The sequence below is a fragment of the Heliconius melpomene genome, chromosome 2 (assembly GCF_056956725.1).
Source record: "Heliconius melpomene rosina isolate 202511_hmr_F chromosome 2, ASM5695672v1, whole genome shotgun sequence".
Lineage (NCBI taxonomy): Eukaryota > Metazoa > Arthropoda > Insecta > Lepidoptera > Nymphalidae > Heliconius > Heliconius melpomene.
The window spans coordinates 6,117,625-6,597,039 of record NC_140390.1 but is presented as its reverse complement, the minus strand read 5'-3'; the positions used below and the strand labels follow the sequence as shown (position 1 = coordinate 6,597,039).

General features: G+C 33.8%; 21 protein-coding genes across 33 annotated transcripts; 10 read left to right on the top strand and 11 right to left on the bottom strand.

The window, feature by feature from the left end:
- Nucleotides 1-15,251: 15,251 nt before the first annotated feature.
- Nucleotides 15,252-84,061, top strand: LOC146540617 (Fanconi anemia group J protein homolog). Of its 3 annotated transcripts, none has more exons than XM_085199530.1 (20): nucleotides 15,252-15,774; nucleotides 16,174-16,285; nucleotides 49,173-49,304; nucleotides 65,657-65,755; nucleotides 67,962-68,076; nucleotides 69,062-69,251; nucleotides 70,109-70,342; nucleotides 70,792-70,911; nucleotides 71,430-71,524; nucleotides 72,087-72,220; nucleotides 72,547-72,660; nucleotides 73,232-73,338; nucleotides 78,201-78,392; nucleotides 78,750-78,931; nucleotides 79,514-79,607; nucleotides 80,389-80,505; nucleotides 81,007-81,131; nucleotides 81,738-81,864; nucleotides 82,586-82,695; nucleotides 83,592-84,061. In XM_085199530.1, exons 1-20 carry the CDS (start codon nucleotides 15,511-15,513, stop codon nucleotides 83,653-83,655), a joined length of 2,727 nt encoding a protein of 908 aa, XP_085055656.1. In that variant the 5' UTR covers nucleotides 15,252-15,510; the 3' UTR covers nucleotides 83,656-84,061. The 3 variants fall into 3 exon arrangements, with proteins under 3 accessions (XP_085055656.1, XP_085055645.1, XP_085055648.1); XM_085199519.1 differs by having other exon boundaries at nucleotides 69,002-69,251; XM_085199522.1 differs by having other exon boundaries at nucleotides 15,254-15,774; nucleotides 69,002-69,251; nucleotides 82,586-84,061.
- LOC146540618 (fatty acid-binding protein, heart-like) lies at nucleotides 57,696-65,256 on the bottom strand. Its single transcript, XM_085199548.1, has 4 exons — nucleotides 65,104-65,256; nucleotides 64,011-64,180; nucleotides 62,898-63,008; nucleotides 57,696-57,871 (listed from the first exon to the last, which is right to left on the bottom strand). Exons 1-4 carry the CDS (start codon nucleotides 65,174-65,176, stop codon nucleotides 57,812-57,814), a joined length of 414 nt encoding a protein of 137 aa, XP_085055674.1. The 5' UTR covers nucleotides 65,177-65,256; the 3' UTR covers nucleotides 57,696-57,811.
- Nucleotides 84,062-84,785: 724 nt separating the features above from the next.
- On the bottom strand, nucleotides 84,786-91,268 carry LOC146540616 (uncharacterized). Its single transcript, XM_085199541.1, has 11 exons — nucleotides 91,072-91,268; nucleotides 90,717-90,987; nucleotides 90,372-90,534; nucleotides 89,904-89,980; nucleotides 89,640-89,770; nucleotides 89,166-89,308; nucleotides 88,059-88,972; nucleotides 86,303-86,472; nucleotides 85,676-85,785; nucleotides 85,305-85,409; nucleotides 84,786-84,851 (listed from the first exon to the last, which is right to left on the bottom strand). The coding sequence occupies exons 1-11, from the start codon at nucleotides 91,102-91,104 to the stop codon at nucleotides 84,806-84,808; spliced, it is 2,163 nt and encodes a 720-aa protein (XP_085055667.1). The 5' UTR covers nucleotides 91,105-91,268; the 3' UTR covers nucleotides 84,786-84,805.
- Nucleotides 91,269-91,732: 464 nt separating this feature from the next.
- On the top strand, nucleotides 91,733-93,389 carry Tango2 (transport and golgi organization 2). 2 transcript variants are annotated; one of them, XM_085199504.1, is made up of 7 exons: nucleotides 91,733-91,855; nucleotides 91,953-92,168; nucleotides 92,276-92,389; nucleotides 92,491-92,611; nucleotides 92,699-92,920; nucleotides 92,995-93,093; nucleotides 93,219-93,389. In XM_085199504.1, the coding sequence occupies exons 2-7, from the start codon at nucleotides 92,027-92,029 to the stop codon at nucleotides 93,340-93,342; spliced, it is 822 nt and encodes a 273-aa protein (XP_085055630.1). In that variant the 5' UTR covers nucleotides 91,733-91,855; nucleotides 91,953-92,026; the 3' UTR covers nucleotides 93,343-93,389. The 2 variants fall into 2 exon arrangements, with proteins under 2 accessions (XP_085055630.1, XP_085055625.1); XM_085199499.1 differs by lacking the exon at nucleotides 91,733-91,855 and having other exon boundaries at nucleotides 91,889-92,168.
- Nucleotides 93,331-94,936, bottom strand: Slimp (Seryl-tRNA synthetase-like insect mitochondrial protein). Its single transcript, XM_085199494.1, has one exon. It carries the CDS (start codon nucleotides 94,934-94,936, stop codon nucleotides 93,581-93,583), a length of 1,356 nt encoding a protein of 451 aa, XP_085055620.1. The 3' UTR covers nucleotides 93,331-93,580.
- Nucleotides 93,331-95,537, bottom strand: LOC146540613 (zinc finger protein 593 homolog). The gene is made up of 2 exons (XM_085199512.1): nucleotides 95,356-95,537; nucleotides 93,331-95,263 (listed from the first exon to the last, which is right to left on the bottom strand). Exons 1-2 carry the CDS (start codon nucleotides 95,465-95,467, stop codon nucleotides 94,926-94,928), a joined length of 450 nt encoding a protein of 149 aa, XP_085055638.1. The 5' UTR covers nucleotides 95,468-95,537; the 3' UTR covers nucleotides 93,331-94,925.
- Nucleotides 95,538-96,043: 506 nt separating this feature from the next.
- On the bottom strand, nucleotides 96,044-117,101 carry Chc (clathrin heavy chain). Of its 2 annotated transcripts, none has more exons than XM_085199479.1 (28): nucleotides 116,968-117,101; nucleotides 116,700-116,806; nucleotides 115,224-115,449; nucleotides 109,917-110,174; nucleotides 109,648-109,836; nucleotides 109,188-109,442; nucleotides 108,410-108,606; nucleotides 107,669-107,849; nucleotides 107,127-107,320; nucleotides 106,688-106,914; nucleotides 106,246-106,417; nucleotides 105,625-105,903; nucleotides 105,071-105,289; nucleotides 104,586-104,728; nucleotides 104,278-104,412; nucleotides 103,639-103,861; nucleotides 103,215-103,389; nucleotides 102,889-103,043; nucleotides 102,265-102,489; nucleotides 101,686-101,926; nucleotides 101,265-101,422; nucleotides 100,719-100,886; nucleotides 100,342-100,491; nucleotides 99,756-99,998; nucleotides 99,316-99,430; nucleotides 98,815-98,981; nucleotides 98,338-98,551; nucleotides 96,044-98,218 (listed from the first exon to the last, which is right to left on the bottom strand). In XM_085199479.1, the coding sequence occupies exons 2-28, from the start codon at nucleotides 116,739-116,741 to the stop codon at nucleotides 98,118-98,120; spliced, it is 5,052 nt and encodes a 1,683-aa protein (XP_085055605.1). In that variant the 5' UTR covers nucleotides 116,742-116,806; nucleotides 116,968-117,101; the 3' UTR covers nucleotides 96,044-98,117. The 2 variants fall into 2 exon arrangements, with proteins under 2 accessions (XP_085055605.1, XP_085055613.1); XM_085199487.1 differs by having other exon boundaries at nucleotides 109,917-110,171.
- Nucleotides 117,102-117,499: 398 nt separating this feature from the next.
- Ufd1 (ubiquitin fusion-degradation 1-like) lies at nucleotides 117,500-120,243 on the top strand. Of its 2 annotated transcripts, none has more exons than XM_085199981.1 (7): nucleotides 117,500-117,638; nucleotides 117,712-117,832; nucleotides 118,460-118,614; nucleotides 118,926-119,055; nucleotides 119,131-119,273; nucleotides 119,429-119,647; nucleotides 119,962-120,243. In XM_085199981.1, exons 1-7 carry the CDS (start codon nucleotides 117,636-117,638, stop codon nucleotides 120,121-120,123), a joined length of 933 nt encoding a protein of 310 aa, XP_085056107.1. In that variant the 5' UTR covers nucleotides 117,500-117,635; the 3' UTR covers nucleotides 120,124-120,243. The 2 variants fall into 2 exon arrangements, with proteins under 2 accessions (XP_085056107.1, XP_085056116.1); XM_085199990.1 differs by having other exon boundaries at nucleotides 117,522-117,638; nucleotides 117,718-117,832.
- A 592-nt stretch (nucleotides 120,244-120,835) lies between these two features.
- On the bottom strand, nucleotides 120,836-121,512 carry Arpc4 (Actin-related protein 2/3 complex, subunit 4). The gene has a single exon (XM_085200005.1). The coding sequence runs from the start codon at nucleotides 121,404-121,406 to the stop codon at nucleotides 120,900-120,902; it is 507 nt and encodes a 168-aa protein (XP_085056131.1). The 5' UTR covers nucleotides 121,407-121,512; the 3' UTR covers nucleotides 120,836-120,899.
- Nucleotides 121,513-121,892: 380 nt separating this feature from the next.
- On the top strand, nucleotides 121,893-126,402 carry Rab35 (RAS oncogene family member Rab35). The gene is made up of 4 exons (XM_085199465.1): nucleotides 121,893-122,125; nucleotides 122,218-122,517; nucleotides 122,748-122,896; nucleotides 123,527-126,402. The coding sequence occupies exons 1-4, from the start codon at nucleotides 122,074-122,076 to the stop codon at nucleotides 123,626-123,628; spliced, it is 603 nt and encodes a 200-aa protein (XP_085055591.1). The 5' UTR covers nucleotides 121,893-122,073; the 3' UTR covers nucleotides 123,629-126,402.
- Nucleotides 126,403-126,607: 205 nt separating this feature from the next.
- LOC146540608 (uncharacterized) lies at nucleotides 126,608-134,385 on the bottom strand. Its single transcript, XM_085199453.1, has 12 exons — nucleotides 134,106-134,385; nucleotides 133,505-133,570; nucleotides 132,270-133,419; nucleotides 131,794-131,934; nucleotides 130,797-130,908; nucleotides 130,183-130,326; nucleotides 129,472-129,617; nucleotides 128,752-128,918; nucleotides 128,288-128,408; nucleotides 127,815-127,930; nucleotides 127,387-127,491; nucleotides 126,608-126,727 (listed from the first exon to the last, which is right to left on the bottom strand). The coding sequence occupies exons 1-11, from the start codon at nucleotides 134,193-134,195 to the stop codon at nucleotides 127,393-127,395; spliced, it is 2,352 nt and encodes a 783-aa protein (XP_085055579.1). The 5' UTR covers nucleotides 134,196-134,385; the 3' UTR covers nucleotides 126,608-126,727; nucleotides 127,387-127,392.
- Nucleotides 134,386-135,182: 797 nt separating this feature from the next.
- LOC146540607 (trypsin, alkaline A-like) lies at nucleotides 135,183-137,733 on the bottom strand. Its single transcript, XM_085200165.1, has 4 exons — nucleotides 137,214-137,733; nucleotides 136,648-136,843; nucleotides 135,839-136,094; nucleotides 135,183-135,509 (listed from the first exon to the last, which is right to left on the bottom strand). The coding sequence occupies exons 1-4, from the start codon at nucleotides 137,257-137,259 to the stop codon at nucleotides 135,201-135,203; spliced, it is 807 nt and encodes a 268-aa protein (XP_085056291.1). The 5' UTR covers nucleotides 137,260-137,733; the 3' UTR covers nucleotides 135,183-135,200.
- A 1,747-nt stretch (nucleotides 137,734-139,480) lies between these two features.
- Nucleotides 139,481-141,332, bottom strand: Hsc20 (iron-sulfur cluster co-chaperone protein HscB-like protein, mitochondrial). Of its 4 annotated transcripts, none has more exons than XM_085199425.1 (4): nucleotides 141,196-141,332; nucleotides 140,770-141,085; nucleotides 140,596-140,681; nucleotides 139,481-139,853 (listed from the first exon to the last, which is right to left on the bottom strand). In XM_085199425.1, exons 2-4 carry the CDS (start codon nucleotides 141,039-141,041, stop codon nucleotides 139,552-139,554), a joined length of 660 nt encoding a protein of 219 aa, XP_085055551.1. In that variant the 5' UTR covers nucleotides 141,042-141,085; nucleotides 141,196-141,332; the 3' UTR covers nucleotides 139,481-139,551. The 4 variants fall into 4 exon arrangements, with proteins under 4 accessions (XP_085055551.1, XP_085055559.1, XP_085055543.1 ...); XM_085199433.1 differs by having other exon boundaries at nucleotides 141,200-141,332; XM_085199417.1 differs by having other exon boundaries at nucleotides 141,192-141,329.
- Nucleotides 141,333-141,740: 408 nt separating this feature from the next.
- LOC146540605 (transcription initiation protein SPT3 homolog) lies at nucleotides 141,741-142,911 on the top strand. Its single transcript, XM_085204207.1, has one exon. It carries the CDS (start codon nucleotides 141,947-141,949, stop codon nucleotides 142,892-142,894), a length of 948 nt encoding a protein of 315 aa, XP_085060333.1. The 5' UTR covers nucleotides 141,741-141,946; the 3' UTR covers nucleotides 142,895-142,911.
- A 9,698-nt stretch (nucleotides 142,912-152,609) lies between these two features.
- Nucleotides 152,610-424,106, top strand: LOC146540602 (potassium channel subfamily K member 2-like). 4 transcript variants are annotated; one of them, XM_085199377.1, is made up of 7 exons: nucleotides 152,610-153,343; nucleotides 178,266-178,330; nucleotides 251,073-251,137; nucleotides 386,551-386,580; nucleotides 416,060-416,103; nucleotides 421,450-422,226; nucleotides 422,677-424,106. In XM_085199377.1, the coding sequence occupies exons 6-7, from the start codon at nucleotides 421,506-421,508 to the stop codon at nucleotides 423,483-423,485; spliced, it is 1,530 nt and encodes a 509-aa protein (XP_085055503.1). In that variant the 5' UTR covers nucleotides 152,610-153,343; nucleotides 178,266-178,330; nucleotides 251,073-251,137; nucleotides 386,551-386,580; nucleotides 416,060-416,103; nucleotides 421,450-421,505; the 3' UTR covers nucleotides 423,486-424,106. The 4 variants fall into 4 exon arrangements, with proteins under 4 accessions (XP_085055503.1, XP_085055524.1, XP_085055513.1 ...); XM_085199398.1 differs by lacking the exon at nucleotides 178,266-178,330; XM_085199387.1 differs by lacking the exon at nucleotides 386,551-386,580.
- Nucleotides 234,229-313,663, bottom strand: LOC146540604 (uncharacterized). Its single transcript, XM_085205306.1, has 4 exons — nucleotides 312,981-313,663; nucleotides 310,259-310,957; nucleotides 239,689-240,485; nucleotides 234,229-236,423 (listed from the first exon to the last, which is right to left on the bottom strand). Exons 1-4 carry the CDS (start codon nucleotides 313,661-313,663, stop codon nucleotides 234,235-234,237), a joined length of 4,368 nt encoding a protein of 1,455 aa, XP_085061432.1. The 3' UTR covers nucleotides 234,229-234,234.
- LOC146540603 (uncharacterized) lies at nucleotides 358,734-364,295 on the bottom strand. The gene has a single exon (XM_085205295.1). It carries the CDS (start codon nucleotides 364,293-364,295, stop codon nucleotides 358,734-358,736), a length of 5,562 nt encoding a protein of 1,853 aa, XP_085061421.1.
- A 9,879-nt stretch (nucleotides 424,107-433,985) lies between the features above and the next one.
- Nucleotides 433,986-445,531, top strand: LOC146540601 (alpha-tocopherol transfer protein-like). 2 transcript variants are annotated; one of them, XM_085201167.1, is made up of 7 exons: nucleotides 433,986-434,066; nucleotides 440,421-440,588; nucleotides 441,010-441,163; nucleotides 441,408-441,525; nucleotides 441,826-441,957; nucleotides 442,570-442,783; nucleotides 443,521-445,531. In XM_085201167.1, exons 2-7 carry the CDS (start codon nucleotides 440,432-440,434, stop codon nucleotides 443,673-443,675), a joined length of 930 nt encoding a protein of 309 aa, XP_085057293.1. In that variant the 5' UTR covers nucleotides 433,986-434,066; nucleotides 440,421-440,431; the 3' UTR covers nucleotides 443,676-445,531. The 2 variants fall into 2 exon arrangements, with proteins under 2 accessions (XP_085057293.1, XP_085057282.1); XM_085201156.1 differs by lacking the exon at nucleotides 433,986-434,066 and adding an exon at nucleotides 439,735-440,013.
- A 3,848-nt stretch (nucleotides 445,532-449,379) lies between these two features.
- On the top strand, nucleotides 449,380-459,489 carry LOC146540600 (alpha-tocopherol transfer protein-like). Its single transcript, XM_085201300.1, has 7 exons — nucleotides 449,380-449,459; nucleotides 454,057-454,235; nucleotides 454,684-454,837; nucleotides 456,354-456,474; nucleotides 456,913-457,044; nucleotides 457,668-457,881; nucleotides 459,239-459,489. The coding sequence occupies exons 2-7, from the start codon at nucleotides 454,067-454,069 to the stop codon at nucleotides 459,391-459,393; spliced, it is 945 nt and encodes a 314-aa protein (XP_085057426.1). The 5' UTR covers nucleotides 449,380-449,459; nucleotides 454,057-454,066; the 3' UTR covers nucleotides 459,394-459,489.
- Nucleotides 459,490-461,124: 1,635 nt separating this feature from the next.
- Nucleotides 461,125-469,573, top strand: LOC146540599 (uncharacterized). Its single transcript, XM_085201960.1, has 6 exons — nucleotides 461,125-461,325; nucleotides 464,941-465,091; nucleotides 467,441-467,555; nucleotides 467,953-468,087; nucleotides 468,629-468,842; nucleotides 469,345-469,573. Exons 1-6 carry the CDS (start codon nucleotides 461,163-461,165, stop codon nucleotides 469,494-469,496), a joined length of 930 nt encoding a protein of 309 aa, XP_085058086.1. The 5' UTR covers nucleotides 461,125-461,162; the 3' UTR covers nucleotides 469,497-469,573.
- A 2,178-nt stretch (nucleotides 469,574-471,751) lies between these two features.
- On the top strand, nucleotides 471,752-479,103 carry LOC146540598 (alpha-tocopherol transfer protein-like). The gene is made up of 6 exons (XM_085199346.1): nucleotides 471,752-471,952; nucleotides 472,757-472,907; nucleotides 477,152-477,266; nucleotides 477,979-478,113; nucleotides 478,429-478,642; nucleotides 478,936-479,103. Exons 1-6 carry the CDS (start codon nucleotides 471,790-471,792, stop codon nucleotides 479,082-479,084), a joined length of 927 nt encoding a protein of 308 aa, XP_085055472.1. The 5' UTR covers nucleotides 471,752-471,789; the 3' UTR covers nucleotides 479,085-479,103.
- Nucleotides 479,104-479,415: the final 312 nt, after the last annotated feature.

Below are 479,415 nucleotides of genomic sequence, written 5' to 3'. Positions count from 1 at the left end.
AGGCATAAGCGTACGACTGTAAACGTGACGGTAGTGGGTTCGATCCCCACATGCGAGAATAAAATATTTAATATTTTCACTTTTTAACCCTAGGTTTCCAGAATTCCTTTGTCTACAATGCAATGTGCGGTGCAGGGTGAAGTTTTAAAATAACTTAAGTTAACGCTATGTTGATATCTGTAAGAGCTAAGCTGGCTTATATTTCACTTCATTCTTCGTCTTCATGACCAAGACATTGAGTGTTAGACAAGACAAGTCAGTTAACACAGTAGAGAACTAAATCATTTAAATATAACTATTTCTTCGTGAGAATAGAACTCTAAACCACTACCACAGCCTAAATTCTACATTACTTAAAAGTCTCTAGGACGTCACTTACAAACATATAAATTTCTTTGTTATTTTTTTTTATTTCTCTATTAATAAAAACCACATTACAAAAAGATTTAACATACAAACATGTGTAGGTATTACGAAAACAAATTCACAGCTAAAGAAAACCGACAGCGGCAAGGAAGAGGCATTTAAAATAATGATAAGATCGCGGCCGCCACTGATACCGGAATCAATATAAGGGATCAGGCGAGTCCAGGAACGAATGGCAACTGAGTTGATAATACTTGGTAGCTTAGCCCCGATATATGTATGGCTTTTGGAGAAGAATAAAAGGTAATTTTATTTAGTTTTCTTATACTCCATCCTGTATCAATTTACAATGTCTCAAAGAATTAGACAGAAAGTAGAGAACAGTGTTTAACTCCATGTTCTATCTGCCTACCGTGCTATATGCGGGATACAGCATGAAGATAATAAAAGAAAAAAAGAAGTGATATATTATTAATATATATATAATATTTAATTTAATATTTCCACATATTTTAGGATAGGCAGTAGGAATATAGCGTTAAGTCAGTTCGTTCCCTATTTCCCATCCAATGTTAGCTCAGCTCCTAGTCTTGGTATAAAAATAGATAATTCCCCGGAGCGGAAATCAAACCTATAACCGTCTCAATTAGAAAATAAGAAGAAGCTCTTTAAAGTACTTAAATTTAATCATATTCTATTCAATGTTTGATTCTACATACATACTAAAAACTTGAAAAAAAAAAACACAAAATAAAAAAAAATACCACTCTCAAGACATCCAACAGCCCGCTACCCCGAAAGACATGTCCAATCCGTAGATAAATATGTAATCTTAATATAATTGCGTCTTCGATCCCCAAACCCTCACCCCTATTGACTCTCTCGCTCGGATGCCTCTATCGGCTAGCCTGCGACTGATCGCGCTGAGCATGGCGGTGACACCGAATCGTTCACTGCAAATGTAATTAAACAATGTCAAGTAAAGAGAAAGGAATAAGATTTGTTTATTTGAATGGTTTTTTTAGGTTAAACCTGTATATCGTATATGGTAGGGTAGGCAGAGGGAATGTGGGAATATAGTGTTAAGACACTTCGCTTCTGTTCCCCACTCTCCAGGCCTTCTTGAGGCTCGTCACAAGTGTTTATAGGGATATAGGGGACAGGTTGTGAGTTCTATTCCTACTCGAAGGAATTAATTATTTTCTTATTCAGATAACCTCCAGATCTTCTGATAACCAGAAGAACCGCAACGTTGAATTCAATTTACAATGTCTCAAGAATTAGACACAAAATGGAGAACGGAGAGCTTAACTAAAGCTTCTTTCTGCCTACCATGATATATGCGGGATACAGCGTGAAGCTAACAAAAGAAAAATATAAGTGTTACAAAAAGAAAAAAATAATTAATATTTAATCTTCCATGCAGTCATCCATTACTAAAAATAAGGCTCAAAAAAGAGAAAAGTGAGCTCTGCACTTATAAACTTGTCCTTTGCATCAGGTGCTGATAGAGATGTTAACACGCTATTATTGTAAGTATACATTTAATCACTAAAGGTTGTCTTACATGCTCCGTAGGTACCTATATTTTTATTTAACCAAATTATTATATATTTGCAACCATGTATTAAATGTTCTTTTCTATAGGATTTCTTGACGCAATGGCACAGTCGTCAGCGTAAACGCGACGGTTGTGCGTTCCTATTTACAGAAAAGAATAATTTTAATTTCCAAGCTTTCCTTTGCGCTGTATTCCGCATATAGTAAGGTAGACAAATAGATCCTAGTGTCAAATAACTCCGATTTCTATTTTTTTCTTGAATTTTGGCATATTGAGTATAGAATGAGAATAATTAATTTCTCCAAGCATCAAACCCCCACTAGTATTGATTACTTAAATAAGCAACATCTAAAATTTACATTAGTATAAAATCGTCCATCCATTCCACAAATATCCATGTAAGCTAGCCTCGTAACAGTGTCACAGTGACCAGGTGGTATAATACCATTAATATCAATTGAACACCGACCGTCTGTCCACCATAAGCTGGCACCACCACCCCCCACGCCAGTACCATTAAAGCGTAATAAACGTACCACCGTCCAGTTGACGGTAGGTCAAGCTGTTTCGGAAACGAAATATTTTATGTGCCGATTTCCGTTTTACGAAGAGTAATGCGATTTTATGACCATAGTAGGTTTTTTTTTTCAAATTACGTATTTATTGTCGCGTTTTTTTTTGTTGTTTTTGCTATTTTTTTTATATTACCCCATTTATTGTATTAAGTACTTATATAAACTAGTGTTAAAGCACTCTCTTTTTAACTATTTTAGTTAATATTTTTTTTTATTTGAGGCCAGGTGTGGCGCTGGGGCACAAAATGTGACTTCTGAATGCGACGGGTTGTGGGTTCGATTCCTATTCGAAGTAATGAAATATTTAATATTTGCGTTTCTTCGCTCTGATGTCTAGGCAATGCCTCTAGAATTCGGCGGAAAATGGAGAACCACGTGTCTTAATACAAAGTTCCCTCTGTCTATCCTGCTATCTGCGGGATACAGCGTGATGCTAAAAAAATAATAAATATATTTCTATATCATTTATAACAACTTTGCCATCACGCGTCAATAAAGAATGACACGAATACATCACCCGCGATTTTTCACCGCCTCCCCTTTAAATGATAGCCGTCATTTTTTTTGAGGGAAAATCAGAAAATATATACAAAAAAACAATCACAATCTCATTAAACTAAGGGCGGTGGTGCACGCGAACTGTCTTTTTGACAATTTCCATGTTTTGAATATGTTAAGGCAAGTCTACATACATTTTGTGTTGAAAATATTAAATATTTTTTATATCCCCCTGTATCCCTCACGTAGCAGGATATGTAGAGGGAACCTAGTGTTAAGACATTTTGCTTCCCATTTTCAGCGTCAAAATGAAAATCTTAAATATTTCCTTTCCTCAAGTGGGGATCGAACCTACAACCAATCGCGTTCTCACAGTTACACACTTGTTCTCCTGTGCTACGACTAGCCTCGAAATATATAATATAATTTGGTTATTTTATATATACTATTTGGAAGAGTTTTCAATAGAATGAAATTCTCATTCAGTTTTTTTCTCTTTGTTAATATCAAATCGTTATATCAAAAAATGACATCCATATACATACATACCAGCCTCATGCTATTTTTTTTATTCACTGCTACTAGATCAAAAATGAAATTTTAACAAAATTTTACATTTACAACATAAATCGTCTTTATAATTGTTAACACTTTTTTAATAAAAAATAATATTTACAATAAAAATTTCTCCTAAATTGAATAAAAGAAAAGCCTATAAAAAACGGAATAATAGGTCACTATGCCACATTTTTGTTTTCATAACAAGAAAAAAAGAATATTAGTTAAATAAAATTAATACAATATTAGTATGGAAGCGTCTCTACATTTTTTTCGTTTGTTTTACAATGTGTTTATCGGCTGCTATTTGTTAGGTTGATTGACTAAGTTTTTCACTTTCATTATGTTATGCTTATGCGTGCTTGATATATTAAAGCTAATGTTTCTATGGAAAAATTAAAAAAATGGCTTAGATTTGATTAGATTTTGTATTAGATTCCTTATTTTTTCCTATTTTTAAATGTATAAAGAAATTGTATTTTTTTTTGTTCTTTTTATAGTGTTTTGTTGATTTCACTATCACAGAGAACTCATAGTTTGATGAAATAGGAACGAAGACGTATTAAAAAACTAGTAATTATTGCATTTTTCTCAAAAATAGTAGTAATAGCATCCTTGCCAGAGAGAAAGAATCAAAATTATTTATTTCCCTGTATGGGAATCGAACCAACAAACATCGCGTTTGCGTTATTATATTGATGCGTGGCTAAAACTGTCTCAAATATTTAAATGAAATCCTAATCTGTTAAAATAACATTCACTCTTCACTCTGCCATCCATAATTATTGCTTATGTAGATCAAACGCCACTTTGTTTGACGACACCAGATAAAGGTGCCACTAGGTAATTAATTAATAGAGGACGGAGTGTCGTAACACTAGGTTCCCTTAACCTACCTTGTAGTTAAAATTATTAGGGTTGTTTCTAAGATGGAATGGTGATATTCAATATAAAGAATAAAAGATTTTGCTGTAAAGTATTAATAGATATTGGACCCTATACCATTTTTAAAATTTTTAATTAAATATAAAATAGACTAGCTGTAAAGTTTATCTATTGTATATCTCTGTATGGTCAAATGGACGCTATATTTCACGTCACCCTCGGACTCAGAGACAAAGGCGTCAATCGGGAACCCATTTAGGTGACAGGTTGATATGGTTATGGTGTTGGGACACGGCAACCTCGGGCACTGAGGGCGTGCTTCTAAAGTAGCTTCTAATGGTTTTATATTTATTTGTTTTGTTTGGTACACATCTGTGTCCCATATGGTGAGACGAAATCAATATTAAGGGGTTGTGTGACCATAACGGGACGGTCGTGGGTTCGATTCCCGGTAGGGAAATGAGTGGAAATTATTTTCATTTCTTCGCTCCAGTACGAAGGAAAAAGCACGGTGTTGATTCTACAAGGAATGTCTTCAAAATTAGGCGGAGATTGGAGAACGGAGTGTTTTAACACTAGGTTCCCCCTGCCTACGGTGTTATATACGAGATGTAAAACTGAAAAAAAATCAATGGTGCCGTAATTTGAATTATTTACGATAATTTACAGAATAATTAAATGAAAATCTTTTAATAATTGATTGATTTAAGGATTAAGAATAAATTTTAATTTAAGTAAAATATTAATTTTCAATTTACAAAATAAACTCATCTGATAGCGATAATAATAAGTACTTAATAATAAAATAAGTAAATATTACTAAGTTAACCCATTTCTAAGTTAACTAAAAGTAAAGTGAAAGTTGTAAGAGATAGTAAGTATTTCGAAGCGTCTGAGAGGGAAAGTGTGGCAAACACTCCTCCCTTCAGAGTTCTCGCCAACTTCGCGGATGCGGGTTGAACTTCGATTCAATATTTATACGAACACGTTTAAAGTATAGTTATTACATTTAACTATATAGTTATTATTTAGTTGTTTGAGGCCAGCTTGTAAACGTGACAGGTTGTGGGTTCGATTTGGACTCGAGGAAATTCTACTCCACTCAACACTAATTGCTTTCAGAATTCGGCGCAAGGGGTCTTAATGAGAATGTAGTGTTTTAACACTAGATTCCCAGATTAATTCTGCCTATTAATGTGTGCAACTATAAAAAAATTATTACCTACAAACAATAAATCACCATAATATAAAAATATTATAAAAGAGACCAGTCGCGCAGGGGTACATAGTGTGACTGTCAACCGATTGGTTGTGGATTCGATCCCTATTCGAAGAAATGAAATATTTATTTAAATTTACATTTCCATTTCTTCGCTCTGATATCAAGGCAAAGCGCGGCGTTAAGTTCCGCCACTCAACACGCAATGCCTACAGAATTTAGCAGAAAGTAAGGAAGCAGCGTGAAGCTGATTTATTTATTTATTTTAATTTAGATCTAGATACCTATTCGCGACCTACAGGGGCGTTGCAAAACACATTATACCACAAGCATGTCAGGAACAGCATGCTTCGGACATCCAAAGACATTTCTTCAACATCAACACTACCGGGAACTATAAGTTATGAGATTCCAGCTTCGCTTCGTCCACTTTTTACTTGCTTGTCAAGCAAGTCGTCATTTTAAAAATTAAAAGTGATATCATTTATGTACTATGTTGCAATGCATTCGTAGGTGTTATATGAGCCTGTGTTCACCTAAAAATGATATAAAATTATTTTTACAAAACATGAAATATTCTATGGCTATAAATTTTGAATTATATTATGTTTTTATATATATAGTTATATTATATTTATGGGGCCAGTCGTGGCGCAGGAGCAAGCGCAAACGGGGCAAGTTGTGAGTTCGATTCCCACTCGAAGAAATAAAATATTTAATATTTTCATTTTTTCGCTCTGGTGTCGAGGCAAATTCGTCGCGTTGAATTCCATCACTCAACCCGCAATGATTCCAAAATTCGGCGGAAAGTGCAGAACGGAATGTTTTAACACTGGCTTCTTCTCCTTTTTTGGCAATACATATTTATAACTTTATAGCTTTATTAGAATATCTAATTTATCGTAAGAATTAATGTTTTTATTGTTAAAACGAGACTGTATACGACATATGTCGCTGGCAACAATCAAAGGGGGCATCACGGTTTAGTGGAGCCGAAACTGTAGCTTTAGCTTTAGGGAACTATTGATTGCATTCTATTCTGCAACTTCTGTTTGACAAACGTCGTACATCCTATGGATAGTCCATATTCATGAGAATAGCAGCTTACCAGAACAGAACAGAATTTTATTAGACTACCTAGGTACTAGATAGAGAGGTTTTGGCACAGGAGCACAGAGTGTGACTGTTAACGCCAGCGGTTGTGGGTTCAATTCCCATTCGAGTAAGTGAAATATTTATTTATTTTAGTAGAGTAATTGAGTTCCGCCACTCAACAGGCAATGCCTCCAGAATTCGACGTAAAAGGGGAACGGAGTGTCTCAACACTAGGTTTCCTCTTGTGTGACGCACTAAAATATCTAATAGATAGTAGATATAATGTTGTGAAATGAGCTATCAATCATAAAAAAAGTTATTTTATCATTAAAAGCACGTCGCCATTTTAAACTAAGCAAAAAATTGAGTATATTTATTAAAAACAAATATGATTTCTCTATTTTTTTCGATTTTTATGTTAATATTATTTTAATTATTTGTGCTTAATTCCTATATATATATAACAAAATACTTTTCCTATTTATCATCTATACTAATATAATAAAGCGGAAGAGTTTGTTTGTTTGTTTGTTTGTTTGTTTGAACGCTAAGATCTCTGGATCTACTGGATCGATTTACTTTGTTTTTGTTTTGTATGAAAGCTGCATTCTTCAGAAGTGCTATAGGCTATATAACATTACATTACACATATATACTAATAAATTAAAATACTTTCTAATTTGACATGCAATTTATTCTGCCATGTTAATAACAACCGTCGTCGCTACGCGACCGCGTTCGTTACCGCGTCATTTTGATATTCATCCTTATGAAAATAAATATAATAGTCATTTTTAGCATTTCATCTAGATTGAAATTATATTTCTATAGAAATTATATTCTTATATTTCAAGCAGGCGTAGCCGCGTCCGGGTCCGCTAGTATTATAATAAAAGAATCCGAATGTTCAGGGCCGTGCGGACTGAATCAACCGAGTTTTAACGCTCGAACGCCTAAACTGAATAGACTCGTTTTGTCCGAAACCACGTTTTGCACATCTCTAAATAAAGGGGTGTCCGCTAGTAGTAGCGTTTATTTATTTACACCTCAAAAATGTAATTTATTATGATGATTTAAATTAAAGTTGGTTATTTATCTTATTAGAAGTAATCAGATAACTCACGGCGTTGAGTTCTACCACTCAATTGGCAATGCCTTCAGGATTTGGCGGAACATTGGGAACGGAAGTGTCTTAACAATAGGTTCTCAGGTTTTCTCTGCCTACGCTGCTATATACGGCATACAGTGACAAGCAACGAAATTGTAACACTACGTTAGTTATGTAGGTCAAATAAGTTAATAAATTTCAACAAAACGAAAGTAATTTAAGGCAATTAAATATTTTTCATTGTTATATGTCAATAATATTCTTATAATAATATTTTTTCATATATATATCAACTCCATCCCATGAGTAGAATTGGTGAAAATTGGATATTATTTCATGTCTAACAAAAAAATGTCATACAAAATTTTTATCTTTGTTTTATATAGGTGATATAGGTTAGATTCTTAGTCCACTCTTAACAGCTCCATTAATAAAACAAAAACTAATAAACCTTATCACTTCTAATTTACAAGACTTTAACCATAATTTCCACTATCTGATGGTATCAGGTTCACATTTTCCCAAGGGATCATCGAATACCAACCGGAATCGAATTGGTAAACAACAACAAACACATTTAATTCTCTCGATATCAATCTACGAGTAGAAGACATTGACCGTTCGGAACCCTCCCTGATAATGTCCCCATATAAAGTATAAATGAGATCGATAGGACAACTTTTCTCATCAAATTAACTAGAAACTCAAATATCACCCTATGAAAACTATGTCTCATTTATACCAGCTATTTGGAGGGAATAGAGTTGGTTATAGATAAGAAATAAAAGATAGAAACAAAAGAAATATGGTAGCGACATACGCTGATAAAGTGGAGGAAAAGTAATAAAAATCTGTAATAATTGTTGGAGACGCACGAGGTACGAGTGTTTGATAGAATCATATGTGATTCGTGTTACGAATTGTTTAGTAAAGTATTTTTCATTTGTATCATTTTAGTACTTAGTTTGATATTTGAAATTTATTATGTCTTTATGTCTATATTTTTGTTTTTATGTTTTAAGACACATAGAGTCATTGCACGTTGAGTGGCGGATCTCAACGCCTTTGTATATTAAATACTAGCGGCCCCCCCGCGGCTTCGCCCGCGTTAACTACATGATTATTTATTTAATAAACAGAATTGACTGACAGTCAAATGTGTTGATATCAATGAATGATTTAAGTTACTCGTTCAGAAACAGCCTTATATATTAAATTATTGATTTGGGTAAGGATTTATAATATTATTTGTAAAATAACTGTAAAGATTGCATATTACAAAACATACCCAAATCGAATCGAATAATCCAATATCGAAATCGAATTCAAAATAATTAATCGAATAAATGAATCGAATATCGAATCTAAAATATCTAATTGGGAACCTCCTCCTTGTTTTGAAAGTCGGTTAAAAATACAGATTTATCGCAAACAAATACAGATTTATTACAAAGCAGGCAAACTCATGCCTTGTGTTCATTTAAATGCCGATAACTTTTTTTTAATGAACTACTACTATCATACTTACCTTCACACAACTCCCACATAGTAGGTAAGTAGAGTACAGATTAGATGAAGAGAGTTAAGTCACAATTATTATAAATAAAAAAATATACTATTAGCGTATGTCACTCGTTCGTAGGAAATGACGTAATTCATTTATCTCCAAAACTTAGGCTAGGGGAGCAAGATAGCGAGGTCTTCACATATAATTTATGGCGAATACCAATTTGTTGGCGCGATATTAAACGTGAACTGTTGAATGGACCGAATAGTGGGGTGTCATCCAAAGTTTTATTTTTATTTGCATCCTTACTATCTTGTAATTGTTGCCAATATTTTTGTTTTTTACCAGCTTTTAAATAACTGTCAGGACCTGCAAAAGCCAAGTAATAAATAATAATTAATAATATCATTTTACTATATTTTGTTTTCTATAATCACTTTTAAAAAATAATAATGCGACAAAATATTACATAAAAGTGAGCTCCTGGCTGGCTTTAGTGGCATTTACGTAAGCATATTATTATTGTATATCTATTATTTATTATAGATTTTGAGGCAATTTAACACTTAAATTAAACATTTATTTTGACTTACATACAGTTAGTAATCTTAATATTTGGACACTATAATATACCTATGTGATTTCCCCATAACTTCATTTCTTCAAAAAAACTTGATTACCTTTTCTTTCAAATAAGTAAATCAGCTTCACGCTGTATCCCGCACACAGCAGGATAGGCAGAGAGAACCTAATGTTAAGACACTCCGTTCCCCAGTGGGCTATAAAATAAAATTGTAATAAAATGCAAAAAATATACTTTTATACTAAATTACATAATACGTACATTTATTTTATATTCGCGAAGGGACACATGCAAAAAAACATAATAAATAAATTATAAAAGATCGATACAAACATTCTAACTCTAATTGCGCAGCCTAAACGGCGTAGTGTCGGGTTATAAACCAAATTTTACGCGCCATAACCTTTGTTGACAACTCACTCGTATAATAGTGCCGTATTTTAGCGGGAATTTGGCGTTGCAATAGAAACTAATGCCTGGTCTACACATTAGGCCAATATGCATTGCAATTATAATTTTATGAATCAATAAATATTATATTATTTTGCTTTTTATAATATTTTATTTTTTATATAAATTGGTTTCTATATATATATATATATTTTCTACTATTCACCTCTTTTGTTAAAATTCAGTTTCTTACTCACATAATAACTTCAAGCTAATTATTAGTGTATACAGGCAGTTAAATTACTCAGGCGAGAAAAAGGCTTTTTAAAAATTATTTATTTAATTTTATAAACAACCTTTCTGTTTTAAAGCAAGTTGAAGACAGAGAATCTTTATTAAAATTTTATATAATTCAAAACAGTTAAGTCAGCCAAATACTAAAACACTATTGTTCGATTCCGCGAGGTGCAAGTGCGGCGTCATCGGAATGTATCCTTATGCTTATGTAACTCCTCCCTCCTTAAGATGGAAGCTGGTCCTGCAGGTTCCTGAAGCGTCCTCGCTGCTGGTTTCCTCCGGGACTCTGGGAAAATGCTCGTAGATTTTCCAAAAATAACATTTATTATAGTAGTATATAATAATCCTAGATAAGCTTGAAACAGCCAGGATAATACTCTATTTCTGTATTTTCTCCTCTTCTTCTAAGGTTTGGATATTATATGCAAGTTGATGTATATAATCGAGAGGTATATATTCTAAATCCTTCTTTTAGGTAAGAGTGCCCTTTGTTACCAAGTATAAGGGTTGGAAATAAGGAATAACTAGGTTATATTTATCATTAGAAATGGAAGGAATTTCTAGGATGGAAATTAGGAAATGTTCTGTACTATATGCTTTCATCATAATAGACACTTTGATTTATTTATTTGAATAGGTTTAATGTTTACAAAATTAAAAACTACATATATTTTTTATGAATTAATAAATGTCCTTATTATAATTATAATTATTAGTATCGAATTATTATCGAAACTAAACCATTTATAATACTATGTCTAACTCTAGGAATATGAATAATATATCTTTTTTTTTGTTTTTTATAAGTAAATCTAACTTATATTCTATTTTATTTCTATAAACCTTATATATCCTTTAAGATGAAGTATTCTCGCATACAACAAAAGAAGTTCTTTAAAATAATTATATATTATTATATATAGTATTTATTTGTATGTAAAATTATTATATATAATATTTTTCTGTATATAGAATTATTATATATAATATTTATTCGTTATTAAGTAAGTAAAAGCAAGGTTAAACATATCATTTTGTTTAAGAGTTATTCTTTAATTAATAAAATCTAAATAATAATAATATAATAAAATTCCATTATGTATGGGATGTAGGGTTATTTTGGCTCTTGTGTAGAACACGAGGGACCTGAAATAAGATTAGGCCTTCGTAGCAATTTATAACGAACTCTATTAGAATTAGAGTTTGGGTGATTTTTTATAATCTCCGTTATATAGTAAGGGTGCAAATTAATTATTTTATACGGACCTTTGAAATCTGGTATGGCTTCATCTCTGAGCGCCGTCTTAGCTACTTGCTCATAGACTTTTTCACCTACCTTATGTGGTTTTCTTATGTACTTCCTTAAGGATGATACTATTTTCTTCTTGGTATTATTTACTTTAGTAAATACGTCTTTTACCAATGTCCTAGTATTAGTTAATCTATTGTCTACTCTGTATTTCGAGCTGGGTGTTATTTTAGTGTTATACTTTGAACTGGGTGTTATTTCAGGGTTAAACTGCCTAACTAGTCTGTCATTATCGTTATATTTAATTAATAAGCCTTTATTTTCGTTATCTGGTTGGGAATGGTTAGTAGATACTAGATTATCAGGGTTGATTGTTAAAATACTCATACTGTCAGTCTCAGTCTCTGACGGGATAATGTTTTGTCTGTCGTTGTCAGGCTCTATGTTATTATCGTTGTTATTACTAGATACAAGGGGTACCTGCGCTACGTTTTCACTAGTTTGTGCACCTACGTCTTGGGATATACTGTCAATTATATTGTCGACTTTATTATTATTAGAATTTACGGTTGATAATGATTCTACATTTTTGTGAGATATTCCATTCATAGGAAAGGCGTCGGCTTTTATATTTTGTTTGCCTTTTTTATATATAACATTATATGGTCGTAACTTAAATGTACCTATGTTACATATGGTTCGTCCTTCTGAATTGGTATTAATGACTTTAGTTATAAATTTTCCATTTTTAACATTAATAATAGCAGCAGGGGATGTTAATCCCTTAGACCAAATATAGTCGTCGTAGATATAAAATCCGTCAGTATAGTTTGTTTTTAACGTGATAAGTTTTTCACACTTTGGTTCTATTTTTATAAGTTTCTTATTATAGTCGAAATAAATAGGTATGTCGGCTGTCGCTGTATGTAGTATTTTATTTTTCAAATTAATATTGCTAGATAATGATTTTAATAAATCTAGACCTATAAGTCCTTTGTATTTAGGGTCGAAATCAAAAATAAGGAATTTATGAAGAATATTACTATTAAAGATTGGGGGTAAAGGTAAATTCACTACATGATTATGCTGTGTTGTCGCATGAGCTGTTTTTATTTCAAATGGTTCATATTCTACAAGATTTTGAAAAATAGAATTAAGTATAACTTCTGGTGAGATAAGGGATCTCGAAGCTCCTGTGTCAATTAAAAACTTACCTTTAAATTCGGGAATTACTATGTAGGGTAAATGATCTTTATCATGATTATTTATTTTTACTATCTCTTTACGTCTGGGTCTATGCCTAACGTAAAATCCTGCTGGTTACTTATTTCGTCATTAACTGGTTCATAAGTATCCTGCTCGTCTGGTATATGTATATTATCATAATAATACTCACCTGGGGTGTAGTGTTGGGAATACTCATTGAGTTGTTGCTCCTGTGGCTCGTCTGTGTAGAAGAGTTCCTCCACTGCGAACTGCGGCTTCTCTGGTTTATTTGTTGACCTCATAGTCACATCTGATATTTTTTGGGGTGGATTTATTTGCTGGTGAGGGATGTTACCTCTATGATTAATAAAAGGTCTATAATTACCTGAGGGTTGTCGGTTTTTCCATGGTAGCATTGACTGAACCCATTGTTGACGTTGTTCTGGTGTCCAGTTATTTTGTCTAGGGGTAAAATTTGAATTTACGTGCATAGGTGGATTATTGAATCTAGATTGTGAATTTGAAAATGGAATAAAGTTTCTATGATTTTCTTTAACCTTACTTTGGGGGTTTGACATATTAAAATTATTATTAAATCTATTGTATGTGAGCTTAGCTTTTTCTTGCCTAGCTTGTACAATGGCTAGTTCTAATGTGGTAGGCCTGGCTAGACGCACACCTATTGAAATTTGAAAGTCTAATTGGTTCGTATATTGCTCTATAACCATGTTTTCATAATATTCTTTGTTACTATGTTTACCTACGGAAAAAAGGGTGTCAAGTATGTCTCGAAGGCGTTTCCCAAAAGTTTCCGCGTCTTCATTTTTATTACGTCGCGTTCGAGTTAGCTCTTGCATTAGTTGTATTTCGTTCCTAGGTTCACCTAATCTTCTAATCAAAGCGCGTTTAATCGCGTCCCACGAGTCTAGAGACTCTTCGTATGCTATTGCATCTATTGCGGCTCCACTGAGTCTACTTTTTATCAAACACACAATACCCGCTATTGTGGTGTTTCGCTGCGCCCTCTATTAATTTCAATATATTATCTACTTCTCTAATATAAAAATTCAACGTTTTTGAATTACCATCGTAACGTGGCATAAAATCTGAAATTAACTTAAAACTAGAATTCTCGCAATTTTCAAAAGACATTTTATCTTTTAATCACGACTAACCTATTTAACAAAATAATTCAAACAAATAAAATATTTCAATTCAATATAATATTTATTAAAATAATATTTTATTATTTCATTTAATTATTTATTCATTATTTCATTTCATTTATTTATTATTTCCTTTCATTTATTTATTATTTCATTTCATTTATTATTTCATTTATTTATTATTTCATTTCATTTATTATTTCATTTATTTATTATTTCATTTATTTCTCATAAACTTATTCAATAATAGTAAATGCCTATCGCGATTTGAGCTATATAGACAGATACAAAAATACGGAAGGAAATATAGCATAGGAACTTGGATAACAAAAGTACTCACCAAAGAAACCTCTGCATCTCCAACCGGGACTCAACTGCTTGGCAGAACCTCCGATGCTTAGGTGCTCCGCCGGTCTCGCCGTCGTAGATTCTTCTTAATAGATCGCGGTAATAACGATAGAAACCGTTCGCGGGCTTTAAGAGTTTGATTAAAGCCAAACACGCCGCGATCCTACCGACTGCGCCAGTTAAATTACTCAGGCGAGAAAAAGGCTTTTTAAAAATTATTTATTTAATTTTATAAACAACCTTTCTGTTTTAAAGCAAGTTGAAGACAGAGAATCTTTATTAAAATTTTATATAATTCAAAACAGTTAAGTCAGCCAAATACTAAAACACTATTGTTCGATTCCGCGAGGTGCAAGTGCGGCGTCATCGGAATGTATCCTTATGCTTATGTAACTAGGCTTGAAACATATTACCACAATTACCACAATTAGCTCTGTTAGAAAGAATATACTAATATTCCTTCCTAGCCAAATGAAACTAACTAGTTAAAACACTGAGTAGGAATAATTTTTTTCAGTCAATTATATAATTCATAGATTTTTTTAATGCAATTCACTAAAAAGAATATTCCTACTACTATATTTCTTAACGTACAAAATGTCAATTCGCTGTCAATGATACAATAACAAAAATTCAACGTCAACTGACAGTTGCTGTCAAAAAACAAAATACAAAAAATATTGTTTTAACCTTTAAGACTTAAATCATTTTTTTTAAAAATACATATAAAACTACAAAAACAAACTCAGTTAACGTTGTACACATCTGCTACGATAATTTATTTAAGAATCATTGCTTTAGAAGCTTAAAATATTGTGTGAAAACGAGCGGGAAAATACAATTTCCACTACTTAACTATATATTTTGTTTAATTAGAAAGAGCATTCATATTAGCCATCATGTCTGATGATGACGACGTTATTCCAATAATTACACAACCTGAAATAATAGATTTAACAGGAGAAACTGCAACTGAAGAAGTGAGAACTCCAGAATATGAAAAGCGTCAAAGGAAAGCGCATATTAATAAAATTTTTTCGTCGTCTTCAACTGATAAACCCACTACTGATCCGTCTTCACCACAATATCCCAGAGACATAGGTGGTGTAAGGGTACATCTGCCAGTTATCCCCTACAGATGTCAGATAAATGTCATGTCTAAAGTAAGTGTAATTTTTCTTACTGTTTTTACCATATAAAATTAATTGCAATATATCAATAGAACATGTTTGGATTCATTATTAAATTTATTGGTATAAATACAAAAATTTTATTTCAAGTATTATATAGATTTATTTCCTTTGATACTGTATCCCACATACTGCGGGGTAGGCGAAAGGCACTTAGTGTTAAGACACTACCCTATATAGTGACAATTTTTTTTAAATACTACATATTAAGTGGCAGACATCAATGCCGAGCTTGTCCTTGTTACCGAAGTGAAAAGAAATTTAATTAATCTGTACCCCAAGTGTTCATAGAACCCACAATCATTATGTTAATGCTCAGACTCTACTGTTGCACCACTGGAATGAATTTTTACAACTTACTAATTATTTTAGGTCATTAGAGCTATTAATATGCAATACAAATGCTTAGTCGAGAGTCCAACAGGCACAGGAAAGACATTGGCTTTACTTTGTGCATCTTTAGCATGGCAGAAAAGAGAAAAAGGTAAGTTTGTTTTTCCATATACATTAGACAGAGAAAAAAAGAAGATATATTAATAGCATACCTTGTGCGATTGTGTTTGGTAACAAAGGAGAGGAGCTCAGAGCAATGACCGAGACTTCTGATCCTAGCATATGTTCAAAGGGGCCACTTATAATGAGCATTAATAAACCTCATTTCCATGCCCAAGAACGCCAAGTAAAATAATTCTACTAGTGCCACCTTTGAAGAATATTCTAGAAATTAGTTGATGATGGTTTATGGCCTTTTAATGAACTATAAAGAGACTTCACTGTTGTACCTCTTGCCTCTACATCTTCTGTGTGTATTACAAAGGAAGTGATTAACAATAAAAGTCTTATTATTAATTTAAGATAATAACTTATACATTTAATATAGGCTGTCTTGGTTTATTGCTACAAGTATGTGAATGTAAACATGACATTTGGTGTTCGGCTCCCACATGGGTAATGAAATATTCATTGTTTTCATTTCCTCAATTTGGGAACAAGGTATAACACTGCATTCACTCCTGCCTCTCAAAACACAATACCTCATGAAATTGGCGAAAATTGGAGAATGGAAATATCTTAATAACGAACAGTGTGTCTTAGCACTAGGTTCCCAGGTTCCCGATTTCCTATCCAGCTGTGTGCTAAATAGAATACATATTTTAAATGATATTTTTGGTATCATCCCAAATCCAGTATATAACATTTGCAGGAAGAATGTTTTCAGCATCACGCTTGGGTCCCAACACCACAAATGACCTCAAAATTTTAACTGTATAAAAACTTATGCATGAAATAAAAAAATGCATGTTTAAACATTAAACTCCACTTGAGTTTATATTATCATTAGTTTTTTTACAAATATCCATACCTTCCATACCTATATTATAAATTCGAAAGTAACTCTGTCTGTCTGTCTGTCTGTCTGTCTGTCTGTCTGTCTGTCTGTCTGTCTGTCTGTCTGTCTTTTACGCAATCAGGGCCAAACCGCTAATTTAATTGTGATAAAATACTCATATAGAGATACGTGAGGGTCTCGGGATGAACATAGGATACTTTTTTTTCTGATATTTGTAATATTTTCGATATATACCAATATATTACAATAATTAATTTCACATGCAATTTATTCCGCCATGTTAATAACAATCGTCGCTACGCGTTGCTAAGCAACGGCTTGCAAAGTTTGTTGTTTTAAAATAACGTCACCCAAAGTGAGTTTGCTTAATGCATGCGTGCAATGCGGCGCGCGCCCATATAGATTTGTATACATTAACAAAAATTAGATGATTTCTATAATTTGATATTCATTCTTATGAAAATAAATATAATAGTCACTTTTAGCATTTCATCTAGATGGAAATTATAGTTTACTGTATAACATTCTAATATATAATTAAGATGTCATTGATTCCAAATGACCTAACCTACGAGTGGTATAGTATGATCGATGCGAACGGGCAGATGACTTTGATGATTTTGTAAATTTTTATATATTTTCGAATTACTATTATTTTTTATGTAATTATTTGCTGCTTATAATTAATTTATATTAGTTCGGTTATCTATACCGATGTTATAAACTTAAAATATCGTAATTTTAATCATTTGGGATTTTATTTAATATTGTTCGCAAAAATTAATAATTATTTAATATAGAAAAATGTTTAGTACGCGCGCACGGCAACCTTTAGGTACTTTTTCTAATATTATGAATTTCCTTTAGTTACTTTTACTTCTTTTGTTTGTTCATTTCGGTTACTCAGATATTTTTTCTAATAATAAATTTCCACTTATTATTATTTTTTAACTTATTTTAATGATTTAGGCTTATATTTTCGCGGGCGTAGCCGCGTCCGGCCCCACTAGTATTTATATATAAATATGGATTAGATATAGATAAGTTATCAAAGCTATTGCTTTTGCACATGAAACATTTATTTGAGTTACTAACCAATCAAATTATAAATTAGTTAGTGTTAAGCCACTCCATTCCGTAGAATTTTTCGAAGCATTGTGTGTTGAGTGGCGGAACTCAACGCCGCATACACAATGCAAATAAGTAATTTACAGGAGCTTATATAATTATAAAATGTAAAGAGGCGACCTTATCACTAAATGATAAGGCAACCTTGGGGTAGGGAAGATAAATCAATTAATATTTTAATTTTTTTGTTGCCTTGCCATCAGAGCGAAGAAAGAGGCAAAGCGCAGCGTTGTGTTCCGCCACTCAACGCCTCCAGAAATCGGCGGAAAGTAGGGAGTGGAATGCCTTCCTCTACATGCGGGAAAAATGAACAAAAAACAACATCAACAGCTATTTTTTATTAAGAAATAATCTGACAATATCGGACGGCCAAGTTGTAAGAAGCGCCAATTGCTCGCAAGTGGTCGCGTGCTCCAGCACCGCGTAACCGACAAGCTTGCACATAAATCACAAACCACTGTCACACGACATCGCGAACAGCCTAACATGAAAATTGCAGCATAACCAAAATGCATTTTATGCATGCAATACCATACCATTTGCATCCTATATAAGGAGGGTAGCTGCTATTTTCCATGTTTTTTATTGTTACCTGATTGGACCATTCATTTCTTCGATTGTCTTTGTACCTAATACTGATGATCCTATCGTTTATGGAACTTGTATTGTTTCAAACGTTTCCGTAAAGCTTTCGAATTATGTTTCATGTCAATTTGGAATCTTTGGAATTATAAATTAATTCTATTTGCTTTTATTTTTGTATAGAAAACGTCGATCTGGATAAATATAATATAATATATCCTCAATTATATCATTCCACCTTATTTGATTATGGTACAAATTCCGATAACAAATATACTTTTTTAGTTTTTTTATTCTTTTAATTCTATTCATAGAGAATAAGTAGATATTAGTAATTCGTGCCATCAAGACAGATCCAATGTCGTTTCATTTATCAAAATCGGTTCACTAGTTACGAGAGAACAAAGGTACGGACTTACATACATACGCGCTAAAAACAACTCTTCTTTTGGATTTTGTCGAATTCAGATAAAAAAGTATAATTAAATGTCTATAAGAATTAAATAGGGAAAGGGTTATACTTATAAACAGGAAATTACTTATAAACAAGTACTTTTGACACAAGCAAGAAAAAATTCTAGGTTCCACAATTTTGAAACATGGTTATGGGTTCTAAAACCGTAGTATTTCTTGTCAACATTATATCGACGATCTAGAGCACTAGTAGACACTTTATTCGAATTACACCTGCACACGGCACAAGAAGCTACATTATGCTTAACTGTCAAAGAGATTTTACATTACCTAAGTTGGGGGGGAGTTTATTTTGACTAGATTTTCAAACTATTATATGAATCTTGCTGTTTTTTATTTTAAGAAAGCGTTTCGGATAATGTGGTTTATTTGTCAAGTAAGCAGACTGCTGGTCTACTAATGACTCTGAAATTTGAGTTCTAAAATGTATTTTCGAACATCAGAATATATGTCATTAAAAACCTGAAGAGAAACCTGAAATTGTTATATTTTTTTAAGACATTAATTTGCTTTTTAATATAGTGAGAAAAAAAGTATTAAAGCCATTTGGTGTTAGCGTGTCTGATCTGAGTCCCCAACTTTTCTGGTCACGATATTCTTTCGGTAATTTTGTTCATGTCAAAAATCTTGACGTCTCAATCACATGCCCCTAAAGGATTTTGACAGATTCTAAGTTTTTTTGATTTGTCACGGAACATTTGCGGTTAAATTCACACGATTTTAAAACAAACTTACTTATTTCTGTTTTTTTTTAAATTTTTTTTTACGTAGCGTTCAGCAACCGCATTAAGCAGCGTTGAACTATTAAATTGGAACCATCCGCATGACAACAATTTCTGATATTTTTTTCAATAAAGAACAAAATAAGGTATCTATCTTATTTACCTATCTTAGTATGTACTTTTATTAAAAATGGAAGGGTTAAGACCATAAAATCACCACTACAGCAACCACCATGAATTTTTGAAATCTTGACCAAGTTAGAATTTAGAATTGATATGATCAATATAGATGGTTTTTGTCGGTTCAAAAATGCATAATTTCACTGAACTTCATATGAAACGTGATTTTATACTCAATTTTAGTACAATTGAAAATAAAGTAACCACAAAATGAAAGGTTGACATTTAACAATTTTTGTTTTTTTTTTTTGCGAATTATGTCAGTTTTCAAACAATATATTTGTTTTAATTCAATTAAAATAGAAAAACATTTTTGAAATAAAACAACACTTTGTATTTCAGTCATCTATTATTCATTCTAATGTTCTAAACGATGTTTGAGCCTTACCTTATAATTTTGAACGCATCAATTACCCTGGAGCCAGAGCCGCACGGGTATGCGACACGTCGCCGCCCCAACATGTCTTTGAGGTTCCCTCACCCGGTCTCCCTTTTACTTTTACCGCTTTTTTGCCATTCCGCGTAGCTGACAACCCTTTTTGCTAAATTGAATTAGAATGTCTCTATTTAGGATATGCCTTTGTCGCTGGTCCTAACATTAAATTTGTGAAATTTTAATAGATACCGAATCTTTGTATGATCTGGTTGTAAGTCAATCCCCATTCAGGGAGATGAAATATGTTTTATTTTCTTCGCTCTGATGTTAAGCCAAAAAGCGCAGCGTTGAGTTCCGCCACTCAGCTCACAATGTCTCCAGACATCGGCGGAAAGAGGAGAAAGGAGTGTCTTAACACTTGGCTCCCTCTGCCTATCCTGCTACAAGATGATTATTTTTTTTTATGTATTTTCAATTATTTTTCTAAACACGTTTACATCTAGATTGCGCAACGGAAGCACTAAATTCACTTTTATGTAATAAAATCTAACTTGTAATAGATAAAACCTATATGTAATGTGTCCGTTGGTCATTAACAGTTTTAATATTGGAATCCTGTATAAATAGTGGTTAAGAGTGCTTTAGTTAACGTGACCATTTTTCAATTGGTTCAAAACGGGACATCGTACCTACAGAGATGTTTTTTGGTTTTTTTTTTATACTAACTTTAATTTTTACCGACGCCTGATGGTCCTTTCGATTTTTAAAGTACAGGTGACACTTTAATAAATAATTTAATACTTATTTAAACTAAGCATCACAGAAAAACTTATTTCGACCGACCAAATTTAGATGCCATCCCGAAAAAACGGGACATTTGTACGTCCCGGTGTGTTTCGGGACAACGGTATACACTAGCGGGACATTCCCTTTCAAAGCGGGACGTCTGGTCACGTCAACCTTAGTATATCAGTACAAGGTACCTCCCGCGTCGCGTTAATTCCCCCGGCAAGGGTTGCCGCCGATGTCGTCGAATCGTTAACGTTATTTACGACGCCGCCGGCCGATTATTGCCGCGAACTCGCTCTTCCACTCATTTGCATATAAATTTATGCAGTAGTGATCATACCCTTCGACTTTACGTTTCCGCATTTCTTGGTTGGGGTAGCGTTTCCAAAAATACAGTTGAATTTTAAAAAAACAGAGGAGAGGCCGTGGATTCGATTACCACTCGAGGAAATTAAATATTTATTCGTTTCTTCGCTCTGGTAACGAGGCAAACGGCGAGTTCTGCCATTCAGTGACTCCAGAATTCGACGGAAAGTGAGAAACGGAAGTGTTAATGGAAACGGAGTGTCTTAACACTAGATTCTCAAAGTCCCACTGACTACCCTGCTATGTGCGGGATTCGTGAAATTGAAAAAATAAAAAGTTATTGAGTCTCGAATCCACACTATACACCTAGTATAAAAAAGGAAAATGAGATAAGATCTCTGTCTGTCTGTAAAAAATGAAACGTGTTTATTCATTTACATTTTCTTATTTTAAAGGAAAAACATTTGCTGTAACTCTCCGTTTTATATTACCCAAGCAATTAATAAAGTCTATTACTTTATACTCCAGCATAAATCTATCTCTAAGACCAGTTAGAGCGTTAATGAGTTATTTTTGTTTATAGTTCCACATATGACCAGGCATTTTAATTAATACTTATCCTTAATTAATAATCCTGGGTAACATCAGGTATTAGTCACATTATTATATGGAATTACAAGACTTGTTCTATATGTTTTTTATAGTCTTTATAACTAATATTTTTTAAATAACTTTCGTTTAGTTATTGTAGTAGAAATTTGGTGCTAAATCATTTATTTGTTATTAATTAGACTGTAAATGAACACTAAAAAAGGTCAAATGTAATCCTTTGACCTGAACAAGACTGTTTTTTGATGTGATAACATCTAAATAAGTCGATGTCGTCGGCGTTTTAAAGCATATCTCATTGTCACGTTCCACCTGAGCCGAGTGTGCAAGCGAGAGCGATGAACAAACGATGTATAAAGAGAGGCACGATCAGCCTAAGCGCTTGGCTTGTGATGTATCTATCGATTAATTATTACTTGTTATTAATAGCACATTGTTATTTGTAATTAATCCTTATAATTTAAATATAAAAATGCAAATAACTTTATCAATAATATATATTTATTATTTTATTTTATTATTTATTGAAATAATATATATTTTTAATGACGTTAGCACGTAATATTATTGTCCGTAAATCGATTTATTTTAACACGCTTTTATCTGTGTGATATGGAAAATACTATTATTACTTTTATCATTCTAAGATTATACTCGTATCTTATCTTGTTAAAATATTTGATATCATAAGGATTAGATTTAGATAGTGTATGTTGTAGGAGACACCAAACACAATCTAATACTGACCTACCTTTATGATATCATAAAGCTAGGTTTATACCTACCTATTTAAATTCTAAATAGGTATAAGAAACTAACTGTAGGTTACATGCAAATGAAGCGCCGCCGAGCGCCGTTGCATAGACTACGACCATACCGTGACAATAAAAGGGTAGAATTTGGAACATTTAAATGTCGTTACTTGAATGGCAGTAAACATAAATATTATGATTATGACCCGATTATATCTAAATACGTGGTTTCCGCGATAAATTATCTAAAATATTTTTACAGCGAATTTCGATGTAATCGGTGAATTGATTTGAATTTTCATTGAACATGAATGTTTGACAGAATTCGTTAATAATATTGGTAAATATGTGTTTTTAGTAATATAGTCTATATTGGATGTGGATAGTAGATATATGAATTTTTTAGGTAAACTGAGGTATAAAATATTGTATAGGTTATTTTTGCTAATCAGAAATTTTATTAAATATTTCAAAGAATTCATTATAGAGAGAGGTATCTTTGCCTTACGAAGCAATAAGTAACATGTGTTTCTAACTTAGATACACCTATTAGAATGAATAGGCCAAAAATATATTTATTTTTAAAATTAAAATTATTTTTTTATATATTAGTATCATATAGGAAGAGACGAATTCCGTTTTTTTACAAGTCTCTTTGTTCTATGACCTCAATGATAGATCTTTTAAAAGGCGTGCACTCGGAGCTACAACCAGCTTGCAGTCTGTAACAATATACTCGTACTTACGTTGCACGCTATACTGAAATTATTATAGGTTTTTTTTTCTATTTTATAACAAAAGCTCTCAATGTTGTTGATAAATTATTATGAAATAAATCAGCTTCACGCTGTATCCCGCACACAGCAGAGTAGGCAGAGGGAAAAATCGGCGTTGAGTTCTGCCACTCAATCCGCTGTGCTTTCAGAGTTCTAACGAGATAGAGGAAGTAAAGGGTTCTCTCTGCCTGGCCCTGCTATGAGCGGGATATAACGTGAATCTGAAAATGCGAAAAGCGCTTTACCTCGTTATCAGAACAAGGAAATAAAAATATTAAAAATTTTATTTCCTCGAGTGGAAATCGAACCCACAACCTTATGTGCTCAGTCATTTTAATTACTTTTTGTTCATCCAGCGACTAGGCGATGATTACGTTTGGATATATATATATATAGGTACATTTTGTATTAATTTTTGTCTTAAAAATAATTACACTCACAAATTTATTACGTAATTTTATATATTTGAAATCTACTCACAAATTACAATCCTTTAATATGAAACATCCCTTATTCATATCTTACAAGCCATTAACCGGGGAGTTTATGCCGCGTGCCGTGAGCGGCGTCGTCACAACCCCTAAAACTCCCTGAACGATGCTATTTTTTAAAACCATATTTTTTTTTTCTCGTTTCTTATACGAAATGGTAATTTTACAGTTTTAAGCACGTCAATCTATTAATGTGATGGACATTTACATTGCCTTCCGTGACTCGATTGGGGTTTTATTTTGGAATTAGTACTCACTAGGTTATTGTCTTTGATATATATTTTTTTTTTTTGGTAAATTTTGTAGCATCGTTCGGTCGTAAATATAAATAGGAAGGCAGTTCGCTGTGTTCTGATGGTTGATTTATAGTCGACTCGTTTCACATTTCTTTTTTGCTTTCAAATCTAATCGTAAAATCGTGTTGTGAAGGACTGATGGTTGTTCTAGCTTCATAGCAAGAGTAGTTGGGAACCTGGGAACCTAGTGTTAAGACACTTTCGTTTCCCATTTTCCTATGAAATCTGAGTGGCGGGACTTAGCCGCTGTGAGAGATTTTTGACTTAGGCATATTGAGATTATTTTATTTATAGCTTTAATTACGTAATATGGTCATCTTGTGTTTTCGCCTAATGTGTGTGTAATATTGTTCATTTATTAATTATTTATTGTTCATTAAAATATTTTCGCAATCTATAACTTTCAATAATATATGTAAAAGTGAGTAAAAAAAAATACTGATTTATCTGGCGGTGGTAGTCTGTGTATTATCTTTATATCTTAAAATGTCGTTTGATACATTTTTTCTTTTTTCTATATATATTTTTAAACGCCATCTGTGGCAGATATCACAAACTAAGTCCTAATAGGTCCTAAGGATAACCTCGAAAGTTTGTGTACAGTAGCGCCATCTCTCTAAATAATGGGGTATCTCGTCGTAATCAGAGTGTAACTTTTATTTTATACGATTTTTTTTTTATTTTTTATCAGCTTCACGCTGTATCCCGCACACAGCAGGGTAGACAGAGGGAACCTAGTGTTTGCGTGTTGAGTAAAGTCCAGAGCAAAGAAATCAAATTATTAAATATTTTATTTCTTGTGAATGGGAATCAAACCGACAATTTGTCGTGTTTTCAGTCATACGCTTGCACCACTGCGCCATGTCTGGCTTAAATACTAGTATATATACAGGGCTACATAGAACTCGCAGTAACGTTAAATGCATTTCCTCTAAAATCGCCATTAGATTACCTTTTTTTAGTTGCGATGTTTATACTCGGAGACAAAACAAACACTTGCAGAATTGCTTGTTTTCAAAATCATTGTTATCATTTAAGGGATGAAGAGAATTTAGAATAGAATTTCGCTAATTTAAAATGTAACAGAATATTTTGAGAGCGACATAAGAAAAGAGAAACTTACACTTACTCGTAGAGCACTGTACCACCTACTTTACTATTTTATTATTCTTTCTTTTCATTTCTATTAATTTTACGTAAGTATTTCTAAATTTTTAATATAGAAATTTAATTTTATTCTTGTTTAAAATTTTACTTAGCTTCTAAAGAATACAACAATAAAATAATAATAACGACGACGCCAAACGGATTTCCCTGAAACGTACTTAACTCAAGTGACAGTTATAAAAAGCATTAATCTACTGCATTTGTCGAGCATGCCTCAGGGGAAAAATCCTTTGTCGCATTTACCATATCAATGGCACCACCTATGTATTAATTATAAGGTATACGACAATTCAGCTTTTAACAACACACCCTAAAAATATTTTTGCTCTATGACAAAAATCGATCTTTTCGTAAGCGATTAAAGTACAAAAACCTTTATCACATCTGGCAACATTAGCATGTGAAAACTGCCATTTTGTAGACCGGCCGTTCCATTTTCAATTCTATCACGTACAAATACGTATCATAGTTAAGACCGGTGATGATGCTAGGGGTGTGAATTAAAATATAATAAAAGGGACAAGAGGGGAATGTCACACGGCCGCTTAGTGTCGGGCTTGAGTCTTTGAAGTTTCATGTAAAATGTTTGGGGGTTTATTTACGAAGCAAATGGCGTCGTCCTCATTGTCCCCGTGTCAGGTTTTGATGACAGAGTAGTTATGTATGTAGTCTCCCGCCCTTAGATGTTTTTAATTAAAACTAGAAAATTGCATTCGTTTATTTTGTATGTACCTACAAATTGACTGACGGACTGTCATTGACAGGTTAAATATAATAAGTAATGAAGCTTTCATTAAAATATTTTTTAAACTCAATGGCTAAAGGGTTTTTCCTCAACTGGTAAATTAAGAAAAACAGCTCGAATATTATTAAAATGAGAATGAAAGGGTGGTCTTCTAAAGGACTTATTTTAGCGTCACGCTATATCTTGCGCATAGCATACTAGGCAGAGAGAACCTGGCAATCTAGTGTCTTGACGCTCCGTTCGCATTACGAGACAGAGACTGGACTTGCTTGTTGAGTGACTGGACATTGCTTGTTGAGTGACAGAATTCAACGCCGCGTTTTGCTTCGCTACCAGAGTGAAGAAGTAAAAATATTTTAAAGGATTTCTCCAAACAATTATTTAGTTTCACCAGCTTCTTATAGGAAGAATATAATATAGGTAAAACACTCGAAGAACAAGTAAAAGACGTAAAGAATATTTCATATAAATAAAACAAACACTCCTTACCTTCACTCCCAGCTCCCAGCTCATTTGTATTATCCAGAGGGTCCTGGGTCCTCTTCAAGTATAACTGACGTGTAGCGCTCATTCAATTTCCTGTATTGACTTGAGGATGGTTTCTAATTATTGTGGAGTTTACGGTTGCCCGTTTTAATATTGCTTATATTTATATGTTTTATTTAAAGTATAAAAGTTTCTGAGATTGTCAATGGGTAGAATATATTATACATATAAAAACATATCTTTATATGTTACAAATGCTATACATATAGCAAATCGATGCTTACTGTAAGATACAAAAATAATAAAATAAAAAAATATAATGTTTATTTGAAAGATACAAATTCACAATATTGAGAAAATAAATTAAAGTTAATATAATACAGATTGGTATAGAAATAATTCAAAATATATTTCTCATTGTAACCCATATACGAGGTGTGTTCAAAAAGTAAGGTGACTTTGTATTTTTAAGAAAAAATATTTATTTATTTATCAATATTTATGTTGTCCCCTTCAAAGTAATCCCCCTCAGATACAATACACTTATGCCAACGGTTTTTCCAATCGTCAAAGCACTTCTCATAAGCACTTTTCGGTATAGCCTTGAGCTCTTCCAGCGATGCAGTCTTTATCTCTTCAATCGTTGCAAATCTCCGTCCTTTCATAGGTCTCTTTAGTTTTGGGAACAAGAAAAACTCACATGGGGCCAAATCCGGTGAATATGGTGGCTGAGGCATGATTGTGGTGTTGTTTTTGGCCAAAAAATCTCTCACCAGCAAAGATGAGTGAGCAGGGGCATTTTAGCAATTTCGGAACAAACTTCGCTGACACACGTCTCATGCCCAAAACGTTAGAAAAAATTTCATGGCACGAGCCAAGCGATATACCAACATCCTCAGCAACTTCTCTGATAGTGATTCGACGGTTTTCCAGAACAATTTTCTTCACTGCTTGAACGTTTTCATCAGTTGTTGACGTGCTTGGGCGTCCAGAGCGAGGCTCGTCATTGGCATCTTCCCGGCCATCTTGGAAGAGTTTGTACCACTTGTAAACATTTTTTTTACTCAGAACAGTTTCACCGTATGCCACTGTCAACATTTTAAGTGTTTCGGAGCACTTTATTTTATTTTTTACACAAAATTTGATGCAAATCCTTTGATCCATTTTTTTTTCGATAGCAAGAAATCGCCGAGCACGCAAAACACTTATAACCTTTACGCCTCTCCCAACCAAACAAAAAATGCTATACACTTGAAACTTGGTACAGATGTTCGGGAAGAGTGTACCAACATAACAAAATAACAACAAGCAGAGGGCGAAGAGAGAGAGATTGTTTATTGAAATGTAATTTTCCATATTTTCTTAATTAATAAAAAAAATATCCGCGATCATTGTCACCTCTCATTATATTAAGGAAACATGTAGTAATTAATACCTTATAGTAGATCGATATTTGTAAACATTTACATAATTAGATAATTTAGTTGTTTTAAAAGAGTTATTTAACTAAATATTATTATTTATAAAATAAATTTTGCGAAGACTCAATATTATGGATTATTATTTTACTTGAAAAATAAGAATGATTTCATCTTTAAATAGTTTTCTGCATGTACTTAATATGATTAAAATCATCATTTACCAGGTGAACAATTAGAAAAAACATTGATTTTAAGATTGACCTTCTATTATATAATATTTTACTTTAAAATATAAGGCAGACCGCGCATTTCATCGTCTATTCTCATAGTCAAACGGAACCGGAATAAAATATTTCAAACGCTGGCAACCCCTGTTTGCGGCAGGACTTTTCCAGGCAACCCTGTTTTATAGTGTTCAGAAAAAAATAAGCTTTAATTTGATATATAATTCATTAAGAAAACACATGAGTGCAAATTATTAACATTTAGTGACATGTTTAAACCAGGCAACCCTAGACTTGCGACAGACTGAGAGCTGGCAACCCTTAATTTTCCAATTCCTTATGCGATTATCTTTCAAATGATGTGCGATTCATATAAAAAACGTATTGGTGCAATTTTCTCCAAAAACGAGTTACGAAAAAATGTAATTAAAGGTGATTGCGGCAGGATTCTTCCAGGCAACCCAGGTGTAATCTGTTCTACTAATCATGTATTATTCATTAATATAGGTTTAATTAAGAAAACTCGTTTATGCAGGATTCAACGGCCGGATCTCAGGGTATTCGTTCCCGTTAAGATCCGTTTCTCTTTTTCCGTCGAATTTTCGAAGCATTGCGTGTTGAGTGGCAGAACTTCGCGCTTTGCCTCCTTACCAGCACGGAGAAATGAAAATAGTTATTAAAAACCTTTTTAGAAATCCTCCTATTTTGTCAATCATAATGTATTTGAGTTACTTCTTTATGACAAACATAGGACTTAGAGGAAGAGACGAGAGAAGTAGAGAAGAGAGTAGGTAACTGCTGACTTTAATTAAAATAGTCAAAACAAAGAATTCGAAACACATTGTAACAAAATAATATATTTTTTATAGTTTATATTCACGACTTTTAAAGTTAATCTAATTTTGGAGAATTTTTTTTTTCTTTATAATATGCTTTATAAGATACTCGTACATATCATCGTATCATTGGAAGTATCTAACAATGGATGAAGACAGGTCAATAATAAATCATAATAATTAATAGTTTATTTGTTAACAATTGCTTAACAAGCTAGTTTTTATACTTTTACACACCAGTTCCTTTAAAAAAGGTATTACAATAAAAATTCAAATTCAAATTCAAAATATTCTTTATTCAAATAAACTTATAATAAGCACTTTTGAATCGTCGAATGTACATATGAATAAAAAGCTACCCCCGGTTCGGAAGGCAGTTCTGCTGAGAAGAGCCGGCAAGAAACTCAACAGTTGCTCTTTTCAAAATCAATGGTACAATCTATTACATTAGTTGGCAGCTATCCTGCATTACATTCAATAGACATACATGTTTATCCTCTAAATATTCTTGAACAGCGTAATAAGCTTTACTTGTTAGAATTTTTTTTACAGATATTTGAAATTTTGGTAGTGGCAAACTAAGAATACACTGCGGAATTTTATTATATACACGTATACTCAGACAAAAAAACCATAACATTAGGCTCATTTAATATTAAATCGTATGTCAAGCTATAGAGAAAAGTAAGAGTAATTCTTTGTTGCTATAACATTTTTACAAATGAAATTCACAATAGATTTGACAAAAACAGACATGTCGCCTACAATACGTGCACGTTGACAACACAATGTTTTTTTTTTCTCCAAATAGGATGGAGTTTAATCCGAAAAGCCCCTCGAGCAAGTGAAGGATTGTAAAAAAATATTTATTTCTAGTTGACATGAACTTCCTTGGAAAAAACGTTATCTTATTTAACTTTATTTTGTTGTAATCGAAAAAATTTTTATCTAAAAATAAAAATACATTAAATTGTATAATTTATGTACTCTATATGGTACCTTCATAGATATTATTTTTAATGTAGGTACCTATTTATAAATTTACCATAGTCAAAGCTACACTTACGAGGTCATTCGTGGCGCAGCGACCGTAGTTTGGGACTCGATTCTCTCTCTCGAGGAAATGAAATATTTAATATTTTCGTTTTACTCGCTCTGGTAACAAGGCAATGCGTGGGGTTGCCGCCACTCAACACGCAAAGCTTCTAGAATTCGGTAGAAAGTGACAAACGCGTAAAGCTGAAAAACTTGTTACTTACAATTTTTTTTATTAGATATGAATATGATTTGAAAATTATTATAGATGCTATTAGATGATACATATTACTTATCTAAATGTACATTTTTTTTCTAGGGAGAATTTTTTTTTTCTTTTAAAAAAAAAGAAACTCTAATGTTATCTGTGACAAATCTTATTGTGCAATTCAACTCAACAATTCCTAATACGGAAGCACGATACTTTGTCCAAATTCAATTCTTCTCTTAGTCTATGGCGACCCGAGCGTGCCTTTTTCGATTCGGTTTCCATTTATCCTTAGATTGTCACCAGAGATTGTATTTTGACGTTTCCATCCAATTTTGTCGCATCGCCGCCGGCTAATCGTTCAGAAACTGTCCTTAATACCCATTGACAATAGAAATGTTGAATTGCCGCTTCCATTGTTATGTGATACGTGTTAAAACGCCGCAAGAGCAACGTTTAAATTTTTTTTTTTTAGTTAAATTTCTTTTTTTTATTTAGACGATCTGGTTGTGATCATAGTTCTAAATATATAATACTAGCGGCCCGCTCGCGGTTTCACCCGCGTGAACTATGTTATTATTAATTTCTGTCTCCATGACTACACGTCCTAGTGACGTCTATGCAAAATTTGAGACTCCTAGCATTTGTAGTAACGAAGTTTCATACAAACTTTCGACCCCAAAAACAACCCCTTAGAAATCGAATATTGCAAATTCCCGTCTTAGCGAGCACCTACGTCCTATAAGTAACTCCTATGCAAAATTTGAGATTCCTACCACATGTAGTTTCTGAGATTTCGTGATGAGTGAGTGACCTTTCGATTTTATATATACACTAGCGGCCCGCTCGCGGTTTCACCCGCGTGAACTATGTTATTATTAATTTCTGTCTCCATGACTACGTCCTAGTGACGTCTATGCAAAATTTGAGACTCTTAGCATTTGTAGTAACGAAGTTTCATACAAACTTTCGACCCCAAAAACAACCCCTTAGAAATCGAATATTGCAAATTGCCGTCTTAGCGAGCACCTACGTCCTATAAGTAACTCCTATGCAAAATTTGAGATTCCTAGCACTTGTAGTTTCTGAGATTTCGTGATGAGTGAGTGACCTTTCGATTTTATATATATAGATAGATAGAAGATTTCTTTTTATTTTATGTATTTTTTTATTTTGGGAAAATAAACTACTTTTACTATACTTTAAGCTTACTACATATCTACATTACATTTGCCAATAAAGTTACCACTTTTACATAAAACATGGAGTGAAATAATTAACATACATTATTTATTATAGTGCTGGTTAGGTATCAGGGTAGGCAGGGGGACCTGGAGATCTATTGTTAAGACACTCCGGTCCCATTGAAACACTTCCGTAACCAATTTTCCGCCGAATTCGAAAGGCACTGCGTGTTGAGTGGAAGAACTTAACGCGGCGGTTTAAACTGATGGAATGGATTATCACAAAATCATTTAATATATTTTAATAGAGCAATTATGTAGTGTAACTGGAAGACAATTTTTTTACACGGAGATAAAGTATATATAGAAATACACGAAGAGGCACAAAGGCCTGACTGTAACGCGACGGTTGTAGGTTCGATTCAAACTCGGTGGAATGAATTATTATTCATTAATATTTTTATTTCTTTGCTGTGACACCAAAGCAAAGCCCGCGGTTAAGTTCCGCCTCTCAACACACAATGCTTCCAAAAATTCAGCGACAAGTGGGTAACGGAGTGCCTTAACTCTAGATTCGATCTGCCTACAGACGTATATGCCGGATATTATTTTATTTGTTATTTATTATTATTTGTTATTCTTTTATTATATAACTTTTATATTATACTAGGGGCCCGCTCGCAGTTTCACCCGCGTGAACTATGTTATTATTAATTTCTGTCTCCATGGCTACGTCCTAGTGACGTCATGCAAAATTTGAGACTCCTAGCATTTGTAGTAACGAAGTTTCATACAAACTTTCGACCCCAAAAACAACCCCTTAGAAGTCGAATATTGCAAATTCCCGTCTTAGCGAGCACCTACGTCCTATAAGTAACTCCTATGCAAAATTTGAGATCCCTAGCACATGTAGTTTTTGAGATTTCGTAATGAGTGAGTGATCTTTTGATTTTATATATATAGATAGACGTGCTTATTTAACTCTTAATATTACTTTATTTTTTTTAATAGCATTTTAAATCCTGTCGAACAGTACAAATATTAAATAAGACCCCGATGAAAAGGCGCTAAAGCACCCAATTTCATATACAATGGACGATACACATTTCAAAAACTTCTTTATTCCCTACCAAAGATTTAATAACGTTTTGTTAGATTGAATGCTCTTTTTACAAGCGATTCAATGACCAAAGATCTCTTTGTGGATGCTACTTATGAGTTTTGGCCAAATTAAGTAGAACTGCTTGGTTTTTTTCTCTCTCTATATCTTTTTGAGATTTTAGATGGGAGAATTTGAGTGTAGTTAGTTCAGTCTATGTTGGACTTGTGCCTATACCTTTAGTTTGATTGATGGCGTTTGTTATTTAGAAATAATTAGTAATTGTGAACTCGTATAATAGGTTTACTAGCTATTCGCTCGCGGCTTCGCCCGCTTGAACTATACAATTATATGTTTATTAAAGTTTTAGCCAATTCAATAGAACTACTATTTTGTGACAAATTTGTAGACATTTTTTTCATTTAAGGACTGATTGAAAACATACAGTAAATGTTAAGGGAAGCTTGCCAAAATACAATAGTGAAAACTGCGCTTAAATCGGTTAAGCTGTTTCTGAGATTAACGTAACAAGCGCACAGACATACAGACAAAATATAAAAATTGTTTCGGGCTCTATTATATTGATAAATTCCCCGAAAAATAGATTTTCATTTACAATTTCTCGGCATTACACATATTTAAATAAATAAATTATAAGTAGCTTATAATCACCAAGCTAATAAAAAGGTGTTTAAAAATGAAATAGATGAACCTGGGAAGAGCCTGGAAACCTACCATCGTGTTGAGTGGGAGAACCCAACTCCGCTCTTTGCCTCGTTAGTACAGCGAGAAAATGCAATTATTTAATATTTCATTTCCTCCAATGGGAATCGAATTCACGATCTTTTGCGTTTACATTCACACATTTGCGCCACGACTGGCCTCAATTTATATTGATGAAAGGAAAATAACAAGAATCAAAAGGTATTCTCAATGTTAGAAAAATTTCATATTTCTGAAGAAAAAACACGAAATAGACAATTTCATATAATTGAACGACCGTGGTTATATAGAAACATAGATACCGAAATGACCAATGAATCGCTCGGAGCGTATAGTAAGACAATACTTATATAATATCTATGGGTGTAGTTAGTTTTGGGACGATATTGAAGCCCAAAGGGATTTTGGACAACTAAATACTTTCATAGGGCTGCCAGAAGATGTTAATATTATTGTTTTTTCATATGAAATACCTATATGAAAATTCATCATTTGGTGCAAATGATGACGTATCCGCATATACAGGGTGTCCCAGGAGTCAACGATAAAACGAAACCAGGTGATAGACCAAGTCGTGACAGTTATGAGAAAAATATAAAAAAAAATCTTTGTCATGTATTTTTCATATTATATTGATTTTAAAAAATGTCGGAAAAACCGACAGCCTGTGATGGTTTTTCAAGTCCCAGGACTACAAATATCACTCTTTCTTAATTTTTTTTTCTGTAATGTAATCATGAGTAACCCATCTGTGAATTACAGTTTAAGATTGAAACATACCTGCATCAGTTTTCAATAAAATATCGTGTTTTTGCCAAACATTAAATTCAAAATATTTACTACACTCAACTTTAACCGACTATGCTATAAAAAAAATGTACTACACTGTTTTTGCAAGTAACATTAAAAGTTGGCGCATTTAATCTGGATTCCGGAATGGTACGACACTTGCTGGATTACTTCTTTGTTGAAGAGAGAAAAATCTAAATACACGATAATCGGGATGACGTTCAGCGTTTTGGTATCTTTTCCGATACATTCTAGCTGCAGCATTTGCGTTACATAACCACTCTCTATGAATGAAATGCATATTGGCAATGTGTCAAAGACCGAGTATATGGCCTGCGAAGCCCGGACTCGAGCACTATCCTTATAAGTCCTGGGCCAGCCCCTAAGTCGGATAAGCGTTGCCTGGGCTAAGTGGCGGGAGGTCACTGGTGTGGTGTGTGATCGCAGGATACCGTCCAAACTCTTATCCGGCCAAAGAGATCGTGATCGATGCCTCCAGACTCGTGCATAACGGATCCAAGGTACCTGAACTTTTCCAACTTAGGGGCTGGCCCCGGACTTTTATAAGTTATAGGGATAGTGCTCGAGTCCGAGCTCAGTCAACACACACCGTCCAGACTTTTGCATAATAGATATAAATAAATAAAATCAGCTTCACGCTGTATCCCGCACACAGCAGGGTACCTAGTATTAAAACACCCCGTTCCCCACTTTCTGCCGAATTCTGGAGGCATTGTCGGAGCAAATGGAAATATAAACGTAAATAATTATTTCACTTCCTCGAGTGGGGATCGAACCCACAATCGTCGCGTTACAGTCACACCCTTGTGCCGCTGCGCCACGACGGCCTCAAGATAATAGATATATGGTATCTAAAATTTTCCTATTTTCCGAATATATTATTATACGTTTGAACTGAGTTCAAGGAATAATATGATAGCCAATATATAACTTTGTCTTTTTCTCCGTTTGAAAGGAGAAAAAAATTATACTTAAATGACTTAGCAACCCTATCTACAAGGCTTTCTATAAAACTAACACAGGCACACGTAATAGATACGCCTACAGAGACCAAAAGATATAATATCATGTCAGTTTTCAGAAACAACTACCTAGTTACTAGTTAAATTAAATTAGACGTAGAATACCACTTTACCCATACTCTTAGAAGGTCGGCTCTGTTAAACAAAAAAAAAGTCAAGATATATGAAGCTTCATTTTCTATATATTAATTTGTTTGGATTCTCTTATATAATTAAATAAAAATAATAAAAACATAGCTTCATCCCGAATATCTAATAGGTATGACAGATTAAGTAGAGGGAACCTAACGTTAATACACCCCATTCCTTATCTTCCATCAATTTTCAAGACATTGCGTGTTGGGTAGTGAAACTCGACGACTGGTAACATATTATAGTGAGAAAATGAAAATCTTTTAATTAAGTTATTTGCAATAAATAAGTAAGTATGTTTGTTTATTGATATTTGATTCGTAACACTATTCGTCTAAAAGAAATGACAACTCTATCATATTTCTTAGTTAAACTAGACGTTTATTTATATTCTTTCACAATGCCTCGTATTTTATACGATTTCAAAAAAACAATTCTCAATAAATTCAGGTCAAAAGTTACCAAAAAAAAAAAAGAATATAGATTAAAACAACCTCAATAAACCTAGCACGGGTGTAAACACCGAGTGTACATACTAACTGAAACACCCCACTCGGCTTCATGTGAAAATCTAAATAAAATAAAACACTTGACGGCGTAGCGTACGTCCAAATTAGGCGCGAAATCGCTCACGAGAGAGCCTCTCGCAAAAACCTCGTTAGCCGCCATGTTTGTTCGGCGACAGTGAGGGGCGCGCCCTCTATGTACACAATGACCACGCTACAAAGTAGTTGAGAAAATGTTTTTTATTTTCTTCTCGCCCTTAATACGTTGGTTTAAAGGTGATATTCGTATGGTAGTACAGTTGGTTTAGTACAGTGTTTAGTTGGTCGGGGTGTGTGTGTATGACACGGGGGTGTGGGTTAGGGGTGTCGGTGTCACGTTCGTGCGACGCTATAGTGTATGTGAAATGGATATGCAACTCGATATGGAAAGTGATAGCGGGTTCTTAGTTGAGTAGTTTTGGTTTTTGCCATTTTGTTTTTCTTTTGTTTCAATTTTTCTTTTTTTTTTCCTTTCATTGATTATTTGATAGTTTGGTGTTCTCTAATGAGGAATTTTAATAATTAAAAACTACATTAGTATACTCTTTTTTGTGTTATATGTTTTAGAAGTATAGAGGCCAGTCGTGGGTTCCATCGCCACTCGAGGATATGAAATATTTTGTATTTTCATTTCTTTCCTCTCGTGTCGAACTCAAAACGCAATACTTCCAGAATTCAGTGGAAAATGGGAAACGGAGTGCCTTAACACTAGGTTCCTTCTACCTACACTACTATGTACGGAATACAGCATGAAGCTAATTTTGATTATTTTGTCAGTTATCTATGTTTTAACACGGAATGTTAACAATAAATAGATATATTAATATAATTTTCTTTGTCTTATATATTTTAAAAGTAAATAAAATTACATATTTAGAAGAAATATAATGAATATATCTTATATATACACATGTATATCTATAGCAACACAGCACAAGGCGACCCCATTATGCCTTTCGTTTGATAAAAAGCTTTAGTGCGAGGTATTGAATCAGCATCATCAGGGACCAGTATCGATTGCGATTAGACCCTCCTTGCCACCCGTCGAGGGTCGTGCTAAGGGACACCGTTCACTGGAATACATAAGGAGTTGGAGATCTAGATGTATGGGGTAGAATGTAACTTGATATATGGTATATATTGCCAATTTAAAGAAATTGTTCCGTTTTTAAATAGTATTTCTTTATATATTTGTATTTAAATAAGTTTAAATTTAGCTATCAACAGAGATAATGGATAAATCTTAATGTTCATAAAATTGATGAAAGTATATAAAACCTAGAATTGATGGAATATCAATGGTGCGCTATTAAACGAAAAAAAAATATATACGATTATATTTATTGAAATTAATATAAATCTATTATATAAAAAACATGGATTATAGTAAATGAAGAGAAGATTGGAAAATTTATATAATAAAATTAACAAATAATTTAAAGTTGTAGAGTTCGTTTGGTTGAAAGCGCGTATCTGAGTAACTACTGGTTTTAATAAAAAAACATATTTTATAGTCCAGCTATATACTTGACATTAGAATATCTCTTAATAATTTCTTTTTTTTTTCTTTATAATTAAATGTAATATTTTTTACTCTCTTTTAAGCTCTATGGACGTACCACCCTTAAGTTTTAAGGGGACGAATACGAATTAATTCTAGCAATTAATAGAGGGCTCAGGGCCGAAACTCCAAAGTGATCCCCCAATCCCCAAAATTCAATTATTGATACCGCCGACTGAGCTTAGCGCAAACGGTTTGCGTATATACATAATATGAATAATAAATGCGGTCTAGTCACGTTTCACAGATAACTCTATTAGCTAGCTCATTTCCCACTAACTGGGCCTGGTAATGGATCAGGATTGTCAATTTGTGCGTTTTAACAGCTACCGGCAGTTTAGGGAACCTCAATTATCCTAGTAATAGAAATTTTGATGTTTGTGTTTAGATTATTTGTGGATTTTGGCTGAATTTAGATAATAATAATCTGGATTAGCATAGGTATTTGTGCTAGGTAAATGGGCTTTTTCATAGGAAATTCCTTCCATGCGCCACTAGAGTGTGGAGTGGCCTACTTGCTGCTTCCAGGTCGATACGGCTTCCCAGGTCCCCAACGTTCATATAGCGCGTTTATCCTGTAGCTTCTCTAATGTTGCACGGAATCGAGGGTTGGCGGTGATGACTTATCACCAAGTGACCTTTACGCTCGTTTGCCTTATCTTTTCCATAAAAAGAAGGTTCTACAGTTATTAAATTAACAATAGTTACATTGTTCATTCTTTTTTCTTTCAACGTTATTTCCTACGTAAGAAATAAATGAATAGTCCGATTTAACGTGCTTATTTTTTATTAAACTACGCTTTACGTTTTGGAGTAAAGTAAACAGTTTTATTCCATATTTACATGAAACTTATATTTATATTAGTTAATAACTTAGTATGGCAATTTTCAAGGCTTTGTACCAATTAAAATAAATATATATAATTTTACTTCAAAATATTTTTTATTATGGATTAAAATTAAGTAATACTGTCCTTTTATTACGTAGGTAATAAATTACATCCAAATAGGTACAGTGGAGTTAAACAATCGAATAATTTACAAAATCAATAAAAGAATGAATCCCATACTTCAGCCTTCTCTTTTTAGTATTGAATAGACAAAATCGAAGTTTCTCTTTAAAAGTATGTATTTTTAAATATCATCTTAAAATAACAATTTAAGTACAAATCTGCAATGTGATTATTAAAACACAAATGGGACTACCTCAAACTTTAATACCATACCATTAAAACGAAAAAAACATGAAGAATTTTTCTCGTACTGAATCCCACAAATTACGAGGGAAAACTTAAATTTGAAGAATGGTAGTAATGTGGTATTTATGTATATCTGCAAGTAGCGGCTAAGAGGAGGTAAGGTAGCGCACCGAGCTACGGGTCGAGCGGTGACAGAGGCAAGTGCCTGCTAATTGCCACTCGAGCGCCAATTACGAGATAGGTTCGCCGTGACGATATGCTGGCTGCGAAGCCAGGAGCTCGCTCCTGGTTGGAGCGTTTTTGTGAAAATGCTTCAAGATAATTCACTTCAATAGTTGGGGGTATTTACTTGTTTTGGATGGTAAATGGGGTTTTTTTTTATTTGTTTACTTATTTAGCTTTATGCTGTATACCTTGGGAGTAGCCGGTATTAGCTTAGTAATATTATTAAATTTGAAATTGATAACATATAGGTATATGTAGTATTCTCTCTATTTTCACAATGTGTTGTATATTCGGAATGTTATAAAATTAATATAATATTCAAGGGGGTCTAAAAACTATGTAAAATAACCTTACATAATATTCTTAACATTTTTCTTTTTTTTATGGACATATAATTATAACATAAGCTAGGGTTGCTAATAATAATGTATTACCTAAGCCTTGCTACCAACTTCTACTTTTATTTAATAAAAAATCTAGATGTTTTACAGAAATATATGCCTTTTGTTAAAATGTTATAAATTGAAATTAAGTAAATACCTACACCTACGTCTATTGATAATTCATAAGAATCCATATAAACTATTAAATGTTATTTATTGTGTAAAGATACATTTCTATATTAATTTTAATGTTTAAGAAACAGTTTTACGTAGTTAAATTCCTTCTTTGGGATTTTTGTAAATTAGAATTGTATAATACCTGTTGTAAGAGATTGTTTTCTAAAATAAACATCCATATTTGAGGCCAATTCTCATTCGAGGAAATGAAATATTTAATATATTAATTTACTCGCTTTGGTAACAACGGAACGGAGTATCTCAACTAGGTTCCCTAGTTCCCTCTGCCTACCCAAAAAAACAAAACATATATATAACAATACATCGCCCACGCTTATCACCATATCCTAACCACATCGTGAAGTGTGACGCCATCGCGACGAATGGAGAGCGAGCGAATGTGAAACACTTGAAACACTCGAGCGAGCGCGGATTACGAGCGCGCTTCAATCGTCAACAAAAGATGTCGTTACCAACCCGAGCTCAGCGCCCATGTGCCACTCGAGGTATTGCAAACATGGGGAGTCGGTACATAGAGTGGAGGGTAGAGAGTGGAGAGACTACTTGAGTCGTTCGTGTGTTTTGTGAAAGATAATGGTAGATGTAGTAGGGAACTCTCTATCTTGAGTCGTATCGATAGATAGCGTTTCTTGGTTTGTTAAATTTAACTGGTTTTATTATATACTAGCGATTTATGGCTTCGCCCGCTTCGGTTTAAGTTAAAGCTAAATTGTATTAAATTCGTTTTCTAATAGTAATGTCATTTTAAAAACAATATCTTGCTAGATAGAGGCCAGTCATGGCGCACACAAAGTGTGACTATAAACACGACTGGTTGTGAATATGATCCCCCACTCGAGGAAATTAAATATTTATTTATATTTCCATTTTCTTAGCTCTGATGCCCAGGTATTGCGCATCGTTGAATTCCGCCACTCAACACGCAATGCCTTCAAAGTTCGGCGGAATGTGGGGGAACCTTTACACTAGGTTCCCTCTGCCTACCCTGCTGCGTGCGGGTTACAAAGGGGAAATTGTCGTTTCAATGAAATAGTTTTTTAATGTAATTTCGTGGAACAATATTCTTTAAATTGTATATAGGTTAGGTAGGTTATTTACAAACTGATTGAAATATTATAAATAAATACATAAATAATTAACAATAAATGTTAGGGAAATCTCGCCAAAGTACAATTAAATCAATTTAGCTATTTCTGAGATTAGCGTGAACAAACACACAAAAAAATTCATTGTGTTTGTTTCTATTACGTTATTAAATGCCGGCAATATCTTTTTCTTATATATCTTCCATGTACATGCTCTTATACGTTATAATAGTCGTATAATGAGAGGTTTTACTATTAAGATGAGTAATTATTATCCATTATAATTTTTAAAAATCCTTCGTCTATTAAAATATTAGGCTTAACCTATTTAAAACTACTTTCTTTCAAACTGCATTAGAAACGTATGCTATTAAATCGTTTCTTTTTCTAGAAAAAGAAATCCCGCATATAGGCGGAGTGAGCTTACTGTTTTAAGACACCGAATTCTAGAATTCTGGTCTTGAGTGGCCGAGCTCAACACCAGAGCGAAGAAATGAAAATATGAAATATTTCGTTACCTCGAGCGGGAATCGAACCCACAACCTGTCGCCTTTACCGTCACACGCTGGCCTCGACTAAACATAAAACGTTTCAAAATTATAATATTCTCCCCACATCAAAACCAGAGACTAAACACTAGAGACTAATGTACTAAAGCGAAAAAAGACTTGTGTAAACGACGTGACTTTCCACTTAACCTCTAGTGCCTCCCCACTCAGGCGTGTCTATTATACACTACATTATATTCATGTTTCACGTCCTCATACCTACCCCTACCTCCCTATACCTACCTTTGCCTACCTCCTTTACCTCATTATAATTGTAACAGCCGCCACTTCGTCCGTTTTGGTTTTACAATTTCACAAGTCTTACGACTTGAACTCGAGGAGCAAGCAGAAATAGCATATGCAGGATAATTGCCAGCTTTAATTATTCAAGTGAAATTAAAAAGCATCATGAACACCGAAGAAGAAGAGAAGGAGATTATTCGTTGAATAATATATAGATGACAAACTACCCCCCATCTCTGTTGTGATAGCTGCGTACGCATAATTACTAGCATCTTGTGCGTAATTAATCGCAAGGGCTGTCCATAATACGGACGAGGCCGGCTTTATTAAATTTTATCGCTTGCCAACTCCCTCTCTCTCTCACCCCCTCGGCAATCCCCACAGGGGAGGTCCCCCTCACAATGAATAGAGCCATCACTTTTACTATTCACAGCGGGCCGGTGGATTAGCGAGATGAATTTCCTGATCCTCAATAGAGGGTTGTGGGGTTCAAATTGTGCGTGGGGGATCGTTGGTGTGGATTTTGCTGCGATTGCGTCGCGATTGTGATGGCTTATTGCCTATTATATATGGAATTGAGGATATACGCGTTCAAATATTGTTTTACTTAGTGTTCGTATTGGTGGTTCGATGTTCTTGTCGATTCTTCTTTTGAAATATAATTACTAGCTCGTTTGATTAAGGATATTTATAGTGTTTTAAGAGTTTACTGTTTTATTATTATAAAAAATAAAAAATTCAAATCTGGTTAACGCTGTATCCTGCGCACAGCTGAATAGGCAGAGGGAACCTAGTGCTACAACACTCCGTTCCCCACTTTCTATCGAACTCAACGCAGCGTTTTGCCTCGACACCAGAACGAAGAAATGGAAATATAAATTTAAATAAATATTTTATTTTCTCCAGTGCACCACGACAGGCCCCAAAAGCTGGAATAGCTATTTTTTATCATATTTATGTATTTTACAAAATTATATACTAAATGATGGAAAGAATATTTAAAAGATAAATGGACATAATTAAAAACTGAATATATTTAAATAATGATGTATCTAATTATTTTAGTACATAAATTTATTATTTATTTGGCCACGCTTTACGAATTCAATGTATTTAAATCATGTAAATTTTATGTTAATCTCCATAAGCAATTCAAATCAGAGTTACATTCGGCACATGGCGGATTCGGTGTTCGTTCTCACATGGCCGCCCGAGGGTGTAATATTTTTCACCCCAGCGTGCTCTACGAAAACACGACGAGTTCGCCCCTTTTGTCGTAACGACAATACATGTTCGTTATTAAAAAAACCGGGGCCCCGCAATCGATGGCCGCCGGCGTCTGCTCTGCTACCGGATCACACAGTTAATTATTGACACATCCGCTTTTTATATGGTTCAAGCTTGAAAGGACCATTGTAAATAAGGTGAAATTGACTATTTTCTTGCCTTTGTGATGTTTTTCTCATACGTTTTATTGTTTATTGTTAGATAATTATAGGTTATAAGTTACGGTGGAAGTTGGTTTTGTTTGTAAATAATTTAGAAATATATGTAGGTTCCTAATACTAGTAATTCACACGCGGCTTCGCCCGCTAACTTATATAAAATCTTTATATAGTAGCCTGTGTTATTCTGATGTAGGTATAAGCTACATGGCTGTAAAGTTACATTTAAATCAGTTCAGTATTTTTGAGTGAAATATATATATGAGTAGAATTAATATCGTTTGCATTGATATTTCAATAGATTTTTAACCATATATGATATATCACACAGCCCAATATTACCTAGACGTGGAATTATTAAATAAATGAAATACATGTCTTTATCTTCACGCTTTATCCCACACGGAGCAGGAAGATAGAAGGAACCTGATTGTTCTGTGTGTTCTGAGTGTTTCTAGACTAGACAGGGTTTGAACGGCAAATTGGCAAAGGGGCAAATTTTTTGTTAGTAAAATGTCCAGGAGTGGACATGGACCACCTGGATCTGCCTATTCCAACGTCTATGTCTTAACACTAGGTTCCCTTTGCCTACTCTGTTACACGCGGAATACAACGTAAAGCTAAAAAAAAAGAAAAGAAAAGGGAAAAGTCTATTTAATTAATTCTAAAAACCAAACAGTGCCAAAAAAACAAAAAAATATAGCGGTAATGAAATACGAAGTAAGCACTGTCGGCGACATCACTCGCCAACCCCATCTAGATAAAGGGTTATCGCGCTCGACACGGTACGAAACCCATCGCTCGCTTTCCCGATAACGTTTATTAGACACGAGAATTAGAGTGCGTTTCCATTATTTATATGAGAGAAAAATATCGTCTCACGTTCGTTCCATAGTTGGAACGTAGGTCTTTCAAGAGAACTGTGCACTAAAAAAACAATATCCACAGCAGGGTAGGCAGAGGGAACCTAGTGTTAACCTAGTTAAGATGCTCCGTTCCCCATTTTCGTGCTGAGTGGTGGACTTCAACGTCGCTCTTTGCCTCGACACCAGAGCGAAGAAATGAAAATATAAATTTATATAAATATTTCATTTCATCGAGTGGGGATCGAACCCTCAACCAGTCGGTTTTGCAGCAGACTAGGTGCCCCTGCGCCACGACTGGCCTTAACTATGTACTATTACTTATATAAAGTTTGGAAACTGAAATAGGTTCTGGATATGTAATGTTGAGTAATTGTATAACATTGTACCAAAACAAATTGGTTATAATATAAAGAAACAAAATTTAAACTAGAACCTATTGTAGGAAAATATAGTAGTTACACAATAGATTTTTTTTTAAGTTACACAATAGATTGGCAAAACTAAACGCCGTGTTTTGTTTCCACATAGCTAAGTAACGAAAATGAATATTTTATTTCCTCGATTGGGAATCGAACCTACAAGCTTCGCGTTTACAGTCACACTTTGTGTTCCTGTGCCACTACTGGCCTCAAATATAACAAGATTGAAATTAGTGAATTATGCTGAGAAATGTTTATGTAAAGTGTATTTTAAATTATTACGCTACTACCTTTATCGCCTCGTAACTATTTTTCAAGTAATTTTCTAACATTTTTAATGGTGGAATTTTAATTTTTCGAAATAGTTACAGAACTACAAATTCGTGTTGAAACATAATTTAACAACCTTTATGCATACTAATATCAAAATATTAGGATTATTTATTAAGAATTTAATATTGAAAAGAAATGCTGAAATTTCTATGTAAAAGAAATTAATATCTATATAAATATTAATATATACATTTTACTTTTTTCACGCATGCCTCCAAAATTCGGCAGAAAGTGGGGAACGGAGTGTCTTAACAATAGGTTCCCTCTGCCTACCCTGCTGTGTGCGGGATACAGCGTGAAGCAAGTGTTTTTTGTTATTGTTGTTACTTATCTGTGGAAACGAACTCTTGTAGATTCTATAAAAATATAATTTGCGTGTCATCAACAACCAATGTTCGATTGTAATCGTATATCTTCCCCCCTCTTTGTCAACTGACTGTCGTCGTTTACAATCGTATAATTTTTAACTATCAGTATTTGATGTTTATTTTACTTGACTTCCCCCATATAGGTATGGATGGATATCACATTATCCATTATAGGCTTTTTGGAGGTTAAATAGTTATGTAAATATTAACTCTACGAGTGTTTTGATATCAGTGTCTGAAAAGAGATAAAGAAATGTTAAGGTTGATATTGACGGGCGTCAAACTTTCAGTGTCTCATTTCTCTCCAGCTTACAGCGCTATAGGGTGGTATAGGCTGTATCAAAGACACTTTTTCTCTTCCTGTCGAATTCATTGTGTTTTAAAAAATGGGACCACATGGGAAGCACTAGCTTTCAAATAAAAAAATATCATCAAATTCGCTTTACCCAGTCAAAAGTTCTGAGGTAACAAACATAAAAAAAAATACAGTCGAATTTATTATATCCTTTTCTTATAGAAGCCGGTTAAAAATGGCAGAAATCTACGCTGCGTGGATGGAACCCACAATCATGATTTGATATTTACCGTCAGATGTTTCCCTATGGTGCCACAAGGTACGATACATTGAGTATAAAGTCTACTCCCCTTTCTCTCTCTCTCTCTCCAATTTATCTTACATAGATACTTAGATATTCATACAATTTTCATAAAAAATATATTTTCTTCTATATTGTATTTACAAAAAAATTCAAACTATAAACTCTAAATTTAAACATAAAAACGGTTTATAATCATCAACCAGCTTTACGAACACCTCCCATTCAAAATTGATATGATTGGTAGTGATGCGCGGCGAGAGACAAAGCTTTACGTATTACCGATTTCTAAGAGCGTCACATTACATCGCCGGTTTTATTTGCACGCCGCCGATAGAATAAGGGCACATCACTTTGAGGTTTGCCGAAATGATTCTTTTTTTTTTCATTACCTTTTTCGATTAGCGCGGACTAAGGGCATATTGTCTTACCTCGTTTGTTTGTTCTTTTTCATAATTGCAGGCATGAGATGTGTTTTTTTTTTTAGATTCACGCTGCATCCCGCATAGCTATAGCAGAGTAGGCGTAGGGAACCTAGTGTTAAGACATTCCAGTTTCCACGGAGTTTAGGAGGCGTTGCGCGTTGAATGGCGGAACCTAACGCTGCGCATTGCCATGGTAGCAGAGTAAAGAAATTTTCATTAGAGAGAGAAAATTCCATTCACATATTTGCGCCACGACGGCCTTATGAGACTGAAAGAACTGGTCTTTTAGCTGGTCCAAATTACGAATATAGAAGCTATAATGACGTGTTTAGGGTATATACCTCTCGATAGAATTACTCGATTGTTAGTTACTAGCAAATTCCACGTCCACGATTCCATGTGGCCTCGTATGAGGTTCTTTTACCTTATAATCGTTTGAGCTGATCCAAATGACGAATATAGAAAGTATATAATGAAATATATAGTGTAGGTATATCGACGGTACCTAGGTAAAAGTAAGTATTGAAAGTGAAAAATTATAACTTTATTTTATTACTGTTCTGAACGCCTAATAAGGGTATTTTTCGATTACATACTCGTTTAAAAAAACGCATTAATCACTGTTTTTTGAAATTTTGAAATAAACAAGTCTTTAAATGTTATTTAACATTTCTTAGTAGTTCAAAAGAGCACTAAAACATTTGAGATTTTTCGATTGTTAGTTACTATTACTAGCCAATTCCACGTCCACGTTTCCATGTGGCCTCGTATGATGCTCTTTTATATCTTTCTATCTATTATCTTTTATGAGGCCTCATAAGCGTTTGATCTGGTCCAAATGACAAATATAGAAGCTATAATAACCTATAACTCGATAAAATTGCTCGATTGTAACGTTCTTCCGCTTCCTTGTTATTTCGACGTCCATGTTTTTAAATGTATGAGCCTCTATTATGGTAAAATCGCAAGATTTGAAACTCAAGTCGACACTTAAACCCGTCATCCAGACAAGTTCGTTATTACTTTGTTTCCAATTTATTATTAAATGAATACTTAGTTTAGAAACTAAACTTGATGCATAAATGTAATAAATACAAGTCCTTTCCTCTAGAATTAATCGTTATTTCATATTTTTATCTATCTATATATATAAAATCGAAAGGTCACTCACTCATCACGAAATCTCAGAAACTACATGTGCTAGGAATCTCAAATTTTGCATAGGAGTTACTTATAGGACGTAGGTGCTCGCTAAGACGGGAATTTGCAATATTCGACTTATAAGGGGTTGTTTTTTGGGTCGAAAGTTTGAGTGAAACTTAGTTACTACAAAAGCTAAGAGTCTCAAATTTTGCATAGACGTCACTAGAATGTAGTCATGGAGACAGAAATTAATAATAACATAGTTCACGCGGGTGAAACCGCGAGCGGGCCGCTAGTATTATATATGGGTAGGTGTGTATGTGGGTATCTGAAAGTACCTATTCCAGTATGTTATACTATATTTACTTAAAAAATATATTAATTATATTTACTTAAAACACATGGCGTTTCATGGTATACAAGCTATTCCTCATTAGCTTATGAGGGTAGTACTGTAGAATACATAAGAGTTATGTACATACCTACATTTAGAATATTATAAGTACGAATGATGTCGTACTAATCTCTTAAAGCTTCTACCTAGGAACTTTAAAAAAAGAATTTTTTTTTTAATAATGTGTCTGTTTCTATATATATTTTAATAAAAGTGATTGTCACAAAGCACTTTCGTAATTGAAACGCAAATAAAGACGTAGGCGGGTTCGGTGACGGCCCGCGCCCTGCCTCACCCCTCGCCTAATGGAAATGACAGGTTTAATGTAACAACTGAAAAACATCCCCGGTGGACGGGATCCAACAAAGCATTCATTTTCTGATGGCGGTAATCTCGCCCTAGGGCCGTATTGTTCGTGATTTTCTACGAGTCGACTCGTTGTTTTTTTTTTTTTCGCATTTTCTTCTCGAAAAGAATAAAAATACTGAACTGTATTGTCGACGTCGACGCGAGCGTCGTGATCGCGGCAAAAAGGATCCCCTGGATGACAACGAAATGACGAGAGCGTCCGGGTGCCCCCTTGCTCTCTCTCCCCTCTCTCCCCCACTTGTAAAAATGTCGCCTGGGGTTGGGCGGTGTGCCTACAAGACGGCATTTTTACACACGCCCACCGAAGCGAAAAGTTATATGGGCCAGTTTTAGTTGGACCAAAATTAGCTGTTAGTTTAAAGGTTGAAAGACTAAATTCGCATGAACGCGACGAAGTTGACTTTTTAAAACATAAACTTGTGCTTGCGATAAATCGATAAGTATATACGTACGTTGAGAGTAGAGGGTACAAATTGCATGGATTTTACAGCTTTTTGTCGAAGAGGGGGAGGGGTTAGTGGTTTCCGTCGGCTGTTTTAGGATATATGAGATTTTTGATTTCCTTTCCAATTTTTGATATTTTTTTCCACCATATATTGCAATAATACGAAAAAAATAAGGAAAATATCTCCATTTTGTAAATGCATTAGGTATATATGAAAATTTTGATAGATATACAATATCGTACTTTTTCTAACTGCATAAATAAATGTAACACATTCTCGTCATGGCAGTGAGTTGTTCAACAAAAGCCTATCCTTTTTAAAATGAACTTCTCGTTTCAAACACCAGTTTACACCACAAATTGTAATAATAGAAGTTTCTGTGATGTTACTTTTTTCTTTACTTTTTGTGAAACCGAGTAGGTAGGAAGTAAAATTGTTATAGGAGGAATAGGAATAAGAAGTTCCATAGGATTTTGTTTTCAGCTTCGCAGCTTGCGTGCAGAGTGGCGGAACTCAACGCCGCGCTTTTGCCTCTATACCAGAACGCGGAAATGAAAATATTAAATATTCCATTTCCTCCACAGTCTCTACAGATATTTTATTTTAATAAACAAAGAGAATAAGTTCACTAAACAAATATTGTAAATGTTTTCCAGAGCGAATCGCAAACAGTGTGATAGACAATCATCCTAAGCTTCGTCCTGATAACCAGCCGAGCCCGAGCAAGCCCAGTCCAAGCACAAGCAGCACCAGCATTACAGAACTCTCGTTCACCACGAAGACCTTTGGTAAATCAAGTAACTAATGTCTATTTTAAATTTTATTTACACAGCGATATTAAAATTTTCAAAGAATTGATTAATGTGATGTTTTGAAATTAAAAATTAATGAATATCTAATTCGTTCATAAATTAGGTACTATTAATAGTAAATTAGCTACTAATTAATATGAATGAAAACGGCGTCTCAAAATCAATCTCAGAATTGAGAGCGATAATTGAGCTTAGACTTAAAAATCTAATATCACATTTATATATTCTTCCGACATTCTCAAAGTGTTGCGTTAAGTTTTGCGAACTAATTCGCAATATTTCTTAAGTTAGCGTAAAAGAGAAATGATGCTGAATTATTAAGAATTGCTGCTTAAGTGGCTAAAGACGAGACTTCGACTGCGTAACTAAAAATCGCCAAATATATAAACTTTTTAAATATTCTATAGATTAATAATATCTTTTGTTGCGATATCTTCAACCTCTTCAAAAACCCGTAACATTTCAAATAACACTACACACTCGAAACACGCACAGGCACGCCAGAATCTGCGCCTGCGCACATCACGCTCGAATGCTGTTCCATATTTAAATTATCAGATATGTCGATCAGGGCGCTAACAAAACGCTACAGGCATAATGCCGAAGCCGTAAAATTAGTTGTATTACTTGTGCTGTACCATACAAATGTTCCTTTATGTTCCTTTATGTTCCTTTGTTCGTACTCGCGCATCTGCTGTGCGTTTGTAGGGAATTGGAATTAGATTTCAAGTGTTTTTTTTTTTTTTCATATGAATGGTACCTACATGGTGGAATGTTGTATTGATCGTTCTGTTGATGGGATTGATGTTATCTATGGTTTGTGCTAGTTTGGTTTAGTGTGAGGATGATATGGTCTTTGGGGTCAGTGTGTAAACGCGGTAGGTTGTGGGTTCGATTCGTGTTTGAGGTAATGAAATTGTTACATTATCTGTACTAGTAGGCTATGATCACTTTGTTTTCTGTTTAGATCATCGTGATGAGTGAGGATACGATTCTTGTTTAAAGGAATTTTTTTTTGTTTACCCGCTCTAGTAAACAAAAACGCGGCGTTGTGTTCCGCCTTTCTACATGCAATATCTCAAATGCAGTGTCTTAATTTCTACTAGGTTCCCTCTACCCTACTATGCGGGATATATCGTGAAGCTCTATTATTATTGTAATCTAAATGTATCTATCTATATAAAAAGCCTTGTTATCAGTAAATCTATACATATATATAAACCAGTTTTCCTTTTCAATTCAATAATGTCGTACATTTTAATATTGAAAATACGCAAAAAGTAAAGAGTGTACCTGTGTGTGTGCAATGGGCTCGGCCAATCATCACCTTTCGTGTGAAATGTGGGCGGGGCCACACACCCGCAGCGTCAACCACGCGATCGATTTGAGACGGAATTCGGAATTATTTGCGCCATGTTGCGATCAAGGTGATGAATGGAAAGCGGAAAAGCTTGTTTTTTGGGGTTATTTCAATTTTAAAGACATTTTTATTTGTTTTTTTTTATGTAACTTAATTAAATGGGTGCTCTAACCGCTGAGCTTCGAGCCAACAAGAAAAAGTGGGGAACGGAGTGTTTTAACACTTGGTTCCTTCTGCCTATCCGTATGCGGGATACAGCGTGAAGCTGATTTAATTTAATTTATTTAATTTGTAACTTAATTTGAGTAGAATGGATTTAATAACGATGTCGCTGGTCAGTTATCAAAGACTCAACGACTCAAGGTTCAATTTTCACAAGAAAAACTGAATCAGTCTTTAGTATGTCACATAATAACATATCAGTAACTAAGTTCCATTAAGACTAGATGTTTCCGCGAGGTAGAAATTAGAGAAAAAATATCCTTAGAATATCTTGTACGCCTCTAATTTATCTATTTAATATCTTGAATTTAGTTCAACTTCTATTAGTGTTTCACTATTCCTTTTTTTGAGCTTAGAAAAAAAAATAATGACGCCATTCATTATATTTCATTATGGATATACCTACATATCGTCGGGGATAGTGCAGAACCGCGTATCTACCACAGGTGGGGAGCGCGTATCTGCATTTGATCAGATTTTACAGGAGGAGGTTAAAACTTTATAACATCGTTAATTTAAGTCCAAGTGGTCTCATTTTGACATAGAGAATAATAATTGGTATTTTCTACATATTTTTGTCATATACAAACCTTTACAGTGGTTAACAAGTGGTTAATTTAAGCGACACGCCACTTACGCTGATTTGATTTGACCACGATCTTATTAAATTGAAACCTGACAGTTAGTTACACGGTTTTAAAATCAAACGTGCAATTAATGTTCCAAATAATATTTAATAATAAAATGAAGATTTTATTATTTATTAATTAATGTATTTTTTTAAACAATCCCCCTTAAATATAAAATTGAAAATACACTATCAATAACACTTTTTAATCAGCTTTGAGCGATTCTTTATCAGCCTTTTATACAACTTTAAGTATTACAAGTATAAATAATTTCAAAGTACTAATACACAAAAGACCAAGAGCTTTTTCAGAAAATATATTATCAGTAAATTTAAAAGCAAATTACTGTTATATATTTAATATATGAATAACAATAATAGATTCTTCAGGTACCTTATATAAATAAACTTTATGTCTCAGTCATTTTCTTAGATAAGAATAAAGTATAGTGAATAAGGAATAAATGGGGTAATACTTTTTTGGTATTTGTAGTAATAGCTGAAATTAGTTCAGTTTGTTTTCAATAAAACCACTTTGCCGCACTTTGTACCAGCCCCTCTTCCAGGGCGGATTGTATCATATATAAGACTACTTTTAATACTATAATCCTTGAAAAAAGTGTGGTCACACGTTACTACTTCATATGGAAATGGATTCAGGCTAGCTTCTTTGGTAACTGAGGAGTATTGACTATATAAAAATATTTCCCGATGTTTTAACTTTCTATTATGTAGTGAACTGAATCTACTTCCATTTGAGTACGGTCTTTTTCTAAAAAAAATGCGGAAGTGCGTTTGAAACTATGACGTTTCTGTTTTGTGATGTAAACCATTAATATAAATACGACGTTTTTAGTACTCTCTTCTAAGATTTTCTTCAAATAATCGACAAAAAAGGAAGTGCATGTGGAAGCTTTTAAATGTGATGTTGTCTCATTAAACCAATAGCGTTTTATATGGACAATTAACTTCATTTTAAAATACAATGCACTAGCTTTCAAAAATGGACATTATTTCACAGCTTGTAAATCGGCTGGTACTACGTGAAGCTTTCCATTTTTGCAGCCTCTTTGTCTAAAGTCTTTTCTCGTTCGCTAAATCTTTACGTGACACATGTTGTTGATATATTTGTTAAGTAATTTTGCCAGCTTTATATGATCAACATAGATCACATGCATCTTTTTTCAGTCTCAATGGCAGCCTCACGTTCCAGGATTTTTTCAGGAAACAAATCATTATTGCTACATGTTGATGTTGAAGCTACCGATGCAACATTGTTTATTTCAGAAAATAGACAGTAATTTGGGATTTTCTAAGCAGAATGCACTAAAAGTGAAAAGTAAAAAGGAATAGATACAAAAAAATCTTATTGTTATTTAATTATACCTGTAAGAGATCACTAGTAGTGATAAGGTCGCCTTTGCATACTGCTTCTATGCGCTAAATGTCTTTATTGTGTTGTGTTTTTATTTTTATCTGTTTTCAATATTGGTCTATATTTATCTTTTATTCTATATATATCTAAAATATTTTATTTTCTATATGTATGCAATAAAGAGATTTATCTATCTAAAAGTGGTTGTGTCGCAACAAGATAAAGCTTCGATTTCTTTAGTTCAGTTCAGTTCAGTTCTTAATTTATGACGTTTCGAGCGTGCCAGCGGTTTCTTTAGTAAGCTCTACTTGTTTTAATGTGTTTTGACGGAGTTTGACAACAAAAAGAAACTACAAAATACACTTCTAATGACACTTCAAGACATACTCGGTACTGTTAATAGTCGATTATAGATACGCAGTATTGTTTTTAGGCGAAATGTAGCTTTATATTGGTCGAAAAAAAATCCCATCAAACAGGAGGCTGCCAATCGGGATCTTACTTAGAATGGCCGTGAAATTGAGATTTAGCTACAAATGTCACTTACGCGAAATTATCCAATGCTAGTTACGCGGATTTGCACTATCCCCGACGATATGCATATCACTTATTGATTATTTCGACGGTTATATAATGACCAGTATCAATAAATACGAGGGTGTGTGGGTTCGAATCCTACTCGAAGAAATGAAATATTTAATATTTTCAATACTTCACAGTATAAAAAGAAGCAAGAAGCGGAGTGTCTTAACACTAGGTTTCCTCTGCCTAACCTGCTACATGTGGGATAATGCGATAAAATAAAACAAATTTAATGAAACACGAGTAGTTTAAATGTATATTGATATTTTAACAGGAAGAACTACAAATAAGCTATAAGTACTTAAATATCCGAAAGCGGAAAACATAATTGTAGCAAACAAAAGATACTATTGTTGTTACCTGAGTTGATATGTTGTAAGAGGTTTATATTACTTCACAGAGTTACCCCTAACTTGTTCAAACTTGCCGTCTTTTTGCGGAAGGTTGGTACATGTTCAGCACTAACGAGGTATGTTATTTATATAGGTATATAATATTATAATTGTTACGATTGAATTATAAGGGTTAGGAAGTTTATTTAATTATAGTTTTACAAGATCTGTCAATGCAAATAATAATAATGTTTGTATGTATGTATTGTTTTAATAATAGTTAAATTTCGATATAGTAGTTAAATCTTATGTTTATCGAGTCGTTTAAGTCGCACTACATTGACATCCGGATGCCATATTGTGAAAATGGAAAAATATAAATCGACGTACTATGTCAACTGGGGATTATTGAATAGATATTTAATATTACTTTTAGGTTCTATTAATAGATAAATATTCTATTTGTTTTTCATATGTCATCAGATACTTAGATATATACTTTACATATTCTTTATATTCTTCAGATTCTTTCTTTATCTTCTTACAATAGTAACAGTGATGGGATTACAAAATTGATCGTCAAAAATATATAATACTAAATATACACGATTATTCCGGTTGAAGAATTTCATTTAAAATGTGTCATAATCGCAAAATCAAAGATTTTATTACAGTCTTATAATTATAATTAAGTACAATCTTTACTAAAGGCAAAGTTCTTGTAGCTCTTAAACTACTACTTTTTTGAATTCGATTTGTTTATGCGTGTCTCGATTATTAAAATTAATTAATTATTAAAATTAATATTTATTACAAATAATACTTTTTCACAAAAGTGCTAAACATTGGGCTTGTTTTTTTTTTATTAATTTTTAATTTCTATGCACTCGAGTTTTTAGTTATTATTCCTCATATAATACAACCCAAAAAAAAAACAATTAATCTAAACGTTGATACTATAAAGGGTGTAAACATAAACGTACAAAAAAAGATGGGGTAGATGCTGACAATTGCAGATCACATGCAATATTTCATAACAAGGGATTCCTTTAAAAGTGAAACCGTGACATTTCCCTCTACATTTAGGCACCTAAACCTTTTGCAAACAACATTGAGAGTGCGCGAGTAAATGAGCAGGGGGTGGGGTCCTAAACAAAAGGTGCTAACCCCCCCACCCTCGGCCACATCGACCCGACCTGAAGGGGAGTTTGTGTGGTGACCACGTTACGGGCACAAGGCGTTTGTATTAAATTTAAAGTTTTTTTTTATTTTTTTGTGTTTTTCATATTGGGAAACAATCAGTGCTTACAATATATGGGTACAGTTAACACGTCAGTATGTTACGTTAGCCAAATTAAAGTGAGTTTTGACGTATACCTTAAACATGGAGTAAAAACAAAACTAAGCAAACGTCAAACTAAGGTTTTGATCGATTGTACGAATGTGGATTTGGCGAAGTGAATAGTGCTCAACTGGCACGCTCGAAGCGCCATAAATAAAGAACCGAATGTGGATTTTTGAGATGTTCTTACGAAGAGTCGAAGGCCAGCGCTCTCGCGGCTAATTGTCTACAAGATGGACATGATTAAGTCTTGCACTGACTACTCCATTGGGGAATGCACACGCATTGCTGAGGATAGAAATAGATATCTATTTCTAGAGGATAGAATCTCGCCTTTAATCGGAAAAGACAGCTCATGACCACGACCACTCCGACAGGAGCGTACGACTAAGAAGAAGAAGAAATGCAAAACAGTAAACTAGAAGAAAAAAGTATATAACATTAACAAAAATAAAATGTTTGATGTTGATGTTTGTCAAAGATATATACATTAAAAAAAAAACAAGGTGTTGTTTGGGTATTTATTTTATTTTCTTATTTTGTAACTAGTACTTGAAACAGTTGTTCAAAGCGATCATGATATTATTACAAAAAAAAAATAACATCCCTGAAATAAAAAAATCATAGCCACACCAAACACGGGGCGGTTGTGCTTTTTCGCAGCGCGTGTCACTTGTGCGGCGGGGTGCGGGCGCGGCGGCCGACACCGGCGGCGTCGGGAGCCGGCGTCCGGGCGCCGCGTCGCCATGGCAACGACACCGCGACACCACCCGCCCTGGCTGCCGACCCCCTACCACCCCCCCATAAACAACACACGACCCGAGACTGCTCACTTATATACGTACCACCCTTGTATGTAAGGCCAGGGCTATATAAGACGCTACGGTCAGGCGATGTAAATAACGCGAGATAACTTCGAGAGGGTCTAATGGAATAGGGAATCGTGTTTTGGAAAGTGCCCCGGAGGATCCTGGTTGCTGGTTGCTGGTTGTTAGCCCACCCTGCCATGTTAAGTGAAAGTCGATAGGGGATTTACGTTGGAAATTTGATTATTCAAACGCTCAAGTAATAGGTCTTTAGAGATGATTTTGTGTATCTCGGTATGTGGGGCTGTTGGGGGTTCGTCCGGGGTTGTGTTGCGTTTATAGGGATTTGTTAGATTAGATAATCAATTACGTTATTTTAAATGTTATAATATATAGGTTATTTTTTTATTTCACGCTGTATATCTCACATAACGGGGTAGGCAGATAGAATCTAGTGTTAAGACACTGCGTTCCCTTTGAGATACTTCCCGTTCACCATTTTTCGCCGAATTCTGGAGGCATTGCGTGTTGAGTTGTGGAACTCAACGACGCTCTTTGTTTCGATACCAGTAAGAAGAAATGAAAATATTAAATATTTCTATTCGGGAATCGAACCCACAACCTGTTGCGTTTGAAGTCGCACGTCCCTTCGCCACGACTGGCCTAAGTTGAATTTATAAATGTATCTACTTTACCTTATGTTATATTATAATTATACATGAAAGTAGATGGAAAAATAGTGTTATATAAAAATAAAAACATTTTTTTTCGTTATCTATACTAATATAATAAAGCGGAAGAGTTTGTTTGTTTGTTTGTTTGTTTGTTTGTTTGTTTGTTTGTTTGTTTGTTTGAACGCTAAGATCTCTGGATCTACTGGTCTGATTTACTATGTTTTTGTTTTGTATGAAAGCTGCATTCTTCAGAAGTGCTAAAGGCTATATAACGTTACATTACACATATATACTAATAAATTAAAATACTTTCTAATTTGACATGCAATTTATTCTGCCATGTTAATAACAACCGTCGTCGCTACGCGACCGCGTTCGTTACCGCGTCATTTTGATATTCACCCTTATGAAAATAAATATAATAGTCACTTTTAGCATTTCATCTAGATTGAAATTATATTTCTATAGAAATTATATTCTTATATTTCAAGCAGGCGTAGCCGCGTCCGGGTCCGCTAGTTTTCGTATAAAATGTTCCATAACGGAAATCTGTAACCTATTTTTAGCTCATAAAGAAGCTTTTCTGAGAAGAGTCGATCACGACCGTTTAAATTAATAGGTACATATAATTTAATATAGGTAAATTTACATTACTAATGAATTATAATTTATTATCATTTTTATTTCTTTGTTGTGGCACTTTGCTAGCTTTCTTGCCTAAAATCCTTAAAACCTTAGGTGATATGTCGATCAAATCGTTTATTATAGAAGATGCGACTGGTTGTTGGTTCGATCCCCACTCGAGGAAATGAAATATATTTTTTTAAAATTTATATTTTCTTTTCTTCGCTCTGGTGTCGAGGTAGAGCGCGGCGTTGAGTTCCGCCACTAAGTGGGGAACGGAGTGTCTTAACACGAGGTTCCCTCTGCCTATCCTGCTGTGTGCGGGATACAGCGTGAAGCTGATAATGAAGTTAAATTTCTGCCTCTAAAAAGAAGAAAAATAAAAGTACCTATGGATGAAATAATAACAAATATGTAGTAATAATATATTACCCAACCTTGAAAAACTATAAACAAGTATTTACATAACATTTAACATTATTTTCCGATATCAGCAACATAATTGAAATATTTCAATTAAAATAGTTTAAAAAAATCTTCACTGGACCAATTCAAAAACTCTCGTTACCGTTTTATCGAGTCCTTCGGCCGTGGTCGTCTGAAACACAAACACGAGCTGAACAAGAGAAAGATCAAAGGGCAATAACGATTGGGATTCGTATCGAAAATTGATTGGAACTGAGATGCCTTTGAGGTTCCAAATGAAAATGAATCGAAAATTGCTATACGAATTTTTTTTACAGCTTTTCTTTTCTTATTAGTTGTATTGAGGCCAGTCCAGGCACAAGGTGTGACCGTAATTGTGACAGATTGTGGATTCGATTCCCATTCGAACAAAGTAAATATTTCATATTTCCATTTTCATTGCTCTGGTGGCAAAGCGCGGCGTTGGGTTCCGCTACTCAACACGGTATGCAACGGCGCATAAAGGGAAACGAAGTGTCTGAACTAGGTTTCCTCTGCCTAAGTTTATTATATTTTTGGCTTTTTTTAAGCATTGCCTATAAAATTCTCTTCTATATATATGTCGGAATTAGTAGAACTGAGGTGGTTCCGGAACGCCAGCGCCATCTGTTGGCGCTCGACAGAGTTAGTGTTATGCATTGGTATGGAAGGGGCGAGTCGAAGCGTGGCCGACGGACATCGACTCACTTTGTGTTTGGCAGTCGGCCGGTGCAGACGACACTGAAACTGTCCCGCGTTCCGTGCTGTGTATCTACCTACTGGGATAGCGATAGCTGCTTTCTTGTGAATTGATTACGGTGTTGTAATTAATTCGTAATATCACAAATTGTGTTTACTCGTGTCAACATTATCCACTGAAGCCCACAGTAGACCGGGTACTCAAAACTATGTGCGAGGGAAATCCACCCAACTCCGACATCAGAAGTGCGATCGGTGTTGGCACAGAGAACAATGGAGATAACCACTGGCGTGCTATGTTCGGAACCCTGTATACACCTAGGCTAATTCAGGGAGGTGTATGTGGTTACCCACTTATGATCCTGACAAAGAAGACACGGACGCGAGATCGTGGTGCGCAACGGCTGACTTGTGCTTTTCACGTGTGGTCAACTCGAGCTTGCGGTAAGTAAGCCACTGAAAAGTGAAGCATCTACGTGGCTGTCTCAAATAGCAGACGAGTGTGATGGGCTACTCTCACAAATCACTGGAAGGACGTGGGCAAAGAAGAGGTTGCTGTGGCTACTGTACTCGCTCACATATCACAGTTTGACCCGCGGCTTTAACGTTTAGCGCTTACAACATTGGAGTGTTTGAGCTGCGGAAAATTGGCTGGCCACAAGTGAGCGGAATGCAGAAGCCTATCGATGCGACGTGACAAACAATCTTCAACGTCGAATCAAGCGGTGTAGCAGCCGGCAGCGAGGCCTTTAGTGTGCTTCGAGTGTTAGTAGTATGTAGTGTTCTTCGAGCGTGTGGACGTATGCAGTGTCCATCCTCCAAAGGGTAGGATACAGGACAAAGGTGAACTGATTTGTTTTGTTTACGATTCTGGTGCTGAATTCTCGTTAGTTGAAAGTTCTTCTGTTAAATTTAGCGGTTGACGGTTTAGTAATGTTGTTACTATGGTCGGTATTAGTCAAACACAAGTATACAGTACCGAACAAATTCTGTATTGTGTAGTATTAACGATTGCCCTCTTGAGATATTGTTGTCGCGAGATTTTAAATCAGAGTTTTCCTGTAAACATAACTGTGACTGACATTTGGTTAGACGGGAATCTGTGTAAATTCAGTGAATAACGATAGTGTACATAGTGTAGGTAGAGTTGACTTTGACTGACATCTCAGCTGATATTGCTGGTAGTGACCAATAGAAACTTTTAGAAATCTTAGGTCGATATTCAGAATCTTTAATAGTTGGTTTGCCAACGACTCTAGTATTGGTTCGAATGTTCGAGTTGGTTCGAATCACACGGTACAGCGGCGTCCATATAGAATGTCGACGGATGAACGTGACATTATACGCGACAGAGTTAAAGAACGGTTACATGTGAATATCATTAGGCCGAGCTGTTCTCCTTCCGAAAGTCCAGCTTTATTAGTAAAGAAGTATGACGTTCAGATCGTATCCATATTGACTATAGTGAGTTTAACAATAATACCATCCCGGACAGTTATCCGCTTCCATTGATTACTGATCAAACTTCACGTTTTCAGGGTGCTTATTATTTTTTTTGAAACTCTATAGCGCAAGCGGTTTTCATTTGATCACAGTAAACGAAAATTCTATAGACAATACTGCTTTCATAACAGCTGAAGGGCAGTTTGAATTCTTGACTGTGCCTTTTGGTCTGATGAATTCAATTTCGATTTTTCAGAGGACAATTGTGATCGTGTTGGGTGATTTGGTTCGCGATTGCGTGGTGGTGTATTTTGAGGACATTTTAATTGTCTCAACCAATTTAGCGGTCCAGTATGGGAGGACTTAATGCAGTGTTGGAAGCTGTGACAAGGGCTGGTTTCTCTTTGAACCTAGTGAAGTGTTCCTTCTTTAGAATGAGGGTGGTGTACTTGGGGTTTGAAGTGGAGGCTAGTCAGGTCTCTATCGCCTCCGGAGACTGTGATTAAGTTGTGGCAGTTCGTCGGATTAGCTTCCTATTTCCGTCAGTTTTGAACCTGTTGTTCGTCTCGAGGCTGAGGGGATTATTGAACAGCATTTTGACTTTTGCTGGTTTCCGGTCATGGTGTGCTCGAGGATTTGTGGATGACTGCGTTGCTTGTAGGGTCGCGAAATCTCACTCAGGTAGGGTTCAAGCTGGGCTGCATCTGATCCCTAAGGTAATGATGCCGTGCCATACGGTTCGTTTAGACGTGGCGGGTAGGCTCAGCAGTGAAACGATAAGAAAGAGTACATTTTCATTCTGACAGGCGCGTTCGCGAAGTGTGTTCTTTTGTTTCATGCGGCAGGCATTGACTCTTGGAGTGTTCACGAGGTGACTTGTGGCTTTGTTTGGGGCTCCAACTCGCATCATTGCTGACCTGGGAAGATGTTTCACTGGTGGTGGTTTCACTAGTAGACATTGGTTGGCATCTCTTGGCGGCGGGTTTACCTCGTGCTAAAAGGCAGGTAAGGCGCGTCAGGAGTGTGTTAAAGTCCATATTAACGGCGTTTGAGACTAGCGGTAATAGGTTGTAGCAAGAATCTGTAGGAGAGTACAACTCGTGATAAATTGTACGATAAACCGGGTGCTTTGAGTTTTTAATACGTGAAGTCGCGATACCGTTATCATTGATGTGTATCGGTGGTGTATATCATTGATGTGTGTAATTGATGTGTATCATTGATGTGTCATTGATTTGTCGTTGATGTACGTCAATGGTGTGTATCTTTGATGTGTGTCTTTGATGTGTATCATTGGTGTGTATCATTGATTTGTATCATTGATGTGTAGTAGTGAGGTATAGATTGACGTTGAAATTGACGAAATTCGTTAAGTAGCATCGGACATTATTACGAAGTGTGCGGAATATGGTAGGTCCCGTTTTGATATGACAAAAACGAAAGTAAGTTTTCTGTTGGCGTATTGTTAATATTGTAAAGTGTAAAAATTCGATTCAAAATTTAAAGGTTTATTTAAGGTTGTCAAAGTTTTGGTTCTGTAAATTGTAAACGTCTTGTAACGTACAAATTTGCTCACGATAGGTTGATGAAAAACCAGCAAGTCATGTACCCGACGAAATCAATGTGTAATTTATGATGTTGTTGATGATAATGATGGTGTTCAAGCTTAAGTAGTTAGAGAGACTCGAGTAAATGGTTCTATCGGCCGTAATGTGTTCGACCGTACCAGTAGTTATTTCGTAGTCGTAGCCCGGTAGAAATCGGTATCTCTTGGGGCAACTCAAGTAGTCCGTGGGTGCGCGGTGTGCGATTAACTCTGGCGGAGGTCGTGGTCTGTAGAGACCGTAGCGTGTTGTCGCAGGTGTGACATACACGGGCTATCCACGCGGTGGATATGCGTATTGAGAGGTTTTCGACCGTACTGAGGTCGTGGTCTGCAGAGACCGTAGCGTGTTGTCGCAGAGGTGCCGTACACGGGCGATCCACTCGATGGATATGCGTATTGAGATGTGAGAGAGCAATGTGATTGCTGTTCGGCCGGAGAGGCGTTAGAGGTCTTTACTCGGAGGTTTCTGTTAATTTGGTTGTAACTTGTTGCTGAAGTAAAGTGAAGTAAAGTAAAGTGAAGTTTTGGTTATGATGATGTCGATGGTACATGGCTGTGGTATTTGTGTAGTGATTAGTTACAATTATGATCCAAATTAGTGTCGGATTGTTCTAGTGTCGAGATGATCTAGTGTTGAGTTGTTCTGGTGTCAAGTTGTTCTGGTATAAGGTCCTGGTATAAGGTCCTGGTATAAGGTCCTGGTAAATAGGTCTGGTGTAAAGTTTTAGTGTAAAGTTCTAGTGTGCGATTCTAGTGTACAATTCTAGTGTACGGTTTTAGTATCAAGTTCTAGTGTACAGTTCTAGTGTACGGTTCTGGAAGTTGGTTGGTAAGGTTCTGGTGTAGGTTGGCCGAGCGGTACGAGGTACTGTTGTAGCGTTTTCTTCTAGGCTTACCAACACACGAGGACGTGTGCTAGCAGGATAGCCGTGTCGGAATTAGTAGAACTGAGGTGGTTCCGGAACGCCAGCGCCATCTGTTGGCGCTCGACAGAGTTAGTGTTATGCATTGGTATGGAAGGGGCGAGTCGAAGCGTGGCCGACGGACATCGACTCACTTTGTGTTTGGCAGTCGGCCGGTGCAGACGACACTGAAACTGTCCCGCGTTCCGTGCTGTGTATCTACCTACTGGGATAGCGATAGCTGCTTTCTTGTGAATTGATTACGGTGTTGTAATTAATTCGTAATATCACAAATTGTGTTTACTCGTGTCAACATTATCCACTGAAGCCCACAGTAGACCGGGTACTCAAAACTATGTGCGAGGGAAATCCACCCAACTCCGACATATACATTGTACGTAGTATTTGAGATTTAGTTCTATGAGGCCGACATGGCCAAGAAGAACAAGCGAATACGCGACGATTGCGGATTCAATTTCAATTCAATTAAAATTAAATTTAAAATATAAGAAAATAATATAATAACCCACAATTATAAGTTTGTCGTCGAAAAATTCTCGCACGTGTTTCGAGGTCCTCCCGTTTGTCTCTTTTTGTATGTGTGTCATCTTATTGCCCTCTAATGTGATCAACGCCTTCACCTGAATTAATATAAGTATATAAAATTAAAAGAATTTTCTTAAATTCTTTTGTTTTTAATACCTAACAGATATTATTAATCCATCGCCGTCGTGGCGCAGCGGCACAAGGGTGTGCTGTAACGCGACGGTTGTGGGTTCGATCCCCACTCGAGGAAGTGAAATATTTATTTACGTTTATATTTCCATTTCTTCGCTCTGGTGTCGAGGCAAAGCGCGGCGTTGAGTTCTGCCAATCAACACGCAATGCCTCCAGAATTCGGCAGAAAGTGGGGAACGGAGTGTCTTAACATTAGGTTCCCTCTGCCTACCCTGATGTGTGCGTGAAGCTGAATTATTATAGTTTAATAAATTTCTAACTGTCTGTACATGGAAGATGTAGGTATGTAGTAGAACGAAAACAAAGACTTCATTTTTATCTGCTTGTCTCTGCCTTTATGTACGCTAATCTCAGAAACTTAATCGATTTAAATGTAGTTTACTCTATTATATTGTTTTGTTTAAATCAGTTCATAAATTGAAATATTTTATCAATATAAAGTTATACGGCCGAAGCCGCGAGCGGGTCGCTAGTTAATATCAAAATTATGCTTGAAGCATACCTACTAGATATTTTTTTATGTTTGTAATGAATTATTGTAGCCTCGGTTTTTGCTACTTTGATAGCCATTAGTGAAGACATTAAACGTGACCGTGAAGTAAAACATTGTTTAAAAAAAGAAAAAACACCAAAATTACAAAGGTTTAATAAAAAATTGTATTTTATAGTTGATTTTTTAATATGTAAAGCTAATTCTATTTATAAAGTAGGGTACCTACCTATGTTAAGAAAATCCAAGTTTGTATCAAAATATTTTTATGTCGGAATAAAATTTTTTTTAGCGGGTTACTTATACTCTTCTCTCTATTCTGCATAACAGGGATGGTATGCGAAGAAGCTGCTTTTTTTATTACATATTTTTAAGTGCACCTTAAAATCTATAAAGATTCTTACTTATCTTATACCTTTACGCCGTCTGGTTTTGTCTCTACAAACTCTTCGCCAGGTGTGAATGTGATATCGAAAGACACAAACTTCGATTTGAAACTGAATGTGTATGTGCTGTCGTCATTTTTTGTCAAACATTGTATTGGTTTCATTTTTAAAGCTATCTTTCTCGCCATATAACCGACATCTGTATAAAAAACAGTTAAAAATTAGTCATTTACTATAAATACTATCTCAAGGCATCGATTGTTAAGTAGCAGGGTAGGCAGAGAGAGCCTAGTGAGAAGACTCTCTGCTCCCCATTTTCGGCAGAATTCTTTAGGCATTGCGTGTTGAGTGGCGGAATTCAGCGTCGCGCTTTGGTTGACACCAGAGCGAAGAAATGAAAGTATTAAATATCTTATTTTATCGCCTGGGAATCGAACCCACGACCCGTCGCGTTTAGAGTCACACGTACAAGTTTTCATACCTAATCCAGAATTCATATAAACAAAGTTATAAAATTTTACACGTTGCAATAACAAATAAGGAATTTTACCAAGTTCAATAGGTTATTAATATTTTTTGTAGAAACATTGTTGCATATCAAGGTATATGATAAAAATATGTTTTGGTTAATTATTTTTTTATTGGACTATATTTTTTTTAATTAATTTATCATTCGTACATGTATATAGGTAGATAGATCAAAATTACGTATAGAATCCTAGCAAGTAATATAAAAAAGGAAGGTATCTGTATATTATATTTGAAATCTGAACTCACAACTATGATTTAGGTTCAGTGAGATATTTAATTTATTTCTATTCGCCTAAAATAAATACATACTTACACAAAAAATATTTATGAATGGGTAAATTCCCATTCATTTATATTTTAACATTTTTCTAAATTGTATATTTGCGTAATATAACGTTAATAAAGTAAAAATATTAAAAATCAAATAATGTGCAAATAACTCTACCATAAAATATTGTTATATGCAAGAGTCTCTCTCATTAAAATTAAAAAAAAAACAAACTAAAATTGAAACTATTACTAACTATTTTTTTATACGGCCTTAGAAGTGATAAGCCAAAGAAACGTAATCATCAATTTTAAATATATTACCTATAAAGCTGAGATATTCTTCAAAATTCTCCGTTGACACCATAATGTAACGTTTTCCGAGAAAATTCTCCATATTGAAACAACCACACTCGTTAGAACTTGACTATTAAATGAGTTTTATCTGACAGCACTACGATACGAGCATATCTGTTATCTATCTGTTGATAAATAAAATTAATTCTTTTATACGCTGTGGTTGGTAGATATATTTAATCTAGCGAAGACTTCGTAGACAATATCGCTTATATTAATGTATTGGGTCGGTTTGTGGGTTCGATTCCCGGTTTGAGAAATTTGATATTTTCATTTTCCTCGCCCTGTCACTTGGTCACTCAACACGTAATGACTCCAGAATTCGGCGGAAAGTGGGATAAGGAAGTGTCATATTGGAAACAGAGTGTTTTTACACTAGGTTCCCCAGTTCATTCTGTACCCTAAGTGTCTAGCTAAGTACCTTGTGGCTTGTTGCACATGCCACCAGTGTTGCGCCTAGAGACAGAATTTAAAATCATTTTTTATAATCGCGTATAATTAATCTTTAATTAATTTTCAGGAGAGAAGAGTATATACGACAACAATGTCGAAAATGTAAACTTGCAGTTCTTAAACAGAATTCAGGGACAAGCGGGCCCGCCGAGCGATTCTCCTAATGGTAAGAAGTTGCTAGATTTAATGATGCGAATACACTACGACACTATACACAGTATACACTCAGTGTATATATCGAGTGTCTCTTAATGGACACGAGAATCTCTAATTGCAAAAAATCCGTACAAGTGTAAACATTACAAATATTAATATCTGTTTTTTTTTGTATTATATTTTTAAAATATCTACTTAGAATAATTATGACATTCTCTCATATCTTACAAAATACACGTAACATCTATCAAAACATACATTTAATAGAAAGCGCGGTTTGGCTGCCAATAGACGAGCTCTCGTTTCGTTTTAAGTAAATATTTTAAAAAGTAAAAAAAAAAAGTTAAAATGACTGCAATGATTCAAAATGGCGACGTGCGATGACAATGACGCCATTACGGAGATTACGACTCGCCCTAATGAAAGTATACAAATCGACCCCCTTAGTATAGGGTTGCTATGAAAATAATTGGGAAACCATGGTTTTTTTTTTAATGATTATTTTATTTAAATTTATTAATCGTCGTTTGTTTGTACGGTGTGGTATGGTATCAATACATCTAACGGCAATTAACACCAAAAAAAAATTTTGATTAAATATTTTCTATTTGTCGAGTTTGGGAGACTTTTGAAATAGAGAAATCTAGTGCCACCTCCACTAAAAACGAAAAGCAAGAGGAGAAATGTTTAAAATACAGATAATCAAAAGTTTGAGATGAGTAGTTGTAGGAATACTTATTCGTCTTTTATTTAAGGAGTTGATTGAAATCACTCTTCTCTGCATACAGAAAGGCAAAATCTAATGTCACCAACTAAAACAAGCAGCAAATAGATAATAATAAAAAAGGTATTTTCACTTTTGAGACTTATCAAAAAATTTAAAATTAAAAATCTGAATCAAAATTTAAAATGAATGACGACATACATACTATTGAAACTGCCTTAACTATAAACATAGCAGGGTGCGTCAGCTAGTTACGACAACAAAGTTTAATAATAATATAAGGGCCAACCCCCTTTCATCCCCTCTCAAATCTGTCGTCTTTCATGCCAGCCCTACCGTGATGTCTCTTACACTTCTGTTCAAATTGTGATGTTGACATTTAAGTAAAAATATATACTATATATATCCTTTATGATTATCAACTCGTCGACTATATTTTAAGAGACCTAGAAATATTCTAGTTTGCCCTTTCTAATAAGATTATACTTTCTATATAAGTTATTATATTTTCAAAACAATCTTATTAGCTAACAGCTTCACGCTTTATCCCGCATATATAAGGGTAGGCAAAGTACTTCCCGCCGAATTCTAGAGGCAATGCGTGTTGAGTGGCGTAACTCAACGCCGCGTTTTGCCTCGAAACCAGAGCGAAAAAATTAAAATATTAAATATTTAATGCCTCTAATGGGAATTGAAGCCACAACCTTCGCACAACAAAACCTAAAGCCTCCAGTTTGATGAGTTTGATTATTACTTTGTAATATTAAATATAATTTATGTTTATTATACATTAAAAATAGAAAAACTGACTATCAATATTTCACAGTATCCCAACTACGATAAATCATAAAGGACTTTTACTAACCCATGCTACTTACTTACAGTACGGTCAACGAGTTGTGGCCGTCTTGAAGGTTTTCTGAGAGCGTTGTACTCTAGAGAGGACAATAATCAATAGTAAGAAAAATCCTAAAAACAAATTACGCAGCCATTTACAGCTTACTTCAGGGCAACCATGACTTGTTGACCGTACTATAGTTACATATACATATTATGTTTGATATGTAAATATACAATTTACATAATTAGGGACTATATTACAAATATTTAAAAAAAAAGGAGAATCTGGAGAAGTTATAATTAATAAACACTTCTACAACTACAACTATAGACTCATACTTGCACCGGCTATACCGAGTCAATGCTTTTTACATATAGTCTAGTCGTTGTTCTTTGATACGTATGTACCAATAACAATATGAGACACTCGCAGAAATGACATCTAATATTTTCATTTCTTCGCTCTTCGTTCCGCCACTCAACATGAAATGCCGCCATGAATTCGCCTTCCTTCCTCTGCCTACCCTGCTCAATATAGGATACTGCGTGAAGCTGAAAAAAAACCGTATGACATTGTAAAATAATCATCAGTATACCTATATCTAAATAATGTTTTTTTTTATTATATTATTACTATTTTGTTAAATTACAGTATTATTAGAAGATAATTTAGTAAAAATACATAAACACAAACAAACAAATCCCGAAAGTCCCATTACTTCGGAAAAACAAGTCCAGTCAGAGTATTCAACTCCACAGAAACAAATGTAAGTACATTTTTTATAGTATTATTATTTATTTATTTATTCTTATTTAATATATTATTTATTTAGCTTCACTCTGTATCCCTATCGGAGTGGCCAGAGACCTGCTACGGTCTCTGCATACCTCTTTCGCCTCACACATGCCCGCCGGGGGTTCTCATGCTTCTTATATGACCTTCCTCCAGTATCTATGGTGGTATATTTTTGAAGGTCAACCTAGGTCTCCCCATATTTTTTGTAGTATTATGAAGAAAATATGTTTTGGTTATATCATTTTACAGAAAGTTGTTCAACAAAATTGCTATAGATATGTTTTATTGAATTAGTTGCTTTTACAAAAATGTACTTTTCAATAGAGGTATAGAATAGATACTGTTTTTACAATGATAATATTAATAGAAAACGAAAGTGAAGCAGATTAGATTAGTAGTGAAAATGGGCAACGGAGTGTCTTAACACTAGGTTCCCTCTGCCTACCCTGCTGTGTACGCTATACAGCGTGATTTAAAAAGAGGAAAAAGAATGAGTTTTTTATTTTATTATTGCACAAAAGGTTACCTTGTTTTTGCATGAGTAGATATAGTAAATAGTACTAGTACCTAGTATGGAATGTTAATGAATTTATGTAGTTTATATAAGCGTGTAGGATATTGTGTGTGTGTGTGGCTTTTTTTTTTAGGTTGCGTTTAAAAAAAATAATTTACAAAAAATCAATCACTTATAAGCTTATTTGTTTATTTATTTGTTACTTCAAATTATTTTAGAACTTGAAAAGTTTATGATTTTGGATTGTTAATGTTTAGTATTATAAATATTTGTAATATATCTATAGAATATAATATTATATACCTATTATATTATATATTTAAATATTAAGTATTATTGTAGAGTAGAGTTATTTAGGTGTCGGTGCTGGTTTTCCTTGCAGAATGAACACATCACTCGAGGATACCCTCAACAATACCATAGAAATTCACGTTTCTTCCAGACTTCCAGTTATTTACTATGGTGCTCGTACCCATAAACAATTGGAGCAAGTCATCGCTGAATTTGGCAAAACAATTTACAAGGATAACTCAAAAATGACTATTTTGTCTAGTAGAGAGAATAGTTGTATACGTGATTTTGATCCTAACCAATGGGAGTCTAGGAATGCTATGTGTAGATCCTGCATCAAGGTTGGTATATGTTTAATTTTACATATCTATATATGGACCGTTTATTTTGAAAGTGGTGTAAGTCCATTTTTGAGAAAAATGAGCTATCACGTAATTCATGCTTAATTTAATGTATTTTTTTTATATATAACTAGTCCGTGTTTAATTTCTCAAAAAAACCCATGTTTTGAACAACTTAAAATCGGTCGGTAAATGAAATTGCATAATCATCGACATACTAACCTTTAATTTTCTCGAAACAAAAGAAAATGGACTTACACCACTCTCAAAATAAACGGTCCATATATAAAATCGAAAGGTCACTCACTCATCACCAAATCTCAGAAACTACATGTGCTAGGAATCTCAATTTTGACATAGGAGTTACTTATAGGACGTAGGTGCTCGCTAAGACGGGAATTTGCAATATTCTACTCCTAAAGGGATGAAATAGGGGTTGAAAGTTTGTATGGAATTTTTTTTTAAATCGCTACCAATTTTTTAAAATTTGAAAATTAGACTCTTAAAAATATTTCATTGAACACATGTTCATGGTTTATTAGGATTCAGCCTTAGAGACTGACAATATTTTCAGAAATATATTTAATAAATGTTCGTATAGTCCAAGCGGGCGAAGCCGCGTCCAAGTCTACTAGTTTTAGATAAAGAGAGCCAAGTCACTTATTTATATTGTCCATATCACTATAATTGCCACACAGTTACCAAATTATACAATTTCACAGTTTTATAATTTCCATTCTATTACTCAGGTTAGGCAAGTTTTTTGTTTCTATATATTTTCAATAAGATTAAGAAGGGGAGACAAAGGGGGGCACAGTCTATAAGCACAGTTGTATAATCATTTTTTATATTTACAGACGACTCCTTCTACAGAAAACTCCAATAATAAAACTACGAGCTGTCGATATTTCGATAATCGTAAACGTTTGAATCGCGACACACTGCCTCGAGTGTTTGACATAGAAGAATTGAAGAAGAAGGGAAATGAATTGGTGGCTTGCCCCTACTATGCTGCTAGGGACTTGAAGGGAAACGCCGAAATTGTATTCTGTCCCTATAATTTCCTCATCGAGCCTAATATTAGGAACAGTGTAAGCCGTCTCTCATTTCTTAGCTTCACATTCTATCCTGCAGCCAGTCGTGATGCAGGGGCACAAAGTGTGACTGTAGAATCAACTGGTTGTGGGTTCGATCCACATTGTCCACTAAAAATTTATTTAAATTTACATTTTCATTTCTTCGCTCTGGTGTCGAGGCAAAGCGCAGCGTTGAGTTCCGCCACTCAAAACGCAGAGCCTCCAGAATTCGGTGGAATACGGGGAACGGACTGAGTTATATATTGTAATGTCTTTTTTAATTAAAATGTTGTGGTTTTTATATTTTTAATAAAACTTTTAGATCTCGGACTACTGCAAAGTGTTCGAATTGTTGGATTTAGAAACATGTATAAATCAAAATATATGTAATTAGTCTGGTTTAAGAGTATCATATAAAATATGTAAAAATTAAAAAAATCTAAAATCTCATTTCCTGTTTTTAGTTGCGAATCAATTTAGAAGGCGATATAGTTATAATCGATGAAGGTCACAACATAGAAGATATCTGCCGGGATGCCGCTACCTTCAGTTTTACGATAAAAGATGTTCGAGCAGCTCTTAATGTAAGCATTATTATAGATAGTATACCATTTCACGGTGAATTCCGCATGTATGTAGGGTAGGGAGTCTAGTGTTAAGACACTCCGCTCTCCACATTCCGCCAAATTGTGGAGGCATTGTGTGTTGAGTGGCAGAATTCAACACTTAGCTTTGACGCGACACCAGGGCGTAAAACTGAAAATAATAAATATTTTATTTCGTCGAGTGGGATTCTAACCTACAACCTGTTGAGTTTACAGTCACACCCTTGTGACCCTGCGCCAGGACTGGCCTCAATTATGGACATGTCTCCCCCTACCTCTAACAATTTTAACTTCATTCGCGACTCAACTCTGTAATACTTGTTTTTTAGTCACTACGAAAATTAAAATGCTATAACTACCTATAATTTCATTATTACATATTATTATATGACAATGTAATGATTTTCATACTTATTTTTAATATAATTTATATATTTAAATAGATTAATTTATTATATAGATTTTATTTTAGACAATTTTATTTTTGTGTTTTCAAGGAGCTAAATAATGCGATGGCTTTTCGATTCGCTAACAATGACTCAATGTCATATATCGAATACTTAATTAAAGCTTTGGAAAGATGGGAGCAATGGTACGTATATCTTTATCTGTGGACCTAAAATAAATTTGTTTTAAACTAAATAAAATGTTTGTTTAAAATATAAAGCTTACAGTCAATTCACTAAAACGCAATCCAAGGAAAGGTATATTTTTTAATTTTTTTCGAAATCTGCAAACGCCACAAAACCTCAGAAGAAAAGCTTCTTCAAAAGATATGGTTTTGCAAACCATATGCTTGGTAAAGCCAAGTTAAGTTAAGCCAGGTAGTATATGAATACGTACTACCGGGTTTCTCTCTCTCTCTCTCTCTCTCTCTCTAATCTTACTAAATAGAGATTTTTAACGGCAGTGATTATGAAGAACAAAAACATTATTATTTCTGCAATGCCTCGAAAAATTCGACGGAAAGTGACGAACGAAGTATCTTAATATTAAGTTCGCCTCTGCCTACCCTACCTCTTTTAATTATATTATTAGAAAATAACTATGACATATATAACATCATAAAAAACAGTTTAAAAAAAAACAATAAGATAATTTCAGTTCAATAATAATGGTTTAATATTAAAAAAAAACAATGCCTTACATTGCAGGTTCACGGATCAAATTCCGTTACTGAGGAAGAGTCCCCTAAGCGAGTGTCAATCGTACGTAGAATACGAATGGGATATGAAGTATTTTGTCGAATCCTTACATTATCATGATATAGGAAAACTACAATATATTGGTAAGAAAAAATTCAAAGTTGTTTTGTTTTTAGCTTCACGCTGTATCCCGTACACTATAGGGAAGGAGCCTAGTGTTATGACACTCCGTTGTCTATTTTCCGCCGAATTCTGGAAGCTTTGTGAGTTGAGTGGCTGAACTCAACGCCGCCCTTTGCCTCACATTCGAGCGGAGAAATGTAAATGTTTTATATTTAATTTCCCTCTTTAAAACTGATCGCAAAATAATTTTAAAGTACTAAAAAAACTGGATATAAATATTTTCTAGTTGTGGTGGTCTCTCCTCCAGCTTTATAACGTATTTATTCTAATTAATGTAACATTACAGAATTTAATAGAAACGTAACACAGCTTTCCAATAAACTACGGAACAGTCCTGGTACTATAAAGCAAGTGACATTAGCAACTGAGACCTTATTGGAGTCCCTTAATGCTGTTCTCGGTGAGTTAATTTGAATGCATATTTACAATAGGTACTTTAAATATTAGTTTTGCTTAAACAAATTCTCTGGTCTTCAAAAAAAAAATCAGCTTCACGCTGTTTCCGCACACAGCAGGGTAGGCAGAGCGAAAGTAGTGTTAAGACACTCCGTTCCCCACTTTCTGCCAAATTTTGGAGGCAGAACTTTGCCTCGGCACCAGAGCGAAGAAATGGAAAGATAAATGTAAATAAATATTTCACTTCCTCGAGTTGGGATCGAACCCACAATCATCGCGTTACCCTTGTGCCGATGCGCCACGACGGCCTCTCTTCACAACGGTTCTCTGGTCTTGGTCTCATTTTTTTTAAATCTTTATTATAAAATATTTTTATTATTATTTATTGAGGGTGTCGTGGCGCTAGAGCACAAGGTTGTGACTGTAAGCGACGGTTGTGGATTCGATCCATACTCGGGGGATTAAGGGGGAATTAGTCATACGCTTTACAGGACCACGACTAGCCTCAAGAAAAAATATATTTTTTAATAGCCATTTAAATTAGGATATATTTTCAATTTGGTTTATAATTTTAGGCTATATTTTCGGCGATTATATGGACAGCTATGCCGCAATATTGGAATTGAAATTTAAACCGAGTCTTTTTAGGAATAACGAATGGAGAACTTCGGCATTTGATAATGTAAGTATCTAATCTATACCAAATTTGAAAAAAAACAACTTCACGCTGTATTCCGTGTATAAGCAGTTCCCCAATTCCCGCCGAATTCTGGAAGCATTGCGTGTTATGACGTTATATTTAAAAATAATTATATAAAATAATAACAAAAACACCATCAATGGTTGTGAGTTCGAATTATGAATATAATTTTATTAACATAAATTTTCTTCTTTTGACCCACTAAGATAAAATGTGGCATTGTTCTGTCATGATGAGTAAACACTAAGTTCTCCCTGTTTACCCTACTTATGTAAATTATTTAAATAACACTAAATAAGCATAAAATATTTATTTATTTAGGTATATTTGCAATCAGTTCTTTACTTTTAGCAAATGTGTGCCATGTTGCTGGCTTTTAAAGGCGTGACTCCAATGAGCCATCTACCTAATACAATTCTTTTATTACTATTTATGTTATATAGATTATTAATTTTATATAGATATTTATATTAATAGAGTATATCATTTCTTTTTAGTCTTTTGGCATAACTTCGCTTTACAAGGGCAGATGCGAGGTCATTGGGATGTCTTTCCAGTCGGTGTCGATATTTACAATTATATTTTATTATTTCATCCGCGACAGTGTCCATCTTGAGGTTCTCATGGATTTCCTTGTTGGTAACAAACCACGGTACTTGGCTGATTGTTCGCAGTATGGAGTTTTGTACTCTCTGGATTATTGTGATATTGGATTTACAAGCACTTCCCCAGAGTTGAATTCCATAGAGCCAAACAGGCTTCAGTACAACATTGTATATAAGAAGCTTGTTGTCAAGGCTCAATTTGCTGTTACGCCCTAGTATCCAATGAAGGTTTTTGTAACGGATATTAAGTTCGCACCTCTTAGTTTCGATGTGATTCCTCCACGTGAGGCGACGATCAAGATGGAGACCCAAGTACCTGACACTGTCTTGATGTGAGAGTGTAGTATTTTCCAATTTTACTGGTGGACAGTTTCCTTTTTTTAGGGTGAAAGTGACCTGAATGGATTTGCTTGCACTTGCTTTTATCCTCCAGCTATCAAGCCATGTTGTGATTTTATCCAGGCATCCCTGTAGAATCTGAGATGCAATAACTGGGTCTTCGTGACTGACTAGTACGGCAGTATCGTCAGCAAATGTTGCCGTTGTGACTCCTTCAGTTTGCGGAAGGTCTGAGGTATATAGTATGTACAGTATCGGTCCCAAAACTGACCCCTGGGGTACACCAGCTTTTATTTGGAAGAAGGATGATTTTGCATCCGCTTCTTTCACTTGAAACATCCTGTCTTCAAGGTAAGACTTGAGTATGGTATAGTACTGATGGGGCAAGTTACTCTTCAGTTTAAACAGAAGACCCTTATGCCAAACCTTGTCAAAGGCCTGCTGAATATCGAGGAATACAGAGGAACAGTACTGTTTTTCCTCGAGGCTTTTTCGGATTTTATCACATACTCTGTGCACTTGTTCAGTGGTGGAGTGCTCTAGCCTGAAACCAAATTGATGGTCGGGTATCACCTTTGCATCGCTAAGAATAGGCAGTATTCTATGCATCAGTAGCTTTTCCAGAACTTTTGAGAGAATGGGGAGCAGACTTATAGGCCGATAAGATGAAACCTCATTAGGATCTTTACCAGTCTTATAGATCATAATGATTTGGGAGAACTTCCAGGCCAAAGGAAAATACTGGACCCGCAGCACAGCATTAAACAGAGATGTTATAAATAAAACAGCTTTTCGTGGTAACCGTTTCAGTATTTCCTTTGTGATAAGGTCATATCCAGGTGCTTTCTTATCTTTAAGATTGGTTATCACTCTCCATACTTCTGGCACTGTAAAGGGACGAGGTGGTGGTGACATTTGGAAGTCTTGCAGAAGCACTTCATCTATATATGGTTCATTTCCAGCGCTTCCTCCTGGATTTGGGGAAAATACCTGATCCAGGTGTTCAGCATAAGCATCCACTTTTTCCTGAGGTGTACGTGCCCATCCCGACACAGTTTTTAGCGGGAATTTCGTACTTTGTGCCTTGCTATAATTTTTAGTGAATTTCCATAGGGAGTATTTGTTTGACGCAGAGGGTGATAATGATTCCAGCTGAAGTTCTAGAGTATCATCGTGCCACCTCTGCAACATCTCTTTCAGGTCTAAAGCAGCTGTGTTGAATAAGGTCTTGTCTGCCTCCAGTCCACTCTGATGCCAAATCCTCCTCAACCTACGTTTATTTAGTAGCGCATGTTTAATAGCCAGTGGGTAATTTGAATGCCTGTTGTCCGGTTTAGGTTCAGGAGTATTGATCCAACAAGCTGTTTGTATAAGTTCTGTTATATAAAGAGTTGCATCTTCGATGTTATCTGGAGTTTTTAGGGGGATGTTTAACTCGATATTGTCCTCCATATAATCCTTGAAAGATTCCCAGTCAGTCTGTCGGCTGGTTAACTTTTCCTTTTCCTCAAGTTCTATAAGGAATGAACTCATTGTTAGGAGAACAGGAGTGTGGTCAGACGAACTATCATAGCATGACTCTGGTTTCAAGTAGTGTTTAGACAGGCCTTTTGTAATGAAGAAATCAAGAAGGTCTGGTTTTCTTTTGGGGTCTGTGGGCCAGTATGTAGGCTCGCCGGCAGATAATACCAATAAGTTATTATTGTCCGTGCTTAATTTAAGTTGTCGTCCTTTAGTCGTGGTAAGTCTGGAGCCCCATTGAACGTGCTTTGTGTTCCAGTCCCCTCCTGCCACAAAACGATTTCCAAGACGTTTGAAGTAGTCTGTCCACATGTCCTCTTTTATGTTGTGTCTCGGGGGACAATATGCTGCAGAGAAGTTAATGTGACCTTTGCCATCTTCCACTGAAATAGTTGCGGCTTGTATATGGGGCGTCTTGTATTTTGAGATTAAATGGTGTTTAACATTATTTTTTACAATGACTGCTGCTCCACCACGCGCTTGATTATCTGCATCAGGATGATTAGTCATATAGCACTCGCAGTCCTTAAATTTTAAGTTTGTATTACTGTTGGCATGTGTTTCAGATACGAGAAGTACATCAATTTTATGTTCCACCATTAGTAATTCAACTTCCAGTTTGTGAGCTGTTAATCCATTAACGTTCCAGGTAGCTACTCTGTAAGTATTCATTTTGTAAGCCGGTCGACGAGCCTGACTATGAGTTCCATTAGGGTACTCATTTGTTGTAGGATTTGCTCAAACTTATCGTTTTGTTTTCTGAGAATTTCTTCGATATTGGGAGTAACGTGGTGCTGTTGTGTGTATTCATATGTACTATCCGTTTGTGTCTTATTTGTTTTACAGATATTTGCGTACGTCTCTGTTGTAGATTTTATTCTTCTGATGGGGTCAATATTTGTGGGTGTTACTTCATCGGTTTTAGGTTTCTCAGTTCTGAACTGCTCTTTTGGCAGTGGTTTCTGATGTCTAAGCCTCTTATTAAGAATTTCTCTGTAAACATCGCAACCCTTATAGTTTGCAGGATGGGGGCCATTACAGAGGGCGCATGTCGCAGGTGTATTTCGGTCCTTTTTAGGGCACTGAGAAGTCTTGTGTGACTGTCCACATTTTACACACCTGTAAGGACGCATACAATAATTCTTTGAATGCCCGTATTGTTGGCAGCGTTGGCATTGCACGACTGTTGTTTTCTTCCTGGGTTCTTCTATCACAACAGCCTGGTGATAAATGTATTTCAATTCCTTTATTGCCTTATTTCTAGGTCCAGGTAAAAGGTTGACAAAGAATGTAGAAGTAGGCTTTTTGTCAGGACCAAATTTGACATTTATTATTTCACCAGACACTACATTACCTGTGTTTTTTTCTATGTCAGACTTTATTTCTTCAAGTGGTGTCGAGTGATGGAGATTTCGTATGACCACTCTGTAGCACCTTTGATCTTTTCGGTTGAATGTGTGTCCTATTAAACCATTCTCTCTAATTGTTGACAATATTTCCTTATAGATGTTAATTTCAGTGCAGTGTATTCTCAGCTGATTTTTATTCACAATCTTGTAAGTGTATTCTTCTCCTTTTGCTACAGCACCAAGCAATTCAGTCAGTTTGTTAATATCGTCAACACCGTATAGGATGATTGGTGGTGGTTTAGACGGCCGTTTCTCTTGTGGTTCTGCACTCTCAACTTGGTCTACGGGTAGTGTATTGAATCTATTGCTTGTATATAGCTTATCAGGAGAAGGTGTTGGAGAAGATTTTTTTCGTTTCTTATTTCGATTGACAGGTACCCTTTGCCATGCTGGCGGTCGAGTTTCAGGCTGTAAAGGTATTGCAGTTTCAAGTGCACTATGGTTGACGGTGAGATCTGTGTCAAGATGATTACCTAGTGAGTGACTTCTAGGTCTTGTAAATAGAGACGGGTGGAACGCCTGTTGCACCATCTTACGTTTTCCAGTAGTATTTTCTTTCACAGGAGCCTGGTCACCTACTCCAGTGGAGACTTCGGTAGCAGATTTCACACTCTCCGGCCCGGGTACCAGAGAGCGCCGGGGGTTAGCCGGATCGCATGACATCACATTATCATTAGCATTCGACATTTCCATAGTTAAAAGGCGGGAGAATACTTGTGACACTTACCCAGGGTGTCAGAGCCACTCTTTTAGAGGGGATTTAATCCCTCATGGTTTGTGGAAACCAGGGTCAGGTTAGTTACCGCCGCCTGTGACTCGGCGTGTCGCTCGTTTAGCACCACCCAGGGGATACGTGTAGGGTGTTCCTAGAAATAGGTGGAGAGTCCTACGGACGCGAGCAACTTTCATCCCCCAAAGCATAAAATAACAAAAAAAAATTTTTTTTTTCTATATTTTTTATCTTACGCAGATGACGAACCACGAACATTTGAAGCTTCACCTATACTGCATGAATTCCGCAGTAATATTTTCTCAATTGTCTACCGCTCGTAGCGTGGTGCTCGCGTCCGGTACTTTAACTCCAATAACCAGCTTGGAATCTGAACTCGGTACTACCTTCAAGATAAGGGCCATCGAAGCGCATATTATACCTAAGGAAAGAGTAAGTTTTGGTTTTAAGAAGATAAGAGATATTAAAAATTGAGTAGCTTAATGGCCGTGGGCTAATTAAGAAAATTTTTCAAAAATTAACTATAATATCCAAATACCTCCATAAAAGTGACATAAATTTCGGTATTGTACACCATTGTTTGTTTAAAATGTACAATTATATTTAAAGATGAATAACTAATAGCAAAACAGCAGGTTGCCACAAAAAAATCGAGCTGATTAGCGTGCCATTTGATAATAATTATGATGATGATGACTCTCAGTTATTTCCATTTCTACACGGTAACAAAGCCGTACATTTAAACTAGTATAATGTATAGTGCTTTCTCCAGAAGTATTATTTTACCAGGTGTGGGTGGGCACGGTGGGGCGCGAGGGTGTCCAGTCGCTGCAGTGTACGGCGGCGTGCCTGCGCGCGGCAGATGTACGGCGCGCGCTGGGCCGCGTGCTCGCGCGCGTTTGTGACGTCACGCCGCACGGCGTGCTGTGCTTCCTGCCCTCTTACGCCGTGTTGGACAATCTTGTTAAGGAGTAAGAATATATAATAGTGATTTGCGTCACGCTCTATCCCGCATATGTATATGAACTTTCACACTACTACATAGATATTTACATTCTATAGAACACGTCATCGTATCGCTGCATGCATGTAACTGCAACAATCTTTGGAGTTTTATAGTTATTGTATTTACAATGATATAATAATTTATAGTCACAAAGGCCATGCAAACTAAATTGTGGACAGCCACACCTATGAAATACAGTACTGACATAAAAATATTTTTTCTTAATCTAATGATAAATAATTAAAAAAATTAAATCAGTTTTAGGCTGCACACCGCTCACATTTCCGTCATAAATCGTTTTTACCATTCTTTCATCACTCATTCGTTCGACGTGCCCAAACCAAATCGATTAAAAATAACTATATGAAGTCAAATTTCACAAATCAAAATGCTCCTATTGGTTAAAAACATTTTGAATAAGCAGAAATTAATCACTAGGTTTCTTCTAACTTTCCTATAAAAACGTTAAAAGAGAATAGTATTTTAATTATAATATTTATGTTATGCATAGCTCTTCTATAGTAATGTTTTCGTTTTATGATTTTAGATGGAGGGAATGCGGTATTTGGAATGACTTGCACAAAACTAAAAAGATTTTCAAAGAGGCAAATAATGTTAGGGACCACGAGAAAGTTATGAAGGTATGTTATATGAAATGATAATAAATTTTCATAAAAAATCCATATTTTAACCATTGCTTTCGACACCAGCGTGAAGAAATAAAAATATCAATTTAAATAAATATTTTATTTCCTCGAGTTTGGATCGAATCTACGATTCAATTTAACAGTGACACTTTGTGCCCTTTGTGCCACCACTGGCTTCAATATATTAATTAGTATGTTTTATATATAGAACAATTGACCGAAGTGATATATTTGGGAAATATGTTTAGTAGGAACTGAAGATCGATCAGAATGCTTTATATACGGTAGGGAAACGTGGGTACAGAGTACAAGATTACAGAAGGAAAATGAGAAAGATGAGTACTGTGGTGATGCGGAGTCATTCCTGAAGCGTGAAGCTTAAATGCTACGCCACAAAAACATGATTAATAGAACAATGAATAATGGGCCAATGTCTACCGGGGTTGAAGGATACAGCGAGATGCTGGTTATTGTGCATTATGTAGATGAACTCATTAAGTTTATTTATTTATTTTTTAATTAGTAGCCTTAAACAATTTAAAAGTTGCAACAAGCAAACAACCCTACTGCAAAAAAGTTACCCTGATCTGTTTACTTTGAACAGATATGTTCGGTTTTTGATATTTCAAGGAATTTTTTTTGTTAGTAACGTTTCTAGGGTGGGCTTGTGCCCACCCCAGAATAGTATTGTTACTATTCTGGGATGGGCACGGGGCGCTGCCCCCGCTATCCCTACGCCCATAGTAACTACCTAAATGATTTATATAAATATCAGGCGTATACTCTTGCGGCGGAGGGCGAGTGTGGCGGCGCGGTGCTGCTGGCCGTGTACCGCGGCAAGGCGGCCGAGGGCGTCGACTTCAAAGACCGACAGGCACGGGCTGTTGTACTGGTAATGTAGAGTTTTTTATATTGTAGTTGGAACGTTTTATAATTTATATTTTATTCAGTACTTATTTTTATTTAAGTATAAATGTGTAATTTGAAAAAAAACCTTATTATAAATCTTTAATATATCTTTTATATATATGAAGGCTAGGCTTTTTTCAATAATAATAAAGCATAATACATTATTTATTTAGTTTTTATTTATTTAATTACTTTCAAAAAGTTTTTCTTCTGTTATTCAAAATCGCTAAACATTTTCACAAATTATCCAAATTCAAATATGCAAATATTCATTAAACAATTGGAACACATAGTCCGTATTTTTTGTTGACTCTTACCATTGACTAATACCATTTTAGCTGTAGATGGCTGCGCTGATTTCTCTTACTTTTGATTATTTACATCCCGATTGAATGATGCGCAAAAGCTTAAAACACCTAATATCAGGAGACCACATTACTTAGATCTGAACTTAGGAATTTAATACCGTTATTTATAAATGCAGGTGGGTGTGCCTTTTCCAAATAAGATGAACCAGGCGATATCACAAAAAATTAAGTATAATGACAGGAACAAAGCAAAAATGAACCTCCTTTCCGGCAGCGAGTGGTACTCTATTCAAGCCTACAGGTATTTATTTTATTGTATTTATCTTATCACATTAGTGCCTACAGTGGTATAATGATTAACTTCGTCTTTTAGTTTCACGTTTTATCCCGCACGTAGCAGGTGGCAGGGTAGGCGAGGAACGTAGGAATCCAGTGTTAGGACACTCTGTTCCCATTAGGACACTTTTAATCCTCCATTCTACGCTGAAAGTGGTTCAGTGGCGGAAGTCAACGCCGCGCTTTATTTCAACACCAGAGGGAAAACATGAATATATTAAATATTTCAACATGACATATGAATTCATGAATATATTAAACAATTTCCTCAACTTAGTTACATATTTTACTATTTTAATGCGTGTTACGTACGTGTTTTTTATCTAGCCATATAACGGGGTAAGCATAGGAAACCTGTGTTAAGACACTCTGTTTCCTAATTGTCGCTTATTTTTCGAGAGAATAAAAATATTAAATGATCCATTCTTCCGTGTGGGAACCGAAACGACAACCGTGTATTTACAATATTTGGTTTGGTTGCCACTCGTGGGTTCTATCTGTTCTACCCTGCTATATGCGGGATATTCAGCATGAAGCTAAAGAAATGTGACATGTATTTTTTTGTTTCCAGAGCGTTGAACCAAGCGGTGGGTCGTAGCGTGCGCCACGTGCGCGACTGGGGCGCCGTGCTGCTGCTGGACGCGCGCTACGCCGACAACACCTACACCAACAACCTGTCCTCGTGGGCGCGCAGATTTGTACGTATACATGCACACCTATGCACGCGCATCCACACACACGAGAAGAACCTACGCATTCACACACACCTAACAGTATATACACAAACACTGTGCAAGAAGACACGCATACACACACACGTATACACGGCAAAGGGCAATTCTTAAGGGCTTTTTTCTTAGAGCATTAAAGGAGTTTGATAAAGATTAAGGGCAATAGATAATATTATATGAGAACAAATTGTTCTCTAATTTAGACAACTCTTAAACTAATTTGAAGTATAAAATACTTCTACTTTCTTAAGAAGATGGCAATAACTCGATTTAAAACGCACCATCCCCCAACCGACCTGCCGCTTTCATTCTCAAAAAACATACCAGAACGAGAAAGGGATATCTCTCGTTCTGTTTTACGCAATTATCTTTTATCTATAATAAACCTAAACAACGTTCAACTTCACTGCCAATACCTACGACTCGATTTCGTGAATGAGCATGGCGTTTACGTTTACAGCAAAAATTTTATTAATTATTTTGTTAGAAAAAAACACTTATATGTTATAGAGTAGTTTTAACTTTTTGTCATCACCACTTTAAATGAAAGAGAGTTTCAACACACACAGTTTTAACTGTGCTTTCATTTAAAATGGTGTTAACAAAAACACATACAGCAGCATACAAAAAAACAAATAATATTAACAACATTTTTCGCCTTTTTCAAACACCTAATTATCTCTTTTAGTTGGGAAATAATCACCACGATCTCCGAACCTTAATAAACAACCCTAACGGTATTAAAGCGTTCATGGAAATTATGATGCAAAAGGAAATAGAAGAGAATCAAGAAAATATGTAAGAACTTATTTTTATAAGTATAACATGATATTAAGAATCAAACTATAGTGTATATATTTGGGCTTGAGACAAAATGTAAACAAAGAAAACGAAATTCAAACTTTTATGTCGCTTTTTTATCACTTTACATGTTTTTAGCTCCTAACTGTGTTGTTCTTATTCTTAAGTTGTATTATCTGATGGCTTGACTCCATGATAAAAAAAGGTTGGTTTAATATTAAAAAATCCATTTAAATAAAATATATTTATGTTTTTATAGCTTTGAGTTAGTTAAAGATGGAAATGTAAAATAAAATAAATACTATATCATTTATAAGATTTGAAAAGTGTTCGAAGTTTGAGATAATGTGCCTTGAAAAATATCCAATGCTAACGTTTGGGTGTTTTTAATGTCAACAATTTAATAAATAATTATTACAAGTAAAGAAATAAGATTTCTAATAAGTCTCAAAGGGTTACACAAGTTACTATATTACTATAGATATCATTATAAGTATTATTTAAAGTGCTTTTAAAGTAATATTTTTATTATTTGTTTACATTTTATCTCACGGGTCCCTGAATAAGGTACAGTTAGTCCCAAAAGGTTTTGCAGGTTTTGATGTTTGCATTTTTTCTATTAATATAAATATATGTATAGGATCTATCATGTTACCGCGTGTATGGTACTTAATTTTATAAATTTTATTATTTTTTTGTCATAAATTAATACACATTTATATATAAAACGACAATTAGATTTTAAGTTATGTTGATTTTTAAACTTATCTAGTGAAAATCATAATAAACACAACAGTTAATTACTTAGTATTTAACAAACATTAATGACTTTAATGATAATTAAATATTAAACAATATCTCTGAATATAGATATAAATATTTTTTTCATATAGGAGGAATATATATAACGTTTTGAAAGTCAAGACTAGCAAGAAGTCGAAAAAGAGCTTATTTTAAGAAGAAATTTAACCTTCACGCTGTACCCGGCACATAGCAGGGTAGGCAGAGGTAACCTTTCTCAGGTTACCTCTGCTTTGTGTTAAGACAATCCGTTCTCATTTAGACACTTCCGTTCCTCATTTTCCTCATAATTCAAGAGGCATTGCGTGTTGAGTGGCGACACTAAAGCGACGAAAAGAAAATCATTTGAAGTGGGAATCGAACCCGCAATCTAGTGCCCCTGTGCCAAGATTGGTTGTAGTGTAAGAATTACCAGTTTATTCATTTACGATTCGTTAATTATTTCAGTAAATACTTACACAGTATATACTTTTAAAAAATTGTATTTTAATTATTTCTTTTCCTAAATTAATTTTATATATATTGTTTTAGCAATTTCGCCTAAAGAATGAAATATGTAATTGATGAAAGTTGCAATTTTTTTTTTAATTTTATTTATTAAGAAGTGGTTCTTGATAATTATGCAAATTTAAAATTTTCACTGTTTCACATACATTAAGAGACACCAGAAATAGTTTAGCGTAAAGAAACTTCCTTATCCACATTCCATTTATTTATGAAAATTAAAAAAAACATGTGCCATAATAGATTTCTGGAAACTATAAGTATTAAATGATATCAAAACTATAGAGTGAAAATACAAGTAGTTTAATTAGCTTATTGTATAATTTAAATTTACTTTGATCTCAAAATTCTTAAATTACTATTTGGCTTTATAATAAATTGTTTTTAGGTCTTTGCAATCTATTGTTGGGAAATGTGTATAACACATTTAATAATTTTGTATGTATATTTTTAAAAAAATGGTAATCATTTTTCGTTGTAAAGCATTTAGAAGACTTTTTAATGAATTTATGATATGTACGTTTTTTATATGTAGTTAAGTATTTATGTATTAAGTTAATAAGGAATTGACATCACTTGAAAAAAAAAACTTATCTATGTCTTATGTTGAATTCAACGAAACCAGTCATAACCAATCTTTAAAAAAAAGTACAGCAATAGAAATACGTGAAAATGAATAATTAAGTTTTTTTTCTTTACACTTTTTTTCATACTTAATTATGTTGTGTATGTACAAAGAACATATAAGTGCCTTTTACAGTATTTAAAATAAAACACAAAAATTCAGGAAATTGGTTTTATTTTAGTTCTTAATTATTTGCTGTTCCACTCTCTGTCGTCTTTCAAGCCTGAAAAAATATATTATCTGTTTAAGATGGTTTTAAATTCAGAAATAATTTATCACATTTTAAAGAAAACTATTAAAATACTATAAAGAGTTGTGTTGTATTTTTTTTAACGATTTAACACCTCTTATAAATATTAAATAAAATCAGCTTCACGCTGTATCCCGCACACAGCAGGGTAGGCAGAGGTAACCTAGTGTTAAGACACTCCGTTCTCCACTTTCCGCTGAATTATGGAGGCATTGCGTGTTTAGTAGCGGAACTCAACAAGAATATTAAATAATTATAATTAATATTAGTAATTGTCTAGACATTGTGGTGCATTAGGATACTATCAGAGCAAACGTGATAGTTACGAAAACTATATTTTATGCTAACCCGCTTTTGCCTCTAAAGCACATAGCGTCGAGTTCCACTCTAAAAAATATTTCATTACTGAATTTTATATGAAGATACCTTCGTTTGCAGTCCACGAGCCGCTGGTGTCGCCGCAAGTGTGACACGTGGAGGAAGGCAAACTGACACACATTACATACGTAAGGCCGCTCACCCGTGTGGTATCTATAATAATATTATTAAGAGATATAGTTTATTTCGTTTGAGCTTCACGTATATAGCAGTAGGGTAAACAGGGAGTCTAGTATAAAGACTAGTATATCGTCCAATCTAAGTACTATAGTGTACCAGACTTTCAGCCAGTCGAAATAAGTGGCGAATGTTTGTGAGGCGTATAATATCTGCCCCTAATGTCACTTTGTGATGACCAAGAGTGTTACGACAAAGAAGATGAGAGATATGAAATAAGAAGAGAAATAAGAGTAGAATACCTTTTATGCACGTCCAGGTCGCACTTCTTATAGAACTTCCTGGTGCAACCCTGAGCATCGCACACATGCGGCGTCAACCGCTCGTGATCGCGCTCTATGTGATTCTTTAGCTGAAAAGATAAATATATTAGAGTTCACCATTCCATACATAATGGTATAGTCAGAGGAGGGCAGGACATAGCCTACAGTCTCATATAAGCAGGGCCTTTCCGAGCAGCAGGAACAAAAAATATCTAGCTGGGTTTTACTAAATTTAAAAAGCAGAAGTTTTAATCACTTGGGTTAAAATTCAAGCTCTAAATTTCAATCGCCATTATTTACATACAGGATTTATTATTTTTTGCAAGTTAGTTCCAGTTTATACTGTTGTGCGGTTGAAATTGGGTTTAGCGCCTGGTTGTAAAAAAGGCCAGAGTTTGTACCCTGATTGGACATGTACATTTTTTTCTAAATGGTTTTTTTTAAATTCTTATTCAATTAGTAATAACAGGCACTGAAAGAAAAGGAAAGTAATTGTACTTTACTCACATCTTACCTCTTACACAATCCGACTCCTCTCACGAAACTAGATTTTTTTATAAGATTTTTCCTGAAAAAAAACTAGAGCGCATAGATCAGCAGTCTCACCATCCACTTGGCGGCGTAGGGTCGCGCACAGGGAACACAGCGATGCGGGCGCGCGGGGGGGTGGTCGCGCGGGCGGTGTCGCGCGGCGTGACGCACCAGCGTGGAGCGGTAGCTGAAGCGCGCGCCGCACGTTCGACAGCGGTGACGCCGTAGAGCTTCGCTGTGCGTTGCTGGACATATGTTAGAGATATATATTACATACACATATGCATACAGGGTGTAACGCAATCGACGGATCAACGATAGTCTGTGCGTAGGGCATTTGGACTTAGACTTCAGTGGTTCAGCAGATATTTGGGAATAGTGATTTTTTGGCAAACACAGTCAGACAATTGGGTCTGTGCTCGTAGTTTTGAACCTGATTATAGCTATAGCCGTTATGCTATCCGAATTAAACTTATTTTTATAATATAACTAGTGGGCCCGGACGCGGCTACGCCCGCAAAAATATAAGCCTAAATAATTAAAATAAGTTAAAAAATAATAATAAGTGGAGATTTATTATTAGAAAAAATATCTGAGTAACCGAAATGAACAAACAAAAGAACTAAAAGTAACTAAAGGAAATTCTTAATATTAGAAAAAGTACCTAAAGTTTGCCGTGCGCGCGTACTAAACATTTTTCTATATTAAATATTTATTAATTTTTGCGAACAATATTAAATAAAATCCCAAATGATTAAAATTACGATATTTTAAGTGCATAACATCGGTATAGACAACAGAACTGAGATGAATTAATTATAAACAGCAAATAATTAAATAAAATCATCTGCCCGTTCGCGTCGGTCACACTATGCCGCCCGAAGGTTAGGTCATTTGGAATCAGTGACATCTCCTTAATTATTTATTAGAATGTTATACAGTAAACTATAATTTCAATCTAGATAAAATGCTAAAAGTGCACGCCATGTATGCATTAAGCAAACTCATTTTGGGTGACGTTTTCTTAAAACAACAAACTTTGCAAATCGTTGCTTAGCAACGGCGGTTGTTATAAACATGGCGCAATAAATGGCATGTCAAATTAATAAGTAATTTAATATATTGATATATATTGAAAATATTACAAATATGACAAAAAAAGTATCCTATGTTCATCCCGGGACCCTCAAGTATCTCTTTATGAGTATTTTATCACAATTAAATTAGTGGTTTGGCCCTGATTGCGTAAAAGACAGACAGACAGACAGACAGACAGACAGACAGAGTTACTTTCGAATTTATAATATAGGTATGGATGGATACTTTTTATGCATCTAAGTACTTGTGAAATATTTTCTCTACAACTTGTAACATTTAATGCTAAGTACCACCCCAGTGCATTAGAGAATGTATAGCTTTACAAAATCAAAACATTTGTAGTCAAACATTGTCTAAATACCTAATACAAATCAATTCTACGTTATTAACGACGTTGACTAAATTTGGCGAATGCAGCCTTCGAGAGTGCTTAAGACGGTGGTGTGCCGGACGGCTAGCTCTTTACCTTCTCACTGATTTTGGCGTTATGTTTGGACCTAAATTACCTCTAGGTAAGGCTTAGATATTTCCTTTCATTTTCGGATTTTTAGAGACTATGATAGTTGGCATGTTATTTATATTTCTATATCCCGCAATTTGACAAACGAGACGTATAATTAGTAACGAGACATTGCTTGTTAAGTGGGGGAACTGAACGCCGCACTTTGTCTTCTTACCGGGGTGAGGCTACGACACCCAGAAAGAAAAATCGTAAAATAAAAATAACATTTACCTATATGAGATCTATAATTATCTTTCCTTTTAAATATTTTATCACAAGTCGAGCACACATAAAGGACTTGTTTCTTGCATTTCTTATTCAGCTTAGAACGTTCGAGTTGGCCTGTTTCTTTTACATTTTCTATTTTAATAACAATAGGCGTGTTATCGTTGCTAACTTCTTTATGAATATCATTAAGAACTTCAGTTTTATCATTATCTGTATTGACAACTTCTACACCTATATTCAACATGTCAGTCAGTTGTTCAGCATCAATTTCACTATTTAATCGAATGATAAACATATCGTCGTCTTCAGTAGAAATATATTGTACGGTATTTTCACCAATAAGTTGATTCAAATTGGCCGCCAAATTAGTACTAGCTTCTAAATCCACGTCACTTTCAAATATAGTTGCGCATTCGTTAACGGGAACAGTACTTTGAGGTACTAAATTTGGAATTTCTACTTGTTTTGGCGCTTCCACATTTAATATATCATCAGGTAAATCAGCTTTAACATGATATAGTGCACTCATCAAGTCTTGGTCGACTTTGCTTGACATATCATCAAATAGAATACCATGTCTGTCATTTATGTAATCTATATCGCTATTTATATTATTGTTAGTGTTAAATGAATCAAAATCAATATCATTGTATAGCAAATCTTCTTCACCTTCATCTAAAATATGTAGTTGATTCATTTCTTTAAGGAATTCTATTTGCATTAGATTGTCATAAGTGTTTTGGTCTGGGAGGGCTTGTTGGTTATAATTTTGTAAGGTTTGTGAAGACATCGTCATGTAGTCGTCCTCGGCAGACAGTATGTCATCCACTATGTTGTCTTCAGTTCTATTTGTATCTATGTTGACTTGGTTTATTTGTAACTTGTCTTCATTATTGGCATTGGCATTACTATGTTGTCTGGAAGGAAAGGTTAATAAAATTAGTTTTTGCACATAATTATATATTTTTTTTACCTGATACATAATTAATATCTTGACAATTTGTTGATATAAAATACAATAATAACATAAAAATGAAAAAAATACATAAAATATCCATAAGATTTCAATACATGAAGTAAAAATTAAAAATAGCTCATGAACCGACATACCTTACGCAATGTTCTATCAACACACTTTTATACTGAAATGTCTCCCCACATACTCTACAATGGTTTTTCCTTGTTTTATCTTCAGTTTCATTGCTATTGGAAAACAGAACACAGTTCTTTTGATGTCGTTTTAGTGATGCTATCTGAAATTGTAAATTAGCTTAACACTGTATCCCTCATATAGCAGGATATGCAGAGAAAAATTGTTTAGACTCTCTTTTTCGTTACATACCACCCAATTCTTATGACAATCAATTTTAATTAACAGAACTTAACACAGCGTTTTATCTCGCTATTTGAGCAGGGAAATGAAAATAGGTTAATTTAAGTGGAAGTAGTAATAGAAGTGGGTTTGATACCCACAATAAGTCACATCTATACTGTGCCTTACAAAAATAATAACATACAGGTACAATAATTGTATGTAATATAAAAAAACATGCACATATCAGCTAATAACAAATAGTTAAATACCTGTGTAAATCTATTATTACATCCCGTACAACTGAAAGGTTTCTCATTAGTGTGTGTTAACATGTGCCTCTTCAAATTTGATTTATGTCCAAACTCCCTTTCACAAAATGGACAAATATGTTTTTTTACATCTAAAACATTAATAATTTACATTAATTAATTTTATTATAACTAATTTATAAGAAGTTGTTATAAATGATCTTTTACTTAATTAAAATACTATTAATAATATAATAACAATAAAATATAAAACTACATAATTACCATTATGTATATCTTTGTGCTTTTTGAGATCGGATGGTTTCTGGAATGATTTTTCACATTGATCACACTTATGAGGTCTGAAAAGCCATACAAACATTTATTAGTAAATACTGACTATACCATTTATTGCTAAATAAAATCAAATAAAATCAATGTAATTGTACAATTTCCTATAACATTTAAAAAAATTGATTAATATTGAATTTGTATGAATCTCTTAAAATTATCCAGTCTTATGAAACAGGGACAATAATCTATCCTATCAATTGTTTTTTGTTTTATTTTTTAGCTTCATGCTATATTCTACACATAGTAAAGTAGACAGAGGGAACCTGGGAACATAGTGTTAAAATACTTTCATTGTCCACTATCCATTTTTTTAATTTATATTTTTAAAAATTTTATTAATTTTTTTAACATTATAAAATATACTTAATTAATCCTCCAAATGAGGCTTTCATGACTTACCTATAGTCAAAATGTTTAGTAAACACATGTTGTTGAAGACGCCACAGAGACTCAAATGCCATGGAACATTGAGGACATTTCCATACTCTGGCCAGTGGCTTGTGAGTTAGACTATGCTTCATTAATTGTTGCTTGGTAGAAAATTTTTGATTCGGACATTTCTCTGCAAAAATATAGATTTACTGGTTTTTAGTCAAAATATAATATATAAAAATATCAATTTAAAACTTATAGATAACAACTATTTCACCAGTTCCTGATTCTAAGATTATTCTTTGCTTGAATGTTAAAAACAATCTTTTATAAAATGATTATCATATTTTTCAAATAATTAAATTTACTTACCACAAATCCAAAGATTATCTTTAGAATGTACTCTCAAATGTCCATAATACTTCTTTGCATTATCAAATCTTTTTTGACATATTTCACAATGTAAGGTGGCCGGTCCATTTAAATCTGGTTCTTCCAAAGGTCCATCAGCGGTCAGTAATTGGGCTAGTTCATCATCTGTACCAAGTAAAGCACTTTGCGAAGGTAATTCACTTTGAAAGTCATAGTCACACTCATCAACTTTCTTATTGAATACAAGATCTGAAGTCTCCGAGTCAACAAACTAAAAAAAGAACTTAAATTATATATACACTAATAAATAATTTTAAATAAACACATGTAATCTTAATTAATTAATTTAGCTCACAGGTAAACTGAAGAAAGACATATTGGACTCCATTTTCTTCAATGGCCCAGGTCCTGTACGCAATACTCTATAAAGAATATTCGGTAATTTATAATTTCTTTACATTATTTTCAAATGTATGTAAATAAGGCAACTTTTATTTAAGAATAAATACATCATAATATTAAACAATTTCTCCTGTTATCATTGAGTTTGACATTTCAACATACCATAGAGTTATTATACATAGAGTAGAGCAAGAAACATCTTACTCTATGGAAGTCAAACCAGCCTAAAATGTGTCCATCGAAAAAAAAGAGAGACCAAATAAAGTTATGTCTTTCTTTCTGTGTGACTAGACAAAGATAAATGAGAATACAAAATATAGAACATTTGATATCGTAATGTATTTAAATATATTTATGCCCCTCTATCTTGGGATGGTGTTTTCATTCTTAGATATTTTAACATTTGATTAATGAAACCTGCATCTCAAGATCGATCTCAGCCTGGAGAACGGTTTATAAATAACGGCCTTACAGTGTTATTGTTATTTAAATTTACTATGCAGTATAGAGTACTCTTGAAGTATATCGTAGACTTAGAGCAATCTGTGGTCAACAGAAAAGAAACAGCTGATTGCATTGACTAATGTCAATGCAATCAGCTGTTTCTTTAATCCATATGATCAACATATGATATTTATTTATTATTTAATTAATAAATATAAAAAGATATATTCAATTACAAATAATACTAAAGACAAAGAGCAATTTGCATTTCCCTTATCAGTTATCTCTTATCGGTTAATTCTTATCACTAAAATTTGAAACATACAATATTATTCATTAATTTTAATACGCTATACGTCTAAAATTTAAATTTTAATATATTATTTATAGTTATCGCGAGATATTAAAGAAATATATAATGGGATATTTATTAATTAAACAGTTACTTGATTAAATCATACAAAATGTGCATTACTTTTGTTTATAATGGAAATGATGACATCGAAAGTGGCTTTAGTCTCATACTAGCATCTAATAGGGATGAATTTTATAATAGACCCGCACAATCTATGGCCTCTTGGAAAGAAGACCCTTTTGTATATGGAGGTTTGAATTGTTCTCTTTATTTCGCCTTTTAGTATATACAGCAGGGTGCCTCTTGTATTTTAGTATTTTTTTTTATATTTCCCGCATTAAGTAATTGTACTTCATAGGTCGTGATTTGGAACCTGGATGTGAAGGAGGCACATGGCTAGCTATGGCTTCAACAAGAAAAAAAATTGGACTTTTATTAAATATACCAGGAATAAAAAAGGAGAATGCTAAGAGTAAGCAAATATTTGTTATCTTCTATTAAAATTATCACATATACTACAATATTATTTATAAAATATAATATTTATGTCATTTTTTTATTTATTTTTCACAGGTAGAGGGACAATAGTAGAAGATTTTGTAAAAAGTGATATAATTATGGCTGATTATATTGAAACAATACAACAAAACTGTAATGATTTTAATGATTTTTTATTTGTATCCGTTGAACTTGGGTAAGATAAGAAACTTATATATTGGAAATTATAATTTTAGAAAAAAGATTTAAGATTATTTTAAAGTAAATATATACAATTTTTTAGATACCCTACAGCAAAAATAATATCATATTCTAATGCAACCAACACAATAACTCAATGGTCGGACCAGTATATAGGTTATGGAAATAGCCTTCCAGAGAAACCTTTAGAAAAAGTGGAATATGGAAAGAATCTTCTTAAAGATATATGTACAAAGTATAATAAAGCTAATAACAAGGACATGTTGATAGAAGAGTTATTAAAACTGTTAAAAAATGAATACAGGTATTTATATATTTTTAAGATTATATTATTTCTTCATACATAGATTAAAAAAATGTATGTAAATAATGTTTTAGAAACTTACCTGATCCCCAATTGGAAAGTCGGCAACCGAGTATATATAAACAATTAAGTTCAATTTATGTAAAAATACCTGAAGGAAACTATGGAACAAGGTATGTTATTAAAAATTAAATCTTAATAATGGTAACATGAATATGCAATGTCTCAAAAACTGGGTAGAATTTTTTGAGACATTTGTAAAATGAATATTAACTTTATTTATAATTTTAATTTTCAGAACACATACAATCATACTTGTAAGTAAACTAGGAGATGTGGATTTAATTGAAATAACAATGAAATCACCAATTAACATAGAAGAGCCATATTGGGAGAGAAATGAATTTCAATTTAAAATTTAACAGAGTTTTATTTATATGAAATGTTACATATGTAGTTACAGTAAAAACTTGTTTTTATTTGTGGAAAGTGAATCTTGGTTAAATATAATAATAATATATTTAATTGATAAAATACTGAAGTATTGTTTTAAATTAAATTTAACAAAAAACAGCCATTTTCAAGATATTATAATAATCTTTATACATTCGAAGATGTAATTTGTTTTTAATTTGTATATATTTTATACCATAATATATCTTACACAGTTGTTCCAATAGACCAGTTTTCCACTTTAAATGCTTCAGGTAGAACAAAATCATTGTCTTGTTCTAAAACACAGGCCAATAGCCTTGGAACATTCAAAATTGTCCCTGAGAGTATATGCGGGAATTTGCTTCGTTTTTCTTCAGTATAAGTAAGCATGAGCCTTTTGCTTATAAAGTCACCAGTTAAGGATATATTACCCACTTCAACATAAGTTTTTAAAGAACTTGAATACATTTCAATAACTAACCTCAGCGATTCCCACGTTTTTAATTTGTTAGCTGGTATAAAGCTCAAACAGTAATGATAGCCTAATTCGTTATATACATTTTTAACCATTTCTATGATATTATTTAACATATCATCAAGTTCCTTATCATTTTTAGTGACAACAAATATTTGAACAGCCGAACTCTGGCTGACGTGAAACATGTTGTCTTCTTCAGTTGGTGAAGGTACATACTGCCTTCCCATAGAGAAATATTTTAACGGAAACACTTTGTTATGCAAAACATTTTTGGTGTGATAGGCCAAGAATGAATATATTGAACCACCTCCAGTCAAGTGGAGTCTACTATCAATATTACATTTAGAATCCTCATTGCTCTGAATTATAAATGTTGAATCTGGGTTTGTATGGTCTTCTCCACAACCTTCAATAACCAGGCTCTTGGCAAAATCAGTATTAGAAAACTGAGTGAATTTATGCTGTCTTAATATCCTACTTAGATGAAACTTAGCACCTAACTCAAAAATGGCGGCATCTCCTTTAAGATAATAATTTTCATTTTTAACAAAATAAATCAAGTCATGTTTTTTGCCGATTACAAGATGATCCTTATTATTGGATGGTTGATTGCTATATGTATGTATAATATGGCTAGTGTCATCAGGGGTCAATTTGTGTAACTTATTGGGCAATTTAAGAAATTCTATTATAGCAGCTTCTTCAGCCGACCACAATGGAACTTTTAATTTTTGAATGTTTTCTTTGACTAAATTAAATTGTATTTTCAATTTTTCTTTATGATCACTTTCTTCCTTATTCTGTTGTAATTCTGCTAATTCTTTACCTATAGTTGACCTCTTCAAATCAAGTTCATTTCTTTTATTTTTTAAAGTGTCATATACATCCCAAAGATTCTCTAATTTCTGTAAATCTAAATCAATTTGTCTCTTATGAAGTTCAGTCTGTATGACTTCTTTGTACTTTATTTGCTCATGAAAATCAATGTATGGTGTAACAAAAAGAAAGTTTTCAGTAGCTTTTGGACCATTCATAAACAATGCAGAATATTGCCTTAGCGATATGTTTTTACTAAAAAAATTCTGATATATTTTACGTAGCATTATCTTCAACTTTTTTCTTTTTATTAGGACTCACTTCTAAAGCTTCACTATCCCTATCAGTAATGTCAGCACTTTCTGTATTTTGTGTGACGATTTTCCTTTTATTAGGAAGTTTAAAATTCCCGAATCCAGCTGCCCTTTCGGATTCTTCTACAGTGTATGGTTCTAATTCTAGAGCTTTTAACCTTCTTTTATGCACTTTAGTTTTAAAATGTTCTAAAAGTGCATGGTTATCAATGAAATATCGAGCGCAGTGTAGGCAATAATGTTGTGCGGCGCCTGGCACGTCGAGATCCACTTCTTGGTTTAACAACTTATCGGCGTTTTCTGTAAATAAATGAAAAACCATTTGATATATTTGTGTGACATAACCTTAAACTATTACACATGTGAGTCTCAAACACGAACTTTTACTTTACCTTCTTTTATATCGTCGTCGATTTGGTCGAGATCCTTCTTTCTATTCCGTACTCTCCACCTTTTTTTCAGATGAGTATCACCGTGGTGGTACTTTTTGCGCTTGTAGGTCATAATACTTTATATATCTAGACGTTTTCACAATAATTGTTGACTGTTGTCAGTTGTCAAATGTGATGTGACAACGACATTTAGTTGGTAGAAGTAGACAAAAAAAATTATGTTAAATCTATGATATTCATTAGTGATGTAAAACGTCGATACGTACGAAAAGGAAAAAAATCATATTATTAACAATTTGATTATCTTTTGAATTTAAGTAGGAAATTCAGTAAATATATATTTAGAGATCTAACTTTTCACCTTTGCAATGAAATCAAATGCAAAATAACTAGTTGTGTATGACACATAGCCTTCCTCGATAATTATATAGTCGCATATATTTCTCAATTCATGCCAGTAGTTCCTGAGTTTAAAACGTAAAACTTAACAAACTCTTCAGCTTCATTATGTAATATATTAAATATTGACTATCTCTATCTCGAACATCTCTTTCATTGAAAAATTGTTTGATATTATGAGAAATTTTTAAATTATTTAATATAAAATTTCATCATTACTTTCAGTTTTAATTTTATCAGCAGATTTCTCTATATTATACGGGAGAAGGTAATCATAAAGAAACACTTCTTTTTATTCATATTATATAATCTTACAATAATAAAATTCAGTGAAATAGTATCATACATGAATAAATACAATACTAATAATGTTATAATTAAAAAAATTCTGGCTTATTTTGTTATTCATTTTTGCTTTATTAAGAAAAATAAATATTAATTAAATGAGAGGAATGATTTAAATGATTTTTTTAATAATTAATAATCAATTATAACTCGCAATCACATTGTTACCAATAATATAACAGTATGTGGAGCTAACATCTTTCATGAGAAACAAATAATAAAATAATAATAATCTCGATAATAATTAATGAATGATAAGAGTTGAAATAACAGAAGGCTCTCTCGGGCAGCCGGGTTTAACTATAAGTAATATTCTTAAATATTATCTAGTGAAGGCATACCAAGGTGTGATATAAGACGCAACGCAACAAGATACAAACCCGCACACGCTCGCAAACATAATAATAATAATAATTAATAGTATTAATTAAAAATAATAATAATAATAACATACCACTACTCCATCTCCGCCTAAACTAAATCTAAACATACCTACATTTCTCATTTATTACCGTTAATTTTGCAATTTAAAATTTATCATTTTCAACGTACTCTACGCCAATTACAATTGCAATATCGAAAGCATTATATACATATAGCAATAATCATTTGAAATGAATATTTTAAAATTTTTTACATTAAATAAATATATAATTTAATATTTCGGACTTCAAACAAAAAGGATTATACTGAACTACCAACCAAAAAACCAAATTATTGCACTTGTTTGTGAAAAAAAAACAAAGCTCAGCAAATTTCGACTTTTGCATAAAGATATTTTAGAATATTAATTTATCTAATTAAATATTTATTGAATGTGACATAATATTCCATATAGTTTTTTTTTTGATGTATTTAAATAGCTCTTATCATATTTCAAACGAAAGTATCGACGTCGCGATAAATAACCACAATCAATTTACAATGTGTGTTTAATATTTCATCTATGCACCTCATTGGTACACCTAAGCTCAGACAAATCTAAAATTTGGTTACAGCTGCTCGATTAACAGTAGAGAAAACATATATATTCAAATATTATAAAAGAAAATACAGCAATATTCAATATTTTACATAATAAAATGGTTATTTTATTTACTTCCAAAGTTTTTGGTATTATTATGATATCAGAATGGAGACTGCTATATTTGCTTCTATATTATTAATTTGTTAATATAATTTCCATATACATTTCATCTAGTTCTAGTAGATGTTTGATTTTAAGAATGACAACAGGCAGCAGTTTTAATAATTTAAGGCCAAGTTTCATCAATAACTATTATATATATATGAAATGAATTTATAATTTTCTCACTATGGTAAGCCTAGTAAGATGACGAGCACGCAATGTATTTAGATATCTATGTTTTAGAGATTCCATCTACTTGGCCAACTAACAACTAAAGTAGCATGACGAGAATATAATGTTAAAGTCGGCATACAAGCGATTGAATCTCTAAAAATATTGATGATGTAAATATATATATTAACAAATTTCTACCTCGAAAATGTAGTGTAACGAGAACTATAATTTTAATTTTCTTTATTTATTAAATAAGATCTCAGTGCATTTTCGATTAATACTTACAATGACCGAAAAAAAAAACCTCAATTAGGCCATGCCGCTTACAAACGTAAACCCGTTGTGTATAAAATCTAGACTATTTCACAAGTTTGACCTCATCAACTAAAATTACGGTTGAATTCGAAAATGCAGAGAGTTCCGCTCCTAAGAAACAACCGATATGACACGCCGACGTCCATATTTATTTCAATTCACTGGATCTACTTGTATATTCTAAACAACATTTAATTTATAATACGATTCACAATTAATAAGCATAGTAATATGTACACTATAGGGCATTAATAATAGTTAATAAATATATATGTCGGCGTGTCGCGTCGGTGTCGGCATGTCGGTGTCGGTGTCGGTGTCGGTGTCGGCGAGTCGTGTCGGCGTGTCGGCACGTCGCTCAGAAGTGCGCAAAGGACCCCCAGGCAGGGGCGGCGGTTCCCTACATGCCGTAGCCGTGGTAGGGCGCGGGGGAGGGCGCTTGTGCCGCGTACGCGTAGGGCGACGCCTGCGCAGGTACACCGCCGTAGGGCATTGATGGACCTGCGAATTGGTTTATTAGTCAATAATTTGACATATTGTTGCAAAAAATTTTAACAAATACTATAATTTTTACCCTTTGTCCGGGATACAGCATGACTGTTAAAAAATTATATACATACCAGCGGTAAGCATAAGCTGTGGTTCCATGATCATAGCGGGTTTGGCCTCTTGTTCAGCACTCTCAGTACTTCGTTTGGCGTCAGCTTCCTCCAACTTCTCTACCTTTGTCGTCAATTCGCGGACCGTTTGTATGAGGTATGGCATGGCAAAGTCCATGATGTTGTGTCTCCATGCCAATTCGATGACTACGTCCGGTTTCAATAGATCGTAGCACTGTATGGGAAATTAAATAATTATTATATGGATAAATATAATATTAAAAAAATAACTAGCAACAAATAGTGACTTTATAGTTTCACACAAATAAAAAATAATAATTATGTATGTGTACAATGATATAAATTATTATAAACATACATTATTACAGAATTAGTGAATTCCATCACCCAATAACCTTGTCATAACACTAGATTCTCTTTATTTCTTTACAATACAGAAGGATAGAGCATAAAGCAAAAAAAAGAAACTTCAATGACCTGATACAAACAAGCGGAGAAGCACTCAAAATTATTCCTCTCCAGGAACCAATCCAGCAGTTCCTCGGCCACTTCGGGCTGGCGGGACTCGGACGCGTACTCCATAGCGTCGGCGTACAGCGCATCCTTCTTGCAGAGCTCCACGCTTTGTTTCCATCTGTTGTTGCCTGGTGTAAAATGTATATGATATTTGAATATTGAAATTGAATAAAATAATTTAAATAAATGTATATATACATGTATGTATGTATAGATATACTTCCCGATTTAAGCTTGCAATTTCGTCATATTTATTCTTCATTCTCTCGATTATATTTTTTGTTTATAGTGTTTTCTTATAATGATTCATTCATATTTTATTCATGAATTTGCTTATGATAAAAACATGGGAATTTTAAATTTTCTTTTAGCTTTTTTGATAAAAACGCTAACACACACATAATAATGACACATTGATTAAATTTCCACAATACATTATGTTTTGAAATTATTAAATATTACCTTTGTATAAGTAAGCAGCAATTCGTCTAAACTCGGTAAGTTCGTGTTTCTCTAGTTGTTGCGCCAGCGCAATAGTGTCAAAGTTATCGAATGCATCTATCGATGTTCGTAAGCCCTACAAGTAAAACAATTTAGGTTATCATTTAATAAATTTAAATATTATAATAAATAAGCTGTAAATAATAACTTGAATATATGAAACATATTTTCATAAATTCAAAACATATAAACCATAGTAGCACAGTGGAATACCATCTGAATGTAAGTGTAATGATTGAGTGTTCGAATTCAACTCAATTTAGTCTAGAGAGTCTATCACCGGATTTTGGGGTACCGTGTTTTAATACTAGGTTACGTTTGCCTACCCCTAATATGCCCAAAAAGGTGTCAAGCAAAAATAATTTAAAAATACGAAAAATCAAGAGCATCAATTAATATACCTGATAATCTTCCTCATCAATTAATAACGAATTCAATGCTTCATTTACAGCCTTATTATTAAGATTCTGTACTGATCTCAGGTAGGCCTTCACAAGCTGCAGATGACCAGCTTTAGTGAAGAAGGTGACCGCACGAGTGTGGTCCATACGCGGGGCCAGGACTAATAGCAGGTCATTGAGGAGTAGAGGTTTAAAGTCTAGGTAGAATTGGATAGCTTTGTAGTATAACTCCATGTTTGCCACCTGGAATGGTTTAAATTAGTTTCAATACTTATGCTGTAAATGTGAGGGTTATTTTTATATTATACTAGCCTGTAAGTTCAATTATGTAGACTAAGAAACAAAACCATGTTTCTGAGATATACAAATCAAAAGATACATGACAAATTAACAAAATAAAACAGTATTTTTATACAATGAGGGCACTTAATGACTCTAAAAGTGACCCAACTTTTAGAGTTAAAGCTGCCCTTTTCCCATTCTGTTCTATAAAATTCTTTGATAGTTGTGCACTTGCAACTTTAATGTAAAATAAGGATTTTTTATTTTATGTTAGGTTTAACAAAGCAAATATATAAAGGTATACCTTAGTAACAATATCCTTGAAATGTCCCTCACGCCACGCCTCAGTGGGATGTTGCATCATAGTAAGAGCCGCATTATCATATTCCTCGTACTTGTCATAGAGGAACACCAGCTCTGACCAAAGGTGGGCCTGTTCAGCTGCACGAAGCACCTGGAAAAGAAAACATATGGTACTGTATGAGTGATTTGATTATTGATACTACTGCAATTATAAATATTTTAATAGTCCTGGGTTCTTAATTATGTTTAAGGAGGGTTGATTAATATTTTACTTAACCAAATACGTCTCCTGCAATATGCAATACAACTTTTTAACATATATACAATTTCAAAAAATTATTGCCTTTTAACTTACAACAAAATATAAACATAATTTACCTTGGGAATGTTAACTCGCGACCAGAACAGCTCCAAGTGTTCGCGCATCTTGGCTGGCTTGTATTTGGAGTACAGGATCGCTAGTTCCGTGAACATTCCCATGTGGGCTCTCTCGAGGCCGAGGGCCGCTTCTAGTAGACTTATTAGCTCGTCGAAGTGACCGCGATCCTGTGACGGTGAGTTGAAATTATTTATATATTTTTTTTTTAAATTTGGTTTGAAAAAAATATTATTTATTTAATAATTGAGTAATAAGTGCAATATAATGTGTAACCCATATATTTGAGCGAAACAAAACTCGCCCACATCCACCGGCATATTCAAAGTGTTTTTTTTTCAGCATCATCCCTTTTATATGGATGTAGGCAATGAGAACCTACTGGCATGAGTTTTTAAAGTCCAATTTCCGCCCAAATTTCAACCTTACTTGTTAAGTTGTATATTACGCACTGCATTTCCAAAATTTCTTCCACCACCAAGAACCAAACCCACAACCATTGCATAACACAACAAGTTAAACTCCCCTTATATATCTTCAACAAATACCTGATAATAATTAATGAGGTCCTCCAGTTCGTCAGCGTGTACGACAATGTGCAGTCCGCACATCTGCGCGAGGCGGAACTCGCCGGCGTCGACGCACGCGAAGCACACCTCCTTCCACGTGCGGGTCGAGTTCGCTTTGCGAGCGCTGTCCACGGCACCTGTGATCGGAAAATATGGTTTTTGTTAATATATTTTAAATTGAGACCAGTGCCATAGGGGCACAAGCTTGTAACTGTAAACGCGACAGGTTGTGGGTTCGATTCACACTCGAGGAAATTATATATTTAATATTTTTATTTTTTCGCTCTGGTTTCGCTCAGGCAATGCGCGGCGTTTAGTTCCGCCACTGAAATTGGGCCGTGCGTGCGTCAATACTACCTAAAGTTACACAACAAAAAAAATACACCAAAAAAAAACAAACCTTGAAACTCCTTCAAATACACCAACGTAATGGCCAAACGTGCAAAATTGCTAACATTATTGTACAACAATTTAGCCGCATTATACATTTTGTCTTCGAAGCAGCGGTCACCGATCTTCTGGATATCCGCGTGGTTTGGCCCCGAGATGAACTCCTCCAGGTCAGCAAGACGGCCGGTGCGGGCGTATGCGTAGATCAGTTCTGATTCTATGTAGGACTCGCGAGCCTTCTTGCGTGCCATCTATGGGAGAGATTGTTTATTATTTATATGTCAAGTTTCAGAATATATCAATTGTTTTTGTTTTTTTAGTTTCACACTGTATTGCATATATAGTATATGTCGTATTATATTCTTTCCAAAATTAAGAGATCAATATTGAATCAAAGCTGCACTTACTTAAACAATAAATTACCCCATAGAATATTGTTTTCTCGGGTAAATCATATATTTTTTTACTATCTTACATCTCTAGCCTTTGGATTTTATGAAGCTTATGACATTTAGTATAACTGATGACTATTGTATTTTATAAAGTATATTTTTATTTAATAAATCTAATAAAGAACAACAAAACTAACCTGTAAATACCGCACAAGATCCTCCCACGACTGTTCCTTGGTCGCCGTATCCACCACGTCCATGTAGGCGGAGGGGTCGTCTGCCTTTATATAGGAATCAATAGCTTCTTTCACCAAGCCCTGTTGTAGTTGGGCTTTGGCTAGCTGCGACCAAACGCCCGGCTCGTTGCAACGCTCGGCGAACTCGTATGCGCGTTTCAGGTCCTTCACTTGGTCAATTAGCACCTGGAAACAAGGTTTATTTTTTAATTATAACTGGGTGGCTACATATTAGATAATCAACCACATAGATAAAATCAGTTTTAATTGTATTTTTGTCTAATAAATTAAAACACTAAATATGTCTTTATTTTGAAAATTTACTGTGGTAAAGTATGGTGCAAAGTCAAACACCTTTATACAATGAAGCTAGAGCAATAAAACTTTTTTTAAAAATAAACACAACCTGGAGAAGTAAATATTTAGAAATGTACATAAGTTTTAACATAGCATTTGATGACCTGCAAACTCGGTGAGTATCCAATAGACACAAGTTCGATTTCCGGTACATTAAATTTGTTATATATTTAACGTCTTATAGTTCACCATTACCACAAACCAAAACAACAAAATCAAACATATTACCTGAATAGCGGAAGTGTTAACATCAAACTTCTTGAATATAGCAAACGCCTCTTCGTACAGTTCATTGTTGATCGCAATGTTGGCGATGTCGGGCGCGTCGTAGTTGTCGAGACGGTTTATGTATTCCATGACGCGAGTTCGATCCGCCTTTATAGCTGTGAAATGATAATAATAAATAGATTAATATAAAAGACTTTGTAAATTTTCTTGTGTTCAGCAATTTTGCTTGAAGAGATTCAGAAATTTTGCTTGTGTTATCTCTGGATGTGCAAGTCCTCCTTATCTTAAGATTTTTTACATAAATCCCTATAGAAATCTTTACTAACCAGTCAAAATAAGTAAATTCTGCAAATTCCTATGATCAGAGAACACAGAGTTATCGAGAACAATCTTCTCAAGCAATTCAATCAGTTCATTTGGTAGATCTGCTGTCATGAAAGCTTTCACTGTCACTGAGATGTCCTCTGGGTCTTGAGTCTCCGAGAGGGCAGTTTGGACAACCTGAAAAAAATTGCTTATTAGTATTAAGAAATGGAAATTATATTTGAAATTGTTATTGCAATAATAATTTCCATTGAAATAAATTGAAGGAACTATGTGTTAGCACATATTAAAAGTAAAATACTTTAAAATAATCAAAATTAATAAATCTGTACTTGTTTAATAAAAAAAATTAAGCAGCTTCACATTTTTTTCCACATCAAAGGGTAGAGAGAAGGGAGTGAGTATCAAGACAACCACAAAACAAACCTGATCAATGAGCTGTCGCTTGAACGGATTGGACTCTGCCAGCACCTCCAACCACAGATCCTGGTCTCGCCGACGCACTAGGTACCTGGCCTGGGTCTTAAAGAGGGAGTTGTCGTTGCATACGGCAATGAGCTCGCGGTCGCACTGGCCTCGCTCGTACGCGACGCACGCCAGGTGCGGGTCGCGCTTCTCGCAGTAGCGGCCAACAACGCGCGAGTCGTACCTGTTTGTTTTATTTATTTATTTTGTGTAAGGAAATATTTAGCTAATCTGCAGAAATTTTAAGGTATTGTGTGTTGAGTTACGAAACTCAACACCTCACACACACACCTCGCCTTGTTACCAGAGTGAAGAAATTAAAGTATTAATAAATAATATCTTATTCTTCCAAATGGACTTTGAACCCATAAACGTAGCGTTTACAATCAGACGCTTGTGCGTTTGAAAATTTGCACACATTGGCCATATTTAATGAAAGTGATATTTTTATTGTGTAGACCTAATGACGTGCCAGAACAATGATAAAAATATATATATTAATATTAAATACTTTATAAAGTTTGCTTCCTTAAGTTAAATCAATTAATTAATAAAAAAATAAAATTTTATGAAAACAAATAATTATTAGCAGTAATTTACCATTGATTCTCCTTGAGGAAACGTTCAGGGTTGTTATTTGAATCAATATAAATTTTAGCCAGTGCATTGTGAGTGGCTGGTTCGTTGCAACCCTCGTGCACGCGTGTCTCCAGCCATGGGAGAAGTAATTTCAATCTGAAATAAAAGATGTTATATATTAAAATGACATCCTTAAGTTATCTATACAAAATATCAAAAATATGCCATCATAGAAAAAAATAATTAAATTCTTTAATAAATACTATTCAAGCGTTAATCTTTTTATTTTACAAGAATTCATTTTGAAGAATTGGTAAAGCAATTAATACCTGTTTCTCTTTTCGACTTCAGCCACAAGTTCATCAGTTGAGAATTGTCCTCGCACAACTAAGATTAAATTCTTGATGATATCTTCAGCACAGTCCACGTCTAAGAGACCGCCGACAACAACGGGTAGGCGAGACGGGTTTACCTGAATTATGAAAATTGTAGTGTTATAAATACACACAAAAAACACAAAATTAAGTTGTGAATTTTTAATTAAATCATATAAAAAAGAAATCAGCTTAACGCTGTACATCCCATGTAGCAGGGCAAGAACAGAGACCCTAGTGTTAAGTCACTCTGCTTAAAGCAAAGAAGTGGAAATATAAATTTAAATAAATATTTCATTTCTTGGAGTCCAATTAAACGCACATGACTCTGCGTCACGACTGGCTTTCCCCCTTTTTAATTAAACATTTCAGATGGACTTCAATATTTTTAAAAACAAAAAAAGCCAAGGAAATATATAATATGAAAAAACAATACATACCTTTTGCACATATATCTCAATATACTTCTGCAAGCTATTTCTATACAAATATAGCACAAGATCGTGGACAAAGTCGAATCTGTCGCAAACTATGATGAGAGGCAGTTGGTCAGGTAACTTGGCTTCTTTGAGGAAGTTCTTCACACGCTCCGCGTTGTAGCAGTTCGATTCCCGGCATATACGTTCCACTTCTTTAATTTGTCCTGTTTTACATGCAGCCTGAAAAATACATATAATAATATTATTTAATCATCACTATTATATATTTTATTTCACCTGTGGTGACCATGTGTCTACCACATGTGGGTGTGAAAATTAAATTTTAAATAATTCCATGAAACAAAGTAAAATAAAATTTATTACAATTTTAATATAGATTACATAAGCAAATATAACTTTATTAACAAATGTTAAACAATTATTTTTTACACAAATAATTTTCTTATTTCATCAATTGTTATAACAACATTTTATTCTTAAATGCATAAGATGATGATGAAGATTTCAAACATTTAATAAGTAATTTATTAAACGGTTTTATATTTTTATTTTACCTGAATATATTTAAAGTGCACTTCCGAATCCTGGCTAAAGTTGACAATGGAGCCCAGGAAGTAAAAAAGTCCTTCATAAGTCTTGAAACTTTCAAATAATTCAATCAGAGATTTAGTAGTCAGCTGTTCGTGGTACTTTGTGGCAATTTGTACGCATATTTGCAAGTTCTGCCTAATGTTGGCCTGAAGCATGGCCTTGAGGCACTCAAGAGAGTCTTCCACTGATAAGGTGCCGAAATACGTGACAAGCCAGTCCGCTGATAGGAGGTGGGTGTGGACCTGAAATAATTAATATTTCATAAATTAATATAGAGTCGTCATTAATAGAACAATTTATATGTGATTTTTGAGTTGCAAGTCCTATTTGAGTCATAAGACTAATGTCTTACGAACCACGAACATACTATAAAGTAGGTTTTTATTATTTAGGCCAGTTGTGGCGCATGGGCACAAAGGGTGTCTGTAAATGCGACTGGTTGTGGAATAATTCATTTATACCAGTGGCAAACGCACCCACCCACTTGTCGCGTTTACAACCCCGCCCTTGCCCCACTACTGGTCTCATCAAGACAAAAGCTTAATAAAATAAATACTACAAGTATAAAAAAATATCCAACTTACCACAGCACGTTTAATATCATACAAATCGGTGTAATGCTCGAGGGCGCGCTGCAACAGGCCCGCCTTTTCACAGAGCTGCGCGACATGCGCCCTGTCGTAATGGGTGAACATGCCGTTGCCTAGGATCGCGTCCGCGACTTGGGGCGCCGACATCAGGTTCATTTCGAGTAGTCTGTGTGAGTGAAATGTGATAATAATTTAAAAATATATAATTATTATTCATATGTGAAAAATTACTAATGGATGATATTTTTTTTTCTACTTATTAATGATATATTTATTAACACGTCGCTGCCAACGCGGTCAGTGTTGAGCGACTGCATACCATCCCTTGAGGCCAAGGAAAAATACCTACAAGTACCTACACAGTTCTATCCAAATTTCTACTTTATCATCACGCCAGCAAAACCCACTAGTTGATTGAAACATAAAAATTGTCTACCTGGTCTGCAAAGCACCTTCTTCAGGTCGGTTATTCTTCAAAGCATCCAGCAGGAAGGCAGTACATTGCTGCACCATATTCTGTTCCATGAAGACATCCACAATCTGCTGTATATCAGCCAGGGGTGGGTCCTCAGCTACCAACATGCCGGCAAACCCTGCTCCTTGTTCAGGGTTGGTACGCATTACAGAACGGAGTAGATAGATGTAGTCAGGTGTGTAGCTAACCTGGTTAAAAATATATGAATTATAGTCATGTTTCATTATTTAATAATTTATTAGAAAGTCTATTGTAGTGTTGTTTAAATAACCTAAAAGTAATTAGTAACATTTTTGAAATAAAGTAGAAATTTAATTAATTATTTGCCATCTGCATATATTCTAAATCCATAATGATCGAAAAAATTTTTTATTACTTAGTTTAATAAAAAAATAATTACCTTTTTGGCATAAAGCACAATTTTCTGAAATTGGCCAGTTTCAGCGAAACATTGGATAACTTTACTGGCCACATTGGCCCGTAGATATACGGAGAGAGCTAAAGTAGGATCCACTTGCTTCACAAGATCACCCAGTTCCTCTGAACACTCCAACTTTTCCTCTTTAAGCCATTTCTCAAGGAGCTGCTTACGACCTGTTTATAGGCATTAAAAATATTTTATTATATACTTTAGTATACACTAACTTATTTTATAATTTTGAACTAATACAGCAAATAAAAAAGTTAAAATTAGATTTTTTATTAAAATGTAAATATACATCAGATATCGCCAATTAAATTAAATGCTATCTAAAAAATTTTTTCAAAATTTTAGGTACACTTTTCTTACATTCATATATGAGTGAGAAATAATAAATTATGACACTAATTTACACCATATATTAGTTTTTTAAATAATATAATTAAAATAGTATTATTTAAAAAACTAAAATTAATAACAAACCACATATAAAAAATATATATAACATAATCCACACCCACCTTGCAACAAAACAGGCCGACAAAGCTCCAGCGACTCAAACTTGTTCAACTGTGCCTGGTCTAGCAGGATACCGAAGTACTGCAACAGCGGAGACGTCTGTCCCGGCTGTGTGGGCACTTGTTGAAAACGCTGGATAGTTTGTGGCGTGCGGAGAATGCCTCGGGGCGCCATTGCTGCCACCTTAAAATATATACGGTTAGAATGAGTCACATTATTATTATAACGAAACAACTATCTATATATATAAAAGGACTTGTCCTCACTGACTGAGGTAAGACAGACAGCCGTAACCGCTGATGGTAGAAACGTTAAATTTGGACAAAAGTTTACTTTCGTAATCTGGACATCCACTAAGAAGGGATTTTGAAAAATTTTAACCCTAAAGGGATGAAATAGGGGTTCTAAGTTTGTATGAAAAAAAAATTAAATCGGCACCGATTTTTATAAAATTTGAAATTTAGATTTTTAAAAGCATTTAATTGAATACGTGTTTCATCGTTCTTTAGAATTCTCCCCCTAAGGGTGCAAATAAGGGGTTGAAAGTTTGTATGGAAAAATCTTTAAAACGCCACCGATTATTATAAAATTTGAAATTTAGACTTTTAAAAATATTTAATTGAACATGTGTTTCATGGTTTTTTAGAATTCACCACTAAATACGCAAGCGAAACTGCGCGCGTCCGCTAGTATTTTAATAAAATAATTATAACGAAACAACTATATTTTAATAAAATGCTTACCTTAGCTGCTTCCCCATACTGCCCATTAGTGAATAGCATATTAAACTTCCTAACAAACAACTCCTCAGCGCCGGCCAAATTATTTCTAACCGCGAGACGTAGCGCCAGTTCTGGGTTTTGCAGTACTGTGTTGATGTACGGCACTATTGAGTCTTCTTCAACTGTCACTGATAGCACTTGGCCTTTACGGTTTACACCTGTTGTGATTTATTAAAATATATTAGAATTCTCTAATCTTTAGGTTTCTCTAATCTCAGGAACTACTAGCTTGAATTGATTTTGTGTTTGTATTGGATAGTCTATTTATTGAAGACTCTTTTAAGCTATATTACATCATTTAAAATTAAATGGAAAGAACTCTTAATAACTCCCATTTGACCACGCAGACAGAGCCGTAGGTAAAAGCTAGTATTTAATATATAACCATTTTAACTGCGTTAAATTTTTTGTACAACTTGGTGGATATAGAAACAACCAGTTGGTTTCCCATTACACCCCTATTAAATAATCAAACAGGGCGTGCAAAAATATTTTTAAATATTTATCACTTGACAACAAAATGGCGTCTAATACATACTATTCTACAGTATGCTCGACGAGTTGTGGCCTAACTGAAAGTTAACTGCAGATGGCTAAGTAGATAAGATTTTGAGATTTTTCTTATTTTCAACTACTTACTTCCCGCGTGCAAAACAATGCACAAACGATCAAAAAACCTAACTTCAAAGTGACCAACACTTATCAACCGCACTATACAAGTATACCAAAATCAACTCACCAATAATACCACCAGTGGACTCATGTGGGGCAGTCACAAATATAGTATCAGATGAAATCCTGTTCATATAAATACAGGTTCCCGTTTCAATATCATACATATGGATATATCCGTATTTGGTGATTAGATATATGACGTCATACTTGGGTGACACTTGCATTGCCACTGGGAAGTCGTTCTGGGCTTCGGCCGGGAAGAACACGTCTACTGCCTTTTTGGGGAATGGTTGGTTACCAGCTGGAGTTTGGCCAACCTCTGAAATAGTTGTTATTTATGAGTTTTATGTTATATTAAAGATTCAATTTTAATTTCTTCCTCGCTCTGGTAACGTATGGTGTCTTAATGGGAGCGGAGTATTTTTTGGGAGGTTCCGTGGTTCAATTTCGAAAAAGGATTTGACTTCTGTACTAAATTGAATAAACAACAAAAAAAACTAATATACCAGTTTTATTATACTCACCGATAATATGCAATTTGCCACCCTGAGCTGTCCTCACGGCGAAACAGAACAGCGTAGAGGGCTCCGCGTTGCCCTCCGCCTTGAACGTGGCGAAGGAGGCCGCGTGCCCCTCTATGGGCTGGGAGCATTTGCGCTCCACGGAGTACAGCTGCATGGCGCCCACTACACGGTTTTGTTGGGCCGATATGCCTATGGACAATTATTATTTGCAATTTATAGCATCCTTCTAATGGTAAAAACTAAATTAACAACAAAAAATAAAAACTCACCAACTAACAACAACCATTGTTGTTTCGGATCAGTCCTATAATTGATAATCTGGCACTCAGCGAGCGAGGAGTGTCTATCGAACATCTTGACCGGCGTTGAGTCACCTTCCATGGACCAGTGGTAGACCGACATCTTGGTGACGAGGGCCAGGGTGTTGGGGGATATCCACTTCCAGAAGACCACGTCTTCGGTCATCGTGTGCGCCTTCATCTTGGATTTCATCTCAATGTTGAATATTTGCAGCGTCTTTTGCGCTGCTGGGACATAAGAAATAAATGAGTATGGATCGTCTGTGTGAGAGGTGTACGGATTAGTTATATTGCTGTTCAAACAATGCGAAAAAGAGTTAAGTTATAAAATATAAATATATATTTTTAGCTTCATGCTGTATTCCGCCTACTGCAGGGTAGGCAGATGAAACACAGTGTTTAGATACTACGTTCCCTCTTTCCGCTGTAGTGTTGAGGCATTGCGTGTCGAATGGCGGAATTCAACACCGCGCTTTGCCTTGGTACCGAAAAAATGAAAACATTTATAAATAACAATTTATCAATTCTATAAGGGATAGGACCCACAACTGTCGCGTTTACCTTTACAAGCTTATGGCCTGTGCGCCACGGCGTCCTCAATTCTATTATTATATTACATATATGTTAACTTTCAAATATAGTATTGATGATATAAAATTATGTGAATCAAAAGCACCATTAAGTAAACAGAATAAAAACAATAATAAAAATGCCTATTTAAAGTTTTTCCTGTCACTGTAATGGAGCACACTGACCTATAGATAATTAATAGTGTTAAATACCCGAGGTCAATCTCTTATAAAAAAACGTCGTTATGTCGACGCCGGCGACCTCGGTTGACCTTCGAAAACACAGAAGATACTGGAGAGAGAGAGAGAGGTCACGTAAAAAGCATGAGGACCCCCCCGGAGGGCATGTATGAAGAGGTTGATGATAGTGGACGAGGCGAAAGAGGTAAGCAGAGACCGTAGCGTTTGACGCTCCGTCCTCTCTGACTAACCCGCTAGGGATAAACGTGAAGCTACTAAATTACGGTTCTTTACCAATTTGGTACCTACTTACTTTAGATGGTACTTTTAAATTTCAAATGAAAGAAGCCCTTCATTTTTCAAGTGCAGGTGCTTTAGGGTGCGCGATAATGAGTATTTTATGACATTTTACTAATGGATGATAATTATTTTTTTTCAACTTTAGTTTTTAAGAGTGCTTTAGGACATTATAAACATAGTATGTTAATAATAAAAATAAATAAGATATCCTTCTGTCTCACTAAATAGATTCTCTATTTTAACGATCGACATCACATAAATGTTTATTTTACAAAATCCAAAGAAAAATTAAGTGAAAAAGTGCCAAGAAAATAGTTATTTCAAGTTGGTTCCATAAATAAAAAATAACAATCGATTTTAACATATAGTCGCGTATAGCTTAGGACGCATTCGTGCGTACCAATGCCATTTTCTAATAATATTAGCCTCTTTAAATATACATCACTTATAGGAATGTTACTAGTGACTGCTTTCATTTATTAGGGTTAATTTTATATTGCTAGATGATCGTAGAAGTCTATATTATATAAAAATATTTGGTCTTTGATTTTGCAAATGATTTTATAATTTATATGCGTCGGTGAAATGAAATATTTAACATTTTCATTAATTCCATTTCAAATTTCGACAGAAAGTGGTTAACGAAAGTGTCTCAACACTAGGTTCCCATGTTCCCTATGCCTACCCTGCTATGTACGGGATAAAGCGTGAAGTTAAAAAAAAAGAACACTACATTCTCTTTGTCAATACCGCAAAAACGAGCATTAAGTTACGTGACTATAAAAAAAAACAAGAAATGGTAAAGCACGCTTCTTATAAATAAATGTACCGTTAATAATAAATAATAATAATAATAATAATATTATGGCACAAAAGAAATGACAAAATTAAAACATTTAAAGAATATAATGGGTCATTGGCTTAAGAAAGTACGTTGTCAGGGTCATTTTGATAAGAATAATCATAAATGACGTACTATTATTTATTTACGTTTTTTTTCGAAAAGCAAGTTAAAAATAGTATCAGTTTATTCTCAACCATATAAAAAAAAGTTAAATCAACTTCACGCTGTATCCCGCATATACAGCAGGGTAAGAAGTGGGAACCTAATTTTTCGAAGCATTGCGTGTTGAGTGGGTGAATTAAACACCGCGCTTTTGTCTTGGTGCCAGAGAGAAGAAATGAAAACACAAAAAAAATATAATTTATTCTCCCGAGTGGGAATCGAACCCACGACCGCCACGTTACAGACACACACATGTGCCTCATATAAATATTATATACACATATCCATATATTATAAATATATATTTTTTCCTAACTTGAATAAATAATAAAGTAAAACTCCCTATAGGTATATTAGAATTATTTATGCGGCTAAAAATGAATAAACCTTAAGGCTACGCCTTGATGTTCTTGTGATGAGGTCAACACTGTAATATTATTATGTAAGTGTTAAATAGCTAAATATTAGTTGGAAACAAGTTATTTGTGACATCGCTACTATAAAAGACATGTTTGTTTTTAAATAACAAAATACAAACAATATTGGAAGCCACTCGTGGCGCAGAGCACAAGGGAGTGACTGTAAACGCGACAGGTTTCGAGTTCGATTCCCACTGGAGGAAATTAAATATTTAATATAATTTGGCTCTGGCAACGATAAAGGTGCTCACTCTCAACATGCAATTCCTCCAGAACGGTTAATCATTTTTTATCTACTTTATGGTGATTTTTAATATTTTCTAAAGTACTCATTTAGAATTCTATTAAGTGCTAGTTTCTTTCCACATAGACATTGAATAAATTAGAAATAATTTTATTTTAAAATAATCGACAAATTACCCAAAGTTGTTCATATCCCACTTCATTATTTGTGAGCAGCCTTTTCACAGAATAATAAATATCCAATCGTTAAAGATTCCGTTAATTTCATTATCAGTATCATATTAGAAAATTTCAAATACAAATAAATGAAATTAAAATTAAATAGCAGAAATATAACATCGGTTATTAAGACGTCAGCTATAAATCATGCATGTAGATAGAGCCTGTATAGAAACTATCCGAAAATTTTTATTAAATTTTATAAACGCCATCCCGTTTAATTTCTCTATTGAAAAATGTCTTCAATAAAAAATTGGTTAAATACAATTTATAAAAGACAGATAATATTTTACGACTGTTATGAACTTAAAAAATATATATTAAGTTAGATTATTATTTCTTATACATATATTTTTAACTAATGCTATTATATGATTACCTATTTTTATATCTTTGTAAGTTCAGTTTTACAATAAACGATCCTCAATACACGCAACGAATATATTTTTAATAAAATATTAATAATTTATTAATATTTAATAAGTTAATCTTTAAAATATTCTGACGCCATTTTTACATTTCTCTGATCCGCGCGCGTTAGATGATTCATTGCCGAGTCGACGAGTGGACGACCGACGTCATGACGCAATCCCCCTAGTACATATCTACATACTGCGTGATAAAATAAAAATTATATTATAAAATATGTTTAATATTATCTCTATACGTTTTTGTTTAAAAGGTTGAAAAAACTATTTTCGTTTATTTTTTCTTTCAAATTTCAGCCCATTAATATATTTGCAAGGGTAGATATACGTTATGATTTAATAGTTTGACTCATGTTTATAGGTAATAGGTTCGATTATCATCTAGATGACAATTTGGAATCGAACCCACAATCGTCGCGTTGAACAAGAAAGTCGCGCTTAAATGATCGAAAGTCGTAAACGCATGGACCCATTGTAAAATAAATTATTGCCTACAAAAAAAAACAATAAAAACTTATAATGGAATATTATATTAACTGAAATAAGTAACATGTAATCCTATTATAAATTCTTTTACATAAGTACTTTTTCTATGGCAGTTCAGAAAACTAAATTTTACTAGTTACGAAGAAAAATTAAGTATAATGTTGACCTAACTGGTGAAAGAGTTCCCAATATCTTTTGGCTACATACATAAATGTAGAAGGTCAACAGCAGGGTGGAGAATATAGGTCGAATATACACGATGTAAATTTTAGGAGTAAGAAAAGCATTGAATAGCCAGTTTTATAAGATTTTAAAGAAAGCCGAAAGAAATGTTTATATTTTTAGAAACTTATAGAGAAGAAGAAGTTGATACTTTCAAATTGTTAGCTAACATTATCAATTATTTGTTTATAATAATTATTATTATAATATAATACCTCCTTAATAATATGAACGGTTTTTATTTACGTTCAAACTGCATTACCAGTAGTTTATTTTCAATTTCACGCTGTTTCCCGAGTAACAGTGTAGGCAGAGAGATCCTAGTGTCAATACACTCTGCTCCCCACTTTCCGCCGAATTGTAGAGGTATTGCGTAACTGAATGCCGCGGTTGGCTCTCCGATGCCAGAGCAAAGAAATTAAAATATTTTATATTTAATTTTTTAGAGTGGAAATCGAACCCACGCCTGCGTAGCTGCGCCTTTGCAATTAAAAGGGAGAGTTAAGTAAATCTGCCGCATCACGGACGATCAATGACGCACTGACATTTGGCTATTAAGTTGACGTTTTGCCGGTCTAATTTTTTTTATAGAATTCCATAAAATGATATATCACAATGTTATGCCAACGTTAGAAGCCGTCGTGGCGACAGTGGCACAACGGTTGTAAGCGCGACGGTTATGGGTGCGATTCCTACTCACTGGAATTAATTATTATTTATTAATATTTTATTTTAGTATTTGCAATGTCCATTGTAACTTCAATCATTAAATACAAGAAAAATTTGCATTTACATCAACATTTTATACGTTAGGGATATTTGTTGGAATATAGTGTTTATTCAGTTGCTTTTCTTATTGGGTTAGTTCAGAACATGTAGATGTGTATTAAATTTTTTTTTTTTTTATAAAATGTCAAAATTAATAAAACCTTCAATAAACAAAGAGTAGACAAATAAGCTGGTAATTAAAAAATAAAGTATGGTTAATGAGTAGTAGCTGCCCTGAACTTAGCTGTCTGATGGCTACAATTCATTTTAGGACTTTTTAAAGTTAAGGATTTCTTATGAAAACAATGAAAATTTAAAAAAAAATATCTAAATTCAAAATTCTAACAGGTTTATAAATCACCTCAGCCATGCTGTATATAATATAAAAAAAAATAAGCAAAGCAACAAAAAGCCAAAATTGTTTATCTATGTCTCACCTTCCACCCCAGCTTTGCCCTTCAAGGCTATCACTTTACTCGCTGGATTCATAATAGCCGAATCAGCACTGATGGGACGTCTTATGGGGTTTGTGGGATCCGCCATGTCTATGATGACCACTTCTGAAGTGTCCCCAACCTTCTCTCGGACACAGATGAATTTGTCCGACTCCATAGTGAGAGTGTTGAAGGATATGGAGGCGGGATTTATCCCTATGTTTGTGAGCTGTTAGGAAGACAAATATAAATATTATAGATAAATATTTTGTTAATTGGTTCAGCTTAATTTATAATATTCCTATTAGAAATTATTTAAGTGAGATATAATATTGCAAATTTTATTTGTATTCTCCGCTTTTTGTCCAAGTTTGAAGATATTGTTTGTTAAGTGACGGCACTGACACTTCACTTTGTCTACCAGATCAAGGAATGAAAATAATTATAATATAATCGCTGTATAGAAGTGGGATTGAACCCATAACCATTACATTTACAGATAAACAATATCTCCTTGCTACAATTCCCTAAAAAGTTTCCTTGTTATTTCAATAAATATGTTATCTCAATAGTTTAAAAAACTACAAATAAAATAACTGTCAAGTAAAAATGAAGTAGTTTGTATTATTATAATTATAGTTATAAATAACTGTTTTAACATCTCAAATTTGCCCATTCAAGATATTAATATAATGGCCATTGTTTTGAGGCTTGAGAACAGAGCTGCCGACATTAGAGGCAATAATCTTCTTATGTTTGCAAGAAAGTCTTGGCACAATGCCCATAAAAAATAGGTCTCATATAAAGTCTTATTCAGATACTTTGAATATAAACTTTATATAGGAATAAAATATGAGAATTTCTTCATTATTTATTTATTTTTATGTTTTCATAGTGATTATATAGGTTTCTTATTTACTTATTGTGATTTAATCTTTATCTTAACAGCTTTAAAGATTTTTACTTTTATATACAAAATTTAAATACATTTATAAACCATCATCCCTACATCAAAGTTTATGTAATTAATTTAATAACAACATAATAAACAGTACATTTTGTTTTATAAAAACTTTTCATATGAAACATAAAATGACTAAGTGCAAATTTTTATATTGTAAAATCCTTATCTTTGGCATTTACAATATCTTATAACTACTTTGTTGTTATACATATATTCCAGTCTATAGCTAATAATTAGCTCGTCAGAGGAAGGTTGCCAAATTGTCAAATAACTAGTAAATCATATGATCCAGAGGGAATGTGGAACAAATCAATACCGGCACTATTTCGTGCACGGCTTAGGGGGTGGTATCTGTCAACGCATATAATTGCGCAATGTCATTTCTACTATCACCTCCCACTTTTACACAACAAGGCAATTAATAAAACGATCCATTATAACTACTTCGCATCATATAACGTCCCCCTACACTATCATTACAAGCATATTTATCAAAGTGCAATGGGCGTACTCACCTGTAAATGCTCCTGAAAACGTATAGGCAACACTTGAGCCATGATTGCTTTTTGTTTGCTCTAAGTAACCGATACGGCTTACGAGCGATCCTCTTAAATCGCGGAGTCTGAAAATTTAACACAGTTATTTCAATTCACTGCTGTCTCATCAGAAACGGATAACACCTTTGACAATCAACATGGCGTTCATTCATGTTTGAAGGAGAAAGAACAACTACCGGTACACTAATAGAATTTACAAAATTTAGAAGCAACTTTAGTTACTCACTTTTCCAATTTAATTCTACATGAAGGAAAAATAGATGAATAATATATTTTTTATTTGTATAGAGAAATGACGAACAATGCACCCGCTGCCACATACACAAATGAATGAAAAGAAATGAACTGTGAACGATTACGAGATAGAAAGAGATGGGTTGCATTAATCGTTGTCGAATGGGTAGAAATGTTCGAATACTTGTACAAAAAAAAATAGTACACAGCAGGGTAAACAGAGGGGACCTAGTGTTAAGGCACTCCGTTCCCAACTTTCCGATAAATGTTTCGAGGCATTGCGTGTTGAGTGGTGGAACTTAACGCTCGAGCTTTTACGTTGGTGCCAGAGGGAAGAAATATTAACAAATAACAATTGTATGTGATTTTATATATTTCTTATTTTTGAAATATAAAATGAAAATTAGCTATAATATATTTTAATTAATTTGATTATTGTCCTCAAACCTGTAAGTGATTTTTTATAAAAAAATTCATTTCATATATAAAAAGCAAAAGTCATTAAATATAAAGCCACATATTGAAATTAATTGTCAAACTGACAACGAAGAATTTGACATTTAATAACAGATTAAGTTTTGTGTTTTGATTGCATCCAGTACCTAAATGATTTGCAGTTATTTTTAATCGTTTTCTATTGTTTAAACAAAATCAATCAAAATGGTAAATAAACTTAAACATTTGTAAATAGCTTTATGTATATAAAGAAGCTCATTGTTTGACTATATTTCTTAAGTTTCAGTTTGGTTTCAACATGTTTCACGAAATTACAAGACCTTTTATAATGACTTATCGATGTTACTCCGTTTCTATGCTACCTGGAAATGAAAGACAAGATGTGGAAAGAGGGGGAAAAAGTAAGTTTCAATTTATATTAATTATATTTAAATGAATAACATAAAACATATGGCCCAGCCATATCCATCAAATACATTTTTCTTTAAAGAAAAGCAAGATATTTCCAATTCATTTTTATTATCATTTACAGTTTATATGCGTAAATATTTTTAAATATATGATGTTAATATTTGTTTAATAGAGACTACAACATCTAATACTGAAGCTGTAACTGCATCAATTTTTTGTTGCTTACATTTATTACTATGACTACATCTTGAAAAATACTTTAATTATAAAAGAAATGTAAATTGAAGACATGTTATTCAAAATAATGTGCCATAAAATAAAATATATGTGTAAATTGAAGATGTGTAATTCAAACTAATGTATATATGTATATGTAAATAAAAAGCAGTTTCAGAATGAACCTAGTGTAAGACACCATTTGTTAAATGACTTAATGCCATTCTTTGGCTACCAAAGGGTAGAAACGAAACTAAAATACTTTTAAATTTAGTTATTTCCCAGAGGAAAAATCAAACTCAGAATCATCATAGCCAGGTGCTGTGAAACTGTACCACAACAAAGTAATAAGAAAATGATACATTTTCATATTAGTTTTATATGATTCTTCTTATTCACAGTTATAATGCCACCTTCAGCTTTAGAGCAGCTGACTAGACTGAACATTGAATATCCTATGATATTTAAATTGACAAATAAAAAAACTAAAAGGATTACACACTGTGGAGTATTGGAGTTTGTTGCAGATGAAGGAAGAGTATTTTTACCACATTGGGTTAGTATTTGAAGTTATTTAAATTGAAACACTACTTTCAATACTACTTTTACAATTACTACTTTCAATAACAAAAACAACTAACTAAATAACATAATTTGTGTTCCTTTTTTTTGCCGAACACTATATCTTAAAGAATGTAGTGTTTGAACATTGAATATTGAGTGGTGCAACTCAACACCACTCTTTGGTAATATAACAAAGAGTTTGTGTTCTTGCTCTGGCAAGGAAAATAAAATGATCTTTCCCCGTAAGTGAAACCCATGTTGCCCATGCCTCAAATCTTATCATTTTTTTATAATTTCTAATAGATGATGGCAAATCTTGTATTAGAAGAAGGAGCCTTACTTCAGATAGAGAGTGCATCTTTACCAGTAGCTACATTCTCTAAGTTTCAACCATTGTCAGAAGATTTCCTTGATATTACTAATCCAAAAGCAGGTAGGTAAAGCTTAAAATAAAGCAATGTAATTTTTATTTAGTTTTCATTAACGTTTTTTTATATTGTTATTTCAGTGCTCGAAAACTGTCTGAGAAATTTTTCATGTTTAACAAATGGTGATGTTATAGCAATTAAATACAATTCTAAAGTCTACGAACTATGTGTACTGGAAACTAAACCTGGGAATGCAGTTATTATTATTGAGTGTGATATGAATGTACGTATATTTCTAATAATAAAGGCTATAGTGTAGGTATATTTATAATAAAATAGTCTAGGCTAGGCTATGGCTTATATAATATGTAGCATAATATTACTCTATTTTGTACAAGATATATACAAATATCCTATATAATAAACATTTGGAAACAGGTAGAATTTGCCCCACCAGTGGGATATAAGGAGGAAGATCACATAAGCCGTGCAGAAGGAAGCTCGGACATGGGAGCCATGGATGAAGACCCGGCAGCTATGATGCCGGAAGCCAGTGGTTTTATAGCATTCAGTGGGGAGGGAAACAGATTGGATGGCAAAAAGAAAAAATTAACTAGTGAAAGTGATTCAGAGCCTCAGGCATCAACTTCAAGACAGGTGAGATGAGAAATAAATTATGTATATTTACCATTTACACTTAGTTGCTTTGTATTAAAGTATGGTTATAGTTGCATTATTTAACCAAGAATAGTTACAGAAGTATATAATTAACTGTGAGTCAATTACTCTTATGAATTTCAGAAAGGTGGTGAAACTCAACACCACACTGACTATAGTTGGGAAATAAAAATTATTCATTGCACTAAGTAAGAATCAAACCCACAACAATTTTGTCTATAGTTACACACTGTTCCACTGCCCCATTATGGCTTTGATTAGTATTGCAATTTATAAATTATCCTTTGTTCCAGCCTTATGTTCGAGGTGTACCAGACTATGACTTTGTTCTTGGTACACTAAGATTTATCAGAAATTCAAGACCACCCAGTGCAAAGGAAGAGACACCATCAGAACCATTCGAGGCTTTCAAAGGAGAAGGATTCACTTTACGTACTGCCAAGTCCAAAAACTAACTGTCTTAAATTAAACATAAGATATCAGAAGTCATCAAACTCATAATCCTGCTTTGATTTGTAATATGGTGATTATTTAATAAATTCATGGATTCTATTTCAATAAATATGTGAAATTTTGCAAGAATTTTGATATAAACTCCCTTTATTTTATAAAATATATTATAAGTAATATTTGGTGGAGTATGTTTAGTAAGTAAAGCAAATATATAAATAAATACATAAAGGAAAATCTATTGATTATATAATATTATCTGAAAATAATAAAAAAGTTGTGGGGTTAATATGATATTTGGATTTCCTCACTCTGATAATAAGACAGTGTGGTGCCAGAATTTACAGAAAATGGGAACCAGACTATTTTAATCCTAGGTTCCCTCTCTCTGCTCTGCTATGTGTAGGATACAGCATACAGCTAAGAATTAAATTACAATAACAAAAATGTTATATGCTTTACTCAATATAAATGAAACAAGTTTTATAAAGAAATTTATTATAATTTTCTTAATAAAGATTACCTAATACATAATATTAAGTCATGTTCTTATACATAATTAAAAGCATTGAAGTAATTTTTGACTTTAAAAAATACTGTTTTGCATTCAGTTTTTTTTTCAATTAAGAACTTTCTAAATAAATGCATATTACATATAATATAGTCATTATTGAATATTTACAAGATAACTTATAGTAGAAATTAAAAGTCTTGTCAGTCCATTAACAACATTTTTGCTAGTTTAGAAATTCAGCCGATTGACCTAACTTGATATAATATATTAAAATCTCTTCAAGAATTCCTCAGAGCAAATCCTCGCACGAGCATTGACAGCTAGTTTCATTTCACTGATCTCCTTGTCAATTTCCTCCATAAAATATATAACGAAATCGACTAATTTGTGTTTATACATTTGCTCTGTGTGGAAATTTGTAATCAGGAAACTGATATGATACCCGTCGACTGGTTTCCGCCGTAGTACGATAAAGTTTTCCGCTCGCATCATCATGAAACGCATGAACTTTTTACATAAAATCTTTTCGATCTCATCCGCTTGTTTAATCATTATACTTATTCTGATAGAATTAATAGATGATTCTATTAACACTTTCTCGTTAGCGTTCCGTGAAATGGTTACAGGATTTAATAACAATTCTTTGCTTGTACCCACTTCTACCTCCGGTTTGTTATATCTCTCGACGACTTGAGACGAGAAATGTTCTAAGCACATAGCAGATGTAAGTGTGTGACGCACTGCTGTTAAATAAGGTTTTAATGTGGCGGACATTATAATCGCTGTTAAAGAACAACAGGTCACAAATTTACAATACCACACCTAATGTACAAATTTTATCTCTGATATGACAGTTTCATTCGAAACGACAAACATGACACATTCATGACATGACTCATCTTTATGCATCTGTGGCGTAGAAATTCGACTGTACAACTGTAATAATAATTTAAATAATAATTAGGGTATAATTTTTACCCACCATAATATTAAAATGAAAATAATTCTGATTTTAATCAGAAAGGAAATTACTATAGAGTTTACATTACATTTAAAAAATATATTGCTCATTGCTGCAGAAAAATGTAGAAATTATAATAATTGCTGAAATTATTAATATTATTTGTAACATTTATGTAAACGTTTCGAAAATAGTTAAGTATATGGCACTCTATTTTATACTTATTCTATAGATTATATTATACTTTTTATAGTGTTTTTAAGAACGATATTATTTATCTGTGCCTCAGTAAAAAAAATATACAACGGAACGGCAGCAGTCATGAAAAATAATGGCGGACGTTTTATAAAGTGACGCAAGCTAATGTTCTACGGCATGCGTTTATCTAACATTTCGATATTAGAAATTGTCGATCAGTTACTGTCGCTATCAATAAACACATGACCAGTAGGGGGTGTATTCATATATAAATAACAAGAAATGGCTCGTGAGTTTGATCACCTCTTCAAACTGCTGATTATCGGTGACAGTGGTGAGTGGGCGAGGCCTGAGTTCGCAAGTGATTACAAATTTTACTCCTTTCTCCTCAGAGTTATATAGTGGAATGCTGTATTTGTGTTGCAGGTGTAGGTAAAAGCTGTCTCCTGCTGCGGTTTGCCGACAACACGTTTTCCGGTAGTTACATTACAACCATTGGTGTTGATTTCAAAATAAGAACTTTAGAGATAAACGGTGAACGAGTTAAACTGCAGATATGGGATACCGCGGGCCAAGAGAGGTTCAGGACTATAACGAGCACATATTACAGAGGGACTCACGGCGTCATCGTTGTATACGATGTCACTAATGGGGAGTCCTTTGCCAATGTCAAACGGTGGTTACACGAGATTGAACAGAACTGTGATGTCGTCAACAAAGTTCTAGGCGAGTATCGAACATTTATATGAAGACATTTAATGCTAAATGAGGAAATTTATTCCTTTAGTGGGCATATTGATAATGCAAGTTTTTTGTTAGAACAAATAAAGGATAAGAAGCAGTTTGTTGATGATTCATATTAATTCAATTCAAAGTATATAATTGTGCATGAGTTTATAATTGTTAATTGTTCAAATACTATATGAATGTGTAACTTATTATATGTATATTTCTAGTTGGTAATAAAAATGACTGTCCATCAAGAAAAGTGGTTGTAACAGAGGATGCACAACGGTTTGCCAGTCAAATGAATATACCATTATTTGAAACCAGTGCAAAAGAGAATATAAATGTTGAAGAAATGTTTCTCACTATAACAAAAATGGTAAGCATTATAAGTCAGTTTAGTTAGAAAGAAGTATAATTCAATTTAAGGAATAATAAATCTCCATATAATATTCCATTAAAAAATATATGTTTAGATGATTTGATAGTAAAGAAATATTAAATTCCATTGTAAATAAATATATATTTTTTAAAATGGCATGAAAATATTTCATTCACAAGACTGGGAATCAAATCCACAACTATCACATAACAAAAAAACAAAACACAGTCTCACAACAGCACAATGGACATTTTGTGTATAGACATTGGATTATATTTTGGGTCTTGACTGCTGATCTCAGGAGCAACTGGTTCAAATAAAAAAAATCTTTGTGTTGGACAGCATATTTATTAACAAAGGCTATAGGCTATACATATATATTACATCACATTAATTGTTTCTTGAGGCCAGTTGTGTTGTGTTGAAAGAAGTAGGAAAGTCAGTTTTAATGGGAATAGAGTGTCTTAATACTAGGTTCTCAGGTTCCCTATGCCTATTCTGCTACATGTTTTACACAATGTGATGTAAAAAAAATTTAAGTGCTTAGTTTATGGCATACACAACTCTTAGTGTCATATGACCCTGCAGGCAAATAGAAATTAACTTAAAACTGTTATAAAATTTCAGGTATTAAGATCTAAATTAGAAATGAAAGAGAGACAAAATGTAACAGCAAACGACACAGTACACTTAAAGAAGACCAACAAAACAAAAAAGCGATGTTGCTAGTGACCACAGACAATGGCATTCGGCCAGGGATGTCACTTTAACAATGCTCAAATATTGAGAGACAGTTGCACAACCCTAGCAGGACACTATGGGACCTCAGTCATATGTTACGTCAGCTAAGAATTGATAAGTTGTAAATTCTTTAATGGACAGATATTTTTTTGGTCTGTTTTTTGCCATTTTTTTTTAATGTAACAACCAATTATTTTGTGTATTAATTTTCTTTAATATAGTTTTTGGCATTATAAAATAGGACTTGATACATTTTATGTATATTAATTTTATGAAATGTAGGATTAACAACTTATCAGTTTTAGTGGACAATAATTTTTACCAATGATATAGAAACCCCCCTTTTTGTTGGTGTTAAGGTACAGTGTATTTTCACAACATATACATTTGTAGTTTATGAAGCTAGTTGAATTTTGTACCTTGTGTAAGTTGATCTCTGTTGAATATTATCATGGCAGTGTTACAAAATAATTTGCATAAATAATGTTGGACTATATATATTGTTTGTATATTGAATTATAAAAAAGAAAATTTGTTTATGCCTTTTTAACATTTTTATTATATTTCATCACTATTGAGTAAATAATAAGATAAATAATAACTAGATTACTTAAGTTTTCAGGCCTAATTATCTAAATAATTGATTTATATATGTATAATCCAATATTGTCTATGCCCACTCTACATTTATCTGTGGTTTTCTATTGAAATTTTTTGTGCTGGGTTGATCAACCTCGAAACTAGGAGCATTACAGTTAATTTACTCCAAATATTACCTTAGGATATGGATGCATAGTAAATGTGTATAATTGTACTCTCTGAATCGAAAATCTATGAGAGTGTTTGTATGATATTATGTTCTAGTTATAAATGTATACCATTAATTTAATATTTTTTATACTTTATGAAGTCTTCAGGTCATCACATTTATGACAATAGTATTAAAAAACCTGAATTCATTTGGTAAAGTATTTTTTTTTTATTATTTAATATTGTATTCGTTGATGTGCTAGTTAGTGTATTCGATTCGATTGATAGCTAATGTAATCTGTAATTTATTTTATGTTTCGAAATTATCGCTACATTCAAATTTGAATCCAGTGTTAATTTGTGAAGTGAGATCGTATTAATATTTTTTTAAATTTAAAATTCGGCAATGTGTTGATGGGGGTGTTTATAGGACATGGATGGAGAAGTTTCATTAAATTAGTGAAGTAATATTGTTGGTGGTAATGAATAATAATGAAAAATATTCTTTGAAATTTTTAAACAAAAAAAAGATTTTTAAATCATTTTTATTTTATACAGCTGGAGATTTTTAAATTTTTTTTGCAACTATCTTTGCTTTATGACCCCCCAATCATATTATGAATATGACGGTTATTTTTATTATTATCATTATATGCTTGTTCAACAGTCTATGATTTATTATATGCAGAGATTTGCTTTAAATGATATTAATATTTTAATCGAATAGCTTTTGTCTTATTGCATTATGACTTTTTACTTTCTTATTTCCAATATATAAAAAAACATTATTTATATTTAAAAAAAAATGATTTTTTACATTTGTTACCACACTGCTATGTTAACACTCAAACAAGAGTTAACGGACTGGACCATAGTGCAAAGTAAATTTTTGGGAACATAAATAATGTTAGCATGGGTCTATCCATAAATTACGTCACAAGGGGAGGGCAGAGGCACCCCTCCCACTTCGTGCCCTCTCGCCCCCTAAATATTGTGACATTTTAAAATATAATATACAAATATTTGTGGAACTGTTGAATATTTCTAACTGTAAAAGTTTCTAAATGAGTTAACAACGTTAACGTTAACATTTTCATTTTCTCACTTTGAAGTTGAGGTGATGCCTCTAGAATTAGGCGGAAAGTGGGAAGTGGAGTGTTTCAACCTCTGCCTACCTTGCTACCTGCGGGATACAGCGGGAACCTAATAAAAGTTCAAAATTGTAAAATATATGACGTCAAATTATACAGAGGAGGGACTCCCAAATGTGACCAGCTGTGACCAGCTGTGACTCGGGACATGGGACGTGATGAATAATGATGTGATGTAATTCATGGACGACCCCCAACGGAAACACGAAACGTAGAATTGAATATATATATAAACATTTATTATTTGTAGTATGAAATTAATCAATACCAATGAAGATATATTAGATTTCGTATAGATTTATTTACTTTGGTCTTCTTGAAATGCTTCATTTGTAAAAGAATGTATGAACTGGTAGACTTTGAGTTTTATCAAATGGTCATTCCGTACAATATTGTACAATATTATTAGGCTGGCATATTGTTTACGATTTTTTTTATAATTTAAATTGTATTCCAGGCCACTCGTGGCGCAGGGGCACAAGTTGTGGGTTCGATTCCCACTCGAAGAAATGAAATGTTTATGTAAATTTATATTTTCGTTTCTTCGTTCTGGTATCGAGTTGAAGCGCAGCGTTGAGTTCCGCAACTCAACACGCAATGCCACTAGAATTTGGCAGAAATGAGGACTGGAGTGTCTTAACACTAGTTTCCTCTGTCTACCTTGCTGTGTGCGGGATACAGCGTGAAGCTGAAAAATAAAATTGTATTTCTTTATTTGGTCTCATGTAATGTATAATGTGGCCGGTCTAATAGTAAACCGCATTTTACTTACTTTAAATTGGAAATCATATTATTTTTAAGTTGAATTGTTCATACACCAGCATTTTAAAGTGTAAATAGATATATTTTGCCCATAATGAACCATGTGTTTTAATTTTGATCCTCTGCTTTGTTGACTGACGCATAGTGGCACATGTGGCTGCCAACGCGATGGTTTTGGGTTTGATTCCGGTGCGGCGGAAAATTTAAATGATTGTAAGTTTGCATTGCACTGCAAGACAAAGCGCTAAAACAAAAGGTTTAATTAAGGATTCTCTCTTCGATAATATAATAAAACGCTAAAATAAGAAATAAATGAAAATGGCACAAAAACTTTTATTTATAGTGCATAACTCTCGCTTTATAAATATACACAAATAATATCAAAAATATATTACTCTCGGAATGGCTTAATAATACTTTGTACCTGGAAAAAAATAAAAAAAAATGTATAAAAATTATTTATATTATTGAAGGCCCATTACTTAAATCTCCAGGGATCTGTTTTTTTTAATGAAGCTTATATTTAAGAATCATACATGATTAGTAGAATAGATTACACTAGGGTTGTCTAGAAGAATCCTGCCGCAATCACCTTTAATTAAACTTTTTCGTAATCAATCAATCAACTCATGTTATTATGTAATCACACATCATTTGAAAGAAAATTGCATAAGGAATTGGAAAATCAATAGTTGCCAGCTCCTAGTCAGCAGCAAGCCCAGGGTTGCTAAGTTTTCAACAGTCCACTTAATGTTAAAAAATTGCACTCATGTGTTTTTATTAATTAATTATATATCTAAATTAAAGCATATTTTATATATATTATTTTATGCTATATATGGATAATTTCAAGACCTCTCAAAAGCACCCAGCACAATCATCTTCCAGACAGAGATATACTGTTATTTGGCGCTACCTCTGAAAGGGCCCCACTTTCAAGTTAGTGATAGGCATACTGTCTTAACTACATATTAGACTAATAGTTCTCAAAATTTCGGCTTTGCTAAAATGACGTAGGTATAACGGCTCTGGGACCTGGGCTATTAGAACTTATAATAAAAAAATAAAAACAACACCATTTACCTATAGTTATGTCACGCGTTGTTTTGTTTGTACATTGAAATAGTCCGTCACTCGTGATTGGCATAGAATTTCTTCTTTATTTATCAAAGGGCATGGAAAATATTTCTATAATTCAATCAAAACGTTAAATATATAAATTATATATGATTCAATTAAATGTTATGTCTTATATTAAATTCAAAATATATACTAATGTTTTAAATAATTTCATTTTCTTGCTTTGGTAGACAATGCGCGGCGTTGAGTCAATGTCTTAAAATATGGGCGGAGTGGGGAACAGAGTGTCTTAACACTACGGTTTCTCATCGTAGGATGATCCTCCTGTTTATATTTCCAATCCCTCGAGTTTTGTAGTTACATTGAGTTTTTCCTGCCAACCCTGCCATAAGCGGGATACAGCGTGAAACTATAAAATTAAAAAACATTACCTGAACAGATTTAATCCCTCCAGAAATATCAACGGTAGGCACAACTTGCTCTGGATTCAGGAACTTAACGAATCTTATCAATTCAGAGAAACTGGAATGTTCACTGTACGGTATACCTGGAAATATAATATTAATGGAAATATATAATATACATGTATTTAATTGAAGTCGTGGTGGCGCGGCGGTACGTGTGACTGCAAACGTGACGGCTGTGGGTTTGATTTCCGCTTACAGAATTAATTATTTATCATTTATACGCTTTGATAACAAGAGTTAAGATCCGCTACTTAGCACACAGTATCTCGAAAAATAAGACCACGAAGTGCTATACATATTATATCAAGTATTAAATGAAAGTTAGATGTATAAAACAATATCAATAAAACTAAAAAGTTTAAAATGAAAATAATTTACCCACGCAGCCTTATAAAGTTTATTACACAAAACATTATCAAAATAAGTATATTCATTACCGTGTATTGTAACAGAATCCTTCTCGACGGACGAATTCTTGCCGTTTTCCCACCCGCTTGGTTTGAACGCGACTACTTCACTGAAAGCTCCGTTGAGATTATCCAAGTAGGTCCGTAATGTCTATAAATAAATATTAATTCTATATCGATCATTTATATTTATTCATTATGAAGTGCAAAACAGGCAATCAATCAATCATTGTGTTTGGTAAACACTGATCTGTTTTAATATATTTCGGTTCAATTCCCACTGGAATGAAGTATTGTTTATTAATATTTTAATTTCATCGCTCTGGTACCAAGGCAGAGGCGCGAAGTTGAGTTCCGGCATTCAATACGCAAGGCCCCGAAAATTTGGCGGTGCGTAGTGTCTTAACACTAGGTTCCCTCTGCCTACCCCGCTAAGCAACGACCACAGATTATAACTTCCACGCCCACACTCTTCCTATCTCTCTCTCTCTGACCTGGTGCGTGAGGTCACGCATGGGCAACACGTGCAGCTGGCAGGCGCGCGGCGCTGCGCTGGGCGCGGCGTTGGTCTCCGCGGTGCGCAGTACGCGCTCCTTCTCGGGGCACGCCCATACCGTGCACCCGACGCGGCGCGCAACGCCGAGGAAGAATTTTTCCTTACCTAAACCGAAACTTTTTGCTCTTTTACATATTTTTAAAAATAAAAAGTCCAGTGCCTGTAAGTGACTGTAAACACGACAGATTGTGTGTACGATATTGGGATGGCGCCATGGCAATATATGGGAACACATAATTATGTAGACACATCTGTGGATGTGATGTCTATAAGCATGCTACAGCCATATATAAAAAAACGAATGTTAAAGCAAGGCGAAATAAAAGATAGCAATATATAAAAAGTTACAGGCTAGTCATTAAATCACTGCTGATAGTAATTTAATGTATAGGACGCAACTTTCACGATGTTTCCGCATACTTCAGGGTAGGCAGAGGGAACCTAATGTTAAGACATTCCGTTCCTCACTTTCTGCTGATTTTTTTTGAGCCTTTCAGTGGCGGAGCTCAACGCCGGTGCCAGAACGAAGGAATGAAAATTTTAATAATAATTCATTTCCTGGATTGGGGATGGAAACCACAACCATCGCGTTACAGTCACACCCTCGTGCCCCTACGTCACGACTACTTTACTATCCTTGATAATACTTTCTCCTCACCAATAGTATAAGTCCCGCAAACAATAAGAACAGACGAGAAGTTCCTTCCAGATCTTTCCACCGCCATTTTCTTTAGACGCAGCAAATGTATCGCCATGTCCAAGCTTTGCTCTTGCGTGGGAAAGTCGTAACGTGGATTGCAATAACTGAAACAAATGATTGTACAGGTAGCCGTGGATTTGATTCTCACTAGGATCAATGTTTATAGCAAAGTCAAATATTTTAATTCAAAATAAAACGTCACATTCTTAATTTTTTTAACGTCAAATAATAGGGGTGTACACACTAAATGAGAATAAATACATATTATTTTCTCTGGTAGTGCTTATTATAATGTTATTGATAATCACACTTCCACGCGTTTCTTCTCAGTTTCTCACTGTATCCCGCATATAGCAGGGACAGCAGAAGTAACATTATGTTAATACACACAGACCCAGTTCCTCACTCTCTGCAGAATTTCATTGCTCTGATAACAGGACAAATCCTGTTATCAGAGCAATGAAATGAAAATGAAAATATTACATAATTCATTTCCTCACGTGGAAATAGAACCCACAACCGTTGCGTTTACGTTCACAAAAGTAAACATAATTTAATAGAAAGAAAAGAAGTGTAAGACACTCATTTTATCCTTACATAATTAATAAACACATATTTTATAATAATAGAAAAAAAAAATCCAACAAAATTAAAAAAAAAACGACATACGTAGTATCCAAATAAATAGTATGTATATCTTTATTCCAAAATACAGGGTATGACTCCATGGCAGGCGTCGCGCGGAAGTCGCCAGTATGCAACAGCGTTTTACCATTTGGCAACATAAATATTAACATAAGAGCACCGGGACAACTAGAAAAAATAAAATATACCAATTTGGATATTATTAATATGAGGTCAGACGTAGTGCAGGGGCACAATTGAGACTGTAAACGCGACAGGTTATGGGTTCGATTTCCACTCGTGGAAATAAAATATTGAATAAATTCATTTCTTCGCTCTGGTTAAGAGGATGTACCGCCACTTAACACGCAACGCCTCCAGAATTAAGCGGAAAATGTGAACGTAGTGTCTTAATACAACGTAACCTCTGCCTATCCCGCTGTGTGCGTGATACATATGCGTAATAAATTATTGGGACCGTTGTGGTAAAGTGTTCGAATGTAAACTTGTAGGTTTTTCATTTCGAGTGAAAAATGGAGAATTAATAGACTATTAGATTCTTGCAGCCTATCTTGAAAATGTATATATCGAAGAACAAACTGTACAGAGAACTGTATAAAGAAAAAAAAGAAAAAAAAAAAAAAAAAATCAGAACTCACTGGTTAGCATCCACTGCTGTTATTTCTACACCTTCTATTCTTATAGTTTCATCAACATTTATTACTTGAATACACTTTGGGTTCACTCCTAAACGCGATATGCATAAATTTGCTAAAAAAAAAACGAAAAAATGTACTAATAGCAAAAAAAAATAGAGAAGAAATAAAAAAACAATATAAAATTTTATTATACCTTTCTAGACTTACGGGAAATAAAGTAAAAGCTTATAAATACCAAAGATGGACAGACAAGCACATGAGTCTTGTAAAGATTCTGTTATTTGTTATTTTAAACAGAACCCTTAATTTTTTTTTAGCTTCACAATCCATCCCTCAGGAAGGCACAGGAAAGAAGAACCTAGTTAAGACGTTCTGTTAAGTGAACCTATTAAGTCACTTCCGTTGTCCATTCTCCGCCGAATACTAAAGGCATTGCGCGTTGAGTGGCGAAACTCAACGCAGCGATATGCCTCAACCTCAGAGCGAAGAAATGAAAATATTAAATATTTAATTTCTACCAGTGGGAATCGAACCCATATCTCACACGTTTGTGCCCCTGGGCAACGACTTGAGACGACGACGAGCTTGTTACGCCAAGTTTTATCCTACAAAAATTAATAAATCTTTTATGGGTCTGAGTGTACGTGTATATTATAAAATTCCGTAGTGTATTCAAAGTTTGCCACTTCCATAATTTAAAGTATTTGTAAAAAAAATTCTAACAAGTAAAGCTTATTACACTGTACAAGAATATTTGGAGGATGAACATGTATGGCATTAATGTCTATTGAATGTAATGCAGGATAGCTGCCAACTAATGTAATAGTAAAATAAACCATTGACTGTTGAGTTTCTTGCCATCTCTTCTCAGCAGAACTGCCTTCCGAACCGGTGGTAGCTTTTTGTTGACATGTACATTCGACGATTCAAAAGTGCTTGTGATAGTTTATTTGAATAAAGAATATTTTGAATTTGAATTTGAATAATAATAAATTACCTGTTATTTTAGAGCAGAATAACAATTTATTAAAGCTCTTTCGTAGCCCAGCGTAGTGGTCTGAATGGAAATGCGTAAGGAAGTAATGTTTCACATTAGGTATTTCACCATATGAAAAAGCATCGACGGCAAAATGGGTACCTGTGACAAAAATTATTTAAAAATATAAAATAAAACAAAGTTTGTAAATGTCACAAAGTTATATAATGCCTCAAAGATTTGTTTTTTTTTTTTGGAAAAAACATAAATCTTGAGACAATGAGGTTGTGGCGCAAATGTTTGAAATAATTAATATTTTTATTTCTTTGCTCTAGTAAGAAGGCAAAGAGACGTTCCAATGTGCTGAATACAGTGTGAAAGAAAAAAAAACCAGGATAAACCACAAATGTATAAGGTTCATCACATAATGAACAGTGATGATAATTTTAATTATAAAAAATCTAGCATAAAAACATTACAATAAAAAAAAGAAGTACCTGCAACAATTTTAAAATGAGGAATTTTTCCAGTGATCACAGATGCTCTATTGGATTTCGATTTTAATGGTAGATTAAATTGTATGGAATCCACATTTCGTTTAGGCGAACAGGAACCTGCCCCACTTCTCCTTGATCTTGCAGACGATGCCGGTCTTTCTTCAGGAAGTGTATGTTTAATTTCTTTTTGTGGTGACAGTAGTTTCTTAAGCTGGGGGGATTTCGAATCATTTCTATAAGTTTTATCCGATGTCCTTCCAATATTGAGTAAACCTGAGTTGTTGCTCATTTCCAGTTTAACATCATTGTCTTTCATTTGACACACATTTTGCTGAATCTTTTTAACTTCCAACAAAGTTTTTGTAATTTTCACCCTATTAGTACATTGAAAGTATTTATCTATAGATATTTGCTTTAATTTATCACTTTTTCCATTTATTTGATGCCCAATCAGTTTCTTATCAGTAATTTTGGCCTTCAATAATTTATAATTTGGTGGCTGTACAATGACATGCGCCAGACTTTCAATAGCATTTGTATTTAAAAATAGAACTTTGGGTTTGACATTGTTATCTGTGGATAACTTTCGCTTTTTAATTTCTAGATTAACGGTGACAGCTTTCCTTTTTGGTGGACTGAAAAGAGATTCGTCCATATTTGAATTATATTCTGAATTTACTTCAGATAATTGTGACCCCTCGATTAGTTCACAATCAATATTTACATTGTCTCCTTCATGTTTCAGTTCAATTTTCTTTAGATTACTTTTATTTGAATTAATATTTATAGTATCACAGTTAGTAATGCAGAATGAAAGAGATATTGTTGGTTTCTCCTCACATTCATTATTTTCTTCTAGGCAGTCACCATTTGTGATATCAATATCAGATACTGACTTATTATTATAAGAGTTAGTTTTGGTATAACCATTAATACTATTCAAATTATTATTACCAATATTTTTATTACATTTTGGTACATCTAAACTAAAAGGACTATATTCTAGACTATTATTCAAGGATTCTAAATCTTCAATAGCTGATAGCCCTAAAGATTTTTCTTCAATGGAAATTTTTCTTTTTGGAGAAAATTTAAAGCTCTTTTGAATTAAATTATGTTTATTTAAATTTTCTTTCTCATATTTAGATACCTGTAATGAAAATTATAATAAAATGTTTTTCTGTCAAATATTTGTAATAATCAATTATAATGAAGTAAGACATCCATATGCATACCTGGATTAAATTATTTTTCAAAAAGGATTTTCTTTTCAAAGATAATGAGGTAGAAAATACTGACTTCTGAAAATAAGAATATTTTAAGATTCATTAAAATTGTAATGTAGATCGTGATAATGATTATGTTATATATATTTCTAACAAAATTGACCACAAAAAAAAACTATTGTTAATGCTCATATTATTCTCATTCATCATGAAATCTCAGAAACTAAATGTGCGAGGAAACTCAAATTTTGCATAGGAGTTAAAACAACTCCTTAGGAGTCATCCTACATCCTATAATACATTTGTATTATAGGATGTGTTATTTGTAGGATACAAATGTATTATAGGATGTGTTATTTGTAGGATACAAATGTATTATAGGATGTGTTATTTGTAGGATGACTCCTAAGGAGTTGTTTTTGGGGTTGAAAAATTGTATGAAACTTTGTTACTACAAATGCTAGGAGTCTCAAATTTTGCTTGGACGTCACTTATAGGACGAGGACTCATGGAGACAAAAATTAATAATAACGTAGTCCACGCAGGCGAAGCCGCGGGCGGGCCGGACTGTAATTTTATATATTATTGGTGGTATTTATAAAAGACTCACTTGTGTAAATGATATATTGTTTTCACTTTTTATAGTTCTCGGATTTAACAGAGATGGAATATAATTCTTTATATCATCGTCTTCACTCATTTTACATGGTACTTAACAAAGTTGTATTTCACTTAAATTAAAATTAAATATTCCATCTTAGGCATATCATCACTATTATTTGAAACAAAATTTAAATTATTAGATCTAATATCAAAACAAAGTTATAAATAATAATAAAGTAAACACTGTACGAATAGGAAACGAAATAAAAACAAACATTGAACTCTCAGTTTGAGTTTTAACTCAAATTCTGTTGACATTGACAGATTTTCCATTATGTTGTCATTTTGCAGAGCGCAGATGTCAAAAAAAATAATAAGCAGCGGGAAAATGGAATTTTTTAAACAATTCTCAATTTTCTACCGAATCTTTGGAGGCATTGTGTGTTTAGTGGTGGAACTTAACCCCCTCCCTTTTGTCTCGACACCAGAGTGAAAAAATGGAAATATAAATTTAAATAAACATTTCATCTCCTCGACGGGCGATCGAACTTATAACCAGTCGGTTTTACAGTCACACTTTATGCCTCTGCGCCACGATTGGCCTCAGCTGGCTGCAGGATAGTTGCTATTAATAATTTAATTGTAATAATGACATTGAAAAGAGCAACTGTTGAGTTTCTTGTCGGCTCCCCTCAGCATAGCTGCCTTCTGAACATGTGGTAGCTTCATTCGGCGTTTCAAAAGTGCTTGGCAAAGTCTACTTCATAAAGAATATTTTAAATTTAGCTTTAATTAGCTACTTCATAAAGAATAATTCAAATTTAGCTTTTTTTGTCGCAATAACAAATGTCAATTACTGGTTCCTTGAAATTGCATGTCTCTATTTATCGAAATATATGTCGATGACATTTTTTTTAATCGCGGCGAATATATTTTTTGCGGATTACTAAACAGATTTTGCTCATTATAAGAATAAACTAAGAATATTTGTATATCTTCGAATAACTCATTATGATAAAATACACACCTACTCCATTTAATTAAGGTGAATGATAAAAAAAAAACAAAAATGCTATTAAAATACTTTTAACGCAGATTTTAATCATTTATTACTTGACACAGTTTGTATAATCCAATCAGTATAATATGATACTTTGGTGTATACCCCTGGATAATACTTGAGACCGCAAGCATATCCAAAGGACACCAAGCCAACGACCACGCCTTTATAAAGTATAGGTCCTCCTGAATCTCCAAAGCAGCCATCAACTCCATCAACATCGAGCTGACCGGCACAGATCATGGAGTCAGCAATAATTGCTCCTATCGCTTGATAATGTGTCTTACATTCTTCTTGGTTGATTATTAGCATCATAGAGTATTGTAGCTGATCGGGCTGTGGACCATCTTTCTGTAAAGATAGATAAGTTATTTAGATTTTGTGGCTTTTAGTGTTAAAGAGTCTTTAGGGCGTTGTGATGCAATGGTGTTGAGTCTTAATGTAAACGATGGTAGTAGATACGATTCCCAATCGGAGGAATGACTTATTTTTAATTACACGCTCTGGTTAGAAGGTAAGACACTCTGGAAATTTGGGCGGAATGTGGGGGACGCAAAATTGAAACTAACATAAGAATCTTAAACATAAGTTATCTAGGAAAAAATCAAAAGTAAAAAAAATACTTATAGCCTGTATACCATTACAAAATATAATAAAAACATAAATTTAAAAAAACTAACCTCAGTCGCGCCCCATCCTACCAACGTACATACAGAGTTAGGTACCAATTCGGTTCCCGGCTTAATTATAGTTCCTTGTCTCACCAAATTACCCAAAGTGAACCTTTTAGCGACAACGACCACGGCTATATCATTAGTGTAATAGCGCTTGTCGAACCCGTAATGAGGTACTATAGTTTTCACTTTATGCAACACACCCCCTCGGCTCCGATATGTGGAGCCGACACGGATTTTCCAGTATTGGGGTAGCGTGTAACTGGAATTAAATATAAAGGCTTAATATATTTATTAATATATTCAATATTAATTTCTATATAGAGTCAACGATAAGACGAAAACAGGTGATAGACCAAGTCGTGATAGCTATGAAAAAAATATAAAAAAAAATCTTTGTCATGTATTTTTCATATTATATTGATTTTAAAAATATCGGTAAAACCTACACCTGTGATGATTTTTCACCTTCTGTGAATTACAGTTTAAGATTGAAACATACCTGCATCAGTTTTCATTAAATGCGCAAACTTTTAAAGTTACTTGCAAAAACAGTGTAGTATATTTTTTTTATAGTACAGTCGGTTAAAGTTGGGTGTACTTAATATTTCGAATTTAATGTTTGGTAAAAACACGACATTTTATTGAAAGCTATATGCCGCATATAGCAGGATATGCAGAGGCGATCTGGGAACCTAGTGTTAGGATATTTCCGTTTTTCGCTGAACTGGTGGTTAATTATTTAACGTCAAAAAATTAAGCATCTAAATTCTTATTTTATATATTATTTGACTTGGACTTTAATATTTACTTACTTTCTACCAGTATCCGGGTTGTACTGGAAGCAATGGGCGCTAGATATGACGTGGCGTGAAGTTATAATGACTCCTGCGCAGTGCTGAATGTAGTCGTACGTCCCCCACACATCTAACAGCATCTGGGCTAAGATTGGATATTGTTGTATGGACGTGGGGGATCCGTTTAAAACCCGATTGGAATATTCACTATTTACTGAAATTAAATTAAATATTTATTTTTCCCAATATATCTTTAGTGTTAAAATAATTTTAATAGATTTACTGGGGGAGGTACCTTCTCCATGGACCATATTAATGTAAACATTGTTTTCTAAAAAAGTACGATTATAATATTCTATTTAAAATTTCTTATTGAGCTTAAGCTTGACGCGATTGGTAAGTCAATAAATATTCTTAATTAACTAAAGCAAAAGTACGGCTAAAACGCAATACCTCTAAAAATCCGGCGTAAAGTGAGGAACGAAGTCTTGGCATTAGGTTCCCTCTACCTTCCTATGTAAAGCGTGAAGCAGATTTTTTTGATTATATGACAAATATAACAAAAAATCTCTATATCTACATACCTTCTCCAAAATATAGAATGAAGAAAATCCAAGCATATAATAACATTATGCGGTACTTCCAAACAGGTATATTTCACGTGAACTCGTCGCTAACTTTGTGTAATGTAGCTAACACTTCGCGGCCGTTCTTTATACTTTAGAATCCAAATGCTATATAACTTTCTTGGAGCCTACACATCAAACTTTTACAGCTGTCATGGGAAGTGCTTTGTAGTGGGATTTGGTAATTTTGATATTTTCTATATAGAAATCTACAAAATTATTTTTTTTTCTATTTAAAAGTGGTGATGGTAAGACCACCCGTGGCGCAGAGGTTCAAGTGTGTGACTGTAATCGATAGGTTCGACCTAAACCCAAAATTAAATATTTATTTTTGTCACTCTAGTGTCGTAGTAGAATTCGGCGGAAAATGGGGAACGGAGTCTCTTAACCCTAGGTACCCCTTGTCTACCTGGTTTCCACTATCCACCATGCTACGTGCGGGATACAGCGTGAAGCTGGAAAAAACGCAATCCTGCTTTAAAATTGCAAGTATCAAATACGCAAGTCGTTATATACCTACTCTTGTTGTAAACCGTAAATGATGTATAAATAATATCTAGTTTACATTTTACAAGCATCAATCATTCTAAGCTTCTCCAAGACACGTAGGCTATGATTACAATTAAAAAGTTTATTTCCTGACTTGAGAAGATAAGTGTTCGTTCACTTTCATGAATTTAATTATTTATTAATGAAATAAATATTTAATGAGATAGCTAAACTTATGGAAATATTTATTTTTGTTAATTATGCGAAAGCCTCCAAATCACCTCCAAATCACTAAAAACAACATCAGTAACTTCAGGTTTTTAACCTTGAGAAGCTAGGTAGAGAGGACCTAATGTCAAGTGGGAATCGAACCCATAACCATCGTGTTCACAGTCAGATTGCCGCTGCGCCACGACAACCTCGAATATTATAAAAAAATATATATTGTTTGCCTTTACTAGTGATTAATCGAATCTCAACTACTGTCACAGACACAATATTCAACTTCCTTACCCAATTTTTTTTTATAATCTTTAAATAATAAAGCATAATATTTTAATCATAATTGAGGCCAGTGATGGCGTAGCGGCACAAGTGTGTAACTGTAGATGCGACTGGTTGTGAGTTCGAGTTAATTAAATATTTATTTAATTTTTTATTTTCTTTTCTTCACTCTCATATCATCCATTATTTTTTTGTCACGATAGCGGTAAAAAGTATGTATATATAATTACTAATTTATTAATACATATTAATTAAAGACGACAAGTAAAAATGGGAAACAAAACTAGTTATTTTCATAGTAATATGTATTTAAGAAGGCAGCTCGGTACAATTACTCATGTTTTTTCTGCCTGTGGCTGTAATGATACGGCACCATGATTAATTATTGTTTGTAGAAACCAATTAAATAGATCCATCTCTCGGGCTTAATACTAGTTACATGCCTCGAATTCATTTATTCTTTTGAAAAGTAAAAAAAATCGGTCAAGTGCGAATCATACTCGCCCATCGGGTTCCGTATTCAATATTGAACTTATAAATAATTTGTGTCCGTGGTAGATGGAATGGTACAGTTCTAATTAGGGCTGACATGGATTACTACGTGCAAGCCTTCCACCATCGGCCCATTCATTATTTTAATAAAGTAACCATCGCACGCTGTAGGCATGGGGATCTAGTATTCAGACGCTCTGTTCCTTATTTTTAGCCGAATTCTGGAGGCTTCTATTGAGTGGCGAAGCTCAACGCCGTGCTTTGCCTCTACACCAGAATATAATTTCTGGTGTAGAGGCAAAGCACACAATTTAAATAAATATTTCATTTCCTCGAGTGGGGGCGAACTCGCAGCCAGTCGGGTTTATCGTCACGTACTTGTGCCTCTGCGTCACAACTGGCTTCATCAACTCGTTGCCCGGTTGTTGTAGTTGCTCTATGGCCCCTACCTGTCTAAATCCCTGCCAAAAAGTTAAATATAGTAAAATGCAATTGTGTGATTTCTTCAATCTTTGTTAATCTTACACAAACAATTTTTAAATAACACATAATTTTAATGAATTAAAGAGTTTTTATATAATCAGTTTAACGTCAATAGGCAGAACAAATCAAAGTAATTTGCTCAACATTTACTGCTATGAAGCGTCAAAAAAATAAGAAAGTAAATAAAAATAAAGTAATATGTAATGAAAATAATATTATAAACTCATAAGGGATATATGAAATGATAAAATAACTGATTTTGTTCAACAATTTTATTGATATTTAAATAATCTGCTATTTATAAATTTCCATAAAATAATAAAATAATTTATCTTATAATACCCTTATTTCTAATCGCTGTTTGTATTTGGCTGTCAATACTCGTATAATATTTCATTCGACCTAATAGGTGTGTAACTTCATTTAAGTCACCATCAAAAAATGCTGTGGATAATTGTTTTTGCAAAGTTTTAATAACTTGTTTATTTTCTTTATTTAATTTCATTATTTCTTCTTCAGTATCTGCATTCTCCACTTCCTCATTCTTTTCCATGATTTCCATTAGAAATTCCTGATCTATTTGTGTGTTTTCTGGTATTTCTTTCCCTCTTAAGTGTAGCATGTAAATACCTGTTTTTGAACAATATTTAATAAGATATAAATATTTGACTTTTGCAATGTTTATATATTTTAAATGAAAGTATTTTAAGTTGATTCTTAGTTCACTACAGTGCTAGTCATCTGGTTAAAGTAGTTTTATTTAAAATATTCATTTACAGTTGCCATATGAGTAAACCAGTCTTAAAGAATTATATATTTCCTCATATACAACAAAACATAAGGATATATAAATTGACAATTCCTTTTGGAATTGTTTATATAGATTATTATGTAAAAAATAACAAATGTTATTACTCTATTTATTAACTTAAAACATGATAGAAGTCATATTTGATGGTGTTCCACCAGGTTAACAACACAATTAGGATTTTTTTTTCCTTTTTTCAATATTACAGATAAAGCACTGTGTTAAGCTCCACCACAAAATGTGCAAAATGTCAAATTTGGGCTGATAGTAGAGGAGTGTTTGTTCTCTACATACACAGCTATGTGGCAGCTGATGAAAAAATATTTTTTTTAACTATTACATACATATGCACATATTTTTATTTCAGGAAAATTTTTACAATTTTTCATAACCTATTTACTTAATGCTATAATTAGTAATAGTGTGTGTTTGTGTGTAAAAGTGAATATTTTTGTACATTATCATTAGCATGATGATGATTCATATGAACATAAAAATGCAATAAGGAGACAAAAATCTCTATAATAATAATTGATCTTATTATAATTAAAAAGATAAAAATACCTCTGGTAAGTGGTTCCAATAAGATTTTGTATGCATCATTAACTAATGAAGAATATTGTGCTGATATTTCTTGCTCCTCTTTTTTTCTGATAAAATATAAAAAAAATATGTTATTTATTACATATTTAATTTACACAAAAAAAATGAAAACATTTATACTTAATTATAATTCACCTATTAGCATATTTGTCTGGGTGTAAATGTTTTTGCAACTCCTTGTATCTTTTTGCTAAATCACTCTCATCCAAATCATATGTTTCTGTTATTCCAAGAATTTTAAAATAATTTTCAGGTGTTTCCGGTTTTTGTAGTGCTTTACATTTGGAGCAAAATAATTTAGATGTTAGAGGAGAGTCACTTCCGCACGACCAGCATGATATCTTTCTTATTTGAGACGAAATGTTAATTTTTGACATGAGATTCAAAAAGTTTCTTCTCAGAAGCATTATTGTATTTACTTTGCTTCAGTTTTAAGCTTTGCTGCTAAATCCTATAATTATATACAAGAGGAGGTTATATTTTTAAAAACAGTTTTGAAATGCACTATAATATAAATAATTGATAATCGAGACATTATTTTATATAAAGTTACGTACGTACGTACTACACAACATGTATATTAACTAATAAAATATTACTTCTTTATTACACAACAACAGAAATTCTATTTTAATCACTAATATTGTGCTAAAATCGTCATAGCTCAAAGAACAAATAGTTTTTATGTCAAAGTCAAAATCAGCTGATTTGGTAAACAAAGGATTTAGTGCGTTCAATTTATGTCTCCTTTTGATTTCCAATGACATAAATAAAAAAATATATTCTATTACAATTGTTAGCATAAATAGTATGTGTAAGTTTTGTCTTCTATTGAGCTTACTCATATCATATAAAACAAAGCCCTATTGGCATATTATTTAAAATATTTTTGATATGAGTTCATTTTACTATTGTTTATTTAATTAAATTGAAATAGAACTTTTTATTAGACATAAGAAATGATGAAACAAAATCGAATTTAATACGAAATCATAACGAAACAACTAACAGAAAAGATTTTGGTATTCATAATAAAAATATTTAAAAATAACTTTTATTGACTTGCTTAATCTATTAGCTGGCAACATCTGAAATTTGACGTTTGTTATTAAATTTATCAATAAATCTGTTTCTGACTATAATCTAAGAGTGCTGCAAATAAATATAAAAACACTAGTATTAATAAACAATATCCTATATAAATCAAAAACTATAACCAATTCAATTTTTTTATTTGGACTTATCTTTTGTTGTGATTTCTCTCAAATATCATAAGATTTAGTAAATGCAGATTTGTGTAATATAGTCGACAATGGTTTCTTACTTCACAATCGACACCCCTGGTGAAATAACTAATTTTCAAAAAGAAATATCAAGTATGATGCATGGTTTTGGAGATAATCCCAATCCTAATGCAGCAACTGTAGTGTTAGTCGAAAATATAGTCTTACAGCAATTAAGGTGGATGCTACAAGAAGCATATAACTTATCACTTATGAGAGGAGCCATATCAATAACTAATTATGATATTATATATTTAGTAAGGAAGAATCCTGTAAAATTAAAAAGACTCCACGATTATCAGATTAAATTGGATCGAATTGATAAAAATCGACAGTCAACAATCGGTACTCAAGCTGAAGCAATTTTACCAGGTATTATATTAGATGATGAAAAAGATATAACAATGAAAAAGAAACGCACTCATATAGAAATTATTAAAGAGTTTGACGAAGCTGATGAAGTGAGTCAGATTAAATTTGACACTATTGAATACTTAAGAAAAGTCCGAGCTGCTAAGATTAGTGAATCAATGTCATTTGAAAAGTATGAAGCATACCATAAGGCTAGATGTGCTTCTTTTCGATCTAGTTATGGTCTTAGCAAAGGATTTGTAAAATTAGAAAAGTGGATAAATCCAAACAAAGAACTTAAAATAGGCCATTCAGCATTAGAAGTTTTATGTTTCTTAGCATATGAGACTGTTGCAGAAATAGTAGATGCTGTATTTTTAATTCGGCAAGACAGTAAGAAGAAAAGTGGAGATCCTTTCAGTAAATTTGAGGGTGGTTATTTTTGTAACCCTCAAAGCTTAAATAATTCTGTTTATATTAAATCTGGTTATGAAGGTGTCCCAGCCATAACTGTTGCAGAAGTAAGAGAGGTGTTGAGAAGATATTTCACACCTACAGTTGGCATGAATGGTTTATTTTATAGAAACATGTGTATGGATTTGCCTGTGAGATTCATAGCAATATAAATTATTTGAAATACTTATATTGGATTTTAATTGATATCCCTTTGTAATTTTTTTCAAAATCATGTACTGTTTCATAATGTACAGAAACATAGATAATTTTATTGACAGAATATCTCATCTCTATATCAGAATAGTCGGAGAGAATGGAGTATTAGACACTGTGGTCCTTGTGCTTGTTTCAACTTGTCACCATACTTTATAATATGTAACCTTCACTTCTTACCACTTTCTCTTGCTTTATAACATGCCATGCACTCAACACGCAGTGCCTCCAGAATTCGGCAGAAAGTGGGGAATGGATTGTCTTAACACTAGGTTCCCATTGCCTACCTTGCTGTGTGCGGGATACAGTGAAGTTAAATTAAAAATTTAAATTAATAAAAATTAGATATACTTTCAGCCCATATATTGGTATAGAGGCCAATGGTGGCACAGGGGCAGAAGCATTTAGCTGTAAACGCGAAACAGTGGGTTCGATTCCCACTTGACGAACTGAAATATTGAATATTTCCATTTTTTCTCTAGTGTAGAGGCAAAGCGCGGCGTGTAGTTCCGCTTCTCAACGTCGTTAGAATTCGACGGAAAGTGGAGTGCGGAGTGTCTCAACACTAGGCCCCTCCGGTGTAATCTGCTACATGAGGAATATAGTGTGATGCTGATAAAGAAATGTATTGGTTACATCTACTCATATATTATACACTATAGCAGGGGCTCCCAACCTTTTCTTGCGCAAAGTGGTCCACTTTTATATCAATACTAGCGGACGCGCGCAGCTTCGCTTGCTTATTTAGGGGTGAATTCTAATAAACCACGAAACGTATTCATTGAAATATTTTTGAGTTTAAATTTCAAATTTTATTAAAATCGGTGGCGATTTAAAGATTTTTCCATACAAACTTTCAACCCTTTATTTGCGCCCTTAGGGGGTGAATTCTACAAAATCATGAAACAAATGTTCAATTAAATATTTTCAAGAGTCTAAATTTCAAATTTTATAATAATCGGTGGCGTTTTAAAGATTTTTCCGTACAAATTTCCACCCCCTATATTTGCACCCTTAGAGGGAGAATTCTAGAAAACGATGAAACACGTGTTCAATTAAATACTTTTAAAAAAGTAAATTTCAAATTTTATGACAATCGGTGACGATTTAATTTTTTTTCCATACAAACTTTCAATCCCTATTTCACCCCTTTAGGGTTAAAATTTTTCAAAATCCCTTCTTAGTGGATGTCCAGATTACGAAAGTAAATATCTTTCCAAATTCCACGTTTCTACGCACAGCGGTTACGGCTGTGCGCGCGTCTTACCTCAGTCAGTGAGGACAAGTCCTTTTATATATATATAGATTGCTAGCAGGGACCACTCTGTAGGTATAAACTGTGAAACACGAATTTTAATTTGGGAACGTCGTGGCGAAGCGGTACATGCGTGTAACGCGACGGTTGTGGGTTCGATCCCCACTCGAGGAAATGAAATATTTATTTATTAGATGTACCGGTATGTAGTGAGCGTTTTCGCGTCCAACGCCTCACCGCACTAAAATTTAAATTGTTCGCGGACCATTTCTAGGCTTCTGCGGACCACTTTTAGGCTTCTGCGCCACTGGTGGTCCGCGGACCACTGGTTGGCGACCACTGCACTAGAGCATTGACTAGACAAGTCGACTAGGGTTTTGAAAGCACTGCCTGCAAATTTAATTTTCTAGCCTGAGTTATGGCCTGCGATATTGCAGTCTTGTTGCCTGCCTGAAATAACATGTGTATATAAAATATTTTTAGAATTGTCGTCATAGATCCTGGTGAATAGTGGCGCGGGAAGTTGTTGAAACACTTATTTATTATTAAATTTCACGGTTTCACCGGGAAAAATGTGCTAGTTTTCAACATTTTTTGAATAACTTTTGTTTTTCAGTTTCACTTTGTATCTCGCGTATAGCAGGGTAGGGAGAGGGAACCTAGTACTAATAATCTCCGTTTCCCACCGATTTTTCGGAGCATTGCGTGTCCAATGGAGGAACTCAACGGGAATCAAAAAGGGGCGATATTCGGTTGCCGTATGCGTTCAACCAACACGTAATACCTCAGAGTGATGTACAAGTTTATTCTATCTTTGCCTTTATCCATTATGTAATAAATAAAAAAAAAACGATGATTAGGTCCAGAACATTTTATTTAGCTTCACGCTGTATCCCGCACGTAGCAGGGTAGATAGACCTGAAAACCCAGAGTTAAGACATTTCGTTCCCATCAATACATTATGCCTTCCCCTACTTTCCGCTGAATTGTGAAGGCATTGCGAGTTGAATGACGAAACTTAACGCTTTGCTTCGACAGCAGAGCGAAGTAATTAATATATTAAATATTTCATTTCCTCGAGTAGAAATCGAACTCACAACCTCTGCATCACGACTGACCTTAATATATATGAAATATATACATTCAACATTCAAAACACAACATACGGTCCACGATAGCCAATTCGGCTTCCCTTCGGCCACTCAATTAATCGTTAGAATTGGGTCTCTCTGGAGGACCTCTAGGGTGAAGTGTTCTCGTATATTTCAACTATGTGCTTAGGACCACTTGGAATATGGCGAGAGTTGGTCGATACCTAAGAATGTTAGGTGTAAGGGTCGAATGTGTTGAGTGTGTTTATATTTTATATATGTGGGGGGAAATATGATTGAATTATGTGTTGATTTGGTATATTATGTTTATTAAATGTTTAAGGTAAAATATATATTGCTTATATCCTTATATAATTTGAGAAATCATTTTTTCTTAGGCTTAAAAAAAAAGAGATAAATATGGAGTTCATGAATTACATATTTTTTTGGAGGTATTCTTTTCTACTTAAACAAGTGTTACTTAAAACAATTAAAATATTTCTCTACTACTAATGTAATATAAGTGTAAAATGAATTAATTTATTTCTATAGGCTTACATGTTACATATTCAAATATGTAGGTACATGTTCGGAGTGCTATTAAGAGCTTAACCCCACCGCCCATTAGTTTTACAATTACACGAGTTTCAGAAATTGTTAACCACATATCAAACATTTAGAGAGAACAACGATATCACTACACTTTACTTCTTAATTCACTTTACCAATGTCACGTTGTATGGAGAACACACGAAGGTAAAGTAAAAAAGAGACAATAGGAGAGTTCATGTCAAAAAAATGTAAAAAAAAAACGATATCGACATTCTGTCAAAAAGAGAAATTGTGTGTCTAAACTTAATTTTTGGCAGCTGTCACTATCAGCAGGGATTGGATAATATTTTAAACTTTACAGTTTTACCGTTTAATATATCGAGTAGCGTAACTCAACGCCGCGTTTTTTCTTTAAGCGGCGAAATGATATTAATTATATCTTTTTAATGGTTTTTAAATGACGTCAAAGATCTTATAATGAATAGATATGTTCTTCAAATTAATTCATATATGATTCCTTTAAATTATTTATACAACATAAAAGAATTCTGAGTGTTAGTTAAGTGTTACATTCAAGGGTATATTTTAAGCTACGGTACGGGTAAAACTTATGCTTATAATAATAGAAAAGCTAAATAAATCTTCAATAGAAATTTATGAAACCTATTTAAAACACTACTAAGAGAAAAATATATAAATATACTTAGAATAAAAAAAAAAACTGGGCTAGAAATATAACATGATTTTAAAACATATAGAAATATCATCAAAATCGTCACAGCCTTCTGGAATCACATTAATTTTACATATAAACATTAACGTCTCGACAATTTCATTACATATTTACTTTTATACCTCAAAGATGTTTGTGAATACATAAGATATTTTAGCGGAGACGGTCCTTTTAATAATTTATTAGACACATTAGCGCAATTATTAAGCATTTCTTGAGCTCTAATGTACGTGAGAGGCGTATCTTTCTTAATAAAGTTTATGTAGACAATTTAATTCTTTTTTGTATTCGCATTTTTACATTATTTTGATAAAAATTAAATTTGGTACTATATATAGAGAAAATTCGAAAAATTATTAGTTCAACCCATGAAAAAAAAAATGTGTAGGTATATTATTTATGTAAAATATAAATATATATTTTTTCCGAACTGTGGAATGGCCTACCCGCGGCAGTGTTTCCAGGTCGGTACGATACGGGTACCTTCAAAAAGCGCGTCTATCTCCACCTCAAAGGTCAGCAACGCACCCGTAGTTCCTCTGGTGCTGCACGGGGTCGTGGGCGGCGGTGATCATCATCAGGTGACCCGAACGCTCGTTTGCCTTGTTCCGTTTTCCATAAAATATATATATATATATTTATGTATCCCGCATATAGCAGGGTAGGCAGAGCCTAGAGTAAGACTCTCCGTTCCCCACTTATTGTCCAATTTTCAGGAACTTGTGAGTGGCGTAACTCTGTATGAAAATATTAAAAATCTTAATTCATTTCTCCGCGTAAAAATCGAACCTACAATTGTTGTGTTACAGTCACATGCTAGTAGTAGTAGTTAATAACTAAAGAATTTTTGAGATCAATTAAGAATCCAAGACGTATAATGATAATATTATGAACTAACATAAACTTTTATATATTGTTAAAAAAAACAAAAAAACACATTCTTGGCATACAATCATATAAAATCTGGTTGTAATTATATATAAGTGACAAGTTTCTCAATGTTTGCGGCTTCGACTTGCCAAATTTTGCTGCTAAACTTTCCCGAATTAAGACTGGAAGTTCTTAACCCCGTGATTAATTAGAAGGGAGACGTTTGCTCTGATGTAAGTATTTCGGCTAAGTTTTAACGAAATGTTACACTCGTAAAATTTATGTGTGACGTAATGTTTTTGTGTGTGAAAATATTATTTTGTGTGTTTTTATAATATAAAGGATTTGTGTTTGTTAGAATTAATTATTATAATATTTATAGCTAGTTATATTCAACAAATGAATTATTATTTATTAATATGCGTGTAGCGGGATAGGCAGAGCCTAATGTTTTATATTATATTTTTCTAGAAAAAAAAAACAGAAAAAGAACGAGAAATTGAATCTAGTAATGTAGGTGATGGTGGCACAGGGAGTCAGTGCCAAATCGGGAGGAGAAAAGTATAGTTTTAGTTTTCCGCTGTGGTTAGGTCTTAATACGTAATGTGACGTAATTGGGTGGGATTGTGTATAGTATATGAGTGATGCTAAGAAATATATAATATTTCAGTTATAAATTCATTTGAGGCTGTCGAGGTGCAGCAGCATAAGGATGTGATTGTAAACTGGACTGGTTGTTCTGCAACTCAATGTTCAGTGCCTCTAGAATTCAGCAGAAAGTGGAGTGTCTTAACTCTAGGTTCCCAGGTGCCTATGTTCGGAATACAGCGTGAAGCTAAAATATATTTATATATATAATCTTTATTCTGTTAGCCCTTTACTTCTAATAATAAAAGGTTATCAATTAGAATAGAATACAATTCAAAGGCGGGGTTCGAAACACAATTATTATTTCAAAGAAATAACTGTGACGAAAAATATAACACATCATTTCTACTAAACTACAAAGACTTTCTTTGCCTTTTGAGAATACATAACTGTTGCAACGATAAAGATAGAAAATTGGCAACGTTCTCAAAAAAGTTTCATTTTTTCGATCCATTTCGTATTTTATATCAAAGTTCAACTGAAATATCAATGTTTATAGAAGTTTACGTTTTGTTTGTACACGATGTATTTTCTCGTTGTTCTACTATTGTTTTTATAAATTGTATTCTAACTTCCATGTAGAGAACTATGTCTAAACAAAGAAGTACATATGTCTTGAACAACTCTTGAAAATCGATTCCTTTAAAGGACTAGTGGATTTTTCTTTTCTAAATGTGAATAACATTTTAATTATCTTAAAATGGGGAAGTTATTGATGTAAAATTAAATTAAAATGGGCTATTGTAGTAGTGGTACAAGCATGCGACTGTAAACGCGACAGGCTTTGGGTTTGGTCCCCACTCGAGGAAATTAAATATTTAATATTTTCATTTCTTCGCTCTGGTGTCGAGGCAAAGCGCGGGGTTGAGGTCCGTCGCTAAACATGCAATGCCTCCAGTGTCTTAACACTAGGATTCTCACTAGGATTGCCTACCCTCTTTTAAAATTGCCCTCAAAACCTAAGATATTATAGCGGTAGGTATCACCAGCTTAATTATCCAGATTGAGTACTGCACTTTGTCTTACCAAAGCGAAGAAAATGAAAATATGAATTGCATTTCCTCGACTGAGAATTGAATCCACAACCTGTCGCTTTTACAGTCGTACCACCACTGGCCCCAACTCTCTAACTCATTTTTTTTTAAATTTATATAAGTTTATTTCCACTAAAGCTTATAAATATTATGATATATGTAATCTAAATGTAATATATTAACATATGAATCTAGTTCACATTGTGGTCACGCCACTAATTAGCTTTTGTCACCTATACTGAGATATTAATTACATTAAACACATAGTTTGTACATGTAAAAATATATAGTAGACTAGTGGACCCGAACGCGGCTACGCCCGCTTGAACTATACGAATATTTATTAAATATATTTATGAAATTATTTTCAAGTTTCAATAGAGAGATGCGATAAGCAAGCTCATTTTGAGTGACGTTTTCTAACAACATACTTTGCAAATCGTTGCTTAGCAACGGTCGCATAGCGACGGTTGTTATTAACATGGCGGAATAAATTGCATGTCAAATTAATAAGTATTTTAATATATTGGTATATATCGATAATATTACAAATATGAGAAATAAAAGTATCCCATGTTCATCCCGACACCCTTAAGTATCTCTATATGAGTATTTTATCACAATTAAATTAGCGGTTTGACCATGATTGCGTAAAAGACAGACAGACAGACAGACAGAGTTACTTTCGAATTTATAATATAGGTATGGATACAAATACCTTACTATTGAATAATAAAAAAAAAAGTTATTGATATTTCATAAATTTTACAATTTCATTTTTTTTATTGATTTCTTTATTTTTAAGTTGTTTTATAACCACTCACACAAGTGAAAGTTCAGCTTAAGTCTCGTGAACTGTATGTATTAAATTATATTTTTTCTTTTCTTGTTATTATACATATAAAAATTATTATAGATCTCGACGAGGACTTTTTTTTTTCTAAATTAAATTTCTGCCCAAAACCGTTGCAGCGGCGGAGGTGATTTATTATTTATTTTATTTTTCGATCATTTCAAGCCTAGGGGGTTGGTGTGCGAAGCTTGCAGATGGCGGAGCCCCTAGTTGCAAATTAAGAAATAACTTGTGAAGATATTAAGATAAAATTTTCTTACACTATGCTAAATACACCAATATACTTTTTTATTAAATTATTTAATAATCCCTCTAATAGAATCCCCTTTCTCCAATAGAAACCCTTAAATATAAATGAATATGCCTCATCAGAATATCTCAACTATTATAATCATAAAAACACATAATAAATAGCATAAGAAATAAATATAATGGACTGCACACTGCTACCCATGTCGTCTAAGCTTGCTGACAAATTAGTCTTCGCTTAGAACGGGCGATTAAAGAGATAACAGCGTACGAGGATTATCACACGATCGTACATACCCTGTTAGTACAAACCTAGTTAGTACTTAAATAGACTCCACCCCCTAACCCTGGGAATCTAGTTAGGACTTAAGTAGACTCCACTCCCTAAACCTGGGAATCTAGTTAGGACTTCCATAGATGGTAGGGGACCATCCAAGTATGTATGGAAATTGTAAATGAGCTACGTAAATTACTTCGCGCTTATGACATATATTGTTTAAGCTTGTCGGTTTTAGGGTAAGTGCTTTGTAATTCAAAATGGTGGTATGTTATAGGATATGGGCGTAAGTGGTTTGTGATTGCTATATATATTTTATGTTTAATTAATATTGACATTTTAGTTGTGAAATTGGGTTCAAAGTGAGAACTCATAGAACAAATAAAATATAAAATGTGAAAAAATGTGGGTATTTCGTAGAAAGAAAATACTTATATTTATCGTCATTTCATACAAAGTAAGTTCATACGTTCATAACTTAAGTTTGTTAACTTTTATGAATTGTACTTCCGTTGACTTATAATCCTGAAATCCCATGGTACGGAAGCCTTGGCGGGCGAGCTCGATTCGTACTTAACCGATCTTTAAATAAATAATCAGCGGCGTTGAGTCCCGCCACTCAACACATAGTGCCTCAGAATTCAACAACAAGGGCCACAATTGTCTCCAAGTCCAATCCAAGTTTCCTCTGTATGTATAATGATTTACTAGACTTATTAAAAATAATATATTTTATGTATTTTACAGAGTACGATGATCTTTAAGCGGCTTACAAACAATTAGGTACAGAAAGATATTGCGAATATATTTTTTTAATATAATGCAGTCATTATAACGACACTGAACAGACTGAGAATTTTGTGAGTTCTCATTTAATGAGAAGAAGTAAAATCAATATTATTTTCTTGTTATAATATTCATTTTTATCAGGTATAAACATATAGTATCATGAGGCCAGTCGTGGCGCAGTGGCGCGAGCTTGTAACGCGTACCCTAAACCTGTTGAGGGTTCGATTCCAACTCGAGGACATGAAATCTATATATATAAAATCGAACTCAGAAACCAAATCTCAAATTTTGCATATGAGTTATTTATAGGACGTAGGTGCTCATGGAGACAGAAATTAGTGATAACTTAGTTCACGCAGGCGAAGCCGCGGGCGGGCCGCTAGTATTTTATATTTTCGTTTCCCTCGCTGTGGAGGGAACGAAAATAAAGAAAGAAAAGCGGAGTTGAGTTCCACTACTTCACACGGAACAGAATTCGGCGAAAATTGAGGAACAGAAGTAGAAAAGAAAGAAAGAACCGCCACTGCACTCTAACACGCCTACATGAACATTTAAAAAATCTTCACTGTATTAGCCATTCAACACGTAATGCCTAGAACTCGCCTTAAATTGGGGAACGGAATGTCTTAACACTAGATTTTCTCTGCCTACCCTCCTACTTGAGTGATGTTGAAAAAGAAACGTTTTACCACTCTATACAAATTTGGCCTTACATATCACGAAAACGGAGGGTGTTGTGGAATGGGGTTTACGTAACGCGTTGCGAGTAAAAATTTCGTATAGCACATTATATCTGAGTGGCATTTCTCTCCATTGTATTCTACTTAATAGATATTTAAATATTATATTTTGAAGAAAGGTCCCAGGTTCCCAGGTTGAATATTACGTGCTGATGCTCCAACATATAAATTCTTACGCCCGCCATGTTTATCGTGCCTCCGCTTAGGATTCTTATATTATTTTTATTATATTTTATCTGTAATGTAGCGTTACAGTGACAAGTGACAGATGACATTTAATATATTTTTTTATGTTTATCTGTATATTAGCAATTCAGCAATTGCTATAAACTAACATGGTTTATGTATATACTCTAATTATTATATTTTTTTTATTTATATAATATAGTCTCTTTTTTACAATCTCCTTCGAGTGTTCTCCATACAAAAACACGCTCGAAGCGCCATAAATTAAGAACTGAACTGAACTTAGCAATTCAGTAAATTATGAGTACCATGTACCTACGTAATTTTAGCACATTATATCTGAGTGGCATTTCTCTCCATTGTATTCTACTTAATACATATTTAAATATAGTTAGGAGACTTCTGTGCTACAAATGTCAACTGTCAAATATAGTACTGCAATATGTCAATGTCACTGTCAATATCAAAAAAACCCGCTCTTTTCATTTGTTATTAAGTTACTAATTTTAGCGGGAAGACATATTTGCCCCTCATATACTTGAGGTTACACGTGTGGTAGTTGATGTGATTTGTTACTAGGTTGTTAATAGATAATTATTAGCAAGTTATAAAGTAATTTAAATGTTTTAATTAATAAATATTGTGAATTGGTTAAAAGAGCTGCTATAATTAACACTGAGTAAATACCTATATGTGTTTTTGAATGTTGTTGGTGTTTTATATAGGTTTCTAGTTATTTAAACTTCAGTTTATAGTTATTTTGATTTTTAATAAATAAGATTGTATTTGTAACAATAGTGTTGTATAGTTTTCTTTTGATATTTCACTTCTGAAACCTAATTATATTATATTTTGAAGAAAGGTTTGTTGTGAGAAAGAGACGCGTGCTACGTCGGCTAGCTTCGCGTTACCAACCAGTGTACGGTTAACCGCCCTCCTGTAAGGGTGTGTTGATTCTGAAAATTATTAGAATTTTAGAATTACGTATTCTTAAACTGACGTGCATGTGAGAAGTGAGTGTTTGTTATTTGTGTTTGGAAAAATATTAAGGTTATAAGTGTTTAAAACTTATAGAACTCTATCCGTTAAGTGTTCTAGTGCTTAGTGACTAATTAGAGTTGTTTCTTCGGTGAGTTCAACTTTTTTTTATATTTCAATATTATTTATATAATTTACGAGAAGCAAAATTTATTTTTTTCATTTGCATAGAGAAAATATGAGTGGAAATGGGTTCGAGATAAATTTATAGCCGGCTTTATAGCTTCAAATGTCAACAATGATTAATTTTGTGTGTACTTCGAGCATTCGTGTCGTTTAAGTGATGTATTGTATTGAGTCCAACGGAGGATTTAAATATGTGCCTTAAATACAAAATGGTAATTCATTTATTTTGGCCATGTACTATGACAAGCAGTGATTTACTGAAATGTAATTTAAAAAATCAGCTTCACGCTGTTTCCCGCACATAGCAGGTTAGGCAGAGGGAACCTAGTGTTAACACGTTTTCGTTTCTTTTCATTGCCGTTTTTGTGTTGAGTGGCAGAATTCACTGTAGGATTTTGGCATTGGTGCCAGAGTGAAGCAATTAAATTGTTAATAAATAATAATACATTCCCCCGAGTGGGGATCAAACCCACAACCGTCAGGTTACAATCACACCCTTTTGCCACGACGGAATCTAGAAATTGGATTATATAATTTTGATAGCGATTTCTGGCCTATAATTCTCCAATATACTTACATAACCTATTTAACAAATATGTTTCTCATATTTAAAGATGCATTTTATCTTCGTATGCTATATAATAAATATATTTCTATATATGATATGAGGCCGTGGTATCGCAGCGGCGTTCAGTTCTACCACTCAACACGCAATGCCTTCAGAATTCGGCAGAAAGTGGAGAACGGAGTGTCTCAACACTAGATTTACACTGACTACCGTGCTGTGTGCGGGATACAACGTGAAGCTGATTTATTTAATTTTATATTTATTTCTATATGTGTTTTATTATGAGTTTTACGATACCATAGAAAGGCTATCAGTACTGGCTGGCAGTTATGAAATTTCATTTTTACGATTGCACCATATACGCTTATCACAGAAAAGGTCTTTATTTGTTTAGAGGGAGTAAAACTAGTTTTATTATATTTCCCTAAATATGCTAGATAGGGGGAGAAGAAGTTCTTAACTGACAAGTGATTGACAGTATTACGTGATTTGGTTTTTAAAGACAAAACAATTCAAATAAGGCTCCAGCAATTTATCTTTCTCGATTAAAATTATTTTATTATAGATTTTTACTGAGTTCTGTTGACTTGAATTTAGTTTTTTACTTATATTATTGTTTTTCCATAAATTAATTGAAGTATTTGATTTTTATAATTACATATTTTAATTACTTGTGTATAATGTGGGAAAATACATAAAATACCAACCTTACGAGTTATTTCAAAAAATATAAGAGACTTTCATCCTTATAAAACTTAAACAAATTTAATCATCGAATAGACACTCGTTCAGTAGAATATTTCGTTATAATTGCTTCACAAACAGTCGAAGTTTTTTAATTAAAGACTGTATTAAATGTTTTATCGTCGCGAGTGCCTGATATGGAGGCGAGGCAGGTACAAAGGCGGCACTCCTATATCCACGTAACGTCAGCTTTGCGCCATCCTAGGTATTTTAGTGTTATGTATGGTACTCCAAAACTTTCATAAACTCTGAAAAATATTCCCAGGTTGAATATTACGTGCTGATGCTTCAACATATAAATTCTTACGCTCGCCATGTTTATCGTGCCTTCGCTTAGGATTCTTATTTTATTTGTATTATATTTTGTCTGTAATGTAGCGTAACAGTGACAGGTGACAGAGGACATTTAATATTTTTGTTATTTTTTATCTGTATATTAGCAATTCAGCAATTGCTATAAACTAACATGTTTATGTATATACTCTTATTATTATATTGTAAGCGTACTCGTGTAAAAGTGGGTAGAATTAGGTGAAAAAGACAATAAAAGCAGTGGAATTGTGTCAAACGGGAACAGTTGCTTGTAGGCGGAAGCCCTGATTGGAAGGTATCTAGTGTGTAGTGTTGTTATTGAGTGATACGTCACTTATTGTAATTACGTGGAACCTCTGTGCGAGTACGTTGGAAACATATAGACGTTATATATTTTAAAAACGCTTCCGATTTCTAACAATATATATTTTTTGATTTTATATGTGAAGGCAGTACTTTGACTGGAGTTCTTTTTGAATGGACTGGAGTTCTATTGTGTAATATACTCTCTTTTTTACCGTACAATCTCCTTCGTCTGTTCTCCATACAAAAACATTGGCGAAGTGATTGGCGCTCAACTGGCACGCTCGAAGCGCCATAAATTAAGAACTGAACTGAACTTAGCAATTCAGTAAATTATGAGTACCATGTACCTACGTAATTTTAGCAAGTATATTTAAAACCTTAAAATATGCTTAAGTATGAATAAAGAAAAACTTATTTTTCACTTCAAACCGCAATTTATTAAAAGTTTTTATACTCATACATAACAATGGGCTGTAAACAACGTCTTAATCGTACAATTCTCGTTCATTTTTTCTTTTAAAAAAAGAAATATGTACATTTTGTTTTAACAAGGACATGAGGCGAATACGAGCCTTTTTACTTCAAATGTACGATAGAATAATACAACGCAATTTATTTCACTTTTAATGTCTTAAAAGTTTCTTTGAACGGAATGAACTTGGGTTTTAGAGTTCAAAGTACACATCGTTTCAGTAAAATGTACTGAAAAGTAATGCTTGAAATTTATAAATATATTGTGAAATTTTCACCTTTTATTTTTTATAAAGTTTAGGTCTGTTTTTTTGTTTTATCTGTGCATATTAGTATGTACATATAGTCATGGCACAGGCACAGGATTGTGCATAACTGAAAATGATTGTTGTAGGTTCAAATAGCATTGAAGGGAGTAATAATATCTTTTTGTTTCACGTTTATCTCGCACATAGCAGGGTAGGCAGAGGAACCCTGGGAACCTACGTTTTTGTTCATTCTTAAACTTAAATAGAAACGTCAATTTTATTTAGTTTTAATGCTAAGGTAATTTTAAATAATAAATAATAATTAACTTCACGTAGGTTCCCGAAATAGACAATATTTGGGGCGGTAATTATTTTTATATTTGACTGATTGTTTACACCTACGATTTTTTTAATAATAACTCAATTTTGTTAGTAAATACTAATGGAAGCTGGTCTCAATTCTCCAAATAAAAAGTCATTGTATTCTTATTAATATCATTCCATTATTATCAAATGATATTAGATTAAAATATCTTTATCAAAAAACCCAAATAGAAAAAAAAATCTATGTTCTCTATTTGCTCTAATAACACTTTTGACACACCATATCTAAGGAACTTAACTATATAATTTGTCACAAAAATAAATAAATAATAATACATTAAGATTTGCACCTAGTCACTGGTTGCAAACATAAAATATTCAAATTCTGGTTAGGTGTTAATCTATTCGAGCTTAATTGCTTTCTAACTTGGAGTCAAGTTATTGTTTTAACCTCCATTGTTTACGTTTGTACGGAACAACGCGACTGCTATAGTACGACTACGACTGTAGAGGAACATTAGATGTAAGATTAAACTTATACGAGTATAGTCGTTGCATTTGAATCTTGATCGCGATATAAGTTTGATTATATTTAAACTTAAGTAACTAAAGGCTATGATTCTGTATAGAGCATAAGATGGTTTAAGATATTTCTTATAAGGTAGTACTGCCCACCTGGAAGTCAGCTGGGAGAAGTTGTGAGTTCGATTCTCAGTCCATGAAATAAAATATTTAATGTTTTCATTTCTTCGTTCTGGTAATGAGGCAAAACTCGGTGAGACCCACCACTTAATGTGCAAAGTTTTTAGAATATGGCGGAAAGTGGGATATGTAGTGCCTTGACACTAGGTTCCCTTTGACTACCCTGCTGTGTGTGTGACACAGTGTGAAGCTGATTATTAGTTGTAAATATAGCTAAAGGCTTAAATTTTGTATGGAACATATAATGATTAAAGATATTTCTTGTAAAGAAGTAATTATAGTTATAAATATTTAATGATTTTCATTTTCTCACGTGATAATGTAATTCGGCAGAAAGTGAGGAACGGAAGCGTCTTAATAGGAACGGAATGTCTTAACGATCCCAGTTTCCCTCTGCCTTCCGTGCTATGTGCGGGATAGATATAGGGATACAGCATAAGGGTAAAAAAATACCTTCTTTTTCTTTCACCCCGCTATGCGAGAATAAATACAGTATTCAGTTTAAATTATACTAGCGGACCCGGACGCGGCTACGCCTGCTTGAAATATAAGAATATAATTTGTATAGAAATATAATTTCAATCTAGATGAAATGTTAAAAGTGACTATTATATTTATTTTCATAAGGATGAATATCAAAATGACGCGGTAACGAACGCGGTCGCGTAGTGACGACGGTTGTTATTAACATGGCAGAATAAATTGCATGTCAAATTAGAAAGTATTTTAATTTATTACTATATATGTGTAATGTAATATTATATAGCCTATAGCACTACTGAAGAATGCAGCTTTCATACAAAACAAAAACAAAGTAAATCGATCCAGTAGATCCAGAGATCTTAGCGTTCAAACAAACAAACAAACAAACAAACTCTTCCGCTTTATTATATTAGTATAGATTTGCATTTTAAATTTAATATAATATAAATAAATATTTACATTTACATGTTAATTATACTTTTGCCGTCCTATTAGTTTTGATTGGCTTGAATGTTGACACTGTTCTAATTTCAACGAAAATGCGAAATAGATTTTCGTTCATTCATTTTAATTATAAATATTTTTTCTAATAATTCGATAACATATATTATATCTGTTTAAATTAAGTTTTATACTAAAATGGGTGCCTGTGGTTTAACCACCGAGGACGCAAAAGACCGTGCAAAGTGGAGTAGGTTGAGTAGGAAGGCAGGCACGGTAATAGCCGGGATTAATGCCAGGAAGAAGAAGAAGAAGAAGGGTGTCGTGGCGCAATGGATAGCGTCTAAGCTATGTTTATAGGTTCAAACTCTACTATGTAAAATGATATATTATTATATATTTTTTTCTTTATAGTGGCTTAAACATTTGACCACCACATATCACCCATCTCTTTCTCTACTATTATAAAAACATTAGCTTCACGCTGTATCCCGCAAACAGCAGGGTAGGCAGAGTAAACCTAGTGTTGAGACACTCCGTTCTCCACTTTCTGCCGATTTCTAGAGGCTTTGCATCATTGAGTGAGAAAATTTATATAAATAATAATAATGACAAAAGTGTGAAAAATTTCAAGATTTTTTCAATTTTCTTTCAAGTCCTTCTATGTTAATAACGGTATCGAATCTCGGTACCTAGTTAATTCAATTACTTATGCCAGTTCGTGTAAACCCACCTGGAAGGCAGCAAGGCGGCTGAGCGGGAAACTTGTTGAATTATTCACTAAATTATCGTCTCTGCCGCGTCACTTCTAATTCCTTTATTTGCACCCCCCATTTATACCTTTGGACGTTTATTTCTGTAGGTACCAATTGAACGGAATTTTTGAAATTTTGGATTTGTTTGGTTTGGATTTTAATTGAAACGCCATTGTTGTCTGTTTTGCCGTTAATTTAATAAGTTATTTATAAATATTTTTTCGTTTTAGGGATTTTTAGTATAATGAGGGGTACATATTAGAAAAACATTGTAATGATTATATTTTTCAACCTCATGCTGTATCCCGTACATAGCAAGTTAGCCAGAGGAAACCTAGTGTTAAGACACTCCGTTCTCCATTTTCCACGGAATTCTGGAGGCATTGTGTGGTCAATGGCAAGATTCAACACCACTCTTTGTTTCGACACCAGAGCGTAGAAATGAAAATATTAAATATTTCCATTTCCTCGACTCCTCACTTGAGGAACCCATAACCAGTCGTGTTTACAGTCACACATTTGTGCACTTGCGCCATGAATGGCCTCACAGTATATATTTTTTCATTATGAAAATTTCACAGACACTGTATATTGGGAGTGGAAATCCAATATAATTTTCAGCCTGAAAAAAACTAGGACATCGAATCCGTAACGGCATTTTACAATTGCGATACGATGACTTTCTGAAAATAAACAATAAAATTGTATAAATTTATGGTTTTGAATTATTCATTTTAAGTTAGCAATCTAGATTGGTCTTTTAGCTTCTTTATCATCTTTTAGCGTCTTTTAGATTCGATTCTCACTCGGTGGATTGAATAATAATAATTATTTCTTAATATTTTCATTCACTCGCTCTATTAGGCAAAGCGCGGCGTTAAGATGCGCCATTCAACACGTAATGCCTTGAAAATTCGGAAGAAGGTAGAAAACGAAGTATCTTAACACTACTAACCTAGGCTATATATAGGATACAAGGTGAAGATGAAAATCAAATATAAATAACATTTTCTTTGAAAGAATCGCGAGCTATCTAAAGAGCAAAGGAATGAAAATATTATTAAGTAATAATTCTTCCACCCAATGAAAATCGAACCCGCGACGGTCTCGAAAATCTTACGATTTTTGTAAATTATAAAGGTAGTAATGAGAAAAAAAATTTTCAACAACAAACCGTTTGCTCGTTGGCTTTTCTTAGAAGCACTCAGCGAATCAGTGGTTGATCCCAACGGACTGACAAACACCGATTGAAGTTAAATGGGGAAGTTTGTAAGGGTCTATTAGTATTAAAATATTTATTTTTGTTGAATTTGAATATGAATGAAAATGATTCACAAGTAAAGTATATCTGATTTGATTTAATATAGGAGTCGTGAATTTTTTATGTAGCAGGGTAGGACGAGGGAGCGTAGTGATAAGACACTCTGCTCCTCGTTTTCCGCCGAATCCAGTAGGCATTCTGTGTTGAATGGTGGTCGCTGCGTTTTGCCTCGAAAGTCGGCACTAGAACGGAGAATTAAAAATATTTTCTTTTTCTTTTTCTTTTAAAACTTTTTTCCTCGAGAGGGAATCGAACTCCCAACATTGTGCCCCTACGCCACAAATGATGTCAGAATTATTTAGACCCGTGTCTGTAAATGAATAAAGAAATTATAAATGCATTTTTTATTTAGTCTAACTTAAATTTTTGAATAAAATCTTAGCATTTTGTATATCTTGTCTTAATATTTTGTATATTACTGAGGCTTGTGCTGAAATATTTGATTTGTTTTGTTTGAAAACTATCTCGAAAACTTACTTGATGATGACTTACTTAAACTTATTGTTAAATATCATTTTTTTCTGCTATCTATATTACAATAGTTATTTTTATTTTTCTCGTGTAATGCTTTATTTTCGTTATTTATGCAATAATACTTTTGTTTCTTAATATCGTCCTCTGCCTACCCTGCTACATGAAAGACGTAGCTTAATACTTCTACAGATAAATATAACAACGAAAATCTAAACATTTAATACTTTTGTTGTCCAACTGGGCAAAAGCTAAATTACTTGAAACAGTATAGCATTGGAAATTAGATGTGAGATCTTTCACATACATATAATATATGGAAAAATACAAAATTTCTTATATATTCTGGAAGCTTCCATCCTTCAAGTGTACAAATATGGGGGCGTTGTCATTTGTTCGTGCTCTTAATGTGTCGTACCATTTTTGGGAAGATTTCAACATTATTACTTCGCGGTTACAATTGAAACGAAATATATATAACAGCGAATATTATACTATAATTTTTAGGCCTATTTTTATTTGATATGAGGAAAATAAGGAAAATTGTATGATGTTATTAAGGTTTTTTTGATGCTCGCTACGAGTTTGTTCGCATCTACTTATATTTGTTGTAAAATACATAATGATACAATTCGTAGGAAGTATGGGACTGAAAACGTGGCTGGTAGTGGGTTTGATTACCTACTTTACGTTTGTTTGGTACCTAGCCTGCTGTGTGCGGGATACAGCGTGAAATTGATAAAAAGAAAGCATAATAATTTTGCTAAAGTAATGATGTAGTGTAAATATATATTTATTTATTGTATAAAAAAAATTCATTGATTGATTGCTAGTTACATAAAATGAGAGTATACATGCCATTCGTCTTAATTTTTAAAATAGGTGTTTTATTATTAGGTGGGTTGAGTAAAAAAATGTATATGTAATCCGCCATTTTGTTGTGTCGGCCATTTTGAATTAACAGCAATATTGATTAAATTCAATTCTTTGATTTGTTATCCGAATTTTAGTTCCGACGGTTTTTCAATCCTACACTGGTAAATGGGTCAAATTAAGGCACATAGACGCTCACTAATCTGGCAAGTTAAATAAAAGCTTAAGCTTAAAGAAATAAAAATTATTTCTCTTAATACTTGCAAAATATTCTTCATTCTTGCTTCTTCTTGCTTATAAAACGTAATAAGACAATAATTCTCTTTTACCAACATAATATATTTAATTAAAGCTAATTTCGTTCATAATATAAGTCAATTGTAGCAAACAGAGACTATTTGTATTGCAATAATATTTGGGACCGTCTCATTGCCACCGCCACATGTTGGGTGAACTTTCCAAACTTGGATCTTTCGGCAACTCTGCAAATATTGTCAGTTTCGCGAAAATTGCTGACTGAATTTCTTTAGTTGGAACTTCGTGCTGGCTGTTTCAAGGTCAACCACAATTATCTAAGTTTCTTGTTTCGTTATATTCAAATATTTATGAAAAGTTTAATAATAAATACTAATAGTAAATACTAATAGTAGATTTTTTTAATAATTAAGAACATATATTTTATTTTAATGATAATTTTTCAGTTGAAGCCTCGTGATGAAAAACTTCTATCATATTACAATAATTCAAATAATAATTCCTAATTACTAATCCTGTGCTTCTAAATTCTTTTAGCTTACTTAAACCACCTATTTAATATTTTTATTTCCTCACTTTGGTAACGATGAAAAGCGCGGCGTTCAGCTCCGCCATTCAGAATCCGTCGGAAAGTGGGTACCAGAAGTGTCTTAATGGGAACAGAGTAACTTAACACTAGGTTCTCAGGTCTTCTCTACCTACCCTGCTATTTCGGGATGTAGAACAAAGAAAAAAAATGTAATAATATTATATACCGCACAAAGCTTATGGAGGCTCATTATGTAAAACGTACGATATCAATGTGGATTACCCTGTAAAGGGCTCTTATGATATAAATAAATAAAATTTTCATCATTCATTATAAATATAGCAATTATCATAATTGGTATATTTATTGAAGCGTTAAATATATTGAAGTTAAACTATAATTTAATTAGTATTAATATACAAAGTAAAGTAAATACGTATTTGGGATTATATATAATTAAAATCTATTTGGGGTCGTCGTAACTCAGGAGCACAAGCGTGGAACTGTAAACACGATGCTTGTGGGTTCGAATCCCACTTGGGTAAGTGATATATATAGTCCACGTTTTGGTCATCTAGCTTTAATGGCAACGGACTGTCTTGGCACTAGGTTCCCAGGTTCCCAGGTTGATTTTGTATCTTAATCTATTAACTTAACAGAGTAAACATTAATTACTGTTCGACGCATGTCTAACGTAATATGACACACTCTCGAGATTATTGGCAATTTACTACATCATGTTAAACCATACTTTGATGTCGATCGATCGTTGTTTTCTTATTAGTCTGAGATCCCAGGGCCCCCAGACCTACCTCGTTTTAGCTTAGTTAAGATTGTACGCGTACTTACTAACTTGAAAGGCCCTTTCAGAGCTAATGCCAATTTAAGGTACACGTTTACTTACGTTAGAGTAGAAGCTCTCGTATTTAAATATGTTTAAGAATAAAATAAATCAGCTTCACGCTGTATCCCGCACGTAGCAGGCCAGGTAGAGGGAACTTAGTGTTAAGATACTCCGTTCCCCACTTTCCGCGGAATTCTGTAGGCATTGCGTGTTAAGTGGCGGAATTCAACGCCGCGCTTTGCCTCGACACCAGAGCGAAGAAATGGGAATATAAATTTAAATAAATATTTCATTACCTCAAGTGGGGATCGAACCCACAACCATCGCGTTACAGTCACACTTCGTGCTGCTACGATTGGCTTCCTCGACAAATTGACTTTTCACTATAAGAATATTTTTTCAATTAAAACCAGTAGTTCCTGAGATTAGGGTATACCAAACAAACTCTTCAGCTCTGAAAAAATAGTCTATAGTAGTAGATATTATATCTACTACTATAGATATAATATCTACTACTATAGACTATTTTTTCAGTCTAATTGGCCAATAAACATGGACCATACGTTTTTTTAATAACGTACATATCTATATGTACTTGATGTTTTCGATGTAAAGATTCATATAAAATATACGAATACATATTTTTGTGCCTTTTATTTGACAAAAACATATTCTTATAAGAAATATTTAATAATAAATAATAATTTGTATAATATATTCCAAGTACTGTTAATACGAGAGTCTCAACAGAAAAACCTCATATTTAGAAATACAGTACATACTCGTATGTACTCACACAAAAATGTAATAATAATAAAAATAAGAGTTTGTTAGTGGTCGTTCGTGTATTACCCCAAAAAGAATTCAATTTTACTGGTCCTCCTCGAATTACGTATATAATAACCTTGTTAAATTCTCAATGTATTGATAGAAATAGGCCTAAAAGACCTTTCCTGGCACCTTTTCCCACTTTGATTTGCAGTTTTTTTTTCACCTTCGTTAATTTCAAAGGGGGGGTAGGTTAAGGGTGGTAAGTGACTTGTTAAGGTAATACTGCAGTGCGGTAACGTTCCCCCTAGTAATGAGGGCCACATGATAAGCTCGTACTCGTCTTTTCACAACATTGTTGCAAATGAAAATGTAGCGTGTATTTCTTTTTTGGTTTCACTCCGAATCCCGCAAATGGCAGGGCAGGCAGATTAAGTCTAGTGTTGGGACACTCTGTTCTCTGCTTTCTGAAGTCGCGCTTTGAGTCTCTAGTACATATATAAGAAAAATAACGACTCGAAGCCCCATTTTTCTTAAATTTGAATATGTCGTTTATCTGTTTTTATTGCAGGTGAGGCTATTTTTTTACTTATGTACCTTTAAACTAGGAATAAAATTTTAAATAAACTGTTTTTATTGCAGAACCCCAACTCGAGTTTTTATTTCAAAGAGTGGAATTATTAATATTATTATACATATATAAATACAAATGCTTTCGTGGTACGCGGGCGAAGCCGCAAGCGGATCGCTAGTTTAGAATAATTCATTTATTTAAAAAAAAAGTGAGTATCAGAATAAACGTAAAATTTCCAACTCTTAATTAACCAATCCAGCTTTTACCAAAATTGAATTCCAAATAAGGAAGTAATAAATCTAGGTGACATCCACACTCATATGTATAATATGGTAAATGGGGGGACAACATGTCTCGTAACTCATTAGTTAAACAAGTAAGTTGGCTCGTCAAGCCATGTAGACTTTGGCCGTATTCTAGTTACGTTTTGGGGGTTTCGATTGTTTCTATACTAGGTGATACGTGTAAATTAAGGCTGTAAGTTAGAGTTCTGCTCAGGGAAATGTTCTTTTTTGTATCGTTATGCTTTTCCCGTTGTAAAATTAGGCAGAAAATAGTGGGGGACATTAAGACATTCCGTTGTAAATTGTTTATTAAATTTTTGAGACATTGCCTGTTATTGTTATAATAATCGCCTCGATTGCCTAATCAGTCGTTTATATATTTTTAGATTCATATATTGAAAATATTTTTTTGGTGAGAAGTCCAAACCCGGAGACTTTCGCCACTCAACACTCAATGTTTTTGAGAATTAGGTGGATCCTTTACCGCAGGGTCTCTAAAGCAGGGTGCTTTATGCGGGTCTCAGCAAATAAAATTATATTAGTAATAGTTAATGAAATATTAATTTTCATTTCTTTATTTTGGTAACGAGGCTTAGCGCGGCGTTGAGTTTCGCTAGTCAGCACACAATGCCTAATAGGGACTATAATTCAGCGAAAAATTGGGAACGGAAGTGCGTCAATTGGGACGTAGAGTCTAAACACTACGCTCCCAGGTTTCCTCTGCCTACCCTGCTATGTACCAGATACAGCATGAAGCTAACTACAAAAACGAACAATTAAATAGTAAATTATATAAATAATACTCAAAAAAATCAACAAAGAACAAAAGCTAATTTCACAAAGAAGATTGAACGAGCGTATCTCATGTAAATCGGGCGCAAGTCGCACGTCCCGGCGGCCGTGGACGGGTTTTTCGAATCTAAATGTGATTGAAGTGTTCACCCTGGCTTGTCTTTTTGGGCCACATTCAGATCAAGGAAATAGGTTTGCCTCGGATTACGATTGGGCTGCTTCAACTCTTTGTTGGTTGCTGGAAAATATTACTGCTATAAATCATAGTTGGTTTGGACTTGTTAAAAAGATTGGGTTGCTTAAAAGGTTTTTTTTTTTCGTTGGGAGAGGCTTGAAGTCAAGAGCTAGGCTTACTATAATAAAGTAAAATTGTGGTATTTATATTTAAGTTTGAGCTGGAAGTGAAATGTTAGAAAAATATAGGCATAATATCTATTTAGTAGTTTAGTTTAAAGGGAACATGGAGACCTAGGTTAAGATACTCTGTTCCCATTGAGGCACTTCCGTTTCCCACTTACCATCGAATCTAAAGTCTTGACTCAACGCTACGCTTTGCTTCGTTACTAGAGCGAACAAATGGAAATATTATTTATTTAATTTCCTCGAATTGGTATACAAATCTGTTATATTCACATATTATAATTATAGTTTACGACAAAATCAGTTCAAACAAGCTTTCCTTATGTTGATCATCATCATCATCATCATTAACAGCTTTCCTTATGAAATCATATCCAAATTTACAGACCAAAGCTGTGAAAAAGAATCTACTATACTATCAAAATCCAACACCTATTTACCCACAAAATACAGTATATTTTTTGTAAATTCTCAATAACATTCAAAAGTTATGTAAATAAATGCTCTGTTTTTTTTTTTAAATGGAATGCATTTTTCATGCAAATATGTCCATTACGCAGAATGTTATAGGTGTTTAATGAAAAATATTTTACTTGTAATGTATATTTTATTTAAATTTTTTGCACACACCGTTACATGAAAAAGTTTCGCTTATCATAGTTATTATTCTTGTAAAAATGAGCTGAAAATTTGAACTCGCAATATACTGTAAACTAGCGACTCGCTTGCGGCTTCGCCCGTCTAAACTACATAATTAATAAAAATCAGCTTCACGATATACCTATTCCAAACACTGTGGTAGGCAGCGGGAACCTAGGTTACGTGAGTGGCGAATCTCAACGCCGGGCTTTGCCTCAACACCAGAGTGAAGAAATGAAAATATAAATAAATATTTAATTTCCTCGAGTAGAAATCGAACCCACAACCAATCGCCATTGTAAACTATAAGTTAAACAAATATTGTCTTCATTCTACTAGAAGCCTGGAGAGTTTACTCACTCACTTTAATCTATTCGTGAGAATAAAACATAATATACTTATAGCATAAAGGCGTGAATCTACGTGAAACCAGTAAAGAACAATGTCTCAAGGATTCAGTACAAAAGGAAATTTCTTATACTTGTGAAATAGTTCACAAAGGCCGCTCCATTGTCTGGTTCAGTTTAGAAAGTTTCCGATTGAAAATCATTTTCCGAATAGGGATTCTAGTTTCATCGCGAAATATCAATATCTTTCACAATATTGGTTTTACATCGTGTTATTTTTATTTCTTGGTGGTGATTTTTGTAATATATATATATATATATATATATAAATATTATATTATTTATTACGTTATTGGTGGTCTCGTTGACGATATGAGGAGGTAGGTAGGTAGGTAGGTAGTTGACGTTCTATCCCGCACACAGCAGGGTAGGCAGAGGGAACAAAGAACGTTGTATCCCGCGTAAAGCAGCGTAGGCAAAAGGAACCTAGTGTTTCGACACTCCTTCATTCCTTTTCCGCCGAATTTTTTAAGGCATTACCTGTTGAGTGGTGGAACTAAATACTGGGCGTTTGCCTCGGTGTCAGAGCAAAGAAATGAAAATATTGATAAATAATAATTAATTTCCTCCGAGTGGGGATCGAACCTGCAGTCGGTGGCGTTTACACACATTCTTCTGCCCCTGCGCCACAAGTGGCCTCAAATATGAAAATGTAGAAGTTAAAATAAATATTTAACCAAAACAAAGCTAAAAGATTAATACCATTCTAATTAAGCTAATTAAAGCAGTAACGAGATAGCCGCGGTGCGCTGCAATACAAACAGAAACGTGTTAAATACTAAATTGTGGTCTGATAGAGCATATTATCATCTAAATATTGAAATTTCATAGAGAATCAAGTTAAATGGATGTATATATTTACATTAGTTATTTAAATGTATAAATGTAAAAGGCCAATCAAGGCTCAGGGGCAAAAAGTGTGAGTGTAAACACTACAGATTGCAGGTTCGATTTCCACTAGAGGAAATTAAGTAGTTAATAATTTCGTTTCATTCGCTCTGGTGTCAAGGCACTCTCCACCACTTAACAAGCAATGCCTCCAGAATTCGGCGGAAAATGGAGAAAGCAATGTTTTAACACTAGGGTATCTCTGCCTACTTAGATTTAGTGTGAAGTTGATGTTAAAGCTATTTATGTTAGTTTTAATATGAAAATACTTTTCGTCAACCTATCCATACCTAACCGTGAACCTAGTGTCAATATACTCCGTTCTCCGTTTTGTGCCGCAATAGCAACGTTTACTTACCAGAATTAGAATATGAAAATAATTCGTTCTCGGCGTATGGTTTGAACCCACAATCATCGCATTATTACTCATATTACAACATATTTCCAACCGCGCCATGAGGACCTCTAAAAATTATATTTAAAAAGCCTAAATTCGTTATGAAATGTTTTCATTAACATCCAGATCCAAGTTTTATGTTCAATGATGGTCGCCCTCGTATTTATTTAAGACAATTCTTTATATCCAATTTTCAATTTACAATTTATTAATTTAAATATTCTATAAAAAAACGACTCGTGAATAAAAGTAAGATAAACATCTGTTTTCGGCATAATGCTAGAAATTTCTAAAATGTTATATTAGTAAAATAGCTTATATTTTTCTTCGAGACTTTCGGTATACAAAGTTTCTTAGTCATTCCGTCCGGTACCGTATACGAGTACATGCATATAAATATAATTCCAACAGCAAGATATATTTGAGGCCGTCGTAGTGCAGCGGCTCAATCTTGTTTATAACGACGACGGTTGGGTAGTCGATACAATTTGGGGGAATGATTTCTTCGCTCTGGTACCAAGGCTTGGACCTCAGTTTTTACATTCCCCACGAAATGTCTTAAAAATAAGGCCGTACGTTTGGTCCAAAGTGGGGAACGAAGTGTCTTCTCTACCCTGGTATATGTGGGGTACAGCACGAAACTAAATATAATCTGTAGAAAATAAAAGATAAAATTTCAGCAAAATGCTAGAAATATCTAAAACGCTATATCAGTAGTAGCTTATAGTTTCCTTCGAGATTTTCGTACACAATGTTTCTAAGACATTCACCCCGGCACCGTACACGAGTACACTGTCCACATAAATACAATTCCACAAGCAAGAACAATATTTGCAACTCCTCCAGGAATTCTCATAAAAATGTTCATAAAACTCACGTCTTGCGGGAACGCATTCAGATGGTCTCATTTCTTAGGTAAATATATATATATGTTTCATTTATCTTAGTGGATGTCGGTCTGTGTGTACTCCCATTCACTTTGGATTTAATGTTATTTAAAACAAATAACTATATTTAATACAAATTGTGATCAAAATGGGGTTTAAGAGGGCGAGGAGCGGCACAAGGGTGTGACTGTAACGCGACGGTCGTGGGTTCGATCCCCACTCGAGTAAGTGAAATATTTATTTACGTTTATATTTCCATTTCTTCGCTCTGGTGTCGAGGCAAAGCGCGGCGTTGAGTTCTGCGAATTCTGGAGACATTGCGTGTTGAGTGCCACTCAACACGCAATGTCTCCAGAATTCGGCAGAAAGTGGGGAACGGAGTGTCTTAACACTAGATTTCCTCTGCCTACCCTTGTTGCAAGCGGGATACAGCGTGAAGCTGAAAAATATATTTATTAACAGTTTTAGTTATTGATGGTTTTTATACCTACAATTTTTTTTACACGCCCCTGCTCCACGACTTGCCTCAATTATGTTAGTAATTTAAATAACCGTTAAATACTTTCTAAATGAAAATACTGATAATAATTTGTATTAATTATTATCAATTATTATATATTTAAAAACCAATAGAAAAATAAAATAAATGCTTTTATAATTTTTATATTAACTTTTATCTCCAAGAAATTTCTAAGCAAAAAAATCTTTAATTAGAAAAAATTAAAAAAAGTTGTATTTTTTTGAATAAGCTAAATCCATGACTACATTATTTAAATAAACTAATGACCTAATAAATATCTAAATATCAAATACGATGGACCTAAATTCTGTAATCGACATATTTAAAGCATTATTGATTATGCAAAATGTTTAAAGAGAATAATTTACCTTATTTATGTTAAACTAAAATAACGTTTTGTATGGGAATATGAATTACTATTACTAGTTAAAGGTTTATTTTACTAGTGGCATGTATAAGAGTACTGTAACTGGAACGGTCGTGGGTTCAATCCCTATTTAGAATAATAAATTCTCAATTCACTCGAGAAGATAAAATATTTATTTAAATTTATATTCCAATACTCAAAACGTAATGTCTCCAAAATTCGGCAGAAAGTGGGGAACGAAGTGTCTCAACACTAGGTTCTCTCCGCCTATCCTGCTGTGTGCGGGATATAGCGTGAAGCTGATTAAAAAAAATAGATAATATTTGTTATCTTTAAAAACAATATATTTAAATAGATAATCTCAACTTAAGTTATTTTCTCGAACAATGTTCATAAAAGCGGACTTTTCCGAAGCTTGCATACTCACAGGTTTCCTCATATGTTTCATAATCGGAATTCGTAGCAGATACGTAGCAGTGCTACGTATCTCGTAGCAGATGATTTTTAAATATCCGCGTGATTTATGTATTTGGAATTCGATCTAAAGTTAAAGTTAAGAATGTAAAGTATTATCCCGTCAAAAACATAAATGTAAAATGAAAGCCAAGTTCAGTAATAAAACATATGCTTTCAGCGATAAAAGAAGTGAGATGTAAATGTATGCCAAGTTCAATGGTCAGTCCTGAAATTTATTTTTAACAATATAAAATATTTTATAACAACTGTAAATGCCCATTCTTCTTACAACTTGGAGACTTTATTTATGTCTATCTGATTTGGCTTAGCTTAGTCAGGACATAAATTAGAGGCATCTTCAGCTACAAATGGAGACATATCTTATCTTATATTATAAAATATACTTGAAAGCATCGTGTTGTTTTAGATGGCTTACGTAAGTAATAGTGAAGTTAGTCTCCATAACAAATAAAATATTTACTAACGCGTGACATAAATTAAAGCAACATATATATAAATAATGCATTGCTCTTATTTTTTTGTCAGGCGCTAAGCCTAAAAATCAATTATCATGAACTTTGATTGCTATGATTTCTTTACAGGCACTATAAGTAAATGTTCCTAATTGAATCTATTTATTGAAAAATTATAAGAAAATATAAAAAAAATACTAGTTTCGGATTTTTCCCTTAATATACACCCAATTACTTAACCAGATGCTAAATTTCACCATTCTAGGTCATCTGGAACTTGGTTAACATTAAGGTCTATAGGTCAGTCTCCCCCCTAAAAATTTACGATTTTTGGACGTCATTATCTAAATAACTGTTTGAGCTGTGTTTATGAAATTTAATGCACGTATACTGGTAGGGGGTCTAAATATTTGAGCCAAATATGACAGCTTTAGATGGAATAGTTTTTGAGTTACGAATAGGTAAAAAGTGGCTTCAAATGGTTCGTGTAAAATAACACACGGTGCTGCTCGCCAGTTTTGTTTGTAAAAACACTTGGCTACGCGCTCCGCGCGTTTTAAATTATTGAATTTTTAATATTTGAAATTTAAATAAATTCTGGTTTTAATACACTTATTCCTATTCTTATTGCAGTTTCATTGCAACGACATCCTAATTTTTATTATTGCTATTCTTTATTATTGCTTGAGATATTTTTTAAACACCAAATCTAGTCAAGCATAGGCAGAGGAAACCTAGTGCTAAGACACTCTGTTTCCCATTTTCTGCTGAATTCTAAAGGCACTGCGTGTTGAGTGCCGCCAATGCCGCCTCAACACCAGAGCGAAGAAAATGAAAATATTAAATTTTCTCGAGTGGAAATCGAACTTATAACCTGTCGCGTTATAGACATACTTTGAGCTCCTGAGCCAAGACTGGTCTCATAAAATGTATAATATTGTAAAGTAGTAAACAATATTTCTGAAACTATTATATAAATTGAGAAATAAAAATAAAAACTTTTATATTACTTTTATAGAATTTTACACGTATGTAATGTTCAAAGTAAACATATTAGAAAATATATTTGAAATATATTTTTCTACGATAACGCCTGAACTACTAAGCTGATCGAAGTTAAAGACTTTAGCCGCCTAAGCTACAAACTCTAAGCTTTTGAAAGTATAGAAGTGACTAGAAACTGTTTATACTTTTTATAGGCACTTTAGTTTTATATTAAAATAATATGTAAATGTTTAATAATAAATTTATATTCGTATTTATATGAAAATTTATTACGATGAAATAAATATTTATGCTTTTAACATTATTGAGAGTAGCTTTATATATTAGGGTGTTAAAGTAATTTGAAATGTCCAACTGAAACAAGATTTTCACCTGAAATCAAATTCTTTTTCAGTTTTTAAATAATCATATTAAAATCTAATTACCTTTAACTATATATATATATTTATTGATGTCTACTTTTTTAATTACAATATTTAATAAATGGAGATACTACCAAAACGCTTTAGCTTTAACCTTATTACATATTTTCATTACTTTTTGTGAAACATTGTAAGGCTTAAGAACAAATTATTTTTATTGTTAGCTTATCCAACACATATGGAAAGTATATAGAATAAGTCGTGAATTTAATAAATTTCTTAAGGTTTCTTTATTCTTTTCCTTATATTCCGATTTCGTTTGTTCTTATTATAATTTCGTAGCTATCCTTTAACAAATAAAAAAAAGAACGATCTCATATTTAATCAGCTTCACGCTGTATACCGCACACACCAACCAAGGTAGGTAGAAGGAACATAGTGTTAAAACACTCCGTTCCTCATTTACCGAATTCACCGAATTTTGCAGACATTACGTGCATCGACTTCAGAACAAAGAAACGAAAATATTAAATGTTTAATTTCCCCTAGTAAGGATTGAACCCATAACCTATCATATTTGTGCCATGACTTGCCTCGAGGTTACAATCTTGTTCATAGTAATATACTTTCTACTCCAAAATAGAAGTTAGTACAAATTAAACAAAACCATTAAAATTATATTGGTGTCGTTTGATCATAGAATTAAAAGGGATCCCCAGACTTTTACGTGTCATTTGCTCTCGTTATTGCTTTTTCACCCTATCTAAAGTCGGGCATGGTGTTCGATAGGACGTGTGAATGTTATCTTTCTACGGGATATTCGGTTATTTTTGTCAGTTAATTTGTGAGTTAAATTTTTTAGACATTGTCAGTTCACTTGTGGTTGGTAATTTTTTTTCAGCTTCAACCTGTTTTCTCCATATAGCAGGATAGGCAAAGGAAGTGTAATAATCTGTTCCTCATTTTACACCGAATTCGTAAGGAATTGCGTGTTGAGTGGCGGAACTTAACGGCGCACAGACTCATATCAGGAATTATTAATAATGTTTTTATTGAATGGGATTCGAACCCACAACCTGTCGCAGTTCCAGGCACACTGTGCACCTGCACCACGACTGATCTCATTATGTATACTAACATACAATTACGAAACATACTTTCTATAGAAACTTGTAAGAAAAAATAAATATGCATTAACGGAATGATCTATACTTTTATACTGAAAATAAATGAATATTGTAAATATATATTTTTAATATATTTCTCCAGTAATGCAACGAATGGAAAAAGCTATACTATATTACATTTTTCATCCATTTCAGTATTACATATTATTTATTGGAAGAATATTATCATTGACGCCTTCGTTCTGCAAGTATTTATTTTTTAAACAGGTACAACTAGGCCGTGACCTCCATCTATTCATTTTATTCTTGGAACTTATTTCAAGAAGAAGTGAAGTTCAAGAAAAAAAATTAAAGATAGTGAGCAAAATGGGGTCAAGTGTCAGCTTGTTCGTATTAAATTGTATGTAAGTTTTAATGTTTGCGTTTGTTTCTTAATGAAAAAACAAAAGAAACACTATTTTTTTCACTAAGAAAATAGCAGTGAATAGTTGAAGTTGAAGTGGATGTGTTTTTTCGTTAATAATAAGTTTTGCTCTTTTAAATTTCCATTTGGAATTCCAGTCACCGCGAGACCGCGACAGATGTCACAGCGCTAACGGGAAATGTGAAATACAAAATAATATTTTATTAAATCAATATTATTGTTCATTTTCACCGTTCATTTTATGTTTATATTCAAGTTACTGGCTGTTAAGACAGAGGGAATTTAGTGTTATGACACTCTGTTCTCCACTTTTCGCCGAATTCTGGAAACATGGCGTTGATGAGTAGTCGGTATTTACCGCTGCGCTCTACCTTGTTACTAGAGCGAGCAAATTAAAATATTAAATATTTCTCTGCCTCTAGTGGAAATTGAACCCACAATCTGTTAAGTTTACATTTTTACTAAGCGCTACAGGCCTCGAAGTTATGATATATGGGAGAACTCGTTGCACTTTCAGCTAACCCCCCCCTTGGAATTGCTTCAACAGAACAGAATTCATACCTCGCAGAACTAACGAGTTTATTGGCGCATATATATACTCGTATACTACGCCCTAACAGAGTCATTGTTTTAAATAAAACAATAAAATTTTAAATTAATTTAAAACATTTTGACAATATTCCAATTTTTTATTACCTATTTCATTCAGTTTCGAGTACTATGCTTATATTGGCAGTCGTCATAGCTTCGTTAGTTTTAGTTTGGTCGATACATACCTACTATTTTATGATTTAATGTAGTTTGAATTTGTATTGAAACCCTCGTGGCGTTGGGGCACGAGGGTGTGACTGTAACGCGACGGTCGTGGGTTCGATTCCCACTCGGGTGAATCGCTTGAATGAACTCGCTTGTTAATATTTTGATTTCTTCGCTTAGAGACCAAGGCAAAAGCCCAGCGATTAGTTTCGCCATTCAACACGCATTGTCTCGAAAAATTCAGTGGAAAGTGGGGAATATAGAGTGACTTAACACTAGGTTCCCTCTGCCTCCCCAGTTATATATGCGGGATACAGCGTGAACGTGATAAATAAAAATAAAAAATGAATTTGTATGTAGGTCATAGTACGGAGAAAATACGAATTGTATATTCAATGTAAGTCAAGGTTGAATGAGAAACACAAAATATAAAGCACTATGGAGGTTAAAAGTAAGCGAGGCAAGCTTTTATGAAAATTTCGAGTATTATAAGTATTTATTAAATGGTTTTAATTGTTAATGTGGTTTTCTGGTTGTCATTGCTTAGTGCTTAGTATGACAGAGGTAACTAGTTCATTCCCTTTGATAGGTTCCGGAGAATGGAAGTGAGAAATATTAAATCTTTTGTATTTACATGAATTAAATATTAAAATGGCATAGGCGAAGTCAGTCGTAGCGCATTGGAATAAGCGTGAGGTTGTGAGTTCGATTCCTACTCGAGGATATTAAATATGTATTTCCTCGCTCTGGTAACAAGGTAAAGCGCGGCGTTGAGTTTCGCCACTCAACTCGCAATATCTCCAGAATTTAGGGAAAGCTCCCTGGATAAATCCTGGGATACATCCCAAGATGAAAAAAAAATCCAAATTTTTATTCTACGTTAAAATTAAGAAAAATAATATATAGTTTACTCCATCACAATAGTTTCTGCACTGGGAACCATAAACTAAAAACACAGGTTTCTATAACTGCTACGTCCAACACTTCTAAGGTATAATAGCTGGGGCGACCCCACGAGTGTGATAAAAAGAATCCGATAAGACAATTAAATTATATTATGCTATTAAAGACAATCTGATTTCACGTCAATTGCTTGGGTTTTCGCCACGCACGTAGATATAGGAGCTGGTGTCGTTAAGGTGGTGCCGAAAGTAAAATTAGGTTGACACGTGTTTTACCTTCCAAATGTCGATAGGTCGATTTCTTTGGAGGTCGACGTAGCGTGCAAGAGTGAATGATGGTTCTGAGTTCGATTTCCGCTCGACTGATTACTATTTAATATTTTCTTTGATCGGTTTGGTTACTAGGCTTGAGTTCCGCCACTTAAGTGAGGAATGGAAGTGTCTGAATGGTTAATGGAATGTTTTACACTAGGTTCCCAGGTTCCCCCTACCTACATCGTTGTCACAACTGCATAAAATAAAAAAAAATCCACAATTCATTTTAGGAAATTGAATTGAGTCATATAAAAGATATGTCTATTCAAATTTCTAAAATAGGCCGCATTTCCATAGCTCTCATTAATCACTTTAAACAAGAAATAACATTTATTTTTCCTTCAACATTTGGAAATGTAAAAGCGAACAGGAAAACAACTCAATTTCGAGCGAAATAAGCGTTCAAAACAAAAGAATTGATTCTGGCGACGTTTCAGTAATTATTCTGGTTTTACCATCTATTGCATACATCGTGCATCGGTGTGGGGAAATAACCTGTCCAAAGAACGAGCTGGTGTATTTCATCTCTGCGGTTGCATTACACAGACCTCACTGCATTCAGTGCATTTTGATTAGTGCAGCCTATATACGAGACTAAAGTAAATGTTTTTGTTTGATGAGCTGAAAAACTTTAGTTTTTAGTTTAGTAGGTCGTTTTTGCTGATTTTGTTGAGTATCGGTTGGTTGTAATTTTTTCATTAATTTGTGATTAAACAGTAATGAATAAAATGTTTTATAGCTTGACGTTCTATCACGCATATATATATCAATAAGCGAGACATGAACGCCTGCAACGTTTCCGCTCACGATGCGTCCAGTCGAGCGAAGTGGAGACAAAACACGAAGAAAGCAGATCCCACCATCAGATGAGAGCTGTATCACGCATATAGCTGATTAGAAAGCGGGAATTAATTTTAAAACATTCCGTTCCCCATCTTCAGCTAGAGGAAAAGAAGGGATGAGGGTACTCTGTCCCTGATAATGCAAGGACTATATTGCTGCCTATGAGGAAGTCGACGAATGTAAGGGCGCTCCCTGCGCCCACCAATGCCTTGTGAATAGGGATAATTAAATTATTCTGCCACTGGTGTGGCATCTTTCAGTGTTCCAGATATGGTTAAAAAGATTAGAGAGTCCAATAAGACCTAGTCATTCCACCACCATGTCTCCTAATCGATGATACAAAATTACAAGAATTAGAATCATTTTTTCATATAAAACATCTATTCCTAACAATGTTTGACGTTCAGCCTTATAGGGTGCGCCCTTCCTCTTGATATGTCACTGATTGTTAGATAAAGTAGCACGTCCCTTCACTCGCCCCACTTTGTACGACATGAGGCAATCTCAACATATGTTGTAATTTATGGCCCTAATGTGTCTAATCGTTGGACTGACTAATAGTTTTAATAGAGATCATTAGGGGTTATTATATTATAAGTATGTACTTAATTATTATTATATATAGAAGCCATATTGGGCCAAGGGTGTGATTGTAACGCGACGGTTATGGGTTCGATCCCCACTCGAGGAAGTGAAATATTTATTTACGTTTATATTTTCATGTCTTCCACTCAACACGCAATGCCTCCAGCATTCGGCAGAAAGTGGGGAACGGAGTGCCTTAACACTAGGTTCCCTCTGCCTACTCTTCTGTGTGCGGGATACAGCGTGATTTCGATTATTATTATATATAGAAGCCATAATGGCGCAATGGAACAACGATCGACTATTAAAATGATGGATGTGGATTTGATTCTCATTAGACGGGAAGGGGTTATATTTATAAAAAGTAAAATAATTTTGTAAGTATACGATGTAAGTAGCGAGATTACGTTCATCTAATCTAATAGACGTAGCGTTAAGTTCCCGTGCTCAAGATTTTTAATTGGGTAGAAAGTGGGGAAAGGAGTCTTACTAGGTACACTAGGTACCTCTGCCTATTCTATTATATGGGCTTAAATAGTTTACTCTAGCTTTATATTTTTAATTAAGTTCTTAAAAGCGTAATGCCTAATTAAGCCTAAATTAGTTTACCTTAGCGTAGTGGGATTTCGACTAAAAAAAAAAATTGGTGACTTGCCACTGGTTCCTTTTGCCTACTGTAAATTGTATGTACATATGCAATAATAAGATTATATTTAGAAAAAGTATTAAAATTGAACTTCAAAATTTTGCGGTTCGAATCCCGCTACTTAATTATTTTTATACGAACCAACAAGCTCATATTAAAGGTATAACATTTAATTAGTAAAATTGAGTTCATTTTATTTTGAATTGGGCCAATTAGATTTTATATGAATTTGAGGTTCTTTAAACGAGCTTAATCCCATTTATGAGTACGATTCTGTTTAGATAACATAAAAGAAAAAAGGTTCATTTCATTTGCTATTTCCTTTTGGAAAATCAAAAGCTTTTTGAGAAATATTTATAATATATAAACATGTGGTTGCCCTTAAATTGATATTTATTGCTTACTCTTCTTATTTAATGTTTGCTCAATTGATGTATGTTTTAAAATATATTTTTTTTTTTAGGTACATTCTTCTTGTATAATTCGGTTGAGAAAGCAGTAAAAATAAACCACAAGGAATAAGATGAGGTTAGTGTTTTTAAAATATTTTTTATGGTCCTCATACTTTAGCTAAATCAGCTTCACGCAGTATACCGCACAGATCAGGGTTGGCAGAGGGAACCTAGTATCTGCTATTCTATCAGCATATCCTACGAAGAAATCGTATCTCCACAGCATTCATCATCTTCTTACTTTTTTTATTAATTAGCAAAATAACTGATTTACAGCTATAAAAAGAAAAAGGTTAGCAATTAGCAATAGAAAAAAAGATAAAGCTTAGTTTACCTTTAGAAAAGAAATAATGTTAATTACGCTTACGCAAAACATAGAGCATTTTATCCAACTCAAAGAGATGTTAAGAGTCAACCTTTGTGTAGTTGCGCATAATGCTAAAGAAAAATCTTTATGATTTTATATGACGAGTGTAATATAAAGGGGTAGGAAAAACATTTGAAATTTTTATTTCCACGCATTTTCTGCATTTATAACCGACTTCTGTGAAAGGGGTGTTATCAATTCGGCTGTATTTTGTTGTTACATCAGGAGTTTGGACTGGGTGAACCGATTTTAATGATTCTTTTTTATTTGAAAGCTGGTGTTTTCCACGTGGTCCTATTTTAATTTGGTCCAGTTCTGAAAATGTTATTCATGAGAGAATTACATAAATCTTAAATTAGCATTTAGTATGTGCATCACCTCAACCGATTTCATATATTTTAATCTTTTTCTATCATCATCATCATCATCATCATCAACAGCCATCTTTTGTCCACTGCTGGACATAGGCCTTCCCCAATTCTCGTCACCACACTCCTCAGCTCTTCGAACCCATCCGCTTCCCGCCAACCTTTTTCTATATATTTTTCAAATTTCTTTGGTATAATATAATAAATGGCACTTTACTCGACTTTAAGTTTGCACTTGGTCGGTTGAATGTAAAATAGACAAGTATTAAACGTAATACGAGATTGTTTGAAAGCTTTTGACTTCGATGTTTTCTTTAACTTCAAACCTGTAAGTTTGATAGGAACGTTTGATGTCGATATTGTTGTGAGATTACTAAAGAAATTGCTTCTTGAATTTATAGCAGCGGTAATGTAATGTAAAATATTGAAGCCAGATGTGGCGTAGGGGCATAAAGTGTTACTGTAAACGCCGCAGGTTGTGAGTTCGATTTCCACTCGAAGAAGTGCGCGGTGTTGAGCACCGCCACCAAAAAAAATCAAAACAAAAAGATATGGATGATACGATAATCGAATTTAAGAAAATCGAAAATATTTGTAACTTATTTAAAGTGTTATACCACACTTAGGGAGAAAAATACTTTTTAGAAAACATATAAAAATTTGAACTTAGCGGGATTTGAACCTGAACTTGGAAAGCCGTACGTTTTAATTTTTTATACGTTTTCTAAACGATTAAATCAAAAATACTTGGCGCAATAAATATTGAAAATTGCACAATTAATGTTAATTGGACACAGATGCGGGCCGACATGTCTATAATGTATCTATAGGTACTTGGCAAATATTGAGGTGAGCCAAACATATCATTAGGTGTCGATTCGTCTGTCTAGACTAGTCAATACTATATTATATGTAATCAATTAAGGTTTCTCGGAGCTGAGAAGAACGAGAAGGCCTGTTTTCGAAGATCAACCGAGATCTCTCCCTGACTTTCTTACCCCATCATAAATCTTTTTTGCTATTCTTTAATCACTCATTCGTTCGACGTGCCCAAACCAGCTAGCTGAGCACGTTCTTGGTCATTCTCATCGTGAGATCCTCCCTAGCATTTGCTATCATGTGTATCTCTTCATTGAGGAACTGCTAAGCTGACTCTGCATGTTTCGTCAATGTAGCTAAGGCACCATTAACCCTTTTACCGGTAGCAATACGCCTTTCCACATCCATCTCGTATCTTCCATGTGTACTGAAAATACTTCCCAAATACTTCATTTATTTATTTTAATATCTTACCATTTATACTGATTTTGCATTCCGTAATTTATTCATTTCTTTTAAGTATTATAACCTTTGGTTTTCTTGTATTCAGGCTTAGACCATTATTTTCATAAACTATTTTTTTAAATATTACTCTATCTGTCTACTAATACTCTGCCTACTAATGTCTACTAATGTCTACTAATCTGGCATCAATATGAAAAAAAAAAACACAGATACACAGAAAATCTATTTATTCCGTTAATAATAATAATAGAAGAACGTCGTAAACAAAACTTGTTCAATCAAAGCTTAATTGTTTTTGTTTAGGAATACCACAAAAACAATGAACTTAAAAAAACAAACAATGAAGTTATCAGAACTTTCAAGGTTGAGAGCAGAGTTAATAAACAAAAGCTCTATAAATATGGGATATAAGAAAAATAGAATGAGTCTCAATGAGAACGGAGTGTCTTAACATTACGTTCCCATGTTCCCTCTGCTTATTATCTTGCCCGCTTCGCCTATAAGTGACGTCCATGCAAAATTTGAGACCCCTAGCATTTGTAGTAACGAAGTTCCATACAAACTTTAGATCCCAAAAACAATCCCTTAGAGGTCGAATATTGCAAATTCCCGTCTTAGCGAGCACCTACGTCCTATAAATAACTTCTATGCAAAATTTGAGATTTCTAGCACGTGTAGTTTCTGAGATTTCGTGATGAGTGAGTGACCTTTCGATTTTATATATATAGATAAGCAAATATTATAGAAGTTTTGTGCTAAATACCGTACCAGTCACTATCACCATAATTAAGGGATTGAACGAATGAAATTTGAATAGATATGGAGAACCAGGTCACTCATTTTCGACTTCCACTGTTTCAAGTAGTTTAAATAGTAAGGAGATATAACATATAATAAGTACGTTACATACATACAACTCACATTCATAGGTCACAGTGGCAACACACTGTGGGGGCCTATTTTCGTGAAAACAAAGGAATCTCGATGGATGAGCTTCTTTGTCCCGATAGTAATCAACCGGTACAAGTCTTGAGAGGATAAGTGTATTCTTTCTTATTTATTAACACTAGGATTTTTTTTAGGTTAGGTTTTTGACCTTTGGATTTTGTTTTTCGATTTTGATGGGTGAGATAAGTGATTTCTGTGATGTATATAGATAGGAAAGTGAGGCCAGTCGTGGGGCAGTAGTTGTTTGTAATTGTAAACGTTAATGGTTCTATTCTCACTCCAGGAAATCAAATGTTTAATACTACTGGGCCCGTGCGGGGCTACGCCCGCTTGAAATAGAAATATTAATAAAGAAATTGAAAACTAAAGCAATTAGCAAATAAGTAAGTACTTTAAATTGACATTACTTTTTTATTTATGAACCGATTATAATAAAATAAACCCTATATGTTTTCGGGATCTTGCCAGAATCCAATAGTGAAAACAGCATCCGTCAGTTAAGCCGATTCTAAGATTAGCGAAAACAAACGCATAGACAAACAGACAAAACATTTAAAAATCATATCAAAGCGCGGCTTTTAGTTCCGCAACTCAACGTACAAGCCTCCAGAATTCGCCTGAAAATGGGGAACCTATCTTAACACTAGGTTCCCTCTGCCTACCCTACTCTGTGCGTGATACAACGTAAAACTGAAAAAACAAAGACATCATTGTTTATTTTCTATACAAGATCGAAACACATCTCATATAGCAGGAAATGTTTTATTCAATTCGTTCGTTCTTTTGATTTTATTTCGCAATAGAGCACTTTCTTTCAAAATTATCACTCTACCAGCACTAAGTAATTGATTGAGAATTCTTTTAAGAATATCGAAAATCTATCAATAAATGGGTCTAAAACGGATTTAGTCAAAGTTAAAAGGAAGAAGCCGTTAACTAGATAAGAGGGGACGCTATGGAATAATGGACTTTTTTGTCGTTGCCGCGCTCATGATGAAATTGGGAACTGTCCGATACAAAATTTCTTTAAGGTGTTGGGAATTGTTGGGAATGTTATTAAATGCTCTTGTGGGTTTGATTTTCACTCGAGGAATTGAAATAATTAATAAATTCTGAATACGCAATGCCTCCAGAATTCAGCAGAAAGTGGGAAATGAAATGTCTTAACACTAGCCTTCGTCTACATATCCTGCTACATGCGGGATACAGCGTGAAAAAAAAAAGAATTATTAGGTCACGTTCTTTTTAAATTTACCAATAAACACAATCTTCAAATATTTAAGAGTGGGTTCTAACCTTACGAATATACAAACTGTGTGAGACTTGCTGGCTTTGGAAGGGCTCTTTCAGTCCTTCAAATACTATAATCCATTAGACATTGATGAGGGCCCTTATAGTCCTCAGGAACACAACCTACGAGTATATGAAGTTAACTTATTGAGACAGACATATTCATTATACATTAAATAATAAGTTTTTTTACTTTCATCGAAACTCCATTTCGTTGATAGCAAAGTACGCAGAGGGAACCTGAGGATCTAGTGTTAACACACTCCGTTCCTATTAAAACACTTCCTTTCCCCACTTTCCACCGAATTCTGAAGGCATTGCGTGTTCAATGGAGGAATTCAACGTCGTCATTTGCCTCGTTACTGAAGCGATCGTTATTTTTTTTCCTCGAGTGGGAATCGAACCCACAACCAGTCACATTTACAGTTGTCACAACTGGCCTCAAATTATAAATCAATAAAGAAAAATACTAAAAAATGGCACGAAACAAACTTTGAAGTGTAATACCATTTACAATTTTAAAAAAAATATCTAGATTTGAACTTAACACATCACTGCAAGCAGATATCCACACCACCACTCCACTATAAGGTCTTATAGAACGACTACAGAAATAAACCTTCATATAAAACGCAATCGACCAAACATAAGTATATTAGCAAACGTTCATTTTATTAATTAACTGCAACGGCCGGTTAATTGAATTGAATAGAATAGAATAGAATTAATTCTATTTCAATTAAATAAATACATGAACGTATTGTTTGTATTGTTTTGAACTACTGTTGTTCTCCTGTCAAATATTAACTTGCAAATATTACTGTTATTGATGAAAGTTATTAGTAAAATAGCAGCAATATGGCAGGTGCTTCACAAATTAAAATAATAGTAAGTTTAGAAGGATAAAAGGAGAGAACTCTCCGTTTCTTTCTCCACTCTCCGCCTGGTTAGAATCATAATGATATATGTTATTAATTGTTGATTTTGTAGCCACCGTTGGGCAGAGTCTGGTTGTAAACGCGGTGGAAGTGGGTTCGATTACTATTCGGGGTGATTATTATAAATGAAATTAAAGTGATTGTTATATTAAATGTTATTTACAATATCCCACTTAAGTAAGATATAACTCGGGTAAGCAGAGCGGCGTTTAGTTCCGCCATTTAACACGAAAATAAGGGAACAGAATATCTTCGTAAATCTAAAAATAGAACTTAAATTCATATTTAAACAATAATTAAAATATACCGATTTTCTTTCATCTACTCCAGAATAATGCAAGCTATTAGAAACAGCATATTACTCAAAAATAATGGCGCTGGGCAACTAGAGAACGTTTCTACTAAAAATAAATGTACTATACATTTCATATATGGTTTTTAAATCAAAAGCTAAAAAACTGGGTCACGGCACATATTAAACTATGTTATTAAGTTCGAACCTATATATATATATATGACGGCGCGTTGCTATGTATTAGTTTTAATTATAATTTCGCAATTATTACATTTCGATTTTAATTGATTAATGTAATGGATTATATTAGAAGAATATTTAAAATGGAGCGGGTAACCCCGAATAGGGTAGTAGGTGTAGCCACGAGTAATAGCAGACGTCATTGGTTGACAGCTATGGCGTGAGATGTTCACCAATTAACCTATTGGCTCCTAATCTATTGCAATTTTGCTAATCTTGTGAGATTTATTGTAAAACTGTTATGTAAACGAGTAATAAGACATTGTGGAATATAAGTGTGACTTTTATTTAAACATCTCTGTTGCTACAACGCCCACAAATGAATAGTAACAGCCAAGACCGCTTTGAGGCCCCTTCTGATGCTTCTACATCAGAAGTGGGATTACCAGCAACTAATGAGGAACAAAATACAGGATAAAGTGTTAAAATTTGACAAGATGTGAAAATTGGAAAAAAATGTGAAGTTGAAAATTTATTTTTGACATGCAGAAACAAAATTTTACGGGAGCCATTAGTATCTGACATTTAAAAAATGTTACGAAAGTTTAATTCTGATGCTGCAGACCACGACGTTCTCACTTGGTGTGACATATGTTTATAAGAAAAACTTATTTATGGCAGTGATTTGATAATTACAATGAGCAAGGCACAAAAAGAGTTAGAGAGAATTTGACAAATCCGAGATTGATTGCAATTGTAAAGGAAAGTATTAAAAAATAAGTTAAGTATTCGTGACAGTAAGAATATCGCTTCTGATTTAATGCGGAACTCAAGTTCTCGCAGGATTCAGTTGACATAGCTAATGAATAATTTGTCAGCATTGGTGGAAATCTTGCCGAGAAGATAAAAAAAATAGGTCTCCTAATATTAGTGGAAAACCACAAGTAGATAACATCAAATTGTCGTTCGTTTTACTTGATACTGATGAAATTGAAGTTGTAAGAATTATAGATTCGTTAAAATCTAACTGTGATTTTGGTGTAAGGGGTAATGAACACAAACTTTTCGAAAGCTATCTCACGGATAAAATTCAAAGCACTAAAATAGAAGAATATATCAGCATAAACCTTCCTATCATATATGGCATTCCACAGGGAAGTATATTGGGACCAACACTATTTTAATATTGAATTTACCTATAAACTTTTGAAAAATGGTGTCTTTTACTGATGACACCGTTTTACTAGTAAAAGGAGAACCTGGGAAAAAGCCTTTTATAATGCTCAGGTACTCAAGGGATCGGCGTCATCTTGATTTGCTCAATCTAATTTTTCCCGGATTTAAATGGCCACAATTAAAATATCTGTTCTTAGCTAGATTTGATACTGTTGAGACTCCAGCTGCAATTTATGGCGATTACACAATGGTGGTCCAAGGGAAGACGAGTGTTTATCTGCGTATGTCGGGCGCAGCTTATTACACTGTTCAGAAATATTTAGAGGATAAACATGTATGAAAATAATGTCTATTGAATGTCATGCAGGATAGCTGCCAGCTAAGATTATTACCAAATTAATGATGTTATAAATGATAACACGCCTTGGGAATGAAATGCTCGCTTCAGTCTCTTTCAAAGAAAGAGAGGACATCCGATTGGTGAGAAGACTACTCCGACTATGGAAGTGAAAAAGCCACTAATAGAATCATCACAGCGATGCTATAACTGTGACAAGCAGGGTCACGTACTCAGTGATTGTTGTGGCAATAGTGGTTGTAATAGCAATTTCTTATTTACGTTGTGAGTTTTCAGATACTACCTCACCTCTACAGTCTAAGGAAGTTGGTGTGCAGATGAAGGTGATTACTCCAACTTGCTTCACGTGTGGTGAATGCGGCCACATCGCACTGCGCTGTGTCAGTATGGATACCGGGGCAAGCGGTGAACGGGTTGAACGATGGGTGAATGTTTGCTACATTCAACTAGCTATGGATCAGTTCTTAGATGAATCTGGTGAGAAGTTTTCATTTTGTTTCGGCTCTGTTGCCGAATGCTCTTTAATAAAGTCAGCTCTGTCGAGATAGATAATAATAAGTCATGGCAAGATGCACTACCTGACAATCAGCTAGCCATTAGCGCAGCTATTATGAGTAGGATAACCAGGGCGAGTCCTTTAGAATTGTTAGTAGTAAAGGTTTTTATGCCTCTAAACTTAATGTAATTAGCCACGGATGAATTTGATTTGAATTTTATTATCGAGTAATCGACACGAGCAAATGAAGCTAATGCTTCTTCTGAGAAGGTTTAGTTTGATAAACGTAAAGCAAAGTTAAAGAATTAAGTAGGTGATTATGTGATGTAACCAAAACAAGCTTGACCCAAAATTTTAAAGACTCTTAAAAGAGCCCGTAAGCCCGTAGTAATTGGCTTTCAATTCTAGTAGCACGTAGTAGTGCGGGAGATTGCAAGCAACAAAATAAAGTCAGAATGTGCCGATGACGGCCATGTAAAATAGTTACATACCCCTTTTACCCCTGTAGTAGCCTGTGTGGCTAAGACAAACAAACAAAGCTAAGACAAACAAAACAAACAAAAAAAAAACCAAAAAAAAAAAGAACTGGCAAACTAGAAAAACTAGCCTTTGTGGTAATGCTAGACCTTGTGGCAACGACTAGCCTTTGTGGCAACGACTAGCCCTTGTGGCAACGACTAGCCTTTGTGGCAACGACTAGCCCTTGTGGCAACGACTAGCCTTTGTGGCGACGACTAGCCTGTGTGGCGACGACTAGCCTGTGTGGCGACGAGTAGCCTGTGTGGCGACGAGTAGCCTGTGTGGCGACGAGTAGCCTGTGTGGCGACGAGTAGCCTGTGTGGCGACGAGTAGCCTGTGTGGCGACGAGTAGCCTGTGTGGCGACGAGTAGCCTGTGTGGCCACGAGTAGCCTGTGTGGCAGCAGCTAGCCTGTGTGGCAGCAGCTAGCCTGTGTGGCAGCAGCTAGCCTGTGTGGCAATGGCTGGCCTGTGTGGCAAAAACTAGCCTGTGTGGCAATGACTGGCCTGTGTGGCAATTACTAACCGTTGTGGCAATGACTTGTCTGTGTGACTGTTAGCCTATGTGGTATTGACTAACGGATGTGACATTTGTAAGATTGTTATGTTTGCCTTATACGAAACAATTCGTAGTATTTATAATACACTTATAAAATTGTAATCATTATGAGTTCACTGTTACATCCACTAAGTGGAGATATTGTGTGGTCAGGAAGACCGAACGGGACGTATTGCAAAGCACTATGTTTATTGTTCACAGATTGAACCTATGCACACGAGGGCGTGTGACGATGCAGGACGGCCGTGACGGCGCGTTGCTATGTATTAGTTTTAATTATAATTTCGCAATTATTACATTTCGATTTTAATTGATTAATGTAATGGATTATATTAGAAGAATATTTAAAATGGAGCGGGTAACCCCGAATAGGGTAGTAGGTGTAGCCACGAGTAATAGCAGACGTCATTGGTTGACAGCTATGGCGTGAGATGTTCACCAATTAACCTATTGGCTCCTAATCTATTGCAATTTTGCTAATCTTGTGAGATTTATTGTAAAACTGTTATGTAAACGAGTAATAAGACATTGTGGAATATAAGTGTGACTTTTATTTAAACATCTCTGTTGCTACAACGCCCACAAATGAATAGTAACAGCCAAGACCGCTTTGAGGCCCCTTCTGATGCTTCTACATATATATATATATATAATATTTACAAACGGAAATAATAGAGGCCGGGGCAGCAGCACAAGGGTGTGACTGTAACGTGACGGTTGTGAGTTCGATCCCCACTGGAGGAAGTGAAATATTTATTTACGTTTATATTTCCATTTCTTCGCTCTGGTGTCGAAGTGTTCTACTACACGCAATGCCTCCAGAATTCGGCAGAAAGTGGGGAACGGAGTGTATTAACACTAGATTTCCTTTGCCTATCCTGCTGTGTACGGGATACAGCGTGAAACTGATTTTAGAAAGATAAGAAATTATCTAAAACAAAATATTTTAGTTCTAAATTTATTCAATGTGTAAAATTAGAAATTTTCTCAAAAAAATATCTTAAAAGATAATTAATTTAATGGCCATCTATCAATTTACCATTTACCACGACTCCAGTAGAATAGTTTGGGATTTTCTTTGGTACTTTTACTTAGAGAAGTGGGTCGCTCCGTCTAACACTCGCCGGCTTTCTATCGAACTTCATACTTGAGTGTCTTGTTTGGATTGCCGAAAACTTCCAGACAGACGTTCTTATTAGTAAAATTTGATTAAGCTAATTAAAATTATACACGATTTTTATTACTTAAAGAAAAATATCGACAGACCCTGGCAATAGCCGGGATTAATGCCAGGAGGAAGAAAAATATATGGTAGGTACATAGATTGGTTCGATTCTCGAATTAACGTAATGTTTGAATGTGGGACGGAGTGTTTTAACACTAACCTAGGTTCCCGTTACGTGCGAAATGTGAGCAAGCTATTATATTAATTGTTATAAAAATACAGTGAAAGCATATTTCAAAACAGCAAACTTGGATTTTTTCACAGGCAATGTTAGTTCGTTTTTCCATTCCATTCCATCAGCCTTTTAACATCCTCTGCTGGACATAGACCTCCCCCAATGCTCGCCACTCCGTCCGGTTCTGCGCCCTTTGAATCCAGCGGGTTCCAGCTGTCTTCTTGAGGTCATCCACCTGGTTGGAAGGCGGCCTGTACTCTTTTTGCCGAGACGTGGTCGCCATTCGAGGACCTTCCTTCCCCATCGGTTGTAGGTCCTTCTGACAATATGGTCTGCCCATTGCCACTTCAGCTTGCAGATTTTGAGAGCTATTTAGTAAGCTAGCTAACTGGTTCGTTTAACTGATAATAAATAAACGATTTCTATTTATTCATATAAGAGTAAGTTTATTTACTTTTGATGGCAACGAACGACTTCTACTAGAAAATGCAGCAAAATAATAAATGAAAACAAAATATATGCATTTAATTTATTAGAGTGTCTTCCCCTGTTGTTTGTCTACGTTAAAACTCGCGACAAAACCAACTAAGCGGGCGAAGCTACTTTCGTTCTAAGGTTTATTTAGGTGACAGAATGAAACTATTTTCAATTTAAAATGTATGCATAAATCGTTTCTATTTTTATTTGTGTTAAAATATATTTAGACGTCGTTTAATAATTTTTGAGGCCGTCAACGCGACGATGGTGGGTTTGATCCCCACTAATTATTGCTGTGTTTTCTATTAAACATAATTAAATTAGGCATCGATAACTTAATTTCGATATTAAGGTCGGAGGAAAATGTAGAGAATTTAAATTCTTTTTTTATAGTAGTAACAAAGGCGAAATGTACTTAAATAAGAATTTATTGAATCAAATACAAAATGATTTCTTAAATATAATACGCAACCAAAATACAGGAGATTTTATTGATTCGTAACAGGATAACACTTTCGATTTTAATAAGAGAACTCATCGATCAAATGTCAGCCATCTTGTATAATTTAAGTGAACTGGGAAACTCCTTATAGCGATATCTTATTTTGTTTACGTTTATATTATAAAATTAATACGGAAAATGTACTACAAGTTAAAAAGCTGGCAGTAATTATATATGTGTAATCGCAATAATTTCTATACATAAAGTAGTAATATCTCATGAAAATATAAATATGAAATAAGAGCCAAGTTAAATATTCAGCAAGGCATCGTTCTCCATTTCACCGACAAAGGAATAGGAGATCTATATGAGTTCTGTTTTCACTCAGGATAAAATTCAAGCTCTTAATTGGACTTGGCTATTTTTACCACCAGGATCCAAATCAACTATCAACTTAATAGTCTAGTACAAGAAGTAAATCAAGTTGCAATTATAAAAAAAATATGCTATATACAGGCCGACGTAGCGCAGCGGCACAAGGGTGTGACTGTAACGCGACGGTTGCGGGTTCGATCCCCACTCGAGGAAGTGAAATATTTATTTACGTTTATATTTCCATTTCTTCGCTCTGGTGTCGAGGCAAAGCACAGCGTTTAGTTCTGCCACTCAACACTAAATGCTTCCAGAATTCGGCAGAAAGTCGGGAACGGTGTCTCTCAACACTAGGTTCCTTTTATCTAGCCTGCTGTGTGCGGGATACAGCGTGAAGCTGATTTATAAGCAATCAAAATTAATATAAATTTTGCTCGCACATTATTCTACCGCCTGATACAAAGCGAGGTAATCGATATTTATCAGAAATTTCGCTTAACAATAGAAGGAGAATAAATTAAATCTGTAAACAGTTGCTATAATTTGTATGTACATAGTCTTAGATAGTGAAATTTGACATTGTTTATATTAGAAGGGTGGTAAGTACGTAGAATTATTTGAAGGGTAACTTAAAATTAATTTTGAGGTGTTATTTCTTGTCTGCCATATAAAATATTTAAACACTTTATTAAACTTTTATTTCAACTTTACGCTGTATCCCGCATGTAGAAGGGTAGGCGCATGCAGAGGAAGCCTAGTGCTAAGATACTCCGCTCCCTACTTTAACCCGAATCCTGCAGGCATGCGTGTTAAGTGGTGAAAATCTATGCCGAGCTTTTGACCTTGGTGCCAGAAAGAAGAAATGAAAATATTAAATATTTCATTTAATCGATTTATTTTTCTTGCATTGCTAAAGTTGATGGGATGGCTGGTGTTGGTATTGATGGTGGTTTTATGTCACATATTGGTGATGGTTTTATATCTTGATTTTCCTATACTTAGTTTAGAAATCTTTAAAGAAATATCTCTACAAGTCTATAAACTAGAATTTCTTGCAAACAATTTCCTCTAAAAACATATTATCATGAATGCTATCTCCGAAAGTGGAACTCAACTAATTGCAAATTTGAAGGGCTTACTTCTATAATTAGATAAATTCCCAGCAGTAAATCAACCTAGACGGTGTTTTGGGGAAGTAATGGGACATCGTTTCTGTGAATCTTGTTTCCGCCTTCCGTTATTTTATGTATTCCTTTTGAATAAATATCAATATAGATTTCTTTACGTTTTATCTATGCCCATATATATAACTATAAAATATATCTAAATTTAATAATTTTTAATTAATTAACTAATATACAGGGTGGAAGAGGCTGCGCTTCTTTAATTGAAACTGCATATAGGGTAAAAAATTTCAAACCCGAAGCTAAAGAAATTAATCAAGATGCCTCAACAGTTTGGACGTAGGATTTTTTTTTCATTTCACGATTTTTCTCCATACCTGTATTTCGTGTGACGCACACATACACATACTACTACAAAAATACTACTAAGCGTTGCCAAACTTCTACTTTTCATTCGTCAAAACAAAACCGAACGAGAAAGAACGATATCTCGCGTTCTTTTTCACGCAATTACCTATTTATTATAAATCTAAATAACGTTCAAACCTCTTATTAAAATTGTTTAACAAAATCCTACTTTAAGTCAATTTATTATATCACCTTTATTATGAAATTATTTAGAAATACTGCATGGTTATTGAACCACCCACAAAGTTATATTCAAAATTTTTAACACACAAAATGATATTGAAATACGATAGATAGGTACTTACATTTAACATTAGTTTTACATCGTCGTTGTCGCATTCTCCTTTTACTATCACTAATATTTACATCATAAGTAATATTAAAAACTCAACATTTGTTTGAAATGTCTTAAAAAAATGTATGTTTTGATAGTACACTCAAATACTGACACAATAGTTTCACATTTGAGAAAAATACTCAGTAATCACATCATCACGATCACGAAACATTCATCACGATTTTAGAAATCCGATTAATGATAAAATTAATATTAAACAACATCCAAATAATTTAAAACACTTAATAATTATTCAACGTATAAAATCGAACAAAATAATGTAAATACAACAGAAGTTAGCCGTTCCGCGGCTAAGTTCTGTTCTCACACAGATAATTAAAAACATTGTAATAGTTGCCATTAACTAAAATACTTATCGAATATACTATTAAATTTTTTATTAAGATTTTCATTATTATTTATATTTGTATGATTATTTTGATAGAAAATCGTATAAAAATTAAGTATTAAACGAGTTTTATAATGTTACACGAGGACCTGCGAAAACTCAATACGAAATAAATTAATATTTAGTAATTATTTGTAAATAGTATTGATAATTTTATTAATTATTTTAATATCAAATCATGCGTAAAAAGTATAATCTACATTTATTATGAATTATAGTGTTATATTGCACAATCAATCAATATTAAAAATGAATTTTGTTATCTGTACAAAGACACCCCGCTCACGCCGCACCGATTACCGGGGATTCCCATAGAATCGGTGCGGCGCGTACATTCTGCGCAATAGTAGTTGGGTCGGACTATAGCTGAATGCTATTTACTAAACCAAATAAATACAACGGGTTATGGGCCCAGACCACGTCGTAACAATAATAAAGAAGATTGCATCAATCGTAGAAAATTAGAAATACTGGCGAGATTAAAACAGCGTTACTTCACGCGACGCTTCGGCGTTGGTATTGAAATTTGGAGGTTAAGTTGCCGGGAAGGAATAAAAAAGAAAAACAAGCAAAATAAACAATCACAATAAAAAGGAAACAGCACAGTAATAAAACTGGAAGGAGTAAAAAATTGGAATGCTTGGAAGTTCCAAACCATAATACTACTACGGGGGGAAATTATGTCATCATCATCTGCATTTATTGTAAAAAGAAATGCTACAATTAAAAGAAATATTAAATGTTTCAAGTGTAATAATATGGGTCATTATCGAGCTGAATGTAATGTGGACAGAAAATGTAATATTTATTGTTAAAAAAAGTGAAAAAAAATGCTATTATTGTAATAATTTTGTAAACATGTTAAAAATGAGTGTTAGTTTAAAACGGGAACATAAAAAATGTGTTTGTAGTGCAACAAAAGTAAAATTAAAAACCTAATAGAAATAATTCAATAAAAGTGTGTGTAAAGTGTATTCCTAAGTGTTGCGTTAATTTAACATCAGCTCGCCGCCGTTGCCTACATAGTACATACCTACGCTAGTTGCTGCGACTCGATTTCTTGAATGAAGCGTGTGCGACGTTGCCGCGCCGACAGGTAAGTGTGTGAGTGATAATATAACACTTTACAAATGGCGTTTTATTTTAAAACGATAATTTTATTATTTATTTTGTTTGAAAAAATAACTTTTTCATTTTTGGGAATTATTTTTTTTCTGAATTATATTAGGCTTTTATAGAATAGTTAAAACTGTGGTTTCATTTAAAGTGGTGCCGTCAATTCCACCCTGTATAATAATTACAAACATAAAAAAAATTAAACATTAGTTAATTATATATAAACTTTCTTTATTGGATTTAAGCGGATTAATAACTGAACTGAACTCAACAAACTAAAACTCAGTTGCACGCTGTATCCCGCACACAGCATCATAGGCAAAGAGAACCTAGTGTTAAGACACTCCGTTCTCTATTTTTAGCCGAATTCGTTAGCATTATGTTCTGAGTGGCGTAACTCAACGCCGCGTTTTGCCTCGACAACACAGCTAAGAAATGAAAATATAAATTTTAATAAATATCAAGCACTTCAAAGACTTAAAAAGAATCAAATAAATTATTAACGCTTTAAAGTTTTAACCTACTTTCTTTTCATTCAATAATAATGGGAGATAGGTTGTTAAATAGGTTCGTTAAACAGTATGAGTGCTATCAGCTAATTCATTTCCAGTTGAGTAAGTGTCAGCATATAAACTGTACTAGTACTATAATTAAATCTGAATAACTTATAAAGGAGTTTAATATTCTATAGGAAATGTTTGATTGTACGCTGTGGTTGGGGGTTCGATTACCACTCAAGTAAATAATGAAAAGAGAATATTAGATGACTGTAAGGCTTAACACTTTGGGTCTGCGTAGAGACGTCTCCTCGCTGTGCGTTCTCTATCGTATTTATCATGGTGAGTGTTCTGAGGAACTGTTCGACCTGTTACCTGCCGCCAAATTTTCCAACCGCACAGCACGTCACAAACTTAAATACCATCCACACCACCTGGATACGTGACACTCCACTACTGTGCGGTTTCGTAGAAATTTCCTTCCACGCGCCACTGAACAGTGGAATAGCCTACCCGCGGCAATGTTTCCAGGTCGGTACGTTATGGATGCCTTCAAAAAGCGCGTCTATCTCCACCTCAAAGGCCGGCAACGCAGCTGTAGCTCCTCTGGTGCTGCACGGGGTCGTGGGCGGCGGTGATCATCATCAGATGACCCGAACGCTCGTTTGCCTTGTCCTTTTTCCATAAAAAAAGCGTTTTGAGGAAAAAGAGTGAGGTTAGTAGAGGCCGTCGTAGCGCAGCGGCACAAGGGTGTGACTGTAACGCGTCGGTTGTGGGTTCGATCCCCACTCGAGGAAGTGAAATATTTATTTACATTTCTTCGCTCTGGTGTCGATACAAAGAGAGGCTACAGAATTCTGCGGAAAGTGGGGAGCGGAGTGTTTTCCTTAACAATTTATTTTAATATTATTAATAAAATAAATAAAACTTTCATTATTTTACCCTATTCAAAACATTTTTAAGCTTCTATAAGAACATATTATAGAATTTAACTCTGGCGAAAAAATATACCTGCCAACAAATAAGTACCTATGTCGTTCAGTTCAACGACCGCTGGCTGTATTAAAACCGGTATAAGCTTTAACTCTAAGGCTTAGGGGGTGAAATAATGGTGAAGCAGAAATGGGTGGGGATACAATCCTAAATAAACATTCGGAATTTCAGTTACGTGTGATTAACAATCAATGGGAAATTAATATCGCGCGTTAGTGCTGTTAGGATATTTAAACAGAGAGGTTAATCTATACCTATGTTATAAATTCGAAAATAACTTTTTTTTGTTTGTTTTGTCTGTCTGTCTTTCACGCAATCAGGGCCAAACCGCTAATTTAATTGTGATAATAATAATACTCATATAGAGATACTTGAGGGTCTCGGGATGAACATAGGATACTTTATTTTCTCATATTTGTAATATTATCGATATATACTAATATATTAAAATAATTTTTAATTTGACATGCAATTTATTCTGCCATGTTAATAATAACCCTCGCTAAGCGACCGTTGCTAAGCAACGATTTGCAAAGTTTGTTGTTAGAAAACGTCACCCAAAATGAGCTTGCTTAACGCATCTCTCCATTGAAAACTGGAAATAATTTCATAAATATATTTACTAAATATTCTTACAGTTCAAGCGGGCGCAGCCGCGTTCGGATCCACTAGTATTTTAATATATTAATCTGTTATAAGCGTCATTTTATCGTAGTTGTTCTCGATATACGCAGGTTAACATTTTACTTGGGTTAATTATTTAAAAATATTCTGCTTATTCTTTTTTTCTGCTTCTCGTTGTGTTTAGTAAGGTAAAAAGAATCTGGGAACGTACTGTTAAGCCACTCCGTGCCCATTAAGAGACTTCTTTCTCAACTTTCCGTTGAATTCTGGATGTATAGCTAGTTGAGCAGCGTAACTTAACGCTACGTCTTCCTTCGTTACTAGAGCGAGGAAAAGAAAATATTAAATATTTCATTTTCTCGAATGGGAATCAAACCCACAACCTGTCGCGATTACTGCGCCATAGCTGGCTCATATATATATTTTTTTAATGTGATTTTTTAGATTATCGATTTCGATTTTTTTGATTTTTGCCATTATATTGTAAAATAATAAAAAAAATAATGATAATTTAATGCTAATTAAAAAAAAATACAGTATCAATTGACATATATTATTCAACTTCTACCCCCAGTCCTTAATTATCAATGAAGTCCATATTTAGAACATACGTAGTTAATTAAACAACTCTTGTGTTTTGAAATATAGATTGGATGATTGTGGTTAGATCTCATCGGTCATGAATAATGGTATTGTTTATTATATTTATACTCATCACGAGTGTCTTAACACTAGGTTCTCTCTGCCTATCCTGCTGTGTACTAGATAAAGCGTGATGCTAAAAAATATATAGATATGTTTCCATATGGTCACTGAAAAAGCACGACGTTGAGTTGACTCTTTACCAAGAACTTAAGAGTGTATTAATATGTACTATAATAATTCCATAGAATTCTTTATAAGATAATGTTAAAATATATTAAAATTATATTTATAAATATATCCATAAAATATATAAATACTAGGCATAAGGCAAAATAGGATAGGCCTATCCTATATCCGGAATATAGCGTGCGATTGCTATCGTTTCTTCCAGTAGGAATCGAATCCACAACTTTACTTTTACAGCTAGACGCTATCTTATGGACACCTGCAAAGACCTGGTAAATATCGAAAAAATAAGTAATATTTTTACATTTTAATATTTCAATACGCATTAGTTTGATATAAAGCAGTTTCCCGACCACAAGTACTTTTTACAATATCTGTGTTTGTTCAAAAAGGTCTACGTTTAATACAACCTTCGCATTAAATAGATTGACGGTGAAAATATTTTTGTAACTTGAAAAGCTGGGCCGCCAACCTTTCATACAAATAGTGGATAAATATGGGGTGACCAGGTTCTTTTTTATTATTTTTCACAAGCTAGAGAGTATAAACTCGATGATTGTGGGTTTGATTCTCACTCGAAATACTTAAAATTTAATCGTTCAGGTAACGAGGTGCGGCATAGATGTCACTCAACGCAATACCTCCAGAGTTTCAGAATTTGGCAGAAAGTGGGGAACGGAAGTGTCTTAATGAGAACGAAATGTCTAACACTAGGTTCCCAGGCTTCCTCTGCCTACCATGCATGTGCGAGATACTAAAATACTATATAAATACTAAAAATATATATTTTCTATATATGAATATTTTAACATTATTATTGATATTTTTTAATTAATATTTTTACATTTTAAAGCAATTGTGTAAAATATTGAATATTTTACTGAAAATTTATAACAAGAAAACCGCTATGATAAGAAAAAATAAGTACATTATTTCACAATCCAAGTTTATATTAGTACAGAGACCTGAAAAAATAAAAGAAAATGAAAATTTACAGGCATTCAGACACCAATATACAATGAATATAAACTAAAAGTTAAAAGATTTATTTACTTTACTTTATTCTGGTATATAATTTTATACCAGCATAAAGAAATTATTTTCGTAGTATTGTGAAAATATGTGCCTGTGGAGTGCGATATACATCCCAGGACAAGAGCCAACTGCTCTCTCACGAACTCTTGGGAACAGCTAAAATAACACCTTATAGCGACAGTGACTAATATTTGTTTAAAACCTACCTTCAGGTCTTAATATTTACTATGTAATGTTTCTTGTATTACAAATGTAGTAGACAAATTATGATATTATTTATGTTTGAAGTTTTCGTTTTTTTAGAGTTTCGTACCTCAAATTGAATATTTCGATCTACGGTCCTATGGAACACAGAAAATATGAAGCTTTTATATCAATACAAAAACGAACGCAAGATTTAGTTTGTCGTTACTGTATCATCAAAACCTGATAAATTTCTCGTTGACCTGCAATAATGAAATATAGGCAGTGAGAACTTGTAATATAAATAAAAGGTAAAATTGGACAAAGGGAAATTATGTATGTACGTTTGCGAAAAAAAGGAATTTATATAAATAAATTACATTTATAATTGCAGTTAATTTTATATGAACGAGTGCATACGCTCGCTAGGTAAAGTTTATTAAGTTAACTTATAAGTTGGACTGCCTGTTGAAATATAATATTAAAATTGGTACGGAACCCTTGGAGAGCGTGTAGAATTGGCCCTTGATCAATTTTTAAACACAGTGACGTTGCAGAAAAGAGAGCTGAAAAATGTTATGTCACTCTATCTAACGGCATAGCCAGCATCAATAAAATAATTGCCATTCAATTTAGGCCAGTCATGATGCGGGGGTACAAGCGTGTGACTGTAAGCGATACAGGTTATGAGTTCGATTCCCACTCGAAAAAATAAAATATTTAATATTTTAATTTTTTCGTTTGTGTGTCGAGAGTTCGAGAGAAAGCGGTTTTTTGAATCCACCACTTAACACGCAATACCTCCGGAATTCGATTGAAAATGGGGAACGGAATGACTAAACACTAAGTTACCCCTTTATTAACAAAAACCTCAAACCATATTTTAGCAAGAAATAATTTTCGTAAAATTCCTAAATAATTAATAATTAGTTTAAGCAAGAAAAGTGTGGATAACCTACTAAAGATAGGAAGTCTATTCACGTAACTCAACAATACACGCCAAAGGTACCAGTCTATAGGCGACACGTGACTTCCTCATATAATGCCTTTATGTTATTATTTTCGACATATGTATGTAAGTAAAGGGTGGACAACCCTATGACTCCAACGTTTGCTGGTGACATATCAAGTTATAAATGGGTTATGGATGACAGTATATTATAATAAATTATTTATTTAAATTTATATTTTCATTTCTTCGCTCTGGTGTCGAGGCTAAGCGCAGCGTTTAGTTCCGCCAGTTAAAGCAATGCCTCTGGAAATCTGTGGAAAGTGGAGAACGGAGTGTTTTAACTTTGCCCGTGTGTTTGCGGGATACAGAGAATGATAAAAAATATATATATTATATGGTATTTGAAAAGCTTGATTTGTTAACTATTATCTACTCGTTATTAAATACAATGATAAAATTTAAAAATAATATTAATTATTAAATGCTTCTGAGGCAAGTATATAGAGCGCATAGGCACAAGCGACTGTAATAGCGGTAGGTTGTGGTTTCGATTCCCATTCGAGGAAATTAAATCTTTAATATTTTCATTATCCTGCTCTGGTAACGAGGCAAAGTACGGCGTTGAATCCCGCTATTCAACACGCAATGCCTCCAGAATTCAGCGGAAAATGGTAAACGGAACAATAGGTTCCCTCTGCCTACCCTGCTGTGTGCGGGATACAGCGTGAAGCTGATTTTAAGATACCAAGTGAAAACAGCTAATCTATATTGTATTGAAATAAAATTGTTTTAAATTAATAAACTAAAAAAATTATTGGCTTACATATATTTTATTAGTTCATTCCACACGCCCGGTAACAACTGTGCACACTCACAGAGCGAAAGTTAAATGTTAATTCGATTAGTGGTTTTAAATGTCACCGAGCCTCGTATCTCTTCAGCGACTGGGTACCTTTAACTTTTTAAGTATAGTTAAAATTGTTTTAATTGTGGAGAACTAGAGAGTATATTTAATTTCTTTTTTGTCTGTATATTGTATTTCGTTTATGGAGTATGCATATATGCGTATAGCATGGTAGGCACTGGGTATATAGGAACCTAGGGGAACATATGTAAAAAACTAGTTTTAAGACATTAAGTTCCCCATTAAGAAAAACAGTTCCTCACTTTCCATCGACTTTCTGAGGATTGGTGGAATTCAACGCGAGGAAGTGCAAATATTGAAGATTTTATTCCACTGAATGAGAATCGATCCTAAAGCCATTGTGTTTACAGTCGCATGCTTGTGCCCATGCCTTTCTTCTGTTGTTTTATGTGGACAATATAATATCCATCCATCAGCCTTTCAACGTCCATTAATGGACATAGGCCTCCTCTAATTTTCGCCACTCCGTCCGGTCCTGCGCCCTTTGAATTCAGCGGATTCCCGCTGTCTTCTTAAGGTCGTCGGTCCACCTGGTTGGAGGGCGGCCTGTGCTCCTTTAGCCGAGACGGGGTTGCCATTCGAGGACCTTTCTTCTCCATCAGTTATCGGCCCTCCTGACAATATGGCCTGCCCATTGTCACTTCAGCTTGCAGATTTTGAGAGCTATGTCGGTAACCTGCGTTCGTCTACGGATTTCATCATTACGAATTTTGTCGCGTACCAAGCATAGCCTTCTTCTTAAGAAAAATAATACATCACAGGGAAAACTAAAAGTCAAAATAATATTCTTTTGTTATGTCCAAAATTATGCTATAAATGATACATTTCATACGTTTCATTGTACATATAAAATAGTTGTTCACAAAATGGTAATATCAATACAATGTTTAATACATGTTATAAAAGTAATATTTGGAAAATACACGTTTCAATAGTTGTAAATTCCATATAAAACTATTGTATTTTCAAATTGTTGTATATAAAATTGACGTTATTTCAGCTACTTGTTTTAATGGGTACCTAACATAAATATTGCTTACCCAATTCATGCATGTATAAAATGACTGTTTATATATATATATATATATATATATATATATATATATATATATATATATATATATATATATGGTAGCTTTTGGTTTCAGCCTATGAATGCCATGAATTTAATTTAACAAGAGAATACAGAATTGCTATTATGGCTTAAATATTTCGTGGTAATGCTTTCGTTCGGACTGACGGACATACATAAAGGTTATATCTAGAGTTTTCTTTGTATATTTTTAATTGTAAATGATATTTATTTGATAAAATATAATCTTGATATCGAACATTAATTTTTTTTTATACTTTAAAGATTTTTTCAAAGAATTGGAATCAAATTTCCAATTAAATAGTTAAGAAACAGGAAAATAATTAAGGGTTACGAAAATCTAATTCTCCCAACGCTTATACAATTATAACACAAATAAATTATTAAATTATCTTATAAAAGAAAATGTACTGTAAAAGATAAGAGTACCAAAAGAAATGACTTACAAGATTTGAGTGTTTAAACGTTTAAAACCATTATCAATGACGCACTCGTCTAGATATAATTTAATATTCTCAAAGGGCTCGATAAAATTCATCGTGAAGCTAGCGGCGCGGAATCGTCTGAGAAATTTCCACTTCTTGATGGTTCGTTTGTGTTGTGGTGATGACTTGCCGTAGCTGCTGGTGTTTTGGTTGGTAGAGTAACTTTTTTACTAAGTTAAAGTAAAAAAATGCAAAAATTAAGGATGATAAGTAACTGTACTGCACTTGAGGAAATTATATATTTTATTTTTTTGCTCCGGTGTCGAGGTGTCTCTAAAAGTCGGTGCAAAGTGGGGAGTGGAGTGTTTTAGCACTAGGCACCCACTGTCTACCCGGGACTCAACCTGAAGCTAAAAAAAAGTAAATGAAAAAAAATGACACTTCGGTCGCATTGTTTAGGAAAGGGAGTAGTGATTCATCAACATTCTCTCTCTCTATGTTCTATATGCCTCACTTTACTAACGAACTAAGAAAATACTTATTTTCTAAATATACCACTTAGTTTTACTCGATGGTGTAACTTTAAATATATAAGGTAGCATTCACTTCACAGTTTCATTTCGTTAGCGATATCATTCAATTAGGCTGCGACGGCATTACTGTGCTTTTCTGTTCTACGACGTTTTTCGGTTTTACTTTAATTTTCTATTCTATCCTCCAAAAGATGAGGCAAACGTGATGAGGTGCTGTGATTTTAAGTAATTGCTTTCTTTTTATCTGTGGAAGTGGATTAATAAAAATAAAAAAAAAATTGTAACCAGTTTCTCGTTCAGAATTCTCAGCAGTTTCTCCGTTTCTCTTTCCGCCGTTTATTTTTCGAGGTATGGCGTGTTGAGTGGCGGAATTCAGAAGAAATTAAAATATTAAGAAATAATAATTCATGGATTGGGATTTTTTTTTGCTGTTTTCAATTAGGGTGGTCCTAAGGACGGTTTCTAATACGATAGAATTTTCATAAAGTTGAATTTCAATTTCCAAAAATTACTGTGTTGTCAAGTTGAAGGAATATCAATTTTTTCACTTACCATTGTAAGTGAAATTATATCTTTTCCACTACTTTTTTTTTTCATTTTCACTTTGTTTTTAAATGTATTAGATATATCTAAACATTCGCTCGAATCTCTTACCATCCCATATATAAGGCTCTTTAAAATTGTAACGATAATGCTATATATATATATATATATATATATATATATATGGTATTAAATATCATGTTATCAATATAGAGGCAAGCTCAGCGAAGTGGATAATTTAATTTGGAATTGGAGGGTAATGGAAGACACTGTAGTTGTTAGTGTTTGGTTTCACACTTATCTCTATGAATAAAGGATTAACGCTCTACTAGAAATGTCATGAATTCTGATATTATTAACAAAAAGTGTGATAGTAATAAAATGTATAGAAAGTTGTCTAAAAAATTGTAAAAATATAAGTAGTTCTTTAATAATATCCTTAGAGAAATGTGTAAAAAACTATTTAAAAAATTTCTTTTATAATTGGACAAAATATAATTTTGACATCCAGTCATGCAAGTATAATATTTATTTTTTTTATCTGTTTTATTGCTGCGGCGTTGAACACCGCTACTAATCACGTAATTCCTTAAAGTTTCAGCGGAAAGTAGAGAATCGAGTGCTTTAACATTAGGAAAAATTTTCCATTTAAAATTTTTTCATTTAACTTCTTATGAGCTAATAGGTGGGATTTTGGATAAGTGATTGACCTTGAATGCCACGAATGTAGAAGTATCAGGATATCCTGTTAGAAACATATATACATGTATGTACATACATATATACATATGTATATTCATATATATGTTTCTAATCTGCTTCGCAATGGAAGGATTAACTCATGGTAGTAGGTATATCGATTTTTGTGGTTTTTCCGTAAAAGCTTCAAAGCCGTCCGTTACGTGACATTCATGGGAGTTATATTTGACCCAGTTTCGACTTAAATCGATGTAAGTAAAATGTAAGTAGATTTGAACTAGTTTTGATTAATGGAAAAACAAGTAAATATCAGTTATATATAAATAATTATGAACCCGTAGTGGCGCAGTGGCGCAAGCGAGTGACTCTAACGCGACGGTTGTACTCGTGTAAAAAAAGTAGAATGTTATATTTAATCGTAGAATATATGATTAATATCTTCTATAATATAATAAACGAATAATAATTTACTAAAATAGCTACAAAAATAAAAATCCTTTGTAATAGGCAAACTTTTGTATAATTATTGCAAAAGAAAATTCTGAATTTTCATAACGGCCAGTACAATGTTAATATTGCATCTATTAAAATAAACATTACTTTTTATTTTCAATAAAATTCTTTTGTTCTTTAATAGCACTTGATATTATAAGTTTCGTCTGGAAACAGTAACATTTAAGAGTTAAATTTTATTGAAAAAAAAATATATTAATATTTTGAATTAACTTTTTCTAGCTTCGCGCTTCATCTCATGTAATGATGGAATGAAATGGAATCAACTGTCATTTTCAAGTAACTTTATCCTTCATTTTCAGATACTTTTGTTTTTTTAGCTCCACTATGACTCACAAGTTGCTGGGTAGGCAGAGGGAACCTGATAACCTAACCTCCCTTTTAATGAAAATACTTCCGGACCTCACTTTCCGCCGAATTCTGGAGTCATTGCGTGTTGACTGGCGGAACTCAACCTGGTGGTTTGCTATGTTACCAGAGCGAGAATATGAAAGTATGAGAACCCACTACCCAAAGACGTTGACTTGCCGTCCTTCTAAGTGCTGTTTAATGTAGACTTACACCAAAAAATATTATTTTTTTAACTTAACTTAACTTCCGGAAAATAAAAGAAAAACTATAACCAAAATAAAAAGAATTCCCAAATCCTTCCCTACACATTTCACATATCGTGCGTAACATATTCCTTATTCCATTGTACAAGGTCAAGGGATTTGAATGCATATCTAATATTTACATAACCCTTCCTTTTATTGTAAATACGAAGACGTTTCTTTATATACTACCTACTAATATTTAAATCGAGAAGTGATACAATTTCTGTGAACAAGTTGCTTGAAATGTCACCTTTTGTTTGACATTAAATATAAAAGAAGACCGACCAAGTCTTTTTTTCAGCTTCACGCTGTATCCCGCATGTAGGGAAGGCAGAGGGAACCTAGTGTTAAGACACTCCGCTTTCTACTTTTCGAATCGAATTTTGACAGAATTCAATGCATTTGCATCGACACTAGAGTGAAGAAATGAACATATTAAATATTTCATTTCATCGAGTGGGAGTTGAACCTACAACCAGTTGCGTCTACAGTCATACACTTGTATGTACACTTGTACACCCTACGCCATGACTGGCCAATATAATATAAGCAAAAGAAATAAGCAATATTTGCAAAAACTATAAAGAAATTCGATAGAAAGGCACTTTAAAGTGCTATTGTCAAAAGTATACGTTAAAGCCGTGCTCAGCATCAAAAGTTACGTGGAGCCGAACTTTTCCGTGATATTTTGAACTCTTTCCAGTACAATAAAAATATTACTTTTCCTTGTTTCTTCTGGGAACTCTTGCTTTTTCTATTTTTTCGAATTGTATTTCTCAATAACAGAAGGATTTTAGTAACAATTTGTTTGGATTGAGGCTATCCTTGCGTAGTGGCACAAGCTGGCGTAAACGCGTCGGTTGTGAGTTCGATTCCTACTTAGGGGAGTGAGATATAAAGTGGAAAGTGGAGAACGAGGGAACTTAGTGTCTTATGACTAGGTTCCTAGGCCCCCTCTTTAAAAAAATATAATACAAGCTGTACCTCAAACCAGCCAGTCGAAGAAATTAAATATTTACTTAAATTTATATTTTAATTTCTTCGCTCTGGTGTCGAAGTAGAGCGCGGCGTTAAGTTGCGCCTTTAGAATTCAGTGGTAAATGGGGAACGGAGTGTCTCAACACTATGGTATAGCGTAAAGCTGAATAAATAAATGATTAAACTGAATTCTCCACTCCTTACGTAAACCAAGGTGGGTAAAGAACAACAGTATGTTGCAGATAGCGGTGTAAATCTTAGGATTTAAAGAGATTTACATTCTAAATAGTTGGCGAGGATTTAATTAAGTTAAAACTAGGGATTATCCGTAGATGTTTTAATTTAATCACTGTGAACAGAAACGTAACGTTATTACGTTATTTACGGAATGTGAAAAAGATAAAAAAGATAGATAGATGATAAAAAAGTAGGCACACTGTTAAGACACTCCATTCTTCGCTTCCAAATTGAATTCCTATTAAAATGTAAGCCTTAGTTAGGTAATAAAATTTATCAATTATTTAATTAGGTCCCCAGAAAGTGGGGAATAAAAGTGTTTTAATGAAAATGGAGAGTGTTAACACTAAGTTCTTAGATTCTCTCTTCCAATCCGGCTATATATAGCGTAAAGCAAAAAATATAATAAATATATCTGTATTCTATAAGTCTATTTTTGTAAAGCACTTGAGGAAAACCACAAAAGATCGATCAAAAAGAAATTAACTAACGACAGCTTTCAATTTAAATTAAATTTAACCATAATTATGTTTAAAGGACGAATTTCGAGATTAAAGTCAAAAAAGCCGTTTAGTTTTAGATTGGCAGCATCAGCCCAAACTGGGGCTTAACGACTTGGGGATCTTACCTTCGCGAAATTACCTACTAACGTCTTCACTTCAAACTAATTTGTTAGGTAACAACTTTGATTAAATCATATTTAGGATTATTTTTTTACCAGCTTTCACGCTGTATCCCGTATACATCAGGGTAGGCAGAGATATTAGTGTTAAAACACTCCGTTCCCTACTTTCTGCCGAATTTTCAAGGCGTTGTCTGTTGAAAGGAACTCAACGCCGTGTTATGAATTGGTAACAGAGGGAGAAAATGAAAATAGTACTTAAATATTTTATTTCCTCGAGTGGGAATTGAACCAACAACCTGTCGCGTTCACAGTCACATCTTAGTGCCCTTGCGTTTTGGCTTACCACTTATAATACAATATTAAATTTATTAACAATTTGAGAGGAAAGAGGAGAGCTTTAGAAGATTTCCTCTATTTATTCTGCTATGCCACCGAACTGTGGAATAGCCTACCCGCGGCAGTGTTTCCAGGTCGGTACGATATGGGTACGTTCAAAAAGCGCGTCTATCTCCACCTCAAAGGTCAGCAACGCACCTGTAGCTCCTCTGGTGCTGCACGGGGTCGTGGGCGGCGGTGATCATCATCAGATGACCCGAACGCTCGTTTGCCTTGTCCTTTTTCCATAAAAAAAAAAATAAAAAAAATGTATATACTGACTTGTCCTCACTGACTGAGGTAAGACGCACGCACAGCCGTAACCGCTGTTAAATTTGGACAGATGTTTACTTTCGTAATCTGGACATCCACTAAGAAGGGATTTTGTAAAATTTTAACTCTAAAGGGGTGAAATAGGGGTTGAAAGTTTGTATGGAAAAAAATTTGAATCGGCACCGATTTTTATAAAATCGTTAATTCAGATTCTTAAAGATATTTAATTGAACACGTGTTTCACGGTTTTTTAGAATTTACCCCCTAAGGGTGCCAATAAGGGGTTGAAACTCTGTATGGAAAAATCTTTAAATCGCCATTCGATTTTTATAAAATTTGAAACATAGACTCTTCAAAATATTTCATTGAACACGTGTTTCATGGTTTATTAGAATTCACCCCTAAGAGTGCAAATAAGCAGGCGAAGCTGCGCGCGTCCGCTAGTTATATATAAAACTTATAAAATTACACGAAATTTATATTATGACGAGAAGAAAACCAAGAGTTTCTGTTACAAGATTTTTATTACATCACAAACTTGGAATTGCTCGTTGGGCGAAAAAATTTGGGTCAGCCCTGAACGAGACAGTTTTAGCTCGTCATCAGAGCTTGCCGCAAATTTTACTATATTTATACATTAGTTAGTGGTTAAAGAATATATTTACACTATATTGTTTTTAAGTTTTATATGAGTTTGTGGTATTTTTTTTTGTTTGTTCGTTTGTTTGTTTCTTTTAAGCTTAAAACAAGTGTGGTTCATAGTATTTTTTGTAATAATTTTTCAGTAATATATTTATAATTAATTTACGTTTTTGGTGTTTTTGAATGGAGGTTGAATGCTTTCTTTGAGATTATAATAATTCATTAAAATAAAGTGACATTTGGTAGCTAAGTCTATTTAACATTTTCGATTCGATACTAAAAAATACCTTTCTCATCTGGTTTCTTTGAGAGAAGTCTGTAATTAAAAAAAAATCTCCTTAAATGAATTACATTTTTTTTGCTTCAACGGTGTTCCACACATCTGATAGGCGATAGCTGGGTAGGCGAAGGGAACTCAGTGTTAAGACACTCCCTGCCTCATTAGGACGCTTTCCTTTCCCACTTTCCCCAAAATTCTTGAGGATTTGCGTGTTGATTGGCGAAACTAAACGCCGCTTTGCATCATTATCAAACAAACAATTTGAACCAACAAAAGTAAATGTTTAATAATATACAAAAAATTATAACAATAAATTTCTGCCTTCTATAATGTCTCAGTGTCAAGGATGAGTGACCCAGAAGTACTAAAGAGGCTTATAAGTAAATGCTCTTAAAAGGGTTCGTTCACTCTTTGAAAATTGTATTTCCCCCACTAAATTATACGGTTTTTGTATTTGAACGATCTTTAGATTATACGAGCTCCGTCAACTTCAATTTTGTAGTATATTATAGTACTAGCGATCCGTTCGCGGCTTCGCCTGCGTGAATTACATAATTATTAATTTACTAATTTGTATTAATTTCGTTTTCTAATACCAATATCATTTTAATTCATTATCGTTATCTATATTGAAAAATAAAGTTTAAACAAACTCACAGACAAATAGAAAAAAAATATATATTTTGGTTATGGTTCTATTCCCACTCGGGGATGGGATGGATTGTCATTTATTAATATTTTTATATCTTCGCTCTGATACGAAAGCAAAACGACGCGGCGTTGAATTCCGCCGCTCAACACACAGAGCCTCGATGGCTTCGCTGGCGGAAATTGGGGAACAGAACCCTAATACCAGGTTTCCTCTGCCTATTTGTACCTGTTATATACGAGTTATTGCGTGAAACTGAAAAAATAATAATTTCTTATTTAAACATAGCTTCCACGTACAGACACCGATCCTTTACGATTTTATTATAAGTATAGATGTAGGTTGCTATATTAAACGTTTCTTGATTGTTCTAAGAGATTAATTATCAAGAAAGGCTTCTCGAAATTATTTGTTAATTAATATAGATATTTTTGTTGTTTTCAACGAGAAATATCGTCTTAAATATTGATTGATGATTTGCCTATTATTATTATATTAAAAAATAATTTATACGTATATTATATTTTTATTATTTGTTATTTTTTTTGCTTCACGCTGTATCCCGTACACAGCAGCGTAGGCAGAGTGAACCTACTCTTAAGACACTCCTTTCCCCATTTTCTGGATCCACCGTTGAATATAACGCACAATTCTGGAAGCATTGCGTGTTGAGTGGCGGAACTTAACGCCGCGCTTTGTCTCGACGCCAGAGCATAGAAATGAAAATATTAAATATTTCACTTCCTCGAATGGGGATCGAACCCACACATTTATGTTAACAGTCAATCAGACAATGTCAGACAGTTCTTAGTATTAGTGTTGTCTTCTTATACGATAGGCAAGGATTTAAATTTCACAAATGAAAATATATTTTCAAAAAAAAGTTTGGCGGAGTTCCGCCACTCAACACGCAATTCCTCCAGAATTCGGCGGAAAATGGGTAACGGAATGTCTTAAAATTAGGTTAACGCTTTTATCTATTTATTATTTATCTATAAAATCACTATAAAAGACAAATTTACTGGCACGTTTAAAAAATAGAAAAATATATATATTTAAATTCTACCAGCAAAATACTCAACATAAACGTAATAAGAGTGGTCGTATAATACAATCGTTATTCGCTAAACAGATTGAGGACACTTTGAGACACCAAGGCACAAAGTCAGCTTTTGTACTATGAGACAATAAGAAAACCTTCGTTTAGACTTGTAGAAATTCTTGGCCTTTCTAAGGATTTCCGCTTGTTGGTTCTCGTTCATTATTATTATTAATATATAATTATTTATTTACTAATCAATTCTTTATTTTATTAATTGTGTTTATCTAAGTATTGTTGATGATGAAGTAAATAGAGTTTTACGTAACGAGGCCATTCGTCGTAGCGAATAGGTAACTGTAGTCGTCATTGTGGGTTTGATACTTACAAATTAAAAAAAAGAAATCTTTTATATTTATATTTCCTTTGTTCTGTTGTAGAGGTGAAGCACAGCGTTGAGTTCCGCCACTCAACACGCAATGCATCTAGATTTCGACGGAAAATGGGGAATGGAGTGTCTTCACACTTGGTTTCCTTTGCCTATCCTACCGCATGGCGGATACAACATGACGCAAAAAAGTACCTACATTTAAGCATAAAATTAAGAAAATCTATATTTTTTTATATATTCATATAATATACATATATTTATAAAATATATGCACTTTAATTCTATTTGATAACTTCTTTTGAATATTCATTCATTCAATTTAGCAAGTTTCTTTGCTGAATTCATTCTCATTCACAGTCTGAGTTGAAAATTTTAATGTATTTCCACTATTTACTTTAATTCATCTGTTAGTAGGTTAAAAGAGAAACGAGTCGACTTTTACAGATTTTTTTTATTTTTTAAAAAGTACATAAATTACAAACGACAAAATCAATTAATATTATTTATATCTAGATAAAATATAGCCATTTCAGGACCTCTTACATATTATGTAAAATTTTAAGTTTCATGTAAAACTGAAGTCTAAATTTATAAATTTAAATGGTATATATTTTCTATATTCGCTAGGTAGAAGGAACCTAGTGCTAAGACACTCCGTTCGTCATTTTCCGCCCCATTTTCGAGATATTGCACGTAGGGACGCTCAATGAAGCTTTTCCTTATTACTAGGGCGAGGAAAACAATTCATTTCCCTGAGTGGAAATAGAACCCACAACCTTCGCGATTACAGTCAAAAACTTCATATAATTTTTTTCGGTTCAAGCATAGAGGAGTAAGTAGGACAAGTAGAAATTTTTACGTCACAAGGAGGACATTTACTTTTTTTTATACTTTATGAATCCTATTTTTTAAATAAGTATGTTTCGAGGCAACATCTTCAAAGTTTCAAATAAAAATATTACGTGTCATACTTTAGGCTCGAGAAATGTATGATGTCATGAGATAAACGGAAAATAAAAATCAGGTGAAGACTCTCATGTCCACGCTTTTAATGATTTAGAGGTTTTACATAAGTTAAAAGTTTACTTTATTTTATTTAGCGAAAATTTTACATTGTAAATGTATACCTCGTATGTAAGGGATTTAATTTTTATGTATAACATAATGTATCGAAAGTAGGGCGATAACTGGGTAACGGAATGTCTTAATTTATATGACAATATTTGTTACAGTAAATCATTTAATAATTTTTTTAGCGAAAAAATAATAAATACGAAATGTCTACATTTGCTTAATTTGAAAAAGAAATATTTCCACTAAATGTTAATTATTATGCGAGTTAACTCGTTTCCTTATAAAATAAATTGACTGTCAAACACATTACTTCGCGCTTACAAAAGCTTTCGAATTGCGCTTGACCGTAACATTATTAATACGCAAGTAATTCCTATATTAAATGTTTCTATTAATTTGTGTAATTTATGATCATTTTATTAACTTTATGCTGGATCCAGCAGTGGGCAGCGGAGTGTTTTAGATTAGTTTAGTTTCAGCGGAGTGTCTTAGTTTTAGCTTCCCACTTTCTACCGAATTCTGGAAGCATTGCGTGTTGTGTTTAACTTTTGAAAAAATATATTAGGCCATTCTGTCGCAGTTGTCATAGCATTTTTCGTTCGCAGGTTCGTACTCAAAGAACGAATTAGGTATTTTCATTTTATTAGGTATTTTGCCTATCGATTGGCGGAACTCAACGCCGCTTGATCTTGCTTAATTCTATAAAAGATAGAGTTAAGTTAAGTATATCGTAGTAATATATTTAAATTATCTTTTTCTATCCAATAAAATTGAATTTATATACATAACATTCACATTCGAATGAATGCGAATGTTATTTTTCTAGTGATCCAGACTCAACGTGTAATCTCTACAAACTCGAACAGCCGCGCTTGAATTCTGCTTTCAAGCCATATTGAATTCAAGTTATTTAGCTTTGTAAGCCAGCCTATTTTTTGAAAATATCTGGTTATTTTTTTAATATTTTTTTGGACCCTTGGTCGCTCAGTGGCGCAGCGTCTGGCTGTTGTAGGGTGTAGGTTTGATTCCTTCACGGAGGAATGAATTATTTAAAATTTTAATGAAAATATTAACGAAGAGAACCTGTGATTGAGTGCTATATACCACGCGATGTCTCTAAAATTGGGCGGTACTTGGGGAGTGTCTTAACTCTTGGTTCCCTTTGTCTATGACGACGACGAGATACAGGCTGAAGTTTTGAAAAAAATTTATAAAAAATATTTCATATAAGAGAATACAAAAAATCGAAATAAATAAATATTATGTGATATAGTAATTTTACAATTATAACAAATATTCCTTGTAATTAGTGCACAAATGTTCCCACTATTTTCACATATACTAACCAAGAGGATACCTGAAGGACGCTTATATTAGATGGAAATATTCTTATCTTTATTTTCATCATGATATAGACTAACATTGACTTCCCAATCTTCCGTCTGAAAGGAGAATGATGGATTGCGGTCACTAGTGCGAACTTTTTGCCTACACCAACCAAATATTTGTATAGCGAAGATCAAATTTATCTAATTTTATATCTTATACCATTCAATATATAAAAATCTGTCAAGTAGAAAATGTGGGTGTGATGGTAGTGGGTTCTAATCTGAAATTATTTCAATTACTTTTGGTTGTTTCATTTCATTGTTTTATTGGTTATCTTATAATATGGAATCTTGCATGAATAAGTATATACCTGTATTTACATTTTTTGAGTTAACAAAATTCTAAATATTTATATTTATATATAGCTTAAATTTAAGTAAGATAACATTTTCATTTTCAACCAAAGCTCTAAAAACCGGTCAAGAAGGTTCCGTACTTATTTCACAACTACAATTGACTAAGAGAAATACCCTATAGATTTGTTAACGCGGCGAATAAAGTACCACAAATATAAATTTGTAATGGTTGTTTTCTATGAAATATTTCTTTATTTGCACCAACGAACAGACGGAGAACAAAGTCATCCTTTAAGGCTTCCGTTTTTATTTCTGAGGTACGTGACCCTAAAAATATTCTAGGAAAAGGCTTATTTTGTAGGTTACTAATGTTTTGTAATTATTTTGTGTTCTAAATACCAAGAGTGGCTTGTAATAGAAAGAAAAGATACGTGAACACGTAGTACCTCAATTCAATTCAGCAAGAAGTGGTAGACGGAGTGACATAACATTGGCTTGTCACTGCTTACTCTAATTAAAGCTGAAAAAAAGAAAAAATATTTTTTTTGTCAGGTTCACAGGGAATTAAAATTAAGAATATAGTATTTATTGAATCAATTATATCTTCAAAAATTGAAAAATTATACTATAACTTTAATACAAAAACATAATAAATACTTAATTTCAATTTGTGGTCAAATTATTAGGCAGAGGGTACATGCAGGCTTTAAGGGCCATGTTTGAGTTAATACCCTAAAAGGGTTCCCTTGCCAACCTCCGGTAATTCTGTTCCCGACAAAATTTCTCAATTAGACACTTCAGCGATACCATCTTAGATTAACTGGGTTTCCTCCGTTTTCATTATACCCAGAATTGATATGGCTACTTTATTATTGTATGAGAAATGAAAATTTTGGCCTAACAACCTTTTATTTATTCGGACAACTCGAGGCGTTTCTGTTTGGAGAGCAATTTGCAAATGAGTATCTGTCAGTTGTTAGGTAGGCACTTGATTTTTTATTTCGGAAAATGTTTAGAATTAAAATGTTGAAGCGAAATTGTATAGCTTTAATAGGAATTGGTTAACTTGGGAAGTATTTTTTCTCAACATTTCGTGCTTTTATAACTTATTTAGTTGTTTGTCTATATTTGTAGTTTTTTATATGTAATGACCTGGATATTCAGCTCGTAATACAATCACATTTAAAATATTTTTATGACTTTAGTTCAATGACTTTAAGTCATATCTCAATTTGTTAAAAAGTGAGCAAAATTACCATATAACTACATACGTGCGGAGATTTCAATAAATATAATCCATTTTCTATATAATATGTAAAACTCTTCTGTTTTTTAAGAGAATATCCCCTATTCTCTTATAACTAAGATAAGAGAGAGAAAACAAAGTTGTCTAGTTAATAAGTTTTTCACCTTATCTGAAAACGCAAAATTGAATTCATGTATGTCAACGGTAATAATAAATCTCTTATGACTTCTGTCTATAATATAATCAGAATACCAGGTGCAGCTATGCGTGTCTCGTTGACACCTAATACCATTCTATTCCACCCTTCTAGCATACGTAATTTATATATAGCCATGGACATATCTAGATATATTTTCTAGGAGGTGCCTGGAACTTCAGGTTTGAACAGATATGTTCCTGTAAAGCTTGTTTTTTATTCTTCAGGGCAATTTTCTCTGTTGAGGCCAGTCATGGCGCAAGTGGTTGTGGGTTCGATCCTCATTCAAAGAAATAAAATATTTATTTAATTTTTTCGCTCTGATGTCGATGCAAACCACGACGTTGAGGTTCATCACTCAACACGCAGTACCTCCAGAATTCGACAGAAAATGGAGAACGGAGTGTCTAAACACTAATTATCCTCTGCCTACCAACGTGAGGGATACAGCTGATTTATTTTGAAGGTTTCCATAATTTTAACGTTCAGAGAAAGGTTATTCGATACGAGAAAACATTATTCATAGGGATTTTGGTACATAAGCCGTTAGTGAGCTTCATTTATTTGTACTACGCTCGGTTCTGGCAATATTATAAACACTGCCAGCAATAGAAATAAATTTATTTATTGTTGAGAAAATAAATTATCTAAGATTTAAGTATTAAAATATAGTAAGAAAATAAAATATATATGTTATAGAGTCTCTTAATACTAGATTATTTAAGCATGTAAAGGTGAAAATTTTCACTCCGTTCCTATTAAGACACTTCTGTACCCCAGTTTCCGCCAAATTGGGGTACGGAAGTGTCTTAATATACGCTTACATAAACCGACCAAACAAACATAACCTTCCTTTTGGGTTGTGCCGCAATCAGGCAAATATAAATAAATTTATGATTTAAAATAATTTTTTTGCAACAGATACGCGTGTTGGACAAAGTGAACGACTGACACTTACTTTAAAAATTACCATATTATATATTTTAATTGAAAGTTCTTTAAAAATATAAGAGCAGAAACTTTTAAGGAGTTAATAAAATGAATTCGACGAAAAACTTCATGTATTTTAAAGAGCACGCCATGTTTCGTGATGAAGTAGGTATTCGATTTTTTTATAAACGTTTTAAAGAACGAACATTAATTAGGTAATTGACCCAGCTATTATATTTTTCTTTGCGTTTATAACAATTATAATCACGTTTCGTAGTTTATTAAATGAAACAAGATAAAGATCTTGTAGGTACTACAGAAGTTGCGGACAATCTATTTTATTATTGCATACATATTTTCATTTTGTTTAGCTTCACGCTGTATCCCGCACACAGCAGGATATTAGTAACGTAGTGATATAACACTCCGTTCCCATTAAGACATTTCTGTACCCCATTTTTCGCCGAATTCTTGAGGCATTGCGTGCTGAGTGCTGGAACTCAACATGCTATGCTTAATTACCGGAGCGAATGAAAATAATTAATTTCGTCGAGTAGGAATCGAACCCACCACTTTTCGTACCCTTTGTGCCCCTGCGCCACAGCTGGCCTCAATATATAATATTTTCATATTATATAATTAATATTAAAGGATTACATTATAATGTTTTCACAAACGCTGGGAAAAGTGTTTAATCTCGTTAATTTCCTGTATCACGCTTCATCGGTACGTGAGCTGCTTAGCTTCGTAACAAACATGTAACTCGGTGAAATATCTTAAACAATAAAAAACGTACAAATATATTTTTAAAAATATTTTCTCTATATTTGTACCTACTAGTTTTCTGTATTTTAATTAGTTAAAGCCACTCTAAAGACGTCTCTAATTAACTACTACCAGATAATTCGGCTTAAAGAAGAAAAAGAAGAAGAATACAAATACAAGCAAAAATTAATTGCTTCACGTGTGAACAATTGTGAAACCTTTCTTATTTCCTCGCTTCTCTTCACACTTTCCAAGATATGTACGACACATATGGGAATACCCACACTTTAGAGATATTACTCTAGTAGTGTTGCTTGCAGGTTACGTCAGCGGTATTGCAAGATGGATGACTTCGCAATATATCTCTGGAAATGACTTCGTAAATAAAATATTCGATGTAAAACGAATATTCGCGTGAATTGTAATGCTGTCAATATTGAGAAAAGTATAATTTGTGTGGTTTGTAATGGTATGTATCCCATCAAAAACATAAATGTAAAATGAAAGCCAAGTTCAGTAATAAAACATATGCTTTCAGCGATAAAAGAAGTGAGATGTAAATGTATGCCAAGTTCAATGGTCAGTCCTGAAATTAATTTTAACAATATAAAATATTTTATAACAACTGAAAATGTCCGTTCTTCTTACAACTTGGAGACTTTATTTATGTGTAATATCTGACTTGGCCAGTTTTCATATAAATTTACAATAGAATCTGAATAGAATAGAATTTGAATACATTTATTTATATCGATGTAAATTAATTTGAAAACTGGCCAAGTCAGATATTACACATAAATAAAGTCTCCAAGTTGTAAGAAGAATGGACATTTTCAGTTGTTATAAAATATTTTATATTGTTAAAATTAATTTCAGGACTGACCATTGAACTTGGCATACATTTACATCTCACTTCTTTTATCGCTGAAAGCATATGTTTTATTACTGAACTTGGCTTTCATTTTACATTTATGTTTTTGATGGGATATCATTACTTTTTGTACAGAAATCATAAGTAGAAAGGTTTATAATGTAATCAAAATCAAAATATTCTTTATTCAATTTGGCCATTACAAGTACTTTTCCTATAGGAAGCTACTACGGTAGGAAGCTACTACGGCAAGAAACTCAAGAGTTGCTCTTTTTAAAACATAGTTTAGAGTAAGGGCTTCATAGGACATTTCTGTTCGCCGAATAAACCAAGTAGGACACCATTGTGATAATACACTTCTATCTATATCTATATATATAAAAGGACTTGTCCTCACTGACTGAGGTAAGACGCACGCACAGCCGTAGCCGCTGTGCGTAGGAACGTGAAATTTGGACAGATATTTACTTTCGTAATCTGGATATCCACTAAGAAGGGATTTTGAAAAATTTTTACCCTAAAGGGGTGAAATAGGGGTTCAAAGTTTGTATGGAAAAAAAATTAAATCGGCACCGATTTTTATGAAATTTGAAATTTAGATTTTTAAAAGTATTAAATTGAACACGTGTTTCATCGTTTTCCAGAATTCTCCCTCTAAGGGTGCAAATAAGGGGTTGAAAGTTTGTATAGATTTTTTTTTTAATCGGCACCAATTTTTATAAAATTTGAAATTCAGACTCTTAAAAGTATTTAATTGAACACATGTTTCATGGTTTTCTAGAATTCTTCCCCTAAGGGTGCCAATAAGGGGTTGAAAGTTTGTATGGAAAAATCTTTTAAACGCCACCGATTATTATAAAATTTTTAATTTATACTCTTAAAAATATTTTATTGAACATGTGTTTCATGGTTTTCTAGAATTCACCCCCTAAGGGTGCAAATAAGGGGTTGAAAGTTTGTATGGAAAAATCTTTAAATCGCCACCGATTTTTATAAAATTTGAAATTTAGACTCTTAAAAATATTTCATTGAACATAAGTTTCGTGGTTTATTTTAATTCATCCCCTAGGGGTGTAAATAAGGGGTTAAAATTTTATATAGAAAAATCTTTAAATCGCCACTGATTTTTATAAAATTTGAAATTGAGACTTTTAAAAATATTTTATTGAACACGTGTTTCAAAGTTTATTAGAATTCACCCCTAAGCAATAAGCAAACGAAGCTGCGCGCGTCCGCTAGTACTGTACAAATCTACTGCAGCCTTTATTTCGGAAGTAGCTCCGTACGTAGTTAAGCAAAGCATGTCTTCTTTAGAAGAGTAAGGATTTCCGTTTCGAGCGCTAGTGTAGATACTTAAATCATTCCAGTTACGACATACGTACTCTACTATAGTCTCGCGCAATTTATTAGTTTGTTGTATATCAATACGCTCAAACGAAGAATATGCAATAGCATGGAAGAGACAGCTCCCATCGGGAGGCATTGGAACAATTCGGTGTAAGTTCTTGTTTCAACCACAAGCAATTCTATTGAACGACTCATTGTTCAACATGTCTTGGAAAAAATATAAACAATAAGTTTATTAAGTGCTGACGGTACCAATCTGAATTGATATGATCCCAAGGTCGACTCCGTTCTCTGCCGTTTTCACAAGTGTTCCTAAAACCAGTAAAATCATGAAACTCAGGCCAAAAAAACCATTAAAATATGAGCGGCTTCGTACAATAAAATATATCTAATATAATTAGATATTTACTTTTTTATTATGGTCAATAATATTATGTTTTATTACTCTTAAGACGATATTTAATTATATATGAAAATAGATTATATTTATCTATGAATCTCGACTATAGTTTTTATTTTGTTGATTAAATGACAGTTGTCAGATTTGAAAGTAATGAATGTATGCTGCGTTTAGAAATCTGATATATTCATTAATATTTTTTCTAATTTTATTATTTTGTTGGAATAACTCAACACGCAATGCCTCCAGAGTTCGATGGAAAGAGGGGAACTGAGTGTCTTAACAGTAGGTTCCCTCTCTCTACCCCGCTATGTGTGGGATACATCGTAAAGCGGTTTTATTTATTTTTTATTATTTTGTTTAAGTAATTTTTAATTTTCTCTTTTTTTCTCTTATTTTTTTTATTAACAATTACTTAAATTTTTACTGTTAATAATTACTTTATAATTACTTCTGTTAAGATAGCTGGTAGGCTGACAATATATCAAATTAAAAATAAAATCAGCTTCACGCTGTATCCCGCACACAGCAGAGTAGACAGAGGGAACCTAGTGTTAATACACTCAGTAACCCCACTTTCCATCGAATTCTGGAAGCATTGCGTGTTGAGTCGCGGAACTCTCCGCCGCGCCTTGCCTCGACACCAGAGCGAAGAAATGGAAATATAAGTTTAAATAAATATTTCATTTCCTCGAGTGGGAATCGAACTCACTACCAGTCGGTTTAACAGTAACACTTTGTGCCCCTGTGCCACGACTGACCTTACAGATAGTATATTATTCTTAAATTTTTGATATATTTCTATCAATATAATTATTTTTTTTATATTTATTTTTTAGTGTATTTTTTTTCTGTTTTAGGGTTCTGTAGACAGAGGGAACCTAGTGTTAATACACTCAGTAACCCCACTTTCCATCGAATTCTGGAGGCATTGCGTGTTGAGTCGCGGAACTCTCCGCCGCGCCTTGCCTCGACACCAGAGCGAAGAAATGGAAATATAAGTTTAAATAAATATTTCATTTCCTCGAGTGGGAATCGAACTCACTACCAGTCGGTTTAACAGTCACACTTTGTGCCTCTGTGCCACGACTGACCTTACAGATAGTATATTATTCTTAAATTTTATATATATTTCTATCAATATAATTATTTTTTTTATATTTATTTTTTAGTGTATTTTTTTTCTGTTTTAGGGTTCTGTACCTCGAAAGCAATAAAACAGAACCCTTATAGGATCTTATATAGGACTTAGTACTTAAATATTGTAATAATAATTTAATATCAAATACGTTAATCGACTATGCAAATACTCTTAGTATAATAAGTACTAAAACATATGCTTAAATTATAATAAATAATAATGAAGGATGTTAATCCATTTATTATATTTTTATATTTTTACGTGAAGCCCTTGAAGTCCACATGATGGCAGGCTTTGTCAGGACATAAATTAGAGGCATTTTCAGCTACAAATGGAGACATATCTTATCTTAAAATATACTTGAAAGCATCGTGTTGTTTTAGATGGCTAAGTAATAGTGAAGTTAGTCTACAAAACAAATAAAATATTTACTAACGTGTGACATAAATAAAAGCAAATATATATAAATAATGCATTGCTCTTATTTTGTTGGCAGGCGCTACACTATAAGTAAATGTTCCTAATTGAATCTATTTATTGAAAAATTATAAGAAAATGTTAAAAAAATACTAGTTTCGGATTTTTTCCTTTACATACACCCAATTACTTAACCGGATGCTAAATTTCACCATTCCAGGTCATCTGGAACTTGGTTAACATTAAGGTCTATAGGTCAGTCACCCCCCTAAAAATTAACGATTTTTGGACGTCATTATCTAAATAACTGTTTGAGCTGTGTTTATGAAATTTTATGCACGTATACAGGTAGGGGGTCTAAATATTTGAGCCAAATATGACAGCTTTAGATGGAATAGTTTTTGAGTTACGAATAGGTAAAAAGTGGCTTCAAATGGTTCGTGTAAAATAACACACGGTGCTGCTCGCCAGTTTTGTTTGTAAAAAAACTTGGCTACGCGCGGCCGCGCGTTTTAAATTCGTGATTGCCTTTTTGGGAATTTAATTCGTGTTTAATTAAGAATATGTTGTGGTTTATGGAAATGAAAAATGGGTAGTAGTGGGTTCGAATCAATTATCGTAATTTTTATCTATTAATTTTTATAGTGTCTAAATATTCGCTTTATAGTATCGAAATATGCGTTTTTTTTAGATATAAACGGCCATATATATTTTTTTTAAGTAAATGTTGAAATACGATTTTATTTCAGGAAATCCAGACCGTAGATCTGAGTATAGGGTTTGTGATAAACCAAGCTTTCCTGAGATAAAGGCTCTCGACAGACAGGCAGATAGACGGATAGACGGACGGACGGACGGACGGACAACAAAGTGATCTTATAAGGGTTCTTTTTTTCCTTATACGGCACGGAACCCTAAAAAATATCTTTGACGTAAATTTCGTTATTTACTTTACAAAATCGTACGACATATAGAAATAAGTATACATTACTCAATTTTGTATTCAATATTCTGGAGATATACGCCGCATGTTAAGCAAATATGAGTAAATGTATTAAATTATGTAGATGTTAGCTTAACTATAAACTAAATCCACAATAATATCACAGTATCTACCGAATTTCAGCCCTAAATAAACAGATTTTAACGAAAGCTGAGGAAAAGCTTATAAAATGTAACATTTTAGTGACTATTTTTAGGGTTCCGTATCTCAAAAGGAAGAAATAAAGGATCACTTTGTTGCCTATCTGTCCGCCTGTCAAGGCCATTTATCGCGAGGTCGAGTCGGGGTAACAAGCTGAAATCAAATATTCAAATCTAGGAATCCTTGAAACACACACATCAAATCAAGCTTTTAAGTCGACGCAATTTAAAAATACGACCATTTATGCATCGTTTTTGCTGCATTTTATATGAAATTCGTCGAAATCAAAACCTAAACAATACTTCCCGTAGATCTAGAACTACGAAATTTGCCAGGAAGTGAAAAAAATAGTACTACAGATAAAAATATTACAAAAACTTTTATTTATACTTCATTTTATACAATATGATTGCGTAATCTTAAGTTCGTTAACTTCTATAGGTAGATGTATTTCCAATTTAAACATTTGTCGGAACCATCGGTGGGCGTGCCTTACTCGTGCTTAACTTTTTTTGTATATTCATATGCATTTACTATAATATTCAATTAAATAATATTCTTTATATATTTTTTTAAAATATTAACAATAAAGTAAATAATTTTGAAAATTTTCAAAAACAGCAACTATAGACGGCTATAATGTGTAATTTTATTATAAAGAAAAAAAATATCCTTACAGTTAAACGTTTTAAAAATGCGGGCTTCGAGTAAAATGATTAATAAAGATAAGAAAAATGGCCGACCCGCTAAAAAACTCAACGCCATCAATTTAATAAAGAAAGTCAAGATATCTATTATTTTTCGTATAATACAGCCCTTAAATGAAAACTGGGGGTTAATTCGCACAATTCTTCTTTTCTTTATTTTTAAATAAATTCAGATTTTTGTAAGTAAATAAATTATAAATAAACTAGCGACCCCCTTGCGGCTTCGCCCGCTTTTACTACTGGATTATTCATTTAATGTATGTTTGCAAAGCACTTAAGATAATGTCAAAATTAATTAAACCCTAATGCAACCCGCATTTTCAATAAGGATTTTCCAATTGTTTTACACAGCAAGGATTTTTTAGTAGGTACCGTAATTTTAAATCTGTGCTACTAATCTTTTCAAGTAGTTATTAAAATATATTTAAATGACTATTTTTAGATAGTTAAATGACTATTTTTAAACGGAAGAAATTATAAACAAAAGCCTACCTTCTAATAACTACTACAAAAAATATATCGCGCTGAAATAATACATTCAACTCCAATTATCCAATACGTGCAAACGCATCTAAATCTTCGTTGCTGTAAAGGCAGGCGGGTTTTTTTTGCTTGTGGTTAATGCTGAGGAGGGTATTCTGTCCCTGATGAAAAGCAAGCACTACGTGGCTTATTGGAAAATTGGTGGAAAATTAAATAGAATGCATCGGCCGGGAATCGAACCCGGGCCGCCCGCGTGGCAGGCGAGCATTCTACCACTGAACCACCGATGCGTGTAAGGCAGGCGGGCGCGGCGGACGCATGGCGAGTGGCGAGCCGTTTCGCAGCAAGAATTTTTTGATATTGTAACAACTTCTAAAGTACTTATTAAAATGAAAATCCGTAAAAGACAGTTTTGATCTACATTAAATGGCCAACGTAACTAATATACTTATTTATATGCTGAGAGTAAGGAATAAGTGAAACTTGAGTAACATACAGCTGATGTGTCAACGGCGGGAGGTGTCAACAATTAAATGCGTTTTTCTCTAAAACTATTCGCAATTTCGAAAAAAAAGCAAATTTTATCTTCGTTTAACGTAGAAAATTAATAAAGTATTTTAAAGGATAAAGATTAATACCATTATGGAAAAATATCCCTCACAATAAAAAATATATTGAAATTATTATTTTTAGACAGAAAAATGATCACTACACGTTATCCTTAAAAGATAAAAATATGCTCTCGCGGACTTTTTTGTAGATCTTATTAAGAGGAACAATACTCCAGTACATTTTTTTCATGTAGTACTTACCATTAAAGCAGCGCATGCGCGAAAGTGTCTCAACGGGTAGGACTTTATTCATATTTATCGTATTTATGTTAATTTACATAAGAATGTACAAATAATAAACTATATATAAACCTTCTACGAAAAATACTCGACCTAATGGTGAAAATCGCAACAAAATCCGTTGGGTGGTTTAGAAGAAGAAGAGTTAGAAACAACAGACAGACACGAAAAGCGACTTTGTTTTATAAGATATAGGATGACGTAAGTGTCGCCAAATTTTTATATTAATTTGTCATCTTCACGCATTTTTTTCTATATAGCTGGTTAAGGACAGGGATAATAACATAATTCCTTAATTTCCTCCAATTTTCAAAGCACTGTGAGTTGAGTGCGAAACTCAACGCCGTGATTTGTTTTCGTACCAGAGCGAGCAAATGAAAATTATTCATTCCTGCCAGTGGGAATCGAACCCATAGATGTCGAGCTCCGCCTCTAAGCATGCAATATCTCCAAAATTCGGCAGAAACTGGACATCGGAATTATTTGAATGGGAACGGAGTATCCTAACCCTATATTCTCAGGATCCCCCTGTGTCCTCTGCTATGTGCGGGAAACAGCGTGAAGCTAAAAAAAACATGATTGTATTTTTATAACTTCTACTTTTAACATGTGCCTGTCATCATAGCGAAAAGATGTAGTAGTACAATTTAAGTATATTCATGACGGAGGGTTTTGAACACTAGATTCTCTTTTCTTTCCTTGCTATATTCGGAAAAGTATAAAACAATAAATAAATAAGCGTACCTTAATTTATTGAAACTATGAAAATAAGTCTTTTCATTTCAAACAAAATAATATAGTAAGGTATGTGAATATTGTAACAACAGCGATTGGTAAAATGGTTACTAAAAACTTCTAAAAAATACAAAGCTTCCATGAAATTGAAGTTTTCATCGAAATTGTATAACTTTATTTATCTTTTGAAAATTTTAGTGAAAATATGCAATATATTCGTGTGCATTCTTATGTATATTTAATAAAAATTGAGAATGGGGCAGTTTATGGTAGTTTTTTTTAGGAAATTCTAGTTGGAAAAATGTATAAATAGTTCACTGTATCATTTTTATTGTAAGCTTTCACGCTGTATCCCGCACACGACAGAGGTAACATAGTGTTAAAACACGCCGTTCCCCAGTTTATGCAGTTAAAAAAAATCAATAATTTATATTTATTTATTTAATTATAATTACCAGAGTATTTTCAGTGTAACTTTCATGAAAGCGATACTATTTAATATTAGGATGATTTCGAGAATCTAAGGACTATTGTAATTGGATCTATTTGGTTCTATTTTCAGAATATAATTTCATGTATTTTCTAGGCTTCAATACCTTAATTAAAATACGAAGCTGTAATTTGTTGTTTTGGTTCATTTTCGTCACAACAGTTTGTATCTGTAGATTCTTATATATCTTTTTAGTAGAGACTATTGTCAAGGAAATTAAAGTAACATACAGAAGTGATTTACCCTGTATTCAGTTTATAATAGGAACCTAGTGTTAAGACACTCCACTTTCCACTTTTCGCTGATTTCTGGAGGCATTGCGTATTGGTACAGACGAGCGAAGAAATGAAAATATTAAATACTAGCGGCCCGCCCGCGGCTTCGCCTGAACTACGTTATTATTAATTTCTGTCTCCATGAGTACCTACGTCCTAGTGACGTCCATGCAAAATTTGAGACTCCTAGCATTTGTAGTAATGAAGTTTCATACAAACTTTCATCCCCAAAAACAACCCCTTAGAAGTCGAATATTGCAAATTCCCGAGCACCTATTACCTACCTCTTTCTTGGGTGTGAATCAAACCCACAGCCATTATCTTTAAAGCAAGACTGACTTCTATACATTTCGAAGTATCTCATGCCATTTGACTGAATTCCTAGCTTTAAAGCGATAGGACCCAACGTATTTACTGTAATCTGTCCTTGCTTGTTTTTCTTGATTTTCAGGGAGTATCCCGTGACATTTTATTAAATTCCTCACTTTGCATACGAAGATGGGACCCAACTTCCTTTGGCCCTTTTTCTAATGAACGTTTGCATGTATATCTTTTTATTTTTTTAGCATCACACTGAATCCCGCACATAACAGAGTAGGCAGTGTTAACCTACGATAACCTGGTGTTAGGAAACCAGAGCGAGGAAATGAAAATATTAAATATTTTACTCCTTCGAGTGGGAATCGAACCTATATCACATATCCTTGTACCACTACGCCACAACGACCTCTATCACATCTAGAGTATTACACTCTTTTGTTTCAAAATTCCAGCACAAAATATTTTCAAAGAATACAAATTGAGAACACATAAAAGAACACTTGTAAGAAGTGATTTCTGATCGCCAACATCAACGTGGTAGTGAGAAGCTGCCAGAAAGGCCGGACGTGGATATTTTTTGCACTTTGACACAATTTTCAAAGAAGCCTTCTTTGTGTTTTCTCTTATGTGGGTTTGGTAAAAGACAAGTACTGGGTGCTCTAATTCTACATGGACTTTTAGATTATATTTTTCCAATTTAATTGGTTTCATGTCATGAAATAAGGCCAGTCATAGCGTAGGGACACAAAAGGGAAAGGGATTGTGGATTCAATTCCCACTCGAGGAAATTAAATATTTAATATTTTCCTTACTAACTTAATATTTTAGTCGAGTTCTGCCAGCTTCAGTTTCAACAGGCAATGCCTCCAGAATTCGGCGACAAGAGGAGGCGGAGTGTCATAACTCTAGGTACCAAATTATTAAATAAATTTTCCAATTTACCAACGACAGTTGTGAATTCGATTTAATGTATTTTTTTAAATCATTTTATCAGATGCATGCCTTTCTGTAGCATATATTATTATGTTTTATATTAACAATACGAGTATAAACATTTTGGAATTGTAATTTGTGGAAAAAAGTCATAAATATTAATGACGTTAGTGATATATTATTGAATGTGAATAGAATTTTATTTGTGTAACCATCGGTTTTAGCAATTAAAAGCACAGAGTAAAATATTCAAGTTATTATTGTCAATGAAATTGCGCAATTGTTTTAAATAAATTTGAAAAATACTAACTTATATTAGAAGTAATAGGAATGGATGCGGATGGGTTTGAAGAGCTGAGGATCGAGTGTGGTGGCAAGAATTGGGGAAGGCCTATGTCGAGCAGTGGACAAAAGATGATGATGATATTAGACGTATAATGATAATGTTAAATTAAAAAGAAAACAGTGTTTTGATTTATTTTTCTATGGAGTATGATAAGTAGAGAAAGTTTATTATCGTCTTGAAAATTTCTATACTCCACTTTTCGGCCCAAAAATAATCATATTTTTATAATAATACTGTAATTTAATTATATGTTAAAATATTAAAAAATAAACCTACAAAATCCTAAGGAATCTTATTATGTTCAGAAACCGTTCGTTGTACAACACATTTACATATGTTAAAAAAAGATTATTTTTAAAATATAAAAAGGCCAAGAGGCCCGGGTCCAAAATCCCCCTACATTCAAATTTTTAAACGTTTCCTATAACAATTTTTTCTTTCCTAATTGTGGAATGACGCTTTAAATATTTCAAAAATATATGAAAAATTTACTTTTATCTGACTTTTAATATACTTGCTCTTAATATCCGACGTGACTTTGCTAACAAGGTGTAAATTCAAACGTTTTACCCAACATTATATAAAAGTTAATGCCCTATTGTGAAACTCGAGGAGATGATATCGCGAGGAAAGGTTTCCTGGTGCCGCCTAAATTGAATATTTAGCGTTTCGAAAACTGATATTATTTAACAATTTATGATTAATGATTGTGAAAGAAATATGAGGAATTGACAAAATTATTATATATTTACTATATTATTATATATATATATATATATTTAGTATATTTAATATATCTTAGATTTGTATTTTCATTGACCATCTGAGTGTCAATAGGATGGCTATAGGTTCAATTACTAATTGGGGACAAAGATGAAAAAAAAACTTATTATCTCATGAACACGTGTATTTGTTTACTTTTAAGTTCAATGTAATTTCAAAACTTTAGTTCCAACATTCAACGGAATAAGACACATAAAATGTATTTATGTAATTTTGTTTGTATAGAAAGAAGCGAGAAATGAAATAGTTTTTTAATAAAATGTACAGTATTTACGATACACTTTTAATTCATATTTAAACTGTAAGAAAGTGTGTGTAAGATCTGGTGGTCTTCTACTGTTGCTGGTCAGCAATTGTGCTGTCAGCAGAACTGCCTTATGAGCACCAGCTCGGAGGCAGTTCTGATTAGAAAACCAGCAATAAACTGAATAGTTGTTATTCTAAAATATCGATTAGAGATATCTCAATTTGATAATCTATATATATAAAATCGAAAGGTCACTCACTCATCACGAAATCTCAGAAACTACATGTGCTAGGAATCTCAAATTTTGCATAGGAGTTACTTATAGGACGTAGGTGCTCGCTAAGACGGGAATTTGCAATATTCGATTTCTAAGGGGTTGTTTTTGGGGTTGAAAGTTTGTATGAAACATCGTTACTATAAATGCTAGGAGTCTCAAATTTTGCATGGACGTCACTTATAGGACGTTGGTACTCATGGAGACATGATTGAATGAGAAATTAATTATAACGTAGTTCACGCAGACGAAGCCGCGGGCGAGCCGCTAGTGTCTTATATATCTAAAATTTACTTACGTTTATAAATTCATATATAAACAAAACAAATTCAATGATAAACGAAATAGAATATTCATATAAAGCATTATTCAAATATCAATTTGATTTGCGAATACGTTAATAAATTAATAAAGTTCTGTTTCTCAAGTTTGTTATTAACATTGCTCTACGTAAAATGTTATTGCTTTGGAAAGTTTTAACGTTGCACATTGCATCCGGTTGGGAAGTTTGTATTTATTTTATTTTTACAGTTTATTATGTAACTATTTTTGTAACAAGTGAGTTTGTATTACAATGTATTTTTATAATCCATACCTATATTATAAATTCGAAAGTAACTCTGTCTGTCTGTCTGTCTTTTACGCAATCAGGGCCAAACCGCTAATTCAATTGTGATAAAATACTCATATAGAGATGCTTGAGGGTCTCGGGATGAACATAGGATACTTTTTTTTCTCTCATATTTGTAATATTTTCGATATATACCAATATATTAAAATACTTTTTAATTTGACATGCAATTTATTCCGCCGTGTTAACAACGTTCGTTGCCATGCGACCGTTGCTAAGCAACGATTTGCAAAGTTTGTTGTTAGAAAACGTCACCCAAAATGAGCTTGCTTGACGCATCTCTCTATTGAAAATTGAAAATAATTTCAAAAATATATTTAATAAATATTCATATAGTTCAAGCGGGCGTAGCCGCGTTTGGGTCCACTAGTACTTATAATAAAATCGTAAAAGGTTCGGCGTCAGTACTTGGAAGATATTTAAAAAAAAATGTTATTGGGAACCTTTGTAAACGTAATAGAACCCAAAACAATGATTTTTTAACATTTTCGTCTGTTTATCTGTGCGTTTGTTATCGCTAATCTCAGAATTGGTTTAACCGATTCGAATGCAGTTTTCACTAATATTTCTTCTTCTCTTATTTGATGATATCCACAATTTTCAATATAACATATTTCTCTCTGTCTTTATGAGCAAATCAGCGATAAGTCTTCAGCTTATATAAGTAGAATAGTTGGCTGATGACATTGGCGTTAAGAGGAATCTCCCCAGAGGAATACTGCACTCATTCTTTACCATCTCATGTCATCAAAATAACTGATATTTCTTATTTGTTTGGAAGGTGACATACCAGGCTTTTGTAGTTGAAAAAATAAATCCCTAAAAGATATTTGGACATTAACGGGACCATAGCAAACATTACCAGACAAAGATCGCTGATCCGATTGTTCCGAATTCCTAATTTAGTGTAATTCTATGGTACGACTATTAATTTCGGCTTTGTGATGTTAATTGTGATATACGCTTGTCTTAGTGCCAACGTCGAGACTATCACCAGTCGTTACCCCCCCCCCCCCCCACTCCCCACTTTTAACCGAATCCTGAAGGCTGTGCGTGTTGAGTGGCGGAAGTTAACACCAGGTTTTAACTCCACACCAGAGCGAAGAAATGAAAATATTTAATATTTTATTACCTCGACTGGGGATCGAACCCTCATCCTGTCGCGCTCATATTCACAAGCAATTACCCTCTGCCACGACTAGCCTCAAGTATATGGCCATTTTTTTAATATATTTTCATCTTATTTAGTACAAACTACCCCATTAACAGAACCTCAACCATTATCATGTGAAACAAATCTTTATTTCTGTTTTAACTGTAGAAGCTACTTCTCCTAAATGGCTCTTGTTTAATTGCGTAATATTATGCATTATCTTCTCATTAAAAGTTTATTTAATGTAAGAAGTTTGTGCGAGAATCGTTGACATAACTAAGCCTTGTTAGCGCTATTTTAATTAGATTTAGATAACTTTTCTTTGTACAGATAAAATATTTTGGTAGGAAAGGTCGTTTTGTGTAAATTTATTTCAAAGTTTTTATACGAAATCTGTTTATCTTTTTCAATTGTTTTCAAAGTTCTAGGGTATAATATATGAGTATATAGGCACTCCGTTCTCACTAAGACATTTCCGTTTCCCAATTTCCGCAGAATTCCAAAGGCATTGCGTGTTGAATAGTGAAACTTAACGCCGTGCTTTGCCTCAGCTGTTTGTTTTGCTATTGCTTTGTTGTTATCAGAGTGAGAAAATGAAAATATTAAATATTTACCTCAAGTGGGTATCGAACCCACAACCTGTCACGTTTAGAGTTTGCCTTGCCTTGCCTTGCCGAGGCCTTGCGACATAACTGGCCTCATAACTATATTTTTTTTTTATATTAAAAAAAATAAACTATTATTTTGTATTTTAATATTACAAAATAATAGTTCTATTTTTCAATATAAAGTTAAAAATATATGAAAATATCAATAAATAAAAACAGCGAACTATAATGAAGCTAGTAAAACTCGGCTACTCATTAACTGCATATCACGTACTTCCCTCCGAATGTTTATCTTTGTTTTCCGTTTGTAAATTACTATGTTATATTTTAAAAGCTATTTTAAATTGCTAAATTTTAAGCGATATTTTATTCTATGAAATAAAATAAGCTTTACGTTGTATTCCGCATTCAGCAGGAAAGGTTGAGGGAACCTAGTATTGTGGCATTGCGTGTTAAGTAGCAGAATTTAACGCCGGGTTTTTGCCTGGTTACCTATAATAATAATTCATTTCTCGAGTGGAGATCGAACCCGTAACCGTTACGTTTCAGTCACACCCTTATGGCTCTGACGGTCTCAATTTTTTGTTTTTTTTTATACAAATAAACAATTTTCTATTGAATTATAGCTGTTGTAATTTTGTCGTTATATTATATAGCAGTTAAATATGTTTGTAAAAACGTTCGAGGCCAGTCATGGCGTTGGGGCACAAGCGTGCGAATGTAAATACGACAGGTTGTAGCTTCCCACTAGAGAAAATGAATTTATATAGTGTTAGAAATCGGAAGCGGTTAGCGTTTTTTTAAAAAAACACGATAAAAATACATACCGTCTATATATTTCTAAGGAATTCGGACAGAGATTCCATATAATTGTAATAAATGATATGTATTCATCATCATCATCATCATCACCAGCCTGTCCTCGTCCACTGCTGGACATATCCTCTCCAATGGCACGCCACTGAGCTCGATCTTCAGCTCTTCGCATCCAGCCGCTGCCCGCCACTTTGCGGATATCGTCCATCCACCCCATCTAGCTGCTATGTATTACCCAATAACAATATTACACACGAGCTTCCTTCCACGGCCAAGTTACTTCCAAGCAACCATTTTGCTTCCAAGCAACCATTTTGCACAAGCACAAGCAAAGATTTTATAGCCTTTTTCAGCCACATCTACCCTCTTTTACACGAGTACGCTAACAATAGAATATTTTCATATAAATTTCTCTTTCAACTATAATATTCTATAGTATTAAACTGTTAAAGCTTACAAAATCTATAGAGCATTCGAAATGCTCAAATATATTCTGTATTGTATGGTAATTGAATTATGATACACGTTATTAACCGTATCTATAGTAGTTTAAGCGAAGCGAAGCGAATTGCGAATGCAGCTCGCGGGGCGCATTCAAAATCAAACGTCAATTTTACGAATTCTGGTATCGGTGGATGCTACTATGAAAATTGGCTTTGTTTTGACTGTACAATGGTTTTATTTTTATTTATATTTGTTATAAACAAAATGTATTTTCTATAATTTGTTTCGTGTTTGTTTGCTTATTAATTCTTTTTGTTTCCCAACTTCACGCTGTATCCCGCACGCAGTCGGGTAGGCAGAAGTTACCTAGTGTTAGGACACTCCGTTCCCCACTTTCTGTGTTTTCGTTCTTATCGTATCGTTCTTATCGTATCTTGTTCTCGATTACTTACTGGGATGTCTCAGCGACTCAACTTGTATAAAAACTATGAGAATAAAGCTAATTTTTCATGCTATTTTCAACTCCTAGCTCAGATGGGAAAGTAAAACAGTTCATTATCATCAATTATTTAGTAAGAAAATGAGAAGTCTTAACTCTAGGTTTTCTCTACCAATCTTATCTGTTCTACAGGAAAAAGCAAAAAGTTGCATTTTATTTTGATGAAAGTTTAAACAATTTCCAAGATCTCATTGTATTACTACTTACAATTTCCATAATAAATTAAATATTTCATATCTTCTCCGGAATATAAAAAGAATAATACAAACGTATACAAGAATGGTTTTTAGGTTATTCCGTAAGATCACTTAACGTTTGTTTGCCTCCAGTCAGCGCTTACGTCACAGCAAATATGTCACATATACAAGTGGTAAGCTGAGATGCGACTGTAAGAGGATTGCCAAAACTACCGCTCGAATATTATAGAAATGGAATATGCACGTTAGAGTTTCCAGGATTTTATGTATGAGGAATTGTACAAAATGTTATAAATGACAAGATAAATATGTTTAATGTACGTAATATCTATATCTATATATATATAAAATCGAAAAGTCACTCATTCATCACGAAATCTCAGAAACTACATTTGCTAGGAATCTACAATTTTGCATAGGAGTTATTTATAGGACGTAGGTGCTCGCTAAGACGGGAATTTGCAATATTCGACTCCTAAGGGGTTGTTTTCGGAGAAAGTTTGTATGAAACTTCGTTACTACAAATGCTAGGAGTCTCAAATTTTACATAGACGTCACTAGGACGTAGCCATGGAGACAGACATTAATAATAACGTAGTTCGCGCAGGCGAAGCCGTGGGCGGGCCGCTAGTTTTTTATAAATATAAGAATAAGTTTGAATTACGATAGATAAATTTTAATAATAAATATAAATTCGATATAATTAAAAAAAAAACTTAGTCTAATTATAAATTTTACATAGATTTTTTTTGAATTGATGTAATTAATAGACTTGTATATAGTCTTATTTGGAGTTTATTTACTCTTGCATTTACCACCAACATTAACGAGTGACGAAAAAATAAATCTCATTTCAAAGTTTCAAAATTAAAATTATTTTAGTTTTACGTAGTATTTAACAAAACCTTAGTAATAGGTTTTAGTTTAGCACGTTGTTAGAATTTTTAAAATGTCATTTGAAAATATAGCTTGTTTTCAATGCAAGTATAATGGAATTTTTCACGAATGCTTTTGTAACATACTGAACTTTGTCAACGTGCTATGGAAAAATTAATAAAAGTTAAAATTTTAACTGGCGCTAGTAAGTTAACAATTGAACGAAACGAATATTATTATATCAAAAAAGTTGTTTTGATCTTCTTCTTCCTGGTATTAATCCCGGCTATTACCACCTTCCTACTCAACCTACTCCACTTTGCACGGTCTTTTGCGTCCTCGGTGGTTAAACCATGGGCACTCATGTCCTGCATCACGACATCCAACCAGCGCTTCCTTGGGCGTCCGGGCGGTCGCGCCCCAGGTACTGGTATAGCAAGGAATTGGTAATGCAAAATGTTTTGATATACCTATTAATATTTGAAATTTTAGAAACGTCAAATTATATAAAAATTACTTACTTGAAAGGCAATTGCTAAGAAGATTTTAATTAATGAAAGTGTGGAACGGAGTTTCTTAACACTAGGTTCCCTCTGCCTACCCTGCAATATGCGGGATAGAGCTTCACTTGAAAAAGATGAAAAATAAATTTATAAAGATGTCATTACAATACCCTATAGATTTAACTTAACTTGGAATCTGATGTTGTTTAATCATGTAAAGTAATTAGTGTTTGACAATAATTTATTTATCACATGGGACTTCAACGGCCTCAGGCCTGTAATATTCAGTACAGATAGACTATGTTGTAGACGACCTTACTAGATATACACGAAGCAATCCAAACTTTTAGATAGATATTACTCTATAGAATTCTAACATTAATATTAAAGTAAATATAGCTGAGATGTGGTAACTTAACTTAACTCTTTCTCTCTCTCTCTCTGGCTTTCTCTGGGTGGGTCTCTACATATCTCTTTCGCCTCGTCCACTGTCATCAACCTCTTCATACATGTCCTCCGGGGGGTCCTCACTCTTTTCACGTGAACCTCCTCAGTATCTTTGATATTGTGTTTTCGAAGGTCAACCCAGGTCTCCCCCTATCTCTCTCACCACTCACTTTTAGTGAGTAATTCTTGTGATTTTCGTAATAATGTCACTTCAAGCTTTTTCCCACATAGCTAAATAAGCAGAAGATTTATTTTAATCCCCAGTTTCCTCTCAAATTTCCAGACTGTATATTGGGTAGCGTAACCCAATGCCGTGATTTATCTGCCAGAGCACATAACTAAAATTCATTAACATATAGTAATTATTTATTACACTGAGGATTTAAAAGCTTGAGTGGCGGAATTCAACGCCGCACTTAACCTCGACACCAGACCAAATAAAATGATAAAATTAAATATTTAAATTTCTATAGTGGAATCGAATTACAAGAAAAAAATGCACATTGTAAAATTTCAAATTCATGTTTATGGTCATGTTCCAGTAACGGACGAGACAACTTACGCCATCACTTCAACAACTTTTAAATTTTCCTTTCAGAGTTTTCTTTGAAAATATTTTATTTTACTTAAAATATACAAATATACAAGTCGTTCTATTGTACCGTCTTTTATTGTATGTCTTATGTGCTTAAGTAAAACTTTGTGCCCATTTTAGTAAGTTAATTTTATAGTATAAGTCATGAAATTTTGAAATAGACAATTTTGTATTATTCATATATTGATTTTAGTATTTTCATTTCATTAACAAAATCTTCTTTTTTATCTGTATTCTGCACTCAGCAGGGTAGGCAGAGATAACCTACTGCAAAAACTCTCTTTACTAAAACTCTGTTTTCCATTTTCCGCTGAATTTTGGTGGAATTGTATATTGAGTGGCAGAATTCAAGTTTCCCCCGACACCAGAGCGAAGTTAAGTAAATATTTAATTTTCTCGAGTGGGAATCGAACCCACACAACCTGTCGCGTTTATAGTCACACTTTGTACCTCTGCGCCATGACTAGCCTCAATATTAATATAGAGGTAACTATACCAGAAATTATCGTCCATGACTCCGTTCTTGTGAGCTGATTAAATTGAAGAAAGTTTCAAAGTAATTCATCAAGGGAATAGCAAGTTTCATACAAACTCCACCACTTTTAACCCTTTTAGGGGTATGAGTGTCAATAAATTGGTTCTTTGGTGAAGCTTTCAGTGTAAAACCGACATAATCTTTAACTTAAATAAGAAAGAAAGATCCTTTATACAAATTTGTGCTTATTTTCTCTATGAGTTTATTATTCAATCAAATCAAATCAGCCTTTTCGGGTCCACTGCTGGACATAGGCCTCTCCCAGGGTGCGCCAAAGCTCCCGATCCTCCGCCTTCCGCATCCAGTCGAAGCCAGCAACCTTCTTCAGGTCGTCAGTCCATCGAGCTGGAGGGCGCCCTACGCTACGCCTGCCAATCCGCGGTCTCCACTCAAGGACTCGTCTGCTCCAACGGCCATCGGTCCTTCGACAGACGTGTCCAGCCCATTGCCATTTCAACGTACTAATTCTGCGAGCGATGTCGGTAACTCCGGTTCTTCTCCGGATAACCTCATTTCTGATTTTATCTTTCAAAGAGACTCCGAGCATAGCTCGCTCCATAGCACGTTGGGCGACTTGGAACTTATGGACTAGACCGACTGTTAGTGTCCACGTTTCGGCACCGTATGTCATGACTGGCAAAACACACTGGTTAAAGACTTTTGTCTTCAAACATTGCGGAATTGGCGACGAAAAGATTTGACGTAGCTTGCCAAACGCTGCCCAACCCAGTTGAATTCTTCGATCGGCCTCTTTCTCAAAGTTGTTTTTACCAAGCTGGATAGTTTGCCCTAGGTATATATACTCCCGAACAACTTCAAGAGGAGTGCCGTCCACGTATATTGGTCCCGGTATGACATGCTCGTTGAACATGACCTTTGTCTTGCTCAAGTTCATCCCGAGACCAACACGCCGCGAAGATCCATCTAGGCTCTGCAGCATCTCGGCTAGCTGTTCCAGCGACTCTGCTACGATTACGATATCGTCGGCGAATCTGAGGTGCGTGATGTACTCGCCGTTTACATTGACTCCAAAGCCGGTCCAATCCAGGGTTTTGAAGACGTCTTCCAATGCGTTGTTAAACATTTTCGGGGATATAACATCACCCTGCCTTACACCTCTGCGCAGTTGGATCGCCTTAGTTTTACTCTTCTGGATTTGGACAGTCAATGTAGCAGACGTATACAAACTTCGCAGCACCTCGATGTACCTCCAATCGATACGGCATCGCTGCAGTGCGTCCAGAACCGCCCAGGTTTCGATAGAATCAAAGGCTTTTTCGTAGTCCACGAAAGCCATACACAGCGGTCGATTGTACTCCTGTGTTTTTTGTACTATCTGCCGAACAGTATGGATGTGGTCTACGGTGCTGTAGCCTGATCGAAACCCGGCTTGTTCTGGCGGCTGGAACTCGTCAAATCTGCTGGCAAGACGATTCGTCAGAACTCTGGAGAACAGCTTGTATACGTGGCTCAAGAGTGAGATCGGTCTATAGTTCTTCAAGAGAGTTCGGTCTCCCTTCTTGAAGAACAGTACCACGTCACTCTTGCTCCACGTTTCCGGGGTTTTACCGTGATGGATAACGGAATTGAAGAGGCTTGTTAGCACTTTCAGGACTGGGGTGCCACCTGCTTTAAGAAGTTCTGTAGTAATTCCGTCATCGCCCGGAGCCTTGTTGTTTTTAAGCTGTTCCAAAGCCATCCTAATCTCACCGAGGTCAACATCCGGGAGCTCTTCAGTGTAATGGCGCGTTAAAGGAGCGCGTTGGTCACTAGCTCTGGATTTGCCGGGTTTCCCTGATTTTGACGAGTATAGCTGCTCGTAATAACGCTCAACTTCATCGAGTATCTCAAGCATAGAGGTAACGATTCTACCATCTTCTTTTTTGAGTTTCGTGAGATGAGGCCTTCCTAAATTGCGAGCGAAAACTTTCGATCCCCGATTCCGCATGATCGCACTTTTGATAGCGCGTGTATTTGAGCGACGGAGATCGCGACGCGTCAGCTTTCTGATGGATAGGTTTAAGGCACTCATATCTGCCGAAGACGGTGGTGGCAGTTCTCTTCGCTTTCTCATAAGCTCGAGTGTCTCAGCTGAGAGTTTCGTTGCGTTGACTCGTCGCTTTGGGGGAAAATATTTGGCTGAGACATTGTGCAGCGTTTTGACCAGATCATCGGTTCTTTGGTTAATGTTGCTAGTGGTTTCCAGTGCGTTGAATCGGTTTTGGAGTTCGGTCTGGAACGTTTCGGAACTATGTGTAACTTGAAACGCTGATGGTCGGAGAGTAGACTTTATCATTAGCGTTCTTTCAGCTTTTAAATCAATATTTAGTGTGCCTCGTACGAGTCGGTGATCGCTTCCGGTATTAAACCTATTGATCACTGAGACATCACTAAGTCTTCTTCTTCTTCTTCCTGGCATTAATCCCGGCTATTACCGGGGTCTGCCTTCCTACTTAACCTACTCCACTTTGCACGATCTTTTGCGTCCTCGGTGGTTAGACCATTGGCTCTCATGTCCTGCATCACGACATCCAACCAGCGCTTCCTTGGGCGTCCGGGAGGTCGCGCCCCAGGAACTTGTATAGCAAGGCACTTGCGTCCGACATAGTTCTTAGGCCGGCGCGTAACGTGGCCAAACCATCTCAAGCGACGCTCTTGGAGCTTATCCGCTACGTCACGGACCCCAAGACTACCTCGAATGAATGTGTTGCGTATGCGGTCAGACCGCGTGACGCCGCACATCCACCTCAGCATCTTCATTTCCGTGACGTGAAGCTCCTGAGTGTGCCGAGATAGTGCTGGCCAACATTCGCTGCCGTATAAAAGAACCGGTCGGACGATGCTCTTGTATATCAGCCCCTTGAGCTTGGGCGGTATTCTGCGGTCGCAGACCACACCAGTGACCTCCCGCCATTTGGCCCAGGCAGCGCTTATCCGGCCATGGACATCGTGATCGATGCCTCCAGACTCGTGCATAACGGATCCAAGGTACCTGAACTTCTCCGACTTAACGGCTGGCTCAGGACCTATAAGGATGGTGCTCGAGTCCCGGCTCCCGCAGGCCATGTACTCTGTCTTCGACACATTTAGTTTAAGACCGCCGTTCTCAAGCGTACCCTTCCAGAGGTTCACTTTACGCTCCAGCGTCAGTCGGTTCTCGGCAATGAGTGCTATGTCGTCGGCATACATCATCAGCCATGGAGGCTGGTCCTGGATGTGAGCCGAGACAGTATCGAGCACCACATTGAATAAGAACGGACTAAGAGCCGAGCCCTGGTGAACTCCCACTGTAATCGGGAAGGGTCTAGTGTCGCCAACAGCAGTCCTAACCATAGAAGCGGAATCGTGGTACATGCCCCTGATAATCTCAATATAGGCCTCAGGGATCCCTTTGGATCGCAATGCCCACCAGATACACTGACGAGGCACACAGTCAAAGGCCTTCTGCAGATCTAAAAAGGCCACATGCAGAGCTCTCCTTTTTTCCCTGTATGCCTCCATCAAAGTTCTGAGGGCGAAAATGGCGTCCATGGTGCCCGATCCTGGCTGAAATCCATACTGAGACTCAGAGACAGTACACTCTCGGCGGAGCCTGAGGTCGATCATGCGCTCGAAGAGCTTCATGGTATGACTCATAAGCTTAATGCCCCTATAACTGCCACAATCTTGAACACTGCCCCTTCCCTTGTAAATAGGGGTAATAAAGCTAAGCCGCCACTGATGCGGCATCTTACCAGTGTTCAAGATATGGTTAAAAAGGTCAGTAAGCATGAGCACACCAAGAGAGCCCAACGATTTCCACGCTTCGATCGGAATGTCGTCAGGTCCCACCGCTTTTCCGTTCTTCATGCGTCGAAGGCAATTACGTGTTTCGTCAAGGGTTATTGGGGCAATAAGTCCGAGGTTAGGCGGTGGGTCGTGATGAAGACTGCATGGGTGCTGAGTATTCAGCAACTCCTGGAAGTAGCTTCTCCACCTCTCCTTCACAGAGTCATGATTACAGAGCAGCGTGCCCTGGGAATCTCTGACGCAAAGACATTTTGCGATATCTTGCGTCACTTTATCCCGGGAACGTGCCAGTTTGTAAATGAGCTTCTGCCCCTCCACAGTTTCAAGTTTATCATACAATGGTGACAAACTCTCACTGCGGGCTCTGGCTACAGCTCTTTTACTGGCACGTTTAGCTACTGTGTACTCCAGTCTGTCTTCAGGAGAGTTGGATTCCTGCCACTTCTTAAAGGCAGCCTTCTTTTCACGAGTCACCTCCTGGACCTCGTCATTCCACCACCATGTCTCCTTGTCGATGACACGTCCTCCCCTAGAAACGCCAAGAACTCGCCTGCCTGCCGCAATGATTGCCGACTGAGCCCGATCCCAAGCCTCCTGAGCAGTCTCGGTGTTAGTCGAAAGATTATGACTTTTCACCTCTGCCAGGAAGTCGGTCTGCATCGGTCCATTCAGCAACCACCACTTGATCCGAGGCCTACGTTTCTCGGCTACTTTCTTCTTCGGAGTGACGTTAAAGTCCATGACAAGAAGACGATGTTGGGCCGTTAGGCTTTCGCCTGGAATGACCTTACAGTTAGTTACCCTGCCCATATGACACCGTCTGGTCAATAAGTAGTCTATTTGAGTTGAGTGGGACCCGCACTTATACGTGATAAGGTGCTGAGAATTCTTTTGGAAGAACGTATTCACGACGGCCAGATCAGACGCAATACAGGTTCTCAGAATGTTTTCTCCCTCTGCATTGCGAAGACCGTGCCCAAAACCCCCGTGAACACGTTCATACGGCTCAGCGGCCCTACCGACGTGCCCGTTCAAGTCCCCCCCAACTAAGACCAATTCGGTAGACGGCACAGCAAGTAGCACCCCTTCATACTGCTCCCAGAATGTCTCCTTTTCGGCCGCGCTACATCCCGCCTGTGGAGCATAGGCACTGATTAAGTTTGTGATGACGCCCTCAATCAGTACCCTCACTCGCATCAAGCGGTCGGAGCGACGGTCAACTTCAAGGAGCCCATTCTGAAGCTCTTCAGAAAGCACTACCGCTACACCGTTTCTACCCGAAGGTGACCCAGTGTATATAAGCCGGTAACCCTGTCCGATGTTACGGGACTTATTGCCCTTCCAGCGAGTTTCCTGGAGGAAAGCACACTGGACCCGACGTCTCATGAGTACATCTGCGAGTTCCCTGCATCGTCCGGTTAGAGAGCCAATATTCCACGTTGCAAAGCGGAGTTTCTGTCTGGGTACTCGCGTCTTTAACCGTGCCCGTACTTGACACGGTAGCCCTTGCCCACTTATCGCAGGTGTAGGGCGATGTGCCTGCGCGTCGTTTCGCGGCGACGCCCTAGCCGTACCCAGTGTTTCTTTTCTCTTTCGGTCCATTTATGTGGCGGTTGGCGGTTTTTAAATGGAGCGACTGCCGTCTGACCTCCAAAACCCCTTTGTGGGGAAAAACCGAGGGGAGAGGAAAATAGAAGGGGTAGGATAGGTAAAAGGAGGGAGCTAAGGAAAAGAGGAGGGGAAGGGGGGGAGTTAGGACACCATTCTTACGGACTGGATGAGGATGTAAGAGTGGCGGCTCGAGGATCCGGGGTCGCGTACCCGTATGCCCACAAACAAATATCGGACAGATATTAGTCAGGACATCCTCTGGATGCTGAGACATCACTAAGTATGTGCCGTTTATTCGCGATAATAAAGTCTATCTCGTTTTTTGTTACACTATCGGGGCTTCGCCAGGTCCACCTCCTTTGAGGCTTCTTTTTAAAGAACGAGTTCATTAAAAAAAAAAAGAACCTCTGGGACTCGAGGAAGTTTGCCAGCAATTGACCCCTTTGGTTCCTATCGCCCAAACCGAAGGGTCCAATGTGTGATTCGCCACTTCTTTGTACTCCCATTTTAGCATTGAAATCTCCCATAACAACGCTGTAATGAGCCTTCGAGGTGTTGTTGAGGGCTTTAGCGATGTCTTCGTACATTTCTTCAACCTCATCGTCAGAGTATGTCGAAGTCGGCGCGTATACCTGTACAATTTTCAGGGCGTACCTGTTAGATAATTTAAGGACAAGGTATGCAACCCTGTTCGACACACTACTGATTTCTACAACATTGCTTATGAGAGATTTGTGAACCAAAAAACCGACTCCTCCCTGGGAAACTTGCTCACCTTCGCGGAAGTAAAGCATGTGGCCTGACTCCAGGGTTATCGCGCCCTCCCCCTTTCTTCGGACTTCAGATAAGCCTAGAATATGCCACTTAATGTGACTTAACTCTACTTCTAGTTCAACAAGGTGTTCGTCCAGTCTCATCGAGCGTCCATTGTACGTTGCCAGATAGAGTCGTTTTTGGTAGCCTGCCGTAACCCGGGGATTCTTAGCACCCCCTGACCCTCCGATACCACAACCGCTACCGTAGTTGGGCCTAGCGGGTCTGCCGAGAACTGGGGGCCTGTTTTTATTTAAGACACTCATGGGATGAAATTAGTTTATTATTACAAAGAATAAACTAAACAATTTAAGGCTATCGATTGTAAATGCGACAGTTGCGGGTTCGACTCCCTCTCGGAGGAATAAAGTATTTAATATTTTCATTTCCTCTCTCTGGTAAAGAGTCCCGATTCTTTCGTTCCAACTCTCTGTTAAACAAAAAATACTCGTATATAAGAAAGTCCAACACCCAGTAAAGTTTATTTGTTTTGAAATATTTTGATTAATACTTGTATTATAAATTGTTAGAACTTTCCGAAATCTAAGTTAATTAATCAAACCTAGTATATTTTGCTTTTCGTCTGCCCTTGACGGGTTGTAGGCAGCAGATAGTTGCGGTATAGAGTTTGTCTATTAATTTTCTGGTAACTTGCCTAGTTTTTATATATAACGGTGGGTTGTTTTTACATATTGTATGATAATTCATATTTATACAGAATAAACATAATAATATAGGTTTATTTTATCTTTCGTGATGCACTTAAATTAATAAAAACCTTACAGTAAGGTTCTTGTCAAATCTGACATCTTAACTAAAGTCTATTTAAAAAAAGATTATTTGTAAAGCTCAAATGTCTATTATTGGGCAACGTAGTACTTTAACACTAGGTTCCTGGGGAACCTGGAAAGGGAACCTGAGATACTGTATGCTGGATACAGCGTTAAGGTGTTATATCTATTATTTTTTTAATAAAATACGTAATATTATTATGCAAAATTCTACGTTTCCCATTATAGGTGCATATTAAAATCAGCTCAAAAGGCTCATTCATTTTCTATAGAAAAGCTAATTTTAGAACTCTGAAGCACACCTATATTTTAGGTTTACAAAATTTAAAACAATTGAATATTCAAAAATATTTCAAAACTCAAATAATGAAGCAACTTTAAAATGGTTTCTTGTTCAAGTTTGTAATTTTACACGCTCGTTACTCGGCTCTATAAAAATAAAATGTCTGTCCTAGTTGCCTGCCTTTTAATATTAATGAGTAATTTTGTTTTAAATGAAGAGTTTTAGTTTATTTTTTTGCAATTTAATGGTAGTGTTGCTGAGAATTGTTGAAAGTTGTTTTAATTTGTGGTACACTAATACCATAAATATAGCTTGTTTTTGTGGTATCGAAAATTGTTTTTTTTATTTGTAGTTAGTTATTATATTGAAAATATATTTTATGTGTTTTAGGGTTCCTTAACTGGAAAAGATAAAAACAAAATCCTTGTAAAATAACTTTGTCGTCCATCTGTCTGTCTGTCAAGACTATTTATCTCGAGATCGTGTAAAAGTATCAAGCTGAAAATATTATTAAACATACAGTTCAGGCCTCTTTAAGCACAAAAAATAAGCTTTTTATGTGTTTTTTTATTGACAAGTATAGACTTCTATATAAATATAATAAAGCTGATGAGTCTGTTTGGTTGAATGTTCTAATCTCAGAAACTAATAGTGTAAAAAGGAAAAATTTTCTTGTATTGTATAGCTCATTAATTCATTTTACATTATTTTAATCGTAACCCACTGTACCTGCGGTCACAGCTACCTCTTGCATTTAGAATTTTTATTTTTTATTGCAACTATAACTAATTTTACATTCAAACAAGCGGGCGAAGCCGAAAGTTAGAAAGGTAGAAAAAAAGTTATATATTTAATATGGGTAAATATAAAAATTCATTGTATTGACATAAAAGACAGTTTCAACCAGTTTGTGAAAAATATTAATATTGCGAATACAAGTTTCTGTTTGCACTTTGAAATAAAACTCGACGCCTTATCAAATCGACACGTTTCCAAAGGTATTGTATGAAATGAATTTATCGAATACCATTTTTGTTTTTTACAATGTTCAATAATAGTTTTAAATAAAACTCAGGGTATTTTAATTTATAGCAGTTTTAATTGAACATTTTATGTTATTAAGATTTATTGATGAGATAATAATATAGTGTGAAAAATAAAAGCCTTTAAAAATGTAATTGAATTCATCAACATTTACATATAGGGCATAATAAATGAGACACATTTTTAGTAATGCTTATTTTAATTAAAGTTTAATATTTTCGTATAATTTTTTAGACAGAGAGAATCAAGTGTTAAATCACTCCTTTTCCTATTTTCAACTCAATTTTTAATCAAATCTACGACCTTGAGGTTGAGACAGACGATATACTACTATGCCACGACTACTTCTATCCTGCTTGAAGCCAGTTGTGACGTAGGGGCGTGACGTGAAACGTGATATGTTTGGATTCGATTCCCAGTCGAGGAAGTTCATTTCCTTCCTATTAAATATTTAAAATTCCACGCTTAGTTTCGAGGCAAAGCGAGTTGCGCCACTCAACACACATGCCTCCAAAATTCAATGGAAAGTGAATAACGAAAATGTCTAAAGCCTCTTAATCTTAGGTTGTTTAGTTCCCTCTGCCCAACATAATAGGGGGATAAAACGTGAAACTAAAATAAAAAAAAACTAGTTTAATACAGATATCAGAGTGATTTGTCACTATTTCCACAATAAAACTCGTATCACAAAGTTATTATTCAACAAAAACAGATGGATATGGAAGCGAACTAGCCCTTATGTACATATGAACGACAGTCTCGTCATATAGAATTCTTTCAATAAAGCCACCATTGAAACCGATCTATCGTTCCCCTCAAAGGAACCTTTTATATAAACAAAAACTCTAATACTCTGCTTATATTATACTTGTGTTTGGCTCTTGATTTCTACTTCCGTTATACTTCCTTTTATTTACGAAGGGAAGTGTTTTGTGAATACATTTTCCTTGTAATATATGATTATTTTCTAAGTTATGTATTATTGAAATATATTTAATAGAATAACAGTATGTTTTTAGATGGTTTGATATATTATACTATACATATATATATATATATATATATATATATATTATTGATATTTTATATTATACTATATCTTTAGTATAGAGATTCCACATAGCAGGGTGAGCAGAGGAAACATAAACCGTTCTCCACTTATATCCAAATTTTCAAAGTATTGCGTGTTGAATGGCGGTACTCAACGCCGTGCTTTCGAGAGAAGAAATCAAAATATTAAAAGCTTAAATTCCACAAATAGCAATCGAACCCACAACCATTATTCTAAAATAAATCATCTTTATTAACACATATCTAGCATTCTATGAATTATTGAATTAAATGTTTAGAACTCTTTGAAACCACTAACTTAGCAATTCTTAGTAAAAACAATAAAGAACTGTCGTATATTTTAGAAGTATAGTTGATTTATACCCATTTGATTTGATTTTCGTCTGAAACTCACTCGAGTGGCAAGTCCTCTATCACTGATGGTCGTGTTGACGCCGGCTGTGAACTTGGAGAAATGGAGAAAATGGAGAAATAAATCTGATAGAAATAAGTCTGATCCAATCGTGGCGCAATAGTGCAAGCGTGTGTAAACGCGACGGGTTGTGGGTTTGATTCCTTAATTTCGTCGTTATAATAACGGGGCAAATCTCGGCGTTGAGTGCCGCCACTCAACACGCAATGCTTCCAGAATATGGTGGAAAGTGGGGAACGGAATCAGATGTCGTCTTCTCTCCTGATTCTTGGGGTAACGCATCTCAGAAAAAAATCAAATAAGAGGATGATATTTATGAACATTCATTTTATATTAATTGATTCGATGCTTCGCACTTAACTCCCAATGACGGAGATATTGGAAATGAATTTGAAAGTTGGGTAACGGAGAAAATGGGGTAACGGAGTATCTACACTAGGTTTCTACCTCTACCCAGAAATATACACGATACATGATTTTTTCTTTTTCTTACTAAATTATAATATTAATATGTGGGTACTGAAAAATTACGATTTTCCTTTACGAATGCAAGATTTAATATAATAATATGACGAAGCCATCCCTTCGCAATTTAAATTTAGATTCCGAACAGATTTGGGGTCGCACCTTTTTCACATCTGTCAGTTAAAACCCCATAATGACCTGTATTTGATTCAGAAATGTGATATATCTTATATGGGATTCCATTTTGTATAACGCTTTTGACGTTTAATATAAGTTAAATGGTTTGAGATGACTGGTTGGGATTTTAAAAAGTTAAATTTATTGATGTTTCAATTATTATTAATTATCTAAAAGGAAGTGACGGTTGTAGGTTAAATTCCCACGCGGGGTAATGAATTCATCATCATCACCATCATCAGCATCAGCAGCCATCTTTTGTCCACTGCTGGACATAGGCCTTCACCGATTCTCGCCACCACACTCGACCCTCAGCTCTTCGGACCCATCATTAAATAATTAATTAATGAATTATTAAGTATTAATATTACCTTCGCTTTGGTAATAACGCAAACCATCACTCAACACACAACACTTCGAAAATTGCGCGGAAAGTGGGGTACAGAGTAGCGAAACTCAACACCGCGCTTCTGCTTCGACAGCAGATCGAAAAAAATCAAAATAAAATAGAAAATTTAATATTTCATTTCCTCGAGTGGAAATCGAACCCGCAACCTTTCGCGTTTACAGACACGGCTGGCCTCAAATACATAATTATTATATAAGTTAATTTCAAATTAACCCATATCACTCTACTAAGAAGTCATTCTCCTTCTATAGCGTAGATTACATTAATTAGTTCACCTGTCGGATATCATATCAATTATATTGACAGCCTAACATTAATATTATTCAACAGTATTATATACCTTATAAGGAAATACAATGATTTATTGTTTTAATATCATAATTTTAATTTATGCGGAATAAATCATCAGCTTCACGCTGCATCCCGCACACAGCAGGATAGGCAGCGGGAACCTAGTGTTTAGACACTCTGTTCGCCACTTTCTGCCGAATTCTGGAGCCATTGAATGTTCGACACCAGAGCGAGGAAATGGAAATATAAACGTCAATTGTTAAAATATCACTTCAAACAAGTTTGTACACTAAAACACTACTTCTAAGAGCGTGGGCGGGCTAAATTGAGTATAATATTATCATAGATATGTATATAAATCAATTATGTATCCCTTCTACCCTTGATTGATTGAGTTATATGGTGAAAGGCACTCAAACTAAACAGCCGCAACACTAAGCCGTTTGAGAATAAGGGATAAGACAATAATGGCGGGATATCTCAATTTTTCCCTCTTTAGTTCTCATGATGAGACCATCGAGGCTGAGGCACCCAAGGTTTTGAGTTTACGATGGTTGTTGGTTCGATCCTGACTCGGAAGAATGGATTATTATTTAGTAATATTTTCTGGAGGCTCTCGAACTTGACCGTTGACCAAAAAGCGAGAAAGATATAAAATATTTAATTTCCTTATCGAAATCGAAGCCTTAATTAGCATCTACAGTAGCCTTATAACTCTATCGCAAATGATTAAAGAAGATTCACAGTAAAATAAAAATAATACTTAATTTTAAAAAGAAAAAATTAACTACCCTCCAAATCCAGTCATTAATAAAATAAAAAAAAGAGGAAACAAAGCCAAATCAAAAACCAAGTACCTATACAAAAAAAAAACAAAACAAAACGAGGGTAGTTTAACAAAAAAAAATAGGCAATAGACGCGCGTAAATTTCAACTGGGGTGCCAAACTTGTAAGCCGGTACTATATAATGGTCTGAACGAAATTCCTATCGTATTTGGCAGTGATTCCACCCGAAACAGCCATGGAATGTATAAACTGGTCAAGTACGAACGTTTATACTGTGTAACTGGAATATTTGAACCGTTTGTTATTGTATTTTAGTATTTGTGGGGGTATTGTTAATTATTATTTGAGGCCGAAGGTGACAAAATGTGACTGTAAATGTATGTAATAAAGGTTGTGGATTCGATTTCCACTTGAGGTAATTAAATATTTAATAATATCTTTGCTCGTGTCTCGAGATAATTAATATTTTTGCTCTAGCCTGCAAATAGTAAGGTAAACAGAAGGAATTTAGTTAAGACACTTCGTTCCCTTTTGTAGCTTTACGCTGTGTCCTGCATACAGCAGGGCAGGTAGAAGGAACCTGGGAACCTAGTTTCCACTAAATTTTATAGGCGGAACTTAACGCCGCAAAAATATTTTTAATAGCGTTTTTTAATACTTATCAGTTTCTATAATTGCAAAGTAAAATAAGCACATAGCAATTCCAATATATTATATATTATTTTACACTTATAGTAGAGTCGTAGGTTCAAATCCAGCTACGTTTATATTGGAGTGGATAATTTCATCTAAACATTATGAACCAAAGCGGCCTTTATGTAATATCGATTTAGTTAGACTACCTCGGCAAACAAATTAAATGATATGGCTATTGTTTTTCATTATAAATAACTATTAGTTCCCAGCCCAGCTTAGTTCTAAAGGCGTAAAGTAGTGCTATATAGTACTATAGCTTATACGTTATCGCGATCAACTATTTAAGTAAGATTAAAATTTTAACAAAATAGATAAATTAAACTTTAACTAAAATTAACTTTGAAATATAATATTCTGTTAGTAATTTTTAATTTGATTAGTAAATAAGTTATGAGAACTAATGCCAATGTGACTCGTATCTAGACCACTAATTAAGGCATAAGGCTAAGTCCAGTTGAGGCCAGTGGCGCAGAGGCACAAGCATGTGAGTATAAATGCGTAGCACCTATGCGTGCATAGGTTGTGGGTTCGATTTCTACTCGACAAAATGAAATATTTTATAAAAAAAGTGGGATAAAGAAGTGTCTTAATTGGAACGGAGTGTTGAAGACATTAGGTGGGTTACTATACAGTAAATAGACTGAAAAGAAAACAGAAACTGAAAATAAATAAATTTCAAATAAATTTAATTTGCTCGAGTGGGAATCGAACTCACAACCTGTACCTACGAATGGCCTGAATTACAACTTGCCACCAATATACATTTAAGAGACGCTTTACATAGCCAATAAGCTTCAGATATAATACAATCTCAATAGCTATTAGATAGCAATCGGCTTATATGCATTTAGTGAAGTGATAGTGCTAGTCTGATTTAGTACAATAATTGTTCTAACAATAAGTTTTCTCGGCTTGGGCTGCTTAAGTAATTAGCTGAGAATATCGTTTTAGATTAACGCCGTCGTCAGTGGTTGTAGGTTTGATTCCCATTCGGGGGAGTGACGTTATTTTAATATTTTCTTCAAAATACATCATACATAAAAAAGGCAAAGCAGGGCTTAAGTAATTTTCATATACCTATGGTAAATTGCAATAAAAAAATAATAACACAATTCTCCCAGTCTAATCAAGAAAATACAAGAAAGTAATATATTAGTAAAATTTCGTATAACATTATTATATATAATATACCGAAATATTTTCTCTAATAGTTAATTCCATCGACAATGCCTGTTATGTAGCGACGAACATGTGAGACATGTACCCTGCTCTGTTCTGAGGTAAAATGAAGATAATGGAATAATATTTTTGGTTGTAATATATATAACGTACACATCGAGAATCAGGTAAAATGTGCTATCGTCCAGTTTTCGGGATTCGATCCCTACTTGATGGAATTAATTATTTTTTATTAAATAATGCGGCGTTGAGTGCCGCACTCAGCCACAGAGCACTTTTTGCTTATATGAGATAAAGCGTGAACATAACAAAATTACCATTTCCATTTTACAAGGGATTGGGACAAAAATAACAATCAAGAATGGCTTTGGTCACTTAGTGGGTTTTAAATATGCATCGAGGCGATTATGTGAATAATTAAGTCTGTAAGACTTGTGTTTTGTCTTAAAGTGCTGGTATCTTTGTACTTTGGAAATTTCTCTTTGGAAGTTTCTGGTAGTGCTACCAATGTTTATCACTTAACATACAGTACATACACTATATATAAATTCTTAAATAATAGATTTTCTCTTATTTGTATAGATAACTCCATTTTATTATATGCACAAATAACTTTAGTTTGAATAAAATATAAAAATAAACATTATTTAAGGAGACTTGGATATCACAATTTAAAACGTAATATGCTTAAATTCCGCTTTAAAATTCCACTAAAGCAAGGAAGGAAAAGAACCACTAAAATGGCGAGATAGCGATCGTTTTATATTTGTATTCTAGATGCAGGATTATAGCATTCCAAAGAATTCTAAGGAGTACTTTAGTATTTATTACAAGTAAATTTAAATTGAATGACTATATTATTTTCCTTGACTGATTTTATTGAGGGCTATAAAGTTTTACGTTCCATCAGATACACTAAAATACGTTGGCATTTACGATATGTATATAAAATTACTGACATCACTATATGTTAACAAGTTTTTATTAACTATACTCTTGTTTCGTGATTGTTCTCAGGGCTAACTGAAGTTTGTTCTTTTATAGAAGTTTTTGCAAAGATATATAATTCCCGAACTGCCTATTTTTATTTATATGTATGTATAAACATAGAAATCGATATAAAACTTACGCCAATATGGATTGTTAAAGACGTGTTATAAATGCGATGGTTTTGGGTTCAAATTCAATTAGATTTGTAAAGATTTTTTACTCACAGCAGAAATACTCCACTGAATTTTCACATTAATTTCTAATATTGTTATTTAATATATTTATATTCTACAACAGTACCTACAGTAGGGCAGTAGGGCATTGTGTTATAATTTAAGAACTGGGTAGGTAATATTTCGTATGTCTAAGTAGATTTTTTTTATTATATAAATAGCAGAGAAGACCTAGTGTTTAGACACTACGTTGCCTACTTTGCGCTGAATCTTTGATCCATTGCGTGTTGAGTGATACCTCAACACCGTGCTTTGTTATCAAAGCGAGGTAATGAAAATATTAAGAAATCCATTCCCCGAGCGGTAATTGAACCCATAACCGTCGAGTTTACAGTCACGATGACCTTAGCAGTAAATAAAGCTAAATATTTCTGTCCAAATCATTAACATTGTAGCTAGTCATGCAGGTGATCCACAAATCCATCATTAATAGTAACAGCATTTGCCATTGACATATTTAATCTACTGTATAAAATGGTCACTGGCTCATTTAACCCACCTCTCCCTTGACATTGCTAACGGTGCAAAGGTCATATATTTAATTTTCGTTTGATTGCGAGTTTAGAAGCATATTTTTCATTAATTTTTTTATAAACATCATAGCTATGTAATATTTATAGTTTTTAGGTATATAATAATACATATTTTAATAATTCTTTATATTTTGGCAAAATAAATCAATACAATTAAATAATTTTATTGTTTGTGCTAATCTATTGACTATTTTTTCTTTTAATCTCTTATTTTTATCCGTAGTAACTCGTAGACAGAGGGTGCCTAGTGTTAAAGTATTCTGTTCCTCATTTCAGCCCAGTCTTCGAGTCTTCTCATAATTCAATTGAAACCACAACTAGCGCATACAGTCAGATGATGCTGCAGCACCGCGATGGTCTCTTCGTTTCTTTCATCTGGCCATTCTTCATTCCGAGGCCGTAGTGACCCAAGCGTGTGAATGTAAACTCTACAGTTGTGGCTTCAATTCCCATTCGGGGGAATTATTAATTCTATTATTATTTAGTCATATTTGTATTTTTCGCTCTGGTAACGGGAAACGGAATATTTTAACACTAGGTTCACTCTGCCTACTGTTTTATATACGGGATATAGCATGAAGCTATAAAAAATCTAAGGACTGTAATTAAATAATAACTACAGTTACCTATCAAATGGAAAGTATATTTTGAAAGCAGAACTCAATTTTGATATTATTATTTCCTTAGCAAAATGGGAACTGGCATATTTAAAAGGTGAAAAAATGGGGCTTCTGTTTTACCCGCTGGGAGGCTTAGAGGCAGCTGCTTTGTTTCCACAAAATCCTTTTTTTATCCCGAAATAAGATTCGGCCTCAGTTCAGTTATTATCTTGTTAAATAAATGAAAATAAATAGTTTTTGCGAGTGAGGATAAAGTTATTAGGCTTGTTAGTTTACTTTGGTTGCATATTTCGGGTTGCTCTGGTTAAAATTGTACGGAAATTGACCTGAATTGTTGGTACCATAAATTATGTAATTTCCATATTCCTAACTGTATAAGTCATTAATCTTATAACAAATATGTTTCATTTTCTTACAAAATGCTGTTTTATTTGAATTTAAAAATAGGGGAGTGATGCGCCGCTGTTGTCTTTTATAATATCTAAAAAAAGTGTTTTTGATTCATTAATCATTTTATTGGCAAGATTTTGGTATATTACTAAACTATATTTAAACTGCTTCACGCATGTATCCCGCACACAGCAAAGTAGGCAGAGGGAACCTAGTGATAAGACACTCCGTTCCCCACTTTCTGCGGAATTTTGGAGGCATCGCGTGTTGAGTGAAAGAACTCAACGCCTCGACACCAGAGCATAGGAATGAAAAAATAAACGTAAGTAAATATTTCACTTCCGCGAGTGGGGATCGAACCCGCAACCGTCGCGTTACAGCACACCCTTGTGCCGCTGCGCCACGACGGTCTCAGTTGATAATTTTCCTAATTGACACTTTTATAATGAATATTAAAATTTGGTATTTCTTTTACAGGTAGCCTGTTCTTCTACAAGCTGGGTGTACAAAAGATAAATATATTATGTGGAGATTCCAATAAGGTAATTATTATATTTTATTTAATTACTTTTAAATAATAAAACGATTTAAAATTTATTAAGATTATATTAAATTACATTTATTAAGATTATATTAAATTACAAGGTCATTAAAAGGTTAATATTATGCAAATAATTTTCATGTCTGTGCTTTACTCTTTCTGTGCTCTTTCTGTCTGTGCTTTATATTTTAGTAACAATTTTAAATGGAACATTTTTTCCCTCTTTTTAAACGAATAATCTCCATCGTAGGTTGTCGTCAACAAGCACTTTCAAAACAGCATAATAAAAAAAAATATATAATAATCACTTCCTATTAAAAAAAAAATCAGCATCACGCTGTAAACCACGTATATTAAAACAGACATAGGGAAACTACTGCTTCCATATTCTGCTTAATTTTTAAGACATTGCACGTGAATAGCAGAATTCAGCACACACCAAAGAGGAATCGAACACACAGCTATTCCGCTTACATTCAGTTTTACTACGGTGCCATAACGGTCACATAACAATAAAGACATTATAAATTATAATTTGCTAAATTATAGAATTTCAGTAAACTGTTACTAGGAAGTAGAATTTAAATATTAATCCTCTAAAAGGAGGGAATTAACCCATTTAGACCCATAGCCAAACTAGCAGTAACCAATTGAGACTCTTTAGAGAAGACACCAACCGATAAATATTGTATGAAGACAAGCTGTACTTTTTAGGTATTTTTGCTGATGATAAAAAAAAAATAACTATAATTAATATTCTTACAAATTTATAGGACAATCGTGACAAAGTGTGACTATAAACGCAATTGGTTGTGGGTTCGATCCCCACTCGAGCAAATGAAATATTTATTCAAATTTATATTTTCATTTCTTCGCTCTGGTGTCGGGGCAAAGCGTGGCGTTGACTTCCTCTACTCAATACCCAATACCAGAACGCAATGAGAAACAGAGTGTTTTAACACTAGATTCCTTCTGCCTACCTTGCTATGATCGGGATACGGCGTGAAGCTGACGTATAGTACAGTATAAGACAATACTAGTAGAATAGAACATTATACCCTAATTCCTGCTCCTCAATTCCGCCTCCGTAATGAAATACATCTAATTAAACTCATAAGCTGTGTGTGGGACCAGTTTAACTACGAAGTAACATTTCGACGAAGGCTTAGTTTTGATCGAAAGGGATCTTTGGTAACCCCATCCCAGAACATTGACTAAGACTGCTAACTTCTAGCATGCCGCCTTCAAGATTCATAGTATTAAATAAATAAATCAGCTTTTCACTGTATCCCGTACATAGCAGGGTAGGCAGAGGGAACCTTGTGTTAAAACACTCTGTTCCCCACTTTCTGCTCAATTTTGGAGGCATAGCGTGTTGAGTGGTTCAAAATGAATGTGTATTAATGGGAAAAAAGTGCCTTATCACCAGGTTCCTAAGCTTTCTCTGCTTACTCTGCTATGTGCAGGATTTAGCACGAAAAATGAACTAGCATTTATTTTTTCAGCTTTCACGCTCTATCCCGCAATCATATAAAGCAAAAAAAACATAGTTAAAGAGTTATTTTAAACACATTTCTATATACCACGTATCTCTTCCACATTCCAACCGCAAACAACACATTTTATAATTAATTAATAAGTTAATGTCAATAATGAATTCTGTTTGCCATCTAAATATTTGCATTCGCGGTCTCATTTAGTAGTTCGCGATATAGTTTTGCAAACTTTGCGTTAAATTAAATATTTGTTATTTATCATGTATATTTAATATTATATTATTAACTGCTTTTAGGATTAATACGTAAATTTTAGTATATATATTACCTATATTATAAATTCGAAAGTAACTCTGTCTGTCTGTCTTATACGCAATCACGGGCCAAACCGCTAATTTAATTGTGATAAAATACTCATATAGAGATACTTGAGGGTCTCGGGATGAACATAGGGTTTTTTTTTCTCATATTTATAATATTTTTAATATATACCAATATATTAAAATACTTATTAATTTGACATGCAATTTATTCTGCCATGTTAATAACAACCGTCGTTGCTAAGCAAAGTTTTGCAAAGTTTGTTGTTAGAAAACGTCACCCAAAATGAGCTTACTTAACGCATCTCTCTATTGAAAACTGAAAATAATTTCATAAATATATTTAATAAATATTTGTATAGTTCAAGCGGGCGTAGTCGCCTTCGGGTCCACTAGTATCTCTATAATTCCATAAAAAATACAATATGAAAAATATGACTGGATTTATTTTTTTAAACTAACTTACATACATAACAATAGATGAATTGTACTTTTTGAAATATTGCAGGAAACGCAATGAAAGTTTATAAATAGTTTTTTCACATGCAAGTCATTAAGTACGAGTCGAATTCGCCTACCGAAGGTTCCGTACCAATTTCACTTTTGTACTGATTTATGTTTATGAAATACCTATAAATTGACTCTTTCCTTTTTTCGTAATGTGTGTTTTTAAGTTCTCATTCCGAAACAAATTTCGTACAAAATGCAGGAAAAACGATGCATGCAAATGCAGTGTATGTAAATACAATGCAAATACTCGTATGTTTTGGTTGTGTTGACTTAGAAGCTTGATCTAGCTTTGTTGTCCATCTATTTGTCAGTCTGGAGTTTGGTCTAGAACTCTTGACTGACAGATAGATGGACAATAAAGTGACCCTACAAATATATAGAATATACATAATTACTTTTTTTTGAGGTACGAAACCCTAAAAATAAGGTAATTGAAAATAAACAGAAAAGAAAAAGAAAAAGTTTAATTACTTGTTTTAACTTTACCTAACCCTATATATTATTATGGAAAGTGTATAAATCATATATTTTATTAAAAAAAAATCTTTTGAAGCTATAACTTGCTATACTTTAGGTGGATAATCAACTTTTAGGCCAAATTCCTTGGCAATGTTGACGTAGTGCCGAAATAGCTACCCTATTAAGCTTTGAGTTCCATTAAGGAATCTTAGGTTCCCTTGGAATTCATATATGTATGTGTATAATTCTAACTATTTGTATTGTATTTAGATAATTAGGATTGTGATTTCTACAATTTTGGTAACCAGAATATTATGTGGAAAATGTATAGAAACTAGTCAAGAATACGGATGCGCGAGTAGGCTTTTTAAAAATAATAAAAAAAACAGCTTCACGCTGTATCCCGCACATAGCAGGGTAGTCAGAGGGAATCTAGTGTTAAGACACTCTGTTCCCCACTTTCTGCCGAATTCTGGAGACATTGCGTGTTGAGTGAAGAGCGAAGAAATGGAAATATAAACGTAGATAAAAAATAATAAAAGTTAAATTTAAACTTATTTTAATTAATCACTGAACATAATTTCATATTCTTATACAATTAAACTTAAATTCGTTGATTAAAAATTATATAAAGGAAAAATAATATTAAAATACATAAAGAATGTTTCCTATGGCTTAAGAGGATTGGAGGAATTCTGGTCAAGCGTATACTTCTACTGGTCTCATGCCATAAGCCAACATAACTAGCTTGGTACTAAAAAATAAACGTAAAAGAACTCCGTGTAACAAAAATAAACATAGAAAATAGGAATTTCGAAAACAGTTTCACGAATTGAAAATAAAGAAAAATTCTAAAACGTATAAGCCATTTGTAACTGCGTTCGTGTAAAGGTAGAAATAAACTGGTTTCATTTTTATGAAGTCGTCGTCAATTGTGTTCTACACTTCATATTTGGTCAGTGAAATTAAATTGAAGCTGAACTGCTGAACTGCCTTTCTCGGCCAAGACATGTTGGTAACTCACCAAATATTTGCTGACTTACTCGTAGTTGCTATCAATTGTTCTAGTTTCGACTTCTAGATATAGATATCTAGTTCCTTGTAGTATAGGGAACTACAAGGTTCATTAAATATGAGTTAAAACTTACAATAGTAAGTGTAAATTTTATTATTTTCCTTTTAATTAATTTTCGGATTTTTTTCCTTTTATTTGTATTGTAAGTTCTCACTTATCAAATTTCATAAGTCTAGGCTTACGAGAGGTACCCTATAGGTTCTGATATCGGTTCTCTCTATCTCTACCTCTTTCTACCGTATATTACAGTCACAAATAGACAAATACGATACGAATATCCATAAATATTAGTATAATTATTTTGATTACGTTAACTTAGAAGTTTTATGTGATATTAATTTCTGCTAGTTCACGCGTTCTCGAGATAAATGGTCTTGACAAACAAACAGACGAACAACAAGCTAATCCTATATGGGGTTCCGTTTTTTTATTTATGAGATATTAAGTAAATAATATTTAAGTACAAAAAGATACAAATAATATGCCCCCCCCCCCCATTATTTTTATAATATATTTTTTTAACACATTTAATAAAGTTGTTAAAACCTTAAGAAAATTTTCAATAAAGTATTATTTTCCAAACTTTGAATATTATTTCATTGTTAATACTCTGAGTAATTGATTAGTGAATTTAGAATTGAATAACATTTTACGAACTTTGGGTTAGGATATCGCTTAAAAGGTTAAAAGTTCGGATGGTATTGATTAACAAGGGTTTTTGGAACTCAATTTGTAATATAATAGAACTTTAAAACAAAGCTGCCTTAAATATGTGTATAAATATGATGAAAATTTATATATTTTTTTACTTCATACTTTTTATTGTTAGGTAGGGAAGAAAGAGGGAACCTAGGCTTGTATTTATAAAACGCTCTCAACTCTAAGATAGTTCTTGAGATGGCGTTTTAATAATCTCAAGATCGATCTCAGAGTTGCGATATCAGACGCCGCCGTGGGGATCGAATCTACTCTAGGGAATATTAATCTGGCAGATTTAAAAAATTTCGACATTTTTTAAAGAAATATAAATATAGTTTTTCTTAGGTTACCAACACAAAATCTACTTATCCTTGAAGCCCGTCGTTGGGTAAAAGTTTTAATTTTTTAAGCATTTACTTAGTCTATATTACCTTATAATATTAATTCTATATTATTTTTAAAAAATACTTTATTACATTTGGAACAATCAATTCAATTTATTGCCAGTCAACGGAAATACTATAGCGAAACTCAACGAATCTTTTCTTTATAAACGCCCAAAGTTATTAAATAACGGGCAAACTTTATATTGTTCTAGCAATTTTCCAAAGCAATTTTTATTTATGGCCGACAGTGAAAGGTCAGATAGATTTTGGTGTCGGATTATTATATAATTGATTGCAAAAATATTTTCTATTTAGAGACGGTAGCGAGGCATACCCGGTGGTAGTGGGTTTGATTTCCACTCGGAATAATAAATTATCTTTATTTCATCATTCAGGTGACTTTTGTCTCAAAATTCGCAATGTCTGGAAAATTGAGTGTAATTTAGGGTATGTGTATCTTAACAAGAGGTTCCTTTACCTTCCCTGGTACATACCAGGTCTCCCGGATGAAGGGTACTGCGTGAATTTGGAAGAATCTATCTCATATAAAATGATAATTTTTATCCGAAAACAAGTTTTTACATAATATTAATTTGTATACTACAATTTTGAGATTATTAACAATTATTATTCCTGAACTAAATCAGGAGCACAAACAGAATACACCATTTTTCATGTAGATATAAAATACCGCGACGGTTGTGGGTTCGATTTCCACTCGAGGAAGTGAAATATTTCCATTTCTTCGCTCTCAACACGCAATGCCTCCAGAATTCGGCAGAAAGTGGGGAACGGGGTGTGTCTTAACACTGGGTTCCCTCTGCCTACCTGCTGTGTGCGGGATACAAGAAAGCGTGAAGCTGATTTATTAATTTATTTTTATAAAATATAAACCAACCCATTTTGTGAAAAATTCAGAACAATGAGAATTATAATTCCCACACACGTTTTATAATATGAAGAGCTGAGAATTTTGCAGGAACTGGTCATAACTGCCGTTCGGGTTCACTCAGCTGACCTCTTCCTAACTCTTAAATTATCTGGTCAGAGCCTGCAGGAAATTGCAGACGTATATAACGATGTATGCTGTGGAAATAAATTGTATGAAATCGCCCAGTTTAAGTGCTAAAATGGACATGTGTTTCTGGGTTAATGTTCTGTAAATTCTTATTGAATTACTTATTTAAATGCAATTGCTTGAAGAATGTCTTGTCTAAGGTTTTTTTCTGGCTTTATTTTTTTAGCTTCATGCTGTGTCCAGTACAGCAGGGTAGGCAAAGGGAACCTAGTGTTAAAACACTCAGTTGCCCACTGTCCGCCCAATTTGGCGGCCCCTGGTCTTTGCCTCGACACCAGAGCGAAGAAATGAATTCATTGTCTCGAGCGGGAATCGAACCCATAACCAGTTGCCTTCAAAGTAGCAAATATAGTAAATAACTATATACGTAGTAACTAATTTATCTCTTGTCTCCGCCAACGGTTATTTTTGATGCGGCTACAGTTTAGCATTCGCAATGCAGTTGTTAAACGGATTTAGCTGTTTAATTCTATAATATCCGTACATTTTCCAACGGAGACATTATCGTGCTACTTTTGAATATGGTAATAAAGTGTATATTTAAATTGAAATTGTACATATTAATGTGGATTTACAGTTTTGGACGATTTAAATTGTTCTTTTAACTGTTATTTTCACGCTATATTCTTTATACAGAAGTGTAGGTAAAAAGGGTTAACCTAGTGGTTAAATATCAGAATATAGTGTTAAGATACTCTGTTCCCATTAAGACACTTCCGTTCACTACTTTCTGTCGAATTGTAGAGCCTTGCTATATACATATAGCACGAATTAATGAAATAAATATAAGCCAATTACAATCCAATATTCAAAATGCAAATTACAGATTTCTCGTACCTCACATTTTATATTAATAATATAAGCGCGAAAAAAAAAATGTTAAAACAAAATACTGTACTTCAGATTTAATCAAATAAAAACGAAGTGGAATTAAAGCGCGTTTCGCTTCGACTCGACTTCCGTATAATTAAAAAATCCCGTCCACTAACGAACCCCCACCTTTACCTCATTCGATAGTAAACTTTTCAACTCTTCTACCACATTCAAATAGACTCAAAATATCTTTTGTTTTGCTTAAAATTTACAATTTCGATGGAAATTCTTTGAAGTAGGTACTATAATCATAATATAAGTATTAAATAGAGGCCAGTCGTAGCGTAGGGGCACAAAGCGTGGTTATGAACAGGCAATGGGTTCGATTCCCATTCGAGGAAATGAAATATTTATTCTCTGGCTTTAATCTCTCGCTCTAGTGTTGAAGTAAAGCGTGATTCCGTCACTCAACACGCTATGCCTCCAGAATTCGGCGGGAACAGGAGAACGTAGTGTTTTAACACTAGGTTCCGTCAGCCTACCATACTGTGTGGGAGATACAGCGTGGAGCTGAAGCAATTTAAAATGAAAAATAATTTGAAGATATAAATTTAAAACTTGATTAGTATAACGCTATTATACTTGTCTTATACATTATTAGTAAATTTAAGAAATTATTAAATTTCTTATTTACTTAACTCAATTTCAAATAATCATGCGGGCGGAGTGCAGATCGTATTATTCATTTATGGCTTCACGCTGAATCCCGCACATAGTGGGGCAGGCAGAGGGAACCTTGGAATCTACTATTAAGACATTCAAGGCCCGGAAGAGCCTTTAAGGAAATGCATGGAAAGCATCAGCTTCCCCTGATGTATACGGGATGCAGCGTGAAACAAAATAAAGAAATAAATTAAATATAAATTATTTAAATTCCAAGCGAAGCCCAAGGCAATGCACACATGTTTAAAATTAAAACACGGCTATGCAATGGTTATTGTTAATTTTTTTCATGTTTCAGGCTTAAACGTTGGAAAACTAGCACAAGTAGCACTCCAGGTCATGAATAGGATAGGGTAAATGAACTGCTGTAACTTTTTCTTTAACAGCCTGTCGGGCTTGTATGGGCGATAGTGTAGAAAAATGCCGAATAAAATATATTGAAAGTATTTTCTGAAAGCATATTTTTTGAACTACAGAATTTTGGTAAAATATAGGTATTGGGGGCTCATATGGATCTTATTCTTTTTAGGGTTATGCTTCTCTAAAGTAAAAAATACAGTTGAATTGAGAACCTCCTATTACAGAAGTCGGTTAAAAATATCTGGATTTATATATTTTTTTTGGATTTTTTCTTTTACATGTACTGTTTGATGTTCACTTATTTTACGTTTTTACTTTTTGTCAAATTTCATGATTGTACAACTACGAGAAATATCTAAGAAGCTTTTATGAAAAATTGACAAACTTAAATTTACAGGCGTATGCACTCATTTTCTATGAACTGGACTACAAATATAAATTTGTAAAGATTTTTTTCTATGAAATCATAAGAATTTCCGTATACATACAAATTAACACTACTCAGACTGAAATAACGCCGCACTTAGCCTCGACACCAGAGCGAAGGAATACAAATATTAAATATTTCATTACCTCGAGTGGGAATCGAACCCACAACCTGTCGCTTTTCACAAGCTTGTGCTCCTGCACCACGACTGGCCTCGTATAACACACAGACAGACTAATATTTTCATTCCTAATTTATTTCCACACCGTTGGCGATCAAAAGAAATTGGAGATAACATCTAGACTCTTCATTAGAAAACGAAATTACTCCGCTTGGCTGGCAGCGAGCTGATAAAAGAAAATTAACATCATTTAATTTAAGATATTAACTTAATTTAATAGATAATATTAAATTTAAGCTTGAATATTTTAGAATTTTACTCGACTAATGCTATAAAAATATTTTTATCATATAAAATATTCATAATTTTCTGGTTCTAACCACCTATATATTTGAGATAGATGATTCGTTAAGAAAAAGTATAAAATGTTTTTTATAGCGGCAGAGTTAATTTCTTCGTCCATTTTTCAGTATTAGTGCAGTAACAGCCACCCACACATACATAAATATAACAGCATAAGAAAAATTGTTATTTTTCAATTTCTTAACTTTATAATTCAATAAACTGTTATAATTTACCAAAACATTTTCTTAAAAAATATATAATAATAGTAATTGTAATAAACAGTGTGACAGTAAACGTGATAAGTTGTAGGTTCGATTTTTACTTGAGGAAATTAAATATTTTCTATTTTCATTTCTTCGCTCTGCTGTTGAATTAAGAGCTCGTCTCCAGAATTCGACGAAATGTCCAGAAGAAAAAAAAACCTTGTATCAAAACTTAGGCAACTTATTTAGCTTTGTTAAGTAGACTACATATCAAAAGATACCAATACTCTGGCGAGAGGAAAAATTCCTGGAACATAATAAACGATCGGCCTCGGTCCTTTAATCTGTGATGTCAGGTCCAGGCTGATATACTATTACGAGGCATAAAATGTAATGACAAAGAACCTTAAGACGCTATACACTCCGCCAAATAGACAGTACATCCTTGAAAGACGTGATTTCAGCTGGCGCTCCAGAACTCATTTTAGATGTAAAAACGACGGGTCCTAATTTCAAAATCGTGTCATCGCCAGATTATCTCGGATTTTCAACTCCTTTGGGTTTCTACTTTGAGTGTTTGTAAGAGGCTTACAATGGCATTTAGTGTTTTATGAATGTTGAATTGGAATTCAATGTGTGTTTAAAATAATTTTGTAATTTAACATATTATTTGTTGGATTATAGAATTTTTGATCCATAAGCTTTTGCTGTTTGAGATATATTTGACAGTTTTGCCAATATTTTAAAAAATAAACTATATAATACTAGTGGACCCGAACGCGGCTACGCCCGCTTGAACTATACGAATATTTATTAAATGTATTTATGAAAATATTCTCAATTTTCAATAGAGAGATGCGTTAAGCCAGCTCATTTTGGGTGACGTTTTCTAATATTCGCTTAGCGACGGTTGTTATTAACATGGCAAAATAAATTGCATGTCAAATTAATAAGTATTTTAATATATTGGTATACATCAAAAATATTATAAATATGAGAAAAAAAGATACCCTATGTTCATCCCGAGACCCTCAAGTATCTCTATATGTGTATTTTATCACAATTAAATTAGCGGTTTGGCCCTGATTGCGTAAAAGACAGACAGACAGACAGACAGACAGACAGACAGACAGACAGACAGACAGACAGACAGAGTTACTTTCGAATTTATAACATAGGTATGGACAATTGTCATAATAAATTTTCTTACATATAAAATGAATTTAATGTACTTATTTGTATAGAAGTTCCAATAATATAATTGAAAATTATTTTAAGATGACTTGAAGAAAAAGAATTTGGATCATCAATGTATTAAAATTTTAATACATTTTTCCATATTTTCTTCTATATCAATTTTTCCCAAACTTCTAATTACAATCCAAAGAAAAATTTCAAAGTCTACACACTCAACCAAAGAAATGTAATCTATACAAGCAGAACAATCAGAAAACCAATACAATACTATACACATTCATCATATCCCCATCATAAATATTCATCCAGAGATCATGCAGTTAACGACTATTGCCGCTTAAACTATCTTCGATGGAGATCGAATAGTGTATACCTAAATAGCTTGTAGCTTATTGGAATTCGGAACTAGTTGCAACTTCGCCTGTAGCTTGTCCTTTTAACATTACCATAATTACCAATGTATTGGAATTCATGGTTCCTAATGAAATGAATTCACTTTATTTCATGGTATAGAGATGAGCAAGTTTTTGGTCTGAATAACTTTTAAGTTTTTGTGAATTTAGAAATGTTCTTTTGCAACGAAACCCTATTTAGGGTTCCGTTTGAAATGGCAAGAAACGGAACCCTTATAATAATTTCGCCAAGTCCATCTGTCTGTCCGTCGGTATGTCACAGTCATTTTACTTGGAGACTATCTGGATCGACTATCGTCTAAATTTTATGAACTGTTACAAAATTATTTAGTACGATTTGTAATTTTTTTTTAAATAGTTAGAATTCCTCATAGCTGTTAACAGAATCCACAGTATATTAGAGTTTTAAAGAATTCCAATTTGGCTAGAATCTAGATTTTCTATTTTACCAGCTTACTTTGCGATATATTGTTTAAACGGGAATTTATCTTTAGCTTCACGCTTTTCCTCGCATATAGCGGAGTTGACAGAAGGAACTTAGTGTTAGGATAATACCTTATTCATCTTCAAGAAAATTTTCGAGACATGGTCTTTTCTTTTATTGTAGATATCCTTTATAATAGACTATTAAAGAATACTTTCATGTAATCTTTTGATTTAGTTGAAAAAGAAATTATTATTCCATGCCCAAGGACGTGGAAAAATAATCCGCTAGACCATCATTTTTAGAGTTCCATATCTCAAATTACTTCTTTACATTACTTTGTTGCAAAACTAAGTTTGTTAATTTTTTTCGCCACTTGATAAAAATATATAGAATATTTTTTTAAATCTATGTTATGAAGTTTGGCAAGAAATAAAAGCTTGCCGTAAAATTAAGGGAAATAATACAAAAATTATCCATTTTATTTATATTAAAGATAAAAACTATTACAAAATTATCGCATGCATTCATCTTGCATGGGTATACCCATATACCCTAAAACTTAAAGTTTAAATTTTTTATAAATTGTACTTTCCATTAATCTATTATACTTATATGGGTACGGATTGACTCTCACTTGACTGGTACTTTCGATAGATATTTAAATAGTAGAATGTTTTCAATGATCTCCATAAATAATCTTATAACATGGATTTCTCCGAACTTGTTGTGCTCTTGGAAAAATATATTCAAATAGACAATTAATCCTTTTGAGGTTTTTCTAGATTTGGTAATGAATACGCAAGATTATAATGATGTAACTCAGTGCCTGTCACACGCATAGGTTGCAGGTTCGATCCCACCAAGAATGGTAAGTAAACATAATAAAAGATAATAATTATATATTATATACGTAGTATAACGAAAATACTCACTCATTATATCAATTAATTAATATTGAAGCCATATTCTCTCAACGACCTCAACTCGGAGGAATTAATGTTTTTTCTTTTCATTTCCTCGCTCTGGCAATACTAAACGCGGTACTGGGTTCCGAAAAGTGGAGAATGGAATATCTTGACACTTAATTCTTCCTAAAAATAAATTAAGTATATATTTCCTTTTAAACCAAGACCTAAGGCTATATAATCAAAATTCGAAATAAAGCAATAATAATATGGTAATCTAATTACTATGCACCAATAAACTGTGCGCAAGTTTCACGAAACACCGAGACTAAGCTTGTTTATTTTGCTATCTGAATTTAAATTTTCACTGCCCCGAACTAAATGCTAACAAAGACGTCTAATTAAAATAGTTGTATAATTTATTTAACATTTTATGGAAAAATATTCTGTCTATGTCTAATTTGAATGTCTATTTATATAGTTACTAGTGGACCCGAACGCGGGTACGCCCGCTTGAACTATACGAATATTTATTAAATATATTTATGAAATTATTTTCACTTTTCAATAGAGAGATGCGTTAAGCAAGCTCATTTTGGGTGACGTTAACAACAAACTTTGCAAATCGTTGCTTAGCAACGGTCGCATATCGAAAATATTACAAATATGAGAAAAAAAAGTATCCTATGTTCATCCTGAGACCCTCAAGTATCTCTATATGAGTATTTTATCACAATTAAATTAGCGGTTTGGCCCTGACTGCGTAAAAGACAGACAGACAGACAGAGTTACTTTCGAATTTATAATATAAGTATGGATTTTTATTTTTTTATATATTTTCTTTGTCCAACTCCATAGTCCATATCTTTTGTTATGTAATACTTTTTTTTTTGCTAACATATTTAAATGTTTGCTATAAATATTATTTAAAACTAGACAAGTGTGATTATAAAGATACAGTTTCTAAATCTATATATATTTTTAAAGGAATTAAGACACTTTCAGTCCATATTAACATATATTTTACATAACCCTTACATGATAATTCAGCTTCAGCTTAAAGCTGAACTCCACGTACAGAAGGGTGGGCAGAGGGAACTAGTTCCACACTCCGTTCCCCATTTTTCATCGAATTACGAAGGCATTGCGTGTTGTATGGCGGAACTTAACGCTGCGCACATTTCTTTTTCCACATTCCAATAAATTCGCGACAAATGATGGAATGATGATGAAGAAGGAATGGAGGAAATTGATACTATTTTATAAAAATAATATTACTTTTTCTTTTTCAGTTATTAGCTTAATAATAATCAGGTGCTTGTAAGTCACCTCGTTATAAAGCGAGGTAACTTTGACTAATTAAAAGCAACATCGCTAGGAAGTGAAATAATTTAAAAGTTGTTTAAACACTCATTGCTGGCAATTAATTTTTAATATATTTTTTACTATCAAGTTTGTTTTTTATAGGATTCTGTGAAAATATTCCAATTAGGAATCAGTTCTGTGACGGATTTTTTTAAATTTCCAATTTATAAAATAAAAACTATAGAACCTTTTAATTATTTTTCTATTTCTTTGCTCACTGTGTCATTTTGGTTTTTTTTAAAATAAAGTATTTAGTTTAACTGAAATTATATTTTTTTATCGTCCAACACTAAAAATCGTCTGTCAAGGAATACTTAGGTAATAATAATCCATAATTTAAAACATTTCAATAAGTTCTTAAATAAAATATTAATAACTCGATACACATTATTTTATTCTCAACATGCATTATAAGCACGCTCTTAAGTTAAAAGGATAATTAGCTAAAACCTAATATTAGGCCATTGGAGGCAGAGTGGAACAAGCTCGGAATCGACAGGGTCTGGGTTCGATTACCAATTCGAGGAAATGGAATATTTAAAACTGTCATTTCTGCGTTCTGATGTCGAGGTAAAGCGGGGCGGAGAGTTCCGCCACACAATACGCAATGCCTGCAGAATGTTGGAAGCGAGTGTCTTAACAGTAAACTCCCTCTGCCTACGTTGCTATAAATGGGATAGAGCGTGAAGCTGAAAATAATACTAGTTTTTTAAGAAAATATGTAAAAAACAAGACATTTTGGCCTTGTCAGTAATAAATGATTCAAATATTTCATATATACATGTACATACGTACTTCCATAAATGGACTGTTCTGTAATACATACAAAATGTAAGTGGAACTCCCGGGGGGATAAAGATTAATGATACAAATACGTTCCCGAAAAAGGATAAAAGTGAGAAAATCTGAAAACAGGCGTCTCCGATGCCATGTTATTTTAGTTGTTTGTTTCTCCAGTTGTTTGTATTGAACTTCCTATTACAGTAGCGGGTTTTTATATACGAATATGTTTATTGGCATTAAATGAAAAAAAATCACAATGGAAACTGTATTTGATCAATATAAATGAAGCTATAAAAAGATTAAATATTAATTACATCAGCTTCACACTGTATCCCGCACACAGCAATGTAGGGAGTATGAGGGAACCTAGTGTTATAACACTCCGTTCCCCACATACTGCCGGTGCCGGTTTTTTTAACACTTATCTTTCTAAATAAAAAAATATTTACTTGAAGATAATGAAAGCAAATTATTGAAAATATGTTATTGGAAACATCTCATTATCTAGAACTATGTCAAACGGAAAAGTAGCCATTTAAATAAAAAAAAATCAATATTCTCTGCCAACCTCACAATATCTAGTTGTACCACAAAACTAAACGCACTACACCTTTTTTAGGAGAGAAAGGGAAGAATGAGAAGGAGAGTGACTTATGCGAGAGAGTTTTAGTTAAGAGGGAGATTTGAATCAACAACTCTCACTATGTACTTACAAAATATAAAAAAATACTTTTAATTTAAAAAAAAAAAACAACGCTAGTGGCAAAGGTGTTTGAGGCGATAGATATTCAGCCATATTTTATTGTTAGGAAACAGATTGCGCCATCTTGGATTATATTTAAGCAGACTTCACTTTGGGAAATTGATAGCTTATTTTGTCATGTAAATGCGTTCACATTTTATTATAATTGAGGATATTTCGTACTTAGTTACTAAATTACTGGATCTGTGAAATATAGGACAATAGATTATTTATTTAGACGTTTATGTTTTTCATTTAATTTTTGAGGCCAGTCGTGGCGAAGAGGCTCACCTCTGTATCTGTTAACGTAACTGGTCCTGGGTTCCCCACTCGAGGAAATGAAATCATTAATATTTTCATTTCTTGATTTTTGCTCTGGTGTTGAGGCAAAGTGCACGTTTAGTTCGGCCACTCAACACGTAATGCCTCCAAAAATTCAGTGGAAAATGGAGAACAGAGTATCTTAACACTGGATTCCCTCTGCCTACCCTGCTATATGCAGGATATATAAATGCGGGTTTCTTTTTTGGTTACGAAATTACTGAATCTGCGAAAAGTTTGTACTATAAAATAAACAACAATAGATTCTTTATTTAGTAGGTTTATGTTTTTCTCGTTTTATTTTACTGCAAGTTGATAGCTTTATTGATATTTTTATTGCTACGTATTCGAATAAATATAAACTCACTTAGTACTTTTATTAAGTTTTCCTTTTATCTTTTTCCTGTATAGAATGTGAAATATTTTGTTGTTTTTGCCTTATTGATTAATAATTTTGTATTGTCACCGCTGTCTCCCTCTCTCTCTCTCTTTTTCTCTCTCGCTATTGTACAACGCGTGGAAAGGCAAAGATAATGTAGTAGATATTAACGACTCAGTTTCGTTATAAAACGTTTGTTTTTATTTAGAAATAACACACGGAGACTTTTTTTTTCCTGGTAAGGAGGCAAAGGTCGACGTTGAGTTTCGTCACTCATCACGCAGAATTCGATCGGGAAAGTAATTTTAAATGTTTTCTTAAAGTCGTTCTAGAAGTTTCTTTCGATAAAATTTATTATAATTATGTAAATACAAAGATTGTATTATCTCTATTCTGTTACAGCTCGATAGAATAAAATTCAATGCTTTGTGTCTTTAGTATATAAAGGCACCTTTACAAAAAAATATATATTTATATAACTTTTTGTATGAAAAGCGAATTTCATTTTCGTGAAAATTGAAATTTTTATTCAAATTTAAATTTCGGCTGGTTTTTGTTCGGTTAACCCAAAAATAGGTCTTTCTTCGTTTTCAATGATAGCATACGGATTCATCATTTGACAATATCCGTTTATAATTTAGACTAGCAACCTACTTATTTGTGAATTAAAAGTAATTCAAAAAAGTTTCAAAGCTTTAAGATTTTTATTATGAAGTAATTTAATTAAGATGTTTTTTTTATTGACATACTTAAACAATATAAACAAGAATTGTGTTGTGTTGATTAACTATAATTTTGATGTCATCTTGGCGCAAAAAGAACCTCTCTCTCTCCTCTGATAGGAATATGGAATAACTATAACAATTGTTAATTATATTTTTTTTTATGGTTTTCCAATATAGTCAAAATATCTAGCTACCCTATAATAAGCGACTTTTGGAAAATAAACAGTATTAAACTTGTATTCTTTTTTAAACTCTTAGTCGCTATCCGAGCCCAACTTTAATGTTTACTGAAGCGTGGAATAATATCTACGAGGCCGAGCTGGCAAGTAATCTTCTAGTTAAGATTTTAATATTGTTTTCAATAAAACAAAGTAAAGTAGGAATTTTCAACGATAATATTCATTTAATTTTTTAAACTGTGGAAATACTTATATTGGAAGGAGTTCCTGTAAATAGTAGAAAGTAATATTTAATATTAAGCTATAAATTTTATTTTTTTCTGATACTTTTTTTTCCCTATACAGTCCCATTGTTTAGCAAAGGCCTCCCTCCACTTCTTCCATTCTGGTCTATTTCGCGCTATTAAGCACCAGTCAGGCTTGTAATGGTCCAGCTCATCTCGCAATCTCCGTTCTGCCAATTCTCCTTTTGGAGTTCGGAATCCAGCTAGTAGAAGATTTCCCCCAAGACTCTTTAGGCATGCGGTAGATGTGTCCGGCCCAGTCCCGATACTATTTTTTTTTTTATAAATTATTAAAAATACAGCTAATATTTGTCATTAATTCCTTTCTATACATATTTTACTAACTTTACTTCTACAATTGCTTTGTTATTGTTATACATAATTATGTAATTATTAACCGACTTTCAAAAAAAGGAGGTTCTCAATTCGTCGGAACCTATTTATTTCCAACCAGAAGACCAGACCGATATCTCAAAGAGATTCAATACATATACCTCTTTTCAATACAATAGTCGTTTCGACTTTGACGGACAAAGGAGCCATTTTCTTTTTAACAAGTGGTCCTTTGGTAGAGGTTACATATTAAAAGATTTCATGTTTTGACAATTTGCTGCCTTTAAACTGTTTTGTTCAGAATTATTGATGAAATATTACAAGTTTTTATTTTAGGATAATTAATGGTAGATTTAAATATCACAGATTATAGCTTATTGGCGACTAACATGCGGCTTCGCCCGCTTATCATCTTAAATTATATGAACATCTTGAATTATTGGAAATCTTGTAACAAAATAATATAAGAATTTATTTTTATTTAAGGTAAAAAGGTAAAATGTTAACTATCGATTTTAAATTAATATGAAAATAGCTCCAAGAAATATATTGTGTCGAGAACTTTCATTAAAGCATTTAAAGGATCAACCACATAAAGTTTCTAACTTCAAGAGATCAGATTTACTGTATTAAATGTTTGTAAATTTAGTAAACTTTTAATACTAGCCAGTTTTCCTTTAACAGTTATATTTATTTAATTTCTCCAGTAAACGCATTTGAGCATTTGAATATATTTCACAATTCAAATACAAAGTATAACGAAATTTTATTTTCATTCAGTTGGAGCTCAAGCCGTTTCCGCTAAACTCTTGAGGATTTGTAGGAATAATCTGATTTATCTTTTTCCAAAGCTTTCAAACCGTATTTAAACTGAGATGTAAGGATACAAATTTGAGGATTTCGTGGTCTTCCAGCACAAGGGTGTGACTGTAACGCGACGGTTGTTGGTTCAATCCCTACTCGAGGAAATGAATTATTATCTATATATATAAAAGGACTTGTCCTCACTGACTGAGGTAAGACGCGCGCACAGCCGTAACCGCTGATGGTGGACCGCAGAAACGTGAAACTTGGACAGATTTTTACTTTCGTAATCTGGACATCCACTAAGAAGGGATTTTGAAAAATTTTAACCCTAAAGGGATGAAATAGGGGTTGAAAATTTGTATGGCAAAAAAATTAAATCGGCACCGATTTCTATAAAATTTGAAATTTAGATTTTTAAAGGTATTTAATTGAACACGTGTTCCATCGTTTTCTAGAATTCTCCCCCTAAGGGTTAAGGAATTGAAAGTTTATATAGATTTTTTTTTTAAATCGGCACCAATTTTTATTAAATTTGAAATTCAGACTCTTAATAGTATTTAATTGAACACAATTTTTCATGGCTTTCTAGAATTTTTTTTGATGCAAGGATAAATATTTTTTAAAAGTTAACTACCAGAACCTGACGGTTCCAGTTAAGATTTACTATAGCGTCAAATTTAACTATCCCTTTGTGTCATTATCAGATGTGTGTGTGCAAATGTAAAAAAGGTTGGGAATTTGCAACGTATGGAGGATAAAATCTTATTATAGAAGGGAATGTTACTGATTTGTTTGTCGATAGAGTACAGTCAAATATCTTTTTTACGTTTTTTTTCGCATAATTCGTAGGCAGAGAGGGTAGTGTCAAAAAATTCCGTACTGCATTTCCCGACGAAATTGGATTGGCCTAAATATGACATAATGATGATATAAAACTAACTTATCGACGCTGGTGTCGATGCTAGTGCTTATTTGCAATTTCTTTGCAATATTTTTTGCGTGTTGATAGGCCGAACCGAACGCCGCGCTTTATCTCGACACCAGAGTGAAGAAATAAAAAAAAAAATTAAATATTCCGTTTATTCCGTTAATATAGTGATCTTGAAATATACCAGTAAATTATAATGTATGTAGCTTATAACATACGTTTAAAAAAATAAAGACAAAATTAAAAACGTCCCGAGTGTGGCGCTCGCACGAAGAGGGTTTGACACATCTGTCACTGAAATCTGCTTCAAATTCTCTTGAGTACAAAAATGATTTCACATCCGATTGAATTTATCTATATAAACATATATATATATATAATAAAATTGTAACTGTTTGCTGTCAGTACATGGAATATATATAAGAAAAAATGTTACTTTTTAGCCTTTTTTTCCTTTAATTGTACTGTGAGGCCGTCGTAGCGCAGCGGCACAAGGGTGTGACTGTAACGCGACGGTCGTGGGTTCGATCCCCAATATTTATTTACGTTTATATTTCCATTTCTTCGTTCTGGTGTCAAGGCAAAACGCGGCGTTGAGTTCTGCCCCACTTTTATTCGTAATTCTGGAGGCATTACGCCTCTAGAATTACGAATAAAAGTGGGGAACGGAGTGTCTTAGCACTAGATGCCCTCTGCCTACCTGTATGCGGGATACAGCGTGAAGCTGATTCACTTCTTGCCAAATTGCATAATTGCAGGTCCACATGAACTATCCTATAGGTTTTGATTATGGGGCAAACTCATAAAAAATTAAGCAAAATTAAACATAATTGCTAGTGTTTTTTCACTACGTTGACTTGGAGGCATGATTTTTCAAGAGACCCATAGACCATACCCCCCATAATCTTCACAGAGGGAGACATGGACGACAAAGCGATCCTATAAAGGTTCCGTTTTTCTCCCTTAAAGTACGGAACCCTAAAATCAAAATGATATAACAACATTCCTAAATAAGAACCTTTAGTCACTTCATATAGAATAAGCAATAAATAAATAAGAACTTGGCACCAATCGCATTTTATTTTTGAACTTCGCAGCTCCCGTCAGATCGCAATGAGGGTTTGACAAGTCAGTGATTGCGAACACTTTTATCTTTCCCTTATTCGATATTAAAAATAACAATGATTTTATTCCTTATTGTATTATTATATATAATTTTTATTATTTTATAATAGTTTTTATGGGGTTAGAAGTTTTTTCTAAGGCTTATGTGTGTTTTAGAATTGAGTTATTTTATATTTTAATCAATATGTAAGCTATATTTTTAATATGAGCATCGTGGCATAGTAAGATAGGGTTGGCGTAAGGGCTGTGGGTTTGATGAAACGCGGTGTTTAGTTCCGCGAGTCAACACGCGAACTAAAATTGGGGATGTTGGATATTCTTTTGATGGTACGTAATTTTCTTTCGCAGACATATATGAGCAAAGTAACAATAAAAGGCTTAGTTAAAATAATCAGCTTTTCATCACAGATTGTAAATTGAGAACATTTTACTTTCTAAGCGATTACACGCTAAAGTGGGACTCGACACAGTGAGCTTAACTGGTTGGTAATTAGCTTGTGAAGTCAGACTTAGCTCTAGGGATGGTTTCACAATATTCTTTGGGGGGGTTGAATCGTCTGTCTGTTGTACATTTAAGATTACCTATTTTATATTAAAAAAACCGGTTAAGTGCGAGTCGGACTCGCCCATTAAAATTTCCGTATTAATATTTTAGGATTGTATTGAAATATACAACTTCTAAAAGTTTGACAAAGTTAAATTTGCGCGCAAATGCACTTAATTTGTATAAAATGAATCACAAATATTAGTTTGCAATTATTTTTTTCTATGAAAATAGTTCCGACTTCGTGACAAATTTCAATACTATTGATTCACGGGAAGTACTCTATAGGTTTTGTCTACGCGGCGAATTTCATTAAAAGCTATGTAGGAACAAGCTTGGTGGTTTTTAGGGTTCCGTACTTCAAAAGGTAGAAACGAAACCCTTTATAGGATCACTTTGTAGTCCGTCTGTCCATCTGTCAAGTCCATTTATCTCTTGGTCGCGTTGAGGTTTCAAGCTGAATTTGATATCAAATATTCAAATCTATGGTAAGAGATGCAATCAAAGATGAATTTCCCATTCATGCTTCCATTTTGTTGCATTTTTTTTTAAATTTACCATACAGTTATGAAATTGTGGCAAAAAATGAAAATTTACAATACAAATAAAGAAAAAAATCCGAAAATTGTAAAATTATAGATAGATATGGTAGAAAAAATTATAAACTTATATTTGTAGTTAATTTCGTACAAAATAAATAAAAACTTAAGTTTAGCAGCTTTTATGCTTCTTGTGGGACCTACAATCCTGAAATTGATACGGAAGCCTCGGTGAGCACGTTCGACTCACTCTTAACAAGTATTTTTGGCTATAATATAGCAAGAAATAGGAAGCAAAGCGCGTTTGGGCCACTAGTTTATCACGAAGTACAAAAACCAAACATAATGCCGTTGTTATTATAGGTCAATGAGTCTCCACGGAACGAAATATCATTACTAATATTAATGTGCGAGGGTTCGTTCATCACCTACGAGATTACTATGGAACTGTAAATCAAATTTTAATTATTTTTTAAGTTAACTTGGGTTTTTTTGCTAACTCTCTACACTAGGTTCCCTCTGCCTACCCTGCTATATGGGGGTAACAAAAAACAACTCAAATATAAATTATAACTGGAAACTAACTTAAATATTTTTGTTTCAATAAACTTTGTTGGTATTTGAAATATTGTTTATTTATTTGTTGTTTTGCTTAAATATTATTCCAATATTACCAAAATTATTCCAATATTACCAAGAAAAGAGCTGTTAAATAATTGTATTATTATTTTAAAATAAATTTTATATGAAATCTAAATAATTTTAACTTAAATTATTGATACGATTTTGATATAGTATGGAAGTTTTATGGAATTTAATTTTCATTTCTTAACTCTGGTCGCGAGGCAAAGCACGACGTTGAGTTCCGCTACTCAATTGCTTTAACTATTAGGTTTCTTCTAACCTGTTTGTGCGGGATACAGTCCGAGGCAAGGTCTTCAGAGAATTCAGTTTAAAGTGGATAACGAGAAAGAATCTTAATGAGGACCGGTTCACGCTAGATTCCCATGTTCTTCCAAGGATAGTGCAGCAGGGTAGGCAGAAGGAACAAGATTGTTATGATAAATGGACTAATACTCAAATAATTTACAATGAATTCCAGTAGTTCGAGTAGTCTGGTTGGTTGGTTCAACCAAGCACATTTTCAGCTGTATATTTTTTTAAATTTTTGATAAAAATTGTGGTCAAAGACAATAAAATTTAGATTCTTAACCTTTAACTATGGACGTGACTTTTTTATAACATACATATGGACGTCGGGTCTGTCAGACGAGTGTATTTATTGGTCATATTCCGACTGTTTTTTAAAGGAAGAAAACAATTTTATGTTTTAGTTTACATGAATAGTCTCAAATCAAACAAAATCAATATAAATAAAATCGCTTTTTATTAAAGTTTACGCATCACAACGATTTAAGTAACTTAAAGTCACAATTTCAGTCTTTGGCCACATGGGATGACTCTTAAGAAAATAATACTATAAAAAAAAGACAGATAATAAAATAAATATTTTTTTAACAAAATATAAAGTATAACAAATAAAAAAAATAAAGAAATTACATCTTATGTTATAAAATAAAAATTTTGACAACACCTCAAGATAGGGTATTATTGAACATCGATACACAATGGCTTTCAACATTGTAGGCAAACAGGACGATTGCAGTCAACATAAGTATATGTTGTGTTTCTATATATCTTTTGGGGGCAAAGTGTATATGTTTTCCAAGATCCCAAAACTATTTTTTTAGCTTCATGTTCAAAAAATGATAGATCAGATCGCGAAACGCGAGTCAAAGTCATTCTCAATTCTTAGAGTAGTTTAGTATACAAAACGCGTCTTTTTATTTGATAAAGTGCTATTTTCTTTATAAAATGTCGTCGTCCAATTCTTTTGTTTGATGTTGATTATAAAGTACCGATATTTTTGTCCCTGACGTGCTAGGTCGATCATTTTTTTCCATTTTATCATAAAAACTAAAAAAATTGAATCTTTTTTAGGTAAATAATATTTATATTACTAAAATATATAACAAACAATGCCAAATAATATATGATATAAAACAATAAAAACATTTGAATACAAATAATACAATTAAAATATTAAAGTATATTTTGTAATATTATAAAAATATATGGCGTTTTGAAATCATTCATGTATGGGAAACATGGACGTCGGGTCTGACAGACCCAGGCCCCGTTTAGAAAGTTAAATACTCACGTGTTTTGAACCCAGAGACTCAACCACTGCTATCTACATTCATTTTGTCATTAATACGAAAGGTACTGAGAGACTCAGTGGCGGAGGTCACCGAGAAGTGGCCGATTTGTAGAATTCGTAGAACTGTCTGGTCTGTCAGACCCGACGTCCATACTTAAAGGTTAAGGTCTCACCTAAATAAACTAGTAATATATTCAAATATACACAAACAAAATTAACAATATATAATATTATTTCTCCATTTACAAATATTATTTAGTATGCGAATATAACCAGTTGTCTAAATATACTGGCTTGTTAGAAATACGTGAGTTTGATTATTAAGTGGCTCAGGTGAATGCTTAATTCTAAGAGCCTCGTCTTATCTGGGTAATGGATAAATTAGATATGTTTCAATTAATGAGAATACATATATATCCTTTATATAATTATCTAGATATAATCCATCCATACCTATATTATAAATTCGAAAGTAACTCTGCCTGTCTGTCTGTCTTTTACGCAATCAGGGCCAAATCGCTAATTTAATTGTGATAAAATACTCATATAGAGATACTTGAAGGTCCCGGGATGAACATAGGATACTTATTTTTTCATATTTGCAATATTGTCGATATATATCATTATATTAAAATACTTATTAATTTGACATGCAATTTATTCTGCCATGTTAATAACAACCATCGGTATGCGACCGTTGCTAAGCAACGATTTGCAAAGTTTGTTGTTAAAAAACGTCACCCAAAATAAGCTTGCTTAACGCATCTCTCTATTGAAAACTGAAAATAATTTCATAAATATATTTAATAAATATTGATATAGTTCAAGCGGGCGTTGCCGCGTTCGGGCCCACTTGTATTTGTATATATTAATATTATAAAAAAAATATATAATGGGGAATGGACTATCTTAACACTAGGTTCCAAGGTTCCATCTGCCCATTTTTCTATATGCGGGATACAGCGTGATAAAAAAAAGGAATCACGCTCAAAATTTAGGATTTTGATAACGTCGTGTATTCTTTGAAACGGAAGAGAATTGTTAATAATAAATTCCAAGAATATTTCAATATAGCAGCAGTTTGTCGAAAGATTCTACGATAATAAGGGTGTCCACGAGTATTACATCTGCGAACGCTAAATTAAAATATTCAAAAGGATTTATCCGTGCGCCAGAACAGGGTGACGTTATAGGAAATAAGAGATAGCGTTTTTTAAAATTTCAAATAAGATAAAATAAAGGTATTATGAGTATATCTTTGTTTGAATATTAAATAATATTTGTTGATAATTAACTAAAATTTAATATTAAATTATCTAATATCCTATATCTTATAAAACAAAGTCGCTTTTTGTGTCTGTCTGAACTTTCTAACTCTTCTTCTTCTAAACCACCCAACGGATTGATGTGGTTTTCACCATTAGGTCGAGTATTTCTCAGGGAAGGTTTATATATAGTTTATTATTTGTACATTTTTATGTAAATTAACATAAATACGATAAATGTGTATAAAGTCCTACCCGCTGAGACACTTTGGCGCATGCGCTGCTTTAATGGTAAATACTACATGAAAAAAATGTACTGGAGTATTGTTCCTCTTAATAAGATCTACAAAAAAGTCCGCGATGGCATATTCATATCTTTTAAGAATAACGTGTAGTGATCATATTTCTGTCTAAAAATAGTAATTTCAATATATTTTTTATTGTGAGGGATATTTTTCCATAATGGTATTAATCCTTATCCTTTAAAATACTTTATTAAATTTCTACGTTAAACGAAGATAAAATTTGCTTTATAAACTATTTCGAAATTGCGAATAGTTTTAGAGAAAAACGCATTTAATTATTGACACATCACGCCGTTCACACATCAACTGTATCGAGTCAAGTTTCACTTATCCCTTACTCTCATATAAATAAGTATATTAGTTACGTTGGCCATTTAATGTAGATCAAAACTGTCTTTTCTGTTTTTCATTTTAATAAGTACTTTAGAAGTTGTTACAATATCAAAAAATCCTTGCTGCGAAACGCGCCTCGCGACGTTATGCTTATACAAGCGAGTCCGCCGCGCCCGCCTGCCTTACACGCATCGGTGGTTCAGTGGTAGAATGCTCGCCTGCCACGCGGGCAGCCCGGGTTCAATTCCCGGCCGATGCATTCTATTTAATTTTCGTCACAGGCAGCCACGTAGTGCTTGCTTTTCATCAGGGACAGAATACCCTCTTCAGCATTAACTACAAGCTCGAAAAAAAAAAACCCGCCTGTCTTTATAGCAACGAAGATTTAGATGCGTTTGCACGTATTGGATAATTGGAGTTGAATGTATTATTTCAGCGCGATATATTTGGTTTCACATTTTTTGTAGTAGTTATTAGTAGGTAGGTTTTTGTTTATAATTTCTTCCGTTTAAAAATAGTCATTTAACTATCTAAAAATAGTCATTTAAATATATTTTAATAAGTACTTGAAAAAATTAGTAGCACAGGTTTAAAATTACGGTACCTACTAAAAAATCCTTACTGTGTAAAACAATTGGAAAATCCTTATTGAAACTACGCGGCTAAATGCGGGTTGCATTAGTGTTTAATTAATTTTCACATAATCTTAAGTGCTTTGCAAACATACATTATATGAATAATCCAGTAGTAATAGCGGGCGAAGCCGCAAGAGGGTCGCTAGTTATTGATAATCTTTTACTTTTTTTTCTTGTAGTACAAAAATATTCCTAAACTGTCACTATATGTATTATATTGATATTATTCTGTATATGATCTTTAGATAAATAGATAAATGAAAAAAATTGTTAGGAAATTATTTACAAAAATATTAATACAATTAAAATGAATCCAAAGACCAAATTTAAAATTGAAAACAAATAAATGAACTTAGCTAAAAATATTTGTACAGCGAATAAATTTAATGTAAAGTTAATTTCAAATAATATACTTTTGAATGTTATTCGTAAATCGCGTCCAATTAGAAAATACTTCATATATTAATCAAATTCATATTCTACCCCATGCAGGGTTTAAAGAGGGATATATCGTAATCCGCTCTCTTGAGCAATGAGTATGTAGCTTAAGGTTCCCACTTCGCTCCCCAGATTAAAATACAAAACTCATTGAAACCGTTTTACAGGGAGATTACCTTCCCATTTATTTTTGCCTGTGAATTCTTATCGTGACGGCCTTACTTGTTTTAGATATTTATTTATTTTATTTACTTTATTACCATGTTTTTTGTTGCTACAAAATGACAGACGCGAGGGATGGGGGTTCGATTTTTTTTCGGGGGAATTAATTATTTCGATTTTTCCCTCTGGTTCTGATAACAAGATAATTCATATTCTTCACGTGTATCCCTTAATTTCTTTTGAATTTTTAAATATCTTTAAATATAGCCAGAGCATTAACATCATCATCATTAACATCATTGCATTCAATTTCAGAATTATTAATAACGCAATTTTCAATATATTTCTTTACATACATTTTAATAGAATAAAAATTATGTATTTAATTACAGTGCAATCTTACAGGTTCCAATACAACTAAAATTTCCTTTAAATTAATTAATATAATTGGACGTCTTTCACTCGTCAGTACATTCCTATCTTCAGACTAGTCTAATCTAGAAGATTTCTATACAAGTCCTAGACATCGGTACATCGGTTTTCAATATATATGGTCGAATAATCATGTTCAAACCAGGTAATTAAGTGACAGTACTGCCACAGTGCATGGCTCTCTCTCTCTCTCTCTCTTATCAAATTAATTTCCTGCAAATACAAGCTGCATTTGGTTACTTCCAATGACAATAGAGATATCAAAGTTGATGCTAATACGATTATGGTACAGTGTTTGCTAATACAAAGGGGTGTGGGTTCGATATCTACTCGGAATAGTATTTAAGTTATTTTCGTCGCGCCAGCAAAAATTCGCGAACAATTTTAGAGTTGAAAACAAATTTGCGAAAGGTTTTAATTGCTTTTCAAAGAAATGCAAGAAGCATTTAAAATAATTTCCTTTCCAATGTTTAATTAAGGAAATCTGTCGTGCTAGACGATATCCACGTTCACTCTCTTTTTTAAACTGGAGAATGGAAAGATTTAGCATTGAAATTTCTCCAAAACTATACAGGCTTCGAAGGACTAGGAGACTAATCGTGAAAGGTTGTAGGTTCGATTCCCATTTGAAATTAAATATTTAATATTTTCATGGTGTTGAGGAAAAACGCGACGAGTTGCGTCACTCAACACGCAATTCCTACAGAATTCAGAAAATGGGGAACGGTGTGTTTTAACACTAGGTTCCCTCTGCCTACCCTGTTATGCGCGGGTTACAGTGTGACGCTAAAAAGGACGTACGCATAAGGATCTACCACCATCATTATATAGAGTATGACTTCCCATTACTTCCCGTAACGCTTCACGGTTAAGGCAATTGTAGCGCACTCTCGAGACGAAATTTAAAATCGAATAGGCGACGTCGGAATGAATTATGCAAAAACAAAATGAATGTCGAGCAATCTTTATAGAGGGACTCGCGGGCGACCTTCGTTTGAAGACATCTTGAATTTATTTTCACTTTCAAATTTAATGTAGGTTAGGTGTAGGATTATTCAAATGAATATTTATTAAGAAAACCTATAAAAAATTTAACATAGCGGGATTTAAACCCGCGTCTCTTGGAAATAGTCCAAGCACTCTGACCACTTACACAACACAAACAAACAAACAAACATCTGACACAAGCCTTACGTTCTCATCTAGCTACGTCTTTATATAGTTGTTATAACTTATGTTGTTAGCTTTTTAGGCAGATTTTTATAATTTTTTATACGTTTTCTAAATAATTTTCTTCTTTCCTAAGTGTAGAACATTTTAAAATTATAAAAATATTTTTTACATAGCATTTTCTGCAACCAAATGATAATTCTCATCAATTATCTTTGGGTAGCCGAAATTAGTAAAAAGCTCCTTACATAGATAAAAAATAAATAAGTTGTAACAAGCGTATAAGAACTTCAACATAGCTAGATGAGAACGTATGGCTTAGCAGTCAAAAAGCTTGGACGGTTTCCGAGAAGCGCGGATTGAAATCCCGTTACGTTAAAATTTTTATACGTTTTCAGAATAAATATTTTTTCTTTAATAAATGTAGAATAACACTTAAAAAATGATAAAAATCTTATATCTAAATTTATTCGAATTTTATTGGATTATTTGAATATTAGTTCTCAATATTACAATATTAGAATTCATCTGCGGTAGTGCGAAATCACTTAAGAAGGTGAGGGTTTTTATTAATTTCTTATAAATATTTACCTTTTTAAATTGCTTTGATTCCAATATAAAAATGATATTATACATGTTTTTGATTAAAAGAAATAAGCTATTTATTATATTATTCTGCCGTATATTTAATTATACCACCTTTTAATGAAAATTAAATATTTAATTTTCTTTTGTTCGCTCTGTTGTCGGGGCAAACCGCGACTTGGAGTTTTCAAGCAATACCTACAGAATTCGGTGAAAAGTGAGAAGCAGAGTGTTCCCTCAGCCTTTCCAGGATATAGCGTGATGCTGCAAAAAAAAACTAATTTAACTTTACACGACTCATGCAAGTTTTACAGCATTTAATTATTTTATTGTAAACTTTGGAATAACTCGCTGGTCTTGTCTTAAACATTCACACAAAGTTATTAGTAAAGTACAGATAATTATTAACTTTCATAGTTAGTGTACTGGAGAAAATTCTTATTTGTGTCTTTTTATTCCTTAAAAGAAAACCATTTATTTAAAATTTATTTTGCTTCGTAAGTTTTAACATTATATTTGTTTGTCATCTCGTAAAACAAGCTGAAAGAAAAAAAACACATCTACGCAATACGACTTAAAATAACAGCCTTTTAATCAGCTTTACGCTGTAACCCGCACACAGCAGGGTAGGCGGAGAGAATCTAGTGTTAAAACACTCCGTTCCCCACTCTCTGCCGAATTCTGGGGGCATTGTGTGTGCAGGGGAAATAGAAATATAGACGTAAATAAATATTTCACTTCCTCGAGTCGGGATCGAACTCACAACCGTCGCGTTACCCTTGTGCCTCTACGTCACGACGGCCTTTAATGTATTAATATAAATTAATCCAAAACATTGCAAGCACATTCCTTCATAGCGTAAGAAGATACACGTAAGGCACCAGTGCTTTTACTAGAATAACATGTGAATTAAACATTCTAGGGCGAGGTTGTATAAATTCTACACTCACCTGGTTTCCATGTATATATATGCACTTTATGGCCATTAAAGGTGTTGGATGAAAATTTATCTCTCCCGATTTAATTAAGGCGTCTAGCATAATTAGAAGGCGTGGTAACAGGAGTATGCTAGAATTAAACCTGGAGCATAAAGTTTATTTTCACTGTTATGATGCGAAGGTCTGGTGATGGAAGTATCTTAATGAATTGGGTAAATATAGTGGAGATGGAATGTGTATGGATGTGTATATTAATATACGAATTTATGAATGTTTGTAAGTATTGTTGAAATTTATGTTTTAAGTTAAATTTATTTATACCTGCTGTGTGCGGGATAGAGCGTGAAGCAGATTTAATTACATTTTAATTTAATTGATTTAATTTTAATTTGTTATAATTTTTTTATGTTTTGCTATTTTATTGGAACGACGTTATCATTAGTTGCTTTCCACCTATATTAAAAATGGTAACAGATACTTTTACTTACTTGGAAACCATTTTTGTATGTAAAATTAGTTTGTAATAACTTTAAATTGTATAGAAAAATAAAAAAATATATATAGAATTCTGTTATTGGCATCTTTTTAGATGCAATCTACATTTCTACAGTCACAAAATACGTTCAAAATTTGGCAACGATTAACCGACGACGGGCGACGTGTCGATTCTGCAGTGCTTAATCGAATTTCGTTCTAACAAAGTTGTTAGTAGAATCTAGTTAGGTTCACTCGGCGAAAAATTTAAGATTTTTATTCTGAATTGGAGCTGTTTTTAAGTGGATCAAACGTCAAAACTATTAGGTAATAGTTTATTTTTATTTGAAATTTGAACAGGATTAATTTTCAATTTTTTTGTTACCTTTTGAATTGCGTGAGATTGACTGTTTAAAATATGAGTCCAAAGATATATTGATGATGATAATGATAAAAAAAAATTTGTAATATTTTCACTAAACTGGGAAAATTAACATGGTCGACTAGGCCTAACTTTATAAGCATGATAGGAATTTCTCAATGAATTAAAATCTAGGAACTGAAATAACTGATGAAAGACCATTATAGACTAGCTTAGACATGGGAACTGATACCTTGTTAGAAAAACTTCATTCAGTTTATCATTATTTAACCGACTTTTGTAAAAGAAGGAAATTTTTAATTCGACTGTATTTTCTTTTTATGTCTACCTCAGAACTTTTGACTGGGTGAACTGGTTTTGATGATTCATGTTATCCCATTTTAATTTCCATTTCTGACAACCATGAGAAAATCACATAGGTCTGAATATCACGCCAACCTATTTTGATGATTCTTTTTTTATTGGCAAGAATATACTTTAAGGGTAGTTTGATGAGAGTTTGGTAAGATTCTGATAATGGGATCTGGTGGAAATCGGTCTTTTTTGGTAAAAAAATATAATTATCGTTAATGGATCGACTAACGGACAGCGTTTAGCTGTGAGTGATGCAATTCATTTAATGTCTCGAAATTTCAATAACAAATGGAACTAATATATGAACAATCACCAAATCCACGCAAACGAAGTTGCGGGCAACCACTAGTTACTACATATATTAACATCAACTTTTATAATCATATATAAAAGCATTATCCAGGCACTAGCGGTTGTTAACCGTACATTAATTAACACTTTAAGCAAGGCTAGTAAATAGGCGTAGTCTTTGCACAGTCGTTGCGGTCAACGCGGGCTCCATGCAGATGGCCATGACACATTGGTGCATTTAGATGAATTTATTACAGGTTTTCACATTTTCTAATCTCAGTAATTTCGTTATTTCGGTTTTATTACGTTTTGAGGCCAGTTGTGGCGCAGGGCACATCCATCCATCAGCCTTTTAAGGTCCACTGCTGGACATAGGCCTCCCCCAATGCTCGCCACTCCGTCCGGTCCTGCGCCCTTTGAGTCCAGCGGTTTCCCGCTGTCCTTTCTTTTTCCAGGGCACATAGGGTGACTGTAACCTGCAATCAATTGGCCTTGGGTTCGATCCCCAGTCGGGGAGATGAAATATTTATTTACATTTATATTTACATTTCTTTCTTTCTCTCAGTTGAAGTCTGCTACTCAACACGCAGAGCCTCCAAAATTCGTTGGAAAGTGGGGACCGGAGTATCTTAACATTAGGTTCCCTCTGTCTGTTCTGATGTGTGCGGGATACAGCGTGAAGCTGATTTTTTAAATTCTTTTTTTATTACGTTTTGCTTGTTATTAGTTACAGTTTAATATATACATAGGTATTCCAAATTAGGTAACAGCTTAGATTTCTTCAAAATTAGTTTTATAATTATTCAGATTAAAATACATTATTATTTGGGATGTGACGATGCACAGCATCTGTGAGAGGGCGCTGTATACTTCCCTTTGATTATCCAATGATTTTCACTTCCGGTTGCTGTCTTCGACCAATCAGCGATCGCCGGAAGTCACGTGGTCTCAGGTGGTAGGGCGCCGGAACGTATAATAGGCGACACTACGCTTCTTACCGCATAGCGTCGTTATTTCCCATTAGAGTAACATCGTTTAAAAGTGAAAATGCTGTGGTAAGTGTAGTGTTGGAGGTGGAATTTCTTCACATCGTGAACCGGATTTCTATATGGGGCCTACTCCTGGGAAGGCCTCCAGCAAAGATGTTCATCCTCATCAAGAGAATATGCTTTTGTGAAATTCAAAGGTAACAAAATGGACAACGGGTGAGTCATTTGAATCTCTTGTGTAACAAGTTTCTACATGCATGTAATACTGTTCTATGGCTTGGTATTATATATACCAATACTGTAGTGGATTCTGAGCTTACCGAACACGGCTGTGTTATAACCTACAATTAGGTTAGGTATTTGTCTCAGATTTTCAGCAGTTATGGCCCAATTTTATTCAACTAACGGGCATTGCAAAAAGCAAGAGGACTCATCGCTTGTTTAACGCTCTCGGCATAATGTCATGCGATGTAAACGGAGTTGTTGTATTATCCATTAATATACTACCTTCGTTTAAATACGATAAATTCGTTAGGAGCGTATCCTGAGCGAGTTATCAAATATATAAAAAAATCTGTTCTCCTCATATATATCAGGGAAGCGGATTATTTAATAGTTGCCAGTTGTCAAAACCAGATGGCGTTGCCTGTCACTCCGACGTGACACCGATCGATTGCAATCAGAAATGGGATCGGAACAAGCTCCGGTCCCAACCACCTTATTCTGCGACATATATAAGTCTGTCTATTTTTAGATAAATCTTTTTTACTTATTTGTAATAGGATAATTACTAACGTTGTTGAAATGTTATAATCGCTGGAAGCGTATCCTAAGCGAGTTAACGAATAACAATGGATAAATCTGCGTGGGACTTTCTTTTGGCTTCTTTTGACAATTGCAGGCGAATACTCGGAAGAATTAGACACAAGGATTCGAAGACAATTTCAAAGCCTCCTGGCAGGAAAAGTGTTTCAAACACGGAATATCGGAGGTTCATTTTCTCAATCCTCGAGGAGTGAGGATAAAAGAATTGTGGATTTGCTGCTTATTCATGGTTACTGCCATCGCTGTGAACGTCATAACATTTAGCAATGGGCTCCATAGTATTTAGCAATCACGGGATCTTCTGTATGGCCTCTTCGGCAAAAGTTCTAGCCAGTCACCTTATCTTAGTTGCCTTAAGAGGGACTCGGGCTATTACTTGACATAAGGTATGTCCAACTATTTAAAGTGCATTTATCCGTACATTAGAATTTAAAAAAGCTCGGTACTATTTTAATGCTCTCAATTGGGGGGGCAAACGAGAGGGGGGCAGTTATAAGGAGGCTGCCTCTGAGCGTATCGGAGGCAGTGGCTGATGGTTTGGGCTCCGTAGGCCCTTCCCGGTTTAATCGCGGGAATGCATCTAGCCATTTACCTCCATGCCACCAATAATCCTTTTCCAAGATTACTTGAAGCAGTTAGACCTTCGTCAACCGTACATGCATCAAAAATTGAGAAGCATGCGTTGAGTATAAAACTCTAGCACGTTTAATTATACATTAGCAATTGTCAAGTATCAGTATCATACCGGATATCGGTAGTATGGAGTGAGAACCCGCATGATTGTTAATAATTTTATTTAAATGTAACCGTATCTTCCTGTATACATGGTGTTAAGAAATACGGAGGCTGCCTATGGGTATATCGGAAACGGGTGTAGATGGTTTGGGGGCTCTGAAAACTCTTTTCGACTTAATAATGAGCATTCTCCATATCGTCTCTGGCTTTATCCAATAAGAATTTTCAAGCGGTTTGAGAAAGCAAGGATAGAAAATGGTTCGACTCACGTTCTACAACTGATAAAGCAAACCAATAGGATATGGATGGTTGAGTAATGGATAAAAAGAAGCAATGTGTCAAAACTAAATTAAAAAACTGACTAAAATAGCGGGTTCAAGTATTATAAAAAGTCGCCGAAAGTTTCTTTGGGCTAATTTGGCATTACCCTCGTGCAAGTGAGTGCACATCCCCGCGAGTGCCACGGCAAAAGTATTTTATAGCTGACGTACTATATAATACCGTACATCCCTGTGGTGCATTCGAGTAGCCATCAGAATTGAAGCTGATGTAGTGGAAGAAATCTATAATCCATCTAGAAGAAAAGAATCCAGCTAGAAAATGCGACGGCGACTGATGTTAGTATTTGGAAAAAGAAGTAAAATTTGCATCTAGCAAGAGTAAGAAGCAGGAGAAGGAGGAAAAGAAGGCAGCTAAATAATTCAGAAGGCAAATCAGGACCAAATTAAAGTCGCCAGTTGAGCGACTTATTACTGAAGTTGTTAGATATGAAAAAATATGAAATGCGAGAATTACAGACGACAACCTTTTATTACTAAGTTGTTGGATACGACAAAGTATGATACACAATAATATTGCAAAAAGACTATCAAGAAGTTTCATTCGTTTTTTGTAACTTTGGTTCCAAAGCTGGGGAAAGCTAATGAAAATAATAGTCTTCATGGGACATGAGGGCTGTGTAAAGGTAGTTACATAATATATACCTTGGCGATATCCATGTGCGTAACGTAGATATTCCGCCGCATATTGCCATGAGTTTTGCATAAACTGAACCTGGCTAGCGAGGTGTACACGTAGTCACAACTCCAATATGGCGGAGAGCATGTTGGATGTCTACGACATCATTAAGTCCGGGGAAGTCGGACGTTTAAATTGAGTACATCTGTATTTAAATCGTATATTTTGTCACTGTGAAGTTGCTCCTAAAAGCGAATTTCAGAGAGTGAACTATTGTAGTTCTAAAATACAGCTAAGAAGCGATAATTGAAATATTATAAAATTGATACCTTTATATGTAAATGTATAGTAGTATCAATTACTTATAACTTTATTACACTTCGAAGAATGATATAATCATTAGTCGGCCTGAATTTTGTTGAAAAACTAATGAGCTCATAAACTCACATTTTCTAACGCATCGTATATCAAGTACAGTTTGCTTCAAAACTGTACCTAAGTAGCAGATAGGACATTCATATCATGAATTGTCGGTCTGGTTGCGGATCGGGTAAGCATTCATTGATGCTTTTGTGAAGTTGTGCTTTTCAAAGTATGTGATAATGAAATCAAGTCTTAAATTTTACAAAATGCGTTCAAAGGTTTGACCAGTATAAGAATATATTATTGGGCTAAGTACATAATATTTTATAGAGCATTCTATTAAATACTCTAGTGTTATAAATATGTTGTACTAATGGCATCAATTACAAGGTAAAAATTAACTTGGGTAACTACTTCATCATCATCATCATCAGCCTGTCCTCGTCCACTGCTGGACGTGGGCCTCTCCAATGGCGCGCCGCTGGACTCGATCTTCGGCTCTCTGCATCCGGCCGTTGCCGCCACCTTGCGGACATCGTCACCCCATCTAGCGGGAAGACGTCTTTAATTACGCTTGTCAAGGCGTGGTGTCCACTCTAGAACGCGTCTACTTACTATAAATTTATTATAGTTGTTAAAAAAGGAAGTATGGAGTTGGTTGCCGGTTCTATCTACGACCCGCTGTCTGAGCCGGAGATGGTTTCCAATAGACCGGACGACATTTTCATTGTCATTTCGATCCTGCTCGTACTTCTAACATCATATTTCGTTTAGAAATATTTTGGTGAAACAGGTGACCTGTCAAAAATTACGCTCTAGAGACGGTGGTGTCATCCTAAGAAAAATGTTTTTCTAGGTTCTACATTAAGAAACTAGCTAGACCACCGGAAACAGGCTACAAAAGGTAACAATTTTGTTATGTAACTTAGAGGTGAGGCTACGCAAGGGCTTCATGAATAATAATGAATACTTATATAAACAGGTTATTAAATTATTATCAAAAGAAGTGAGCACGTCTAGCTTTATTATTTAGACGGTTATGCGAGCTTCCTTTCCTACTCATGCTTATCAGCGAGTTGCGGATCATCTTTTAAAATTTGTTTGTATGCAAATTATAAGTAAATCTAATAATTGAAGTTAGATTATTTTGGCTCAGCTTCCGGCAGAGCGATTATTAATTGAATTAAAAAATTAAGCAATTAACAATTTGCTTATAAATAAAACAATGTTACTCATGTTTTTTGTGGTTTTACAGATCAATTTATCTGAATGTATCAGAATCAGTTTATACAATCATTCTGATTTAGATCACATAGCGTCGTGCGTGGTCACCAGGAGTTATAAACACGTCTCTCACAGATGCTGTGCATCGTCACATCCCAAATAATAGTACAAGTTTTACATAACAATAAAACTTGTATTATTGTGGAGAGACGATGCACAGCATCATTTTAAGGCTCCTGGTGAGAATCTGCTATGAGGTAAGAAGCGTAGTGTCGCCTATTATACGTTCCGGCGCCCTACCACCTGAGACCACGTGACTTCCGGCGATCGCTGATTGGTCGAAGACAGCAACCGGAAGTGAAAATCATTGGATAATCAAAGGGAAGTATACAGCGCCCTCTCACAGATGCTGTGCATCGTCTCTCCACAATAATACAAGTTTTATTGTTATGTAAAACTTGTACTATTTTTGCCTAACTCAATTTATATTTATTTATAAAGAAACAAAGAATATTAAAAAAAGAAAATTAAATGTGTAAAAGCAACGTATTTTAATATCGTCGTATTAACTACGAATATTAAAAATTGAAATATCCTTATTGGTTAAAATTTTACAAAAGTTAAACGAGACAATAAAATATCAATTCGCTTCATACACTCTTATATTGTTTTTTTCTCTCTCTTTATCTCTGCAGTGCAACAGCGTGAAGCTATAAAAAAATAAATTGTGACGCGAACATCGAACAATATTGATTTCACTTGTATAATAAAATTCAATAGAAATGTGAATTGCATCAGATTCCCCTATTGGAAATTGGATTGACAGCTTTTGTTGGAAGGTCGATCTAGCAATTTATTTTTCTTTCGTTTTTCAAACGGATGCAGTTGTTAAAAGTCAAATATGTGCCAAATTTTTAAAAATAAATTAGTCTTTAGTGTTGTTAGCAGCAAAATTCCAATTATGACTAATAAAGGAATCTGTAAAATCTTATAGATAGATTTAAATTTCAATTGGGAAAATATTTCTATTAAAATTATGTCGATTTTCATTCCAAGAGCTAAATTTATACTTGCTATATGAAAAAGTATCGGTTTAGGACACCCATTAGTTTATTATAGTAGTATATTATGAAATAAGCTGGTAAAGGTTGGAAGCAAAAAGTCAACATTAAGACATCAAGACATCGAGACATTGGACTGAGGGGAGGCTGTTGATAAAATAGTGATGGTGATGATGTAAATGATGATGATGGGGACTATGAAGATAGCATGATAGTGACTATGATGAAAGTAACCAAAAATTGTACCAACATTTTATCGTTTTCGAATCTAACAGCTAAACATGAAATCGTAAATTAGGTCAAGTTTGTCTGTCGTGTAGGGCTGTCGATACAGTTTAGGTGTTTTAGACATAGAGTATATTGTTTCTAAGATTTCTTTAAAACTTTTTTTCAGCTTCCGCTGTGTCATGTCATGTGCATATATAGCAGGTTAGGCAGAGGGAACCTAGTATAAAGAAATCCTGCCCACCTTCCGCCAAGTTTTTCTAGGCATTGCGTGATAGTGGAGGAACTGAATTTAAAAATATGGAGGAAGTGGAGGTATCCAGCTTTTTCTGTTTTTCGCAATATAAACGGTCATATCGTTTTTTAAAGCAAATGTAGAAATCATGGAACCGTAGATCTGAGTATATGGTTTGTTCATGAAAGGTATTTTTCGGATGAATTATGGTGCACTTCAACTCGACATCTCCACAACAAAGGAAAACAAAGTTATCTTATAAGTGTTCCTTTTTTCCTTAAAAGGAATGGAACCCTAAAAACGGTAAATTGGGAGTTGGTGTCGCTAATCTAGAGTTCCGTACCAATTTAGTTTCAGCATATTTGTTGGTAAACAAAATAAGATTCGCGGGCGTAATCATTATGTACTAAAAAGATTTTTTCTTACTAAAAAATGGAAATATTTAAAAATGTATATAAATGTAAAAATGTCATGATGTCCAAGCTAATCTCATATTAAACCGGAAACATTTCGGTAGCCCTGTTCTAGTATAATTAAGCGGTGCCTTTCAAGGCTTGGATATTTAGCGCAAAAACTCACGAGCGGCGTAATTAGAGCAAGATAGGCTTTGAAAAATTTAATGAATGTTGCGTTTTATATTATATGGACAGTGAAAATACTTGCTTAGAAAACTGTGTAATAATGGTAAGAATATGTTGTTATATTCAAAGTTTACATTTTACTATTAAAATTAAGACCAGTAATGGCGCTAGGGGACAAAATGTGACTCTAAACCTGACTGGTTGAGTGTTCAATCACTACTCGAGGAAACGACATATTTATTTACATTTATATTTCCATTTCTTCGCTTTGGTGTCCAGAAAACAGCATAGTGTTGGATTCCACCACTCAATACGCAATGCCTCCAAAATTGGGCAGAAAGTGGGGAACAGAGTATCTTAACACTCGTTTCCCTCTGCTTAATTGACTGTGTGCGGGATACAGCGTGAACCGGATTTATGTATATCTTTGGTTGTATAGTTAAGTGATATTATTACATTAACATTTTCAATATAACCCACTCTATCTGCAAGAATAATTTAGGCTTATATATAGAAGATCAAAATAAAAGTAAAAAGAAGTAAAAGTATTACAAGAGAAAGCAATTGTCATTCTACATAGGAAATAAAGAAAGGAAAGAGGAAGAAGTGAATAAATTGGCATAGGACCATTGAACAAGGAAGTTACTTTACGGATAATAGATCTAGCTCTAGTGACGAATGAATGAAGCATTGTGCAAGGCTTGGAATATTCTGGATGGAAAAATGGAAAATAAAGAATTTTTGAATTATTTAGGTGTTGTGTTGTTTTAAATTACTAAGTAGAAAGTAAGTTTAATTTAATAGTTATTTAAGTTATTGTAAAGTTTTTATTGGAATGTTTTCCAATTAATAACAATAATTTTTAAAGATTATTCATTATATTAAAGCTTCTTTTGGCAAAAAATTGAAATATACATCTTAGAAGAAAAGACCGGAAAAGATAGACTTATTTCTCTTTTTAACAACTTTTGCATTCTTCAAAGATTTGAAAGCTGATAGAATAGTCGTTGTAAATAATAAATTCATAAATAATATTTATTTATAAGATTGCATGCATTAAAAAATACCGACAATGACAAAATAATTAGAGCAAAAAATAATTTGATATACCAAGTACCCAATTATTGTAGCACAGAAAACTAAGGTTAGGGCTCTCGTAGGTGTCACGAAGCACTTGATGGAGTAAAAATATAGTTCAACGAATACCAGCATGCACTGTGCAGATATCGTGATGAGTAGACAGAGAGAAAAAAATCCATCTCTCTTATAATATTTATTAAAGGAGTATAAATTACATATATCGGGGGTGGAGGTTCATATTACAGATAGAGAGATATTTTATTCTATTCTCTGCTCAAATTCACAAACCGAATATCAAGTTCTGCTTCAGCTTCACGCTATATCACGCATACAGCAGGGTAGGCAAGGGGAACCTAGTGTTAATACACTCTGTTCCCCACTTTCCGTCGAATTCTGGATGCATTGCGTGTTGAGTTGCAGAACAGATGGAAATAAATAAATTTAAATAAATAGTAATATTTACGAATGTAATCTTAAGTTCTGATAGTATCAATTCAAATATAAACTGTAAAGAAAATTAGATAATAGTTGATATCGATGTTTATGAATTTAGATAAAATAGATCGCTGGACTCTACTGGCTCATGTCTCTTAACACAGGGAAAGTGGAAAAGTTTTACTAGCACATCTTATCTCTGTGTCTTTCCCAATGTAGGGTACCTAAAAAACACCACAATCAAATTAGAAATTACACAAAGAATATTTCTCACAGCGCCATTAAAGTTATTAATCTAAATTTGAAGTGAAGCATAGCGAAATTGTAAGCGAGCAAAACTTCGGTATGTTTAATAGCAATTGCAAACTTAACAAGGTAAGCGGAGGAGGAGGACTCAGCACTACGCGGAAGTAAATTACGTTACGTGACAATTTTGAGATGTACGCTTCCGATATAATGTATTTTAAGTGAGGTAGACTCTGTTGGTGTGGTGGTGAATGGATCTTCTCCATTTATTTTTAGGGTTCTGTACCTATAAAGATAAAAGGCAAATCCTTATTGGCTCACTTCGTCACCAGTATGCCTGTATATCCAAGGAAGCACAGAAAAAAATCGAGCTTCTAAAATCAATAGACCAGCATTTAGGCATCGATTTTATTGCATTTTATGTGAAATTCGTTGCATAATTAAAACCAATTTTAGGTTAAAAAATGTTGCATAAAGTGAGAACTCATAAAGAAAAATATCAGAGAATTGAGAATTTATAGACATTTCATAAAAAAAACATTCACTAACATACATTTGTAGTTAATTTCATTCAAAATGAGTGCAAATGGATGCAAACCTGAAATTAGTACGGAACTCTCGTTGGGCGATACCGACTCGCACTTGACCGATTTATAGCATACAACATATAATATTTTTTCGCCAGCCAAGTAATCCTCCAGAAATAACACGCGCACTTGGCCGATACACTAACTTATTTAACGTTATTGATGGATCATTCCCCTGGAGTAATCAATTGGACCAATATCACTTATAAGATGTGTCATATAAAAAGACGTATATACTTAAACTAGTGGACCCGAACGCGGCTACGCCCGCTTGATCTATACGAATATTTATTAAATATATTTATGAAATTATTTTCAGTTTTCAATAGAGAGATGCGTTAAGCAAGCTCATTTTGGGTGACGTTTTCTAACAACGAACATTGTAAATCGTTGCTTAGCAACAGTCGAACAACGACGGTTGTTATTAACATGGCGGAATAAATTGCATGTCAAATTAATAAGTATTTTAATATTTTGGTATATATCGAAAATATTACAAATATGAGAAAAAAAAGTATCCTATGTTCATCCCGAGACCCTCAAGTATCTCTATATGAGTATCTTATCACAATTAAATTAGCGGTTTGGCCCTGATTGCGTAAAAGATAGACAAAAAGACAGACAGAGTTATTTTCGAATTTATAATATAGGTATGGATGGATGCTATCAATTAAAGACAACGTGTTGTTAATATTAAGAAAAATATAGTGTTTTTTTTTTTAATTTTTTTCAAATGTATTATTTTTCTATTTTTATGAATAATGTTAAGAAATTGGAAGTAGCAACAGATTATGGGTTCGATCCACACTAGATGAAATGAAATATTTAATTCTCTCTCTTTAATCTTCTCGCTTTGACGTCGACGCAAAGCGCGGCGTTAAGTTCCGCCACTCGACACACAGAGCCTGCAGAATTCCGCGGCAAAAAAGAAAGTTCAAAAGATCTGAAAATTTCTGTAAAATGGTGGAAACATAATATAAATATTTATTTCAACCTGTCCGTCTGTTAGCTTCACTTTGAAGCAAAATGTTTAATATGATATACGATGTACACGTCGGGCATAATTGCCGAGTTTCTGCTATTTACGTTCATGATTGACGGGTTCTTTGGCCTAGTGGTTAATGGTGGTCTGCAGAGGTCATCGATTCAAATCTAATATGTTTTTCGAAAAACTGTTAATTGCTACTTTCACTGCTCAATGATCCTCAAGCGGGAAAGGAAACCCTAACCGTCGTGTTTACAATCAGATGCTGTGTCAGTGGTGCAGGTGCAGAGGTCCATCCATATATTATAACTTTTCAATTTCCTTTTAGTCAATATAGATTTTTTAAATTATTCGTAGCAGGGCACGCAGAGGGAACCTGGTGTTAAGGCACTCCGTCTCCCATTTTCCACCGAATTTTGGAGGTATTACGTGTTGAATTACGGAATTCAACGCCGCGCTTTGCCACGACACCAGAGCAGAGAATAGAAAATGTTAAATATTTTATTTCCTCGAGTGGGAATGGATCCTAAAGCCGTTGTGCTATGACAGCTTCTTTAACTCTTTCTTCAAGTCACTTTTAACAAAATCTTATACTTTAGATTTTAGAATTTGTTATCCTATCTCGTAACTAAAGTACATTCACAAACAAATTACGTTACGTGGCAATTTGAGTCTGAGTGGAGAAATATGAGCAGTATATTTGTCCATTTTTTACCGAGCTAACTTAGTAAGTTCTTATTTTTGCTTGCCGTTGCATTCTTTTCATGAGAAATTGGGGAAAAACAGTTATGTCACTTTTCTAATGTGAAAACGAGCTTTATACAAAACATCTTTTGAAAGGCTACCGTGACTGTGAGTGCGAAAGTTGTAGGTTCGATTATCACTCGGGGAAATGAGTAATTATTTATTAATTTATTAATATTTTCATTTCTTAGCTCTGGCATCGAAGTTAATTGCGGCCACTCAACGCCTCCAGAATTTGGCAAAAATGGAGAATAGAGTGACTTAACACTAGGTTCCCTCTGCCTACCGTCGTGACATTTAAAAAAAAACTATCTCGAAATTCTGTTAAAAACCATAAAATTGGAACGAAAATTAAAATCAAACGCCTGCAACGCTGACCCGAAATCTTTTAACGAAAATGAGTTCTGCTTACTGCGACGTTAAAGTAGGGCATTGCTGCTAGCGTAGGCTGTAAATAGTATCGTTGTTTATCATACATTAAACATTTCCATACGTTTTACGATGTACAGTAGAAATTCGATTATCCGTCCCTCGAATATACGGATTCGCGATTATCCGGACTATTAACCGCGATAATTATTTTATACAACCTACTAAAATGAAACCTAAGAAAATGTATATATAAACGATATCGATATGTATGTGTTGCTTTTAATAGACATATAACAATTTTGTGCTACATATGCATAAAACTAGCTTTTCTTTATACATTCGATTATCCGGATGATTAACGACAACAATTAGTCCGGTTAATCGAGTTTCTACTGTATATTGCATTAAGAATAATATCGTTTTATATCAAAGTAAGGCGAACAAGTAGTTTTTTTCTCAGGTCTCAGGAGAAGACTTTTATTAATAGCGACTAGATCGTGAAAGTCGAGAAACTGATTTATTGTCTAGACATATAATATGAGATGTTCCCACTGATTAAGTAAAAATATTTCATTGACCACCTGTTTCGTGGTTTTTCAGAATACTGAAAATAATTTTATAAATATATTTAATAAATATTTGTAGTTCAAGCGGGCGAAGCCGCCCTGGTCAGCTAGTAATGTATAAGAAGAAAAATAATATTTTTTAAAAGTAGAAGTATATACATACAAATTGTTATAATTAATATTGAAGCTAAACCCACCAGCAATCTAAATATATTTCAATACATACAGTCCACGTTAAAAAAAGAAGTGCTATAAAAAATAGTAGCGAGCTGAGGTTTTAATTATTTTTATAAATGTATAGAATACACTTTTATTCGATATTAATTAATTCATACTTCAATACGTTTCGAACATCGCTCGTTTGTATTGAGGAAAAATTCTAAATTAAAACGTACACTATAGCAAAGTTGCAATATGAATTTCTAATAAATGGTTGTTGAGAATGATGAAGATAAAATCTTAAAACTCGAGCATAACAGACGGATCTTAATGTAAATTCACTCCGTTCTCTTCTTTCTGTTAAATTTTCAAAACATTGAAAATAACAACAATTTAAATAACCATTCCCCCTATTGGAATGAAATCCACGACCATCGCAATTATTTTCAGAGATTGTGCCACGAAAATTGCATTTATAACAAATATTTTAAATAGAATTCTGCAATTCGATCGAATATGAGCCAAAAATGTATAGAAAGTGCAAAAGAAACCTTACCACGTAATTTCTCCTCCTCTTAAGCCTAGAAGATATTTGTCTGAAAAAGAAAACATAGAGTAGTCCTATATTTACTAATTTTATGTAGACTGTCTTAGGTAGTGAAGTTAAAGGTTATTTCCATTTCCAGTTAATATTTAAAGTGGCCATATATACGTTTGTTTCGAGTCTGAGGCAAGAACGTCGGTATATTTTAAGAGCACCGTCTGTTACTAAGAGAATTGTGTATTTTGTACCAACAAATATGTATTGTCGAGTTTTCCTGTAGTGTATTATAAATGGTTTATTTTTATCAAAATAATTGAGTTATTGAAGCCAATGCCTCTAGAATTCGGTAAAAAGTGCGGGAACGGAGTGTCTTAATAGTAGGTTCCCTCTGCCTACCCTGCTGTGTGAGTTCCGTCTTTCAACACCCAAAGCCTACATCCCTTCTAATTCAACGGAAAGTGGTTACACACGTTTCCTCTGTCTATCCCGCTATGTGCGGGATAGTGCGGGAAGCTAACAAATATATGAATGTAACAAAAATGAAAATAAAAATCTCACGACGACAAAGTGAGAAAAGGACTACAATTTATTTGCTTGTATATTACAAAAGCTAGCCAAGAATAAGTGTTAATGTGGTTTCGTAGCTGACAGTATGCGCCAAGAAAATTGTTTTAAAAATAGGACAATACCATAAATACTTCTTTTTCTTTATTTTAAATACTTCTTTTCTTTCTTCTTGTTTCGTCTTTATTTTTATGATATACTGTAGGATTGGTATTTGGGCAGTCTATATGGTGAAAATTTTAAGAAAATTTTTGAAAATACAGTTTTCAGCAATATTTTTATCCACGTCTTATATAATAACGTAAATTAATAATTTTCTATATGACTTCTTATATATTTCTCTGACAAGTGGAAACTTGGTTCCTGTGATATATTCTCACCCTCAAAAGAAAGTAGAGCTATATGAACAAAAAAATATACTTATATTACTACATATATATAACACTTTTTAGAAAACATATAAATATTTTCTTTTACAAGTGTGGAATAACATTTTAAAAATGAAAAAAATAATAATAATCAAACAATTTCACTAAAAAGCACCTCACAAGAACATATCTAAGTTTCATTTTTATTTCCAAATTTCTCTCTGCGAATCTTTTTCTCTATTTCGCAAAGTAAATATTTTGCAGCAGCTGTCTCTGTTAGGGATAACGCAAACTAAGTATTCAGTAATAGCAGTTTTTCACCAAATATACCATTCGAGTTAATATAAGAGAAATTTATTATAGAGGAATCTACGTCTATATTTTTTAATAGAATAGACAATAGAGTTAGTGATATATATTTCTTTTACTTTCACGCTGTATCCCGCATGTTAAAGACTAAGTGTTAAGACACTTCGCTCTCAACTTTTCGATGAATTTTGGGAATCATTTTTGCGTAAATTGTGCTTAGATTTCATTGTGGTAGGTTTTTAATATAATTATCATGATTGGCAGTTCGGATAATCGCGAATCCGTATAACAGAGGGCCGGATAGTCGATTTTCTACTGTAATAATAATTATGATAAAAGAACTGCACGAAATACCACGTTTTTGACACAACGATATTTATTCTAGTTTATCTATCCCATCAAAAACATAAATGTAAAAAGAAAGCCAAGTTCTGTAATAAAACGTATGCTTTCAGCGATAAAAGAAGTGAGATGTAAATGTATGCCAAGTTCAATGGTCAGTCCTGAAATTTATTTTTAACAATATAAAATATTTTATAACAACTGAAAATGCCCATTCTTCTTACAACTTGGAGACTTTATTTATGTGTAATATCTGACTTGGCTAGTTTTCATATGAATTTACAATAGAATCTTAATAGAATAGAATAGAATTTGAATACATTCATTAATATCGATGTAAATTAATTTGAAAACTAGCCAAGTCAGATATTACACATAAATGAAGTCTCCAAGTTGTAAGAAGAATGGGCATTTTCAGTTGTTATAAAATATTTTATATTGTTAAAAATAAATTTCAGGACTGACCATTGAACTTGGCATACATTTACATCTCACTTCTTTTATCGCTGAAAGCATACGTTTTATTACAGAACTTGGCTTTCTTTTTACATTTATGTTTTTGATGGGATATCATTACTTTTTGTACAGAAATTATAAGTAGGAAGGTTCATAATGTTATCAAAATCAAAATATTCTTTATTCAATTTGGCCATTACAAGTACTTTTACTATAGGAAGCTACTATAGCAAGAAACTCAAGAGTTGCTCTTTTTAAAACATAGTTTAGAGTAAGCGCTTCATAGGACATTTCTCTTCGCCGAATAAACCAAGTAGGACACCATTGTGATAATACACTTCTATCTTAATATTGTACAAATCTACTGCAGCCTTTATTTCGGAAGTAGCTCCGTACGTAGTTAAGCAAAGCATGTCTTCTTTAGAAGAGTAAAGATTCCCGTTTGGAGCGCTAGTGTAGATACTTAAATCATTCCAGTTACGACATACGTACTCTACTATAGTCTCGCGCAATTTATTAGTTTGTTGTATATCAATACGCTCAAACGAAGAATATGCAATAGCATGGAAGAGACAGCTCCCATCGGGAGGCATTGGAACAATTCGGTGTAAGGTTCTTGTTTCAACCACAAGCAAATCTATTGAACGACTCATTGTTCAACATGTCTTGGAATAAATATGAACAATAAGTTTATTAAGTGTTGACGGTACAAATCTGAATTGATATGATCCCAAGGTCGACTTCGTTCTCTGCTGTTTCCACAAATGTTCCTAAAACCAGTAAAATCATGAAACCCAGGCCAAAAATACCATTAAAATATGAGCGCCTTCGTACAATAAAATATATCTAATATAATTAGGTATTTACTTTTTTTATTATAGTCAATAATATTATGTTTTATTACTCTTAAGATGATATTTAATTATATATGAAAATAGATTATATTTATCTATGAATCTCGACTATAGTTTTTATTTTGTTGATTAAATGACAGTTGTCAGATTAGAAAATAATGAATGTATGCTGCGTTTAGAAATCTGATATATTTATTATTATTTTTTTCTAATTTTATTATTTTGTTGGAATAACTCAACACGCAATGCCTCCAGAGTTCGATGGAAAGAGGGGAACTGAGTGTCTTAACACTAGGTTCCCTCTGTCTACCCCGCTATGTGTGGGATACATCGTAAAGCGGATTTATTTATTTTTTATTATTTTATTTAAGTAATTTTTAATTTTCTCTTTTTTTCTCTTATTTTTTTATTAACAATTACTTAAATTTTTACTGTTAATAATTACTTTATAATTACTTCTGTTAAGATAGCTGGTAGGCTGACAATGTTTCAAAATAAAAATCAAATCAGCTTCACTCTGTATCCCGCACACAGAAGAGTAGACAGAGAGAACCTAGTGTTATAACACTCAGTAACTAGTAACCAGTAACCAGTCAGGTTTTACAGTCACACTTTATGCCCCTGTGCCACGACTGACCTTACAGATAGTATATTATTATTAAATTTTATATATATTTCTATAAATATAATTACTTTTTAAAAGCTTTTATTTATATTTATTTTTTAGTCTATTTTTTTCTGTTTTAGGATTCTGTACCTCGAAAGCAATAAAACAGAACCCTTATAGGACTTAGTACTTAAATATTGTAATAATAATTTGTTATAATAATTTGTTATTTGTTATCATTGTGCCGATAGTGGTTTCGGTTAACGGTTTAATAGCGAAAAGCCTCGACCAACACCTTAAGAGGCTATCGCTTAGCTGTTGGATCAAGAACCGGATACAGAAGGCAGTATTACTTGAGACGGCACGTATTGTGCGGAGGTTCCTCTCTCTGGAGCCCTAGCCACCGATGGCTTGGACCCTTGTCCCGCCCTCGCCGCCTCGGAAGAGTGGTTTTTTTATATTTTTATATGTATCTTTTTTATAATAATTTATATTTAAAAATGTAAAAGTGATTCACTAATTTAATAAAAGTTCTTCAGGTATTTAATATCAAATACGTTAATCGACTATGCAAATGCTCTTAGTATAATAAGTACTAAAATGTTTAAATTATCTATATATATATATATATATATATATATATATATATATATATATATATATATATATATATATATATAAAAGGACTTGTCCTCACTGACTGAAATAAGACGCACGCACAGCCGTAACCGCTGATGGTAGAAACGTTAAATTTGGACAAAAGTTTATTTTCGTAATCTGGACATCCACTAAGAAGGGATTTCGAAAAATTTTAACCTTAAAGAGATGAAATAGCGGTTCAAAGTTTTTATGGAAAAAAATTTAAATCGGCACCGATTTTTATAAAATTTGAAATTTAGATTTTTAAAGGTATTTAATTGAACACGTGTTTCATCGTTTTCTAGAATTCTCCCCTCTTATTATTCCCCCCCTAGAGAGAACCCTTAGGGGTGCAAATATTCATAAATATTCATAAAATTTGAAATTCAGACTCTTAAACGTATATAATTAAACATATGTTGTATGGTTTTCTAGAATTCACCCCTTAAGGGTGCAAATAAGGGGTTGAAAGTTTATATAGAAAAATTTTTAAAACGCCACCGATTATTATAAAATTTGAAATTTAGACTTAAAAATATTTCATTGAACACATGTTTTATGGGTTATTAGAATTCACCCTTTAATAGGCAAGCGAAGCTGCGCGCGTCCGCTAGTAATAAATAATAATGAAGGATGTTAATCCATTTATTATATTTTTATATTTTTACGTGAAGCCCTTGAAGTCCACATGATGACAGGCTTTCTCAGGACATAAATTAGAGTCATTTTCAGCTACAAATGGAGACATATCTTATCTTTAAATATACTTGAAAGCATCGTGTTGTTTGAGATGGCTTACGTAAGTAATAGTGAAGTTAGTCTACAAAACAAATAAAATATTTACTAACGTGTGACATAAATAAAAGCAAATATATATAAATAATGCATTGCTCTTATTTTGTTGGCAGGCGCTATGCCTAAAAATCAGTTATTATTAACTTTGATTGCTATGCTTTCATTACAGGTGCTATAAGTAAATGTTCCTAATTGAATCTATTTATTGAAAAATTATAAGAAAATATTTTAAAAAATACTAGTTTCGGATTTTTCTCTTGACATACACCCAATTACTTAACCGGATGCTAAATTTCACCTTTCTAGATCATCTGGAACTTGGTTAACATTAAGGTCTATAGGTCAGTCACCCCCCTAAAAATTTACGATTTTTGGACGTCATTATCTAAATAACTGTTTGAGCTGTGTTTATGAAATTTTATGCACGTATACAGGTAGGGGGTCTAAATATTTGAGCCAAATATGACAGCTTTAGGTGGAATAGTTTTTGAGTTACGAATAGGTAAAAAGTGGCTTCAAATGGTTCGTGTAAAATAACACACGGTGCTGCTCGCCGGTTCTGAAACCCAGAAACTTGGCACGCGCTCCGCGCGTTTTAAATATATATAAAATCGAAAGGTCACTCACTCATTACGAAATCTCAAAAACTACAAATGCTATGAATCTCAAATTTTGCATAGGAGTTATTTATAGGACGTAGGTGCTCGCTAAGACGGGAATTTGCAATATTCGACTTCTAAGGGGTTGTTTTTGGGGTTGAAAATTTGTATGACACTTCGTTACTACAATGCTAGTCTCAAATTTTCGTACGTCACATATAGGACGTAGGTACTCATGGAGACAGAAATTAATAATAACGTAGTTCACGCAGGCGAAGCCGCGGGCAATTAGCTGGTTCTTTTATAAAATCTCATAGAGCTATTTAAGTAACTCGATACCTACTCAAGTAGCAATCTCTTATACTGATTAACAAAATTACTGCCATATAACATCAAAGGCTTCTCGGGAAATAACTTAAAGGAAACGTAGATTAAATGTATTTAAAATGATGGAATGTGTTGCAGAATTAGATCGAGATATATTGAAATTTCGTATAAAATTTATTAGTGCTTTGATTTTAACTCGTATCTGTAGGTTTTAGGTTCAAATTAGTTTATGAATTTTAAATATTATATTACCATTCAACACGTAATGCAATGAGGAGCAGAGTGTCTTAACACTAGCTTCTGTTCCTACCGTGCTAACAAAAAGAAAAAATATATTTGGTATGGTGCATAATACGTATGATTTTTCTAAAGTAATCTAATACATTCCAAGAGATTGAAATCTTGCAAATTTTTGTAACAACCTGTTGCTATTTATAAACGTAAATCTGGTTTTTCTCCACTCTCGTAAAAAAAACAGGAAATTTCTTTTTATAATTTTCTACCACTAACGTTTTCTACTGCACACAGGTAAGTTGCTTTAAGCATTACTTGCCCTAATTAATAGTTGATTGCTGTGGAAATGACCTCCTCAGGCTTCAGAACAGTTTTCGATTGCCGATCGAACACAAAGGCAGATACTACGGTCAGTCTTTATAATTCTGTTAACTGAATAAACCAATATGTTACTACTTTTTACTATTTTCAATTCCAATTAAAATAGTAATTATTTCAATTCCTGACTCCGTTAACGAGGCAAAGCGCAGCGTTAAGTTCCGCCACTCAACGCTAAATGTCTCCAGAATTCAGATGACAATAGGAAACGAAAGTAGATTAATGGTAACGGAGTGTTCTAGCACTATGTTCCCATGTTCTACCTACTCTGCTATGTGCGGGATACAGTATGAAGAAGGAGAATACAATTGAAAAGATTCCAATAAAACCAATCATTTTTTCCAAATAGCGCCTAATCTATAATAAAGGCTAAATAAAAAAGCGATTTAAACAAGAAGATGACCTATTAAGTATATATTTATTTAATTAAATTTATATAGAAAGAAATAATTAACTAAGCACGACCTACATTATTGACATAAACGAATTCGATTCTCAATCAAGCCTCTGAAACCCATACCATTTAGTAACGGATAGTTTACTAGACCATTCCGTAATAGGATGCAACAATCTGATTTATGAAGCTATAACCCGTTGCATTTTGCAAGTAAAAATACGGATTCACAGATCTAACGGAACGAATAGCACCAATAGAAACGATATTTGAGAATTTCCACTGTGCAGGTATCAATCACCTATACAAAGGAAACGTATAGCATTCATCATTCTTGCTCGTGTCGTATGCGATCATTATTGCTGGTTCATGTTAGAAACTGTTTACTTTAAAATGTTTAAAGTTCATAATCGTTTCGTCTCAACTCTCTCTCTCTCTCTATCTCTCTCTTCACAATGCTGCATAGAAACATACATACATACATACATAGACTCATAAACACATTACCCTCTTTTACGTCACGCAGGCGGAAAAATGTTCAAAACCCATTCTAGTGCTCTGATTAATAAGCCATACGTTCTTACTAAGATACGTCGAAATACAACTTATTTAATGTGTGTAACTTATGTAACTTTGTAGAACGATATTTACAAATATCCGCTACGAGAGAAGGAGTGTCTTGACACTAGATATTCGATGCCTACTCTGCCATTTATAGGGTATCAGCGTGGAACAAACACTTGAGAATTCATATTTCGCACTAAGTATATAAAAATATTTATTGAATTAATATTATATCTCGTTAGTTATGGATTTTAATATTTAAAATATTTATTTTTAGCATGGAATGTTGTAATACGTTAGTTGTTTCTACCTTAGACCGAAGCGTTCAGCTATTGTTCGTGCCTATGTTGTTTTTGATCCTATTAATTTTATAGTAGTTTTTTGCGCAGGGGTCTAGTTGTGGATTTGTATACCACTGGAGTGTAATATTTAATATTTCCACATCTTCGCTCTTATAACCAACGAAAGCGCGGCGTTGAGTTCCGCAACACGCAATGCCTTAAGAATTTGGCGGTCTTTGCCTACCCTTACTATACATGAAAAAGTATACAACTGGGAAAAAAATATCCTTTGGCAAGACTTGACTGAACTTGTCAAAATATTGATTCCACCTATCTTTATGCGGTCGAGACATCAATCAAAGTATGACAAAATAGAGCATCTATCTCTCTGCCATATACCAGACTTAATGACCTGTGTATTTTACTAAATGAAATACGTACATTCTATATTATTAGTTGATTCTTGCAATGTAATGGACTGACTTTGGTCAGTGATTTTTCTGATTATTTAAAAAAAATAAAAAATCAGTTAAGTGCGAGTTGGATTTGACTACCGAGGCTTCCGATTTAATGTAAGGATTATAGCTCGACGGGAAGTATATCTTATAAAAATTGATTGATTTTTTTTTATGAAATATCTTTAGCTTTTCACTTATAGGATTTATTTGTTCTTTATTTGCAACGTAAGTTCTCATTTCTCACATAATTATGGGCTATTTGGAATTGAAATAAAAATAAAAAAGTGAAGTTAATTATTGAATAGTTAAGCAATTTAATTATATATTTTTTATTTATATTAACAGAGAAAAAGATTAAAATTTTAATTCCATAAACCTACAGAATCTGTTGAAGGGATCTCATTTAATTAAACAATCTCAGTTATGTTTGACACATTCTCCGCCTTCCAATTGAGACCTTAATAACTTAAACGGTAGAACCATTAATTCACCGCTGCTATCTCAACAGACGATCGGGACATTCATCAAATTTGCGACAAAGTGGCATCTATGCGTGTTGTACGAATGTATTGATAATTATAATATAGTTTGTCTATATATATATTTATATGTCTTGACAGATAGACGGATAGATTTATACTAATTATCCAATCAGGGTATTTGATAATTTTGGACAGCTTGACAGACAGACAAAATTAAATTAATTAAATAAATTAATTAATTTTAAAATTTTCAAATATGTTAATTTTACAGCTACATACAGCTTTTATAATTATAGTTTTCTACAAAAATCGTTATTAAATAGAAAAAATATATATTTTTTTTTCATTTAACAAATGGATATGTAAAAACTGCAAATTTATTTATTTTGTCAGAAATTTTGAATTTACATAAAAGCCTAAAGCTTTTATGCAAGTTTAATATATTAATTTATAGATATAATTGAAAATAGCCAATTTAAGCAACCCGTTCCAAACTGCTAAGTTTCCGTTGTATAATGTCAGTACCTCAAAAATTTCCAAACGTAATGTTTCATTTTATTTTTCCTCGAAAATTCGTCGGAAAATGGAAAACGGAGTGTCTTAACACTAAATTTCCTCTACCTACCCTGTAAAATGAATGAACGCGAGTGGCATATAACTAGCATAACAAAGTTTAAATCAAATGTAACATTCGTTGGTCAGTTGAGTTTGAAATTTTGAATGTACAATTGTACCGATACAAGTCTAACTTCGCACGTGTCGATTGTTGTTAATGCAACTAGGGCAAAGTATTATAGAAGCAATACGACGTATGTACCATTTTGAGAAAATTTGACCTAATTATTATTATAAATATTGGTTATATTATTATAAATATTATTTTTCCATATATATATGAATAATCAAAATATTTGGGTTTAGAAATTATTTTTAGAGGATTTTTTAGCTTTACCGTGGTGCGTAGAGCCCTTGCTAGGCAGAGATAACATTTATCAAGCTACTCTGAGTTCACCTAAAAATATTGGCTATATAAAATGTAATGAATAATCTTTTTTTAAGGTTGTATTCCACGTATAGGTAATAGGCTAGCCAAAAGGAACCTGGGTAAAGTATTAAGAAATTTCGTTCCCATTAAGAAATTTGCTGTTTCGTTCCCACTTTCTGTGTCATTCCAGATGCATTACGTGTTGAGTGGCGGAACTTAACGCCGCTTCATTACCAGAGCAGAGAAATGAAAATATTAAATTGCGCTACAATAGCCTCAATTTTTAAAAATCTTTTAATAAGAAAAACCAAAGCAAACCTGTATTCTTATTTAAAAAGAAAAATCTTTCTTTGGTGTTGTGTTTAAGTTACATACGGCTACAAGTCGAGATGTTTTAGTTTCGAGAACCGAGAGCTTATTGGAAAACTTTTAACAACGAAGACTGAATACTGTTAGTACCTTGAAATATTTCAAGCTAAAATTATATATAAATTATATATAAGAAATAAAATAACTTACTTTCTTTATATTATACCTCAAATAATTTGGTGATTTGGTCGAAAAAATTCTATTTGGGGTCATTTATTACATTCTTTGTAAGTAATAAATGGTGAGGCCACTGGAACAGCGGGGCAGGGTTAACTATTTATATATATCTAAATATTTTTTTATTTCCCATAAATAAATTACAGCCACATTAAACAATTTGGTCAGTCAAGAGTTCTTCACTACATAATATTTGAATCTACATATAACCATGCCTTCATGGCGCAGGAGCACAAGGGTGCGACTGTAACACGACGTTTGCGGGTTTGAACCCCACTCGGAAGAAGGAATTATAATTTATCAAATATTTACATATACTCGATCGGGCACCAAAGCAAAAGCCCGGCGTTGTCGGCACTCTTTTCGTTTTCCCATTACCTCTGCCCACCCTGCTATGTGCGGGATACAGCGCGAAGCTAATTTAATTTAATTTAATAATTTCACATTAAAAATTATTTCCCCCCCTTTTTTAAATCTCAGCTTCAATAACAAAACACTAGAAACAAGTTTAATACTTAAGAAGTTCACGATACACTCAGTATCGAGCTCATGTTCCATATACCTAGTGGGGACGTCGATTGTAACTTATTTGCTCTTTTGCGGCTGTAGGTACCCACTGCACTGTGAAATGTACGTTGTTTGCTACCAATGGGACATTTTATTGTAAGTTTTCTCTAATATTTTTGTATCAGGACATAGGGTGGAGTTGAAAACTGAGGTTTCCCGTGGTTATATTCAAATTTTCAACATTTTTTATTGTAAATTTTGTTTTTCGCTAATTTTGGGGTTAAATTGTAAGGTTGTTAAATTGGAACTGCCGCAAGCTTTATTAATAATGGGCTTCGTTTATTTAAACAAAAAATAATTAAATTGTTAAAGACTTTAACAAAAATTAAGTTTCTTTATACGAAGTTAAAACACTGTTGTTTTAATCTATTTTTTAGTTGTATTTTTAATCAGAAAAAAGTAAATGACAAATTTATATTTTTAAAAAAAAAAAATTATGATACTTATAAATAATTTATTATTTTACTTTTATTTTGTTCCTTTAATATTAACTACAGCAGGATCTCGACTAAACATAGAAGATAAATGTAAAAACTTTAGAGGCAGCACGATCTTGTCTTGACACCAGAGGGAAGAAATGAAAATATTCAATACTTCCTGTACTCGAGCGGGAATCGAATCCGCAACCTTTTGCGTCACATCTTGTGCTCCTGGCGACTACAACTGGCGTCAAATAAATTTTTACTTTCAAAGAACATATAAAGTGTTCTTTTTTTTCTTTTAAGAAAACATACTTGAAAGTTTTAAAATTATTTGTTTCCATTACAGGTAAGGTTGGCAGGAGTCCAAGTTGCAAGTTTCGTCGTAATAAGTGAGTGTTGCCAGGATCTCAGTTGAAATCACAAAGGTATTTTAATAATATACTTGTTTAAAACAATTTCGATGTTAACATTTTTATATTGTATTTGGTTCATATTTTTCGAAATATTCGTTTTATTTGGGAAAATGTTAAGCCCGGGACAGGCAAAGCTGTCATTCACTTCACTTCACTTCACTTCACGAACGCGCCGGCGTGGTTACACTTGTATCCCTTCGCCAAGACGGTTTCACAATAAGAAATATTCATTATATTTTGTATAAAATAAAGAAATCTAAACACTTTTTTCTTATAGAAAATCTTTTTATATAATTTTATTACATTTAATTATTATAATTAATATTTGGAGGACATCATATACCTAGTCGTTAAAACTTGTTGTTAAAAAAATGCATTTAGCATTTGAAGCAATCAATTTTTGTATGAATTTAAATATATTTTTTTATATTTAACTTTTAGCTATCACGTCGTATAAATATAATTCCATATTATGGTACACATATAAAAGTTATTGCAAAAAATAAATGAATTGAAAGTTAGATAAGTCAATAAAAAGTCAGCTTGTTAGCTCCTAACAATTTTGTCTAAAGTTTATAGAAACTACTTCAGATTGATTTTACGAAAAAAACTATTGAATAAATTGGCATATAGTTGGTGTTTATTTCTAGTATAATTATATTTACTTTTTCAAATCCTCAAATTTCAATCGAAAATAATGTAAAAATTAAGTATTTTAAAAATAAAATATTAGTTTCATAATAAACCAGATTATTTATAGCTATTTTGACTCATTTTAACCTACGCAATATCTCGAATTCAGTAGGAAAACGGAGAACGGAATATTTTAACACTAAGTGCTATTAATCTATCCTGCCATAGCACAGAGAAGATATAAGATTTGTAGATATATATCAATTTTAAAGATCGTAAAAAGTTACGATACAAACAACATCCCTGACATCTTACAGCACGAATGGAACATACATCACGTACGCCGACAAGATGTAAATCATGAATGCTATTACATTTTAAACGAATTTGTCACACTAAACCCTTGTTTATCACGAAATAAATAAGGTTCCTCCCAGCCCGGGGGTAAGCGGCGTTTCCTGTTATTTCCAAAATATGAAACTCGTTGGAAAAAACAGATTCTTCTGTTTTTCGCTCTGCTTTATCTGACATTTATAACGTGTCAACGCCTGCGTTGCCTTTTTCTAAAAGTCATGTACAATTGTAGCCATTTTCTTTTTTTTTCAGCTTCAAGTTGTATCCCATATGTTGCGGAATAAGCAGATTGACTCTAGTGTTAAGACACTCCGCTCCCCACTTTCCGTCGAGTTCTGGAGCCATGCGTGTTGACTTGCGGAACTTAACGCCGCGCTTTGCTTCGAGAACACAGCGAAGAAATTAAAATATTAAATCTTTTATATCCTCGAGTGGGAATCGAACTCACACCCTGACGCGTACTAGTCACACACTTGTTCCCCTGCGCCATAACTGGTATATTATATGTAATAATGTAATCGTTCGTAATTTTAATCTAAGAAATATCTAATTAGTTCAGGAGACAATTCAAATTATTATCGACACGTGTACTGTCGCCAAGAAACTTTGCAGGAATGTATAAGTTCTATCGGAAAATTAGAAAACTTGAACAGACTTTCCTCATTTCAGGTAAGTCCGAGAGGAATCAAAAGTGAACTTTGCAAATGAAACGTATCTCGGAGAGATTTAAACTTTAATAGGAAAAATACTGTCTTCCTTAAGATATATACTTACAATATTGAGAAAAAAAAATAAGGTGAATACAGGAAAGTTGCCGCTCTTCGAAAAATAGTACAAAAATATGTATTCAATAAGAATAATGCAGCAATAATAAAAGAGGTATTTCAAATATATGAAATATATATGAAAATATATCTATTACCTATATTTGAAATATCTCTTTCTCTTTTAAGTAAGTCTATTTTTAACAAATGAATTGTGAATAAATTATTTATTGGACTTCTCCAATACCGAGGAAAGTCGGATAAAGAGGTTCTAGGTTCACTTAAACTAGCCTGGTATGAAAGCGGAGAAAACCGTGAAAGTGCGCTTCTACTCTCTAAATAAATTCTAAATTGACTTTTTAGAAATATATAATATATTTTTTTGTATGTAACGGTCTATGAACCTGGACCTCTTTAGATATGTTTTTAAAAAGTATTTTTCTTTCCTAAGTGTGGATTATCGCTTTAAAAATGCAAAAAATCTTTTCTTTACTAATAAAAACCACATACACCAAACGATGTTTTACACGAACACCATGAAATGTTTATATCACGTAAGCCATATAAAATTTTACGTTCGACCTCAAAAACTGAAAAATATATGAAATTACCCAACGTAAGTAAGTAAAACACGAGTGTACCTACATTTACACGTGAAAACGAATGAGGCGTGCTTAATTATAAAATTTGGAAATTAAAATCTCACTAAATGATATTAATTTGTGTCTGTCACGTTGTTCTGAAGAGCGTGACAGCTGTAGAGTTTGCGGGATGACGTAATATTATTACATTTATTAGTTGAACTATTTAATATGTCGAAATAAAATTTGCGGGAATAGCTTCAGCTTCACGCTGTATCCCGCAAACAGCGTAGGTAGAGGGAACCTAGTGTTATGACATTCCGTTCCCCACTTTATGCCGAATTCTGGAGGAATTGATACCAGAGCGAAGAAATGGAAATATAAACGTTAATAAATATTTTTTTTTTTTTTTTTTTTATTTTATTTATTTATAACAAAGTACATTAAAATTAATTATTCTTCGCGGTCTTAAGCCCGATTTGGCTTGTGTGACCACTGCACATTCCTAAGTACATTAAGTTATAGAAAACATAAAAACTGTACAAAGATACAAATATTTTTAACAAACACAAACATAAAGAAAATTACTAACAAAACAAAAAATAAAAATGTGATTGTGAGGTAGGTTGGAAAAAGATGCGTATTTGTAACTACGCGTACGTTTTAAATGTCGAGCTACAGTGTGTTACTTTTATTATAAGAAAAAAATATATATTATAATTTTTTTTTTGTTTCATTTCTTAAATATTTATTTTATATTGTTTTACTTTAATAATTTGATAAGAAAAAATCTTTTATTTTATATTTTATATTATGTATAGTAATAATTTTCGGTATTTCATTAATCAGTCTTGGGATTATATAGTTTGTTGTCCTTTTACCATAAAAATTGTTTGCTCCAGTTGTTTCAATTGTATTATTTGAAATCGATCTCGTTAATATTTTGTGTTCTTTGAAGTTTCTGTTGTGATAAAAGAAATTTTCTTTAAGTAAAATATGTTTTACTTTATCTTGTACTGGTAATACTTTGCAATACTCGAAAAGTTTATGTTCATTGTGGTAGAATTTTTGTCTTACTGACGATGGTGCAATCATTTTAAGTGTTTTTAATTGAATATTATAAATTTTGTTGAGATGAGTTCTGAATGTTCGACCGTAACTACTAAGCCCATATGAAATTATACTATCCATTAAAGCTGAATATAATTGTAATTTATTTTTGAAGTGAAGTTTGTTTTTCACTAAATAGAGTTTTGCTGTAATAAGCCGTAGTTTATTGCATATATATTCAATGTGCTTATCCCAATTAAATCTGTTGTCTATAATAAGCCCTAGATATAAATGCTCTTCAACTTGATCAATGGCCTTGCAGTTACAGGTCATACTATTACGATGCATACAATCGTGGTCGTGAGATATAATTTTGTACTCGCCCAAAAATCTATTGTGACTTGAGCATATATGCAGCAGTTTTGTTTTTTGTGGGTTTATTACTAGACCTATGTCATGTGACCATTTACAGAGCAAATTAAAGTCGCATTGAAGATTTTCCACAGCTGTCCTAATGTCTGTGTCTGCTGCTACGAGGCAAGTGTCATCCGCATATTGGAACAGTTGACAATTACCTATTGCATGCTGCAAGTCATTTACATATGCCAGATAGTGAAGGGGGCCTAATACCGAACCTTGAGCTGTGCCATCAGTAACATCGACTTTTTCGCTGTATTCGGTACCTATTTTAACCACGTATGCTCGATTTGCTAAATAGTTTTCACACCATCTTAGCAAGGGTCCTCTAATGCCTGTATTTTCTAATTTTTCTATCAAAATATTATGTTGCAGGATGTCGAAGGCTTTACTATAGTCTATGAATACCATTAGAACGTGTTTTTTCTTATCTAAGCTTGCATTAACGTAGTCGGTTAGGTCGGATAGTAGTTGTGTCGTACTCTTATTGGATTGGAAGCCGAATTGTTGACAAGCTAGTATATTATTACTTTTATAGAATTCGTGTATTTGATTAGATATAAATTTTTCAATTATTTTATCTATTACGGGCAGAATTGTAATAGGGCGATAATTATTATAATTTTGTTTACATCCTTTTTTGAAAATTGGCCTAACAATTCCAATTTTTAGTTCGTCAGGGTAAGAGCCCGAATGAACACTTGTGTTGATTAACTTACATATGACTTGTGTGATTTTTGTACAAATACACTTAATATCGAGAGGTTTTATATTATCAACGCCGGCAGATTTTTGTGTTTTAATATTATTTATAATTTTGCATATATCTTTTTTTTCCGCTTTCTTAAATCTCATCGACATATTTGTAGCGTGTCTGTATAAATTCTTGTCTAATAGTGGAGTTTTGCATTTCAAGATTACATTCTTAATATTATTATTGAACTCATAAGCAAAATTATCGGCAATTGTTTTAGTAGCATCACTATCAAAGGCCTTTAAAATTACACTGTCTAATGATTCTTTAATTCTACCTGTTATTCTATCAAGTATTTCCCAAATTTTTCGTTGATTGTGTTTATGTAATCTGATTTCATTTTGAATACTTTTGTCTTTTTGCTGATGTATAATTTTATTACATTTGTTTCTTATTTTAGTATACTCAAGTTTTAATATCCTATTGTTAATATCATTTTTCCATTCCTTAAATTTACTATCTTTTTCCTTACATACTTTTACAACCTTAAAGTTTACCCAATTTTGTTTATTCCGTTTAGAATTTTTTATTTTTACTTTATATTCTCCCGCTTCGTAACATTGTAATATTTTTAATTTTAATTCTTTATAAATTGTATTCGGACAATCCGTATTGCATATGCTCTCCCATTTAACGTTTTTTAATTCATTTTGTATAATGTTATTATCAAATTTTATTTTATATTGAGAAACAGCCTGTATATTGCTTGGTTCTAAACAGGTTATGATCGTAAGTCTGTGATCTGCCAGTACAGTTGCGACCGCCGCGCTGACCGCGTCTTGTGTGTGCGATCTCAGAAAGATGTGATCTATGCAAGTTTTGGACGTGTAGTCTATTGTAGCTTCTATTCTAGTATAATCGGAGATCCCACACTCAAGACCATTCTCACTCATTAAATTAAGATATTGCGTACGGATGTTATTGTATGAGCGAAGATTTATATTCATGTCACCCAAAACAAGTAGATCCTTATCTGGTATAGCAATTAGTATACTACCTAGTTCACGGATAAAGTGTAATGCATTATACGATGGAGGTCTGTACACAGCGCACAGGTACATAATTCGCTTTGAGGGTGTCGTTAGTTGCCCAGTGATACACTCGAAATATTTAGTAACGCGATTGTTTAATTTAAATTTATGCTTTTTTGAAATATACATAATAATCCCACCTCCTTTGCGACCATTACGTAGCTGTGTATACATAGTGTAGCCATCCAAATAAAATAGTGTACTGAGGTTTTCTGTTATACCTACCTCACTTAATATTAAAACATCTATATTTCTTTTAGCCTTGGCGACAATTAATTCTATATAGACAAAATTTTTAATAAGCGACCTTATATTAATGTGGATACAAGTTAAATTACAGTTATATTTAGAGACATGTTTAAAATATTCGTTAATATCTACACAGTCATATATCTCTGTAATGTTATTCGATGTTATACTAGAAGCCATTTTAATAGCAACACTATATATATTGGCATATCGAATAAAGGTCACTTGCTTACTTCACTAGTTCCTTCAGGTCTTCATCACTTCTAATAGTAAAAATCTTACTCTTTTCGGATTTTCTTACCAGTATTTTCCCTTCCTTGCACCATACAAATTTAAATTTATCTTTACATATTTGTTTAGCGTTCCATAAAAGAGTTCTGTTATAGTAAGTTAATTCTTCTCTTATGTAAATATGTCCATGCATTTCTTTGTTGCCTGTCGTGGTTAGTATATTGTCAACGTAAATTTGAGTCGTTTTTGCTTCTTTAATCCAATTATTTCTTTTAATTTCATCATACATTTCGAATTTTAATTTTCCTAATCTCCCAGGTGGCGTCGGTACCCGCTTGATTTTTTTTATATCTGCCACGTTTTTGTGTAATTTTTTCGCTATAGCGTTTGATATTTCTTCCAAATTTTCGTTCTCTAGATAAGGTATTCCCATTATTTCGATATTTTTATTGAATTCTTTTTGCTCGTACTCATTTAAACGTTGTTCTAAGGCACAAATTTTATTGTCGGTAGATTTGTATTTATTTTCTAAATCAATGGTTTTCTTTTCTAGTTGTTTTACTTTGTCCTTGAAAGCTTCCATGCACTCGAGAAATTCGTCTACTTTCTCGCTGCAATATTGGAGAGCAGTGTTTGTTTCCCTTAGTTCCTTTTTAATTATTTTGTTTATTTCAGTTGTTAGGTCGTTAAGTAGTTTTTTCATGTCGAATGGATAGTAGCTTTGCTGTTGTACTTCTTCGTCGTCCTCTACCTCTTCTTGTGGTGTAATGAATGAGCCTCTTCGAGGTGATTTTTGTGAGCAGTCACGGCACGTCCACTCCAAATTTTCAGCTGATCTCAGAGAATTTAGTTGTTTAGCTGTTAGTCCTGAGCATATCGCTGTAGCATGCACTATAACACTACACTTATTACATTCAAGTCCAGGATTCTTTTTCGCTATCAATTTAGAGCAATGCGTACACTTTGCCATAATTATCCTTTTTTGTTTTCTACCGTTTGAGTTTGAACGTCTAACCGCTACGAATGACAGATGAGGATTTCACTTCCTCAAATGGGGATCGAACCCATAATCGTATGGCCTCAATTGTCGTAACGGTATTTTATATGTATTTGTTTAGCTTTGCTCTTTACGATCATATAGAAGGTAGGCAGAGAGAACTTAGTGTCAACATTCTCCACTTAACACACGTGATTATTTTTTATAGATTTTTTGCATTTTGCTAAATAATAAATAATTATACATATATTTATTATTCATACGAGTATATGAAAGTCCACGGCCCATAACTAGTTTCCGTAATATGGTATGGCATGTAAATTGAACTAGGTCATCGCAGCCTCAAGTGTTAATATGCGTCATTCCATTAATATTTGGAAAGCGCTTAAGCGAAATAAAAAGCTGCACGAAATTTCCTCTTCATTTTTTGAAGTGCTTCCTATCGACACTAAGGTAGACTTATTTTTTTTGCACTTTGCTCTAATATAGCGTAAAGGCATAAGCAAGTAAACGCGACAACTTGTGGGTTCGATTCCCACTTCGCTTTGGTTACGAATCAAAGTACGGCGTTGATTGTTGTAAATCTATATTCTTTCACAATTCTCCTAATTTCTGTGCCTTTACGTGTTGAGTTGCGGAACTAAACACTGCGCTTCTACAAGAGCGGGAAAATAAAAAAAAGATGATATTTCAGATGACTTTATCGAAAAAAAATATTTTTTTTGTATTGTTTTTCTGTTGAGTTTAACTTCTTCATTTCAGTTTTAACTTAAATTAAATTTATATCTAAACAATTAAATAAATAAATAAATAAAGTATAATAGATATAATGTTCCCTTTTCAATTTAATATTAAGAATAATCTTCTTTAGTGAATAATAAGACCGAACGCTTTGTACGCTTTTCTTCGACGTCTAATTAGCTTTAATGGTTGATGGTGCCTCTTTTCTATGGGGTATTATATATACATAGAAATACAATATACAATATATATAGAAATTGTGATGGAAATTTTCTGATGAATTCATATCAAACATCAATTTAATAAGGACGGCTTTAGCGAAAGATGAATAAGAACTAAAATTGTATTTTTATTTCGTGAGTTTTTCTAAGACAAAAATGCATACCTATACTTACAATAATTTTTGAATTTAAAGTGCTGTATTTTTTTTCATATAAGAGGATCTAGTGTCAAGACACTCTGTCTCTCATCATTATGGGCCCTTTTATCGAGAAACAATGTTAAATGTATCCATACATTATATTTTTCATCAGTTTATTGAACGGTCGTGGTTCTCGGGGATCTGCGAGTCAACCTAGTCTAGCATTGTTGTAACAAATGGTTTAAATAAAAGATAATAAATATAAAACAAGAGCTCGACGGCATGTGGGCCCTTGGTAGATTTATGACTCCGAGAGAAAGTTCTATAAAAGCATTACGAGAACCCTGCTGCACATGTTGGGGCACATGAACATTTGGATGTCGATGACAATAGGCTCGCTGATTTCCGACTTCCAGGGAATTTCATATAATAACTCCATGAGAAACAAAGCATCGTGGGAAACGAGCCAAAAGGGTGGGGACACCCGAATTTGTATTAAAGCCGACCAACCTTAAGGATGAGGCGATTCCACTACCAGCACTCTTATAGTTAAGAACTAGTTTTAATAATAATTGTATTTTACTTTAATAAAATAGTTTTTAAAATACAAAGTTTAAGATATTTTTACTTGCGTGCGACTGTGAAACCAAAGGTTTTTAGGTTCAATTCCCACTCGAGGAACTGAAATATTGAATATTCTTATTCCCTAGTTCTGGTAACAAGGAAAACGCGGCGTTAAATTCCGCCGCTCAACATGCAATGTCTCAAAAATTCGGTTAAAAGTAGGAAACCAAAGTGTTTTAAGGGGGAACTAAATATTTTAACACTAGGTTCCCAAAACAAACATACGTACTAAACTTGTACAAAATATGTATATTATATTTTTCGTATTTAGCTATCAAAAAAAAAGAAATCATTTTAGGTCTGTTACAGGATGGGTACAGACGTCCTCCATAATTAATGTCTGAATAAACGCTGTCCGTCTGGTTTCTTATTCAGGCTCAGAATTGTATTCAATTAAATATTTATTTACTTGAGGCCAGTCCTGGAGCAGGAGCACAAAGTGTGACTGTAAAACCGACTGGTTGTGGGTTCAATCTCCACTCTAGGAGATGAAATAATTATTCAAGTTTATGTTTCCATTTCTTCGCTCTGGTGTCGAGGCGCGGCGTTGAGTTCCACTACTCAACACGTACTGCCTCCAGAATTCGGCGGAAAGTGGGGAACGGAACGTCTTAACACGAGAATCCCTCTACCTATTCTGCTGCATGCGGGATAAAGCGGGAGGCTGATTTTTTTAAATTTATTTACTTTTGTACAATTAACATATTACTCGATTCAAAAATATGCTTAAGTCTTTAAATCACCTCAATTTTGCAGCATCACGCTTTTCAACGGAAAAACGTCATGAAACCACTAAAAATTGGGTGAAAGCGGAATCTTTTCAGCGGAGATGAAAGAAAATATTTACACTGGCGACAGATCTTGCATAGTTTATATCCATTAAATATATAATGATACTTGAACTACGGTGCAGGGAACAGCGTGGAAATTTTAAAGGTAGTAACTTATTTTACTTTACTTGGTGGTTGCGGGTTTAAATCCTGTGCAAAGCTTAATTTTATAATATAGTTTATAAAAATATTATTATATTATTTTTATCAACTAAAGGAATACATCTGGACCTCGTAGCACAATAGGCCAGTGCCGGATGAGATATAGTCGTGATGGTTGTGGATTTGGTCCTCATTTGTGAAAAAATTGAGAGAGAGAGAGAGAGATTATATTTAAATTATAATCAGTTCAGCGCTCATCAGTACATGTTAATGTTGTTTTAGCTTTATATTGTAATCCGCATGTAGCTGGGTAGGCAGAGAGAGCCCAGTGTCAAAACACTCCGTCCTTTACTTTCTACCAAAAATCAAGACATTGTGTTTTCAGTTGCGAATTTCAATGCGAAATTCAAAAATGAATCTTATTATAATAAAAAAAAAAACAATTCTCTGAGGCATCGCCAACTATTTACGGTCAAATGCTACTTTATTATTAAACTAAATATTAGAGACTTGTAAGTTAAAGCTAGAATGTACATTTATCATTCTTTGTCAAAACCCATGAGGCAATCTTTCCAAGTTCCCAAACTAATGCAAGAAATATCCGTTCAATTGGTTTCGACCGATGGGACCCAACTTCAAACTTTAACTTTGCCTGTCAAGAAATTATTAGGACCATCTTTATTATTTTTATATAGTTACTATTATTTTTATAATGCGAAACATATGGACCGTTTATTTTGAAAGTGGTGTAAGTCCATTTTTGAGAAAAATGAGCTATCACGTAATTCATGCTTAATTTAATGTAATTTTTTTATATATAACTAGTCCGTGTTTAATTTCTCAAAAAAAAACCCATATTTTGAACAACTTAAAATCGGTCGGTAAATGAAATTGCATAATCATCGACATACTAACCTTTAATTTTCTCGAAACAAAAGAAAATGGACTTACACCACTCTCAAAATAAACGGTCCATATAATTATGATGAAGATCGACTTACGCGTTCGCATTGTTGTATCTAAAAATTAAGTAAAAAAATATATATTTCAATTAAGTTTAATAATTAATTTTTTATTCAACTCTCCCTTTGTTTAATACAAGACAATCTTCATTCAATCATTATAATTCAATTCGTAAAAGAATGTAATTTTTCATCAAAATTCTTATGACGTTATGCGATAAAATTATCGTCCGTTAACAAATCTTTTACAAAGAACCAATTATGAATTCTATTAATTAAAATTTGTTAATATGGAAATACAATAAATTATTGGGTGGTCTGTGAAACTATTGTTTACGAAACCTATATTTTGCGATAAATCCGTATATAAATTAAAATACAAGCGATTTTCCATTTTGGGTAATTGCTTGTTCCAAAATCGATTCTCATACTTTGTAAGTATTGAGGATATCGTCTACTCGTTAGATGATCATTCGTTGTTCCCGAGGGAGCTGTAATTCTTTCATTATGTGCTTTACCGACTTAAGAGAAAACCCACTTTTCTTTAATGTTATATATTTATACTATATTTTTTTCTTTATCACATATTATTACAATTAACTTTATTCAAGCAGTTCGAAAACAAGTTTAAATATATGATTATAACAAGAAATTCCATAATATTTCTAAAATATAATCAAAATGCTTATTCCCTTCTAACAATCCCTACCCCCACTAATTAACCCTCCGCTAATACTGGGGTGTTGTGTAATTGACAACAGCATCGATTGTACCAAACATCACAATAGCCCCATTGGGAACAGCATCCGCGGCACCAAACTTAAATTGATTGAGATTTGCTACTACTGTATGAAATTCTCCACTGGGACCGATCCAAAGTACAAAATCAGTAAGTTTGGAGAAGCGTCAAATTAAGAGAGTTTAAAGGAATTAAATTCAAATTAAGGATTCTTTGGGAGGACTTTTAACAAAATAGTCTGTTTTAGAAATATGATTTTTGTTTGAAAGTTTATAGCCAATTATATATTGATTTTGAATTTAGGGTATCATTTCAGGGGATGTACTCAACACGCGTTACCGTTACCTTGAAAAATTCGGCAGAAAGTTGAAAAGCCGAGTGTCTTAACACTAGGTTTCCTCTGTGGCGGGATAAAACGTGAAACTGATGTATTTCGATTTTAATTTTATCAAAATAACATGTTTTAGGTCACAATCGGGAAGAATAAAATAATTAATTCCCCTATGGGAACATCGAACTGGCAATCATGAAACTTAACGATCGTTTTTAGAACTGTTCTATACTCATTAAATTACTTATAATATTAGCTGAATATTTATTTTGAAAAATCTATTATAGCATTCTTCCTATATAAAATCATTAGTCCTCACCTAAATCAGTACATCTCTAGTGTTTATTCTCATAGGAACTATGGTGCAACCATCGAAACCACTGATGTCAATTACGTTCCGGCCCTGATAGACAGAGCGAGTGTTTACGGGCGAGATTTAAATCGTGTTTCCACTAATCTACTAATAACTAATCTATTCCTATATTTACTTCTTTTAGAAGATTAATAGAAAAATATATAAAAGGACTTGTTGACTTGAAAGGGTGCAAATAAGGGGTTGAAAGTTTGTATGGAAAAATATTTAAAACGCCACCGATTATTATAATTTTTTAAATTTAGACTCTTAAAAATATTTAATTGAACATGTATTTCATGGTTTTCTAGAATTCACCGCCTAAGGGTGCAAATAAGGGGTTGAAAGTTTGTATGGAAAAATCTTTAAATCGCCACCGATTTTTATAAAATTTGAAATTTAGACTCTTAAAAATATTTCATTGAACACATGTTTCATGGTTTATTAGAATTCACCCCTAATTAAGCAAGCGAAGCTGCGCGCGTCCGCTAGTAGAAAATAAATGTGGCGCAGGCCATGACGGGTAAGGTCATCGCTTGGCACAAGGGTGTCATCATGATCATCTGGAAAGTAACACCAAGTTAGCTTCAAATAAACTAGAGGTTCATCAGCTAAACGAGATCGTACTTCACCCAAAAACACTCATTGGCCTGAACGTCCAAGTTTGGCCTCATACGAGGCACTGTTCTCATTTCTGGACTGGTGCATCCCAGTATCAGCTTCACTCATTACTCATTGATCGCATATAACGTAGAGCCATTTGAACCGTTGGAGACCCAACGATCTATGAAAGGCTTGATTCTTTGCGTAGAGACGTCTCCTCGATGTGCGTTCTCTCGTCTGGTGCTGCACAGAGTCGAGGCCGGATGTTATCACTTACCATCAATATACCACCCGTACGCTCGTTTCCATAAAATAGCTTCAAGTTATTTTAATTAATTTATTAATTAATTTAATTATATTCAATTCATCCCAATCATTAAATTGCAATATAAAAACTAATTAGCCTGCTATAAATATATGTTGCATTACGTGACCAACGTAAATTAAATATTTGCTTCATATTTTTATCAATTCCGTTATAAATCTCCATAAATTATTATCAATTAGGGTGTATTTATGAAATCAACAATTTTACAGTGAATGAAAGCCCGCTCGCTTCTCAAATTAAAATTTATGTTTCTGTTAGAGATCCCGATTTGGGGCCACGTGGGAAATTATTATTTCCTTTAATCTTACAGGATTGGATTATAACGAATTAATTTACCATAGATTATGCATGGTATAATATGTTTCTTTGTATGCAAAAGTAAATAATGCATAATTATATAAATTAAAAATAAATTAGTGTCACGTTATATCCCGCACATAGCAGGGTAGGCAGAGACCTAGTGTTAAGACACTCCGTTCCTCACTTTCCTCCGAATGAAATGAATTATAATTTTGTTAATATTTTCATTTCTTCGCTCTGGTACCATCATTAAGTTCCGCTACTCAACACACAATGCAAGTGTGGAATGTTTTATCACTGTGTGTCGTATATAGTGGTATACAGAGGGCTCTCACTAAACCTACCCTGCAACATGCGGGATACAGCGTGAAGTTGAAAAAGAAATTAAAATACTCCACCTTAAAAAACTATAACAACCACGTAACCCGTAAATAAGGGATATCACAGCTTAACTTTAAACTACAAACACGATTATAACGGGTTTAACATTTCAACGGCACATTAGGTGGATGGCAAGCGTTATATAAAACATTTTATCTACGTCACGGGTCTGACCCAACTCATTGTGTCACTTGCCATGCGGGCTATTGTAATCCTTGGACTATTAATCATAAGGACTAAATTAGATTAGGCTATGATAAACAATAGGATATAATGGAATTCCTTTGTTTTAGACATGCTTACATCTCAGTGCGTTTCTTTATTATGTTGTTCTAATAACGTGATTTTTGTTACAGATATGTTTTTGGTGTTATTGTTATTTAATATCTGATGGAAGTTGGTCTTGGATTTGTGGAGGGGAGCGTTGGGGGTTTTGTTGGGGTCACTCGCAGCGTAGGGGTACAGGTAAGCGACTGTAAACACGTTTGTGGGTTAGATTACCAGTCAGGAAATGAAAAAAAAAGACATATTTTCATTTCCTTAATCTGGCAATATGGCAAGGTGCGGCGTTAAGCTCCACCACTCAACACGCAGTGCCTTCGCAATTAAGCGGAAATCGAATTTATGCTTTTAGCACAATTTTCGGAGTGTCTTAACACTATGTTCCCTCTGTCTACCGTGCTGTGTGCGGGATACAGCGTGAAGCTGATTTTTTAAAATGTTTTTAGTTTCGTAAGGAGATTTTTACAAATTTCCGGCTAAAATATATTTATTAATAGAATGCTATTAACTTATATTATTAATAGCATTCTCCTTATGATCTCTCTCTATATTTATGAAAGTAAATAAATCTATTCATATAAATAATCAAAGGAGCAATTATGAAAAGCCTCTTAGAGAATTAATAATCTAATTATGTATGATTTCATTTTAATTTATAGCATAAATTATAAAATAAACGCCTACGCGCTAGTATCGCCTACACCTCTTACTTACAGTTATTGAACTACTTCTCTAACTTCACCTGTATTCCGTATGTAGCAGAGTTGGCATAGGGGCCTAGTGTTTAGACACTCTGCTCCTCGTTTTACAAGGTCCAACTTTGGTAGACACTATGTGGTGGCGAAACTCTACGCCGTGCTTTACCTCGATACCAGAGCAAAGAAATGAAAATATTTAAGATTTCATTTTCCCTAGAGGGAATCAAACCCGCAACGACTTGTTCTCATAAAGCTTATTATGTCACTATACTCCAATTTTACGATACAGTCTCAAGGCAAATGGGAAACTGACCGTCTTAATATTGGATTTTCATTTGCGTATTCTGTTATCTACATAACTAAAAAAAACTAGTCTATGAGATTCTCCTTTAGATAATTATTTTTTCTCCAGAACAAGTATTATTAGCAAAAACCAAATAATATCGACAATAAGAACGATGCTCATCGAGCCAACTTTTGACTCAGAGTAATCCAAAATCAGTCACGTCCCGAACTAAAGACCATAGGGGTTTCTTTGAGTAAACCACTCATTAGTACAGAATTATTGAGTACATGTCCATTGTTTTCATACGATTTACGTTAAAAGGAGAGTTTTGATAAAACACAAACTTTATTTATAATAATGTATACTGTAATCTAATCTACTAAGTAACTGTACACCAGTTAAGTACAATATCAGTCTAAACGAAATGTCAAACTGTGTAATTATTAATACCAGGAAGCTTATTTTTGGCCACTACACTTTTCTAAAAAAACACGAAAAGGCTACTTTCTACTTCTTTTTTTTTTGGAAAAAAATTTCTTTGGAACTCTTTGTTCATCCCAAGATCTTCAAGTAACTCTATATATTTTTTTTTACGTCATAGACAGACAGACAGAGTTACTTCCGAATTTATAATATTAGTATGGATAGTATGGATAGAACCCAAAACTGTGTATCCTTTTTTACGAATATCATGCGCATAAAGGAATATGAAATTTGGAATTGTGGAATTAGTGGAGTGATTGTTATGGAAGATAGAGCGCTGCGTTAGGTTCCGCCGCTCAACTCGCAAAGACTCGAATTCGCGTGAATGTCTAGAACGAAGTATTTTCACGACGATGAGTACTCCTCCTGGAAGAAATATTGTTTTCATTATATGATATTACTCTCTTATCCTCCTCCTCCTCCTTCTTTTATTCTAAGGCATTTACCCTAAAATTATATATCATTTCATCAAAATCCCATACTAGAATATCCTTGTCGATTACGGGATGGATATTCTAGTACGTAGGTGGCTTTTGAAATCTCTAAAGAGAATAGAAGCTGTTCTCTCATGTTCGTCCTGAACGTGACACGGACGGGCATGTTTGGCAGCAATTCTGAAATGCGGGAGCGACGTGACCACCCTACTATAATTTGAACTGAAACAATACTGTCCTACACATGTAATATGGATAGAGGAAAAATATACAATTGTATACGAGCAATTGGGCAAGTATTTCTACTTAAGTGCCTAGGGTTTAGGTTCACAATTTCTTTTTTTTGGTTCCACAATGTAGTGTGGAGTACCAGAACTTAACGCCGGGCTTAATCTTGAACCCGAGCTGAACGAGGAAATGTAAATAATTATTTCTAACGAGTGAGCATCAAACCCACAAACATCACATTTACATAGACAGACTTGGTGGGGCTGCGAAGAAGTTCATATTTAAAAATCTTTTACATACACCCAAAAAGCGATAAATTAATGAAACCAAAAATATGAAGACGGGAAGTAGCAAATTTCAATTTAACAGTCAAATAACAATTTAGAGTTAAAATTTATTGAACACGTACAGTTTACGGTATTCCGCGTGTTCTTGATTCTAATGAGCATGGATAGATAGGAAACTTGAGGAATATATTAGTAGGTGCTTCTTACAACGGCTTGGAAGAACATGTACGTTTTAGTTAACGTTAGTATGCTAGATGAGGGTAGTGTAGGTAAACTTTGTAATTTTAATAAAGTAAAAATATTGTAAAATTATATTTTAGTTTTCTTTTTAGCTTCATGGTGTCCTACATATAGCAGGATAGGCAGTAAAAGAAACATCTTTCACAGACTATCCTCCTATATAAGAAGCTGAAAGAAAATCCTTTCCTCATCTTGTATTCAATTTTGGAGACGTTTCGTGTTGAGTGGCGAGACTTAACGTCGTTCTTTGTTTTGTTATCAGAGCCAGAAAATGAAAATATTTCATTACTCCTAGTGGTCATCGAACCCATAACCCTCAAAAACAAACTATTTTATCGTAAGCTTTTCCAAATTTTAGAGTTTTAAATCAAGTAATTATAGGATAAATAAAATTTATATAAGCTTTTACTTTATAAATATCTCATAACTAGAATAACTCAATATAGGTTGTAGTTTCTCTAAAAAAACATCAATGGCAAAAAGTAACAAAAAAAAGGCTAAACTTCTCCACTCTCCATTTTTAATACAATTTCTGAAACACTATTCTAAGCGTAGTTTAGAATAATTTTCGAGTTTTTGCGCCTGCGTAATAACCCCCTCGAGGGTGAAACTTCATGTGAAATTAACAAAGTTTGGCCTCTCATCCCGGGATCGTGGATGTGGATCGTGATGAAATTCAAAGATAAAAATATTCCACGGCCTGAACGGATTTGAGTGCCCAACGATGCGGAAATAGCTTTGTCAAAACTCTCCACGCTTTAAATGACTCGTAAACTCGCTGTTGAAGTGTGGAGAATAAAATAAACATTTGGAGAAGTTGTGTTTAAATTGATTATGCCAAGTTGTTTATTCAGTTTTTGTGGTTTCTGTTGTTTGATTTTTTTGTTTTGGATAAATAAAGTATTGTACTATATAGTCAAGAACACTATTAAGCTTTCCTATTTGAGGCCATATTAACGCAGTGGGATAGTATGTGGCTGTGAGTTCGATTCCCATCGAAGGTATGAATTATTTTCATTACGCAGTTTTCATTTCATGGCTGGAATTCCAGCAGAAAGCGAAGAATGAGATGACTTTAGCTTGACACTAGGTTCTCTCTGTCGATTCTGGTTTTCGCGGGATATAGTGACCAGTGTTTTAGTTTACTTTAAATTAGCGGAAAAGATAGAAGCGAATGTTAAGACATTCCATTCCCTTTATTCCTATTCCACTTTCGTTGAGTGGCGAAACTCAACGCCGCTCGTTACCAGAGAGGGTAACTGAAAATATTAAATAGTTTATCTACATGATTGGGAATCGAACTCGAACCGTTGCGTTTACCCCGCTTGTGCCTCTGCGCCATGACGGCCTGATGTTAATTAAATTTATAAAAGTTAAACGTATAGGTTCATTGGTTGGTTCATTCTAGCTAGAAGTTTTGTCCTATGAGCTACTATTATTAATTAAGTTATAGTTCAAAATAGAACGAAATTTCTAGCTTTATAAGTTTAAATTACAAACTTAAATTAACATTTTATATTATATACCTACTATAGATTTACATTTTTATAAAATATACTAACCCGGTCGTTCTGTCAAGAGAAAAACGACAAGGAAGAAGAAGTATAGTTTGATGGCATTTTAGATTAAAAAAAATCAACCCCCATATGCAGGGCAGGCAGAAAGACCTAGTGTTAGGACACTCCGCATTCCACGTTCCACCAATCTCTGAAGTCATTGCGTGGCGGAAGAAATAAAAATATTAAATATTTTGATTCTTCGAATAGGAATCGAACCTACAACCTGTCACATTTACTGGTCTCTTTTCAGTATTTTAGATTAATTAACATAGACAGATACCTACCTGTATTTTAAAATCAATACACTAGGGCTGTATTTAAGCAAAGTATCTACAGCTAGCATAATGGTGTTCAGAGATTATAGCTGACAAACGTACATACATAAATGTTTCATATATCTTCAAACACCCACTTTCTGTGGTATAGGCACAAAGTAAAACATTACTTTGTTTTTCATTTTCAAAGAGTATCCAGAATTTCTAGTGAATGTAGATAGTAGGTCAGTCGGTCATTAATTCTATCTTTGTTTATCAGATATCAACGATTTTCTTTAGATATTATAGGTTATTATATTATTATTAATATGTTTAGTAAATGTATGTTTTTTAGGTTGTAGTGGAATATTGTCTACTGCTATTTGGTCGAGGCCAGTCGTGGCACAAATACCTCTAGAATTTGGCAGAAAGTAGTGAGAATAGTGTTTTAATACTACACTCTCTCTGTCTGCTACATGAGGGATACAGTGAGAAGCTGAAAAAAAGAAAGAAAACAAAAATTATTTATTTATTAGAAAGCAAAGAAAGATTCGATTAGCCTTCATTATTAACAAGCTAACTTATAAGGCTGGTAATTCCTTAGAGTATCAACATCTAGGCGTACATCTTATGTTAGGTAGAAGCCGCAAATTTAGTAAAAAGCAATACCTCCTTTCCTTAAGGGAGCTGAAAAAAAACTTGAATCTTCAAAATACTTTATTAGTACCGGGAATTCGGATAACCACAAATTACTCACGTCCCGAATAAAAACTCAAACGATTCCATTTTCATCTAAAAAGTTTTTCTTTCATCAAAAAAATGAAAGAATAACTGTTATGTAGTCGTGCTGAAGTGATTTCATAATTTTTGCTACTATAGATTCGTATTTGAATGAAAATGTATATAAATATTTGTGAGAATTGTCTGAATTCTTATTATTTCAAGTTGAAATTTTGAATATTTTTTTAAGGCCAGTGGGAGTTACCTTTGTGGCGTAGTAGGTCTGTCGGTGATGGTTCAGGGTTCGACTGTCGCTCGGTGATTTCAACATCTTATGTCTCGAAATGGGTTTACGAGTGGAGAATAAAGTTTTTTATATACATATGACATTGATTTTTTTACCTTAAGTAATAAAAAAAATAATAAATATTTTAAACTTTTAAGTCTAGGATAGGCTTCGATTTCCACTTGGTGTCAATATTTAATGTCTCGAATTAGGACAATGAGTGGGGAATAAAGTATTTTCTATATGTTCTTATAAGACGTGAACGAAATCACATAGAGTTTTTACAATAAATATGGAGAGTTGTCGAGTGATACTGTGGTTGAATTTTATATTCAAAAAATCAATTTATTTATCGATTTTTCTTTTTTCCAGGTAATTAATTACTAATAATTGAAGCATTTTAACATGTGTAAAGGTTTGTACCTATTATATATTTGCTTGGCGAAACCTGTAAAATAGCTGAAACAGTACTAAAATCGATGTAATTTTTAATCGGTTACTTTAATTTTTTTTCAGCATCAAGTTATATTCTCCATGTAGAAAGGGAACCTAGTACTCTCTTCACTTCCCATAAAATTCTGGTAGCATTGCGTGTTACGTGGCGAAACTTAACGCCGCGCTTTGACCCCAAACGTGAAGCAATGAAAATATCAACGATTTCATTTCCTCGAGTGGGAATCGAACCCACAAACTGTCTCGTATACAATCACAGTCTTCCGATAGATGAATATATAAAAAATCCTATATACCCTTATTATAATTAGGTACGCTTCAATTAAAATTAATTCAACAAGTAATAATAATTAAGTAAATTAATTTGAAATTGTGTTTGTTCGTTGTAATATTAATTATAATTATAATTTTAAGCATAATAGTATCTACTTAATCTAAAACAAAAATTAAATTATGTAAATATATATTTTTTGCTTCACGCTGTATCCCGCTTGGCAGAGGGAACCTGGAAACTTAGTGTTAAGACACTTCCGTCTCTCACCTTCTGCCGAATTCTGGAGGCATAGCATGTTGAATGGGAGAACTCAACGCCACGCTTTGTGCCATCAGAGAGTTTGTCAGAACGAGAAAGGAAAGGAGCGCTTACCCTGAATTTTAGACATAATAAAAATACATTATTTTCTGTTGAAATTTGTCGATTCTCACTCGAGGAAATTAAATATTTAATATTTCTAATTTAGAGACAAAACCCTGCGTTAAGTTCCGCCATTAAACACTCAATGGCTCTTGAATTTAGCGGTAATTGGGGAACGGAGTGTCTTAACACTATGTTTCCTCTGCATTCTCTGCTGTGTGTGGCAATGTCACGCTAAAATAAAAGAAAATACTTTTCTGTATATAAATTTACTTGATAAAAAGTTGAAAATTTGCTCAAGATTCCTCCAGGTACCAATTAAAGAGTTCACTCATTTAAGTTGTTTGCGGTTAAACGAAGCTTATTTACTACAGTTTGTTTGGAAAATACTTTTTTTTCTTTTTAGGTGTTCTTTAATTAGTGCTTGTGTTTATATTTCGATAATTATTATAATAAATGTTTATTAATTGCTTATTTTAAATGAGACGCGCGTTTCTTTTTCTTTTTAAAATATTTATTAACCACCGACGAAAATAAAAAAGGGGTGTTGCACAAAACCTCATCCACTGTCATCAACCTTTTCATACATGGTCTCCGTGTAGATGGGTCCTCATGCTTTTTAAGTGACGTTCCTCCATCTTTCTGTTGAGGATCAACCGAGGTCTTCCCTTACCTCTCTTACCGCTTAACTATGAAGAAAAAGTGAGCGAAGAGAGTTTAAATTTAAAATTAATTAAAAAAGAGAGAGAGAGAGAGTTAAAATTAAATTTCAATAACCTGATGTTTATTTTCCTTTAAACTAGTTACAAGTCGATTACTACGTAGATTTCCATCAAAAACTTTATCCACGAGGGCACAGTTCGAGAACTATTTAATATTAAATTATTTATTTGCCCAAACTTTGATATAGCCACTAAATAGTTAAGCCCGCCGGAGTAGAGCGAAGTTTATTATTTTGTCGACTAACATCGCAAAATATGGAAATTGGATTTATTAATATCGATAACGTGTTTGTAACTATCGTTATCTTAATTTTATGTCATACTAGCGGCTCGCCCGCGGCTTCGCCTGCGTGAACTACGTTATTATTAATTCCTTTCTCCATGAGTACCTACGTCCTATAAGTGACGTCCATGCAAAATTTGAGACTCCTAGCATTTGTAGTAACGAAGTTTCATACAAACTTTCAACCCCAAAAACAACCCCTTAGAAGTCGAATATTGCAAATTCCCGTCTTAGCGAGCTATAATCTATATATATAAAAGGACTTGTCCTCACTGACTGAGGTAAGACGCACGCACAGCCGTAACTGCTGATGGTAGAAACGTGAAATTTGGACAGATGTTTACTTTCGTAATCTGGACATCTACTAAGAAGGGATTTTGAAAAATTTTAACCCTAAAGGGGTGAAATAGGGGTTGAAAGTTTGTGTGGAAAAAAAATTAAATCTGCGCCGATTTTTATGAAATTTGAAATTCACACTCTTAAAAATATTTCATTGAATACGTGTTTCATCATTTTTTAGAATTCACCCCATAAGGGTCCAAATAAGGGTTTGACCGTTTGTATAGAAAAATCTTTAAATCGCTACCGATTTATATAAAATTTGGAACTTAGACTCTTAAAAATAATTCAGTGAACTCGTGTTTCATGGTTTACTCATTTGCACCCTTAGGGGTGAATTCTACCCCTAAGGGTGCAAATGAGCGGGCGAAGCTGCGCGCGTCCGCTAGTATTATATAGATTAATTAAGGTATTTCTTCATATTTTTTAATGAGATTATAAGCCTTACGTTAATAAATAAGGCATTATAAGCTTAAATTGCCGCCGTGATGCAGTTTAGTGCTCACAAGATTATAAACGCGGTGGTTGTGGGTTCGATTACCACTTGGAGGAATGAAATATTTAATATTGGCATGTCTCGCTCTAATAACTCCGTCACGTTCCTAATTCAACAAGTAATGCCTCGAGAATACGTTACAAAATGGGAAACAGAAGGGTCTTAATGGGAACGAAGTGTCTTAACAACAGGTTCCCAGGATCCCTCTACCTACCGTTCTACGAGTATGTACGTGTTACAGCGTGAAAAAAAAAATCTTTGGAGTAAGCATTATAGTCATAGTCATTTTAGTTATTATACATAGTTATCAAATCTAGTAATCTACTTGTAATAGGCGTTTTTTTAAAGTAGCACAAAAAAATGAAGTTTTGTTATAATTTGTAGCCAACTGGTGCAGAGCCAACAAGTTTGTCTTCACACTTGCCAAATATAAGTAACATATTTTATTTTTTATTATTACTTAGCGTTTTGTAGTGTTCTAGTGGTAATTGACAAGGATGTGCTAGTTGTGGCTTCAAATACTTTAAAGGTAGATGAGCTAAATGAGAAAATAAAATTCTTTTCTTCAGGCCATTAGTGGCATAGCATGTGACTGTAGACGATCGTAAAACGTAAACTTATCTAAATATTTACGCCAGAAAAGTATATAATTTTACAACTAAATAATACTAATAAAAAAAAAGATTAAAACGACTTCTTACTAAGACATTCCGTTTCCTATTTTCTGCTGAATGCCGTAGAAATTGCATAGACCACATCGAATAAACAGGATAGAGGATTATTAAATATTTTACTTCCTCGAGTGAGAATCGAACCCATAACCTACCGCATTTACAGGCACACCACTACTGGCATCAACTTTCCTATATTCGATCCACGTATTGTAAACAAGATCTAACAATCTTGTCCAAGTAGCCTTGGTTAGACTGGTGTCAGACAAACTCAACTGTGCTCGTAAAGCGTCAGTCTCATTGATTGATGAGGCTAGTTCGCGGTTCCCCCTTTGTGACCCAAAACTTTTTGTTTGTACCCTGGCAGTGTCGAAATTTCCAGTTAGTTTACTTTTCCAGAACTTTATTTAGGACTTGGTGGAAACTTGGCACAATAAATTTACTCGTATATACTGCAAATTGACAGAGTAAGTTCTTTGATTTAAGATTTACTGTCGTGGTGTTTGAGTTCGTTTTCTTAAATATTTGATGTTTAAGGTCTTTTGAACTGAAATGATTATCATTGTCCAACAGTTGAGAATCGACAGTTTCAAATTAGTAAATTTAATTTGTATATTTTTTTATATGGAAAAGACAAGGCAAACGAGCGTTTTTGTCATCTCATGGTAAGTGATTAACACCGCCCAGTACTCCGTGTAGCACCAGAGAAGCTACAGGTGCGATGCCGGCCTATGAGATGAAGATAAACGCGAATTTTGAAGAACGTGGTAGAGAACGCACAGCGAGAAGATGTCTCTATACAAAGCCACAGCCTATATAATAATTTTTTTATCTTCACTCTTCACATATTATAAGGCAAACAGAACGACCATTGACATAAATTGAATTATGAGTGTTATGACACTAAGCTGCTTAGTCTTGTTATCAGAAGGTGAAATAATAATTTATATAGAAAAACAATTGAATGCGTTGCTTTTAAGAAGAATTTAGCAAGAAAATTTACATCTAATTACTAGGAAGGAATCCTTTACATTCTGTGCATACGCTACCCCCTATTTCGTACCTGTTAAACTCAGTGCTTTATATTTAGCTGACGTAATCACCTCTACCTCTACACCAAGTCTATATTTTAGTAAGCCCACCTTATGAGAACACAGAATTCTTAGTTCAGTTGAGGAATCTCGTACCTTTATTCCATAATTCATGAACATTAGTCCTCATGAAGGCACGTTAAAATAAATAACTCACGAGTAGCTTCGGGAATTGATAGGCTTTAGCGGTAATAATACTGTGATACCATACTGTATTGAATTGGACATTTGATTGGGATTGGTATGTATTCTTGGAATCTTCTTTTAGGCCCTATTTCACGTGTTTATTTTTATTCTTTTACTTTTAGAAACAGTTACAGTTTTCTAAATTATGCTGTTTATTTATTAGAGATTTGCTTTCTCTTTTAAATTAAGCAAAACCTCTAATAGATAATCTTATCGACCCAATTATACGTACCATGTACATACATAACTTTCTACTAGAAAAAGGAGTCAGAGCATCAGAAGGAATCTAGTATTAACACACTCCGTTCCCAATTTCCGCTGAATTCTACAGACATTGCGTTTTAAGTGACGGAACTAAACGCCGCGCTTTGCCTCGGCACCAGAGCGAAGAAAATGGAAATAAAAACGTAAATAAATATTTTAATTCTTCGAGTGAGAATCGAACTCTCAAACGTCGCGTTACAGTCACATCCTTGTGCCGCTGCGCCAAAAACGGCCTCAAGATAATAAAATATAAAAATATAATAATATTAATATAAATATAACATTACAATAGGGGGATGGAGGAGGACCAGGATCCTGAACGGGGCCGGGCTTTGGGGAGACCTGGCTTCTTGATAAATGACGTCAGTTAATCATAACTAATGTGTTGTCCAGCAAATATAACATATAAAATGTATTATACATATTAATAATCTAAGAGCATTTATTATACTGTATAATAATGTAGTAAATTTTTCTATTTTATTAAGTTTTTTATTAAGTATGGCAGCTAGTAAATTTTTGTAATAAAAAAAATGTGGTCTTGCAAGCTAGCTTTGTTCATTAAAGGTTCTTTAGTAATATTAGATTGTAGGTTGGCCGAGGCAACCAGAGCGAAGAAATGGAAATATCAATTTAAATAAATATTTCATCTCGAGTGGGAATCGAACCAGCCAGTCAATTGTAAAATTAAGCAATAAAATGTAATTATAACTTCATACTGAGAATAATTTTCTTTTCGTTTCGAAATATGCATAAAATTATCTATTGCATTATTTTCAATAACTTCATGCAAACAACCGTACTAAAATAGAAAAAAATCCAATATTCCAAACTAAAAGTAAAATGTAGAATCTAGAATCGTTAGAAACAATGAAATGTTATTAGAGAAAGTTAAAATTTATTCAATTCTCCTTAATTTTATCTCCTTAACACTACTTCGTTTGAAATGGTAATGAAAACTTCGTCTGCTTTATAATTTTACCACTACAGTAAAGGACCATATTCTCCGTCTCTGAAGACTCATCTCGAATTTATATAATGATAGTAATAAAACTGACTTGGCGAACAAACTTAGCTTTGGGTACTGTAATAAAAATATATACTAATTGTGGGAACTGTGAGGCCAAATATAACAATTATGGAAGTTAAAAACGCTATATCCCATATATATCAGGGTAAGCAGAGAGAATGTACTGTTAAGACACTCCGTTTTTCACTGTTCCCTCGAGTGGGGATGGAACCCTTAACCGTCGTGTTACAGTAACTTTTGTGGGGCACAAACCACCACGACGGTTTCTATGAAAGGAAAGTTTCGACATACTATTATGTTACGTTACAAATGCTAATAGCTAAATTTTTGAGAATGTTGCCAAAAACAGTTTAAATATTTTAAATTGAAACTTTTGTATGAAACTTCGCATTTTATATGTATTTGCATATTTTTCTATAGCTGAATGGAATGAGTTATGTAAATATTTTTTAACAAATAAATTACCAGCTTCAGACAGTACACAATAAAGAAATGAATTGTATGATTGTGCTTTGAAATAAAAAGGAATCATTAAAATCGATCCACGCAGACGAAAGTTCTGTAAGATCCTCCTTTTACAGAAGTCGGTTAAAAAAATAAAATATCCCTAATCATTTTATTTAATTATTTAACAAATCCAGTTATGAAATAAATCTTGAATCAATTTATGAAAACTATTCTTTTCCAATACTGCTAAAATTAGTAACAGTATTTATTCCTATGTTTTTCTATGTATATATAATGTGAGAAGTTACTGAGTTACTTACTGCAGCAGAGCAGAGCAGAGGAGGCAGAGGGAACCTAGTGATTCTGGTTTTTATTAAATAAAAAACATTTTATCATTGAAATCTAGTCTATGAAACTATTAGGATAGAGATAGGTGAATTGGGTGTGCTACACACTCTTGGCGAGGCTTCAAATGTTTATATTAAATAGCTTTATTTGGTAAGCCCTATACGAATTTGAAATTTATTTCTTCATATAAATATAATATAATTTCCTAAATCCATATCGAGTCCGTATAATAACTCCATGACCCTGAAATGTTGTTTATATTTTAAATTAAATTGCATTAATTTTGTTTAATATTTCAAATTTCTTTTATATCTTCTATATCTTTTATATATCCTTACATCTATATATATATAAAATCGAAAGGTCACTCACTCATCACGAAATTTCAGAAACTACATGTGCTAGGAATCTGAAATTTTGCATAGGAGTTACTTATAGGACGTAGGTGCTCGCTAAGACGGGAATTAGCAATATTCGACTTCTAAGGGGTTGTTTTTGGGGTCGAAAGTTTGTATGAAACTTCGTTACTACAAATGCTAGGAGTCTCAAATTTTGCATAGACGTCACTAGGACGTAGCCATGGAGACAGAAATTAATAATAACATAGTTCACGCGGGTGAAACCGCGAGCGGGCCGCTAGTAGATTATAAATTTAAAAAAACACCCTTAAAAGATAATTTAAATTTTGTGGGAAATCCAAAACGAGAAATCCAAATCAAAATGTGTTGATTGATGTTTCAATGCTTAAATCGAACCACTCGACGGATGAATCTGAAATTTGGCCTGCTTTTACAAGCGTTGCATCTCTTATTAACGACTAGTGGGCGCGCACAGCTTCGCCTGCTTATTTGGACCCTTAAAGTGAATTCTAATAAAACATGAAACACGTGTTCAATGAAATATTTTTAAGAGTCTAAATTTCGAAATTTATAAAAATCAGTGCTGATTTAATTTTTTTTCCATACAAGCTTTCAACCTCTATTTCATCCCTTTAGGGTTAAAAATTTTCAAAAATCCTTCTTAGTGGATGTCCAGATAACGAAAATAAATATCTGACTTATTATCCCACCTGCTTCTAATATTATAAATGTGAAAGGTTTATGAGGACGTATGTTCGTTCGTTCCACTTTCACGCAAAAATTACTGAACGAATTCAGTAATAAAGCTTACACGTTAGACTTACTGTGTATAATTGATATAACAAAAAATTTGGACGTGCGAAGCCGAAGTAATTTCATACATTAGTTCCTTCAATATAAAATAATACAAAAAAATTATGAAAAAATATTATTTTGGATTACAGGCTGACCTGTTACATTAATATAACAAAAGGTAGTCCTACCTTTAGGAAAGATCCCTAAACATTAACATCGATTTTATTTCTAAGTACACTCATAATTTATATGTACTTTAATGAAATTTCAAACTGTTGCATTTTCCAATTAATTGGAAAACCAATTAAGGACTTAACACATCCAATAACGCTTTATCTGCGTGCTTTTCGGATATACCAGATATTACGTTCCCAGTTTTATGTGGGCTTCTTTTTGAATTTGTGCCAACAATCGTCTGCGAAATCGACTAACTGGGAGGAATCACTCGATGATATTATTAAAATCGATATAAGAATAGAATAAAACATTTTTTTTTACAGTAGGCAAAGAGAAATTAGTGAAAACCAATTTGGTTTCATTTTCTGTCCATTTAGAGGTAAATATATCCTTTTAGATATAGAACTTTACATACATACATATATGTTATATACCTAAAAGGCCATTCGTGGTATAGATGTGGATTCGATCCCCACTCGAGAAAATGAAATATTTATTTAAAATTTATATTTTCATTTTTTCGCTCTGGTGTCGAGGTAAAGTGCGGCGTTTAGTTCCGCCACTCAACACGCAAAGTCTCCAAAAATTCGGGGGAAAGTGGGGAAAAGATTGTCTTAACACGAGAATTATTTTAACATATATTAATATTTAGAACGGCACAATAGGCGGTCTTATCACTAAGAGAGCGATTTTCGTTCAACATTTTGCGCCGAATTCTGAAGGCGTTGCGGATTGAGTGCGGAATTCAACGCCGTGCATTGCTTATTTAAAACAAAAATATATTCGAACCAGTAGATTCTGAGATTATAATATTAGTATAGATATATACATATATATTATATAAATATATAGACGAGTAGTAGTTTAATCATTTGTTTTCAAAACTTAATAAAATATATAAAAATAACGCTATTGAAGTTAAATAAAGTATCTATCGTAACAATATTTTAGTGGTAAAATTTTTATTTATATAATCTATATGCAAAATAAATAAATATAAATTTTGTCTATGGCAATGGCGGTTATCAATTTTATTTAAATGAATTAAGCTGTCAATATAAATTTATTTTAAAACGTTAACAAGGAAATGGAAATATCGACAGCTTTTCACGCCATTGTAAAATGAAAACGCTTTTATAAAAGCTGTTTTTATAAAGTTGGAATCGTTCTAATGGAGATTTGCGAAGATCAAATACGTATATATCTATACTAGTGGACCCGAACGCGGCTACGCCCGCTTGAACTATACGAATATTTATTAAATATATTTATGAAATTATTTTCAGTTTCCAATAGAGAGATGCGATAAGCAAGCTCATTGTGGGTGACGTTTTCTAACAACAAACTTTGCAAATCGTTGCTTAGCAATGGTCTCATAGTGACGGTTGTTATTGACATGGCAGAATAAATTGCATGTCAAATTAATAAGTATTTTAATATATTGGTATATATCGAAAATATTACAAATATGAGAAAAAAAAAAGGATCCTATGTTCATCCTGAGAACCTCAAGTATATGAGTATTTTATCACAATTAAGTTAGTGGTTTGGCCCTGATTGCGTAAAAGACAGACAGACAGTCAGACAGAGTTACTTTCGAATTTATAATATAGGTATGGCTATATTATAAATTCGAAGGTTCTTATCCATATATGAGAACTCGTATATGGATTGAAGTTATTGAAACAGCAAAGTGCATACGGTAGTTGTGAGTTCGATGTCAATTGTTCTACCAAACTAATTTCATGTTGTTGATGAATATGAAAAAATAAAAAGAATTAATCAAGTAAAATTTTCAATAGATAGTAAGTACAGCTTCACGCAGTATCCCGCAAACTGCAGGGTAGGCAGAGGGAACTCACCCACCAAGGGTTCCGTTCAATTTCATGATTTTAGGTCTACGGGAGCGTTATTGCTAAAAGTTAGTTTGAGAGCATATGTACCAATTTTGTACGATATCCATACCTATATTATAAATTCGAAAGTAACTCTGTCTGTCTGTCTGTCTGTCTGTCTGTCTGTGTTTTACGCAATCAGGGCCAAACCGCTAATTCTATTGTGATAAAATACACATATAGAGATACTTGAGGGTCTCAGGATGAACATAGGATACTTTTTTTTCTCATATTTGTAATATTTTCGATATATATCAATATATTAAAATACTTATAATTGACATGCAATTTATTCCGCCATGTTTATAACAACCGCCGTTGCTAAGCAACGATTTGCAAAGTTTGTTGTTAGAAAACGTCACCCAAAATGAGCTTGCTTAACGCATCTCTCTATTGCCAAATGAAAATAATTTCATAAATATATTTAATAAATATTCGTATAGTTCAAGCGGGCGTAGCCGCGTTCGGGTGCACTAGTTAACTATAAATATAAGTTTGTAATGGTAATTGTAAGTCCACAGGAAGTACAGAAGTATGTACTCGTATTTTATGATTAGTATTATATGAATTCACTTAACTTAATTTTTCTGTGGTCCAAATCGATTGAGATCTTCGAATCTCGAATTTTGATTGGCAGATGCACAAATGGACGGATAGACATACAGATAGACGGACAATAGAATAATCCTATAAGGCTTCCATTTTTTTGAAATACGGAACCCTAAAAATACAAAAAAAGAAGTTCTTTTAAAAGATTACCTTCATGCACACGTTAGTTGTAAGGTAACGAAGCGTACAGCAACACGGTCCGGCGTACAAAGGTAAACTGAAAAATAGCGCCGTCCATCACGCCTTCCGACAGCCAAGTTATTTTAGTATAGAAGTAAAAAATAGTTCTAAATGTATGAGTGGATATGTGCCAGAGTTTGTACGCTTTTTATTGCTAGGAATTGGTTTTTACAAGTTATGATTTTGTTTTTTTTAGTTTTAAGCTGTTTCTCGCATGTATATAAATGGTAGGAGGTTCCTCATTGGAGGAACTTTCGGTCCAATTGTTGCAACTGCGTGTTGGGTAGAACATAACGCCGAAGATTATTTTATTACTATAGCGAAAAAAAATCGCAGAGGGATTCCAGTGATAAGACTTTCCATTCCCAACCATCCGTTGAATTTTCGAGGCATCGCTTGTTTAGTGGTGGGACTTAATGCCAGACTTTTGTTAGACCTTGGTGTTAGAGCGTAGAAATGAAAATATTAATAAATAATAATTCTCCTGAGTGAAGATCGAAACCACAACCATCACGTTACAGTTACATCTTTGTGCCTCTGCGCCATGAGGGCCTTACTTCGCAGGAAGTATACAAATAAAAGTCATCTCTATTGGTTTTCCTGTATTTTCTAAAAATATGAGTTGAAAACTTCTCATATCTAAGGAGTCACAAGTAAATCAAACTGAGCGTGGTAACCACGTCTTCGTGTAACGAGTTGAGCTTAGGATTTAATCACCAAACTTTTCAGCTATGCAGTTCCTTCTAAATGGTACTGTGGGATAGGATGGCCATATCAAAATTCATGTCTGACCCACTTACCTTTTAATACTATAATAATAATATTAACATATTATTTTCTCCATATTTTTTAAAACAACAAGTGTTTTTTTTTTATAAAAAATGTACGTAATATGCTATTGAAAACTTTTATTTATTTTTGAGTAAAATCTTGAAAAACTAAGTTATGGGGTGTAGACCCTTGCAGTACCTTATCTTGAGGCTACTCTGGCGTAGTGTCGTTTGACTGTAAGCACGATAGTTGTGGATTTGATTCTGGTTCGGAGAATGAATTACTATCACTTTCTAAGAAGACAAAGCTTCGAAATTCAACACCCAATGTTTTAGAACATTAGGCGGACTGTTCTTCACGAGAACATTATCTCATACAATATTTTTATTTATTATACAATAATTTTAATATATAATATATTTTTCGAAATTTTGAAAGAATTATGGTCATCCTAGTCACAAGTTAGTGCGGTAGTTATAACGACCGATATACATACGAGTACGTCTGTACTTGGCTTGCGGCCGGAAGATAGTTCACTTATTGTTACATATCGAATAAACGTAAGAGGATTTTGTAAGAATTTTATAGTCTACTAGTGGACCCGAACGCGGCTACGCCCGCTTGAACTATACGAATATTTATTAAATAATTTTCAGTTTTCAATAGAGAGATGCGTTAAGCAAGCTCATTTTGGGTGACGTTTTCTAACAACAAACTTTGCAAATCGTTGCTTAGCAACGACAGTTGTTATTAACATGGCGGAAAAAATTGCATGTCAAATTAATAACTATTTTAATATATTGGTATATATCGATAATATTACAAATATGAGAAAAAAAAAGTATCCTATGTTCATCCCGAGACCCTCAAGTATCTCTATATGAGTATTTTATCACAATTAAATTAGCGGTTTGGCCCTGATTGCGTAAAAGACAGACAGACAGACAGACAAACAGAGTTATTATACATTTCGAATTTATAATATAGGTATGGATTCGAGAAGCTATATAATAAACTTTATAAGGTAGTTTCAATTTTTTTATATACAATTTCGTTAGTAAAACTTTGATATCTTTTTTTCTGTTTTACACTGTATCCCACACATAGCAGAGCAGACCGAGGATCTAAGTCCTAGAAACTCGGGAACGTGATGGTTCATTTGGTCCATCTAGTATCACTTATCACGCAATACCCCAATAAATCGATGAAAAGTGGGGAATGGAGTGTCTTAACACTAAGTTCCCTCTGCCTACTATCCTATTTGTCGGATACAGCGAAGCTAAAGAAAAAAAGGAGAAGTACTATGTAAAAATAAATAGAAGAAAGTATAATTGGATACCCAATTACCTATAATAAATACTGGGATACCCTCGACCTTCACGACCGACAGGAAATGGTTGTTAGGTACGTGACGTTACGCCATTTGGCACCTCGTCATTAGTGTGGGGTTCATTTCCGAAGAATTGCTAAAGATATCTAAATATCTTATATTTTTGTATTGAGCTTTTAGGTTCGGGCGAAGTCGTTATTTATTTAACATCCGCCTCGATGTAATCTATCGAATTCAGGCGGAAGAAGAGAACTAACAAGAGAAAGAGAACATTAGGCCCTCTTTCTACTCTGGAAAATGCAATATAAAAAAACTGACCAAGCGCAAATCGGATTTACCCATTGATGGTTCCGTACAAATTTCAAAATTATAAATACAAAAGAACTACAAATATAAATTTGTAATAATACATGTTTATGAGGTGAACTACAACTGTAAGTTTGTATTTTTTTTAATATAAAATACTTTTTACTTTAATTATTCGGATTTTTTTCTTTATTTGTATTGTAAGGTCTTACTTCATGCCAAATTTCACAACTGTAGTTTGGACAACAGACGGACAGACGATCATAAAAGTGATCCTACAAGGGTTCCGTTTTCTCCTTATGAGGTACGGAACCCTTAAAATATAAAGCTAAAGAAAAGATGAAGCAATATAATTTTTTACCTGAAAATTAAAGCAAATATTGTTAAAGTATCAAAAAGAAAATTCAAATGCATGTAAATTTTAATAATGAAACAACATTGTGTAAGGGCAAGCTATAAAAACACGATTACTTGGATTGCGCTATAAAGCGACTTGTCCCCAGTGTGACACCAGTTTTATTTTATACCTCGACAGCTTTTATTAAGTGAAACGTATAAAACTGTAATTGTACATTATACGAAAAATACTGTGAGAGCGTTTTGAGTTTTAGAGTTTGGTGATTTTTTTTTTTCATATTAAGTAAATCAATCACGTTTCACGTTGTAACCCGCACAGCAGGGTAGGCAGAGATATCCTCGTGTTAAGACACTCCGTTTCCAACTTTCCGCCGAATTCCGAAGGCAGTGCGTGTTGAGTGGTGGAACTCCTCGCCGCGTCTTGCCTTGACAGCAGAGCGAAAAAAAGAAATAAATATTTCCTTTCCTACGCGACGTTACTAGTAGTAAGAAATAAAAATATTAAATATTGAATCTCCTCGAGTGGGGATCGAACCCACAACCAGTTGATTTTCCGCACACTTTTTGCCCCTGCGCCACATATATTTTCATATCAGTAGAAGAAATATGTATATTCCAGGAGTATTCAAAAGACACATACATATTATGAGTCCAGACTGGGGCTAGTCATGGCACAGAGGTCCAAGTGGTGCAACTGTAAAAGCGACAGGTTGTGGATTCGATTCCCACTCGAGGAGATTCAATATTTAATATTTTCATTTCTAAGTACTAGTAACGAAGCGAAATGCGGCGTAGAATTCCGCTGCTCAACAAACAATGCCCTCAGTATTCGGGAAAAACGGGGAACGGAAGTGTCTTAACGGGAACAGAGCATCTTAACAATAGGTTCCCAGGTTCCCCAAAAGAAAAAGTACTAATAAGCGTTTCACGAATCTCGCCTAACAAGCATTAGACATATTTATAAATAAAACATATAAACAACACTATCAATCAACACAGCTTTGTTTGAACAAGCTTTAGAAATAACAGAAATTAATTTCCGTAAGCTATATATGGAGTGCTCTGTATACTAAAGTTCTTTAGAAAAATACTTACGTTGAAATAGTTTATATTACTGCCTTGCTTAGATCATATTTAGTTTTTTATCAACGATAGGGTAGAAAGAGGGAACCTTAGTGTAAAGATAGGTCATTTGTATTGCGTGTTGAGTGGCGGAACTTAACGCCACGCTTTTCCTCTACACCAGAGCGAAGATATGAAAATATTAAATATTTCATTTCCTATGGTGGAAATTGATCCTAGAACCTGTCACGATTTTTTAAAAGGCCGTCGTAGTTCAATAGCACAGCTCTATAAATGTAACGGTTGTGGGGTCGATTCCCAATCTAGCGAATGTGTTATTTCTATTTATTCGCCATGGTAAAAAGACAAAGTAAATGCAGTGTTGAGTTTCGCGATCCAGGATTAATGAATAAAGTGGAGAATATAAAAAAATCTAAATTTCGACTTCCTAAAATTTTTTAGTAAGCACACAGCATATCGATCGATGAGGGTTTTACTTATTTCATTTTATTTGTGATGATCCAGTCTCTACCAAATATCACCGATGCCATTTTTTTTAAATTTTTCTTCTATTTTCATAGCTAGCTTGACCGGACTAAAAAGCTTTTACAGTGAATGTTCTGTACTTTGATGGTCATATTTCATGAACAAAGTTCAAATATTTCACGGTTGGCAGTGACAAGTGAGTTAGACGGTATATGGGGTTTTTATCATGCATTTTATGAATTGAAAGTGTTATTTTAACTTTTTTATTTTTATAGAGTACGTACTAGCCAACCTGGGCGGCTTCGCCCGCTTGAACTGTACGAATATTTATTAAATATATTTGTGAAATTAAAACACTGCTGATGGAATTCCTGGGAAAACGTGAAGAACTAACTTATTAATTAACCAAATAACGGACGAGAATTAATAGATTTTATTATGCAACCATAGTGCTATTTGGGAATGTCATCGGAGAAAAAAAGTTGGTGTAAGTCGCTCTCGAGAGAATTTCTATATCCCATAAATATGAAATTCCAGCCCAGTTAGATGTTAAGTTTATCGACAAACCAATGGTAGATCTAGGATGCATATTAAATATTTATATAATATTATTTCCTCGCTCTGGTACAAGGCAAAATACGGCGTTGAGTTCTGCAAAGAACAAGAGGCATTACTTCGAGAATTCCTCGGAAATTTACATAGATAAATTTGAACCTGCTTCGTCCGTCCACCCGCCTACTGATGTGTTTTTTTAAGTTTAAAAAATAACAATAATGAAAAGGCATTCACCATTTATTCGAATTGAAATGAAAATACATATAAACGTATTTTTCATACATTTACATACATTTTCATACATTTTAAAGCAGTATTTGTATTCTATGTCATTTAAAAGATGCAGTAAGAACCTTAAATCTAATATAATTGGAATGTAAGCGGAGTTGTGCACGCCGTGCTGGGACGACACAGCAAATTTCAAGAATCCTTTTATTATCCAGCTATAGAAATTTAATCGAAAATGTAGATTTCATTTGAAAATTTTCTTACAAATGTTATTTAAACTGCATTTTTAGAAACGTATTTAGAGTTAGATTTTAAATTGATTTAGATTGGTTTTGTAACTATTTTTTAACCGACTTCTGTAAGAAAAGGAGGTTATCAATTCGACTGTATTTTTTTTTATTTTTTATTTTTATTATTTTATGTTTGTTACCTCATAACTTTTAACTGGGTGGACCGATTTTGATATTTTTTTTTTATTTGAAAGGTATAGCTTCCCGAATGGTCCCATTTTTTTTTGGTCCATGTCTGACAATGGTATCCATGAGAAAATCACATAAGTCTTAAATTTGCATTATGCATGTGCGCGACTAATAGCCGAATAACTCAATGTCGCGCCAACCGATTTTGATGATTCTTTTTTTATTTGAAAGGATACACTTCAAGGATAATTTGGTGAAAGTTTGGTTAGGTTTCAATTATGGAATCCTGAGAAAATTGAGAAAGTTTGTTTTTTTTGGTCAAAAATTAATTATACTGTAATAGTTACAAGCAAAAACTTTTTAAATTGATGTCAGAAGTGAGATTCCTGATCGTTGCATTTCTTTTCAACCAATCTCAAAAAAGAGGATGTTCTCATTTTCAACCAACTTCAAAAAAGGGAGATTCCGAATTCACCCGAATACTTTTTATGTATGTTCTTGTCAATATACCAAAATGTAACTTTGCACAAAAATAATACCTAATTAAATGAAGTTTTACATAGAACAATCACAACCACTCGTTGACAACCACTACCACCACCATCACCACTCGTTCAAGAAGCATCATTTTAAGATCTACCCATCACTAAAAATCGTAAAATAAATTAATTTTTAACAAAAACAAAAACCGACTTCTAACAACGAACTAAAAAGTGAAAAATAATTTTATAAAAATTTTATAATTTTGAAGTCGGTGTCAAACTAATGCTACAACACCTTTACTACAATATCTAATTACTAAGCCTGTTTGTTTTACTTGGCACCGACTTCAAAATTATAAAATCTTTATGTAATTATTAGTAGTATATAACTACAGTGGAGAAAGGAATAAGTAATTAAGTCTAAAATTGTTATTGGCACAGTGCTGCTTTGGTAATTGTAAACGCGTTGGTTATGGGTTTCCAACTCAGGGGAATTTTGGGGGAACTATTTTCATTTCTCTGCTCTAGCATTATAAAATAATTGCTTGACATAAAATTGTTTATTTTTTATACTAATATTATTTATTTAACATGTATAACATTAAAAAAAATAATCCCATAAACAAATTTGAATCAATATACCACAGTACTTCATTCCCACAAGACCTTCAACGCCAAGGAAATCTATTTTAATATCAACTAGCATCTTAGAGCACGTATTCGCTTACTAAGTAGCTACCAGTTTACACTGACCTTTGTATAATATTAGTTTATATTGAACCTGGAGTTCCATTAATAACTTAACAAATACATGAAACTTAACAAAGCAATTAAAATGTAAATTTATGCTTTTAGTGTTAAGTGTGTTTATTTTTGAGGCCGTAGTGGCGCAGCGGCACAAGTGTGTGACTGTAACGCGATGGTTGGGGGTTCAATCCCCACTCGAGGAAGTGAAATATTTATTTACGTTTATATTTTCATTTTTACGATCTGATGTCGAGGCCAAGAGCGTAGAGTTCGCCAAATACGAAAAATATATGTAAAAATATTATTATTACAACGTCATGTTAATTTTACGTTCTTTTGATCATTCGCAAACGCTCAAGTAATTGGTTCCAACAAAAATATAATTCTTTGTACAAACGAAAGGCTTTGAAATACGTCTACATACGAGTAGGTAGTCATAATTCAAATATTTCACAAACGACCAGGTCAACTATAAATCTGGGGGAAGTCAGCTGTATAATCACAGGGAACCCAGGCTTGTATAAATCATGTTGTGGCCAAACCGTTGAGGCCATTGATCATTCCTACCTTTTCTTTGGGGAATTCCCCGTGATATTAACGCACCGAGTTTTTTCGAGGTTAATTCATTTTTGTGTTGTTTTCGAGTGTTAAATAAGTTAGATTTTTGCGGATGGCGGTTGATGAAAAAAAAAACATTTTCAATAACAGAAAATATCATCTTAACAGATTTTTTTCTCCACTTTTCGCCCGAATAAGACATAGAGAGAGAGAGAGAGTGCTATAGCGGAACCCATCGCTGCAGTTTGTTTTACTACAAGGAATTAAAAAATATTTCCTTAAACTCATTTACCCAATAGGTTAGATTGATACCCAAATCAAACCTACAACTATCGACAGACGTGCTCCACTGAGCCCCGACGTCCTTAAGTTATTATTAATATTAATAAAATAATACTAGTAATAATAAAAAGAAATTGCGTTTATTGCATAAGTTGGCGGTTGAGTTTTCTTATAAGTTTTCACCCAACTTCTAAAGTTTACAGACTCATAAATGTAATTAAATTAAAGTTCATTAGAGAAATGGATTCGAATATTTCAACCCCTTATATGAAACTATAATAGTTGATTATATAATTACTGTATTAATGAATAATAATAATTATTATAACATAGTATATTGTAAATGTATGCATATTTAGTTAAAATTATGAGACATTTGAATTTATGGGGAAATGTCTAAAGACGTTTTGGGGTAATTAGTTGAGCCTGTTATAGTGCAGTATTTGACTATAAACACGAAAGTTCTAGGTTCGATTTCCTCTTGATGGCATAAATTATTTTCATTATCTCGCTCTCGTAACAAGACGACGCAGCGTTGAGTACCGTCGCTCAACATACAAATTATTTTATTAAAAGTGTTATATTTGATAAAATATTTTTTTACTCTAATAGCATTAGATTAAAAGGCAGGTAGAAATAAAATCAATTTACCTGATGGGAATAAGTTATAGATAGAATATAGTAAACCCGTTCACAGTGTGGCTTTCCGATTTTTTGCATACAAATAATAAATAGTTAAGAAAAAAGTAAAAATAAAGTAAATCTGTTAAATATGATGGTTCCATTCTTCTTGGGGGAAATAGATGTTGAGAATTTCTTCCTACTGGTTAAAATTTCGTTATTATTTCAGAACCAAAAGTAATAGGAACGTTAAGTTTCTTACATATGGACACTAATAGAAATATACGAGTATCACCGCCCATACAAAATATTTTTAGACGGGATAAACGACAAAATAAGGCCGGCGTGGTGCAGTGGCACAAGCGTGTAAATAAATGTAAACACGACGGTTCTGGGTTGGATTCCCACTCGAGAAATGAATAAATTTGTCCACTCTGGTGCGACGCGGCGTTAGGTTTCGCCACTCAACACACAATGCCTCGAACGAGGGAAAGTGGGGAACAGATTGTCTTAATACTAACCTTCTGCCTATCCTGCTATTAGCGGGATACAGCGTGAAGCTGAAGAAAAAAAAACCCATAAAGTAAGCAAATCCTTCAGTTTCACATTGATAGGAGACGTTCCGTTCAAATATAAACGGGCTACAGCACAACCAATATTCCGAAACATTTGCTTGTCACTGTCGAAAAAATATTTACTTTTGGGAAATGGAATTCTAAATTTTACGGCGTTCATTGGTATCGGCAATAAGTGGTAGCGACGTAGCGTATGAATAATATTAGGATTAAATTGTTTGAACACTTACATTTTCATGTTTATTATGGGGTAACTCAGGTAAACTTAGAGATAAGCTGCGTTATTGAAATTAAGATGAAGATTTTCAAGCAAGAGAGAACGTAGTGTTAAGACATTCCGTTTTCCATTAAGACATTTGACGGCGACGTTAAATGGCTGAACTCGACGCTGCGCTTTGACTCGTTACTAGAGCGTTACGTTTACAAGACGGCCTTGGAAAAAAAATAATGGAATAACAAGCATTTCTAAATAAATGAGAAACAGAGAATATATAACTAACTAGCGGCCCGTTCGCGGTTTCACCCGCGTGAACTACGTTATTATTAATTTGTCTCCATGACTACGTCCTAGTGACGTCTATGCAAAATTTGAGACTCCTAGCATTTGTAGTAACGAAGTTTCATACAAACTTTCGACCCCAAAAACAACCCCTTAGAAGTCGAATGTTGCAAATTCCCGTCTTAGAGAGCACCTACGTCCCATAAATAACGCCTATGCAAAATTTGAGATTCCTAGCACATGTAGTTTCTGAGATTTCGTGATGAGTGAGTGACCTTTCGATTTTATATATATAGATACCAAGCTCATAGTTCACTATGAATGGAGACCACGAACACTATCGTTGAAATATTTAGAATAATTTGATATTTTGCGACAATTTTCCAGAAGTCCAAAGGAAATACAATACAATACAAAACAAAACAATGGCTTAGACATTTCACAAGTCGTCGTCCCGGACGAAATCCCATTATGCAAATATGTAAAGCTGCTTGTATCGATCGGTTCCTATATTGGCATTTGATTCACAAAATTTGCAAGCAAATATATCCATCTGTTTTTAAATGTATTAAAATATTTAAAAAATGGGCTAGTAATAAATATTTTTCAAAGTAACAAGTGAAATTGAACTAGTATAATATATATATTAAAGTGGTGTCCATAGAATTTCCTTTAAATTGGTGAAAATCATCGCATATAGTAGGGTAGGCACAGGGAACCTAAGGGAACCTAAAAAGGGAAGATATTCCGTTCCTCACTTTGTGCCTAATGTAATCTATCGCTTACATCACTAACCCAATTGATATTGGAACGACTGATTAACCATTCGGTTAATACTCGAACTATCTAGTTCCAATATCTATATTGTAATTTAATAAATTTCGTAAAGCTTTCCGTTTTGGAAATTTTAATAAATAAAACTATTAAATTTTACAGTTTTTTATAGTTACTCTGTTGTTCTACTTCCGTTCGCCACTTTCCATCGAATTGTCGAGGCATTGGTTGTTCTTACCAGAGCGGAGAAATTAAAATATTTAATTTTTCATTCTCCCAAGGGAATCGAACCCCCAACTTGTCGCAAGCTCGTGCTCCGACCCCATGAAATGACTATAAAAATAAAATAAATACTTTATATGTATCCGAAGTAAGTGCTCAGCACACTAGCTGAGTTGGTGCTTGTTTAGGCTAATATTTGCAACTATTGAACTTTGCTCATACAGTTTCAATGGATAAGGATTAGAATAACTAAATGGTAGTTTGTAAACAATTAATAAAATATTATTAAATTTATTTTTCAATTTTAATAGAATTAGGTCAGTCGTGGCGCAGGTGTGGGTTCTATCCCCACTCGAGGTAATATTTTTTTATTTAAATTTATATTTTCATTAGTTCGGGTCGAGGCCTAGTGCCTCTACTAGTTATTTCTTCTTATTGAATGGAAGTTCGATTTTTAATTTAGAGAGCCAGAGGGAGACTTCAGTGGAAATTCGAGAACATAGTGCCTATGATACTGAAGAAAGTTTCCGTAAAAAGCATGAGGACCACTGGAGAGCATGGATCAAGAGGATGATGATAGGAGACGAGGTATAAGAGGTATATACTCTCTGCCTACCTCGATATGGATATTGCTATATCCCTATCCCCAGACTTTAAATGCCTATTAAAATAGGCACACATATGCCGCTAAAAAAATAAAAAATACATTAAAAACGTCATGTCACCTCCCCATATCGTAATGTAGAACAATAAAAAGTTTCCTTGTTTAAAACGCACGCTGAGACGACAAATAGAGCTCTCAGGCCCAATAAAATCTTTTATAGGATTCTGTTTTGAGTGAAAACCGTAAATCTTTTGTCATGTCTGAAATTGAATTTATGGTAGACTTGACTTACCTTTCGAATGTGTTACGGGAAGTATTGGGAGTCATTTTATGTAATTGGTCTTATTGGCTTTCTCTTTTTATGGAGTAGATCTTGCTATTGATTGAAAATTGTACTTTGAATTTTCAATTTTACACAATCTTGGAAATAAAATAAAGCCAGTCGAGCTGCATGGGGGAAAAGTGGGGAATGGAGTGTCTTAACACTAGGTTCCTTTTGCCTGGCCTGGTGTGAGCGGGATACAGCGTGAAGCTGATTTTTTTTTCAAATTTTAAATATATTTTCTAGCAATATATGAAAAAAAAAGATTCATAAAAGATATAAGAAACGTACCGTAATATTATATTGCTATGGCAACACCATATTTCTGAAATTAATATCCCAAAGCCGACCATTAACAATGATATAGAAGATTACCCCTAACCGGTAATGTTTTCCATACCATTGATATCCACAGAGGCGAATAGTGTTAGCTGCCTTTTAGACTGGTGAGGAAATATATTACTTTTCAAATTATATGGAAAGATCGTATATTAAAATGGTATATGTAAAGATAGTTTTGCACGAATTTGAGGCCATGGCGCTTTATTATGAAATATTTTCTTTTCCTCGCTGTGTTGAGTTACGTCGCTCAATAAGGACACAATTCCATTTAAGACACAGTTCCCCAATTTCTCCTGAATTCACGAGGCACTGACCACGCCTCGTCATGAACGGAAGTGTCGTAGGGTCCCTTTGCCTACCCTTCCATCCATAAAAGTTAAAATCTTAAGCTTGCGGGCGTGTGTACTTATTTTGTATAAAATTAACAAAATACTAAATAAAATTAACTTCTTTTCTATGAAATTGTCTTATCATAAAAGCTAGCTTGAGACCTCCAAGCGATAACAAAATGATCCTGTGTTTCCCCCTTTGAGATACAGAACCCCAAAAACCAGTTACCGTAGATTTTCTTCCAACAAAGCAATCAATAAAGGCAAAACTTTTTGAATCGGAATCCTGACTTCTCGCAACACTACCGGAATACCCAATATTGGAGATCATACCAATTACACGCCAGTCTGTTGTTGGACCCTCTACGAGTTTCCCCTAATAAGGCGAAATTCTGCGGATTCCGAATGATTAATGTGGATCCTTTTTCGTGTGAAATTTTTATACGTGGGGATTGGGTACCGGAAATTCCCTTAATGTTATTTTGAACGGTTGTTTTGATATCTTGGAAACATTTGGTTCTATTAATTTGATTTTTTTAAAGGTCAGGTCTTCTAAGGGAAGGTGGATGTTATCTAAGTGATAACTTGATGAATGATGATGATGAATCAGGTTCAGGCTGTATTCCACACACAGCAGGGTAGGCAGAGGGAACCTAGTGTTAAGACACTCCGTCCCCTCACTTTAATGAAATATTTTCATTTTCCCGTTACGGTGTCGATAAAAAGGGCAACAATCCCTTTCCACACACAATAACTTCAGAATTCGGCGAAAAGTGGAGAACGAAGTTACTAAGCTACAGCGAGAATCTGAAGAATAAAATTACTAAGAGATCATCGAAAACTGTTAAAAATATTTAGACATACATCCCACCAGATCATATATCAGTGTTAAAGGTATTATAATTCTGGCTGAATTCGTGAAAGAAAACACATTATGAATCCGCAGTAATAAATTACTTTACGCGTCGACGCAAACAGCGTTAGCTCTCATACGAGTATTACGAACAACAAAACTTTACATCCTTTTATATATATATAATAAAGATAGGGTACGCGACAGTCTACCTTGTTTTTAGAGGTATTAAATTTAAATTAATATTTTGTTTACAAGTTTGGGCAACTTTCTAATTCGGTATTTCAATTAGGAAATATTATTTGGTCTGATGTACCAGAGAGGCAGGTCTGATCTCTCTCTCTGCCGTATGTCTGGGGAATCACAGCGTTGAACTCTACAAGTTTAGCTTATTAAAAAATACTGCCTCATTTTTAAAGCATTCATAAAGTCAAACGTGGCGTTGTTTAACCACTTAACACGCAATGCTTCCAGATTTCGGTGGAAGGTGGGAAAAGGAAATGTCTTAATGGTAACGGAGTATTTTAGCACTATGTTCTCACGTTCCCTCTGCCTATATGGGCAAAATAAAGCTGAAAAAAAAATAGCTTAAAAATATATTAGTATTGAACTCATATGCATATATAACTATTTTTTTTTTTTTTTCAAAATAGACAAAAAATATCTAGACCAGTAATTACAAGCTAATTGGTCCTAGCCACACTTATTAAGTGTAGTCCGCAAAATTACACTTTTTAAGTGTAATTTTATATGAAAAACATTAAAAAAAACACTTAATTTAGAAGCGAGTAAACTATAAAGCTTACAGGACAACTCAATTTGAGTTCATCATTGTAATAAGCATTTATTTTACGGGTCCATCTTAATTTTTATGAGTGAACCGGTAATAAAGTTAGCGTAATTAAGCCCCACTGCGTTGAACTCCATTAAATATAAACACGCGACTATGATGTCTTGCGACAATGTTAATTTTATTTGTTGGTCGTAAAATTGTTATTTACATATATTTTTTTTTATTTTCACGCCTCTTTCGTTAATTTAGATTTTGGGATAAAATAAGGTATGATACTATTAATTTATTTGGTGGAACTTAACGCTGCTCTTTGTCTATGGTGTTTACATACATACTTAGTAAATTTTGGAAGAATTGTCTTTGATGGATTAGACTAGATAGAATAAGTTATGCTCCTATAAACTCATAGGGTCATTATTGGTGGAGTTTAACGCCGCACTTTGTCTAAGCTAATGAACGAAATGGAGACTGAACCAGTAACCATCTTATATACAGTCACATTTCTCAATTTCTCTGGCTTAAAAAAACTTAGTAAATTTAGGAAGAGATTTGTTTTGCCAGAATGACTGTTGGAATCGTTGAACTACCAGATACACTATTGCCAAGTGCTAATGTGCCAATTACAGATTTGGAACACCAATTTAATGCTTATATTATCATCTAGATTCTAGTGGAATCACTTATGAGTTGAGGGTTCTAATCGTATTTAGGGGACTATTTTTCACGCTGTATCCCGCATTTAGCAGAGAGGGCGTAGTGTTAAGACACTCCGCTCCCTACTTTTACCTGAATTCTGGAAACATAGCGTGCTGTCTCGACACCTGAGCGAAAAAACGAAAATATTAAACATTTCATGTCCTAGACTGGGAATCGAATCTACAATCAGTCGTGTTTACATTCACCCTAACCCTGCACCATGACTGGACATCCATTGAATTATGACAAAATTTAATTAAAAACATATATCTAAATGTTTCTAACATTTTAATAATACATTTTACACCAACAAAGCGGGTTCTTATCCGTAGAATACACGTATTAATTAAATAACCGTCTACAAAGGTACGTGAGATGAGGCATTCCTCTCTGCCATATTTACCTGCGGTTCCAACCAAATTGCTCAGCGACCCTAGAAGGGTACTTTAACGATATTTTCACAGGAGTTATGCTCAATAAAGACATGGCTAAATGAAAACATTTGACACAGTACGTACGTACGTTTGTTTGTTTGTTATTATATATTTGGTTAATTGAGTATTTCTATCTAAATATCAATATACTAGCGGACACGCGCAGCTTCGCATGCTTATTTTGGGGGGGAATTCTAATAAACCATGAAACATGTGTTCAATGAAATACTTTTAAGAGTCTAAATTTCAAATTTTATAAAAATCGGTGGTGATTTAAGAATTTTCCATACAAACTTTCAACCCCTTATTTGCACCCTTAGGGGAAGAATTCTAGAAAATCATGGAACATGTGTTGAATTAAATACTTTTAAGAGTCTGAATTTCAAATTTTATAAAAATTGGTGCCGATTTAAAAAAAAACTATACAAACTTTCAACCCCTTATGTGCACCCTTAGGGGGAGAATTCTAGAAAACGATGAAACACGAGTTCAAATAAATAGACAAGACAGCGGGAACCCGCTGGATTTGATCCCTTTGAATCCAGCGGGTTCCCGTTGTCTTCTTGAGATCGTCGGTCCACCTGGTCGGAGAGCGGCCTGCCTTTCATAGGGCAGTTATTACAGGGACACAAGCGTATAAACGCGACAGGTTGTGTATTCGATTTCCAGTCAAGGTAATTAAATATTTAAGTCTTCTCTCTAGTCTCGAGGCAAAACGCGGCGTTGAGTTTCGCCATTCGACACGTGTCTCCAGAATTCGTCGAAAGTGGGAATCGAACCCACACGCTCATACACCTCTGGCAGGACGTCTACAGTCTACAGTCTCCAATAATAATGGTATTGAAGCTTTCAGGATTGACTTCTAGGATTCTCGCTTCAGCAATCCAGTACTTCGCTTGATTAATCTTTGCAAACTGATCGATGCTCTGTGTCAGCACTAATTGATTCTAACCCGGTGGAGATCCGAGTTGATTAAACAGACCTCGCACGTAACCTAACCTTAGGTTTAGTTTGTGTTTCTATAAACCTATTAAATACTGCTTATCTGTTGAAGCTTAGTGATAAGACACTCAGTTTCCAATTAACACTAACTTATGTTCATTGTTTACTTGGGAACTTGGGAACCTAGTTCTCAGATACTCTGCCCCTGTTAAGTTAAATAAAATTGTTAAATATTTAATTTCATCAACTGGGAATCGAATCCACAACTCGTTACACCAGTACCACTTTTCTTTTCTATAAAACATACGATATCATTTAACATTAGCATATTATATATGTTAACGAAATAATCCACTTACTGAAAACACACGTCGAAAAGGCACTCACCCCTAAAGATACCAATTTACTTTCAAAATCACGTCCTCCAAAAATGATAATGCGGTATATTTAAATTAATATTCTTATCGCGACATCTGTACACCTCCCCCAGAAGATCGGAGTTAACAAGTGATATTTTTCTCTACATTCCTCTTCCCCTCACACCTCGCGAGGGTGAGGGAACCCTAGGGTGTTGATTAAAACAAGGCTGAATTAAGATTGTCGACGAAAATGTACCCCTGTTTTTTGTAAGATGAAAAAATTAAATTATATAATACTTTATTTCATTCGGGGTCCCCGCATACATATTTATTAGCATGTTTGCTTATTTTACAAGGGAAATTAGAGTTTCATAATTGTTATAATCGCCAAGCTTTAGTTAAAGGAAAATGGTTGTTATTTTTCTGTTTTTCTTTGCTTTTTTTATTTATTGTTGAAAATATATTATATTTTTATTGTTTTTAGTGCTCGCTTAGTACAATGGAGAATAGATGCGAAAATATTAATAAAGATCAGTCACTAAGTTTTCTTGTTACAATTTTTACTCTTACATGTTGGAGACATATATACGACGTTTGTGGGTTTGATTCTCACTGGAAGGAACTAAATGTTTAATATTTTCATATCTTTGCTCTAGTAAGAAGGTATTCGACGTTAAGTTCGGTAGCAGCATTGGCAGAGGGAACCAAGTTCCCTATTTTGTAAATTTAAATAAATATTTCATTTTCTCGAATGAGAATCGAACCCACAACCAGTCGCCTTAACTTCTCTAACATAATATTTTATTATCAAAATATATCTTCTACTAAAATGAATTAAAATCGATCATAAGCAATATACTCGTACTTCTATTTACTAAGAAATTTGAAGAATACTTGGAGATATTACTTACTAAATATTGGAACGACGACTTAAATAAATGGAGTGAATCACAGAATAGGCACTTAAGAATTATTTTCTAAGAGTAACATAAATCTTTAGGATATTTCAATCAATATGGTCTGAGATTACATTTATTTTAACAAGTGCCGTAATTATTAGTAAGAAAAATAGTCGTTGTTTTTTAAGCTTCACGCTGTATCTCAGAGTAGACAGAGTGTTAAAACATTCCGTTCCAAAACTTTCCGCCGAATATTCGCGCTGTGCTAGAGTGAAGAAATATATTAAGTTAATTTAACTATATTAAGTGAAGTGAAATAGAGATAATCAAAGATTTTTAACGAAAATCGTTTTTTAGGAAAGAAACAAGAACTTATTTATTTCCTCGCTCTGGTAACTTCAGAAAACTAGGCGGTGGGTTCTGCCAACATGCTTGAGAAGACAGAAAATCGTGGAGAACAGTCTCTTAATACTAACCTACTCTGTGGAACATGCTGTATAACTGAATAAACAAAAACATGCGTAAAACTGAATAAACAAAGAAAAAAATGAATTTAAATAATCTATAAATTTCCAAATTTATAACATATTTTCATATACAAATACAGCCTATATATGTATTACCATCGTAGTCTCAACAAAGTATGCAAAAGCCAGCCTCATATGAGGCTTAGAGAGAGCACTTATCAAAACTTTACGAACCGTATGGAGTTCATAGAATAAATAATATACCTGAGCGGTCCTTGTAACATACCCCAGACCTTTTGGAATTTGCATTAATTACACGTTAGAATTCGGAATTGAAATAATTAAGTTTCATAGAAGATGTTTCCTTAAAATTTACTATTTAATATCAAATAAGAAATTACAGGACTGATTCCTTGTGAGTTTAGTTATTATTAACACGCAATGCCTAGAAAATTCGGCGGAAGTTAATGAACGAAGTGTCTGAACACTATCCCTTTCTCTCTGCCTTGCTATATGCGGGATACAGCGTGAAAGCTGAAAAAATAAGATTCCATTTACGCCCAAAATCATTAATAAAGAACTATGTCTACAATAAAAATCTAAAGAAAAGTTAATAATTATAACTTATTTTTAAATATTTCAAAGAAAATGAATAGGAAAAAAAATATAAACATGTAAATTCTACGAAGTATTGCCACAAGCGGCTAAAAGGCGTCGCTTAGCGAAGTTCAAAAGATCTATTGCTCGCTTGTTCTCAAACTTAAGATTGTCTCTTTGGAAATTTAAAGAACCGTTCAACTAGAAACGCACTGATAAAAGTAAATACTTAGAGAGTATTTATAAGAGAATTTGTGAAATCGTTATAGTAATTTAAGTTAGTGTTTAATTAATTGTTTAGTTTGGCAGCTTCACTCTTTATTAGAGAAAGAGAGTGAGAAATTAGTATCAAAATGATAAGATCTTTATTTTATGCGTTTATAATATTTTGAAAGAAACTCTTAAAGGACAGAGGTAGAGGCAAAAGCGTGAGACTGTAAACGTGGGTACGGTAAGGTCGTGGGTTCGATTGCCACTTGAAGAAATGTAATATTTAATGTTATCATTTTAGCTCTGGTATCGAGGAAAAGTGCGGCGTTGAGTTTCGCCACAAATACAAAGTGCCTCTTAAATTCGTTGGAAAATGGCTTGCCGAGTGTTTTAACACTAGGTTCGAGAAAAGGAAAGAAGTTATGTATAAGCGGAAAGTGATTATGTATAAGCACCACATATACATATAAAAATAATTATATATTTACATATAAATACAAGAAAAGTCAATATTTTAATGATATTATTAATACGTGTTTAAAGCATAAAAATTTGAACACCCAACCCTAATGACTATTTACGTCTTAAGAACAAAATCCAACCCCAACGAGCCGCAGGATTAAACAGCAATAAAATTTAATTTGCTCGCTCTAAAACCAATATCGGCCATTTATACTCAGATGATCACCACCCCCTATAAATAAGGGGGTTTGGGGGTTACAATTACTTACTGGGGTTGCTCTAATGAATGGTATTCGAAACGTAACGAATCGAAGCAGTTAAGATTGTAATGAAGGACCTGTAACCGCGAAACTGGATTAGGAAACATGGAGGTGAATAATGACTAATTAACGTTTTTTTAGTATATTATTTTTAAAAATTGTCGAATTACATCAGTATTGGGGGAGGGAACATGGGAACCTAGTGTTAAGATACTCTGATCCTCGTACACACTTCCGTTCTCTACTTTCCGTTATTATTTTAGTTATGTACTTTCCGTTATGATTTAATTATACCCCATATAGCAGGATATCCTCAACACCACAGCTTACCAGAGCGAAAATATTGAAGCAATTCATTCCCACGAGTGAGATTCGAACCTACAACTAATCTAACAGAAAAATGTTAACATTATTTTCAAACTGTACTCTAACTTTATTTTTTACAGTGTACAGAAAAATCCACATAATTTACGAGAATATGGACTCACACAGGTGCGATGTTAAATAAAATATCATGAAATTGTGAAAAATATGACTTTTTAACCCGAAAATTAATTCTACGTGAGGGAAATCCGAATACCCAACACTAATCCCCGCTTCATGAAAATTATGAGATTATTTCATGTATAAGGTTACAATTTATTTTCATATATATAGTTTGTTATTTAAAGGCTTTTTACTGGAGAATTTTCGATGTTACACTCGTTATTTCAAGCCTTGTATTAAATATATTTTACTAGATTATATTTCTTTAAGAAACGTTTATGTCAGATTTATTTCTATATACTCTTATTCTTAAAGAGGGACGACGTCTGTTAGGGCAGTGGTTGTGAGTTCGAATCTTAACACCTCATATTCATCCAAGTTACAAAAATTACATACAAACAAATATTTATTAAAACTTATTCAAAGAGATGTCGATAAGGAAAGTTTATACTAATTAATCTACTTTAGTTATTTACTTGTTAGAAAAAATTCTGGGAAACTGTTAAATCTCTTTTATAAGCGAATTGGGAGCATGGATTTTAGCTTTGAACAGGTATGTTAGTGTAAAGGTTTTTTATGTTATTGTCCAGGGTGTGTTTGTTATTTCTGGTATGGGCACAAGACTATTCTGGGGTGGGCACTGCTCAGTCGGCCTCCCCTATTCCTACGTCCATGGTTGTTGGTTTTCTAACTACTACGTCATATTTAAATAACCAATCTTAATATTGTTATATTAGACTAAAACTGTAGTAGCCAGTTCTATTTCTACGTGATCTAAATATTAGATTACGTTACTTTTGTTAAGGTATATGCTATGCGGAGTGACATACTTTGTCAAAAAGAAACAAAGAACTCTCCGTTCTCCACTTTCTGTCTGAATTCAAGGCACTGCGTGTTGAATGTGAATAATAATCAATTATCTCGAGTAGTTTTAAACTCAATATCATGATTGTTGAATAAAAACGTAAACTTCTATCTAGCAAAAACTATACTAGTCACATAAGCTTAGCTTTAAGTTATATTATAACTGTACCGGACGGGCGGAACTCAAGTGAATGAGCCGCTGACGCCCTGCACACTATAGGTTCCAGATCATGGGAACACGGAGTATGCTGAGACCCCAAGACGTTCTTGTGAGTCGTTCTTGTGAGACGTTCTTGTGAGTCGTTCTTGTGAGACGTTCTTGTGAGACGTTCTTGTGAGACGTTCTTGTGAGACGTTCTTGGGAGTCCTTCTTGTGAGACGTTCTTGTGAGTCGTTCTTGTGAGACGTTCTTGTGAGTCCTTCTTGTGAGACGTTCTTGTGAGACGTTCTTGTGAGACGTTCTTGTGAGACGTTCTTGGGAGTCCTTCTTGTGAGACGTTCTTGTGAGTCCTTCTTGTGAGACGTTCTTGCGAGACGTTCTTGCTATACATTGAAACAAGATACTGAAACAGGATGTTGAAACAGGATATTGAAACAAGATGTTGATCACTGTATAACGGTCGGTGACTGTCGGCTCTATTCGTGTCTTGTTCCGATTCTATCTTCTTCCTGTTGTGCTCACCGTTGATTGCCGACTGACTCTGTCTCGCCCGACGCGCACCTCCGTTGCGCGGAGCTAAACGGTAACGAGAGCCGCGAGCCACCGAGCCGTTTTATCTTTATTTACAACAATATTTTTACTATGATTATCACACATTTACATTTATATTTTAATAACTAAAAATCGGATGTTTTTACAATTTATACATATTAAAAGAACATAAAAATATCTATCTATCTATGTATAAAACATTATACTATTTAAGTATTATCTATTATTAAATTACGAAAAATGCTGTTACGATGACGAATTTTACATGAGTTTTTACAATGAAAATTCTCTCTAAAATTAATTACACACATTAGGAATATACAAATCTGTTATTTTGTTACAGAAAACTATGACAAACAATAATTAATAATAAAATTTACTATACGGAAGTTACTATTATATAAAAAGCGATTAATGCGGCAAATCATAGTACAACTATACAAATAAGATATAAAGTCGAAAATTATTATCTAAAACGGAACCCAAATCTATTTATATTTATTATTTAATGTAATTACTTATTTACAAAGGAAAAAACACTATTAATTTAGAAAAGACACTAATAATAACATTCAAAATTACGAGAGTGGTATGACGTCACTTTTTGCCAAACTAAACAGTCTCTAACATGTTGTGACGAGTTCACAGCCGATGATGCGCGTCGGTTGTCGCGAACATTTCTCCCGCCGTGCAGAATCAGGTCTCGATGTGATGCTGCATCTTTCCCGCGGTGAGCGACGACGTCTTCTTACTTTGGAAGCGGAACGAGTTTTTTGGTTGGCCTTTTCAGAAGACCACCCTTAGTGCGTACTTCAACTATTCGCACTTGTCCATCTGCACCTGGATATACTTTTTCTATGCGTCCTCTTGGCCACGTATTTCTTGGAAGTTGTGAGTCGGCTATAAGTACCGGGTCACCTATTTCATAAGTAGGGCCTCGACCATGAGGCTCCCGCCGGTGTTGAAGTTCAGGGAGATATTCGCGAACCCAGCGTCTCCAAAACATGTCCGCTAATATCTGTGAGCGTCTCCACTGCTTTTTGCTATCGATGTCGTCCTCACTAAATGTGCCAGGTACAGGTAGACGAGCTGAACCCCCAAGTAAAAAGTGATTGGGTGTTATAGATTCTTCGTCGTCATTGTTTACAGAAACATGTGTGAGGGGACGACTATTCACAGTATATTCTACTTCGCAGAGTAATGTAGCCAAAATTTCTTCTCGGGGGTATCTCTCACGAAGAATAGTGTATAGAGCTGTTTTCACGCAGCGAACAAGACGTTCCCATGCGCCTCCCATGAATGGTGCAGATGGTGTTATGAAACGCCATGCGATGCCTCGACGACTGGCTTCTTCTTTGAATGCTTCTCGAAGTTCTTTGTCTGCTCCATGCATGTTTGTACCATTATCTGAGTAAATTTCGGAAGGACATCCTCGACGTGCAGCGAATCTTCGCAATGCAAGTATGGCAGAGTCTGCGCTTAGGCTGGCGGCGATTTCCAGGTGAACTGCTCTAGTGGTAAGACACGTGAAGAGTGCGACGTAACGTTTCACGTGTTGTCTGCCGACGACTACTGTGAGAGGGCCAAAATAATCTAAGCCGGTGTATGTAAATGGTCTTCGATGATGAGCGAGACGGGATTTAGGATGATCACCCGTAGAAGGCTGTGGGGGTTGTGCCTTGCGAATACGACACTTGAGGCACTGATGAACTATCCTTTTCACGGTGGGACGAAGACGAATTACCCAAAAATGTTGACGTACTTCATTTACTATTATTTCGGTGCTGCTGTGGTGAAGACAACGGTGGGTCCAATCAATATATAACTGTGTGATGTAGTTATCTCCATCTAAGACTTGTGGTTTCTTTGTTTCGTCTTTTATTCCCTCGGCGGCGGCTATACGGCTGCGAAGAACGACAATGTCATCTCGGAGTTCTACGGGTAATGAATGAAGGCGACTTTGTTTGGCAATAGTCCTGTTGTATCTTAAGTCTGTGATATCTTCATTGAAAGATTCTTCTTGAAATGTTCGGATGAGAAGATTTTCTGCTTTTGTAATGTACTTCGAATCCAATATCAGAAAATTGTTGGAATCCATAGATTTCTTGCTATGTAGAGTAGTAGATTTCTTTTGCAATGTTTCTCTTCGTTTGTTCCACGTAGGATCTGATTCCATATTTCTACGTGTTCGCTTATAAAAGATCTTCTCTTTTTTATTTCTGCAAATATCTAAAAATTGCAAGACTCTAGCTGTGGCACGAAGTAGTCGCTCCCATTTTGAGAAGCGTTGTGGATCAGGAATTGCTTCACGTAATTTTGTCTTCAGCTGGAGTTCTTTAACGGTAAAAGTATGTTCTTCACCAGTATTATTTGACACGACCGGTTTTTCGATAGGCCAGGTACTCGGATTTTCTTTCAAGAAGGCAGGCCCGTGATACCATTCATGATCAGCTCCAAAATCAGATGGTACTTCTCTGGTGGCTATATCGGCGACATTGAGCTTAGAAGGTACCCAACGCCATTCTTCAACTTTGGTATATTCTTCAATGGCTGCTAGTCTATGTGCGACAAATGGCTTATAAGACCTGGCTCCATTTCTTATCCACGTCAGAACTGTCTTACTGTCTGTCCAAAAGATTTTGCATTCCGGCGCAATACGATGTTCTTTTATGACAGCTTCTGCTATGCGAACTCCCATGACGGCTGCTTGTAGTTCTAAACGAGGAATTGACATAACCTTGAGCGGGGCTACTTTCGCTTTAGCCATGATCATGTTGACTTGGACTTTTCCATCCGGAGCAACCACCCTCCAGTAGGCAGCTGCTGCGTAGGCTGTTTCACTGGCGTCGCTGAATATATGTAGTTGTACAGATGTGGCATCACTATAACCAGAGTAGCATCGAGGTAAGCTCACATTTTTCAATTTCTGAAGGTGTAGCATCCATTCTGCCCACTGCTTGGAAAGATCTTCATCCAGATGTTGATCCCAATCTATAATTCTTCGCCAAGATTCTTGAAGAATTTGTTTAGCACGAATAGTAACGGGTGAAGCGAAACCAAGTGGGTCATAGAGTGACATAACTATCTTCAGAGCTTCTCTCTTCGTAGGAGCTGTTTTCTTTAATAAACTGGGCGGTAATCTTGCTAGTTTTAAATTGAATCGTAATTCATCGGTTGACGGTCTCCACATTAAACCCAAAATCTTTTCTTCTTTGGTACCCAGGTTAATAGTTTCTGTCATATTTGATTGTTTTTCAAGTTCATTTATTATTTTCGGGATATTTGAAACCCACTTGCAGAGTTTGAAACAAGCTTCTCCGTGGATATGTTGGACCTTTTTGGAAGTTTCTATAGCTTCTTCTATACTTCGGAAACTGTCTAGGTAGTCATCCATATAGTGGTTGTGGATGATAGCTTCCACTGCTTCTGGATGCGTGTCGATGTACCTTTTTGCGTTCCAATCTTTAGCGAATATCGCGGTGCATGGTGAACTCGCAGCTCCAAATATAAGCGACGTCATGCGATATTCTTCAGGAGTTCCCTCCCGCCGGTGTCCTCTCCACAGGTAGCGAAGGGCATCCCTATCTTGAGGTCTTACTTTGACTTGCATAAACATTTCGGCTATGTCGGCTGATACAGCGAAAGCATGACGGCGAAATCTCATCATGACTCCAGGAAGCGATTGAAGAAGGTCTGGTCCAGTCAAGAGGAAATCGTTTAGTGACATACCTTTGGTTTTAGCAGCGGCGTCGTGAACAATGCGAAGCTTCTCTGGTTTAGCCGGGTTTTGCACGTCGAAGTGTGGCAGGTACCATGTTCTGCCTGGAGAGATACTTTTAGGTGCCACCTCAGCGTAGCCCTTCTGGACGAGTGATTCCATTTGTTCGGTGTATCTCCTTTTCAGTTCAGGATCACGATCAATTTTTCTCTCTATTGATATGAGCCTCTTCAGCGCCGACTCATAATTATTAACCATGATGCTGTTCTCTGATTTCCATAAAAGTGTGGTTTCAACATGCCCATCTTGTAAACGGTGTGTGTGTTTCTTCAAAATGTTTTCAGCCTTTATTTCTGGATCAGAGTCTGGCCGACGCGGATTAATGATAAGAGATTCCAAGGCAAAGTAATCTCTCAGTTGTTCATCCATTCTATCTTCAATAGCAGTAACTTGATTGACGAAATGGATTTTCTGACCCAATGTCCTATTGTGCGCACCATGTAGCACCCACCCGAGCGACGTGAGTGAAGCGATTGGTTGGTTCTTCGGTCCTATACGGACATCTTCGGCGAGTAGTAAATTCCAATTGTCTTGACCAATTAGAATTTTAGGCGTGGCTGAGTCGTAGGTGAGCTGGTTCTTCAAATCTATTAGATGATCGCAGGCAGCTAAGTCTTCTTCACGAATTGTTTGCGGGGAAAGATTAAGATGCGGAACGGTACGAGCTGTAAAGCTAATCTTCTTTTTCTGTGAATTAGCAAGTGTCACGGTAACACGCCTTGATCCCGGCGTTTCAATAACTATATCCCCGATTGCTTCCATCTTTAAAGGATCCAGCCGTCCCTCAGCACCGACTTCCTTTGCCAAAGCTTCATCTATGAGAGATACAGTTGATCCGTCGTCTAATAGAGCGTATGCGGAGGTTTCTCCCGCCGGTCCATGAACTCTGACTGGTATGATTTTAAGATAAGCATGCGCCTTTGACGGTACCCATGCGTTGGCCACGGTTTCCTTTTCTTCTTGTTGATTTCGAATTTCTGATTTCTCCTTTTTATCATAGTGTAGTAATCGATGATGAGTACCGATGCATCCCTTAATATTGCACTTCTGTGGTTTACAGGAATGTCCTGATTGTCGGAACCGCAGGCATCTGAAGCACAGTCGGTGTTCTTTGGCGAGTTCCCATCTTTTATCTGAGTTGGCATCTTGAAATTTCTTGCAGCTAATACTGTGATGACCTTCTTTGTTACAAATTTTGCACGTACTTTTCACCATTCCATGAAATCTATTAGTCTTCTTCTTTTCTTCGGTAGTATTGTGCGTTCTATGTATCACACGACGAGTAGGCTCTGAGTGCGGGATCTCTGTTGAATAAGATGTGCGACATGCTGCTTGTTTGGTGAGAAACTCGCTGAAGTGCGTCAGGTCTGGTTTGAATATAGATGCTTGTTCCTCGTACCACCTGGTACATAACGACGATGGTAGCTTTTCACGAAGGGCCCTCGTTATATCTGGCGCAGTGATAAAGTTGTGTAAATCGAGGGCGCGAAACAGATTGACACTGCTTCTTACCTTACTGGCGAATGCATGTATCTCCTTTGGATTGTCAGCACAACGAGGTAGAGATCGAAGCTTGTCATATTCACTATATGCGATTGCATCTGGACGACCGAAATTCATTTCAAGCTCTTCTATGATGGCATCCGGTTTTGAATGAGCTATGAGTTGTGTGTCGACGACTTCCAATGCTTTTCCAGTTAGGCTTCTTCGAATTCTGGCTGTATTTTCAACTTCATTGAAGTATCCCTTAGTGTTTTCATATATGGCCCTGTATGATAGCCATTCATTTAACACTCCACTATATGTAGGAAGATCCATGATGACTTTGGACGCGACGGGAAAATTGTATGACGATGATGGAGGTAACATTGTAGGTTTAGGTACCTCTGTTTTCATACACAACGATGTAGGAGCGGTTTCGGCTTTTTCGCATCTTTTCTTCAAATTTTCTATTTCCTTTTTTAGCTCCTCTATTTCCTTTGTTGAATCTCTCTGTATTGCTTGTTGATTTTCGGAATTGTTGCCGATATTCGGATGTTGAGGCATTCTATAGCATGACGGCACTGGATGTGGTTGCCTCGGAACATCTGCACATGGTGTAAGTGATTTTTGTACGATTTGTGCATTATCTTCAATCCAGGAGCTAACGTAGTCGGTTTTCGATATATTATCTTCCTGGGATTCTGAACTATCTGATTCAGCATCTTCCAGAGCTATTTGCGCGAGTTCAAGCTTGATGCGAAGTATTTCTTCACGAGCATTTCTTGCTCTACGTCTGGATTTCGTAGACTTCTTCGAGTTTGCACGTTTCGAAGTTGTCGACTTTATTTGTGTGCCTTCAAATTGTTCCTCCTTGTTAATTGAAATAATTCTTGAGTCTTCCTTTTCGTCACTTGGTACTATTAAGTTCTTTTCTATTTCGGAATCCTCTTGTGTATTCGTAGGCGGGTGTGTCACCTCTGTGTGACTAGATGAAGGGTCGGCTTCATATCTCAATCCCTCGGATCGACCTCTTGATCTTGTGATAGGCATCTTAGTAAAAACCTACGATAATTGGTAAAACTCACCAAGACGAAACGATAATACTCGAAGGCGGATGCACGAAGATTCTCGGAGACGAACGACGACACTCGAAGGCGGAAGCACGAAGATTCTCGGAGACGAACGACGACACACGAAGGCGGATGTCGGAGGATGATGCACGAACACTCACGAAGACTTACGATAATACTCGAAGGCGGATGCACGAACACTCACGACGTGACTTACGGCGCGATAGATGTCAGCGCAGTAGCGAGCACGACAGTCAATGCGGACGCCAACGGAGGCGGCGGAGAGCGCAGCGGAGAGCGCTATGTGACGGAGAACACTGCGCGACGGAGAGCACTGCGCGATGTAGTACGATAATACTCGAAGGCGGATGCACGAAGGTTCTCGAACACTCACGATAACACTCGAAGGCGGATGTCAGAGGCTGATGCACGAACACTCACGAAGACTCACGATAACACTCGAAGGCGGATGTCAGAGGCTGATGCACGAACACTCACGAAGACTACAGGCGAGTAAGGCGACTTCAGCACAGTTGCGAGCGCGACAGTCAATACGGAATATACTGCGCGATGGAGCACGGCGCGACGGAGAGCACTACGCGATGGAGCACTTACGAAGACTCACGAAGGCGGATGCACAAAACACTCACGACGTGACGGGATATGTGACGTCAGCGCAGTTGCGAGCGCGACAGTCGATACGGATGCGAAACGCGACGGCGAATGCGTTTGCGAGCGCGACGGAAAACACTGCGCGATAGAGTACTGCGCGACGGAGCACTTGCGCGACGGAGCACTGCGATAACTTGCACGATGACGGATGATGCTTCAGCTTCGGTGAGGAGTCCCCAGATCCAGCTCGAAGGACCAGCACGTTGTACCGGACGGGCGGAACTCAAGTGAATGAGCCGCTGACGCCCTGCACACTATAGGTTCCAGATCATGGGAACACGGAGTATGCTGAGACCCCAAGACGTTCTTGTGAGTCGTTCTTGTGAGACGTTCTTGTGAGTCGTTCTTGTGAGACGTTCTTGTGAGACGTTCTTGTGAGACGTTCTTGTGAGACGTTCTTGGGAGTCCTTCTTGTGAGACGTTCTTGTGAGTCGTTCTTGTGAGACGTTCTTGTGAGTCCTTCTTGTGAGACGTTCTTGTGAGACGTTCTTGTGAGACGTTCTTGTGAGACGTTCTTGGGAGTCCTTCTTGTGAGACGTTCTTGTGAGTCCTTCTTGTGAGACGTTCTTGCGAGACGTTCTTGCTATACATTGAAACAAGATACTGAAACAGGATGTTGAAACAGGATATTGAAACAAGATGTTGATCACTGTATAACGGTCGGTGACTGTCGGCTCTATTCGTGTCTTGTTCCGATTCTATCTTCTTCCTGTTGTGCTCACCGTTGATTGCCGACTGACTCTGTCTCGCCCGACGCGCACCTCCGTTGCGCGGAGCTAAACGGTAACGAGAGCCGCGAGCCACCGAGCCGTTTTATCTTTATTTACAACAATATTTTTACTATGATTATCACACATTTACATTTATATTTTAATAACTAAAAATCGGATGTTTTTACAATTTATACATATTAAAAGAACATAAAAATATCTATCTATCTATGTATAAAACATTATACTATTTAAGTATTATCTATTATTAAATTACGAAAAATGCTGTTACGATGACGAATTTTACATGAGTTTTTACAATGAAAATTCTCTCTAAAATTAATTACACACATTAGGAATATACAAATCTGTTATTTTGTTACAGAAAACTATGACAAACAATAATTAATAATAAAATTTACTATACGGAAGTTACTATTATATAAAAAGCGATTAATGCGGCAAATCATAGTACAACTATACAAATAAGATATAAAGTCGAAAATTATTATCTAAAACGGAACCCAAATCTATTTATATTTATTATTTAATGTAATTACTTATTTACAAAGGAAAAAACACTATTAATTTAGAAAAGACACTAATAATAACATTCAAAATTACGAGAGTGGTATGACGTCACTTTTTGCCAAACTAAACAGTCTCTAACATGTTGTGACGAGTTCACAGCCGATGATGCGCGTCGGTTGTCGCGAACAATAACTAAAGTAATATTTTATTTTTTTAATAATGAAAGTAAATTAGGCAGTCCAGGTGCAGGGGTACAACCGTACGGGTGTAAACGCCAGGGTTGTGGGTTCGATTGCCACTCGAGGAAATGGAGTATGAAATATTTTCATTTACTTGCTCTGGTACGAGGCAAAGTACGGCGTTGAGTTCTGCAACTCGCTACACGCATAGTTTTTAGAATTCAGAGGAAAGTGATGAACGTAAGTGACTTAGTGGAAACGGAGTATCTTAACACTAGGTTCCCATGTTCTCTCTACGACATTGTTATATACCAGTATATGGAATACAGCATTAAAGCTAAAAAAAGAAAAGGTTTAACATTCACAACGAATATCTAGAAAATAAATAATAAATGGAAAAAATAAAAGTTATTCATTTTACTAACTTGAAATATACATACAAATAAAATTAGCATTTGTTAGAATCATTTGTATTTTACACAGACAATTGTATTGACACACCAAATGAGCTTCGCGTGTGACAAAAGTGTTTTAGCTGATGCGCTCCTTTTAAATTATGTGGAATTTTGCGACGTAAAGCATTAAAATGGAATAAAATTACAATATAATATTTACAATAGCTGAGCTGTTGCTTTGTTTGTGAATTTATATATATTTTTTATTAGGTATGTTATTAGATTGGGATTGGGATGCAAGGGGGCCATAATATCTAAGTGCCCTCAAACAGTCAACCTCACCTGCCCGTGGTGCATCCTGCTGATCTACGAACGAGGCTCTGACGACCGAACGATGGCGGTATAACCATCCAATTAGCCAGGCTTCAAATTAGGCTGGTGACGGGCAGCAGCGTCACCAGTGCAAGAGGGCCCGGCCCTGCGCTCGCCAACACGCCTTTGCCTAGCGTGGCGAGTATGGGCAACACTTCCCATGTCAGCACACCGAAAGAAACGGCCCTCAGTTCCCGGTGGCTCTGCTATTCCCGACCATCGTGGTGACGGTCGTGGTCACGGCGGGGCAGAGGGTGCGAAGAATCTCCGGGTAGGATCCGGTCACCACACATACCACCAACTACATTTGGCTACATATAATGTTCGTTCGTTGAAGGAAGATGTCTATCTAGCTGAGCTCGAGTCGGAGTTAGGACACATAAACTGGCACATTCTAGGGCTGTCTGAAGTCCGAAGACAGGGAGAGGACACGATAACCCTGAAATCAGGCCACCTACTCTACCATCGAGAGGGCGATAAGACGTCACTAGGCGGAGTTGGCATATTGGTTAACAAAGTTCTCTCTGGCAATGTGATGGAAGTCAGCAGTGTGTCCACTCGGGTAGCATACCTCATACTCAAACTAACTAGGAGGTATTCTCTGAAAGTTATTCAGGTTTATGCTCCCACGTCGACACACTCTGACGACGAGGTCGAGGCCGTCTATGACGACATAAGAAGGGCCTTACACAACACCACCAAGACCCACTTCACTGTTGTTATGGGGGACTTCAATGCCAAAGTAGGAGCAAAAGAACGCGGTGAATCGGTTATTGGATCGCACGGTATTGGTAGCAGAAACCGTAGGGGCCAAATGCTAGTTAACTTTCTCGAATCTCAGAGGCTCTCTCTGATGAATTCTTTTTTCCAGAAAAAGCCTCAGAGGAAGTGGACATGGCGAAGCCCTGATAATGTGACTAAAAATGAGATCGACTTTATCATGACGAATAGGAGGTATATATTCAAAGACGTCTCAGTGATCAACAGGTTTAATACCGGAAGTGATCACCGACTTGTACGAGGGACTTTGAATATAGACTTCCGACTCGAAAGAAATCGTCTGATAAAGTCTACGCTCCGACCGTCACAACGCCATATCGTTGCTAAATCCGATGAGTTCCAGCTGGAACTCCAAAACCGATTTCAATTGCTGGAAACTACGGAGGATGTTGACCAATGTACCAATCGGTTTGCGACGGTCATCCGAGAAGTGGGAGAGGCTTTTTGCCAACAAAGTCAGAGGAGTAAATCATCCAAGTTCTCGGCCGAAACAGTGGATCTGATGAGACAGAGACGGGAGACGTCTACGGATTCGCCAAATTTCCATCTTCTCAATAAACGTGTAAAAAATCAAATACGATTCGACCTCCGCCAAAGCAATCTTAGAGCAATCGAAGATGCTATAGAGCGAAATAGAGGCTCGAAAGTATTCGCTAAACAATTGGGAAGGAGTCATTTGGCGAAGCTGACGACATCTGATGGTCGAGTCATTACATCGAAACCAGATCTACTCCTAGAAGCCGAATCATTTTATGGAGGACTGTACTCCTCACATGCACCTAAACCCACCATTGAAAACTCGAATGACCAACGTGCCAAGTTAACCCGTCACTTCACGGACGAGCTACCGGACATAGAGATTGCCGAAATTGGGATGGCTCTTGAGCAGCTCAAAAACAACAAGGCACCTGGGGAGGATGGTATTACCACGGAACTCTTAAGAGCTGGTGGGCGTATTGTCTTGGAGGAGCTCCGAAAGATCTTTAATACCGTCTTAAACAAAGGCACAACGCCGGAAGCATGGTCTAGAAGTGTGGTCATATTGTTCTTCAAAAAAGGAGATAAAACGCGCCTCAAGAACTACAGACCGATAGCACTTCTAAGCCATGTCTATAAGTTGTTCTCAAGGGTCATATCAAACCGGCTTGCCCGAAGATTTGACGATTTCCAGCCTCCTGAACAGGCCGGGTTTCGAAAAGGCTACAGTACCGTAGACCACATCCACACACTACGACAGGTTATACAAAAGACCGAGGAATATAATCGCCCTCTGTGTCTCGCGTTTGTGGACTACGAAAAAGCCTTCGACTCCATCGAAACCTGGGCTGTTCTCGATTCTCTGCAGCGATGTCAAGTCGATTGGCGGTATATCGAGGTGTTGAAATGTATATATAAATCCGCTTCGATGACTGTCCAAATTCAGGATGTCCAGACAAGGCCAATCCCTCTGAAGCGCGGAGTAAGACAGGGAGATGTAATATCTCCGAAACTGTTTACTAACGCTTTAGAGGATGTCTTCAAAACACTGGACTGGAGTGGGCAGGGTATTAATATCAACGGAGAATACATTTCACACCTTCGATTTGCTGACGACATAGTTATAATGGCCGAATCGCTGCATGAGTTAACGGAGATGCTGCAAAGCCTGAGTGTTTCTTCCAGACGGGTGGGTCTGGGAATGAACTTGGATAAGACTAAGGTCATGTTCAATTCATTCGCAGATCCAAGGCCAGTTATCGTCGATAATGTTAGCATCGAAGTTGTTCAGGAATACATCTACCTAGGTCAGACTATACAACTTGGTAGGAACAACTTCGACAAAGAGGCTGACAGAAGAATACGATTGGGCTGGGCAGCGTACGGAAAACTTCGTCAAATCTTCGACTCGCCACTACCTCAATGCCTGAAATCTCGGGCATTCGACCAGTGCGTTCTTCCGGTCATGACGTATGGGGCGGAGACATGGACTCTAACGAAAGGCCTCGTCCACAAATTTCAAGTCGCTCAGCGCGCCATGGAGCGGGCTATGCTCGGTGTATCTCTTAAGGATAAAATCCGAAACGAGGAAATCCGTAGGAGAACCAAGGTTACCGACATAGCCCAAAGAATTGGTAAGCTGAAGTGGCAATGGGCGGGGCATATCTGTCGTAGAGCCGACGGCCGCTGGGCCAGACGTCTCGTAGAATGGAGACCCCGTACAAAACGACCGGTGGGACGACCTCCTGCCAGATGGGCCGACGACATAAAGAGGTTGGCGGGAAGCGGATGGGTCCGAAAAGCTGAGGATCGAGTGTGGTGGCGAGAATTGGGGAAGGCCTATGTCCAACAGTGGACAAAAGATGGCTGTTGATGATGTTATTAGAGAAGGGGGAACCCCCCCCCATTCCCCAACGAATCGATGTAGTAAATTTTAGGATTTTCAGCTGTTGCTTTTCGATATATTTACTATTAAGGTCCAGTCCAAGGTTTTACCAGCCAACTTCCAATTCTATCTACACCAGCTCGATGATATCCTAATATTATGGTTATCTAGTCTACATATTATAATTGCCTATCTCTGGCACCAAGGCAAAAGCTCGGCACTAAATTCCTCCACTCAACACTCAAAAATTTCGGCGGAAAGTGGGGAACGGAGAGTCTTAACACTAGGTTCCCTCTGCCTACCCTACTGAACTTCCCCTGATACAGCGTGAAGCTGAATTATAATTTCCATAACTCATAACCTATTTTTAAGGAAAACAAGTTATGTTTTTTAACGTAATCCTTTACGTGAAATATGTAGAGTGTTACAAGGGGCCTAAAAGCACTATTTGTCATGAGGCAAAAAGCCTTGCCTCGTTACGGTTATCGACATATTATATACTCGTATATACTTTATAAATAATACTGGTAACTCGGTCACTTCAGCTCGGATTACGTTTTTATGAAAAAGAAATATGTAAAGAAAATATGTTTTGGCTTATTATCATATTTAATATTAATATTATAAATCGTCAAATTACTCAACTGATTATTATGAAACTCGTGTGTTTTTATAGACATAAGATGAGACTCTTCTCATAATTATAAACTAAAATGTGATTTTTGATAAGAAAAAGCTAGTGTTAAAACACTCCTTTAAATTTTCGAGATATTGCATGTAGAGTTGCGTAACTCAACGTAACTGTTCGTCTTCCAGATCAAGAAAATGAAAGTGATATACGTTAATAGAGAATATTGAGACATTTTACAAATGCTTAGCTATTAAAAAATTACGAACAATACTTAAAAATATAATTTCTTATAAAAACAAACAAAAATTAGCTATAATTTTATCAATTACAAATTTTTGAAACGATTGTGCTAAACTGACATTTAATTGTTATAATTTCTTAAGGGACACAACGCCTATTCTAATTGCCTCCACCAGGCAGGTGGAGGAGGGGACTCGAGCATTACCTACAAAATCGTCGAAAGTAAAATACTGTGAAAATTCTTGCCACCTACCAAACAGATTCAATTATTTATTCGTCGCGTCTTTTCCTTTTCGCTGGCTCTAGTTTAGTATTTAGTATTTTTTTTAGCTTCACATTGTATCCCGCACAGGGCAGGGTAGGCAGAGGGAACCTGGGAACCTAGAGTTAAGATACTCCATTCCCATTAAGACATTTGCTTTCTTGTTGCTTGTCATACAAACAACATCCAAATTTCTGTCATCCATCACATTTAATAATTCATTCATGCTCGCTCTCAATCCTCCTTTTATATTCCACTTCGTTATTTGTAGCTCTTTCCTCCATTTTCCGCCGCATTTGCTATAATATGTATAGTCTATTGTATTTGTTTATAAGTCTAGAAAAACGAGTCTTTGTAGAACAAAGAGAAAGAAAAATCAGTATTAAATTGGATCATCATCTTCACAGTTCCATTACTTAAATATCCCCAAAAGTTTTTACAATCTTCCATAATAGTAAACTGAGCAATCAAAACTATCTTAGCGAGATTTGAAGCAGAAAAGAGGTAATTAAAAACTTATAACATTAAATATAGAGAACCATATCGTCTGTAAGTGGCAATTATTTTTTCAGCTTCACATATAGCAGACTTGGCAGAGGGAACCTAATGTTGAGACACTCCGTTCCCAACTTTCCATAGAATTTCCAGGTCACTTCCCCAGGTGGGGAATCGAACCCACAACCAACACGTGCCAAGACGGTCTCATAATCGCAATAATTCCTACTTAAGACTTTCATTGCATTAGTTTCGTTAAGAGAATAACTAATAAATATGTTAGCTTGTTAGTTTGACAAACAGCTGGTAGAAGGAGGCCCTGGAGTACAATATCGTAAAGAATTATTGGTTTTATGATCTGAATCAGTAATTCTGCACCAGTTGAAGATAATATCTTTTGTTTTTGCTAGAGTTTTTGTTCCAGCTCCAGATGCTTAGCGACTTAAATAGAATTAAGTGTAGAGTAAATTGCAGTATTTTTTTGCATTCAAAGAACAGTATTGTTTAAAATTGTACACGTTTTCAAATTTATTTTGTATACTTTTTATATTTTATAGTTTGTTTTCTTTCATTATTAATTCAAAATTAAATTAGCTTCACGCTGTATCCCGCAGTACAGGGTAGGTAGAGGGAACTTAGTGTTAAGACACCCAATTGCCTGATTTCTGCCGAATTCTGGCATTGCGTGTTGAGTGGCGGAACTCAACGCCGCGCTTTGCCTCGACACCAGAGCGAAGAAATGAAAATATAAATTTAAATAAATATTTAATTTCCTCAAGCGGAGATTAAATCCACGACCAGTCGCGGTTACAAACACCCATTGTGCCCCTGAGCCCGGACTGGCCTAAAATCTTTATTTCTTATTTTTCTCTATAATATTATTACTGAAGGCGTACGATGAGACGGGCTATAAAAAGAAAAGACCTCGAAGAAACTAAACGGCTCTAGATCGAGTGTACCACAGATCTGACATGACAAAGTAAATGGATTCAAGAAATCAGCATGAAAAATGGATATGGATCACCCCTGGAACTGGTTAAGATACACGAGAGAAATGAATGAGGGTGGAAGAATAAATTATACAACTAAGATACAGTTTGTGTAATCATAAATTATTTTCACACCATTTTTTTCAAGTTTTTCCTTTCATAATTTTTTCACATTATATCTCGCATGGCAGAAGGAACAAAAGGAACCTAGTGTTAATACACTCCGTTCCCCATTTTCGGATGATTTCTGGATGCATTGTGTGCAGTTTTAAGTTTTGAGTTTTTTCAACTTCCGTGAAATGAATAATTTTCTTTCCTTGCTATGGTATAAACAAACGAGTTCCACCACTAAACACACAATGTCACGACAATTGAAAAGTTTGAAACGGAGTGTCTTAACTCTTCTACCTAGTCTGCTATGGGGAAAAAACGGGAAGCTGTTTTGTTTACAATGTAATTCTTAAACAAAGCCTCGTGTCGCCATTATAGTCTTCTTTGTCTGTCGTTCATATGTGACGTTCTCTTATCACCTTTCATTTCTACAATAATAATATTATGTTTGTATGTTATATTTCTAGTATGAATGTAAAGTAGAATCGACAGAGATAATCTTTTAAAAAATACATATTATATTAGTTAATATTAAAATAATAGAAAATACGGTAATAACGGATAATAATAGACATATATATTAATAATAGTTGGCAACGGAATTTGAATAATGATATAAATCTCATTTCTCCATTCAGAATCTAGTATATTTTACGTTCTCCATTGATGAAGAATAATGATATTCAAAAAGTATCATAACATGCAAAGATAAATATTTGAAAGGAAAATTTTATCATTTGACATAAAAATAAAAAATATATGTCACTAAGTAGATTATCTAAGTATATAAATATATAATGGAAGAAAATAACGAGTTTCTTTAAAAAAAATCTCCAGCCCGTGATTCCTTTGGCAAACATACTGATGGTTAATTGGAGTTGTTTGATCTCATAACTTTTTACTGCGAGTCGATGCCTGCCTTTTTATAAGATTTTATTTCAGTAGATTATTTTTTGATGTCGGTAATTTCGGTCTCGATTTCATGAAAAATCCATGAAAATTGTATGAAGAAAAAATGTATGAAGTATATACTATATGACGTTTATATTGGATGGTTTGATTTGTGCCAGATCTAGTGACGTTAAGCTTAAAATAATTTTCATTCGCAATTTAATTTTATTATTATTTTATTTAATTAAAAGTTGAAATTGTAAAGACAGTTTTTAAGCCTACAATTAGGTCGCAAACCCTAGGTGCTCTGGATTTCTCATCATTCAACGTGATTCGTCCAGCACCTGTGCTGAAACCATGTGTGCTGTGAATCCTTGGAATACTAAATAACTTCTTCTTTTGGCTGCATTTTCTAATGAAAGCTCTATAAAAATATTAATAAAATCAATTTCTAAGTATAATATTGTACTATTTAATACCTTTTAGCAAAATAATGGTGCATTTCGGACCACGTGTCCGTAAGTAAAGGAAAACCTAATTACAAAACCTGTAAGAATGTCTCTTTTTCTCTTACACCGAAAGAATATATTCACATGTACGTGTATAATAAAAATCCAAAATATATTTAAATTTATAACTGTCACGTTAACTATAAACTTTCTTAATGACCTACAAAGGCATCATCATCATCAAGCAAGAGTGCCATGACACCGTACAACATTAAATATTCTACACTATTGTAGAGTTCGTGCGTTACAAAGGGGTGTTTCAACATTGTCTTCGCTCGGGAGAAGTAGTCCTACTTTCATGGTAATCAACTGAGGATATACTTAGGATGTAACCTAGATCTTGGTTTGAAATTACACATTTCTGGAGTAATCTTAGCGAGGATTTTGATATGAAATATTATTTTTATTTATTATTTATGATTGTTTAATTCGGTGGAAAGTGGAGAACGGAAGTGTCTTAATGGGAATGGAATGTCTTATCATAAATTTCCTAGGTTCCCTTTGCCACTCTACCCTATACCCATGCGAGGAACAGACTAAAAAATCTCCCAAAATGAAGCGAAAGCTTTAAAAAGATACATAAATTATTAAAAAACCTAATTAAAGTAAATAAAATGAAATAATGCTTAATAAGGTGTAATAAAGTAAAAATATTTGGATTTTTCAGATCATTGGCTACAATATTACTTTTGAATGAATATAAATAAGAATAGAAATATGTCTGTTTATTGTTTATTCGATTGTTATCCTTCAACATGAGTGAGTTACTATAACCAACCCAAACATAAAAGCCGAGCTATCTTTCTATTTACTCGTATTGTAATTTAATGAAATGCTTACTTGCTCGGATAAATTTTACTATAAGCACATTTTGTAACTTCCTATTTCAGTGTGATATTATTTAGTGGTAAGCAGAGAAATCCTAGAATTAAGAAAATAAAAAAAAAACATTCACTAGCGAGGACGTCACGGTGAAAATGAAGAAGAACGTGCACAGCTGGTTTGGCCACGTCGAACTAATAAGTGATGAAAGAATGGCAAAAAAGATTTATGACGGAAAAGTGAGCGGTAAGAGAGGTAGGGGGAGACCTCGGTTGACCTTCGAAAACACAGTATCAAAGATGCTGGAGGAAGGTCACGTTAAAAGCATGAGGACCTCCCGGAGGGCATGCATGAAGAAGTTGATGACAGTGGACGAGTCGAAAGATGTATGTAGAGACCGTAGCGTTTGGCGCTCCGTTCTCTCTGGCTATTCCGCTAGAGATAAAGCGTGAAGTTCAGCCAAGTTAAGTTATGTTAAAAATTCATTCTCTCTTTTGGGATTCAAACCCACAACCCGTTGCGCTAACAATCGCAACCTTGTGCCCCTGTGCCGTGACTGGCTTCAATCTGTACATAAAATTATGTTTTAATTTGGCACTAAATATCGTTTAACATTTCCAAGTTACAAACTACAGATATATTAATGTATGAACACTACCATTTCAATTTTAAAGTTAATTAAACTTCTGAGAACATTAACTAAGTTCTACATATATCAAGGTAACCAAGTGCAGTATATTTGCTATACTATAGAGTTGTAGTAAATTTTGTGTTAGAAATAGATAATATATATGTAATATTTATTGTAAACATATTGAGGCAAGGAATTATTTTTTTCTTCATTTTGGTAAGACTAAAAGAGGAGTTCAATTTCGTCACTTTACCCGCTGTATATTCAAAGCACGGCGTTGAAATCCGCCAATTAAAATGCAATGCTTTAAAGGAGAACGGAATATACGGACAAAGCGCGGACGGCGTTGGTGTTTTAAAATAAACGAACATTACAGAACGGAAGAAAGAAAGTCTTAACGATAAATTCTTAATATCTACTACGTAAAGGCGGAAAATTTGTCAAAATAAATATAATATAATATTAAATTTTTAATTCATTAAAATAAATCTTTTGAACCAATAAAAATCTCCATTTAAAAACTAAAATGCCATGAATTACATTATATGCCCCACAATACAATTAACCAATGTGCCCCAGCAAATAATATGGGGGCATAAAAAACTACTTTCTTATTTGTTACGGTACAGACCCCTTTTCCATGTCATTTGTTTGAGGGGACCTATTTCGCGCAACGATACATTGAACTAAAGATTGAGTACCCAATTTGTTAACAGTTTAGAAGAAAATTTCGGCGCGACGTTTAATACATAGCAATATAAATGGTTTAACAGGATTTTTAATATTATAAAAGGTTAGGTTAGGTTGTGGGTTCGAATTTGACTTGAAGTAATGGAATATTTAATATTTTCATTTCTTCGCTTTGGTGTCGATGCAATGTGCGGTTTTGAGTTACGTCACTCATCTCGCAATGTCTTCAGGATTCGGCTGAAGGTGGGGAGCACTATGCTATCATCTGCATAGCTATGAATGCTGGTATCATCTAACTTGTCATTAATAAGCAGAAAAAATAGCGTAGGGGACAGCTTGTGGGGAATTGCATGTATTCTGAACAAAAACCGAGCAAGATGTGCCAGGGAAGCGATGTAACTTTCTCCAGACTTTTTCTCCTCCCACGGAGAGCCTACCACGAAGTTGCAGTCATTGACCTGCTTACGTAACCAGTAAAGAAAACCTCTCAAAATGAGGAAAAGCTCAGAAGGATGACACTACTTGTGGAAGTGGTGCCAATATTTTAATTTCTTTGCTTTGCTCTAAAAGTTAAGTGACTCATCTCGTAACACTAAGTTCCTACTTATATTTTTTTTTAAAAATCCGTTTAGTTAACCTAGTTTATATGCAGATAGAAGCATACAAAGATATATTTATATGAAATAAACATGATACAACATTGTAGTGAGTAAGTATAATTAATTATTAAAATAAGGAGAACTTTTTAATAAAATGTAAATAGAGTGAGCTTAACGAGAACATTTGACATGCAAGAGTCACAAAGCTGAACTAGTACTGAAGTTTCATATTAAAGCTTTCATTAATATAATGAACTAATTTCATGAATAAATATTTGATGATTTTTTTGTATTAATATGTAAAATAAAAAAAAAGTATATAATTTTAATCTTTAAGTAAGGTAGGAAGGAAGGCAGGAATTTGAAACTGTTTTTTTTAGCCTCAAGCTGTACCCTGCACATATTAGGTTAGGCAGAGGGAAACTAAGACCCTAGTGTATTAAGCTCTCTGTTCCCATTCAGACACTTCCGTTCCCCGCTTTCTACCGAAATCTGGAGATATTGCATTTTATGAAACTCGACGCTGCTCTTTGCCTTAACGCCAGAGCGAAATAATTAAAATAAATAAAAATTAAATATTTGATTTCCTCGAGTCGGAATCGAAACCATGTCTGTCGCGTTTAGAATCACACGCTTGTGCCCTTCAACGACTGTCCTATTCGGTAGATTAGATTTCTTGAGCTATTTAATATTAACATTTCTCCAGAAAGAAAAACGAAAAAAAAAATCCCACACAAAAGCCGATTCACTGCGCTCCAAATTTGTAACAATTACAAAAGTATCCGAAAATATTACATAAAGCTTATATAGTCCGCTTCATAAGTAATGTTTAAAACAAAAATTCTATTTACGCCAGCATTCGTCGTTTTATATGAACGAAATAAACCAGAGCAACTATTGTCGCTCCCGAGACAATATGAGTTGGCTCATTTTATGCAACAATCTCTGTTCATGTTATATTCATTGGTCGTTATGTTCTATGTTTGGGGTCGTTATGGCCCAGGGGCACAAAGGGGTGACGGTAATATGAGGATTGTGAGTTCGAACCCCACTCGAGGAAATGTAATATCATTTATTATCCCATTTCTTCGCTCTGACATCAAGGCAATCTGCACGCTAATTCATGAAATGATAAACAGTTCATTCCTTCACTCTTATATCGAGGTAAAGCGCGGCGTTAAGTTCCACTACTCAACACGTAATATATCCAAAATTCAGCGGAAGGTGGGCAGCGGAGTGTCATAACACTATGTTTCTCTAATAAGTGTTAATATACCTTTATGTTAGATACTTCCTTCATGTCGTTAAGAAAATATATTAAGTTCATATTCTGCCCCACTTAGATGCGAGTTTATGCGCATTATGAAGGTTAATTTACATAATTACCTCGCTTAAGTTCTCAAGTCCAACTTTGGATTTAGCCTTAATAGTAGCGTTATAAATGGCGGTTTTAACGATAACATGTGGACCAGCTTAGGTGGACTTCAGGTACTTTTAGGTAATTTCAGGTAACATCAATAGTTTGAATAAACTCTCTCATTTATATGATTTTAGATATTTTATATTTTAGTCCTTATAAATAGTGATCTATTTCTATATTTATACTTTTAATAAAATCGTAACGGATCGGTGTCTATACATGGAATATTCATAAGAAAAAATGTTTTTTTATGTTATTAGTAGCATTTAGTGAGGTAGCTTCAGGCTGTATCCCACATATGGCAAGGTAGGCAGAGGGAACATAGTGTTAACGCACTCCGTTCCCCACTTTCCGCTAAATTTTGAAGGCATTGCTTGTTGAGTGGTGGAACCATCGCGTTATAGCTAACTATATAGCTAACATCCCACTTTGTCATTACAAAATTAGAATTTATCGTTAAAACAATAAAAAACTTGAAAATAATAAACAAATTAAATTATAATATTATTAACTGCAGAAACTTGGCACCAATACAAAATTTGGGGTAGTATTTATAACATGGGGTTGTATTTGAAAATTTTAAATTTAAGGAAATATAGCTGAGACACTAATGTACGCTGGACGAGTGCCAAATCGTCTTGGCCTCTGTGACCCGAGTGAAGGTTCTATGATTTTAATCTCTAATTAAGTCTAAATATTAAATTAACAAAAATGAAATTATGATGGAGAGTTCAATTTAAAATCTCCATAATAAAATTATGTTTCAAGAAGAGAGAGAGAAGTGTTTTCGTGGTCCAGAGATATCCAAATATAAAGGGCTTTGTTCCTAGATTGCTTAAAAAAACTAATAGGTACAGTTTCTTTATCTCTAAATTATATTTTTATCATAATATTGTTTTTAACGACGTACTCTGTTGCCAGGTTAGGCAGATCCTGGGAATCTAGTTGTGTTGAGGCGCTCCATTCCCCATTAAGACACTTCCGTTGCCCACCTTCTGGTGAATACACCGTCTCCGCTGAAAACTCCATCCGTGATGAGCGGCAAAACTCAAGGCTACGCTTTGCCTCGATACCAGAGCGAAGAAATTAAGATAAATATTATTCCTCGAGTCGGAATCGAACCTACAATCATCGCATTTAAATGAAATATTAAGAAACAGTAAGTTCTATGCTTTTAATTTGTCGAAGAGTTGGGCGGAAAGCTAAGGGAATTGTCTACCATAAAATTAAATAAATAATTCTTCGCATCATGTGGGAATCGAACTCACAACCATTAAGCCTTCAGTCCGACTTCGTAGTAGCGCCATGGTGGCCTGAAACGATTATCATTAACTAATTTACGAACGTATGTTTACTATAATTTAATATCAAGTTTATAATATTATGTTATTAGTTTAAATGTAGTTGCAATTAAGTAGTAGAATCCTTTAAGGCTGTGAAATCCTCTCATGCTGTCCACTCTAGATTATTTTCATTAAATTTTTTCCTTGCTCTAGAGATCCATTGCATCGTTATAGAAATTATTTTTTAAGTTTAAGTCATAGTTAAGAGGATTATATAATAATAAAATTAAAAGAGCTTCTGAGTAAATTTATATATTCTTTTTTTTTTAATTCACGTGCTTTATCCTGCACATTGCAGGATAGACAGAGGGAAGTTAGAGGCCTAGTGTTAAGATACTCTGTTCCCATTAAAACACTTCCTATTTCATTCATTAGTACTATATGTATTTCTTTTACTTTCATAATGAATAGTTGGTTATAAATTATTTACACTTCTACGCTTTGGCATATAAAGGGGGGATTGAGTTCCACCACTCAACACAAAATTAAGGAATTTGAAATTACGGAAAGTGGGGAAGAGACGTGTCTTATGTTCCCAGGTTCCTACTGCCTACCCTGTTATGTACGGCATACAACGTAAAGCTAAAAACAACACGTACCATATTATATTAAAAGCTTGGTTAATATATATATTTTTTATTATTATACTTTAATATGTTTTTAATACTACGCCTCGGGCAAACTATTATACATTATAGTTCAAACAAGATAAAAACTTACACGTTTTCAACCTATCTAGGTTATTATTGGCCGGAGTGTATGCTAATATATTTTTTTCAATCTATGTTTATTTTCAATAATTACTACAGTTTCAGGTAGAAATTTTGCTAGTAGCATTTTTATTACCCGACTGCGGCGACGTCCAAAAGAAGGGTAATGTTTTAGCGTGTATGTATGTGTGTCCGTTGCTTTGTTCCCAGTGTAAAACAGTCTTGATGGCGCGAGTTTTATTAAATACATTAATAGTTAATGCAGTCGGGTTTTTTGTTTTATTTATTATAATTATAACTATCACTAATGTCCCAGTTCGATTCCCACTTGAGGCATTTTTTTTTTTTTAATATTTTTATTTTCTCGCTCTGGTAACAAGATAAAGTGTGATATTGGATTCTGCCACTCGACACACAATTTACATAGAATTCGGCGGAAAGATCCCTTTGCTAAAAAAAGACACTATTAATTTCTAAATATTTCGAGGGTCGTTTATGTTATTGATATATGATTAATAGTTTAAACCACAAAAAATATTTTTTTAATAGCTCCCTTTTAAATTCATTTTATATTTTTAGTTTTCTACTTCGTTTTATTTGTGAATGCACACATAATTTTGTTTATTTATTTTGTATCGAAAGTATTCCGGAAAACTGGATTAAAACACGTACTCGCAAAAAGTGAAATTACTTTTCATTTTTATTATATATTTTTTGCATATTTTCCATTTTTTTATTGGACAATAACAAATATTTGAAAATGTAAGAATAGGTATCTTTTAAAATAACAGAATAGATAAAGAAGAAATGTTTAACGGAAAAATGTCGTTCATTTTGAGTTTAAAATTTAAAAATGTACATAAACTATTACAACATAATTTTTTTATGTCTTTTCAATAGATTTTTTAGACAGAATACCAAAATTCAAGGAAACCAATCAATAAATAATTGAAAATCGCCTCTATAAAACTAAAGATGAAATTCATCGACAGAACAGACTTAGCTAAAACTTATCCCGAAACTGTACCAAATGAAATTTTAATTTCACCAAGATTCTATATCAATTCACCCGCAAAGAGATGAAGAACGATAAAAGCAGTTCTTTCAAGTTTAGGAGCACTCGCGAACTTTCCAGATACTTTGGTTTCGATATTTCTTTATGGTAGGTTAATGGAATTTTCGTGCGATTGTTATACCGGAGGTATTTTAATGTGCCTAACTTAGCGTACTGTAATAATATTTCTTTTATAAAACGTTATTTTCTAAAAATAAAAAATTTCTTTAAATAAATGGAATCAGTCTCAGAAAGCCTCCAAAATTCTCTCTCTCACTCTTACTAGGGTCCCTCTACCTACTCTGCTACTCTGCACCTATTTTTGATATTATTCTGTATCTTTTCACTATTATTATTTTATTTTTTGTAGGTTCACGCTGTTTCCCGCATATTGCAGGGTAGGCAGAGAGATAATAGTGTCAAAACAAATTGTTCTCCACTTTTCGTCCAATGTTCAGACATTGCATATTGAGTGGCGGAGCTAAGCGCCGCATTTTGTCTTTTATTATCAGAGTGAGGAAATGAAAATTATTCATTCTATGTATTCTAGGTAGGTCTTCTCAGGTTCTTTTGTACATATTTATATTATACATATCTTTATATATTAAGCTTTACGAGGGCATTTCCTTATACTAATACTCTACTACTTTAATTCCTTTACAATGGTTTATCGATTCCTATTTACTATGAGAAAGTTGCATTTCATCAATATTCAATCTTAATTTCAAGTTAGTTATATATATGCAGAATTTCCTGGAAATTTCCAAAGTGCAAGTAAGCTCACCGCACTTTGGGGCACTTGAATAATTAAAGTTAGCTATTAAATCATGTCTAGATTGGTCTATTTATTAAATAGTCTTCTTTTGTACTAAAACTTTTAATTGTAATTCAGTTTGTATGGAACGAGAGCACCGATTCATATTGTTTTTCCAACGTTTATAGTTTCTTGAAAGCACTTCAAAGAATCAATTTTATTGCAGGTTAATGTGAAACCTAAATCTTTTCATAATGATTAATTTATATTATTTCTTTTATTTACGTTCTAAGCTTTTTTCGGCATAGCGAAGTAGGTAAAAGGCACCTAGTAAGACATTACATTCCCCACTTTCTGCCGAATTTTTCAAGACATTATTTACTAACATTAGGTTTTAAGGTTGTCTTGAAAATATTAGGAAAATATGTACACATTAAAATAAATAAATAAAAAAATATGTGTTGAGTGACGGACCTCAACGTTAAGCTTCGTTTTTTTAAAGTGGAAAAATGAAAATAATATATAAAAATAGTATATTTTGAGTTACGTATAAAGGTCCTATGACATGGTAGAAAGTAAGGAGAGAAAGGAGTTTCTAACACTAGATCCTAAGCATAAAATTAAAAATAATAATAAAAATACATCTACTTACTACTTTGTATATTTGAAATTATGATATTTCTAACAAAACCAGGTATTATCTGACAACGGCCTAACAAAAGATAGCAATTCGGTAATCCAATCTAAATGTGGATCGAATCTCAATGAAGACCTTTGCCAAAGGTTTAATTGCTTATCTAAAGATAAAATTTTGGATGTAGGTACGTATTTGCGCTTTGGCCCCTTGTAATGATTTATTATATACCTTTAGATTAAAATTATTATGGTAGAAAACCTGATAAATCTGTTTTTAGGGTTCCGTACCTTTTAAGGAAACAAAGGAACCCTTATAAGAAGATATACGGTCCCGTGATTTCCTGAAAAAAACGTATTTCTATACTTATTAAAAAAATATATGGGCAAAATTCGGCGGAAAGTGGGGGGAAGTGTCTTAATGCGAACGGAGTGTCTTATGACTAGGTTCCCAGGTTCCCTCTGCCTACCCTCTGTCTATGTGCAGTATTCTGCACCGTGAAGCCAAAAAAATATGGTATAATGAATGTAATAGGCATGTTTTGAAATAACAATACATATTTCAGATAACTGAGAACAGTTCCAATAAAAAGTAGAACAATATTTGGATAAAACTAAAAGGTAAAATAACAATTTTTAAAAGCTTTATATTATTTTCAGTTTAAATTTTTTTTGCTTTTTGCCTTGATGAACTTTGTTTAATATTTGTGGTTGCAATTTTTCATATATTTGATTTATTTTGGCACCTTTTTTAATATTTCTAAATAAAAGTTGTAAAAAACAATATATATAAATATTTCTTTCGATTTCCAATTATTTAAGGACATCTTAGCGCACTAGCATTTGATTGTGAACCTGAAGGTTGTGGGTTGGATTTCCATTTAGGATATTAAATTATTTCCATTTTCTTGGTCTGGTAGCCAGACAAACCAGGGTACACCGGCTAAAAAAAAGATATCCTAAATATCACGTATTTACTACATGTTTTCCCCTAAATTAGAAAAGCATCGAGTTCTTGGTTAAGAAAAATATTAACTTACTTTTAGCTTTTACTTTTAGCTTTTAGTTTCAGTCAGATCTTTTGAATTTTACAATATTTTTTTTACTATCACTGTCTTACAAGCTTACAGCGCAATAGATAAAATGTTATAATATATTAAATTATTTTAATGTATTAATAAAAAGTAATATTTAACATAAATAAATATCCTAATATATAACAAAGCCCGAGAAAATATTTCACCATTTAATAAGGAAAGAGAAACAAGGGACCCAAATCTTAACGTCGCGTCGGCAACATAAAACAAAATTGTTCAAAGAAATTTCCTGTTATTAAATATTTAATTAAACGTTTTAATTTGTTTGCAAAATATTGACATGTTGTTAAAAAAATAAATAATGTGAGATACTCGTACAATGTAAAATCTAAGTATAAAACTTTTAAATTTCTGTTATTTAATGGAGTTTAGGGGAGGGGAGGGGAGGGGGGACTATTGGGAAGGATGGTCCGGCCTTATAATAAATTCTAAACTAAGTATTAGCAAGTTATATAAACAAATAAAATAACTAAGATTATTTACAAGATAAGTTTCCTCAAATACCCTTCGAATTTCCTGAACGATGGCCCAAATGTGTTATCGCAAGGAAAAATTGCACTTCATTTTTGTGGCGTGATCAATCTTACATGATATATTGCTATAAAATAAAGAATCTATAGTCATTATTGACTATTTGTCTTTAATTTCTCTCATTTCTCCTTTTTAAGGAATAGATACGGAGAAGAATTATTTATCAAGAGGAAAAGAGACCGAGAAGAATTAAAATACCGGGTGACACCTTACCTAACACCAGCACTGAATGGCGGAGATTATCAGAGACATGTACCACGATTCCGCTTCTATGGTTAGAACTGCTGTCGGCGACACTAAACCCTTCCAGATTACATTAGAGGTTCACCATCGGCTCTTAGTCCGTTCTTATTCAATGTAGTGTTCGATACTGTCTCAACTCACATCCAGGATCAGCCTCCATGGCTCATAATGCCAATGACATTGACGAGAGCCGACTGATTCTGGAGCGTAAAGATTCCAAAAAACATCTTCAAATACCAACAAATTTACAGTATGAATTAAAAAAAAATAATTAAAAAATAATTTGCAGTACAAATATGTTCTTTTATAAAATAAATAAATGATAAATTACTTTTATTACGAGATATCGGGGCTTTGATGAATTTTCCGCTTCTATCATCGATCTAGCTCAACAGACTCGTGACTTCCTGTTTTCATTAAAACTTTTTAGATGATATATTTCAGGTCGATTTCCAATTAACTCGCGAAAATAATGTTATAAATTTAATATTATATAATAAATCTGTGTAGTATACACGCTTTATTACACACATATCATGTTAGGTAGAGGGAACCTGGGAACCTTGAGGCCAGTTGCGGCAGGGGCACAAGTGTTGGTTGTGGGTTCGATCCCCACTCGAGGAAATGAATATTTATTTAAATTTATATTTAAATTTCGTCGTTCTTGTGTTGAGGTAAAGCATTCACTCAAAGCAATACCTCGAGAATTTGGCAGAAATTGGGAAACAAAGTGTTTTAACACTAAGTTCGTTCTGTGTAACATAAAAAATCGTCAAAACAATAACATTTTATTTATGAAAAAATTGCACCATTCCACACGATTGATTCCCACAGATTATGTAAATGACTCGACCGAGTAAATATAAGGTGGGCTGGAAATACGAGTCGAAGTTATGGTTTCTTACGGTTCAGAAGTCATTTGAGGTACCTATTCAAACTTTGACTCTCATTTGAATAAAAGGAAAAACCTTATTTTCTTTGTCCCCCTGTCATTGTTTAGTCCTGTCCTTCGTGTTCTCTTAATGGAATTGCTATGTCTTTTTATTTATAAAATGGAAAATTCACTTATATATGGGAGTTATTTAATTGAGATCTGGGTAGAAATGGAATCAAGTCGCTCTTAAGTCGTTTAACCTTTATCAATGGTTTTTGGATGCAAATTGGGATAACAGAGTAACGTTTAAAAATATATTCTGTTTTGGAAAGTGATTTGAAAAATGTATAAAAAAAACAATTTCTCCGTGTATTCTCGCTGTATCCTAGCTTACCCTGTTTGGGTAGGCAGAGTGATAGCTTCCCTTGTTTGTTAAGACACTCATTTCTCCACTTTCTGTCAAACTATTCGAAGGTCTTCATGTTTAGTGGCGGAACATAACGCTGGTGCGTGCTTTTGCCTTGATACCAGAACGAAGATATGAAAATATTAATAAAAAATAGTTCATTCCTCCGAGTGGGGATCGAACCCGTTACAATCACACTGTTGTGCCCCTGCGCTACGACGGCCCTTAATATAAAATATTCATATATATTTTTATATAAAATGTATGAATTTACTTTAATGTATTTTTTTTTCTTTCAGATTTAACAAATACCTGTTATTCGTGAATTGGTAAGTATTTTTTATTGTATAAAATATCATAAGTAATTTTACAAGTAGTTGGTAGCTTTTTTTTGTTTTCTATGGAGGCATTGAGCGTTGAATGGCAGAACTTAACGCCGCACATTACTTCGTTACCAGAACGAGAGAAAATATGAAATATTTATCTTATAAATGAAACGCTTGAGTCACAGACACGAACTAAACTTTATTACAAAAGCAGAGTATTACATACTTTATGGTAGGTGGCGCCACTAGTTTGTTAGGAGTGACATTGCAGATACAAAATTGACATAAAATAACACCCCCACTTATCGCAATATTCACTATACAATTTTATAAAAATTATTCTATACAAACTATGCCAAGAAGCAACATAAATTTATAATGTTTTGCCTTACATAAACTTTTAGTTAAAATATCTGCCGGCATGTCAGCCGATGGTAAATATACTATTTTTACAATATTATCCTTTACCAAATCACGACAAAAATGATGTTTGATATCTATATGTTTGGTACGTTTATGAAAAACTGGGTTTGCACACAGCTTCTGAACACCCTGGTTATCATTGAAAAGACTAAATGTGTACATTTTATTAGTTATTTCAAATTGCAGACTTCTCAAGTATAATACTTCCCTACATGCTTCAGATACACCAACATACTCTGATTCAGTGCTAGAGAGAGCTACACATTTTTGTTTTCTACATTCCCATGAGATAATGCCATTAGATAATAAAAAACACATACCAGTATATGATCTCCTATCTACAGAGTTAGAGGCCCAATCAGCATCTACATAGCCTGTTATTTCTGAATTACCTTCTTTACAATATTTTATTCCATAACATTTAGTTTGCTTCAGATATTTTAACACTCTCTTTGCGTACTCCCAATGCTCTTTTGTGTGACAATTATTAAATTGACTCAAAAAACTTATACAGTAACTAATATCTGGCCTAGTTAAGACTGAAAGATACATCAAACTCCCAATTAGTTGTTGATAAGGCACATGACTATTCATACCTACTTGACCTTTATTTACATTTAATTTGACCTCCATAGGAGTATCAACAGTCTTACAATCACTTAACTGAAATTTACTCAAAAGTTGATCAACATATGTTTCCTGACTCAAAGTTACATATCCTTTTTCTCTATTGAAAGTTACATTCATTCCAAGACATTGTTTTACTTGGCCTAAGTCCTTAATGCTAAACTTATTAGATAAAATCTGTTTCAAGTTCTCAGTCTCAACTTTATCATTAGAAAATATAAAGAAATCATCAACATAGACTGTAACAATGATCTTACATTTACTGATATCCTTTACATACATACATGGCTCTATTTTTGACCTTTTGTAACCATTACTGACTAAACAATTATCAACCTTTTTATTCCAGGCTCTAGAGGCCTGCTTAAGTCCATAAATGGCCTTTTTAAGTTTCAATACTTTGCAATCAGAGCTACTACTACTATTATAACAATCTGGCAGTTTCATATAAATAGTTTCTTCTAAGTCACCATTCAAGAACGCAGTCTTGACATCTAAATGGGTAACATTTAAATCTAACTTTACAGACAATGCAAATAATAGTCTTAGGGTTGTATGTCTCACTACAGGTGAAAATGTTTCGGTATAGTCAACACCATGTTTTTGGGTGAAGCCCTTAGCAACTAGACGAGCACGGTAATGCACTTTATTTTCACCGTCGTATTTTTTTCGCAACGCCCACTTGCACTGCACTATAGTACCATCTTTTGGAACATCTACGAGTTCCCATGCACTATTTTCCTCGAACGACAGCAACTCATCCTGCACGGCTGCTAACCACTGTACTCTCTCAGGACCTTCCAATGCTTCTTGCAACAATGTCTCACCCATGAACATGCTGTCATCTTCTAAACACGCACTTGCAAATCCATATCTGTCTGGCTGCTGCCTACGCCGAGGACCACTTGTCATGTTGATATTATTCAGTATAATGGAGTCTTCACTGTCTGTAGTACCAGACAGTGTAGTCTCAGAGCTATCTAATGTTTCTCCTTCACAAGGTACATACAGTTCATCACTGTCATCTGTGCTCAAGGTCTCTGATTGTTCAAGGGAATCTTCCTGGAAAGTTACACCTTCGTCCCCCACTGGAACCATATTCACCTCATCTGAACAACTTTCCTGTACCTCTAGAATATTCTCTGTTTCTATCTTCTCCAATACTATAACATCCCGACTTGTAGTGATGACATTTGTCTTCGGGTTGTAAATCCTGTACCCCTTGACATCATTTGAATAGCCAACAAGAACACATTTTTCAGACTTTCTGTCCCACTTTAGTCTCTTTTGTTTCGGCACATGTACCATGACTGTACTACCAAAAACACGTAAATGACTTACATCTGGCTTTCTGCCAGTCCATACCTCGAAAGGAGTCTTGTAATTTAATGATGTGGTGACGGTCCTGTTCTGTAAGTATACTGCAGTATGTGCTGCCTCTGCCCAAAAACTTTTCTCAAGACCTGCATCGAACAACAAACACTTGGCTTTCTCAACAATAGTCCGGTTAAATCGTTCTGAGAGACCATTCTGCTCAGGTGTGTATGGGTTTGTTTTGTGATGTACTATCCCATGCGACATCAAAAAATCATCAAATTTGCTGTTACAGAACTCTAACCCATTGTCACTTCTCAAGATCTTTATGCTGCAATTAAGTTGATTCTCAACCTCTGCTTTATACTGCTGAAAGCATTTCAAAGCCTCATCTTTTGTCTTTAAAAAATAAATATAAGTCATACGACTAAAATTATCTATGAACAGCATAAAGTATCTGGAACCACCTATTGACCGGTTTTCCATCGGCCCACAGAGATCGGAGTGCACAATGTGTAGTAACCTTGTACTTCTGCTACCTTCTTTGGGAAAAGGTAAGCGGCTTTGCTTGCCCTCACAGCATGCAACACATGATGACTTTGATATGTCAGTCTTCCTGTCAAGTGTCAATCCCTGAACAGCATCTTGCATCTTGTTCAAATACTGGCTGTTGACATGACCTAGGCGTCTATGCCAAACTTCACTGGACACCATCACTGCAGCTAATGAACAATTATCTGGCTTGTTCAGTTTGTACACACCGTTCAACAAACTTGCTGTAGCTACCAGTACTCCTGCTCGGTTGAAAATCTGACATCCATCATTGTTAAATGAAACTCTGTTTCCTTTCGATATAAGTTGACTAACAGACAACAGATTTGTAGTCAACTTCGGCACGCATAGTACACCTTCTACTGTAATATCGTATTCACAGGCACGCGTTTTTGTTGTAATTGGCACATCTCCAGTACATAATACAGGTATTTTATCTTGGTTTGCCACGACAATTTCCTTGATCTTGTGATTCCGCGACATATTTAACAACCATTCCTCGTTCGCGGTAAGATGAACACTCGCCCCGGAGTCAATATACCAATCACTTTTGCTGAAATCACCATTCAGGAACACGGCACTAAACGCATTACTGCTTGTACGTTCATTTTTATTTGTATTCGACGTTTTTTTGTTCGAAAAAGTACACTGGTTGCGGTAATGTCCTGTTTGTTTACATTTGTAACATGTAATAATTTTTGGTTTTGACTTTGACATCTGCGCGTTGTCTCTGGTCGCAGCAGTGCTACCAACATTCCGATTCTTCTTATAACTCACAAAAGCGCCACCGGAATTGGAAGCGCTGTTGTCGCTTTCCCGCGCGTTTCCGCTTTCTTCCATATCCAACAACTTGGTTTTAATGGCGTCCGCTGTTAATGGTATGCCGCAATGTTCAATCGCCATTATCATGGGAGTATATTTGTCTGTTAACCCCGCTAACAAAAGCGATGCGACCCAGTCATCATTAATTTTGAAACCAGTACCGCTCAATTTTTGACTGGTTTCAATGATTTGTGTCACGTACGAAGTCATTGAAACGCTATTTTCAAGTCTGATGGAAATCAAACTCCTCAGCAAACTGATTCTTCTTGTGAATCCTGAGTCATCAAATAGGTTTTTCAATTTCTTCCACAGCTCATGTGTCGTTTGTACACTTTTAACGTGCACGTACAGCGACGGATCTATTGTCAGAACCAGCTTGGCTCGAGTTTTCGCGTCACCTGCTGCTCCTATTCCTGCTGGTACAGTCTCCGACTTGATGCAATCGGACAATCCCTCCAACACTAAGAAATTCTCAGCCGCGAAAGCCCACTCACTGTAATTCTCCCGACCTTTCAATTTAGGCACATTGACAACATAGTTCGTCGTCATTTTCAGAGTTCAATGTTATCACAGCTAATCTCAATCTGCAAAGTCTATTTCCACTAGGATGTTTTAGGAAAATTGCGAGAAAAAAAAACTAAAATTATCTGGGTCCATAACCTCTTATAAATGAAACGCTTGAGTCACAGACACGAACTAAACTTTATTACAAAAGCAGAGTATTACATACTTTATGGTAGGTGGCGCCACTAGTTTGTTAGGAGTGACATTGCAGATACAAAATTGACATAAAATAACAATTTAATTTCTTTAAGTGGAAATCGAACCCAAAACCTGTCTTGTGTGTTAATATGAGACTATAAAATAAATTTTGGCTATACTCGTACAGTGTTGGCTTTAAAGAAACTTGTTTAAATCTTAAACTTATCTTAGCCATGGTTCGTAAGCTCGGTTGCAGTATGCAGAGAGAGTTCATAAATTAGGTAACCCGCAGAGACAGAGAGTTCCTTTGAGGATGCGACGGAAGTAAATAACGGTAGACTACCACTATAATAATACGTACAACAGTGTATAACATAACTGAAAATGTGTTAAAACTTGCATACTAGAAAATAGAAGTATGCCTCTTGGGTTTACTATTATTTTTTAGTACGAATAACTGTAAAATTAATAATAAATTATTATATGGTATGCCATAAAAATCTTTTTTTAGCGTCACGGTGTATTTCGCACATAGTAGGGTAGGCAGAGGGAACCTGGGGTTAAGACACCCCGTTCCTTTAGGGGCATTGCGTGTTGAATGACAGAACACTACGTCGGGTTTTGCCTCGATATCAGATCGAAGAAATGAAAATATTAAATATTTAATTTCCTGGAGTGGGAATCGAACCTGAATAAACGTAAAATAGTTAGTTTACTTAATTACAAACACTTTATTTTAATTGATTATAAAATAAATAAATAAAATAAAAAGCCTTTATTTGTTCCTTTTTACCTACAAGTAGTTAATTTATGCATTAATATAAAGTAAAGAATGTTAGTAATTATAGGTAGTAATTAAAAGTTTAATTTAATTGATTATTATAGTAAAATATTTGTTTTTTCTAATTTCTTTATTAAGATTTATAACATAATTTCAAGTCAATAAGTTTTCTATAATTTTGATAATTTCATAAACTAACAAAAATTAAATAATGTCACGCAGAAACCAACAATACCAACTTATATGAAAATGTGAATCTACCCTCATAGCTTATTTAAATTTAATTACGTAATAACAACAGGAACACGCTGTATAAATGTAATGTTTCACATTATACATGGCCAAGTGTTGGGAAAATTGTTCAAATCTAATACTTGTTTAATCTAAATTCTGAGGTTGCAATTTACTTGTCAAAGGGCTTCGGTAGAGGCGGCTTGCAAATTACCAGTCCTTTTATCGTTTGAACTGGACAAAATTATCCTATAAAGTCAATGTGGGTCAAGAATATATTATACTAGCGGCCCGCCCGCGGCTTCGCCTGCGTGAACTAAGTTATTATTAATTTCTGTCTCCATGAGTACCTACGTCCTATAAGTAACTCCTATGCAAAATTTGAGATTCCTAGCAGTTGTAGTTTCTGAGATTTCGTGATGAGTGAGTGACCTTTCGATTTTATATATATATAGATTTAGTAGTTTTATGACAAGTATTCTTAGAAGGCTATTCGTGCGACTGGAAACGAGGCAGGTTGTGGATTCGATTCCCATCTGAAGAAATAAAATATTTAATAATTTCATCTCGGAGGCATTTCTTTGCCTCCTAGCATTGTCTAGTTAGCAGAGCGAAGAAATGAAAATATAAACGTAAATAAATATTTCACTTCCTCGAGTGGGGATCGAACCCGCAACCGTCGCGTTACAGTTACCCTTGCGCCACTGCGCTAAGATGGCCTCATGAAATTGTTATTTTACTTATTTTATAGTATAAATACACGTACAATGAGATTATAAAGTATAATCCTTTGTTAGTTTCAAAACTTTATCATAAGCGGATTAGAGGCGTTGCTTTTTCCATAAATATATTTTTTAATAAAATAAATATAAAAGTTCTATGTGTTATTGTAAAAAAAAACTAGAAAAACGAATATTTTCTTTTACAATTATGTTTATATTTCATTTTAATATTATATTTTTAGTGATGTTCTAGATCTAGCTGATATCTTAGCACAGTGATTCCCAAAGTGGTCTATATCGACCCTCAGGAGTCACATTTGTGTTTCTCACATTATAGGTACTTCACTACTGTTAGGTAAGGTTCGACGTGAGGTGGCATGTTTTATCGAAAAAATGCATCAGGAAAAAGACCCTCGGCACCCACTCTATGGCTACACCGCACCTCGTGCCCGCTTGAAAAGTCGCCACAGTTTTATTCAAGCTACCAAAGCTCTAGATTGCATTCCGAGTCGTGCTAGGGTACGGTTATGGCAGACAATCTACCCACCACCTTCAGGCTTTGTCCCCCCCAAAGAGTGCCTACCCGCAGGTTACAACTTGCAGTGGCCTACATGGAAGTCACTTAATCGCTTACGGAGCCAGGTTGGCCGAAGCAATGAGCTTCTCGTGAGATGGGGGTACGAACTGAGTGATAAGTCACCCTGTGACTGTGGCGCCGACCCACAAACGATGGCACACTTACTCTCCTGCCCGAAATGTCCATTCACCTGCTCACATGACGATCTCATGGAGGCAACAGACGCCGCAGTCGACGTGGCTAAATACTGGCAAAATATGATATAAATTCTCCAATCATTGACACGAAGAAGAAGACTACTGTTAGAAATTATTTCAAGGTTAATAACCCAATTCCATCCATCCATCCATTCCAATTGTAGTTAATTCATCTAAAACTGAAAAACATGACAAGGAGTATACGATAGAAAAAAGTTTGAGAGCCTCTGTCTTGGCATGTCTTCCTAACATATATATTTCTATATTATAACAACAAGCAACACATATATATGTACATACACCAGTCAGCTTTGTTCACAATTCTAATATACATATGTAACGAGAAGCTCACGTAGGCTTTGCCTAGATATTATTTGATAATAATACGTTTTACATATTTCATGGGATGAATGCTGATGATAATATAATCATAGATGCATTCTCGTTCCTCAGTTTCCACCGAATATTGAGGGCATTGCGTGTTGAGGGGCGGAACTCAACGCCGTGCTTTTGCCTGGATACCAGAGCGAAGACATGAAATAAATTAAATTTCTCGAGTGGGGATCGAACCCACAACCAGTCGCGTTAACAGTTACACATTGTGACATTATTATCTTATTAATACAATAATACGATTGGGATGGTTGCATTTTAAAAATGGATATATTAAGTAAGTAATAGGTTCCCAGGTTCCCTCTACCTACAATGTTAAAAACTGGATAGAGAGTGAAACAATAAAAAAATATTTAGTTTTATACAGAAATATTTATTCATAGAAAGGAGGATTTAACATATCTCATATCAATAATACCTACAAACCAACCCCTAACCCCCAAAACCCCTAAATTAACTCCTTATGAATACATTCCAGATAACATAACGCTCTATTGAGCACTGAGCTACAATAGCTTCGGGCATACATATCATTAAATAGCTTTGTTCATAAATACATACATACACATATCTGGGAAAGAAAGTTCGATACACCAATTCGAAGTTGGATATGAATAACGTTTATCAACGAGTTATTAGAGTATTTAAACTGAATTTAAGGAAGCCATGACCCAGGGGTGTTAAGTGTAAGTGGAAACGACAATTCGTGAGTTCGATTCCCATTTAAGGGAATTAAATATTTTCATTTTTTCCCTCTGGTGTCTAGGCAAATAGCGGCGTTAAGTTCCGCCACTCAACGCTCAATGCATTTAGAATTTAGAAGAGTGAATGAAGTGTTTTAAGACTAGGTTCCTTGTAGATACTGTTCTGTGTGCAGAATACAGTGTGATATTAAGAAAAAAATTGAAAATAATAATATTATCTAAAAAATCGTTTAAATTAGTTATTTGTGTATAGAAATCTTTTGACATCTCATGTCCTATTTCTGTCATTTTATATATACGAAGCATCTTAAATAGTTTATGTTTATGAATTAAGTCGTCAAAACAACAAGGCTGCCTAATTACCCAGCATCTGGAGTGTGGAACTCTTAGGAAATGACAAATTAAGCATTTCTACGTACGTTCTAAGCAACAATTCTGGAGACATCTTCAAGACATGTTTATAGCTTTTAAAATTAACCTGAAATGTATGAAATATAAATAGGAATTAGTTACTTGGTGCTTCGTTAAGGGTACTTTGAAATTTTGAGTGTAAAATAGATCAGCTTCACGCTGTATCCCGCACACAGCAGGGTAAGCAGAGGGAACCCAGTGTTAGCACTCCGTTCCCCACTTTCTGTCGAATTCTGGATGCGTGTTGAATAGCAGAACCCAACGCCGCACTTTGCCTCAACACCAGAGCGAAGAAATGGAAATATAAACGTAAATAAATATTTCACTTCCTCGAGTGGGGATCGATCCCACAACCGTCGCGTTACAGTCACACCCTTGTGCCGCTGCACCACGACCACCTACCTCTTGGCGTTCCTAAAATAGATCTTGGAATTATTTACTATTAAATCTCATTTCTATCTCAGATAGTCCAAAATAAAAATCGAACCCAAACCCACCTTCCGAAGAGCTAATGCGACAAACGGATGTACCAGCAGTATTAATTTAATCTGGCCAGTAGAAATGTCTGTTAATTATTTGATTTCATTGAATGTAGGATATTTTATGCATGATGTAAAAACATGAATTACGAATTCTACGCGTGCGTGTAATTTAATTATCCATACAACACGTTTTGTTGGACGCCATGGCTTAAACATTGTTTACCTTTTTAGGCAAATTCCAAAAAAAAATATCCTGTTAATTTCATTTTGCAGGTAGAGTGGAGAGTAGAAACCCTGGCAATAAAAGCAGGGACTAATGTAGAAGAGAGATCAGGCACCATAGTGGTGGAGTTGGTAAATGGTTCATTTCATAGGTGGTAGTTAGGAGTTTGTTTCAGAAACTTGGAAGTATATTTAAAAGTAGAGAAAAGAGTGACTCTATACGTCTTGACTTGACTTGCCACCAAATTTGAGACATTTCTTACTAGAGCGAGGAAAATGAAAATATTAAGTATTTCAGTCCCTCAAACGGGAATCGAACCCACAACCGTCACGATTAGTGAAATTTTAAAAGGATTTTAGCGAAAATAATTTAAAATAATCTTTACAGGCAATAAACGAGCATTCTGAATACAAAAGGCATATTAATTTTCAAACTGAAGTTTCGACGAGAAATTCCAAATAAAACGTTTTATTCGTATCCGTTCAGTAGGTACAGGGTTTACATAAAAGGCGAGGCAACTTTTCGCATAATTTTATTTTTCAAGTTTTCGAGCTTCGGAACTTCTAGCTGATTTCTCCTTTGGCTATTTCATTTACTATTTTCAACCAACTTTTGTGGGTTGGACACAATAAACAAACTTCTGTCGAGCGCCGCTTAAAGTCAGTTGTTGATATTAATTTTATTTTAGATTTTATTGAAAATTTGAATTGCATAGAAACTTATTTATATTATTTAATATTTTGTTATAATTATACGCCATACAAACTAAATTTGATTGGTTTTATATATAAAAAAACAACCATAGGTAAGATTCTTTTCAGTTTCACGCTGAGGAAGTCTCTTGTGAAACCCACTTTCCGCAGAATTCTGCTGGCATTGGTGGAAATCAACGCCACGCTTTTCCTCAACACCAGAGCGAAAAAATGAAAATCTTATATAATTAATTTCTTCGAGTGGAAATCGAACCCACAAACTGTGTATTTACAGTCACATTGGTATAAAATCAATAAATCTATAAGTTATACAATGAACCTACATCACATAGATTTGAAACCTGGAGTTACAACCTACAGGTACACTTATCCTGCATAAAGCCAAGGAAGCATAAAGAATGTAGTGATATAACTCTCTGTCCTCTATTTTCTAACATGCATAATATGTGTGAAATTAATGTGAAAATGTTAGAACCCACAAAAAAAAAAGATTCGATTAAGAAACCTTAAAGATTGATGCACTGAAGGAATCTATTACACAGAATGGGGATCTGTCGTAATTGATGGTTGGGTCTCCTTTGGACATCCACAATCCACGATCTAAAACGATAGTCCGTTGAGAATTACTCAGATAAGATATTTGTGACTGATGTAGTTAAGTAACTTTTAATTAAGATTAATTTTTACGTTGAAAAAGTTAAAATTATATAGAAATCTATGTGAAATTAAGTTTTTTGTCTAACACACTGGTTGCTTTGAAGAATTTTGAATAGAGAAGCACTTAGCCAGTAAGGCCATACATTAAGATACTTCTGTTCTCTACTTTCAGCTGAATTCTGGAGACATTTCATGTTGAGTGGCGTGGACCTCGACGTCCTGCTTTGCCTCATTACGAGAGCAAGGAAATAAAAATATTAATACTTTCAACGAGTGGGAATCGAACCCACAACTTGTGCCCATTCACCACGAATGGTGTCACACAGATGTACATACCATTTTCTACGTTACCGTATAAACTATACGAATATTTATTAAATATATTTATGAAATTATTTTCAGTTTTCAATAGAGAGAAGCGTTAAGCAAGCTCATTTTGGGTGACATTTTCTAACAACAAACAAATCGTTGCTTAGCAACGGTCGCTTAGCGACGGTTGGTATTAACATGGCGGCACAAATGGCATGTCAAATTAATAAATATTTTAATATATTGGTAATATTACAAATATAAGAAAAGAAAGTATCCTATGTTCATCCCGAGACCCTCAAGTATCTCTGTATGAGTATTTTATCACAATTGAATTAGCGGTTTGGCCCTGATTGCGTAAAAGACAAACAGACAGACAGACAGACAGAGTTACTTTCGAATTTATAATATAGGTATGGATATCTATAACACTTGTTTCACTTGTTAAAAATAAAGGAATGCCAAAACATCTACAAACCGTCTCGACTAGACCGCTATCCACATTTAATTTCATTTAAATGGCTCAAGCTTCAGGGTTATTTCAATATCACCGAAATTCAGTCTTTTAATCAGATTAGGATTTCAAATGATCTTTTTAACATTTGCAACGACGACAAAGACTGAATGGACGCTTTATAAAAGTATGAAAAGCGCCTTATATTTTGAATGTCCATAAAAGATTCCTCCTTAGGCTATTTTCAGAAAATATTTTGATTAAAGTATTATTGATGCTAAGAATATTTTTTTTATTATGACTTTTTTGGTAAAAAGAGTGAAATATTATCATCGTAAGTTGTCCATGTGTTGTCTTGTTGGTACAAATACTGCAATAGATTAGAAGGAATATTTATTAAATATATCCTGGTTTTTTTTAATCTAACAAGTTATCGACTGTCTGTTTATAAGGACATATCGACGGTAGCATTTTCCAAAGGGCTAGAACCTGGGAAGCTAGTATTAATATACTCCGTTCCCATTGATACACTTTCGTTCCTCAATTTTCGATAAATTCTGGTGGAATTGTTGTGTTAAGTGGCGGTACTTAACGCCACGCTTTGCTTCGTTGTCGACAAAATGTTGCTCTCGGACCATGACAACCTCAAAACTCTTTTTGGAATTAAAAATATCAAAACCAAAAAACGTGATTTGTACACAATCATTATATATGTAAAGATGAAAAGGTCCTATTTTGCCCAAATATTGTAGCTTCACGAAGTATTCCACGTATATCTGGGTAGGCAGAGGGAACCTAATCTTAAGAAATTCCTTTCCCCACTTCCCATGAAATTAAACTAAAACATTTCTTTACAATAAAAGAATAGACAAAGAATAGGTTGTCTCCGGTCTACTGCAATAACCAGTACTTTCATCTAGTAACTTACGATCGGAAGCGATAAAATTTACAATGTAACATATATAATATTATCTTTCAGACGATTTAACTCAAACCGTTTTGTAGTTTTGTTACATTTACTTCTTTTATTTATTGAAGGATTTCTTCATTTGGGGAATAGAATGTTTCAACACTAGGTTCCTTCTGCTTACGATCTCCTTTTATGTAAAATTACTATTTATAAACGTTATGTGCCTTAAAATCTACCGGATATCTTTTGAATAGAATTGTGATTTCATATTTCTTCTTATATGTATCACGCATGGAGCAGGGTAGACAGAGCCTAGTATTAAGAAATTCCGCCCATTTGCTGCCAAATTCTGGAAGCATTGTGTGTTGAGTGGTGGAATTCAACGCCGCACTTTTGTTTAGCTCCTACTGTTAAAACTCTACGTTCACCACTTTTTGCCTAATCTGGCTACACTGCGGAACATAACGCGACGTTTCGTCTTGATTGATTGGGAACAATTGTATTGCATTAAAAATATTTTATTATACGCTTTCTCCACAACAATACCGACATAGAAAAAAAAAACAATAAAAAACACAGACAGTTTAACATAAACTTTTACAAAAAACGAATTAATCAACTTAAAAAGTAACAACGTGAAAGTAAATGGCGAAGACTCTAAAACCAATTTGGAACTAGCTTTGAAGGTACATGGAATACTGGCTATTGTTGGAGAAGCAAAATTGAGCGTAAAATTTAAATCTGCCTCCACGAGTAGCTTGGCGAGGTAACTTGGTGAAATTTTCTAAGGCAACCTCGTTTGGTTATGCGAATTGGCATGTACTTTAAAGTGTCAGTAAAAGGTGGTATATATTTGTTAGTTGTATATAAAAAAAAGGATTTTATTGGTTTTATATTGTCATATATATATGTACAAAGCAGGGTTAGCAGAGGGGACCTGGGAACCTAGTTTTAAGATACTGTTCCCCATTATACGGCAAATTCTGGAGACATTTGAGTGTAGAGTGGCGGAACCCAACGCCTTTTTTTGCCTCGTTACCAAAGCGAGAAAATTAAGATATTAAATTATTAATCGAGCCTCGAGCGGGAATCTAACCCAAGACCTGCTGTTTTAACAGTCGCACGCCACGACTGGTCTGTAATCTGAATATTACGTTACCCAAGAGTGGGATTGAACCCACGACCATCACGTTTACCAGCCACTGTACCAAAATGCCCTAAAAAAAGAAATATATTAAATGAATTTATAAGAAAAGATAAAGTATCATATCAATTACAGCGTGATATAACATCTGTACGCTACAAGCCAATAAACTTTTCTCCATTAAATTCAATAATACAAAACAAGTAAGAAATAATAAATCTAACGCGAGAACAATGATTAATATCGTGGGGGCGAGGCTCTTATCGGGTGACGCAAACGGATAACAGAAGTACTATATGTAATTTACTATGTTCTTGGATGTTTAAGTACTGAAAATGATGTTTAGATATTATATATTACGTATATAATATACTAGCGGCCCGCCCGCGGCTTCGCCTGCGTGAACTACGTTATTATTAATTTCTGTCTCCATGAGTACCTACGTCCTATAAGTGACGACCATGCAAAATTTGAGACTCCTAGCATTTGTAGTAAGGAAGTTTCATACAAACTTTCAACCCCAAAAACAACCCCTTAGAAGTCGAATATTACAAATTCCCGTCGTAGCGAGCACCTACGTTCTATAAGTAACTCCTATGCAAAATTTGAGATTCCTAGCACTGAGTGACCTTTCGATTTTATATATATAGATGAATTTGTTGCTTCAATAAATGACTGATAGACAACGCACAGACGAAACTATTGGATTTAGAAATTTGGCATGTAGGTAGGTTAGGGAGTGTAGGGGAGCACTAAGGGTGGATTTTTCGAAATACCAAAAACTTTCCATTTTGCGCCTTAAAATCTATGTAAGCAAAGTCGCGGCGGTAATATGTCTTTTTCAATATATCGAATTGATATTAAAAATATAGTTTTATTAGTCTGTAGAAATTAAAATAAGCAAAAATATATTTTAATCAATGTACCTACATATGTAAATTACTTATATTACTATTTTAACGTCGTCCTAGCGCAGAGGAACAAACGTGTGACGCGACAGGTTGTTGGTTCGATTCTAACGAGAAAGTGAAATATTTAATATTTTCATTTCTTCCCGGCGTTAAGTTCCGCCATTCAACACCCACTGCCTCCAGAATTCGGTGGAAAACGAGGTACGGGAACGGAAAAATGCAATAAAAAACTGTCGAAACAACAAAAACTCGTCTTAATTGTACGTATACGGGCTGAACATCAATGGTTCGACAATTTTACTTATAATGTAAAAAAAAAGGGGCTCACGCACGATTTATTCAGCTAACTGGAGGAAAATAAAGAATTTTCGTCGTCGTCGAAAACAAGAAAGTGGAACCATTTTTTATCGGCTTATTTGTGCTGAGCGCGTTACAGCGTGAAAATAATGCCTTATGTAGGTATTGGAGTCACTGTGCTCGAGCTAAGTGTGCTTCTATATATAGGGGAATTGTTATTAAAGGTGTATTTAAAATTTGGAGAATTTGGAGTAGTAACATATAAAATAAATCAGCTTCACGCTGTATCCCGCACATAGCAGTGTAGGCAGAGGGAATCTAGTGTTAAGACATTCCGTTCTTCACTTTTCACCTAATTCTGGAGGCATTGCTTGTTCAGTGGCAGAACTCAACGCTTCGCTTTGCCAGCGAACACCAGAGACCAGAGCGAAGAAATGAAAATATAAGCGTAAATAAATATTTCACTTCCTCGAGTGGGGATCGAACCCACAACCGTCGCGTTACAGTCACACCCTTGTGTCTACGTTACGATAGCGTTAAATGTCTTATAGTTAACATAAAAAAAATAAAAAAAAAATATATGTGAAGTGATGCCACATATATAGGTAAAGTGGCTGGCAAGCTTATAGTGACGTGCCATTGAAGATATTTATGACTAGCAGTAGACGGGGACTGGCAGATGATGATGATGATGATAATGATGACAATGATGATGATGATAATGATGATGATAAAGATTCCTTCCATTGTACTAACAGTACGAGTCTATCATATATTAATTAAACTATTCCAACTGTTACCGAACGCTCTACAGAATTACCTTACATTTCCTTTAAAATATAATAAGACTAGCGACCCTCTTGCGGCTTCGCCCGCTTTAACTACTGGATTATTCATGTAATGTATGTTTGCAAAGCACTTAAGATAATGTGAAAATTAATTAAACCCTAATGCAACCCGCATTTTTGTAGTTTCAATAAGGATTTTCCAATTGTTTTACACAGCAAGGATTTTTTAGTAGGTACCGTAATTTTAAATCTGTGCTACTAATCTTTTCAAGTACTTATTAAAATATATTTAAATGGCTATTTTTAGATAGTTAAATGACTATTTTTAAACGGAAGAAATTATAAACAAAACCTACCTACTACTAACTACTACAAAAAATGTGAAACCAAATATATCACGCTTAAATAATACATTCAACTCCAATTATCCAATACGTGCAAACGCATCTAACTAAATCTTCGTTGCTATAGAGGCAGCCGGGTTTTTTTTTTCGAGCTTGTGGTTAATGCTGAAGGGGGTATTCTGTCCCTGATGAAAAGCAAGCACGACGTGGCTGCCTGTGAGGAAAATTAAATAGAATGCATGGGCCGGGAATCGAACCCGGGCCGTCCGCGTGGCAGGCGAGCATTCTACCACTGAACCACCGATGCGTGTAAGGCAAGCGGGCACGGCGGACGCATGGCGAGTGGCGAGCCGTTTCGCAGCAAGGATTGTTTTTGATATTGTAACAACTTCTAAAGTACTTATTAAAATGAAAAACAGTAAAAGACAGTTTTGGTCTACATTAAATGGCCAACGTAACTAATGTACTTATTTATATACTGAGAGTAAGGGATAAGTGAAACTTGAGTAACATACAGCTGATGTGTCAACGGCGGGATGTGTCAACAATTAAATGCGTTTTTCTGTAAAACTATTCGCAATTTCGAAATATTATAAAAATCAAATTTTATCTTCGTTTAACGTAGAAAATTAATAAAATATTTTAAAGGATAAGGATTAATACCATTATGGAAAAATATCCCTCACAATAAAAAATGTATTGAAATTATTATTTTTAGACAGAAAAATGATCACTACACGTTATTCTTAAAAGATATGATATGGAATATGCTCACGCGGACTTTTTTGTAGATCTTATTAAGAGGAACAATACTCCAGTACATTATTTTCATGTAGTACTTACCATTAGAGCAGCGCATGCGCGAAAGTATCTCAACGGGTAGGACTTTATACACATTTATCGTATTTATGTTAATTTACATAAGAATGTACAAATAATAAACTATATATAAACCTTCTACGAAAAACACTCGACTTAATGGTGAAGACCGCATCAAAATCCGTTGGGTGGTTTAGAAGAAGAAGAGTTAGAAACAACAGACAGACACGAAAAGCGACTTTGTTTTATAAGATATATATATATATATATATATATATATAGGATACGTTCATGATTCGTCTAATTATACTCATGTTGATTGGACACATTTTGATTGGAACAATCTAAAATAATTGATAATTAGAAAGGGAAATTGCGTTTATCGCCACAGGGAAATGTTATATAACCAAAATTTGCATGAAAATATATTTATTCAGAAATTTCTGGCAACAATTCGATCTGGCGACACAAATTATGATAATTAACAATTTGCAAACAAACTTCGGGGACAATCCATCAGTTCGGGGGAAATTCTAAAGGCAATTGTGGGGACAAAGAATAGAGCACTTCTGTAACTGTTCGAGTAATGGACCAAAAGTGTTGAACGAAATGAATGTTTTTTTGAGGTTTTTATTTTTATTTTTTCCTGTTGGCTATGGAGTTTTAGGTGGTGTGAAACGAAAATTGGAGATATATACGTTTATTTATGAAGCCACGTTTCAAAATTAAAAGCTTGAAATTTGTAAGTTTTTGTTTTGCCTTGCATCTCGTATATAGGGGGGTAGACACAGGAAACCAAGTGTTTATAAACTCCATTCCGCCTTATTCTCGAGACATGATGTTTGTCTTGTTACCAGAATGAAAATGAAAATAGCTAATTTCAAAAGAGTTGGTCATTAATACATTTTGTTCTACAGCCATCGAAAAATGATTAAAACTATAATAACAATCTCATAATGGAGATCTAATAAAACAATTACTAATGATAGAATTAAAGATTAAATTATCTTCCTTTTATTTTAACCAACTTCAAATTAACTATCTCACACGAGGACATCATGGTCCTGCAGAACAGCATCTGTCTATCACCATGAATTCAATTCCCAATTGAGGGAATTCTCAAATAAACTTATTAAAAGACAAAGCGCTATAAGCACATAAATTGGGCGAAAAGTGTGAAAAGAGACTAATTTCTTAGAAAATTAAAAAAATATGATTAAATACAAAATAAAAGATATTTGTCTAAATAATCTTTGTTAGAATATCAATCTTTTATCTAATAGTAGAGGAGGAAAAGATAAAATGAATACGACAGTCAGTCAGGACATCGTAGACTATGCTGAAATGTCTTCAGTCTTGTAAGCTTCATTTCCTCTGGCGCTGTCGAGCTGACGCGTGCTACAATACTGTATTGTCACCTTATAGTGCAAGCGATAGATGATAAAATGATTGTATAGGTTTGGATAGAGAAATTGCGATGATATTTCCCAAAAGCAGAGAAGAAAGCCATGAAATAAATATACATTTTTTTAAATATATTCTGCTTCACTCTGTATCCCGCATATAGCAAGAGCAAAGGGAGCCTTAGTGCCACAACACTTTGTTCTCCATTTTTATAAATTCTAGAAGGATTGTGTTTCTCCGAGTGGAGATCGAACCTACAATCGGTCGAGTTTACAGCCACACACTAGTCCCGCTGGACTACGAGTGGCCTATTTCATATGAAAACTTTAATATTTATTATAATACTAACGTTAAAATAAAACGTTATAACACATTTGATACCCTTCAAAGGCAATCACTCACCCTGTATCTTCCAACCTATTTCTCTTCCGAAACTCAGTAACGATGTTCAAAAGAATAATGGCGTTGGAAATTGAGTAAAACTAGATATAGATGCTTTTTAACCCTTTCCCTGCGTGTTAAAGTTTAAAGTAGCGTGAACGGCTACAATATACGGACTTTCAAAGGTCAGTGCAAAAGTGGTCTAACCATTAGATTGTTGTTTTAGGAAAAATATAGTTAAAAGAATTTATGTAGTTGTTAATATTTATTTTTCTGTGGGAAAGTGGCAATTCTTAGTTACTTTTTATATCATAAAAATATTTGCTTTGTTGAGGCGCAGCGGCGCAAGGGTGTGACTGTAACGCGACGGTTGTGGGTTCCCTACTCGAGGAAGTTAAATATTAATTTACGTTTATATTTCCATTTCTTCGCTCTGGTGTCGAGGCAAACCGTGGAGTTGAGTTCTGCCACTCAATACGCAATGCCTCCAGAATTCGGCAGAAAGTGAGGAACGGAGTGTCTTAACACTAGGTTCCCTTTGCCTTCCCTGCTGTGTGCGGGATACACGTATAACAATATATACGTGCATTTTTAAAGTTATCAAAATGCTACAAAATTTATGAATGTGCTAAAATTTGTAGAGCACTTTCAGTACTAGTCTAGTTGAAATCATTCCTTATTTTATTTCGACACAAATCCTTTAAATTTAATATTTGACGCATAACTTAAAAAATATATTTTTAAAGTTTTTAAAGTATTGTTACACATACTCAGGAAAAAAAAATACTTCTTGTAGATAACGTATAAACATTTGAACGGAGCGGGATTTAAATACCCGCTTCTCTTGAAAAGCATCTAAGAGGTAAAGGAGAGTCAGTTTTCAAGAGATGGGAGTTCAAATCCAACTAGCTAGCTATCCATCCAGCTAGCTTAGTCTAGTTTCCTAAAAACCTTAGAAAATATAATATTGTAATTAGTATTTGAGGCCAGTCGTGGCGCAGAGGCACAAATGGCGGTTGTAAGCTGGACTAGTTATGGGTTCAATTCTCATTCGACGATATAAAATATGATCGGAAACTGGAAACCCTCTGCCTACTCTGCTTTTTTCGGAATACAGCATTTACGCTAATTTTACGCTATTTTTTTTTATCTAGATAAAAAATAATATCAACGCCCAAGTTTCCATAATATAATTTCACTTTAGTGCTTTCAAAAAAATATCCTAGCTTTCTCGTCCACTTACACTCAGCTAGTAAAATTGATACATACATCTATTTATACTCCTATAGCAAAATGAAGTCGTTCAATAATGAATGACCAACTACGGTTATAGAACCGTAACCTTACCGTAAAAGCTACCGTAAAATGAAAATATTACGGAGAATTTTCGTCGTTTAAACAGTTTATCTTCTATAAAAACCTCCCAATGTTATGACAATAATAAATTCGTTTTCTGTTCTTCCATTTTGTGTCGACACATAAAAATGTAATGCCTTGAATAATATCCATTTAGATTCAATGTTGTAAAAAGTATTTGCCTTGATGAAAACTTTGAGAGAATCAAGATTACAGCAAAGATATTAGAGTTCCGTATTTTCAAAATAAATATAATGTTAACAATGCATATAATTATATATATATATATATATATATGCCGGATGCCGTTGTGGCGCGGACACAAGCGTGTACTACAACGGTTGTGAGTTCGCATCCCATTTGGGGGAATTAATTATTATTTATTAATATGTTCATTTCTTCGCACTGGAGGAATAGAATGTCCTAACATTAGACTCCCTTTGCGTACCTTGATACTAGCGGTACAACTATTCGCAGGTGCACTACTAAACACTTGAAGAAATTGAATATTTAATATTTTCGTTTCCTCGAATGAGAATCGAACCCATAACGGAACGGAAGTGTCTTGATGGGAACGGAGTATCTTAACACTAAATTGGTATGTTTCCTCTGCCTTCCCTGCTATGAGATACAACGTAAATCTAAAAAAACTACTAACTTTAAGTTTAATAAACTAAGATAAGAGATTCTTGTTACAAAATATTGAACTTGAAGCCTTTTTAATTTTTTCATGTTATATTTTTGTCTAACAATAAACTATTTTTTTTTATTTCTTTAAAATTAAATTTATATTAAATTAGCTCATCCTATATCTTATAAAACAAAGTCGCTTTTCGTGTCTGTCTGAACTTTCTAACTCTTCTTCTTCTAAACCACCCAACGGATTTTTATGCGGTTTTCACCATTAGGTCGAGTATTTTTCAGGGAAGGTTTATATATAGTTTATTATTTGTACATTCTTATGTAAATTAACATAAATACGATAAATATGTCTAAAGTCCTACCCGTTGAGACACTTTCGCGCATGCGCTGCTTTAATGGTAAGTACTACATGAAAAAATGTACTGGAGTATTGTTCCTCATCCTTAATAAGATCTACAAAAAAGTCCGCGAGAGCATATTTTTATCTTTTAAGGATAACGTGTAGTGATCATATTTCTGTCTAAAAATAGTAATTTCAAGATATTTTTATTGTGAGGGATATTTTTCCATAATGGTATTAATCCTTATCCTTTAAAATACTTTATTAATTTTCTACGTTAAACGAAGATAAAATTTGCTTTTACACTATTTCGAAATTGCGAATAGTATTAGAGAAAAACGCATTTGCCGTTGACACATCAGCTGTGCCGACTCAAGTTTTACTTATCCCTTACTCTCAGCATATAAATAAGTATATTAGTTACGTTGGCCATTTAATGTAGATCAAAACTGTCTTTTACTGTTTTTTCATTTTAATAAGTACTTTAGAAGTTGTTACAATATCAAAAAATCATTGCTGCGAAACGCGCCCCGCGACGTTTTGCTTATACAAGCGCGTCATGAGCAGTCATCGGTGGTTCAGTGGTAGAATGCTCGCCTGCCACGCGGGCCCGGGTTCGATTCCCGGCCAATGCATTCTATTTAATTTTCCTCACAGGCAGCCACGTAGTGCTTGCTTTTCATCAGGGACAGAATACCCTCTTCAGCATTAACCACAAGCTCGAAAAAAAAACCCGCCTGCCCTTATAGCAACGAAGATTTAGATGCGTTTGCACGTATTGGATAATTGGAGTTGAATGTATTATTTCAGCGTGATATATTTGGTTTCATATTTTTTGTAGTAGTTGTTAGTAGGTAGGCTTTTGTTTATAATTTCTTCCGTTTAAAAATAGTCATTTAACTATCTAAAAATAGTCATTTAACTATCTAAAAATAGTCATTTAACTATCTAAAAATAGTCATTTAAAAATATTTTCATAAGTACTTGAAAAGATTAGTAGCACAGATTTAAAATTACGGTACCTACTAAAAAATCCTTGCTGTGTAAAGCAATTGGAAAATCCTTATTGTAACTACGAAAATGCGGGTTGCATGAGGGTTTAATTAATTTTCACATTATCTTAAGTGCTTTGCAAACATACATTATATGAATAATCCAGTAGTAAAAGCGGGCGAAGCCGCAAGGGGGTCGCTAGTTTATTATAAAATATGCTTATATTATATATCTATTTTAAATCAAAATGTATCTTGAAATTTTTCAAATATATTGTATGCTTAGGATCTTCAAATAAAACAAGTTCTTTGGAAAGTCAATACAAACATCAAAGTGCGACCCGAATTGACAGGAGTCACTAGGACTATTTAATCTATTTTGTATTTAGGTTTACGCCCATATACTTAAATAATTTGATAAAAATTATATAAAATAAGTGTTTCTAAGCTGTAAAACGTGTAAATTTCGTAAAATTCTCATAATAAATATCAATTTTTTTTTTCGAGTTAGGGGAACGAAGCCTCCTTTCGCTGTTTTCTATTCAAAATTACAGAAATTACAAACACAAATATCTATGAGACTTGAAAATATCTAAATATTTATATATCCCTATGGGAACTAATCCCTATCATCACTTACTATCAGGAAAACAATATAGAATGATAAATAATTTCTTACATTGTCTCTGCCAAACGTTTTCCTTAGAAAAAAAACAGCTCCCCATAGAATAAGGGGAAATAAAACAAGGAAATTCAGCTATATTTCAAAAGTTCATGGGCCACGCGAGAACACCTCATAAGTTTCGTCAAAGGTGGGATGTATAACGTTCGGAATTAGTAACTGTCTACAGGGGAGCTCGTTGTGTACCATTGTGTACATACAAAAGGGAATGTTCTAGAACTATAACGCGATTCCAACCATTACGTTCGCGACAACGGCATTTACTCATCTTTGTATTCTATTCATTGTAAGAAAATTCTTTTATAATATAATAGGTACTGTATATTTCAAAAGATTTACATTTTTAATGAAATAATATGGTATATGGTGTATATATTTTTGTTATATTTAATAAACTAGTCCTCGTGTGCACGTGTTTTTGTCAAAAATCCCGGCTTTTCCCGTTTCCGTAGGAATTATGAGAAATCTTCTTTTACTGCGCCAATTCTCATAGCCCAAGATCCCAGAGCCGCCAGACCTATGTCATTGTAGCAAAGCTGAAATTTTAAGGACTATTAGTCAATTATATTTTTAAGGCAGTATGCCTATTCAGTATTTCAATCTATTACACAATTATAATTATTATAATAAAAAATATTATAATATTCGACTTCTAAGGGGTTGTTTTTGGGGTTGAAAGTTTGTATGAAACTTCGTTACTACAAATGCTAGGAGTCTCAAATTTTGCATAGACGTCACTTATAGGACGTAGGTACTCATGGAGACAGAAATTAATAATAACGTAGTTCACGCAGGCGAAGCCGCGGGCGGGCCGCTAGTTATATATTCTCGATATAGACATTATTTATATATATTTACAAGACCAGCATTAGCATACCAGAATAAAATACAAGAAAATATGAAACATAAGTACAAAATTGATTCCTCAAACACCCGTAATATATCACTTTTCAAAGTTTCCTTTGAATAATATTTCACGCTCTTCAAAGTTTGCTTTGCTCACTTTGTACATCGACCCCAAAGTAAATATTATCAAATAATATTGAAAATATAATATTGAAACCATCGTAGCGCAGTCTTTGACTGTGGTCGTGGATTCCATTTCCACTCAGATGATTGATTATATCTTAAATATTTTTAGTTCTCTAGCGAAGACAAATGGCGGTGCTGAGTTCCGTTCCGTTAAGTCGGAAAGAGGAACGGAATTTCTCTTATGAAAATACACTCGCTTTGCGGGTTCTTAACTTCCAACCGTTTTTGAGAAATTTTGTGCAAGGAGGCCCAACACCTAGATTATTCGAATCATACCCTGAAATAAAAAAATATATATTTTTAAAATATTTAGATATTCATTTATTTAAGCTCTTTAAAGCTGCGCCAAAATATTAAAATATATATTTTTAATATATTCATAACTTGAATGTTTGCTCAAATATCGAGGTGTGAAAGCTCGTGAAAACTCGACTTTGCGCACTAAATGAAATATGTAATTTAAATATATTTTCGTATGTGAAAACTTTGGGAAACTGTATCTCTTTATTAGGTACACGCTAAGTACTTAGGTGGAATGAAACGTAGAAATTTTTATAAAAAATCGTTTTTTCGTATTTATTTTTGCTGTATTAGGTTTTCAGGTTCCTTCTGCCTACCCCGCCATATGCGGAATACAGGAAAAATATTTTACTTTTTTTTTACTTCTATTTAAGGCGTCTGAAAGAAGAAAAACATAGTTAGTAGCTAATATAGTTGTAAAGGAATAACTTATCACTACTTAGTGGCAGCATTTGTCTCTACTCTATTTTTAGCTTAACGCATATATCTTGCTTAAAGCAGGGTAAGAAGAGGGAACCTAGTGTTAAGACACTCTTCATTCCACATTTCGCCGAATTCTGGAGGCATTGCCTTTTAAGTAGCGTAAAATATTAAATATTTAATTTCCTCGAGTGGGAATCGAACTCACAACCTGTCCTATTTATAGTCACTAGTCCTTTGCGACGACTGACGTCAATATCATAATACAGTAGTTAATAATGTAGTTCTTTAATTAAAACAATGTTGAATTATAAATATTAATTGCTCATTTGATTAATAATTTTAATTATACCTCATTGTAGAGGTACGTGACGTAATGAACCGTTTAACGGATTCAATTTAGTTAAACAGAGCGTTAAGTATTATAATTTTATAAAATAACAACCACTCAATTATTTAATTAATACGACAAATAAATTAATATTTTTAATCTATATTTTTTTTTCAATATTTTTCTATTACTCGCTCTGGTAACAAGGCACGGCGTTAAGTTACGGCATTTAACACGCAGTCTCTGGAAACTAGAGTGGAATATAGGGTTGAAGATCTTAACTAAACACTAGGTTCCCACTGCCTCATGTGTTATAAGCGAGATACAACATGAACGTATATAAAACATTAACACGATTTTTTATTTATATAGCGGTTTAAAATAATAAGTTTTCTTTTAAAGATTTGTTTTTTCATAACAGCAAGTGCATTTAGCGGAGATTGACAAGCGAAGTGAATAGGGAGAGTGGGCTCCTAGTTTTCTTAGTATTTTGTTGGCCAACTTTGAATAGTGACACATTTCTGTGTTTTCGACAATAAAATAAAAATATTTTTTATATCAAAAGACTGTGTGTGACAGTATGATAGGCAGAGGAAACTTATGGTTAAGGCACTCCGACATCCACACTTTTCACCGAATTTTCGAGGCATAGCTTGTTGAGTAGCGCAACTCAACGCCGGGCTTTTTGCCTTGGTGCCAGAGCAAAGAAAAGAAAATATTAACAAATAATTATTCATTCCCTCCAGTGGGGATCGAACCCCTAACCGTAGCATTACAGTCACACGCTTGTGCCCTTTGACCACAACGGCCTGGAATTAAATTAAATTTATAGACTAAATATAGTTTTTGTTAGTATATAATTTTAGCGTAAATTTCAAGCTAATCCATCAAAAGATCATCTAAAATATTTTTAGTATAAACTTTACCATCATTTTTCAATGTCAGTTTAAGATAAATGACACGTACCTACCTATAGGTAAATTATTATCATTGTCTTTAAATTTTAGCTTCCCTTTTATTATTTTTATAACATTACTTTAATTATAATATTACATTAAAAGTCAAGTACCTACAGATTTTACAGATTTTTTTTATAATTTGCTTCACACTACATTTCGCAGAGCAGGGTAGGCAGAGGGAACCCGGGAACCTAATTTAAATCCACTTAGTTCCCATTAATTTAGTATTTTCAAACTCTGACGTTACAAGGTGTACCGTAATAACAATTAACAACAACATTAACAATTTATTCCGCCATGTTAATAGCAACCGTCGCTAAGCGACCGTTGCTAAGCAACGATTTGCAAAGTTTGTTGTTAGAAAACGTCACCCAAAATGAGCTTGCTTAACGCATCTCTCTATTGAAAACTGAAAATTATTTCATAAATACATTTAATAAATATTCGTATAGTTCAAGCGGGCGTAGCCGAGTTCTGGTCCATTAGTTGTTATATATTTCCTAAAATACCCTTCTATAACTAGTGTGCAATGATACTCTAAAAAATTTTAAAAGAGGTTTTATATCGAATGATGGCTGTGAATTGGACTTTAAAGTGGATACATATTTTATTTAACGTCTTTTTATTTTTTATTATTATGTAAATTCGTTAAAACCTGGAAATGCCAGGTAGATAAACAAAATGCCTTATTGGAACCCATTACTGTATACGCAATCGCTTTGAGAAGAGCAATGAGATATGTCAACGATATATTTAATATAAACGAAAGAAGAAATCAAACGTTAGAAAATACGAATAAATATATAAATATAAACATTATAGAAATATCACAGCAATTAAAAACAAACATACAAACTGTAAAACAGTCGAGCTGTGCTTTTATAAACTTATAGCAAATTCTATTGACGATTGATGCTCTTAAATAAATTGGAAAATTGTTTCTGTACGTCAACTGTGGAAGCGAATTGATACTAAGAACTGAGTAGAAAATTGAGGCAAAGCGAAAAGGTTTTAGTAAATAAAATAGTTTTATTTAATTTTATGAAAATATATTTTTTCGATATTATTTTATACTTTCCTGTAGTGGTAATTAGTGCCTTTCAAAGGGGTTAAACAAAATAAAAGTAATATTAGATAATCAATTAAAGTTTAGTTCAGTATATATTTTTAATTATATTGCTTTAATTTCTCGCCACCACACCCATAATTTATACAATTTTTTATTTAGTAGTTTAGTTCCTGCATACCTCTCTCGCCTCTTCCACTGTCATCAACCTCTTTATATGTTCTCCGAAGGATCTTCATGTTTTTACGTGTTCTTCCTCCAGTATTAACCATACTGTGTTTTCGAAACGCCACCGAGTCCAAAAAAATTTTTTCAAATATTTTAAGGAAGTCATTCTAGTCTTTTTTTTGATATATTATTACGCGTAGAATCTTTTCAGAGTAGATAGAGTTGACCGCCAACAGAACACTACTTTTTAATAAATTTAATCTATTATTTTTATCATTTAAATTGAATAAGCATTAAATTCACTTTAGAAAATCCATTTCCATCTTACAATTCTATCTTAACTTTTATCTTAAATTTGGTCTAGAGTAGCAAACAAAGTAAATCGATAGCATACTTTTCTCTGTAAAACTGGTCATAAACTTTGTTGAATTGCAAGTAGTAAAAGACTGTAATAAATAATTGTTACAGTTAGGTGTTATATGCAAATACATACTATATTTTTATCGTCACATATTTCTTATATTTTATGGCTTATGAAAAGAGATCTTTAGAGATATAATCTTATAAAGCTTTTCAGTTGCGCGATTGACTGAGAGATTACACAAGGGGAAAATAGAGGAGTGTAAGAGGAGTATTAAGAGAAGGTTTTACAAATTACCCATGGGAACCAAAAAAACGGGATAGCCATATTTACAGTTTTTTTGTAGGTTCATGGTGTATGCTGGATGTGGCAGTGTAGGGGGTATCTGGGATCCTAGTGCTAAAATACTTCCGTTCCTCACGTTCTGCCAAAATTTTGGAGGGCTTACGAGTTGATTGACAAACCTCGATGCCCCGATTTGCCTTGTTATGCTATTCTACCTATTCATTTACATATCCATATTTTTGAGGTTTCAGTCTACATATGGCAACCCGTGACGATTTTTCAAAAATGGACAAAAGGTTTTTTTTGTCCACGTAAAAAACGTATTTCAAGTCGTTCTATAATAACAAAATTATAACGATTTTTGTGTTTATTAGTATAATATAAATATATTATTTTTGATATAGAGAAATTGGTAATTGCATCCATATCACGTTCACTCGAGTACTCATTAACTAATACCTCACTTTAAAACAATATAACGAAGCTTACATAAAATAATCATTTTCATATGAAAATAGTTATTTTAGGTAAGCTTCGTTATATTTGAGACAGTGTTTGACTGCAAATACGATGGATGTGGGTTCGATTCTATTCTGCGGAATAAACGTTTTTTGTTATTTTCCTTTTGGCGCTGTGCTCCGTCAACATGCAATACCTACTAAACTAGAGGAAAACTTAGTATGACTACATTCAAAAAAAAATCCCAATCTAATAAAACTCCCGCTAACATAATAAGCTTAAAAATAAATAAAATAAAACAATATATATTCTACACGGATCGTTCCCAACAAATTCTATCTATAAAATTGCTTACACCTATTTTTATAAGTTTACAATGTAACATAGCAAATTCATTTTTCACGCCCGCGGTTATCGTAGACCAGTTTAGTGCCAATAAACCCCCCCATACATGCACCTAGGAGAGATTTATGGCTCAGATCGTTGTATGAGCCACCGATAAACCCCTACATATAGAAATAGTACAGTCACTTAAAGATAGTTGACCCAGTTGCACCTCGGTATGTATAGATTGTTACAATTTACATTGTGTTCGTTTAAGAATGTTATTCGTATATTTACTGATTGTGAAGGCAGTTGTGAGTTCGATTTCTAATTGCGGGAATGGATTCTATGACGTCTTTGCTCTGATATGACAAACGCCACTCAACACACAATAGGATATGTTGCTGACAAAAAATACATACATACGTATTTGAGGTTTATATTTGAAGCGTGACGATCGTAGGTTCGTTTCCTCCTTGGGGGATTGAATCGAAAAATTTTATTTTTTCGTTCTGATAACAATTTGAAATGCGGCGTTGGGTTCCGCCGCTCACGCAATCCCTCAAGAATTGCTTAAGAAACGGAAGTGTGTAGTGCCTTAGCACTAGTTAAAAAAAAACGTATTTTGTGCAGTTTACCTAACTAAACAATAAAAACCTCTATATTATAATAACAAACATAATTCAAAGTGAGATTTGAAGCCATAACTATCTATGGCATTCGAAAAAATAAGCAACATCTATACCATAGCGAGACGACGTTATCAATTATCTTAATCCTGATAACAAAAACGTCGGCCACAGGAGAGTATTTTGACGTCACTACGTATTATCTTCGATTGTAGAAAATGCAGTTATTGTAGATGAAGTGGAAAAAGTAAAAAGTACCGAGGTGGTGTAGGTTTGATTTCATGTTATTTCCCACCACGCTTCTTTTGATGCAATACGTTTAGTTCAGGCTGGAATTGAATAAAAGGATCTATATATTATTATAGTAGAATACCTAAAGGAATAAGCATGAAGCTAAAAAATAAGGCCAGTAGATAGGTTATGGGTTCAATCCTTACTCGTAGAAAAGGAAATATTTAATATTTTCATTTCTTCGCTCTGGTGTCGAGGTAAAGCGCGGTTTTTAGTTCCGCAACTAAACACTAAATCCCTCCGGAATTCGTCAGAAAGATGTTATATAAACAGAGTGTCTTAACACTAGATTTTCAAGATCCCTCTGCTATATGCGGGATAAAACTAAATTCGAAATTCTTATACGTAAATTAGTTCCAAAAAGTATTTTTTTAAATGTAGAATAAAATTTTAAAAATAATAGAAAGTAAAAGAAATCATTCCTTTATGTGGGTATCGAACTCTTAACCAATCGCGTTTACTGTCGACAGCGCCAACGGCTTCAAGCAGTAATATATACATAAGTTTAATATAATAAAAATAAATGTTAATATAATTTTTATTTTTGTTTCAGATTACTCGATAATGTCGAAAGTTAACACGCCTGTCTTAATTACGGTAAGTTAAATGTAATTATACTTATAATTTGCCCTTCATTGTTTCATCAGTTTCATAATGAATTCATTTTAAAATCACATGTAGATTTTTAATATACTCGTGTTTTATTTAATTACTTTATAAATGGTGAAAACTGTTCATTTCAGTAGGATATAAAATGTTTTTGTCCAATTGGAACTAAAATATTTAACGAACGGCCTTTAAATTTAGGGAAATTAACTATTTAAAATAATTATTCAATATTATTTTTTTTAAATTAATTAATTCTTTTACTAATGAATATTTTTTAATAAACTCTGATACACAAGATACAATAATTTCAATTTAATTTTAAATTATTTTATTTTCATATTTTATTTTTCAATACTATTTCATTATAAGTAATTATATAATATTATTTAAAAAAAAAATGACGCCTTCGTTCCTCACTTTCTGCCCAATTCAATCCAAACGAAGCGAAAATATAAAAATATAAATTTCAATAAATATTTAATTTCCTCGAGTGATTATTTCATTTCCTCGAACCCACAACCAGCCCCGTTCACAGTGACACTTCATGCCCCAGTGCCACGACTAGCCCCAGTTGTCTAATAACCACATAAGCCGCATATTAGTGACATAATACAGTGGATTAAACAGGCTTATCTGGAACTAAAACTATTGTAATTACACTAATCAAGTCTGTTCATCAAAAGTACTGTACGCAGAAAAATATATATTAAATTAAATCAGCTTCACGCTGTATCCCGCACACAGCAGGGTAGGCAGAGGGAACCTATTGTTAAGACACTCCATTCCCCACTTTCTGAAAATGGAAATATAAACGTAAATAAATATTTCACTTCCTCGAGTGGAAATCGAACTCATAACCGTCGCGTTACAGTCACACCCTTGTGCCGCTATATGTACTATATAGTCAATTTATATAGAAACACGATCCAGTAATTTAAATATATCTAAAAAGCTGTATTATATATGAAAAGACATGATTTTTAATGGAATATATATTTTAAATTTATTTTGTTGACCGTACACAGCTGACATCCGGGAACAAACAATACACTGTTAATTAGCGGTCGAAATCACAACAAGTGGGAAACGAATTAAAGTATTTATTTTGTTATTTTAAAACGTGATATAAGGTTTTTTTAGTGATATTATACACATTTATAGAGAAAAAACAATGAAAAATTATTTGTATGGGACTTTTAAATGTTCAAAATTTTGTAGTGAGTGACTGAGAAATTTATGTTAAAACCATTATTAATCAACTTTTAATTTTTTTGGTGACGCTTCGCTCACACTATATCCTGCACACAGCGGGTAGGCAGAGGGAACCTAGTGTTAAGACGTGCGTGTTAAGTGGCAGAACTAAACGCCATACTTTTCCTCGACACCAGCGAAGAAATGGAAATATATAACATAAATAAGTAAAATCAGTCATTTATTTTAAAATGATATCTTTAAGAATTAAAACATGAGGCCAGTCGAACCGCATTGGCACAATTGTCCTACTGTCCGTAACAGGTTATGGGTTCGATCCCCATTCAAGTAAACGAAATATTTATTTAAATTTATATTTTCATATCTTCCCTATGGTGTCGTACAAATTAGGGCGTTGAGTTTCGCCACTTAACACATAAAGAATTCGATTGGCGTCAAATACCTATTTAAATTGCAATTTTTCACTTTCGATAGTTTACCTAGGGACAGTCGATTTATTATATATATACATTTTATTCGTATACTAAATTTAATATAAGCATCAAATATAAGGCTCTTTATACGAAACGAGAATTTGAATATTTAAGTTCTTACAATAACTTACGTTAGCGTTACAGAATTAATTTTCGCTTAAATCTTTAATGGGATCGACAGTGTTATCTTTCTTTTTAATACCATTTAAGCCTAACCTTTTTTTTTTAAAAGAGAATATTATTAAGAAAATTACAAGATATTAATAATATAATGTAATTACATTTTTGGTCGAACCTTAGTTCTCGCAGGAATAATCTAAATATTTTAATTTAATATATCAAATAGCCCTTATAAACACGATGGTGTATGTTCCTCGGGAGAAGTCATTATTACTATCTCCCCGTTTAGACAAGACAGACTGCGGCGTTGAGTTCCTCCGCTTAATAAACCATTTCTCTAATTCGGAATTCGAACGAAATGAAAATAACAAAGTATCTGAGAGAATGCCCGGCGTTTAGTTTCGCTACTCAACACGCAATGCCTCCAGAATTCGGCAGAAAATCCTCTGCCTATCCTGCTGCGTGCGGGATACAGCGTGAAGCTAATTTCTTTTTTTATTATTTTAATGCAAATTTTGTCGTTTAATATTTTAACGTTACTATCTTTTCTTTGAACCGTACATAATAAAGTAATTTCAATCTTTTCTATTATCTGTGACAAGCTGTACTGCGAAAAAGCGTTGATATTTCATTTCAGATTATGTTCTTTTCAATGTCGATGTTTTTGAAGAGGGTCATCCTTTAGGTGCTTATGTCCTGGAAAGTGAGTGGACAAGTTAATAAACTGATAGTGTATAACAATTTTATATATGAACTAGTGGACCCGAACGCGGCTACGCCCGCTTGAACTATACGAATATTTATTAAATATATTTATGAAATTATTTTCAGTTTTCAATAGAGAGATGCGTTAAGCAAGATAATTTTGGGTGATGTTTTCTAACAACAAACTTTGCAAATCGTTGCTTAGCAAAGGTCGCATAGCGACGGTTGTTATTAACATGGCAGAATAAATTGCATGTCAAATTAATAAGTATTTTAATATATTGGTATATATCGAAAATATTACAAATATGAGAAAAAAAAGTATCCTATATACATCTCGAGACCCTCAAATATCTCTCTATGAGTATTTTGCCTCAATTAAATTAGTGGTTTGGCCCGGATTGCGTCTAAGAGTCAGAGACAGACAGAGTTACGAGTACTTTCGAATTTATAATATAGGTATGTATACAAATTATAAAAGTAATATGTTCAAATATCTCCTTTAAAATAAAATGGAAAGATTTTACGAGAAAAATTTCGTCCCTAAATATATTTTTTAGCTTAACCTTTAAGTATGGACGTCGGGTCTGACAGACCCATCTAGGTCTACGAATTCTACAAATCGGTCACTTCTCGGTGACCTCCGCCACTGAGTCGCTCAGTACCTTTCGTATTAATGACAAAATGAGTGTAGATAGCAGTGGTTGTGTCTCTGGGTTCAAAACACGTGAGTATTTAACTTTCTAAACGGGGCCTGGGTCTGTCAGACCCGACGTCCATGTTTTCCATACATGAATGATTTCAAAACACCATATATTTTTATAATATTACAAAATATACTTTAATATTTAAATTATATTATTTGTATTCAAATGTTTTTATTGTTATATATCATGTATTATTTTGCATTGTTTGTTATATATTTTAAGAATATAAATATTATTTACCTAAAAAAGATTCAATTTTTTTTGTTTTTATGATAAAATGGAAAAAAACGATCGACCAAGCACGTCAGGGACAAAAATATCGTTACTTTATAATCAACATCAAACAAAAGAATTGGACGACGACATTTTATAAAGAAAATAGCACTTTATCAAATAAAAAGACGCGTTTCGTATACTAAACTACTCTAAGAATTGAGAAAGACTTTGCCTCGCGTTTCGCGATCTGATCTATCATTTATTGAACATAAAGCTAAAAAAATTGTTTTGGGTTCTTGAAAAACATGTACACTTTGCCCCCAAAAGATATATAGAAAGACAACACATACTTATGTTGACTGCAATCGTCCTGTTTGCCTACAATGTTGAAAGCCATTGTGTATCGATGTTCAATAATACCTTATCTTGAGGTGTTGTCAAAATTTTTATTTTATAACATAAGATGTAATTTCTTTATTTTTTTTATTTGTTAGGCTTTATATTTTGTTAAAAAAATATTTATTTTATTATCTGTCTTTTTTTTATAGTATTATTTTCTTAAGAGTCATCCCATGTGGCCAAAGACTGAAATTGTGACTTTAAGTTACTTATATCGTTGTGATGCGTAAAGTTTAATAAAAAGCGATTTTATTTATATTGATTTTGTTTGATTAGAGGCTATTCATGTAAACTAAAACATAAAATTGTCTTCTTCCTTTAAAAAACAGACGGAATATGACCAATAAATACACTGGTCTGACAGACCCGACGTCCATATGTGTGTTATAAAAAATTCACGTCCATACTTAAAGGTTAACGCTGCATCTCTGCAGGGTAGACAGATAGAGAAATATTAAAAATTGCTTTCCTCCTAGTGGGAATCAAACCTACAACCGTCGCATTACTATCACACCGTTGTGTTGCACCAAGACAGCCTGGATCGACATCAATATTAATATTTTTATTGGACCCAATTTACTGGTCCGCGATACGCAAAGCAGTTCCCTTTGGGAGAGCAAAAATATAATCAATCCATCAAAGTATCAATTTCCTCGGCCCTCGCTTATAAGGTGTGAAAATGAGTTTCGCTATAATAAAAAATAATATATTTTTTTTATTCATGCCGCGTTCCCTGCGTTCGCCTCGCCTCGAAATCGAACCAACTGTACGTGTTCAGAAAGCTAATTTAAAGTAAATATATTAGAATATTATGCATTTACATATTTTGAAAAATATCTCGAATAAATCGTTTGGTTTATGTATGTGTAACGCAATCGGTCAAGCGCGAGTCGAATCTGTAAACATAGATGTTCTTTAATATTATTAATATGAGTATAAGATATTTAACATTTAATAGGATAAAGGGCATATGATAGATACCTAAGATATTATAGTTATTCTAGTGTTAGCTATTAAAGCTTAGCTAACAACATTTTTTGTATATATTATATTTTTATACACATTTCCGTTTCACGCTGTAACTGTCTTCCACACACAACAGGGTAGGCAGAGGGAACCTAGTGTTAAGGAAGGAAGGAAATGGAGGAAGAGAACGAACGGAACAGAGGAAAATGGTGTCTGTTTACTATTTTCCTCCGAATTCTTTAGGCTTTGAGTGTTGAGTGAACATATTAAATATCTAATAAATATTACATACAATTTCCGTTTTTAATATATTATGCATACGTAAATTTACAAAGATGAACCTACGCCAAAAACCAATTTCATTGAAATATATCCCCTACTAAGCACAACATTTTAGCCAAGCATTAATCAATCACTTCATTTTTTTCATTTGTCGCTCATTTTTCGTCCTCCCTAAAAGACATTGAAAAATGACTATCCATTTAGGGAAAACTTCCAATACAGCTTCAACATTAATATGTATTTTATTGTTTCAGATGAAAACTAAAAGATAATGTCATCACCAAACAAACTTGGCAAATAAAGGACGAAAATGGATATCAACCATGTAGTATTGGATAAAGAAGCGATCAACCGTTTCGAACAGTATACATTGGCAAAGCCCGCTCTGAATGGGGGTATCCCTTTGGACAAGTGCCAGGATGCGGATTCGATGGCATCTAATAGCAGAAAGAGAGTACAAAGTACGAGACAGAAAGTCGTGTGCTGCCTGTGTTTTAAAACAACTAAATATAGACGAAAACAATTTATTATAGGATGTCTAACTAATAGCGTTATATTTTCTGTTTTACTGGCATACACTTTTCTGGGTTCAGTTATATTTTTATCTATAGAAGGCGGAGCTGAAGTTCCAGTCCGACCTAGAATATTACCAGACAAGCAAAAAATAACACATAAAGAAAATCCAAATAAAAAGGACGAGTACGATTACGATTATGGAAATTTAACTTTATCATCAAATTATTTCTGGGAAGCCAGGAGTAGAGCAGTTGAAAACATTTGGGAGATAACAGTATCGTTAAATATTTTGTATAGAGAAAATTGGACGCGGTTGGCTGCACAGGAAATTTTAAAGTTTCAAAATGAGTTGATGCAGAGAGTCACCACCGAGATGGCGTCGCAGTATGGCGTTAGTTACAGAGAGATGGCGCTCGGCGAGTTCACCGGGAACGACATTAGCAACCATTACGAGGAGCACGAATGGAATTTGGCACTTGCATTTTTCTACTCTTTAACTGTTCTGACGACAATTGGTGAGTTTAGAGTGAAGTTTTAAATATATCTTTTCTATTTTAAGAATTATATTAAATGTAGTAATGTAATTTTTTTATTATTTTGCGCAAACTTAACATTAAAATAAATAATTTTTGGAATATAATATTTTTAGTGGGTTCAAATCCTACTTGGTAAAATATTTATTTATTACGAATGCGTTCGTTTTTTTTAGAAAGTTTGGAGTTACGTTAATTCACCCAATCTGCAACATAATGTATAAAGTATACAGAGGGATAACAGGATCTTAGTGTTAAGACACTCCACTTCATTAGTACATTTTCTTGACTGGGAATCGAATCCACAACCTGTCGCGCTTACACGATTGTGTCCTTGCGCCACGACTGGCCTCAATTATCTAAAGTCTTAAAAAATATTAACATTTTAGTACACAATTGCATAAGTTAAGCAAACAATTTCATTGTTTACAGGTTACGGAAATATCGCTCCGAGGACAATATTGGGAAAAAGCGTCACTATTGTGTATGCTCTTTTTGGAATTCCATTAACACTAATATATCTGTCTAGTGTTGGATCACTATTATCCAAAATGGCTAGAAGTGTTTTTAGCAGAGCATTATGTTGCTGCCTCTGTTCTAACTGCGGTTATTGCTGTTACGACGAAAGGCGAATGGCAGAAAAAGAAAGAAGAATGAAACTGAAAAGACAACAAGAGGAAATCCTAAACAGTCAAAATACTAGTAAGACACCTACAGAAGAATGCTACGTATTAAAAACAGACAGTCAAAAGGATTCCTCAATATCAGAAAGACCTACAACGAGCACAGCTAAAGACGATATCATCAGCTGGCCAGACACTGATTCCAAAGTATCAATGCATGGTTTAAGCATACTAGCTCCAGTTCTGCTCTGCCTTGCGGCAATATTCATTTATATAACGTTTGGAGCTATTGTATTACTTAATATAGATAATATGGGTATTGTAGATGGATTTTATTTCTGTTTTATGGCTTTAAGTACAATTGGTTTCGGTAATATTATTCCTGGCATGAGCTACACTACCATCAATGGAGTTAGATATTATACGATAAACTCAACAGTGTTATGGTTCTGTTCAGCTTATACGTTGACAGGTTTAGCATTAACTGCTATGTGTTTTGGTGTAATCCATGATGAAATAATTTATAGGATAAAACATCAACAGAAAGAATGGTCACAAAAAAGTAATATTGTCAATGATGAAGTTAATATTAGTGAAGCGTATTACATGACCTCTTGACAAATGTATAAAGGTAAATCTGAGAATTTGTACAGTATTATGGAGGATAGCTCTACGGTAGAACGGAATAGAGTTGAGATTGACAATAGGGAAGTAGTTTTAAGTGTAGATGATATATCATTAGCAATTGATTCTAACACAGAGTTTCCAGCTCCACCTCCTGAGGAGGAGATTGTTGCTATAGTAACAAAAAAAGAACCAAAGAGTTCCTTAGGCAATATGGTAGCGTACAATGCTCTACCTGAAATGCTTGAACATGTCAATACTTAAGAATATATTAGTGCATGTTAATAACGTTTTCTACTATTTCACTTTAGTGTTTTTATTGATTTACTGGCTGTGATCCAAATACAATCTAAACTATTATCATTTAACGAGAACTATATCTGTACCTGTCGAATTTATTTTCAAAATCTTGTATGTAATTATTGAAATGTAAATTATTGTAAATATTATTACTTCGTAAGGTTTAGAATATTTCTTATATGTCAAGACAAGTTTTATCTCCAACTGATTGTCAACTGTTAATATTAATTAATATAGACCCAACAAATTTCATGTGAATACTATCTTTGTAAAAATATCATTTTATTAAAAAAAAAAATAAATTTATGAAATAATTTACAGCGGTTTTATTATATTTCCATAATAATTATAAAAAAATGGCAATAGGAAATATCTACGTTAAATCATACTAAAATATTATTATATAAAAAAATATAAATGAAGTACATCTTTTTACAAACAATTAATAGTAATTTAAAATTTCTAGCAAATTTAAATATATTTATTAAAATATTGCTTAGTGTTTGAAATATTTGTAAAGAAAGAAAAATTTATTTATGCATAATTATGTTTGATATGATTATAGCAATATTTACAGAAATATTTTTCGAATTTTAGGTCTAGCACTAAATTAAATTTTCCGAAAAAATAATAATAATAGAAAATCGGTTATTGAGTCGAAATATTCATATAAATTGAGATTTTATCTCAGGGTCACTGCTTATTATTTTCGTCTACAGTCTTTTATAGCTCACAAAGGCTATAAACCTGGCAAAACAGGATACTTTTTTCATATAAAAACCCATTTAACACTGTAAAACGTGTTTATTACGTTTAAGAGTAACAATAAAAGGCTTTTAAGAATTCTAGTTGTTATATTGTGGCGGTCTATCCCACTAGTCTGACTGTAAATACGAGGATTATGCATTTCATCGCCATATTTCCTGATTTTTTATAAATGGATTCATAAATAACAGCAAAATGATATAAATTATTTAATTTCTATACATTTCATTTATATACTAAACCTTGAGAAGCTAGTGTGTATCTATTCCGTTCTCCAAATTCGTTTTTGATTGATATTTGAAGTTGATTTGCGGATAAAATTATTTTAATTTCTTGAATAGGATTCAAATCCATGACACTGTCTCCAAGACCGATGATTTAAAAGGATGTGCAGCATACCCGTTCCCATTAAGGTTTCCGTTCCCGACTTTCTGCTGATATCTGGGGTATTGCGTATCGAGTGATGGATTCAAAATCAGCTTTTGACTCGTTATCAGAGCGACAAAATGAGAATATTAAATTTCGATTCTCATTTCTCCAAGTGGAACCAGATCCAAACGTTTACAGTGAGACACTTGCACCACTGCGCCACGACTGGCTTGACTAGCCACAGGCCACTTCATCATAAGTAAGCAAAGATTGAAATTACACCGGGCTATTGTATTTCCTTCCATACTAGGAGTAGGCAAAGTTGAGATATAACAAACTAAGTAGAAACTTCGTACGTATGTGAAGCCACAGGCAGTAGGTTACAAATTGTATGAAAGTTTGAAATTCATCTTGATGCAACACTGTTGGGAACGAATTTACAGGTAAATACCAACACTAGTGCTGAAGCCTGATTAAAAAATTAAAGTTTGGAGTTCATCTTGATGCAACACTTCGAGATTAATAGTAATAATCTTTACAAAATGTAATCCTATTAAATTTCCCATTAAAAATTAAATGTGAAATGAGAGCCAAGTTCAATATTGAATAATGCGGCATTATTAACTTTATTGACAAAAGAATCAGACAATACAATATTTAAATATTAAAACAATTTAAGATTTGATGTCTATGTACTTATTTATTCTTTTCTAAAGTATCAGAAATAATTGTAGGCATAAGGAACTCATTGATGTATAGGCGAATCGAAATTTTAATTCAAACTCGATAATAATTAATGAGTGGGGTATTTTATTATTTTTTTATATGTTTTATTTTCATTCTTATTTCATAGTAACTTAAATAAATTTCAATTTATATATATAAAAGTATACAAAACCTTAGGATTACTTCAGAGACTTAAAAAAAAATAATTAGGCCCAAAACGTAGCACTTTAAAATTTTTGAATTTATGAATGCTAAACTTTTGATGAGAAGTTAAAAAACAAAGTTCGCTGCGAACAAATTATGCTAACTTTGAGAAGCTTTGGAACAACATTAAATTATGAAGTTTCATGTCAGTGACTGACACATGTACGAGAGCACTTTAGAATACTTACTTTGTGTGGTTTCCGTATACATGAATATGGAATGTAATAGCCTCTTCTTTAGTAAGAGGTAGGAGAGGTAGGATTTTACATTATACCTACGGCTTGGATTGTTATTTTTATCAGGGCGAAAAATTTTAATCTACAACAATTATATGATAATAATGAAAAAAAATATAAAGGTAATATAAAAATTAAGTGTACATAGGGATTAAAGAATGAAAAAAAAACGACTTATTTGTCAACAGTTTAAAAATGTAATAACAAACAAAATATATTTAACTACATACTTAACGAAACTTCATCATCTTTTATGTAGAAGTACGAGTAAATAAGATAAACATTGAAATAAATTATGTTAGCGAAAGAAAAATTTTCGAGACGCTGAGCATCTAATGGCGAAACTCAACTTTACCAAAATATAATTAATGATACATTAATGCATAAAGAATTAATTAATCTAGGGCTGTAGTGCCTTCTGATCATCATCGTCATCAGAGGGCACTACAGCCGCGGGTGGGCCTTGGCCTGGACCAGAATATTCCTTCAATCTGCCCTATTTTTGGCTTCCAATTTTTTACGCCCAGAGTTCTCGTGTCTTGGTCAAACTATCTGAATTTTGGTCTGCCTCGGTTTCTCTGTCCATCCGGTGTACTATTCAACTAATTTTAGTAGTTTATCCTTAATTAAATTTACCTTTCATCCTATACCAAAGCCCATTACCGTATACTGAAATTAGACTAAGGCAACGGATGTAAAAGTATAGAAATAATAGATTTTTTTTTATATGGAAAAAGGACAAGGCAAACGAGCGTTCGGGTAACCTGGTGGTGATCACCGCCCACGACCCCCAAAAAGTATAGAATATTAAAAAAATATGTATATTCATTATTTATAAAAAAACTTCAGACACCTAGATTTCAAATACATTATGATATAACAAAAAATAATAACTAATATAATAAAATAATAACAAAAATAAAATGAAACAAGTAACAGAATTAAGAAACATATACCTAACAAAAAAGATAACAGGTAAAAGCACCAATTTTAGTAAATAATAAACATTACTTACTCGTGTTACGTCGAAATTTTACAAAAAAAATATTATTATTGTAAGTAATCCCCTGAAGGCGGCACCAGGCTGTATCGATTCTATCGCGAATATTTTTTCTACTCTACTTATACTCTGGGGAAAATGACGGTATATTTGGTTCAGATAGTGACCAAAACCATTTAAGTAGAAAAGTAGGGTTGGAACATAATATTATATATGTATATTATAATGTACCCTTGTGTCATTTTATTATATTTTTGTATATTAGTAATAAATAGATGAAATGAGTTAAGCGCAGATTTCATATGGGTGATGGGTTCAAATCCCAATCATGGAGTTATTTATCTTTTTACCCTATCCTAAAGAAATAAGCATTTCGACATTATATCAGTCTACTTATGTGTAAAAAGTTGTATAAAAAAATTCTAAGCGGACATAAAGTTTTCAGACATTAGTCGTTTGCTAAAAAATAGAAAAAAAAATACAATTTTACTCTTCTTCTCTACAATGTACTGGATATGGAAAATAAACAACGAAAACTACATTCCTTTTCGCATTATCTACGTAGAAATAAAATTTTAGTAATTGTTAAACTCGTCAGTACTCACTAAATAGAAACGACTAGCATCCCCCCTTTTAGTAAAAGTGGACAAAATAGTTGTACCATAAACTCTTTGTAATGCGAGCTACAAATTTATCTTTTGTGCATGTATTTGTCTATTTCATTTCAAAAGATGGAAATGTGGAGAGATTTTTCGTACATTTAAATGTAATTTACGCTTGAAAAATTGAATTTTACTTACTTTGAATATAGCTTAGCGCTATTTGAATTTAACAATTTGAGATATTTATTTCACAGAAGTGTATATATTTATAAATTGCAGAAGTATCCATGGTTATTGATGAGTTTAGCTTGATTGATGAGGTATTATACGGTTATTGGGTTAGTCCAAGGCGGAATTGTATTCATCCTAGTGTTAGCGTTCGTGTAAAAGTGGGTAGATTTAGATGAAAAAGACAATAAAAGCAGTGGAATTGTGTCAAACGGGAACAGTTGCTTGTAGGCGGAAGCCCTGATTGGAAGGTATCTAGTGTGTAGTGTTGTTATTGAGTGATACATCTCACTTATTGTAATTACGTGGAACCTCTGTGCGAGTAAGTTGTAAACATATAGACGGTATGTGTTTTTATCGTGTTTATTTTAAAAACGTTAACCGCTTCCGTTTTTCTAACACTATAGAATAGAATATATTTAAATACAGTTACAATAATAGTTTATTAATCAATAATTTATTTGAGATTTCATTTAAGATGTACAGCTAAGCTAGATACATGTATAGCATCTCCATACAAATATCTTCATAACAACAATTCTAATCGTAATACAATAGACTGTTCGATGCCTATTGTAGTAATCACGCTATTATACTGAATAATGAATTCAATAGCGTAGATTACACAAACAAGAACCCCATGGGAGCTGGACCTCCCCCCCTGGTAGGCAGATAGAACCTTGTGTTAAGTCACTCCGTGTTTCACTTTCCGCCTAATTCTGAAGGCATTGCATGTTGAGTGGCGGAACTTAACGCCGCTCTTTACCTCGACACCAGAGCGAAGATATAAATGTAATTAAATATTTAATTTCCTCCAGTGGGGATCGCCGACGGCCTCATTTCATGACATATATATTATTTTCGTATTACGTTAGATAAATATCAGAGTTCAACACCGCATAATTTAGCAAACCAATAAAGAAAAAAAACTTCAACTAGATATCGAACCTACATACACTCACCACTTAAGACCCATAAGTCATCCACAAGTTCAATTTAATAAATGCCTCACCCTTCCTTTTTCTCCGTCGGAAAAATAATAGCCACGAAACCAAAAGGCGTAAATTGCGGGAGGTTAAAAGGCAAGTCATAAATAATGATATCTCAAGGTGCTCAGTGCCCTTCATAAATTGATAACGATCCCGAATAAAGTTTCTAATCAAATTTTATGAGGCCTGATATCTATTTAGTAATGGACTGAAAAGAGGCTAAATAATAGATATTTTGGGCCATATGTTGTTTGTTAACTTTTTTTTTGGAATATAATAAACTGGCATAGGCTACATATATGACTATTCTTTTTAGCTTCACGATTTATCCCGTCAGTGCAGAAAGAGGGAGTGTTAAGACATTCTACTCTCCACTTTTCACCAATTTCTAGAGGCATTGCATGTAGAGGCCCCTTAGATCATATAAAAGTGTTATGTCTGAATAACCACATGGAACTGTCCTGGTGGCCTGATGGTCGCGCTCAGTTAATGCTTAGTATCTACGGAAAACGTGGAATGTAGACTAGGATTATTGATTGGAATTTGGATGGAATGGAATTGGACTGGCTAATAAGCTATTGAAGGAGACTAACCACCTTTGCCTTTACAATAGTCTCAAATTGAATACTTATCATTTTATTGATTTCTTAGAAACTATGTTTGATATTAGCTCTTTGATTGGTCCTTTCAGATACTCAAATTTCAGTAATAAATAAGTTAATACATAAATCTATATATATAAAATCGAAAGGTCACTCACTCATCACGAAATCTCAGAAACTACGAATGCTAGGAATCTCAAATTTTGCATAGGAGTTATTTATAGGACGCATGTGCTCGCTAAGACGGGAATTTGCAATATTCGACTTCTAAGGGGTTGTTTTTGGGGTCGAAAGTTTGTATGAAACTTCGTTACTACAAATGCTGGGAGTCTCAAATTTTGCATAGACGTCACTAGGACGTAATAATAACATAGTTCACGCGGGTGTAACCGCGAGCGGGCCGCTAGTATATAATATAAATAAGCAAGAAAAACGGCGAAAATCAGTATCGTTGTTCTTCACGATAAATTGTAACCGACGTCTTTTATTAAAACAGTGCCTGGTAGAATTGATGTGGCCATTATTCTCTGAAGAGATTTATTGTAAGACAGCGCCCGGGTCAATTAATTTCCGATTTATATAATTATACTGCTTTGGAGTAACCCTAATTAGGATTTGGCCTTATCTTTGACTGTATTGTTTCGATTTAATATTTTAAAACAACATTTTTAGGTATTTTTTAGAAAACGTATAGAAATTGAACGTGCCAGGATTTGAACCCGTGTCTCTTGGAAACCGACCAAACAACGTGGCCAATAATTTATTAGTGTGAACCAAGTTTTATTCTTCAGGTACCCTTTACAAAAATTAACAATTATCTTTCACTGCTCCACCTCAATATGGCTTTTCAATTACCTACAATCTAATGAAATATCGCCTTTTACAAATTTTTTTTTATTAGTATCCCACTACATCCCGCTTACAGCAGTTTCGACTGAAGGAACCTAATGTTAAGGTAATCTGTTCTCTATTTTCCACCGACTTCTAGAGCGTGTTAAGTGGCGAAACTAAACGTCGCGAATGAATATAAAGAATTCAAATAAAGCCAAATTTGAATCTAAAATAACTTCACACAGCGTTTAACACCAATAGTCAATATCGTGTTATTGGTCCCCGATCCCAGGAACATACGTGTGATATGTTCGCGTACAAAAGCCTTACGATTTCTCAAATTGTATTAACACGAACAACCCGAGCTCGGCTGAACGGCCGTAATAGCAAATAACAGAAGAAAATTTTCAATATAAGAACATTCGATACATAAAAACATCCTTGCCCATACGACTGCTGACGTATAGAATTTTCTTCCACGATCTTGGAAATGAGGAATGATTGAAATGTCAGCGTAATTGCTGGTGGATTTCGTAGGAATATTGTGTTGCTTTAGATTTACGTTGTATCCCGAATATGGGAGGTAGGCAGATGGAAACTAGTGTTGAGACACTCCGTTCCTATTTTCTGCCGAATTTCTGCCGAACTCTACGCCGCGCTTTGGCTCGTTACCAGAGCGTAAAAATGAAAATGAAATTATTATTATTTCCCCGAATAGGAATTGAATCCACAACCTATCGTGTTTACAGCCTCATGCTTGTGCCCCTGTGTCACGAATGGCCTATTGTTACTTTCGAAATAAATTAATATATTTAGTATTTTTTTTTAAATAAAATGCTTTAAATAAAGGATTCACAATCATCAGGTATATGCCAAATGATTTTGATTTACCTGCAACTGTAATAAACATACAAACAAATATTCACAATGAACTCTGACTATAAAAAACTCAATAAAATAATGAAATTAAAAGATCTCTGAGAAATAATTAAATTGAAATAGTTAAGATATAGATATTGACTTCAGTGCATAATTATGCGCATAATTTAAGATTTATCGTGAAATTTATGTTTTACATTATATTATTATATAAGAAGGCTTGGCGGCGTTAAGTTCCGCCACTCAAGAAACTTGTCATATTTCCAGAATTCGGCGGAGAGCAGGTTAGGTTTCCTCTGCCCACCCTTTTATGAACTAGTAATCTTATTTCAATTTATTATATTTATTTCATTCCAAATAAATAACACATTGTTGTTCCTCTAACCTTACATGATCGACGTAAAAAGGCAATTTTTTATCTTGAATTAACAGAATCCTTCTTATCTACACAAAGGCCGCCGTTTCGCTCGTCTCATCCCTGATAGTGTAACATCATTCACACGATTAATCTTACTTCGCTATATAGAATTCAAAACAGAAAGGTATTATATAAAGAAGAGAAAACACAAAATATATCTAAATACAAGGTATTATAGTATAGTTTTCTTTGGCATAATTGAGAAATTTTCCTAAGAAGTTACAATATTCTTGTAATCGGTGAGAATATAGATATGGGGCTTGACCACTCTGTCTGGAAGTAACTACTTCGTGCAATTAGGAAAAAGAAGATGTTCAACTATTATAGTTAACTATTATTAATAAATAATAAAATTATTGGTTAAGGTAGCTTGAATCCGTTGTGGACGAGTCTGGAGCGATGCCTCCATCCTACGTAGGATACCATCCAAACTCAATGGTAATAAAAGTTAATAAAAGAGCATCATTCCACTGGTTCTTTTATACGGCAGCGAATGCTGGCCAGCACTATTTCAGCACACTCAGGAGCTTCCCGTCACGGAAATGAAGCATGCCAGGAAGAAGAAGATTATTGGTACCATAGGAGATTTTTCCTAGCAATTATAGCTATGGGGACTTTTTTTACTTTTATATATTTTTACTGTCATGAATGCATTATAAGGAAAAACTGTTACTAAATATTATTTTTTTTATAAAAAATTCTAAATTTTTCAAACAGCAATTTTTACCTCTACGGCAAGCAAGGCGAGCAAGAGTTAACAGGCTAAGCAAGCAGGGAGTAAAGCCCATCCATCCATAAATACTATTTCCTATTTTCATATTATTAGAATAAATAGAATTTATATTACGTTTGCAAAATATAGTATTTCTTATCAAAATTAGTTCAGATTTCAGGGTACAAATATGTTAAAGTTAGACACTTAATAAATGGGTTAGTCGGTTATAATTCATATTAGTAGATAAAAATTCTGGTACCAGTGTGTAGGACCTTACGTCGGTCGTCAGTTTCAAAGTTGAGCTTCCGTTTCCAGTTTTCGAGTGAATTTAACGAGATAACTTTACTACTTCAAGACTGAGACAAAAATGTGACGTTTATTGCAAATGATGGTGGTGGAACTTGTTGGCATTTTCTTTTGTAACTCACAGAGTACGTAGTAAAGTACAAATAATGGTTATATTTTTTTCTTTTTTTAGCTTCGTTCTGTATCCCGCATTTAGCAGGGTACGTAAAGGGAACCTAGAGTTAAGATAATCCGTTCCCATTAAGATACTTCCGTTTTCCACTTTCCACCGAATTCTGGATGAATTGCCTATTGGGTGGAGGAATTCAACGCCGCGGTTTACCAGAGCAAAGAAATAAAAAAAATATTTAATTTCATCGAGTGAAAATCGAACCTACCCCTACTGTGTTTTGATTTCCACTCGAGGAAGTGAAATATTTCATATTTTCATGTCTTCGCTTTGGTGTCGATGTAAAGTGTGGTAATAAATCACTCTACATGCAATGCACCCAGAATTCCGCGGAAAGTTGATTCGAGTGGAGAGCGGAGTGTCTCAATACTAATTTCCTTCTGCCTACCCTGCAAAAAAATCTAATAAGGATCTTATATTATTTTGCAGAGAATGCAGTTGCTTATAACTGAATTCTTTAGATTCCATTCACTTCTAGATATTGAATGTATAGTGAATAGATCTTGATACTTTGTCTATAATTATTTAAAAATGTATAACCATATAATAATAATCAATTACTTATGGGGGTATAATTTGAAATGACCTTTGTAATTATTTTGTAAATAATATTCTTATATTCTACAACAATGTTGCAATTTAAATATATGCAATAAAAAATACTAAACTAATTTTCCACCATATATTTTACAGTGAATAAAAAAATGTTTATAATAAGAAATGACGTTTATTTTTCGTTACTAGAATTACTATTAAATATTATGAATTTTCTACTTTAACAAGATAGTGTGTACTTATACATTTTGATTTTAAGAATATCTAGTAGGTACATAGGTTTGGTATAGTAAATATTCATAGAGTTTAAGAGAGTTTTAATATTCACTTTCCACCGAATTTTCAAGACATTACACGTAACTGCACGCGCTTTGCTTGTTACTAAAGCGAAAAAATTCAAAACACAAAAATTCCTTCCCATAGCAAATTTTTCAAGGTAGTTAGTTAAAGGTAGGTAGGTAGCTAGGTATTCACCCATAAACGTAGCATTCAACTATCTTTCAATGAACGTTCGCAATTTCGCTGCGGTAACACAATTTATACCCCAAATTGCCACTCTATTACTATGCGGTTCTGCTCGCATTTAATTTTCATTTCTTGCTCCAGCCTGTCGTGCCGAGACAAGCAGCTCGCCGAGTGTGAAATTAATATAAGACGAACTGAAAACTTGGACGGGACTTGGTAAGTTCGTAGCTAGGCCAAGGTCTAAGTTTGCGGTGATAATTATAATATGGCTTTACTAGGAAGTACTGGGAAGTACTAGGAAGTAATGGGAAGTAAGTAATAAATGGAGTAATGTCGAAACTACCTAAGGTCATTTCAAGAGTTATAGATTCAATCTGTAATATTACAAATGGCTAAAATAAATATAAAACCATAAAAGAAATATATAAGATCTTTGAGCTTATGCTAATGTAACTTAGTTAACGAGGCAAAGTACAAGAATTCGGCGTAAAGTGGGGTTTGGAAATGAAGGGATAACATAAACACTGGATTTCCAGGTGGTCTCTGTGTACCCAGCGGGATACAGCGTGAAGCTGAAAATATATGTATACCTTATTAGTGTAATACAGCGGGAGAAGACGCGAGAGAAGTCCACGTTCATGATAAAATTAAAAATAAATAAATTATTACATTTTCTTAATGTCCATTAATTCCAATTAAACAGTATGTTAACACCGAGTGTGAGTAAATTCCAAGATAAAGTAAATAGCATATTTAACAACATCGTAGACTTAGAGAGTGCCTATTTAACTATTAAAGGTGTTTTAGTGCTTTGGAATAGAAAAGTCCTAGGATCGTAATGTTTATTTTCTATTGTATCTGTTGGTAAGTACACATTTAATATGTATAACCAATCGTAGCTCCAGAACTGTTACTTACAAAAAATAGTAAGTACTTTAAGAATAATTATTTTCATCATTGACGCCAGTGTATGACTGTAAGCGCGACTGGTTTAGTCTAGTATAAACACCCCCCCCTTTTTGATGAATTCTGGAGGTATTGTGTTGAGCATTGGAACTAAACGCCGCGCGTTGCCTCGTTACCAGAGCGACGAAATGAAAATGATATATTAAATATTTAAATTCCCGCGAATGTGTGGAATGGCCTACCCGCGGCAGTGTTTCCAGGTCAGTACGATATGGGTACCTTCAAAAAGCGCGCCTATCTCCACCTCAAAGACCGGCAACGCACTTGTAGCTCCTCTGGCGCTGCACGGGTTTTTTTTCTTGTCCTTTTTCCATAAAAAAAAATCCTCGAGGCAATCGAACCCTCAACCTAGTGTTGAAAGTCACACTGGTACTCCTGCTCCATCACGGCCTGATAGGATAGTTTACACTAACTTACAATTTACTATATTAAAACAGTAATTTCCAGAGTGCTACGAGCACCTTTGAGTTTGACTTCTCACAAATACAATTACATATTGTTGACAATATTATTATGTTTCCTGTGTTTCATAATAGCGTTTTATTGCTTGTAATATCGTTATTCCGTTCTCCACGGTTGAGAACACATGGAGAATAATTATTGTGTACGCCAGTGTTATGATTATGATTTTCTTGTTTGGCCGTCGTGGCGCAGCGGCACAAGGGTGTGTGTAACGCGACGGTTTTGGGTTCGATCCCCACTCGAGGAAGTGAAATATTTATTTACGTTTATATTTCCATTTCTTCGCTCTGATGTTAAGTTCTGCCCTCAACACGCAATGCCTCCAGAATTCGGCAGAAAGCGGGGAACGGAATGTCTTAGCACTAGGTTTTCTCTGCTTATCCTGCTGTGTGCGAGATACAGCGTGAAGCTGATTTTATTTTTGATTTGATTTTTTTTTTGTGACGTAAGAACAATTAGTTTTTTTTAATGGATTCTAATTATTTAAATCGCTTGGGCGTTGTATAGATTAAAAATTAACACGTTATTTAGGTAACTGATAAGGATAACTATTTGATTGAGGGTGTGAGTGTACTGCGACGGTTAGGGGTTCGATCCCCAATCGGAGGAATGAATTATTATTTATTAACTATTTTTGGAAAACTATTTTTCTTAGCTCTGCCAAATAAGGCAAAAAATCCGACGTTGAGTTCTGCCACCTAATGAATCGAAAATTTGGCGAAAAGTAGAGAACGGAGTGTTTCAACACTATATTCCCTCTGCCGATTCAGATGTGTATGGGATATAGCGTGAAGCTGATTCTTTTATTTCTTATTAAATTTCTATTAACCAATTCTAAGTTACCAAACACAACAAGAATTTGTTAAAACGAACAATAAAAAGTAAAGGATTACATTATTAAGTTTGCAAAACGAAATAAAACAAAATATTATTAGAACAACTTCCTTTCGAGAAAGATCATTTACAATTTAAGTCTAACACGAATTCTGCCTTTTATTTCAGAAAGAAAAATGTTCCAAGATAATCTCTGTTTCGCCATTTTATCTTAATTACATGGAGGTGTAAATTTTACGAACTTTGAATCTGTTTATATTAAATAAAACAACAGATAAGACTTATTTAGGGGTTTTATTTTCTTAGATTGGGACGTCGCTTGTTTATTTCTCTTTGAATGTTGTTAAAACTTTGCATAACGAAATTATAATATTGTTTAGTTTATTTAGTGTCAGCGTGTTTGTAAATATAATGATTATGGGTTTGGTTTCCCATTCAGAAAAGGAGAAAGAAAAGGAGGAGGAGGTTTCATTTCCCCATTCTGGTTTGACTCTAGTAGTCAAACGTTAGTTATGTCGGTGTAATCTCTATAATTCGGTCGGAAGGCGGAGAACGGAATATATTAAGGTTTTCTCTGCCTAACCTTCTAACTTTATGTTTCTATTATTTGTAAAAGTATGTGAGTCATTTTTGGGGTTTCGTAAAACACAATCAATTATAAGTGTTATAATATAAAATAAATAAATATCGTATATAAAACGGGCAGGAAGCGAAGCCATTATCAATAGCATAAATAATCTGTAAAGTATAAAATTATATAATCAGCTTCACGCTATATCCTGCATACAACAGGTTAGGTAGAGGAACCTAGTGTTAGGACACTCCCCATTTCTCGCTTTCAACTTACTAATAAAAAAACAAGTAAAGCGAATAATTCCAACTAAACTTGACTTCCAATAGGAAATGGACTAATTAGCAGTCGAATGTTGCGGTTGTTAGTTATTTCCTTTGATCTTTAAGCAATTACAATAATTGCCAAACGACTACCGAATTCAGCTATTAAGGAAATAAAGGTTACTATTGGATAAATATATTAGAAATGTTTGCTAAATTATTAAATGATTATATGTATAGATACAAATAAATATATTATAAAATATATGTCCAAATATTTTTGGTTTTAGGCTCCATTTTCCAGCACATCTTTCCTTCATTTTTTGTTCCATTTATTTTTACCATATATTTATCATCTTTCAACCATATATGTATTACTGTCCTTCTTTTGAGAACAATGGTAAATCGTTACAGCGATTTATTAACTTTAATGTATGAAGAGATATAAAATCTCGTATACATACAATTTTATTACTTTTTATTACGCTAACCCGGCGTTCGTCGCTGCCGGGTAAAAATACCACAGAGGTAACAAAAAATGAGACCTCGGTTGACCTTCGAAAACATATTCGATAAATATCAAAGATACTGGAGGAAAGTCACGTAAAAAGCATGAGGTGCCCCCGTCGGGCATGTATGAAGACGTTGATGATAGTGGACGAGGCGAAAGAGGTAGAGACCTCTTTATTATATTTGTTGTATATATTAATAAATATTGTTAATAATATAGGAAACTACGAATAATTTGGTATTTTTTACCCAGTAACGACCGTTTGTGTAAAAATTTGCGTAGTGACAAGCCCCGGGTTAAACATGTGTTGTAAGAGTTCAGAGGTATACGTTATTACGTAAGTTTTATAACATAATAACCAAACACTACGCTGAACATGCGGTCAGATGGATAACAGGCTGGTACAATGCTAATCTTTTAACTCTAAATATAGACAAAACCAAATACATCGCGTTCTCTCATCGCTCCCATTCCCAGCCGCCACCTGAGTTGTCGATTAGAGTACACACATATACTTGCACTCTTCTGGATAACTGTAATTGTCCTAGCTTACCTCGCACTTCTAATATCAAATATCTTGGCCTTACAGTTGATTGCTACCTGAACTGGAAACTTCATATCAATCACATAACCGGCCGTATAAGAAAACTGATTCCTATTTTCAGGAAACTTAGAAGTTCAGCTAATTTTGAAACCTTACTTCTTGTTTATCATGCCCTTATTCAAAGTCTCATCAGCTACTGCATCTGTGTATGGGGGGGTACAAGTAAAAAGTCGTTACTTCCCTTAGAACGTGCCCAAAGAGCCATACTAAAAGTCATGCTTGGAAAGCCCAGACGTTACAGTACCGACCTAGTTTATAGCAATAGCTCAGTCTTAACAGTTAGACAACTTTTCATAAAATCAGTTGTACTGCGGAAGCATAGGAGCACTCCTTTCAAGACCATCTGTAAGCGCAATAAGCCAAAGGTTTGTGATATCGAACGTTGCAAAACCAAGCTAGCTCGTTCTCACTTCTACGTCCTAAGCAGTTGCTTATACAATGATGTTAATAAAATTATCAACATTTACCCTTTGTCTTCGTCAAAATGTAAAGCAGTTATGAATACCTGGCTGCAGAGGTTGTCCTACTTAGATACGGAGAATCTTCTTCGTACCTAACTTACACTCATGACTCGTACATACATATACGCACATAAACACACACACGCACACACACAAACACACACACACACACACATTTGACACGTGGTAATAATATAGAATCTAATTGTTTTTCTTTTCTTCTTTTTCAATAATTAATTTAAAACTTTTGTTATATCGCTTTATTTTTGCTTATGTCGACATAATAATATGTACCTAATTGATGAGTATTCTCACTTTTGTCATCGAAATAGTGTCTTAGGGGCAAAGATGCTGGCAGCTGTGACACAGTTTACACTAGTACGGCTGCCATCGCTCACCTCTACTAAATTGTTGTCTTGTTTTTTCCATATTCTAACGAAATTAGAGTGTATTCCATATTCTAACGAAATTAAATTTAGTGCAATTAACTTTGCTTTACTATTTTATAATAACCCCTGCGGATTCGCCCGCTTAATCTTCAATTATTATTATTATTTCTATTTATTTTCACACTGTATCCCGCATATAGTAAGGTAAGCAGAAGAAACGTAGTGTTAAGGCACTCAACGTTTCCCACTCACAACTAAATTTTGAAGATATTGCTTGGTGATTCAATTCAAGAACGAGGAAAATGAAAATAAGTCATTTTCCCGAGTGGGATTCGAATCTACAAACGGTCGCGTATACCCAGCTGCTGCAACGGTGTTTCTGTATGTTATCAACGAATAAAATAAATTTAAGTATAGTTACTTTCATCTTAACGCTATATCAGCATGTAGAAAGGAAGGCAGAAGGAGTCTAATGTTACTACACTCCGCTCCCCACCTTCCACCAAATTCTGGAGGCATTGCATCCTGAGCGGTAGAACTTTGCCTCGACACGAAAGCAAATAAAAGAAAATATTATTTAATTTTCTAAAATGGGGATGGAACCCGTAACCTGTCACGTTTATAGTCACACGCTTTCCGCGCCATGACTGGCCTCAAGTATATTCTGTTATAGCTTTTGACCTAATATGCCAACTAGTAATAAAATTCTTTCAATATATCGCTTTATAACCACCAATATCTTCAAGGATTGTAAAAATTATATTAGTATATACATAAATAGTATATCTTAGTAACATCATTTTGTTCACAATCTTCTGATTGTATGGACCTTAGAAACGTATTTGGTGAATATATATAACGCAAGCTTTATTTTAATTAATTAATATTAAATAAAAAAAACTATTTTTGCAAAATATTAACAAAATGAAGATAGAATAAACAAACATTGGCTTAACTGTTAATTCATATTTATGATACAAATAGAAGTTACGGGTTTTATTTATATTTTACCAAAATTTTTACAAGCCTATTCCAAAAAGGGTTTTAATTGATACCAAAAAAATTGTTTAAAGTTGTCAGATCTACTATTAAAAAGGACAAGGTAAGCGAATAAAAAAGTCTAGTGGGAAAACAACGGTTAACTCTAGCTCTATTATCAAATATGTATTCATAATATAAGGTTTGCGACAAATATATATTTTTTTTATTTTCTGTCAACTCCTGCTAGTGCTAGTCTGCAAATTAATGAATCCAGCTAGCTCATTTAAAAAACTTAAAAGGATCCAGGACCCCACAGGATGTTCTGCCGTCATAAAGATCCTCTCTCAGGAGACCTCGTGTGGACATTATGTGTATGCCAATGGGCGTACAGCATCGATGTCTGTAAGCTCTTAACCACCAGCTCAATGCCTAGATGGGCATTGAGCATTTGAGCCTGAAGCAGTAGCAGGTTTCTTTGATATAAAAAAAAATCTATCACTAATTGATGATGCTCTAATATTGCTTCAGGCTTCTAAACAATGCTTATACATCTCTTGCTTCAAGTCTCTGAAGATGACATAGCCAAAGTTAACCAAGAATACAATTTAGATGACGTTAAAATAAAAGATTATATAAATATTATTAACATCTGGTGCAACAAGCAAGACCATTTAGTAGAAGCTCACAAATATATGAGTAAGTTCATTTTCCAGTTATAATTCATTTAAAATTAAAGTTTAAACGTTATGAAAGTTCTTTCAAAGACTATCTTTTCTATTATACATTTTGTTTCACGCTGTATTCTGGAGAGTAAGCAGAGAGAACCCAGTGTTATGACACCATATTCTCCGCTTTCTACTGGAATTTGAGATTGAATTCGCAACTTTCGCGTTTTAATCACATAAAACTCTCCGTTCTCTCTGACTACCTTGCTGGGTACAAAGCGTAAAGCTAAATTAAGTTAAATTAACATTTTATTTTTTTCGCTCTGGTGTCTCACCACGTAATGCGTCCAGAATTTGGTGAAAAATGAGGAGAGTTTTAACACTACGTTCCTTCTGCTTACGGGATACAGCTTGGAGTTGATTTAAAATATATTTATAATGAACGCTTTCAGCGCCTGACGTTATAACACGTCTAATAATTATATCAAGAGGCAAAATTGAGGAAACTAAAGCGAAAATCGAGAGACTAATGACCACGAGAGGTATGTTACCCGAAGTGATTCTAAATAAATCGTACGAGGAATTTGAAAATCTTTTAGAGAATGTGTATGTATTTTAATTTATTTTATTTTAGCTAGTACCTTGTGTTAAAATAATTTAATAGCTTAATTTTAACCGAGTTGATGATAACTATAGCCAAAAAGCGTAAAATCAGTTTCTTAGAAGAATTGAACATATTTCTCTACTTTTTTTGAAATTAAATTAACATTATTAATAATTATACCTTTTTATAATTAATTTAATATTCTCAACTAATAATTATCTTTTATTCCTTTATAAATTTTTTCAGAATATTTATTCCAATGCCTAAATTAGATGTAAGCAAATCGAGAATAATGATAGCAAAATATTGCAATCCTGATCTTCACGTTTTTGATACTTTAAGTTACGTGAGATATACATTTATGGTGAGTATTTGTTTTATTTATTACACAGGTAGGGCACGGTAGACAAAGGGAACCTGGGAACCTATCGTTAAGACACTTCCGTTCCCCATGTATACAATAACTTCGCTCTGGTTGAGTTCTGTCCTGCCACTCAACACGCAATGCCTCCAGAATTCGCCAGAAAGTGGGGAATGTAGTATCTTAATACTAGGTTCCCTCTGCCTATCCTGCTGTGTGCGGGATACAGCGTGAAGCTGATTTATATAGATTAGGCAAATTTTATAATATTTTATAACTTTTAATAATATATATTTTTCTTAGATCGGCGAGTTTAGATTATATGTGGACTACAATATATCAGATATACATATCTTGGATTTAAAAGGATTAACATTAAACGACGTAGCACAATTCAATCCATTAGTTTTTAGGAAAGGAGAAATTCTACATACGGTAACTATGGATATATATTTTAAGGACGTAGTGTTGAGACCCGCTACTTAACACGCAATGCCTCGAAAATTAATCGGAACGTGGGGAACGGAGTATCTTAAAATTAGGTTCCCTCCGCCTTCCCCGGAATAAGCGAGAAGCGGTTATTTATGACAACGCATGCAAAATTCAATGGCTATGTTAAAAGATTTGTAATCTTCTATGTAAAATATTTTTGAATATTAATAACCAATATCTTTAGGTATTTTTTTTTAGCTTTACGTTTTATCATGCATATAGTAGTGGGTATAGGCAGAGAGAAAATGTGATGCTAGTGTCAAGACACTCCGTTCCCAACTTTCCATGGAATTCTTGAGACATTGAACTATAAAGAGGAAAATATATTTTTTTTATTCCCTCAAGTGAGAATCAAACCTACACCCAGTCGCGTCTACATTATCACTCTTTACTTTACGCTTTGCTTTACTTTACGCAACAGGGTAGGCAGAGGGAACCAAGCGTTAAGAGCTTTTAGAGACATTGCGTGTTGAGTGGCATAACTCAACGCCGCGCTTTGCCCAAATAACGAATATTCTGCATTTAATATTAAATAATTATTATTCTTGATTTTAGAAAGGCTACGGCTTAAGAGTAAAAGGTATACATATATTAAACGCACCGACATATGCAGATAAGTTTATATCTGTGTTGAAACCAGTGTTGAGTGAAAAAGTGGCAGGGAGAATCCACGTACATAATTCATATGATGACCTTCATAAATATATACCGAAGGAGTTTCTTCCTGAAGACTATGGCGGAGAAGAACCGAGCATTGCAATAATACATGGTAAGTGTAGTCTATGACCTGAGATCTGTCTTAAGATGACCGTTTTCAGTCATAGATATATAATTTATGAATGAAAACGATATCTCAAGATATATTTCTGACCTGAGAGCGGTTTATAAATTAGCTTATTCCACGGGGGTGAAATAAATGGATATTGTAATTATCCTGTTTATCTTTTAACTTCATGTTGTATCCTTCTGTAGTAGGGTAGGCTAAGGAAATCTTCTGTAAGACACTCGGCGACCCACTATGGCGGAACTTAACGCCGCCGTAATCACCTAATAATAATATAATAATACAACTAGCTTATTTACAATATTATATATATATAGAATATATTTTTAAGTCTGAAAAATATTATAAAATTGCTAAGGTTTTTCGAAAAATTATCAGTGTTTATTTTTTGTGCCTGACGCAATTTTATATATTTATTTATATTTATATTTTTATTAATATTTTTACGTAGTAAAATTTATTAATAGCGTAGATGCACATTTAAACTAATAAATTTTACTAATAACGGCCCAATATTTTACTGGTTTATTTGGTTTTCTTTAGGTATATTATTATATACTCGTATAATATAAATATAGATCTAAGAAAATTATTGGTAAAAAACCAAAAAATGATAGAAATGTTTTTTTTTTTATATACATTTTCGTAACTAAATAGAAATCTTTCCAAATTCATTCATTCAAAATTATGTTTGTATTATTAAATCTTTACTTTTTTTCCAGAACAATGGAAGAAATATTTGAAGACAGATGAAGCAAGAAAATTTTTAGAAAACTCGAATAAGCTCAAGAGCGATGAGTCCAAGCGTAATTGCGCAAAATTCAACGAAGAATATTTGGGAATGCCGGGATCTTTTAGGAAACTTAATGTTGATTAATTATGTAAATTCTTATCATATTATTGGGGATATTTTAATATATTATTTTAATTTAGAGAATAGAATAGAATTGAATTGAATTGTCAGACCAAAACGGTGATGGTGAGACGAGCTGGACCATTATAAGCCTGACTGGTGCTCAATAGCGCTAAATAGATCAGAGTGGAAGAAGTGGAGGGAGGCCTTTGCCCAACAATGAGACAGGACAGGCTAGGGGAAAAAAAAATAATTTGTTTGATTTTCTTTTGCCCTGAGGTCATCGTGGTGGAGTGGCATAGCGTCCAACTGTAAACTAGTTTTTGGTTCTAGGTTCGAAAACCCCAATAATTATTACTATAAAACAAAAATATTTTTTTTTAAAATATACGTATATTTTAATTTTAATAGCAAAGTAGACAGTGTTAGTAGTAATAGTAAGTAGTGTTCAAAGTATTTGATTCAATTTGGTTTTCCATTTTCAATATTTTTTTATACACTCAAATATTTAGTTTAATAGTACCTGATATTCATTTGTTTTCACATTTCTGCGTCTTTGACATATTTTTAAGCGTTTGTTACTATTAGAATTCAACTTAAACCTAAATTCAAGGACACCTAATGTCAGAAATAGTTAAAATCATCTAAAATTGAAGTCTGGGCCAAAGAAAAAAAATGTATACATAAGCTCGAAACACATTACCCTTCTTTTCGCGTAGTTGGATAAAAAGGATAGCTAAATGTCCTTGAAAAAGATTAATATAAGTAAAAATTACTTGCATAGTACATCTTAGTTTACCAGAATCTCGTAATTCAATCAAACTGAGCGAGGCCCCTTTTTGTATTCATAAATTGTACCCTACGGGAAAACCTTACAAAAAGGCACCTTTAGACGGAACAGAGCAAATTATTATTTCTATAATATGAATTTAAAAATATGTATTAAATTATTTCTTAATTTTTTAATTAAAATATTAATTCCTTATTTTGTCGTCTTTTAGATTCTAAATTATGGTTGTACTAACTAGGGTAGGTAGAGAAAAACTAGTATACAGACACTCCGTTTCCCAATTTTCAATAATTTTTAAAGCACGGCGTTGAGTTTCGTAAAATATTTCACTAAGTAGAAATCGAATCTACACCAGTCAATCGCTGAGCTGCTGCTCCACGACGGTCTCTATCCTCATTGAGAATAAATATTTTTACTAAACTATTACTGATGCAAGATTTTGTTAATTTATATATTACTAAATATTTGTATATGTTTAATAAAAAACTTCTAACTATTACTGTCGTGACAGGTTGTGGGTTCGATTCCCACTCGAGAAAATGAAATATTTAATATTTCGCTAAGTTCCGCCATTCAACCCGCAATGCCACCGGAATCCAGCGGAAAATAGGGTACGGATTGTCTTAACACAAGGTTCCCTCTGCCTACCTACCTAAATAAAATATAATTGTAACAAATATAACGTGTGGGAGTGCCCTTACTTTGAACAATCTAAAGGGAATTCATGGAAAACAATATAAGTTTTTGGTGGAACAAGATGGGGGCAGGTCTTCACCAGAAAAATAAGAAAAGTGTGAGATGTCTTAATATCTATATATTTTATATTCTCTTGGGCCTATAAAATGTAGAAATTTTAAATATATTATAGAAATATTTGTTTTTGTTATATTCTTTATTTAATTAATATGAGATGTGTCAATTTTTTCACGCTTTTCACGTTTCACGCTGTGAGGACGAGCTCAATGTTAATACGCTCCACTCCCCACTTTCCGTCGAATTCTGGAGGCATTACGTATTTAGGTGGAACTCAAGGATTTTTGGATGGTACCAGAGCGAGTCCTCGAGTGGGAATCGAACCCACAACTAATCGCGCTAGACTCAATATGTATAATATATTAAAATTATATTTTATTTTTGAATTGTATCATAAAATTGTAAAACAAATATTAATTATCCAGATATTGCTAGATGCCATTTCAAATCCTAGGGGTATTAGGGATATTTTATTTAATTTAATTTTATTTAATTTACAAAATTTTTAGCTTCATAATTAATTGGTTCCTATATTATTTCTGTTTTATTTATTTTATTTTTAGTTTATTTATTTTTCAAAGTAGGAGTTGAAAAATAAATAACTCATAACCGTTATATTTATATTTAGACGCAGCATGGTCCACTGCGTCACTACGGCCTTTAAAATTAACAACCATGAAACAATATTATTTTAAAAATTATTATTTTAATATAACTAATTCGAATAATAAAATTTTTACGACTTCTAATAATATAATTTTATATTTAAATGTCGACGTTCAAGTAAATATGTATATTTAAGTGGAATACATATGTCATAATTATTATGAACTGACATTTTGTTAAATTATAGTTATAGTAATAATCTTTAAAAAAAATAACATAAAATCAAATTAGCTTCACGCCCGTATCCCGCACATAGCAGGGTAGGCAGAGGGAACCTAGTGTTAAGAGACTCCGTTCCCCACGTTCTCCATTTTCCGCCGAATTCTGGAGGCATTGCGTGTTGAGTGGCGGAACTAAACGCCGCCCTTTGCCTCACTACTCACTGTATCAATTATTTAATTCTTTTCTCAAGCAACTCAACCATGAATCACGTGATATTTTTTATAATTTTTATCCCCTCCCCTACCCCCTTGGTAATAAGTGAAGAAGGTTTAAGTAAAATGGTAAAGAAGACAAAATAATTATTTGTTTTCATTACTGGCTTTGAATTTATCGTCTACTAGAATTGTCAAATGAGTCATTTTCCAAAAGATAGAGACATGTACAAACAGACTATGAATTATCTAATAATACTTGACCCCCGTTTTATCCTTTGGGTACCTAAATATTTTTTTTGGTGTTAAAATTAATTACTTATCTTGTAATATTGTTCTTGAAATTACTAATGCAAGGTTTTATAATTACGTGGTAGACCTTGCGAAATATTGTAAAACTAATTGCTTCTAAGAATGACATAATATATATGTATATCTTAAAAATAATAACTAGGAGAAATATTTATATACATATCTCCAGAAAAGAACTGAGAAGAAAACACACTGTTATAAAGAACTTCTAAGGTCAGTGAAAGAGTATTACTGTTCCCCAATTAACTTTCCATTCTCTCCTTTCCACCTTGTCATATTCCTTAAATAAAATTAAAACTCACTGGATTTAATGGTTTAAACAGTAAATCATTGCCAATTGCATCAAAACAGATGCAAAATAATGAAGTAATAATAAAATCAATCTATATATATAATTATAAAGAGTTTTATTATTTGAAATATAATATTCTTAGAACGACCTTTGCATGCCACTTGTTAACCACATAGATCATGTATTCCACCGTGTAATTCTCACTAAATGCGATAAGAGGATGTGTTATATAAATTATATATAACTAGCGAGCGCGCGCAGCTTCGCCTGCTTATTTGAACCCTTAGGGGTGAATTCTAGAAAACCATGAAACACGTGTTCAATGAAATATTTTTAAGAGTCTGAATTTCAAATTTTATAAAAATCGGTGCCGATTTAAAAAAAATCCACACAATCTTTCAACCCCTATTTCATCCCTTTAGAATTAAAAAAATTTAAAATCCCTTCTTAGTGAATGTCCAGATTATGAAAATAATCATCTGTCCAAATTTCACGTCTCTATCATCAGCAGTTACTGCTGTCCGTGCGTGTTACGAAAATGTGGAAATGAAATATTTGATATTTATATTTTCTTCCAGATAAGGCACGGGGTTTAGTTTCGCCATTCAACACGCAACACCCTCAAAATTCGGCTGAAAGTGTGAATCGGAAGTGTCCCAATGGGAACAGATGTGCGGCATGATTATTAGATTGGTATAATAGGCGCTCTGGTCACTAAGCTATACGTTCTCATCAAGCCACGTCGAAATTCTTATACGCTTGTTACAACTTATTTATGTTATTAGCATCTCTGTAGGGAGATTTATGGCTCAGCGGTTAGAACTTAAAGCTTAAATTTAACAACTTCAAATTGTATTTCCTGTTGAAATACAATCCAGCAATTGGTACAGAACTCTCGGTTTCTTTAACTTTAACTTTAATTCAACACAGGCCCCTCAATTAAGTACAGATTAAAAGTATTTTAAAAAGACGACGAACGATTCGGAGCATAGTATTTTTATTTTAATTTATTAATTTTATATTAGAAAATCAAATAGCGCTTACAATCTAAAGCTAATACATTTCTGTATTACATTAGCAATAAAAACTCCACTTAGGTGTACAAAAAACTGGAGTGAATCCAAAAAAATGAGGAATTCGATACATAAAAAGAAATAACTATAAAAATTGGATAAACAAGTTGCTCAATTAATAATTAAATTACATTTTATTTAAATTAAATTTAAATTATAAACGTAAACAAATATAGAGTGGATTGTATCGAAACAATCATATGGTGATGTATTTTTTTAACTTCACGCTGTATCCCGCGCATAGCAGGCTCCATATAATATTTCCCTCCATCTTCAAAAGGTATTGCGGGTTGAGTGGTGAAAACTCTGCCTCATTACCAGAGTTAAGAAATGGAAATATTAAATATTTACCTCGCGTGGGAATTGAACCCGCAGCCCGTCGCGTTAATAGTCGCACGCCCCTGTGCTACAACTGGCCCATGTGATATGGCTTCTTAAAGTAATATAGGTAATAATTTTTCCCGTTTTTAGCACGGAAAAACAAATAAACTCTTTAATTTTTAAATTAATATAGATATAATAAATGTAGATGCATCTATCAAACAATAATGTACTAAAACTTGAACGAAAACAAGAGTAACTTTTAGTTATAATAAACTGAATATTTATAGCAATCGTTATTTTATCATCATCATCATCACCATCAGCCTGTCTTCGTCCACTGCTGGACATAGGCCTCTCCAATGGCACGGCACTGAGCTCGATCTTCAGCTCTTCGCATCCAGCCGCTGCTCGCCACTTTGCGAATATCGTCACCGCATTTAGCTGGAGGACGTCCTACATTACGCTTGCCGAGGCGTGGTCTCCACTCTAGAACGCGCTTACCCCAACGGTCATCGGTTCTGCTGCAAGTGCCACTTCAGCCTGCTTATCCTTTGGGCAGTGTTGATAGCATTGGTTCTCTGGTTATTTTATATGTTATATTTTTTATTTGTAAAAATAGGAAATATAAAATAAATTATGATAAAAACCAGCCCAAGTGCGAGTTAGATTCGAGCACGAGGGGTTCCGTACTATTTTATTTATTAAAGCAAATTGTTATATAAAAATATTACGTTTGTTAACGGCAAAACTATTCTGTTTTAGATATTTGTTGTTATAGAGATTATATTATTACATTATGTATGATAATTTCAGCTGTCAAAGTCAATCTTTTACGGTTCATGAGATACCAGCATGGTTATGGACGGACAGAAGGACGGACAGCGCTTTTTAGTACTACTTTTCCTTTTACTCTTTAGACATGTAACCCTAAAAACTAGCAAAACAAGTGCAAAATACGCTGTACTATATAATATTATAATATTACCATATTTTTTAGATAAATTCTTATGAAAATAAACAAATCATAAAAATTAAAATTCATATACTAATTAATACGATAAAAAATCTAAAATTGCATACCGCTTTATACGTACACGGTCGGATAAAACGATTTACATATAAAAATGACGTATATACAACGTGATATCCTTGTAACAGACTAAATCTTTGAGTATACTAAGCCTTAGTCGATCTGTGTTCTTGCTAACAGCTGGACCATTGCAGGTGATTGTTTTTTAAATTTATTTATATATATATATATGTATATATATATATATATATATATATATATATATATATATATATAATAATTTAATATATCGTAAGCTTAGAGCTGCTAAATATTATTTATATTTTAAAATTTTTAGAAGTGCAAATCCAAAATTGGAATTTATTTTATTTTCGATAGAAAATACAAATGGTTTTTCAAAATTGTTTATTTTTAAGATTATTTATTTATTTTTTTATATTTCTATTACTTCGTTCTGGTGTCGAGGTAAAGCGCGGCGTTGAGTTCTGCCACTCAACACGCAATGCCTCCAGAATTCGGCAGAAAGTGGGGGACGGAGTGTCTTAACACTAGGTTCCCTCTGCCTACCCTGATGTATGCGGGATACAGCGTGAAGCTGATTTATTTATTTTATTTAATATATTTTATTTGTTTAATTTATTTCTATATTAATATTATAAATAGATTGTTTTAATTGAAGGAGTCCGTTAGTATTGAATAGTCCGAAAAGAACATATTTTTTTGTGACATAAATAACATAGTAAGTAAGTAATTAAAATGAATTTAAGATGTATTTAATTACTTCGTTTTTAGTATTTAAAACTCTCAAAAATGCAGGTTTTTTCTTGTTCAAAAGCATTGAACTCGACTCGGTATATTTATATGCAAATTTCTTGCAATAACTTTGATAACAGATTATGCTCGTACGATTCGGTCTCATAATAGAAAATTAATTCTTTATTTTTATTTTTGAATAAATAATATTCGTAAATAGTTAAATATTATTTGTAAGCAATTTTCATATTAGAATTTATATTATTTTTAGTTTTTTTAAATCCGCTTCACGCCCATTGCATGTTGAATGGCGGAACTCAACACTGACTTTTGCCTTAGTGGTAGAGCGAGGAAATGAAAATATTAATAAAAAATAATTCATTCCCTCGAGTGAGGATCGAACTCACAACCGTCGCGTTATAGTCACTTACTTGTGGCCTTGGGCTACGACGGCTTTATCCACTTTTTAATATATTTTTTAAATACTGTAGAAAGGCAAAAATTAAATGACATTGACAAGAGTATCTAACGAGTTTAAGAAGGATATTTCAAATTACATATTTAGATAGAAATCTAACAATGTTTATTTACGCTATTAAGTATAAGGAAAATGTGAATTTTATTTATTTTAGTGCTCTATTTACTAAAAATAGTAACTTATTTGTTTTTTTAATTTAAGCTTCAAGTTTTATCTCAGTCTTTGTTGGCGTAGCCAGATGAAATCTAATATTAAAACACTCTTTCTCTAACTCATATTGATATCAGAAGAAATGAATGCTAAGAAATAAAATTATTCATTGCCCTAAGTGGGAATCGAGCCCAAAACCATTGCGGGTACCGTCAGATACCGTGCCGTGATTTTATACAAAAGAAACAACAGACAGAACAATTTTTAGTTCCATGTCTTCGCTCTGGTGCAAAGCGTAGCGTTAAGTTGCGCTACACAACACGCAATGATTCCAAAATTCGGCGGAAAGTGGAGAACGGAGTGTCTTAACACTAGGTTCCCTCTGCCTACACTGCTGTGTGTGAGATGAGAGCCTATTCTTATATTGTGTTTAACGTTATTCATCATCTCAATTTATTTTACCGCAGTGAAGAGATGAAAAATAATTCAAGTGGGAATTGAAACCACATTCATCGCAACATTGTTCTATTATTCCACTGTGGATTCAGTTTTGTTATCTTGGTTAAATTAAATTTAAAAATTAATGTTCTATTGCAAGGTATTATAAGACCAAATCCTAATAGATATATGTAAATAATATCTAACGTAAAATTTATTATAAAAAATTTGCATATAAATTTACCGTGTCGACTTCCATGTTTTTGAACATCAGAAAAAACTGCATTTTTATGAACTAGTCTTGATAAGTAATTAAGTACACCTTTTTTTAACTTTAATTAGTTGATAGCTAGTGGCATACCTACGGCTTCGCTCGCTCTAATTATACATTTTTTTATTCACTTCACGCTGTATCCCACATGTAGAGGGACCCTAGTGTTAGAGATCTCCACGCCCCACTTCTTGCCCAATTATAAGGCATTACGTGTTGAGTGGTGGAATTCAACTCTGCAGTTTTGCCTCGGATACCAGAGCGTAGAAATAAAGATATTAAGTATTTCATTTGCTCATGTGGAAATCGAACCTTCTAAACCTGTCGCTTTATGAGTGCGGCTTTCATTATGCCAATCAACGAATCGAAAATTGGACTGAAATGGAGAACGGAGAGTTTTAACACTAGGTTCCCTCTGCACACCTCACTCAGTGGGCAAATCTGCTTTGTTTACATGTATTATAAAATTACAAACTAAGTGTTTTTAACATCAGTTATTGAAATACCTAGAAATTACTCAATGAAACATAGAGTCTTTATAAGGAAAAATTAATAGATTAGTTTATGTAAATATATCAGTATCAGTAATAAAAAGATTTCTTTGTATCTGTATTAAAGGAAATATCTTACAATTATAATTTAAATTTATTGTAATTATTTTAAATAATATCTTATTTTATTTTAATTTTAAAATTTTAATAATTCAAATTTTGAATACAATTTTAATTATTTACTCATATTTTTTTATATTATTTTTTTTAAAACTTTAATTTAATAAAACTCATCGCTGTCTGTACATGAAAGATATATGAGAAAATCTATTATTTAGTTATTTCTAAAAATGTTGTCTGTTTATCTTTTAGTTCGCACTAATCTCAGAAATAGAAGCACTAAACTTTTCTTAATATTTAGTGTTTATTTTAATTTTTATAGCATACTGCTAATGTATGAATAATGTCTTTTTATTTACTACGACAATGATGTTAATATGAAAATTAAATAGTAATATATTTTAAGTAAATTTTTGTTAGCATATTTAATAATATTTTATCATAACAATAGGATAAATCCTATTGTTATGATAAAATATTTATTTAATATATGGGTGTTAATGTATCTTGCAAATATTTCTTTATATACTTCCTTTAATGGTTATGAATTTGAATCCCGCTAAGGAAAGGTATTTTTTATTTGGGTGTTATGAAAGTTCAAATTAAATTACGTAATCTTACTTTTTTAGAAAACGTTTGAAAAAAGCTTAATAACTATTTTTCTTACCTAAGTGTGGAATAACAATTTAAAAGTGTTAAAAATGTATAATAAATAAGATAGAGAAAAAAAAAATATATATATATTGAAATTTTTACTCTCATAATTAGTGTTAAGACGGGAACATCATGTTGAGATATTTCTTAACCATTTTATCTAATTATCGACATATTGTAGCTGGCGCAACTCATCGCCGCGTTTATATCTTGTCTATGGACATGAACCTAATTCCTTCCTCTTTCCTTCCTTTGAGTGTGAATCGAACCCCCAAATATCATTTAGCTAATACATGTTGCAACGTGAAGAATATAAAAACTTTTTAAATACCTAATTGCAATAACTTAAAAATAATTAATTAATGTTTACAATAAAATTTATTAATTAAACTCTGACGTCATTTTGCGTCACGTTTATACACTTGTTGTGTTTATAATTGTTTTTGTAGCAATTAACTAATTTAATACGTTACTATTGTTCTAGTGCGGCGATTTTTTTTGGAATGAACATTTTAAAAAATATATTTCAATGTAAAACTAGTTATTTATGATTGCTTTAATTATACTGTTTGAAAACAAGTTTTTTTTTATTTAGAATTTATTGAATTCTGAAAAAAAAGCCGACGCTATCATGGCGCAAAGGCTCAATTCTGGGAAATATTTAATATTTTCATTTCCTCGTCCTTTCCTGATCTCCGCCACTCAACACGCAGTGTCTCTAGAATATGGCGGAAAAATGAGTGTCTTAACACTACTTTTACACAGCCTTCCTCAATGCCATGCCTTTAATATAAAATATACACGCTTCAACTAAAGAAATGTTATTGGAATTCATTGTTTTATTAATTTTAATAAAATTCCAAACGTATTCACGTTCCAACAGGAACGTGTAATTCCTGGTATTAAATATTTATTTATAATAGTAGAATAGAATAGGTTAAAAGATCTGTACAAAGTTATCTACAAATTAATTTGCAGTTCCTTTGCTGTCTTTATTATAATTATTCGAAATAATTGAGTGTCAAAGGTAAGAAACGTAATTGCACTAATTATACACAGAACAAAAACTATTTGTTGTATAAATGTATATTATTGAGGTCGTAATAGCGTAGCATATTTACGTAAAATTTATATTTCTGTTTCTTCGCTCTGGTATGGAGGCAAAATCGCGGCGTTGAGTTCCGCCACCCAACACACAGTGGTTCCAGAATTGGGCGGAAAGTTAGGAACGGAGTGTGTTAAAATCTTCCCTCTGCTTACCCTGCTCTGTGCGGGATACAGCGTGAAAGAATAGAAGAATAGGACGCAGATTAAATGCCTACTTTGACCAAAAGTATAAAAAAATTGCTTAAGCTTTCCACAAACTTTAAATTTTCCAGCACTCATAAGTATAGTCTTAGTAATTATAAACTTATTATATGTTTTTATTACTACAGATCTATCAAAATGGAAACCATACCTCATCACGATCTTCTCCAAGTGACGCGAGAAGAAATGGAGAAAATCCGACAACTTTACAATTTGAGCGATGTACAGAGAGTACGTGAAAGTTTGGACTTGATAGAAGATTGGTGCAAGAAACAAGACCATCTCATATCAGCTTTACCATATTTGAGTAAGTATTGGCGGATCTAAACGTCGCATTTTGTTTTGGAAAAGCAAGAAAATATTCTTTCCTTTCAGTAGAAATCAAACCCACAACGACCATATTTATAGTTATTAATAGTGCGCTACAAATCTAATAATTCTTTAGTAGAATGAAGACGTGACATTCTCTCATCTCCTCATTTCGAAATTTTTGAGATGATCAGTGGCAGAAGGGCACGCTGTATCCCGCCCACAGCAGGATAGGGAACCTAGTGTTAAGACACTCCGTTCCGTTGATTTTCGGAAGTCATCGCCGCCCGTTGCCTCGAGACTAGAGCGAAGAAATGGATATATAAATTTAAATAAATATATAATTTCTTCGTGTGGGGATCGAACCCAGAACCAGTCAACCTCCTGCGCCACGACTGGCCTCAATATAAATTTTATTATAATTGAAAAAAATATGTATATTTCAGGTCGCAGACTATTAGAAAGCTTCTTCCTTTTAAGCAAGGGTTCCGTTGAAGCAACAAAAATTAAAATCGACAAAATCCTCACAATGAGAGGAATGCTTCCTGAAATAAGTTTAAATAAAAGTTTTGAAGAATTTGAAAATTTTATGGATAGTATGTAAGTTTATTTTTTAGTAATATATAGAAATATTGATCTGTAGGCGTGGTCCCCACCTGGGGAAATTGGGGGGAATCCACTAGGGGAAAAAATATTTTGCTCGACAAAACTCTTACAAGTTAACTGTATTACTAAAATAGCTGAAGCTTTATTTTTCAATGTATAAATATTATTTTTAAAATGTCAACCTTATGAGAACACGAATGTTATTCAGGTTAATAAATAAATAATTTGCTAAGCCGCGAGGGATAGCTATTTTTCAGTAAATTTACTCACTTTGCCCTAATAAGTGTAAGCGCCTACGAATATAAAATAGCAAATTTATAACAAAAATTAAATATTAGTTACTTTTAATAACTTATGTGAATAAATCTGATATTTTCTCCTAATATAAATAATATTGGTCTAGTATTTAATTAGTATTTAATTATAAATAATATTAGTCTTAATTTCTAAATAATATCTGTAGCTCTAAAACGATTACTCGACTAACCCTTTATTCCCCATTAATATAACAGTAGTTTAAGCTTTTATTTCTTACATTAAACTGTTGGATGTGCCAAATTGTGCTCGAAATGCATTACTATTATCTTCTCAAAGCGCTTTGGCGTATGGAGACACTCGTAACTTCCCCGTGATAACTACTTTAGGTCTAAAATTTTAGTGTTTTCGCCCCATTCACTAGCGCACTAGACGATAACCGTATTATACTTCATTTAAATCTCTTTTGACATGTTCTCCTTTCTCAATAAATACAGTTAAGGAGTCAAGTTAGAGTTTTAGGGGTTACTGCTTAAAAGTTTCAAATCGACTGTTCGTGTCGTTAAAAATATTAGGGTCCGATACTATTCGAGTATTTACATTGATTTTTTTACTTCTCCACGGTCCGGTGTAACGCGGCGTTGAGAGCCGTTACCAATTAAGTCTCTTCTTCTTAAATACCCTCACAATCCCACAATAAAGCTGAACTCAATGCAGAAGGACAATTCTTTAAGATTATAAGGATAGGAAAAAAAGACAAATATGTCTCACTTTCTTTTGTGGTGCTTTTCACAATTTAAATATACAATTATTTAAATATACTATGTTATAAGCGCCTTCAAAATTTTTAAAGCAATAGTTGTGTTAAGTAAATATAAAATTATACGTAACTAGCGGCCCGCCCGCGGCTTCACCTGCGTAAACTACGTTATTATTATTTTTTGTCTCCATGATTACCTACGTCCTATAAGTGACGTCCATGTAAAATTTGAGACTCCTAGCATTTGTAGTAACGAAGTTTCATACAACTTTCAACCCCAAAAACAACCCCTTAGAAGTCGAATATTGCAAATTCCCGTCTTAGCAAGCACCTACGTCCTATAAGTAACTCCTATGCAAAATTTCAGATTCCTAGCATATGTAGTTTCTGAAATTTCGTGATGAGTGACCTTTCGATTTTATAGATACGTAATAACATTTGAAATCACCTAGCCCTTCTAGTTTAGTCTTTAATTCTAAATTATTCATTTTACAGAATATACGTACCTTTACCTAAATTATGTCCCGAAGATTGTTCTAGGGTCAACGTCACACAAATATTACCTGGAAAGTTAGATAATTTTAATATACTGTCTTATATGAGATACTGCTTTTTGGTAAGTACATACATACATGTTCAATGTAATGTGGTATTTTCTATGTAATCACGAAATTAGGAAATTCGATTCCCGCTAAGTTTTCTTTGCGCAGGAAAGACTAAGCGTGGCGTAGAGTTCTGACACTTAATACGTAATATCTTAATTTCGGGATAAAAGTGGACAATAGTGTATTGCCAATAAATTTCCTTTGCTTATCCTGGTAAGCGTAAAACTTATATTTTAATATATTTTTTCTAATACTATTCTGGCACAGTTGAAAAAGATTTAAGAGGAGGGCAGTGGATTCCATTTTTATTTAAGGGAAGGCTTATTTTAAAATATATTTGATTCTACCAGTCCATTTTGGCGTCACCAGCAGATACTGGTATATTATCTAAAAAGTTATTTTAATTTATATTATTTATTTAACTTAATCTTTTTTTATTTATTTTTTAGATTGGAGAATATAGATTGTTCCATGATTATACGTGCTCAGACCGATTTTTAATAGATCTTAAAAATGTAAACATTAGTCTCCTTACCAAACTTAATCCAGTTGTATTAAAAAAGGGAGAAATATTGTGCACAGTAAGTTTTATACGGAAATTACATAGTACAAAATTTTTAATACTAAACCAAGAATTCTTTTGTGATTTTTACTAATAAGCAGATTACTGCAAGAAGAGGGAAATAGAAATATCCACTAATGTTTTCGTTCTTGCGTTGTCTGTCTGTCACTCAGTAAGAACAGTTTTATATAAATAATATAGAAACATTTGTAAAAGTATTTTAATAAAAATTACACAATGAGTATGTACGAGTATATCACAGAATTCGAACTTTGGGAGAATTGAGTTAAAAGTATTTTTTACCTGGGAACCTAGAGCCAAGAGATATTTAAAATCATGATTATAATGAAACGATAACGACGACAAGGCCGTCGAGGCGAAGGGGCAAAAGCGTGCCATTGTAAACGCGACGGTTATAATTCCCACTCGAGAATGAAATATTTAATATTTCTATTTCCTCGGTCTTGTAACGAAGCAAAGCTCGACGTTGAGTTTCACCTCTCAACATGCAATGTCTTGAGTGTTTGGCGGAAAATGGGGAACAAAAGTGTCTTAACACTAAGTTCCCAGGTTGCCTCTGCTTACCTTGGTACGTATAGGGCCATACATATAGAAAAATAAAAATAATAAGTTTTTTTTCAGGAAGGTTTTGGTACTAAAATAAAAGGCATACACATAGTTAACGCACCATCGTTCGTAGATAAATTTGTATTTTTAATTAAGCAAGGCCTTAGAGAAAAAGTAGCCAGTAGACTCCATGTACACAACTCCTATGAAGATTTATATAAGGAGATACCTAAAGAATGTCTCCCTAAAGATTATGGCGGGGATTTACCAAGTTGTGAAAAAATAGCTAGTAAGTTACTTTATAGTTGTCATTTTACTACTGCGAGATAATGGATGGAACTCAACGCCGCGTTTTACCACATCGGCGGTATCCCATTTTAAATTAAGACATCATTCAAACGAATTTCTTTATATCTTTTTATTCTAACTTTAATTCTCCATTCAGAGAATCATACTCACAACACTCGCACGCTGCGCGTCGACGGCTTCATCGCCGTCATCGTTTCTTTATAATATGGATGATGGAGAACTATAAAAAAATATATATTTACACGTGTCAAGGAAGAAAAAAAAATGAGATCTCCAAGCTGATACAGTATTTTTGTTTTTTATTTTAAATTTAGTGCCTCGTATTGTTTGTTTTTGTATAAAATCTTAAGATTACGTGATAATTATAATAATTATCTACACATAATTATATATTACTAGTGGACCCGGACGCGGCTACGCCTGCTTCAACTATAAGAATATTTATTAAATATATTTATTAAATTATTTTTAATTTTCAATAGAATTAGTAAGAAAATATAAGTTTAATAATCAAAAAGAATAATAAGTAGATACACATTATTAGAAAAAAATATCTGAGTTATTGAAATTAACCAACAAAAGGATTAAAAGTAACTAAAGGATAGATATTCTTAATATTAGAAAAAGTACCTAAAGTTTTCCGTGCGTGCGTACATAGATATCGACTCTACGAAATAACTAAACATTTCTCTCTATTAAGGAGGATAATTTTAGCGGGCAATATCAAATAAAATAAGAAGAGAACCAAAGTGTAGCTTAAATTAATTATAAACAACAAAAAATTACATAAACATTTACAATAGTTCGAAAATGTATGAAAATTTATAAAAACGTCAACGTCATCTGCCCGTTCGCGTCGGATATACTGAGCCGCCCGTAGGCTAGGTCATTTGGAATCAGTGACATCTCCTTAATTATTTATTAGAATGTTATACAGTAAACTATAATTTCAATCTAGATAAAATGTTAATAGTGGCTATTATATTTATTTTCATAAGGATGAATATCAAAATGTCGCGGTAACGGTTGCGTAGCGACGCGACGGTTGTTATTAACATGGCAGACTAAATTGCATGTCAAATTAGAAAGTACTTTAAAATATATTAGTATATATGTGTAATGTAATGTCATATAGCCTATAGCACTTCTGAAGAATGCAGCTTTCATACAAAACAAAAACAATGAAAATCGGACCAGTAGATCCAGAGATCTTAGCGTTCAACAAACAAACAAACAAACAAACAAACTCTTCCGCTTTATTATATTAGTATAGATTAACATGTATGAATAATAACAAATCAAAAAACTTTATTTATTATTATTTTTTGCCTTTCAAGACCAGTGGAAGGATTGCCTTAAATCAAAAGAGAGTACAAGAATTATAGACGACTGCAATAAGCTCGTAGCAGATGAATCTAAGCGGAGTCAAATCAAGTTTAACGAAGAGTATTTAGGGATGCCCGGTTCTTTTAGAAAACTTACTGTGGATTAATTAAAAAGTGATGTTTTAAGGGAACATAAAGTTAAGTATTATGGCCAAGCAACGGACTAAAATAATAAAAAGATAATAAAATTTATGGAATTCGGATAATGTTTGGTTTTATTTTGATCCATTGCCTTTGTATTTTATCAATTAGGATTATAAATGCAGAATTATTTTACAACGAGAACTTTATTAACTAAAGTTTTTTTATTTGTGTGAAAGTGTGTCCCTATAAGTTGCTCGAGTAGGCACTCTTGAGCAAAATGTCCGAAACTTTTTTAAATTATTTTTGTAATAGAAGCAATGTTATATGTAGCTAAATAAATAAATCAGCTTCACTCTGTACGCAATTCACAGTGTTAAGACACTCCGTTGCCCATTTTCCCCCGAATTCTGGAGGCATTGCTCAACAGAGTAATATCCTCACATATGAATTGAAATATATTTTAATGAAAAACAATAATATTACTGGTTTATTGATTTTAATAAGTAATAATATTATTGGTTTTACATTGTATTACTTTTTGTAAACTACTGTTACTGTAAACTATAACTTACTTAACTAATATATGTATAATAATTATGCAATAATAAAATGAATTTTTAATGAGTCCACTAACTAATCTAACACGTTAATTGTGGGTTTCCTAAGGAAGGATTATATTTTAATTGTTTTTATTATCCTGTTTTGGCAATGACAAACGTGCCGTTAACTTCCGCCACTTAGACGAAGATGCTCTCCATCTTTGAGCACTAGCTTCTTTCTTTTTTAACCGACTTCTGTAAGAAAAGGAGGTTATCAATTCGATTGTATTTTTTTTATCTTTTTTTTATTTATTCTTTATGTTTGTTACCTCATAACTTTTGACTGGGTGAACCGATTTTGAAAAATTTTTTTTTATTTGTGAAGCTGAAGCTTCCCGAATGGTCCCATTTTTTTGGTCCATGTCTGACAATGGTATCTATGAGAAAATCACATAAGTCTTAAATTTGCATAAGGTATGTGCGCGACAAATAGCCGAATAACTCAATGTCGCGCTAACCGATTTTGATGATTCTTTTTTTTTATTTGAAAGGATACACTTCAAGGATAATTTGATGAAAGTTTGGTTAGGTTCCGATTATGGAATCCGGTAAAAATTTAGTAAGTTTGTTTTTTTTGGTAAAAAATTGATTATACTGTAATAGTTACAAGCAAAAACTTTTTAAATTGATGTCAGAAGTGAGATTCCTGATTGTTGCATTTTTTTACAAACTAATGTTACTAAGGTATGTGACACATTAAATGTTTTAAGTGATATTTTTAGATTTCGTTATTTATTTTTTTATGTAGTGTATTTTTTTGTTAAACATTTTACTTATTATTTGCATTATTAAGAAATGAAAATATAATATTTAATTTCCTTGACTGGGGATCGAACCCACAACCAGTCGCGTTTACAGTCACGCATTTATGCCCCAACGCCACGACTGGCCACAGTAACTATTTGCTATTTGAAAAACGGCTATTGTTTGCTTATCTATAGAGATTACATTAAACAAGCTTAACACTTACCCACGAGCTAACTAATAATACTAACAAAAAATGTTTTTGTTTAACCTTCATAACTTATTCATAAAGATAACCTTAACATTGTTCGTATACAATGTTTATTAGAAGAGTATATTAACGCTTACGTTACGCTTCATGTGCAACACTAGCCTTATAACTTAAAATATATTTAAATAAGTTAAAAGTGATGAACTCAGTTATTCTCGCACCTTCAACCAAAGCAGTAATGGAGTCGCTACCTAAGAACTGTATTTTAGAATTTAATTCCGATACATTGACTTTTCTTAGAAAACAATACGATTTAGACAAGCCTGGTAGGATTGAAGAAGCAATTTCTGTTCTACAGGAGTGGATAAGCAAACAACCTCACTTTCTTAGAAAAGATTTTCGTGAGTGTTTATTTTCTTTTTATTCTATTTATAAATACCAAGAATTGCAGGCGCTGAGGTAAGATTGGAGTGATTTGGCACTAAATTCTCTCTGCCTACCCTAATTTTATTCTTCTTAATGCATAGTCGGTATCCTGAAACCGAAATTGAGAATTACACTCTATTATATTCTAGAAAAATAACGTTCATTTGCTAATACATACTTAAACTAAGTCTCCAATATTTATATAAACAATTTATTACTTAATCAGGTTAGATATTTTTTTAATAGTAGTTACACACGCGCGGCTTCGCCCGCTTAAGCTTATTGTTATAGTATAGCCAAATTATACAAAATGTTTACGTAAATTAAATAAACCTATGACATTGCTGAAATATTTAAAATTGATTGTGTTTGAATTTTTTCTCATAGTTTGCATGTTTATCAATATTATTAAAACAACATAATAATTGCTTGGTCCACATATATTATAATACTATCTTAAGTTTTATTATTTTGTTTTAGGTTGTTAATATTTTATGCACGTTTCTAAAACATGTACCTACAATGTATATACATATATAAAGTGAGAATAATAAAAAATTACAACTATGTAAACTTACTATTACAACTAACAATGAGGCACAAGGGTGTGACTGTAACGCGACGGTCGTGGGTTCGATCCCCACTCGAGGAAGTGAAATATTTATTTACGTTTATATTTCCATTTCTTCGCTCTGTCTGTTGAGTTCTGCCACTCAACACGCAATGCGTGGACGGCGTAAACTACAAACAAACTGGGTTGTGGAACTGTAAATGCGATAGTAGGTGTTCTCCGCTCCGGTAGACATAAGTTGGGGTTGAGTTTCGCCACTCAAACGAACTCTTAAGGCTTATTCAGTGGGTCTAAGGTTCATATTTATAAACCGCTCTCAAGTCTGAGGTCGATCTTGAGATGCAGTTTTCACAAAAACACATGTAGTTTATTAAGAAAATTGATCTCAAAATCGATTTTACACTTGAGAGCAATTGACAAATACAGGCCTAAATATTACGTTTATATTTCCATTTCTTCGCTCTGTCTGTTGAGTTCTGCCACTCAACACGCAATGCGTGGACGGTGGATGCGTGGATGCGTGGACGGGAACGGAGTGTCTTAACACTAGATTGCCTTTGCCTACCTTGCTGTGTGCGGGATTCAGCGTGAAGCTGATTTATTTATTTCATATGTATATATATATATATATATATATATATATATATACTAGCGACCCGCTCGCGGTTTCACCCGCGTGAACTATGTTATTATTAATTTCTGTCTCCATGACTACGTCCTAGTGACGTCTATGCAAAATTTGAGATTCCTAGCATTTGTAGTAAGGAAGTTTCATACAAACTTTCGACCCCAAAAACAACCCCTTAGAAGTCGAATATTGCAAATTCCTGTCTTAGCGAGCACCTACGTCCTATAAGTAACTCCTATGCAAAATTTGAGATTCCTAGCACATGTAGTTTTTGAGATTTCGTGATGAGTGAGTGACCTTTCGATTTTATATATATAAGTATACTAGCGGCCCGCCCGCGGCTTCGCCTGCGTGAACTACGCTATTATTAATTTCTGTCTCTATGAGTACCTACGTCCTATATGTGATGTCCATGCAAAATTTGAGACTCCTAGCATTTGTAGTAACGAAGTTTCATACAAACTTTCAACCCCAAAAACAACCCCTTAGAAGTCGAATATTACAAATTCCCGTCTTAGCGAGCACCTACGTCCTATAAATAACTCCTATGCAAAATTTGAAATTCCTAGCACATGTAGTTTCTGAGATTTCGTGATGAGTGAGTGACCTTTCGATTTTATATATATAGATATATATACAGGGTGTCCCAGGAGCCAACGATAAAACGAAACCAGGTGATAGACCAAGTCGTGACAGTTATGAGAAAAATATAAAAAAAAATCTTTGTCATGTATTTTTCATATTATATTGATTTTAAAAAATATCGCAAAAACCGACACCCTGTGATGGTTTTTCAAGTCCCAGGACTACAAATATTACTCTTTGTTCATTTTTTTTTCTGTAATGTAATCATGAGTAACCCTTCTGTGAATTACAGTTTAAGATTTAAACATACCTGCATCAGTTTTCAATAAAATGTGGTGTTTTTGCCAAACATTAAATTCAAAATATTTAGTACACCCAACTTTAACCGACTGTACTATAAAAAAAATGTACTACACTGTTTTTGCAAGTAACTTTAAAAGTTGGCGCATTTAATCTGGATTCCGAAATGGTACGACACTTGCTGGATTACTTCTTTGTTGAAGAGAGAAAAATCGAAATACACGATAATCGGGATGACGTTCAGCTTTTTGGTATCTTTTCCGATACATTCTAGCTGCAGCATTTGCGTTACATAACCATTCTCCATGAATGAAATGCATATTGGCAACGTGTCATAGACCTACGATAGAGTATATGGCCTGCGAGAGCCCGGATTCGAGCACTGTTCTTATAATTCCTGGGCCAGCCCCTAAGTCGGATAAGCGTTGCCTGGGCTAAGTGTTTAGTTTAGGGAGGTCACTGGTGTGGTCTGTGATCGCAGGATACTTTCCAAACTCTTATCCGTCTTATAGAGATCGTGATCGATGACTCCAGACTCGTGCATGACGGATCCAAGGTACCTGAACTTTTCCAACTTAGGGGATGACCCAGGACTTATAAGGACAGTGCTCGAGTCCGGGGTCTTGCAGGCGATATACTCGGTCTTTGACACATTGCCAATATGCATTTCATTCATGGAGAATGGTTATGTAACGCAAATGCTGCAGCTAGAATGTATCGGAAAAGATACCAAAAAGCTGAACGTCATCCCGATTATCGTGTATTTCGATTTTTCTCTCTTCAACAAAGAAGTAATCCAGCAAGTGTCGTACCATTTCGGAATCCAGATTAAATGCGCCAACTTTTAAAGTTACTTGCAAAAACAGTGTAGTACATTTTTTTTATAGTACAGTCGGTTAAAGTTGGGTGTACTAAATATTTTGAATTTAATGTTTGGCAAAAACACCACATTTTATTGAAAACTGATGCAGGTATGTTTAAATCTTAAACTGTAATTCACAGAAGGGTTACTCATGATTACATTACAGAAAAAAAAATGAACAAAGAGTAATATTTGTAGTCCTGGGACTTGAAAAACCATCACAGGGTGTCGGTTTTTGCGATATTTTTTAAAATCAATATAATATGAAAAATACATGACAAAGATTTTTTTTTATATTTTTCTCATAACTGTCACGACTTGGTCTATCACCTGGTTTCGTTTTATCGTTGACTCCTGGGACACCCTGTATATATACTGGATGTAACTTGATCGGCGTATCGGTAGTCTACGATTAGAGGACCCTAGTGCCCCATTTCACCCCCATTCATATTTAATGATTTTGAGTGGTTCAGCAGATTTTAGGGAATTTGTTAGATTTTGAAAAAAAATGAATTTTTGAACAATATTGGAAACCTAGAACTTTGGATCTATGACCTTTGGATTGGAACCCTATACCTGGAACCTTGGGCCCCTGCCTTATGACGCTAATTACCTATATGCTTAATAATTGTAATATGTTTTAGCTAAGGATTACTTGGAAAGGACAATTATTATCAGCAAGGGTTCTGTAGAAAAGGCGAAGAAAAAGTTAGACAGAATATGCACGCTCAGAACAGTTTGTCCAGACTTCTTTGGTGTTCACAATGTACATAAGTTCGAGCTACTAAATGACTTGTAAGTGTTGTATGATATTCTTATTTACTAATTTGAGTTGTGCCATTCAACGGAGTGTCTTAACACTAGGTTCTCTCTGCCTACCCCGCTGTGTGCGGGATACAGCGTGAAGCTGATTTAATTTTAATTTAATTTATGTAATTCATATAATATTATTTCGTATTTTTTATATTATCTTTCTATTTATATACAAAAGTAATTGTTAAGACCAAACTTTGATTGGGGCTATTATTTATTTACGCTTGGACTAGTAAAAAGAATGAATTATAATTATTTTCCTACTTATTTAAAAGTCAAAACTATTATAATATACCAAACAAAAAATGTATAAGAAATTGTTAACGAAAAAGTCGTAAATATGTAGTTTTATAACTCACTAGCGGCCCGCTCGCGGTTTCACCCGCGTGAACTATGTTATTATTAATTTCTGTCTCCATGACTACGTCCTAGTGACGTCTATGCAAAATTTGAGACTCCTAGCATTTGTAGTAACTAAGTTTCATACAAACTTTCGACCCCAAAAACAATCCCTTAGAAGTCGAATATTGCAAATTCCCGTCTTAGTGAGCACCTATGTCCTATAAATAACTCCTATGCAAAATTTGAGATTTCTAGCACATGTAGTTTCTGAGATTTCGTGATGAGTGAGTGACCTTTTGATTTTATATATATAGATGAAGTGATTTTAGTCTTAACGATTTTAACAGAGACAATAATAAAGTTTTTATTGCAACAATAAAAATACATGTGTATGTATAATATAAATATATATTTTTACTAAAGATCAGAAAAAAAGGAAACATTTCGGAAAAAGGTAAGTAGTGCCTCCTTTATTTCTCTTACTTTTGTGAGTATTTGGGGCCACTAGTGCCGTATCTCACCAAGACAAACGAAATCCAAGGGGGTACTACTTTCTTTTTCTTCATTCAAGGATTCATCGTTTTTTGAACCCCTAAAACATGAGATCTGGGACCTGGGAGGAACCCTAACTAAGTAGCCAATAGTAGATTGATTATATGCATAATTCTTACAGTTAAAATTTTCTTGTTATCTAAAAACTCCCAATTTCGTCACTTACGCTGACTGATTGTATGATCATATTCCTAGAAAGCTAAAGATTACTTGGATTTGATCTCATGTAAGTTAACCCACGAACAACATACAACTCATTTATTTTTTTACTTTTTTAACCCCACTTGACCACCCCTTTTATTTTTCTTTTTTTTTTGAAGGAGAAACGTAAAAGTTTTTTTTATTCGTATTTAATTTCCAATCCTTTTAGAAGTAAACTTTGACATGAGCTGGGGGTCATAGTTAAGCCACAACCACATAGTGGGTTGTAGGATTGTAAATGCGATGGTTGTAGGATCGATTCCCGCTTGTGGGAAAGATTAAACTTAGCTATTTTCATTTCCCCGCTCCTGAAGACATAAGTTGATTCATAAGTGAGTTTCGCCATTCAGACCAATTCCTAAGGCTTATTCAGTGGGTCGATCTTCAGTCGAAGTCGATCTTGAGATGCAGTTTTCACTAAAACATATGTCATTATCTCAAAATCAATTTTAGCCTTGAGAGCAGCTACAAATTTAGGCCTAAATATTACTTAACTGTTATAATTAGACGAAATACATTTCAGAATTACCACAGAATGTTATTGCCCCAGATCGATTTATAATGACCATCATTTAATGTTGATAACTTTATTAATTATAATCCAATTACTCAACACAGCGATGTCGTTATAGTGCCTGCTCTGGTTCAAACTAATTTCTTCATATAATAAAAGAATATATTACAATATTTGAGTGTGTGTGTTTGAGTGTAAACGCGAGAGGCTTAGGGTTCGATTCCCACTCGAGGATATTAAATATTTGGATAATTTATGTTTTTTTTAGTTTTCCTTTATTGGTCACTCTATCTAGTAATTTGTAACACGTGGATTGACCCCAAGGGCGACAATTTATATTATGCATTTTTCCTCTAACCTACAAGACCGGTATAGACTACCAGTATTTGAAGGTTTATATGTAAATTACGTAATTGTACAGTTTACTGACCCTGCCCTTTTAATTAGTTATATAAATTAAAATAAATAAATCAGCTTCACGCAGTATCCCGCACACGGCCTGCTGTGTTACCCTGGTAGACAGAGGGAACCTAGTGTTAGGACATTCCGTTCCCCATTACCCGCCAAATTCTGGCGGCATTACGTGTTGAGTGGCGGTACTAAACGCCGCGCCTTGTCCCATAATATAGTATTTTTAGGTCAATTAATATGAAATGAAAAGATATTAATTTCTAATTACTATATTAATAAATTTGTATTTAAATGCTTCTCATTCGTTACAGGTACGGAGTATTTTTACCAAAAATAACAAACGATCATTACAGAGTGTTTGTTATGAAAAATGGAGGTAAAAAATATCCAAATGGATTTATTGATTTCTACAGATACCTTTTTATGGTGAGTTTTGGTAAAATTTTTGTGGGTAATTAAAATGTAATCGGGTAATCTAACGTGCAAGATGGATTAAGCAAAGTAAATTGAAATATATATAAAAATACTACTACTTTTCATATTTAGGATATAAATAAAGCTGAAAAAACCTTCTCATGTGTCTTTTTCATAACATTCAATAAATACGTAAATCTGAACAAAACAGTTAAAAAAAAAAGAATAAAAATGTACTATACATACAGACACGTTTTTTATGTCTGCTGCTTTCGATGTTTATAGGGTTCAAAATTTTCACGAGGTTACTTTTAAATATACCTATAAATTTAACTCCCGTTGGTTCCCAAAAATTAACATGCTGTATAAGGTTTGTATTAGGTTCATATTTGGTAATTGTTGGTTCCAGCAATTTGAATACATACAGGCTTATGATTACTGCAACGGGTTAACTCTCCTTGTTGACTATACTGAAGCAAACATAATGGAGATAGTTAAATGTTTAAACCCTGTTGATATGAAAACTGCAGTTACGACAATAATGGTAAATATTGATGTTATTATTTATAAAGAAAAATGCTTTAAATATTTCTTATAGAAGAATTAATAATTTCTTAAACCGTTTTTATTCTATCGGATAAGGCAAATTCGGTGGAAAGATGTTTTCCTCTTTTGAGGTTCTTTTGTTCTCAAAAGAATCTTAATGGAGAATGAAATATCTTAACGTTAAGTTCCCAGGTTCCCTCTGCCTAAAACTCGACGATCGACTTCACTAATTCTGGTGTGAAGTCAAGAACAGTTCCATCTGCAATATGCCGGAGTATTGTAAATTAAATAATACTTATTTCTTGATTTATTTATTTATTCTATCGGATAAGGCAAATTCGGTGGAAAGTGGAACAAAAGAATCTTAATGGAGAATGAAATGTCTTAACGCTAAGTTCAAAGGTTCCCTCTGCCTACAATTCGACGATCGACTTCAACTTCACTAATTCTGGCGTGAAGTCAAGAACAGTTCCATCTGACTACCCTGCAATATGCCGGAGTATTGTAAATTTAAAAAATGCTTATTCCATTTATTACAGGAAGGTTACGGTATGAGGATAAAAGGATTACATTTATTATCAGGTTCCAAGGCTATAGAGGCTATCGTAATTCTTATTAAACAAGTGTTGAGTCAAAAACTTATCGGTCGAATACAAGTACATAAAACTATTGATTCCGTATATGATTATATACCTAAAGATATTTTGCCAGTAGAATATGGGGGAAAAGAGAAATCGTTAATTCAACTTCATGGTCAGTAATATTTTTTAATTTTATTGTAAGATTTATTGTTTGACTCTCGTGTGTTGATAGCGTAACTGAACGCCGTACATTTTCATAATAAAAATAATCCATTAACGTTTAATAATAATAATCAGATCTATATATATAAAAGGACTTGTCCTCACTGACTGAGGTAAAACGCACGCACAGTCGTAACCGCTGAGCGTAGAAACGTGAAATTTGTACAGATGTTTACTTTCGTAATCTGGACATCCACTAAGAAGGGATTTTGAAAAATTTTAACCCTAAAGGGGTGAAATAGGGTTTGAAAGTTAGTATGGAAAAAAAAAAAAAATCGGCACCTATTCTTATAAAATTTGAAATTCAGACTCTTAAAAGTATTTAATTGGACACATGTTTCATGGTTTATTAGAATTCACCCTTAAATACACAAGCGAAGCTGCGCGCGTCCGCTAGTATTAGTATATATTGGTAAAAAAGAATAGAGTTTAATATTTCTTTTTTCTTTCAGAGGAATGCAAAAACACCCTAACTACCAACGAATTCAGCAATTACTTACGTGAAATGAACAAAGCGCGTACCGATGAAAGTTTGAGACAGGGTGATAGCAACCACGAGTACATGGGAACACAGGGAACGTTTAGAACTTTGAATGTGGATTGAAATAAATTAATTTATCATCATTTTTTTTTAATTAATCCTGTTAAAAATAAAATAAATAATCCTGTTAAAAATAAAATAAAAAATAAAGATATTTTTCCGCAACCATTGAGTGTACATTTCTTTTCTGAACTGAAATTAAAATTGTTTGGAACTTGGAACTTGTTTCGAGCGGTCGGTACGGTACTACGGTACCCTGTAAGTGGTGAACATCATGGACCCGCTTAACGTCACTCTGCTGCGATGGTCGCAGGGATGTTGGCCATCAGGGCCACTGGGACCACGGTCCACCTCCTGCCACCGCAATTCATGCAAGATTTTAGTGCCCATGTCTCTCAGCCAGTACCAGTCGAAGAGGAGCAACGTAAGATTTTAGTAAGAGTAGGACATGCCTCGGACGACCTGCATCTCACAGGCTGCGAGCTTCACATAACCCATTCGAGTCCCCACTCGGGCGGAAATCCGTTACAGGATTTCACACACCGCAGATGCAACCTATTGCTAAGACATTCCGTTCTCCACTTTCCGCCCAATTCTAGAGGCATTGAGTTTTGAGTGGTGGAACTCGACACCAGAGCGAAGAAATGAAAATATAAATGTATATGCAAATAAATATTTCATATACGTATACGTAGATTATTTTTTAAAGAGCAAAGTATAGAAAGTGCGACGACTATTAAAAAATGGCAGGAGTTTAAATTCACAAGCAGATTAAATAATATAAAAACCGCTATAATTGAAAAAAAAAACATTTTAAAACAAATCAGCTATTCAATTTGGCAAGTATGCATAATTTTTTTGGGAAAGTGAGAAACGGAGTGCCTTAACACTAGGTTCCCTCTGCTTACCTTGCCGTGTGCGGGATACAGCGTGAAGCTGATTTAATTTAATTTGATTTTTTAATTTAGTAACGCTACCATCATTACATATTATTTGTGAAAAATATTTTTGAATAGTAAATTCAAAAGTAAGAAACTTAGTTTGTATTACTGAATCAATTTAAGGAATTGTAGCTAAAATTTTTTATAGCTTATGGATTATATATTATGGTCCTTGGAGTGGAGAGGTGGCTGAAGAAACTTTATATATTTTAAAAAATATAGTAGTATATTTATTTTCATCGATTGGTGTAAAAAGTTACCTTGGGGTTACAATATATATAATTTTTATAAGGATCTTTTAATATTTTCAAATATATGTATATATATATTATATTATATGACCAATGTAAAAAAATAAAAAACATTTTTCGTTCAACAAAAAATAAAAATCGTTTTATATAAAAATAAACAATATTTTTATATAAAACGATCAATATAAAAAAATACATGGTACTTTTTTATTTATAATCGTTTTACATTTTAAGCTAACTATATAAAATTTTCAACATTATACAGATTGGTCCAGTGAATTCGGTTTTTTTAAATATCTAATATTTAAAAAATAATTTTTAAGTATCTCGTACATAGCAGGATAGACAGAAGGAACCTGAAAAACTTGTATTAAGATATTCCGTTTCCGTTGTCACATTTTTCCCACCGTTTCCCACTTTCTCTTTCTGTTGCTGAATTCTCGAGGCATTGCGTGTTGAGTGGCGGAACTTATCGCCCCGCTTTGCCTCGGTACCGGTTTATTTAGCTTCACGGTGTTTTCCGTATATAGCGGTGTAGGCAGAGGTAACCTAGGTCTGAGATTCTAGAGGCTATGAGTGGTAGGACTCAACGCCGCTATTTGCCTCGACACCACAGAGAAGAAATAAAAATAGTATATAGTATCCTACGCCACGTCTGGACCCAATGTCTCTTTAAATTAACAAAGTACATCCAAATATTAGATATATATTTTTAGAATATAAATGGAAAACTGGGCTAACCATTAAAAAATACTAATTTAGAAAAAATATATATAAAAACAAAACCAATACACATATATATTATATACCAAGAAGATTCATTTAGCAAATTCTTGTTTTGCAAGTTTAGTATACTTTAAAGTCACTCTCAAGAGATTTTTTTAAAAAGCTCGTACCTCATCAAGGTATCTGATTGATATCAAATAAAGTGGAGAACAGAGTGTCTTAACACAACATTAGGTTCCCTCAGCCAGCTGGTTGAAGCTGATTTAATTTAAGAAAAAGCCAATAAAAATAAATAAGTATTGACGTTTGTAATTTGATTTGCGACATTTCATAGCTCACGTTTCGCTTTATCTGCAACACTAACTTTACCAAATACATAAAAGGCATTTTAGTAGGCTAAGCGACTGAGTCATTGGTGGACGCTCAGCCAGTACAGCAATGGAGTCTCTGCCTCAGAACTGTATTCTTGAATTTAATCCAGACACACTAAGTTATCTAAGAAAACAATATAATTTGGACAGTCCTGGGAGGATAGAAGAAGCTATATCAGTACTACAAGAATGGATATATAAACAGCCGCACTTTCTTAAAAGGGATTTTCGTAAGTTCTGTTTATTTGTTTTAGTATTTGGAATTCGGGCAGAGAGTTGAGGATGGAGGGTTTTGGCACTATTATGACATAGCTTTTGAGAGTGTTGTTATTGATGGATTATTGTCATCCATTAAGAGATGTAAAGAGAAATTGTGGAACCTTTTTACATTTAAATTTTATCTATTATTATAAATATATAGTTAAGTTCATGTATTTTTTTTTCATATTTATTCAATTTATTTTTATCTAAAAGTTCTATAAAAAATAAATAATTAAACTATATAAAAACAAAATAATAATAGCATAGATAAATATATTATAAATGTTTACATTGCTTAAATATTTAAAATTGATTGTGTGTGCTTATTAATATGCATGTTTATTAAAATTACTTGTACTAGATAATTATTGTTCTCATATAACTTGTGTTCCTCGCGTCTGTTTTAATATATTTTACGTTTTAGGTTTTTTTTTCAGCTTCCCGCTCTATCCCGCATTTATTAGAGCTTAAGCTTAAGCCATTCCGCTCCCTATTTTAGCCCGCATTCTGGATGCATTGCGTGATAAGTAGCAGGACCCAACGCCACGTTCTACCTTGACACCAAAACAAATAAATGAAAATATTTAATATTTAATTTCCTTGAAAAGGAATCGAACCCACAACCCTTCGCGTTTACAATCACATACTTGTGCTCGTGCACCACTGGACGACTTGCCTTATTTTTTTTCAATAATATCCGTTTTTATGCATACATGCTCTTCAAGACATGCATAAAATGCATATTATAGTAAATATATATTTTTTCATTTTAGCTCAAGATTATTTGGAGAGGACAATTATTATAAGCAAGGGTTCCGTTGAAAAGGCTAAAAAGAAATTGGATAGAATATGCACACTTAGAACAGTGTTTCCGGAATTTTTTGGGGTTCACAATGTGCATGAATACGAGCTACTAAATGACTTGTAAGTGTTATACCATAATTTTATATCTGTAGAATTAAAGAAAATATGGGGAACAGAGTGTCTCAACACTAGGTTTCCTCTGTCTACTGTCCAGTGTGTGCTCTTTCTCTACTAACTTAGCGACAGAACAACTTAGACAGCTCAAAATAAAAACAAATCGACCTAGAAAGTTTATTCTTGATATGTTAGCGTAGGGACTAGGAAACCACTATGGGAAGATTCTCCAAAATTCCAAGAGGATCGAAGAAATCAACATTTAACTTTTTACAGTTTACGCAAGCAGAGTTCTGGGCTGCAACTTGTATATTATATACATTTTTTTTTCTTTTCAAGTTCTTATTTTTAGTTAATAAAAATAGTGTGTTAAATATTTAATGTATAAAGCTGTCAATTCATAACTACATACCTACATACCTACATCCATACCTATATCATAAATTCGAAAGTAACTCTGTCTGTCTGTCTGTCTTTTACGCAATCAGGGACAAACCGCTAATTTAATTGTGATAAAATACTCATATAGAGATACTTGAGGGTCTCGGGATGAACATAGGATACTTTTTTTTCTCATATTTGTAATATTTTCGATATATACCAATATATTAAAATACTTATTAATTTGACATGCAATTTATTCCGCCATGTTAATAACAAGTGTCGTTGCCAAGCAACGATTTGCAAAGTTTGTTGTTAGAAAACGTCACCCAAAATGAGCTTGCTTAACGCATCTCTCTATTGAAAACTGAAAATAATGTCATAAATATATTTAATAAAATTAGTACAGTTCAAGCGGGCGTAGCCGCGTACAGGTCCACTAGTATAATATAAGACATAATAATAACGCTAATAAATGTATTTTTTTATAATAACTTATATTTAAAAATGTAAAATTTATTATCTTATATAATAAAAATATATATCAGTATACGCTAATAACGCTAACAACGATAATAACACTATTTTGATTCAAATCTTGGATTTTTTAAATTGGTAATTTACATATAAGTTCGAATTCAACTAATATAATGATAGTAACCTGATGTCCTTGCCACGAAAGTCAATGAAATATAAAAAAAGATAGCTGTCAAGTGTGTGTTTTGGTAGTGTTCTTATTTATCAGCTTCACGCTGTATCCCGCACACAGCGGGGTAGGCAAAGGGAACCTAGTGTTAAGACACTCCGTTCCCCACTTTCTGCCGAATTCTGGAGGCATTGCGTGTTGAGTGGCAGAAATCAACGCCGCGCTTTTGCATTGACACCAGAGCGAAGAAATCGAAATATAAACGTAAATAAATATTTCACTTCCTCGAGTGGGGATCGAACCCACACCGCGCGTCGGCCTCGGGTCTGTGTTTTGGTAAATGATAAATTTTTGTTAATTTAAGCCTACTAAGACGAGCCAAGGTTACAACTTGGTGAATATGACGTCAATAGTACATTTATGTGTTTAATTTTGCATATGTTTTGAATATATTAGATTTCATTGATATGTAAAAATATCGCATTTTAGCCACAGACTGATAATCATCAAAAGTCGTAAATTATGTATTTTTTAAAGTAGTAATAGGCTAAATTTCTTGTTATAGAGAAGTAGGGAACACTTCCTTAAGGTTCCCCATGTTCAGAAGTGGAACTAAGAGTCACGTTTTTCTTTTTTACTAAAGCGAGAAAACGAAATTAAGTATGTTCCCCTAGTGGGAACCCACAATCGAACCCACACCAATCACCACGATTGTTATTTAGGATAAAGCGTCAAGTTAAAAGAAATTAGTATTCGATTATGAAATATATGAACTACTAGTGGACCCGGACGGCTACGCCTGCTTGAACTATAGGAATATTTATTAAATATTACATAATATATTTATTTTTATAAGGATGAATATCAAAATATAAGTTCATTTTGGGTGACGTTTTCTTAAAACAACAAAGAAACTTTGCAAACCGGTGCTTAGCGACGACGGTTGTTATTAACATGGCAGAATAAATTGCATGTCAAATTAGAAATAAGTATTTTAATATATTAGTATATATGTATAATGTAATGTTATATAGCCTATAGCACTTTTGGAGAATGCAGCTTTCATACAAAACAAAAACATAGTAAATCGGACCCGTAGATCCAGAGATCTTAGCGTTCAAACAAACAAACAAACAAACAAACAAATAAACAAACAAACAAACTCTTCCGCTTTATTATATTAGTATAGATATTCATATATTTTAGCTTCATTCTGATCATTGCATTAGGTATATAAATATACATTTTTTTCAAGCTTCCCGCTGTTGAGTAGCGGAACTCAACACACCCATTTGCCTAGACTCCAGAGTTAAGAAATAAAAAAATCTAATATTTCTCTTCCTCAACAGAGGATCGAACCCATAACCTATCTCAGTTATAGTTGGTGACCCTGCGCCAACACTGACCTCTAAACCCTTGCAGATATTAATTCGTAATTAAATACAACAGTTGATTACAATATAAAGTAATTCATTAATTATAATTAATAAAGCCTTGTCGTGTTATTATATGATTATACGGAATTCTGATGCCGGATGTTTTCCTTGCATTGTTTAAAAAATTAAAAAGATGTTATTCAATTTTTTTTACAATATGTTTGATTTTTATCTTATATATATATAAGTTATTTTTTGTATGAACAAAAAACTGTTTTTGGATAAAGTCTTACGTAATGCTTCATGCAATTTATTAAAACAAAAAAATATATTATATTATACTAGTGGACCCGAACGCGGCTACGCCCGCTTGAACTATACGAATATTTATTAAATATATATATATTATTTTCAGTTTTCAATAGAGAGAGACATGCGTTAAGCAAGATAGATAGATAGATAGATAAAACTCTTTATTGCATACATAAACAAACACATAACTAAATAGTAAGACAGAAGACATAGAGTAGCATGCAAGGGCGACCTTATCACTATTAGTGATCTCTTACAGGTAACCTTAACTAACATAAACTTACGATAGAGCAGGATATAACGGTAGTGCATAAGTAATAAAGAGCGATATGAATACAAATAAATAACATCATAATTTTTCAAGCTCATTTTGGGTGACATTTTCCAACAAAAAACCTTGCAAATCGTTGCTTAGCAACGGTTGTTATTAACATGGCAGAATAAATTGCATCAAATTAATAAGTATTTTAATATATTGGTATACAAATATGAGAAAAAAAGTATCCTATGTTCATCCCGAGACCCTCAAGTATCTCTATATGAGTATTTTATCACAATTAAATTAGCGGTTTGACCCTGATTGCGTAAAGACAGACAGACAGACAGACAGAGTTACTTTCAAATTTATAATATAGGTATGGATATTACCCAACCATGGCGCAGGAGAAGGAAGTGTAACTGTAAATGCGATAGGTTATGGGTTCAATTCCCACTCGAGGAAATATAATAGTTTTCATTTCTTCGCTCTAGTGTAGAGAAATACCAATAAAAAAATAAAGTTATAGTGGCTCAATCTTCAGTGAAAAATATGAGAAAAACTTGGCTATATTCATAAATTCAATTGGCTCGGACGGAACAGGACAGACAGACAGACACTTTCGAATTTTCAACATTAGTATGGTTAAACGCATTTTATTATAGCAGTTAAAAATGACCTTCACCGTATTTTAACTTGCCCTCTTACTAATTTAACATGGTACTTACTCAGAAGCTCGTAGAATATCATAATTTTCGATACTAACCTTCGTTTACGATAGTTCTGTACTGGTTTTAAAGGTTAAAGTTTAATGCATAAACAATAAAAACATCATTTTGCAATGTGAAAATTAATAACAGGAAAAAAAATATAAAATATGTCGTTTTACGATACAATGGTAAAGAGAGCCAACCCATATATTAGAAGTTTTGAGAAAAGATATAATGAAAATTTTATTCAAAATAATAAATTAGATTTTAAGATAGCTATTAACATTTTTTTTGTAAAAATCAAAGAACTTTAATAATATTTTTTAGGTCGTCAGTGGGACAGTGTCTAACCGTAAGCGCGATTATAGTGGGTTCGGTTCCGCTTCAGGGGAATGTTTGTATCTTGTAATTCACTGTGCATTAGTCACGGTGCTCTCCATTCTCCGCCAATTTGTTTTGTTTATTTCGTCGAGTGAGAATCGAACTCACAACCTGTCGTGTATACTCTACTAGTATAGCAGTAACTTGGTATGACGCCTGTATTTAAAAAGCTTTATATTCTTCTACAGGTATGGAGTTTTTTTACCAAAAATAACAAACGATCATTATAGAGTATTTTTTTTGAAAAATAAAGGTAAAAAATATATTAATGGATTTGCGGATTTCTACAGATACCTTTTTATGGTAAGTTTTGGCAATGTAGGCTTACTTTATTAAGAATAATAAAGTAAGCCTACATTGTGATAAAATATCTATAAATAAATAATTAAGTATAATAAATTAAAATAAAAATTTTTTTTAGCGTCACGTTGTCCTGCACACACTAAGGTAGGCAAAGGGAACCTAGTGTTAAGACATTTAGCTTATAAATTTACGTCGAATTCTGGAGGCAATGCGTGTGGCGTGGCGGGAGGACTCCAGGGAGTGATATAGCAAGGCACTTACTTTTGACATAGTTTCTAGGCCGGCGCGTAACGTGGCCAAAGTATCTCAAATATCTCAGCATCTTCATTTCTGAGAAGATGCTCAGGAGAGTGTACCCGAGGTAGTGATGGCTAGCATTCGCTGGCGTATAAAAGAATCGGTCGAATGATGGCTCTTGTATATGAGCCCCTTGAGTTCGTGCAGTACCCTGCGGTCGCAGACCAGTGAGGTCGGCCTTCGATGTGTGTCGATACATTATCGAGCATTGAAGGATGAAAATCCCTAGTAAACCCCTACTGTAACCTGGAAGGGTTTAGTGTCGCCAACAGCCGTCCTAGTCATGAAAGCGGAATGCCTAGACCTCATGGATCTTGAATTTGCTGGCTTTTAGCACTATTGAACACTAAAATATATTTATTTACTTTGTCCTTATAATTATAACTTCTTCTAATAAAAATAAAATTCTTTTCAGCAATTTGAATACATACAGGCTTATGATTACTGTAATGGATTAACTATCGTCTTTGATTATACTGAAGCTAACATAATGGAGACTCTTAAATGGTTCAGCCCTGTCAATTTAAAAGATGCAACTACCACTATAAGAGTGAGTGATGAAAATATTACAGATTCTAAGTAAATTAATAAGTTTTACAAGATAGAAACAGAAAAGGAGAGAACAGAATATTTTGGTACTAGGTATTCTACCCTCTCTATATCTCTACTACAAAGGAACTGAAAAATATGAAGGGACTATAATGGGCTTTCATCATATCGTTTTAATAAAGAAGATATATTAGTACCTAGAATTCCAGCAAAAGAATTCAAGAAGTGTTAAGAACACTGTTTTTTTTCTGTCTACCCTACTTTGAAAAAGACGTTACTTTTACATTATATATTTTTTTTATTTCTATTATTACAGGAAGGCTACGGTATGAGGATAAAAGGATTGCATTTGTTATCAGATTCCAAAGCTATAGAGGCAATCATTGCTTTATTTAAACAAGTTCTGAGCGAAAAACTCATAGGTCGGGTACATGTACACAAAACAATTGAGTCCCTTTACGAATATATCCCTAAAGATATTCTGCCAGTAGAATATGGTGGAAAAGAAAAATCGTTACTTCAACTTCATGGTGAGTAATGGCGATATTTTTAAAGTATTTTACATTAATAACATATTCCGTAAGACTTGAGGTGGAATCGGCCTCATGTCCGCTTAACACCGGCGCGACACACACTCGCGCTTTACCTCTGATGCAGGGCTGTCTTTAAGCAAATACACTCGGGGGATTCGCTCTAAAATTTAGCGGATAGTGGAGAACAGAGTGTCTTAACACTGGTTCCCTCCGCCTATCCTCTATATACAGGATACAGCGTAAAGTTGAAAAAAAGAAAATTGAGCATAATTCTAACATTCTTCTTTCAGAGGAATGCAAGAACGCCCTAACTTCCAACGAATTCAGCGATTACTTACGTGAAATGAATAAGGCACGTACCGATGAAAAATTAAGGCAGGATGACAACCACCAGTACATGGGGACTCAGGGTACTTTTAGGACTTTGAATGTGGATTGAAATAAATTAATTTGGTAGATAGTGCCTTTTATTTAATAACCATTCACAACTCTTTTTTACTCTTCTAAACTGCTGTGTGAGGCTTTTCCTACGTTGTATACAATAAACTTTACCAAAAATTAAGAATAGAAATTCTATGAACATTTATTATAATTTATGGTATTGGTTGCACATACATATTTTTTTTTTCTATTAGTTCCACCCTATATCCTGCATGTAGCAGGGTAGGTAGAGGGAACCTAATGATAATACATCATTATGACAAGGAGTTGTTCTGGTCAATAGTTATGTTCACGTGCTCGATATCATTGACCTTTCATTGGTTGCTATA

Excerpts from the sequence above, each read along its gene's own strand:
- LOC146540617 (XM_085199519.1), top strand. The coding sequence starts at position 15,511 with ATGTCTGATGATGACGACGTTATTCCAATAATTACACAACCTGAAATA. Across the intron at positions 49,305-65,656 it reads GTTCACCACGAAGACCTTTG|GAGAGAAGAGTATATACGAC; the intron begins GTAAATCAAGTA and ends ATTAATTTTCAG. Across the intron at positions 81,865-82,585 it reads CCTCGTGGGCGCGCAGATTT|TTGGGAAATAATCACCACGA; the intron begins GTACGTATACAT and ends TATCTCTTTTAG.
- LOC146540618 (XM_085199548.1), bottom strand. The coding sequence starts at position 65,176 with ATGGAGAATTTTCTCGGAAAACGTTACATTATGGTGTCAACGGAGAAT. Across the intron at positions 63,009-64,010 it reads CAAAACCAGACGGCGTAAAG|GTGAAGGCGTTGATCACATT; the intron begins GTATAAGATAAG and ends ATATTAATTCAG. Across the intron at positions 57,872-62,897 it reads TCGACGACAAACTTATAATT|ACGACCACGGCCGAAGGACT; the intron begins GTGGGTTATTAT and ends TTTGTGTTTCAG.
- LOC146540616 (XM_085199541.1), bottom strand. The coding sequence starts at position 91,104 with ATGGAGTCCAATATGTCTTTCTTCAGTTTACCT. Across the intron at positions 88,973-89,165 it reads TTGATAGAACATTGCGTAAG|ACAACATAGTAATGCCAATG; the intron begins GTATGTCGGTTC and ends CTTTCCTTCCAG. Across the intron at positions 84,852-85,304 it reads CTCGTGGACTGCAAACGAAG|GCTTGAAAGACGACAGAGAG; the intron begins GTATCTTCATAT and ends ATATTTTTTCAG.
- Tango2 (XM_085199504.1), top strand. The coding sequence starts at position 92,027 with ATGTGCATTACTTTTGTTTATAATGGAAATGATGACATCGAAAGTGGC. Across the intron at positions 92,169-92,275 it reads AGACCCTTTTGTATATGGAG|GTCGTGATTTGGAACCTGGA; the intron begins GTTTGAATTGTT and ends TGTACTTCATAG. Across the intron at positions 93,094-93,218 it reads GAAGGAAACTATGGAACAAG|AACACATACAATCATACTTG; the intron begins GTATGTTATTAA and ends TTTAATTTTCAG.
- Slimp (XM_085199494.1), bottom strand. The coding sequence starts at position 94,936 with ATGCTACGTAAAATATATCAGAATTTTTTTAGTAAAAACATATCGCTA.
- LOC146540613 (XM_085199512.1), bottom strand. The coding sequence starts at position 95,467 with ATGACCTACAAGCGCAAAAAGTACCACCACGGTGATACTCATCTGAAA. Across the intron at positions 95,264-95,355 it reads CGACGACGATATAAAAGAAG|AAAACGCCGATAAGTTGTTA; the intron begins GTAAAGTAAAAG and ends ATTTATTTACAG.
- Chc (XM_085199479.1), bottom strand. The coding sequence starts at position 116,741 with ATGGCTCAAGTGTTGCCTATACGTTTTCAGGAGCATTTACAG. Across the intron at positions 102,490-102,888 it reads TTAACACTTCCGCTATTCAG|GTGCTAATTGACCAAGTGAA; the intron begins GTAATATGTTTG and ends CCTTGTTTCCAG. Across the intron at positions 98,982-99,315 it reads TGCTGCTTACTTATACAAAG|GCAACAACAGATGGAAACAA; the intron begins GTAATATTTAAT and ends ATTTTACACCAG.
- Ufd1 (XM_085199981.1), top strand. Across the intron at positions 118,615-118,925 it reads GAGTATTTTTACCACATTGG|ATGATGGCAAATCTTGTATT; the intron begins GTTAGTATTTGA and ends AATTTCTAATAG. Across the intron at positions 119,056-119,130 it reads TATTACTAATCCAAAAGCAG|TGCTCGAAAACTGTCTGAGA; the intron begins GTAGGTAAAGCT and ends TTGTTATTTCAG.
- Arpc4 (XM_085200005.1), bottom strand. The coding sequence starts at position 121,406 with ATGTCCGCCACATTAAAACCTTATTTAACAGCAGTGCGTCACACACTT.
- Rab35 (XM_085199465.1), top strand. The coding sequence starts at position 122,074 with ATGGCTCGTGAGTTTGATCACCTCTTCAAACTGCTGATTATCGGTGAC. Across the intron at positions 122,518-122,747 it reads TGTCGTCAACAAAGTTCTAG|TTGGTAATAAAAATGACTGT; the intron begins GCGAGTATCGAA and ends GTATATTTCTAG. Across the intron at positions 122,897-123,526 it reads TTCTCACTATAACAAAAATG|GTATTAAGATCTAAATTAGA; the intron begins GTAAGCATTATA and ends ATAAAATTTCAG.
- LOC146540608 (XM_085199453.1), bottom strand. The coding sequence starts at position 134,195 with ATGAGTGAAGACGATGATATAAAGAATTATATTCCATCTCTGTTAAAT. Across the intron at positions 130,909-131,793 it reads ATTCTGCTCTAAAATAACAG|CAAATTTATGCATATCGCGT; the intron begins GTAATTTATTAT and ends TTTTTTTTTTAG. Across the intron at positions 128,919-129,471 it reads TTGCGGGACTTATACTATTG|GTAAGGAAAAATTCTTCCTC; the intron begins GTGAGGAGAAAG and ends GTTTCGGTTTAG.
- LOC146540607 (XM_085200165.1), bottom strand. The coding sequence starts at position 137,259 with ATGTTATTATATGCTTGGATTTTCTTCATTCTATATTTTGGAGAAG. Across the intron at positions 136,095-136,647 it reads AACCCGGATACTGGTAGAAA|TTACACGCTACCCCAATACT; the intron begins GTAAGTAAATAT and ends ATTTAATTCCAG. Across the intron at positions 135,510-135,838 it reads TAGGATGGGGCGCGACTGAG|AAAGATGGTCCACAGCCCGA; the intron begins GTTAGTTTTTTT and ends CTATCTTTACAG.
- Hsc20 (XM_085199425.1), bottom strand. The coding sequence starts at position 141,041 with ATGCTTCTGAGAAGAAACTTTTTGAATCTCATGTCAAAAATTAACATT. Across the intron at positions 140,682-140,769 it reads CCAGACAAATATGCTAATAG|AAAAAAAGAGGAGCAAGAAA; the intron begins GTGAATTATAAT and ends ATATTTTATCAG. Across the intron at positions 139,854-140,595 it reads ATTGGAACCACTTACCAGAG|GTATTTACATGCTACACTTA; the intron begins GTATTTTTATCT and ends GTTCAAAAACAG.
- LOC146540605 (XM_085204207.1), top strand. The coding sequence starts at position 141,947 with ATGGTTTCTTACTTCACAATCGACACCCCTGGTGAAATAACTAATTTT.
- LOC146540604 (XM_085205306.1), bottom strand. The coding sequence starts at position 313,663 with ATGGCAAAGTGTACGCATTGCTCTAAATTGATAGCGAAAAAGAATCCT. Across the intron at positions 310,958-312,980 it reads GGAAAATTAAAATTCGAAAT|TAATAATATACTAGCTTGTC; the intron begins GTATGATGAAAT and ends ATTCTATAAAAG. Across the intron at positions 240,486-310,258 it reads AACAGATTTAATTGGGATAA|TGTCTTAAATAAAAACAGGC; the intron begins GCACATTGAATA and ends TCATCCCATGAG.
- LOC146540603 (XM_085205295.1), bottom strand. The coding sequence starts at position 364,295 with ATGCCTATCACAAGATCAAGAGGTCGATCCGAGGGATTGAGATATGAA.
- LOC146540602 (XM_085199407.1), top strand. The coding sequence starts at position 421,506 with ATGGATATCAACCATGTAGTATTGGATAAAGAAGCGATCAACCGTTTC. Across the intron at positions 422,227-422,676 it reads AACTGTTCTGACGACAATTG|GTTACGGAAATATCGCTCCG; the intron begins GTGAGTTTAGAG and ends CATTGTTTACAG.
- LOC146540601 (XM_085201167.1), top strand. The coding sequence starts at position 440,432 with ATGCTTATACATCTCTTGCTTCAAGTCTCTGAAGATGACATAGCCAAA. Across the intron at positions 441,164-441,407 it reads GAAAATCTTTTAGAGAATGT|AATATTTATTCCAATGCCTA; the intron begins GTATGTATTTTA and ends AAATTTTTTCAG. Across the intron at positions 441,958-442,569 it reads AAGGAGAAATTCTACATACG|AAAGGCTACGGCTTAAGAGT; the intron begins GTAACTATGGAT and ends TCTTGATTTTAG.
- LOC146540600 (XM_085201300.1), top strand. The coding sequence starts at position 454,067 with ATGGAAACCATACCTCATCACGATCTTCTCCAAGTGACGCGAGAAGAA. Across the intron at positions 454,236-454,683 it reads ATCAGCTTTACCATATTTGA|GTCGCAGACTATTAGAAAGC; the intron begins GTAAGTATTGGC and ends TGTATATTTCAG. Across the intron at positions 457,882-459,238 it reads AAGTTGTGAAAAAATAGCTA|ACCAGTGGAAGGATTGCCTT; the intron begins GTAAGTTACTTT and ends TTGCCTTTCAAG.
- LOC146540599 (XM_085201960.1), top strand. The coding sequence starts at position 461,163 with ATGGAGTCGCTACCTAAGAACTGTATTTTAGAATTTAATTCCGATACA. Across the intron at positions 461,326-464,940 it reads CTTTCTTAGAAAAGATTTTC|CTAAGGATTACTTGGAAAGG; the intron begins GTGAGTGTTTAT and ends AATATGTTTTAG. Across the intron at positions 468,088-468,628 it reads CTGCAGTTACGACAATAATG|GAAGGTTACGGTATGAGGAT; the intron begins GTAAATATTGAT and ends CATTTATTACAG.
- LOC146540598 (XM_085199346.1), top strand. The coding sequence starts at position 471,790 with ATGGAGTCTCTGCCTCAGAACTGTATTCTTGAATTTAATCCAGACACA. Across the intron at positions 471,953-472,756 it reads CTTTCTTAAAAGGGATTTTC|CTCAAGATTATTTGGAGAGG; the intron begins GTAAGTTCTGTT and ends TTTTCATTTTAG. Across the intron at positions 477,267-477,978 it reads TCTACAGATACCTTTTTATG|CAATTTGAATACATACAGGC; the intron begins GTAAGTTTTGGC and ends AATTCTTTTCAG.